Source organism: Homalodisca vitripennis, chromosome 5 (genome assembly GCF_021130785.1).
Source record: "Homalodisca vitripennis isolate AUS2020 chromosome 5, UT_GWSS_2.1, whole genome shotgun sequence".
NCBI classification, from domain to species: Eukaryota; Metazoa; Arthropoda; class Insecta; order Hemiptera; family Cicadellidae; genus Homalodisca; species Homalodisca vitripennis.
In genome coordinates, this window is record NC_060211.1 from 94967653 (window position 1) to 95521774 (window position 554122).

At 35.3% G+C, this 554122-nt stretch overlaps 3 protein-coding genes, 1 long non-coding RNA gene and 4 other non-coding genes across 14 annotated transcripts; 4 read left to right on the plus strand and 4 right to left on the minus strand.

The window, feature by feature from the left end:
* The first annotated feature begins 211 nt into the window (after positions 1-211).
* On the plus strand, positions 212-21118 carry LOC124362543 (syntaxin-12). Its single transcript, XM_046817146.1, has 6 exons — positions 212-428; positions 8117-8357; positions 14427-14592; positions 16818-17082; positions 17911-17993; positions 20160-21118. Exons 2-6 carry the CDS (start codon positions 8128-8130, stop codon positions 20250-20252), a joined length of 837 nt encoding a protein of 278 aa, XP_046673102.1. The 5' UTR covers positions 212-428; positions 8117-8127; the 3' UTR covers positions 20253-21118.
* A 10399-nt stretch (positions 21119-31517) lies between these two features.
* Positions 31518-45257, minus strand: LOC124362544 (glyceraldehyde-3-phosphate dehydrogenase 1). Of its 2 annotated transcripts, none has more exons than XM_046817147.1 (6): positions 45099-45257; positions 39176-39262; positions 38937-39060; positions 37424-37539; positions 36733-37148; positions 31518-32005 (listed from the first exon to the last, which is right to left on the minus strand). In XM_046817147.1, the coding sequence occupies exons 2-6, from the start codon at positions 39251-39253 to the stop codon at positions 31741-31743; spliced, it is 999 nt and encodes a 332-aa protein (XP_046673103.1). In that variant the 5' UTR covers positions 39254-39262; positions 45099-45257; the 3' UTR covers positions 31518-31740. The 2 variants fall into 2 exon arrangements, with proteins under 2 accessions (XP_046673103.1, XP_046673104.1); XM_046817148.1 differs by lacking the exon at positions 45099-45257 and adding an exon at positions 44745-44875.
* Positions 45258-73979: 28722 nt separating this feature from the next.
* Positions 73980-455526, minus strand: LOC124362545 (cGMP-dependent protein kinase, isozyme 2 forms cD5/T2). Of its 6 annotated transcripts, none has more exons than XM_046817151.1 (16): positions 455116-455526; positions 406876-407188; positions 176285-176451; positions 92306-92419; positions 91011-91116; positions 89960-90023; positions 88801-88878; positions 87733-87827; positions 85804-85950; positions 83792-83939; positions 83497-83660; positions 82169-82346; positions 81407-81536; positions 80189-80315; positions 76870-76932; positions 73980-76177 (listed from the first exon to the last, which is right to left on the minus strand). In XM_046817151.1, the coding sequence occupies exons 1-16, from the start codon at positions 455231-455233 to the stop codon at positions 76012-76014; spliced, it is 2178 nt and encodes a 725-aa protein (XP_046673107.1). In that variant the 5' UTR covers positions 455234-455526; the 3' UTR covers positions 73980-76011. The 6 variants fall into 6 exon arrangements, with proteins under 6 accessions (XP_046673107.1, XP_046673110.1, XP_046673108.1 ...); XM_046817154.1 differs by lacking the exon at positions 455116-455526 and adding an exon at positions 425000-425188; XM_046817152.1 differs by lacking the exon at positions 455116-455526 and adding an exon at positions 421461-421629.
* Positions 165768-167537, plus strand: LOC124362546. The gene is made up of 2 exons (XR_006922475.1): positions 165768-165881; positions 167490-167537. It is a non-coding gene; the product is annotated as an uncharacterized LOC124362546 (long non-coding RNA).
* Trnay-gua lies at positions 344631-344720 on the plus strand. The gene is given in 2 exon segments: positions 344631-344667; positions 344685-344720. It is a non-coding gene; the product is annotated as a tRNA-Tyr (tRNA).
* Positions 455527-483192: 27666 nt separating the features above from the next.
* Positions 483193-483264, minus strand: Trnac-gca. The gene has a single exon. It is a non-coding gene; the product is annotated as a tRNA-Cys (tRNA).
* A 29383-nt stretch (positions 483265-512647) lies between these two features.
* On the minus strand, positions 512648-512720 carry Trnav-aac. Its single transcript has one exon. It is a non-coding gene; the product is annotated as a tRNA-Val (tRNA).
* A 6398-nt stretch (positions 512721-519118) lies between these two features.
* On the plus strand, positions 519119-519191 carry Trnaa-agc. Its single transcript has one exon. It is a non-coding gene; the product is annotated as a tRNA-Ala (tRNA).
* Positions 519192-554122: the final 34931 nt, after the last annotated feature.

Here is a 554122-nt window from a genome sequence, read left to right on the forward strand (position 1 = left end):
TAGCTTATTTTGAAGTGTAGAAAAATATTTTAAAGAAAAATCTTGATTTCCCACAAATTTTACTAAGTGGACAAAGACGTTTTTGGAATTTGACGACTCAGTTAATCTATTACTTTCCTGATTCACTGTCGCTGTATGATAAACCACATGAGTAGTTGACGAGAAAGAAACCACATGACGACAAAAAAAAGGGATGACCATTCCCCATCTGACCAATTTAATTATCACAATTTTTAGACGATGCAGTTAGATACATGAAATAGAGCTGTCAGTGGTGAGACTGTTAACACGTTTTCTAAGTTAAAATTAAAACAAAATAAAGTAAGCCAGAAATCTTGTAAACAAATCACAAAACCTTGGTTGTTATTAAAAGAAAGAAAAAAGTTATTGAGTATACAACCCTGAAATATTGAAAGAATTGTTTTAAGGTTAGTAGCCTATTCTACCCCACAGTTAATTACATAATATCTATGCCAAGCTTTACCTAACCTGTCAATTTTACTTTAATTTTAATGTATGTTTAAATGTTTCTTTTCAAGTTACACTAATATTTTAACAGAAAAATTGCTATGTGGCATCTTCTTGTGACCTTGAGTAAAATTTATAGGCATAGGCTATGATAAAACTCTGATTTAGAACCAATTAAGATAATAGTTGCAGATTGGCAAGTGTTCCATGATTTTTGTTAGACATTGGATTTGATAGTGCAAAACACCTTTTTGAATGAATACCCAATTTTTTATTTTGTCCCCTTAAACATTTGAGATTTATATCGTAAGATAAAGTTTGTAGGTGTAGCTTTGATTTGATTATGATTAAATAACAGTTCAACTAGACCCTGATAGACAATTTCATGCTTGAGAATATTTAATGGATAGAGTACGATAAGCAGACCTTGATTTTTATATCAAAATTGACAAACAATATTATTACTTATTAAATTATAACCATTGATATAACCAACCAATACTGATTAGGGTAAACCACCCAGCGTTTGATGGTATTAAGGAAAAAGGGACAAAAATCCATACGTAAATGTCTTTATGGTAGACACAATTAGTGCATTATGATCCTTAATTAATCTAGTTTCTATTTCAATTGGTATACAAGTTGGCTGCAGTATAATAAACGTCTACCAACATAATAGGATTGTGATTATGGAATGATTTGAATAATCTATATTTATCACCATCAGAAGGACTGAAAGCAAAATGTCAGACCAAATAAGTAATAGATATTTCAAAGAACAATATGGTCTTGTCAGTTTTCAATCTTAGAAATTAATGTATAAATATTAATATAATTTACAAATTGAAATATAATATATAATTACAACAAAACAATAACATTTACTTATGTATTTTCAAGGATAAACGTGACTCCTTTTGAAACAAAGAAGACGTTTACGTCAGTGTTCTTGCCGTCATTAGTCAATAACTAAATGCATGATTAGAATTTTTAATTTATTTCCAAACACTATTTTACTTTGAATTAGTTTTCAGCTATAATGTTGAACTGAATTGTTTTATGTTTTTAAAATCGTATTATAGTGAAATTTTACTTGTATATGTAAAATAAATGTATTTGTTTCAGATTACTTAAAATAACTAAACTTTATTTAAATGACGTTTGAGCAGCGTAGGACTTACAATTACTTTAGCCAATCTGAAATGATATTTCTGCAGGTACATTCATTAATTAAAAATCATAGTTTGTTTGATTTCAACTAAAATAGTACATGATCTTTTGTTATATTCATTTTGAATGTTCAAAAAAGTCTTCTCAAGATCGTTTTTAGATACGTGTTTGTTCTTACTTTTCTTGCACACTATTTTAATTCTAGTTTTCATCTTGTCAATGCAAACTGGACAGTTTGTATTTAAAGGAGCACCAAGGTCATTATCTTGTATCCATTTAAAACATTGACCAGTGTTTTGAAAAAGGTTTTTAGCCAATATCTGCATATTCATTGCCATTGTTCTTGTCGTCACTAGCCTTTTCCTACATAAAAAAAATAACAGTTGTTCATTACATCACTAGCAACAGCTGGTAATAAGTCACTAGTATAAATAAAGTAAGCTGGAAATGATTAATTATTATGAATATTTATAGGTCAGATGTATTCGAGAATACCGATATTTGAAATTGATAATCATAATCCGGTTGTGTTGGTAGCCGCTTATTATACTGTAGATTATAAGTTATATATTGTATGAAAAAACATATAAATTCAAAGAAAAGCACTTAACCTAGTGTTTGGTAACCAATACCCAGTGTTTTATTGCAATATTACCAGTGTTTGGTAGTCTTCAAAATCACATTATTTGTAAAGAAACTTCACTTGCTGACAACAATAAATAAGATGTTAATTATTACTTTTAAAGTTAAAATAACTATTTATATAATATTGTTTATAAGATTTATGCAGTAAGTAAAACTAACCGAAAAAATGCTATTCAACAAATAATAGGCAACTTAAATATATACAGTTTTATATGTATATTCTAAATTATTATTAGGGAAGTTTATGTCAATAGCCTGTTTTATTAATCATCACTTTCACTCAGTACTAAGGGATCAAGGTCCGAATCAATATCATTAGCACAGAAGTGACAATAAAAGACTAGTTCATCATCATCTTCCTCACTCTTTTCTATACTAAATGCATCTCTGTGTTTTTAGGGACACATCTGTAGTGGGAAGTGTTTTTACACTGATCACAATTGATCCTACGTGCTCTGATATTAAGAAGTATTTCTGCACAATACTTTCTGTTACATACTTTCATGTCCAGTCTTCATCGTCGAAAACTAAATTTTTTCTGGAAATTTTCTGTGGTTTGTCTGGTTTTTGTTCTTTTTTCTCCCCTAGCCTTCTTCCTTTCTGCTTTCTTAAATTCTTCTTGTTTCCTTCTTTCTCTTTTATTTTGATCAAACTCTATCCATTCCTTGCTTGTGACAACTGCTCGCAGCTTCTCTTGTATCCTCTTTGACACATTCTTTTTTTAGTTGGAGTTTCAGACCAAAATAGGTTTTTTCAGGTTGTAGGTGTAGATTTATGTCTGTGTGAAACACAGCACTACTAGGTCCAGGCTGCGTAAGTAGGTTGTCGAGATCAGATCCACAGTTTCAGAAGTGCATCACTGGTTGATGCTGCATTTGGAGTGGTTTTTACAGGAATGGCAATTTAACTTTCGTTAAATGTAACATCCATTACATTTTTATCACTAATGACACGGGGTTGGCATAACAAATCTTTTACCTTTTTCCATGCAACATATAAATCTTGTGAAGTTGCTCTTCCTTTCCATATTGAAGTAAAAGTGTTATATGTCGCTTTAAACTCCTTCAATATGACATGATAAATAAATTTTTTGAAAAATGCTAGACAGTCCTCGTTTTTATGTGAAGGTATATTTCTTGACAAGTTTTCTGTATTACTTGAGTCTAAAGTAAATTTTTTAATGGCAGTTTGAAATGAAGTGGCATTTAACATGTCCACTTTTGAGTAGTCAACTGCATTGGTATCAAAAGGAATCAGTCCACACCTTTTAAAACCAGTAGCTAATGTTTCTGGTTTCATTAATTTGTGTAATACTTGGATTAAGATAGGTGCAAAGGAAAATTTAGTTAAGCGCTCTGGATCTCTTGTTAAATTCCACTTGTGTACAGTTGCTGCCCATTCATTTTTCACAAGCCCAAACAGCCACATCAAGAGGTTGTATCACATGAGTACAATTGGGAAGGAGTGAAATTAGGATAATGTTATTCTCTCTACAGAAACTACTCAAGTGGTATGTTAGATGAGAAGTATGTCCACCAAACAAAAAACTGTAGGGAACTCAGACTTTTGTTCTTACAACCACTTAAAAAATATTTAAAAAATACCTCCCCGGTTACCAACCATTGTCAGACTTTGATACAGCCCAATCATCGGGCACTTTCAGTCATTCTGCATTTGGTATTCTCTCTCCAGGGAAATATTACAAGAATAGGTGCAACATTAGCACTTGCATTTACGTTACACAGAACTGTTAAGTTCTCCTTGTCACTTTCTTAGTGTGTATCTTGTTCACATTTTTTTGTCCTTTTATACCAAGTACCTTCGCGCTTTTTGGACACAAGAAAAAAGGAGTCTCGTCCATATTGAAAACCCATGCAGGGTCTGAAAGCATTTCCTCAGTTTGAGTCCTAGGAAGAGGCTGTGGTCCTATTTTCCTATCTAGTGGTGTTTTACAAGATACCTTATATGATAGAGTTCATTTTAGGATTCCAAAGCGCTTGCTGGCAGAATTGATGCTTTCACCCTTTTTAACAGCATCCAATGCAAGTAGAACGTCTTCGTGTTTGTAGGAAAATCTTGATTTCTTTTTTTTTGCGGCATCTGGGAAAAAATTAAATTTGTCCAGGTTTTTGTTATTAGAAAATATATTAATAATATTGTTAACTACAATTAATTAAAATTGTAACTTCTACATAAAATATTTACTTAAAAGCTTCACAAAATCAATTATCAAACATTAGAAATCGTGTAATCTAGTGTTTGATAGTTATAATCAAACACTGGGTTCGAACACAATTTTACAATCCAGTGATTAATTCAGTTCTCTATTTTTTCGAGGATATGGTTAGATAATTGTGTTTTACACAGAATTGAAAATAATTTAATGTACATTCTTTCTGTATATATCATATTAAATTTAATTAATTAGCAATTTTAAAAAATAAATATTTAAAATACTTACCTCTTAGCCTTCTTGTTAAGCGAAACTCTCAATGCTGACAACAACTTACTCCAACAATTTTCACCAAAACTGCTTCCCTCCAAATACAGAATTAATCAGCTGGATAGGTTAAAAAAGAATTGGACTTTTGTTTAAACCTCAAACAAATGATTAAATAACATATGAGCAGACAAAATATCTTTGGGCTATCAAACATTGGGTGATTTACCCCAATTAGTTTGAAAAATAATTAATTGATATCAACTGTAAACACGATTGATAAGAAATATATTTTAATTTTTTATAATGACAGTAAACTTTAAAAAATTAATGAAATTACTTTTAAACAAGTAAAATAAAACAATTAGTTCTTCAACTTTCCTGTTTTCATCAATATTTCGGATTAAACTACTGAACTATAAAAGACCCAAATGTCAAACTCAATCTTTTTATAGTTATTTATAATTATGGTACATTACAGCAATAATTTAATGGCTTGAATTATAAAATATCTATGTGTATTTATTAAATCCACTAACAAACTAAGCAGTGTAAAACGCATACTTATTCTTACTTTATGTAAGGATAAATGTGTCTGATAGCTTGTGACACGAATAATACAAGTTCATCATCATTGTATTAGCAGCCATTACTCAAATACTACACAAATATGATTTTTTTCTTTGTTTGAATTAGTTTTACAGTATTGTTGTTTAATATTACATGATTAAAAAGATCTAGCAATCATCAATTGTAAATAAATATAATTATAATGTTTTTTTATTTAATAGTTTACGTATTAATAATTTGGTTCACTGATTTCTATGATAATTTGGTTCACAGATTTAATTGTCGTGGTGACTGCTTATTATTGCAGCTGAGAAATGTACATAGAAAAACACTTAGTGTAACAAAAATTTTAAAAAACTGTAAACTCCATTGAGTGATAAACTCCATTGAAACACAAGTCTCCACAACAATGGCTGATACTGCTATTAGAAAGCAACGACCCCTCTGGGAATATTTTCTGAAATAATGTTCAACAACCAATATTCCAAACTTTTCCAATACCTCAGAAAATCAACAGCTGAGGAATAATAAATGTTATCAACTCTCTTCCTCTATATTTTCTTTAGGAGTGGATGACATTTCATCAAGGTTGTTAAAGGCCTGCAAGCAAGAATTGGTTTATCCTATAATAAACTTATAGTTACACTGTATCCTTACAAAGCAACAAATTTCCCAATAAGCTAAACCTCTTTAAAATTATTCCTGTTTTTAAGCATGGTGATCAAACTCCAGCAACTAACTATTGGCAAATCTCTCTAATTTCAATTTTTTCCCCAAAATATTGGAAGAAATTGTGCTTTCTCATCTTGACTTTCTGAAATTATAATAATCTTCTAACTGGCTAACAGTATGGATTCTCTAAGAACAAATCAACATCGACTGCTATGGCTAACTTCATTGAATACATAATTGACAAATTAGAAGGAAATATCCAGTCATATATTATAATAAACATGGCTTTGCAGTGTTGCCAGTATAAAAACCTGGTAGTTAATGAGCTAATACCCATAAAATCGTAATGGGCAGTAAACAGGAACATACAGCTCACTTACCTAGCCTTGGGGTGACAAAACAAGAGGTAAAATACTTGGGTGTGATAATAGTTTAGTTAATAGCTTGAAACTGCAAATTGACAATCTATGTAGAAAACTGATTACTGGGGTCTAAATTATAACAAGACTAAGAAAAATAAGTGACACAGTCACTGCTAAAACAGCATTCTATGTGCTGGTTGAATCTTATCTCTGATGTGGTCTCTTAGTGTGGAGAAAAATCTTCAACAGGCAACTTGTATCACATTTGAGTGATCCAGAAGGGGGCAGTTAAAACACTTGCTGGCATGCAACTGAGAGAGACCTGTCACTCATCCTTTATCAACTTATCAGAACTAACGGTTGTAGCTCTGTATATTCTGGAGGCGGTAACATTTGTCCATGAAAGTGGACTATCCAGAGGTTCCGGCATTAATCGCTACAACACTCGAGATGCAGGAAACATCTTCAACTTCCTGTGCACAGACGCTCTGTTTGAGGAGAAACGTCATGTATGGGAATAAAGCTGTGAAAAACCACTTACCAGAAGACTTACCGAAATGTAAAGCAAAAAGTTTCAAAAATGAAAGAAGTGACTGCTACAAAATCTCTTGTACACTATTAAAGAGTACTTTGGAAGAGATTTTGTGTGATAAGATGAAAAATTAAGACTAGTATAAACTTTATACCCACCAAATTCAAATGTTTTTAATTATCTTTAACCGTATTTAGGCTACAGAGCGTGCCAAAACATTGCAAAATAGACCTGTTGAATTAAATATTACATTATTCTTACTACTGAAGTATTCTTTCAGAGATGTATGGTAGAGCAACGTTTTACTTGGAATTCCACATTTGAAAAATTGGAATCTTTATGGATACCAAAAAGCCTATAATCCTAATTTTTAAATAGCTGATAAAAATTTGAATGGTATATAACTTTAAAATATTCTTGTTATTTAAAATTGTTGTTTGTCACTAACTTTTTATGAATAAGTTAGTAGTCTAAAACCGATAATTGTTTCTTAATTCACAAAATAAAACATTTTCCATCCAATAAGCTTTGTATCAAAATGAATTAACATATTTTGTTATCTCAAAATATAAAAACGACAGTTTTGTCTCACAAACAGTCCCAATAAAAGCTTGATATAGAAAGGTACTTTGTACCCCTCTCAGATTATCAACACTCTGGACATATTAACTTTAATCTTCAAATATTAGTTGACTACTCTAAATCAGTTTCTTGGTGTCTGCTGTGAAATATAGTATTATGTAGTACAAGATAGATTCTATGTATAAACACATGACATATATCTACTTTAGAACTTTTCTCCAAATATCTTAGTATAGATTAACCAATAATAGATCTTAAAAAATATAAATCTCATATTAAATCATTGTATTTTTCTTTGAAAAAAATTTTGTAACAAAGTAGACTGAATGTTTAAGGAAATAAAATATTTCTGTCAAAGTACAAATTTAAAATACCAATCTGTTTAGATAATACGACAAATTTCATAGTAACAGTAAAAATAACAGCTTATGCTAAAAGTATCTGCAAAATATTTAAGAAATGTGAAAGTAACAAGTAAATAGCAAACGATACAGAGTAATAACGAATACTATCAAAGGCACAACAAGATTTTTCTAGAGTTTGATTTAAATCACATACACACATATATATTTATATAAAATTGTATAATCATATATAAAGTTAATTGTAAACTATATATGATTGCCAACCATAGGAAAATTTCAATAAAATGTAACACTGTTGTCTTGTTGGTAGATCCGTGAAGAATGAACAATCCACGTCTGGTGGGGGGCCCCACCCAGCGCTCGTATGGGGCGACGAGTGACAGCACAGTTCCCAGTGTGGGGTTCAGCAGTTCATCGCACCCCGAATTGTACGCCCTGGGAGAGAACATTACCACTAACATATACACCATCAACTCCAGTTTGAAACAGCTGGATGAGACTCTCAAGGCACTCGGAACTAAAAGAGACAACCAAGGTCTGAGAGATAAAGTGTAGGTATTTTGGTAAAAAAACTTAAAAACTCTGTAACATATTGGGTTTTGAAGATATACAATGATAGCAATAGAGATAACTTTACGTAACTAACTCGTAAAATATTTACAATATGTTGTAATCAATTATTTTTATTGAACATATTTATGTACCAGTGTAAATGCTGGGTGTTACCAGATCATAGACAAGGAAAACTAACTTGAATGTACTGCAGCAATTATTAGGATGTTCATCCATATAACTTTGCAGAAATATTTGTTATATGAGTTTGAAAATTCCTAAAATATTTACCATTTGCTATTTAACATTCAGTATTGATAATATTTATAATAATAAGTATAAAGTTAATTCAAGAATTATAATACATTTGTCTGCTACTATGGCTGACTTTGCTTCTATGTAATAGTAAAATTCACAAGGTAATATTTAGATTTAGTAATGAAAGTGTAGCACAGTAGCTGATTTCCACTATAATTTTAGTTTAATCAGGTAGAATAATTTTTGGCCTTGACATAATTATTCCAAGAAATCCAATAAAAATGTCCAATTTTACTACCTCCTCTGATAAAGAAAAACTTGTGGTAATGTAAGTAATTCAATACAAAAAATATGAAACTGTACATTAGACATACAAACAAGTTTTTGAAATCTATTAAAAACTTAAAAACAGACATTTAAAATTTTGTGTTTTACAAGGAATTTAAACCAAAAAGCAAAACGTATTACTACCAATTCTGTTAGTTAAATATCCAAGTATAATAAATAATCAAAGAAAAATGTACATAATTAATAATGGTTATGGACCATACTGGATACTAATAGATCATACTGAATACAAAAGGTAAATATATTTGGACATGAAAATGTAGTGCCTATTTCCTCAAATTATTCTTATTAGGATTAGAATAGTGTAATAAGTAATAAAAATTCCCTAACAATTTAAAATGCAAACATTAAAAATTCGTGATCATTGAACACAAAATGTTTTAAAGTTAAAAACAACGTGGGTTCAAGTTGGGTATCAAATTAAAGCCCATAAAACCCTCTTTAAAATGAGCCATCTCTCAGATAAGTAATAGAACTACTGTATAGTTATATCAGATTTTAGATTTAATCACACGTTAAAAAACATTGTGTTTTGAGATATTATAACATCTGTAACTAAAAACCTAGGAAGGATAGAGTTTTTTTACATTGTATTTTAGTTCAGAATCTCAGAGAGTATAAATAAACAAAGTTTCAGTCAAATTGAAAACTATTTTTTGCTGGTAGATTTAATATGGAATAACCCAAATATTAAAACATTCAAAATCTAGAAATTGTTTTAAAGTCTCAATTTTTGGGAATCTTCCCAGGTCAAAGAAATATTCCTGGCAATATTCCCATTTTATAAGTTCCCTCCCACTGGGAGTATTCCCGGCCAACATCACTAGATATACACGAGAAACATCCTGGAAAAAATTTAAAACATTGACATAAATAGACACTGCATTGCATTGAAGTGAAGCATCACTCATAACTGTTAAAATGACTGGTGGTAAGCTATTGCATATTCTAGGGCTTACAGATAATCAGTTTAGCATCTTTAAATGAGGACTTGCATCATTAGATGACATATTTACTGAGCTAGCTACCAACATGAAAAGATCCAATTATCATGATGTGTGATATTAACATTGACTTTCTAAAAAAACTACAAAGAAAAAAACTTGCTAGAAGAAACACTCTCCATGGATAACATGCACAGACCACAAATACCACCAAGAGTAATACCAAATTCTATGTCTTCTATTGGTTGCGTGTGTTCAAATATCTCCCCTACACACACAGATGTAAAAGTGCTACATAAACGGACTACAGTGCACAACTGATCATCATTAACTTAACTACAGCCAATTATAGCAATTACACAACACGCCAGAAATTTTAATCAGGAAACATATTGCACTTGATCAATATTAGCTGAGAAATCCTGGCAGGAGTTGTACAATACATTTGAAGTAGATGAAGCCTACAAAGTTTTCAGTGGGACTATCAAACTGGAATTACATTTGGCATGTCCTAAATCCAAAGTAAAGGCAGAAAAAATAAAAGTAGAAACTTGTTATATGATGATGACACTTTAAATTTAAAACAAAGTTTTCTAGTAGCACAAAGTCTCTTCTTAACAAGTGGAAGAGATGATCATAAAATTGAAGCCACTACACAAAAGAAAGCCTATGACCTCAAGCTTAAAGACTTAAGACGACGAAGAACTGCAAATCATATTCATAATGCAAGATGAAAACAAAAGCTGTATGGCAAGTCATCAATGAAGAGCTAAAAACCAGTGACAGAACACAAAGTGCTCTCCAACTTAATGTAAATGGAAACATTATTAAAGATCCAGAAGCAATAGCAAACCAGTTTAATACCTTTTTTGTGAATATGTCGAAAGACACACTAGACTAATATGGCCACCAAAACAGGAAAACTGGTAGTAAGCACACAAACAACAGCTTACAAATAGAAAATTATATTCAACTCTAACCAACTAGTTACAAGGAGGTAATAGAAATAATCAAAACCATTAAAAACAAATTATCGACTGGAGTCGATGAAATACCATCTTTTGTGCTTAAACACTGCGAAGAAGAGCTTGCAAAGCCTTTAGTATGTCTCATAAATAAATCATTGCTTCATAGAAAATTTCAAAATTACTGTAAAAATAATGACCTAATAGTAAATGAGAGTAAATCAAAACAAATTATATGGGGTAAGAATAATATCACCTATGCTCCCTACCTGAACTTACATCAGTAAAAGAAGCTAATTATCTGGGTATAACCATAGACAAACACTATCTTGGACCTCTTGTATTGATAGCATCTGCAAAAAACTGAGTACTGTAATCTATGTAATAGAAGAATTATGAAATTAACAGATAGTGTTGAAATTGGCAAAACAGTATACTTAGCTCTGTTTGAATCCAACATCCGGCTCTATGGAGAAATGATGTAGGTAATCTGAACAAAAGCATACTTCTTAAAAACAAGCATTGAGAGCAATTGCAGGTCTTGACCCAGAGAAAATTTCCGTACAGTATTCAAAAACATGAAGATATCGACAGTAGTCTCACTATATGTCAGATAAGTGATTCTTCATACACAAGAGAAGTAACTGAAAAGGAACTGCAATCTCCACAACAACAATGTACAGCATGGAGCTGACTATCCACTTCCACATCATCATTCAGCACTCTATGAAACAAAGCCGACTTACATGGGGATGAAACTTTTCAACCTACTTCCAAAGAATCCAGGACTCCACTGAAAACCCACCTCTAACTGACTACTTTATCACCCCTTTTACATGATGACAGAGGCTTTTCGCTGGAGGGAGGGTGAATTTTTATGGACTTAATAAACACTGAATCAAGACAAATTTTGATGCTATATTGATTGCATTGTTAGAGTAATTTTGATGTAACCTGATTGACACTAACTCTTTTAATTTAAAAAAATAATTGATCTTTAATTGACTGTGGAACGAATTTAAAACGGAAAACGTTACAGTTTATGGCATAATATTTATTTTATTGTCACTTAGGACAAGAAGCTGAAAAACCTCTCATTGTAGTTAGTCCTAAAAGGACCTTTGTGCTTGCTTTCATAGTGACAGGATATTCAGGATTGGTATGGATGGGGACAGGAAAACATTTAATTACAAACCAACAAAATATTAATTAATAAATATTAACCAACTGTTCAATTAATAGTAAAACAGTCTCCTAAATTTCAAAAGATGCCACAATGTGATCACTTGAAGCGAAAAATAAAAAAAGCGTGACATAATGTCTTTGAAAAACTGAGAGTAGCATATATTCCCTCAAACTTTATTATTTCATCAAGTTAATCAATGCAAAATTATCTTCTCAAAATTTAAAAAGTGCCAATAAATCATTGTGTAGTGGAACAGATGTTAAATTTGGAAATTGGGTTACCTTAAGGGTAGAGTATAGCACAAGTTAAAAGTTTGATTTTTTTCTACTTAGCTAAACATAATTATGTAATAAATAACCCAAAACTGTTACTAAAAAAACTAAAATTGTGCAAAATTTCAAAATACCTCAACGTGAATCCCACAGGTTTTGGATGAAAAACTTTGAAATCAGATTCAAATTCGTTTGCCTGTTCACCTTTGGACTGGACAACAGGTATTTTTCATCGACATTGTGAACAACAATTGGAATTTGTTAACACCTCCACTGTGACACTGGTCATGTACCAACTTTAGGACAGCCGGAGTAGTAGTAAGGTGCGTCGATCACAGTGAATGTGTTTAACTATGATACATATATATACATTGTTAACACCTTCACTGTGACACTGGTCGTGTACCGACTTTAGGACAGCCGGAGTAGTAGTAAGGTGCGTCAATCACAGTCACTGTGTTTAACTATGATACATATACAGGGTGACAATTAAGTCTGGAACCTCTTTTTTAATTTTTGAACCACAATAGAAAGAAATACCAAAGTTCACACGTGCTTACTGGTGATAGTAACGCACACATCTGCCCAATTACCGACCGGATAATCCCTTTGGGGGACGGTCCACAAGGAGTCAGACCACAGGTACTTAAAAATTGGTGTTTACTTGTAATACTTAATAATTTACATTGTTCAATTGTTTTAAAATTCAAATAGCTATAACTACTGAATGAATCCACCTTTTGAAGTCCGGTTTGCGGCATTGTACTCTGCTAAGTAAGGCCTTTAATTTGATACCAAACTTGACCTATGCTGCTATTTAAGAATTTTGTCTGACTCCTTGTGGACTGTCCCCCAAAGGGATTATCCGGTCAGTAATTGGGCAGATGTGTGCGTTACTATCACCAGTAAGCACGTGTGAACTTTGGTATTTCTTTCTATTGTGGTTCAAAAATTAAAAAAGAGGTTCCAAACTTAATTGTCACCCTGTATATACATTGTTAACACCTTCACTGCGACACTGGTCGTGTACCGACTTTAGGACAGCCGGAGTAGTAGTAAGGTGCGTCAATCACAGTCACTGTGTTTAACTATGATACATATATATATACATTGTTAACACCTTCACTGCGACACTGGTCGTGTACCAACTTTAGGACAGCCGGAGTAGTACGAGTAGTAAGGTGCGTCAATCACAGTGAATGTGTTTAACTATATACATTGTTAACACCTTCACTGCGACACTGGTCGTGTACCGACTTTATGACAGCCGGAGTAGTAGTAAGGTGCGTTAATCACAGTCACTGTGTTTAACTATGATACATATATACAGTATACATTGTTAACACCTTCACTGTGACACTGGTCATGTACCGACTTTAGGACAGCCAGGATAGTAATAAGTAGTATCCACAACAGTCAATATGTTAAGGATGCTTTCAGGAAAGAAAGCACCAAATACTAAGGTGAAATCCCAATGATAATTGATACATTCAAAATACTGTACATTAATTTTTATTGTAAGCAGCATTAATAATAGCCCAGAGAATATAATTTATCATGCTTCTTATTTTGAGAAGATAAATTTTGAGTAGGACCGATAATCACATACTTGTCTCTAGCTAAATAGATTTGTCTTATTGAACTGTTCCAGTTATGCTAGGACCAGTAACTTTTGCTAGGAATGGTGAACAGTTAGTTGGCCACTAATTATATGTTTCAATACTGCTGAAGTCTGCTGTACATTTTTGCCACGCAATGGATATCTTCTCTTAAAGTACACTTCCTTACAATAATGTTAAACTATAAAATGTGTCAAATATTAAACTTTTTAGTAAGTTTTTTCTTGCAGTAATGTTTAATTTTAACCCGATATTTGTATTAAAAGGATTGAGGTGCAGTTGGTGTAAGGGATTAATGGCTCGTACTTTTATGAATGTCTCATGTTTGTGAGATTTTTGTTGGGTTCAGAACCTGAACTTAAATGTATTCATTTTTCAGTATGTGTGCTTGCACTTAAGTGCAATTAAATCATTCTGACAATTTAGATCAATTTAGATTGTTACAAGGTAAGATTATGTGAGAAATGGATTTTCAGCCATGTGACTCAGTTGAGTACAAACCAAATCATATCTCAGACTACTCAAGAGCTTCACCGACTGACAGCTCTAATACGAGGGAAGGATAAGCAGTTCAAGCTGCAAGTGGAAGCTCTCCGAGACAGGTTCAAGGAGGCAGTCAACTCTTACAGCTCAAAACAAAAAGTATGTAGTAAAAATTAACCTTAGTATATGATGTTTCAAATATATGTCAGTATTTTAAATTGCTAGAATTGTTATTCTATTTAACTTACAATTATAAATTATGCAGCAAGTGTTACGTCAAGCAATTAAAACTTTTTGCTTTTCCTACAATCGTTCAATGTGAGAATCATTTATCCAACATCCAGTCATTATTTGAGTTCTTCCCATACTTGGTTAGTGTTTCCCTCCCCCCCCCTCTTGTTGGTAGGAGAAAAATCCTACTAAAAACACCTGCAACCCGTGCTGCTAAGTAGTGTCAGATTCTTACTGACTACTCTACCCAGACTGGGACCGCTTGACGCATTACTTCATCCTTGTGGTTAAAGTCTGCAAGCTACTTGACTACACCACCAAGCTCTTCTTTAATCTTAGCTTAGAGAATATCTGTCACCATCTTCTTAAGCATCTGCCAGTTGGCTGGGCTCCAGCATTTTCCTCACTATATTTTCTGGAATAAGGTTTCCCAAAACTTGAGTACAGGGTCTCCACATCCAATCCCACGCTTTGCATACCAACACTGTATGTTCTGGTGTGTCCACCACTCTGCAATGCCTGCAGTTTTCACTTTCCCCCCTCCACCTCCGGTACAGGTACTTGTTGAAACTACACGATCTGAACAGGAAATGGACAAAAACTGGTTTCCTTCACCCACCCTACTAGGTCCGGAATGAATACTCTGGTCCATGCTCCAGTACTCCTGCCACCGCTCTAGGAGTAGTTGCTGGGCCTGTAACCGTTCCATTCCTTCATTCCTTTCTGCTATTTTTTGAGCTGACAAGTCTATTGGAGGGATTCCTGCTATGATAAAAGCTGGGGCTGAATAAACTATACGCACTGCAGACTTGAATTGTCATCCGCTGATGCCTGTTCAGCTTCATCCTTGCCTTCCTCGTATCAAAAGCTCTTATCCAGATAGGAACAGCATATAGGGCGATTGAGTCCAGGGCAGTTGCTAGCAGCCTCCTCTTGCTAGGCCTGGGACCATGTGTGTTTGCCATTAGCCTACCAAGTGATCCAGCCACCCTGGTGCATTTCATTGAGGTTTCATCTACATGGACCTGGAACTTCCTTCAGTGATCTAACCAAACTACCAGGTATTTTGCCTTTTGACAGGTATTAATTTCTGTCCCTCTAACATTAAACTTAATTTCTGTAAGAGATCTCTACCCTGCCATCAGAATAGCTTCTGTCTTTACCGTAGCAATTTTAAGTTTATGAGTAGTAAGCCAGGCATATACAAGTCCAGTTGAATAATTGGCTTTCCTCCTCAAGGCCTGCTCATTTGCAGCTGTGACAAAATCGCACATAGCCTACCAGACAACTTCCTGCAGGAAGCAGCAAGTGATTCTAATATGATCCTCCAGGAGCCACTGTTGAAAGTGTTTCGAATGTCTAGTGTCATTATTACCGGATTTCACCACGGTCTCCCACTGGCAGCATAGTCTACCAACCTCATCACTTCTTTTACGGTCTTTTGAGCTTGTTCACGGTGAAGGCCAGGATTTCTGCTGTTGCAGCTATTTCATTGTAGCCCACAGCAGGTTACTTTGGAAACTAAGTGTCCCCTACTCGCTTCAACAACTAATCTGGTAGGATAGGAAGGCTTCACCCAAGTTTCTTTGTTACAATTTAGTACGCATAGCCCCATGGGTTCCCATCCACTTCATCACACACCTCCTTCCACATATCCTGCATTGATCTCGAGATTTGTCCACTATTTCCTAGGTCACCAGTAAGCTGTTTTTCTTTTGGTATTAAGCTTTTTAGCTTGCAGGCTTGATTTGCATACCCCAACTATAGCCTCAGTCAGATTCTCTGGAGTGTGAATACTGCTTCCAAGTGTTTGATTCACTGTTAGTCCAGTATAGACATTGAGTTTCTTCTTAAAAAGTAGGAATGTTGCCTCTGTTTAGACTCTCGGCTATCTTAACTTAGCCTGTTAATGTGTACAAGTAGTACATTTCATAACCAAGAATCTGCATTTGGGAAATTAGTAAGAAAATGAATATATTTCCCTCCTCCCAACAATTTTTACTACCTATATTAATTTAAGTTATATAGTTAGTTTCCATCATGCAACATTAAAATTAGTAGAAGTAAAAGCAGTCTAAACTATGAGGATTTGTTCAGCACAGAATTTCACAAATTTAAGTGGCCCAGCTCATATAGCATTGTGTGTCTTGTAGCAAGTAGCAGACAAGATGAAGTTCTGCCTGTTACCAGCGGAGGTGGCCAGTCAAGAAGACGAGGCTCAAGATTCACAGCCTCAGTCGGAGGAACAGCTTCGACAATTGCATCAGCAGCGACTCATGCAGCAAGACCTGGAATTCATCCATGGGCTGCAGATAGAACGGCTGCAACGTGTCAAACAGATAGAGGAGGACGTATTGGATGTCAATGAGGTGATGAGAGAGCTGGCTGCCATGGTGGTGGAACAGGAGCAGTCAGTCAGTAAGTGGACTCTAGTTGCCACCACTCGGCGATCTATATTCAATTATTTTTTATAGTGGATATGAATGGTGTCATAATATTAAAATGTAAATTAATTAGGTAAAACATTACATGATCATGGCAATATATTAACGTATTATGTTTTTAAGAAACCTAAAAACTATACAATAGGTCTCGGACTCACCTAAAAACAGTCTATGTGTGTGAATCAACACTTACTTAGAAAAATTTTAAAAATTAATTAAGTAATTTTTAAACATAAGAATTCATAGAAGGAATACAATGGTAAATATATTAAATGATCTTTAAGTTTTAGTTTAAATATGTTATAGTTTACTATTTACTTTAAATAATTTGGTAATAAGTTATAAAATGGTGCTCCCTTATATTTTGGGTTTTTTTAGGTGAATTGCAAATTAAATTGAGTTCCAGTAATTTTTATTTCTTGTGTTATTTATTCAATAATATGGTTCGCTTGGATTTTTACAGATAGTATAGTTTCATAAAAATATATCCACTATTTACTGACATGTTTCTTAATTCTGGAAATATATTTTTCGCAGAATCATTCCAGTTTATTTGAGAAGCACGCATATTGCTTTTAGTGAATAATCATTGTAGAGGTAGATTTTTTACTGACGTTGATTTGCATACAGAAATATTGAAAATAATATGTGAATGAATGTATGAGAAATTGTAGGCTATTGCTATTATATCAAGAGAAGTTTTTGCAACCTTGTTTTAAATGGAAATTTGTGTTTTGAAAGGACATTTTTTAGTGGTTGCTGAACACTGAAGTTGATTCTAAGATCAGCATACTGTTTTCAGATCTTATTGAAGATTCAGTGGAGAACACTTATCAAAGAGTTGAAGGAGGAAGAGAAAGTCTTGAAAAAGCTGCTGCTTATCAGGTACATCGTCATTTTATTTGTCAAAATGCACTGGTCACTTGTAAGTTCATACTTAACCTTAAATTAACAGCACATGATCAAGCTACAAAGCTGCTACCAAAGGATTTTTAAATGACCTTTGAACCATCTCATAATAGTGCATTATTGTACCAAGTAAACACATTACTTGGCACAATAGGTATTAGGATTGTAATTGTAGCTACACAGTTTGTAAAGGTTTTTGTTTCCAGCATTAACCATAGGTGACCAATGTCAAATTCATTAATATTTTCATTAATATTAAGTATTTAAACAAAAAAACAATTGACTGAACCGACACTTCACTACAAAACTTAAGTTGATTTTGGTCAATCACTGTACTTTTGTCGATAACTAAATTTACTCAGTATAACACAGCCCACACCCGTGTAGGACATCATCCCATGCGGTAAATAATAGCATGTACTGTAAGTTGTAGGATGACAGCGCACTGCTGCTTCTTGCCACATCCCACCCAGGACCTGTTCACTGTGGTGTGGGCAGGGCTATCATATTATTGTTAAGAGTTGTGATTTTACTTGGTTACTGGTGATGTTAATTCTGAATATAAACCAGTCACACACCACACCTGTAGCTGTGATGTTGCTTGTTATACATGTTTCTATTTTTTTTTTTTTTTTTTTTATTACTTATTTAATAAAAAATATATTATAATATGTAAATTGATTTTCTTTGTATTTTTACATTAACCCAAAAACATATACTACATAATATAAGATGTATATATTATACATTCTCTTCTAAGGAATATATTTGGTATATTAAACCAAATAAGCTGGAGTGCCATTGGGTTTTTATATTCTCAATGTTTCCTAAAAATTTAAGTAATACAAAATATTGAGACCAAAAGTGAAATCTTGTTATAATTTCTTAATAACAGGGTTATTCAGAAGATTACTTTCCATTCTGTAGCTGCTAGGGGCGGTACTATCACGACCATTTTTATGTCAGAGTGTTTCTGCGTTCAGTGGCTATACAGCTAGAGAGAGGTTACTGTCGCTCCTTGTTGTTTTACGCAGAGGTGGTATGCAATTGAAAATCCTGCAAGTTGTGAAGTACGGTTGGTAATAAAGTTTTTGTTGGCTAAGCATAATGAACCAATTGAGATTTATCACCAACTCCGTGAAGTTTATGGGAACGATGTAATTACTTAATGTGGAGTGCGTCAGTAGTGCTTTAGGTTTAAAAATGGCCAAACTAATGTGCATGATGTAGAAGGAAGTGAATGCCCAAGCATTGTAACCTATGGAATTAAGTCGAGAAGATTAAAAAAGACTGCCAATTCACAATAACAGAAGTCTCACCTAGTTATCTCAAATTTCAAGGAGTTTGTTACAAGAAATTGTTACGCAGAAGTTAGGCTACCGTAACTTTTGTGCAATATGGGTGGGTACAAATATGCCAGACCACGCACAGCAAAACACACTCGAGAATGCTTTTAGGTGGGAAGTGTTTCCACATCCGCCTTACAGTCCAGACCTTGCACTCAGCGACTACCACCTGTTTCCAGCAAATGAAGACCTGGCTTTATGGAATAAATCTAAATTTGAAAAAATAATGTAAGTCTAATTCAAATTAGAAAAAATTTACTGTGTTTCAAACAAGATGAATTGCTATTATATGATTTTTTTTATTATTGAGGGTCTCCCAAATCCCTTTCCCTCATGGCCTATGTGTCACTGTGTTGGAAAATTGATTTTTAATATAATTTTTTTGTAAATACACCAATGATTTAAGTCTGTTAGAAATACATCAATAAAAACTGTAACTTCTTGGAATTGTAGCTATCATGGAAGTTGTCAACAATTACATACTTCATTGATAGAATGTGTCACTTGCATGTGATTTTGGTTTAATGTAATTGTTTTTATTTATTTAGGAAAATGGCACTTTCCTTAAAAGTAGACTAAATTAAATAATAGTAATAATTATTTTATTTCATTCTTTCTTTTTATTTTCTTTTATTCTTGGTCTAGTTGACACTAGGTGTTCTTCACAGCCGTACTGAGATTCTAGCACTATAAGGGTTAACATAACGTTAAACATTGGTACAGAATCAAAAGTCATTGGGTAAGGACTAGTTGTTAAAGCCCTTTAGTTGTAATCCTTCTTTTTGTTATGTTTCAGAACAAGAGAAGAAGGAGGACTCTGTTCTTATTCATATTTGCTGGAGGGATTTTTCTGGTGTTTGCTGTTTTAATTTATTTTACATGGCGGTAACTAGGTATTTTACGACTGTGATCAATTTTAATATGCATACTCTGCACTTGTGTGGGCTAATGTATACATTAGACAATAGTCCCACACAGGCCTCTGTTTGGCTGTCCTACAACTAAGTATCTATAAACATTCTTATTATACTATTTTTGTTTTTATTCTATAAGATTCATGTTATGTATATATATAAGATCATGGATTCTATCAAGATTTTATTTCAATAAAGACTGCATGTCATAAAATGTTGAAACCATCACTTATTTGGAAAAATAACCTCGCTAAAGCATATTTTGATAAATACTTTTTTTAATTATATATATATATATATATGCATAAATCCATGCTTTACTAGGATTCTTTTTTACAAAACGTCCCAAAACAGTAGAAAATGAAAACAAAAATGCATATTCCTAATATTTTTAATAACTTTTATAAACTATTTTATTAATACAACTATGGGAATTGAAACACAGTTAAATCTATGGATTGTATTATTGTATTTAATCTTTACAAGTCTGTTGCCAGTATGGTTATTATTGATATTTACAGTAGTTAATGATGTCTGGATACCTCTTGTTTGATATGGTGTTTTAATGAGGAAAGGGAATTCCAGATTAAAAAGTAAGGATCCACTATGTCTAATCTCTCTTTTCCAAAGTTTATCTTTCTATTTAAACCTACAAATATAATATTTGTGCCATGTGATAAATTAAGTTTAATTTCTTGCTGTACCATCCTGTATTATATGTTTTATATAAATAACTTGTATTGTATACTAGGAGTTGTACTATAAAGGAGTTGTTGTGTTTTAATGTGTCAGTTTTTATTTTTACACTTATGTATTAATAAATTCCATTATTAATCTTATATTTATACTATTTTCTTAATAAACCTAAACTCCCTTCGTTCCAAGACTAGAAACTCTCCTACCAATATATTATTTAGCTTTTAATTTTATAAAGAGACAAACTAACTGAAGGGTGAGGGGAGGAATGCCTGTCGAGTACAGAGGGAGGCTGAAGGGCATCCTTCCAGAATAATTTTCAAATTCATTGCAGAACGAAAGTCTGAAAAATATAAAAAATTCTCTAAAAACCAATCTGTGGAAAATATTTAATTTACAGATTTTACAAAAAATATTGTACTAACATAAGTACAATCATAATTTCATTTTTTTATAATTATTGGGGCAGTTTGTAAACCCCATAAATTGTATTAGCATTCACGACGATGTGTACCCCATTAGGTGCATGCATTATTTCACAACTGCCGTCGTGTACCTAATCGGGTACACACCAGGCTTTTGTAAAATGGGTCGAGCGCCTGAAGGGATACACGTTGCTATTCATTTCATTATTGCATTTTTACTGTTTGCCTATCTTGGTGGTTTGTTAAATTTGATCCCGTGCTTAAATAAATATCTCAGACTATCATGTACCTTGTCGGGCGCACAATTGTTTAATGTTCAATGTAAATTAATTTTTTTAGGTACTCCTTGGGGTGCACGGAGAAAAATTGAAAAAAACATAATGAAATAATTGCTTTTGTACAAAATGCAAAGCCTACATAACTTTTTAAACGTTTTACGTAAAAATCCAATTACAGATTTTTTGCCATTATTATTAAAAAATTCAAGGCAAATAAAAAAGTCCGGAAAAATGCTTGTGTTGTGAACGTATTAATGAAATAATCAAACAAACATAGTATACAGCAAAACCTTGCTAAAGTTACAAAAACACCGAAAAATAATATTATCTGCTTTATTGTTTATAGTATAAAGACAGTTTTTAGTTTTCAAGTTTAATCAAAAGTACTATAGATTTCAGTAATTTTTGATAATTAAAGTACACTCTATTTATATATATATATATATATATATATATACAGGGTGTTTGAAAAGTATGGGTACGGCTTAATATTTAAAAAACCATAGGAGATAACATCTATAAACTTTGCACAGTGTCATATGGCTATGTAACACTATTTTTTCCTTGCTATTACGCATGACATGAACCATGGGGGGACGGCCCACAGAGGAAAACACGGAAATCTTAAATTGAAGCATGGGTCGAGTGATACCTCATTTGAAAGAGCTCACTTAGTAAAGTTGAATGCCGCAAACCGCATCTCAAAAGGTTTATCCAATCAGAAATGGCGGGTTGTTTTAGGTACACATTGTGAAGTACATTATGCGCTGCCATTTCTGACTGGATCGTCGTATTCTGATGCGGTTGGCGGCGTTTCACTCTACTAACCAATGTGTTTTCACTGACTTTTTTTAAATTAGCAAATTATGTCATAAATTTATAACACAATAAATAAAACACAATAAAAAGATGTTTTTTAGTTTTATTATTGTGTTATAAATTTATGACATAATTTGCTAATTAAACAAAGTCAGTGAAACACATTAGTTAGTAGATGAAACGCCGCCAACCGCATCAGAATACGACGATCCAGTCAGAAATGGCAGCGCATAATGTACTTCACAATGTGTACCTAAAACAACCCGCCATTTCTGATTGGATAAACCTTTTGAGATGCGGTTTGCGGCATTCAACTTTACTAAGTGAGCTCTTTCAAATGAGGTATCACTCGACCCATGCTTCAATTTAAGATTTCCGTGTTTTCCTCTGTGGGCAAGTCCCCCATGGTTGGCATGTCATGGTAATAGCAAGGAAAAATAGTTTATTAGCCATATGACACTGTGCAAAGTTTATAGATGTTATCTGCCTATGGTTTTTTACAATATTAATGTACCCATACTTTTCAAACACCCTGTATATATAAAACAGGGTGTCCTGTAACTCTCTGTATAAGATTGCTCTCTGCACATTGTTGCTCAGATCAAGACAGACACATTTCAGCCTACAAACATGGGTCTCGAAAGTTGGATCAAATGTTTATGGTTACAAGGCAATTTCACATTTGATTGACAGCTGATTATCATATGACTTAATTTTAATAAAGAAAAAGAGCAACATTTTCCTAAATCAACAGATCTTAAGATAATTGATTTAACATCTAATATTTTACTCAACACTCTCCTTAGTAGGCCTCAAACATGTATTTAAATTCTATTGCTTCATAAAACATAAAAAGAAAAAATTGGCATATTTTAGTAGGACCTGCTGTTTATTCATTTTTGTATTGTTGGTTATTCACTGAGAACCTCCGTGTGGGCCTTGTCTTGACAAGATAAAACTATTCTAGATCAGATATTTATTATTTGTTTTAAATACATTTTGTATCATGAGATTTGTGATAAAATACACTAAATATATTATTCTTGTAATTCTTTAGAAAAAAATGCTGGTATTAAAGAGATAATATAATATTTTTTGTAGTAATTGATCTTGTTACCCTAAACATTTGACCCAAGTTTGTTAGGATTTAATTTATAAGTTTTTAAGGTATTAATTTTGTATAAAACACATACAGATAGACAGACGGGAAAATAAACACCATATAGTAAAATGTGTTTGTCCAGAGAGAGTTACGGAACACTCTGTTTGTATATATTACAGTATGTTCCAAAAATGCTGTCACAAACTTCTTAACCTGATAATACTCATTATTCCAACAAACATGGCCTATAAATATAGGTAGAGAAATGTATTGTTTAGTCACTAGCCACTATTTTGTATTTTTTATAAACAATTATCTCTAAAGCTACAGATGCCAAATTTGGCACATAGGCTGGAATACATAAGAGGTAAATTAAAAAATATAACTTTATTATTTGATTTAATATAAATAAAAGGGCACCTAATGAAAATTTTTAAAGTCATAAAAAAACCAGTAAAGTTATAAAAAAATCTACAAGATAGCAACTATTTTGAAATTTTTATAACAATTCCAAAAGTACTTTTTTTCAACAAAATCCGTTAACATATAAATGAGATAAATCACTTTAGAAGTATGCTTGTATGAGCCGGTAGAAACAAACATTTGATCAGTTAAAAGGCGTCAGCATTTTTGTATCAGTTATAAAAAAATTACAAGATAACAACTATATTTTGCATTCTTTGTTTGAAGTTTATTTTTGATGATGGAAGGATTGTGAAGGAAACAGGATTTTTCAGGACATTTGCCATTGTTCAGTGAAACAAAATATCAGTAATACTACGTTTCGAGATCTGCAACCTGATCTCTTCTTCAGGTAAATAACTAACCTAATACATAATTACAAACTAGGTTACAATAAACAAATCATACCAAAGCGTTGTGGCACGCCTAAGTCAGGAATCACAACCTACAATTATTATACTTGTTTCATATTTTTTTATTTTTTATATAATTAGTTTTATATAATTATTTTGCAGTTTTTATAATTGTTTCAATGGAATCTCAACCGCAACGTAATCCGTCAACGTATAAGCGAGTACAACCACTTTAAAGGTACACTTGCACAAGCAGGAAGGAACAAACATATCACAGTTAAAGAGGCATTAGCTGTTTCTTGTTCCCTGCTTGTGCAAGGATGATTTATCTCTTGAAATGTATAAAGTAAAATACAATAATTCAATTTAATATTATTTGTTGAATCTATATCACAGTACAGATCTCTTGAAAATAATAGGTCTGTTATAGCATACACTTTTACCATGAATTATGAATACCAATAAGTTAATTGATTACATGTGCATAATCACAGTTAAGAATAGTTATTACATCCACTAAAACAAGTGATGATTTCAACAATTGAATGGACTAATCAAATACAATAATGAAGCATATTTAAATGCAGTATGAAGCATTTTCATTGTTCACATCGTTTGTAAAGCATAAAACTTTTGTTAGAAAGGCTACACAATGTTGCTGCCTGCGCAATCTCAACAAATTATTCAGACCCGTTCCACTTGGTTTTCTTGAGGATTTATTTTATTATGTTGAGAAAACCTTTTGTGAAACCAATAATAAAATTGATGTCTTTGTTGGCCTACATAAGGTGTATTGTAATGAGAAACTTTTGTGCTTTTCATTGACTTAATAACTTTTTATGACAAATTTACTTTACCTCATTAATTTTAAAAATGTTATTCATTGATGTAAATTTTTTCGACTGATTATAATGTAATGCAATGTTTAGTCACAAATGTTAGAACATAATTATTTATATGACATGTAAAATAAGTTTTTAAAGAAACATAAGTGGGTTTTAGGTATATAGGTTCAAGTCTCCAAAACTTTTGTTTTCTCAAGCTCCTTAAGAATTTAGGATACTATTTTAATGTTTTTTGTTGATTTCAGACATTTATTTAACATGCAATCTGTGTTCCATTGTTATTTAAAAATTATGTATCAATAAAGTTTATGCAAGATTTATATTTATCAGTTAATTTTGTGGGCTCAGTATCTTTTATGTACATAAAACTTACACAAGCCCTTACCAAGGATCTAGTAACAGGTAGTTACCAATTTAACTAATTTTATGATGCCAAATCTCATAAAAACTGTTATTGAACTGCTCACTGTTTGTACAATACACCTTCTGTTATTGAAGGTCTTGTTTTTATGGTACCAAAGAAATGCTATTTTTAATAAACCAATCATATCATTTGTATAGATTAAACATCCTATCCCAACTTAAAACTACAACTCCCACACTCCTCCAATGTTCTTTGAAGTTAACTGGTCACAAATCCCTAAAAATTGTACATTTGTTAAAATTTCATCTATTTTCAAAGACATTCCACACCAATTAGCTTTCCAGGTAGAACTGAAAAATTCATCATTCAAACCAGTATGATACATAGACCAGGTGCTATTTATAATTGGGTGTCTGCTATTTCATGGCAGTTGCCCTTAATTAATTTGTAATATGGTTAATCCAGTTTGAGCATAAATTTTGGTCCAATGAACTGTGGTTGATCATGTTTCTGTTTAGTAATTAGACATGGGATCTTTGTGTATTTAACCCTCTCCGTACTAACATCCGCTTAAGCGGACATTGAGAAATAGTAACGTCCTGATATCCGGACGCGCAATGTAACGTCCACTCACCCAGACATTACATTTATTTATTATTATATTTATTTAATTGTTATTTCTGCAAACCAGAATGTTTGCATTATATCTCAAATTGTTCACCAATAAACGTACGTAGTGATAAGCCTATGGAAAGAATGGACTTTATTCTATCAGTGATTGAACATTTATTTCAGGAGTGGCTAACAGTAAGAACTGAACAAAATTCCCTAAATGTGACTGGTAGGGCTGCAGCGACACCTACAACAGTGGGAGGCAGAGATACCAGAAGGAATACTTACCCTTCCAGGTAATTTATGATTTAGCTTCAAATCTACAAGCTACCAGAAAAATGACCTTCTATGGTCATAATCTGTATAGCACAATCAACAAGGATTTCTGATATAAAAGATATTATGCAAAGTCCTCACCATCGCAAACATTGTTTCTATTACATTGGGACCAAAATACAATTGCTCCAACAGAGATTTTAATGTCAGGAACAAAATTCCAGGAGTTTAATGATATCTCATAATATATAACAGGCAAGCATTTCCAATGTCAGTGACAATAATTAACTACAGAAATTCTTAGAAGTACTATACAGCTCCAGCAGAAGTATGATTTGGTTAACGGATTTTGTCTAAAAATGCTGATTTGATTATTCATCAGTGGTTTAAGGAGACTGGAACGTTAATGTTGATGGCCATGATTACGTTTAAGTTAGTTAAATAATTATAATACAGATGGCAATATCATTTAATAAACTACAATACTGAATCAAGTAGATAAACTAATTAAATATTCTGCAAACTAACCCTCAAGTTTTTGTATTTTTTTTTTCTGAAACATACTTTTGAAGTGAGTTTTTTTTCTGAAGGGTGAACTGACGAATTTATCCTATTATTCACAATAAAATTGTCTGTGATAAAAGAAAGTATAACATTTTTACTTTGTTTTTTGTTTACCGTTAGTTTCTTGTGAGGAACAAAACTTTATTTTCTTGCTTTATTTTCTCAATTAGAGAACAAAATTTGATTTTAATTGGTTTAAAATAGGGACAAAAAACAAAATTACACAACACAATCACCTGTCTGACAACACAGTTGGAGTGACATGATGTGACAGCTGTTAGGCAATGTGAAAAAAATGTAGATGACATATTACATAACCGAATAAAATATTTGTAGAAAGATCATATGAAATAATAAGTAAAGAATTACGATTTTACAATGTATCATGACTCATAATTTTATAGCAAAAGGCGGGCTGCAGAGAGTCTGATAGTCTTGTTTGGAGAGACTACCACATACTACGTATAGCCCACATTATCATCTTGGACAATGTACTTCACAGCATATAGATAGTCCACTTATACTAAAAGGGTTAATATGATACAAATGTAGTAAGAGGTAAACCGTAGTACTATAGGTAAACCGCTTCCAAAAAAACCTTGGTTGATTTGAGTTCACGCAGGGTGGGGTAAATACCCCTCCTAGTATCCCCACCACTGCTCGGCGCTCACTCTATTTGATCAGCTGACTAATCCAGCACAGTCGGTATCATTCACTGCTGCGACCCGTTCAGTTGAACCGGTCAGTACAGAGTTACTAAACCTTCCCGCTAGAGCGTGTTTTACCGGTCATCGTGTTCAACAAAATAAACAACAAAAACGGGAATGACCAAGTGAATGAAAGATCCGCTTGCAAAAAAGTGTTCGAATAGAGGAAGAAACAACATATCTTACAGTGAATGGATAGATATATAACAGTAAATGTATTGTATTCACAAACAGTACGTATTCAGGAATCTAGAAAATGTAAATTATATTATATACAAACTGATTAAAAAATAATTAATTGTATGTTACTATATACATTACTACATATTTTAAATGTTAATCCGCGAGAAACTCGCGCTACATGAAGTTACGCAAGAACTCGCATTGTTAGATCGAATCTAACATCCTCCAACCAACTAAGAACGGCTTTTTTTTCATGGTCTTCATTCATTGCAATAATTTGTAAAAGAGCAATCTACAAATATATAACTCAAAAGCAAACTGAAAAACAAGAAAAATCTTTAAACTGGCAGTTACACGATCGCTTGCGCCGATAGATCACTCCTAACACTGGGCTGACGGTGATCACTCGCGCTGTTAGGTTGAAACTAATAACCCACGAGGAGCGTCCGCCCCCCCAGCATGACACCCCACCCCAGCGACTTCTACTGTCTAAACATGATGCAATACGCAGCATACATACCCTATAGAAGCATAAATTAAGGGTTCAGTGTTGTAAGATAACAAATAAAACAAATGTTATATAACACAAAAAATATGTTAAGATTCAATCTAATAGCGCAAGTACTCCCGGGTTAATACTTATGAACAATGGACTTGTTGATTCATATACCTTTGATTTATCATAAGGTTATTTCACTACAAATGTTTTAGTAAATTACTAAACATCAAACAGACACATTGCTCGTTTGAAAATAATTTATTTTTTATAAATAACAACACATTTTATACACTTAACCGATTAAGTTCCCACCACTTTTCATAATACCCAGGCTGACTATAAGTTTTAACGATTCATTAAAATAATATTACGCACACTACTACACAGGAAAGCCTCCTCTCAGATCGACCCTGCACATCGCACCTATATCGACCATGTGTTACCACATGATAACCTTTTAAATGCTAATTGGCAATCAATTTTTAAACAGCACTAATGTTTTTTGCACTACAACTTCAGAACATTATAAAAATTTCAATAGCCAGTCGAATAAATTGCTAGGTCAAAAAAGCTAAAACCATATTAATGGATTACTTCAGATTTAGTCCAAGCTTTTTTTTTTAAAGGAGAAGCCGATCCCCTTTTAAGCCTTACTCTGCCCGTCCTCATGGGCCACTGGCCTGTGCTAGGATCTTATCAAGGTTGTTGGTACTGATAAAAAGTGCAACGGTCACAGACAGGATTCGAACCCGCGCTATCTCTTACTCAGACTCAATGTCCAACGTCTTAGACCGCTCGGCTATCGGCACTCCCAAGAAGCTATAAGAAAAAGAGATAAATTAAGTAAATTGGTGAAAAAGCAACCATTTAATGTGGAGCTTAAAACACCGCTATGTAAATTACAGGAACATTTTAAGCGGAAATTTAAAGCAACTAAAAAAAATATTATTTTTTTTATAAATTCGAACGAACTAATGGGGATTTTAAAATGTTTTAGGGGGGTTGTAAATAAATTGAGATTTAGTGAGGTTAACAAGTTTCTTTCCAGCTAAATACATATTTGCCAAATACGAAATTATTCAATGACAAAATTAAGCTTGAAGTAGCCGACAAATTCAATGAAATTCTTTACTAATGTGGGTCAGAAACTTGGCAAACTTTTAATGGCTCAAAATATAACAATGTTTTTTGAAGACCAATCTTATAGGCTTAATTCGACCTTCAAACTCACGCACTGTTACAAAAGATTATACGTTACGTAATCAGTTTGAGAGAGGAAAATTCCGCTCCTGGACACGATTCAATACCTGCAAGTATATTTTACAAAATTCACATGATAATGTAAATGTGTCAAAACACGTTCATTTTTTGAAAAATAAAATCCCAAGTACATTTTTGTCTTCATTACAATTACGAGAAGTACTCACAGATAAGGAAATTAAAGTGACCTATTTTGCATTTCGTTCAATCCCAACTTTGATTTAGTATTATAGCCTATCGTGCTGCTTTCAAAAACTACTCTTGCGCCATTAATTATTGAAACAGAAAACAATACTAAAAATAATGTTCTTTAAGAGTACAACATATTCTTCAGAATTAATTTTCTTCGAGGCAAAACTAATGACTATAAGACATTTGTTTATCAACACAATTCTAATTTACTAATACATTAATTTTCATACTCTTTTAGCGTTGACACTTATACTCATAACACACGATACTCGCAACAAGTCAGCATTACTATTACAGTTTCTATATTTAAAAAAAAAACATCCAAACGTAACAAATTTGTATTATATTTCTCATGTTTTTTACCGTAACGTGTGTTTGGGTTACAACTTCGCTTATTTGTTTCAATTGCCTAATCTTTACTGGTTTAAAACGCATGAAGGATTGGTTACTATCGTTAGATGGCGAAGAAGTATATAGACTTGTTGTCCCTTGTTATCGCTGAACTTCTAACCCTTCCTCACTATTTATTGTTATTCGGTTGGTTCCTTTCACTATAATTACCATAACTAATACTTCATACGACAGTGCAGCAAACTAGATTTATACTCGGTTACGTATCATTATCAATGTGACTCATCAATTGCCTGCGTGGTCACTGTTGTCATTGCCACCCAGCCGGATTGAAAATAAATGCTATAACCATTTAATAATCTCAAAAATTACAAAACTACTATTTTTTTTACTTATATCCCATTATAATTTGTCCCATTATTAGTTAAACCTTCTTTTTTTCAAATTTTAATTGAATTAAATAGAATTACTACAAGATTTATATAATAAGAAATAATTAAATACGTATAAGTACCGTATTGTTACACTCTGACACAAGGTTTCAGACATTGTATGTATGTGCATACGTTTGTTGCAATACGTGTATATGTATATGTGTTTTATTGTAGTATTTTGTGAAAATAAACTATTTTCATTTCATTTTCATATACCTGATTTGAAAAAAGTATCAAATTTATTCAGTTGCCAGACAAAATTGAACAACACTTTCAAAGTGAAACGGGTCTTTTGAAACACTCTGATCCGGATCAGTTGTTCACTTAACTGACCCGTTCGAATTGAATGACACATTTCTAATGGCCACTGCCACTGCACAGCTAACCTCTAAACAAAATGCAAGCTTCCTGCATACATCTATGACTACATTAATCTGTTCAATTAATATTTTACGCTTAGACTTCGACACTTGTTATATGCCTACACAAAAAAAAATATAGTTATAGAACAGGTAAAGTAGCTGCAGTTTATATAAAACTGTTAGAGCGAGATAGATTCACACAGCTGACAAACAGATACAAGAAGGTGCTGGTCCCACTCCCCACCCCAACTCCCCACCGGAGGGGGCCCCTCCTGTGCGGTACTCCTCAGAAATTTGCTTCTGCGCAGGTTTCCTTTAATAGCGGTTGACCTATAGTGTCCTCCATTACTTCCAAGCCTGACATTTCACCCATTGTCATAGAACAATTTTTCTTTATTCTAATATTTTGTAGATTATTTTTCCATTGGGAATAAACACCAAGGAATAAAAAAATACTTCACAACAACTCACTTTTATTACTCATTCTAGAAAATTAACACAAATTATATATCAACAAAAATATTAACATACGTTTTTTAGAGTGATGAACACTGAAATAAAAAAAGACATACAATGAGAGCTTAATAGGGGCATTCTCCTAGGTCTAATACAAAAATGATAATTAGGTTGACCTAGATTCTGTGTGGCATTGGAACATCGAGCATGTTATTGTCTTTATTTAGTCCTTGGTCTGCATGTATTTGATGAGGTCAATGACTCTGCTGGAATACCCAAACTCGTTGTCGTACCAGGAGATGAGTTTGACAAATTTGCCGTTCAAAGGAATGCCCGCCTTTGCGTCAAAAATGGAGGAATGGTTGTCACCGATGAAGTCAGAAGACACAACATCATCTTCAGTGTATCCCAGAATACCCTTAAGAGGACCTTCAGATGCTGCCTTTACCTTGGCCTTGATGTCATCATAGGTGGCATCTTTGCCCAATCTGTAAGAGAAAAAAGAGCATTGTTATGGTGAACTCATTGTAAATATACTCTATTTTTGTCCAATCTATTTTTCAGATCACAGAATTCACTTCACACGCAAAGAGTCTTGATTCACAAAACCGAAACCAAATAGAATTTTAAATCACATATTTTTATGGGTAGTACAAAATAATAGTTACGGGTAGGGATGTGTAGCAAGCAGTTTTGTTGTTCTGGATTTAAGCATTTTCTCCAAGTGTGTATTTGATTGTGGCACTATAACTTTAGTTTTATGAAAAAATGCAACAACAAGTATATTTCGGTTAATTTTTTTACAGAATTCAATAGAACCTTAATTTTTCATTTCTCTTTAGAGTGAAAATGAGTGAAAGTGAGGAAATGAAACTTGAATAACTAACTTGAGGAAATGCTGATGGCCAGATATCTGAGGCTCCATTTTTAACATGAGGTTGAAGTTTCTATTTGCATTATAAATAGGATTCTTCTCAAATCTATACATGTTTCAGTATACAATCTTAGATTTTTGTAAACATTTTCTCATAAGAAATTGAATACAAATAATTATAAACCATTAGTACAAGTTATTTATTTAGTTAATTATAAAGCGATCGTATTATCAGATTTTGAACGATTAATTTTTTTTTAACTCATTAACACAGAGACACAAAATCTAAGTTTCTATAGTGAAACATGTATGGATTTGAGACGAATTCTTATTCACAAAACAGTTTTAAAATTTAGTCTCGTGTTAAAAAGCGGAGGCTCAGATGCGTAGCTAACAGCTAACTAGTGTGCCCTCTTAAGTTGCACAATGAACATATTTCATTCAAAAATCTGGTTAAATCAATACATATTTGGTTGTTTGGAATGAAAATTTGATTCTTTATGTAGAATGGTTTTGTTTTATAATTTGATTGTTTTTACCTACACATCTAAATTACAGCACAAATTGAGATGACTACAGTAACATTTATACTAGTTCAGAGACGGCAGACAAGTATTAAATAGTAGTAAAAACGATATCATCCATAAGTTCAATAACGAGACACCCATAAATAGCACAGGTTGTGTTGTCAAAGGTTACCATTCAAGTTATCTATAAATACAGTTAAGACAAAATATGATGTAAGGGTAATTGCAATCAGTCAAAACACCAGTGGGTCCTTGAGTTCTTTAACAAATATTACGTACACACAACATTACATCACACATTATTAATTAATGAAAAAGTGGTGAGATTATGACAGTTTAAAGTGCTGCACTCAAACCTCTATCACTGATTAGGTAAGAGGCTATCATGAGACGATTATAGTTTCCAATAACACCACTCACTATCAAGTTAATCTGACCTTCAAAGGTTCAAGGAATATACTGTAACCTACTACATAACCTTTGCTTCTCCGAGATTTATAAAATGTTTACATATCAAAGCTTAAAAATTGAATTTTTAAATAAATTCTAACTCAAATTTACATATTTTTCATAAGCACCAACAAAACACTCTTGTTTGAGCCGAAGCTAGAAATTTAAAGTCTAAGCCTCGTTAACTATAAAAATTGTTTAATATACCTGCACTATGATTTTCGTTATTTAACCATTTATACATCATCAAATTGTTGTTAATGTACAAAATTTCCAGTTAATGTAAATAGTAAAATGGATCTTAACCTTTTTACTAACAATGTTTTGCCAACTCCCTACATCCAAAATGAATTTATATGGTCAATTTTTAAAATGAATTGTAGTTAACCCTTTGAGTGCCACGCGAAGTGGTGGAGGTCATGCAGCCAGAGCCAATCATTTGTGACAGGCCATTCCCCTCAGTGCCAAGCACTATTTTTATGTTACTGCAGTATTTTACTAAAAAATTAACACCTTCCTCAAAAGATTAACATAATGGGACACTTTTTACTTTATTATTTAGGGCAAGATACAGGCTATAAATTGGTATATATATATATTTTGATCATAAATTAAATATTATTTATATATGTGTAAACAAAAATACAAAAACAAAAAAAACACATTTTTTTGTTTAAGATACAAAAAGTATTTATTTATTTTTGTTTTATGAGTTTTATGTGCCAATTTTATGTTCCCCATGTTAGTTGGAATACATGTACCAAGTTTCATAAAAAATACATTTATATATAACTGAGTTTTGAATTTTTTTTATGTATTGCTGCAAAATGCTGAAAACTGACCCAACATGCACGCTTACTCTTGTTCATGTAAAATATATTTTACTAGTTTTAAGAAATTAAATCAAAGTAGATTATACAACTGTTATTTATTTATTATGAACAGACTTAAATTAATTACTTTGGGCTTATTTCCTTAGGCCTATTATACTAAATCCTTCAGATGAAATAACTGAATGAGTGTTTTTATCATAAGAATGAATTAATGTATTTTCGCGGTCAGGTTCCGTTATATGCCCCCAACGCTTAAACTTTTTTTCAACGAACTTAGAACGTTCTAAAACGATGTAGATGAGTTACAGAACTAACATTCCATCAATCAACAAGCATTTCCAGGTATTGCAATCGGTATTTTAGTCGCTGTTATCTTATCTTTCTCGAGAATCCCGATTACGGCAGGCCGCGCGGCATCACATGTCATGATTATTTAAGTTTAGGTTAATTTAGTTAAATTAGCGTTGGGGACATAATGTTAGTTCTATTACTCAACTACATCGTGTTATAACGTTCTAAGATCATTGAAAAAAGTTTAAGCGTTGGGGTCATATAACGGAATCTGACCTATTTTCGCTTAAGGGCGATCTGTTCCTTTTACTCATTTCGGCAAACTATACCTTATTCAATAATGAAATTGAACTGAAGTAATAAAAGTAGGAAACTTTTAAAACATTAACCAAAATGTTAACACAGCCACACTAGACATCTAGCAAAAACAACTGAACGTAAACAAAACGACAGCAGCGTGACAACAGGCGGTTCGCGCCACAGGCTTCTAGATATCAGCTACATAAAAATATTGTATACTATATATACAAATTATCACTACGTGAATTATGTCGTACATTTCTTGGGCTTTAATTTGATACGTCAATATTTAGCAACAGGATGACCAATATTGGAAAGGCCGATCTAGTCAGCCCTTGGCAATTTTCGTCAATACCATTGGAATCAGCCCTTGGCACTATGCGGAAACGTTGCTAGGCCGATTAAATCGGCCCTTGGCACTCAGATGGAGGTTTTGTTTTCCTTACGACAGACCCGACCGACCCGACCGCACTAATTTTAAAAACAATGGCGTTATCGAAACTGTGATACTAGTGCTGCATTTCAGCTTTCCAACGTGCATTTGGACGTGTTGTAGTGATAGGATAGTTATTTTTTTTACTTTTTCATTGGAATAATTATTTTTTACTTTTTCACTAGTTAAGACTTGAATTTGAAATATTGTACATCACAGAAAGTTTAATTTTCACCTAAACAAATTTTAATTTACTGTATGTACATATGAAACTAGAAAAATTAAAATATCCAGTGTTTAGTTTTACAGTTTCAAACAGAAACTTTTTGTATCATAAATTTACAAATTTTCACAGTCAAGTTCCATCACAGTATTAAAAGTTTTCATAATTACATAGTGCTTTCAAATACCAAACTGTGACATCAGTATTGTATTTGCTATAAATAACTTAACATCCTTCATATCACAATTCCATATCTGGCGACTACAACAATATCTGAAAATCCCACTCACACATTATATAAGATATGGCAAGTTTAATATACATACATGGATGAAATAAATAAATAACATCTGCCTATTTTATAAAATTAGAGGTTACTGATATTTACCAATTAACAATTTAAATAAACGTTTATTAAAAATTATATTTTAAGCCATTTTTATTTCATGCTAGACGTTTCCCGCGGCTTCGCATGCTTTTCGTAAGCTTTGCCCGTGTATGTGCACTTCTGATTGAAGTGAATTATATTTCCAACGCCGATGTAGAGTTTGCCTTGTTGCCACGATCAAGATAATCTGTGTGTACACAGACACACAAGCCATACACGTACTTTATTAAAAAAGTCACTCAAGATTTAAGTACAACCAGAAATTTATCATAAAGATAAATAAATATACATCATAACTTAGCACCTTCAAAAAGTGTTTAACTACTTAATATAAGTAACTGTCTCGTAATTGCAGTTTATAGTGTGCAGGGGCTTTGAAAACATTTATCTTTTGCCTGATGGCAAGTTACAATAATGGACATAGGATATAAACCTTCTCTGAGGAAAAATACATAAACATACAAATTTTCATACTTATCGGTCAAATAGTTTACGATTCTATAAAGTACATACAAACATTTATTTATATTTATACATTTTTTTCATCGAATGAGGAAGTGCCCACCGCTGTGACAGACTATTTTGCAGGTTTAGACAAAGCCTACTATACCGATGGGTTAAAAAATTTGTACTATGTAATAGTAAATATTTATTTATCAATTTCTTTAAATTTTTTGTTCAAATGACTTTGATAACGTATGTTTTAACGTTAAGATGTATAAACAGCAAACTTTAATCACTAATAATCTGTCACCTTTAACTCAAGAGTTAGTTAGTTGCATACAAAATATCTGTTATGACACCATCACGTGTGTATTGCACTATAAAATGGTTGTAGGTTTTTATGAAAGTCATAAACATAATTACATTCAATCCAAGTCAAAATTACAACATACCTGACAGTCAGATCAACAACTGAGACATTGGGGACTGGGACTCGGAAAGCCATTCCTGTAAGCTTGCCGTTCAGAGCTGGGATGACCTTGCCTACGGCCTTGGCGGCTCCTGTGGCAGCGGGGATGATGTTCTGCTGGGCACCACGACCGTCACGCCACAGCTTGCCAGATGGACCGTCAACAGTCTTCTGGGTGGCAGTGGTGGCGTGGACAGTGGTCATCAGACCCTCAACGATCTCAAAATTGTCATGAATGACCTTGGCGAGTGGAGCCAGGCAATTGGTGGTACAGGATGCGTTGGAGACAACCTTGTAAGATGGGTCATACGCGTCCAAATTTACACCAACTACAAACATTGGGGCATCGGCACTGGGGGCAGAGATAATCACCTTCTTCGCACCTCCATCCAAATGAGCCTGAGTAACAATTACACATTTTTCAGCAAATTAAAAAATAAGCATAATTGTTTGATTAAAATTTGTTGAATGATCAAACTTCTTTACATTTTATACAACAGCAAATAAATAATATCCTTCCTGTTGAATATGAACTGGGATTACTAATAGGTTTATTAGCTTAATTTAATTCTTTTATTAATTTAAACTTTGAATTTAAGTTATATTTTTTAACAAAATTTTAGTTCTTGATTTCATACAAATGGTTTATTTTTAAATATTTCTTTTAAACATACCGAAGCCTTGTCAATGGTTGTGAAAACACCAGTGGACTCTACGACATACTCAGCTCCAGCCTTTCCCCAAGGAATGGCTTTGGGGTCCCTCTCGGAGAAGACAGCAATTTTGTTTCCTACAAATTAACGGAGTATTTAATTACTTGCTTACTGTAAGAAAATCTATAATATACCAAAATTAAATACAAAGAAATTGATATTGTTTTTGTTTTATATTAGCTTAGAAGTTAAAAAAGCTCTCGTGATATATGAGAAAAATTTATATAGGAGAAAACGATTGCATAAAAGTAACTTAATGAAAATACATCTCTATAGAGTTTGCAACTGGATACCAAATGGTACATTGACTCACTTAACCTCAATGTAATAGTGTCAATCAGAGCCCTTCTATTATAACCACTGTCGTCCCAACCCAACCACTGCTGTCCCAACCCAACCACAGCTCATTCATCGAGTGGTATACAAATTAACATCCAAACAAGAGGCCAAGGTTAATGTGGAAAACTATATTTAAAACTATTAAGAAAGGGAATATACAAGTGACATATGATGTACTTTCACATAAAAGAACTATCTATATTATTTTTAAGACTTCAAAAACAAGATTTTCTTATCAAACCAGCTTATTATATTAGACCTGCAAGGTTAAATCCTTATTATAGGTGAATGATTGGACAAAATTGGAAGAGTGGAAAGTTTTTCAATATGGTAAAGAAGATTGTGTGGAGTTGGAACATTGGGAAAGAATCAAAAGTATTGATGTATAAATCTTATTTCCAACCAATTTTATTATATGGAGCAGAGACGTGGACGTGGACTAAAAATGATTTAAGCAGATTGCAAGCTGCAGAAATGAGATTTTTAAGAGGGATAGAGAAGACTACAAGAAGAGATAGAATAAGGAACGAAATAACTAGAGAAAGATTGAAGGTAGTTTCACTGCAAGAGACAATGGAAGGAAGAAGAATACAGTGGATGGGGCATGTGAAGAGGATGGGAGATAATAGAATGCCTAGAATAGCACTGAAGAAGGAGGAAGGAGGAAGAAGACCAAGAGGAAGACCGAGAGGAAGATGGGAGGACCAAGTGTGGAAAGACATAGAGAGAAGGGGACTACAGAGAATACAGGTGGATGAAGAGGAGACCTGGAACGATAGACTAAAGTGGAGGAGGCTGTGTACGACGACCCGTGAGAACGGAAACGTCTGACGACGATGATGATGATGATGATTGGACAAAAAAAGTGCAATTTAAATTATTTTACAGCACAACAAAATATGTTTTAACCTATTTTTCAATAAATAACACTTGGTAAACACTAGCTCATAGTTTATAAATTGACTTTTTTCAATATGTTTTAAAAAATAACACTTGCATTACGTATAACATTATTTTTTTTATTGGTGTTGTAAATTAAATGATTTAACACTCAACACATGATTTCTTTTTATAAAGTCTGATATTAAGTGAGAAATAAGAATATTTTTCAGAGGCAAATATATCACTCACTTACCATTGACAACAAGGTGATCTCCTTCAGCCTTGACTTCTCCCTTGAATCGACCGTGGGTGGAATCATACTTGAACATGTACACCATGTAATCCAATCCAATGAAAGGGTCATTGATAGCAACCACCTGTTCACAAAATACAAATGAGACATATTCTTTGTATCAATGGTGTTCATGTTCTTATTGACAGTGAAACTGAATCATTTTTATACAATATGAAGTAAATAAAAACAAAACTCACTTGGCCACCCCGTTCCAGGGAAGCTCTCAGCACCAGACGACCGATGCGGCCAAAACCATTGATACCAATCTTGGACATTGTTAAGTTCTGAAAATAATGAAAACTGTGTGAAACTCATTTCTAAATAATAGGTTAAGAAATTACTTTTTTATAATGATTTAGACATTATATTATTCAGAGAATGATATTCAAGGTTTGAGTATCGTTGAGTGTACAGAGCAGCAGCTGTGTAGTTCTGTAAACATTCACCTTACACCGTCAACAACGAAATAGGTAATTCCTCATTGGTGAATGGCGTATTTGACAGAGAACAATACATGACTTCACAGACAAGGCACAACTGACTAACTAAAAGAAATAAAATCTGACATGAATTTGTACAAAAAAAGTTCAATAGTTGTGTAAGATAAGCTTGTCCATACTGGTAGAAAAGTAACTGAACATACAAACTAGTGTTTAGATTTGTTAAAAACCGGTTAAAACATAACTGGTATTTAAATGTGATAGGAATTTGCATTTGTAGTACACAGTACCTGTCACTATACAGAAAGTGTTTAAAAAACAAGTGGTAGACACCAAGGTAAAGGTAGAACACAATGATAAACTTAATGCAAAATAAAACATTGTGAAAATTAGTATATTGGGCACTATTTCTCCATCATCCAAGATAAAGCCAAACATTAAATACAAAAATTTTAATTCTTCAAGAGAGCTCTTGATAATTGTAATGAAAAGTCATCCTTACTAATTGAATTTTTTAGGTTTACAAGTTTGCAATGCCCCATATTCGAATTATTTTTAAACATCAGAAATGAGCTAAAAAGTGACAATTGTTAACATATTTTTACACAAGAGAAGTCAGTACGACTGCATCATAATAACCGATCAGATATTGTCAGTTAGTGCCTGTTAAAACCAATCAGCTGATATTAAGTTAGTTAGTGAACTAAGAATAAACTGCCTGATCAATACATGTGTTTTAGTAATCAGCTGTTTTAAACTAAACACACATACTCACATTAACATTGGAACTTTAATTAATTTGACAAACGTCAGAACAAAAATATATTTATCTTGGTGATTGAGGCCTATTGTGCATTCTCAGAGTATCCCACAGATATTTGAAAACATCCAAATGATATCTGATATTCTCAAATGGCGTGTTTAGTATAATTATTTTTAGATAAGCCCAACTAGTTTTACTAAGACTAAACCTTTCTAAAAATTAAAAATCTAGCACAACATTTTTCAAAAATTGTGTATAATTGAATAGGCATCTTACTGTAACTTGTAATATAAGTAATTGAAACTGTTTGTAAAAGTGTTGTACATTTAACTTAAAGACAAGTTGATTATGATGCATAACCTATACATTGCTTAGTGTGCATTCACATTCCATAGTGGAAAAGTGAAGTTTAAATTTCATTTTGTTTATAAAGAAGACAACCTTAACAGTTGGTAAAAAATACAATTCAAAGCGCAAAAAGTGATCAAAATCTCTTCAAAGCATAAAATTTGTTATATTAAATACACAATAACAAATAGGAAGCTAAATTTAGTAACATACAATGTGTTACCACCAACAAGAAAAACATTGGCAAGCAGGACTGAAGAGGTGAGAAGACAAGTTCAAGGTTATACCACTTTACACCTTTCTGGCACATTACCAAAATAACTAAACTAAGTAATTAGTGTAAGTTTATAAATACCTCATTGGGTTATTCATTCTATCTCTTCTTAATATAGCTTTGACTTTAATACGTTTAGAGGCTAGTATATTAACTGTTCACGAAAATACATAACATCAAATTAATTTATTATATGTATTGCAGTGAAAACAAAGACAATTTGACAATGACCACAATGTTTCTGTGTTATTAAGGGTAATATAAAAGTGTTTAAAAACCCTACATGATATGATCTATAGTTTTTTGTCTACATGTTTTTTTACAAAAAAAGTACCGCTTGAGAACAACTTACAGTAGGCTATGGTTATTAAACTTAATCATCATTATTTTATATAACTCTATTAATTTTGTTAATAATAATTCATATTAATTAATTAATATGAAATTATTTTATAACCGCTGAAAATTATTTAATAATTACAAAATAGTTTGAATTAGCAGTTTTGAACAACAATAAAAACTAATGCTTCTTTTTATGAAATAATTAAGTTCATCAAAATTTTTTATAAAAACTAGACAGAATACAACCGTTATGGAATCTCTAAAAAAATGGGCTAAATTTATGTACTCTACAAATTACAAGGTTTAAATACTCTGTGGAGTCATTGAATGAAGAAATGCTTGTATAAATTATAATTAGGCTTCTTTTTAAAAATACTGGGTTTGGATAAGAGGTACACAAAAATGTTCCAATAAATTTCTTTTATCCATTAAGTTAAAATTGCTAAATCTATAGCGGAGTCTCTCACAATAGTTAATGCAACAACAGTCTATATGCATGTTAACATTTTTTTAATTAACTTGAGGGTTTAAATTTGGTGTGGAACCTTGACTTTCTCTATATTGAAATCGAAGATGAAATTAATTGGTCTATTGGGAGGGATATAAAAGTAACAATCTATGAAATTCCAACTCCGTTGAAAAGTATTTCATGTATTGTTTTTGAGTTCGCAACAATTGAGTCCCAGAAGACAATATAATAAAATTGAATAAGAATAGAGAAATCAATAACTCATATTAACTTAATCACAGCAAACTTTTACATTAGTTATTTATATAGAAAATATACTCTTACCCCATGTTTGATGTCTAAAACAAGTTCTAATGTTCATAATTACTTTTTTTATGTTTAGCACTTGCTAAAATGTGTAACAAATATTAAAATTTACATACTGTATGTAAAAGGTGTTATAAATTATATTTCTCTGAACTGGAGACTAACTACATAACATAAACTACATTTCATAAACTACATAACATCAAGCTCTAAAAACTACTTTTTCAAAACATGTATCTAAAAGTAAAAGTTTTGCTACATATACATAATCTAAACATGTTATAGAAATGTAACCTTCACCGAATTGATAAAAAAGCTAAATTTTAGACAATTTCAATGTAAACACACAAATATATAAAGTGTTATAAGATGTTTTTTTACATTTTTAAGAAGAAACTCAAATTGCCATTTTTTCACCTATTTATATACAATTACTGGGTAAACATAATAATGAGAATATATTCTTCGTGATGCGTTCATTGTACAATAAAAGGTAAAAGTCATTTTTGTCAAACACAGTAAAACAAAAGTATGTTTTACAACACATGGATCCAACTTTGAACATTTATCAATACATAACTTTGAACATTTATCAATAAGACATAACTTTGAACATATATCAATACTATTTCAGTAAAACCTTAAACAATACATAATAACAATAAGTAATTAAGACAAAACTTAACTGATTTCTTTACAAACTAAAATGATTTGACAGCTCACATAATGCAGACAAAATAACTGCTGAAAAACAATGAAGACCGGTAATCAATTTAAACTAAAAAATACAGTCAAATACACTAAACATAAATTAGAACTCACGGGATTTCATTAAAATAATGTCATCGGTAATAAAAATTGTATATGCGTTTGAACTGGTGAATACAGATCGGTCATAAAGTGTTCAATTGCTGTTTATAACTTACAGGATCGTTCAGAAATTGCCAATCGATGCACCAAGGGCTAAATTAAACATAACAATTTCTTTAGCATTACCCTCTGCATCTTCAGGGCAACATCAAAGGTGCCTCAGCCCACACTCATGGCTGGAGGCATTAGGTCAGATGACTGAGAAACTAGAAATAAGTACTTCATCTTGTTCAAAAAATGATTCAAAGATTCTTTTTCTTTGTTTGCAAGCAAATAATAGAATTGAAGAATTCAACTGAAAACCTTGGTTAACCCTTTGAGTGCCGCAGCGTCTACATAGTAGATGTTGTTAAATGTGCATAAATTGCCGGCATCTACCCAGTAGACGATTTGTATTTAATTAATATCACATATAATTCATTTTTGTTTTGACAAATAACTTATTTCACGGCAATCTACAAGTTTCGAACAATCGATTGTGATTGATTTTTATTGTTCACCGCCCCCCTTGTAGTTATTTGCCAACAGAAAAAAAACAGATGACGCAATAGTTGGTCAGCTGCTACTTGTTGCCATTTACACAGTTTTCGTTTGTTGTGTGTTTACATTGGGCTAGTTTCGTGTGTTTATGCTGAAAACTGTTGTTATTACTATTCTGCAATTGTGTTCAGTAAAACTTACAATGCATTTATAAACTTCTTTTTTCGTGTTTAGTGACGTATATTTTATTGTTGGATTGGTGATGAAGTAAAACGCAAGTTCCAATCAAACTATTGATTTTAGGTGAAGTAAAGTTATATTGTAGGCCTGTGTATATTTTTATATAATGAGTATTTTACAGTCGTCTTACTTCGTTGAGTGAAATAGGATAGTTATAATATTGTTTCTAACTTTTGACAAACTTGAACAAAAATTGCTTTTTGTTGTATTTTGTATATATTGCAGTATCTGGTTAAATATTACTGTAACACACCATATTATGCATGATTTTTGTTCAGTTTTTCATGCTCTTTCATATGGTATAGCTAAAAAAATTTTAAAAAATATTGTATAAATAAATTTTAGTTCAAACTTGAAATTTATTTTTTTTTCATTTTTTAGTTTTTTGTTATAACCTATATTCTTTTTGTGTAAATAAAAATAAAATTATAATATTATATGGAAAAAATACCTTGTTTTATAACACACAAACTAAAAAAAATTATTCAAATCGGTTGAATAGTTTTTTCCACACACGCTTGCAAAACAGAAGGAAATGCTCCGGCAATTTATGCGTATGACTTGGGAAAATATGCCGTGGCACTAAGAGGGTTAAATACTAATTACAATGTTCAACCATATTTGGGCCTATAAGAACATGGTTGATTATAGAAATAAATGTTAATATTTTGCAATAAAATCCCATATAAACCTAAAGCACTTATAACACACTATAATAAATCGAACCATAAACTTGGCAAGATCTTAAACAAGAGTAAACTTATTGTGAATAGTGCATATTGCAACTTGTATTATCAAAACAATATAAGAATATTCTTTCTGATTTGTAAATACGGGAAAATTTAACATATTATTTACACAAGCATGTAGTACTGTATTAATGAAAGAATCATAAAATGTAATTAAAACGAATTTGAAGTCTAGAACAAAGTTTCACCTGTCAAGGGCATTCAAGGTCAAAGATTTAATTCAATGCAATCTTGTGTATTAGGTTATTGGGCCAATAGACAATTTTTCACTACATTTCACAAATTATTGAAAAGTAACTAAAGAGTTAAATTATCTTTTAGAGTCAAATAAGAGACAATATTCAAAGATTTCATATTAGACTTGGTTCTCATCAAGGTTATGATACTGATGCTTGCCGGTTGGCGTCTCCATTCTAGTGCATCCTAGAGACTGTAATTCCCTACTAATAATCAAATTTTAGCAAAGAAACTATTAGGGTACTTACAGCAAATCAAAGTCTTGTGTTATCGTCAATATAACCCGCAAGATCAAAAGTTATCTTGGTAGCTTATCTCAGAATGTATGCTTCAAGTATAACTATAAAACAAAATGTACGAGATATACTAAAAGTTGGCTCGTTTAGAAATAAATTATTTAATTCACTATTTATACAGAAATGGAAACGTTATCATTTATATGTCTACAAAGAAATGAAACTGTATGATGAAATATAACCCATTGTTGCAAACAACCAGATGATTTTAAAATATATTATATTTGAAATGTTATCCTAAACAGTAAATGAGTATGTGCTTACTCCCATAAATTAATATTTGTTTAAACTTTGATTAATTTTTACCTTGTAATGAGACTAACTTGACACCGCAACACCACTGACAAATTCAAGGGCACGAAGAGGAAAGTTCTCTCTAAAGCAGAGTATAAATGGAGCTGTGGTCACGTGATTCTCCCCACTACCGGTAGTGGGGCAGCCATTGCCATATCGACTATGGGCGCGTCAATTCTAGAGAGAGATTGTTCGCTGCTTAACCTAATAAAATTATTTATATATTAATTCATCTATTTATACATATTACAATTAAAATTTTCTAAAGTGCTTATTACTTGCAATTTAGTAATGAAAATTTACATAATCATATGAGTAAAGTATAAAATAAGAAAATATATGGTAATTTAGTATTTAGCAAAAGAGGAAGCAAAATGGTTTTAAGCCGGAGATTTGAGTGAATGTTGTATAACTAGTATAAAAATGTTATTATTATACTATGTACACAACATTTTTAATCAGTGTTCTCTCAGAGTAACCATTATAGAATTAATTAGAAACCCTAGTTGAATATTTATTTGTTTTGATTGTTATTGCTGTGACTGTATACTGCATTCAAATATTTATAAACAATGTTTTATAAATAAATAAATAAACTTACTAGTGTTTATAACGTTTAATACCCTGTGATTGGGATACGTTAATTACTATCAGAGTAGTAAATGGTCTTTTCATTTCAGGCTACTCTAAGACGAAATTGTGAAAACAATTGTGCGTGACGTACATACATACTAAAAGGGTGATATGAACCTGGATTTCGACGTTTTAAATATCACCGGCACGTCTTACAGGCTCATGTTGAAATATTAATATTTAGATATTCCGGTCTCTTAATTTGTTGTATCAATTATTTATTTTATTTATTTATTTTCAATTTTACATGACAGCTACAGGACATGATTTAGCACAAACAAAGTACAAAACCTTCAATTATTCCCAAAACAGCCATCCTAACTAAAATTAATGTACTCTTAATATAAACTTTACATAACAAACTAAACTAAACTGCTGGCAGTTACACAAATTAATATTTAAATTTCTTTACACAACATAAATAAATGAACTCTATAGAATTTAAATAAAAATAACAACTTGCATCATTATACACATACACTTCTACAATGAACAATAAATTAAATCAAAATAAAAGGTTGCTGCATATCTTTAAAATATTTATGTCATCTTCACAAACCTGCCATTATCAAAAACAAAGATTAGAGAAAAAGGCCCCGTATGTTACTATTTTGGATTATTTATACAGTTAAATGCATAGCTAGTTAATAACCACATTGACAATACACACACGTCTATTCACAAACACAATTTATATTATAAATGCAAAGAATGTTGAAAAATTTTGAATACATTACAATTATAAACATTTCTTAGATTCTAGAGATAACATAATGAATAGAGCTGCGAGAAAATCAAAGTCAGTGGTTTTTATTTAAAATATACACACACAAAAGTATAAAAACAAGGTAATGAACAGTTGTAGTGAACCACTTCAAATATAAAAATTTTAAATTATCGAAGAAAAAACATATTGTAAAGTGAAAATAATTACAATGACAATATTAATGTTGATTGTAGGTGGAGTTGGAAGTAGTACCAACATCTCCACAACAATACTGATACGGAGCAGATACTAACGAACCCTCAGCGTGCTCATGGCGATGCTACCAGTTTCAGCTTCAATAACATTGCTACTATACCTGCGGTACTTAAGCTTTCTAAACTGCAACAAAGCAATGTAGGCTATATATAAAATCAAAGAATACTTCTCTAGATCGCTCGTATGTGATATTGCTGAGGCATATCAGATCATATTTAATGACTGTTGCTATGAATAAAAGTATAAAAAACTTATTTTAAATAGAGGTTAATTTACGAATACACATTACTGTAAACAAAAAACAAATAAGAGAAACATTTATTACTCATGTTATGCTTATTTGCACAACATAGAGCGGTTACAATACGCATGCTGAAGCCCTGTCCCAGGCATGGGCACTATACTCACGAATTTGTGAAAACAATTTTTTACGTGACGTACATACATAGGAACTAAAAGGGCAAATATGAACCTAGATTTCGATGTTTCCATAACATTGGCACATCTTACAGGCTCATGTTGAAATATTATTAATGCTAATAATATTATTAATAATATTACGTGCTTTTGCACGTAAGCGAAATACACAGTTCTTCTACGACTCACGGTCTGCACCTGACTGAGCTGCGAAAAAGCCCAACAATGTTTCCTTAAAGCTTGTTTAGTACCGTACATTGAACGTGTAGAATCCGTCTTTGTTACTATAGCACTAAGCAAGTGCCTAGAGCATCACATTTTAAAGGCTGGTCACTTTAAGAGAGAAATTAAAATTAATATTTTAAGTTTGGCATAAATTTCTCGTTATAAGGACTATCGCCTTTTTATTTATCTTATGTAGAATAAAATAAATGTGTTGTAAGTTTGAAACGGGCAGCACTTTGAATTGGAAATTACAACCGCTTTCGAATAGTTAAAAAGCATGTAATCCCTGAGTCAAGAGATCCCAGCGACAATGAGCACTAAAGCATTTCTATGCATTCATAAAGCATAATATGTAGTATAATCGTGAATGCCAATTCGCGTTCTGAAAGCAGACGCCACTCCTTTCACGCTCAAATTGAGCTCACCAGGCCGGCGCGTGCCGGCGGCTCAGCGCCTCGGTCAGATGAGTCAGCACAGACTGCAGTGCAGTTCCTACTCTATAGAGTGTAGAATGATGCAAGGAGACGTCAGGTGTTTCCATACCTGAAATTCACGTAGGAACGTTGTTGCTCTTTTAAAATCATTATAAGCCTATGCAAGTATTATGCAGATTGAATGGTTATTTTAGAGAAGATTGGCAATGTAGCAAATTCGAATTGGCAGGGTATTGGAAACCATGCCAGAAAACGCAAGATGTTTATTGATGAAAATAAAAAAAATCACCAAATTGGACACAACGTGAATCGTGTTTTCTGGACCCACGTATTGAGAATAATAATTGACTGATGCCCTATAGCAGTCAAAACCCTTCAAAACGAGCAACATCATATAAATAGTTTTTTGAGAGGTTTGGTTTTAATTTTGGTTCTGATGATGAACACATCAGCAATTGTTTGTCTATCACAGTGTTTAAGTGGAATTTACTGAGCAAATTTTTAAAGTTACTTTTCCAAAAAGTTGTGTATATAATTAAAGTTCTTTCAGAAAAACACGTCACCTCCTGATTATTTTGAGCCAGTTATATATGCATTAGACATTGAAGGAAAGAACAAAATGAAAAGATATGAATAGATAATATTCATCTCCTCTACAGAATTAGAGAAAAACTTAAGTAGCGTTGTTCCGAATGTGGATGTAATGTTATGTATAATTCTGAGTACCCATATATATTCTAATTTTATCTGGAGAAGCAGCCACACAGAACGTCGCCGTCCACAGAAATTCATAAAATCTATACCCTCTTTAAGCATCCCACATTTCAAAAAATATTGTCAGCAGTAAATTTTTGAATTTTGATGAGCCATTTTTGGATAATTTATCAAACATATTATCCGGCTATTAGAAACTTTTCTGGCGAATTTTCAACAGCATTGAAATACAGCAAACATTGTTTGCCAAACTGTGTGCGAGAAGAGACTCTGAATGCTCTTACAATAATGGGCATCGAATCTGAAAAACTGAAAAGATGAATTTTGTAGACTTTTATAAATTTCCATATAGCAAAACAATTCAGATAGATCATCACTGTATGAAAGTTAAGTATTTGTAAATGACTACGAATAAAATTATTTGCATTATGATATCGAAGCATTTTGTTTAGCTGTGTTTATATTAATATATACATTGTAAAATATTACAATTGTAAACTTGTGTTATTAAGGATCAATATAGCTTGGACACAAAAATATTAAAAATAACAGCAGTTTATAGAAAATATATTTTACCCAAGGTTATAATAGGTCCAATATAATGTTTAAAATCTGTTCTCTGTCAATTGGATTCGAAATATCGCACTTCGCATCCTCTGTTAATATTTTAGTGGAGTAGTATTATTAAATAGCATTTATGAACAAGACTGGAGTTGGACTGCAGTTTACAGCGAGCAGCTCTGACCCAGATGAAGGCCAGAGAAAAGCCGGTGGTCTCATCGCCCAACAACAGCAGATTGCAGGAGATCGGATGGATGGGGTTAAGTAACCAATTGACTGTTATAAGATCTAAAAATTATAATTATTCTTTAAAGTACCCACATATATCCTAATTTTAGCTGGAGAAGCAGCCTCACAGAACGTCGGCGTCCACAGAAACTCATGAAGTCTATACCACATATATATATATTTATATAGTACTAGCTGTTACCTGCGGCTTCGCACGCAATCTTTAGAACTGAAGTCCTTATATTACTCAGTAAAAGCAATTATGATGTAATATGATGGGAGTCCTATAAAAATGTTTAAACGTAAGTACATGTAAATGTTTATACATCAGGTAGATATTATCTAAGTTCATGGTAAATAGTATCAGAGTTTAACTTAATTATTATATCATGTTTGGCACGTGTAGGAGCATTTCTGGTTCAAATTAATTATAGTCTATACATAACGTTACAGCTGAATCTGCCTTGTCATCCCGATCAAGAAAACACAAATCTCGGATCACACAGGTCTCGGAAACTTAGCGTCTTTACCTTAGTCTTCGGTCAAAAAGCGTATATTTCCAGTCTTTGTCATATATTTCAAGTCTAAAATATTTCCAGTACCATAATAGAGTCTGCCTTGTTGTTCTGACGAAGAAGAAATGTATATACTTACGTAGGACCGAGATGCCTACTTCGGTTAAAAAGTGCCTACATAAGACCGTTTAAATTCACTTACCTACTATATTACAGTTTAGCTTGCCATATTGCCTCTATTAAAATACTCTATACGTTCCATTATCCAGTTCACGGAAATCTATTTTGGTCAAAATCGTGTTGCCTTAGTTGAGTTTGCCTTGTCCTTATGAAGAAAATACACACATAAGTAGGACTGAATAGCCTATTACGACCTAGGGGGGAGTTCTAAGCTACTTCATACTAGTATGTATGAAGTAGCTTTTTTTAGTATGTACTTTCAGTATAAGAGGAAAATCCTTATTAACGTTATGCAACATTTCAAAATAATCGTTATTAAAGTTTTGCTATACAATTGTTTTTTGTACTGTAGCCAGGAAAAGAATGAATCGTTGAGGCATGTTTAGTAGTATTTATTTCTCTGTTTTTCCATAAGCTATTGTTAAAATGTAATATCATAATGTCAAGGAAGCCCACCAGTTTTAAAGTAACTTATGTGAAAACATCCACAAACTTTGTTCATTAAGGTTAGTTTTACAACAGTATTCAATGCATTAGATGATTTTAATTCGTCACTGGCGCAATCAGGAGTAAAATTTATATATTAATGTTTTATTTACTATCTGCATTACACTACCGATCAAGCCACTGTTTACTTATCATTGATAAAATTTAATTGTATCAGATGTTTCAGAAAGTTTTTCGAACTATAGCTGTCAACAGCTGTTAAGTGCTAGTTTAGTTCAAATTATGAAAACGTAAAAACTACAATTTTTTCTGAATTCAAAAATATTCCAGGTAACTGTTCTTAACTTTTTCTTCATAAAAACCTTCCGCGGATTTCAATGGACATTTTACAAAAAGAATTACCGAATTGGTCCAGCCGTTATCAAGATTAGCACTTACCAACACATTTTCGCCATTCCTTTTTATTTATGAGTTTTATATATATATATATATATATATATATATATATATATATATATATATGTATGTATGTATGTATATATTATCCGTAGTAACTTTTCGAATTTCGATGACCCATTATTGGATAATTTAATCAAACATATTATCGGAGGCCACTCTGTCTCTATCTACAAACTTGTTATTATGTGATATAAGTAGGTTTATATTAGACCTATATCAGTTAATACCAATACCTTTAACCATTTTTTTATTAGTACCAAAGTTAAAGTGGTACTTTGGGATTATACCCGACCACACCAGTATGAAGAACACAAAAATAGAAATTTATAGAAACAAACATGATAGAACGAAAAAAAAAACAACTCTTCAATTACAAAATTACAAACTTACAAGCATTTCCAGGTATTTGTGATCGGTATTGTTGTCGCTGTTATCTTATCTTTCTCGAGAATCCTGATTACGGCAGGCCGCGCGGCATCACGTGATTTGCACGGTACATAATTACCTTTCCATTACAATTCAATTTATATTTCTGATTATTAGCCCCTCTAGAATTTGATATTTTACTGATAGGTACTATCTCGAGGGATGTTTTTCTTTCGTCGACATCAGCGCGGGCTTCGGCAGCTGATGGCCGGAGGCACTCGCATTTTTTTGGGTGGCGGAATGTGATCAAGAATAAAAACAAGTTTTGAGTGTTTTTTAAATAAAGAGTTTAGTTTGGTAATGTTTGTTTTGTTGAATTTTTGTGTTTGGAGAAATGTAGAGGTAAAACACGGAAGTACAACAAAGCGATGCACCAGCTGAACGGGGCGGCGAGACTCTGCAATCACGTTAATCTACTAGACGCTCGACTTTGACCTCTGTCTGAGGATGGGGAGGGGTTTGCGATAAGACAATTCCTGTTTTATATTGACGACGAAATATTGTTCTACGCTAATCTAGTAATCAGTAGAAACGAAATGTGAAATAACGATTCATGTCTGGGTTGGTCGGTATAATCCCAAAGTACCGTTAAAGTTAATTATTTACGAGCGTTCATGTGATATGAACTTTAATTTGGATACTATCTCAAAGGATTTTTTTCCCAGAAATTGCCGGGTGGCAGCGTTCAGCGTGATATGATCGGAAAAGTTGGACGATCTGGAGGACGAGAACTGAGGTCGGGAAAGTACCGTTCGGAAATGCCCCTGACCAGTGGCGTCGCACTTTTTTTTTTGGCGAAAAAAAAGAAAAGCATCCTCGAGATAGAACCTAATTCAAGCTCAGATCAAGCAAACGCGTTAAATTTCAACTTTAACTTTTTTTCTATTTATAATGCATAAGTACGTAATTTACCTAGTTGTGTAGTATAATAACAAATTTAGTACATAGGGACAGAAAAAGCCTATTTTTGGAGTTTTGATGAGCAATGTTTAGATTATTTTATATTGTGAAACCAAGTATTCATTTGGCCTATTTAACAGGGCAGTAACACGACAAGGCCAATCAAATACCTATCCTTCACCTAGCATATATCCAATTTGTGAAAATATGCTGCTACTCGACTTCCAGACTGAAGATTGGTAAGAATGAAGACTTAAATGTGTTTACAACAGTGCTCTCGTTCTTATTAGTGTTTATCTGGATTACTTACCCTTTTCTCTGCTTGCATGGAGTTATTCCCCATAAGTTTTACTCCCACACCCACAGTTATAAATATTGGCTATTATTCTCTCCTTAAATAGACTTATAAATTATCAATTAAATAACATAATCATTTATTAACTTCTCATCAGTACTTTTGTTTACTGTCGTCTGCCAATCGTAAATAATAACACAAATGTTTCTTTGTATTTATGTAGTGAATACTGATTTACTTTTTCTACTGCCTTCTAGATTATCCTCGTCTCTGCTGAATTTTGTGCTAGAGTAAATGTCTCTGCGTCTTCGAGTTTCAAGATCGTCCCAAATTGCAGCATTATTGTTGAATAAACGGGTACATTGAGTAGTTCAAGGTTGGACACATAGCGCTGCTTCTTCACATAGCGCCGACAATTCAATAACATACATGCATCATATTTTTCAAATTAAATATTCTGAAGATTCATTATTATGAATAAAACAACTTGTCCCATTTGCCTAATTAAGCTTCCGGACTCTCCGATGACAGATGTGAGAAGCTATGTGCGTGCGGATATCAAAATCTGAGTATTCTAAGAACGCAACTGATAACAAGGCAAAATTGTTTACAACCACTCTGACTGTACCCCAAATGAAAAAGATCCCTATACAGACTGTATAAATTAATGTAGTTGTCCTTATTTTTAATGTGTTGTTCATTAGCGATAAACAATAAATTAATTTCTGTTAACAGCGGAATTATAGAAGTTGAGAAAAACATTGATCTGCATGCTTACTGAATTTTGCGTTCCTGAGCTGATCTCTGTGAAAATTTTTAAAGTAACGGTCCTTACAAGATCAACAAACTTTATTTAACTATTACATTGGGGATTTTAATTGTTGTTATTGTATGGTCTTCAATATACCAAAAGATAAAGTAAGCACGGAGCTGCAAGGTTTTTAATTTGAAAATTGTCGGTATTGTACGAAAGCTTGCTAAATGCTCATACAACATACTGTTTGAAATCTTATCTTGTGCTCTTTTCAATAAAAAAATTGACACTCGCAAATTTAAGTAAAAAAGTGCCATAGTAAATAATGAATAACCTCAAAAATTTCAAAAATTCCTGGGCTATTTCGACAAGACTTAAGACATTTTCTTAAATTATGTATTAAATTGGTTCAGCATTCAAAGCCCATCGAAATTATGTGCCACGTGATACCTATCTTGCCATTTGAAATGTTCTAGTCTCTAACTTGTGACCTTCATTTTCGGACACACTTCTGTATTTAAAATCCAACAAAAAAATTGCGACGTTCGCCATATGAGATTTTGGATGGGGAAAAACGGGTGTTTTTAAAACGTGGGTCTATTGATTTTTACACCACCCGGACGGGAAAAAGACAATCGGACAAATCAGAAATAACAAATTTCAGTTGTGTTGAAGGTAAGTCTGGAATTTTTAGTTATAAATGCGTTTATCATCGTTCTATCAATGACAGGCTGATTTTGCAGTGCCCACTGTTAAAGCTTGCATGGGGGCTTATATATTCTGTCAGTAATTCGGAAGTGTTTCCTGAACAAATGTGAAGAATACAATTTGTCAAGGATGACACGTGAATTAACTAATAAGAATAATTAACACAATTAGTTTCAAAGTACATTAGTATAGTATGTAGTTTTTTAGTGGAGTACTCGTATTTATTCTTGTAATACAGTTAATATAAGTTTTAACTTAACTTATAAGTTTAATACGTTTATAATTAAAATAATAAAAAAGAAACGTGATTTTATGCAAATTATTTACAGTTAATCAATGTTAAATCTGGTACTTTGGCCTAGATTTACATTGACCCAATTCATAGATAGTAAATAAATATTTACTTAGTTTTAATAAATAGTACTCACATAATGAATTTTTTTTTTCTGTCTCGCTCATGTTTTCAAATTCTGGGGTCCAAAAACATATTTACAAATATCAAAAGTTTTGTCTTATAAGACAGTTTTTGATTCAACTAGTGATATCAAATATTTCAGTGTCAATCCCTTCCATAACGAAATAAGCGCACTGACACACAAACAGGAAATACACCGCCAAAACGCAAAGTCAAATTGAATGCACACTTTTGCAAAGTACAGCTCCCCGGATGAAAATCGTAGCTAGTGTGGGAAATGTGCAATTTGGTCACGTAGGCCAACTGAACCGGGAGGTACAACACGGCTACCGTGAGGCTCCAGTAATACTGGACGGCTGCAACACGGCTGCAAATCTTGCCGGGTTGTAAACCGTACAATGGGAAAGGTCTACAAATTGTGCCCGTGTTCAGTGAAACAGTACAATGTGACAGCTCTCTTAGACTTCAACAGTGTTAACTAAAAAAATCATTCCCCCGGCTGTTTTTTTCGGGACGAGCAGGAGCAGAACCATGTGATCATTGCAATCGCTATATGTTAAAGTTCAACCAAATCCAAATTATAGCTGTCTTAATAATAATAATAATAATATTTTCACACATTAGTTGCTGTTTATGGACTTCCCAGAATGTATTTTAAAACGTGAATCGTAGGGATAGAGGTCTGTTGCACGCGCGCTGGACTGGGCCACAAAGGAGGCTTCAGACGGTTTGGTTTTTGGATGACTGCTGTTGTTTTTGTCGTTCGAAGAGAAAGAGCACTTTCATAGTGTCAGAAGATAGTTTTATAATACTTTAATAAGAAAGATCAAATAGATTCTACTAATAATTCCTGGTATTTGAAGTTATTTTTGACGATGGAAGGATTGTGAAGGAAAAATCTTGTTTCCTTCAAATAATTGGCAGTTATTAGTTATAATAACTACTGAGTGGTTAGAAGATGATCACATCATGTTCGGTTCATTGACCAAAGACTTGTCTAATGTGATTATATAAAACGAATGAGATGAAAAAAGTGCGTTTTATTAAAATAACTCAACATAACAGATATAATACACGGAAACGTGTTCCGCGGAAAGAACCTGTGACAAATTTATTCTACAGCTTGCAATGGGCAGGACACTAGGCTGACACGTATTCTCTTAATCAATTTAAACATACAGTAATTTAAAAAGAACTGTTCTTCTACAGTAAAACATAACACAATCAGTTAACGCGTTATTCATCAAAAACAATAATTTCCTGAATTTTTAAAAAGATTAGTGATTGCTTTACACCTTCGAAAAATAATAATATTAATAAGTATTTTGCTATTTAAATATATTATTTGTACTAAAAGTACACAACACCAAAATTTAAACTGATCCCTGAGCACCACTTGTCTAAGGCTTATACGTTTTATAGTTGCCTACAATTAATTATTTTATTTCCTGTACAATATGTTGTAAATACTCCATTGAGTGTTATTGGAGAAATTGTAAAAATATTGAGAAAACTATTTTTTGTTTGATATTTTGACCTCTTCTAATAGCTTCCCATTTCAACACCCCCTCACCCCCCAAAGTAGCGTGACTGACGACTGATTTCCTTAGGGGGTAATTCGTGATTTCGATTTAACGAAAATTTACTATTTTGTGCTTTAATACAAGGCAAATTGGCTCTCAGCCCTGGTTATAAAGATGTTTGCCACAACCTGTCAAGATGCTATCCATCATCTTCAATTTCTTCGGATATTTCTTGTTCAAAATACTAAAATCGTGGGTTAGCTTTTATAGCAAGTTTGTGTTAATGTAAGTTCAACAAATATGATGCATTTAATATATAAAATAAACGTTATCCAAATTTTATTTCCAGAGAGTTTGATAGTACAAGTGACCCCGGTTAGAGGTTGGGTAAGAATAAGAGTGAATTATAGATTTCTTGTTCGAAAACTGAAGACATAAACAGAATAATTAATTTAAGTTAGAGCGTCATAAAAAGCCAAATGTAATTATGCTTTATGCCTCGATAAACTTGTATATACAGGATGTTTACGAATTCTCTAGTTATCTTTCAGGAACTTGTTCTTTGCGACAAGGCAAACAAAAGTGTAGTATTTACATTGGTCTGATATCTTAGTTTGCCGTCTTTCAGTCTTTCATTATTGTACTAGTATTAATCAAATTATACTAATGTTGGGTTGATTAACATAAGTGAGTGTGAAAAGTAATAACTACTTTAGAAACGACATTTTGTTTTTTTTGACGTGACAACGTCTTAAATTAGGTTGCGGCTCGGAGTCACTCATGAAAAAAGTGTAACGCCCGGTAACGTTTACGGATGCCCGTCCAGTGGGTCCGCCGCACGGGATCCGCACGGGATAAAGCACAACAACTGTGGGTCCGCCGCACGGGATAAAGCAGATAACTATGTTTATTCGTGAAAATGTGGAGTGCTTAGATTCGTCGTTTACCAACAACTACAACAATAAAGGTAAATAATTGTACACTGATATTTCATTATCGTAAAACTATGATTGATTGATTAATTGTTAGATTGACACACCAAAAGTTGAGAAACTGAGTTTATAGGTTATGTCATACTATTGACAAATGTTGATAGTGTTAAGTAAATTATTAGTTTAAATCACTCTGGCAATCAATCGTAATTCAGTCGATTGAGAAGAAACAGCGCGTATTGCTAGTCAAACATTTAAAATAACAAATTACAAACCTCTAACCTGTCATAACAGTGCGGATTTAACTCCAAACAAAACGAACTAAACCGACCAATTCACCACGCGCGGAGTTAGATGTTTAACTGTGTTATCAGCAAGAATTTCAAATTCCAATTTTTAGTAAATGTTTTATTCAACTTTACCATTTACAATAACAAATTGTTTAATTAATTTCAAATTATGTACAATGTTTTAGTAAACAAAATATATTTCTATAGTTAAAATTTGTGCAATTCTTATTTTCATTCAGATTCCTTGTTCCTATTGTGCAATTTAATAATATTCATATCAATAAATATTCTACCGAGAAAAAGACGTCACGTAAAATCTTCGCCCGTAAAAACCGACTTTACAGGCAACCATAATCAAATTTTTTTTTTTATCCTGAATTTACAACAAAAGTGACGTAGCTTTACAATTTATTCCATAAATACACGGTTTGGTCTCGGTATGATGGGAAAATTGGTATAATTATGATGGGAAACGGATCAGGTATCAGAAAAATGATTTAGTAACAAGAATCTAAACTTCGTATAAATTATGTGCGTAAAAAACAAATTAATAGCGAGTTTAAAATATAGTTCCAACATAAAAATTCATTATTTTTGCACTACGCGAAATTATTTATATTGTAATTATTCAAAATAAATTTGGGTTAATTTAAATTATGTTCCTATTTTGAGTGTAAATCCTGCTCGTGTTTACTACAAGCAGGGGGAGTTTTTATTAATGTTCAAAGGTTTGTATTTTAAAATATATTAGTATCGATACGTGGTCTAAGGAGCGTTAATAATAAATAATAATAACTTCTCGCTCAGTGCTGGATCATAAACCATAAATTATTTACCGGCCCGGTCGGAAAATTCGTATTTGTTCTCGTCTATTGTAACTATAGAAACTGACCATCGCGATCGGTGCACTTTGCATCAGTTACGTCAGCCATAAACATACTCTAATTATAATTCTAATCATCGGCGCAAATTGTATACACCTCCAGGTTTTTATAGATGTGGATAAGCCATAACATCAAAGTTCCTGTTAAGCATTTTGATCACTTAAACACAAGGATCCTTTTGGTAAATATTTGAAGGCGAATTCATTCGTCATAAAGTTTGAATATCGATACAATGCAGCAGAGTACGCCGTGCCGGCCCCACCTAGTGGTGGGGATAGTGTATTCGCTGCCGTACCGAATTGCCGCGTAAGAAGACTTCTAACAGGTGGTATCTAACAGTGATAGTATACATACTCACCTAGACGTGTCTGTAACCGCTACATTGTTTATTATTATCGTCGCCCTTCTCTGTGCCGGTTTCCTTCCTTGTCCTATTTGATAAGATCCTCGCAAAGACCAGTAGCCTATGACCAATTCGATATGAGAGGGATTTGAGAAAAGTTTAGTTAGCTGACGGACGCGCATAGTTTTTAATAGTTTATAGTTTACTGGTTAAGCGTTAGCGAAGCCTATCACTCGTGGGGCTGAAAATTTTCATTTCTGTCCTTATGTCTGCATGATATCTAGAAAACGAACCTATTGATTTGAAATTATGCATGAACCTTTATTTCTGTATGAGAATATAGGCCTAAGCATTAGCGAATATGTTTACATTCAGTCTTAAGCCGCGTTTACACTGGAAACAAAACATGTTTATAAACAGTGTTTCGGAACAATGTTCCTCAAATCGAAGAATAACTACTTGGAAGAATGTTTATAAACAATGTTTCGGAACAGAAATTCGGTGTCTCTCCACATGTTTCTTGTTTCCCGTAGAAAGCGGTAAGATCAAAGGGTGTTTATAAACATTGTGGAATGTTTCGGAAACACAAGATGTTTAGATAGGAACATTGTTGAGAAACATAAATCATCAGGTCTACCAATAATTTTTTATGCGTTCTGTTGGTAGAACAAGTTGTCAGTATGTTTTGTGTCGATGGAATGAAAACAATGGTTTCATACAAAGTCAAGAATTCCAAAAATGTGTTGCTTCTATCGACTTGTCATGAAAAGCCATCAATTGATAAGGACTCAAAAAAACCTCTAATCATTGAGACATACAACGCAACCAAAGGTGCAGTTTATACTTTGGATCAAATGTGCCATCAAATGACGTGCAGCAGAAAGACAAGGCGGTGGCCATCATGTGTATTTTTTGGCATGATACATATCATGCTAGTAAATTCCTATGTTATTTACACTAGTAACATGGTGAAAATGGGCCCGAAACCGCTTTCAAGGAGAAACTTTGCAATGCAAATCCAATATGACCTCATCACACCATGGCTTCAGCACCGTATGAACTACCCAAACTTGCCAAGAAAACTCCGCCAATCAATTGCTGAAATAATTAAGGCACCTCTTCAAACAAACAAAGTTAATGTCCCTCAACACCCCCGTCGAACAATTTGTGGAATATATCCATCGGCAAAACGGAGGATGACGTTAATCTTTTCCTGCCGATGTGCCAAGCCAATCTGTGCCGAGCATCGCGGAAGATGCTGTGTCCATTGTATAGATGAGATTTAACCATAGACTTAGTTTTAAAAAGGTTTACTAAGCTGTATTATAAGTGTTTATACGCAATTAAATGGCGTTTTTGTAAAATAAAATGTATTTGTACATTTTTTGAATCCTGTCGTAATTTTTACGATTCCTTAGCTTTAACGTAACTTTTGGAACACGTTAGCTCTCTAGAGCTAAGGTCTTTGAATAGGTCACTTCCACTATAAACACCTCGTGACACAAGTGAAGGCCTTACCCAGAACCTCCTGGGTTCTCTGTCACATAACAAAACACAGGTAGCGGCAGCTAGAAGAAGAACATCCTCCTCGTCAGACGAAATCTTCAAGAGTGGCTGTCCTAAAATGTTTAGGAACATTGTGTGCAAAATATTTCATGATAGTAGCAAAATATAAACAAAGTTTATAAACAAAGTTTATAAACAATGTTTATAAACATGTTTTGTTTCCAGTGTAAACGCGGCTTTATGGTAACTATGATGGTATCAAGAAAATTGCAGAATGAATAAATTTGTAAACAATCACAGTGTACTCGTAAAGGATTTAATATGTAACATATAAACACAAGTAGCATAATTTACTAATTTAACAAACCCATTATCATTTTATGACAACTTGGTATGTAGATTTGTATTGTTTAAACACTGATATAAAATGCAATTTAATAAACTTATAAGAAATTTTGCATGATACGTCATTTCTACATAGGCAAGAATGAGTTCTATGATGCTGCTTGTCGAATCATGGAATTTGGCTGAGCGTCGTTGAAGCCTATCTATCACTCAGTAGGCTGTCACCAATCATCTTTTGTTTGTCGGGGGATGTAAAAAGGTCTTTGCCATATAATTGTATGCAGTATCTGTCACCAATGAAGTGAACGTTAGACTTGAAATTTAGAATTGAACCTCAACGAAGCTTGATACGCGTGTATTGTACTCCTACCTTGTATTCAATACGAGAGCCTGAAATGAAAGCCAGTCGCAATTTTGGTCAGCTGTAAAAAATCTTAACCATAAACACTGAAATAATTTGGTTAATGTACCTTAAGGTCCCTTGCACATTACACGATTCTTCCCGTACGGGAAAAAACTGTACGGTTCTATTTGTTGATTTTCACACTGCACGGTTCCGCCCATGCGGGAAAAATACGTATTTAATCTAGTACTTATATTTACATGATACCTATTTATATTTAGAAATAAATATTTACTCTGTTCAATAAATAGGAGGCTAATTACCAAATGAATTTTTTCTGTCTCGCTCATGTTTTCAAATTCTGGGTTAAGTGCTAAACATACACACATGCTTTTCTGCTGCATTTCTGCCTTTATAAATATCTAAAGTTTTGTCCCATGCGACAGCTTTTGATTCAACTAGTAATATCAAAATTTAAGCATTAATTCCTTGACTTTTAAATAAGCCACTGGAACACACAAACTGAAATTACTACCAAAACGCAAACTAAAATGAAACGGAATGCTCAGTGCAAGGTACAGCACCCGGACAACTACAATCGCCCAATGTGAAAGCGTGCATTTGCTCACGTGGGCCACTGAGCCGGGAAGAAGACAAGGGTACAGTGAGGCTCCAGTGGCACTGGACAGCTGTAACACGGGTACAGACCTTGCCCGTGTTATAACCGTACAATATGAAAGGTCTCCTGCACTTCAACAGTCCACTAAGAAAAATTGCCCTTACGGACAGAATCGTGTAATGTGCAATGGGCCTAAATCTGTCAACTTTCGATTCAATATTACATCATAAGTATACTTACAGTAAGAAAACAACAAATTTTAGAATTCCTCCACACTGGCCTAAAATAGTTCTTGTGTGTACTGGATTTGTTAGAGCTATTATAATGATATATAACAAAATTTAGGCATTTCCTTGGAAGTTATAAAAAAGGTTTCACCTCCGATTGCAGGGCTCCAAAACACTGCTCTATCGTCCAATTGTTCTGAAATTAATCAAAAGATTGGAATATCTACCAATGGCCATCGATTATCTCAAGAGTGTTTATTACCATTTTTATTTGAAACGTTTGTGCCTATGACGTCACTGTTATTGAATATGAAGTAGAGTACAAAGCCGCGTGTAACTTCTTGTTCTTTTTTGTTTTTTTATTTTACAATGCGTATTTGGTAATTTGGTATTATCCGAAAGACCACTATTTTTGGAAGAGACTTTCTTACTGGGGATCTAAAAGAACTATGTCATTAGAAAGAACAGACTTTATTTGACTTACTGCGACAAATTCATGCCAATAATACGATCGATTCTTGTCTCGTCCTCCCATCAGGAAGTGATATCGGCGAGGGGGCCACTCTATCCATATCTGCTATTTATCATTACATGACATAAGTAGATTATCATAAACACGTTTCTAGTGTTACCTAATTTAAAGAAAACGTTTACGAGCGCTTACATGATCTGAGCTTGAATTTGGGTACTATCTCGAGGAATTTTTTTTATTTTTTGGCCTTAAGTACGCTATAGCGCTTATGGCGCCAGGTTTAGGGAAACGGCACTTTTCTGATCTCACGTCAGATCACGTCCCAGATCGTCCAACCTTTCCGACGCCAGACCACGGTTGTCAGAGCTAATTAATTTTTAATTTTTAGAGGAGGCCGAGATAGGAAGGTATCGGAAGATTTACACATATCAAACGATAGTAATTGTTTCAGATAATCTTTAGCTTGGTACATTTTAAATCCAACAACTAGACAAGTGCACTAATAGCAGTTAAATCAGCATCAGCCAAACATATGAAAACCGTCTGAGAATGGCGAATTTCAGTCTCTTCATGTTTATTTATTTATTTACATACGGTATACACCATTTTACATTGATATAGGTATCATGAAAATACAAGAGGCTTGATAAAAACAACTTACATAAATAGTTTATATGCATACATGCTAAAGCAAACAAAAGCAAAAACAAGCAAAACAAGTGCCAAATAACATCAACATCGTAAATAAAAAGAAAAATTACAACAGCAATATAGTTTGTAAGCAAGTGCAACATGCAGGTGGATCCGTAAAAAAATTTAATTAAAGTAGCGTATAAATTATAGAGTTACTTACTATACCACTAAGAAATACATATACATATGAGCAAAATTGTATATGTTATTAGCAGCAGGTGTTATAGCTATTATTTAGGTGTGTCAATAACAAAATCTCATTAAAAATGTATCATTTGATATTTTCCTTTCCATTCCCTCTCAATTTCAACCCCAAAGAAAATACTGCTGCTGAAGATCGATGTTTATTTTAGAGAAATTTTTTTTCAATTCCATGAAAAACTAGTTTCTGGGCTCCTAGACTATTTAGTAAGACTATTTAGTAAATCTATTTTATACCGTTGGTAGATGTTATATTTATTATTGAAAGGGCAACGTCAGACAGTAGGTGCATATAATTATTTTAAAAACATAAAAAATACAACACATTTACAAATTAGTAGGCTTGCTTCTAAGACAAATTTCCGAATTAATAGTAATTTTATTTCTTTTTACTGGTGTATTATTTTAACTGAGCGTCAGTAACTAAATTTGTTACTATCGCACAACTAATCTACTGTGTCTAAGCATCTTTATCTTGTTGAATTGCGTTATTTCAATTACTAGATAAGAAATCATGAATCATTTTGCTTAGCTTAGCTAACATTAGTTGATATGTGGATCCACAATGTTTTCAAGGTACTTTTAATGTTCCACACGATGCATAACAGCAGGCGTTGCCGCCCACAGGTCTTGTTACAACAAGACAACTCCGACAGTGTTGCGCAAGGCGTACAAGCCTCGTCCACACTTGCAGACTGTGTATGCAGACAGCTTTCTTACTGACTCGGCAGACACGACTCTTACTGGAAACAATATTGCAGTGTAATTATTGTAGGATATTCAACTAGTGTTTATTACACCCGCGTAACAATAACTGAAATGAACTTGTATTGTTTCCATATCATAAATTACATACAAAATTGATTGAAAAATATTTTTAACACACAATGGTCATTTACAATACCAAACGAAAAGAATTTGGAACCAATGAACCAAGCTTAATGTGAATACCTATTCACCATTCAACAGCTATTCTCACTTCATAACTGCAAAGTTATTGGAGGTAATTTTTTTTAACCTCACTTCCGTTGTAAAGTGTTATAAAACAATCTTCAGTAACATTGAGAGGGCTCTGTTTAGCAATGGAGATAAGTTCAAACAATATCAGTTCTTCCAGGTAACAGCTGTTATAATCCTCATTTGTCGGTCCCATCGGGTGCACTAGCAGGCTCTGTAGAAAGTACAAATAGTAGTTATGCTGGGAAAGGTTGATTTGGGTGCCAAGAAGAGTCCAGACGTTGCACTACGTGAAAGATGAAATGGAGCTAAACTCAACATTCATAAACAATGTATGGAATGTTACTGTTATTTTTAACGAGTATTGTATAATATCCAACTCGTCTTACACTGGATAAACTATGGTAAAGAAAAACTCAAAAATATTGTTAATATTTTAGAAAATATTTACAGCTGGAATTAGTACATTAGTTCAAAAGCACAGTCCAGCGAACTTTCATCTAGCATAGTTCTTGTCGACTGCTTTAAAGGGAGACTTTGGTGTCAAATTCTGACCATATTATGTTTTGGGGCATTATGTAAGATAGATGAGTACTTACCTAATCGCTGAGATCTAAAATGGCATTAAAGTATATATACTGTCTATAAATGTAAACAAAATTAAAAGTAAAACAGTGTTTACAGGAATAGTTGATTGCATGTCACAATTTTAGAGACCAAGATAGGATTTTGTTGCTACTTTAAAGACCAGTGGCCGGAGGGATTTTTGAAATAAGAATAGGCCTATATTTATCCCAGGGGCCCTAAGAATGTCCATGTCAAATTTCAGAACAATCAGTTGAATAGTTTATACATGAAAGCAAAAGCACTTTTGGATTTATAATATTATTTGGATTAGGATTTGTAGATACAGTTTTGAGTAATTATAACAAAAATAAAACACAGTTATACAGTTGCATCAGTTCAAATATCAAGTTAATAAGTTATCAAGTAAATTTTTAAAACACACAATAATTCAAATAACGTTTAATAAGTAATGAAAATTACTTCATGATGGTCATTACTGCTCATATTTATAAATTTAATTATGGACGATTTACAATTTTTGTTAGACTGAGCTTTTTTGTCCTTATTGAGCTTTTTGTCCTCTAAGTCACAGCAAAATTATAAAAAGATGCATGCTACATGTACATGTACTTTATTATAAGTGGTCTAATATTCAAGCTTTAAGTTCAACCAGAAGTTTATTTTAAAGACAAATATACATCATAACTTAGCCCCTTCAAATGTGTTTGGCTATTTAATATACGTAACTGTCTTGTAATTGTAGTTTATAATGTGCAGGCATTTGGAAAACTTTTATCTTTTATCCTATAAATTTAATTTGTACATAACTGCTTAAATTTTTTAAATGTAAACCATTCTTAATCCACCTGAAGACACACACAAAGAATTTCATTAAAATTGGTCCAGCCGTTTGGGAGGACTTCAGATATTCACACAAGAAAATTTGTATATATAGATTGAAAAAAAAAACGCCGCTAAAGCACAGGAAGTCAAAAGACAAATCTGAAACTCAAAATTTACTGTAAATTAACAAACGATCCCTTTCAATTGGCTAACTAATTCAATAATTTTTTCTTGAGAGTGGCTGTACCAAGCTCATCTTTCAGAAATGACAACTACACCCAAAAAGGACTACTGAGATCAGTCTCTTCCATGGTTCTGTCTCCTGTAGGGGGAGTGGAGGTGACAGTCGTCTTGAGGGACCTCAAGCCGAAGAAGTCCAGCGACATCAACGGAATGTCAGTGTGGCTAATCAAGCGCTGCTTCAAGCACATCTAATGCCACTTACTAAATTGATAAATCTTCCTTCGCCCAAGGTGTTTTCCCTTCAGCTTTGAAGACGAGAGGTTCATATCTTCAAAAACGATGATCCATGCATTGCAAGTAATTATCATCCTGTTTCCATTCTTCGGGTTATAAGCAAAATTTTCGAAAAGGTTTTCATTAGAAGCCTTGAAAGTTTTCTTGAATGGTTAACCCTAAACAGTTCAGATTTCAGGAAAAAGAAATCGACTACGGTATTGATGCTGTCAAAAAAACTCATTTATTGTGTTGTTGATGGTTTGGAGAGGTGAGAACAAGTGAGCAGCATATTTATCGACCTTTCAAAGGCTTTTGACTGTGTGCATCATGCGATACTGTTGCATCAGTTATGGACATGTGGTGTCCAAGGTCAGCCGCATAAATGCATTTCGTCATACCTCAGTGGCAGAGAGCAGTGTGTGCAAATTGCAAACACCCTTTCAGGCAAAGTAAAAATGCACTATAGTGTCCCCCAGGGTACAAATATGTGACCCATAATTTTTCTCATTTACGTCAGCAGATAGATTTCATCAATTCAAAATGGAGAGGTGATTCAGTGGACTCTCTGCATTAGATAAAAACGAAATAATAAATGTTATTTACTATGAACAATATTTCGTTTCTTACTTAAACACTTAGGGTGTTATCCCAACTGATTTAAAGATTAGCAGAGGTATCTTAATTCTAAAAAATTAACATTGATAGATTGACACCAATTTCTAATACTTAATTTTTTAATATTTGAGAAAATAGTACACTTCTGCATAACGTAAAATCTATTGTGCATTACTTCACTACAGTACATTACTTATGATCTTTACTATACTGTACTACTTTCTTGAAACCAATTAAAGTATATATGTTCATCGCAATCTAGGTTCTATCATAGTCTCTCAATTTCCGCCGTTTATTTGTTCAAAAAGCAGTCACTTCGGTCGAGTCAAATGAGCTCAATTTTTACACTCTTTCTTATTTAATTAGGGCTTTTGACAAAGATAAAGAGATTCTTTGTTTGAAGGTTATTTTTGACGATGGAAGGATTGTGAAGGAAACAGGATTTTTCCGGACATTTGCCATCGTTAAGTGAAACAAGAAAACAGTAACACTACGTTTCGAGATCTGCAATCTGATCTCTTCTTCAGGTAAAGAACTAACCTAATACATAATTACAAACTAGGTTAAAATAAACAAATCTTACTAAAGCGTTGTGGCACGCCTAAGTCAGGAATCACAACCTACATGTTGTATGTCAACTTCACTAACACTAAAGACATGCACTTAATACAAAACTATACAAAACACTAATCATAAAAACTAAACTACGGAATACAGGTCACAATACGTCTTCACTCGTCTACTAACCATCTACGACTGACCAGAGGGACTAGCCAATGGTACTCGTGACGGCTGGCTAAAACAAGATGGCGGAAATACAAGGGAAGGGGAACAGGAATGGGCCCTTTCGTTATTATTGGTTCATGCGAGATGAACTTCTTAAAACCATATTGTGACTCCGCAGTGGTTTATTACAAATATCCGATCCGTTTGATACTTTTGGTTTTCTCTTTAGTTCATTTTTTAGAATTGGCAACCAAAGCGGCCTAATCTCGACTGATGGTTGACTGATTGGTTGGTCTGCTAATTTAATGTATGTTGCCTCAATTAATTTCCTTTTGAAGAAATGTGGTTCCCGATGTATTATGTGGGCTTCATCCCAATTCATATGATGGTCTTCGGACCAACAATGGTGTGCAATTTTTGACTTTTCTGTGAAACCCTTTCTCGTGTTTTCTTTGTGTTCTTTTTATCCTTATGTTTAGTGGTCTTTTTGTCTCGCCTATGTATTCCCTATTGCAGCTACATTTTATACTGTAAACACAGTTTTTGGAATCCTGTGTGCCATTTTTTGGTTTTGTTTTTACGAGACTTTTGTCTAAGAGTGTTGTGTGTTTTAAACGCGGTTCTAATGTTGTACTTTCTACCTACTCTTCTAATTTTCTCCGATAATCCCGGCACATAAGGGATTGACATAAACGCAAATTTATCACAATTCTGTTTTTCTGACTACTAAAATGTAGCTGCAATAGGGAATACATAGGCGAGACAAAAAAGACCACTAAACATAAGGATAAAAGAACACAAAGAAAACACGAGAAAGGGTTTCACAGAAAAGTCAAAAATTGCACACCATTGTTGGTCCGAAGACCATCATATGAATTGGGATGAAGCCCACATAATACATCGGGAACCACATTTCTTCAAAAGGAAATTAATTGAGGCAACATACATTAAATTAGCAGACCAACCAATCAGTCAACCATCAGTCGAGATTAGGCCGCTTTGGTTGCCAATTCTAAAAAATGAACTAAAGAGAAAACCAAAAGTATCAAACGGATCGGATATTTGTAATAAACCACTGCGGAGTCACAATATGGTTTTAAGAAGTTCATCTCGCATGAACCAATAATAACGAAAGGGCCCATTCCTGTTCCCCTTCCCTTGTATTTCCGCCATCTTGTTTTAGCCAGCCGTCACGAGTACCATTGGCTAGTCCCTCTGGTCAGTCGTAGATGGTTAGTAGACGAGTGAAGACGTATTGTGACCTGTATTCCGTAGTTTAGTTTTTATGATTAGTGTTTTGTATAGTTTTGTATTAAGTGCATGTCTTTAGTGTTAGTGAAGTTGACATACAACATGTAGGTTGTGATTCCTGACTTAGGCGTGCCACAACGCTTTAGTAAGATTTGTTTATTTTAAACTAGTTTGTAATTATGTATTAGGTTAGTTCTTTACCTGAAGAAGAGATCAGATTGCAGATCTCGAAACGTAGTGTTACTGTTTTCTTGTTTCACTTAACGATGGCAAATGTCCGGAAAAATCCTGTTTCCTTCATAAAGAGATTCTCAGGATGGCTTAAGGTGGAGTATTATACTGCATAGTTTTCTGGAGATTCTGTTTTCTTCAGTATTTTAATAGAATTTTTGTTCCGCATGGACTTTATGGTCGTCTAGGGTCTTGGACCACAAGAGAATTTCAGAGAATATTTTCCGAATAGTTCATAAATTATATCACATACTTTTTAAGACAGACGAAAATATGCATACCTTATATATACGAGAGTCCAGTTCAACATATAAGTAAGTTAATTTTGAACACCGGACGGTTCGCTGTGGCGTGATATTATTGTTCTGCTACCAAGCAAATCAATCCGCAATGTGTTTAGTATTTATTCAAGTTTTTCCATAATGTTCATGTAGAAATCCAAGATTGTATCTTATGTGACATGAAACTGCCCAATGTTGTTGTGTCATAATAACGAAGTTCAAGTCCAGGTGTGTGGATTATTTTAAACAGCCAAAAGTTTGATGTGCTTAGGATGAGTGAAGGTAAAAATTCATCGCCCAATGTTGGTTTAAGACTTTGAAGACTGGGTCAAGAAGTTATTGTGTGCAACAACTATAACTTTAATTTCAAGTACTGTTTGTCAAAACTGAATAGTATAAATAATGCACTTAGCATGAATTGATCTGAGAAAAACATAATTTGAGTGTGTCTAATGTATTATTATAATATTGTGATCAGAATTACATTTTCCACACACACAATACTATTGTAATTTTAAGGCAAATTATTGTTATATAAAAACACTTTAATTAAATGAAAAAAATCAGAAATAAATTTGTAGTATGACAAATAATATATAAATTATTTTCTTCTACCTTACTAGTAAGAGTACAAGAGTACAACATTTATAATAATGGGTTGAAAAATAAAATAATAGGTGACAAGTTTGTAATCAACAAAAATCTATGCATTTGTAAATGCACACTACATATTACTTCATGTGCTTGAAAAGTTTATAAACAAATTTGTTGTGATGTGATTATCACTGTTTCCCTGTGCTCATAATAGTCTAAGAGCTAGTGGTCGGCTACCTGTATGTATTTGATGAGACCTGGGTTTTTGTACAGTGAGGCCCCTATACCCACTGTACATGAGATGGGGAGCCACTAAGCTCCAGGTTTTTGAAAGTAATTGACGAGATCTGCCATTGATATATCTTATTTATTAGGGTCTTAAAACCTTATATTGATCATGGCAGATGTCTATATAGCGGACATACTTTAGTAGAAAAGAAATCTTAGCTACTATCCGGTCAGATGTATGCATAGAATGCTTAAAGCTATCTTCCTTTTTTCCCCTATAGATTACTATTATACTCATTATAGCCTATAATATTGTCTTTTATTGTTACTAGCATTCGAATAATTCAGGTTTTATTACCTGAGAGGGCCAAATTGTATCCCCACCCTAACGGATGTTTTCAGTATATTTCCGAACCTTCATACAGTTGGTTTGCATGCTCGATTGTCGCAGTTGTATAAAAAAAGTTACCTAGTTTTTCGTAAATATATTGAAAACAAAATAATACGCAGTGTTGCTTTATTTTGTTTTGTTGATTTCGTTATTATTTATTTAATATATCTGTGAGAATGTCGAGTGGAAAAACCAGAACAGAAGTGTGTTTTTTTGTGACTCAGTAAAAACTGACAAATTATTGCTGTTTTCAGAAGATACTATATCAAAATGTAAAAGGATTTTGAGGTTAAGAAAATTCCACAAATTAAAATATAAAGACATTATTTTACCGGACGAAATTTATGATTCAGCATATCATAGTAGTTGTTATAAGACATTTACAGCATTAAAAAGGCAGTATTTGACGACAGATGTTGAAAAAAAAAACGTTCTATCACAGTCCAAAAAGTCTTTGTCTGCAATTGAACAGCCATCTACATCAGCTGTTAGTTCAATAATTGAGGATACACGTGTACATGATTCCCTTGAAAACAATGCAAACATTCTTGAGACAAAAGAAACAGAAAAATAAATCGACGTAGAAGCTGAACCTTCGTTGGAGGAGGGGTCATCTTCAGATTCATCGAATGTTCAATTTTCTAATACTGTAGCTTCCGATACTGTAACTTCGATACTGTAGCTTCTGCAAACTCAAATTTGTGTTTTTTTTTGTAACAAAAAAATAAACAATTTCTATATAAATTGACCCATTACGGTCTTCAGAGAAGGATCAATTTAAAAAAAGGTATCCTATTAAACTTTAAGCCAAATACTACAATTTTACCAAGAAACTTTAACCAAAAAATGAAAGTGTTCTCTCATCTAAAGTATATTACCATGAAATTTGTCGGCAAAATTTTAGGAATCAAAAAAGATCACTTGTAAAATGTCCTGTCCGTACTGCATGGCACATCTGCCGAGAAGTACATGAAACTGTTTATAAAGAAATATGTCATTTAGTTGAAGAAAATGTGACAAAATCGAGGACGTTGTCATTTTTTGAGTTATTTTCAGAAAGAGTATCTTGAAAATATTTAAAGAATGAAGTGAAAGCTCAGACGCAGTATCAATATTTAACGCATCTTATTTGGAAGAAAAACTTCGCAAGAAATTTGGCGATAAAATTCAAATTTTGACATCCAACAAAACAAAAGTTGTTGCCCCAATGGGTACTTCAAACAATCGATGATTTATTATTTGCGCACTTGAAAGACCAAGATATTTTACGAGAAGCTGCTGCCATTTTACGAGAGGAAATTATGGGCATAAAAAAATTACCCAATAATTTAACCAGTCAACGCTTTATAGGTGAGTGTTCAACACCACCTATGATTTCCGGATATTTTTCAACAATTCTTGGATGTTCAAGACGTAGCCTAACCGGCGGGAATTGCGACAGGTTTCAACGTCACGTACAGTCCCTGTCACAGGATGTTATATATATATGACTCACAATGGTAACATGAAGACCTCTAAACACATTTGCTTAGGCATGGCGTTTAAAAAGTCTTACAAGCAGTCGTAAGATTATCGATATAATAAATCGTTACGGACATTGTATAAGTTACACCGCTGTCGAGGTGTTAGAAACAGAGGCAACATTTTCAACAGTTTCACGTACTGAAATATGTCTGATGGTAATTAATAAAGAAGAAAATCTTGTGGCAGGTATGGCATTCGACAATTATGACCGATTTGTTGATACCAAGACTGGGAAAGACACTCTTCATGATACTGTTGGAATAATGTAACAAAATATTAACCCCAAAGACGACAATGTAGAAGAGGAAGAAGAAGAGGAAAACGAAAGATAATGAAGGATGTAAACGTGCCAGGCCTAGACAACGACCTTTTGAGGACAATCGATTTCGAGTTACCACAGTGCGCCTAAAAAACTCCAAAAAATAAGAAACATTCAAACTGAAAGCGAAAAGAAGAGGTTCATATAATCGTGCATAAGAGTCTTTACGATCGAATTGACAGAATTTTGATGTTAAGTCATGCTTTGGGATTGTTTAAATACCCGTATGTGGACTGGTTTTAACAGAAACATACTGATTGATAATACTCCACAACAAATGATTACATATTTAACCACCGATTAATCACTCACCAACAAGCAATGCAGTAGTTTTGGCAACTATGTAGCCAATGCATGGCAGCCTTGCTAAATCAAGAGTACATGCAAGTGACTTACGATTTAGCTATTACAAAAAATTATGAAAAACGAGGTAACTTTTTCTTTTTTTATACAACTGCAACAATCGAGCATGCAGCCAACTGTATGAAGGTTCGGAAATATACTGAAAAACATTCGTTAGGGTGGGGATACAATTTGGCCCTCTCAGGTATAAAAACCTGAATTATTCGAATGCTAATAACATACGAGACAATGCTATAGGCTATAATGAGTACAATAGTAATCCATTGGGGACAAAAAGGAAGATAGCTTTAAGCGGTCTATGCATACATCTGATCGGATAGTAGGTAAGATTTTATTTTGTACTAAAGTATGTCCGCTATATAGACGTCTGCCCTATGATCAATATAAGGTTTTTAAGATCCTAATAATAAGATATATCAATGGCAGTTCTCGTCAATTAACTTTCAAAATTTTATTTTTTTGAGCACTTTCAAAATCGTCTGCCGCAATGAAATCCGCGCGATAATGGTCTGCCACTGTTATTTTCCAATAATAAATAGTAATATATTTTCAAATTACAAAACGGCAGACGTCATCAAATACTTTTGAAATTGGCCAAAAATTGATACCTGTCTTACCTGAGCGCCCGCCAAGTCGGCCACCTGGAGCTTAGTAGCTCCCCATCTCATGTACAGTGGGTATAGGGGCCTCACTGTACAAAAACCCAGGTCTCATCAAATACATACAGGTAGCCGACCACTAGCTCTTAGACTATAACAACAAACACAGCACCACACAACAACAATACAGCTGCCTGAGATGTTTGAGCATCCAACAGATGAACCAACCTATTGTTGTTTTAGTAAGAAGAACAATATAGAATAGTAGGTTGTTTTTCAAAAAAAAATTTCAATTTAATACTCCATGAAAAGTATTGCAAAATGCAATATTTATGTTTTAAACCAAAGAAAATTAAAAAATTCTAATTAAATTCAAAATATAATTTTATTCAGCATGTACATTCTTGTGACCAACTGTGTTAACAACTTCACTTCAGATGTCAGACAGCCTGAGATAATAATGTTCAGATAAGGCTACAATAATATATTAATTACATCAGGAATATCAACAACTGTCTAGAACATGGCCCATATTTATCATAAATTTTACTTTGATGTTTTAAGAAGTGACCCTCACTCCAAGTGTGAAAGATTCAAATTGCAAACATCACTCAGAATTTCAGGATTCGCATTTAACACTTACAACAATGCTAATGTCTGATCAGGTGAGAGTCTGGACTGCTCTTACTTCATACTAGTACTGAACGTAACCCTTAAAATATTTAAAAGAAAGCAGTTGTCTCATCAACTCATTTGCAGTATTTTTAATATACCTACAAACATTATGAACATGTAAATATTTGTCCATGTTGTATTTTGTATCAGTAAAAATTTTATATTCTTTAATATTTTAAGTTATGTCTGTATGTAAACCAATATTTTATATTTATCTATCAAAAATCTATTTGCATTTTTGGTCAATTTGCTACTTTTTTGTATCTGTTAGTATAACAAGTACTTCTTTTATATTTTTATATGTTGTTTCATATTTTCTTATTAGATAAACAATTATGCATTTTTAGCTATTTCAGTTTTCCATAAAAAATGTTAAGTTACTTTATGACTAGAAAACTCAAATATTTATGGTTTTGCACTAAAATTGCCCGGCAACTACTAGTTTTTGCAAGATGAAACTTTTGGTAAGATTGCTAATATATTTTCCTGTACAGTAATAAAGTTCTTCATATTTTGGAATAAAAGTTTTGTTAAAAGTTGTAGGATAGCAACTATATAATAACTAAATGAGAAGGGAATAAAATTACAACACAACAGAATGTATATTGTATCTTGTATTGTCATCACTTGTGTAAAAATCAGCATTTTCATAACAGCACAGCTTCATCATTTCATAACAATCATAGTAAAAATTTGTTAGTCAAATTTAACAATCAACATTAAAATAAGAAATTCATTTAATTTGTATATATGCAATTTACACTAACTACATATAAACCTATAACATTTTTAACATTCAATATATAATTTATTACTAACAAAAGACTTCATAAATCTAGGGCACTTATAGTATATTGAAGGAGGAAGTATCAACTGGCAAGAAACAGCCATCCTAATTAAACAGGTCAGTAATAAAAAAACTTACACTTTATACAAATGTACAAATCACATTTTACGTTAGTTTTCAAAAGAACAAAATATTAATATGCTAGGACTGTGAACACTAATCGTAATCCGAACAATATAAGATTAGCTGTCGGAAGTGTTCTAATCTCCACACAACCGATAAACACAGACAAAATGAAAGACTTAACAAAACATTTTAGCCAGTTACTTAACTTCCATTCCCGACTTTGTTTTCATAGGCATACATCTAGTCTCGATTGGACGTAAAAACACATAATTGAAATATTGATTGATGATTTCCACTCACATGTCTACGGTTTATTCCAACAATTATGTTAAAATATACATATAAATTAATGATTATTCCTTATACCATAGAACTACTGATTACTGATAAAAATGCTGGAATTCAAATTAATCGTACAGACTAACCCACTAAATCAAATGGTGGTTATTTATTTTCTGTAAAAAGTTTTAATTTAAACACCAAACAGTTTACTTTTACCAAATACAATATTGGATTGCTTATAAAGAAAACATGCATGAAAAATATTTAGTTCATCAGAAAACTGCACATAAGCCATTTAAAAAAATGATAATAACACAAATAATTAAACAGTGCTTTGATAACCATTCTTAAAACTATTATTGTCATGCAGGTGTAACAATTTTTCCTTAAGAGCATAAAGGGAGCAATATTTATGAGGAAAAAAAAACTGCTACATAAGTAACAAATGTTAGTTTTGTTGGTCAATGACCACTCTTATCAGAACAAAACCAGTTCTAGAATAATATCTGTTGCATTATCTGCTAAAGAGATATTTTACAATATAATTTACTGTTTTGGCACAACCTGTCTTGTAGAGCAATAAAAGTATGAAACTAGGCAAACGTATTGCATGGATTTTGATTACAAGAAAGATTTACATTATTTACACATTAGTTTATCTTTAACTAAAAATGGCACAATAGGTTTATTACATTGTATAGTTTAATTCTGATACAGTAAAAGTTAGAACAAATAGAATGATTATACACATCAACCAATTTAGAGTTAACAATTAATTATTCAAAACAATGGAGGCACGTGAGGCAGTGACTTGACCATATTGTACTTTTTAAGAAGAAATAGGTTTGCATGGATTAAAAGTTGTGAAATGCAAAAAATTTGACTTGAAATGAGTTTAAAAAAATTTGTTAGCAACAGCAACTGAGTTCAGGTTGTTGAAAAATATATAAGGCACATTAGTCATGAAGTTTGAGTCGTCTCCCTTATCCACAAAATATATCCACTATGTTACTTCTCTTGCATTGAGGTTTTTTATATTAGGTATGGCAGTTTTTGACAATGTTGAAGTCTGCAAACAACAAACAGTCTACACCTTGTGTCCGAATATTTTGCACAGATAACAATCACATTCTCCGGTTAACGGAGGACCAACAATGTAAAGGTTATGTACATTGATATAAACCTAACGAAAATATAACGGATGGGATATCATAATACATCGAGCATCCATTTTGATTGGTAAATTTTATCCTGATAATTTGTTTAGAAAAATTAAACATATTACCTCTTTATCCCCGAAATTCTCAGCCTATTCTGCTTTATCAGCATGGACAAATATAAATTTACAGAGTCCAGCAGAACGAGAATCTGCTATTTTTATCTCATCCGTTACATGGAATCAAAACCCACAGAAGTGGCTGGAGAGCAAGGTCTGACTAGAAGTCTGCGTCCCAGCCGCTGACATCGTCCGGAGGCGGGCCGTCCGCGTCTGGTGGGTATTCATCAAAGTTTCCTGTATCCGTTACATTACGTACTTTGGGAAGGATGGGAGGAATAAGTGTGCGGTTGCGTAATCCTTCCCAGTTGAAACCGTCAAACCACCTGAAAAAATATAAATATTTTAGTTGAATTTAATATTATTTGAAGAAAAGTAAAAAATAAACTGCACCAAATGACTTGTTGACTAGGTTCAGGTTGTTGTTGTTAACAAGGCATCATTGGCAATCAAAGCCTTGGGCAAATTGTCAGGTGACCTGGTCAAACCAAACATCTCAGGCATCCTTCTGTCTTGACACCAAAATTAGATTGTGATGGAAACCTCATGGCAAAATCATCATTTTAAATTGTTAACCTATAGTAGAATATAAAAGTTATAAAAGTGGTGATGACTCGTTTAGTTGTTGGTGACTTGATTTAAGTTTTGCTTTTATCAATAACAAACAAAATCATTCGTATGGTGGTGTTGTGAAGTTTCTATGTAACAATTAATGAATTGGTCTGTTCATTTGTGCACCAACCATTTTGTCTGCAACAAAGTGAAGCAGGAGAAAGAAGTGACTAAACAATAAAATGATTTCATCTGATGATTGAAGTGTATAGAAAAACAACTAATGATGAAACAACCTCTCCGTATGAATAAGTTTAGTATCTAAACAGTTTTTAAGTTCTCTCAATAATTAAACAAACATTTTAGTATCACAAGCTGTCCCATTTATGACCGAATTCTTGAAGTAATAATTGAACAGATATTTTCAAAATACTTGTAGAAAACGTAAATTAGTTGAAATACTTACTTATGTTTCTGGATTTCACTGATGCCTCCTTTCTGGTATCCCAATCTTTCAGCAGGGTTGTCTCTGTAAAACACAACAGAATACATAAGAACACAAGTTTTACTGTTGTACATACAAATTCAGACTAATCTGAAAACAAATAAGTAATGAATTTGACTTAATCGACCACCCCGTGGAAGAAATAACTTGGTATGGATATTTTAGACAAACATACGAGTATTTTTTATAGTTTTAGTTACCTCCTACTTCCCCAAAATTGAGGGTAGAGGATGAAACAGTTTTAAATGGGATGACACACTATGTGACACCTTTAAGGCCTTGATGGGACAAAACCTATGATAACTAGAAAACCAACTTCTGAGTAACTTTCCAACATGGATTCTGGTTCAAAGGTTCTGGGTTCTGGTTCTGGTTGTGTTTTGGTTATAACATCAGTTAAACACAATGTTGGATTAGTCAACTTATGGACCTCTAATTTTTATTATAATAAACAGTGGTGAATTTGTATGTTGATTTTAATGTTTATTTTATTAATACCTTTAAAAGAGGTGTCACTTATTAGGATTACAGTTAACAAATCAATTACCTCAAAACTTCAAATTTTTAGAAGATCTAAAAATCTTTTAACAGTAACCGTATACTGTGTTACCTCATTTTTTAAAGCCTTAATAAAAACAGATTAATGGTGAAATTTAGACACCACTAAGTTCACTCCATTAAATGTCCAATTAAAATTAAAGTTATAGCCTTATAATAATGAATTTTCATAAATCAGTCTAAAATTGATTTTGTCTCATCAACATCATTAATTTGAGGTACTAATCAATGGGATATGTCCCGTAAGTTATGAGTTGTCTCTCAGCTTAGATATTGTGTCCAAAACCGTTTTGGAATAACATCAGGTGATGTTATTTCCCCGAAGTAGATTTAAGTTGATTTAACGCTTTTAACCCCGGCCATTAAATCAAGTGATGTGCCAGAAATACCAAGCCATTTTCAGACAAAATGTAAGGGTTTTGTAAAAAATTAATAACTCAGTTATTTTTTAAGATATTTAGGTCATTCTTTTTTTGTTTTACTTCTTTATACATTTAACTTACAGAAATATACAAATAAAATTATTATTTTGAAAGTATTTTTTTTACATACATATACATATATAAAAAATAAATAAAAATCAAAAAATTTCAAGTTTGATCATGGAAACCATATAGATAAAAAATATTTGACACAAAAATACCCATTTACTTTATGATATATTTAATCCTTAATAAAAGGAAACAAAAATTATAGGCCTACCTTATTTACAAGTGGAGTAACATCAATTTTTATAAAGCCGTGTAAATTTTTCTTTTTGCCATTTCTGGGCAAGGCAATGTAACAAGACCTTTGAAATTCACAGTACTTAAAATAAACATAAAACCAAAGTTATTTCTGACAAAATAACTAAAACTGTTCATAATCTAAATTTTAAAAAAGTTTTAAAACAATATTTACATCACTACAAAATGTTTTAGCACTTGTGGTCACCAAAACAATTGGGGTGAATTCCTTTCTGGCAACTAGGTTACTAATTAGTGTATTTTCACTTACGGGAGACTTTGAACGATGTCTTTTACTCATTTTGAAATCAAACAAATAATAAACTAAACTTTAACTACTTTACACTGCTTTAACCTAAAACTGTGAAGAAAACGGAATATTCACAACCACGTGATATACAGCTGTCTGCAACAAGCGTGAGCAGTCAGTCGAGACGAACTGCAATTGCTCAGTCACAGACTGACAAAATACGAAGTCAAACCATTAAAAACTAATATATTTCGATGCAAAATATCTTTGTGCACAAGTCTGTGAAATTTCAAAGCATTTAGTGAAATAGGTGGCCAGTAAAGTAATAAAAAGTGCACGTCCGCACTATACGGACGTCGGGAGTTGACGCCATTTTTACAACGTCCGTATAGTACGGACGTCGGGGTTAAAAGGGTTAAGTAGATTTAGCTTAGATATTGTGTCCAAAACAAACGTTTTGGAATAACATCAGGTGATGTTATTTCCCCGAAGTAGATTTAAAAATTCTAGAAACATTTACTAGTTAATAGGGAAGGAAGGGAGAGTAGGATTTCCCAAACACCTATTATAAGTCAGAGTTTCAAGTTAAGTTTGCTGGGCTTTTTATACATACACATAAAAAATATCTGGCAGGAAAAAGTTAATATCCTAAATAGATTCATGAATTAATACAGTGTTTCAGTCCCAAGCAATATGATATCTTAAATAAAACTTCTTAAAATATAATACTTAAAAATTCCCCAAAACAAGGATTAAAACTAGATTCTCCTGACAGTAGAATAAAATTTATACAAATCACAATCTTTTAATCGTATGGGAGAAGAGGGACGCATATTGTAAGTCTGAACCATTAGTACTTGTTGACGACTTATGTCCCCTAGTTTGCTGAACCATCATTGGCCATTTCTGTTCTCTGTTTCTGTTCTCTGTGTCAGTTCAAAGATTTATGATCAAGTCAGGTTCCTCAGCAGCACATGTGCCATTCTTAATAACTATTTTTTCCATTCAACTTCTCAGGTCATTATTGTGGCTCAATGTATTGTGCAATTATAAAATTCAAATTTACCCAGGTGTGACTGAAAAGTGCTAAAATCTCTCAATCAAATCAGGAACTAAACTAATAATTTTTTATTAGTAGCACATACCAAAGCAAAAATTGAATTGTTTGAAGTTGTTTAATCCGAGTGTCAATGCCATTGTAACTATTGTAGTGTATCCTATTCATTTATTGAAATACTAGTGCATTTTATTGAGCCAAATATCAAAATATCAAAATGATTTTATATTCTGTTGATATTATACACCTACTCAAGAATAATTGTATTTTTACAATGTAAACAAAAATTATTTAAATTAGGTAAAACCATAGCTTAAATTAAATACTACTGTTTGTTTACTAGAAAATAATAAATACAAAAAATTGTTAAGCTTAACGCTATTAAACGTTGTAAGTGTTAGTGAACTTAATTTAAATCCCATTAATTTAAGAACCTAAAGCTCAAATATGAATCGAAGTGACATACACAGTTATGCAAATATCGAGTGGAGACTCTAAACCCTATTAGCCACTTCACATGGCTAGGAAAGCTGAAAGGACTGCCGAGATTTCATTTGAGTTGAGCGAGAGTTCAGTAAGGGCCGCACTTAGTGGCCTTACGAGTGCAAAGTGTTAAAACATTTCACTTAATAAATATGTTATTGATATTTGTAATGGAACTAAATTCAAGTTGAGAGTGACAAAACTAACCTGCACAGCTTCTTTATGAGTACAGTAGCATTCCGTGTGATGTTGCGAGGGAATTCTATAGCATCAATACCCTTCAGAATGATGTTGTAGGTTTTCATTGGGTCTGCCCCTGTGAACGGAGGTGTTCCTGAAAAATAAAAGTTGATTTTTAATCCATCCTAAACATTTAGAAGTAAGATATTTTGGTCATTCCTAGCTCTATGGAGATGACCACGGATGATGTTTTCAAGAATTTTTCTCTATATACCAGATTAAAAATATGACTGAAGGTATTTTTCAGCCACTATCAAATTTTAGATACTTTAATTTTAGCAATGAAAAATTATTCACACCAATGTCATTAGAATATTATAATTATGTTGAACGATTACATTTTTAACACAGTAAGTACCGATGTGGTGTCGTGTCACCTCAGATAGTAATGGGGTAGGTCAAAAACCTTCCTTGATTAAAGCAATTTTTGTTAGTATTGTTTATAATCCACCATGCAGATTTTCAATCTTCAGGTAAATATGATTAGAAAGGGGTTTCTTTCTTTTTATAAAAGAGTATTGAATACTTTTTACTGTTATTTTATTCACAGAAACAAAAAGATGTAGGGACTTAGAAACGTTTATTTATTTTTATACATAGCTGTCTGGATTATTTAAGTACTCGTCATATGTTTACTACTAAATTTTTAATTCCTTCTTCAATTAAATTTGCCACCTGTCCTGACATCCAAGAGTATATGGCTGCTCTTACTCCTTCATCATCACTGGATGTGCTTCCTGGCAAGATGATGCATCAAATGACAAAATAGGTTTGTCATTTTTGTTTGGGGCAAGGTCAGAGTTATATAGTGGATGATCCAAAACTTCCGATCCGAAAGTGTCAATCGAATTTTATAAATATGTAAAATCCAGATCAGAACACCAATGTGAGGTCTTATCGGTATCGTGGAGGAGCAAAATTTCCTTTGTCGTCTTGCTGCGTTTTTTTTTTTTTGTGTCATTTGGCAGAATGCGAAAAGATTGCACAGCAGACTTCTGTATTGAATGTTGTTCATCGATGAATTCTATACGTCAAACACAAAAAAAGTATTTCTAAAAAACTATTACAATGATCTTTAGCTGCTTAGATATAAAAAAGCTTTAAAAAATGCTCCTTGTATTTAATAAAGTAACAACAAAAGCAATAAGTGTTAAAATATCTGCCAGTCAAGATGGTATAACTAACCTGTCAACAACTCGTACATGAGAACACCCAGGGACCAGTAGTCAGCACTGATATCGTGACCACGGTTCAGTATAACCTCAGGTGCGACGTACTCAGGGGTGCCACAGAATGTCCACGTCTTGCGGCCGTGCTGAGAACACACATAACATTGATCATATATATCATGTTTATTATTAAGTCTCATTATTTTTAAATCCAGTATGTAAATTCTAAGATTATTATAAACTTTCCAGAATATGGCATGTTTTGAATTCATTTACAAAGTTGTATTTAGTCAGTCCATACTTAAATAAACACTTTCTAATTTGCAGCAAAATTAAAAAAGTATAAAGCAAAAGTAGTTTTAAAATATTTGTATATGTGAGTATTATTAATTAATAATAATACAAAAATTATGTTAGTTCAACAAATTTAATTATTTATTGTTCTGCTTAGAATGTTTGCAATTGATATTGAAAATTACATTTTTATGTGGTATTGTTTATTTTTAAATGCAAACAACGGAATTTTTGCTGAGTAGCAATGATTAATACCAACTAAAATACAACAGAAAACATATTCTGAAAGACGAGAAAAACAAATTAATTACATATTTTGTTTTCCACTGGCTCATTAAACATATCAATAAAATTAAAGCTTAACTTCTATGTTATTCTCATTGTAAAAATTACTATAAACAATACAGAATTGATTATGAAGAATTGACATACTTCCAAAATATTAACTTGAGCAACATTAAGATACTAAATGGTAATAAAGTACCTGTAACTTCTTAGCGAATCCAAAGTCCACCAATTTGACATAGCCGTTAACATCCAGCAGTAGGTTCTCAGGTTTGAGGTCTCGATAGATAATATTCCGAGAATGCAGGTAGTCAAATGCCTCAACAACACAGGCTGTATAGAACCTTGTGGTGCTGTCATCAAAGTGGCCTTTGTCCCTGAAAACATCAATCATCGTCTTTATCTATTGTACAAGCAAGGATGTGCATACTTTAGAGTAATGACGAAATCTGCGACATTTACCGGCACAACTGATGAATGAGCAGTAATAGCTATACACTTAGGGTGAACATTTAGCTTGAAGAAATAAATCAAAGATAATTACAATGTATGTATAAATAAGTAAATAAAGGAAAAGTTTTACAATGATCGAATTAGAACCTCAAAGCATATAAAATCAATCATCAAAACCAGCAAAAGAGAAGTATTGAAGTTTATAATCTTTTTAGGCTAGAATTTTACATATCAGTGTCCGACTGCTTTAATATACATATCTCTCACAATTCTCAGATTTAGTATATTAACAGTATTGCAATCAAATCCAATAATAGTGCTAGGAGTATGCTCATTCTATCAGTAAAAGACTTTGCAAACTCAAGCAATCTGCACCTAGTGAAATCTATAAATTATTTCCAATTTTGCATGTGTAGGAGCACTTTTGTTTAGAATTATTTATACATCGTGTGCCATAGTTTAGTTTAAGCCTTGATGTCCCATTCATGAAAAACATACACATAGATAGTCTGAGAAACCTACTTAGCATGTACGTGTACTTCCAACTAGTAATCTACTTGCAGTCTAAGGCGTGGAGTGAAAAATCCCTACATCAAGATGTGCCTTTCTCAAGATAATGTGCGGACATGCGCACATACATCCAAACACACAGTTGAGAACCTTCCGAACCGGCCTAATTTACTACAATATGAACTTTGAAAAGTACTGGAGTAATGAATTAAACTTTAATGTGCTTGTAAAATATTTAATTTCATCAGTATGACATAATCTCTTACTAACAACTTCAAAAACCAACCATCTGACCTACTGCTATCTTTATTTTTTCACAATTTTTCAAGAGTATATGCAGTCACTAATGACTTTAATCAGTAATTCAAAATGCTAATATTTATGAACTTTTTGTAAGTTTTAGGAATTCACGTTTTATTTTAGCTGAGACTTAATATGTCAATTGTCAAACAATCTTGATTGTCATCAACAAATTCGATGCCATCAACAATATTATCTACAATACTGTCATGAGAAAATATTACTAAACCACAAATATTTTGAAGGTAGAGTGTATTTTCTCACCTAAGGATAGTCCAGAGTTCTCCTCCCAAGCAGGATTCCATGAGCATATACAGGTACTTGCGATCCTTGAATGTCTTGAACAGTTTAACAATGAAGTCAGAATCTGCCTCTCCCATGATCTCTTTCTCTGACATGATGTGTTGCTGTTGCCTCGTCTCCACAATCTGTCCACCAAAAGCGTTACTTTCAGGATACACACTAGTACTATCAATATAACACCAATACCACAGAATTTGCTTAATAAATTTACTAAATAATGTACATAATTGCAGTAGTAATTAAAATCCACACTGACCTGGCTCTTCTTCATTTGTTTCAAGGCGAATGATCTAGATGGGTCCATTGCAATCTGTACTAATTCGACCCGACCAAAGCCCCCAACACCCAGGGTAGCCAATACTCGCAGGTCTGACAATCTGACGTCCTTAAACTCCTCATTGATCCTGAGAGCATTAAACATTGAAAATTACAAACAGTTAATTAATAATAACATAGAATAATCGTGGGACGGGTATTTATTAATAATGTTTAAATATTTGAATATTACACAATATTATTGTATCAATCATGTGAACTACGAATTTATCAACTAACAAACACTAAATATGGTATTTTACAACTTACTCACTTGTATTTGTATGTTTTCAAAAAACATTAATTTGCAACACACATTTTTGCCATCTGAAAGATTTATGTAAAACTGTTACATTTTGCTAAATATTCCTCAAATATATGGTATGGTAACACTTAAAATATATATATTTTTAAGCAGTATTTTTAACGAGCAGTCCAAACTTTATTTTAGTTTTATAAAAATTCACAGTTTTGCTTGGGCTAAGGTGTCATAAGACATAGGTTGTGTAAATTCCAAGATGGAGGCTATAGGATGGAATAGGTTTTGGATTCAAAAACAATTTCATCCAACTTTCTCTGCAGCTTGAATAATCGTAAAAAAGGTGTACTTAAAATCACTCAAGAATATTGGAATATCTTATTCCATTTTATAAAAATGTATGTCTAAATGACATGTACCGATTACTGGAAGAATTTTATAATTCTTGTATCTAAATGTTTATACTAAGACAGTCACAACTTTACCTATTAAAGAATTTAATAAGTTGACTTTCCACTAATAAGCATGAACCAATTATACGGCATAAAAGAATCTGTGATCACAACATGAGCAAAACAAAGTTTTACTTACGGCGGCAGTGCAGAGTCCTACTTGACATATGTGGCATGGCAACAAAATACATAAACTTAATGTGTGCTGTAAAACATGCACAGTGTTCTTCCCTACATGAATGTGATAAATTATGAAAAATATATTAAAAAATAAAATAACTTTTTTATAAAACATGTAAAGTTATGAATTATAAATTTTCACTGACACATTTTAATGCAAAATGATTAAACAACATAATTATACATAATTTTATTTGATAATTAAAATATATATATATTTCTCATAAAATATCTATTGAGAATTTTCCTGCACAAATCCTTCATTAAATATACCTTTTATTATTTTTGAAGTCTATTATAACATTACTGAAAATAATCAATAATAATAAACCTTGGTTTTAACCCTTCAAAGTGCTTTCACGTGACAGTCTCAGCCAGCAAACTTGTTGCGGTGCAGTGATTTCATGTAATCACCATGTTTTTGTAGACAGTATTCCTGTATAATCTCGCAATGTAAGTCGGAACTATTTCAAGCAGATACTATCTCACTAGGTAAAAGACGAATTATTATATATTTCTTTAATTACTATAATGTTTGTTTATTCCGCTGGTTATTTGAACCAGCTGAACAGATGACTTAAATCAGCTGACCATTTATATACTGTAGAACGTAACATTTTCTTTTGTTTAGAATGGTTTTAATTTACATTGCTTTATTATACAGTGTTTTGGTTCATTCAGATTATAGTAAAAGCCTAAATATTAGTTTACTATACGATAAGGAATACGAGTGTTGTAGTTAGGTATCTTGGCGTAGTTTATTATGAAAATTTTGTTACTATTTTATATAATGTGAACAGTTATAAAACTACACAGGTACGGTAACGGTCAGTCATTTAAGAATTGTTCCTATTGCTTAGGTAGTTATTGATAGCTGACTAACAATGTCAGTAACAATACACTGACTAAATTCCCACAGCAGGCAGTAGGCAGGCTTGTGATTGTCCCCACGTTGAAAGGCTAAAGACTCAACTTAAATGCTATAGTTGAAATTAAATAGTGCCAAGCTTGTAGAGTGAACTATGTATTCATCTTACAGAGTACTATAACTTGAAAACTCACTTTTTCCTCTCTACAAGCTCATCCTTGTATCTGGTGCGGATCTCGTCCAGGCTGGAGATGAGTTGGTTGAACGTCTCCCTGTCAATGACCAAACATGTCACACCCTCCGGGTCGTCTGCGACGATGTTTGCCGTTCGAAGATCGTCCCTACACAAAATTATGTTTACGTATTACAACAGTTGAAAATGTAATTTACTTGACATTTGGCTTTGAATGAAATAATCTCAACTAGTTTCTTATATTTTTTAAGTGATTTCCCATTTTTCTTATATCTCAAATATTTTTAAAAAGGGGAGAAACAATAATTCCCAAGAGTTGGCAAGAATGTGAGGAGTTCATCTTTTCAACTCACTGTTTAAAACCTACTCATTAAAAAGATACTTGCAAAACCTATTTAATTTTACAGTTCCTTTCTTGGTGCATGGTACAGAAGAGAAAAATAATTAGATTTGTGTGAATGAGCTCACACTTTTAACAGTGAAATTGATAACTTTTTAGTGGAATGCTGTATAATGCTTGATACCTTGGATCTGCACTTAATTATGACACAAATTCTTCTGATCTTTAATAAAATATTATAAGATACAATCAGTTGCTTGGTTTTGCCAGTTTTCACAAGTATTTACAATGGACTGGAGTTAATGTACATCCTTATTAAATACAACCTTTGTATTCAGTCTATATTAGGTAATCCAAACAAAGGAAGTACATAAAATAATGACAACCTTAATAATCAGACACTATGATTAATAAAACACTATGATTTGATTAATAAAGCTCGTTATTGTCACACATCAATAGAAATTGTACAGGGGATGAACTTATCATAAATAGTACATTTACTATTGTGTTGGGTTTCTGTAAACTGTAATAGTATGAACTAAATTCCAAATACATATCACTGTGGTTATGAACATTCATTCAATATCAACAATGGTAAAGCTACAGTGAAACTGAAGAATTGCATCTCAATGCTGAGTTGATTTTCAAATCATCTGTAGTTGTGATTAGTTCCTTAACAATAATGGGAGTGGTTTTGTAATCCTCCAGAAAACTGATTTGGTACACGTTGATTTCTGAAGTCTGTTTCTTCAGAAGTGGCTAGGGTTCATGGAAGTTTGATTAAAATAAAGTTATACAATAAACGGTTAAAATTGTTATCGAATGTTTAGAAAAATACCAAAGTAAAATTATTCTTTGAATGGTACATGAATTGAAGTTTTTATTTTTTTCTATCTAATTATATTTATTGTAAATCAGTTGCATCTATATGCAGATGTCAGCTACTCTGAAGTAAAGAAACAGACGATTTCAACAACATATTTACTATGTGCGTTTTTGTATAAATATATCCTCTACAAAAATACATGTTCGTTTATATACATTTAGGTTTATATCTCAACATTTTTTTATAATAGATAAGGGTGATTTGAAATTTTCAGAAATTTTATATATACAATACATAATTGTATTAATTAATTCATATATAAACCTATTTTATAAAGTAAGAGGCAAGCCTATATACAAAAATCCCATTTAATAACCAATGAAATAAAAGATATACAATATGAATTGTCTTTCTTAAAATATAGCCATTTTTGGTATTCTTTACTTGCTTTTTGTGTTATCGGATTATCTTCAAAGAGTAGTTACTTTACAGACAGTACTAATTATTTGTCTACTGAATTTTTCTGTTATCACAGGATAATCAAACCAAGCAGCAACTAATGTGGCTGTTATTTAAATGGGTACTCCCCCCCTCCCACCCCATGAGAGATTCTATCACACCCAACCATTAGTGGTTAGGGGCATTGAGATGTTAGTCTACTGTGTAAAAACTCCTTTGAGATGAGCCTGTTCTTGTATTGGGAGCATTAATTAACTTTTATTAATCTATATTGAGCATACGTAAATAGCACATTAACTTACCCTTGTAACGCCTTCTCTCCAAAGAAATCTCCTTTCCTTAGTTGCCTTATAAATTTTTCTTCTTCCGTGTTTGGTTGTTTGATTGTTACTTTTACCTAAAACAATAGCACAACATAAAACAATGATAAAGTGTAAAAAAGATGCAACATATATGTATGATGTAAAAAATTATTTCTAAAGATTTAAAGAGAAAAACTGTAAATGTCTTTTTAATCTATACAAAAGTCATATTTTTTATATGTGTTCTTCTCATTAGGTTATTATTTATTTTTATCTTTTACAAATTTAATTATTCTTTTATTTTCTCCTTGCCAGTATTGGTATTCATAGTAACAATGTAAAAGTGTTCGGCAACGCTCAGCCAAATCCAATGGAATGGACATGTGCCATCATTGAACTCGATGTTTCTTATATAGAAATGAAGCTCCACAGAAAATTCCAATGTTGTGTTTGTTTATTCTCAAGATATCATATGGACAGACAGATGTGACATTTTTCCAGCTCCTTGAGTGAAAGGCTTTGCTAACGCTCAGTCAATAAATACATAGACAGCACTGCACAAGGGCGGTTCCAATACTGTTTCTTACGGGGCCCAAATCTTGATTTTTAGTTTACCATTATCCATATCCATACTGTAACAGAAGATTTTGCATTTTGATACAAGAAAAATAAAATAAAAAAATTTACTCATTCTCAAAGGTTAGTGCATTAAGTTTATTTTTTGGTAACAATACGAAATTGATTGAGTATTTTTTTATAAAAGTCTTTTTTTCAAAATCTCAGAGGGGGCCAGGCCTCTCCCTAGATCCGCCACTGCTACAAACCACGTGTTGGGTCAGTGCCGATAGATCCATTCTCCATTTAAAAGTCTGATAAATGTACCACTAGTGTGTCAAATAGACAATGTAGTTTACTTGGTTAAATTTACAATATGGGCATTGTTCGAAATAAAAATTAATGACATTTCATTTAGTCAATGAAAATACATTTTTCCAAAACTGAAACATTATGGATCGTTAAGAGTAAGCATTTGAATTAGCAAAGTAATTAATTGACAAAGGATCTTACTTTTCCTTTGCTAATAATGAAGAATGTGTCTCCTCTTGCTCCTTGTCTGATGATGTAGTCTCCTTCATTATAAAATGTCTGTAACACAACATACAATTATTAAAATTGTATTATTTCAACAAATTAAAAGGCAAAAATTATTTACATATTCTAAAAAAGTACATAACTGATCCATGGTGACATGATTATCTTAATAGAACACATTTTGTACGTGCACTGCTATTCAATACAAATTAACAACTTCACTTTGACTCTATATCGATTGATCTTTAATTGTTTTGAACATCCAGAAACAATACGATGCTGCTGTAAACTTGTTTGTCTTCGCTACATGCTTAGCTCAAATACTTCATAGTGGTAGTACATGATTAGCTCATATACTTCATAGTGGTAGTAGTCTACATGATTAGCTCATATATTTCATAGTGGTAGTAGTCTACATGATTAGCTCATAGTGAAACCGTTCCCAACAAGCATTCAGTGAACAGTTTGGAAACTATTTGTAAACGGTTCAGTTCCCATCGAGAACTGTTCATGAATGGCCCAGTTCCCGTGAGATATGCAGATTTACACATGATGAATGGCACTATGTTTAGTAAATACCTGTGCTACTCAAAAACCGATTGATGTGATGCGTTGCTATTGCTTCTCACGCATATATTCAAGAGCAAACATACATATTTGTTTATATCAGGTTGATTTACTTTTTCTGTTTTTCAAACTATGATTTATTTTGCTGAGTTTATTCAGATTGGACACTCTTACTTTTTAGGATCTTCCTCTTTCCATTAAAGTATGTAACTAAAAATTAGATCAAAGTAGCTCAACACAAAAATACTATTATAAATTATAAAATTATTACAATATTGCATGAGTAGATTTTGTTTTAGAATGTTCAATATTCCCAATTTACAAAATTAACTATTATAACAAATTGAACTTTTTGTTCAACAAGAAGGCAGAGGTTTTCAGTGAATTCTACTTAACCATGTCATTTAACTGAACAAATGCAAGTTAAATTTTACTATATCTTTATGTATATCTAAATTTTTGTTATAAACATTGCATACAATTTATATTTGTAAACATAGATTTAATCCTTGTAGCTAAAAGTTAAAAAAATATTAACTATTTGTAGAAAGTAACCTGCTGACATTACCTCTTCCAGAACATCCGAGATCTTGATCAGCGTTTCCTCAGGCAAGTTTTTGAAGATTGGAACACTGAAAAAATTAAGATTACTTTGTTAGGAAAATGCATGCAATTGTATAGTATAAATATTACTATGCCTCTACTCTTTTACATCTTATTACAAACTAAGGCAATGTGAAAAGTGTTCATTGTGGTACTGTATGCTAAGAAAAGAACACAATTCTGATGTAATCTCTAAACAGTGAATGTGACAGAAGCCAAGCCTTGACCTCTTCACCAGGGTAAACCATTCCAGAGTACATTGTATTGTTGTATAAAGTGAGCCTAAATCACAAGTGAAAAGATTATTTTTAAACCTGTTAGATTTACCATTAATAGTAAGGGTTTTCAGCATGCAACAGCTCTATCTAAAAATAATTGCTCTCCAAAACTTATTGTACTAGTGAAAAGGTTCATTTAATAGAAAGTGTTACTCCGTTTTTAAATGAAATCACTAAAAGCTCATGACTTGTGTCTGACAAACGATATTTCTTAGTTTATAAATAATAACAATGTAACACAAGCTGAGTAACATTTTTAAAACAATGTAGAATGGTATACTAGTAAACTTATTAAACCTAATAAACTGAATAACACAAAACCATGAGAGTTGTTTAAAGATTAGTTATAAGTTTATATTTGTTTATCTTTGACCTACTTATATATGCTCCGTTAAATAGTTTAGTATGTATATAAAATCATCTTAAATGGCTCAAATCTAGTACTCTTCCAACTATTTTAAACATAATAAAAAACTTAAATAGGTTTTACTGACAATGTTTATACATACAATTAATTTGTACTAAACTGAAAATTAACGTTTTTCCCAAAATATTTTGTTATTAGAATAAATTTAGTTTATGCTCTAACATACATGCCCTATTGGTCATTCATTGGTGATGGTTTAGAGGGTACTTTTAAATCATTGTTCACCAGACATATATTACAAATAAATTTCTAGTTTTAGCTATATATTATGTCCTAATATATTTGGTTTCTTGAATACTGTAAAATCCTACCTCTTGAGGAAGTCTGTGTACTCAGCCTGCCGGATCAAGCCAGTCCTCATCATGATAGTCTGGAAACATTGTCGCTCTATCGCCCATAGCTTGCAGTCCGATGCAGCTGAAACATCAATTCAACTCTTTCATCTCACTCGCATAGTTTATTGTTACGTTGAAAGTTATGTGTAGACAGGTGCAACTCAAATTTGATTTTTAATGCTTAATATTATTTAGTGTAACACTGTGAGTGTTCAATATTGTTCATATCTTCACAATAATTGAGGTTTTATAGTAATAAGGGACTTGAGAACTGAGAGATAAAAATATTTTAGAGGCTCACTGGTTTTTAATATCCATATATATATATGGATTTTCTAAGTTCATCCTCCTCCCTTCACAAACCACGTTTTTCGTTTTTATACAGAACACAATCCTATTGCTAACCAATATATAATTACAGTCCTGCTATAAGTTTATTTGGTTAATTATAATTATAGTTATTTAATATATTATGCATTCATATTAATAAATAAATAAACTGATTTCATAAATAAACTTTGCAGAAACCACTTCCAAAAAATCAATGTGACAATATGAAAAACTCTTGAATTGTTTCTTGACACAGGGAAAAAAGTGGAAAAGTTGGTATCAAGATGAAATAGTTGTAATGAAATAGTCTGAGTAAATGTTTACTTTAGTCACAACAAAACATCTGTTGTTTTTTTTTTTCTACAGGAAAATATTAAAAAATATAGGAATAATGGCAGTCCAAATAGGAGAGAATGACTCATTAAATATGTATATTACAATTGTTGAAATATTAAACGTTTGATTATGTTTGGCCATGTAAGATAAAAGTAATACCATGTTCCATAGGTTGCAACATACCCGCACAGAGTTATTTATATTTTTATCAACAAAGAACAAAAAATCATATGGTGCATTTAAAACAATTCAGATTAAATCTACAGGCGTTAGGAATCAGGTAACATATCAAAACTCCACAGGGTCTAATCAGCCCTCTACACAGGAGAACAGTATGTATTTAGATTTAAAAATCAAACTGTAACTTGCATTGGATTCGTTCTCTTTCAGTCTGAGAACAATAGTTAAATATAATTCATGAAATAAGTCATTATTTTTAAGTAATTATTTGTTTAACTATAAGAGTAAGAATTTGATGTCAGTCTTTATTAGGATATGTGAAAATGAGAGGTCGTTTTATTCTATGTTAAAAATAGAAATTGTATGTTTTGGAAAATAATTTTCTTTCTAAGTCAAATAATGAAGCTAAGAGATTTAGAACTTACCTTTGATAGTAGCAGTCCGCTTGCAGTTGTATAGGATGGCCAACTCCCCAAACACTTTTCCTGGTGCGAGGGTGCTGAGATATTTCGACTCCCTGGATACTTCGACTCTGCCCTCTGTAGACATAACAACAACGGAGTTAGAGAAAGATAGTTAACCTGGCACCTAAAAGCATGCACATTTCTAGATCACTTTTGATGATATCTGAGATTGCACTCATTATCTCTTGCATCAGTTGACCACTTCCTCTCTGGACTAACGGAAGTAGTGTCTGTGGTTATTCATTCACTCCTTATTTGGACAAATATCTTGGTCAGCTATTAGAATGAAATAAATAATACACTGAGCTTCAGTAAATGACTATATCAAATAGCTCTATAATATGAAGAGTCCAAAGTCCAACAAAGTCGACATTAAATACAGATTTGTTATCTCAATTTTATGTTGTACCGACACAACATTAGATTAAATTACAAAATGGTTTCTTTGATAATAATTCATTCTGCCTTCTGATTATTTTATATATTTTTAAACGGTTAGATTTATTCTATTCATTAGGCATATTAAATTTTACATTGTAAAAATATTTTTTACTCAGATTAAAAAATATTTTTGTAACGTGATTAAAACATACTTTAATGAACATTTTTCAATAGTTTGATGAATGAAAAATGTTTTTATATACTCATGAATTTGACTAATAATATTAATGGTAATACTATAGCCCTTAATTGTAGTAAAAAACAATACATATTTGTGTAGTTCAACACATACATTAATATATTAAATTTATTGTAGTATTTCATTATAACATGTAAAAGATTAGATAATTAACATTGAGTATGTTCAGTCTCTTAATTTTTTTTTCGAAATAAACAGCTATTATTTAAGTATCTTACGCATGGCCTTTAGCCTGTTTAGCTAATAAAAATTACCTTGGAGACAAAAATTATTATTTGATACTTTCAATCTTTTCGCTACCTTCCCATTATGGTCACTACAGAAATTAGAGCGGACGACGATACATTTCTTTCTGGTGGGAATTGTGCAATTATTTACACGTGAAATTTATTGTTTGTATAAAGTATAAACTAGCTCTCGTGTACTACATTGTAGTGGGGTACCCCCGTGGCCGTGTACAGTTTTGTCCCGATATGAAAGGCGTAGGTTGATGTAATGTCCGCCACCTTGCAGGCTGGGAAAGAACGTCTGCAAGTACGCTTATCTTACATAATGGAGCATACGAATCAGCTAAATTTAAAGTATACCATTAAGTCAGAGATGTGCTAAAACAAATCCAAGAATATTCTTAAAATATTAGCAGAAGAATGCCGCGATAAGCTCCTAATAATATTACAAAATTCAATAGTTTCGTTACGCAATACACATATTGATTCATGCACATACACATACAAACAGATTTAAACATCCATTAATCAGCTATTGATGGCTGAAGATATTTCAACTGATGATATGACAGGCTTTGATGTTCGCTGGGAGGTCATCCATTGCGTAACACTTTCCATTACTATAATGTTTATATTGAACTACAAACCTCATTCAATATACAGCAACGTATTATAAGACGAACTTGTGAATGAAGGACCGTATGATGAGGAATCAACGAGCTGTAACATTTTTACAAGTTTCCATGATAAGACTGTTCCTTTTATGGTTCATTTAACATCAATTATTAGCGACAAATACAGAAATGTTACAGCAATATCGAGTCAGATTTACAGATAATTTTTAAGGTGTAATGTCCAAGCTTAGATTTGAAATCGATATGTTAAACTTTCATAGATCACTAAGGACGTGAGTGACACGTTATACATAATATATACGAGCACTGAAGTGTCATCTAAAAATAATTAACCCTTATAGAATTTCAACCCATCCTTCGACCTTAGCATTTCCTTTTCCGAACCAATCGGCCTCAATGATCTATGCAGCAAAGATATCAAACCGATTTAAACCTTAAATTTATACAATCCCGTATCAATAAGAATATATACACGAAAAATGCTACTTAAAGATCCATGTCATATAAATGTCTTAATATTTCAATCTAATTATTGTAATATACGTGCCCAATGAAACGGTAAAATACAAACGTTGTTCCATTGGCTTCTGTTGTTACCCAGCGATCAGTGTAATTAGTGATCATTGTACAATGCCATTGTTGTTTGTGACTTGTTACACATAACAGTGAGTTGTCAATGCGTTCATTATTTTACAATTGACCGTAAAAATTTACGCTCAAGTGGATAGGGAGCTAAACTTTACAGTGAATCAGGTTTATTTGTTGGCGAATCTTCTGCTGAATTATATATATGACGACGGTACTGACAATCCTTCCAAATATAAAAGAGTTTTTAAAAGAAGGTAACACACCCAAGACAGGATTAATAATCCCAGGTTATAATTCCTTTGGCAGTGACGAATCCAGCCCAGTTACGAGGTTTAAGGATTTATCTAGAAGCCAAAAACAGTTTTCATCATCGTCGTTGCTATGGTGGAACTAATTTGAAAAAAAAAGTTTTTTGGTTCACAATAAGGTTGTAAATGAAATAAAATGGTTTCTCACAGTACACATTTTAGGCATTGTTAAAATCAATACAAAGAATTTTAGTCCTCAAAGGAAAATTTATTAACCATTGTGTGAGTAAACAATAATGACCCTTCCGAGAAAGAACACAGAAGCGAAGTTTCCAGTGTCAAGATATATAGGCCTACACACACAGTACTGTTCATCCTGACACACTACGGAGAGTCCTGTTGTGGCCGTGTCGGTGCACGCCGCGCTGGTGGCGACACAAAAACGAAAGGATTTCATGCTCGAGACCCGGCAGGGTAGCCGCGTGCAAAACACGACTTGGACCAAAATGGGCGATTCGTGCCGGGACCGCGCGACGTAGCTAATGGTGAAGGCCAGTCAGGACATGTCAGACTGCTAGCTGTATGTAGGAGGAGTAGGTGTAGGTCAGACCGACAAGGAAGTGCTGCGGACGGTGCAGCCAGAACTGCGCGTGCGTCGGTGGCACCGTGTTCGCGTGCTTCCACTGACCTTCAACTATCACCCACTCTCATCAACACCTCATTGAACATCACGATATCACGGGGGGGGGGGGGATAGCCATGTACGTATAGAATACCTAACGGCATGATTCATTTTCTAACGATTAAATTATACACAGCCTATTCCATTTGATCAATTTTAAGATTCATCAAGCTGTCATAAAGCCCAAGATGACATAAAAAGGAAATGAGGCAATTATTGTTAGTTTAGCCTACTATGAATGAGCTACTAGTTATGTCTTTCGGAAATGTAGGCGCGGATAATAATGTGAATCCTTCTCCATTTCTAAATTTAAAACCCAGTAAGAGATATTCAGCAACGACCCAGAATTAGTAGACCCTGAATTACGCTAAAGCAGTTATCTTCATGCAAATATTGAGTTTAACCTTTCGCTTAGTGCAGCGCCTGGAATCTGACACTGGTTTACCTTAATATTAGACAGCAGTCGAAAAAGCAGGAACGACCCAATAAATTGGTACGGAAGATCGAGTTATGGAAGATAGAGATATAAATTTTGGATGAAGTTTAGAGTCAGAATGGCATCTCCGCAGCTGCAACATTCAACAGCAAAGTAAGAACAATTCTAGTGCAGCGAATGATAAAACTTTAAAAACGAGTTCTCCTTCCGGATGCAGTCACCATTTATTGATTTAGTTCAGATTATCTTCTCTCAGTTTTCTAGTAAATTGCTCATCCAATTCCAGTACTCTCATTACTCACCAGAGTGCTGGGAAGTAAACCCATTTGCATACGCACCCAGTTCTACCACATAACCGGGAATCTAAACAGGGCTCAGCAACTACTATAGAATCAAGCAGATGTGGTAACGTCTAAACTACCTCTACGCAAATCTCCATAACAGTAGAGGAGATTCTAGTGATTCGAGATGGTAATTGTAGCCATAACTATTACCGACATAAGCGCCGTTTATCTGCTGGCTGTTAGTGCAAGTGTTGTGTTTTAGTGTTGTTGCGCAGCCGTAATAAATCACCAAACAGCAATTACTGTACCAGCTATTACTGTTTCCTGCATCTGAGGATTGTTACGAGGCAACGATACAAAATAGACCCTGCCGGATCGTATACGACATGATTTATATGACACAAATGTGAGAAATATTACGTTTTCTTATGGTTCTCATAATGGTCAATTTGGAGGTATTGGCCTAATAACAACCTGTTTCAGTTTATCGTAGTATTCTTATCATGCATTCATAGAGTTAAAAAAAAAATATTTTCTACTTTGATGGTGAATATATAGTATATGAACAAAACATTACATTTAATCCAGATTGTAAATTAGACACCCAGTAGTAGCAAATTCACAGGGAGGTTTCGAAAAAAAATTGATAAGACATAAATGACCTTAGAATTGAGTGTTGACGATAGAGAGTTGGTTAGCTGTTATGTCCAGCTAAGATTTATTTTCACATACGAAAGAGAATTGTGGTGCGGTACTGCCCCGTGTCCCTGTGTTGACGACAGAGAGTTGGTTAGCTGTTATGTCCAGCTAAGATTTATTTTCACATACGAAAGAGAATTGTGGTGCGGTACTGCCCCGTGTCCCTGTGTTGACGACAGAGAGTTGGTTAGCTGTTATGTCCAGCTAAGATTTATTTTCACATACGAAAGAGAATTGTGGTGCGGTACTGCCCCGTGTCCCTGTGTTGACGACAGAGAGGTGGTTAGCTGTTATGTCCAGCGAAGATTTATTTTCACATATGAAAGAGAATTGTGGTGCGGTACTGCCCCGTGTCCCTGTGTTGACGATAGAGAGTTGGTTAGCTGTTATTTCCAGCGAAGATTTATTTTCACATATGAAAGAGAATTGTGGTGCGGTACTGCGCCGTGTCCCTGTGTTGACGATAGAGAGTTGGTTAGCTGTTATGTCCAGCGAAGATTTATTTTCACATATGAAAGTGAATTGTGGTGCGGTACTGCCCCGTGTCCCTGTGTTGACGATAGAGAGTTGGTTAGCTGTTATGTCCAGCGAAGATTTATTTTCACATATGAAAGTGAATTGTGGTGCGGTACTGCCCCGTGTCCCTGTGTTGACGATAGAGAGTTGGTTAGCTGTTATGTCCAGCGAAGATTTATTTTCACATATGAAAGATAATTGTGGTGCGGTACTGCCCCGTGTCCCTGTGTTGACGACAGAGAGGTGGTTAGTGGTTCCACCTGGCGGCGGTTCTGACTGACCACTCGCACACGCCAAGGCCATTCGACCGGAAACAAGTGAAAGGCTGACCTCCACTTCGTAAAACCTCCTTCTGTATATTTCATCACAGCTTCGACAACTTACCCCCGTGCGGACAGACTTTTTCAAACGAACCGATAAATTGTATCATACCTTAAAATCTACAACTGTCTGATCAATGCACAGTTCCAGATAATAATTGTAGTGAATTAGTCCTTATGCATGTTGCGGACGGTCAAATATGAGTGAAGTAGTATGACGAGGACTTACCTATAACAGCATAATACCATAACATTTACATTAAAATTTATTTCTTACAATTTTGGCTAGTGTTATTTGTCAACAGCGCGACTTGAAACTAAATGTATATAAATATTGATAATCAGGTTTTAAATAAACTGAAAACGCAAATTCAAAACATTTTGTCCGGGATTTTTACAAATTAGCCTACACAAACACGAAGTGTTAAAATCATTTAGGCTGCTTGACACTACCTATGAATATGAAAATAGGACAAACAAAAGCAAACTTATCAAAGCGCCTATCCAAAGGTCTTATCCATCAAAATACCTATAAAATCACAGTAATATTTAAAATTCTTGTCCGTAATATTTAAAAAATAGTGATCCGTTTGTACTTAGGAACAATTTAAAGCTAACCAAAAATATAACTAAAATATATAAGCTATACCAATAACGTTAAGTTAGCTAAGGAAATGAATGTAACGAAGCTACATCGTTTGTACTTTGACAAGGATAAGCTTTGAGTTCCATCTCTCTAGATTAAACTAGAAAAAGAAACTCCAAGGCAATCTTTCTGGTGTACTCTGATTAACATTTTTAAATACGAATGTAAAGATATACGGAATCTTTACTTGTAAATATTATAAATACTGAATGTATGCATGTATATAATATAAATACTTCAGTGAAGCTAATGTGAATACGACACATAACAGAAAATAATAAAGCGAATCTGCCGAGTTCGCAACGACGGGGATATCAATGGCCTGAGTGCAAAGTGCAAGTCTGTGTACACGACAATACACATTGTGGGGAACCACGCAATGCTGGCTGCGGTCGACCGGTCCCCTCCCGCCGCTGAAGGCTCGACCCACAGTCTACATCGAACTTCACTTGGCGGGGATATCTATGGCCTGAGTGCAAAGTGCAAGTCTGTGTACACGACAATACACAATGTGGGGAACCACACAATGCTGGCTGCGGTCGACCGGTCTCCTCCCGCCGCTGAAGGCTCGACCCACAGTCTACACCGAACTTCACTTAGCACTCCACTCCAATTACACCTTACTCGACATCCCATTTGACGGTTACTTGTGTCGTAACTTATACTACTTCAATAGACTAAGAACACTGTAAAGAACTAAAGGAAATTTAAAACTCCTTTATTGTACCATTGTTAAAACGGCAAGCCGAAATTAAAAACAGAGTTTTAGGCTGATAAAACTGGACGAAATAGATTGTCTTACAGCATAAGCTACCAAATAAGTTTGTTCAGATGAATTCACTTATCGGTTTACTAGAACTAGACGCTAAAATCACGATGTCACGATACCAAAATTTAACAACAAATAGGACTTAACAGTTGGAGCGAATTACGGTTACTTTCGAGGATCATGATCCAAAATTTGATCTTAAGATAAAATGAGAACATGCGATCCTACCCGAGTCTTAGTTTTACAAGGTGTCTTTACTATCGCGCATTAGTATATTGTATAGCGATACTAAATCTTATCTGAATGAAACTAAATTCAGATAATGCAACGTATTTAAACACGAACGTTTGTGGCTAGTAGTATTTCTTATTTTTAAAGAGGTATTCTTTTCTGAAATACTAAGATGTAATAAAACATGTATTACCTGAGAATAAATAACAATTAAAAAGTTTATTTATGTGTACATTAAGTACAGCGACGACATTAAGGCCAGATGCCGTTCTTGCATTTAGCCTCAATAACAACACCCAATTAAGTACAAGCGGTTTTGTTAAGAAACGTAGGTCTGAATGCCTGATTTAAAATCAATTAAGTTACACGAAAAAGATTGAGTACAATTAAGATGCTATTTCGCAAAGAAACAGTTATATGACAAAAACACATTTATTGAGCCATTCGGTCTGTCAAATGTCTACGCCAACGGTCATCCGGTGTAAGAAGAGTCTGAAATAGAATTTTCGGCACATGATACGGGATTATCTTTTGAATTTGTAACCGAATTTCTCCAATACACAGAATGAAATCCCACATATAGTATAACCAAAGCTTATATATATATATATATATATATATATATATATATATATATATATATGTGCGTGCGTGCGTGTGTGTGTGTGTGTGTGTGTGTGTGTGTGTGTGTGTGTGTGTGTGTGTGTGTGTGTGTGTGTGTGTGTGTGTGTGTGTGTGTGTGTGTGTATATGTATAGTCGAAATATACACATATTAGTAATACAAGTGTAAGCAAGAACAAACCACTAACAGACTTTTTAACTAATTTTTGATGCCCAAACTTAAGACACAAATATTTGTTGCAATCGAGTTTAGATTTGGTGAATATTTGTTATGTTAAATTTATAGTTCTCTAAGATATCTTTCCTGAATTCAGAAAAGTCTGTTTTGATCGGTCCACGTGAAATTATAGACATTCAAAGTAGGAAATTTAGGTAAATTTGTATTCAGCCCTGAATAAATACGGCAGAAGACAGAAATGCAAAACTTTTACCAAATAATATTTGTTGTTAAAAATAATACAAGATAGTTACACATGTGATTAAAATATTTTTTCCGAAAATAAATAAATATTTTGTAAATAAAAGACATTGTACCACCTTGAACTTATTATTTACGTTGAAATGTGTCCATAACAAGGAAATGTTGTATTTTTATTAACCACAAACAAGTGACGTAGGGTTTATAAATATTCATGAGCTGTTAGCGAACTGTCACTAATTATCAAGGGTGACACATGGCTCGATAATCATCCCGATTAGTTCACAATTAAACGCCGCTAACCCGCCGCTTGTTTTGTGTTACCGTGTTCACACGCCCTCGCTAAAACTGACGGAAAACGTCATCCTTTCGTGCCATCACCTATAGACCAGTTCACGGAAACGTTGACTGTCAAACTGCTGAAGCTACTACAGTAAGTAGTACCGTAACTTCATTGTTACAAAAACCACGAGAGGGCCTTACTAAAATCATGTCGTCTGTCCTCCTATCCATCTGTGCGATAACCCTTGGTGAAAAGGTTCTAGAGATATGAAACTTGGTGTGTAGGTCTATCCTGGTCAAGGAAGAACTGTTTTGATTGTGGATTAAAAGGTAAATTGGTCGTCCCTTCTTCTGAATGTCTGTCCGATAAGTCTTGATGGAAAGGTTCCAGAGATTTGAAACTTGGTGTATAGGTTTCTCCCGTTCGAAGGAGAACTAGATTTATTTTGGGTCAAAAAGTATAATAGTAGTCTCTTCGTCTGCCCATATGTCCGATTACTTTTGGTAGAGAGGTCCTAAAGATTTGAAACTTGTTGTATAGGTGTCTTTGGTCAAGAAAGAATTGTATTGATTTTGGGATCAAAATGTAAAACGGCCTTTCGCCTTTCAGTGCGATAATTCTTTCGATACGTTCTGCCCATTTTTTTGATACTTTGTTGTATTAGTCTATCGTTAATTATTCTGCTTCTTCTTGACTTTTGGTGCTGAACGAGTGAACGACTTTTGGTGCTGAGCGAGTGAACGACTTTTGGTGCTGACGGAGTGAACTAAGAAAGCAGAGTGACGGATGAGCAGTAGAGGAATCTAGAGGCTTTCTCCTGCATACTATTAAAAGTGTGATAGAACACCAATCTGGGTAAACCGTAACATACGGTGTGGATAAGTAAGTTAATTGGTTGGTAAGTGAGAGGTATTGGCTTTCACGCTAAACACTTGTTGTACTTGTAAATATAAATACCCAAATCCTCTTTGTATATTTCAAGTCTGAATACACTAACATTTAATTTACTATAAACCACAAAAGAAATTTCGATCATTGTTCTATATTCTATTTGGCCAACTTGTTGATATTTCACATGCCGTTACCCAATAATGTAAACAATGTTTCCGTTCCGATCGTGATAGAGAATTGTTAATCATTGTTAAAATCCCTCTGAGTTGACCTCTAAACTCACATTTCATGCATTCAACAACGGTGAAAACGTGTAGAATGATATCTAATCTGCACAGATTTCTCAATAACGTCACGTATATGTTGATATTTCATAGAATCAGAATTATGGGAGTGATTCAGTGTTATGGTAAAATATTTGTTGAATGACGAAACATGCAAAAAAGCAAAACGTTAATTTTAAAATATATATTGAAGTGCGTGGTTTTCCGTCTTTTAGAAAGACACTTTTCATGGAGAGTCCAATAATTTATCGTTTACTACAATAAAACTACAAGTAATATAACAATAACATTTTTCTCTCCATTATGTCTATTATTTCAGTTTTACTTAAATTTGAATAATAATTTACGTCAACAAATCTACACGAAATCACAATCACACCAAATTTGATGTTGATATATATATATATATAACAACAGGGCTCAAAACATGGCAATTAAATCATTCCGTGTACAACGTCTTGATATATTGAAAATGGTCATGGCTATTGAACCATCCTGTATAAAACTTCTTGATATATTGAGAATGGTCATGGCTATTGAACCATCCTGTACACAACGTCGTGATATATTGGGAATGGCCTTGGCTATTGAACCATCCTGCGTACAACGGCTGATATATTGGTTATGACCATTGATAGCTACTGAACCACCATGTGTAGGCTTTATATGTAAGCTAAAGTTCAGTTTAAGTGTTAGAGCGGTGGAACTAAATCTCCCGTCGGTGTTGTGGGTACTGGAACCCGTTGAACTGTGGACACAGTTAGTTATGACCAGGAAGCCATCTGGCGTTTTTACTCCTGGGAGATGAGTATCGGGCGGATGTTTGCGGCCATCTGATAGCCGTGGTTCCCACGTCCCGGACCCGCACCTACACCACCTGTAGTACACCTTATACCTGTTCACTGGTCGCCAGTCGCTAAGATCAGAGCACGAAGTTCAACCGTTACAATACCAAAGTCCCGGACCCGCTCCTACACCACCTGTAGTATACCTTATACCTGCTCACTGGTCGCCAGTCGCTAAGATCAGAACACGAAGTTCAACCGTTATAATACCAACGTCCCGGACCCGCACCTACACCACCTGTAGTACATCTTATACCTGTTCACTGGTCGCCAGTCGCTGAGATCAGAGCACGAAGTTCAACCGTTGCTAGTGAACATGTCGTGATCCTGAAGTGAACATTTGCAGTTATCCTGAGAGTATTTTAATAAATTGGGTTCTTTTATTAATAACTTTATTCAAACAAACATAGAGCGTTACAAAACATTTTCCTTGCATTTAAACTAACAATGAAAAGTGGTCCTTTTTTTATTACGCAGCACTGAACTAAAATCCCCAATTTAAGCCTTCTAACATTGAAATTTTACTACACATTTAAGGCTAAATGATTCAGTCTGTAAAGTAAAAAAAAAAACAAAAAAACTCTAGAACTAAATACAACAGAGTTAAAAAAAGTGTAAACTTTAGAGAATTTATATGAGATAATATTTCTGAAATAGAGTTATTTCTACTCTCTGTTCAGACTCTATACTCAAATAAAACCTGAAATGTACCTGAAAACGCAAATAAAACATACAAACAGAATATTTTTAGATCCGTGAAAGTTTGAACTATTCGCATACACACTGATAGCATTTTTAGGTGTCTTTCAACGAAATGAAATATAAAAATATAAAAAGTGTTAAAATATAAAAATTATTGGAGAATCGTTTGTTTTCTTTTAGAAAATAACAGAAATGAAATACTTTTCGAAATTATAAAATTTGCACATTCAATCTAATAGTAACATTTATTTCTTACGTACTCTTGAGAAGTTTTTAAACTCAGACCATAATCTGAAATCGACTAAAATAATTTAAAAATGAGTATTTAGAGATTATATATCAAAAATCCTTTATTAATAAGTTGAAATTAATCCCAATTCAAAGCTTTACAAACAAACAAAACATTCCCCAGTTTAAATGTGATTGGATAACTAAGTGGACAATTTTACTGCTTTTCTATAGTAAAGTTAAGGATATATTTACGGATCCTTCTATAAATAAACATAAAAGTATTGTGTATTGTACTATTAGCGAGCAAGTTAGCAAAATGACTAAATATATCACAGCTGTAAAGAACATGGTAATGAGACAAAGGGCGCGTCTAAAGTCATATCTCGAGGCCTGTGGTTACAATAGTGTGTGGTGCTTATGTGTCTAGGACCCACGAACACATACCTTTGAAGGTACTGCTGTTGTCAGCACAGAAGAAGTTAACCGGGCAGAAGCAGAAGTGGAACTTCATCGCAGAAGACGATGCCCGGCGTGGCGCGGAGGCGCTGGCCGGCAAGCGCCGCCAGGCACGGCACAGCACACAAGTGAAGAGGCGCTAATCACTGGTACATGGACAGTGGACACGGTGCTACTGCTGTCTCTGAGGTCACTGACTACATTAGCGCTAGTACATCTTTCGCGCGCACTGACCATCGCGTCGTCCTCGCCGCGAGGCCCCCTTGGTTAGATACCACAGGACACTACGACCATTCATAATTACCACCATTCATTCTTTTTGTGCACTGGACACAATGAGAATGCTGTGCTATACTGATTTTGGATGTCTTTCTTAGTACGCAAGTAGGAGAAACATCCCATTTATCACAGCTAGACAGTTATTCTGCGGTAGACGCTTTAGTGGGTCGTGATCACACAACGTTACGACTGGTCAAGATCATTCAGTTTAGGAGCAGCAATGAAGTTAATCGCATATATTACTGCTAGACAGTTACTATATTGTAATTTAATCTCAAATTGTTGCAACTCGATTATATTATGTTATGTTATTGTAATGTATTGGATGTTTTACTTTTAGTGTATGCATTCAGCCGAAATCGTTATCATATTTCGAATAGGAGGATATCTACTTATTGTTTCAGGGTTAATTGAGGATAGCCTCAAGGTTCAATTTTTATACAAGATAACAATTTTTATACAAGATAACTCAGTAAGGAACAGCAGTAAAGTTGTTAACAACATTTATTACATTTAGACAGTTGCTGTACAGTAGTTTAAACACAACTTGTTTATTCCAAATTTAACGATTTCTCAAGCCTCACTTCGTTCAAAATGTATTTTCAGTGTAATGGAATATTTTTAATTCAGTGAATCATTCAGCGAAAAGCATCGTCCCATTTCCAAATACCAGGTTATTGACTTATCGTTTCAGTTACATTTGAGAATAGCCTCAAGATTCAATTTGGGAACCAATGATTTTCTTGCCTCTTATTACCACCAGGAATTACGTAAAAATTGTCTTGAAATAACTGAAATTTATAAATGATTGAATCCAATTATTTCCACACATTCGTAAATGAATTGGTGGTCAGTTATAATATTTTTATAGTTACACAGCTCATCAGTAGATCTCACAAAAACACAAACAGGAAGGTGTTATTGACGGAAGATATTTACAAACATCTCTGGAAGACATCATATGTAAACAAGGCGAAGACAAGTGATGTTCTGTGAAGCAGCCGCCGCGGCCGTGCACTCCTCGAATAAATAAACAAAACCTTGTTGTTTACATGGTTATGTCACCGGTTTTGGAGCTCTCACTATTTACGGACGTTAATAAATGTGAACAGGCTTCACTCTACTACATTCAGAAGATCAGCTGCGGTCATGTCTTCTCTCCGTACAAATAAACATAACTTAGCGTTTTACATGGCTGCGTTACCATGGATGGCAGATCCTTGAGGCGATACTGCACAATAACTCAAATTTGCTTCGGTGCAGGACAAGGACATTCACAAATATGAGACTAGGAGCAGGAACAGCTACAGAGTTTAGCAACACAGACCTGCAGTTTCTAAAGCTCTAGTGTCACAGGTTGGCGTTAAGTTCACCAATGGGCTTCTTGAAGGCATAACGCAAATAGACAACCTTAGTAAGTTTTAAAGAATTAAAGCATTTATTGATGTAAAACGGGTTTTATTCGGTGGGAGAGTAAATAGAAAGTTGATGGGGTGGCTAATTGGCTGTTATAAAATATAAGTCTAATGACAAACGAGTGATGAAGCAATGTATTTGTGAAATACTGTGAATGTGACAGACAAGTAATTGCATACAAATGGCGCTTGCTATACACTGTAAACCTGTGTTAACAACGATAAAGATATAAATAAAAAAACTTGTTCTACACATGGTTGTCACCATATATGGCAATAAAATGTGAGCAAGCTTAACACTATTACGTTCTGAACACTATAAGCGCAATAAAAAATGTAGCTGAGAGTCAATTAACGCTTGAAAGGAATACCAATAGAACATATCAGAATGATCCAGATCAGACGCTTGATCCGTAGAGAGAACATCACATCATACTGTTATAAATGCCGACGAATCGCTAACTGATCTTGTCTGGTATATTGTAACAAATTCATAGAAATGGACATTCTACGAACAGAGACCCATTCTATCTGTGTGGGGGGGGGCAGGGGAGCTGCTACATATGCAGCAACTGAAACAGATGTCTGGCAACATGCCAACAGCTTTGTATCCGAACTGCAAGAGCCCCAGAATTATTCTAGGCAGGATCGCAGGTTAAAGACTTTTACAGTACCAACTTTATTAATATTTAACGTAATGTCATGAATTATTACTCCCTTTGATATCCTAGGTCATTAAGTACAGTTATAAACATCAATGAGTAACACTACGTTCGTATTAATATTTATTACGCTATTAATGATATATTATCACACGAAATCCAGTTGAAAACCGTAATTTCAAATGCTCACTGTAATTTTATATTGATGAGCACTCTCATAACTAGTAGAAAGAACGTTTTAGTTCTTAATTTAGGTAATGAAAAATATTAGTATAAAATGCAAACTCTTGTATTGTTTTATTGTTGTCTCAAGCCTTATGTGTGACATTTTCAACATTATACAGATTTATTTCAAACTGATGTACTTCGGGAAAAAACGATCGAAGCCACTTACAAAATTGTATTGACCTCCCCAGGAATTGAACCCGTGACCTCTCGTTTAGAGTCTCAGCCTTACCCCTACGATACGGCGAAGGTCATGGGTAAGGATAATTAAGAACTGGCTCAAGATCTATAGTTTTTTATCATTTTTAAATTAATAGTTAAATAGTTAAATTAAATAACACTTATGACTACTTTTTGTGAACACAAGTGAAACAAACTCTTTTGTTTAGATGGTTAAATTTAACGTATTATTTTTTTATTTATACAGGCAAAGTTAAGGACACATGGCTCTTTCCTTCACTTAACCTGCGAAATGTTACAACGGTAGTGTTGTAAGAGAAATGTTCATATAGTAATCTCATTGGTAGCGGAGAATCATGATAAATTAAAAGTTCTATATTTTTATATAGAAACAGAAGTATTGCATACTTTCAACCAATCATTGTCTGGGAGACAATATAAGTTGATTTGCTGGTAGGCTACTGGTGAGGAGGGTTTCACATCCCTTTCTTGGCAGGTTATCTCAAATATTCTATTATGCAGCCTCTGCACTTTCTCCAATTTATAGAACACTGCATAAGAGCTTGTGAAAGAACAGGAAACGTGGTATAAAATCGTACTATCACCTTACTACTATAGGATATTTAGCCTTAGTTCAATACCGACTTGTAATACGTAGAGTGAGTTCTTAGCATTTTTTGTAATACGTAGAGTGAGTTCTTAGCATTTTTTGTTATACGTAGAGTGAGTTCTTAGCATTTTTTGACTAGTGTTTACCGTCATCACATATTTTCAGGAAGTACTGGTGGGACCACAAATGATGACTGATGAATCACTTAACTCTGAGCCACGACCGGATTCTGCTATCAACCCACCGCATCAAGCCTACAACACCAGACAGCCACTTCTCGGATTTACGACCAAGCGACAGAAGAGTACAGAAGTTCCACTTAACTAATCATCCGCTTAGTTAGCCCGCTTGCCGCATGGCAACGCCACCGCCGCCGTTATTTGCTCCTCGCTCCTCACTTCACACTACACTAGTCACTTATTCTGTTAACTCGAACCAATCGGTCTGTATCAGACATGTGCCTTTTCAGATTATCGAGTCAGAATTTCCAGTACTTATATTTCTTTTTAATAATCTCTTCGAAAACATTGAGTAAACAAGTATTTCGAGAGCTACTGCATTCATGAAACATGAACGATACATGATTAGTTTGCACAGTTGTAAAGAAAACATCATGTTGCATACATAGTTTAGGAGCCGAAGCCAATTTAGATTGTCTAACAACACAAATATCTAGAGTTTCGTGAAATTGATAAAGATAATTTCCTGAGAAGAAATCAAACCGTTTAAAATACCAAACTATAATGTTTTCCCAAATTATATTTTTCATAAGGTTATTAATCTCACTGATCTATACTGAATTTCAGCCGATGTGTAAATCCTTTAAGAAATAAATGTATGTCACATCAAAACTTGCTGTATAAACGTTGCATAATACAAACTGTAGAAGCATTTTTGTTATAAATAGTTTGAATACTACAAAACACTTTTAAATTTTATTTCATGACGCTAAAGGGCTGAAATATATTCTCCGCTTTTTGAAATTTTAGACTACTTCATTCAACGTTAAATACATAAAGCGATACACAAAACTGTGTAAAAACTGTTTTAAAACACTGACGGTTTATGAACCACGCTTCAGTTTCACCTCGTTTTGCCACAACTCCATACGTAAAAGGCGTGAAATTAATGATCATAAATGTTTTATATTTTAGTTGCAGTTGCATGGAGGATTTTACGTTATGTTTACTCTCGCTAATGCTTGCTCTTCTCCAGATGTAAAAAATCCAAATTAATGGTGCAACAAAAACGAGAAAGCGTAAAAATTATGGACGTAGAGCGGAGTGCGGGCGTTGTTATTAAATCAGACACAGCCAATTGAAAGAGTGAGTGAAAGTGGACAGAGACAATATTGTCTTGTGTAACTGAGGGGATTCTCATAATCCATGGACCACCGCACAAGCTGCTGCTGCAGGTTCATTGTGCAAGCCGGCCTCAATTAGAGCTCAGACCACAAAGAAACTGCTTCGTCTGCCTGTTATCTAGGGAAATGGCAAGGTTAGAGAGCTTACGGGTGGTTCTTGTATGGGATACAGTAGAGATATGAGTGAAATACGGCTCGCGGTGGTTCGATTAAGACACACAAGTTAAGAGATGAACGGATTAAGATTCGTGGAGGATCGATTGTGACAAAGTTAAGAGATGAACGGATTAAGGTTTGTGGAGGCTCGGTTGTGACAAAGTTAAGAGATGAACGGATTAAGGTTTGTGGAGGCTCGATTGTGACAAAGTTAAGAGATGAACGGATTAAGGTTCGTGGAGGCTCGATTGTGACAAAGTTAAGAGATGAACAGATTAAGGTTCGTGGAGGCTCGATTGTGACACACAAAGTTAATAGATTAACTGATTGCGTCTCGTGGTGGTTTAAGTAAGACGCACAAAGTTAAGAGATGAACGGATTAAGGTTCGTGGAGGCTCGATTGTGACAGACTAATTAAGAGATGGATCATTTATACACTATATATATATATTATAGTGTGTGTGTGTATATATATATATATCAGACGAATGAATCGGAAATGATTCATTGGATTCCAAAAATATCATTTTCTTTGATACTTTTCATGTTAAACTCAATATTTTTGTTGTGTTATTTTTAGAAACATTTTTTAGAGGAAGGCTCAATAAGTGTCACATTTTCAGAGTCTTTGTAAAATTTCGAGATATTATTAAAATATGTATATTCAAAACTATAAGACCTACACTAAACTGTTAACACTATACTGCAGGAAGCATATTTAACTTTCACAAGAAAACGACTTTTCCCTCGAGTACGTAGTGTTTACGCAACAGCGCAAAATATCAGGAAACTACCACAATTTCGTTCTATTATAACTGAGCAACGCGCAATCACCTACGAACGTCAAAAATTTTAATTATTCAATTTTGATTAAAAGTAAAAAAGTGCGTTTTTAGAATTGGAAACTACCTGATATTTTATAGAATGTTGAACATCATTCGAGAGTTTGAATATACTAAGTGCAGTATAGTGTCGATATGCTTTAGTTAAATCGATTGTTATTAGCTATATATTGTTTTCCCAAGAAGAAAAATTATCTGTGAAAATAAGAAATTTTCTTCCAATTCTTCATATAGTCATAACACTGCATGAAACACAAAAATTAATTAGAGGTTGTAATACTATAACAGTTCATTAGAGAGGTTGTTAACTACACTTTTAGGAGGAATTTTAATAAATATGCCCATAAAAACAGTCTTATTCATAGAATTTCAAAATATTTACAAATATCTTTGCTAATCACTCCCGAATCGAAAACAAACTATATACCATTTTAAAATAGCTTTTCTGACATTAATGCCTCCTTAAAATAAATCGATATTCATCCATACTCTTGTTGACAATCACTTATTACATTAAATTTGGAATAATTTATACGGACTCATGAATATTAACTTGAACAGTAAATGGAATTAGATTAGATGCCAGTTACTATAGGCAACTAGAAAGTGTTAACGAAAATCTAATTAAAACAATGTGTATTTTAAAGAGAGACCGATTCTCATTTCAGCCTTATTCTGCCTGTCCGCATAGGCCACTAACCCGTGCAACGATCTTATAAGACAAAATAAGGAGGAGAATTGATACACTTCAAGGTCAATGGTACTGATAATACGTGCAACGATCATATACAGGACTTGAACCTGCGCCACCTCTAACTCAGTTCCTAAGTTCAACACCCTACACCGCTCAGTCACCGGCTCTGCCTAGTGTTTAGTAGTACTTGTTTTAAATGTGTCGGTTATGAGTCAGTCCGCCCCTCCAACTACGTCTATTCATGAATACAACACTAGAAGTACGTAGCGGTACCAGGCATACACGCCCTGTTTGTTCCAGTTGTCCCCCGGTGGGCGTGAGATGGTGAGGGGGAGGGGGGGGCACAATGCCTTGACCTCTGACACCCACTCTGCAAGTTAATGAGCCATACATCAAACAGCTCCGTTGTGGCCAACCTTAATGTTATATTAATGGGCGGCGACTGTCTGTATATCCAGGGCCGCCACAGAAAAACAACGATCCCTCAAATTAAAAAATAAACCGAACATCTATACCACCATCATCGAAATAACTGTCAATGTTAACTTGAATATCAAACCAATTGCTGTTTTCATACGAGATTATCACTAGTTGTATCTCGTTTAATTGCTGAGATCTCGGTCCAAACTGAGTAGAGAAGTTACCTTGTACTCCCATATAACCTATTTGGTTATTAGTTAAAAAACCTGGACACTCTTAAGCTCTCAAGTTTTACTTGCAATGTGAACCACATAGGTATTAGTCTAAATGCCATTTACTGACTATCTCGCTATGCTAATGTTAGTCTTTTGTCTTATACTTGTTGAGACGACTCGAGAGTTACACTCAATATCCTCGTTCTCTGAAATCAACGTTGGTATTTTGTGATCCAAGTCTTCAGATTATTGCTTCCAAATGTTTCTATCAAAGCAATACAATAATCTATGGGGCGTAATAGGCTGAGCACTTAAAGAGCGAAAGCTCAACTAATTTAACTCTCTTTGATGCTACATACCACTGGCTGCACGCGCTGTGAGTCCAATAATTGATAGCCGCCCTCATGGTCATCGTCCATTGACCCTGTCTATCCATCCAGTGACCTATTGTTGATCGAGAGAGCATGCCACGCATTCTACAAGAGCGCGCTCATCGCCACACATGATGTATACATGTACTATACACGGAGACGGCGTGTAGAGAGTTGCAAACCAACTTTCTACGTGTTCTATATTCGATACTACAGCACATTCACCTTTGAGTGTAGAACTGTAATTTCAAAAAACCATCCTTAGTGATAGAGAAGTTAAATGTTTCTGGATATATTTAAAGAGTGATCAAAAAGCGAGAATCACGTTTTACTTTTCACATGACAACTGATGTTAGAATAGAAAGTGTAGGTGTTGAATAGAAACCAAAGGTTTACGGTCAACCACGTAGTACTTTAAGTGGTTATTACTTTCGAGATGAGAAGAAATAAAAATTTACGCACTTATAAAGAGACTTTCACCCATGCACAGGCACACAAAAAACGTGTTCCAATCTTACTCTCTACTGCAATATATGAGTCACAAACACAACCTTTAGAGGTCACAATACTCAGTGGTCACAGTTGTCGTCAGTGTACGAGCGGTATACAAAACGCGTTCCATTCTTACTCTCTACTGCAACATACGTATGAGTCTCAACAGTCTGAGAGGTCACAATACTCGATAGTTGTCGTCAGTGTAAGAGCCGTATAGAAAACGCGTTCCATTCTTACCCTCTAGTCCAACATATAAGTCACAACAGCCTGAGAGGTCACAATACTCGGTGGTTGTCGACAGTGTAAGAGCGGTATGTAAAACGCGTTCCATTCTTACTCTCTACTGCAACATACGTATGAGTCACAACAGCCCGAGAGATCGCAATACTCGATGGTTGTTGTCAATGTAAGAGCCGTATATAAAACGCGTTCTATTCTTACTCTCTAATCCCGCGAGATGCTGAGCTTGCCTACTTCATGCTGTTTCTGCTGCTTCACACTCTACTATCTGCAAGTCACGTGACCTGTCGACCTCCCGCTCGTGCCAATTACTCGCTCTGCGCACGCGCTGTCTGCGCTGTTTATCTGCAACTGCGCGCACCGACCACTACGAACTTAGAGATGTAGGCTACAACAATTGTGATAGCTAATATCATATAAATTGAGAGTACATGTGCACACCTCGTCCGTACTACTCCATAACATTGTTCGCAATGAAGCTACAACTGTGAACTCTTTATTTGACTGATTAAAAAAAAAATTAAATAAAGTTAGCGTTACAATTCTTTCAAAATGAACGATAACGTTTTAAGGTTAGGTTATGTTATCTAATATATTTTGTGATGACAAACCTGCTTAAAAAAGTTGCTTCTTTATTTTAGAATACGTTTTTTTAATACTTTTGAACCCAAACATACATTTACAATTTTTTAGTTGAACTGAACTTGGCCACATTAATAAATGGAATGCGAGCTTACAAAATATTGGCGAGAAATAAAACCTCTTTAATCCTTGCAGAGATACGACTAGGTACGATTTCTCTGTGGGTGTATTTTGTACCTTGTATATTGAGCTAGAGAATACAGGTTACAACTTGATATTTGACTAAAACTTTCAAAGTAAGTGAGTTAAAATATGGGGTTTGTACAAAAATATTGGATTAAGAAGTTCCTAAAGAGTGCAACGATACCACAATTATTCTAATTCTTACCATTGTAGCCTATCAATCAAAGTAACACTAAAAATAAATAACAAGAGAACAACTTTTACGGTGAAATATACAAACTTAATTTGAAACAGAGATTGCTTTGCTTTTGAGAACAGAATAGTACGAATGAACTGAGACCTAAATTATACAAGATCGTATACAAATTAACGAATGGACTCAACATCCAGTAATGCTTGAGATTGAGTACAATATAGCTGAATCACTCTGCTTTTTTAGATTAGATACTTTTTGTTGGAATACAGCCAACGGAAATTACGAACCTAGGATGATGTAAGGAAACTTGTTACGACTGTAGACCAATCTTTTTTCAAGTGTTGCCTATGATTGCTGACTAGCAGAAACCACATGTTAACAGATACAATACTGAATAATCTCTGTTAGAGAGGGAGAATAGGTTTAAAAACAAGGAATATATAAGAGAATGGAAACATCGGTGATGATTGATGTCCTTCACAGATAAGGAACACAACCTGGTCACGAATCACCGATGACTTGTCACGTCACGGTCATCCTGTCGTAAAAACAAATACCAGGTGTTCTCCCCATTACATCTGCTAGGGACCGGGAATTCCAGGAATTAATAGAGGGACTCATCATTTTGTCAACACGGGTTTTCCATCCAACAATTCTGTTTTTAGAAGATTTGGTACCGATGCTGTGAACGAATTGATGGATACCGAGTACTGTACTAGAAGTAAAAAACTAGAACAAGAAAAATTGACAAACCGAAACACGATAACTCTGAATAATATGATTTGATCCTCACATTTGATGAACGAATAAGAAAATTCGTAACAAAAGTATTATTGAAAACATGTATATTTGAAACATTAACTACGTGGCTCATCAGGGAAGTAATGATACATTGATGAACATTAGACTACGGAAGATAATGCTTCTGGAATAATTACAACTGAAAAAAATTAAATATCTACCAAAATGGTGTTAGTATCCAATATGGCTACTCTACAAACTGTTTCTGTAGAAATGTATTCACGTAAATGAGTTCACAACATTTCGTAACTCTCTCAGACATTCGTGATCAGACGCTCTGGAGTTTCGACCTCTTCGCACCAAAGACACAGCCGCAGCACGCACTGATTGCCAGAGGCGTTAGTCTCAGTCTATTCGGAAACTAGACATAATTTCTAACCTTGTTCAAACCATCAAGACATAACTTCATATTTCAGATGTTAAACTAGCAAAGAAAAAGTTTTTCTTTTGGGGGAAGATAACGAAATATGATATATTACACAAATTTACGATAATTATAATGACAGTTTTATCTGTCAAGTGAATCGCCTCCCTAGTGAAATATTTTTTTTCAACGCCATTGCTCCTAGCGCAATTCTGAAGTTATAGCAGTTAATTTGTGCAGAAACATGGTGTACAAAAATTATTTTCTTTCTTCAGCTAACACCTCTACGTGTGGCTTATTTTCTACAGACAGTTTGATGACTGAATTAAGATTTAGGCGTTTAGAACTGAGATAGCTAAGAGTTGTATACAATATTATATGTTACAGTAAACGTGTCTTTGACGGCAAATTTAAAACCTTCAGTAGACTGCTTGATCAAATTATGTTTAAACAAAAATTATGCCTACTATCTTGAAATTTAGAAACGTACTTTATTACCTTATACTACTTTTTTAAGATATAATGCAATATTTTGTTAAAATGACTCACGGTTGTAATAATGAAGCAATTATTTAGTCATATTCATAAGCATTGATAGATTATTGCCCCACTTAGTAATTTTTGCATTTTAAAGATAAATAAAAATTTGTAGCACAGCCTTCAACTTATGTGAATGTAATCAATTTATGAATATTTAATAAAAATAATTTTTACACTTTTTATTGCTCAAAGTAGTATTCTACAATTATTATTATCAATCCCATATACTCATAACACTTCCAAGATAAAAGACTTGCAGTATAAAGGTTATTTAACGTAATTAATGTGATTTTCTGTAGTCATCTCTACAAAAAAATCCGAGAGCAAAAGCTCGATGTCCTTAGCACATTCTGGAGCGGGAGGGGAAGGGTAGAGGGAGAGGTCCTCGCCGACAATAGATGCATGACGCCCACTAGTACTCCCATATCCACCTGTTATGGTGGTACTCATATTATTTTATTTTATGATCGACTGTATGTGCTAAGAAGCAGACCGTAAATCTATCTACTGTAATGGTGTTAATACCCATACAATAAACAATAAAAGGGTACTTTCAGTTCCAGACAATCGCAACAAGAGAGAGTTGAATAAAGGACAGTTTATAGGCGAAGAGCACGGAAAGGTTTAAATGTCACTGGTAGTAATTCTCCAGGAAGCGTTCAACCCGGCGAGGATGGGAGGAGAGCTGACTGTAAATCAAGTGATTGGCATTCAGCATTGTACTCACGCCATCGCTCAGGGATCGGCTTGGTGCAGCTAGGATTGGCATGGAAGTTACATGCACATATACTAGAGCGGTTGTGACTGTGATAAACAACCACCTGTTTACTGTGGGCCTTATTAGAGCACGGATAGACTACACGGTGGCAATACACATTACCTAACAAAACGTAATACGGGCTTTCCACATGTTGGCAAATGGAAAAAGGTCACGTCTCTACAGAGTATGTCAGGCAGCACACAGATATACTGGCCGATTTTTTGGAAAATGGCCCAACTTCATATCTCTACAGTCATGTCTTGTTACGCTGCGGAATAGATACTGGTTCTTTACATGTTGGCGCATGATGGAACGTCAGGTCTCCGCACGTCATGTCTTGTTACGCTGCGGAATGGATACTGGTTCTCCACATGTTGGCGCATGATGGAACGTCAGGTCTCTGCACGTCATGTCTTGTTACGCTGCGGAATAGATACTGGTTCTTTACATGTTGGCGCATGATGGAACGTCAGGTCTCCGCACGTCATGTCTTGTTACGCTGCGGAATGGATACTGGTTCTCCACATGTTGGCGCATGATGGAACGTCAGGTCTCCGCACGTCATGTCTTGTTACGCTGCGGAATGGATACTGGTTCTCCACATGTTGGCGCGTGGTGGAACGTCAGGTCTCTGCAAGTCATGTCTTGTTACTCTGCGGAATGGATACTGGTTCTCCACATGTTGGCGCGTGGTGGAACGTCAGGTCTCTGCACGTCATGTCTTGTTACGCTTCGACGGCGAAATGACATACATCTGCACGTCATGTCATATCATGCTGAGGATGGATACTGGCTGTTCAAATGTTGGCGTATGGTGAAACGTCAGGTCTCTCTGCGCATCATGTCTTATCACGCATCAGAATGGATACCGACTGGTTGGCCACATGTTGGTGCATGGCGGAAAATATGGTCTTTGGACGTCATATCATGTTGTGTAGCGGAAAGGATTACTCGCTGTTCATATATGCGAATCTGCTGGCCTACTTTCAACCCGTGACCATAATATAAATAATAATTTTGTTATCTATAAGATCTTGGCTCAGCACCTTCGGGAACGTAATCAAGTTGCATACTCTTGGTTGCTTAGACGATGGGTGTGCTGAGAATGTGACAACTCTTAGTGTTAACTTGTCGGAAATACAATCAAAATGCGCCAGCTTCATGTCAAGTCTCTATGCGTCACTACCGTACCTGGCAGTGCTACCAATTTGCCCTTGCTAAAGTTTTAGCAGAGGCAGGAGTACCAATGGCTTTCGAGACTACGTAACAAGAGCGTCAGCCTGTGACAGGAGAGAAACCGCGGGTGTACCGTGTGGGTCGGCCTCTATCCAGGGCGATCTGTTGTCGTTTGCTTGTCGTGGGTGTTGTTTTGAGGGGCCTCCTCCGAGATAAAAGCTTTAAAGTTACTCAATGCTTTGAGGTTGAAAGCTAAAGGGTGTATACTTACTTGTCATTATTTCGCTGACGATCTTCTTTTTTTCCTGAGACGGTCTGGAATCTGTATTGAGCTGAAGAGGCGGGATCAAAGTTCTAAGATCTAAAAGTTCCTTACTCGTGATAGCAGAGAACAGACTTTTTGTTTTTTTTACAAAACGAAGACTCAGATTTCCTTTATAGCCTTATTCTGCTCGTTCTCATAGATTACTGGCCTGTGCAAAGATCTGATCAAACAGAATAAGAAGAAATTCGGTGCAGTATAAGGTCGACAAAAGTGATTCGGTTAAAAGCAGTGTTTAAAACCGTGCTATTTCTAGCTTAAATTTTTAAGTCAGAAGTATAAACCATGCGGCCAGCGGCCAGCGGCTATCTTGCTTTTTTAATTCTATAGTATATCCTCGAGAAGTACTTAACAGAGGAACCTGTTGGTACTAACGGAGATTCAAGGTAATTTCAATCTCTCCAGATAAGATAATACGACATCCAGGACGGGCTTATCACAAAATCGAGTTCTTGGTGAGTACATATCTCGACTGCTGGGGGAAAGACGATTATGGTTCTCTAACAAAGTTTAGTATATAGAATAAACGAATATTTCAGTTGCAGTATTGGCAGTACGTCTTGGATTCACTGTGTTGGAAAATGAATGACGATGGGTCTTTCTGATTATGGATACTTGCATCGAATCTGCCAATCTGTTGTTCTTCTATTTATGTCCTCTTTCCTGTCAACTCCATCTGAGATGCTGACTATGTAGTATATAAATTGTAGTACAGCAGAAGGGTTCCAGGCACTGAATATAAACGATAGCCCACAGTCACGCGTACCGGCTCCGATATCAAAGACCAGACCCTTTAATGTCACGGTTATTGGCAACCGGTTACTTCCGTGCCATCGACTCCACCATAGATCACGTCAATTATCCGGCCCGTTCCTGTTATTTGAGAACGTCCGCCGCTAGCAGCTAATCGCTAGGACTTCTAGCGCATCGTTACAACTTCCCTCAGTGCAAGTCTGTCGAGTTGACCTTGGACATACGTCACGACCACAAAACACAGTCCTCGGTTACTGGGATTTACGTTCGGGCGACGAAACCACATTAATTTACTATAGAGTGGCGCTATCCGAATCTCTAGTGCCCTCCAGCACGTAGTTCTATCACCCAGAAATTAATGTACAGGAAGTTTCGGAACGTAACGGGATTAAAATCGGGTTACGCCTGTAGGCAAATTGAAAGATTATTTCAAGGTAAGTAACAGATATTTATAAAATATAGAAAGTTTCCCTTAAACCTTTCTGAGATTTTTCCTAATAATGAAAATAGTTGTATAATACATACGCATTTATTCAATATATGTATATCGTAGATTCGGAATGAATGAGTTCATTCAAATAATTGCACTTAAAATTTTAAAGGACATTTACTACCATAACTTCTCAGGTTAACCCCATAACCCTCCCTACATGCATACCGAGAACAGCAGTTTGATATTACATTTAACTTTATAAGGACTGCACATTTTACTAAAAATACTCACAATAGAGGCATTATCGTTTAGTTCTTCTACCTATTTTCTGTTGTCCCATTAACACACCACCATATGTTCTGCCAGTTTGACTAGAGACAATATTAACACCACCGTGAGTCATGGTGCTATAAAGGGATATAAACAGATAACACATTCAAGATTAGCTCAAGGGTATTTTGTACGGCATGTCTTATCTTCGGTGTTAACGTAGAGCAATATTTTTTTAGATATGGGAGTCTGAAAATAGAACAACGGTTGTATTACTGCATTTTATCTACCGTTTATTCACTCTAAACAAATTCGGGGATGTCTTTTGTTTTATTGCTTATGCTTAGCTATTTCTAGGAAAGTAAAAGGTTTTAAATGATTCATAATTTATAATAATTGTGATAAGTAACAGGTATTTGTAGTGTTATCAGAAACCATAAATGGGTTTTCTAAGGTGTCGAGTTAAACTTTAGAAGTCTGAAGTGAACGCCAATCAGGTGCTTTATAGCGACAATCGCCCTCAAAGCAATCACAAAACATAATGGTAACATCAAAAGTAAAATGAAACGGAAATGCTTTGGTGATATAAATATATCACAAATGGTGATTGATATGATTTGGAGTTTGGTTGAGTAATAGATTAATATTTTATACTGTCTGCCCGTCTATGCTTATCGCTTTCTTGATTTCAATGGGTTCAATGTAATAGAGACATCAGACTTGGTACATAGGTTCTTCGAGGTCCTAGGAAGAACTCTATTAATTTAATAGTCAAAAGGTAAAATGGTAGTCAGTCCGTTTGTGTAATAACTATTTTTACGTTCTGTACGGGGGTCGTTTTTAATTGGTGGCAATTGGTTTAAAAAATGAAACTTTGAAGGAATATATATATTCAAGTAACGAATCACTCACTACACCAAGTGTGTATTTCGTAAGGAAAAATGTTTCAGGATAAAGGTTCAGTTTATTAAAACTAGATCGTGAACTGATGGTTTACTTACTATGTACTGTAGTAACAAGTAATTGCTGTACGAGTCATTGAGTAACTGTTTTGATGCCGATTGAGTTTTCTATTCCCGGAAGTTAAAATTCCATGTATTCTCTACATGAAAAGAATAAATATTGTTTCATATTACAATATAAACAATGTGTATTATATAAGTACACGTGTCATAATGACGGATATGCGGAAACTTTTAAAACTCATACATTATATCCTCAAGGTTACGTCCATTAGCAATGAAGATACCTATATTTTGCTCTTTTTGAAGTTCATTATAGATGATAGTTAACTTAAAAAATACAACTAGAATTTTAAAGACCAGGTTTTACCAACGTTACGTATGAAAATACCGTATGATAATTACAGCTTCATAACATTCCAACTATGGAATATAGTTGCCATTACTATTATAATAATTATTTCCTCTATCTCGGCCTGGTAGTATTACGTAAATGTACGTGTATTATAACAAGTATCATGGACGTCTGCAAAGTTGGAGCACTGAATAATATTACTTAAGGTTGCGTAATTTATAAAGGAACATTTAAAAAATCCCCCAACAGTCTGTATTAACAGTCAATTTCAAGTAGTGTAAAATTAGCTATTAAAACAATATTTATAACAGATTAATTATTTTCTTTATTGCGATCATACATTGGTAAATTTGCGTATTTCCAACGCATGGAGCTGAAAAAAGATTTAGTAATTAGAATTAGAATTGAATAAGGCGCACGCAGATATGAATAAGACGAGTTTACTCAAGAGCACTGTAGATCTTGGTTGTCGTAACTACTCATGGGATTCTACCCATTTCAGGCTTTCATAATAGTAGTACTTCTAGGACTGTGTGGAATTCTGAACGAGACAAACATCTACAAGCCATTAAACGCGTCTTAATATTACATGATCTTTAAATTGACTCCATGATTTTAAGTTGTGTTTTTAAATACTAAAAGAATATTTTAATCACATTATTTGAAAAGTTATATAATGAGAACAGATTTAACCATCCGACCACCAAAAACCTACAGCCGGCTCTGGTGTTAGACCTATTTGTGGTGTTTTCATTACATTTTGTTGCAATATTAAGCACTAGTCTCGTTAATATATTGGTTGACAAACCTTTGCTTTTGGAGCACATAAAATCCAAACAAAATGCTCCATGAAAACTAATTTCCCCATACATAAAGCACTATACACCGACTCATCAGCGCTCAAAACAACCAGAAAACGTGTTTATGAATTTCTGTTGAGTGGACTTCCTCGCCTAAACAAACATAGCAAGTTATTGCAGAAATGCCTATTATCCTTTCAAAACTTCCATCGCCATTAACAAACTTTAGACAGACAAACAATCTTGAATTTATACGATAGGAGGAATTAGTAACATAAGCACAACTACTGTTGTCTCATATCTCGCGTTAGCTGCAGAATTGATGGTTATTTAATTAATAGTATCAGAATAGCCACGAAGCACTTAAATAGCTCCAGCTGGATATTGCGATATTTCAACGTTTATTGTCAGATGAGTCAATAAAGTAAAACGATTTCCTCATGAAATAAGTAATGTGTAAAACCAAGTAAGTACAGAAGATAGTGACGAAATGTTCTAGGTAGTGTCCCTTCAGCTATAACCTCGGCTTTACGAGGCCAACACCGTGAGAAATTCATCATGTACAGATCATAAACTACAACGATTTACGTAACTTTCACAACTTCTGTCCTACTTAATCCTCTGTAACAACGACGGATTTGAACTAATCACCTATATAGAGTTTACATCAGAAACCAACAGGTTATTGCTGAATTCGTGTTATAAAAGCTCACTCTGAGAATGAACAGACCTCAGCTTATCGGATACTTACTAATAGTTCTAATTGTATTCAAGGTATCCCACAGAATCAAACAGAATATTCACGAGATAGCTACTGCGAACTGTGAGGTTTTCACCGTGGAATATTTACTGGCCTATATTACTAAGAAATCTATTTTTGGATTTTATTTTATCACCACATCAACCTCTATGACCAACTCAGTTATATGGGAGAAAACGTGTCGCCCACACAGAGAGTTGCTCCGTCAGCCGGCAGCTGCGGTCCAGGGCCCATGTCGAGTCAGCTGTTATGAGGGAAGTTCAACAGGGTGAACAGCTGTGCCTCAATCACCCGTGGACTGCAGCTGCCGCTCATGTATCAGATGACCTCTAGGAGTAGAGGTGAAGCTGAGACTAGCACTCACACTTCGGTATGTCTCAGGCCTGATCCTCCCCCCCCCCGCATCCTTCAGGACTGTCAGAACCTTCGGGCCGAGGCTCTGAAAAAACCGTAACATTCGAATATTATGTCCACGCGCACAACAATGTGGAATACGCTTTCTGTTATATCTACTATCGACTAAGTGGATGAAGCGCCCCGTACTTAATATGTTTCAAGTTATTTTGACCGAGATTTAGAAAATTTGACTTATCTGTCTGAGCGTCAACCAGACTGTTGAGGGGAGCAATAAAATTTAATTCCGATAGCCTGGAATGAATTTATAATAATAATTAATAGATACGATGTGTTACTTTATTATACCCAGAGCTTGGATGAAGTCACTGATCATGGTAGATTGCTTCTGTTCGTGCAATATCGCGTTTATATTCTAAACTACAAACCCTGTATGACCCTTGAATGACATTTGGTTTTAATTTGAAATCTTTACTTATGTTTGACAGTTCTTAATCTTCTTTCAGTTAATTTATAATCCGTTACGTATATCAACTGATATTCACAGCTAAATATATCGCTGTCCATTTCATTATACAGCCTCTTAGATTTTTACCTAAAACCGTGGTTTTTATTTTAAACTTTCGAAAGTGAAAGAGCCACGTTTATGATCCTGAGTTTTCAGATCTCATACGGTGAGAATGGATTTACTAACAACCACAGAAACGGATATAATACTCAACTTTTTATTGGAAGATGGGCATAAGCCTAGGAAATTTTCTAAGAATGTTGACTCGTATAAATAAAATTGATTGATACAAATATGTATTGCAATGTAAAATATGTGAAGCTCAAACATATTATTAAATTTTCTAAGAATGTTGACTCGTATAAATAAAATTGATTGATACAAATATGTATTGCAATGTAAAATATGTGAAGCTCAAACATATTATTAAATTTTCTAAGAATGTTGACTCGTATAAAATAAAATTGATTGATACAAATATGTATTGCAATGTAAAATATGTGAAGCTCAAACATATTATTAAATTTTCTAAGAATGTTGACTCGTATAAATAAAATTGATTGATACAAATATGTATTGCAATGTAAAATATGTGAAGCTCAAACATATTATTAAATTTTCTAAGAATGTTGACTCGTATAAATAAAATTGATTGATACAAATATGTATTGCAATGTAAAATATGTGAAGCTCAAACATATTATTAAATTTTCTAAGAATGTTGACTCGTATAAATAAAATTGATTGATACAAATATGTATTGCAATGTAAAATATGTGAAGCTCAAACATATTATTAAATTTTCTCGACAACAAAGAAAAGTGAAATTCCAGAACCAATGGGGATACATCTTCCAAAGCCCTCAAATTGAAAATAGTAAAATAAAATTTAATTTGAAAAAAATATTAATATCTAGCTATCCAAATCATACAGGGCGACACTATACAAATAAAATAAAAATTAAGCTTTAACAAAGGAAAAGAAATTTGCAGAGCAAGTTATGTACTCCAAATTTAAAACATTGTTTTTACTCGTGAACTTTTGTTTTGAAGTCTTAAAGATACTGTATAATCTTAAACGCCTGTTTGGTAAATACAAATCTTAACATAAAACCATTCTAGTGCGTTATCAATCAATTCTCTTCCGACCACAAACAATGTGGACACGAAACAACAAAGCAATAATAGTCTGTATACTCGCCTAAACTCACGAACTCAAAACACGGCCCTAGCGAAACCCGTGTACCGGCGCTTGGTTTTCGGCTTGTAGAGGACTCGGAATGCGGGGAAAAAAACCGCTGGCCTACTCGCTAATTGGGTATTAAACTGGCAATTTGGGCAACATTTGGGCGCTGATGTACAACTTTACTGCAACCGTCAACTAGCTGTAGTATGGGCGAGAGAGCCGTTTCACCAGAAGAACTAAAGGTGTATTCGTAAGAGCAAGATCAAAAATAATTTTATTAAAATATCCGTTTACTTATACTTGAGTATTTACTAATGAAACACGCGCTATAAATGTAGAAAGGATTGATTTAAAAATCAACCGTATAAGTTTATAAAGATTCTAATTCAAAACTATTTGAAATAGTTTCCTCTTTTAAGTGAAACGTGAAAAATAAAAAGCAATTTGTTAATAAACGAAGATATGCTACTTTGCTGGTACATTAAGGTGACCATTACTGTAAATACAAAACTGTTGTCAAGAGGAGTGTTCATAAAACAGTATTCTAAAACATACAGTAGTTAGATTTTTGTTTAAATCCATTCCTATTAATTGTCAGGAAGAGTTTCAATAGGTTTATATTATTGAACTAACCTTAAACTAGTAAAATGATTGAACTACCTTTTACTCACTAAATCTGACAAACAAAGCAGGTAATGTGTAATGTAATGTTTATATGTGTGGGTCAGTGGAGTAGGCTATGAGATGTACGAGTATCTCACCTACGAATGAGAACTCTACAATCTCATAATCAGGGTTTGGACTGTTCGAAAACTGTCAAGAAATACTAAAGCCTAGATTACGAAATTAGCGTACCGAATAAAAGTAAATATTTTATAGGATATACATAGGATCTGAGGGAAGCTAGAAAGGCGATTCTTGAACAGATATAGAAAGTTGGAGTATTGTACTCGAATGGTGTACATATAATTCTAAATTGTAGAGGAGATTTCAAACAATAAAGAACATACAACATTAGAAAATGAAACTTTAGAAGAGTATTTTCCAGGATATAAGGAGAATACTGATTACTCTGGGTATCCTGAGTATAGTTTAGGTAATTTGAGGATCACGTGGAATGTTTGTAAGATGTGTACCTTAAAAAATAGTTAACGCCACAACTCTAGACCTAAGTTGATCCACAAATTACTCAGTTAAAGTAATATTCAACACACATCAAAACCTACCTGTGGCAACAAAAGAACATTCGACTGGAGTACGCGCGTCCTGCTGAATTGCATAGTAATAAACAACAACAGTAATAACAGAGCAGACAATCGTCGCTTTGTAATTGACAGTTCTCTTGTACAATTGTTCTATGACTAGCAACACAGGTTATTACCCGTAATAATCCAGGCATTCTCCCTTTGCTATAAAAATCTAAGTTTAACAAAAATATAATTTTATTTTAAATTCAACTATTATACCTTTTAAGAAAAATCGTTGCATTCCTTCACGATTTCGGATGATTAGGCAACTTTGAATTTCAAAACACATTTGCTTTCTAGGAATAATCGTTTTCTTTTGTGCACAATTGTCAATTGATCGTTTCCTTCGAAATCGTTTCTCCACGAGTGGTCAAAACAGAACAAGTTACGAAACGTGGAAAGCCGCAGAGTTGAGTCACACCGACAGATGGAACGGCTGTCCAGTCCGTTGTTCCCTGTGTTGTGTGACCAAACAGCAACAGCTGGGGCTACACTCTACACGCCCTGTTGCTCAATATGCCATGTACCGTACCGCGGGGCGGGCACGATGCTGTGACAATGCTCTCAGACTACGACCATTCATCGACAAAGCTCCCCTCCGTTCCCACCCCAGCGTTCTCAGCTCAGCCCCCATCATCCGCCGACGCTGTGCAATATCACGTTGCATATCCCGACCGGAAAGGAAATGTAATAAATCTTACACCAATGTCGACTCTGCTGATTAAAAAACTAAAAGCGGACCCACTTTCATCGTCGGCCGCGATATTTTTAGCCAGTGTTATAACGGTTACGTGCGGCTTTCTCCGCCCCCAAGGCCGCCTGGTACCTCGCCACAGCACTCATAATAATTACACGGTTTATGAACTCAGTTTATAGTGGCCGTATATCTCTAGTGACGCGGGCCGACCCATCCTGCAGCACTCCTGCGCGCACGGTCGCTTGCTGCAATGATCGTTATGCATGCCGTCCAGTTGGTTTATGGTATAACATGTTTTTAATACAAGTCTTATATCGGTAAGGTATGAAAAGTTGACTTCAGACGCCTTGCAATTACTATAGCAGATTCAGGTCATAGTAGGTCATAGTAACAAATGTAAGACTTTCCGATTTGTTTGATTTAGGAGGTAAAATCTTGACTACAGTTAAGACAACGGAATAATCAATGAACTGTTCTGCAATATTCAAACATTACCTGAAGAGTAACCGAAGAATACTGACTGTTGCAACACAGGCACAGTCAGAGTACGGCAGGTTCCATTAACTACCGGTGACCGGCGGATATTTGCATAATTTAGCATTTACTCTTCTGGCAGTCTGGGCTACGGAATGAGCGCAATCTCACGGTGAACGGAGCGCGGCCGTAGGACAAAGAAGTGCGTGTTTACTCAATATCTGCACCAACAGATGATGATTATAAATCATTGTTCTTTATTGTGCTATCCTGGGTGCGATTTACGCGTCACTAGAATATTGTGCCCTGCATGTAAAAATATATATACATAATATCCTCATGTATCAAATCAAGCAATCGAAGTGAAGAGGGCTTACTTTACAAATTACGAGTATAATCGGATATCATTTCATCTTTCCCCCGCAGGATTATTTGGTATTCAAGATACTACCCGGCATTAACACAAGTGAGGTGCAAAACGTTGCAATCATCTCTCGAAATGACCGGGAGAGGATCGGAGCCACCGCTCAACATGGCGAACACGCGTCGTGACGTCACGCAACCGCTTGTAGCCACATTTTCGGCGCTTCAGGTGAATAGGTGGAGAAAATTATGGCAAGTTGTCCTCCAAATTAAATCTTTTTGTCAGGATTATGCTTGTTCTTACAGGTCCACGAAGCGTCAAGGGTGAGGATCGTCAGAGTAAAGTTGATGTTTACAGTTTACACTCAGCGTGCAAACGGCAAGATGTGATGTAGGACGCTAATAGTCCAGAAGCTTAGATACAATTTGCATTGTAAAATCACAAAAGCTAGTTTTTAACAGCAAAAGAGAAATCCTCCTAAGAAAGAAATCGATCGTCAGATGTGGAAGCGAAATGAAAGGATACCAAACGGATTTAAAAATATTAAATTATAACGTTTATATCATATCATGTGTTTCATATTTTATATTTTCATATCTTAGCTTTATACACGTAACCCAATAACGAGAGACGCAAATAAATGTTATATCAGCAACACCTAATAATAAATAGACTGTAAAACTGATGACTTTCGATTTCATTATCTAGTCGTCTGACAGTAACTATCATCTGCCTCTGACAGTGGTGTTAAGAGTATTAAGCTAGTAAAAATTATCGGAGGAAAAAATTATCGTTGTTTAATATTTTTAACCGTTTTGGTATCATCTTACTTAGACCTCCGTTAAAACGAGCATGGTTGACAATGAGTTTGTTTCGTACGAACAATAAATTCCTCAATCGATTTCGACAAAAAAACCAGATTGTGTACTAATAAAGTGAAAGTTTGCTATTGGCTCCTGGACAAACCTCAGGAGCCAATATTCCTCATAAACCCCAAATCATATTCCTTTCCGATGTAAAATAAACACGTAGGTAAACACGTCGATTTGAAACTACTGACACTATACAATTTCCTTCCGAAAGAATGTTTTGGAGCAGCAAAAATCATTTTGTGGCATTGCAGCAATAAATAAAAAAAATGAGTTCAAAGGAAACTGTATGTGGACCGATGCAGGAAATGGGACAGACCGAAACTAGCGACGAGAAGAACGAAGGAGCGGAGAATAGAGAGAGCGACCGGGCTAGAACGACAACGTGGATAGAATCTGGGACACAGTGACACTGTCGTTCTGTTGTGTGGAGTCTCGGAGACTGGGGAGTAACAATCACAATACGACGTGTGAATCATATTTGTCACAGTACAGTACAATGTTTTGAATTAATTTGCGTATGTTTACTTACTTTACACCTTTAGTCACTGAATTCAGAATCATACCTGCAACAAAAGGACACAGTTACAAATTATGTTTTAGAATAAGCATTGTTTACATTATTATGGAGTGATTTCAATGAACGTAGTACAATATAATTGTAATCTAACAATTTCCAAAAACACTGTTAGAGACTAAGGCAAACTTAAATGAAAGCGAATACGAATAAAGCTTAAGTGTGCGAGCCATGTAAAGGATTTGCCTTTTCATTAGTTGCGACCGAGTGTTTTCACTTCCTCCGCTTAGTTGCTAATGTCATCCGATCAGAGGTCCAATAATTTAAGTAGAATTACAATTTTGATAGTTTTTCTTTTGGCTTCTATCATGTTTAGTGTATTGGTATGCAGTTTCAAATAAAAGGTATGTTTTAAGTCAACCAAAGACAAAGGGCTACTTTGTTTCAAAGTATTCATGGTATCGAAGCTGATAGTATGGACACTCATGAAGATTCCAGCAGACCTTAGCCTCTATCCCCAAACAAAAACACCTATACTCAAACTATCCTCACCTACAAACACTTTAACCTGAAACCATCCCCATATACAAACACCTACACACGCAAAAAAACAAAAAAACAGGAGAGTTGTAAGGGAGTTTCAATGTGGTATAAATATAATGTGTATAACTCAGAACTTTTCACAAGACTGCCAGAGATTAAGGAAGGATATATTTTTTTTAATTTATTAATTTTCCCCGCACGCACTCTTGTGGTGTATGTGGACAGTAAATTATCCTGTCTTATTATTGAATAAAGATTTTGTGACTTGTGACACGCAAACCATCCTCACCAAGAAACGACATATCCTCAAAGCATCATAACACACAAATCTTTAACCTCACAACATCTTTGCCCACAAACACCCTAGCCTGAAGCCATCCTCACCCAACAGTCTAGCCTCAATTCTATCTCCAACCACGTGGACTAGCGGACTCAGCACCACGTCAACCACGTGGACTAGAAGACTCATGACCATGCCAACCAATTCCAACTAGTAGAGTAAACTACTGGAACATCACAGACCCGCAATTACGCCGAAAGTGTACACTGTATCACGGCAATGTAATGAAGAGAAAGTTGATGATGACAGAGGAGCATGTAATATCTGCGGCCACTACCGTAACATTATCGCGTGTGTCCGTTATATTACACCCGTATAACCGCTCCGTACGGTAACTGTACTGTATACATTTGTGGAATTTCCGTGTAAAATTTATACTGAAACAGTTATCATTGATGTGAATAACTTTAATTTATGCATTTATAAAGAAGAGTGCAAGAAAATATCAAACAAATCTTTTGGTGCAGAAATTAAAACCTAAAGCGTGTTCTGTACGAATGTCAATACGGTAGATTATTTTGAAAAGAAAAAATCGTAGTCATTTCCAATTCGACCATGTTACATTTTTTACAAAAGCAACTACTATGTTTACAGAACAAGCAATAAATCAACTATACAGTAAATCAATGTTATTATTTATATTAACTAATAGTTGATGCATTAAATACATTTAATTAATTTCGTTGATATTAAAATTAACAAAAACGAAGCCCATCGTAAACGTTTTACGATCTGTTCTTGTTCCTCACGTTTTATGTTGCCGACATTGTTGTTTAATGAGGACCTAATTTAATAAACCAGTTTACTGGTCACTCGAAAAGCACATAATTCGTGGTCGAAACGACCATAAAGCGCGCGCCCCGTGTGTTCGCGTGCAGTCCGGGTGGCTTTCTACAGAAACTCGGTGGAGCGGGCGGTCAGCGCTACCTCGGTCCGAGCGAGGGTGAAAGTATCTGGAGATGTGAACAGGACCCACCACCACATTAACTATACATTTATAGATGGACGAGAGTGCAACTCCAGTGGTACTTGGCACACGTCACAGTTTCACTACCTCGGCCGCTGGTCTACATCGGTGAGGCGGGACTCTGCTTTCTAGTCCTTGTAGGGCGAATTGCTCCGCTACACCACGAAAGTGAACGCGTCCGTGATGCGTTTCCCATCCGCATGTTTACAATTAGAGAATCCGCATTTCTGTTGTCGGCAAGCGGGAGAAACGCAATCCTAACTGACGGGTTCGACCATTGGGACCGCACTTTCCTTTCACATTTTCACTTAATCTCACCCGATATGAAATGTAAAATTCTGAGTCTATCACTGAAGTATAGAAAGTATAGTTGTTAACCTCCCCTCCTTAATCTGCAGGAGGTACAAAAGCTTGGATGTTTTCCCCCAAAGAGATGCTTGCCCTTAAATACTACTGGTCTCTAAAGCATCAAAAGTAAACTGTAAAGAAACAAAAGAAATTCCTTTCCGTTACACAAAACGACAAAATTCCTCACAAGAACATCAGACGACTATTTTGAATACAAAGAAAACAACAATATTTAAAACTACGCAGCATACGGAAACGATAACAATGCATGCGGTAAATTACGATGAACGTTACGTAAGTCATTAGCACGAGATAATACCCGTAAATTACTGGTGTAACCAAGTAAAATATCAGTAACAATGATAAAACCTGAACCATTACGCGGCCACTAGATGCGGCCAAAGGTCGGTTCTATCTTTTCGTGACGTAAACACGGATTCCGTTTGGTCACTGATAACTAGAACAGTATAGACAGTAGAAACATACTACAACAATGCGAAGCAATCAGAAAGTGAAGCGATCCAACAAAGAGGACAACTCAGAACATGTTAGCTTAGAAAACAAACAGCTCATCTGTGTCCAGATACGAATATTTACAATTACGCGTTTCGTTCTGAGGAATCTCCGACTAAGTACAACCCAGATACAACCGTATAACCTAGGAGCCGAGAGCTAATATGCATTGTTCTCGTTTAAGCACACAGCCTAGTTTTCTTGAAATCGATAGAGAAATGGCTTTCTTATGAGAACTTTCGTTAAATTTGAACAATCAATCATCAGCTGCGCTAGTTTTGGAGGAGGTCGAAATGGGTGTGTATCAAAAAGTTAAAAATATTAAATGATAACGTTTCCCAGATCATATTTGTCTTACCTTGACACACATGAAACCAACCGTGAGACATTCTTTTTAATATGTAGTAATCTGACGATGATAACACTACAACTTATATGTCAGTATGTTTTAGATGTATCAAGCTAGAAAAATACCATTTGAAAAACATTATCGTTTACAATTTTTAACCCTTCCATACCCCCTCATTTCGACGTCCACCAAGTTAACTGACGATAGTTTCCTTTCTTGGAAAAAGATTCCTCTCTATTTCAAGAAAATCCAGGATGTGTGGTCATACAGGTCAAATCGGCTTTCGGGCGCTAGACTATCAGTGCTGCAATAAATACAACAAAACAATTCAAGGAAGGAAACAATAATAAATTGATGAATTTAAAACATTATTACAGTTTCGGAAAACTTAATTCTTCGTCAAACAGCGGAGAAGAAAGACAAAGTGAACTAGTTTCCAAGAAGAGCAGTGAAGTGAGCCGGTCAGTATCGCAGTGGGCTAATTGAGTACGGGCTCCGTATCTTACAACGTTTTAAATTGTCCGCATCGCAAAGCACAGCGAAACCCAACAATTAGCGTAACCCTTCATCCAACAAACCCGTGTAGAAAGTACCGATGAGAGTGACACACTTGTCAAGTGACCGGTGAGTGAGTGAGAGGGAGGGTGAGAGGCGTGTCACCTGTTATTGGCGGTCCTGGTATCATACTATGGGTTCCATTTTGCTGCAAATTGTCCCCGCTTTCACTGGCGGAGATACTGGCTACTTACCGCGGTATTTTGATTCATAAACGCCCATTCCCATCGAAAATGTCTCTGTTTGACACCAACACGTTCAATATGTTTAATATTGTCAGGAAAAGTACACAATACATTCTACCTCTCAAAATAATATTGTTATTAACTTTCTTATTATATTCCTAGACATGGAGCACGGCCATCTAGGCACGGAACCAGACATACAAGAATTGATTTATACAGGAAGCAGTGCCTAGTAAAACGTTTTTAAATCAATTATTTAAAAATTTGTATATTAAGACAACGGATTGGGAAATGTGGCACAGAAACATACTAAAGGAATGGCACAGTAATTTCGAATTCGAAAATACATACACTAGAACTATAAAAATTTTAACTATAATAACCACAAGTTACAAAGAGACAGGTTAAAATTAACAACAAAGAGGTTAATATTATTTACTACCCATTTTTTCTGAATATTGTTGGAGCTTTGAATGTAATGAAATGAAAATACATTAATATTACGAAGAAGACATGCTTTAAAGAAACCAAAAATCAAAATCAGACAAAACAGAATGTTATAATTCGAACACAGTTTACATAAATAAATAAATAAATATATATATATATATATATCTATATTTCTGATCTTCATTATATATTGAAATAAACAGAAAAAAATCGTTTCCAAATGTCCTCATTACAATCTATATAATAAAGTAAGTTTTTAAGGGAGAGGAGGTTTTGGATTCATACAAGTACTTAGGACAAAATATGTCTGGAACGAGAAATGTGATGATTAGTTTGCGTAAAGCAATTTCTTTTTTAAGGTAATTCTATAAAAGATCCTTAACACTAAACTAAACTGAAAAAGTCGGTTTTAAAAGAACTATGACCAATAAATTAAACTCCCCCCCCCCCCTCAATAAATACAATCTACATAAACTACTTAAATCTCACTATTTAATTGCAGTGTTTTTGAACCAAAATAATTTGTTTATAATATTATTTATGTTCTCTGACTGTAAATGTAAATTTTTGTAAAAACAATAACAATTCAACATACTATACGAAAATGTAAACAAATCATATGATTGTTCATGCTAGCATGAAATAAATAAAAAAATACTACTAAACAAATGGACACACCGTTCCATCCGTGATATAATTGTCGTTGATTCGCTACAGATGGGAAATTGTTTAAACTCATATTTCCGAATACAAATGAAATGTAGTGCACAAGTTCGGGTGAGGAAGGAGGGCGAGATGGCGACCGCGGCGTTCATAAAGATGTCATCTCGACAGCGCAGCGCAGCTCTCGCCCGGCCCATGTATCTTACAGCAGACAGCCAGCGCATCTCTGCACGATCTTCGCCCTCGTTTATTCTTATACAGGGCCAATTAACAGAGCCGGATATATTGCAGCTGGAAACGGCGGTATGTCTATCAACAGCTATTTTTACCGATCTGCTCACACAAAAACAATACACTCCTCAGCTCGTAGTATGCATCTGTTCCGACAACAATAATTAATTAATTACATTGAGTAGATCGATGTAAACAGTTTCTAATCATTCTTAACCTTTAAACCGGCGTCTTTTGTGGCAGTACAAAACCATAATTACATTACTGTATCACTTTTCACTAATTAATTCTAAAGAATAGTCTGATGTACTCGTATATATGTCGTAAATATACATCAGTGGAGTTAAAATATTCAAACGCTGACCAAATACATTGCAAGTGTAAATTGCAAAATTATAAAATACAAATACAACAATCAGCAGCAAACACTAATATCAGTCAAAACAAAAACACCAAAAAATCTACTATTTTCACAAATTACAAAAGGGCTCATTCAAAAAGGGTTCTCTCTCTACCTTTTTCTTCGGAAATCGAATTGCAATCTGAATATTCTGTAATAGAACAATTACAGTGTGAATACAAGGAAGTAGCCATTATGTGTTAATGATATAGCAGCAGATACAAATACACTCAGGTGATTACACTCTCAACAATTGCGCTTACATTAAAACAATACAAAGCCGCCTAATTCGTTCTACTCTACTCGTTAAACTCTACATTTGAACTATTTAAAAAAAAAACGAGTGACCAAAGGACATAAAAATACCCACTTAGTACGGGTGTAAAGGTGAAAGTAAAGGTAAATTATGTCGTGTTTTACTAGGCAATATTAGGGCTAATGAGTCCTCTCTAATAATTATTAACCTGGGAACCAAGGGTTAAAGGTCACCGATGGCCTGTTGCTGGGTAGGCGAACTGCTTACCCATCCTCGGCGTTGCTTGACTCATATCTTGAAATGGTCGCCACACACTCAAGACTATGCGATTGGTATGCGGTTTGACTACGTAGTCAGTAGTCCAGTCAATGTTACATAAAACAGTTATTTATAAAGCTATTAGTGTTTAGCAAAGAGTCTCTACGCGCAACTCTCTTGGTACACCTAACAAAACCTATCTTTACAGATCAAGTTTGCAAGATTACCAGTCTACATTTTTCTGAATATATACTGTAGCCTACAAATGATATACTATACATGTTACAAATATAACTTTATGTTAATTATTTTGTTAAATTTACACGATTTTTTTACACGATACAAATTCTAAAATTCAAGTTTATTTTTTAAGTGGTTGGCACTATAAAAATTTTTAATTTTGCACAATTAAAAAAAATACTAAACAAGGGTTGCATTATTTTCATAAATAAATTACAATATAGGTCTATTACATGGTGATGTGGCGGAATCACCATAACTGCTTATTACACAAGCTCATGTCACGTCCAGCTGAGATCTCGTAACTGCATTCTTATCTGACAACAATGGACAGTTCGTGTGGCATCATTACACAATTCGTGCGACATGTCTGCACGCGTCGCCGTCGGGGTCTCACATCACATCGTCGTGTCCAGACGTGAACACAGTTTACCTGTAGATTCCATATATTCCCTCATAACCTCTACCAGCCAACAAAAAATAACAATTGCACGCCAATCCTTGTAAATCTATTTAAATTACATGTATTCATTTTATAAATACATAATAAGAACACCTATTAGGTCTTTTAGGCTTTAATAAAACTAAAAGGGTTTCTTAGCCCTAACTTTCGTCTTCCGCTCCAGAGATACTCACTCAGCAGTGCTATCCCAAGAAACACACAATCTTGGGACGATTTCTTCTGTAATAAAAACCCTTTTTGAAATTTGGATCCCAGTCTATTTATAATAAACAATTCCCTAATCAATTGTTTGGGACTGCTTCAATGTTTTGAGTACTTAACAAGTGGAATGCAATTAAATTGAAGGAAGATTATGTTTTAATAAGTGAACATGGTATTTCAACTTTAATAAGATTTACTAACAAAAACTTAATGGAAAACCTGTGAATGACGTAGTCACTGAATCAACGTCCCATACCACAAAACCAAAACAGGTTTAACAGATTATATTGCTGTTACTGTTTTATTGTAATTTATATTATTGTTTATAGATTATAATTCTATTATCTCTATTATTTACGATATGTATCCTTGAATATGTTAGTACATATAACATTATCTAATGATAAAATATAAAAACCAGATACGGTATTTAGATCTTTTTTGTTATGATTGATTGCATCCAATGCACACCTGCCGAAATGTTTCAAGGCTGAATCGTAAAAAACCCGGGATTTTAAAAGTAAAGATACAAGCATATTAGAATAAAGGCAGAGCCGCAATATCAAACCGAATCAAACGTCAAATGACCTTGAAAAACGTAAGTAAAAATAAACATTTTGGTGATATTTTACCGTTATGGGGTTTGGTTGAAACTCTAACGAGAGCAGAGATCGACCGAGCACGAGCAATAATGTTAACTAACAAATTCAAATTCAAAATTCAAATTCAAAAAGAAATTTATTTCACTTTTTTTACATAATACATACAAATAACAGTAAAGTACTAATACTAAAAGAAAATTAAGCACAGCATAATTATTCTAAACAATTAAGTACAATATCCTAAAAAAAAAACTAAAATAATTAATAATAAAATAACATAATTTTGTAGTGAAATAAATTAGGTATATCCCAAAGGCAAGGCCCGTGTGGGATATCCATCACTTGAAAAAACACTTAAAAACAACACAGAAGACAACAGCTGCATTTGTGGCTGACTAAAAAAAATCAAAATACATCTTTTTTACGTAAAAAAATTTAAAGGACATTTAAAATAAACATTTATTATTTCTGCCTTAGACATTTTGCTATTATTCATAACAAGTAAAATAAAACAATTAAATATATCTAAACTTTTATTATAATGAGCTATACTTAGAATTGGATCAAATAAACAAAACTTAATTGATAAATGAGTTAACTGATAATATATATATTAATGCAATCTAGTAGGAAACTAATTTTAGATAGACCTATATATAAATCATTTATCCCCTTTGTGAAAGAAAAAAGAACAAACTATTCAATAACGCTAAATAAATTTTCACAATCAGGAAACGTGAACAATGGTTTTTTTAGGCCAACTAAAAATTGTGAACTAGTTTCTTTTTCTGAATTTTTGAACGAAATTAAATTAAATAAGCGTGGTGCATTAAATGTATAAAACTTTTTTATAAAGAGTTAAGTTAGGCTTCGGAACTTCCACTAGTAGATTTCTTAATTGGTATCTGATATTTTCTCCAAATAAATTTGATGTACTTCTGATGTAAAATAGTTTTAAAACTTTAAAAAATATATAGAATTTCTAATGGGAAGAATTTTGAAATTAATAAAAAGTGGCCATGAATGTTTCCGTTCTATGAGCATTGGATATGATGCGGATGAAGGTTTTTCTGGAGTACAATGATAGGATATAAAGTAGTAACATTATGTATCTCTCCCCAACATGCCAAGCCATAGCTCAGTCTGGAACCTACTAAAGCGTGATATACTTTCACTAAAAACTTTTTGTAGGGCATATACTTCTTAGTAAATAAAATATTCTTACACTCTTTAACATTTCTGTTTTCAACTTTCCTACGTGGCTTTTCCAAGATAAGTTAGAATCAATAACCATGCCTAAATACTTAATTTTTTTTAACCTTACTAATTTTTAAACAATGGCAGTTGTTGGCATTTATGCAATAGATATTAATGATAAACCATTTCATCTTCAAAACTCTGAGTCCCTCTTAAACTAAAAATCATGTACTTTCTTTTTTCACTCATTACCATAAAATTTTTGTTTGAACCAATAATTTAGTAGTCTTAGATCAGCACTCATCTTTTCGTAAACTGTGTTTATGTCCTCATCTATATAAGTAAGGGCCGTTATCGTCAGCAAATGCAGTAATTTTCCCATTGAGATAAACCCTCCACATAAATCATTGACGTAAACCAAAAACAAGATTGGGCCTAAAACAGAACCTTGTGGAACTCCATACTTTATCTGTCCAACATCACTTAGATTAGTTTCCAATCTTTACGAACTGTCCTCTATCAGTTAAATAACTTTTAAACCACTCATGGGGTAGCCCTCGAACTCCTGCCATCCATAACTTTTTCAACAACACTTCATGATCAACTGTATCGAAAGCTTTGGTTATATCAATATAAAGAGCTGCACATTTCTTACCTTTGTTCAAACCACTATATATATCTTCTAAAAAAGTAATCAATGCATCTTCCGTACTTAATGCCTCTCTAAACCCAAACTGATTTTTACTTAAGTATTCATATTTTTTTCAAAAAGTTCATTAGCCTTTTCTTTATTATTTTCTCAAGCAGTTTTCGAAAACACAGACAACAATGAGAATCGGCCTGTAGCAAGTGGTTTGCTTTCTACTACCATTTTTTGAATAGAGTACAATTGTAGCCAACTTTAAGCAAGCCGGGAATTCTCCTTCTTCCATGCTTTTATTAAAAAGATATGAAAGAACTGGCACAATAGTTTAGAAATTCGTTTTAAAAGATAGCCATTTATATTGTCCTGCCCAGGTGCTTTATTATTGCTTAAACTACTTAGTACTTGTTGAACTTCTTTTTCACATGTAGGTAACATGAACATAGAACTTTGTGCATATTTCCGAGGGAAATATACATCAAAATTACCTTCAACATCAACATTAACAATCGAGCTTCTTAATATCGTTGGGACATTCAAAAAGAATTTATTAAACTCATTAACTATTTGCAACTTATCAGTTAACACTTTAGCATCTGTTTCAATTTCAAAAATTTCTTTTCTTACCGGTCCTCTCCCCAATCAAATCAATTTACAACTTTCCACTGTTCCCTAGAGCTCCCAGAACAGTCCTCAAAAGTTTCAGGTAATATTCCTCTTTGCACATTTTTAAATTTGTTTTTAGTTTATTTCTGAACGATTTGTAATACTTTTTTAACTTATCGTCGTGTGGTCTAGCTATTATAAGTTTTTATATAGTTTTTATGCTTCCTCTGAACACCTTTAAACAATCTGTCAGTCATCCAAACGGAATTTTTTACATTTTTTCGAACAATGAGTGTTAGGATAATGTTGTTTACAGTTGTCAATCGAAGCCTGCAACATATTAATAAATACACTAAAAGCATTCGAAACAGATTGCTCTTCGAAGACTAGATTCCAATTCACTAATCCTAGCTCATTTTTCTAAACTATTATAATTCAGTTTAAAGTAACTATCATTCCTGATTTGTCTCATATTTGCTGATTCATCACAAAATATTGACAAAATAATCATTGAATGGTCTGAGATTCCCAAATGCTGCACTTCGGATTTATACTGTATTTTTAGTTTTTTCTTAACTTTAAATCTGATAAAACAATGATCTATACAAGTTTGAGTTAAGTCTACTATTCTAGTCGGTTCGAATACTAAACAATCTAAACCTAATCAGAATCAAATCTAATCAAATCTAAACAATACAAAACAGTAAATGTTAGCTGAGTGAAACTATGTACCTGAGTGAGGAATCTACTCTAACCTAAATTGTACTAAGTGAAAGTATATTTAAAACTTTATGATTGACTGTTGTCATGGATTAGTAGCTAGTTAGTAAAGGTTTTTGGCTAGTTTAAACATCAATATGAAATGGAAATCCTACTCGACCTCCAACTGCCGGTATTACTTTCCGTTTTACACTTTAGGTTTCTTCATCCGTCTCAAAGACGATGGGTGGTTTATTTGAAGCCTTTACTAGCAACTAACAGTCAGGGTCGGGACAAGAGAGAAGTCTTTGTTTGCCCGACACAAGGCTTGTTTACCTCCAATCTACGGTATAAACAGCTCCGACTCTGGCACGCGTGTCCTCAGCTGCTTATCTCGCAGGGTCGCTCACGAGGTTCCTCTCCTCTCCTGCGTGACTCTCGGCTCTGTCCACTACGTGACGTCATCAATATTTACAAACCCTGATACCCGAGCGTTGCAGATTTTACAAGATCCCAGGTTCAAATCTCTGTTCATGCAAAGCACTTTTACATACTAGCACATTCAGCTTTACTGTTCCAGCCCAATGCTTCAGATCAACCAGGTTACAATACTGCGCGTTATGTAATGATAAAACCGTCGTTAATAAGTCTAGTTATACTCTAGTTATAACTTATACATGATGTTATTTTTATTATGTTTATTCTATGATGATTATTTCTTATTCTTTGTCCACATTTCAAACTTGTTCGGTATTGTAAAAATTTAGAAGTTAATTGTACAGATTGTATTGTAATATTGTACATATATTTGGGAAATAAATCAATTCATTCATTCAAATCAATTCATTCATTCATTCATTCTTGACAAGAATAGTCAGAGCAGAAGACTTGTTTGGAGAAGCAATGTAAAATAATTTGTTAAGAAGAGTATCATACTAAACTCAGAAAATATACTTTCGAAATATGGTTGAAGAATTCAAGAGCCACGCACACTTCCTGTTACAAAGACCGTGCGGAAGCTCACAAGAAAACAAGGAAGAGAATTTATAATTCCAAGGCGGGTCTAAATTGATGGTGAATGCGGGGAGTAAATTACTGCATTCAAATATAATAATTAACACACTCATACTCAATTAACATCAACATTATGGCACTAGGATTGGTGGGCTCAATCAAAGTAGATAGTGGCAGACAATAGAAAATTACATCCAGACGGCTCCAGTTTTAGGCGATTTATAGCGGTAAAACCTTGGCCTTCAGAGGGTTTCACTCTCTAGCAACGAGCCGCCAAGGTGCTGGTGGGGGGGGGGGGTCCTGAAGGCCACAGACCGAACCGGACTGAGCCAGGAGGCCATATAGGCTGACCTTCATGTGTCGATAATCCGGCCTAGAGGCGTGCCTGGCAACTTAAGGCAGAATCGTGCTTTTGGAGTACTCACAGACAAGAAATGTAGGCGATAGGACTCCGTCAGTAGTAGGCGGAATTCTTCCTATTTAATGTAGGCGGCCTTGATCTTCCGCTGTCCCGCCGATCTGCTCTCACTGATCTGCCGAAGCCGTACGACCGAGGGTGTGACCGACCCCTTGTGGGCGTCCAGACCCGGTCCAGAGCGGCGGCTTTCACATGGGATAGGTCAGCGCAAGCCTTGCTCTTACACAATCCCCTTTCACTTCATCACCGACCGAGTTGACGATGGCATCATATCGCCAATTTCCTGCAGATTGAAGTCTCCTTCCTGATCCTGGGTCTGAAAAGTCTAAGGAAATTTTATGGTCTAAAAGAAGCTGACTTATGAACAAAACAGTCGTCAACAAAACTCATGACCAGTATACGAGACTGAAGTATGTGCATCTATTTGGAAGTTGGACTGTTGAAGTGTGGCTCGCTTGTGTAAGAGTCAGTCTCTGTTACACGATAGTGGTGTGGAGATCGGTGTCAAATGTTAAATAACTGGTATAAATAACTGTCTGGAACTGTCTTAAGTTACATTGGCACAGTTTCGCTCTCATGGGGATCTATCTTTCTGTCGTTGGCATTGGTACTGCTGATAGTGGAGGTCGCGATAATCTCAGACATGTCACTATGATGCCCGCAATATCTGTACTGTTGCCTCCTACACCATGACTATCACTGGTTATCACCTAAACTAGATCACTGTTTCAGTTATTAACCTTGTGTTATTTCTGTTTATCTACCAACTTGTAATAGATTTTGATTAGATTAAACATTATTAATTTCAGTTATCAGTTTCCACAACCAAAAGATCGTCATTAAAGGTATGGTATAAACAAGTCAGCATATTTTTATGATGCTTTGTTGTATCTATAGTTTTTGTAGTTACATCAATTCATCGTTTAATCTATGCAATTTAATTATTGTAGACTGGGTAGGCCACGCATTCCATACTATTTTGCCGAGATGTGGTTAAGAACACTGATCGTAAATTATTTGTCTTGCATCATAAGCCAATCCAAACAGTTTATAAACTATCGAAAAACTAAAAACATCCGTAGAAAATCCATCATCAGAACAGGTGTAAACGCCGATTGTTTGATTGGGTGCGAGACTTCAGTGTATTTGCATAAGTGGGATACAAGCTTCATTAGTTTTCCATTACAGCATATAATGGTTAATTAATAAGTCATATTTGATTGTTAACAAAAACTGTCTGATGTTGATAGTTTCTATTCGTTTGATTTCAAATTTATTCTTAACTAAGACATTGCTTTACGTAAATAACTAAGTTTTGAACATTATGTTGTTATTCTTTTTAAACCCTTTATTTCTCAAAGGTTCTCGACGATTCGCTTAACCATGTTTTGTCTTTCCTTCACTTAGTTAAAGCTATTAGTTGAGAAAGTAAAAATTTCTTTAATTTTTATAAAAATAACACAATTTAAAGTGTAAACTCTTTAACAAAGAGTTTACGAATTTGTCAAGGTGTTTAAGTAGTCGTAAGAAAACAAAAGTATTAAGTAGTAAAGAGGTAATATCCAAAGTCTTTTAAATGGATATTCTTACCTCAATGATTTAAATCACTTCAATTCATTGACATTCTAACATTCAATAAAGAATGACTTATTATCAGCCGGTGCCTATAAAACATACAATAAAAAATAAATCAGAACGTGTTTTGCCTTAAGGCACTGTTTTTCTTTCGACTTCCGGGGTCCACCCTGGGTCATTTACGTTTCTAATGAAAGAGTTTCATACGACAACACATGATGTGACAGTAGGTACTGTATTCCTCGAGTATATTTGTTATAGGAATCGTTGTCCAAGTAAGAGTATCTAATTTCGTTCCGGTTGACCCCCAAGAATTTCCAACCAATTGAGGGAAACTGGGACTTCTCCCACTGCATATCAACGAAGAGAAGTTTGGTTAATTCAGTTAAAGTGGTTGATGATACCGTTCATGGTGCCGTTGCGGACGGAGGCGCACGAATATTAGCATATTACACACGAAGGAATTTAGGGACGTCAGTAAAGCTAAAACTTTTACTCTGATCAAGAGAAAGATTAATTTCCATAAAAATGTGTTTATAATATCGTAAGAGTACAAAATTTGTATGTACAAATCTAGAACTGGATGCATTATCCAACCAGTAACAATAATACATAATCTTAAATAATAAGGGTATAAGAAGGTTATTTTCAACTTTTCAATAGGTTATAAATTACCGTATACAACTCTAAACGGGCCGAGCTAAACTGTAATGATTGTGCTTTGCCTAACATTTACGGCTTTCGAAAACGACTGAACTTATAAAAATAAGGTCATCAGGTCTCTTAATCTCTATATGTACTCTTGTACTGTAAACTGTAATTACCAAGAAGAGGAATACGAAAGTGGCAGAAGAAACAGCTGAGTCAAATCCCGTGCAAGACGACGCCGAGAGAGTTGAGATTCAGGATACGTCAGTCATCGTGTTAAAATGGGAGAAGGAGGGAACACCGTGACACAACCGTGGGGAGGCGAGTGGCAACGTTCACACCACCGATCGAGTCTTGCCTCAAGCGACGCCGAGAGAGTTGAGACTCAGGATACGTCAGTCATCGTGTTAATATGGGAGAAGGAGGGAACACCGTGACACAACCGTGGGGAGGCGAGTGGCAACGTTCACACCACCGATCGAGTCTTGCCTCAAGCGACGCCGAGAGAGTTGAGACTCAGGATACGTCAGTCATCGTGTTAATATGGGAGAAGGAGGGAACACCGTGACACAACCGTGGGGAGGCGAGTGGCAACGTTCACACCACCGATCGAGTCTTGCCTCAAGCGACGCCGAGAGAGTTGAGACTCAGGATACGTCAGTCATCGTGTTAATATGGGAGAAGGAGGGAACACCGTGACACAACCGTGGGGAGGCGAGTGGCAACGTTCACACCACCGATCGAGTCTTGCCTCAAGCGACGCCGAGAGAGTTGAGACTCAGGATACGTCAGTCATCGTGTTAATATGGGAGAAGGAGGGAACACCGTGACACAACTGTGGGGAGGCGAGTGGCAACGTTCACACCACCGATCGAGTCTTGCCTCAAGCGACGCCAGTTGAGACTCAGGATACGTCAGTCATCGTGATATAAGAGAGAGAGAACGTGACGGTGACCGGACACACACCGTGCGTGGGGAGGCGAGTGGCAACGTGTACCACACGAGCACCGACTCTCGAGCCTCAAGCGACGCCGAGAGAGTTGAGACTCAGGATACGTCAGTCATCGTGTTAATATGGGAGAAGGAGGGAACGCCGTGACACTGAACCGTGAGGAGGCGAGTGGCACCGTTCACACAGCTTCTCTGGTCTCAAGGCCTCCTGAACTTCTCAACTGGCAGTCATTCCAATACCGAGTCCTGGACGTGGGAATTCTGTAAATGTTATTGGTATACGGATCACGCGTATCATCTCGAACAATGCACCGTGGGCGACATCTTTCACAGAATCCCCGATAACTTTAGAGAAAACAATATAACAAACACAAACTTACGAAGAATGGTGTGGAATCAAGTGCACGTTTCCAAGAAAGCATTATGAGAAGATTCTGGAAAAGGTGAGCTAGAAATATTAACATACTATAATTCACTGGAAATTCCGTTTTATGAACGCTTCTTACGTTGGTGTATCATACTCGAGAAGTTAACTAAACTAACTCTGCGTTGTCTGATAAATTTCTGAAAACCATCCATCTAATTAAAATCTTAATACAAGATAACGTCACTATGAAAAACTCGAGTTTTTAATTATCTCGTTGTTTATATTATATGTTTATGTTATATAATGTCGGACACCCAAACAACTAACGATCCACCTAAAATATACAGTATTTATTTCATAATCCGATGGAAATGACTGATAAGATCACTATTCTTGGAACAATCCTGTCTCATAACCTGACGCAACCAAGGTTGAGTCGTAGCCTGTTCGTTACATCGCGTCGCGAGGCCAGCAGTAGAAAGGCGTTTCTATCTGTACAGTATGATCGCTGTAAACAGGATATTATAGAGCACGACTGACAAGACAGTCGAGTCGGGCGAGCAAAGGTTGTCTTGCGCGAAATGCCAAGGTGAGTCGGGGAAAGGCACATTCAGTCGCTGGCTGTTGCTGTCGCGCACTGCGCCGTTATGTAAAGTTACCCGGCACTATTGAAACGCGGTGGTAACTGTGAGTGAAACTTTCGACCATTCAACAGCTCACCACGAACTCATTTAGGGGCAAAACCGTGCAATTTACCGGCGAGTTGAAGATGAAGAAGTAAACTGAGTGCTTAACAGCATTTCTTGCAGAAAACTCATCGCTATCCAGAAAACCATTCAGCAGTCCTAATGTAACCAGAAAAGTGGTAAACACAAGGTAGATATTGTGCCTCCCCCCCCCCCCCAAACATTTAACTCATATTTGAGAAGAAAACGCTTTGAACACATTCGCGCACTGTCTCTTGAAACTCTGTCACATTTATTCTATTAATTTTATACTCACTATGGAAGGCATCAATTTCAATCCTTTAAAGCCAAGAGAATTCTTTTAAAGCGGTTTTAAAGAGTTTAAAAATCAACGATTATACAACGAGGATTCTTTTATGTCAGCAGCTTGAAAAAAATAACGATGTAGTGGTGTAACGATCAAAATAGCAACAATTACGGTTCCTGAAAGTCCGTCCAGACACAAAGTAATCACTACAAAATAGCGATTCACAATGCAGCCACGAGTGCGTGTGAACGTACCTCGGCCTGATAGTTGTGTGTCGGGGATAATTTACAGAGGCGGACCGGGCTGGGCATCACATCAGTGGAGATGAGAGAGAAAGAGAGAGAGAGAATGAGTGATCTGCTCCAATCCGCCTCTCCAAGGACCTCAATCAACTCCTTTCCTCCTCAACTGGTGCACACAGGTTCAGTATGAAGCACACAGCACTCGTGATTACATCGCTCCCACGCCACACAACCTTCACTACTTTTAAACCATAAACCAAATAAATGTTATGGATCTTTCTTGTGTAATGACCAAAATGTCGTTTTCCGCCGCTCGGGATATTTGAATTGTTGATTAATGTAATCTGGCCAAGTGAATGACAATTGAGTGACAGCCAGTTAGATAACTAATCGTTAAAAATAATAAACCCAACCACTGCAGCTTTGAGTGCTTATCTCCACATCTTATCATTTGCTGATTTATACTAAGAAATTCAAACAATCGACAATTGATGGATTATTACAATCTTATGCTTGTTATGTCAACTAAAGGGTATAAAATGGGCTTTCAATTTATTTTTTTAGATTCTGTTTGGTAAACCAACTCAGAAAACTTATTGAAAAAATCAAGAGACCGTGGCTTCTATTAATATATTATGTAAGAAAAACAAATAATTTTCCTTCGTCCTGCCTCTTTTGTGAGAACATTTTATTGCCGATAGAATAACATAATGCTAAGGGGAAACTGCAACTTTTACTCCATTTTAAAAGTGAGAAATGAAGTAGATTTTGTTTTGTTTTAAATTATTTGAGCAGCAAACATTACTATTCAATCTTCTGGCACTACCATATCTCAGAAACTGATATCCTTGTTTAATGGATTAAATCGGTTCCAAAGTCTCCTACGAATGATCTACAAGCGGACAATTTATGAGCAAAATTCACAGAGGAAATGTTTTTTTTTTCATAGTGTAGCATCTTATACGAATAAAGGGGTTTACTCTGCAACTCAGCCAATGTTCGGTTTTCCAGTGAAAATCCCGTAAATGGCACATGTACCACTGCTACGACAACAGCAGCATGCATATTACATTCGGCTAGCCGGCATGTGGGCGACGTAATCACCAGTCGTAATGACCATTCACCACAGTGAGTGGGTAGTCACTCATCACTCACCACACACAGCCGCGGAGGTGATCACTGGTCGGCAGCGAGGCGAAAGCTCGGGGCGTTTCGGCAGGACTCGGAGAAAGTGTTTCTGTGTGCCAGGCCAAGAAGCGCGGGAAAGTGGGCTAGAAAGTGAGTTGCTCTCAGACGAACATCGAGGATCAGCATAGTACCGCAGTGCACGGTATTCTGGCACTCCCCGTGGATAAATCTGACTGAACCTCATGAGTTTGAGATCAGCACAGTTTCCGCAGTGCACGGTATTTTGACACTCCCCGCAGATAAATCTGACTGAACCTCAAGAGCTTGAGATCAGCACAGTTTCCACAGTGCACGGTATTCTGGCACTCCCCGCGGATAAATCTGACTGAACCTCAAGAGCGTGAGATCAGCACAGTGTCCGCAGTGCACAGTATTCTGGCACTCCCCGCGGATAAATCTGACTGAACCTCAAGAGCGTGAGATCAGCACAGTGTCCGCAGTGCACGGTATTCTGGCACTCCTCGCGGATAAATCTGACTGAACTCCAAGAGCGCGATATCAGCATAGTTCAAATCAAATTTATTTATGAACTTGCAAACATACATAGTACACCTTACGTACAGAAAATGGGCCACAGAAGCTTGTACATCGTGACAAGTCTATTTCGTCTCGATGTGGACAGCGGTGTTATAAAATTACCATATTAACCACAATGAACAATTTTGTAAAATTACCGTACCTCAAAACAAAAATATAAATAAACAAATATAATTTGTTGGCCGCAGACCTCATACATTATTCCATAATACTTTGTAATCTGGAGTAAAATTACACATGTTCTAACCTACATTGCCGAAGGTGAGCTTCTGGTTGCGACAGTTTGCGGTTTCTCATTGAACGATCTACAGTCGTACTCCAAATCTTTCAGCAAATAGCCAGTATATAGTGCGTGTATTAGCACCGTCTTTATTATAATTTTTGTTTACTATGTTTATTGATTTCACCTATTTAAACTTCTAAAGTATTAAACGTTCTCATCAGAAACATAATGTATGCAAAATAAATGCCACTTAAATAAATAAAGGTTATATTGTTGTAATTTATATCTTCTACAGGTCTTTAATCCTATAATAAGGCCCATACCATTACATTTTTAACTTAAATTAACAATTTAGCATGTAAACAAAAAAATTAATGAATGAAAAAAACACAGAGATACCGTATCCAAATTATAGATTCTTACTCTAAAATTAAACACTGTCAGAAAGTGTGATCTCGCGTATCAGAGTCGATTGCGCCATCACAACCAGCCTATTAGTTAGTCCAGTGCGTCTGTGGACTACGGGAGGTCTCTGATTTGCTGACGGTTCTCTCTTTAATGAGGCGCCCGGAGTTCACGTTTCCCATTTACCCCGCGGTAGCTCTACCATTCATTATGTTGCCAGATCCGGATCGAGATTACAGGGATAACTTAGTATAACGAAATTGATCGTACAGCCCAACTCAAACTGAGCAAAACGTAATAAATAAATTTTTGTTACTTTTTAACAAAAATAACAAGAATCTTACTAAGGCTGAGTACCGGAAGCAAACTTAAATTATGACAATTAGCGTTTTGTTCGGCCACAGGGACTAATTTGGACAACAACCAAAGAAACTTAAAAGAATGATTTGTTTCAACTAAGCTCTATCTAAATCGGTTACATTAAAAATTACAAAGCAAGAGAAACTTTCACATCCGGCCAACTACAGAACGTTATTCAATGCAACGGCACAACCGATAACCAGCAGCGACACCAATTGCAATAGTGTACCTGTTGGATAACCGCGCCTGCGCATTGTAGGGGCACCTCACTGCGCATGCGCATTGCATGAGCGTAGTTGCACGACATAGCGCATATCATAAATGGGACGTGCGATCAATTAATTAGGCGGTCCGCGCCGCGCCGTGCGGGTGAAAGTGGAGGCCATGATGAAACAGTCAGCTGTTGCCGACATATTGTTGCGCTATCGGGTGATCCGATCGGTTGATAAACAGCAGCGACCGCTCCAGCTCCAGCTCTAGCTGGAAATGTCTCGCCGATAGCGCCCCGCTTCGTCGCGGTCTCGCCTTCTCTTCCGGCATTGGGCAAGGCCACAACTGCGCATTGTTGGCAGTGGCTAAGACATCGCTGGCACTGATTGTGTGAGGAGGCAATTATAAAACTAATTTCCGGCACCTCCCTTCTATGCAGATATTTTAAAATCATTTCCTTGTATTGTTTTAAGTTTTTTTTAAATTGTTGAACGGTTTTGTTCAGAAATAAGAAATACCAAAACGTTGAAACATTATATTAAGATAATTGACCTTTACCTTGATTTTATCTTTAAAATATAATTTAAAAAGAAAGGTAGGTGCAACCACTGATGTATATTATAACGCAAAGCTATAAACACAACCGCATTTAAAAATAATAAAAAAATAAAATATTTTACCTACAACGCTATACCAAAATACTAATTACTATTTTTAGTGCCAAGTCCGTGGTAAATAGGAAATTAATAATAATAATAAATATTTTATTCCATAAGACATTTTTACAAGAAATGTGTCAAAATCGTCGAATTTAGGAAGATAAAAGTTTTCATACACTACCACAAAAGTCCTTTTCATACATAAATTGTTTACCGTCACACTCTCTCACTCTGACACTCAATTGACTGCGTTAGTTGTTGTGGATTGTAACTCAAAGTATCGAATGACCCGACAAAACGTAACGAAAGAGGCGCAGAGACGGGAAGAAAACCGGACGGACTGCCCTTTCCTTTTACCCTAAATCTAACAGAGCTCTCCCATGACTCAATAGGATCCCATGCACCAAATTTAAAGCTGTAGGACGAAGGAAGTAATAATGACTAGAAAAAAACAAATGTAAAATTATCTATAATCGTTCAACTTTTAACATAAAATCGTAAACATAACAAAGCATTCAACGTCAAGAAAGCCGTATGAGTATAAACTTAGCTGAGAGGCAGTAAAATATTGCAACCGCCTGCGAGATAGAAACAGCACCATTAAACATGGTCTGGCGAGTAAATCTGTCTTGACATGCTTCCAAGAACTCAAATGAATTTGCTTGCATTTGTCAGATCTGAAACGACGACCGTGAAGTGTTGTTGATAATAATCTGCAGACTGGAGCAGAAGGACAAGGAGCAGAATAGACAAACAGCGGAATAGAGGCTTTTAAGAGATCAGCTAATGGCGAGTTCACTCACGTGGTCCGCAACAGAGAACTTAGTCTATTACAATAATGTAATCGTCACACAGCAAACCGTGTAAGCCAGAAGCTTAGATAACGTCGTCACATCCGCATGTCACCCGTGTTATCACAACTTCTTCCGTTGAGATGATTTGATACCGCCAAGAGTTGCTTGCGTTAACAGAACTGTATATTTATCATATTACGTAGAGAGCATAGTCATACTCTTTATTAAAAGTCTGCTTACAAATTTACACTGTGAAAAGATCTATGTGTCTCAAAGTTCCTCAACCTTGAAACTGCCAAAGTGATTTTTAACTTATATAATGGATGGACAATTCGTTTATAAATATAATACCTCCGAATTCAAAAATAAAATTACATCAACGAGATAATTCAAGCAGTACACCTTTTTTTAGAATAATTGAATATACAGGGTATAAATAATACTGTAAAGCCTTTAAAACTTAAATGTACCCTAAATGTGTCGAGAAATCAGTGTTTGCAAGGCCTGCCAAGGAAATCGAACATTTACAGAGAGATCTCCTTTTTCAGTATTCAGGACCTAGCGGCTAGGCGCGGTGCAATGCGGTAAGGCTCGACGTGTCGGCAGAATTGATAAATCGGCCGATACTTGGCGAAGTGGCTTCCAGACCCACGTGGAAGGTCAGTCACTGGGCGAATTTGAATAAATGAAATATGGATGCCGAGGGCATTGGGCTCTAGGCACTACTACAGAAAAGATGACTGACATCAATAATGTAGGGGACACTTGGAGACCGTTGGCCCAGCAGACTGATCGATGACTCCGCGGCTCGTGATGCCAAGGTCATTGGGCTCTGGGCACTACTACAGAAATGATGACTGACATCAATAATGTAGGGGACACTCGGAGACCGTTGGCCCAGCAGACTGATCGATGACCCCGCGGCTCGCGATGCCAAGGTCATTGGGCTCTGGGCACTACTACAGAAATGATGACTGACATCAATAATGTAGGGGACACTCGGAGACCGTTGGCCCAGCAGACTGACCGATGACTCCGCGGCTCGCGATTTGAGCTCAGTGACTATTCGGCAAATTCATTGTACTTACAAAGCTGTCATCTGCTGCTCCTACCATTTTTAAATTTCAGCAGACAACGTGCTCAAGGTTATGTGCCAATATATTCGTCTAAAATTATTTCACTTCCATATGTAATAATTCAATCTTAAAACACACCCATAAAAAGAACCAAACGCTTTTCCAGAATTCCCTTGAAGGAATTTTACCTACTCTAATATTATTAGCTTGAAAGCTTTTTGTATATTTTTCCAAAAGCTAAACAAAACGATAATATGCATTTATAATTGGTTCAAGTCTTTAATTTAATACCTATCCAGATTAGAAATAAGAAATGTGTCTCATACTAACACCAAAGGCGGAATTGTGGGACAGACATAAGGCGACAGCTAGGCGATAAAATCTTGGCTAACAGAACGGACACGGTGAGTACTAGAATGTTTAATTTGCTATATGAGATGTGTAAAAAATACGTTGTAAAACGTGTTTATAATCAATTTTGTAATGAAGTATTTATTTAAAACGCGTTTCTATAAAATAACAAGGGAAGAGTATGCCACACAACGTGGGGTATAAAACGCTTCTCCGAGGTTGCAATCAGTACATTACGTTTATAGCATAGGCCACATTAGATATATATCTGCCTTGATATAGCTCGTTTCATTCTCCAGATGTCCTGGGGGATAGACAGACAATCGTACAAGAAAGGGATCTTTACCATCCCCTGGCAGACAAAAAAGTGTGTTTATTTATTGATTTGACATTGAGTTCAGCAAGTTCAATATGGTTAAATTCTTTAAACTTTTTCATTATAGCCTTTTTATATTAACATTGCTATGACAAGTCTTCTTTTTCTGGAATGTAGTTTTTTTTAAATAACTGAATTCTTTGATCAATAGTTATTAGTTTTGGTACGGTAACTAAAATACGCCTGTATCACTTATCCAAGGCAATAAAACGCGTCTTTTTAACGATTTCCCCCCTATATAAAGTTCCGCAATTCGCCCAAAATATATCCAAAAACTACTCCTAAACTTTGAAAAATTATTCTCTGGCTCCTGTTGTACAGTACACTACTAATACAGTCAGACGGCGAAAGTTGTTTACCATTCAAAAAAATAATAACGGTTAGGATGTGAGCAACTAATAAACAAGTCCAAAGCGCAGGATATTCCACTGGCTTTAATAAATTCTAATCCTTCCAAATTGCCCTCGTGGATGCGACTAGAAACTATTATCTAGTCATTAGTGAATGCCACCCATTTAATAACAACTAAAGCGGGATTTCTATTAATCTCAGCTGTCTATAAGAGATAGGCTAATAGGTTTTTTAAATTGAAGGAGACATCAAGAAACTATATTATTTAACGTTTACCACGAGAACGGAATAAAAATATAATTTTGGCGTAAATTTCACTGTGATATAAATTCTATACGCCTTTTCAATCGACCCAAAGATTTTATCTATCGATAATACCGATTTGTTGCTAATGGATTTCGAACTTACACAGTCCTTTCATATTTAAGGATGGAGGATGGAGATTTAGTAATCACAAAACTAAATATTTGACTTGTAATACCAGCTCTAGTGTGCCAATCGCTTGCTATTAAATAGTAACATTTAAATCGTTTAGTTTTCGCTAACATCAATCATGTTTCGATTTCTCAACCTTTATCCCATATTTAAAAAAATCCACAATTGTTTGCTTGGCTATGAACATTTTTTCGAGTACATAAAGGCTTTAGTGATAACAATATTATAATTATTGCAGTTGTAAAACAAATATACGACTAGGAATCAGGGAGATTTACCAGAATACAGAAAAGATATTCTCAACACTAAATAAACAAATCGATATCCACAAATTTATAAACTGAAAGTTATATCAAATTAATTAACTTCTTGCCCTGACACCCTGTCTTTAGTTTTTGGAGCACGCAACATATACTGAATTTTTAACACGATTCTCCTGGTTCATAATAATAACATTTCCCAACATAAAATACCTATACTATCAATTCGCAAGAACTTACAATCATTTAATGCATATACATACATTACACAAGAACAATATTACCCACATAAAAGAGACTGGCATTATCATGGTACAAATACAGTATACAAGCATACGACTAAAATTGAGACATCGTGTACGAGAGGATAGCCTACGCTTAAAATAGATTGCAAATGAGACACTCGTTGGTACTGTGAATCAAGGCGAGTGACGATGTATTGTACACAATGATATTAGCATAGCATCAACATAACAGTGACATGACACATGTTAGTGTTACTTGTTTATGACATGAGTCATCGTATACATGTGTATACACTTAAAATATATAGCATTTGAGATACTGGTTGGTACTGTCAAACTAGGAGAGTGACGATGTAGTACACAATTATATTATCATAGCGTCAACATAACAGTGACATGACACATGTTAGTGTTACTTGTTTATGACATGAGTCATCGTATACATGTGTATACACTTAAAATATATAGCATTTGAGATACTGGTTGGTACTGTCAAACTAGGAGAGTGACGATGTAGTACACAATTATATTATCATAGCGTCAACATAACAGTGACATGACACATGTTAGTGTTACTTGTTTATGACATGAGTCATCGTATACATGTGTATACACTTAAAATATATAGCATTTGAGATATTGGTTGGTACTGTCAGTCTAGGGGAGTGACGATGTAGTGTACATAATGACACTAGCATAGCGTCAACATAACAGTGAAAGAAGACATGTCAATGTTACTTGTAGATGGCCTGAATCATCGTATACGAGTGTATACACATTCAAAATAACACTGGTCTGTACTGTCAGTCTAGGAGAGTGACGATGTATTGTACACAATGATATTAGCATAGCATCAACATAACAGTGACATGACACATGTTAGTGTTACTTGTTTATGACATGAGTCATCGTATACATGTGTATACACTTAAAATATATAGCATTTGAGATACTGGTTGGTACTGTCAAACTAGGAGAGTGACGATGTATTGTACACAATGATATTAGCATAGCATCAACATAACAGTGACATGACACATGTTAGTGTTACTTGTTTATGACATGAGTCATCGTATACATGTGTATACACTTAAAATATATAGCATTTGAGATACTGGTTGGTACTGTCAAACTAGGAGAGTGACGATGTATTGTACACAATGATATTATCATAGCGTCAACATAACAGTGAAAGAAGACATGTCAATGTTACTTGTAGATGGCCTGAATCATCGTATATGAGTGTATACACATTCAAAATAACACTGGTCTGTACTGTCAGTCTAGGAGAGTGACGATGTTGTGTACATAATGACATTAGCATAGCGTCAACATAACAGTGACAGGAGACAAGTTAATGTTGCTTGTAGATGGGCTGAATCATCTATTCTAGCATGGTAGGTGACTGTAGTGTTATAGATACTCCAGAAATTATCATAGTTTGTAGATCGTAACCATATTGTATGTGCTGTATCAATAATTATTGCTGATTAAGCCGATATTTTATAGCCATTTCAATTTATTTTTGATGTAAATTACACTATAAAAGTCATGCTTATGCAAAGAAAAGAACTGAAAATTCTAAGTTGTAACTTTGAATCAAACAGACATCATTACAAAAATTAATTACGTCATAAATGTGTATTAGTTTGGCTCGTCGAAAGCCATAGCGTACTATATTACAACGTATTAAGCTTAATGTACAATATTGTACTCTATGACCCAACCCATTCCTTGTCGGAAATGTAATCACCATGCCAGTGCTTTGACACATCGATCTAATAATCTAATTACCAACTTATACTCAACTAACATTAATATTTTATGTTTAGTCTTTCACGTGCAGATGTACGCTATATGATTATTGAGTTAAGAAAATCAACTATTAAACTATTTCACACAGGTAGTTTTTATTTTCAGAACCTAAACTGTAAAATGTGCTTTCTGTCACTGGTTACGAAGTGCACGTGTAAGTAAGTAGTAATTTTATAATGAAGTGGTAAGTATGGCGCATACTGTAATCTTGTGTTGATCTCAACACAGCATACAAGTTGAGGCCACTGTTCAATATCACTAAATGCCAAATATTGTTTAAGATTTCTGGTGTATCATTTAGTTATAGGTAATCGTTAAATACATCTTTTAGTGGGAAAAAAATCGATTGTAAATTAAAATAACAACATTTTGAGAACAAAATTAGAATTCAAATTGAACTATGCTTACATTAATGTGTAAGCAGATCAAAACAATATACATGTTTTTACCGTTAAATGCACAAAATACAATAACAGGAGGGGCTTAATAGAATAAATATTTTCATTATAATACTAAAATTTAGCATCCCTACAAATGTGAGGTTTTGTAAAAGATGTGAATGGCTAAGTATACCACCGCTTTACATATGCCCCTCTCAGTTAAATTTGAATATTATAGTCGGAATCGTTATACTTCGCTTCAAGGACTTTCAAAATTAGCTCGTAAGAGTTAAGAGACCACAAAAAACCCACTTAAGTGTTATAATCGTTCATCTGACTATTCATGGCAATCTTCAAAATGCAGATTGCGTTGAAAAATCAAACCAGGAACAAAAGTAATATGGGGCTACTTAATCCACCTATTTCTAAATGACTTGTGTTAGTATAGGCTTTATTACGGAAGGGGAACCAAAAAAATATTAAAACTGTCTAAAGCCGTGCACATAACGAGTGAAAATTGTCACTACGCCGTAAAAACAACTACGGTATACAAAGAACGCTACAAGCCGTTGGATACCGCCCGCTCAAAACATGTTTTTCTCTGGAATTGCCCTTGTTTACAGTTTCATTTCCCTTAATTACCCTTATCAGTGGAACGTCCTGGTGGCGTATATTAACGAACATGTTGACGTCCTGCAGATGAAATAATGTTATAAAGGTGAATGTAATTAGTTCATGGCTTCGGTCCTATTCACAACCGGTCACAAGGCGGCGTGGTTGCGTAATATCGCCAAATGAAAGGGTTCGTTGCGACACCGATCCTTTTAAACTGCCTGTACTTTATCAAAGGCAAGGACAATAGCTGCAGCGAACTTTTCTGCTTTGTCCGGATATTGATTTTGTCAAACATAATAGTTGTGCGTCGAACGTGTGATTGGTTCTTTTACGTACTCACACTGCAAAATATTCACACGTTCCATTATGGGTGATCGATGTGTAAAAATTAAATGTGTGCACAAGGTTTGAATAAGTTTAGCCGTGCACACGTTACGATATTTTATCTCAATCCTTCCTTTCGATATCATGTACCTAGTTCCAATTGATTTGGAGGAGCTGCTGATATGGCTTGTACTATATTTGTTTGCCAATGTCAGTTAACAGGAAAATACAATAACCGAGAAATGAGTGTTGTAGGTCTTAGCTTATTAAACAAAGCAGGTGAGTCCCTTAAACGATTTGTGTAATCAGATAAATTACTTGAGGATGAATGTTTTCAGGTTAGGTTTGAGCAGCTATCTTTCTACACGTCCCCAACCTGTTGACAATTTTCATCAATCGGCCATTGTAATGCAATTGTTTGTGCCAATTTTCTCGTCCACACATTACGATAATTGATTCAAACAATTTGGTTAGTGCACATGAGTTTGTACCAATAAAATATCGGGTAAACTAGCCTGCTCTGTGAATAATTGGGGATCTCATAATATCGGTTTTACTAACAAAATTGAGCGTAACGAATTACCATAGACCGTAATGGTAATCCAGCAGTAAAAAGAACAATGACGACTATTTCAAAACAAGAGGCGGGCAGGTTTGTGGTTGTGACCGAAGCGGAATACTGTTCCACTACATTACACATATTCTACGGTTGCAGACGCAGAACACTGCTCTGGAACTGTTCTACCTGTGCAATAGCTATGTCGACAGACAGACAGTTATGTTTATGGACGAATAAACCTGAGGATCGGACAACGGGACGCGGCACGCCCACAGCAGCCACGCTAGAACCCCCACTTTCACTTTTAGAAGTCATAACTCCGACAAGCGTTGTCCAATATTTGAAATGGCCTTCTCAATTTACTCTTCTCCCAGTTGTATTTCTTTTCAACAAACCGACACCACTGCATGGCAGTCAATACTAAACGGTTTTTTACAAATAGTAAACGCATTACTGATTATGCCATGCTTACTGGTCTACAATTAATCAATATTGCTGTGGTTTATGGTTATAGTATAAATAATCTTCTCTAACTTGCAGTTATTCAGACTTACAACTGTACTTGAATGGCTTAATGGGTGCAACATACGATTTATTTCATTACTGTTTTTTCTTCAGCTATGTTAACGGAACGCTATATAACGCTCAATGACGTACTACAAACTACATACCTGGACATGATGTGTGATGTTTCTTGTCGGACACTCCTGCCCCGCTGAGCACGGTCTCTGCATCACTCCCTCGCCTAGACGAGTGCAACATATTCCCCGTCCTCCGCTTCCTGATACCGTACGTGTGAACTGGAACTATCAATTTCGGCCTGGGTATGATGAACTCCGATTCTTGAGATTCAACCGGATTCAGAGAATCCGGTTCTATCACACTTTCGTCCGGCGAAGTCCTTCTCGGGTACATCCGAATGTCCATATCGTCTAAGGAACCACTGTGGTAATCACTGAACTTAGCCAACGGTACCGGACTCGTCTTTGTGCCATCGAAACTTTCCGAATCCAGAGAGGAAGTCCTTTCCTTAGGCCCTATTCGGAAACTTTCCCTTAATAGATCACTACTGTTTGATTTATGTCTATCACTACTGCTCGTCGAGGAGAACTCGTCATTTTGGGATTTGTGTGAACCTTTTCCCTTCTTTGAAACATTACCGTTGTAGAGAGCATCATCGTCGTCTTCTTCGACTTGCCAAGAGTCGATATCTTCGTAAGGATGGTTATTGATTACTTGAGCTTTCCGCCTTTGTTTCTCTTGTTGTAATTCTCTTCTTTTCCTTGCGGCCCAAGACGAAACGATTTCATCTTCCCTGGGTTGCACCCTGACAGACCGGAGTGCAGGAGGAATGGGTTGTAATTCAAGAGTCTCTTTAGGTTTAGGAAGTTCATCAAATTCCGAGGCGAATTCAGTATAATCATAACTGGTGTTGGAAACAGGAATACCATCATCCAAAAATGAATCCATCCTTTTCGGAATAACTGTCGGAGGCTCATTTCTGAATTTCACCGATGCATTTCCAGGCCTTATTTTAGGAGGTGGAGGTGTTATCACATCGTTTGGGTTGCGTTGATGAAGAGGTTTAGTTCGTCCACTTTCCGTTCTAGGTAAAGGTTTTGGGGGCTGAACTGTGCCACTGCGGAGCTCCTGACCGTTCTCCTGCCTCGGCGGTGTCCTCGGGTGGCTGCTCCCAGAATGTGAAACTTCAGCTCTAACAGATTCCTGTTCGTCATGGTGTCTACTTCTGTCACCGTCTTTGTTGCTAGCCGTCGTCTGTTTCGCTTGACTGGACGATTCACTCTTATCTTTAGCACCTCCATTAACCAGAGCACCGGTTTCTTGTTTTGCAACGGCTTCGGTTTGTTTGAACACTAAATGACTAAGGTTTTCCGGTACACTTCCTACATCTTTGGGTGTGATAATCTGGTAACGTTGCTCCAATTCGCTGTACGGCGTGTTAGAGCTGGGTTTCACATCGACACCGGTCCTCCTCAGCTCGAACCCGTTCAATGGTAACTTTAACTTGTGGGAATGGTTATTAAATTGTCTTTCTAACGAAGAGTGGGCAGAACTGTTCGCCGAACCCTGTTGCTTTTTTGGAGTAACTTCGTTAACGTTTTTCATGTGTTCGTTTTCGTCAGGACTCCAATTGTCATGATTCACTCTACCAGTCAATCCCGGCAGCTTAACTCCTATTCGTGAAATATCCTTCACGGTCTGAGCCGCCTTCTTCTCTCTGTCCTGCAGGGCCCACTTCTGCGTCACCTCCTGCCAGTTGGCTTCGTACTGGAACTCCATGGCGGCGGGACCGATGGCTGTGGCTCTCCCTGGATAACGCACCTTCATTCTTAGATCACTTTCAAGAACGTGTCACTAGTCATTTTTAAGCAAACGTCACGATTCGAATACCAAAACAAGCATTTCGTCTACCAAGTACATATGACTGCTTATATCACACAATATATTTCACTGATTCCTAAAAACGATTAATGATGATCAACTCATACTTAATTGGAAACCCAATTAAAGTTATAAAAGCAGTTGGCTGACGTTTATGCGATACTTAGAGGGCGCTCATAGTTTAATGCACATTACGTACCTTAAAGTTTCAATGCTACTAAAATAATATCACAAGACCATGCACCAATAAAACCCAAGCATATATAACATCACAGTTCACCAAAGTTCATCACAATAAATTCACTTTTTCAGCTAAACGCTGTGATCGTTGTACGGATTCATATATTTACTTGAAACGTACAAAGGTATGAAAGAATACTCGTTGAAGAAAGAACACGTGAGCACGATAAACAAAGAGCTGCACACCACGACCGCTCGTCACACGACTGTCCGACCTCACTCACGGCTGGCTAGCCACTGCAGCAGGCGCTCATTGTTGCCGCAGCAGCTGCGCCTGGAGGGGAAACACACTAGTGGGGAGGGGAGGGGAGGGAATCCATTGTTGAAACAATCGGACATTCCGTCACACTCAATTACAGCGGCTCTATATGTTTTTTACGATTTAATATCCACCCTGAAGGCCAATCAATTATGACGGATAAAAATAACAACGGCTCCTTTCCTTTTTCTTTCCCGCGCACCTTCGTGTTCATTAATTAACATATTACCTGCACTGTCCGTATATGACACGTGATTTCTTATGCACTAGAACACGTATCATTTGTATTAACTCTTTCTTTATGCTTCGCACTATAGCAATTACAATCATTTTAATTTACATATAGTAAAATATACTATTGTTATTTTGCAAAGACGGTAAAATCAACAATAATACTGTGCCACGCGCTATAATTATACAACCCAATGATAATTTTAATTTAGCATTTAAAGCAAGTTTTTGTAAATATAATTTACAATGTTTTTAGAAATACTTTCACATTACAATTCAGAAATGTTTTACATACAAATTAATTAACTCCTATTCGTGAAATATCCTTCACGGTCTGAGCCGCCTTCCTCTCTCTGTCCTGCAGGGCCCACTTCTGCGTCACCTCCTGCCTGTATACGTCGTACTGTATTTAATGAATCCGAATTAAATACAGTAGAATAAACTTTGTACATGATGTTTGTTAATGTTCATGTGTAAAGAATAAAATATTAAGCCTGAAGACGTTAAATGTTTAGAAGACAGGTTCAATTCACATGCATACAGCAAACTCAAAACGATAGCTTATGAACTCTTAACCACATCATTTTACTGTATCAAGCAATTCAGTACAGTTCAACTAATTTGCAAATTAATTTTTCTGTTTTTATCTCTTAACTGTTGAAATAAAAATCATGACATTATTTATTATTAAATTATAGTATAAAAATAGAAATATTGTTTCTTATTTTGTGGCAAGTATTGTGCGTTTATGAGAATTACAGTACTGTTTTCAATTTATTTATCATACTTTAATATAACAGTACACTGAATTTAAGCAAAGGAACATTTTTTTATATCTAATTCTGTATTTAATCACACTAATTTTGTCATTTACGTGTAGCATACTATAGCCTATTACGTAACCTGTGAAGCAAACAAAAGTTTAAAGGTATTTCCAATAACACATTAATATTCTTATTACAGTAGCTTAATTTAAAACGGTATTTCAATCTTCTAAACTTTCTAATAATGTTTTTCTGTAAACGATAGTCTAAAAACAATTTTGTACATAACTTAGAATCTTTGGTTGTACAAAACGTTAAATATATTTTCCAAAATATCTTTAAGAATAAACGAAAACGCTCAGAGGCGCCAAAGATTAATGTTAATGATAACATGCCTAATACGTTATAAATTAGCCTGTACATTGTCCAGTGGTCAATCTGTTATGGTAGAATTATATTGATGGCATCCAGTAACACAACAACGTACGACCAATGTAATTTAGGTTGTGAATATTATTCGGGTTGATTTAAAATAACTAACTGGCCACATTGTCCAATTAAATACTTACTTCTCAGAAACAGTAACTCCAGAGAATGGAAGTTTCCATTAGGTTAAAAACACGTTCTGTATACAGTTATGACCAGAAGCATATACGGTTTTACCGTTGCACAAAGATTTCCAAAAATACATTATGACGAGCATTGGGTTAGCCACTATTTATTTTTAGTTGGGTAATAAAGATAAAAGTCTTACAGTTTACATGATTTAGTATAAAGCTATATATTGTACTCACTGTTTTAGAAAGTTAAGCAGTTACCACAAACGTCACACGGTTAAACCCACAATAAATAAGGCGCGTTACGTCACGTATGACGCCATATTGTGTTAATAACTGGTTACGGTTGAACAATAGATGGTGGAAATTTTTGTGTTCTGTGGAAACATAACACCTATTGCTCAAAATCTATGTACTAATAATTGCAGTTTTAAATTAAACACGGACAAAATTTACACGGTAGTGTCCTTATTATTTATATTTATTTACAAAAAAAAAAATGCTTTGCTGTGAAATCCTTCGTACTGGCGGCCACCATTAGCTCTAGGTTGGCTATTTTTATTCACGTTAGGGTAAAACATGTGTTGCTATACTATGTCATGTTGATGGAGACAGCTCTTTGGTGGATAACGGCTTTGTAAAGAACCTACAACATGGTCGATAATTATTTATATAGGCTATTTATTCCACCTTTTTGGTAACGAAAATTTTGAACTGTCAGCTCGTTTGTATATTTTTGAATATGCAAAATATTTCCAATAACGTTAGCAACGCCATTATGGACCACAGACAATGCCAATTGAAAGTTTTTTTCAATCTACCCTTATCATCATATTAAATCATATGCCGTTTATAAGACAACTGAAATTGCAGTACTATGTAAAAAACCAGAAGAAGATAAACGAAGATGTTTATATAATTGTTTACTTATTTTTTCCAATGAGTCTATGACAATGATCTAGCAATATGTTCAGAAATATTGAATTTGCAGTTTGAGAAATACTTTGTTAAAGGATTGTACACGTTTTCTATAATTAGGAACGAAAACCTTGAAAGGATGTTCCATAAAGACGTTGGAATATTGTTGACACCTCTCACAAACACTAAGTTACGCCTCTCGTCTGACCGTGACGTGTAACCTTCCTGGTAACCTTTACTATATAATTGAGACCAGATCATGCCCACTCAGTACACGCCCTGTGTGACCTGGCAGCGGCGTCGTTGCACTCGTCAGGAAAGACAGAACTCGTCCTTCTCCACATCCAGTCTGTTGGCTTAAGAATTCTCCGGAATTTCAATCATAAACACTTCCCTTTTCACTCTATCAGGACAAACAACACGCAAGTAATACACGTGTTGAATCTTTATATATTTTTAAAACCTTATGAACTATTATAACTCATTGAAAGATACATAGATTACTTGTATGCAATATAATATAGGTAAATTCCTAATCAGATACTGAACATTAAAAGATTATTCATCGTTAAAAGCATTATTGACGTGTTGAATCTTTATATATTTTTAAAAACCTTCTAAACTATTATAACTCATTGAAAGATACATAGATTACTTGTATGCAATATAATATAGGTCAATTCCTAATCAGATACTGAACATTAAAAGATTATTCATCGTTGAAAGCATTATTGTTTAGTTTTATTCCTTAATTTCAAAAAGTGTTTTGTTGGAAAAGCATGGCCCATGCCAAGATAAAGAAAAGGTGCTTAATGTTTTGAAAAGTTTCTTCAAACACGTTCCTTTTCCTCGATATAAAATTGCCCAGACGTATACCTAAATACTTAAAACTACCTTTTTTGTTTAATATTGGTCAGTAAATGAGTAATATTGTCATTGCATGACAGTATTGTCGATTGCATGTCATTGCGGACTGTGATATTTAAGCTGAAAAAATCACAATTGGCCAAACTAATCAAATTGGTTTTGAAAGTATCCAACATCATTATAATCCTATCGCACCTGTGTCGTTAACGTATTAGGTCATTGTTTTTTTCTATATACAGAAACGCAATGTCGTTTGCGAACGCTAGTACTTTTCCTTGAAAACGAATTATTTAGTGCACATTTTAGAAAAATTATAAACGTATTAGCAGACAAAATTGACCTCTGATAATTTTCAGCCTTGACATCAAGAGGTGCATTGAATGTCTGTAGTTTCATCTTACATTGTATACGATCTGAGAAAAAACACCTTGAAACCAGCATAAAGTATGTTCTCTTATTCCAAGTGATTCTAATTTTGATAACAGAATGCAATGGTAATCTAAATCAAAAGCCCTTTTAAAATATACAAACAATCCGGATGTTTTTTGTTTATTACTCACGCTGAAGATTGTAAATAAGAAAATAAAACCTATTAGAGCACTTTAGGTAGGCTTTCCTTCTGTAAAACCAAATTGTTTTCTCTGTAGAAACCCCACTTCTTTAAGATAGTTTAATAATTTAGTTATCACGTAGGTACTTCTTATATATAGTTGAGTATATTCAATAATTATATATATTTTAAATAAGTATGTAAAGTTTTGCAGATAATCCAGTCAAACTTTATGCCTGTATAGCTATACAGGCATCTAGAATATTATAATAGCCTACAGAACCCATGTAAGCAAAGCAAAGCCATATTCTTAATAAAGATTTTAGCAGACATCCTTTCCAAAATACGTTGGTGATGAGGCACAGTGTTGTACACATCTCTACGCCTTAACTCTCTGAAGTAAACAACATTCCAAAGTATAATACTTAAGAACTACACAGTAAAATGGCTAACAATAGCTGGCTCGCAACACTTGTGTGTGTACGGCCGACCTAGCCTCACAGAGGCAGTCTACTGCAGTTCTGGCACTAGCCGCAGCCACATCTAGGACAAGGTCTGGTACTGACCATGCGCAACTCACTCCGCGGACTTTCTCAACTCATTTTCTTCACTAAGCCATCTTCAACTTACTCACGGTGGATATAAATCTTGGAACTGTAATTTCCCACCAGATCATTAGTATTACTTTGACAGTCCTACCTTTTATATTTCATGTTGAATTTTCACTTTTAATTGTTAGTTTGGATTTGTAAGACTGATAACGAAACTGAATTTATAAAATACCGAAAGCTGTCATTCAATTTAAAACAAACCATGCAATGAATTCTAAACAGAGATGCAACTTTGATTAACGAGATTGTGGATTCTCTTGATCAATCAATAAGCCTGCTAGGTTGATGGGAATGAAAATGAAAGAATGAAAAATTAGAGATTATACTATGAAGAACCACATGATATTATGTTGTGATTGATTAACATAGTCGTTTAACATTGATTAATCGAGCACTATTGGAACAGTGCAACCGTTGATACTTTGGTTATGCAACCGTTAATCGTGCGGTCGAGGATGTCAGGCTTTGAGATCCTCTTCATATTCTTTTGTTTTTTTAGGTACTGAATCAATCCTTTAGCGATGTCCTTGGGTGTATGACTAGGAATGTAGAATCTGGTAGAACGAAGAAAGTTTGTAGGTCCACTCATAAATTGAGTATTTGGGTTTCTGAACATTCTTTGATTGGTACACAATTTTTATGAATTAAATCCCGGTTGCCAAAATGAGTTCCTTTAGTTAAATCAACTCCTTATCGCAAACACAAGCCTGCCGCTGTTGGACCGCAGTGGACGTGTACTGTAACACGACCTACCAGAATGAGGACTGCCGTATTCTCGTCTCACACCTTCAAGTCTCCACTCCGGTTTCTCTGTATGCAAACGTATGTTGTGTTGCAATCTCTCCCTCAAGGCCATCAACTCCCTCGCCCCTTCCACACTCCGCCACGGTCCGGGAGGTATAAGAAGCAAACGCCTATCCAGCTCAAAGAGCACTTTATTCTCACGGGTATATATAATATATTGACCACGTTAGCAATTCAAACGGTTCTCCTCCGCCGGACTCGTTATCTTATATTTTATTCCGTAACCGTGCAGCTGACCGCTGGCAAAGTGACGCGGAACAAGATTAATACAAGAAAAGATTACGGCCTTTAATTGGGTTGCGGTTAGCGAAACGAACCGCTAATGACATCGGTGCGGCGGCAGCTGGCCGGTGTAGCAGTGGAAAGTACACATTAAGCGGCAGAAAATGTCCATAATTAAGGAGAGGAGGTTGCGCAAAGAGGGAGGAAAGCGCGACGGAGGATATCCTCGTAGTTGTATACAGAAGGCGAGGCGGTAACACAGTTCGGCTGTCCGCAACACTCGTGCAGCAGTTGTGCAACAGTCTGGTGCATTCGTCACGGCATGGCTCACCGGCTGGGGGGGGGGGAGGAACACTTCTGTAGCACTAGAATACAAATTTACTACATTTGTTTATTAAAAGATTCATTCAAATGAACAAGTAGACGTTGTTTCACTAGTAAAAGGTACAATAAGGCTCCAAGATCTTTGTACTGCTTGAAGAGAAAAAATACATTAAACATATTTTATTTTTTATTCTCGCCTTACTCTCAAGTCTGTTGTTAGAGCAATGATCTAGGAACCAAAGGTCAATTTGCATTGTATAAGCACACAAACTTGGTTTTTTCTCAGCTGTAGATACAACCATTATCCATAGTACCTTTGGTACAGGTCAAATTGGGAAGAGGATTTCAAAAGAATAAAATTTTGAAAACACATAAATACTTTATCACATATTTTTCATAGCGTTATACACTTAAATCCGACTATCAGACAAATAAGTAAATAATAATTATATGACCGTCAGGCAACTAGACGAAGAGCCTAAAAGTCGCTACTGTATGTACGATTGTTAGATGACGTTGATTCAACACTTCTTTACGTGACTCCACAATGGGTTTTAAGTTTGTAACGCTAATTAAATATAAATTATTTCATATTTAACTCTTTTTTCTAGATTTTATTTTCTTTCTTAGGGTGAATGTATATATCCATTATAAGAAACACAAAGTTTTATGTTTATACCATTAAAGTAGTTTCTAAGGCCCCCCATCCACTTACAGTTCGAACTGCAGTTCTTGACTGCAGTCAGAACTGTGAACGGTGGACTGTGGACTGTTGAAAAATGTTCACGTCAGTACGGACTGCAGTCGCGGGACCGCAGTCCGTTCGGTGGCGTGGTTGTCGTGGTCAGTCTTTCCGGTGTTTTGCCGTAGGTGTGTACTTTGTAGTTATTATTCGTTATATTATTTATTATATTTTTAGTTATATTATTCGTTTTGTGGCTGTAGGAAAAGTGCATTCTAAGTTTCTTATCGTATGTGAAGTTAAAGTGCAATGTCTACGTTTGAAGATTTGGCAGCATACGCTGTAATAGCGGTAGCTATTAAAAAAAACGCAAGAAACGAAGGCATCAAATGTGGAAAAAAAGAATGGCTTCAGAGGAAGAGATTTAACCACGTTCACCTTCTTAGGGAGCTTGAAGCATATCCTAGAGACTGGAAAAACTACTTAAGAATGGACGAGAAAACGTACTTTGATTTATTACGTATAGTAATTACATTGATTACCAAACAAGATACAAAAATGAGGGAAGCCATTACACCACATGAAAAACTGACTGCGACATTGCGGTATCTAAGCACTGGGCAGAACAATGGAAGATTTAAAGTTTTCAACGAGAATTTCCCCCCAAACATTAGGAAGAATAATTCCAGAGACCTGCTCAGCTATTGTCAAGGCCTTGAATGACTATTGCAAGGTTAGTAGCCTAATGTGTGTGTTCAAGTAGTTTTGAAAAATCCAAAATATGAAACCAGATAAAAGTTAGAAAAAGAAATAAAGTAGGTCTTTGTTGTTTTCGAATGCCAACATACTGTTAAGAAATTACAATATTTTTAATCTGCTTATGGATTTGTTAAGGTACATAGCCTACACATTGTATTATGTCACTACTTTTTGCTAATTTTAAATTACAACTCCAGTATCTCTAACGATTACGAGTTCATTTCTGTGTGCACACAACATTTAACCATTTTTATAAAGTAGTAAAAGGTAATGAAACTCATACAAAATTATTGTAAACATTATATTATCCATACTTGTATTTGTTTGCGTTGTACAAACAACACATTTACTTTTTATAACTAAGGAAGAAAGAAAAAGTAAAAAATCAATTTAATTAATGTAAGTATAAAGATAAAAAGTAATACGTACCTATGGTGTATGTTTAAACCAAAATGAGTAAAGTAATAATTATAAAAAACTATGGACACTGTCAAACATAACATTGCAATCTAGTATTACAAACACATGGCAGCTCACAACAGTACCGCATATGAATAAAGATTAAAGTGTAATTTTAATTGAGTGCAAAATATTTTCACCACAAACAAAAAAAAAAAATAATAAATGTAATTTGTTCAACATATAACTCTCAATGTACTCAACTACTGGAGTAGGCCTACTAAAAAACCGCACAGCTTGGGTTGTGAAAAGTTTACAGGTTTAAGCCTACTTGTTAATAATAGAACACTTAATTTAGATTTGTATAGTTGACACTGAAGCCAGACATTGCTGTATCATCATACATTGGTTCATAGGTTGATCTACCTCCTGAACTTGGGGTAACACTAGCTGCCGATGGTGTTGTGGAACTTGAGTAAAGAATACCTGGGTTAACTGTAGCAAATCGTGTTAGTCCACCTAGTTCTGCTTCAAACAGGGCATCATTAATGATTTTCTGCGCATAAATCCTTTGCTCATTGTTCAGCAATCTCAGCTTTTGAGCAACGTTCTTCCCAAAGTGCGTCGTAGTGATCTTCTTCTTTTGTTGTTGCAGTCGTTGTCCAATATTAACCAAGACTTGATCACACGGGGACAATTTTTTTTGCCGTTTTTTAAAAGAATCTTTAGGTTCAGGTGTTGCAGAGGTAATATTGGAAGCGGTTCGAGCAACTTGAGGAGGATTCTGTAGAGATTGGGGGCGCTGGTACATTTTCCTCAGCATCTAATGGTTCTTTTTGTGAATCGTCCAGCATCTCCTGTAAAAAAAAAAATGTTTGAAAAAAATGTCAAAATCCGTGACTTTTCGCGGATTTCCTTTATTTCCGTGCCCGGTAGACACACCCTGTCATTACTTAATAATGAACCACAATATCAATAATGATTCAGTTATCACCACAGTACATTCTTAACTACTTATTTATTACTTTCTCAAAATATTATATTGAAAAAATTACAGAGGGGGTGGCGAACGGAAAACGAGGGGTGATACGGTTCTCGATGGGTTTGATTTCATTAAAAATTTGTTCCGTACAAAAACGCTGGTCTGAAATATGACAGCTGACAGTTTATGAATTGTTTTCAGGTACCGAATACAGCCGAGGAGTGGAAACAAATTGCACAGGAGTACGGGAAAAATGGAAATTTCCCCAACTGCCTAGGCAGCATGGATGGAAAGCATATAGCCATAACACCACCACCTGGAAGTGGTTCTTACTTCTATAACTATAAGGGTTTCCATAGTCAGGTACTTTTCTGCATTGCTAGTGCAAACTATGAAATAATTTATTTTCATTTTGGTGTTAATGGCCGGGTATCTGATGGAGGAGTTCTGAAAGAGACAGACTTCAACAAGAAACTAACAGATAAAAGCCTCAATTTACCTGAAGAGGGCATTGTAGACGGCGAAGCTCTTCCATACGTATTCATTGCAGATGACGCCTTCCCCCTAACTGAGGTCATAATGAAACCCTTTTCCTATAGGGTTGCAAACAAAACCTAGAAAGGTATATAACTACCGACTCTCAAGAGCACGCCGAATGGTCGAAAGTGTTTTTGGGATTCTCGCTGAGAGATTTCAGGTTCTACAAAAACCAATCACCTTCATTGACTTGAAGAAAGTGAATAGTGTTGTTGTTGCGTGCTGCTACCTGCACAACTATTTGCGTAGGACAATCCCTCAAAGGTACTCACCTAAAGACTGGTTGGATTTAGATGGACGACGAAGTTGGTGTGTCTAAGCCTGGACCAAGAACCAGCGATCACATGGCATTACAAGTAAGACAACCGATCGCCCAATGGCTAGTGCAAAAGAAGTAAGAAATAAATTTGTTCATTATTTTAGCAACAAAGGAAAAGTGGAAAATGGCAAGACAGATACATCTCTTAGTTTATAATGATTATTTGAAAACAAAATACCTCGATGACAAAACTGTAAGTTAGTTGTAGCATTGTGAATACATTATTTAACCGCCAAAAACTAGTAATTTAATTCTCTTACCTCGTCTTCACTGACTCTTCCTTCTCTCCTAAGTTGGAAGTCCCTCCTAGACATTCTTCCTGGTCAATAAGAAACAAAAGTTCTCTGTAGTACCACAGCTTTGGTACATATATATCGTCTGTTCCACTGCCAGAACGTTGAGAGGCTGTTACCTTTCTTTGTTCCTTACGAAATGCAACTTCTGATATTGTTTATCTTCTTCAACACATCGCTTTTTGTTGCAGTACTGTCAAACCCTTTCACTACTAATAGTAAACTACGGTGGGCTGCTTCCTTCTTTTCCCTATTGTGATAGTCTTTTGACTTAACCTTCCATACACATTCATGTTTCCTAAACTCCTCTATAAACTGTAAAAGATTATCCTTCGACCAAACTGGCCATGATTGCCGCGTCACAAACAAAACAATGCGCAACCACCAAAACGCTCACCACTCAATGACGCATGAGGCCGACACGGAGCAGCTGAGCTAGCGCATGCGCATATCTCGCAGCTTGGACTGTCGACTGTGGCCTGTCACGGGAGCCTCCACTAACTAGCAGTTCCGCCTGCAGTCCGATCGTTGAACTGTCGCACCGTGCGACAGTTGACAGTCCAACGATTCGCCTGCCGGATTCCCCATCCACTTACAGTTCTAAACTGCAGTCCGGACTGTCTCAGTCCAGGACTGCAGTTAGAACTGTAAGTGGATGGGGGGCCTTAGGCTTGTGGCGTGTGACAGCCGCTATAATCGGGAACGATCAGTGTGAGAGGTACGAGGTCGACCTTTGACCCGAGGATCAAGACTGGTTGCTTTCAGTCAATTTGTCAGTGAATCGGAGAAATCAGTTTCACTTCTAATATTCAAAACCTCCCATCGTCATAAAACTAAAAATTTTTAAAATTCCACGAGATATAAAATATTTTAAAATAAGAAAAAACATTTCTGAAATATGTAGTAAAAATGTATCAATATAATATTATGTTGAAAATAAAACTTCGATCCATAATATTATGGTATATGTATTGTTTATTAATGTTTAGTAGATGACAATAAATTTAGTAGATTTAAAAACAAATCGAGGAAGAAAAGATCTTTTATACAAAAAAAACAAAACAAAAAGGACTCGCGAGGTTATATTCTTATTATTATATATATATTATTATAATTCGAGATCGATTTCATATTTTTCATGTTATTGCCTGTTTTATGTAAGTATAATTATTTATATCTAAACAAAAACGTTATATGCGTGAAAACTTTGAACAAAGTGACAAACTGTATTATCCTTTATGTGCCTGGAGATACCATTTTAAGAACTGTAATTAAAACAATGGGTGATTTAAAATACTTGACACTGTAGCTTTGTAAATAGAACGCTGTAAAAATAAAACTATATATTTTCTACTAAAACTATACTTAAATAATTATTTTGGTTTCAAGACTGTATCTTCAATTAAATACAATGCTCTTTAAAAATACTTAATTAAAAAAAACAAATACTCAGTTACTACTTTCTTTTCTCAACACTTATTGAGTCCATAATTTATTGCTTGAGAATGCTTAGGATTGTAGAAGACCTTACTAAAATTAAAATCATAATAATTGTGTATTGATTAGTATAATAATTGTACTAAAAGTTGTATAATAATTTTTATTATTCAGTATAATTAACGAAGCAATATTCAAATATGTCAAAACCCGAATAGACTGGTGGCGGCCGTATTGATTTTAATTCCATATAAACATAAAAAAACTGTTACGTGTGTATTTTTAAACATATAACTGTGAGGTCGGTTTCGTTTTAAACAAAGTAGCCTAATATTAATGTTATATAACTGTTATTGTACACCCAAACAACTGTTAGTTTTGATATTGTTATTGGCTAATTAGGAAAGATCTGAATTTTTTCATAAGTATAAACAAATATAAATTTCACAAAAAAACTTTTGTTTCGATGCGAATTTATCATAAATGTAAATTGTTAAAAAACTTCATAAATTTACGATGAAAAACAAGGACGTAAAAGTATTTGAGGTTTAAATTTGTTATATGGAACACAACATGGTCGTTTCACTGCAGCAGGCTCATGTATTTTAGATAGTACAAACAGAATACTACATTGTAGATAACGCCTGCAAACGTGAAATGCAAGATACACACGCGAACAGAGAAATATGCGGTATCGTGTAATTCAAGGCGCTACACATTTTACTTTCTCAACTTTTGTGTGAAAAAGGTTCCACATTTGTATTGCCATTTGGTTTCCTATACTAAACTAAGTTGTTTAATGCATCATTTAAAATCATATAAAAATATACGAAATACATGCAAAATATTTTACATCTCATGTTATTAACAAAAAACTGTAGATAGTTTAAAATATTCAAAATAAACACGTATCCGTCGATGGAAACAAAAATTAAGTGGAACGAGTATATAAAGCATACATATAATTGAACCGTATAAGTGGAAAGCGAAACCAATTCACTAAAAAACTATGAATAATAAAAATATTAACATGTTTTGCTAAGTATAATAAATTATAATTGTTATTCGTAGGGGGTTTCCCTCTCGAACAAAGAGCTAAATCACATGAAGTAATGCAACAGTTTAAATTTTACCACGAAAACTTGTGAAAACAAATGAAAACGTGAAAACTTGTGTAAAACTGGCGAACATAATTAGTTGGAATTGATTTTAATCCTTTGAGAAAATATTATATATATATATATATATATATATATATATATATATATATATATAAAATAACCACGAATGCAATAAAATAACCCATGCTTTACACTTGCAGTCCGCCACTTGAAAACAAAAATCAATTGTAAAATCGGGACTAACGAGATTAGGTCCAGAGCATAGAGAAACGTGACGGAATATGTACGAGTATACACATAATAAGAACATTGAATCCTTAAACATACGGTTTATTTCTTCAGAGATGGAACACTGCCTAAAATGCTTTAAGTAACCACCACCATATTCTAACAATGCCTGCTGTCTAAAATTTAAAAACATTTTTTTAAACCAGGCTATTGTTATGTGGATATGGTTCTAATGTCTAGGAAACGGATGTTACCAGTCTAATATTTGTCAGTGGCTACAAAAAATATGCAAGCATTAAAGCATACTAAGAAGTCTTAATAAACTGTCCTAAAAATAAAAGTACATTAAATCTTAATAATTACAAATACAAATGTAACGCGATCTTGGTGGGTATCTAATGGTTTAGTGGATAAACAAATATTGCAAACCGTGGATGTATGTTATCAAACTATTTAAACGCGTATATTGTGAAATTTGTGGTTTTCATTGTCCTATTGTGCATTACAGTGAACAAAGAACATAGACGTTTCAACAATTACAGTTTGGTGCTACTATCTAGCAGTCAGCTGGAGAACCACGCCACACCACTACAGGATATCAGATGCCTGCTGCGATCTGGTAGCAAAGCAATGAACTACTTGTTCTAAGGCTACACGTAGAATTGAATGAAAATAAAATTGATTAGTGTGATAAGAAGCATTAATTTTTAAAATTCAATATTTATCAATATAATTAAAATAATTATATGTGGTTATGTATAATATAAAACGTATTATGATGTCTAAAATACTATAACAATCCATTTATTATAATTTCTAACTGCCTGCTGTTTATTTTTCACAGAATTAAAAACTGCCCAAATGATTTCTGTTGCCCTATTAAAACGTTGTTTTCATGAGAAAAACTTTTTTCTTTTCCTTACATGCTTGAATAGTACAATGTGATATATACAAAATACGTAGTACAGTTTGTTTGTTTAATTGTGTATCTAAAATGCCTAATCCAGCCAAAGATAAAACGTTTAGTTTGTATCAATGTCATTATGCAGTTGTAAATAAGTAATTCATTGTTTCACATTAAATGTTGAATCATTGCAGTATAATTAACTTTTAGTATTTACCATCGAGTCAATTAGGCCTACTACTGTTTACCATGGCGTATGAAACAGAGCGCTTATGAAGTGATGTCTGAAAGTTGTTTATAATAGAAAAAAGATAATTCAAGTAGCTGGGTATAAAGCTACTATAGTTTTCGATCTCTAATGAGCACATCAACGGCCAATAATGAAACATTTCTTTAATAAACACCAGTCTTTAATTTTTTAGTCTTTAGTTCTTGTTACAATTTTAGGGACAACTGATTTTTATAAAACTGATAATATAAATCCATAAAACAGATTTTATGTACTCGCTAGAGTAATCATTTTTTAAGCCGTAAAGATCATACAAACAATTTTTAATTGGATTACAATAAACCATTCTCTGCATATAATTTATAATATAAAAAAACTTTTGTTAAGATTATATAATTAAATATATGTTAGAATAATGATGAAAATCACATTTTCATTCTAATAAATATATATATATATATATATATATATATATATATATATATATATATATATATATATATGCTAATGAAGCTATGAGACATACGTTTGGATTGCAGAGACGTACACAATTATGAGCAAAATACCTGATACCAACATTTGAAAACCTATGAACATAATTACTTTGAATTCTTTTTAATCCTTTGAGAAAACATAAAAATATGATATAACCCTAGATATATTTTAAAGTGCATCTTCACACTTGCAGTCCGCCGTTTGAAAACAAAAATAATTAAACTCTTTATTGGTTTTAAGGTCAAAATTAAAAGTTAAATAAAAAAACTAATATTTTTATATTGGTATTTTATATAAAAATATACCAATCATGATGCCAGCGAGAAGCTCCCAAATAAATAAATTTGTAAATTGAGTTCAATCACATGACGTTTTATCATGTGACATTAGTAACCATAGTAACACGTGTGGTTAAAGTTACTTTGTTGGATTGGTTGGTAAGATTGTAGTTACATATCGTCGGGTCCTTCAATACCTTGTTGTATCGGTTTATCATCCATTTAATAATATCAAACATTACATTTTTACTAAAACAATTAATCCTTGGCTTTCTTAAATAGATAACTTTATTTGTTCAATAGAGGTTCAGCCATGGACGTATCCAGCGAGGGTCAGGGAGAGCAGTAACTCCCACCCCTAATAGCAAAAGGAATAATGAAATAATTATAAATTGATAGAAAACAAATTTATTGCGTTGGTAACAACAGAAAATTAATTGCACACCTCAATGTGTTGGTAGTACTATAATAATAATAATATGCAAAATAGTATAGTATATCATATAGTATTAGTATAGTTATAATAATAGTTATTGTAGTTAAAATTTCATTCAGTTATGGGTTGAGCTTTGATTTGTCTTGACGTTTACTTTATTGCAAATTCCAAGTCAATAATGACAGTATTCAAAACGTAAAAGGGCTGCTTGACATTTTACGGAAACTGTAAAGTGAACTGGCCATGACTGGTCCTAATGTATACACGTATGTGCTGGAGTAGCTTCAAAGGTGATACTGCTACAGTACACTATATACAAAAACTGGATAAAATACTCCGGCCGGTACAAAACATTATACAACAGACCAAGTGCTTGAAATATTACTTAGGATTTGCATAACAACAAGCCATCGTCTAGAACAAAACCCACATGAATTTATTTTAAACGGGTATATCCAGGGTAGTTGACAATCACTTTCCGCGCACAAACACGTCTCCAAGAGAAATAGCCCGAAATTATTTACATTTATTTATAGCTGACTCAAAGATGAGTGGCCGACCGACAAATATTTACTTTGGGCTGTACCGGCACTTGTAGCTGGCGGCACTGTAAATAACCGGCATAAATCACAGCCAGGTGCATACACCACCGAGGCCGCGAGCCCGACTTCAAAGGCGCATTGAGCGTGGTCGGGCGCGCCTATTTATATATACCCAATACTCGGTGCCAATTTTCGTAACATGTCTTTTTATCACTTTAAGAAAATAATGTTTTAATATTTTATGGGTAAAATACATTACGGATACAAGAAACCATCTTCACTTGTTTTCATTGATAAGAAGTGCCATCGGTTTTCGGTTGAATAATTGTGTTAAATACATTTTGGTTACAACCATAAGATACCATTTCTGACGACAGGAAAAATAAAATATTTTGGTTATTCCATGAGGAGCAGAAAGAAACTGTAGCAGAATTATGAAACATTTTTTAAACTCAAAGAAAAGCGGTTAAAGATATTGCACCTTTTTATAGTATGTCCTTACTTCATGATTGGAGGAAGCAAAATGTTGGAATGTTCTTATTTATAGCAAAATTTCCTTAAGAAAAAAATATTACAAAACATGTAATTTTCTGAAATTATATTATTTAATTTAAAAATAAAAATCTTCTTGAATTAATAATGAATAATATAAGAGTACCCTGTTACCCCTTGAAGCAAACCTACGACCATACCTGTACAACTATCACCTTTTCAATTTCAGCCGTTTTTATTTGGGCCTGAATACAGTTTTTTTATTTTCCATTTTAAATGCCTGTAATTCCTCGTGAAATGACTAAAATACATTTTTTTCTTGGCTTTTCTGTGTTCAAGAAGGTTACGAGGACTAAGAATTTCAAATTAAAATTTATATCAGTATTTTTTCCAACTGAAATGTACTGCACCTCTTTACATGGTGCTGTACTCAATTCGATTAAAAGTGATGGCTGCCTTGAAAACAATTGTAATGTATTACCTCACACCGCGTTAGCTCCTTTCACCTTATTTCAAATATTGTATTGTTCGATAAACCAAAGCCACATGCATTGGAACATTTTCTATAATGGCAATTGGGCTACACGCGTGTATTATACTCCATATTGCGGCGGTATGCCACTGTTTATTTCTGTATAATTCGTGAAAACATGATCCTATAAAGACTGATGATGCCATACGAACCGTGTGTCTTTATGGCAGAACCGTATTTCATGAGCCACTGTCTCCACTCTCGGCACTAAACCTACCAAAGCAATGACAATAAAACTCCAGCGCAATCTCTTGGAACTACCTTTGAAAGTGTATCACTTAAAAGCACTCCAGATATGCATCAACCTGTTTATCGCACTTTTATGTAAAAGGCTAGTATTTACTTAGTGTCGTAAACCAGTCCAGATAAGCGTAGCTTTTATTAACACGACCCGTCTTATCGCAGCTGGACCTCGCCATAAATTGACTTGTCATGGCCGAAAATCCCAATCTTGTCCTTTTATGGGGGAAACAAAAGAGGGAGAGTTGCCGCACCGGTCGACTGGACAAAATATCGGCCGAGCAGATTTAATTGACTCTGGTCCAGGCGGTGACCACGATACTGACTTCTTGTCTAACGACCTTGTACCTACCTTTGCTGGGTTGATTGTAAAATTAATGACGTAATAATGTCATCTATATTTTCAAAAACTAATTTCAAAAGATAAAAGGATTTCGAAAATGTATTTTCCTAAATTAAATTGCTATGTTAGAAAAATAGATCAATACGTTTCAAATTTAACTCCACCCTCTTTCTCAAGTGTAAGAAACTCTTAGGTCTGCCCTTTACACTTCCCCTGACCAAATATACCCTTCTTGTTCTCTCTGTTTCAGATGATGCGCCTCGATACCACAGGAAGTGCTGATATTGATTGACCTTCCCTGGTACGTGTGACATGTATTTTTCAGTGACATTGTTTGGGTTAATTCTCACCAATCTGGACTTTAGTTAAGTTTTTGTGTATGTTTAACTTTTAAGTTTTAAGGATTTATTACACATAAAACAGATTAAGATGCCAAATACCGGAAATCCTAGGATCCTTCCAAATCATCTTAAAAGAACCCTTTTTTCAATAAATAAAACATCCTTGGACATTTCAAAATCAACAACACCCACAAGACAAAGTACAGGTCCACTTATATTCTAAACGTACCTTCCATGACGTAGACGATGCTGCCGACATCACCTTCCTTGATGATGAGGCTGCCGGCAGCGTACTCCACAGGATACATGCAATCCACGATCTCGCGGATCTGCGTCATCTCGAGGTTCTTCATGAAGTCGTTGTCCAAGATGGCCGCCTTGATAAGCTCTCTCGACCTGCAGACAAAACAACACTTAATCTTCATTCTGGTACAGAGCCAAAAAACATTTACTCCGCCAGAAACATGCAAAATCGTTGTCCAAGATCACCACCTAGATAAGCTCCCTAGATTTGCAGATAGAAGAAACACTATGGTATGGCCCAAAAACATTTACTCCACGAGGGATACATGCAATCTACAATCTTACGGATCTGCGCCATCTCGAGGTTCCTCATGAAATTGACCAGTATGACCATATTGATACCCTGCAGGGATCATATCTGGCTGGTTTATACCTTCCAGTTGAATCTACCACTGGACACAGTAAAAACCGATGTGTCATTTAAATCTGGACAACCTTATGGATGTCCATGAGCGGCACATCGCTAACCGCAAATGTCGAGATTATGGGGTTCAAGGGCAATTCAATATGTCTAACCTACTATGGGAGATGACTGTTGGAGTTGGTGGGGTTTCTTCCCTAACCTCAGAGGTTCTTGCTAGCCTCCACAAGAGTGTGCCACCCCTTGCCTACTATAACTGGAGAGGCTGGTTCAGAGCTAGCCTCCCTTCTTCCGGGGGGACATGACTTTGGGATTGGTGCCCCAATTCTTCCACATGGATCTCGATATGAGGCGGCCTCTTCCACCTAACCTTACCCATCCTGAATATCCAGGATGCAGCGCTAGGTTCTTATGGACTAAGTGCAATTTATAAGCTTCTTGTCCTAAGAGAAAAAAATACCACCTTGATAAGATGTTGCGACCTGCACAAAAAACAACACTTAATCTTCTTACTGGTTTTAGCTCTGAAACATTTGAGATAAGTAGAGTGGAGTTGTGTGCAAGACTTCTTCATCCGTTGTCTAGGATGCTTTATTAATAGTAAAATTAACTGCAGCAGTTATACCCATTTAAATGTATTCAGGTAGGCTGCATTTAAAAATTTTATATTTTAACTTACGAAACTCTGTTCTATACTATACATTACTGTAATATCGGACGAGATGTGGTGAGATCCGGTGGCTTATTTCGGTTAGCTATGAGAGTCAACGCTAGAGCTGCACTACGTAACTTTAATTGCTACCATCAAATATTTACTAACTGAGCTACTTGAGCCTCTCAATCCACAGATGGTAGTCAGAGCTCTTACTATTTTCCGTGCCTCAATTTATAGCATTTGATGAGTTGTCTCTTGTGTAACTAATACAATCAAAGATTATGGTCAAGGGAAGATGAATAATCAATGGATAAAATGTGTAAAAATTCACCTTTGCAATTATTTGTTAGTAAAGCTGCCTTGTAAACCTTTAACGGACTATATACAATACCTTATTACAATACAATTTTTTTCATTAGTCAGAACGAGAATTTTATTTTTTATCATTATTTTTTACAGAAGCTTTGAATAATCATTATGTTTAAGTTTTTATTTTGTAAGAAGGAGACATATTGTATTAAAATTACATATTAAGATTATTCAATTAATGTATAACGTGGTAAGTAATGTACACAATTCCAAGAAACATAGTGTTGGCAATGAAATTTTGTGGTTAAAACTACATTTTTAGTAGTAATAAATAACACATTTCAACAACCATTTCAGAGGTGCCGTTATGTGTCATGACGTCCACCTCCGTGTAGCGGTGCCTCAATTATAAACTTTGATTTCTAAAGATGATAATAACTCTGATAATATATAGTATACTACAACACAAGGAGATGAATTAGACGTCATCAAATTTCGAACAATACGAGTAAAATATTAAATAATAGGGAGCTATGATACAAAAGTCAAATTCCAGTGTATCGAACGAATGATTGGATTTTGTTTTGCCACGCCAAGTTGACTTTTCTAACACTTGATGTAAATTGTCAAATTCATACGTACATTTCAATACATTGGGGAATAAGTTTATAATTTCTGTCAGAACCAAACTTTAGTTTTCCTACATTTCGTAGCTCGTTACATGAAATTCAAGACCTCAGTCAATTACATACAACAATCCAGTTAACCACAAAATTAAACTCGATACATGACAAAAATTCAGAGAGAAATGAACTAATTGGAGAGTGAGAGTTCTGTTCTCAGTGAAGTCCGTAGACAGCTTGAGAGGATCGCCCAGTCCACGGCTGACAAGCTGACAGACAGGCTGACTGGAGGCGCGCTCTGGCCGCCCACTGCGTAATTAGCAAGGCTTGATAAATACAGACAATTAATAGAGTGGAGGTAATGATTGGCAAGTACAGGGTCAGGCCTCAGGTGCCGTCTTGTAGGCCGATGTTGGCCTGTCTACCTACAACCAACACCTGACTGGAGGTGTGGGATCTAGTGACATTTGTGTCTCTCTCTGTTTTACTTCAGAACTAGCCTGCCCTTCAGAGTCACTGAAGTTCACTTTAAAAGGGTTTCGTTAAATGTACACGTTTAATTAGCGGTAGTTCACAAAATGTGCATTTAGTATATAGTTCATAATGTTGCTAGGGCAATAAAATGCCCAGATATTATATTATGAATCAGGACAAATAAATAGCCAGGTTAGTTGCCTAATGTCCATATACCTGGATATTTTGGGTTTTAAATAAAAATTCCATCCTGGACTAAGTTTAACTTTGGCAAATGCATGGCAATTATTTTTTTATAGTTTTAATAACACTGGAATGTGATTAAAATTAACATAAATTAGTATTTCGACTTAGCACTTACGTTAACCATTGGAACGCTATAAACGTGCTACCTGGAATATACAGATCCTCTTGTCACCCTATAATATTTATTTAGCTCTTAAGAGTATTAAGATTGGAAACATAAGTTTTAAAAACCGTTTTAGAGGTGAACAATGCATTTTAATTACTTAGAGGAAGATTAAAAACTTTCTCCCACTCAAAAAATCCATAACCCATATTCGAATTATTATTATTATAAGGCTTATTCCTGTTATAAAGTTAATAAGCATCCTTTCCTCACAAATCACTCGAGGGCTAGTTTGAGAAAGAAACCATTAAATAGCATGTAAAAATTAATAAAGACAACAGCGTTGCAAAAAGTTATAAAAACGTACTCAACCCTAAACTTTACTTTTTATTAATTTTAGGGGTAAGTATTGTTGCTAATTTCAATGTAAGGCAAAATAAAATAATGTGTTCCAACCACTGTTCGCACTTCACTACAGCAAAACGTATTGTATAATGCTAAAAAACTAAATTACCCTTATGTTGGGAAATTAAATTACCATTGGAAAATGCTCAATTTATATTTACTTTCCCACTGTGTATTTATCCAATCCACATAAATAATTGTACCCACTGAAAATTGCAATAGATTAAACAATTAAAAATTTCCAAACATTAAACAACCGACACGACATTCATCTTTCCATAGCTTAACTCATATAGAATTATTTAATCGTGTGTTTAAAATGCAAGCCTAATTAATATTGTATACTTTAAACATTTAATTGCATATTTTGTTGCCAGTTGGTAGCGCTCACAGCTGACTGACCACTTGTATGCCACTCTGCTGTATACAGATTTAATTCATATAACATAATAGTTTCCACACTAGGAACAAAAGTGGGTCGTTCTCTGTGCGCAATCATGTTTTACAAGCGATTTGAGGTCGGAAATGCGACTAAGCGCACTTTTGCTCTGTATGGTGAGGGATATTTTCATCATAGAAAAAGACAATTTTCAAGTTTACTTCTTGAAACAGCTGTTATTTATTTGTATTGAAACAATGACACAGTTTTATGTCAAACACTGAAAACTTTGAGATTCCTATTTGTTATAAGGCAACGAAAACATCACCACGCACAAACATAACTATCAAAAACAACCATTATTTGTGCAGCATGATAAAAACATTGTTTGGTGCTTTAGATACGTGTATATAACTTGTATTGTGCACATGTTATAAGTTTAAGATTTTTATTTGCCTCAAGTAATACATGCAACACAAAAACTTTTCAAAATTAGCTTTTTTCTGTTCATTATTAAATGATATAATTTGGATAATGATAAGAGACTTTAGAATGATTTTGTATATTCTACAGCGCATGCATATGTACAACTTATATATTATATAGCACGTATTAATTATTTTTCGAATATATCTGCGAATATGAAATTATGCTACGTGAACCCAAAATGGCAGGGCTGCTGTAATCAGCCGGAAAACGAAGTTAGCCACAAGATAGGGTCAATTTTAATAAAAATGTCAAACTATACAGAACTGCCCATTAGGGCCCAACAACTTTCTACCTGCCGTATTAAATTATGGACGCTTTCCAACTTCAAAACAATATTCCCAGCTCTCCTGCGTTATCTGCAGGCGCGACTAACGCGACAAAATGTGGATTGACACGCGTTCGTTCTGGCTTACGATTACGCCAAATGTTCGAACATACAGCCTCGCAATATTTCTGTTCTCGTAACTTACCGAAATTCCATTACAGCTGGTGAATGTTATGAGGACTATGCAAAAGTAGGGATACAAATTGAACGTACTTGACATTTTCTAGCTGTTATGACCTATTTGATCCATTTGTGTGTGTAAGTGAAATTTGTTTTTTTTTTTTTTAAATAAAAGTACAGAAGTGTACCCTATTGACTTGCATCTTCCAAATCTTTTTTTAGATTTTACAGCTGTTCAAAAATTAGCATGGGAGAACTTCATAAAATTTAAAAATATATCATACTAATGAAATAAATATGTATCTTACTTTTGAATTTGCGTTTAGCTGTATTCGTATAGGTGTATGTGTATTTTAAGAGTTACAATTAACTATACTAAATTATAATAATATTTTAGTAGATTTTCCAATTGGTTTGGTAAATTAACGCGTGCATTACTGCTGTTTTGTAAATTATCTTATAATATATTTTATAAGCCTATTTTATAAGGCTGACTTTTGTTTGATTTTGATTTCTATCTTATTCTATTTACAGAAACGGATAAAAGTTCGTGGTTAAACCGTGTTAATTAAAAATATAAATAAATAACCCAGCTGAAAACCTAACAAACCATTGTACTACTTCTCTTTGCTACTAATGTATAGAATTGATCCATGTTGTAAAGAGCCAAATATATTTATATTTTTAGTCGTAACGTATCTTATATATTTAGAAAGTCTAGTATGAAATTTACGATAGTAATTGTGTTAACACTGCCAGTAACGCATAAATCATCCCTGCTCTAAAATATGGGATGAAATATGTTGACAAGATAAACAAATAAATTACACAATCTGTTTGTTTAAAATATCACATCTAGAAACTACTAGTAGTACTATGATAAACTACATTAAAAATAAATAAAAAAAATATATTTTTCTGACTTTGAATAATGTTTTAAGCTAGCTTAATCTCTAATCCCTTGTTAACGGTTTTATTTAGCTATAATTGGGGTTGAAAGCAGCACGGTGAAATTAACAATGCTTCTAAGTATAAAACAATAATTTAAATGTCATATTATGAATAGTCTTTACACACGTAGTGGGATAACAAATTTAAAATATGTGTAAAATAAATTTCAGAATGATGACCTAATGGTTCAAGTTTAGACTCAATATTTACCCGGGCAGAAGGTCTAATTAGAATTGTATAATAGGATTTATAATGATAAAAAATAGACTATTCCCTATCACACCGGAATAGGGTTAACCTAACATGTTCAGCTTGTACCGATGACGATAACAAACTAACACTAACGAGCCCTGCCAATTAGCCCATGTAAGTGTGTACCTGTACCATACCTGCGTTGGCACTGGCTATGGCCTCTCTCTCTCTTTCTGTCTCTCACTCTCTGTCCTAGAGCCAACTTTGTAAACCTTGATGTTTTGTCCATAATTCCTACCAAATTCCTATCGATCTTACTGTTTAAACGAGTAATATCGTTTTTGGAATATTTAATTTTCTGAATTCAATACCCTACTAGACTATTAAGACTTTTGCTGTACTTCAATTTCCCGTCCGCACAACCCACAGCATAATATCTGTTTTGCAAACAAATACTAGAATTGAATACAGAGGTATTGCGATAAATGTCTCCTCTCTCATTCCTCCGCACCCTTTCTTATATAAAGATTTCATTACCAGCGGTCTTTATCGTATCATCCATCTATTTGTTTTATTATAAGACATATTCCAACCTACAATATTCCAAAAATATTCCTACCACCCCAATGAAATTTTATATACCAGTTAAAGAGAGTTGATTTTTGTGGCGTTTAAATTTTGTATATTAAATTGTGATCTCCAAATTTAAAGTTAATAAAACAACATTCTTCCATGTTTTTTATGAGAATTTTTATAAACAAATATACTCAAACTTAAGCTACAGTCTAAATGCATATTTCTTCCTCACTTTTGAATGAGTGTTTGCCTCTTACATGTTGGTGATGCTTTTATCTTTCAAAAGCGGCTCATGGGAATTAAATCAGGTATTACAACACCTTCACCTCACCATTGCTACAGCCCCCCATCAATATGGAAATTACTGCATATAGCCACTACATCTTAAATGCTCCATAAAGTCGACTTTGACGTATTCATGGCTACAGAGCCAGCCCCGGCCATAAAATAAGACATAAAAATATAATAAATCCAGTACAGTATAGACAGGCCTGATTGAACATAGGCTATATCTCCCGTAGCACGTAGAAGCAAGTCTTATTACATATGCACATATGAGACTACTTGCAAAAGACTACTTTTTTTTGTTTACTTGCAAAAGTAAAACTAGCCAGTAACTCGAGAAAAGGACATCGTGATTTTTAACAGACTATCTAGAAGATTAATAGAAAATTAATAGAAGTAGTAATCTTTATTATAATTAATAGTATGAATTACATTTATCTATTTATAATGTATGTTTTACGTACTTTAATTTTTCTTGTATTGTACTGTTCCACAGACCATAAAACATCAACAGCGATTAGTTTGTAATGTACGCCTATTAAGACATTGTTTAGTTTTTCTACTTATCAACCTTTGATTCCCGTTACATCGTGTATGGTAAATTTCTTGTCGTATTCATTATATTTTTATGTAATGTAGGTTTTAATTTTAGTAGGTTTTTTTCTAGTATTTCAATTTAGTGTAATAGTTTAAGATTTATAAACATTTACTTACTCGTCAGAAAATTACAGCGTATCGTGATGCATGTAAATAACAATAACGTGCCTTCCTTATTTGCAATGTGCTCAAACTAGATTGGCAATAAGAAAAGTCTGTTTTACAAGTAAGTGAATGTCACCACACCAAGTGTGATAGTTCTTCAATGTACTGACAGAGTAGACGACATGGAAGTTCTCTTGGCCACTTAGGATGTGAGGTCGAGGAACCTCTCATTTCACTTACGAACCTTTGCTTTTGCTTCCGGTATGGCAGGATATTCAGGACGGGTCAGGTTTGGAGTAGGGATGCAATGAGGAGGGATGGCGCCGGAGACTATTTCAGTCTTGTCATATGGGAAGAAGAGGGAAGCACTGATCCAGACCCTTCCAGTCAAAGCGAGTAGAGGACAATATACTCTAATGTCATCCACATAACAAACCATTCTCCGCAGTAAACTGACGTATCGATCAATCCTTTACCCCTGATATCTCGACATATGCGATTAGTGCCGCTCCTGGACATCCACAGAGTTGCTCAGATTTAAATAACACATACATTTTTTGCCGTAACAGTGTAGGTTTAACTGGAAATGTAAGCTGCCAGAAGTGAACTCTCCTGTGTGGGACATGGACTGTTACATCAAAGCACACTGAGCCATCTCTGCATCTCAATCGTCCCTAAGACTAAATGATGGATGGTTCCTAAGCCTTAAATGTATAAAGGATACAAGTGAAAGCGAAAAACCAACAGCCAGTATATCACTCACTGCCGCCAGACAGTAACTTTATCTTGGCCAGTGCGTCAAAATACTTCAGCTGACGGAGGTCTAGACCGACCGTGAGCTGTAATATACCATCAAATATAACATCAAAGTGACACTTACTGGCTACCCATTAGTCAGAGCCGACACTACGAACAGAATTAGTTCACTTTCATAGTTGACATAAAAATACATGGTTTTATTGGTGAGAGAAAGCGAAGAGGTAATAACAACTGAAAATATCTTCTTGGCACCTCCTCTGAATCGAGATTTCCGAGCAAACCCCCGCTCTGACTCATACGCCTCACAGTATTTGTTAGAAGCAGAAAGATTCTGAATATGATACGAAATCATGAGCCCACCATAAATCGAATATTTAAAAAATATGGAAAATTGTGTGTGGTATTGAATTCTTGCAGTTCTGCGTTATTGACAAAATACGAAAAAATATGTTTCGAACCCCTGGCTATGGAGATGATTACAATTGGGAGATTTATAAAAGTCAACAAACAAAACGGCACATACATAGTGGCAGCACTACGAAACCGCTATGATTATTCCCATTAGTAAGGGACAAATATAAGGGAGGCTAATAAAAAATATCCGATGTACTCGTATATGGTTATTTGGATATATAATTTATCATATAATTCCTAACGTTAATACACAATCGCCCTTGAAGAGGTTTACACAGCAAAAGGACCCATCCGAATAGGGATACGAGATGAAATCCTTTAAATTATAGCATTTTCTGTTTGAAAAATCAAATCAGGTGAATTGATAATCCTTAGGCGACTTCCATACCTTCAGGTACTAATACTAAGCGAACTTGACCTTTCCTCCTTGAAGTTGTTCTCTACCTACTCTCATATCCTGATGAGCTCATGCTAAAGTACCGCTTACTCCAGGATACACTGGACAAAGAATGCACAATAATGTATTCTTAGATATAACAGTACTGCGTGCGTCTATCACCTTCTATTACGTAATCTCGCTATTTCCGTACGGTGACAAATCCAGGGTTTTACTGTCGCGTCGGTCCAACAGATTGAGGGGCCATTCGTGTGGCAAACAGTTTATAAAAGTGGGCAGTCGACTATAAAACAACGATAACATAAGCGACCGGGGGCGGCACGGCCAACAGCGTGTAATTGGGGCCGTAACCAAGCGTATTTATAGGGGTCCTATAGGAGTCTGGAGTGTCGCCAGTGCGGGACCCCAGCTCCGTGTTCCCGAGGGACGCGTGTCCATCCGTGGCACCGGGAAAATAAAATCTCGCGCAGTATTTATCTCCTTTAAGCTGCAAAACGATCAATTTATTTTTAACGCTGTTCGTTAGTTTGCCGGTTTTATCTGTTTGTTGAAACTGGAGTCACGTTCAACTAGATAGGACACGAATAACAATGTCGTGTCTTTGTAGGAGAACGAAAACCTGTCTCCATAGGTCCTATTTTAGTTCTCTCCTAACATTTATTTAGTTTCATTCAAAAATAACTCCTTGAAATTTTCACTTCAGCAAGTTTTCGTGTGTTTTTAAATATCTCGTGTTCATACCCATACGTATGTTGGAAAATCTCATTCAGATTCTTACAGGATTTAAGTCATTATTTATTAACAACTATTCAAAGAAAATAACAATCATTATTTTAATAGATAATATTGCCAAATATAATTAAGAATAAATACACATTTTATCACTGAACTTTGAATTAGGATTTATCTTCTGTGCACCAAAATACTAGATTCCCTGTAGATATTTCTGTAAGGTAATAATGATATGAAAGCAATACTAAAATACAGACCAATATGCTCAAGTGTCAGAATAAAACTAATTTTGTACACTTTTGTGTTTGATAATACTGGCGGCTTTTTCAACAATAAATTCTATATTTTATAAATTTCAAGTCAGAATTTTGAAAATTATAGTACAAGCCATGTTTGTAACTAAAAAAAACAGCTCGTAGATATTTAAAGCATAATAATATACAGTTAATAGTTCTACGTTGTATGAGCAATGCATTATTACGGGCCCAACAGCGCCTTTCTTAACATGATTTCGTCGTCTGTCCAATATGTACGTCCAACCGACGTCTTGAAAGAAAAGTCATAAAAACTAACAAGAAACTTGTTACATAGGTACATCTTGGTTCAAGGAAAAACTCTATTGATTCGAAGGTAAAAATGTAAAAAAATAATGGCAAAAATAAAATACCTATAAGTTAACTGACCCATATAATTTTAATTTTCATTAAGCTTCATTTGTACACAGAAACACTGGATTCAACGATAGTATATGTCATGGGATTTGGCTGAGAATAATAATGCCAATGAGAAAGTCGTGGAATAAACAAACTTTCTTATTATGTAACACATAACAAGTTATTATGTGACAGAGTAACACATGTAATTAGTTACTTTATAGGATTTATTGGTAAGATCTTCATTACTTTCAATTGGCCCTACAATAGTCGTTGTACCAGTTTATTTAAGTTATCAGATGGTGTTTCATAAAATAATCTATGCTTTAGATTGGTTTAATGTTGTTTTATGATTCTAACACCAAATATTAATTACTCTTGAATTATTTCTTTGAACGTTGTTTCCACTGAGAAGAGAAATGACAATACTGACACTGTAACCCCTACAAAACGGGGTGTGTTTTATATTTTATTATTCAACGAACAAAAATTGACCGAGACCGAATCAAGCGAAACTGGTTATTGGTTTGATGCGAATTTTCGAAACGATGAATATTTATCCTCGAGATCGAGTTGTATACCTCGGCATACGAGTCGGAAATGAGGTTGATTATAAGGTTGTGCTACTTGGCCGGAAATTTTGGCGTTTAGATTCGCCAAAACGGTGGAAACCCTGTAATTTGAATGGGCACACGGGAGAAAACATCACGCAACAATAGTTACAGGAACACGCGACCTACAGTCAAGACTGAACACCTCGCACGGTCTAATCTCGAATATGATGAACCTGAAGTTGGCAGCAACACGAGCACTACTGGGATTATACTTCATACGCAAAGGAAATTTTCTTGACCAAAATTCAAGAACTTAAAAAGGAATTATGGGACATTAGAAACTGTAAAAGAATAATAACAAGTCGATTTGAAAATTTCTTACTTAGAGCCAACTTGCATTGTACAAGCACCTAACCAGGTTTTTCTTAAGATTCATATACAAATCTCTCCTATGAAAGAAATCGACTGTCACCCGCACTTTTTTGTCGCAATGTGAGAGTATAGCTAGAGTAAAAATATGACATGATATCTCACATCGTATTTTTCTTACCTTGAACATAAAACCAAGAGTCAGACACATTATATACAAATGTTAAACCAGCGTTATTTAACCGTATACAGATCATTCAAGAGGAGAATTCCAATCTCTTTTTTACCAATTATTTGACGATAGTATAAATATTATTTATATGTCAAACAGTCGTTTGAAGTGTTTCCAGCAACAAAAAATATAGTTAGGGAGAAAATTTCGTTTCATATAATCAAACCTTTCTTATTTATTTTTCATAGTTTAACACAATTAAAACCAACTGTCAGACGTTTGTTGACAACTTTCAGTATCTCTATCTAGTTGTCGGATGGTGAAATAACTATCATTTACGTACCGTATCTAACTGTCGGTTGATTTTAAGAGTATCAAGTTAAGAAATATAAACTATACAAGATTTGACTTTGATGTTAGTATTTTGGACAGTAAAAATGGCACGGCCTCTAACACATTTTTGTGAATGTCGTAAAGGGCCCAGTTATTGCTATCACAGGTATGCTAGAGTATTCACCCTGTATATAAGACAATACTAAACAATATAACGTACAATATATTGAAATAAATTGAATTGCATTTATTCAAGAAATTATACATTTCTGAGGCCCCGCTAAGTACAATACTTGTCAGCGGGAACCTACGGGAACTACCTGTATATTTTACTACAGTTAAGATACATAATTACATTCAATTATCTTTCAGGTCCTTAACGTAGTATTTTTAATTTAAATGTGGTGAAAATTGGTATATAATATACGTACAACAATGAAATTATTAATTTGGAGTGATTAAAAAATATTGTCTGATTATTACTATAAGTTAATACAATACATCATTTCCATAACACTATTAAATATTTAGAACATTCTGCTGATTAAGTTTTTAGATAACCTGAAAAGTTGAAGAAAAGTAAATAAATTGGGTCAATAGGTCAATGGTATTGACCGTGGCAAATAGTCAAAAGCCTTCTATATATCATCGCAGAGAACCCGTTTTGTCATTACCTCTAGTAGGCAAATTTGTTATGTTAAAAATCACAGTTGTCGTATATGATGTGAATACTTTGACGATCAAACGTTACGGTATGATATATTATACTGTTACCTTTATATGTATTATATTTGTTAACTTCAAAAGAATTTATGCGGTTGCTACCTCTGATAGAAGAACGTGTTAAATAACAAATTACCAATATACGAAATAAAAACCAGGGATTTGTATTGCAAATCCAACTAATGATCTCCATATTTGGATGCAACATATTAATTAGTTTAGAAACGAAGATATTTTGGATCCTGTATTTTTTTTCTCTTTTTCATCATAAACACCAAGCAACACGGAATTATCAAGGGTATAGTAATACCACCCAGTAATGTTAACAGCAGTAAACATGCACTGTACAAAAGTAAACTACCCCCGATCTCATTTACGGGTTCACAAAAGTGGAAGTTTCGAAAAGAAACTCAGTTTAACATGTAATAAGCATCAGATATATTGCACGTGTTCTCCCGGGTATTAGGCACTCCTATCGGCTCGTATTAGCAATGCTAAGCGTTATCACATTGAGAGACTTGCAATTTTGACCGCACCTCGGTTGTCAGCTCAGCGATCATTAACACGTATCTGACCCACTATCGACTGGGTGCAGGGTACAACGTCATAGGCGATCATGACAGAACTGGAACATCCACAATAAACCGATACAACGGGGCATGGAGTCATCCAGTGGAACGTAACAACAGTTCCAGTTAATAATCGAGCAAAGGAACATCATCACATAATTATGTAATTATGTCACGTTACAAAATATAGTTTGATTGTACTAAGTTTACAAATTTGTTTACTCTGCAAATTTCTGGTTGCCATCAAGGTTTATTGATTTCAAAATCAATAGAGTTTTTTCTTGGACCAACCTTTGATGATTTATCGCACGGTAAACGAACAGACAGACAGGCAGGCGCACGAAAGCACTGAGCTAGGCGCAGTGTGACGAATCCATCAGTGAGTGAGTCTCTCTGTCATAATATTTCCGTCGCTCTGTTAACGACCACGGCACGCAACACAGAACACAAGTGTAACTGACATAATTGCGGCACAGTCACACGCGCTATTCCGGGGCCCTGTATCACCACTTCCTGCACAACATCTGGCCTCGGCCTGTCCTTACAGTGTGCTCACAGAGTAGGCCGGCATGTTTGTAGGGTTGTGTCTCTATATAGGGATATGGTGGTGCTGAAATCCACCTGGCTGTACATGTAGTTCAGGTATGTGGATATGTAATACGGATTGACTGAAGGTATATCCGGTTAATACTCGTAGGTCTTAACAAATATCACTTCATCAGGAGAAATAACATGATAAAATATATTTTTAAAGCTGAATATTTTGAAATACTAACTAACCTCGAAAAGTTTCGACACTCTAAAGATTATCTTCCTTGGCATTGTTCACATTGTACATTACTCATTTGGCGCCAAGTTATCGCACACATCCCTTCAGACTTCTACAATCAGATACGTTGACTAATATCCAAACCTAGAAATAATTTAAAAAAAAAACTAAATAAAAAAAAAATTAACCAAGAAACTAGAAGTTGCATATAGGCACAGAGAAGACCTTCTACGGACGGAACTAGCCACGGTTAACTGTGAGCGATCATATCGGAACCGAATAACGACGATTGCACACATTGAGTGCCTTTAAAATACCTCAAACCGATGGCAGGAATCATCGATTCATACTGATTGTACATTTTTTCAAATATTTCCATGGCATATGAAGATTTTTAATAAACGAGAATTAATTTACTAAAATGATCATTTTGTTCGTAGTTGCTTTCGTTGTGATCATTTTCTCGAGCTCTGCTTGATCTGAGATATTCATGGTTCCGTCTTCCAACGGATAGATAGACTCCAAGTGCTGGAGCTGATTACTGGTGCAGCATCTGACGCAAGTTCTTGAAGGGATTCTGTCAATATGTGACTGAAAGGTCCTAGAGAGTTGACACGTGATACATAGGTTCTTCTTGGCCTAAGGGAGAACTCGATTGATTTAGGGATCAGAAGGTAAAAGAGCAGTATATCTCTCTGTGTCCATATATGCGATAATTCTATGGACCTAGAGAGTTGAAACGTGGTAAAAACTTTTCTCTTAGTCCAAGGAAGACCTCTTTTGATTTTGGTGTTGTCAAGGGCAGTCTGTCTATTTGTCTGTGTGTGCAATATCTCTTGGTAGTAAGATGTTATATTATATACATTACGAGATGCTCATGGAGAATTAAAACTTGGTACTTAGGTTCCTCTTGATCCAATGAAGAACTCTACTGATTCAGGGGCAGTCCGTCCATATGCGTATTAGCTTATAATCTGTGATGTCCTTTGATACCCCGTTGTATCGGTTTATACTTGCAAGTTGAGACGTTCAGTAGACTAGCTTGCACGCAGAACCAATTATTCCAGTATCCAGAACGCCGCGCCGCCGCCTGTCGTTGCCGCGACAGGTTGTACCTCCCGCCCTCTGTGTAAATCACGCTTATCGTGTTCCCGGCTTTCTCCTAATTTAGCCGTATTTGGCGCGCGGTCACCACTGTACCAGTTGATAAATCAGACAGACAATAGCGACCCTCCCTCGCCTCTGGATTCCGCCCGACTTCGCCACACCGTGTTTTCGCCGCCTCTTTGTTTCGAGCCTAACGCCCTTTTTGTATATTATAAACATATAATTAATATAATAGTCACAAAAAGTTATTTTACATAACTAAAAAATGTGGTCAAATCTTGGAAACATGGTATTCCTTTGTTATTATAAAACAACAGATATTAGTTAACATAATATCCTCATTTAGGCAATTCTGTTCTATATTAGTTACCATAATATCCTCATTTAGGCAATTCTGTTCTATATTAGTTACCATAATATCCTCATTTAGGCAATTCTGTTCTATATTCTTACCATACCATCTGGACTGTAGTTTACTAAAATACAGAAACTTGCCGAGAACTGATAACATTTACGTGAAGTGACAGTGCATAATTTGTTTATTTGTAGATATCATAGTCACAGTTGTGGTAGGAATTACTGTTTTATTTCCAATTAGGACAAGATGCTGAGGAAACCTCTCATTACGATGCACTTGCTTCCAGAGTGATGATCAAGATGGTCAAGATTAGAGTTGCCCTATCGAGCACTTTTATCTCTTTCATGCTGCCTTGTAAGGAGGAGATCTCTTCCAGGATTAGTTTCTGGTTTCAGGCTCTTTCAGTTTAAACGGATAGAAGCCTCTATTTAGGCTGCTAACAATCTTTAACGCAAATGGAGCTTCATCCACTTCACAGCGATCCTCCACAGTAAACCTGACCTAGAGTCACTCTTGGCTTGGTAGTGCTCAACAATCATCCTCTGCAGTAAGCCAACCTCACCTAGAATAAATCACTCTTGGCTTGGTAGAGCTCAACAATAATCCTCCGGAGCAAACCTGCTAGCATCACTCTCAGCTTGGTAGTGTTCAACAATCATCCTCTGCAGTAAGTCAACCTCACCTAGAATCAATCACTCTTGGCTTGGTAGAGCTCAACAATAATCCTCCGGAGTAAACCTGCTAGCATCCACTCTCAGCTTGGTAGTGTTCAACAATCATCCTCTGCAGTAAGTCAACCTCACCTAGAATCAATCACTCTTGGCTTGGTAGAGCTCAACAATAATCCTCCGGAGTAAACCTGCTAGCATCACTCTCAGCTTGATAGTGTTCAACTATCATCCTCTGCAGTAAGTCAACCTCACCTAGAATCAATCACTCTTGGCTTGGTAGAGCTCAATAATAATCCTCCGGAGTAAACCTGCTAACATCACTCTCAGCTTGGTAGTGTTCAACAATCATCCTCTGCAGTAAACCTGACCTAGACTGACTCTTGGCTTGGTAGTGCTGAAATTACCCTCCGCACCTAGCAAACCTGACCTAGAATTACTTTTGGCTTGGTAGTGCTCAACACTCAATAATAACATTAACAATAGAAAACAATAAACATAAAATTACTCTTAAAATGAGAATATAAAAAAACTAGGATTTCGCTGTATGAATCCCAGAACGGCGAAGTTAGATACTACCCTTTCCTTAAGTTTTGTCCAGTTCGACAGTTAATTGTAAATACCGAGTTGTCATATGCTACAGTATAGCCGTGTGCAGAGTATGATCCGTTATGTGTAATGGTGAGGTCCCGTCAAGTCATGGAATCCATTTTCTCCATCCTAGTACTTCGCCCTTAGCGCTTCGGAAACATTTGAATGAAATCGGGCTTTAACTTTGGGAACAAGCCATATAATAACTAGCAAAGCTCCCAGAGTGCCGTTGTTATTTGTCTTCACCCTGGAGATCTGCGTTTTTGGTTTCAGAAGTATTTTTATCAATCCTGGTTTAACACAATATCAATATAAAAAATATAGGTTCATCAGCTTATCACTTCCATATGGCGAGTTTCACCTTATTTCACCATATTTCATTTGAAATCCATCCTTGATATTGAGGTCAACATATAAACTGACTACGGCGAGTTTCATAAGATCGTTTCAAAGCCATAAGAAATATAATGATCAATTGTTATATGACAATTGCTGATAATGAGTTTGATCGTGACTCTGTACCCTCTGACTGGGTTAGAAAAAGTCAGACTACAAAGAGAAGTCTGCTAAATTTAGTGATATCAGACGATGTCTTTGTAGTATTTAGAGGCCTTAAAAGATTTTATGCATGTCGTGCTCATAGGTAAAAATGTGTCTTAACGGCGGAAAAGAGGAAAATATGTTTTACACCATGATGAGGATGGAGGTACGAGCCGGAATACAGCTCGGGAGTGTCTACATTGTGATGTCTGCCGCGGCAATTTGAGCCCTACTCTATTCTCATTACACAGTATATGCAAAGTATCGTCTCTGATGATAACAGCGCGATCAGCATCTACTGTATCCGGCAAATGTTGTACAAGCCGGAATCTCCAATCATACGAGATAAACATTGAGCACTGAATCGCTCGCGATCTCACAATTTTTAAAGCACCAATAAAGTTGTATTTGCCCATAACTCCACCGTAGAAAAGCCCGCATGTTTAAGCATATTACTCCATTCATTCCGGTTTATAAAAAAAAAACGCCTTTTTGATTTTTATGTTGTTTGGATCTTATTATCTTAAATAACCGCAATACAACTTTATTTCTCATGATGTCCTCAAAAAATAAAACTTTAAGTAGACAATTTCGTTACCACTTTTCAGCCTTATTAAACATATAAAACTCCTATTAGTCTCTTTTAGCAAATTCTATTTAATGTAAAACAGATATAAGTGACATTTTCTACAGAAAGCAGTTTTAAAAAGTGGAAAGCCAAAACTATAACAGAAAAATTTACAAGATTTCCAATCACCACACAGCCAGTTTTCAAAGCTAACCTTTGTTTTACACTATTAGCCAAAAAAACAACGCGATGTTTTTGCGAACTTTAGATTCACGGTGTACGATGACTGGCCTTTTGGTAGGAGAAAAAAATAAAGCAATCATTATACTCCTTACATTACATTGTCACTGATACCAAATTTTTCAGGTGTTAAAATGAACGATAATATTGAACCTCTTATAAACACAACTCATCGAAAGGAACATTGCAGAATGATTAAAAGGACGGTACGTTAGTCACCTATGAACACACTATTTAATGTGTATGAGCCGCTTATAACATGTTGTGCAAGACAAATGATGTCTTAATAGCAACAGCCTAGAAGTCACCAAATTCCCAGCTTCAAGTATTACAAACAAAGAATCAGGAAAGAAGTGTGATCCTATGGTGAGAGCTATCACAAGTATCTTACTTGCATTATATTCCTTGTACTCAATAGGAAGGATGAAAGGATTAAAGCTATTTGTCAAAGTTATGTGAAATACATTTTTGTACCTGAAGAAGAGAATAGATACCAGTTTTCGAAACGTTCCAATACATAACGATGGGTAATGTCCATAATCATATTATCCTTTATAATAGGATTACATTAGGTGTTTGCACCTTCATACATAATGGCAAATATTGTCTACTACTCGTAACTACATAAATATCACTGTGAGAGTTGAGTTGTGATAATTACGTTTTTTCTGACTTCCTACAACAATAGGCAATCTCGATGTAGGACGGGCGCACGTGGGGCCGCAATTAACGCGATTGTCGGAGTAACATAATAGCATCGCTGTGCTGAGTGAGGTCGGAGAGTCGGACACTCCCCGATCTATCTGTCCGAGTTCACAGTTCATCGCGAATGCCCGGCCCAGGACCGGCCGGTTGCCCGGGTCGTCTGGCGGGAGGCGGCGGACCGTGGCGTGCGACGCGACCGGCCGTAAGATCGGAGGCACCTCGGATGGCCGAATAATTAAATCGATTTCACCGAAGCCGAGGTGTACGCCGAACCGGCCGGGAGTTCTCGATACTGCAGTCGCCGCCCGAGCGAGGTCCCGAGGTGGGCGACGGCAACTCGTCACCTCGTAGTTCATTACAAAAATACTCTTCTTGGACACCTCAATGCATCATGTACCACCACTACTACTTTATTTCGTACAGTCAAAAGGTGTTTGTACCCTGAATATTCTGGTACAGTATAAAACTCTTGTCACTTCTCTTCTTATATTCCGTGATTGTCAATAAATATTCATGTTCTTAAATATAATTTGTACCTTTTAAAGAATCAGATTTGAAATGGCCATCTGACATATCATAACACAAAATGTTACTGTTACAGCATTTTATTAACTGAGACGGTTTCGTACATTTCTTGAAACCACCACTTGTAAATAATTCACTAATTCTAAACAAATCTCGTTCCTTTTCTAAAAAAATTTGAAATTTTGGAAGTCGCTGTCTTGAATCTTTTATAAATATTCAACAGTATAAACATCATTTTTGTGTTAAATCTCTCAAGATTTAGGAAATATTTCCGATTTTAAACTACAATACGTCATAGACAAGATAAACATTTTGAACAGATGCCGGAGCCCGCTTTCTTCACATCTCTGATCAAATCAAGGTACGTTAGTAGATCCAGCACATTTTAGGTCAAGAAATACGGGACTTGTTCACAAGTGCTAGTTACATCGCTCAGCAAATGTATAGATTAAGAAAGGAATTTCAACATAATGTAGCGAACTAAAAGAGACATATTTTACTCTTACTTAGGTTGAATATACCAATAAATTAAACAGGTAAAATATCACAATTTATTCCAAAAATAATAGTACAGGACCCAAGAGCCAAATTTGCACCTCACAAGCACAAAGTTTGGTTGCAATAAAGTCTATAAAGCAATTATTCCTAAGAGTGAAACTGATTTTCAGCCACACTGGTATTGTAAGTCGAAATGGAGAATATCGGAAAGTTAAACATGAAACTATAATGTTATTCACAGATTATATTTTCTTAGCTTGGTTTAACTACAGACATACATAATACTTATATCACCGTCATAGCTTTCGATTACTTAACATTTACTTACACGTCTGACGGATGCGTTAACTATATGAAGCTAATTTATGATCTGAGATAAAATTACCACTTCATTTTTCTACAACCCTTTTGGTATCGTCTCATTTCGATCCCCACCAAAATTAGTGCGGGTGGCGGTCCATTTCTTACGGAAAATCTTTCTTAGATTTCAAGAAAACCAGATTGTTTGTTTTTGTCTTTTCGGGTGGACTACAAGGGATTCAAAACTCTGAATAAAATTAAGTTTGCAAATACAGTTTCCATATCAATTACATAAAGAATTTGATATAATATATATGTGGCATCTAATATCCTGACTATGTCAAATGGTCTTTAAGCTACATAAAGACAACGTTCTACCCACTGTATGTAAAGATCAACTTGGTTAAAACAGTTATTATTTAAACATAAAATCAAAATAGTTAGAAATATAAATAGATTTAGAAATAAAATGTTTTTCAAAGAAGACGACATTCGTCGTCGTACAAACTAGGCTGGTGAAAGAATGATTTCTTTGCTCATGTCAGCACCAAATCATTTATCTCCCACTGTATTGTATGATTAAAGAGGACAGTTCTGTGAATTTTAGTATAGTTTTGGGCGCTTGTGTGACTCAACACTGTGCCAGTTCCTCTTTATAAGCCAAACTGGCAGTAGTTTCTATACAAATATAAAGTAGTTTCTATGCTGCCTATACTTACTCCAATGTAATGTAGGCCACGCCATTACTTCCATACGGATTACCGTGATTATTGATAACTTTTAAAATTTTACGCATCATCCAACCTTCTAGAAGACAAAACTAAACCTCTCGGAGATGTCGAAAATTCTGGAACCTTTTGGCAACATGAGTTTCAAAGTCCAGAACAGTTCATGATGATGTGACTAACTCGCCACAAGAACCTTCACTTCCAGTTACACGCTGGCTACACCCGAGTATAAGGAGCCACTGTCTGTGCCCACTCGCCTCACTTCTAGCCAACGCACTGGGCGGGTCGCTCTCAACATTTCGCTACACTAACAATACAATAGGTGGATTGTTATACACGAAACCGTTCTCTCATACACTCAGTGTTATATACACCTTAACTTGGAATTCTGCAGATTCATATTTCCATTGCAATTTGGGAAGTCATTCAGCTCCTGTAAACGAAAAAATAAATAACTAATCAAAGTTCAAATTTACAATAGTACCGCCTTGGTTACGAACGAGTATGTACAAATTGTAAATTTCCGCAGTATAAAAGACGAATTTCTTTTGACCCATCTCGATCTAATCTGACTTCAAAATAGTTTCACATAGGAAAATACACTAAATCCAGTTGCTTGAGTTCGTGCTCAAGTCATCCTTTTTATTTGTCTCTGAGGTACCGAATTACTTTTAAAAATCTCGTAATATATATCCTCCCACGAAAAATATTCTAAACGAAATATTGGGTTGACCTAATAGTCCAGAAGCTAGAAGCTAAGACCGACAGACTGATTATATGTCAGAATGTGGTGACTTTAAATCTCTTTATAGAGTAGACTGTCTGTATACGGTTAGTTGACACTGTTTTAAAATATTTATGTGTCTGGCAGATCCTTTAAGCCTGTCAAACAAGAGAAAGTACGGTTTAAAAAGGTATAACGTTTCATAATTTTAACACTTCGACACCCTCCAAATTAGACCAACAAAACTAGTGTGACCATCGAATCCTTTCTTATGAGAAATTTATCTAATGGTTTCAAATTCTCTATTGTAGTGTCCAAGGGATTTGTAGGTGCTACGCTCACATTTCATCAATAGCTGTATTGATTATTTGGTCACAGAGTAGCTTAGCTAAACTGATAAAGTGTCGTCAGACATTCTCTTATCCGATCGGTATCCGATTTAGTATAACATTGTTAATGATGATGTAAGTGGAATGTACACTTGTGGTCGCGTCCCAATTGTCGGTAGGATATGACGTAACCGATTGTAGTCAACATTGACAGCTAATTTGAGCTATTGTGGATAACATGGTCAATGATGATGAAAGTGGAATGTGCACTTGTGGTCGCGTGCCAATTGTCGGTAGGATATGACGTAACCGATTGTAGTCAACATTGACAGCTAACTTGAGCTATTGTGGATAACATGGGTCAATGATGATGAAAGTGGAATGTGCACTTGTGGTCGCGTGCCAATTGTCGGTAGGATATGACGTAACCGATTGTAGTCAACATTGGTAGCTAACTTGAGCTATTGTGGATAACATGGTCAATGATGATGAAAGTGGAATGTGCACTTGTGGTCGCGTGCCAATTGTCGGTAGGATATGACGTAACCGATTATAGTCAACATTGGCAGCTAACTTGAGCTATTGTGGATAACATGGTCAATGATGATGAAAGTGGAATGTGCACTTGTGGTCGCGTGCCAATTGTCGGTAGGATGTGATGTAAGCGATTATAGTCAACATTGGCAGTAAACTTGAGCTATTGTGGATAACATGGTCAATGATGATGAAAGTGGAATGTGCACTTGTGGTCGCGTGCCAATTGTCGGTAGGATATGACGTAACCGATTATAGGCAACATTGGCAGCTAATTTGAGCTATTGTAGATAACATGGTCAATGATGATGAAAGTGGAATGCACACTTGTGGTCGCGTGCCAATTGTCGGTAGAATATGACGCAACCGATTGTAGTCAACATTGGCAGCTAACTTGAGCTATTGTGGATAACATGGTCAATGATGATGAAAGTGGAATGTACACTTGTGGTCGCGTGCCAATTGTCGGTAGGATATGACGTAACCGATTATAGTCAACATTGGTAGCTAACTTGAGCTATTGTGGATAACATGGTCAATGATGATGAAAGTGGAATGTGCACTTGTGGTCGCGTGCCAATTTTCGGTAGGATATGACATAACCGATTATAGTCAACATTGGCAGCTAACTTGAGCTATTGTGGACAACATGGTCAATGATGATGAAAGTGGAATGTGCACTTGTGGTCGCGTGCCAATTGTCGGTAGGATGTGATGTAAGCGATTATAGTCAACATTGGCAGTAAACTTGAGCTATTGTGGATAACATGGTCAATGATGATGAAAGTGGAATGTGCACTTGTGGTCGCGTGCCAATTGTCGGTAGGATTTGACGTCACCGATTGTAGTCAATATAAGCAGGTAACCTGAGCGATTGTAGATAACATGGTCAGTGATGATAAATGTGGAATGTGCTTGAGGTCATGTGCTGAAGGTCGAAAAAGGTGATGTGGACGATTGCACATGTGATTGACAGTTAAAGTGAGCGAATCACGTGCGAATCTCTGCCATTATAATTCTATTACGATCCCAAAATACATATTAAGAAGGCAAGCATAAGTAGTTTTCATACAGTTTAAAAATCAATAATTGTTTAGGCTCGTTGCGTATGAATAAACTGGAAGTAAAACCAACTACAGGACACAGTGAAAAACAGTTAATAAATTAATTAATATCCCATATTCATCTATTTTTACTATATCCTAAGCCATCGATTAATTGTATTTTTTGAACACTCGATTACAATCGACTAAGTACCAAATACCAAAACAAGATAATAAATAACGTAACAAACTACGAGTATAAGAAAATTAGCCAGGAAGCTCGGTTTTAATTTCTATAAGGACGTTTTGAGCACATGTAAGGAGATAGTTCAGGATAGTAAGGAGTGTACGAGAGTAAGGTCAGGAATAGTGATGTAGCACAGAGGCGCCCGCCGTCTGGCAAACGTTATGTTATCATCTATTCTGGCTTAAAGTTACAATAACCAGGCGTACTTGACCTCCGACTCTATTTTAAATCTCTTGCAGAACGTGGAAGATCGATCTATCTCTAGTCTACCGAAAACAATGTTAAAATAAAGTTTTGTCACATAACAAATATGTACCAAAACATTGGAACAACATTATACAACATATTTCCAAATTATATTTAGAAAAAATAAGTTTCGATAGTTTTAAATCTTCATTACACTATTAATTTTGGAACAAATTATTTCTTCACTTGAATAATACATGTACATGCGGAAAATGAGGAAGAAAGAAGAGCCCAATTAAACGACAGTTAAATTTTTTCACAGATTGGTGTAAACTAGTAAATAGAATTCGATGTTTTTCAATTTTGTTACCTCTAAAAACATGTTAACCAACTCGGAAAATAAACATTTATTATTATTGTGTCGATGTCCAGTTGTTTCATTTAGCTATAAACCCATACTTTGACGTGCCAAAGATTGTATCCAGAGTCAAACCAGAAGGAAAAACTAAAAAAAGTGTTACACGTCATCAATATAAGCCCACATCAGTGTGAAAGCTAACACAAATGTCAAGTATGTCCGCCGCCTGCACATAGCATGACCACAGACATACCCGTGTACACCCTGAATTATTGCATAGGAGTATCACAAATAGTGTTAATGTCACAAACTTCCATCGTGGACTTCACACAGTTCGTGTCACTGCCTCAGAAAACGTTTTACTTTATTTTATACATTTAACAACTGGATTGAAATTGATTACAAAAAATGTGAAATGAAAAACCTAATTAATTTTTATTAGTAATAAGTCAAGTGCACTGGAGTCTCGGGTTAGATGTGTTGAGGCCCTGCATAAGGATACATCCTTAGTTAACATCCTTCTCACAGGGCATAAACGTGGGACTGCAAAAATACAATAACTATTTTGTGAAATTTTGAACAACAGTGAGAGTAGGAGATAATACTGTTTTAGGATGTACGTCACTACCTACCCGCCTGCACTTATTAACAGTATCCTGAGTAACCGGGAATCGGGAGATCGCGTATATACCACTACTTATTGTCTTCGCTGATTTATCACCCTGGACATAAAGGGGTACAATATCCCGTACATAACAAATTATAGTATGTAATAGAGACGGTAAAACAATCTTAATGAATAGTTCCTGCATTATTTTATACGTGGCTGAAATAATCTACTATTTCACCGGTAATGCCGAGAACATGTTGAAAATAATATATTTAATACAAAAAATGTAGCTATAGTGGGAAGGGTTGAATTTAATTATATATATTATTATTGAATGTTGAGTCAGCTCCAGTTCACCTCCCTCTTAGTGCAGCGGCTAAAATCTGACGCTGTCACATACTTGAATCCTGGAATGCCGTTTACCTTAGGAAGGTGAATTGGAGATAAACTCAACATTCACATTTAATCAACCCTTCTTGCCATATTCACGTTATAATATGTGCAGAGAACTCGGTTGCTCCACCGAGCTTCGTTACAAATCGTGTCTAAAGCATCGTAGGTAGAGAGTAATTATATTGACTCTATTCAATTTAGTACAATTTATTATACATTATGAAAAGGTTTATATTTTCACTGAGCGTAGCTTCTCCTTGGATGAGTGACCGATGAACGATGCGATCGTGTCCTTGCAAGCAGCCCGCCTGCCCAGCCATTAGTGTTTGTTCAGAAGACACCTTTAACCAGGTTGTATTAAAGAGGGCTTCTTCGCTTGGTAAAATAAGATATCTTTTTTCAGTTATGGTACTCACTAGCGAGCAACCTCCTATGTTATGGTATAAACTTTTTACGCGTCTGTGCTGATTGGCGTGCTATCCATGTCATTTCTGGATTAGAACCAAATGTTAACAGAGCTTTAATTAAGATACAAAATTGAGCGTTTAATTGACAAAGGACCGGCGCCCTAGGCAAAGCAAGTCTGTACGTTTACAAATCAGGACAGTATCCGTGTATAAAAGCAATAATAATTGGCATTGTTGGCAGGCCTGTCAGGGCAAAATGAATCAGTTAGTTCCAATTAAACGCGTGACAGGTGACAGGGAGTAATTAGGACCCGGACAGTTGACAGGCCTGACACCACCCACGTCACCGACTGCCCCACAGCTGGTGACGTCACAGAGACGGAGAGCGGACTGCTTACCATGTGGCCGGGATTACTTGACAATTGATCACTATTAATACACGGGAGGTACGAACGAACCAATCAAAATCAAATGTCATCAATTTCTGCCTAAGACCAAGGGAATTTGCAAGGCAACCTGCTGTATTTGTGGACGATGTCCTTTTAGACGAAACTGGATCCACGAAATTCCTGGGGATGTACATTGATCAAGGTCTGAGTTGGGACGACCACGTTAACAATATATGTGCTAGAATTAATTCTGGCATATTTGCCTTGCGAAGCCTAGCTAAATACTGTTCCCCTGAAGTCTTAATGACGGCATATTTCGGTCTCATATATCCGCACTTTGCGTATGGCTTGAGACTGTGGGGGGGGGGAGGGCTGTGACAAACACAAGATGGAACGCGTTTTCAGGCTTCAAAAAAAGGCAATTAGAATTACTGCAAAGTTGAATTACAGAGAGTCGTGTAGGGACTCTTTTAGGGAGCTAAGTTTTGCTGACATTGCCCTGTCTCTATATGTTTCATGTGATCCTGTACTGTCAATCGAAGTGCACTTTAGTCCGGGGCAGGGACTTTCATCAGTATGAAACTACAGCCAGGGACAAATTTAGAGTCCATAGTCATAGACTGGCGGTATCTCAGCATTTACCGCATCAGGTTGGCGTCGGCTTAATCAACAAGCTCCCTGAAAGTGTAAAACATGCAACTAATCAAATCCAATTCAAAACTCGTCTCAAATGCCTGTTGGTGTCAAAAGCATTTTATTCGCTAGAGGAGTTTATGATGAGTCGCTGGGATATCTAAAAATATCTTAAATTACCAAAATTTAAAATCTGGATCCAGAGATAGTGTGAATTAGTGTGAATGAGTGAAATGTAAGTCTGACTGTGTGTGAGTGTGTAGAGTATTTGATGTTTGAATATATGACGACTGCTATACAATGTTATATATTGTCTAAAAGCAATAAAGAAATGATTTGATTTGATTTGGTACTTCTTTACCTACACCACAATTATTAATTTTGTACGGATATACAAGTCCACGGATTTAGTCAACGATTCGTATTTGTATACAAGTACCATGTTAGTATTTGAAATATTTTAATCAGTTTTACAACAAGACGATCTGTTCTTTTCGTTACGTATACTACTGCACCAAGCCATCAGGAGTATAAGAGATTATTCAATAATTAATGTTTTGGCTAGCCCATAATTTAAAACTTAATACAGCAAATGCTACAATAGAAACAGAGCGACTTATCGTAGTTAATATAAAGGCGGATCTAAGACTTTCGCATTCTCACGTCTCAACGTGACAAAATAAACAATAGACAGGGTGAACTAAACATATGTTTACGTGATGTGTTTATGCTAGCCGTAGCAACAGAAAAGTGTCAATTAATAATACTAATGAAACAAACATAAAATATTGTTTATATGATTATTGTTTCCCCATTATTATTGTTTCATTAAAGAGAACAGTGTAAAGCAGGAAGATGGGAGATATTATGTTAAAGGACCTAACCAGGAAGTGTAAAGAATTAACGGAGGTTGCCTTTACCTCCGTAAACTGACCCGGTCAACATGGTACAGAGAAATCAAATATGTCTAGTAGGGTAGATAGGATTTCAAACAAATAATTGAGAATTTGCCTTATCAGTTAGACAATACTATCAGATCAATACATATGTGGTTCGAGATCTACATTAAACTAAAAGTTCATCATTCCCCTGGTCACTGGAACATCAATTAAAGATCCTTCTAAGGATCGGTCAACTTTAGATAGTAATACGTTCAAACAAGTAATCTTACCCGTTCTATGCATCATTGATCTCATCTCCACTCACAACTTGACGTCCTAGTATTAAGAGATGACTGAAAATGATGCTAATTGAATATTTGTAATGCTAGCTAGAAATTCTGGCACCTAGAAATATTTTGCAACGGTTGTTCCCCTTCTATGTAGAATAATTCGCTGGCACGTTCATTACGCCGGTGAATTATATTACACAAGCACACGGCACATGCAACGAAGGGCGGCACTATATTAAACCTCCGCTTATGACCTTGACACAGATAAATCACGACACGGGCGTTTACAATCGCTGGTAAACTACAAGCTGCTGTTTGAAGGGTCTTGTACGTATCGTATATCATATGAACATAGCCGCCAGTCGACACTGCGTGCGGCCACTGTGTCGAGCTTTGAATACTCACTTGACCGTACTTGTAATATAGAGTCATACTACCAACGTACCATTATGTGCTGAGATGTTTCTTTGAATGAGCAACGAGGTTAGGATTATTATAACATAGTCTCTTTTTGGATTTTTGGAGATTCTTTGTTTGAATATAAACTCAAAACGCCATATACCATTCATGTACTATATATTCGTATTTTGTAATACATTACAGACCACAATTCACTCAAGAATTACGTGACTACCTTGTAATATTTCATAGCTGTGGTCCCACCTTCGGATTTTTTGTCATATTTTTAAAAGTTAGTTTGAAACCAGATAAAATACCTGTTTACGTCTTTACAAAAAGTTATGTACCTTTACAAAACATTAACTTAATTTTTTATCAACAATTGTACATAAATACAAGCAGGAAACTAAATTCAATCATCAATCAACCAAAATAAATTGAAAGCTCATATCATACACCTTTTGGTGTGCAATGCATTTTACTCCGTTTATATATTCATGATGAGCCACATGAACATTTTAAAGCGCTGGATTTGAAATCGGTACGACTGAGTTTGAACGCATGTGTATCTGTAAGTAAGAATGTGAGTGAATGTGTCACTCGATAAGGGTAATACAATGTAATACAAACCAATTAAATTAAGAGTTTTTGTCCATTGCGATACAATTTATATTGTGAATATAATGCAAGAAAGTATTATTATTATTATTATTATTACATCACTTCCAACCAAAGTTACTGAATACGACGTTTAAAAAACCACTGTAGGGAGTGCCGATGGCCGAGCGGTCTAAGACGTCGGACTTTGAGTCTGAGTTAGAGATAGCGCAGGTTCGAATCCTGTATGTGACCCTTGCACTTTTTATCAGTACCATTGACCTTGTACTGTATCGACTCTCCCCCTTATTCTGTTTGATAAGATCCTCGCACAGGCCAGTGGCCCATGAGGACGGGCAGAATAAGGCTTAAAAGGGGATCGGTTTCTCCTTAAAAAAAAAAAAAAAAAAAATTAACAGCAGTGATATGTACACGTTTTTGGAGCAGCTTATTTTAACACCAAAGTTGTTGACTCGTACAACTCGTAACAAGCTGTTTCACAATTCGCAATCGCGAGGTATTGTCAATTTTAGAAAAAGAGACCAGGTCAGTCCGGAAGATTTATCGCAGCCAACAGTGGCGATGGCCGGTAATTTGTAAACCGGCTGTCCGCGGCGGGGGGCGATATTCCGGTCCCCATCCTACTGTTTATTACAACCGTATGCCGGGAATCACGTGTATGTGATGACAAATCGTCTCTGATTGGAAACATGCCCACTGATCCGGAATTATTGTCAAAACAGACCGTAAACACGTGTGGTGGAACATCGCATTTATCAATGAAAAACGCTGTGTCAATGTCAATGAGGAGAACCCCGTGAAAGCAATGATCTCTCCTATTTTGTACATATTTATAGAAGAAATATTTACAAACTCATTAAAAAGAATTATAAATTATAATGGAAACTATTATTAAGAGTAAAAGTTTGTATGGCACACAACATTTTAATTATTTATGCGATGAGTGGAATTTTCTTATCCACTCATTTAATTCAGGGTCGATATTCACTATGTTCAACAACGATGTAGTGGTTTTCGTACTAGAGTTTGGTACCAAATTTCAACCCTATAGGTTAATTCGTTTGACAGAAATATTACGACGTAATTTTCTATTAGTAAAGTGGGTGTTATGTAATGAAATTCAAAATTCTATATAATTTTGTAAATCTTGCGTTGAGTTCTGATTTAGAAATATTTAGTTCTTCACATTAAATTTAATTAAAAATCTTCGTCATTATAAGTGTGTTGGTTAGAAAGTTTAATCGATAGGCCTGTCCAGAGTTTTGAATTTTAAACAGCTTCTGGTGAAATGGTATACGTTCTGAACAAGTCATGATGGCAAACTGGTAAACGAAACAAATGCGTTATCTTGCACTTGTGAATAGATCCTGAATGTCTCCCGTGTGCTCTTTATTTCACTAAGGGGGCCTGCAGCAAGAGCTTGACTATAGAAACACTTAACATTGGTTGTCAACAGTTCGCAGCTTTATATTGGTAGTCTGTAAAGGAGACGACGATTTCAGGCCAAGAAGTGAATCAACATTTAAATGGATTCCTTTCTTAATTTTCACACCACTATAAGTTCTGTGTAGGTTCTAACTTTTAAGGACTTTAATATTTTAAGAGTAAAGTCAATTTGGTTGATAGTAGAATGTGTAAAATTTAATACGTTCAAGTTCAATATAACCTTCTGAAATAAAACTTTGTGTCCTTGTGATAAACTAAAATTAATAAAAATGGTACACTGATATTCTAAAATTTAGAATACGTTTCAACATTTTATTAAGTCAGGAAAACAACCGTAGAAATTATCACACACTTTCATTTGGTGTATTACAAATGTAATATAATCATTTTTATTGTCTCGAGACAATGGAAAAATACGATCAAGAAATGTAAAAAAAATTATGGTTGCCTGTAAAGTCGGTTTTACGGGCGAAGATTTTACGTGACAACGTCTTTTTCTCGGTAGAATATTTATTGATATGAATATTATTAAATTGCACAATAGGAACAAGGAATTGAATGAAAATAAGAATTGCACAAATTTTAACTATAGAAATATATTTTGTTTACTAAAACATTGTACATAATTTGAAATTAATTAAAATTTGTTATTGTAAATGGTAAAGTTGAATAAAACATTTACTAAAATTGGAATTTGAAATTCTTGCTAAACACAGTTAAATTCTAACTCCGCGCGTGGTGATTGGTCGGTTTAGTTCGTTTGTTTGGTCGCACTGTTATGACAGGTTAGAGGTTATGATTTGTTATTTTAAATGTTTGACTAGCAATACGCGCTGTTTCTTCTCAATCGACTGAATTACGATTGATTGCAGAGTGATTTAAACTAATAATTTACTTAACACTATCAACATTTGTCAATAGTATGACATAACCTATAAACTCAGTTTCTCAACTTTTGTGTCAATCTAACAATTAATCAATCAATCATAGTTTACGATAATGAAATATCAGTGTACAATTATTTACCTTTATTGTTGTAGTTGTTGTAAATGACGAATCTAAGCACTCCGCATTTTCACGAATAAACATAGTTATCTGCTTTATCCCGTGCGGCGGACCCACAGTTATCTGCTTTATCCCGTGCGGATCCCGTGCGGCGGACCCACTGGACGGGCATCGTAACGTTACCGGGCGTTACACTTTTTCATGAGTGACTCCGAGCCGCAACCTAATTTAAGACGTTGTCACGTCAAAAGTACGGGTTTCAAAAGTATTTATCAGAATAGCTCCCATTCTGTACAACCAAAATAGTATTATAACTCGAGTATTTCACAAGATATATCAAGATTGACACTTTTCATTGAATTGATAAGAAATGGCGAGCAACGTTTATTCCTACTCATTTTTCGTTAACGTTTCAGTTTTCAAGGTGGTAGCCGTTTAAAGCTATACGACTAACAATTAAACCATTATAAGTGAATATGTTTTCAAACAAAATTTCGGATTAATTATTACTAAACCAAGTTCAGTTTTTTACAGAGAAATTTAAATGGTTGCAGTTTTTGCCTAGTAAGATTTCAAGATTTCGTAGGCTTTCTATATTTTTGAAAGTATTACGATTGCATTAACTTGCCAACGTTGAGGGTTATTGTGCCATCAGTGATGTGCGAATCAAACATCAAAACTAATAATGCATCTTGATGAGTTTGACATTTCGAGATGACAGCCTCATATGAAATCTAAATTTCTTCCGAAAGCCAGAATGGATATTTAAATTTGATAAATGTCAGATCTGTAGGCAACAGTACACACAATGGAAAGTTTAAATGGAGACATCAAGGAACAAGCTTCGTGCAAGACTAAAACTGTGAATCAGCGCGAGATCTGCCGAGACGACGCATAAAATACCCACAACACAGCATAAACAGCGGCACCCACCGGTACAAAGCGGCCGTGCAAGCATCGGCGGCCGTTTGAATGAAATATAATGATTGGCCTTCGAGTGAGTCTATCAATGCGAAATTGATTCAGTCGAAAGAACCGGTTCCGTCATGGAGTCGGTCTCTGCTCTGCTGACTTGTTGTAAGCCGCGGTGTCCGAGTACGGTACAATCAATTAAACCCGGAGAGAGCCGCAGAAGCCACTTCGAACCAGACGCGGCCAAATTTGATTCCATCAAATCGAGAACAACCGGTTTGAAAACAATGCCTGAAGCGAATCTACCGGCTGCATCGCCGCCGCACCTTCCTAGGTAGCCGGCATCCGCTGCACCTTCCATCATTTGGGCAATCCCGGCCCTCGCAGCGTATAGCTGAACCCCACCTTCAGAGAGTCAGGGATTTGGGAGATACAATGCTGATTATAACAAATCTAGCATGTAATGCATCAACCTAGCAATTTATATGATTTTTAAGTTTGGGTGGACACATAAAAGGGTGGAAGAATTTTAATACATTAAGTTTGGCACAAAGACAAACATGTAAGCATGTAAGAAATTATTTTCAATCTAGTCAGTTCAACCATACTATGGCGAATGATGTTCACATTAAACCTAGGTTTCTTATTTCTCTGGCTGCCAGAATAAATACTAAGAATGGTCTCCTTATCCGTGAATAAGAATCAACCTATACATAATCATTCGATCTTGATACAATAGAAAATACATTAAAACACGTTTTAAGAGCCGGCTTTACTGAAGACCATCTTAATTCTAGCCGCATAAGTACATGCTAAACCTTTTACGAGTTTAATTCTTGTCATAGAAATTTATAAGATATTTAAAAACATAATTAAAACGCATCCAAAATCTGTTTTACGTTTTTATATATAAATATAAAAATTTTACTGTACTTTGATTTTCTTATGCTCAAAAAGTATACAATTTACAAAATGAACGAGAAAGCGTTAAGTTATGTATATAATTATATCTAATATATGTTGTTCTTATGGGGAAACACTGAAGGTCGTTTCACTACAGTTGGCTCTTAGTGATGCAAAATAAAGTGCTTTACGTTTTTTCAAGTTTTGTGACGATTGATTAAAAAGGAAGAAAGTACATTTTCAAGCAGTAAATGTTAAAACTTGATTGATCCAATTTCAGGAATACTTGTCCACCAGTTGACCAGCCAGCTGTACATAATTGGTTCATGTCGCGCCGAAGACGCCATCTGGTGCAGAGAACTCTTAGATGACATGCAATCCTTTCTCAGTAATGAACTGCAGTTGGAACTATTGCGCAGACACCTTGGCTGGAGTAGACAGATTGCCTCTGGAATCGCTCACTGGATTGAGTGCACTTTGCCAGGAGTTTGGCAAACGATAATGAGTCATTATTGAAGTAGAGGCTACCAGAAAGTTCAATGAAAATCGTCTTAACCTTTTCTATTTCTTTCGTCAGTTTGAAAGAGTTGAGATGGGAGTATGGTGATGTTACATTCTATAGATGATAATGATTTTTTGTCCGAAATATTGTACTTCGGCTGGTGGAAAAAGAACAGTGTACCGCGAAGAAAGGGAATGGTTATTAATACAGAGCATACTACATCCCACTGCAAACGATTTTGCATATATTTTAAATAATAATATTTAGATTATGCTTTCGAATTGGGAATATTTCTCAGAACGTGATTTCAAAAAGGCACTACTTCGGTAAAGTGCCACATTTTTGGAGTGACAAAAAATGTACATACAAATGTAATACAAATGAACAACGAAAAGTGACACTACATGCTCGTGGATTTGTAATATCTGCATATAATACTACACTGTCCACGATATACTCACATTGACAGTCAACCGTAGAACGTGGTCGGTGTGCAAGAGTGCACAAAGAGCAGCTGCGTGAATATATCACGCAAGTGCCTTGCATGCAATATCATTAGTCAAATGGGAGTGTGAGCAGGCGTCATTTATATCCGAGCGCTATGAACGTCTGATGAATGGACTGGAACCAGTAATGAAGAAGGGGACGAAAGAAAACGAATTATTAATAGTTGCTGAGTCAGCATGCATTCATTACTTAGTTGGTTTGTAGAAAAATTATAACAGATGTAAACCAATATTAGCTCGTCGATGGATAAAAGATTTATAACGAAAATAATACATATACGAGATATATATTTTCTCCAGGTATTAAATGACAACGAACACGTAAATATCAGTGACTTAAGAGATAAAGACAGGTGGGACGAAATTAACAAGACGGTACCAAGCAATGAAGCTGCATTAAACAAATGTTGAATAGTCTTCTAACAAAATAAAATATTTAGTTTAAACTTTGTTGTGTAAATAGTTTAAAATTGATAAGAGGGCACACTGGTAACCCTTAAGATTGTTACGTGTTCGCGATTAACGTTCACAGTTCAGCAAATATTATCACATTTAAAAAGTTGGCAGCCATAAATTTCAACTCTAGATTTAAAAATTACGTAAAATATACATGAATGTACAAAATTATAAAAAAATTTGTGTTTTCCTATATGTAATATTCATTATAAATTATATTCATTTCCAAACCTCAATGAAAAGAGAAGTAACCTAGATATAAAAGCATATCTTAATGGTCGTCGATCTACAAAACTATCTTTGGAGTACTTATTTAAACTATATTCTACAGTTCTTTATTGCTGATCAGAGCTTTTCCGCATTTTACTTAAATGTCATGTTTATAAAGACCATAATTAGTTTTAAACATATATCAGCAAATAGAGGTAACTTTTACAAGGATCTCTTAATGGCAATCGATCTACAAACTAATCTTTGTAACATCTATTTCTACTATATTGTAGGTATTTATTCCTAATTTCTTAAATTTAACTTTTCCTGCATTTTACCTAAATGTAATATTCATGTTGATCACATGTATATCTAAACACATACAGGTCGAGGTACCTTGTACAAAGTTATCGTGATGGCCATCGATATACTAAATAGTTACTATGATATTTATTTACACTATATTCTATACTACTTTGTTCCTGCGGTAATATTTGTTTTAACACTATTACACAACTGTGTTCAGTGATATTTATGTTTACAGAATGAATTGAATTGAATTTCAAATCTGAACAATAGGCGTTACAGCAACCAACTAGAGATAAGTAATCTGTTATTTAAACGTCTTAGTGTTTAACTGTTAACATTGTCTTCACTATTACCAGCAATATCTCACGTGTCGTCTGCAACACGATTGTGTCGCATTTACTATTCATGTTTACAGTTTAATGTTCTACTAGTGTACTTCATGTATGTGTTCTCCTCTTGTAATGGCGATAGCCGACATTACTACGTTAAACTCGACACTGGTATACATCGTATTGTTCACACTGTCTTGTTAGTAAGTTTGTTTTGGCAGTCAAGAGATGTCGGGCAGTTTTGTTCTATCCGTGTAGGTTATAGAGATAGGCTCGTTCACGTGTCGTCTGCAACACGATTGTGTCACATTTACTATTCATGTTTACAGTTTAATGCTCTACTAGTGTACTTCATGTATGTGTTCTCCTCTTGTAATGGCGATAGCCGACATTACTACGTTAAACTCGACACTAATCGTATTGTTCACACTGTCTTGTTAGTAAGTTTGTTTTGGCAGTCAAGAGATGTCGGGCAGTTTTGTTCTATCCGTGTAGGTTATAGAGATAGGCTCGTTCACGTGTCGTCTGCAACACGATTGTGTCGCATTTACTATTCATGTTTACAGTTTAATGCTCTACTAGTGTACTTCATGTATGTGTTCTCCTCTTGTAATGGCGATAGCCGACATTACTACGTGAACTACACTGGTATTGTTCACACTGTCTTGTTAGTAAGTTTGTTTTGGCAGTCAAGAGATGTCGGGCAGTTTTGTTCTATCCGTGTAGGTTATAGAGATAGGCTCGTTCACGTGTCGTCTGCAACACGATTGTGTCACATTTACTATTCATGTTTACAGTTTAATGTTCTACTAGTGTACTTCATGTATGTGTTCTCCTCTTGTAATGGCGATAGCCGACACTGGTATACATCGTATTGTTCACACTGTCTTGTTAGTAAGTTTGTTTTGGCAGTCAAGAGATGTCGGGCAGTTTTGTTCTATCCGTGTAGGTTATAGAGATAGGCTCGTTACGAAGGGTTGAGAGGTGAAGCAGTTGACGCTCAGAGCTTAAGGACGGGTTTGAGATCTGGAATGTTCATAAATACTGATAATTTCGCTCTGTGCTATTACTCTCCTGTTTCTTATAAAGGCCTTCAAAGAAACCTACACTCACAGGAAAAATGCCTTCATACTTGAATCAGTATTGCGTTATAGCATAGACAAAAACGTCTGTAATAGTTTACTATCTCTCACCTTTAAAGTGAATGATTAAAGAAAAAATTTAGGCTAAATCAGGAATCGTGGTAATAACTCAGCCAACACAGTTTACGCTTTAATCCGAACCCTTTTTTAATTTTGTTTAATATTTTATTGGTTGCTCAGAAAAATATTTTACTTTTTTGTCTTTTTTCGTTTAGTTAAAATATTAAACATTTATATACACTTACTACAAAAATTACGTTTTGAGACGTTTTCCTTATTTTTACCTCCAAAAATAAGGAGGCAAAATGTTTTAATTTTACTATAGTATTATTGTCTGTATTAAATCACACGTAAACCTCGAAAAATTCCTGAAGTAGCCCATGCCAATAGTATGATCTTACCGGTCAGGATTTTGATACCAACAAAGTAATTAATTGCACGATTTTCAAGAATTGGAGGTACCGAGCAGGGATGTAATATGGTATTGTGAAAAAAGTATCCTTCTTAATAAATGTTTTGTTATAATTTTACTAAATGTAGAATTGATTAGCTTTATGTTTACTATTTATAATTATCTTTAGAGGGGGCGCCAATTCTACACTTTCCCAGGGCGCCACGCGCCATAAAGACCGCCCTGGAGCTATTTGCAACTTTACTGTCCCGAAGGATAACACTGTACTAGGGCATGTCATTATTTAAATCAATTTGATCCCACAATCAATAACGTTATTCCTTAGACCAAGAGGCACTTTTTATGTACGAAGTTACAACAGACATTTCTATCAAGAGTAATCGTACAGGCGAGCGGACAAACAGACAACGACAAGGACTTCATGACGGAACCGTCTGGCTCTTCACAGTGTACAATGTTTTCTGAAAATGTAGTACGCGTCGATTATGATGATATAGTCTACTGATACAATACTGCTACAATGATTCACTGTAGTAGATTAGCAATTACAGTTATGATAACGGTTTTGACAGTATTGGTGATGACGGCCGTGATATCATCACTACTAAGAGTGGGAACAGGCAAGAAACAAAAGTGAAATCTGCGAAGGCAATGTTATGGGGGCCGTTACACTGAAAACAATACAAATTCGCATCAATCCAGGCGAGCTCCGGTGAGGCGTGCGGGTGTGGGCGGGACCGTTCCCCGGCTTGCGGTCTCGCAATATTCCCGCCAACACAGACAATTTTCGCGGAGCCCATTTCGTCACACGTTAATCGCCGGATTATCGAGTGGGCCAAACTTACGCCTCGCTGGCCTCCCTGCTCGGTAACTCCCTACATTCTCGCAAATCTCGTAATTAAATACTTGGTATCGAAATCCTGACCGGTAAGATCACACTATTGATATGTACTATTTCAGGAATTTGGCGAGGTTTATGTGTGATGTATACAGGCAATAATACAGGTCACATTGCCGTTGTGTCCATTACAGAAACAACACAGTTAGATCATTATAAGCAGGCAGTAGTGAAACATCCTTGAGTTTTACTTCATAAGGACAACATCAAAATTCATAGATTTTGCCTCCTTATTTTTAGAAGCAGGATAAAATAATTAAAACGCCTCCAAACGCAGTTTTTTCATTGTGTATATAATGTTTTCATACTCTAATTAAAAGATGAAAGACAAAAAAGTATGATATTTTTTTAGCAGCCAATAAAAATATCACACAAACTTAAAGAAGGGTTCAGATACACATTATTTCAATCTTTAAAATAGTCCGATATATATTAGGTTTGAACCACTAAAAACTAAGTTGAAATAATGTTTAAATTTAACATCATTATTATAAGGCTAAAATCAAGATGACCGCCAGTACAGTCTGTTGCTGAAGTGGATATAATAGTTTAAAAAGAACCAAGAACAAAAATTAAACCGATTTTCAAGTCTGAAAGATAAAAAATACGCCTGAACAATATTCCAATGTTCTTCGCCATCATTATCCGCGTCTTCGACAAAGCTTCAAGCGAGGTCAGCTGTGCTCGAGAGCAAGTGTCAGACTCATACCAGACATACTGTCAGTACATGTCACTCCTGACATCCAGCACACTGACAACCCATTTATACCGGAGGATTATGCGAATTCCGGTCTCCGTTATAAACAGTACTTTAATGGACTGTGGGAGTTGATAGCCGACTTTTACACTAAACAACTGGTTTTTCGCGTGGTTTCCGAAACTTCCCTTTTAACTTGTCAGTCTCCTGTCGACCTGTGTGAGTATTAACAGACAAGCACATTACAAGCCAACACACAGGGTCGAGATCATTGCACCGCACTGCGGCGTCAACGTTGCTATCATTGCCCTGTTGCGGATAAACATTAAGATATTTTTCCAATTTTATATTTAATGTCAGCAAATTTTCAAAAAGAAGTAAATGATCAAGTAAAAATGCTAGGTAGAATAGTATAACTTTGTGGATGGAAGCATTCCAAGCGTCTTGCTAGTCTCAGTACTCAGGAGCACTGTCTACTTCACGGAGTACTATCTTCAATCTCAGTACTATCTTCAGGATTACTATCTTCAATCACGTTCAGATAGCAATTGTGTTTCCAAAGAAATCCGTGTTTTCACCTTAATAAAGTAATAGTTATGCGGATAATGTATTCCCTACATACTTTCTTCTGAGAAACGTGTATAAGAGTGGCCACGAGAAAGACACTGATGAAAAACTAAGAATATTCTAAAATATATAACATGTTTTTACCTTTAATTTGCTTAAAGCTCTGATTCCTCCTCCGGATGAACTTTGACTTTTATTATATTGGAAAATTCTTATCTTTAATCAATAGAAAATAAGAATATTCTTAAAAACGGGTTAGTAATAAACATTTCTTTTTTTTATTTCCATCAACGAATGTCTGTGATATCATTAAGGTCAGCAATCAGTTATAGGGTTGGTACTTTCTTTCCGTAACAACCATTCCTCTTCGAATAACTTCCCTGAAGACAGAAAAATTGAGAAATGAATGAGATATGTCGTAATTATTTCCAAGAAAAAATTGTTAAAGATCACAATGCCTTTTTTTTGCGATATTTTACTCAAAGCGACTCGTTTAGTAAACTTTCGTAAAGGAAAATTACATTTAAGTTAAATATTATTTAAAGAAAATAATCTTTCTATAAAAAACATATCATTCTCTTCAGTCTGTTCTCATATTCATACTGTAAAAATGTAATAACTTTCTGATTCTGTGGCACAAGACACTCGGTGTCTTGTGCCACACAAGATACCACACCCCAAAATACCATTTTAAATGGTTACAATTCCTCATAGAAGCACCGGCAGTTGTTTCTATTTCTCTGTGTACTTAATATTAAAGTGCGATAAAAATAAATAAAACCACGTACCGATTACACTATCTTAATGTACTAACATTTCTTAATATTTAGTTTAAAATAGAAGGTGTTTATTGAGCCTCTTCGATTTGTACTTCTATGCCTGGTACATTAATCGTTCCATAAAAACTAAATTAAATGTTAAAGGCAATTTCTCTATGGTATAAATCTCAAATTATACTACAGTTTTGCAATTTACTGGATCAACAAATACACTGCCTCACTAATATATCGGTAAGGAAAGTACAATCGGTGCTTATTGTGTTTAACTTTGAAACATATCTAAGAAAAGCTATTGACTGTTAAAACTTTGCTTTCCTATTTAATAAAAACGCATCTTTCAAACGAGGTCAGAACAAGTTCCAATTTTCCGCTATCTACTAGAGCAATCAGGGGGAGTGTTAGATGTTATAAATTGAGGCCTTCGCTGATTAACTGCAACATAAATCCATAACGTAAGCCAAAGCCTGAAAGTAGCGTAAACCAGTTCTATTTCTACTCAATATTTTAAAACTGGTTCACTCTACGCGTAATTGGACGATTCTGTAATCCTCCGCTGAAAGTGTTATTTAGATTCTTATAGAAAATGTATATGTTATACTTAGACTCAATTTCATGCATGCTAACGTAATTGTAAAAATTTATTATTTATAATTGCTTAAACAAATAAACCAAATGTACTATTTTAAGGAATTGAGATGCGTACAATATATCACTCCTAAGGTGATGCGATAGGATTTTTAGAATCTCAAGACACATATCGTTAAGGCACCTTTCTTGATTACAGAAAAAAACAGAGAAAGATTTTGTGACCACTCCAAGAGGATTGACTGACATTTAAAAGATGTCAGATTGTGGAATTTCACAACGGAACTTAAAAACAAACTGTTGAAGACAAGTAGAGTATGATTGTTACATTATGTATTTTAATTGTTTGTTAATGGAATAACATGTTATTATAAAGAAAATATTACTAATAAAATTACTTTTTAAATTAACTATAACTTACACTTTCAAAATGTAACAAAATACCGTTTCCTTATTTTGGCCCTTTTCCGTCTGTCTCATTTCAAAGTGGACCAAATTATTGTTTAATATACCCACAATTAAAATTCAAACAAATTTAAAAATTTATATATATATATATATATATATATATATATATATTATATATGGGTCCCTTTTTAACACACAGGCCTTACTCTAGGCCTTCACAATAGCTTCAAATGTTAATCTACACACCGATAGTTATCGATGAAAATACAATTAATTCAAATGTGTAAATCAAGTAAATAATTCCTCGTGGAATGATAATAACAATTTAAAAATGTTTCTGCCTTGAAGATAGATATTTTAAAACTCTGTGACAAACAAACATTGTATCAATTTAATACGATTCAAGTTCCTATTATAAATTTTGCCACTAGTAGAATACGTAATCAGCTTTACTAATGTAAGCAAACTGTTCGAACAAACTTGTGTATTTTACCTTTAGCATCATACCTGTTTGCATGGAAGGGATAATGTTGTAATTGCCCACAAAACGTAACAAGCTTAATAACTGTCATAAAAGTCCGGTGTTTTCGATTAAGTAAGTGGGACGGAAAACTTCTGGAGGTAGCTAAACACTGGCCTGCTTTGTACTGTAGATGAGTGTACCCACACACAAAGTGAGGTGAAATGTAGGTCACCACCTGGCGCGGCTTCCTGTAATCAGCGAATTATAGCACACTGGGCTGGGCGCTTACGAACTACTTACTGCGCAGATCTGTCCGTTAAACTGTAAACTTTAATGACAGGCAATAAACATGAAAAGATTCTTTGTTTATGTTGAGGCATTTTTATTCATTGTAGAATATCTGGCTCTTACATAAACGTAAAATCCAGGACAAAGGTTTAAAAAGGATAAAAAGGGCAAGTACCGGATTCTCTTGCAATGCAAGTATTCCATCGCCGTTTTTAGAACATCTGAAGAACTGACAGGGATTGCTGCCTCGTCTTCTAGTTCTATTTTACCTAACCTGACATAACGTACCTTAGAATTTTCTCAACGCAGGAAGCTTTTATTTTGTAAGTGACACGAGATGAAAGTAAACGCAGAAGGATAAAAACGGCTGAGCCATTCTTCTCCAAAAAGAACATTCTCCATGAATTTCAAGGTCGATTCTTGTATAACAACTTGTACCAAGACAATAACAATAAATGAATATTCTAATAAACTGTGAAGAAATAGAATAAGGTAAGGGTGTTTTAAGTCTGTGTAAAACTACTAGGAAGCATATTCTAGTGTTCAATATAAGACTTTCTAATTATTCTTTAGAGAGCCATAGGGTCCAAAAAGATTAGACTGCAAAAATTGAATATTAAAATACACAACAGTATTTTTATGACCTTATTTAAAAAATACTTTTGGCTCTAAAACCATCTTGAAAATGGAATTACAGGTTTTGCACTTAACATACCCCTGAGATATTTCACATAGCTTTTGGAACATTTTATGTACCTATATAGAAAACAATTCTGACTTTAACTTTTTGAATGTTTTTCTGGTTTTTATTGGCACGAAATAAAGTAAGGTTGAATATGACCAAATGCCAATTTTTATTAATTATGTAATAATTACAATTCAATCCATGAAATCTGTTTAATATTCCGTGGGAAGTGACTGAGCTGATTATAAGGTTTCCCGGAGTCCTCGAGCATCCTCAACTGTGGGAACCCATGGATGGAGACGTGGGCTGCATACCTGCGCCCAGGATATCATCCACGTAAGGCCGCAGGAGGGCAAGGATGCAGTAGAGGACACGATCACGCATGCACCGTGCATGCTTCACTGTGGCGCATGCATTACAACCGATTATGACTCCATTACATGCCTCGGAAATATCAATGAGCCGTTGATAGCAGGCTACAAATACAAATTATGCAGACTTTCTATATCTTATTATAGAATAGGCCACACTCATGAATGGACGGCTGCCATGAATTAACAACCATAGTGAAACACAAGGTTTTGTTTTCAGTTAACCCTGAACTAGGTTTACTCGCCAATTCTGATATACTTACACAAGGTGACATGACAGACATAGTCAGACTGAGGATCATCTGCTCACAACGACTTACCTGCAACACGAGAATCAAGATTAGCCACTCACAGTTTATCGTGGAACACGCGGTGTTTGTTTACCTTAGTGTTGGATATTGCGCTGCCATGACGCAGATTACACCGTGCACGCCAAGGCAGCAGTGTCGTGTTTCATAATCTCACCGACTTGACCACTCTGAGCTTACAGGCCAGGAGGCGAGACTCGTCACCTGTAGTCGACTCACAGCAGAGGTCCCGGGGTCAATGAGTGTTGATGACACACATAAATTGTGTAAGGGTTTTTATAGGCCTGAACCTGGCTCGGTAAGGCAGGATAGGATTACACACACTATCAAAACATTGCAAAATACCGAATCAACAAAACACAAACACTTTTAATATCCCAAGAAGCTTTTCTAAAGATATCGGAATAATGAATAAGTAATAATAATAAAGGAACAGATTTCGCCCACTTCTCATATTTCGCGTAAGAATGTGTAGATGTATAATACCAATGACTGTATTTCCACCATAGCCTATAGCATTCTACACGTTTTAATAGAAGTGCTTGATCTCGAGGATACAGTTACAATCAAAGGTCAAACTGTTGCACAATTACTTGACATGGTAGAAATTTGCGTCAGAGACAGAGAATTTTGAGTGGGATGCACAAAGTACTAAAACAAATCAAGAAAATCACTTTTTAGAAAGTCCACAAATTGCTTCTTGTAGTACGAAGAAAAAAACACCACCGTCAGTTCCAGTACCTTGGTAATTATTTTTATTATATAATTATCATTATTTTGGTAATTTGAGAAAATCACTTAAATGTTACGGTTCAGATAATTCTTTAGGGTCTGTAACGTGTTTATTTGACATGGACCCACAAAGTGACAGAGGGCAATGACCTGAGAGCTGCGTGACTATGTGAAGTATCAGTATGGGCGGTTATCGACGCCAAAGACAAATCCAACAGTAGCCACTTCTTGTGTTACACTCCCACGGCCGGTGTTACAGCGCTCTAGTTACCGACGCTCAGACACGCGAGCAAACGTGGACCAGGACTAAGATTGAATCTGCTGGTCATCCAGCAAAGGAAACGGCTTCTGCAGAATCGGCATTCAGGGCATTTATACAAAATAATGTCTACTTACCATATCAGTCACATTTCCGATACTTATACTGCAGTGCAGTACTGTTGAATGTATTTATAGCATTGTGACTAATGTACGTAAAACACAGAGAAGTGGTGTAGACACCAATTAAACTATCGTATCCTCAGTTCAGATGGTTTTAATAAAAAATATAAGAATAATAAACCCAAACAACGGAGTATCAAAGGAACCAACACTTAACCTTGATTAAGAAATGTCTAAACTTGTAGTGATACATAACACCGATACTTACTAGAACTATGTAGGAGCAGGACAATTACTACATACTCTCCGTACCTACTATACATAGCTGAGCTCTGTTTTTTACTCAGTTTGAGCATAACTGGCACAGCCTCAACAGACGTTTCACTTAGAAACCCCGGTGAGGACTATCTTCATTACGGTCCAATATACGGTGTTGTCTTCTAAAGACTAGGCATGTACAGCAAAACTGAAGACTTCGTTTAGTTATCTAGTTCTGTACAATTTTAATGCACTGGAATTTACTACGTAAGAATTACCAATTTACCACAGAACCCATGTAGGTTGAATTAAGGGCGTGATAATTAGTCCGGCGGGTTTTCCAATTGGTTAAACTGTGACACAGGATGAGATTTTATGTTAATGAAGATGCCAAGTTTTACTTATTGTTAGCAAAAGTGACTACCTGAGTGTTATTGACATTTAATTAACCGTTGAATGATTTGTTCGCCAGGAGTAATTATAATGTTAACATAATCATTCAAGTAAATTATAAAATACTATTTCGGCACGAGTTGCGAAATAAACAAGGATCAAGGCTGTCAATGTTTCTAAAGCACAGTATTAACATCTGAGTGGTAAGTTTTGATAGAATGATCTTACAGCCTTGAACTAAGTATATAGGTTCCTCTTGGTCTTAAGAGTTGAATATTTGTACATAGGTTTGTCTTGGTCCAAGGAAGAACTATATTGCTTTGGGATCGAACTGTTACAGGGCAGTACATTCGTCTATCTGGACGTCTGTGTGATAACTCTTGATAGGAATGTACTAGAGACTGGAAATTTGGGACATTGATTCTTCTTGGCGATTTTGGGGTTAAAATATTACAGGAAATTCCTTCTCTAATTTCTAGGAACGGAACACGGATGTAACGGCTGGGGATGTTGACTCATGAGAGCGGTACAATCCAACTATCAAAGGAAGGAATTAGGGATCGTCAGAAACCCTGAGAAGAAACGCATTCCAGTCAAACATAACGCGGATAGGTAGGAACATCTAAATGCCAGTCACGTAACCGTCTCCTTAGTGAAGCAAACGCTTTAAGTGATTTTGAAATTTATTTCCCAGTTGTGCCCATGAAATAAATATTTTGGATGCTACGAATAAAATCCAAAACCATTTTAAATTTGTATCTTTATCCAAATAAACGCTTAAAGAAGCTTGAACTATATTGTTTTTTAAAGAAATATAGAATAAGGTAGTATTACTTCACTAAGAAATAAAAAATAAATTTTAGAATGTATAGACCTACCTGTTCATTCTAATGGCAGAGTTGACTGACTATCCAAACTCTAGATGTTTTAATTAAAACCAGAACCAAACCTAGTCAATATTGTTCTAATTGGAGGATTCACACTGACTAACCAATTTGAATTCATCACAGACCACTTAAACTGTGGATATTTTAAATAAAATCACAGCTAACTATGGCGAATTATTTAAGCCAACCAGATGATTCACTGACTATTCAAACTCCAGACGCTTTAATTAAAGCCATAATAACATTTGTTATGAGCTGCCTTCTTCAACTGACTGTGGCGTATATTCCCAGCCAATCAGATTTCCTAACTATTAAATATCCAAATGCTTGAAATAAAATTAAATTCTCAGACTATTACAATTATGTCAGCTGACTGTGGCGAAGATTTCCAGCCAATAAGATTATTCCCCTATAACTCAATCTCCAAAAGCTCTAAATAAAACCACAATATTTGTTCAGGGTTGAAGTCCGCTAACTGTGACAAGTCTCACCGGCCAACAAGATGATTTACTGACTATTCAATCTCTAGATTATTTATTTATATTTACTATTATATTTATAACATCACTATCTCATCTGGTCAGAGCTGCAGCCAGATGAATGATGAATCTCACCGGCCAACCAAATCGAGAATTTGGAAAAAAGAAAACATAAGAGACATTACGAAAGACACAGTATTTTAGAAACAAATATTTTCTGAAAGGGCTTGGTAAAGAGACTAAAAGTATTTTATTATCATGTGTCATTCTCTATTCGGAATTTCTCAACTTGAATAATTCCTAAATATTCTCAGTGGAAATAATTACAGACACATTTATGTCTTTTACAGTACTAATGAAACACCCTCTCCCAATGGTTCAAGTCTCGAAATGACGTACTGACTTAAACAAACTCCAGATGCTTTAATTAAAACCGCAGTCACAGCTGGCCACAGTCACAGTCAACTGAGTGTGGCAATTCTCACCGGCTGATCAGACGGTCCATTCCTCTCCGGCAGATAAAAACATCCTCACAGCTCGACTGATCAGATCTCCTAATTATTGTAATTTAACTCTTGGTCATAATTCGATTGTTGTCTATCGTGATTGGGGTGAATTGATACTAATTATTGGTCTGTCTGTAAAAAGCCTCTCTACTGAATAATTAATCAGAGCTATGAACTAAGATGAATTGTGGTTTACAAAGCTACTTACGATCTAGAAGTTTATATACAATTAAATGCGTTGGATGGAAATTCCACCTCCACTTACTCTTCATCTCTTCCCATAGCTATTACAATTAAACGACATAACAATAATGTATGTTATAAGTTCGACGGTATCTTAGTTATAACTGTCATTAAATAACAACACAATGTCAATGTTATTCAAGGAGTCCAGCTGTGTTACTTTGAGTCTTTTAAAGCTCATATAAACTTGAATACCTAGTATTTTTTCACTTAGGACAAGAAACTCTGATTACGTTTAAACCTATAAGGTCTTCTGCACAGTACCCGGCGTGAATTTTAGTATTTCAGATTTTGAAACATTTCCAGTTAGTTTAGTGTATGAATTCAATTTGAAGTTTTCAAATTATTCTATTTATATTTAAAAAAAATTAAACTACACAACATTATCACTACTTAAATAAATGAAATCAACATCATATCCCAATATAATTTTAAATGGCAATTTAATTTACTTGTTGGCTGAAAATAAACTTCTACTATGGTTGTACTAAGTATAGATCTAGATACGGGTCTGGAAGTTCCATTACAGTATAATGGAGATCTGTAGAAAAATACAAAATGTCTCTATGCTACAAGGCACTAGATCAATGCTCCCAGTAGATGCGTGGCTAACAAAAATCAATAAATAATGATACATAAAAACATGAACAATAACAAATAAATACAATATATTGCAAATACTCGTACAATCGTGACACGAAAAACTTAATTAATATTGTAATATAGTTTAATTTCTATTATTAGGTTAGAAAAGTGATGATTACTAAAGCATTTCACGGGGGAAGCTTGAAAAATTTATTTTGTTTTGCTCTAAATGTAGGCAAGTAAAACGAGAGGAAACCACAGTGAGCTTACAATTGGAACATGCGCGAAAACGTAGAGATAGAACATTCCAATGATTTTATCAAACAATCGTACAGAAAACCTTGAGTCGGGCGGTCATGCGAGTGTTTCCTTGAATCTCAAATCGTTGCGGTCATCTTCACTTCCTGGCCTTGGCTTATTTCTGGACTTCCCTCGTATATCATTTCTTGAGGCAAGGAAAGAAGAAGAACACTGTTACAGGATAGATAAGAGCTATATTGATCCATCATATTTTTATGAACAATCCGAGCCATTTATCACAACAATCAGTAATTCAGGCATTTGAACACAATTATTTCATGAATTCATTCTATTACATTGTCCTCTAAGATTTATTCAAAATATTATGAAGATCTGATTTCCTTTACATTATAAACATTATATTTTGCACAAATCCTATAAAAATGACGTAGTGTAAAAATGTATTATTTGCCGCACACCACTTATAACATTTGTCAGGAAAGAAAAGTCTCGACACGCTGGAACAGTAACGATTCCTTTGTTGTGAACCACACTTAGGTAATGACGGCCGTAATTATATGTTTTACCGCACGCGCGGTTGGCAGCAATATACGTGCACAGTTCCCGCAGTTCATAGGCCATACCACACAACGCAGCCGTATTAACTAAAGCTACAAAAATACGTGACCGTAGGCGAGCGGCTGCCTGATAGAAACACTGTAATAGTGAACAAATGAAAGTTCAAATTGGGGATGGAATTATGAATGAAGCCTGGAAGTTACTAAAGAGTTTATAGACTTCACGCATCTGTTGCTGATTGGAAAAATCCTCACTCATCACGTCCACAAAGAACCTTCAAGCGGAGAAAAAAAAACCCCAGCAACCACATTGGCGCTGGCTAATTTATTTAAGGAAGAGGTTCTAATGCATTTGGCTGAATTTACAACGAAACATTCCTTGACAAATTAAATTCCAATGGCATCTGAGGCGTGAAGTTTTTATGGATTAGTTCATTTCCTACAAAAATAATCCAGGTCCAAACTTCGAATAAAATTGTCAAAACCTACTGCTCCTCAGTCCATTTCTTTTCTCGATATATGTCAACTACATCGTATCTTCACCATTTCACGGAAAGCTTGTGCAGAACGCAGATGACACGAGTCTCTCAGAAGCTACAGAGCTACAGCAATTTGTCGATCTTAACAATAATTGTGTACAAAAATTAACCTTAATTTTCAAATAAAATATGAACCGTTTACTGTAAAATTAAGGGTGGTCCTAGGTTTAGGTCCAGGGAGTCTACTCTTCAAAGTTCCTCGGAAGTTCCTTCGAGTTGATCGAAGGTTGATATGAAATAAACACATTGACCGTATTTGTGCCAATTATACTCAGGAATTTACATCCGGAGGTCTTAAAAATATTGTCCGAGTCAGGTTACAGTCACATTACGGCGTATTGTTAATTTATTCCAATCTTTCGTATGGGATCGTACTGTGGAGAGCCTATGCAAACAACCATTGTATGAGAGTTAACTCCAAAAACCGGAAATTTCAATTCCAAAGAATCGCGCTAGACAGTTTTCAAAAATTGGCAACCATTAACTTTGCCATGTCTTTACATCTAAGAAACAAACCTTATTTTATTTTTCCAAATGTGCCTTACCTAGATGATAAGACATATTATGAATATGAGACAAAAGGCACAGATGACTACCGGAGGGGCATGCACAGAACGGTGGTTTATGAACGTTTGAATCCACAAGCATGATGCCAATGTTACAGTGTTTCTAGCATTTGACGGGGAGATCACGCAATGAGAAAACCCAGCACTGAAAAGGGGTTGTAATTTGGGGGAGGGGAGGTGAAAAGAGCATTAATGTTTGTTGTGTGTTGTACGTTTCAACGTGGTCTTCGTGTGGTAAGGGTGTAAAATTGTATTTAATAAATCTTTTTATATGCAATGTATATTGTAGATAACACATGACTGAACTGATCTGAAATATGTGACACGTTATAGTGTATGTGCAGTTGGATGTCCCCGCTGTCCACACTGAACAGCGCAACCTGCCAGGGTAATAAGACAAGTTTTGCTGCATTTGCAGTTGGAAGTACTGCAAATGCGCAGTACCCGCTGTCCATACCATACAGCGCAACCTGCCAGATATATATGACATATTTACCTCTACGCGCGGTTGCTATTAAGTGCGCAGTCCCCGCTGTCCATACCACACAGCGCAGCCAGAGCTCGAGCTCCTACAACTACAGAAAGTACGTAACCGTGGGCGCGCAGTCTGCCAGATACTATCTATCTCCTGATTTATTGCTCCTACATTATTAATACGTTCTCTATCGGCGCTAACACTGACCTGTTCAGTTCACAAAGTACATAGATCTGCCGCAGCAGCGCCACATGTAATTACCAGCGAGTGCTCTCACCGGGCTACGACCCGACCTCTTCACTCTGACTAGAGGTAACTCTTAGTCTCTCGCAGATTTGATTTCTCTTTCTAACAATGCTAAAGAGAACAATTTAACAGTGGCTAAGAAATTAGAATATTTTGATACAAGAAGAAATCTGTCATACTTTTAAAATTTGTTATAAACCACGATTTTAAATTACTCCGTCAACTGATGAAGACATGGCAAAATCAACTACATCTCACTGCTCCAAGACCCATCCATAATTAATTAACTCAAATGAAAAAATCACCTTTATCTCACAATATCTATCCGAAAACTTCAAAGTCAACCAGATAAAAACTTCCGTACCTTTATCCAGCAGGATTAGCGGAGGATTTTCTAATCATAACATCACTTAAATAAACAAATAAGTTAATAAAGTTGTCCTCATCTAGCCACGATCAACCCGTCGTTCTGTGAACTTCAGTTACACAGGATAAACTTACCTTTTCCGTGTGATGGATAGTGGTCTTGAGTACCCAAATACAAATTAAAGATAACAATGGGCATAGCTAGGAAGTTGATATTGTTGTGTTGATAACATGTCCTATCAAGTAGTCTATTTACAGCTTTGTAATTCGGGACACTTCTTAAAGGATAAAACTGAGACAATACAAGTTAATTACTAATATTTATTGGGGGTTGAAAGTTTTCACCAAAGAAAGGGATAAAAGACGGATTTCCGAGCTTGAGTTTTTTATTGTTACGGCTTCATGATCAAATATACAAATAACATAAAAAATAATAAACCTTATTTCATAAACAAACAATGTGTTTATGTAATAGACAAATATTTAATAAATAAATGTCTGAATAGTATGTAGTTTGAGCTAACTTTGGTCACAGTAATATTTTATGTACCGATGGTGCATAAAACTTTTCGTTACGAAAATGGTAACTTTTTCAAGTGCGATTGTTAGCATATGATTATAATCATTTTATTTGTACATGAGTGCCTCACAAAGTAATGTAATAGTCATTAATCATCAATGACTGATTCTATTGTGTCATAAACAAACGGTCCATATTAAACTTAAACTTCTTATGATCTAGATGAATTTTGCTATGATCGTGAAATGGTTAAGTAAAACTACCCATCTTCGGCAATTCCTGATTTCTGATCTGTGAACTTCACAAATTTTTCCAATAGTACGATGAAACTTCTATCTCCATTCGTCTTAGAGGTCACTTCTAGATCCTCATGTGCCTTATTGAACTTATAATAGCCAAAATGAGACGATTTAATGATGGGAAATAACCGAAAGAGAAATGTCGGAAATTCTCACTAAAAAAAAAACAATCCAATGTTAAACCTTTTTTAAAACCTTAAATTCGTCAAGGAGGCTTTTATTTTAAGCAAGCTTCATAACCGATTAAACTCTCATTGCGGAATATAAGGCCTGCATAAGCGAAACTTAACCTAATTTCTATAATTCCCTCCGAGGAAGATTGATATGTGCTTATAAAACAGGTGTTTAGAACCGGCACGATGATGCAGTTACCATACATGGACATAGGCCAGTTATACACTCATTTAATGTGCAGAACGTTGACATATTAATCTAGTCAGGCAAGGAGCCCCCCGCTATCATGATAACATTAGAGTGCACACTGTATGGCTAATAAATAGTGACCGCGCCTCCAGATATAATCTTTCTAATTCATGTGCAATTTCATTTCACCGCAACGCAACGCCGCGCAGTGCGGCTTGTGTGAAATCAGTGATCAGCAGGTACTTAGCTTCATTGTTAATTTCAGTTACTGATTAATTACACTTTAAATTGCATTTAAATTATTTCTAAACTATAATCATTAATTAAGAACGAGACTCGTAGTAGTAAGCCCAAGAGGAACAAGCGGCTTTTCAACGAATAGTGGATTTTCACAACTAGACACAGGTCTGTACAGTATTATAGCCAATAATTTAACAACGGTTCTAGGAAATGAGGTCACGGCTGGGAATGTACAAGGATAGTCGCACAGGTGGTTATTGCAATGACTCAGAGGCAAGATATAGGCTTTTAGCGATGAGTGAGTTCATCAACAGGCTGAGAATAGAGAGGACTTGCTTTTAGGTTATACCGTGAACACATTCTGAGGAAGAAGGGTCATTACATAAATTTAGATGTTGAAGAGTCTCTAATATGGACGTCATCGGTCATCCTTACTTGTCCGGAAAGACGTTCTTAAGTGGTGATCATCAGACAACCCAACACCTTAGTTTAGAGGCCCACCATTATTGCCGCAATAAATCACCCAATAGGAAATCTACGTGCTCAAACATGGACGTTATTAAACTTCATTTAGATCAAACCAATTAAATTTGTGGCCTACAGTTCTCTAATATCCTTGGGCTCAAAAGAGACAGGGCCGTAGGAAGATTTTACTATAAGTAGGACAGTTCAGCCATAAGTGCTCCGCTGATTCTTCTGCTCCCCCACATGTTCTGCACTCACCTGTCTGGTATACACCTGTCCTCATTAGATGTTTCCGAACAGGATCATGTTCTATTACCATTCCTTTTTCTTCGAACTAGGAATCTAGTCCATCCTTTATCATATGGAGAGATGCAAATTTTTTATTCATGAGTCCTGAGACCTTTCTCTATCTCACGGCTCTGATCCTCATTTACCAAGGATTTAATGTAGCTGAAGATTACTGCATAGTCTGCATAGTGGTCACACAGAAAGACTTTCTGATTATATCTTGGTCAGGTTGATCAGCCTGTAACTCCCTTTTCATGACAATTTGGTTATAGAAAGTATTTGATGAATACCTGAAGCCAATGGTATTGCTATTACCATATGATTAACTAGCGGAGTAATACTGAGGTTTATGAACCTTTTCTTCTTTTTTACTTTTAAATTCAGTGGGTCAGAACTCAACAGTCAGAGAGTAGACGTAAGTAAGATGGTTAGGTGAGATTGATGTATTGTAGGCGGTTAATGAGACAACTAGAGAAATATTCATCAAGAAGATTCATAAGCTCCAATCCGACACTGCGGGAGAGAAGAATTCGATGGAACAATATGATAAGTATACATGAATCGTAGTCCAAAAAACACGGAAAGTAAATTAGAGAATCCATAATAACAGAAATATGATCTGGCAAATACTAGAAGGATAGTAAGAAACGCTTTATCGTTATGCCGACAACAGGAATAGTAGAGACATTTTTCCACGAGGAAATGTAAGAATTTAAAGAAGTACTTAGGGCCATTTTGATATCAGGTCCAAGGAAAAAGAACTGAATATAAGGATATAATGTTTGCATTAAATGTATGTGAATAATTGCGGAAGGGAATGATATACACTTAACATATACAAAATGCAATTTCCCTAAGGAATAAATCATTAAAGACAAGTCATTATTCATACACGTATTGTAAAAATACACATCCTTATCTTTAGCAGTTTGCCTTTGGTTACGACATTGTCCAAATTTCCTGCCTTAAATGCCTATAATTCATCATGGAAAGATAACATTCCGTTTTCATTCTTCCTGTTTTCGAAGAAGTTTAACTTAAAGGGCTCTGACTAACATACTGATTAAAAATATCTAACAAACAACCGTCACAACTTAGTGTCGGGGAACTGTTGGCTTTTAAAGGGAGTTTCGCGGTTAAAATGGAATATTTTATAAACACATTTATAATCCAAGGTCCAGGATGGCCGACAGTCAGAGTTTCCAAGTTTTAACCACCAATAGTTCAGAAGGGGATTTTACGGATGGAAAGGTAAAAAACAAGGTAAAACAAACTACATTTGTTGCTGATGGTTGCGTTTAATTATGATTATATTGCTTGTCTCTTAGAGAGCTTCTGAGAGATAAGGCCAATCTATCTATAGGCCTAAAATATTATTTAAATACACTTGAAGAAGCTTTACACTACCTGGAGTATATTACTTGCGTATGTAGTTATATAGGTATACTTTTCATGGTAGCTCTTACTGAAAATTAATTTTCTAGAAATTTGTAATTGAAAATATTATTTTTTCAAAATGCAGTATCTCCTATTATAGAACAAGTAATTACGAGTATATTTCATAATCCTACTATAGTAGTTTTATTTATAATTACAACTAAATTGATGTTAATTCTATACTAGACATTAATTCATGATGGGCCAAGTTGAGAGTACGACAGCCTCTTGTCGCATAAAGATGGATAGCGAACACTCTCATTCATATCACTTTGGAAGAAGTTCCAGTGTTTTAAGTCCCAACTAGTAGACGATAGTACACCCACTTGGTTAGGTTAGCAATAGCCTTTAACACTTAGGGCGCCCCACAAATTCCAAGAGTCATCGCCCGCAGTAGATTAAACTTATTGATCTACCCTTGCACCTCAGTATCTCGACTTTTGCTGTTCGTGATGTGCCGCTCCTGGAAATCCATAGAGTTATCTAGATTTAAGTGACATGTCGGTTTTTGCTGAACCCAGTTTTTACTGGAAGGTAATAAACCAATCCGAAGATAACCCATCCCTCCTTAAACTCGGTACACCTTTTCGTCCCAATATGGCGGCTTTTCAAATTGGTAACAAATTCACAATTGTGGGTTATTTATAGACCCATACAAAGTGAAAATGTTATTTTGGAATGCATATGCAGGAATAAGATGTTTTACTAAAGGTTTTGTTATAAACAATATTTTTGTATCTTACACACGTTTCAAGTACGTACATTTAAGTACAATTTACGTACATGTAACTTTCACGAGGAATAACCTATTAATATTTTAGTTGTAGTAATTTCAAAAAATCTAAACCTACTCGGTTGTTTATAAAGCCGTATTTTTTAATAATACATGTTTAAAAACTATGTTAAAAACAAGAAGTTTAAAATTGTACGTAGGTAGTTCTAATATGGAAAAAGTAAAGATAGCAGCCAGTAATATACAACAGTTAAGCTATCAAAAGGCTTTCCGTATCTAAAGTTTATGGCATCAGTATTTAAGCTTGTCTATAATCACAGCAGTGTATTGTGTAACAACACAATTGACTGTATTTAGATTCCTTTATAGAATATAACATACGTTTAATAAAAAAAATTACAATTGGTAAATTTTAAATTCTTCCTGCACGTTTTTAAAGCTTTGAGAGCCTCAACAAGCCTTGCTTCACTTTACTTGTACCTTTTGTAATCCAATTATAACCGATTAGTCACCGGGTTTCGCCACGAGTAAGGCCGTGTCTCAGTCCCAGCAGTCTACAGAGAATAGCGCCTCCTTTCTCCCCTGGACAGCTCGACAACAAACGAGGCAGTAGAGAGGACGCTACCACATTACTCCATTAATTAGCATGACAAACGCTAATTACCATAATGTGGACACAGGCAGCGTGGACAATCGGCTGTGGGCTAACAAGGGACCTCGGCCATAAATACACCCGACTCAGCTCGGCGTGACGGGCCCGGCCTGCGGCCACTGATCTGGCTAATAACTTGCTGATTATCCTTACCTGCTCCTCAGCTCGTCATTATTTTCGTTTTAAAGTAGTTGTTTTATTTGGGTTGGTTATTTTACTGCGACCACCTTGTAGCTTGAAGGGAGGAGCAAGGCACACCGCAGCAGAGCCTACAAGGTAAGTAAGACAGCGTTTGAAACTTAGCGACACCAACAGAAAGATTTAATAAATTTAAAAGTCTGTGAAAACGAAAATCAAATTTGATAGACTCTGTGGATGCGATGGAACGAAATTCCTAATTACAGTTTTGTAATAAAGTCTAAAAGATCATACTCTCTATTCACTGTGTTCACTACTTATGCACTGCAGTCAAGCCCGTATTTAGTAATTGTGCAACCCCCTCCCCCCCGTGCAATCAGTCGTTCACCGCCACCACTGTTTATACCCACCCCCTCTCTTCACGCACCAGCCAGTCCTGCACAGTAACATATACATAAATTTACACCTCACATATAAGCTTGCTATGATGTAACATACATTTAATGTATTTTTCCTTCGTGGTTTTCTATCAATCATAATGACATTTCTTCAATAATCCACTGTCAGTTCTGAAGCTTGCATAATCAAACATGGAAACGAAGATCAGGATGTTTTAAATAACGCATGTTTATTTCCATAACATTATAGACAAAAATAACAATACCTGTAATAATAGTGAAAGGAAATCGTTGGGTTTAAAACACATCTTTCAATTTTAACATTAACTTCAGCTTACTTATGTAGTAATTTTCTTCTAGCTTGGCAATGGACAAAATTGTCAATTACTTCATCAAAACTTGACTGTATTTTACGTCTGATTCAATGCAAATCACTGCCGCACATACAATTGATGTTATAGAAAAACAATTAGTGTTTAAACCTGCCATTGTAGCTCCAAAGTCCTCATTATAAATGATGAAATATTTTTTTACCGTTATTAGCCTACGATTTCTTGCCATTGTACGACGCGAGTGGGCCACGCTCGAGAGTGCAACACCCTCCTCGGCGGTTATACGTTCAATAAAACCGTCCTTGAAATTACAGTTTCGAGTGGTGGGTTACACAATAACACAACCAAGAAAATAACTTTAGGAGCTCCATATCGAGGTTAAGGGTAAATTTTTATAACCGTCCAGTCAAGACCTAAAGTTAAGATGGTTATTTGAAAACAACTTTTATTCAAAAATTCTACAATTATATACTAAAGAGTTATTACACCTGTAACTATCTTTTATAAATAATTGGTTTTATTGGGTCACAAGTTTCAAAATTAGCGTCGACAACCGATATATTTTTCGTTGTTATTAAAATAAAAAGTAAAAGTTTTGTAAATTATTTACTTTATATGTCGAAACGCAAAAATAAACAAGATATTTTAAATGTAACTCCCGCTGTTGTAGCTCTATTACTACTTAGATCGTGGTTATCTTCAAACTCGGTTGCGTATACTTTTGTTCCGACAGTAGAGCGGTAGTCGCCGCGGCGTATTCCCTGTAGATATTACACTATAGGGAAATTTGTTAATATTTAATTATGAATATGATAAATTAAATTTTAAATTTTGTGCTCTCCCACAAATCTTGCCGACCTGTGTGTGATTAATAAATAGCACATGCCTAAATACGGTCTTAACTGTAGTGTGTCAAAGAGAAGTGTGCATATATCCTGCTACAATGCGTCTGTACTGTAATGATTATACGTATACTGCTCCTATCTTTGGTACTGGTTATTCTGAATAATTTTTTGAAGTTCAACTTTTGATTTGAGCGCATTTATCAAGTAATTATTTATTAGCTTGTTAATTTACGTGCAAGTTTAACCTTACAAGTTAGTTTCTCTATTCCTGAAGAAGACGACAGGCACAAGTTCTCCAAACGTAGTATTTCAGTTTTTTTAACACATCGTGATCGCAAACATCCGAAATGTTCAAGATTAAACTATTGAAAAATTGTAATCTGTTTAAAAATCATGCTAGATTTTCGGGTCAGAATCATTGTCACGACACGTCTACACAAATAAGATAAACTAAACAACCTAGATATGTAGAACAATGCGGGTCATTGTGTTGAAAAGTTAACACTCCCGCTTACAGTTACGAGATTACACTGGTGTTGGGACTTTGTTCGTTCTTGGTTCGTACTGACAAATTAGTGCAGATCCTTAAAAATAGGTATACACCTAAAAATAGACATTCTCAAGTAAACATGACAAAAACCAATAACTTGTAAAAAACTAAACGCTATGTGGTAGGTTATTAAAATAAAATTTAAAAAATAATCAACTTTTAAACCTAAATTTATTAACAAATACATTATATCTTGGCAATAACTACATCCCAAATAAGACCTTTTCCTACCAATAACTATAGTTGTTTGTTACATGTCGATATTTTGAACCCCGCTCTACTAAAAAAATTATAGTCCATAAAATACCAGTATATCTTATTTATAACATTCCCGTATCTACAGCACTTTTGCAGAAACAATTCTCATGTCACTAACAAATTTTCCTCTCACAAATTCCACACTCATTATACAATAGTTCAATGTTACCGAACCCGTGGAAACAAGCTCCGTACTCCAAAACAGTCTTTGCAAGATTTTCAATGGACTTTTATTTTAAAATAAGTCAATACGCCCTTGCGTACCTACAAATGGCTGGACTCCTAGTACGTTCGGTCACCACACTGCTTTGAAACTCAAATCTGCCAAGAATGCCTGAAGTTCATAGTTGTTATCTTACAAACGCTTACCTGGAACGGTATTTATTAAGAACTAACGTATGGAACAACGCCAGGAGATCCCAAGACGTGACGTAATACAGCAAGGAGAATTTGTCGAGGCGCGGCTCTATTATTATTTTAATTAAGATAACATTAATGCTAACGACTACTAAGATATGCTCCATTGTCTAAGAATATTGACCTATTGTATCCTTGTTTAATCCGTCCCGCAGACGTTCTAAAATTCAACCAAATCCTTCACTCTTAAACTGTTATCCATTACTAAACCATTAGTGTAGATATTTCAGTTTCTTAACATGTTAAACTTGCATAAAAAATATTGAATTCGAAAATGTCACTGAAAACAAGAATACAAGATCATCACCGTAGTATAAAACTGTCAGAACACAATATCAACTATACACAACCATTCGTTCTTTCATCTTCTACTGTCCCTGACATGTAGTCCACGAATTACTATATTATGAAACTCTCCAGATAATTTCTTAAGTCAAAATGTACAATAAAATCTTACAATATAGTATAGTCCTATCTTACTTGGTTTTCCGGCTGAATGTCTCTCCTAGAAAAATCCATACCTTTTTTTCAAACCGAACAATTTGGCAAGAACATTTTTCTAGATATAACTTATGTTACGAATAGACCTACACTCCAAAATATTTACTAAATTCAAAAGGGGAGCAGTTTGATAATTATGACAAACTTCATAAAAACCTATGTCATATAAAAATTGTTCATGATGTATTAAAACTAGCTCATAAAAAGACGTAACTATCAGTATCTTATTTTTTTATTGGATGGTAATGAGCGAATTTATTTGTATTGCTTTATTTCAACAAGTGTTAATACAATATACACATTATTTAAATACTAAGTGTTACTTAAGTAATTTATCATCTTAGCATAACAAATTAGTTAGTCCTCTAATAAGTTTTATTTTTGACGGATTAAGTTTATATCTTGGTCTTACATCAGGCTGCTTGGAGAAATCATGAAAAACAAACAATTTTGTAAATGCAGAAAGTATTTTTATCAGTAAATTACGTCTTACTAAAACGCATTTCACATTGCAACACTGCAACTTAAACCGGTTTAGAGCTATGAATTGTTCGAGGAAAAAGACGCAGACACGTAGACGGAAAACCAAGCTAGACAGGATCATCCATGTTTCGCTTGTACACTCGTATTGTAACAAATACAAATCATCAGTGAATTTTTGATCGAATCATTTATGAGCATCCTGAATATCATTACTAAGACGATAATACTTTTCTAAGCCGCAAAAGGTAAATTCACAATTGACTAACAAGCAATATGTTAATAATACATTTCTGATTCTGTTGCTGGTCAGACAGTCAGTCCATCGGCCAGCATCTCGCGGTGAGGCGGGCCTAGCATTGCCACACCCTCGCGCTCTCTGCATGCGGAGATAACATCTTCAATTATACCTGATAGGATTGCGCCAGCGATATAGATCGGTTCGATCAGGTATCGGCTAATCGATTGCACAAGCTGTGCAATAAATCTATAACAATTCGATCAAGAACGATAACTCTAGTTGGTATGTATTTTCTTTCAAAGATGATGTTCCGTACCCATACATCAAACATATCCCTATTATTAGCTATACAAGTTTCCTACTACTTGTTTTAATTAATGTACTTTATCTCGCTGAGGAAACTGTGACTCAAGCCGTTGAAAAACATTTGTAACTGACCTTTACCTCTTATTATTGACTCACACTACGGTGTGGGTCAATAATAAGAGAGGTCACGGGATCTATTCCTGGAGAGGTTAATACATATTTGCTAGTGGGTTTTTACAGTTTAACCGCAAAAACGTTTATTGTGCTCGGTTTAAATAATGCTAATGGTCCAGACAGAACCTCCTTAACTCTGCTTGGAAGTATATAGCGAGTGCGTCATGCTACTGAGAATATACAATCAGGTTGGTATATCTAAATGGATGCGTGCTATATAAAGGGTTAAAAACACCTTTTTAAAATTTCAACTATCTTTATACTATATACTTTTTAGTAGGTTAAGATAAACATATATCAGTGATAAGCCTCTGAAGTCCACATTTAGATCCAGATATAGGAAAATAAAAATAATATCGGAAACATCAATGAAGAGATTGAATAAGAAATTGTCATGGGGGTTGGCCTAAACCCTTTCCAACCTAGCTAGTAAGTCCTTTAAAACAGTCGTAAACCCAAGAAAGAGAAGAGAATTATGTACAAGAAGTTGCAAAAATTACACTTTGCATCATGCTAATTCTCCAAGGATAAATTTCTTTGCAAGGAATGTGTAAAGCGTTCACTTGGTAATCTAGGCCGAATATCTGCCAGATTCGCGAGCCGGCATGCGCAGTAGATGCTGCGCGAACGCCAATCACCTCGATACTGACCGGTTGTCGGGAAGGACATCTTGATTGACCGAAACCGTTACATTTCTAGAGTCAGCGAAATGTGGAGTGACAAGAAAATTAGTACCCGAGTTCTTGAGCAGAGGTGATTAACAGACGACCCCCAGTCCAGCGGGCCGTGGACACCAATTAGCGCACTGATGGCGAGATGAAAGGCGAGATTGTGTAATCCGCTGACAGCTGGGCGGAATTCGTTTTTTGCCAATGATAAAGTAGCCTCGCGAGTTTATTTAAATGTGCAAAACATATTTAAATTCGAGAATAATCCGCACGGCGATTTTGCAATACACGGTTCTTCTAAACGAACACTTTATTAGAATTCAAACAAATTGCATGGATTTTTCTCTAATGGGAATTCTGGCAAGACGACACATAAGTGTCATTGACCTCCTGGCAGTAGCGTAGCCAGAAATTTCGTTCGGGGGGGGGTCCGAAACCGGGGGATCCGGGGGACGTTTTGTGTGTTATTTGCCTATGAATTCACTGGTAAAAAGTAAATACCAAAAATATGGAGCTTTAGTAACTACGCCTTATAGAAAGTGGAAAGAAGAAATAGGCAAATTAAACTCTCACAGCAACTCTAGTACCACAAATTTTCTTGTATAGCTACAGAAACTTTACGAAGTTCAATTCTGGCCAAGTAGAAGGCACCAAAGTGATGTTGGATTCACTGGATAAGAAATAAAAAGATCAAAACAGAGCTTCACTCAAGCGTATAATTGACTCAACTATATTCTGTGGAGAAAATGAAATACTCCTTCGGGGACATTGGGCCACTGGTGACGGCCGAAAACCCTTTAGAAAAGAAGGGCGATTTTCGAGCGTTGCTCGGGTACAGATCAAACTAACGGTCGGAAAATGCACCGGAAAAACTCTACTGATTAGAAGTTCGGCCACTTTGGATTTCACTGATTGGGGTATTTATGAATGAGTTATAATGACGATGTTTTGTATCATTACACTGTAGACGAGTATATAATTATCGGAAAAATCACTTTCGGTCGGAAATAAAATACACCTGAAGAACTTCAACTACTTCGGACTTCGGTTGTTGAGGTAAACGTGGTATTCTTTTATTGAGTTAGGACGACGATTTTTTGTTATCATTAAACTGTACTCGACAACCTATATAATTATCGAGAAAAAAATCACTTCCGGTCGGTAAATACCAAAGAAAAGCTCTCTACTGATTCGTTTTGACGATTTAGGATTTCACTGGTTGAGTGGTTGAGGTAAAAGTAGTACTTATAATTATGTTAGGACATTGAATTTAGAGATTAATTCAACGCCGACTAATAAATATATAATTATTGAAAAAAAAAACAAAAATAATCACTTCCGATCGGAAAATGAAATAATACCTCAGTCAGTGAAATCCAAAGTAGTCGGAACTTCTTATCAGTAGAGTTTTTCCGGTGTATTATCTGACAGAAAGCGTTTTTTTCAATTTTTATTTGATAATTATATAGATATTAGTCGGCGTTCAATTGATACCTAAAATCAATGTTCTAACATAATTCTAAGTACCACTTTTATCTCAACGACTCAACCAGTGAAACCCAAAATCGTCAAAATCTGAATCAGTAGAGCTTTTCCTCGGTATATTCCGACCGGAGGTAATAATAATACTTTTTATTGTGTCAACAATAATAAAAATTGCATACAATCGTCAAATTAAATTATTTAGAAATATGTATATCTATTTTAAATTGCCCCCATTCATACCCGTTCATACACAGTCCACACTCATTCCTAAGACTGATACATACTTACAGCCATACGTTTTAAAATCTTCTAAATTTTACCACCAGAAATAGAGGATGATCGAATTACTTTAAATTTCATCCCAGCGGCTCATCTTAAAATCTTCCACTGAATAAAACACCCTCGACACCAAAAAGTGTCTCAATCGAGCTTTAAATTTTGTTGGTTCATTCAAATTTTTGATTTCATCAGGGAGCTTGTTGATCAGCTTAACACCAACCTCGGATGCAAACGTTTAAATGCGGCTGTTCTGTGCGGATGTAACCGAAGGTTGTCCCTGCCTCTTGTCCCGTATTGATATACGTCCCTGCCCCGGACGAACTCGCACTTAAATCGGCAGAACAGGGCGACATCGAGGATGTAGAGACAGGGCAAAGTTAGCAATCCAAGCTCCCTAAAGGCATCTCTGCATGAATTTCGGGATTTCAATTTTGAAATGATGCGGACAGCTTTCTTTTGACTTCTAAATACTCCCTCAAATTTGTATTTAGAACAGCTGCCCCATAGCCTCAACTCGTACATTAGATGGGGGTGTACAGGGCCGAAGTAGGCCATTTTTAGTACATCCCGGGAGCAAAATTTTGAAAGGTTCCGTAGAGCATAAATGCCTGAAGAAACCGTTGAGCAGGTACTTTCAATGTGATTGTCTCAAGTCAGACTTCGATTAAGGTACATTCCGAGGAACTTGGTGGAATCAGTTTCCTCTATGAGGACATCGTCCGCCATCACAGCAGCGCGATCCTCAATCTCTCTTTGCCGCAAACAGAAATTTAGTGCATTTGATTTGGAGTTGTTGGTCCTCAGATTTAATTTAGAAAAAAATTGAACACATGAATTCAGTTCTAAAAAGGAAATGATTTCTAATTCATGTTTTGTTGGAGCTTTAATGCAGAGCGTTGTATCGTCAACATACTGGACCATTTTCCCTCTCAGGAGCGATGAGTTCCGCCTGCTGATGTACACAAGGAACAAGACTGGTCCAAGTATAGATCCCTGTGGGACTCCATAGGGAGAAAGTCGCTAATTTAAAAGGATTTAATTGTTTTTTTTTTCTCGATAATTATATATGTATTAGTCGGCGTTGAATTCATACCTAAAATCACCGTCCTAACATAATCCTAAGTACCACTTTTACCTCAACCACTCAACCAATGAAATCCAAAATCGGCAAAACTTGAATCTGTAGAGAGCTTTTCTTCGGTATTTACCGACCGGAAGTGATTTTTTTTCTCGATAATTATATAGGTATGGTGTACAGTTTAATGATAACAAAAATCGTCGCCTAACTCAATCGAAAACCCCACGTTTACCTCAATCATTGAAGTCCAAAGTAGTTGAAGTTCTAATCAGTAGAGTTTTTCAAGTGTATTTTCCGACCGAAAGTGATTTTTTCGATAATTATATACACGTTTACAGTTTAATGACACCTAAAATCAACATCTTAACTTAATTCTATGTAGTCACTTTACGTCCCCACAACGAATTTGAACGAAGTGGTCGCTAATTTAAACTGTTCGCCGTGTTACGGTTCAGGTTACTTTGCGACGTCACGTGACCGCGCCCTATAGAAATACTGTGATTACACTACACTATCCGAAAGACCGAGCCCAAAAGTATGGTTTGATACTTTATGATTTAAACGAATGGACAATTATATTTTTAACAACGGTCACTTTGTGAGGTGTTTCGGTGAAATCGCTTTTTATATCGTCTACCCTGATAGTTGCAGTCGTGCTGGGTTCTATTCCAGGGTTGTGATATCGACTTATAGCTATTTCTATCTTACCCGCGCCCTCACCGTACGCTGGTAAAGATCGATATGATACACAAGGTTAAACGTGAGTGAACAGAAAATCTCAGACTCGTTCAGAGCGAATTCAGTTATTCGCACTCTTCAATAGAACGATATCATCACAGTTTTCTGTTCTATGTTTCGCGATTTTACGTGGATAAATGTTGATTAGAGCTGTCAATGCCCCGTTCTAGAATGCGACGTTTAGAAATAAATCCTATTGTAACGACGACTATTTGACAATTATTTGTGCGTGAGAAAAACAGATTTTTAATATCGGTGGTCCGCGAGATCTTTATTCCACAGCCGTTGGCTCAAACCGGTCTCAGTATCGTCTGCTCGTTTCTTCTTCCTTCAGTGTGTTGTTGTGCTGTGTTAAGCTGAGGTTATGTTTTGACTTTATAGTATCAAAATAAAATATTAAATATATTAAACCAACAGATTCCTTCTCTATACTAACAAGACTAACGTTAACGTATAAGTTTATAAGTTAAGCTGGAAGCAAAATGTCTAAGGGAAGTCTTGTGTTATATCTCTCTCCTGTGAAGCAGCTAAATCCCTTCAAGCAAATATATTTAGGTTATTTAATACAAGTATCCTTGTTCAGCAATAATACAGGTATTTCGTGTGTACTATTTTCCTCTTTAAGCCCTTAGTATCAAATATGCTAATATTAACAAGCATTAAAAGTTTGTTATAGCCTACAACCTAACATTCACTTTGAAACATACTCTTCGAAGTAGGAAGTAAAGCTTATGCGATTTACAGGGCACCAAACAAATATTATTTAGAAACCGGGCTGAGAATTCAGAGGTTTATTAAGCCAATGAATAATATATCTGTAAACAAGGCTGTTACCTAGATAGCCTAAATTAAGTTCCCAGCCTATCCTGGCGTTGATCAATAACTTTGAGCTTAGGCTATTAGGCCTACACGACTTAAAGTAAGCAAAATATATTATCACGAGCTATAGAAAGGTTTATATATGCTATATCTAGTAGATTGACCAAGTACATACACCTAACTTATCCTACGCACCGAATTATCAATTTTAGGAATAGGATAACAAGCCTACGCGGCTTATAGGATGCAAAATACACGTTTGCAAACTAGGACAGGTAGTGAAAGGTAATAGAACCTATATTTGATAGATACACTACTGTCACCAAACGAGATAACCTATAAGCTGCTGTTAACCTATCCTACGCACCGAATTATTAATTTTAGGAATAGGATAACAAGCCTACGCGGCTTATAGGATGCAAAATACACGTTTGCAAACTAGGACAGGTAGCGAAAGGTAATAGAACCTATATTTGATAGATACACTACTGTCACCAAACGGGATAACCTATAAGCTGCTGTTAACCTATCCTACGCACCGAATTACTAATTTTAGGAATAGGATAACAAGCCTACGCGGCTTATAGGATGCAAAATACACGTTTGCAAACTAGGACAGGTAGTGAAAGGTAATAGAACCTATATTTGATAGATACACTACTGTCACCAAACGGGATAACCTATAAGCTGCTGTTAACCTATCCTACGCACCGAATTATTAATTTTAGGAATAGGATAACAAGCCTACGCGGCTTATAGGATGCAAAATACACGTTTGCAAACTAGGACAGGTAGTGAAAGGTAATAGAACCTATATTTGATAGATACACTACTGTCACCAAACGGGATAACCTATAAGCTGCTGTTAACCTATCCTACGCACCGAATTATTAATTTTAGGAATAGGATAACAAGCCTACGCGGCTTATAGGATGCAAAATACACGTTTGCAAACTAGGACAGGTAGTGAAAGGTAATAGAACCTATATTTAATAGATACTCTACTGTCACTAGACGAGATAGCCTATAAGCTGGTCTTAACCTATCCTACGCACCGAATTATCAATTTTAGGAATAGGATCACAAACCTACGCGGCTTATAGGATGCAAAATACGCGTTTGCAAACTAGGATAGGTAGTGAAGGGTAGTGTAACCTATAATGAATAGATACGCTACTGGCGCTAACCGCAATAACCTATAAGCTGCTGTTAACCTATCCTACGCACCGAATTATTAATTTTAGGAATAGGATAACAAGCCTACGCGGCTTATAGGATGCAAAATACACGTTTGCAAACTAGGACAGGTAGTAAAAGGTAATAGAACCTATATTTGATAGATACACTACTGTCACCAAACGAGATAACCTATAAGCTGCTGTTAACCTATCCTACGCACCGAATTATTAATTTTAGGAATAGGATAACAAGCCTACGCGGCTTATAGGATGCAAAATACACGTTTGCAAACTAGGACAGGTAGTGAAAGGTAATAGAACCTATATTTGATAGATACTCTACTGTCACTAAACGAGATAACCTATAAGCTGGTCTAAACCTATCCTACGCGCCGAATTATCAATTTTAGGAATAGGATTACAAACCTGCGCGGCTTATAGGATGCAAAATACCCGTTTGCAAACTAGGATAGGTAGTGAAAGGTAATGGAATCTATAATTAATAGATACACTACTGTCACTAAACGAAATAACCTATACTACGCACCGAATTATTAATTTTTCAAAGATTCCGTAGAATTCAAGGTTAACGAATCAGCACTAGTTTTTATATTCAACATTCAATATTCGTACTGTTTTTAAATTCCCTTAATGATTACAATTCGGGGTGACTCACCAAAAGACGATATATGCCGACTGCGTATTCTCTCGTACAGGACTCTCGTATTCCTCGACTCGACTTCAGACTTCATAAACCGACGTCCGCAAGCGAAAACTCTTCTCCTCGAATTGGCTTCACTCCACGACGTTAGCAAGCAAAACTCTCTGTCCCTTGTCGGATCGGCTGTATAAGTAGGCCGCCAGCCGGTCATGCGCAGAGACGCGTTTTCGTCAGTCGTCGCCAGACGCTGCAGCGGTCACATCGGAGCTCCGGCTAACTGCACTGCCCCGAGTAGAGAGGTTCCCTAACCTCAAATCGACTCCTTCTAATGGAATGACGACGACGACTATCGACGAAAAAAAAATAAATCGACACACCTACTTGTCAAAATAAACGTTTTCTCATTTAAGAAAAAAAAAAACGGGGTATAAAATTGAACCCTTACACCCCCCACTTACTTCGTGGAGAAAATAAAAACTAAAAAAAAAGACTCTGAAGTCGGATTAACAAATCAAAATAAACTTACTTTTCACAAAACTTCAACATAAAAGAAATAAGGTAAACTAAAAGTGTACACTTCGTCCTCGAATTAATAAATTCCCCTACGCCCCGTAGGAGAAAACAAAATAAAAATTCTTCTTAAACTGCCCTCTCTTTCCATTATTTTTTCTTTGGGAAGACTGGAAGGCCCAATTTCCGGACATTTATCCTCTTCCAGTCGTTCGTCCCCGGTATCTGGACCTTCATGGTACGGCGTTTGCCACGGGTCCTCTTTGGTTTGGTGCCGTGAGGACGCTCTGGAGGGTCGCCCATCCTTTCCTGCGTTGCCGTCTCCTCTGGCTGGGATTTCACCGACGGGGCTACTCGAAGGAATTCCTCTTCCTCGGGGTCCGGGATCACTTCAATCGAGCTGCCCATGCTCCACCCGGGCGACAAAGAGAGGACGTCACCCTCGTCCATAGGTGACAGTCTGGCCAGCTCTAGTAGTGTGGGTTTGGGAGACATACACTTGTCAACCTCCATGTGTCCCGAGGACGTTCCCGCGGCACCTTCCGGTGGGTTTATTGCGTCCACCTCCTCCTGCAGGACACCGATCTCTTCTGCTGTTTCGTCCTCGGCCGGAAGTATAAGTGACCACTTCGTTGGGTCAGTTAGCTGGTCTAACTCTTTGGCCAGATCTTCGAAGGACCAGTCCGGTTCCTCCCCCGGAAACAATTCCGGCTGGCTGCTCTTGTTCTCGGTCACCGAATCCTCCCGTAGTTCTTTCGCCATCTGCCGCCTGAACTCTCGGCCATCTACTCGCAATTCCTTAGCCTCCCGTCCCCCGCAGATGGCTCCGGCGATAGCGCAGAGGAAAACCCCGCAGTCCACAAGGTTGTCCTGTGAAGGACAACTCCGCTCACCGTAGAGGCACCAACTCCGGGCCTCGGTCTTGGCCCTCATCTCCTCCTTCTTCAGGTATTCGCGCAGAAGATCCATCGCCGGCTTGTGGTTTCTTCCTTTTAGGGAGTCGTATGCGCTGATGGTTTCCTTCCGTGGCTCTACTACGAGAAGCCACCAGTGGCCGACGTCCGCCAACTCCTCATGTACGGGGACGAGGATTTTCTGGTCCTGGTCGCGATGGTGACCCCGCGCTCGCTCGTGGCCGGATCTCTTCAGCACCGTGAAGAAGTAGGAGTCCAGTGCGAGGACATTTGGCAGGTTATGATCCATAGCATTCCGTCTCTCCAGAAGCCGCAGATACGCCGATATTACCTCGCCGTTTAGCAGCTGTCCAGGAAAGAGCCGCTCTGAATCGCATGGCAGCAAACGGACCTGTTTCCTTACGACTCGTGCCATCTTCCTTATCTGTCAAACTGTGGAACAAAAACCCAGACACACAAGCCAAGCTCTAGACTACCGTGCAAAGCCACAAGGTAACCACTCAAGCACACCAAAAACTACAAATGCAAATAGCAGGGGATAGTGCAGTTAGCGTGCAACCTGCAACCCAAAGCAAGAGTTCAACACATGCAGGAATCACAAAACTAAACTAGACATCCTTATCTATAACGTGCGAAGTTACAGCCTACTACTTACCCAGTAGGAGCTGCAATATCCGGCTTATTCAGCCAGATAGACGTGTTCCCTTAGTGGACATACTTTTTTAAGTCTTTGACGTGAGCTCGTAGCACATTCTTTTTTCGACCACAGAGGCTATAGATGTTTGATCCGAACCTTTCTACAATTTTATAAGGCCCGTCGTATTTTGCCGCTAGCTTCGAGGCGAAAGAGTCAATCGCCGACGAGAGATGGTGTTGTTTCAGCCACACCAACTCCCCAACCCGGAAATTTTCCTCTCTCCGCCTTAGGTTGTAATATTTTGCTTGAGATCGACTCGCTCTTTCTAAATTCGAATGGCATTGCTTGTACAGTTTCGCGAAAGCTTCTAATCTTTTCCGGTTCGTATCTGTCACATGAGACTCGGAGTCATTTTGCCCATTCTGTACCTTTAGGGGGCCATGGATTGCATTCGGTAACCGCAATTCCCGTCCAAAATTTAATAAAGCTGGAGTAAATCCCGTAGAATCATGTACGGCGGTGTTCATGGCGTACCTGAATTCGTTCAAGTGTATGTCCCAAAGCCGTTGATCTTCTTTGACGTACTGTGCGATCATCGTCTTTAGGACTCGATTCGCCCGCTCCACCGGATTCTCTTGAGGCGTGTAGGGTGCTGTCAGTTGATGTTCGATTCCCCAACTCTCCAGTAAATTACGCCATAGCTTGGCCGTAAACTGCGATCCATTATCAGTGATGGTGACCTCTGGTGCGCCGTATCGAAAAAACACCAAATTTTGAAATGCGTTCACCACATTCGTCGCGGTCACTGATTTTAACGAACACAGTTCTACCCATTTCGTGAAGATATCCTGTACGACTAGCATAAACCTCGCACCTCTTCGTGAACGTGGCAAGGGTCCTATTATATCGCCTGTGACCTTATACCATGGACCAGTTGGTCTCCGAAAGTACATCTTTCCTGCTGGTTTCCGTTGTTCAACCTTGTGCGCCTGACAAGACTGACATCTTCTAACATAATTCTTCACATCCGTGAGCAATCCCGGCCAATAATACCTCTCTTGGACTCGCTTTGCCGTTTTTCTTATTCCGAGATGGCCGGCCGTTTCGCGATCGTGATTTTCATTCAACACAGCTTCTCGCTTGTCTTTTGGCACACACAGTTTCCAATTTAGAGAGTCGTCGAACCTATTCGCCCTTCCTCGGGGCTTATACTTCATAAGGTTTCCTCCGGCAATCCTTAGATTTCGGCACGTGTCGGGCTTGGAGGTAACTCTAGCGAACATCTTGTGGTACCAATCTCGCTTTAAGTCCGATTCCTTTTCCAAAACTTCTGCGCTAGAGCATAACTGAGCGCTGTTTGCACCTTCTACGGGGTAGCGAGACAGAGCATCTGCCACTCTGTTTAGTGTACCCTTCCGGTAATGAATCTCAAAATCGTTCTGCTGAAGTTCTAGCACCCACCGAGCTAGTCGTCCCGTCGGCTGCTGAATATTCATCAGCCATTTGAGAGCCTGATGATCGGTAACGGCGATAAATTTGTACCCCTCCAGATATGGCCTAAATTTCTTTACCGCCCATACTAACGCCAAACATTCCTTTTCGGTAACGGTGAACTTTTTCTCACCGTCGGTCAACAATCGGCTAGCAAATGCTATAACGCGTTCTCTCTTATCGATTTTCTGAGTCAATGCTGCACCCAGTCCATCATTCGAAGCATCTACTTCTAGCCAAAACGTTTGTTGAAAATCGGGACACGCTAGTATCGGTGTATCGGAAAGCTTATCTTTAAGCTCGAGAAACGCACTCTGTTGTTCGTCCGTCCAATCCCACTTTTCACTTTTCTTTAAAAGTTTGGTTAGAGGTCTAGTTGATTTGGCGAAATTCTCCACAAATCTTCTATACCAAGAAGCGAGTCCTAGGAAGCTTCTCAAAGAGCGAACTGAAGTAGGAGTGGGGAACTCTCGGATGGCTCGTACCTTTTCTGGGTCTGTACGAATTCCGTCTTTATTTACAACGTGGCCTAAATATTTTAATTCTCGTTTGCAGAATTGACATTTCTCTGCATTTGGTTTCAGCCCAGCGCCTCGTAACCTATTGAAGACATCCTTGAGGAGCGTTAAGTGTTCTTCAAACGTCTTACTGACAATAATTAGGTCATCTAAATAAGCAAATGCTTTTGGCTCTAGCTCGGGACCTATAATTTGGTCTAGTAATCGTTGGAACGTTGCTCCAGCAGAATGCAATCCAAACGGCATTACCCGAAAATGGTACAGGCCCTTGCCAGGTACGGTGAAAGCAGTGAGAGGTTTGCTTTCTTGCGAAAGGGGTACCTGCCAATATCCTTGTTTCAAATCAATGGTAGAGATGAAGGAGGCTTCTCTCAATTTCTCCAAAATCGAATTTATTTGGGGCAACGGGTACGCGTCTTTCTCGCTGACGCCATTTAATTTTCTAAAATCTATGCAGAAACGATATTTCCCACTGGGTTTCTTCACGAGCACTATCGGAGAACTCCACGGGCTCGACGATGGTTCTATAACTCCATCTTGTAACATCTTATCAACTTCCTCGTTAATGATCTGTTGCATCGCCGGATTTCTAGGATAGTATCGTTGTTTTATCGGTTCGTTCTTGCTGAGTTTGATTCGATGCTCCACCAAAGTTGTTTTTTCCCGAGCAGGACTCGAATTTAGGAAGCTCTTCCTGTAAAAATTCGTTCAATATGTGTCTCTCTTCGTCATCTAGTGAACTAACCTCCTCTGGTACTCTGTCGCTATTCATACAGCTGACGTCGGTCACACGACTGTCATATAGATCTCCGCCGCAGTTAACTGATACCAAATTTAATGGTCGGATCAGGTCCATGCCCAGGATGATCGGGGCAGTCAGCGACGGCAAATACGCAGTTGCTACGTCCAGCTCGTGATCGGTGATTCTGCATTTAAAGCGATATATGCTCGAGACGGACACTTGAGTATTGTCGGCTAGTGAGATTTTGAATTGTTTCCTCGCAGGTAGAACGCCTACTTTCCCCAGGAAATCGGCTACCTCTTCATTAATGAGTGACGCCACTGCACCGGTATCAATCAACGCTTTGAAGTTTCTTCCGTAAATCTCCACGTTCGTGTACGGTCTTGGGTCATCAATATCGATTCGATTGTTCATGCCACAAAAATTTTTAATTTTGTCGAGCCATTCATTCCATTCTTTTGGGGTAGTCAGTTTTGACTTCGGTTTGGACTCCGGTGACCCCCAACTCCCGAAGTCCTCGCTTCGTTTCCCGATTGCCTACAATCACATGATGTCGTTTTAACACCTGGCTTCTTACAGTTGAAACATTTCAAATTCCTTGGTTTTCTACAATTTCTATAGAGATGGCCTGGTATTTCGCAGTTCCAACATACTATCCCTCGTATACTATTAGGCTTTGACGGGTTATTTTGGTCGCCACAAGTTTGCATGTGTGTAGTGGCTCTCTGATCGGTGGACGGTTCATTGAAAGATACTTTCCGGTGCCCACTGTCGGATGGCCTGGTTTGCGCAGTTTCAAGTTTATCCTGAGTTTCCGTTCTGGGATGTGCAGTCCTAGACACGGCATATGCTTGAAAACTTTCTTTCAGTTGCTGAGATCTACCTTTGTTTTGAAATGCTGTTTCCGGAACTAGCGCTTGAGCAGGACTCGGTGGAGGGCGATAATTAAGCTTTTCTCGTAGACAAGTTTCATACTCATCAGCAACCTTCATTAGTCCGGCTAAGTTCACGAAATCTCTCCTTCGAACATACATTTTATACGTCGGGTGCGTATTATTGTAGATTCTCTCTAACTTCTCAGTCTCCGAAAATCCTCCTCTTCTTCTGATGAGAGTAGACAGAGCAACAACGATTATTTCTGTACCACAAAAGTGCACTCTCTTTTAGCAGTTCAGGTAGAGCTTTTAGCATTCGATCTTGTTGGACTTCATAGGCATCCATCAATTCGTGTAGTCGTTCTAAGAACGATATGGCGTCAGTATCTCTCCTGCCATCAAAACGAAGATTCCATTTGCGCACCATATTGCACAATGTAGCGGTGTCTGAAATGCTGTGTGGGTTACTCTCGAAACCAGACGCCATGTTTCCTGACCGCGTATTAGTGAACTCGAAATACCGTCGTGGTAGCGAGTTTGATGGATGTACGTTCCGGGATGCCATCAATTCATACTCTGAATTCTGGCCCAACTCTCTCGGGGTTGTTTGTTCGAAAGTAGCTGCTCTAGTCGCTACGAGTTGGGACTGTGGTCGTACAGCTCCTGACATGATTCGCTTAACTTCTTCAAACGTAGCGGTAGGCGGGAGACCAAGCATCTCTCTAATAACATCCATCTCTGTTCCTGTCTTCGATTGCACATTTTCGTTATTTGGGAGAGTTTCGCCGCTCGTTGCTCGGCTCACACTTCCATATTCCGTAGGAGCAAATCCGAGGGAAGGGCTCTTCGCAATCCCACCTCGTGCTAATCGCACTAATTCTGCTCGCAACTGTTGGCTATTTCCGTCATTCGGTACTCCATATTTATTAAGTTCAGCTTGTAGCTGCGGTTTGGTGAGCTTATAAACCCAGCTAACCCTTGCATCCAAGTCGGTTGATATATTGCCGTCATCGGCGCTTGGAGTTACCAAAGTCTGAGGATTTATCGGATGTCCTGTTTGAACGGTCTTTGGTATTACTCCAGTAGAAGTAGACGTCGTAGGCGGAGGCTTCGTTGTTTTTGAATCTGTTTTCTTTGTATCGCTTGTAGTACCGCTTTCTCCTCCATTAATATACATCCAAAATACGTTCCATCCAAGAAGGTTTAGAATGGTTCTCAGAAACCTTAAAATGTATAGATCCATTTTCAATAGTTATTCGCAGTAAGTTTGTGTATTTTAAGTTGTCTCTGTCGTATCACTTAGTGTTTTGTCTTTCGATTTCTATTCTTTTCAGTCCAATTGTTCGGGCGCCATTTTATGTGAGGTGTTTCGGTGAAATCGCTTTTTATATCGTCTACCCTGATAGTTGCAGTCGTGCTGGGTTCTATTCCAGGGTTGTGATATCGACTTATAGCTATTTCTATCTTACCCGCGCCCTCACCGTACGCTGGTAAAGATCGATATGATACACAAGGTTAAACGTGAGTGAACAGAAAATCTCAGACTCGTTCAGAGCGAATTCAGTTATTCGCACTCTTCAATAGAACGATATCATCACAGTTTTCTGTTCTATGTTTCGCGATTTTACGTGGATAAATGTTGATTAGAGCTGTCAATAATATATTAAACCAACAGATTCCTTCTCTATACTAACAAGACTAACGTTAACGTATAAGTTTATAAGTTAAGCTGGAAGCAAAATGTCTAAGGGAAGTCTTGTGTTATATCTCTCTCCTGTGAAGCAGCTAAATCCCTTCAAGCAAATATATTTAGGTTATTTAATACAAGTATCCTTGTTCAGCAATAATACAGGTATTTCGTGTGTACTATTTTCCTCTTTAAGCCCTTAGTATCAAATATGCTAATATTAACAAGCATTAAAAGTTTGTTATAGCCTACAACCTAACATTCACTTTGAAACATACTCTTCGAAGTAGGAAGTAAAGCTTATGCGATTTACAGGGCACCAAACAAATATTATTTAGAAACCGGGCTGAGAATTCAGAGGTTTATTAAGCCAATGAATAATATATCTGTAAACAAGGCTGTTACCTAGATAGCCTAAATTAAGTTCCCAGCCTATCCTGGCGTTGATCAATAACTTTGAGCTTAGGCTATTAGGCCTACACGACTTAAAGTAAGCAAAATATATTATCACGAGCTATAGAAAGGTTTATATATGCTATATCTAGTAGATTGACCAAGTACATACACCTAACTTATCCTACGCACCGAATTATCAATTTTAGGAATAGGATAACAAGCCTACGCGGCTTATAGGATGCAAAATACACGTTTGCAAACTAGGACAGGTAGTGAAAGGTAATAGAACCTATATTTGATAGATACACTACTGTCACCAAACGAGATAACCTATAAGCTGCTGTTAACCTATCCTACGCACCGAATTATTAATTTTAGGAATAGGATAACAAGCCTACGCGGCTTATAGGATGCAAAATACACGTTTGCAAACTAGGACAGGTAGCGAAAGGTAATAGAACCTATATGTGATAGATACACTACTGTCACCAAACGGGATAACCTATAAGCTGCTGTTAACCTATCCTACGCACCGAATTATTAATTTTAGGAATAGGATAACAAGCCTACGCGGCTTACAGGATGCAAAATACACGTTTGCAAACTAGGACAGGTGGTGAAAGGTAATAGAACCTATATTTGATAGATACACTACTGTCACCGAACGGGATAACCTATAAGCTGCTGTTAACCTATCTTACGCACCGTATTATTAATTTTAGGAATAGGATAACAAGCCTACGCGGCTTACAGGATGCAGAATACACGTTTGCAAACTAGGACAGGTGGTGAAAGGTAATAGAACCTATATTTGATAGATACACTACTGTCACCAAACGGGATAACCTATAAGCTGCTGTTAACCTATCCTACGCACCGAATTACTAATTTTAGGAATAGGATAACAAGCCTACGCGGCTTATAGGATGCAAAATACACGTTTGCAAACTAGGACAGGTAGTGAAAGGTAATAGAACCTATATTTGATAGATACACTACTGTCACCAAACGGGATAACCTATAAGCTGCTGTTAACCTATCCTACGCACCGAATTACTAATTTTAGGAATAGGATAACAAGCCTACGCGGCTTATAGGATGCAAAATACACGTTTGCAAACTAGGACAGGTAGTGAAAGGTAATAGAACCTATATTTGATAGATACACTACTGTCACCAAACGGGATAACCTATAAGCTGCTGTTAACCTATCCTACGCACCGAATTATTAATTTTAGGAATAGGATAACAAGCCTACGCGGCTTATAGGATGCAAAATACACGTTTGCAAACTAGGACAGGTAGTGAAAGGTAATAGAACCTATATTTGATAGATACACTACTGTCACCAAACGGGATAACCTATAAGCTGCTGTTAACCTATCCTACGCACCGAATTATTAATTTTAAGAGATAGCCTATAAGCTGGTCTTAACCTATCCTACGCACCGAATTATCAATTTTAGGAATAGGATCACAAACCTACGCGGCTTATAGGATGCAAAATACGCGTTTGCAAACTAGGATAGGTAGTGAAGGGTAGTGTAACCTATAATGAATAGATACGCTACTGGCGCTAACCGCAATAACCTATAAGCTGCTGTTAACCTATCCTACGCACCGAATTATTAATTTTAGGAATAGGATAACAAGCCTACGCGGCTTATAGGATGCAAAATACACGTTTGCAAACTAGGACAGGTAGTAAAAGGTAATAGAACCTATATTTGATAGATACACTACTGTCACCAAACGAGATAACCTATAAGCTGCTGTTAACCTATCCTACGCACCGAATTATTAATTTTAGGAATAGGATAACAAGCCTACGCGGCTTATAGGATGCAAAATACACGTTTGCAAACTAGGACAGGTAGTGAAAGGTAATAGAACCTATATTTGATAGATACTCTACTGTCACTAAACGAGATAACCTATAAGCTGGTCTAAACCTATCCTACGCGCCGAATTATCAATTTTAGGAATAGGATTACAAACCTGCGCGGCTTATAGGATGCAAAATACCCGTTTGCAAACTAGGATAGGTAGTGAAAGGTAATGGAATCTATAATTAATAGATACACTACTGTCACTAAACGAAATAACCTATACTACGCACCGAATTATTAATTTTTCAAAGATTCCGTAGAATTCAAGGTTAACGAATCAGCACTAGTTTTTATATTCAACATTCAATATTCGTACTGTTTTTAAATTCCCTTAATGATTACAATTCGGGGTGACTCACCAAAAGACGATATATGCCGACTGCGTATTCTCTCGTACAGGACTCTCGTATTCCTCGACTCGACTTCAGACTTCATAAACCGACGTCCGCAAGCGAAAACTCTTCTCCTCGAATTGGCTTCACTCCACGACGTTAGCAAGCAAAACTCTCTGTCCCTTGTCGGATCGGCTGTATAAGTAGGACGCCAGCCGGTCATGCGCAGAGACGCGTTTTCGTCAGTCGTCGCCAGACGCTGCAGCGGTCACATCGGAGCTCCGGCTAACTGCACTGCCCCGAGTAGAGAGGTTCCCTAACCTCAAATCGACTCCTTCTAATGGAATGACGACGACGACTATCGACGAAAAAAAATAAATCGACACACCTACTTGTCAAAATAAACGTTTTCTCATTTAAGAAAAAAAAAACGGGGTATAAAATTGAACCCTTACAACTTCAATCAGTGAAATCAATCAATTTAATGTTTGTAGACAAGAGTAATGATAACTGTCCTTTTGTCTCCTGCTCCATGCTTTATTTTTTAATATGTCTTAAAATTTCGGGGGGGTCCAGACCCCCTGGACCCCCCCCTTCGCTACGCCACTGCCTCCTGGGTTAAGGTTCTTTGATGCTGTGCCCTGTTATACACCTTTCTACTCCCTACTTTATTACTGTTTAAATGTACTACATTGGTATTATGATTAATGAGAATATCACCCAATATACTTTATGAGATTTGTAATAACATCAATATAACGTTGACTTAAAAAAGACGCTCTTAATTCAGCTGCATTCCACAATTATGCTAATCTAAAAGTATTGTTGATATAGTTAAAATTAAAAGGTAAAAGATTTACCTTTTAGTATTGCAATTTTAATTTGCCATAATTATTTTAAATACCTGTATTTTACAAACAAGTGGCAAATCTGAGCCCCTCTTTCTCAAGTCTCAAGCTACAAATAATGACAAATTACTCCGGTTTAATAATTAGTCGACAGACAAATTTGGCACGATTTAGACAACAACTGTCAATATTGGGTTGATAACTGCTAGGACTGTAGACAGCGTGAGATGCCTAGGGGCCATCATGCGACATGTACACGCAAAAAGTTGGCCTTGTGACGTCATATCTACACGCAGGCACAGTAGGAACGTCTTGTTACACATTTGCTAGAACCCTAACCACTGACAAGAATGCTAGGAATTCTTTTCATTTGAACCCTATTACTGGTTTATAGAGGATTCTTTGAATTTTGCTCTAATTGTTGGCAATTAAATAAGTAATAAAGGTAACTACAGTTAGAAATAAGATGACTTTGGATGTATCTTATCAAGTGCCACGATACACGCGCGTTCTTGTACTATTGAAATAGCATAAACAAACAATAAAATTTAATGAGTTTGAATGCTCAATACCATTCTATATTTCTTACCATTTTATTATATAAAATTTTTTTATAATAATGCAGTTAATCTGATAATACTATATCTACTGTTTACTTAAATGTTTAAATTACAGGAATGTCGAGATTTTTATTCATTATTTTGGCTTAGTAAATGTTGGGCAACAGTTACGATACGCTTATAAAACACTGTAAATTTTACATTATTTTGCAGCAAATTTTAGTTCAAGGTACGATATTTCAAGTATGTTCAACAATGGCTTTAGAACACACTGTGTTACTTGTGAGAGACTAGTGTAGTCATATGGATACAGTTAAGCTTACAGTATTCACGCCCACTATGGTATTGTCAATTTGGATTATTGAATATTAATGCTGGTTTTTACATTTAAATCTGGGATATTAACAATTATGTGTATCAACTGTTTAACCCTTAGCAACATAGTGAAGTAATATCGATACAGTAGTGCTTAAATAATTTACGCCCTCTGTGGTACGGTCAACCTGGATTATGCAACCTAAATGCTGGTTTTCACCTTTAAATCTTGGATATTAAGATTTATTACCAGCTAGTATATCAATCGTTTACTCCTTAAAGCATAGTGCAGTAATATGGATACAGTAGTGCATACAGTTTTTACATAGAGTTTAAATCTCACTTTAAAATTTGGGTTTATTAAGGTAAAACACTACTATAATAAAATAAAAAATTGAACATGGAAGTGCTGCGGTTTTCACACTTGATACGTCATTAATAATTAATGAATTTCGATGGTGAATCTCCTACTGAAAATGACACCACTTACAAAATAGTTTTCCAAAAACGTAATATAATGCGGTTGAAACTACACCATAGCACTATAGTTTATCGCGTAAAAGGACACAAGGGTATAAACGTGACACCGAGATAAAGTACCCTGATGGGGAAACAATTAGCATTCTGGTACCAAACTACAGACGATGGTAATCCAAGTCAGTATTTTCTCGTGACTGAGAAGGTTTCTAGTCTCAACTGCAATTTGCTGGTCAGTATTTATTCTGCGGAGACGATACTGAGGGCAGTGATGGTCCATTTGTAGGCAACATGAGAGAAGCCGCTGTTGGGGCTAACGAGCTCGACTCCACGACCGCCGATCGGCTACACTCTGCTGTATAAATATTTCAGAGTGCGATAGCACTCTACAGTACGGACTTGAGCAGTGTTGTGTACGTCTCTCTATCATGGAATATCGCTTCAGATCATAGATAAAAAAAGGTAGAAGTACGCCACACTACACGTTATAGTACACTTCGCTGAGGTTGCATGCATAATTTCAAATCTATAGCTCATTTAATGTTCTGCAGATAGATAGACAAAAAGACAATCATAAAAAAAAGAATTTGACACAAAAATTACCCACCATAGAACTCATTCTTGTACGAATTAAGTTTCATGCAAAATTCAGAGTCTACATATGGAATTTTTTTCGACATATCTTGTCACACGATACATTGAAATATTTATTTATTAAATTTATTATTTATCTATAAATCATATTGTTTATTTATTATATAAATAATGTTGATTCATAATATCGGTGTTAAATAATAAAAGTCTACTAACCAAATCACTATAAAATGATGTTGTATGTCTTCGTGATAGTTAAGCTACAAGTATCAGTATGTAACGTATTTGAATTTCTTATGAGTGTATTGAGTTTCTTTACAAATTTATTTATTCCTTTATTTTTTCGTTGCCGTCATGGTTACCTATAAGACAATAATGTAAAAATATTTGCTAAAGCTTAGTCAAATCCGATGGTGTGATATGCGCCATCATCGAACTCAGTATTCATCATATAGAAATAAAGCTTCATTTACAATTTCAAGTCGATAGTTCATTTCGTTTTCGAAATATCGTGCGGACAGACAGACAGAAATGAAATTTAGCCAGCCCTACAAGTAGTAGGCTTCGCTAAAGCTCAGCCAATAAAACATCGGATTGTTGTGTAAACTTTAGCATGAATGACAATTTCCTACTGTACAATGTTTGTGCTGGAAAATAAGTCTGCGGTTATTAGAAGTTAGTCCTCTATATCATGTTTTTGGGCCAAAATGCATCCAGTTTCGATCAGAGCGACTAAACACATCGATTATAAACTATTGCACAACACACTCGATGTGGGATTCGCCGTTTATAGGTGCAATTGTGTTATAAAGCCCTTATCGCTCTTTTATAGCACTTAGGAAGGAAATACCTCCCTAATGGTTCAGGTAACAAGGCTAAAGTAGTAGTCTTAAGATATAAATATATCCATATGGTGATAGCCTTTAAAGAATTGATCTAAATTGTAAAAAGTACGGGGTTCCAGTAAGGAACTGCCTAGTATTCTTTGTTCAAAGTTTTAAACGATAGTAGGATTTCGGACATTTGCTATCATTTTATGTTACTATAATGATAACATTACGTTTCAAAGATTAAAACCTACCTTTTCCTCATGTGTAAAAATGATCCCTAATACATAAAAAACCTAACAGCTAAAAAGTGCTGCAATAGACTGCTACTCAAAAAGTTTATTTTCAATTGTTTTAGGGATTTTGGTTCTTGAAGAAGAAGATAGATTTCAAACTTCAAAATGTAGTGTTATTACTCGTGGAGTGATACCAAATACTACGCTAGTGACGTGTAGCTTACTATTAAGTGTTTGTGTCCAAGTGGGGATGGGCTGACGAAGGGAGCGAGATCTCGAAAAGTTGGCACTATACTGTTTAGGATACAATAACAACTTTACGCACAATGCTGTGGGAGTCCAGTACTTTATGTGAAGATGAAACCGGTTCAAAAGGAAAGGTTTTACCAGACTGAGAATTTCACACCTGGTGACCAGAAAACTATCGGGTCCGCGATGACGTTTGCAACATTTACATAGTATTTGTTTTAATAATCACGTAATTTATCAATTTAACGTTCATTACGTTGTCCCCATCGAATGTGATGTAATAGAATGGTTAAAGCCATAAAATCGAATGAAAACTTAATGAATAATATCGAATGTATCTTATGTTCGGTTCAAAGTTGTATAGATATACAAGTTTCGTAGAATTTTAACCAAGCACATACCGTTACGAATTTTTCACGCTTTAAAAAAGTTATGCAGGAATCGATATTAAATTTTTTTCAGAATTAGCAAAATTAATATTTATTAAACTGTAGTGACTAAGATCCAACTAGCATGAAAAGTGTTAAACCTTAAAAACCTTTTAGCTCTTATTTTCGGGCGTAGAATTGCGGAATATGTCTCACTTAGAACATATAATTAATTCGCATCCAAAGACTATTGCCGTTTTTTGGAGAGTAAACATTTTTTTAAATATTTAAATGATAAAGTAAACAACATTTATAAAAAATCTAAATGAGCCGTACCGGTAAGAAAAGCAAAGATAATACTAAGGATTGGAATGCGTTTCATCTCCCGTATAAAGGTTTGAGGTTCAGGCTAACGTCTTATGAAACCAAGAGTATTAAATACAATTGTTATTTATTCATCGTGTGTAAATTGAATTAGTTCGTAGTTCGTTGACAAACACATGCATATTTCGTGGTATGTTTTTATAGTTCTATCAACTGCCCGTACCATTATAAGATAGAAAGTCTACCAGTAGACTACGCTACGTGGGGGTGGGTGGGGCACAACGCCCGCTAGATTGGATATTGGCTACCTGACTACACGAGCACGTTAATGGTCTATAAATTGGCCAACGGTAATTTACAAATTATAAGTTACACCCACCTGATGTATAATCTTGTTTACATTTCGGGTGGAGCGGCTTGCATCATCAGACTGCTTAGTTAAATAATCATTCACTACAGCTTGTGGACTTAACTTTTTTACCGGTTTCTTGGAATATATTTCTTTATTTTACTTTAATGATGCATTTATTTAAACAGTCGTTGTTTATTGTCGAATAATAACTAGATTAAAAAACGTGATAAAAATTAATAATTTTCTGTCCATGATAAATCTGTTCTCATGTACGGTACTTCACGTACCGTAATTACTAACATGTTGTAATGTTATTATACATTATGATTAATAGCGTTCCCAGTTTGCTAAAAAAAGTATTTCAGTGCCTTTAGTTTTTTAGTTACAAGAGAAAAGTTCAAGTGAAAGAACGTTTACAAGTAATTAAGGGCAAGAACTTCTAGTTAGGAGCCGAGAACCAATTTGTATTGTACAAGTACAACCCAGTGTTTTCTTGAAATTAGTAGAGAACATTGCATTACAAAGGAAATCAATTGCAGCAGCGCTAGTTTTGGTGGCGGTCAAAAAAGAATATCAAACGGGTTAATACATTTTTTCGAATCACATCTTTCTTAGCTTGAAACATTTAAAACCAACGTTAACACGGATAAATATATGTTCTATCACTGTAATCTAACCATACACAGATCCTTAAAGTAGAAACTTTTGGTCTCTTTGTATAGTTGCCTAACAGCGAGATAATTATTATTTATGTGTCTGACGGCTGACAAATGTATATCACTGTAATCAAACCATACACAGATCCTTAAAGTAGCAACTTTTGGTCTCTTTGTATAGTTGCCTAACAGCGATATAATTATTATTTATGTGTCTGACGGCTGACAAATGTATATCACTGTAATCTAACCATACACAGATCCTTAAAGTAGCAACTTTTGGTCTCTTTGTATAGTTGCCTAACAGCGATATAATTATTATTTATGTGTCTGACGGCTGATTTGTAAATGTATATAGGTTGAAAAATTCACCTTTAAATATATTTAACCCTCTTGATACACCTCAATTTGAACTCCACCAAAACTAGCATAGCTGACGATATCGGAAACATTCCTCAGTCGATTGTAAGAATAACCAGGTTAGTTGCTTATACAATGCGAATTGACTCTCGACACCGTGTGAAGCATTCCTCAGTCGATTGTAAGAATAACCAGGTTAGTTGTTTATACAATGCGAATTGACTCTCGACACCGTGTGAAGCATTCCTCAGTCGATTGTAAGAATAACCAGGTTAGTTGCTTATACAATGCGAATTGACTCTCGACACCGTGTGAAGCATTCCTCAGTCGATTGTAAGAATAACCAGGTTAGTTGCTTATACAATGCGAATTGACTCTCGACACCGTGTGAAGCATTCCTCAGTCGATTGTAAGAATAACCAGGTTAGTTGTTTATACAATGCGAATTGACTCTCGACACCGTGTGAAACATTTCTCAGTCGATTGTAAGAATAACCAGGTTAGTTGCTTATACAATGCGAATTGACTCTCGACACCGTGTGAAGCATTCCTCAGTCGATTGTAAGAATAACCAGGTTAGTTGTTTATACAATGCGAATTGACTCTCGACACCGTGTGAAGCATTTCTCAGTCGATTGTAAGAATAACCAGGTTAGTTGCTTATACAATGCGAATTGACTCTCGACACCGTGTGAAGCATTCCTCAGTCGATTGTAAGAATAACCAGGTTAGTTGTTTATACAATGCGAATTGACTCTCGACACCGTGTGAAGCATTCCTCAGTCGATTGTAAGAATAACCAGGTTAGTTGCTTATACAATGCGAATTGACTCTCGACACCGTGTGAAGCATTCCTCAGTCGATTGTAAGAATAACCAGGTTAGTTGCTTATACAATGCGAATTGACTCTCGACACCGTGTGAAGCATTCCTCAGTCGATTGTAAGAATAACCAGGTTAGGTGCTTATACAATATCAATTTCTCGACACCGTGTGAAGCATTTTTAGCACCTTCCCCGGCGATAAATACACGAGTCAACTCTTTTACGAGCGTAAATGTTATTCGTTCTATTAACCCAACTGCTGTGATAACATCACATGTAGAACAATTTGTATGTCATTTGTAAGAACAATTGGGAATTAATTACTCCTTTCAAATATAAAAGACATAACAATTATTTAAAATAACAATGTTATAAAGTTGAATTTGTATTTAATATGACTAAGTGAATAAGATAAAAATGGTTGATAAGTAAATTTGTACATTCTACAATAATAGATTTGGCTGGATTATATAAACATGATACCAGCACATGGAATACAAAATTCATTGAAATATTGATATAGAGACAAAATATCACTTGTATATATATGTAAAGAAAAGTACGTGTTACATGATGTTAAGAATTTCAACAAACAAAACATTAAAAGTGTGTCCCTTATATTTATGCTTGCACTTATATATTGACTACTAATTAAGGTTCGATTTATTCAGGACATTTTATTTGTGAATTTTAACTTTTAGTCCTTGAAAACGTGAATTTTAGTTAATTTTCAAGAAGCCTAATAAAACAGAGAGAGTGATGATATGTTTAATACACAGTATGGATTTAAATGACAAATACTCCTAAAGATTGTCGTCATTTAATCAAAATCCTTATCCCACCAAGTTCTCTTTTCAGAAGTAAAACTTGACTTTGCTTCCTTGTATGCAAAATCTTATCAGGCTCCCGTAAGTCTGATAAAATAGAAAGCACACATATAACACGGTCTAATTATTATGTTCTGTATGAATGAACGGATTTATGCTTACACGATAAAACACGCATAAACCATGAAGTAGTTTCAGAACTATTGTAGTTTAACTACTCTTGAGCCAACATGATTGATATTAAATTTGCTATAATGTGTTGTGTGACACGACTTGACTACATTACAACCTGGCTATTTACTAGAAATAATACAATTGTGACTTGTGACAGGCTGGACTAAAACTATACGTTATACTTGCCGAAAGCGCTTTTCAATACGAAGAGCGGTGACGTCAACGCCAGAGGTCACAAGTCAAGTTCCGGCCTTGCACAATTGGTGCAGCAGAACTGGGCTTGCCAGCTGTACTGCTAGTCTGCTGGCTTGTTTACCAACATCAATGGGGCCAATAGAAGACTTGTGGCTTCTCTCCTCGCCGGCCTTATCTACACAAGGTGGTCTTTATAACGCGTTATCTCGACCATAAGCGACATTTATCAGCCGACCTCGTTGTTACACAACGCAAAAGTATTTTGCGCTCGACCTCGTAGAAAATAAACAAAATTGGTTGAAAACCCTCTGGTAACTGCACCTAAAATGTTGGAAAATGATGCTATACGGTGACCAAACAGATGTTTAGACAGTGTTCACTTACCCGGTCTTGCCTTACAAGGGGGTCTTGTGTTTATGCAAAGAAGTGTTAATTCAAGATATTTGCATCCAGTTATAGTCTTGTGTTCTGAGCAGGAATAAGCAGATGTTAAGTAGGCTTTACATTTGGCTAACGATATTTGACAGGTGGGCCAAGCTGGGCAGCGAGCGAGGGTCATGTCTCCACAAACCTAATAACATTCTCCTGTGAGGAGCTGCCATCATCTACTTTGTACACTCTTCTAGCTTCGTGTGTTGAACCACGTCTTGTTAACACAAAGAGAGATTACACCTTACAGAACAAGATGAATTGAAGAAGAATATAAGCAATTTGGGATGATTAATGAAGAAGGCGGAGAAATGAATTGCACTTCATGATTAAAAAGGGCGGAGCCCTCAGCCTCAAGACGTTCGTGAGCTTGATCTATAGAGAGGTTCAGGCATGATTCATGCTTCTTTTTGGGATGTTTTAAACTCCCCTTCATGAACAAAGCCAAACGCAGGGTTTATACACTTTTGCTATAATACTGTTTTGTATGCAAAAGAACTTTAACTAATGTGTTTATAACTCATTTTCGGTAATATATTTCTAGAAATTCATAAGCCCAATAACAATGAATAACGCACTTGGAAACGTAACTAATGAAATGTAAACTATAGCAAAGATTATCTATCTCACAGAATTGCGTGTACATATTACTGATTTAAACGGGGACAAACCATTAAGCACAAACGATTAATCAGTACTTGAAGTTCGATTTTAGACCAACAACTCTACCGATATAGTGATTTAAAAACATCCATCTCAAAATAATATTCAAATAACTAAAGCTTTTTTTGGCTTTCGAATTTTGCTGCCGCCAAACTGATATACTACTTGTGGCGGATGTAATATTTATAAAATCTACGTCGAAATGTACTGTCTTACCGTAAACCAACTCTTTCTTTTCCACAAGTTGATTGTACCTGATGTCAGAGAACGTCTACAGGATAATGAAAAAACAATCGGATACAGTAACTCCAATAATTTTTTATACGAATAAAACTGGTTTATTCTTGTTTGTAAATAGTTTAAAAATTATTTTGAATTGCGCATTAAAATATATTTAAAGCATAATAGCTTAGACGCTGAATAGGAATTTACATCAGTACATTGTGACTCGTCTAATATTGGTTAATTAGGGATAACTGAATCGATCCCATCACATCAGGAGTTCTCGTCCAGTTGTTACGGTTTGATGGAAATCACCACTCGTATATTTGATTTAATTTGATTTTCTTACACTTGAATGCATCCACTTTACCATTCACACAACTTTCAGATGTTTGCCAATTTTTTCCCACCTTTAGTTTCGGTGTCAAACTCCTCATTGACCAGTATCCAAGCCGTATGCTAACAATCTCGTTTATATTATAAAATGCTTGTGATTCTGATAATAATTTTAGAGTCTTAATGTATTTGCGCCTTGCGACATATTTAATCCAGTTTGCCAACTTGTTGGTAATACAGACAGCTGCCTATGAGGGCAAGCGTTCATGAAACCATCGTTCGATGTATGTATGTTCGGTAGTTTGCCTGCCTCTGGTCTCATATGAGTGTAAGACTCGGTAACCTGTTGGTAATATGGACAACTGCCTGACGAATGAATCTCTTGTATATGCAATTTTAAATCATCCGGCTATTTTCTGTCACAACATAGCAGTAGATGGGGGTGTATCTGTCTATACAACGCCAACAACAGAACTTTAATAGGGCAGTATTTGGCTAAGGACGTCAAGACATAAATGCCTGAGGATAATTTCATTCGAGCATGATTAATATGGTCATTCCATGTCAACCTTCAATCAAGGATTTTTAACATGTAGATTTCTTCCAGTATGGAGTCTGTCATAAAGACAGCAGGACCACACTTTATGTCAAAGCTAGGTAAAGGTCAAACGTTTCGTTTTCAAAAATACAATAAGTGTGGGAAATAATAGTAATAAACCAGGTATAAATTTAATTACCAATCACTTTCTAACATTTACATTAGAAAGAATTCGCACAAAATATATTCTAGTGGGGGAGGTATTTGGAATTTATCACCACCCAATTAGAGACCACCCGTTAAAGCCGGGTCTGCAGGTACACAATGCTTATCCGCAAATGTAGATTTCCACCTGCAATGACCCGCTGAATGTGAACGCTCGCTCAGAAGCGCACGTGTTTCCTATCAACTTTCCGTAAATAGACCTCGGCAACTACATAAGGATTTGTGGATCATCGACAGCATACTGCAGTATTACGTATTCAATTCCCATATTTGAACGCTACAAAGCGCCTTGTGGAAAACATATCCGGAATCCACCTCTCAAAATACGCATGGCGTAGATTACTGTTTGACTTCAAATACGCATGGCGTAGATTACTGTTTGACTTCAAATACGCATAGCGTATATTACTGTTTGACTCCAATTAACAAGATTAGACAATGAACGATACTCACTTGGCAGTCTTGGGGATCTTGTTGATCTTGAGGTCACCGATGATGGGCTCGGCTGAGATAGCCTGCCGCTTGGTCCGCAGTCTCTGAGCCGGATCCCAGCCTTCCTCGGACTCCGTGTTGTCCCCGTGCAGTCCCAGGTGGCTCACCATGTGCTGGGTGATGGGTCTCACCACCTGACGGAACTTGTCGATTTCGTTCCTCAGATGGCGGATCAACGCGTCCCGCTCGTCCTAGTTCCTTCTCCAGGTACGATATGACGTCGTTTCGCCGCGTGATGTCCGCCTCCCTCTCCGCTAGACGGCGCTCCAACTCTTTCGTTCCGCTCATTGTTACTGATCAATCACAGTCAGTGTTGTACAGGGTGCTATCAACTGCCCACCTCAAGCACTGCCATAGTTATCACACAGTTCACAGACTAAATTTGTTTCTCCAGTTCTGACTCCCTTTCACAGTCTAAACGATTTTAAACTCCCTGTAAGATTAACATAATGGAGTTGTTACAATAACATTTGCCTGGGTCACTGTCGTTAACAGAGCAAAAGTATTACTACAGTTAAATATTTTTATACGATGTTTGAATTTCCCAAAAATTAGATCCTCATTTTATGAGACACCATGGATAGCAAGGGCTTTAGTCATATGCCAACCGGTAATCGTTTAAGGCTACTAGCCTTGCAGAAGTGGGCTATCCGCTCACAAGCCATACAAGGCGCGTGATGTCAACAACAATGAAGTAAAGAGCTTATGGGGGCTTTAAAACAGGAATATTAAGCGGATGCGTCATTAGCATGTTGTACAGGACGCTGTGGTACCAGCACCTGTCTGGCGGCTAGTAGCCCAGCGTGCGGCTAGCTGTAGCAAGTAGCCCAACACGCAGCTGTTCTTGTCATCTACTGTGGCGATAAACTTGATAGTGCACTGACCGGAGCCTATTTATTAAATATTTTTACGAGCGTACGTAGTCGTAATAAGTAATAGACACTTGTTTAAGATATGATCTAAAATAAGTTAGATTATATCCAATTAATGGCAGCAATTCGATTTGGGAGTAAATAGTTGTTTTTTAAGTAAACTTAAAACCGGCTCTAAACAACAAAGGAAGATTTGAACTTGAGTAAAATAACTTTATTTACATATAGTCAGTAAATATATACGAATCCACTGATTCTCTAAACATAGTTTTTTTCCTCGGAACATCTTTCCGAATCCAAAATCAATGTTGAGCGAGGGCAGTTTCCTTATAAAGATAAGCGTAAGGAGGTTAGTGTGATAAATGCAAACTAGAGTCGCCAACGAGAGTAATAAAAATATAGTATAACTACCGACATTCTTAAACCTCAAAGCAAAGGATGGTTGACGTGTACTTTATTTTTGTTCAAACACGAGTCTCATGTTTTACAATGAAAACTCGTTAGCTATATACTTTCCATAATGAAGAATCCACTCCTGCACTCCTGCTCCTCCATGGGCCGTCAATAAATATGCAATTAGGTCCGACCCGACCACGGACTCAGCAGTCGCTCTCTTCGGACCGCGGAGCAGCGCTTGGATTCTAAAGGCGACCGTTAATTAAAATGGAAAACAGGTTAGGCCAAGGACCTCAGACCGCGCGGATTCTATCCAGTACTAATTACAAACCCTATTCAGAATCAATTTATCCGAACCGCGACAGACACAGTCTATTAGCGTTGGGAGTGTTTATTTAGTATCGGGTGTACCTGTGGGCGCACAATTTGCATGGTTTATGCCTGTATAAATATGGACACAACTACGTGCGCCTTCTATAAACATCACGAACACTACTTCTACACCGGGTAATTACAGAATTGATTGAAATACTTACTTTCTGATTGGATTAGCATTTATGTCCTTTTTCCGACTCCACCTGATTCCATGTGGTCAGATAAAGCCGTATTTTCAGAATGAATTACCAATTAACTGCAAGTAAGGATTCAATTTTAAAGTGTACAATTAACATAATTGTAGTCCATAATTTATTAGTAAGAGCAAGGAAATGCGATGAACTCCTCCTGCCCAGTAAAGAACCAGTGGCCGAGTGAGATGATGGTACGCTATATTTTGGACCGTGAGATGAAAATTGTCGTACGGAAAAAATTGGATAATTCCGTTTTCACCTGGAAAGCACTACTTTGGTGGTTTCATGAACGCCCACCAAGGAAAACTTTAGTTCCACTTTTTCCACATGTTGCTCTACAGCACTTGATGGCAAACATGCATTGACCACTCAGGTCAGTTTATGATCGTCAACCACAGAATTCCACAGGTCCACTTCTCTACATACAACCTTATAATACCTGATGGCAACATGTGCACTTCACCACAGGTGGGTTAATGATCGCCCACCTCAGAATTCACAGCCCCACTGCTCTACATACAGCCTTACAATACCTGATGGCAACATGTGCACTTCACCACAGGTGGGTTAATGATCGCCCACTACAGAATTCATAGCCCCACTGCTCTATATACAGCCTTACAATACCTGATGGCAACATGTGCACTTCACCACAGGTGGGTTAATGATACCACCACAGAATTCATAGCCCCACTGCTCTATATACAGTCTTACAATACCTGATGGCAACATGTGCACTTCACCACAGGTGGGTTAATGATCGCCCACCTCAGAATTCACAGCCCCACTGCTCTACATACAGCCTTACAATACCTGATGGCAACATGTGCACTTCACCACTCAGGTGGGTTAATGATCGCCCACCACAGAGTGCCAACTGGAGGAGAAAGTTTTCATTGTTTGTCGATGGCCCTCGCAGTCGGCGTGACGGCACCCACAGTATGTCAGAACATTAACATTATCGCACCTGTCATGTTTACCAATATGTCATATCATGTCATTATTTATATTTAATTTGAAGGAAAGAGTTATGATATTGCTCTCGAGTGAAAATACCTGATGGCAATAATATAATCCGACAAAATTGGTACATTTCTCAATTGTGTTTGCATCCTTACTAATCTGTTCTATCACTAAACAAATACATTCCTTTCGCTTGATTTCCAACGTTTAGTTCCACTTATTCAAATACATTCTTGTTAGAGCGATGGTTCAAAAGTATTAATAGTTCCATAGTTGCCACATGTAGTGAAACATCGAAGCAACTTGGTAGTAATTTGGTTTTTTCTCCTAACACAATGATAACGGTTATTTAACATGAGAGAAAACATTTTGCTCATGTTTTAGTACGCATGTAACCCTCTGACGGAAATTTATTACTGAAAAGCCATAATATAGTGAAATCAAAGATTAGCATCATAAATATAATAAACAACTCGTAGACACTCGTAGAAGAGTGTCAGCACCACTCCCGATAATTCTATTCAAATTGTAAAGATACAGCCGTTGGCCAATCATGCAAAGTAGAGTATTTTGTGGGTCGCAATAATTTAGGAAACGAAATATAGGACAACTACAACCTCGATCGTTTGGTGCTACAAACAAATACTGAAATAACTGTATAAACATCAGCTTTCTATTTCATTGCTTTACACAAATCTGTTCAAACTCAACAATTCTCCACATTGACACTGGAAATACGCCACTACCGTTTCGTTTCTCTGACAAAAATGTCAAATGTATGGTTAAATTCGTATTTTTTTAAATAAAAAGATACGTATAATTGTCTATGGAATGGATTTAGTTTCATGCTCTTGCAGATAAACTTTCTAGTCAGATTTGTGTTCTTAACCAATTACTCAATATTAAAATTTGAGCTTTTTATTAAACTGTATCTTTACCTTCTCGAGAAGTACATTGATTGTATAATCAATAATAGAAGTCTAAGAAGAATTATCGTACCTTAGGTGTTATACTGTAAAGAAACTTGGAATCGTTAAACAGAAAAGTCCATATAAGGCCATAACTGAAAAGCCACTCGAGCACTTTCAACAATTATAAAGATAACAGTTAGCCTTTCTAAACCGACAGAGGACGTGTAGTTGTTTTACATGTGTATAAGCGTAAATTAGGCAAATAAAGGGCAATATGTGATGCGGGCAGTGTCTCGTTATGACAGGCTGAATTATAATGCTCACAAGGAAAGGCGGTGTCCCAGGTACAATTACCGACCAGTTATTATAGCGACACGATGCTAACTACCCGCAGCCATACAGGGATAACTAGATGCTAGTTGCAGTTAGCTACATGTTGTTAGTTACTGCGGCCCACCTGGACCAATATCAATCACTATGATGACTGCAATCCGTACCAGCAAGCAAACTGAAATTAAATGGATGCTAACTACCCGCAGTGATACTAGGACAAATAGATGAACGCTACAGTTAGCTACGTGTCGTTAGTTACCACGGCACATCTGGATCAATATTACATGAATTGCAACTATCCGCAGTGATACTAGGACAAATAGATGAACTTTACAGTTAGCTACGTGTCGTTAGTTACCACGGCACCACTGCACATCTGGATCAATGTTACATGGATTGTAACTACCCGCAGTGATGCTAGGACAAATAGACGAACTTTACAGTTAGCTATGTGTCGTTAGTTACCACGGCACATCTGGACCTACGTCACTATGATGACTAATATCCACATACCTAATCCAACCAAATGATATGGATGCTAACTAATCGAAGCCATGAAAGAATAACTAGAAGCTAGCTGTAGTTAACTGCAGTTTAAGTGTTGATCTTTAGAGCGGTCCATCTGAACTAATGTCACTATGATGACGTTTCTTCAAACCACCACACAAACTGACATTACAAGGATGATAACTACTCGCAGCATAACCAGATGTTAACTGCAGGTAGCTCAGTGTCGTTAGTTAATGCGGCACATCTAGACTAATGTCATTATGATGCCTCTTCTCCACACCGCCAAGAAAGATGAATTATATAGACTGGTAATCACAACAAGCTGCAAGATGAAGAGCGGAAAAACACGGCTAAGAAAAGTAAACGGTAGACAACATGATTGACGTAATATTCCTTTAGTAGAAATATAATTATTTACTAATGTAAGGGGAATTAATCCGTTTATTCCTCAAAACTACATATGGTAAAAAAAAGTATTACGCTTTGGAAGTCAGGTGGGAAAGTGTTTAACTCCTGATACTTTAGGGAGTTAAAATTTACAAACAAATTTGATAATAGTCTTCATAACCTAAACTTCAAAATTACTCGTAGAGTTTACAACTTCTAAACACGCTTACAGGTGTATGTGGTAATTCCGATAATATAAAGAATGTTATGGTTTCTAAGTGTATGTAATATTTCCGATTATATACAGAATGTTAGTATCTGGCTGCCAAAATAAACAAGCCTAATTATGAACGATTCTTCTACAACAAATATATACATATAAATATATATATATATATATATATATATGTATATATATATATATATGTATATATATATATATATATATATATATATATATATATATATATATATATATACAAGGTGTTTGAAAAGTCTGGGTACGGCTTAATATTTTACAAACCATAGCAGATAACATCTATAAACTTTGCACAGTGTCATATGGCTATGTAAACTATTTTTCCTTGCTATTACCATGACTTGCCAACCATGGGGGGACGGCCCACAGAGAAAAACATAAAATCTTAAATGAAAGCATGGGTCGAGTGATACCTCATTTGAAAGAGCTCACTTAGTAGAGTTGAATTCCGCAAACCGCATCTCAAAAGGTTTATCCAATCAGAAATGGCTGGTTGTTTAGGTACACATTGTGAAGTACATTATGCGCTGCCATTTCTGACTGGATCATCGTATTCTGGTGCGGTAGGCGGCGTTTCACTCTACTAACCGATGTGTTTTCACTGACTTTTTGTAATTAGTAAATTATGTCACATATAACACAATAAATAAAACTAAAAAAACATAGGTATTTATTGTGTTTTATGCTTTCATTTAAGATTTCCATGTTTTCCTCTGTGGGCCGTCCCCCCATGGTTGGCATGTCATGGTAATAGCAAGGAAAAATAGTTTACATAGCCATATGAGACTGTGCAAAGTTTATAGATGTTATCTGCTATGGTTCGTAAAATATTAAGCCGTACCCAGACTTTTCTAAATGTATGCAATATTTCCGATTATATAAAAGATATTACCATCTGGCTGCCAACATAAACAATAATAATGACGAACGATTCTTGCTGTAAAATCAACTAGACGCATCATGTCACGTGTATTTTAATCACTCTACTGCATTTCTGAAAAGGTTTAAATTAATAAATCCATTAATACGAAGCTAATTTTACAGTTCTAGTTATATATTAAAAAATGTCAATTAAATGTGGTCTTATTAAAAGTTAGTAACGAACAAATCATAAAATAAGTTTCAATTTAGATATGGTATCACTATACTGTTTGGGAATGTATTTATTTTAATTTTGCATACATACATTTCTAGCCTGAATAAAACAGTGATATATCTATATATAACCACATTCGATTTATACTATGCGCACAGTGAAGCCGAAATCAAATTTATTTATACGCAGGCTATTTATACGTCTGTGTAAAATGATTGAAGGCAGAGACTGGGAGCCCATCTATCAGGATTGACAGATATTTATAGCCAAGGTCAGTCATGACTTCATGCGATAAGTACTTTTACACGGCGACTTAGACCCACCTGGCGCTCCTGTTACGTTTGGGCCAATAAAAAAAAAATAGCTTTTTTATAAATCGTTGCTTTCTTAAAGCTTTAAATCAATGAATCATTTTGTCATTTGTTAAATAACCCCAAGTACGTATTATTTACCCAATTTTTATTTAGCCAATGCATTATACAAAAAATTTCAAAAGCTTTATCACTGTGTAATGGAATAAATATGTTGATACAATTGCTTTTGGTCACATGTTTACAAACAATTTCCTTTAGCACATTAACTTGAGACAAATCATTAAAACGTGTTATAGAACATCCGTTTGTTTGTGTAATTAAGTAATTTTTTTTTTTATTTAATATTTAAATATTGGCCATAATGTATAGCACAAATCTCGTTATCAATGCAGAAGTCGAACAGAAAAACTTCGTTTTAGCCGTGCAATCTGTTCACAGACGCACAAAATTGTGCCAATGTGTCTTTCTTTCCTATGAATTTATGAATCCTCTTAATTCGGTAGTTAATTGTTTGAAAATCAAGTTCTTTAATTATATCATATGCCAGTTGATAAACATGACGGTCACTATGTATTTAAAAGGGTATGGTTATCAAACTCACTCATACAGTTAAGAAATGTCTATTATTATTACTCTATAGCAGATAATTGCTGAACAAACAGTTGTTTTGGTGGACCGTTCGAACCTTAAACATCTTACAATCATTCGTAAAAATCATGTAATATAAAAAATTCATATTTATCATGATTTTAAACTCTGTAAAAACATACAATACAGCCACCCTCACACCACGGCTTCTTATCATACGTAATAACTTATTGACTTTTATATTTATGTGATATTTTAAGACCTGTTAGTGATAAACTAATGAACATGTTATTTTGAACATATGCATCACCACAGTTTCTCTATTTCAACACAGAATAATATTAGCTGGACAAACAGGTGTAAACAGTAAACACGTAGTAACGGTACCAGAGGTGGGAACAGTCGCGCACACGCACGCACACACACAGTCACAGTCACAACACAGTAACAGTAACAGTACAAACAGCTGACTGACGACTGATGTGAACAGCAGCACGGACCGCGGGACACTGAGCTGCCGACACGCGCTCTCTGTATGTATACCGCACCGGCCGGCTTCAGGCTCTCAGGGAAAGGCTCCAATTTTAGACCAATTTTCGACAAACCCTTACCGTTCTCTGAAGAATTCGATTCGGTTGGGCAGTATAACTAAGGCAATATAAGTTGAAGAAAATGGTCTTACTAATTTTAAGGAACTCTTATTACTATTTAAAGCACTACACAATTATTGACAACAAAGCAAAGCACAGGCTGGAGTCAAATTTCTCAATCGGCTCCCTGAGGGTTTTCTACAGTCGGATAATTTAAATAAGTTTAAAGCTTTTCTGAAGCGCCTACTGGTGTCGAATGCGTTTTATTCTGTCGAAGAGTTCATGGCTGGCTGCTGGGAGAATTAGAATCAAAATTTACATAAAAATTAATTAGTTAGAGCCCCAAGTCTCATGTTGAATAAAAGTTGGCGTGAATGGACAAGAGATGTATGTTTGAATGAGTATTGTAAGTACGAATGTATATATTAGGGATTTTAACTAATAACTTAAACCTGACTTTTGCAATGCAATGTCTTATTGACAAAATGCAATAACAGAATTATTATTATTATTGACAAAAGATAAACTACACCTAAGCGTCTAAAAAAGGTAAAGTAAAGGTAAAGTTAGGGCTAAAAAGCCCTCGTATAACACTTAACCTGGGGACCAACGGCTTAAAGGTGACTTTTGAACCACTACCACCACCAATGGCCGGGCAGGCGGGCTGCTTGCAAGGACAGTATCGCTCAGCGGTCACCCATCTAAGCATCAGCCACGCTCGACGTTGCTTGATCCGGTTATCTTGCGATAAGCGTTGTCTAAAATGTATCGTTGAAAAAGGTGAATTTCTGTCCCGGAGCCTTCAGATCTAATCATTATTCATACTCTCAAAATAGAGTATTCATATATCTATCACGTTTTGATGTTCATAATTGTGCAGGTTAAAATTAATGTAAATCTTAGCGAAGTTCTTAATCTACAACAATTTGCATTAAGATTTATAACATAATAGTTGTTTGCTTTACCCTATGCTGGGATTTCCAAAATTGAGGGGACGCCAGACCAAGTGTTTTATAACTGATTTCGCGGGATTGTTATACAAAATATAATATCTATAGCTTACTTAGTTCTTGAAATACCCTACGACAGAGAAGAAATATTTCAACTCCATGAGCACTCTCACGTCGATGGTGTGTGGTGAAAAAAGCGCATTGCGGATAAAGAGCGAAATTAACCCTTTTGGAAAAAATGAATCCAGCCCCTATGTTCTTAGGAATAAAGAATGTTATGCATACAGAGCGCATATGATCTGAGCTTGAATTTGGGTACTATCTCGAAGAATGGTTTTGCGGAAACCTGGTGGTGGCCAGGGCATTTCCAATCGGTACTTTCCCCCCTTTCTTAAACGTGATCTGACGTCAGAAAAGTTGGACCTGGGACGGGACATGATTCTGAGGTCGGGATCCTACTCTCTATTACATTGGCCTTGGACTGTCAAATTAGCCTTGCACTAACTTCACATTGGTCATTGTGCGCTTTTTTCGCATAATCAAATCGACGACGCTCGGCCCAGTTTCATAAAAGCGACATGCACCATCATAGAACGCCATGTTGGCTATATACAATTGAAGTATAATACAACATTTCAAGTCAGTAAAACATTTCAACTCAATTCGTTCCCGAGATATCCTGCAGACTTTAAGCTCCATTGACTTTCAGACAAATCTCATGGAGGGACATGCACCAATATACATCTCTAATTTAGCTAAGTAGAAAGAAAGTATCATGCGATATTTCGAATCCATAATACGATTTGTTTTTGAGATATCTTCCTGAGTGATAAGCTTCGATAACACTCAGCCAAATAATATACACGGATATAAAATATCATTTAACTCGATATTGTGTTTGTAGTCATGAAGGTACACACAAAATTTCAAGACTACAGCAGAAATCAATTCTTGATATATCCTGCAGAAGAAGAAATTTACTAGCCCCTGCCGTGATAGGTTTCGCTAACTCCTAGCAAAAAAATATTTTAAAGAACTTTATTTGTATCACTATTCTATGTTAAACTCAGCTGAAGGGAGTTGAACAGCTGTTAGTATACAGCAGCTGATTGTAGCGTGTAGTTAAGTAGAACCCGATTGTTAGAACCTAACAACCTGAGACTATTATATGGATATAACACAACAGTCGTAGATAAAGTTAGTAATTATATTAGATTTGAAATGTGAAGGGAAGCACAGCTGACCTTGGCACTGCGAACAGGTGTTGACTGTGTGGTTGCTGCACCTTGGTTAGGTCACCACTGTGGTAGCTCTTGCAAGCTTCTCCTGCTTTTGTGTAGGTGGTGTGATTTTGGAATTGTATCTAATGTGTATTGGAATGTTTCATGACTATACACAGGTTGTTTTCAACAGGCGTCATTTTGTTACTTTTTAGGCAAATCCCATAATTATTTTTGAGGTGTTTTCTTATTTGCCATATCCTATAATCCTATGTTCGAGAGATGATTTAAAAAAATACAAAATGGCGGTTTGTGGCTAAACTACACATTCCCCGACCTATGTTTCCTGGATATTTTTTGCCTGGAATCATCCGTACTATCAGGCACTGTATAATATAATCTATAAATATGTTATAATTTGTACTTTTGTACTTGCTATATATTACCTGAGCTCAGAATTGTGATAAACATTAGCCGCCACTGATATTGAGCGGCTTCATGAGCTAGCACATATGTCCTTAGTTAGCAATCATTTTGTCAAAGTAATAGTCTAAAATTATTATAAACGGAGATTATTTATTATGGTAATTCATTTGTATGATTATTTATAATGTAAAACCAAAGCAAGTTCAAAATATTTCCTTTAAATGTTTGTTTGAGCCCTGTAATAGTAATTTGACATATGCCAACCACAAAACCCTTTTTAAGAGCAACTAATAAGCCCAATCCATACCATCAACGTGGTATATTGTGGGTTGTATTAAACATCATAGTAGATTAGTTTGAGTTATTGGTTCTCCTACCTAGGAATGCTGCTAAGAATATAATACTCCTAACTTTTGTTACAAAGCAACCCTTAACTTTTCTTACAAAGCATTCCTTAACTTTTGTTACACAGCAATCCTAAACTTTTGTTATAAAACATTCCTTAACTTTTGTTACAAAGCATTCCGTAACTTTTGTTACAAAGCATTCCGTAACTTTTGTTACAAAGCATTCCTTAACTGTTGACTTAAAAACTTAATTACTTGGCCATGACACGTTTTTTATTGTCTCGTGGCCAATAATAACTACGCGTAGTGATGATGAAAATCTCTCGTGAGCGATATCACTGTGGTAGGGATGGAGGGGGGAGAGTTACAGAAGGGGACGCAGTGTAACAGAAGTCACCGGATAATGAATGGACGATAATGGAGAGTCGACACGCGCGGCGACACGGCGCTGTCCGCATACAACAAGCGGACAGTCATCTGATAGCAGACAAGAATCTATCAGCAAGATCAGCTCGGTGCTGTCGTGACGTGAGGTGAATGAGTGAGTTGCTGAGGCTGCAGATCGAGTGGAAGGTGCATGGGATAGACTCAGCCTACTGGTTACTAATTTACTGTAACATATACAGCGTGAAGAAGTGGAGAGATTACTAGTATTGAAGTTTCCCAGTTCACATCACGTCGAAATATTGTTCACATAATTGAATTTTTGAATTATTTCAAGCATTTATTATGTCAGCAATGATTCACCACTGTGAGAACTAAGAACTTAAATTTTAAACATGAAGCCCACCACGTCTGCTTAAGAATTGAGCAGTAGAAGGTAGTTGTAAAATAGAACTGTTAAGTTAAATTAGGGTCAGTGAAAGTGACATATGTGATACAGAACACAAGTAGTACAATTAGACACGGAAATGTATGATTACAAAACATCATAACTAAGTTATATAAGAGTTATTCTAGGATTTCAATTATTTTATTCAAATCACCCTGAAGGATAGTGTGCATAGTAAACAACGAAGTGCGATGTCGTGAAGTTGGCAGTATTGAAGTTGGTAAAAGACTTAAGTAGATTAGATGGTTTTTGTCTGTTGATACTGATTTAGCTTCTAGTAAGCGAGAGAGAAAGAGGACGGATTTGGAGACAGGAAGCAGTTGCAGAGGAAGCTATAAAGCAAGAAACAACCCAGCGATCCGTAATGCGCGTTGCAGTGAGGGATACACGTCTTGCTTGATTCCTCCCTTTCCGTTATATGAAGGGTCTTAGAAGGAGATCGATCGATATGATGAGAGATAAACTAAGAACATACGAAGAGAGGTAGACTTTACTTACTGACGTTAACTCGAGGCTACTAAGAAAACCTTTTAAGTCAAAAATGACGGAGGGATCTTCGAGAGAAATTGAAAAACAGGGCTTGATGTGAAAAACAGCTAATCGTATACGACAGTAGACGGCAACATAAGTGACGCTCAAACGTAGGTGTCTTGCCCTCAGATCAACACATGCCACTCAACATAAGTGACGCTCAAACGTAGGTGTCTTGCCCTCAGATCAACACATGCCACTCAACATAAGTGACGCTCAAACGTAGGTGTCTTGCCCTCAGATCAACACATGCCACTCAACATAAGTGACGCTCAAACGTAGGTGTCTTGCCCTCAGATCAACACATGCCACTCAACATAAGTGACGCTCAAACGTAGGTGTCTTGCCCTCAGCTCAACACATGCCACTACCAGTAAGTGGTTATTACAACGAATAAATTAAAACAGGTCCTAACGGTCCTGAATCTTAGTTCTGACCGACCTCAAACGACAACATAAATCAATCAAGGCTGAACCTCCAGAGATATCTAGAGATGACCTCAGCAGTCATTACGTCACGATCGATCTGCCAGTGACGGCTGATCCGTGATTGATTGATCAACAAGCCATAATTGGCAGCGGTATTAATAGATTTACAGTGTTGTTAGTCGCGCCACGTCGAAATGCGGTCCTGTAGTTTGTCATCGTGAGCTGTTCTCTGCAGACTACAGAGTCATCCAATATTACCGAGTATGAAAAGAATAAATAGTCCAGAATTATTTGTTTAATACTTTATCCTATCCTAACAGAAGGTTTATAAAATAGCTGGTTTATTTTTAGAAATGGCCATGTTATAAAAAAGAGAACAAAGAATAAAAATGTTTTGATAAAGTCGAGCTTAACACTATATGATAGTAAAACAGATTTACAAAAAGGTATGACGCATTTTACGTTATCTGACCATTCCATTATTACGTGATGGGATAACTCTTGGCAATATTTGAGTATAAAATCATTGTCAGCATGTTTTATGAATACCAGCTCTCATTATTTAGATCCGAACAGTTAGGTATGAAGATTCAATTATCAATTGAATAAAGATGTTGGTACCTTCAATTAGTTTAAAACAATAATACTTTTGGGTTAGAAATACACGGATCATATTATGAACACGATATTTTAAGTGACAACTGAATAACTCATATACGCTGAATAATCTATGGATATGATATTAATTCAAAATGGAGTTAATGAACTTTTGGGGATACAGAAAATTTTAAGTCTCAGATCAAAAATTCGTGGCGGCATTATTGAAGGTTACGCTCAGAAAACAGTGGTTTTTAGTGCTAACTCTTTTTAAAAATCAGTCCCGGACATCGGATATCAAACAGATATCGGGAATTCAACTTCAAAGAGCCGTTCGAAGTTTCTGGGCACACATTTGTTCCAGAAGTCAAGAGACGAATTGATGAGTATGTAAACTTCAAAGGTTGAGTACTGCCAGAGACCAGGAGTTCCATGAGTTGGATTTTCCCAGGTCCAATATTTCCTATGGATCAGGAAGGAGCTGTCAGTAACGGGGAGCTGCAAGAGCTGCTGCCGGAAGATCTCGCAGACTTACTCCTGAGCCAGGAATTACCACCATCAGAGCAAATCTTAGTTCTGATGCACCAAACACGCGTATGGCCTCTACCAGAGGTCCACAGACACAGAAAACCAATTTCACTAACGTAGAATTTTACTAATTACATTTAACATACACGTACAAACTTGTATCTTCAATATTAATAATCGATGTTGGCGATTTGGAAAATTTCTCATCTCCAATTATGTATCTAATGCGATAGCCCCAAAAATACAAGATTGTTAACTGAGGAACCATAGGAAAAAAATCCAAAGCTCCGAGCATCCGTGAGATCAGCTGCGGTCATCCGGAGAAATTCTCTCTGCACTTTATCATTCTAGCTGTCCACATCTGGCATTTCGTGGTTTAGAAAAAGAGCATAATTCACTTTCACTCTACCACCGAATATCTTCACTCGCTACGAGATCAGCGATTTCTTTAAGAGCCATTGCATTTATTTTTTTCTGAGAAACATTCCTTTAATTTAATATTTCTAGCGTTTTGTTGATTTCCCTAATCGTACAACACACCTTGTACATTTTTATGGTTTATTACTTATGTTTCAAAACGTTGCCATATCAAAATACGAGTGCGCATTTATTATTTTTACGTAATAATAATACTGGCTAATAGAATGTGAAATTACATTTATATTACATTTTCCTCGAGTTATCTCAGCGAAATTTAAATTTTTTATAATTACTTTCAAACGATATATCTATAATATGGTAAAGTAAGTTTAGTGAACCAGGAAGGACTTGAGAAGCGGGTAGGGTGTAGGCCTACCCTATTGATGATTACCACTCGGTGCAGTACACGATCACAGAGCCCGAGTAATGCCCTTATAACGAACGTGCCGAACAGAGAAGATTTATCGTATTGTATAGCTAAAATAAAACTAAAATATTATACAGTAGTGATGATTTTAGTTTGTGTCGTACACGGCGAGTCTAGGTACACTTAATTCAACGAATACGGAAGGTGACAGATTCAGTTTCAGGTCCCTTATTGGGCTTCTGAAGGCGCTGCCGAGTCCACTGCGTATTCTCAGGTATTGCATGACAGTCGATTGTTAACAATACTAAGAAATCCAACTATAGTACAACAAAACAAACAAATCCTTCACTAACAACACAGGTGTTGCAATGTGATACGGTTTTCTTAGTCATCAGATTGTTGTTGGTCAACGGATAATTAATAAGGACTATTAAAATAATGTTTCATATCACCATGTTGACATATAGGTACATAATTAATTGTAAATATAGCCGTTATAAAACAAAGTGTAACAACATTTACAACACGATACAGTATTGTTAAGTTTTTAACGGAAACAGCATCTTGTATACTTACTAAACAGCACTTTCAGTAATGTTGCAGTACCTAGAACAAAAATAATGTATTATTATTACGTGTTTAATGAAAACAGTAGACACTGCACTAACATAAACATATTATTCTAAAACGTGGAACTACAAAATACAACAACCTTCACAAAAACCAGAGTTGATGGGACTATATGGTATTATATTGATTGGAGCAAGGGGAAAGTGAAAATACGGAGACATCGCGAGAAGAATTGCGAATTTTTAACGAGCAGAAAACTCTGCCAGATGATTACGCAAACTTCGTACTTTGAAGATATACTTAGATACTAGTTCTAATATTACTCTACTTATATAAAAAGCTTGATGATTATGCAAGGCAATAAATGTGGAAATGCGACCGTTTCTTCTAACTATTAAACATATTTTACGTAATCAATCATTGATTTTCAAGTTGGCAATCACCATGAATTACAGAATGAATGTATCAATCAAGTTCATCTATCAAGTTTTCTTTTATAACCTTAATATACATAGAATTAAAACACTAATTAAATAAACTTTTTACAATTGTAACAAAAAATTGCAATAAATATTTAAAGTTTATCATAGATTTGGATAATTAAAGCCTCTAAAAAAAGATAAAAAGAGACTGTAATATCGAAGCAAATTTTAGTCGTGAATTCACCAAAAAACGTTTTAAAAGTAAGTGGTCGTGAGAGAAAATATTTTGATGATCCTTTGGTAGAATATATTTAAAAAATATACATTCCCTTGACATGCATTCTATTTACGTATATCCTGAACCAATAATTGCAAGAATGGACAGTCCTATATAAAATTCTTGCGATATACATATTCCAGTTCCTCATCTTGTACAACGAAAATAAAATAAATGTGGAAAGGGCTTTGCAGAATTACTGAATACGACGTTACAGAGACATCATCGATGTTCCGACTAGGGATCATTGGTTAATGAACACTATTTTATCGAAACATCATTGATGTTCTGATTAGCGATTATTAATTAATGAACACGATGTTAATTAGACATCATCTATGCTCCGACTAGGGATCATTAGTTAATGAACACTATTTGTATCGATACATAATTGATGCTCTAAATTGCAACGTAGGTTAATGAACACGATTCCATCGAGACCTCGTCGATAATCCGACTATGGATCATAGGTTAATGAACACAATGTTATCGAGAAATCATCGTTGCTCATACTAGTGATCATTAATAAGTGAACGTATGGTATCAAGACACCATCGATGCTCCTACTGGTGATCATTAATTAGTGATCATATGATCATTACTGAGGATTGATGATTAATGGAAATGATATCGTCCTGAGGTCGATGATCGTCGATCATCATTGATTTAACGGAAGTTGGCCACACAATATATTTCTCACTTTATAACAAAATTGAATAAATATGCTTATCTTAAAAACCGTTCGTAATATCGCATGATTGAGTTAAATGCCTGCATTTCCAAATTAAAGTACACAAATAAGCTCGTTAATCAGCGTTTAGAGTGGTTACTTTCATTCTTGGTTCCACGATAACCCATGGATTACTATGTAGAGCACGAGCTACTGTTCCTAGTATGTATAATTAATTATTCACCATTCAATGTGAAATACAAGACTCGTTGCTCAAGTGTACCCACGCAACGTAAGATACCAGTCGACTTGTGAACACGACTTGTACGGTGCGGGTGTCTATGATAAGATTTAATTGCTACCAGATATGGAAAGACACAACACTCCAGTCGCCCACCCAAGGATACATTCCAAACCCATCTAATGTATTTTTTACTGTGTCTTTTAGATATGTAGCCCACCTATTTAGCAACCAGGTCGGGCGAATCATACTTATTTTAAAAATTAAAACACGAATCACCTAAACCTAGTAAACAATTATTTACGGACTATGAATGAAATTAAACATAAGTAATAATGCATGAAAGAAAAGTGTATTTATATTTGAGCGTGATATCACACTTCCTGAAGTCAAGAGTTACGTTCGGTAATAGCATGTAAAACGTAGGAGGAAATCAACGTTGTGGGGTAATTGACCAAGTACATTAAGGTGATGCAATAGATTTTTTGTTGAGAACATCTTTTTTTAGTTTCTAGCCATTCAGGATAACCTTGAATGCATAAACAGCAGACAAAACAGCACACAATCACTCCACGAGAAACTACAAGTATTTAAAGTAAAAATACTCCGGCAATTTTATAATCATGCCGAAATAAAAAGGTATGAAAATACAATTTTAAAATGTGTACAGTATGTACACGAGTTATATCATCTGGGAGTGAAATCTTTTCACAATTTTCTATTTCATAATTTAATTTTTAATTCGACATATGCATAACTTAATAAATTACTCTTTTTAATAACTTCTTAGTTTATAAATAAAATATATGTCATTCCTTCTAGCCTTCATTCATAAAAAGGTGATTTCCTTTCTTCTAGAGTTTTTTCAATTTTTGCTTGATTAAAAGACTCCCAAATTGTGCTTTACATTCCTATCATTTCTTGTGGAACAATAACAATTTTTCTATCTTTACTGTCTTAAAAATTGTCATCTTAAAAGGTTGTGACTAAGTTTTCTTTAAAGATTAATACAAAATATTTCAACCGAAAACCTATATCACCCCTTAAATAATACCTATCGATTTAAATCGTTAACAAGCTATTATTTAAGCGTAGGCCATTTTACGTAAAATGTTAATATTTTGTTTTAGTTTTCTTTACGTGTTCATATTATACTGTGTGTAAGACGAAACACTATCTTACCAACCATTCTTGTACGATATACGCTTCGTGCACAACGTGAACTAGTAACAAACGGTGCCCACATTCCCACACGGATTAGTCGGTTAAACATGCATTAGATATCATAGGAGTTATATTGGGTACATTGCAGTGAAGTGACCCTTTTTTCAAATTGATTTGTTGTGAAAAATAGTAAGGTATTTCGTAGTAAAAATCTAGTTTTATTGTTTTAAATCAATTTTATACAAGATTTATACATTGTATAATTTTTTTTACAATGGTTTCACAGAATAGAGGTCCCAGAATACACAAAATCATTGGATATAATCCTGCAGTAAAGACATATATTCGAATAGCTCAGTCAGGTTCATTAATGTGTCACTGCGTACTTTATACCACTATTGTTACGGTGGGAAACTAAGTAAAGGCTAAAATGTGCAGATTACCGGCACTGGGAGCGGCAGATAAGCTGAGGCAAGTTTATGACCAGAACAACCTAGATGGAATGTCACCGTAGATCTAACAGAACAAAGCGCGCAACAGTCTAATCTCGCTGATTAGCGGAGAAACCCGTGCTGAATGATATCAGGACGATATATGACTCCGTGTTGGCAGACTTGTCGTGATAAATACAGTAGTGTACACTGTTGGGGTGAGATGTATTAGCGACTGGCTTGCAGTGCAACAGCGACTAATGGAGTCATGTAGGCTGTGTGCACTACTGTTAAGTTGGTCTCGTTTGTGATGGCACCAATCCTCACAACAGACCTTTCTAATATTTTCTTATAATTTATCTTTAATCTCTATTCTGCTAATCCTTCACACGAAGACCCTTCGAAGGACCTTACCTAAGAGATATTTTTATAAAAGCGACTTTGTTCATCACGAGATTTGTGTTGGAGACGTGTTACAGGATCTTGTACAGAAGATCGTTTGTAAAGAAAACATCCTATACATTTGGATATTATTACGCTCAAGCGATCAAGCTTGTTTTCCTTGTGAAATTACAGGAAATTAAGTGAAGAGCTTGATGATTTACAGTAGATGGCTACCCAGTATAAATAAAGGTTAGAGAAAGGTCAGATGGTTTCTCACACAATTCTTGGTTTAAATTTTGAAACTAGCTCTTTTTGGAGTCTAAGAAACTCTCAGACATGGTTTAGCATAGTTAGCCCAGTCTCAATATTTCCCATTCCAAATGTGAGTAAATCATACCAAAGTAGACCAATTAAAACGAATATACGGAAAAATAACCAGAAGGTAACATAAATATGGCCAGTGTCAATATCGTAATTCCATGTCCAACAACGATTTAGCCTATTTATATTACAAAGACCTTTTGTTAAATCTGAATTCTCGTAGAGGACATCACTTACCATCATCGGAATTGTATGACTAAACTGTTTGTTTTATAGAGTTAATCTCTGAAAAATGTCACACAAGAGCATTGAAATTTTGAAATCCTCATTTGAGGAAGATTTAATGTCGACAGTAGTGTAATATCTCGAGTTATACCTATAGTTGAACGTATAAAAGCCTCTTATTCGTATATAGGAAAGAGAAAAACAAAACTGGCCCAAGAGCCGAACCCTGCGGGACTCCCTTAATTCATTTTAAACACATGCAATGTTGCGTTGCACTGTAACAAATTTATATATGATTCTTATCAATCCTTCCATTCGTTTACTAATGACAAGCTTCACCGCAACAGTAAATCATAATCAATAGGGCGATAAACCACGCTGTGTAACTGATTCTATCCGCACTCCTTGTACAGAGTATGTGAGGGTAGCGCATTACAATACAGACAATACATAATAGATCCAGGTCACTCCCACACCCTTGCCATTATAATAACCGCAGTGAGAGAGCGAGCTGAGCCCCGGGCCAGGACAGTGCAGGTGACTGCTCAGACGTGACTCTTGTAGGCAGTAATGTGTCAGTTACACTAGAGAACATAGCTGGAGGATCCAGTTGCTGGGGTGTGGATAGTCCGTGACTGGTTATTTTATGTTCTTGTGGTTTTATGGATGTATCATTTTCATAGCAATAACGTTGCGAGTACTTGACATTAAGGTTTAGCAGCAACGAAAAGGAAAGTGAACACAGGATACATTATGCGCTACTCAGGAAACAGGGAACGAATGGGGAAGTCATTACGGATTTAAATGTTACATAACAATCCGTTCTCTTGCGGTCCACACAGTAACCAATTTAGTCAACCACTTCAAAAAATCATACTTACGTTTAAAATATGAAACCAAGAATAGGTTTAAAAAATGCAATGTAAAGTCTCTAAAAATTCTTTGAATGGATCTTCGGAAATGTATATTTGTAAGTTGACGGGAAAATATGAACAAGAATAAACACATACAAACCTATAATATATATATATGTATATATATATATATATATATATATATATATATATAATTACTTTTTATAATTAATTATGTTTACTTAAAAATTTAGAGGTACGGATGGAATCTCTTTAAACACTAGAAATTTAGCTGCAAACTAGGAATGAAATTAACTTTACTTAAAAATTTAGAGGTACGGGTGGAATCTCTTTAAACACTAGAAATTTAGCTGCAAACTAGGAATGAAATTAACATCTTTAAATTAATTCTTCTGAGAGATGTTGCACCTTTCAAGAACAACTTTGTTTACACACATTCTAGTAATGAACAGCATTTTAAGAAGCACTGCGAGCCGAGGTCATAGCTACGCTGTAAATATGGCACTGGGAGTGCCGATGGCCGGGAGGTCTAAGATGTCGGACTTTGGATCTGGGCTAGAAGAGGTAGTGCAGGTTCAACTCCTGTCTGTGACTGTAACACTTTTTTCACTAACATCGACCTTGTACTGAATCGACACTCCCCCTTAAGCTGTTTGATAAGATCCTCGCACAGGCCAGTGGTCCATGAGGTCGGACAAAATTATAGCTTAATAGAAAAACGGGTTAACTTAAAAAAAAGAAAATATATATATATATATATATCAAACTACATATACAGGGGTGCAGGGGTGTTTCCGACAATTACAAGATTTTTCAGCACCCCGTATGTACATGTGTTTTTCTATTATTTAATTTTGCCTTGCTACAACTTTTACTATAAACGTTCACATTTTTGAGAGAACAACATCGAAGTGACCTGCATAACATGCCATTATTAGCTAGAGTCTGTGCGCGGCGCGGTGCGGTGCCCGGCTCTATAGTATTGATAAACGCTGATAACGTATCTGATCTGGCACTATCTGAGGTCTGACAGCGCTGTCCGCGTGTTTATAGTTGACGGCAGTGCGCTTGTCAGATCATATCGCCCATAGAGCCGGCTTTAGCACAGTACACTGGAGACACTGACAACTTGTGTACGGCCGCTGCGCCGCGCAGTACGTCCGTTTACCTTATTAACATTCTCGATGGTTTGCTGGTTTGCGATCAAATTGATTTGCTATAAGCGGAGATTGGTTTCCCATGTCCTGTTCAACTAACACCTTATTACTGTCAATAAACCCTCTTTATGCCTACTAATTTAATTTCTAATAAGACATTGGATTCAAACGTAGAATTCCAGTGGACAATAACTATGTAATTTTATAATTTTTATATTAGTTCGCCGCTAATTAATATACGAGGTGTGATCAAAAAGTTCCAGGGACTTTTTATATACTATGGGAATGCAATGTCTCGTAGCGATGCGGTGGGCACCATTGTATTCCCTGACTCAACAGTAACACAGCTGTGTTGGCAGATCAATCATAACATCACTGAAAGTAACATTAGCACAGTTTGTTTGAGATTAGTTTTATAGAGTTTGGCTATTTTTTTTGTTTAATGAAAATGAATGTGAAAGAAGAGCAACGTGTTTGTGTGAAGTTTTGTGTGTAAGTGAACAAAACATTTTCTGAAACCTTTTTGATGTTACAAGAGACTTTTGGTGAAGAACGTCTAAGCCGATCATGCTGCCATCAGTGGTTCAAGAGGTTTAAAGATGGCCGAACATCCACAGACGACGATGCTCGTTCTGGACGCCTTTCAACGTCAATCAATGATGACAATGTTGCTAAAGTGAAGGCTCTCGTACGATCAGACCGTCGACTAACAATCCGTGAAATGGCAGAAGAGTGTAACATTTCATTTGGGTCATGTCAGGAAATTTTAACTGAAAAACTTCAAATGCGTCGTGTTGCGGCAAAGTTGTGCCAAAACTGTTGACAGAAAACCAAAAACAACACCGAATTCATGTTTCTGAGGAACTTCTTCAAAAGGCAAATGACGACGAAAGCTTCTTGGATCATGTCATTACGGGAGACGAGACATGGGTTTTTGGTTATGATGTGGAAACAAAAGCCCAATCATCACAATGGACATCAAAAGGCTCTCCAAGACCCAAGAAAGCACGTCAAGTCAAATCAAATGTGAAGGTCATGCTTACGGTTTTCTTTGACTGTAAGGTGTCGTCTACTATGAATTCCTTCCACAAGGTCAAACAATTAATCGTTTTGTTTATCTTGAAACCCTCAGAAAATTGCGTTATGCTGTGAGAAGAAAGAGACCTGAGCTGTGGCAAAGTGGTGATTGGGTCCTTCACCATGACAATGCTCCTGTTCACTCTGCATTAGTTATCCGTGACTTTTGTGTAAAAACGCAATGACTGTCATTCCTCAGCCCCCCTACTCACCTGACCTGGCTCCAGCAGACTTTTTTCTCTTCCCGAAGCTCAAGAGACCCCTGAAAGGACGAAGATTTCAAACAGTTGACGAAATTACAGAAAAAACTACGAAGCTGCTAAACACCTTTACAAAAGAAGAGTTTCTGGGGCCTTTGATCAGTGGAAACACCGATGGGAAAAGTGTGTAGCTTCCCAAGGGGAGTACTTTGAAGGAGACAAATTCAAATAACCTGTATGTTGTATGAATAAATGTATACAAATTCAGTCCTGGAACTTTTCGATCACACCTCGTATTATCTCGGGTAGGCCTCGACAGAACATCAGTCAGTGAAATAATATTGTCTGTTGTCTATTGTATTGCATAGTGGAAGTGAAAGTTACCCATACAAACTTAATATTTTTCATCACGTGTACTAACAGAAAAACAGTTTAAAATTATTCAAATATTGGAAAGTTAAGCAATTACGAATCAAGTTCAAACAACGATAACTTCAGTGTTTCTGCCATAACAAACGATTGAAGTACACCTTTAATGTTGAATCCAAGTTTAAGTTTATAACGATGGCTAATCCAAAAATATGCAATATTACACCAGACTACACGTTACGGAAGGTGGCGTTCCTTATTTAAAACTATGTAATGAGTACCAAAAAACAGCACTACTTATAAACCTTAATGAACAGGAGAAGTAACTAGCTAGAATATTACTTTACAAACAAAGAAACACAAGACATTTGAAAATTTTCTTAATTTCAACAATGAAACCAAAATGCAAAAGAACATATTTTAAATGGATTTTGTCTGTAGGTATTTAATCAGACGTTCAATCAAGACGAGATTAATATCCTACCATCCTAACCAGTGAAAGCATAGAAAAACAATAATATATGATGATGATGATAACATATAACAGAAAAATCAGCCGCCGAAATATAAAATAAGAATTAAAGTAATGGATTTTTTAGTATTAACATCAACTAACTGACAGCGACCACACGTGAAAGGTATAGTATTTTAAATTGCTAACACATTTTGATAATGGCATGTTACATGACGTCGTGTGTGTTTGGTTTCACCTACATCAGTCTGATACTTTGAATAACGATCTCGAACTCTTTCATTATCTTACAGATTACCAAGATTTGACCATGCCATAAGCAAGGAAAAAGTAAGAAAAAAACATTCCAATAGTACGAGACATATTACAAGCCATTGAAGCGTCGCTTAATCAACTTAGGTCTGAATATATCGTTCAAGCTTCGTATGAGTATATAATATTATTTTCTTGTCATAATACTAGCATTAAAAGTTTTATTTACTACATCTCCTTACATTACTAATAAGCCATGCTTGCAATGACATGTCCTGTACTATAATAATAAGAAAATTAAGTACGTATTTTCCCAATTTTTTCTACAGGATGAACACCGAACCTCCTTTCGTACTTGATGGTATCCCATACGCCCAGTAAGTACCCCCCTGACAAATTTTTGGTGCATCAATTTATATAATATATCCACTTCCCCATTATTGCATTTTGCACTGGACCTTTACATGGGGTTCTATAATGTTTGAGATATTTTGCAGGAATGAATCACTTAGTACAATCAATAACTCAAATAACTAAGATGGCTTTACTATATCGTGCTCATGAGTAAGAAGATCCGTAATATAACACAGAACAGAGGTGCCGTAGATTATCCGAAGCGCTAACAGGTCACTGGCAGTTCGCATGATCTGCTCACTATTAACATAATATATTCTATCGGGAATAGCATTCACACTGCATAACACAACACCTGTTTACAAGCCGTGTGCCGGCGTGACTAATAAAACATCTCCGATCTTACAGAGCCGTAAATATCCTTATGTAAACTCTGAGCATTACCAGCTAATAAGATTTTGGCTTTTATTCAGCGCCCGTTCCAACAGATTTCGCGAAAAGTAATCACAAAGTTACCGCTAGGTTCAATTCCATTAACCTCTGAATTGCCACCTTATTTGAACGTCGTCGCTACGTACTATGATTCCATTTGCAATAATTCTAAGTTACACCTCTGAATGTTGCGTACAACTAACGAACGTTTGTAATTAAAAACAATTATTACAAATATCATTTGTAAGCAAACCGTTCACCCCAAGCAATAAGGTGGACTTCATCCTTAGTACTTGTGAATATTTTCAGAGTTTCGGATTAAAACCGCGTTGAAAAATTGCTTAATAAAAATTACCAATTAAAATTGTTCGACCAGAATTAATAGGATCGTAATGAAGAGGAGGGTGTTTATGGCAATTAGCTAAAGCTTAATTAGCAATACATTAGCGATAAATATGTTCAATAAAACAAAGGTTATCCAAGAATAATAAAAGGAATTAATCGTAAGAATTAATTTTAAAAGGATATCAATACAGATGATACCTTCTTCCCATAATGACAAATCTCCTCCAACTTACACCTAAAGCCTCCTCCTCCTTTTTTTTCCTGTGGAAATCTAATGGGCTTGGCAATTTGTAGTCCAAATGTGTTCACTTAAGATAGCTCTACACGGCGAGGCCGTAACATTTCAAAGTTCGAATTGTGTTGGGAAATATCGATGATAATAGAGCCCTGAAAATAAAAAAGTAAAATGTATTAAGAAATTAGGCGGCTAATCTAATCTCAAGGATAGTGGGCCTGACCGATTTAACTTAGTCGGTGAGGATACAGCGTAGGTGTGAGCAATAAGCAGAGTATCGATGGAAACTGGTTTACATCCACACTTCCCGTCTCGCGCTTGCTCCTGAACCTTACCGTGTCTGCCAGGTATTGGGTGACGGTCAGGTGTAAATATAGCACACATTGACATTCACGTATCAGCGTCACATATAGAACAGAATCTAATGTCGAGGATAGTACGCACTGTGGTTTAACTTGGTCGGCGAGGATACAGCGTAGGTGTGAGCAATAAGCAGAGTATCGATGGAAACTGGTTCACATTCACACTTCCCGTCTCGCGCTTGCTCCTGAACCTTACCGTGTCTGCCAGGTATTGGGTGACGGTCAGGTCTAAATATAGCACACATTGACATTCACTTATCAGCGTCACATATAGAACAGAATCTAATGTCGAGGATAGTACGCCCTGTGGTTTAACTTGGTCGGCGAGGATACAGCGTAGGTGTGAGCAATAAGCAGAGTATCGATGGAAACTGGTTCACATTCACACTTCCCGTCTCGCGCTTGCTGCTGAACCTTACCGTGTCTGCCAGGTATTGGGTGACGGTCAGGTGTAAATATAGCTCACATTGACATTCACGTATCAGCGTCACATATAGAACAGAATCTAATGTCGACGATAGTACGCCCTGTGGTTTAACTTGGTCGACGAGGATACAGCGTAGGTGTGAGCAATAAGCAGAGTATCGATGGAAACTGGTTCACATCCACACTTCCCGTATCGAGCTTGCTCCTGAACCTTACCGTGTCTGCCAGGTATTGGGTGACGGTCAGGTCTAAATATAGCACACATTGACATTCACTTATCAGCGTCACATATAGAACAGAATCTAATGTCGAGGATAGTACGCCCTGTGGTTTAACTTGGTCGGCGAGGATACAGCGTAGGTGTGAGCAATAAGCAGAGTATCGATGGAAACTGGTTCACATTCACACTTCCCGTCTCGCGCTTGCTCCTGAACCTTACCGTGTCTGCCAGGTATTGGGTGACGGTCAGGTGTAAATATAGCTCACATTGACATTCACGTATCAGCGTCACATATAGAACAGAATCTAATGTCGACGATAGTACGCCCTGTGGTTTAACTTGGTCGACGAGGATACAGCGTAGGTGTGAGCAATAAGCAGAGTATCGATGGAAACTGGTTCACATCCACACTTCCCGTATCGAGCTTGCTCCTGAACCTTACCGTGTCTGCCAGGTATTGGGTGACGGTCAGGTCTAAATATAGCACACATTGACATTCACTTATCAGCGTCACATATAGAACAGAATCTAATGTCGAGGATAGTACGCCCTGTGGTTTAACTTGGTCGGCGAGGATACAGCGTAGGTGTGAGCAATAAGCAGAGTATCGATGGAAACTGGTTCACATTCACACTTCCCGTCTCGCGCTTGCTCCTGAACCTTACCGTGTCTGCCAGGTATTGGGTGACAGTCAGGTCTAAATATAGCACACATTGACATTCACTTATCAGCGTCACATATAGAACAGAATCTAATGTCGAGGATAGTACGCCCTGTGGTTTAACTTGGTCGGCGAGGATACAGCGTAGATGTGAGCAATAAGCAGAGTATCGATGGAAACTGGTTCACATCCACACTTCCCGTATCGAGCTTGCTCCTGAACCTTACCGTGTCTCCCAGGTATTGGGTAACGGTCAGGTGTAAATATAGCTCACATTGACATTCACGTATCAGCGTCTCATATAGAACAGAATCTAATGTGGAGGATAGTGGGCGCTGATTGCTTTAGCTTGGTCGGGGATGATACAGCGTAGGTGTGCGCAATAAGCAGAGTATCGATGGAAACTGGTTCACTCTTGATGGTTCTAATGGGTCAGATATAGAACATAATTTACTTCTGATACAATGTCCCAACGCCTTTTAGTATCTTGGATTAGGTTAAATATACCGATATTCCATTAAGGAAAACCTTTACATAATATCTATAGATATTAATAAGAAACCTGTATCTAAATTGGAACATAATCAAACCTAGTTTTCGGCACACATCTCTATTTTACCACCATAGAAGTATTTTAATCCAAGTATCTTGGGGTAACATGTACCAACATTCTAAGTTGGGAGAATATGTCACAGACACGTGTAATAAAGGGTTTAAAACTCCTGGTCCCCTTTTTAGAGTTTTTAAGAATTCAAACCTTCGTGCCTTGAAGACATTTTATTTTTGTCTGGTCAGGTCTCACTCAAGAGTATTGTTGTGTGGTAGGGTTCCTTCATCAGCAGTACCTAAGAGATGCTATCGATGGAGTCCAGAGAAGGTTTCTGAGACTCGTCGGGATGCGCCTTGGATTTAGGTATCTGGATGCACCACTACATGAGATACCTTCACTACTAAACCTTCCATCAATTGAATCATCACCCATGATATTCTGTTCTTACACCAACTTTTAACGGATACCTTGATTGCCTTACTCTTTTGGATAAAATGTGTTTTGAGGTCCTTGGCCCGATACTGCCCTAGTCAGGTACTGATTACGGAATATTATGGGCTAATTCAGCCCCACCTTTCCTATGGGATGGTGTTGTGGGGAGCCTGTGAAAGCAATCATTTCCTGAGGGTGTTCAAATTACAAAGAACAAAAACGAATCGTACTATCGCAAAGTTGAATTTCTGAGAGTTTCGTGCAGGACAGCATTCAAAAATTTGCAACTGTTGACTTTCCCCAGTCCTTACATTTTGGAAACAACTTTATTCTGTATGTCTAAATATGCCCTAACCGGGAGACGTGACATACACGATTATGAGACTCGAGACAGAGATAACTACCGTACTGGAAGACAGAACGGTGGGTTAAGAGCACTATGAGTAAGCATGTATTCATTTTATCAACAGATTTCACAATGTTATCGGTATTATGTAAAGCTATTATTTGTGATACATTATTAGTGTGAGCTGATTAAATTAAAAATAACTTCTTAAATGTTACTTTGCGAGTCATAATTTTGGTGTTTTAAACCAGTTATGAGACGTAAATGTTTAAAGATTTATAGAATTTATAGACCAATAAATTTACTCGTTCCAGAACGGGTACATTACCTTGACACCTTCTCTCAGTAAAATAGAGATATTCCTCAAAAGTGCGACGTTGATTCACTATACGACACTACAGGCTACACATGGCTATCATTGGACTATCAAACAGCGTTTTCAAATAAATTCTTATAAATTCAAGGGATTTAAGTATGGGAACCACTTTTCTTCACTACATGATACCTATACAATTTATAAATTAAAGAACTGATACTTTAATCATTAAACACTTGTTTCGACACACCAAAAATACATTCCCAATTTTGTAAATTTATGACACTGCTAAATTACCAGATAATTGCCCAAATTTCTACAAGTAAGGGACATAGTAATTTTGTAAAATTCCATACTAATAATCCTAATTCTTGAAACGTAGCACAGGCTATGTTACTACTTAAACCCCTTCTTACTAATTACAATAGGATGAGAAAATAACAAAATATCACCATTTTGTTTTTCAATTTTTAGGTTTTAGGTTATTCAACTATTGGTAGAGTTTTTAGTGATTTTGTATAGAAGTATTATCACATTTTTTATATAGCAACACTAGAAGGAATAATTAGATTTTAATTAATTTAAAACAGCAATGAAATGGATAGAAAGAAAATTGCACTGGTGTACATTACCATTATCACTGATCTATGTCAGGCCATGGCGAGACCAGCTAGCGACAAGCGGCATGGCATGGTTGGTGATGGTTGATCCGATATTTTTCCCTGCAAGGAAACTCGCCTTACAGAAAGATAAAGAAGTTTACTGCCCACACTATAAAACTAAGTGGACGAGTTAGCACGTCACATATTTGGCAGGGAAAGTTGCTTACGGCCGCCAAGATAACAAGCTGTATCGGAGGTGCTAAGAGCGGCCTGCAACGGGCACTCAGCCAATGGCTTCATTGAGGATTATTATTAATGCGTTAACAGTTTTTCTTATGATACAAACATTCATTCAGCCAACTAAACTGCTTCGATCTGGTTTAACAGCTAATTAAGTATGGGCAAGTAATTAAGTTACCTAATGCTATTTCCCAGCATTTAGTAATGTATTGTAAATGTTGTATGAGCTACTGAACATTAATAAAGCCAATTAGATACTGATACAAAACTCAAAACCATGCTGACAATTTCAAAATATATTATAAACAAATTAAAACTGGAGTAATAGACCTAAGTAAGGACTAATTAAGACTTAAGTAGACCTAAATACGACCTAAGTTGACCTAAGTAAGACCTAAATAGACCTAAGAAAGACCTAAGTACGGCCCAAGAACCTAAGTAAAAGATCCACTTTTAATTAATTCACTTTCATTATTTAAATATTCACAATATGTCAAACAAAATGGACGACAACGGAACACGGGATAAACTCCACTTTAAAAACCCCTACACGTTTGTCAAGAATTTTTGAAACCGCTTCCACGCAAACACCACAGTTAAAATGTAGTAACGCCAAATTAGTTAACACTCGTGTCAATGTCACTCATACAACTAAAGCCGCAAAATAAAGAAGCTAGTTCGACCTTACTTCACAAAAGATAACGTTCGAGACTCTGACGGTTGGTCATCATAGAAATCGTTAAGACCATGGTGACTTAAATTGATTTCATTCAACTCCCAAAGACAATGAGCCTTGGCCTTTGATGTTTATAGAACGAAACTTAGCTGGGTCAACCGACTCAATCGATTTTTATTGCAGAGACATAATTTACATGTACAGAAACAGTTAAGTTCAGAGGTTAAATTTGGTACATTCTCACCACATCAGGATCACATTCAAATATACATCGCTGAAGTCAATCTTCTGATTGAGCGATTTCCCAGTCACATGCCAAAAAGACTTGGTAACAGTATAAAATGTTTGTGGCGCTAAAATGAGTTTTGAGTACCTGGGGTGTTAAGGCATTCTCTTTCCAATTGGGCAGCTTGTTGATAAATTGAAAACCTGCATGTGAGGGCAGATATTCGTGAACTACCCTTCTGTGTATATTAGTTCGGTAGTTTCCCCTGCATCTGGTCTCATATGAATGAACGTCTTGGCCAGTTGTCATGGCACATTTAGGCATTAAGAACAGAGTTATTTCGAAAATGTAGAGACTTGGCAGAGTCAACAGCTGCAACTTTTTGAAGGTTTCTCTACAAGACTCTCTTAAATTCAAACGAGCGATTATTCGTATCGCTCGCTTTTGCAATTTGAACACTTTCATCAAATGGTTGTTTGCACACGCACCCCCACAATACCACTCCCTAGGTAAGGTGGGGGTCGAGTCGGAATCATGTGACTTTTTTCGCCTTAGGCATCCCTATGTATTTCTATGCAGCTCTTCTGTTATTTATTAATTCGATTCGAGCATATTTCCGTCACCTCATCGATATACTCGTTTTTCAAGAGAATTAATTACACACCCTTGGCTGATGAGACAGAGCGACCAGGAGAAAACGTGTTGCATTCATTCTTCCTAGCACCCTCCATCAAAAGACTTACAAAATCTGTTAGACAAAAGAAACCTGTGTGTCAACCAGACTAGCTTGTAATGCCAGCAACAAAGGATTGGTAGCAGAACGAAGTTTTTGTGTATATCACTCTTTCCTCTGATGATTTTGGTATTAATTTCTTATTCCAAAGTAGCAAGTAGGCTCAGACGGGACAGCAATTACTCTTGCACATTTCCCCACAAACGTATATTATTTATTTGTTAACTTCTCTATATAACTTTACAGTTCCAGCGTTTTTATCAGAGAGACAGTCAGTAGAACAGCAGTAACCTTGAGATTGGACGGTACTTCCAGTTCCGCACTAATTCCTTCTGTACAGCAACAAACAGTAAGACGAGGGCTGGGCGAGCCACAGCTGCAGCCTACACAATACCAAGTCTGCTCGGCTTTACTACCATTGCACAAACAGACGGCAGTCTGGCCAGGTTACCTACTGCCAAGGGCTACACCTAGGTTCGGGTTCGGTCCACTCAACGTCGACGTCTGCTGACAAATGGTCCGGGTCCGACCCTGACCACAACACGGGTTAGCACTCCACTGGGGGCGTGACCGCGACCTCTTCGTACGTAATCGATACGGAGATAAAGAACCAATACTTATATGGATCACAAGTTATAACGGTAGGGGAAATTATTTAAATCCCAAAATTGTTGTCTATAATTTTAAGAATACGTTTGGGAGTGTATTAAGACCTCAAAAATTAGTAACAGTTCAAAAATTAGACTTGTTGCTCTATTATACAATCAAATGTTGTAAAGTATTTCTAAACTGAAACTAAGATTTAAAATTTTTACAATATAATTAATATTTGCATCATATTTACCACCAATACATCCTTACTTGTCATTAATTTTTAGAAAACAGGCTTTTAAACAACCACTATCAATCTGCTCCTGTCATTAACAGGGTATGATGTTACAACCTTGTTGACACCAAAAAGTGTTTTCGTCTCTTGGGTAATACTGAAATGACCGTGACCGACTCCGTAATACTACAAAGAGCATGATGATACTGTACTTCTGAGATCAGCTCGCACAAAAGGAGTTCAAAAGTCGGAGATAATTACCATCACTGTCCAGATGAGAATGCCCCAGTTGAGAGTTCAAATTTACGAGTCTAGTCCAGCGAAACGAGAAGTACTGACTTAATTTCCAAAACTTTCTGACTTCTAAAATGCTTAGAATTGGGATCAGAGTGCCCCATGAGATTAAGTAGGAAATCGCAAACGTTCAGAATTGGGATCAGAGTGCCTCATGAGATTAAGTAGGAAATCGCAAACGTTCAGAATTGGGATCAGAGTGCACCATGAGATTAAGTAGGAAATCGCAAACGTTCAGAATTGGGATCAGAGTGCCTCATGAGATTAAGTAGGAAATCGCAAACGTTCAGAATTGGGATCAGAGTGCCTCATGAAATTAAGAAGGAGATCGCAAACATTTAGAATTGGTTCAGCGTCATAGCAAAAAGCTATGTAAATATATGTGATCTGTCACAATCATGCTCATCCATGCTTCACTTATAGATTCATTTAAAGAATTTAATTATTTAGTCGACCAAATATAGAAAGGGCGTACTTCAAACTAATAAATATTCATGAGAGCCAAAGTAATAAAGTAGGCTAAAAACATCTCGGGCATCCTTATTTAGTGGGTAGCTTAAAATTGTCCGAACGGGACCAAATAGTCAGTCTGTTTTGGTAAGAAATAATTGAACACCCAAAGATTCATAACGGCAGACGTAACGAGCCAAGAATCTGCTGACTGATCCAAAGTGGGTACCAGTAGATATCACAAAAGTGTGCTCGCTGAAGTTACAACTTGTGTGTGATACATATTTGTATATTCACAGCCTCCATGCTACTAAAACTAGGTCATCAGCGATAACACAACCGAGCATACGATTCGAATTTTATATATATATAACTGTACCGTTATACGGAATCATAGTCGTGATCAAGTTGTTCCCTGTAGTTGATGAAAGCATTCACTCAATCTCCCGCCAGCGCGCCCGCCTGATCAGACAGCTTTCCCCACAAACACCACTTAATACTGTAACACGCATGATAATAACTCGGCACTATCTAGACCCGTGTACTGAGTGGGGTCGTGCTGTACTAGTATCGTATAGTACAGTTTGTAACACGGACAAATCGGCTTGTCCTGTACGAGTAGATCGTCAAGACCGATTCTAGCCATCGTATTAATTTCAAGATAAGATATTGCAGTGGCAAGATCTAGTATTACATTGGCTCCAGGCTCTGTATTATTACGTCGGCAGTGTGTTATTACACAACACTATCGCAGACCACTATGTCCCACTGCATTTTATTTATTTCCATACAAACGATAAAGTTGTGCAATCGACTTTGGGTTTGGACAATATTTTTTATATCAAATACTCTTTAAAGACAACTTCCCCGAGTACAAAACAGTAGAAATCATCAGTCTATGTAAAATTATTGGGAGTTAAAATAGAACATTCTGGCCATTTTGTAATCAAGGCCAAATAACAACGGCACAGTACGTACATGAGTAATGGCTTGATAGAATGACGTGTTTTCATGGATTATTGTATTAATTTCTCTATGGGAAACATTAACAAAATTTAAATTATGTTTTGTTAAAAAATATAATTTCATTAAATAATAAAGTAATAAAACTAAATGAAACACTGTATAGCTATTACTCAGGCTATTGCTATTACAATGTAAAAGTTTCACTTTTTTATCTTTATCGCCCCTTAATTTGACTGTAATTTAACTTAAGAGTGAAACAAACATTTTCAACACTTAAAATTAAGTGCACTACCTTAAAAATACTTTGACAAAGAAAACTTACCTAGAAGACATTTTATTAGAAGCTTGCAAAGGCCACATTAATTTTACTATTGAGAGTGTTATTAGTTTAAAAAGGTTTTTGAAGTTTGACATTGCTCTTAAAGGGGAAACCCCAAGGCCGTTGTTTCACTACTGCCGGATCTTGAATATAGTATACGACTATCTTATAGTCAAACTTGATGACGAGGTATATCACCTGGCATGTCTGAGGATGGACGGGAGACTGCCCATGGAGCCCGTGAAGGCACATGTGCCTGACTACTGGCGGCCTGGTCACAACACTACTCACATGGTACCGCGAACTTTATTTGTCGAGCAAACACACTACAGTTATATAAAGATAGTGAATACCACAACCATCGGTTGCTGTCCGTGATATTCACCTTCTGTGGCGAGGTCACTCCAGTAACAAAGAAACACTTGTACAATTGCACTTTTACATTTCCTCTCTAAGTATTCACGTTACACAAGTTTGTCGGATTTAGCAATAGCATTTTACTGAAAAGTATGAAATATGTACTACAACGTTATGTAATTAATCGCTCGTAAATGTTAATATTTTCCAAACAAATTAAACTTTAAAATACAATACAGATTTTAAATTTATTAATATTGTTCCACACAAAAAGTAATAACTGTTCACCAAAGTTTTTACTAAATTACATATTTACTATAGTCAAGTTTTATCCGAAATGTGATAGTTTGGTAATGATACTTTGCAAGAGATTTGGAACGCACGAAAACGCTTCTGTTAAAAATTCTTTACATAATCATATTAACTGTCTTAAAAACTATAAATTCCACAATTTAATCTAAGTAAATGTTTTATATAAAATGTAGTTCTGTTTTAAATGCACAACACCGAACTTATCGGCTGATTCCGTTCTCAATGTCAAATTGTATCCCTGCATGTTTTTTTTATATTATCTTCCACATAATCTAGCATCATACTGCCCTAAATACCTTAAACCTCAAAGAGTTAATATGGCTCTGCCTCCCATTGCCCTCAATATACCCTATTCTCTAACCTAGCTACATATTGTCTTCAATACTCCCTATTTTCATACTGTCGTCAATAAAACCTAACCATATTACATCTTTATGTACCTAGGGTACGCCATATAATCACAATATACGCTATCTTCGAATATTGCCCGAAATACACCCTAGTCTTCCAAACTGTACCCTCATATTATCCTTAAAATCCGACATTTAAGTGGGTACCAGCGTTGCATTACCACGCCATAGGGACCAATCAAGTTTGGCGAGTTGCTGGTTTTAATTTACAGGTTTTCAATTTCTCGGTTCTCCCTGTATTTCTCGTACACACATTATATTGAGAAAATTACATGGTTCTTATCACATTGCGGGCGTAACTTGTTAGTGATCCGCAGCCCTGGCTCTTGCAACACTAAAAGTTGCTACAGCCCTGAATGTACACGATGGCGGCAGGCAGTCTGTGAACGAGGTGGTCACGACACAATTGCGTAATGGTAGCAGTTCTGACCACATGACCACAGCTCACCACTCGTCCTCTCACTCGTCCTGGCTCTTACTTGTTAGTGATTCCGTAGTCCTGGCTCTTATAACACCCAAGTTGCTACAGCCCTGAATGTACACGATGGCGGCAGGCAGTCTGTGAACGAGGTGGTCACGACACAATTGCGTAATGGTAGCAGTTCTGACCACATGACCACAGCTCACCACTCGTCCTCTCACTCGTCCTGGCTCTTACTTGTTAGCGATTCCGTAGTCCTGGCTCTTGCAACACTAAAAGTTGCTACAGCAATGAATGCACACGATGGCGGCAGGCAGTCTGTGAACGAGGTGGTCACGGCACAATTGCGTAATGGTTGCAGTTCTGACCACATGACCACAGCTCACCACTCGTCCTCTCACTCGTCCTGGCTCTTACTTGTTAGCGATTCCGTAGTCCTGGCTCTTATAACACCCAAGGCTACTACGGCTCTGAATGCACACAATGGCGGCAGGCAGTCTGTGAACAAGGTGGTCACGACACAATTGCGTAATGGTTGCAGTTCTGACCACATGACCACAGCTCACCACTCGTCCTCTCACTCTTCCTGGCTCTCACTTGTTAGTGACTCCGTAGTCCTGGCTCATGCAACACCCAAGTTGCTACAGCAATGAATGTACACGATAGCGGCAGGCAGTCTGTGAACGAGGTGGTCACGACACAATTGCGTAATGGTAGCAGTTCTGACCACATGACCACAGCTCACCACTCGTCCTCTCACTCTTCCTGGCTCTCACTTGTTAGTGACTCCGTAGTCCTGGCTCATGCAACACTAAAATTTGCTACAGCAATGAATGCACACGATGGCGGCAGGCAGTCTGTGAACGAGGTGGTCACGACACAATTGCGTAATGGTTGCAGTTCTGACCACATGACCACAGCTCACCACTCGTCCTCTCACTCTTCCTGGCTCTCACTTGTTAGTGACTCCGTAGTCCTGGCTCTTATAACACCCAAAGCTACTACGGCTCTGAATGCACACAATGGCGGCAGGCAGTCTGTGAACGAGGTGGTCACGGCACAATTGCGTAATGGTTGCAGTTCTGACCACATGACCACAGCTCACCACTCGTCCTCTCACTCTTCCTGGCTCTCACTTGTTAGTGACTCCGTAGTCCTGGCTCTTATAACACCCAAGGCTACTACGGCTCTGAATGCACACAATGGCGACAGGCAGTCTGTGAACAAGGTGGTCACGGCACAATTGCGTAATGGTTGCAGTTCTGACCACATGACCACAGCTCACCACTCGTCCTCTCACTCTTCCTGGCTCTCACTTGTTAGTGACTCCGTAGTCCTGGCTCTTATAACACCCAAGGCTACTACGGCTCTGAATGCACACAATGGCGGCAGGCAGTCTGTGAACGAGGTGGTCACGGCACAATTGCGTAATGGTTGCAGTTCTGACCACATGACCACAGCTCACCACTCGTCCTCTCACTCTTCCTGGCTCTCACTTGTTAGTGACTCCGTAGTCCTGGCTCATGCAACACTAAAAGTTGCTACAGCAATGAATGCACACGATGGCGGCAGGCAGTCTGTGAACGAGGTGGTCACGGCACAATTGCGTAATGGTTGCAGTTCTGACCACATGACCTCAGCTCACCACTCGTCCTCATTCTCTTCCTGGCTCTCACTTGTTAACAAACCTGTCCTCATTTGTTAATCAATGTGTTATTTTATTACACACATAATAAAAAAATAAAGACAATTGCGCTGATAATAGCAGTACTCATATATTATGCAAACTAAGAGAAGTCATTCCCCTACATTCTTCTTTTTCATGAATGCAATTTAATCCGTACTGACTTTTAACACATATCAATACATGACAGATAAAAAGTATCAAAAGTATCACCGTGGAGAAAACATGTTATATAGTGTAGAGGCCCTCTAGAATGGATTGCGCTTCACAGACGAGAGGGTTTGTCGCAATAACCCAGATTGCGCTAGTATCGGCGAGTGATGCTTCTCGATGTTGGCAGAGTCTTAGTCCACTAGAGCAGCATGCACCGAAACAGACCTGTGACGATTAAAGCAGTGTTGCCATATTGCTTCTGACCACTACCTTTTTCTTATGTTCTGGATGAGTAATTTTGTATACACGCTGCTCTAGTTTGATTTTTGTCCAGCCGAATACCAGTTCTTGTCTTATATAAACAAATCATACCATGCAGGATATGATAGATGCAATGCAAGAGATTGCTCATTCCAGAATTAGTACATTCTCTACTAAACTCACAAGGCAATTTTTGTAACAGCGGATAACATTGCAGACTTAAAAAACGCAGCACTGTATCTTTTACTCTAAAGAAAAAGTGAACCATTTAGTAAATGCCATCCAAATTCCATTTTTACATTTAAATTAATACGGTGATTTAGTGAGCAGTTTAAATTCATGCCCGAGGTATGGATGATTTACTTGTAGAGTACAAGATTACCTCTGACGCGTGAATCCTGAAACGCGAAAGTGCTGGGAATTACTGGCACTTTTAACACGGCAAATAATATCTGCATTGAAATTATTAAACTTGTACGCTTTTGTTCTTTAGATACGGTTGAAGCAGTCACATATTTTCTTCTGAAAATAGTAAAGGCTTTAAAATAAGAAGTAAAGTAAAGATGAATTATTTTACCAGGCAAAGTTAGGGCTAAGAAGCTCTCTGTAGCACTTGACCTGAGGACCAACGGCTTTACCACCACCAATACCGGGTAGGCGGGCTGCTTGCAAAGACAGGACCGCTCAGCGGTAATAATAATAATAAATTCTTTATTGCATTTGTTACAATTTTACAATAATTGTGTTGCAAGCGTCATATTCTTCCTAGCCATTCATACACATTGAAGCTCACTCAAACATACATACATCTCTCAACAATCATGCAAACAATCACACTCTCAACACCAGAATATGGGGTAGGGGGGTTACTAATTGTCCCAGCGGTATTGAAAAAACTCCTCAATCGTGTAAAAGGCACTAGACACCAAAAGATGCTTTAAACGAGTCTTGAAAATATTCAGGTTTTGGTTTTTGATGCATTCAGGAAGGCAATTGATTACTTTGACACCAACTTGAGATGGCAGCCGTTCAAAGGCTGTACTTCTGTGTGGTTGAATTCTATAGTTGTCCCTACCTCTAGTATCATATGAGTGAACATCCCTGCCTTGAGTCAAAGTGCACCTTGACCTGCAGTACAGAGCGACCTCCAAGATATAGAGGGAGGGTAAAGTCAATAATCTAAGCTCCCTAAATGCTTCTCTACACGACTCTCTTGTTTTCAATTTCAAGATGGTTCTGACAGCTCTTTTCTGAAGTCTATTTAAGTATTAGGGTATTAGGTCTAAATACCCTTTCCAGCTTGTATTTAGAGCAGCTACCCCAAGGTCTGATTCCGTACTCCAAGTGAGTATGGACCAAGCCAAAATAGGCTGTTCTTAAGAGTTCAAGGGAGCAGATTGTGCTCAGCGGTCACCCATCCAAGTAGCAGCCACGCTCGGCGTTGCTTGATTTGATTATCTGCCAATGACCGTTGTACCCACTACACTGTGCCATTGGTTTCGATAAATCCTAAATACAATATTAGTACTACTAGAGAGGAGTGAAAATACCATTCACGAAATGCCACAACTCCAATAACGCAGCGTTGCGTCCTTAGAGCGAGCCGCACAATGTAAATCGGGCGTGAGATTTACCGCCATGGCGCGCCACGCCGCACAGCTGACTGTGAGATTTGCCGACGCCGAGCTGCGCCGCTCTCCCATTAGTCACTTTAATGAAGCCCCGTCAATTTATGATCGCTTACAAATTTATCGCATGTACCTGCAAGACCGGAAATGTAAATTTAGCAATTACTGGACTCGTTCCCTTGATGGGACTACGGCCACCTGTCATTACTACGGCGATTAGCCTCCTTCTCTGGGGCAACTCTGTTTTTACGTCAAAAGTTGTTTGGTGGTTCGCGCACCTATGTGAGTAGCCGCCGCCTTGCTAGGTTAATTAACTACACTAGCGATCAGAAAAAATAAACTTTATTCAATGACATGTATTTAGGTTGGGCCTAAAAGCTCAGGGAAAAGTCTATATGGTATGTGGAGATAAGAAATTACAACACCTACTTAGTTTGGAATAAAATTGCTCTTTTTTAACAATTACTAATGAGTTAACTGCACTAGCTATCAGAAACAGAATATTATATTAATTGATAAGTACTTACGCTAGAACTAAAAGCTAAGACAGACTACACATGGTATGTGCGGATTATGAAACACAACAATACAAATCACTTCACACAAGGAATCTGAAAAAATTTTATTAATTAATATTTTCGACTAAAATATTAAGACAAAAGATATCACAAATGACAATACTAATATAATGTTTAGAAAAATTATATTTGTTTGGTAATTATTTCCAAGTTCGGCTCATTACACGTTCAATACGTTTCCAACAACTAGCATTGGTTTCAAGTTCTGTAATGGTTAACAATATGATACTGACACACGGGCAAAGATACATACACGGAGATAGAAAATACAATCAAAAGGAAATATTACTCATAAAAACATATTTTAGATTTTAAACTTCTGGAAGACTTTAATAGGAGGTGAAAATGAACTAAATACTTTAACGGCTACAAAGTGATCGGGGTAAAATAGGATTTCTTAGCGTAATAATAATAAATACAGCAGTACAAAACGCAAATAATTATGCAAAGTATTTACAGGACAAAAATATACATAGAATTATACCTGATTTGAACTGGATTCTGTATTTAATTTTATACATATTTTAAGTTATCGATATGTATGAGACTCAAGAAGGTCCAACAGGGTTTTATGTTTCAACTGTTAAAGTTAAGATTAAGATAGTAAAATTAAACACTGCTCGTTATACACCTAAATGTACATTTCAATTATGATTATGATCGGAAAGTGTTATTGGGTATTACTGTATCTATAATAACAATCTTTACTGCGTCTACAATTACAATATTGCATGCATGTGTCAGGTATGGTCATACGATACAGGGTGATTCCAATACAAGTCCGCCTTTTTTCAGTTAATAGAGGATGTGAATAGAAACATTTTTTCTCCAATACGCATAGGGTCGCAAATGTTTCATTCCCGAGAAAATTGAGAAATTGTGAAACGCCCCCTTGTAGGCAACACGTACTTTTCCCTTTGAGATTCGGCCAGAAAAACGCAAAGATGCTGAAAACAAATGTTTTCCTTCTTAATAATAAATAAATGAACCACTTCATGGAAACAAGAATGTAAAAAAAATATTACTAATCAACAAAAGTGGGTGAAAACCCCCGAATCTTTCAAAACGTAAAATAGTCGATGTTACGAAGAGCTCAGCTTTGCATCGACATAAACGAGAGAAATTTTGTCATTTGACGTAATAATAATGTTTTTCCTGTAAATTTATTGTCATGGTCATTCACAGTATTCATTCTTTTCCATCGTTAATTTCTAGAATGTTGCATCGCAGGCACACTTTCGCCATGCACTCCTTGTACGGAAATTGCAGTGTTGAAAATAAGTATTTTTCATTCTGTTATGTGATTTTAATTCGAACAGTACCTAAATACTTCAATAAATTGTAACGCTACCGCAATATTAAAGAGGTTTCCTCAATTTAAATTTATCTCATTGTATCTAGCTTAAAATGTAAGGTAATAATGTTAAAACTACTCGTACTGCATTTCAATAGCTAGACAATATACAGAAGAAAACTTTGTCACAACAAATGCATTTAAGTATAAATCTGTCATACGCGAATAGAAACTATTTTAATTGTGGTGCTCATGTCAGAACATGTATCACGTGTACGTTATCACTGTTTACCCGAATCACGTTATTTCCATTGGTTATCAGATAATGGCTATATAGTTTCTTGGTACCCCTACCATTTTATCATTTTTAAGCATAATTACCCCTGGTAAAACCTATTGAATCTACTGTGAACACTCAAAGCTAATAGTTTAATTAGATTTTGATTATTCAGCGTACGAATAAAACTAAATGATAAATCACGTGTTAGACGATGTATCCTACGTAGCAATTGTGCCAAGTCATAGTTTTCATCAAAGTACAGTGTTTAGATAGGAGTTTTACATAGATCACGCCAAACCTTTCAAACAGCAACAATTTTAAATTAAAGATAGAAAAAAAAACAAAATTAAAATTGCAATATTATCCCATTAGAGAATTGTAATGTAAACCCTGCAACGTCATCTACATGTTCTTTCATAAAATGCACTATTAAAAACAATGATAATTCAGTTTTAGTTAATATTTAAATTTATAATTCTAGCAACACTTTGGTAAATGCCTTGGTACCACTTCTTTTTGACCATAATGGATACTGCTTTTTAAAGATAAAATACAGGATATAACATTTTTAGTCGCTTACCATGTCTAAATGTGAAATTCATTATTATTTCCGGATTTCATTCTTAATGCAAATTTCATTACGAGGGAACCTCCTCCATTTTGATAAAAGTAGGAACATCATAAGGTATTTTAAAACAAACCTTTTTTTAACGAATGAATATAACCGAAAGTTTGTTGCTTCATCAACTTAATGTAACATCTAGTCTAGTATAAAGAATGAAACAATCACTCAATATTTAACAAGATGAAATTATGTGAATGGACAACATTGGAATTTTGTAAACGACTTTTGAAGTGTTAAAGGTTACTTTTAGAACATTTGGAATCACCCTATCGTTTTCCACTCAATGGGAGAAACTTTATTTTTAGTATATAAATTATTTAAAATTGAATATCTTATCTGAGCAGATACGGTAACTCTAAGTGTTATCATACAAATTCTTTAGCGGAACTATAAATAACAAGTCCGTATGTAACATTAAGGCATCGGAAAATACTGGCCAAACCTAAGTAACAAATATATGTTTTCGAAATAAATATCAAAAAAATAAGTTACAAAGTTCCACCAGTAAATTAAAAAATTAAAGGGCAATGCCATCTCAATAACTGGAAATATTCTAAAAAATAGTAATCATTTAATAATAAATATAGACTCAACTACTGTCATACATATATTTTATAAGCTGTAATATGTCTTCCTAATCAATTAACCCGCAACAGCTTGGTGTAGACATATGGTCACAGTATATGTACAGTATTCACACAGACTGTGATCAGATCTGACACTGGTTAAAAATTGTACTAATAAAATTGATAGTAAATAAATAAACGCCAGTGGTGTATACGTAAAATACAAGATTTTCATTATTGATATTGATGCGCTATCTAGTAGCGGCCGCTGGAACCACTAGCTCTCTTTCCTTAGTTCCACCTATCGCTACCAGAGTGCAGAGCATGACAGTAGCGGTCAACCTCGTGGCGATATTGCCCAACCGATGTTGTTTACCATGTTCGTGTTTGATTGCATGTTTCTTGTGGAAACATGTAAATCGTAATACGTGGTCAATTCTTCATGTATTGCTCTGCTAAATGGGTTGCTTTAAAATTATTACTCCTTTTTTAGTTCACTTCTTTTTTATGTTTTAAAATTACGAAAAGTAACAGACGGAACTATGGAAAATCGTTAGTCATTCTAGGTCTTACATATATGATTATGGTTAACTCTAGCAAAACAATAATTAATACCAAAAAGACTGAAATAGTTGTATTAATATTTTAATTATTAAAACAATTAACTAATAATTTACTGATTCTAGTGAATGGTGTAGTTACAACTCTTCTATTGGTTAATTCGGTATGCATAAACTTAAAATTAAACAAAATAGAGTTTTAAAAATATTTTCCAAGCATTTTCAAGATCATGTTATGTTATCGAGTACTTAAATTTTATTTCACTATCACAAATTAAACTCGTGATATTACGAAGTAAAATTTTATTCAAGATGTATGAATTTGACATATTGAGATTTTACAAAAATAGTGTCACAAAATACCAAATACTTTCTAACTTAGAGTTATTTATACACCTAATAATAGTACCGGTTCCTATATATAAATGCTTAAAAGATTGGTCAAGCATGTCTGGAAAAGGATATTATTGGTCTGAGTTGCATTTATATGCAACTCAGATCAAGGATTTTACGGAAATTTTCCAGTTTTATATTTTTCCACAATGTTCTAGCACAAAATATTGGTGTTGTTATCCCTGCGCTTAAATTTCTCTCACACTACACGATTGCGACATATCGGTAATAGAAAAAGAGACACTCATTTAAATCAGCGGACCATGAAACCAAAATGAGGATCCGACTTCTCCTATTGCATCTTGTTTTTAGAGCTACACTTGGCAAAGGCGTCGACGTTTCAAACGCTTTAGAGGATAAAATACTCACATATTTAATGTCAAAGTGGTAATATACTATATATGTACTAAATCAAAAAGGCAAAGACATAAAACAATAAGGCGTTTATCAGAATGAACCGGATTGCGTATGGGATGTCTTCAAATGATTTTACACTTTTTACTGTCCTACAGACTAGGGAAACCAGTACAAATATCTGTGTTATTACATGAATCTTATGTAATCCTTCAGAATAGCTGTCGTTTAATTACGGTATTTAATTCTTTATCAGTTTTGTAAATTGTGCAAGCTTATACAGTACATTTTAATTAGTTTTATTGAGTTGAAAATATAATTCGGTGTGACCTACATTAAGCCCGGAGTAGGTTATTAGTTATTTGTTTTATGTGTTACTTGCCTATAATTAGCTCTTATATCTGTATTACAAATATGGCAGGTATTTTTAAACGTTAACCCATTAAACGGGAAAAATGGATAAAACTTTTGTTCATTCCATAGGGAATATTGAGGAGAAGACTTGGACAATGTTTATTTATATTATGTAAGATATATAAATTATTACCGGTACTTGGGGGAATGACGTTTAGTGGATAATTTATTACTTATTTCCTTAAAGATATTTTATGGCGTTTTACAAGACGTCCACAACGGGGTAAAGTCTCTATTTCGGCCCTGTTCTGTATTTATTTTAATTCTTGACATCTCCAGTGATTCCTTCAGGGTTCAATATTTGTGGTGTCAAGTGCATATGAATACATCCCTGCACGCGATATGATTCTGAAAGTTACGTTATCGCCATTGAGGAAAATGTCCTCCTCTCCCAACCTATCCATTCTCACTTCACTACATCATTCACACATGTTCTAGGAATGCGACCATAGAGGATATTATGCACACTTAACTGGACAGCTCATTATAAAATGTTCTAGCTAATCTACACATCTTACATAATAATCGGTTGTAAGCTTCTGAGAACTTAGCGTGGAAAAAACCTGAATTGTGTATTGTGTACATTTAAATGCTAAGCAGTTTTCCAGCATTTCCCGTAGTATCTCGTTGTGCACAAACTCTCAATGTTCAATAATAAAATGCGTTATATTTCATCCTCTGTAAGTTACATGTTGTAGCGTAAAATTTACTTGGTTTTTAGTACTTATTTATAGTTTTAGGTTTTTTTCCGATACGTACCTTATTGTCTATAGAGCTGGCTATGCGGTTTTATGTGCTTATCTTACTCAAATAAGGAACCGATTCCAGGGATTGCTACAGCATTCATGAAAAGTATCAACGATATTAGGTATTTTATTTTTATTCTTAAAATATACTCTTATGTGTCTTATCAGAAAAAAACTTATTTGATTACAGACACGAGAAATGTTTCATCACTTGGGCATTAAAAACTAAATAAATAATTGTGATAATTATCTAGTGAAGGATTTTAACATATTGGCGCACCGTCAGAGGATTACAAAGAATGTCATGTGAGATAACTTGCACAGCAGGTTTTTGTAGTCAGCAATTAATGAATTACAGATTAAAGGTATTGTGTAAGCTTAGTAGTAATTCATAGGTAGGTAGGTTTCAATAGTAATACTCGTAGTACAACTGTATTCATTAAAACAAGTAAAACTCGACCTGAAATGTGAGCGCGCCTCGCTTGTAAAATATTATTTTTACTAATACAAAAATTCCAAAGGAGGCCCACTTCTGATTGGATTATACCTGCAAGTATAACCTATACTGGATACAGCAAAAACCGATGTGTTATTCACTGTACACCTGGGCAACCCGGTAGGATGTTCAGGAGCGGCACAGCACTAACCGCAAATGTCGTGATATATTGAGGTAAAAATGACTTGCCGATGGGTCTAGTTTACTGCGAAGGTTGACTGTTGGAGAGGGCGGGGTTCCTTAATGTTAAAGGGTTTTGAAAACCTAAACATGAAGGAGTACTTTACCCTACACGCTTTGATTGGAAGAGGCTGGGACAGACACTTTTCTTATCACAAGGTGCCAACAATGTATTATACAACAATCAAGTACAAATACTAACCAGAGTGGTTTCCAATCACACACTCCATCTCGGTTTTACATGGGTTTTATTTATGACTCGTATTCTGTTCACAGATGAGTACGAGATATCACTGGCAGTGCGAGGACAGAGAGTCAAGTAATGCCTTCACACTTGTACCTGGCACAGCTCCAGTTGCTGATATGTGATAATAGCTAGCGTACCCATCACTCACTACACACGCCTTTTGCCAGTCACAAAAATCAGGTATCAAAAAGAATTTCAGAAGATGAAGCGTGAAGTAACAGCTTTAATACAGGATGGAGTCACATTTGTCCTAGATTGAAGGATATTGTCGAAAACTGTTCACAATCAGCTCCATCCCTTCCACCTTTTTGGAGGAGTACGTTCCTCATATTGGAGCCCAGCCCATTAAAGAGGACCAACTTCTCCAGCCATTAGGGTGGGTTCATGTTGTAGGCTCTTCTTCAGTGTTGGCCTAAGCGTTGTCGGGTTAGTCTCAATTCTTTCGCTCCACTGAACACAGTGCCGTACTCGGCTGGGGAGCATAGGTAAATGTGATGTTAGTAACGAACATCTTCTTTCACTTGCTCCGTAATCCATTCCATCTTGGGAGATGCCTGACACGTTTGTTGGTTTTCAGAACAACCAAAGTAGTTTTGGAGATTTTGGCAAACTTTCTTCAATTATTTTCACTTCGTTAATTGACATAGCTGACTAGCCAGATTTGTTCTCATAGTGGAATGTTTAATATGTTAGCCAGTGTGTGAACTGTTATACAATGCAGAAATTTACTTCAAACGTAGTATGTTTACGTATGGGTGAACGGATGAGTAAGGGGTAATGATCAGTATAAAACCTATTTCATGGAAAGTATTTTTCCCGACAATTATGTTAAGTTCTCATCTGCATTGTCGAACAAAAACTGCATAAAAGCTTCTTTGTCAACGAGTTGGATTACTTATGTACGGAGAATAGGGGAAGTTCCAAAACGCATAGCCTCTTTGTTCGTACATTTGAATTTGAATTGAGGGAAGCAAAGATTTGGGCTTAATTGCAACCATGTTTGCATGAGCAATTCCTACGCACTTCTTTGCACCTTTAAAAAATTCATCTGATTGGGTATATTTAGAAGTGTCAAATGTTTGGGAAAAATATCAAATTTCTTGCAGGATAATATCTGCTGTAGCTTTGAGAACTCTTAGTCGTTCTTCAGCAGGCTCGCTATGTCGTTCTTATTATCACTTTTCGTAAAAGAATGTTTTGTACAATGACTGTGAACATCAAGATAGGGCTGTGATACGGACCAACCTGCGCAAAAATTATTTTTTCTCTATACCGCTTTTTTGGTGAGCTTGAATACTTCCCACTAATGGTTTTTTATCACCTGTAAATTTCTCTACAATCAAGCCTCTTATGTAAAATTGGTTTACCTGTCTTGTTTTCTGCAAGATATCTGATATATACGCTCATTGTCTTCGCGGGAATTACATCCTGCAACTGGTAGATCACGACAAGGAGAGGACTATCAGGTAGCACCATTTGAGGTACTTACCCTCCAGCAACAACAAGTTCAGCTATACATGAAAGACGCTAAAGAATCTGTTGCCTCTATTCACCTGCTTGTCTAGCTTTATCTACAATCGATCCTCTCACATCCTGTGCTTCCACTTAATGCGCTTTTCTTGTCTACGACGACTGACTTTCATATTCCGTTACTAGCTGGACTACGATATACCACTGACTGGGTTAGGACAAAGAGTCGAGTAATACCTTCACACTTATACCTGGCACAGCTCCAGTTACTGATATGTGATAGTAGCTGGAGTATTCATAGCTCACTATACATCCCTAGCTTCACACTGCTTTCATCTTCCGTTACTAGCTGGACTACGAGATACCATTGGCAGTGCGAGGACAGAGAGTCAAGTAATGCCTTCACACTTGTACCTGGCACAGCTACAGTTGCTGATATGTGATAGTAGCTGGAGTATTCATCGCTCACCACAGATTTCTTACTTCTCACGGCCTTCATTCTCCGTTACTAGCTGAAATACTAGTAGAATTTATATCAGACTGTTGACCAAATCATCAATACCTTTTAGGATATAGTGTTACTGGCTTTGCTTTGCCCGTATGTCTGTTATTTTGTGCAGTAACAATTATATGCGCTTGTTACAGGAAAGCGGTATTTATCATTATGGACAAAGGAGCATGGGCAATCTACACCATAAGCGTTCTTGATTAATACAACGTACTTTATTACCCTAATAATTTCTTTCCAAGTTGTTCCAAATTTTTATAAATACAACAGGAAGCTCATGATTAAGCTTACCTGTTTTAGAAACTAATTTCTATCAGCCGAGCAAATGAAAGACCCGTGGTCTTCACGGTATCCTGAGGACCACTCAACCTCCACGAGCACGTGACGTCATGCTCGCGCTCGAGTGAGAATCACGCACAGCCTCGTGACGTCAGTAGAATCAGAATAGCGCAGGACTGATGCCTGAGAGCTGAGCTTGTGAAGGATCTGTAGTCATGCTCGCGCTCGAGTGAGAATCACACACAGCCTCGTGACGTCAGTAGAATCAGAATAGCGCAGGACTGATGCCTGAGAGCTGAGCTTGTGAAGGATCTGTAGTCATGCTCGCGCTCGAGTGAGAATCACGCACAGCCTCGTGACGTCAGTAGAATCAGAATAGCGCAGGACTGATGCCTGAGAGCTGAGCTTGTGAAGGATCTGTAGTCATGCTCGCGCTCGAGTGAGAATCACACACAGCCTCGTGACGTCAGTAGAATCAGAATAGCGCAGGACTGATGCCTGAGAGCTGAGCTTGTGAAGGATCTGTAGTCATGCTCGCTCTCAAGTGAGAATCACACACAGCCTCGTGACGTCAGTAGTATCAGAGTAGCGCAAGACTGATGGTTCAGCTAAAGAGCCGAGCTTATCGAGAACCTGTTTGTGGTCATGCCTGAGCACCAATGAGAATCACACACAGTCTCGTGACGTCACTACAATCAAAGTAGCTCAGGACTGGTGCCTAAGAACTGAGCTTCTGTAGAACCTGTCATCATGCCCGAGCTCCAGTGAGTACCAGCCACAGCCTCTTGATGTTAGTACAATCAGAGTAGCGACAGGACCGATGCCTGACAGCCGAAGTTGTGAAGGACCTGTGGTCGTCTTGATAAACTTCACGAGCACGTGACGTCATGACCGAGCTCCAGTGAGAACCACGCACAGCCTCGTGACGTCAGTACAATCAGAGTAGCGACAGGACTGATAGGATGGGAGATCTCACAGTCCAGGGTCAAGGTTCAAGCGAGAGTGGGCTCGCTGAATTAATGGATACCGAGAATAGCTTAACTGGCCACATATTGTCGACATTGTCTCGCTTTAATAAATAGATGGCCCACTAGTCAAATGATGAAGAAACTTGCACATTACTCTTCATAGTGTTTTATCTTCATGTAAATAGTTACTCCAATTGAAATGTCAATAAAAATGCATGAAAACTAAGAGAAGCAAGTGGACAACTAATGACTACGACTCAACGAAGTAATTAAAACTTAATGTTTAATAGAATTTACTTTTTATTTCAAAGTGTTTTGGTTTGAAATATTATTATTAATAGTAATTTTGAATATTAAAAACCGTAAGTCGTACAGAATACAAATATAAGAAGTGATTTGGTTACGACTTGAAAGTGCTTAGTCTGATCTTGAATTGTTAACGAAGGAGAATTCTAACTTTTAGCATCAAGCAGGAGTGATAAACAGAGAAATTGTTCAACTATGTAAAATTGTATCATTAGGAATAAACTAAACCTCACACCTACTCTTCTATCTACTTATCCTGATTATACAACGCAACTCTATGTTACATAAAATATTGCTTTTATTCCACATAAAAGGGGAAAATGTTACTCGAACTCCATAACAATATTTAAGAATTTAACACTTAAAAATCTTTTATATGATAATTTAAAATTTGCAGTACTACTTACTTAGAGCTTTTCCAAAGTTACGACTCGTTTGCTCCAGATGACCTATACATGGCGGAATTATACCAGTACCTTCAAGATAACGAAGGATTATAAGATTTATCCTTAATAGAATATTTGTCTCCAATTACTAAATTCACCTCTTAAAGCCAACCTCGTCAAAAAATTTTCCAACGCCTTCATAATCTCTGCTTAATTATGTAACTATGTTTATCAGTTATTTTTACATTAAACTTATTTTTGTGGTTAAGATACTTAATAATACCAATCTGCTATATCGATTTCATTAAACAATGTTTTTAAATACGCTCTAAGAGTTTTCAGTTATAACATAAACATTGAGAATAACTGATTTCATACAGTCGATATACATAATCTTTCGATGTGATACAAGCTTATACTTAGACTGGCTCTTGTGGTCATTGCGTTGCTTAAGGTGGACTCAAAGAGGTAGTCATTTATTCTCCACTTCGTGGGATATTCCAAAATAGGAAATTTTAAATATAGTAAAGGTTTTTCTTGTATTACATGATTGCACTAATCTGAAGCCTACGTTCCTACACCAACAGCATTTCTTGTTGGATACTTTTCGGTTATACAGATAAATAGGAGTTGTACCTTTATACAATCATTGTATGTTAAAAGCAGGGTCAATTATAAGTGTTTTAAGGATATACTATTGTTTATATAAGTTGTTTTTGATAAGATAGCAGTTCTGAATTACATTCAATTGATGAAAAAATTATTCTTAATTTCTATTTTATCACTTTGTCCCAATTATTTAGGCAGGCGGCCTCTAATTTTAAGGGGTCGCAAGCTAAGCCTCACGACAAGCCTCGGTTTTTACATTAGTCTACTCACTAAGAGCATTTGCGAAACTACTTAATATTTTGATAACACCAGAAGGGGACGGCTTAGTGGGCCGGTTAGGCCGTGATATACTCAGTCATAAACCAGTTGTAATGCGGCAGGGATTAGCGTCCTGGCCCGTCAGCTGGTGGTCCAGTACACCGGTAGCTCTGCGGCACGGCGCGGCACGGCTCGGCTAACTCTTACCTCATTGATTACTCGAGTTAAATCAGCATTAACCTTTCAGTCGGTCGCTTTATGCGACAATTATCAGTGTGTTGTCGCGAGCGTGCAGAGCACGGCTACTAATCTCGCTGATTTACCCCACTCGGCTAGCACCTCGCCGCCCGCCCCCGCACTCTCCCTATACATAGATCCTAGGCGCACCGCAACACAACCTTAGCTGGGATAAATAATTACAATACAAAATGGGAAATTGCAATAGTCAAGGCAATACGGCTGGGTGTATTTCACTGCAGTTGACTTAAATGGAATGTAAATTGATTCATGCGGTCAGATCAAGGGGAGTGAGTGCAACTCGTTATTACTTCTAGGATATTTTAACTTAATTATAAATAACTTATACTATAAATATAGTAAAAGAACAAAATCATAAGGCTCCTATTGAAGTATCAAGTCTTTAACAAATATTATAATATACTCGTGTACAAAGTCAACAGATCAATGTTTCTACTTATTCCGCACTAAATCGCTGATACTTAATTCCAAGGAGACCTGACACAAAATTTTAGTATCAAAACATAAGCAAATGCGTTTTTTCAATAATATTCTAATAATTGTATGTAATACAATTTAATTATAATGTTATAAAAAGAGTATGACGTCGGTATTGACAGCATTGATTACTTTATTTGACGTTTATTGTTAAGCTGGGTAACTATGGAATGAAAAAATTGAATTTATTGTAGTATCAGTACTTTTTGGGAGAAAATTACTACATAACTTTTACTTATAACAAGAATATCACACATCTGATCATTGGCTGGAGTTGTAGAAATGAATCAAATGCATGCACTTACCGACGAAGTTGTAACAGTTTAATTATTCCAATTGTGGTTTTACAGACAACTTATGGAATGTTCTGAATCTCCACATACTATGCGAAAATATATATTTCGATATATAAATTGAAAATCGTATCCAGAATGCAGCTACGCAGCTTCACAATCAGTTCCACAATCAACAAAAGCCTGTTTGTTACTGTACAATGGTATTTGTGATCATTGAAGGCCACTCCTACACAGAAGTAAGTCGCGCCATGCCGCCAGAACGACACTGATGGTCTATTGTAGGTTTGCATATCTCAGAGTGGACTACCACAAGTAGCCGATCTGAGACCAGTGTTGTGCCCGCTCGACCGTGACGCCTCCAACCGGGCGACTAGTGAACTATTGCCTACGACTCCAGGAGAGATGCATGTTCTTACTGCTGGCACAAGTCTAGTACTCGTAGTTAGGCCTTGTCACAGTAATCCTACAGAAACACACGAGCGAAGGCGGGCGACACTACTCGCAATCAATTAGTAATGAAGATTTACTGCAGTTGCGGAGTGATACACAAGACCGTCGACTGAGTACATTTCGTCTTATCTACATTCAATGTACCTTTATAACCCGCATCCCTTTACTTTTTAAACATTTAAATGGAAACTAAATGGATTTAATTAAAATGGATTTCATTACCATTTTTACAGTTTACACTCAACAAATATTATTTTCCTATGGATATAATATAAAGTAGACCTCATTTTTAGATTATTTTTATATGCAATGCTAAAGCGAATATTTCTTTGTCACTATGCGTGTAAAGGACTGTCACGCTCGTTAAATTCTCTCAAAACTTACCATTTAGAAGATGTTACGAGTTGCCACTACTTGTAACTGTATTATCTAACAGGTAAAGTGTATATAATGGTATTACTAGCAGTTGGGTTTTAAGTAAAGTTTCTTAAGAAAGTAACAGATATAAAAATTATTTTTTCTTAAATTAGTCGAATTCTTAGTGCTGAACACTAGAGCATGCTTATCGTACTTTGAATAATCTGAATTATTATCAAACATATTATACAGCTTGAAAGTAAACAATATACTCTGCGGAATTTTACTTGGTTTAGCTGAAATGCTAAACATACTAAATTAATGATGAGATATGCATTTATATTCAAAATAAAGATAAAACTAATAGTTCACATAATTGAATTACATTATTAGTTTGTATATTATCACGATTAACCTCGAAAGGATAATTATAATCCTAAATAAGCTAAAAAGTAAAAAAATCAAATAAAAATCACTGTTCACAAATTTTCAGTGTTTAAAGAAATATTTTCTAAAATATTTTTTAAGACTACTGAATTTTCAGAATGCCTTGCTATTGTGTTAAATCGATTTTGTTAACTTCTTAATCTTTTGAAAATAGAAGTCTCTTTGGTAAGATAATATATTGATAACAATGCACACTATTAATATGTTTGGTGACATATCATTCTAAGTAGTAGGATGTTGTTGGTTCCAAATTATCTCTCTGTGTATTAGTGATATAAAGTATATCTCTGAGTAATGGTAACATGGTTAGTGATATATATCTCTAAGTAGTTGTGATGTTAGGTATAATATAGTGATAAGTCATAGTAAGTACTAGTGTTGTGGCTAGTGATATAACTCACTGAGTACAAGTACTCGTTAGTGATATAAAGTATCATTGACAAGTACAAAAATTGGACATAATCATAGCGTTCTTATTGTGTAAGCTATGATAGACAGCTATAATAGGACAAGCGTCAAACTCTACATACAATTAATTACTTTACTAATACAGGGTAGGACTACACCACGCAACGTGTAGCGCAACATGCCTCGCTGAGGTTGGGTGCAAACCTTCCAATCTACAGCACATTTCACTCTCGAGAGGTCCTGCGGACAGACAGCAAGACGGACAGTCATAAAGACATGTTTACATTCCCACTACCTTCCAATCTACAGCACATTTCACTCTCGAGAGGTCCTGCGGACAGACAGCAAGACGGACAGTCATAAAGACATGTTTACATTCCCACTACCTTCCAATCTACAGCACATTTCACTCTCGAGAGGTCCCGCGGACAGACAGCAAGACGGACAGTCATAAAGACATGTTTACATTCCCACTACCTTCCAATCTACAGCACATTTCACTCTCGAGAGGTCCTGCGGACAGACAGCAAGACGGACAGTCATAAAGACATGTTTACATTCCCACTACCTTCCAATCTACAGCACATTTCACTCTCGAGAGGTCCTGCGGACAGACAGCAAGACGGACAGTCATAAAGACATGTTTACATTCCCACTACCTTCCAATCTACAGCACATTTCACTCTCGAGAGGTCCTGCGGACAGACAGCAAGACGGACAGTCATAAAGACATGTTTACATTCCCACTACCTTCCAATCTACAGCACATTTCACTCTCGAGAGGTCCTGCGGACAGACAGCAAGACGGACAGTCATAAAGACATGTTTACATTCCCACTACCTTCCAATCTACAGCACATTTCACTCTCGAGAGGTCCTGCGGACAGACAGCAAGACGGACAGTCATAAAGACATGTTTACATTCCCACTACCTTCCAATCTACAGCACATTTCACTCTCGAGAGGTCCTGCGGACAGACAGCAAGACGGACAGTCATAAAGACATGTTTACATTCCCACTACCTTCCAATCTACAGCACATTTCACTCTCGAGAGGTCCCGCGGACAGACAGCAAGACGGACAGTCATAAAGACATGTTTACATTCCCACTACCTTCCAATCTACAGCACATTTCACTCTCGAGAGGTCCCGCGGACAGACAGCAAGACGGACAGTCATAAAGACATGTTTACATTCCCACTACCTTCCAATCTACAGCACATTTCACTCTCGAGAGGTCCTGCGGACAGACAGCAAGACGGGCAGTCATAAAGACATGTTTACATTCCCACTGGCAGGTAAAGAGAAACTGTGTCAGTCTACTGAGTCATACGTAGCCTTCAATGACGCTCAGTCAAACTCCATGGTTGGACATGCACAATCATAGAACTCATACTGCGCTCTGTAGAAATGAAGTTTCACGCAAAATTTAACATATGACATCTTTATCGAGTTATCTTGCCACATTATGCATTCTCAAAATTGGGTTTCATAACAATGTTCAAATTATAAAAGTTCTGGTGAGCTAGCAAAATTACGAGTTGTCGTAATGTGCGAGAAGTTATTGCCGCCATTTAAAAATATGTTTAAGACCTTTCTCTTTATAGATTTTTTATTTCACTGTTATCAGCAGTTATTAATATGTGCATATCATAAGATACTCACAAATATTCATATTTGTTAAAATTGATATCTTACATAATATAAAAGAATGTAATATTAAAAAGAAAGAAGAGCTGGCAACCATTTTAAAACGTTAATGTCGATTTAAATATTTATGAAAACTAACATAACAAAAAACCATTTCAAAGGTATTTTTCTGTTTGAAAGAAGACTGTTATGTAAAGTTAATTCCACATTAAAAGTGACAATGAAGTCTTTAGTCACTTTTACTAGACTGTAAAAAAAACAATGCAATAACAATTTGTGTAGTTCGGGTTATTTTATGAAAGTCTAATTGCTAATGTAAATTTTTTGTAAATGGCCGGTAGTTAAAAAAGATAAATTCTTCCAAAATTCCACCTGAATCAGACTACTAACATGTTTTATCCGAAAGAGTTGCTCAATCCGGGAAATACCAACAGGAAACATGAGCTTAAAATTTCATTAATTCGTCTATTCATTGAACCAGTAATTACCGAGATCATTTGCACCTGTAATGAAGGAGAGGGCCGGCCAACTTCCCATTACGTAGATAATTGTGCGTCCACACAATAGAGCGCGCGACACTATCTCTACCACGGAAACTGTTGGGACCATAGGTGAATAGAACGTTAATTTCTGCCCGTCCTATAGTTCCCATGGAATTCATAGGTCAGAAAACGCGTGCTTGTTAAGTCTGTATTATTGCACTGTGCATTAGTTATGTTATATTATTTCTATTGCAACTGAATTATTTGAATTTTGTTAATGGTGCGAATCATTGAAATAAATAAAGCTAGATTGCCGTTAAGTTGATTATCCACCTGAAGAGAGATCACGAAAAGCAGTTACCAGTATCTTTTATGGCAAATGAACTATGAATGAAATGGCAATGTAGGAAAAAATCTTTTATATCCACAATTATTCCATCAGAATTCATTCGTAGTGCATTGTATATACACAATAATATCACTCACCGATAAGCTCTAGGTATTCTCCACAATCAGTTACCTGAAAAATAAAAATAAAAATTAATTCAATATATGCCAGACATTTATCTAAATACATTTTTAGAAATCCTTGATTTAAAATTATGTTTAGTGGTTTTATTGATTATAAAACTAAAAAAATACTACTTTACTGAATATATAATATGACATATATAACCATATCTTTCGTAATGTTCTCTTGATGTGACATTTGTACACATTAACTCACAGTCTTCAACTTAGGGACATGCATGAAAGTTCACTTTTAACTGTTCATATTGCTTCACTACAAAGTCGGTCACTACCAAGCCCATCGCTCCCGCCATCCCTCGCTTTCTCGCCGAGCCTCGCAAAACACTGAAATGTACATCGCTGCAAGCGAGGAGTAAAAGTGGGTGATTATATAACAGGTTAGATGATTTGGACAACAGGTGTGGTTACACAAGATGGGTGAAGGTTGAGGGGGGGGGAGTAACAGCGTGAATTGGAAACGGTACAGCCCGCAGGCAACGGCCTATCGCAATGTGACATGACCAGCCGCGGCCTATGGCCAAACAGTGTGTTGAGAAACCATTGTAATTGTATTTATTGTCTTCACTGTGTTTATCCACCTCTTTCATCTAACAATTTCAATATAAAATAAGAGTTGATTACATTAGTAGTTGTGTTATACCTTCATTACACAATTACACAATTTTTTAATATCTGTGACTTTACAACGTAGTAATTATATGGTAAAAAATAAATGAAATTATAATAATGGTATTTTAAAACTGTCTCTATTCTTACTTATTTTAAAATCAAATTAATACCGTTTCATCGACTACTGGGGTGACAATTATTTAGGGTGAATAATAATTGTCCTTTATTAAAATAGGATTAAAAGACTGTATTTACACCAAGAACTCACCTCAAAAGTGTTCAGTGCCCGTAGATTTTAGTATCACAGAGCTAATTAATTCTTAAATTTTCGATTATCTATTATTACTAACAAACGGTATATCATTTTTTATTAAATTTAATATAAATTTTTATGGAAAATCTATATCTTATTATGAATTATGGCGAGACTGTGTTCTGACTCACGGTCATAAAAATGCACAAAATCTTCTGGAACTGGAACATATTGTGTCTTCAATATAGACCCTAGAAAATATATAGACAAGGCAAAAACACGTTACGTTGCAGTTAGTCCACCTTGGTTAACAATTAATTATAAAAGAATTAAATAGAAAACATAAACTAGTTGTAAAAGATAAATAAAAATTAGCGCCAAATCGATTTGATGCCCACTATAACTTTGAGATGAACGCAAATGTAAGTCTGAAAACGTCTGCCCTCCCTGTATTCTAACAATCGCCATCCAGTTATTTTTTTCCGATAACGTGCCTCCAAACAACGGAATATTGAGATATTGATGTCCCTCATCTTCTCTAATGTTGCCCACACGTGTTGTGCAGTGCACCGATGCTGTACAGTTAGGTTTAACTTTTATTTTGCCACCCGTAAACTTTGGAGCGAGATAAATGTTTCACTTGCGGTCTTCCAAAGTCAGTCACTGTATTAAGACCTAATATGATTAGACAAACTTCCTCCACCAGTCTCACTTTACAGGTATTGAATTACTGGTTGCCTTTACTGTCATATATCATCAAGTCAATGTCCAAAGTTGGTATTAATAAAACAAATACGAAGATTGAAGGTTCTTAAAAGCCCATTGGAGGACAGAAGCTAGTGAGATTTGTTCATCGTTCGTAGCAAAATGTTCTGGTTATTTTCTTTCTGATTTTTTTTCAAGACCTAATTTACTGTCTCCTTCAATACAAAGTGTTCTAATTGTATATTTATCGCATGTATTGTTTCTGGGTCGTGTGCAGATAAATAAAATTCATGTTACAGCTCATCTATCGCATATTGTACTACTTATATGTTGTTTGTACTTTCTGTACAAAAAATATAAAGGGTAGTGCGAAGGAAAGTATCACCAGAGAGGGGAACAAAATCTGTACAAAATATCCCGCATACCATAGTTCATATGATAGTTCTACCAAATGTTTTGGTTTTGCCTTGGAAGATAATTTTTTTATGTAATGGTCATGCCTTCTCTTTATTTTCGATCTTCATTGTTTTCATTATGGCACTGATTATAAAAACTAATTATAATCAACACATTAACCATTATTAATTCTTACATTAGTATATTATCTGCTTTCAACACTTCTAATACATTCTTTCAGTTTTAGAATGTAAGAGTGATTCCCCTATTAAACCTCATATTAAAAGAAATTTAAATTATTTAATTCTGCGTTTTATGCATAATTACTTACAAAAACAGATTAACCTAGGCCATCAAAACTTTAAGCCTTAACACCACATTAAATCCCCCTGAAAAATACCTATATATTAGAAAAATTGCAAAAGTAACTATTTTTGTTTTTATCAACGTAGTATTAATTTTATTTTTACAAGTTGATATCAGTAATTTTGAGCTTAAAAGTACGTATAAACAGTGCGCAGTGCAATTATGTCAACGGCTACTGTTTCTACCTAAACACCACAACATTAGTCATTAGTTGGGCATACAGGAGGAGTACACAGGTCTTTAGTTTAAACATAAATAAGATTCACCTGTTTTTGTAGTAACATTGCTATCATTATGATTTTCGATATTTCAACACTTTTTGCAACATCAGCAATATGTTTAAACAAATTACTCAATATTACAAATGTAACACTACTGATGATATACTAAATTTTAAATCATTTGTTATAAAACTATCAACACAGATAGCACATACAGTTATAATAAACAAATAATAAAATAGAAATATAAAGGCACTTCATACCAGTATACATTACAAGATTGGTAACAATGCATAGTTTTGAAAGGAAAAGTAATAATTTGTCTAGATATAACAAATTGTTCATGAAATTCAATCATTGGAATCTGGCGTTTCCATGAAACTACGTCGGAGACCTCCAACCGGCATTCCGTGGATCCATTTAGATAAGCGCTATCAGAGAGGAGTCAGCTGGAGATAAGCGTTATTCAGTCTCGAATAACACAGTTAAAAATAGAACGGACTAATAGCGTTATCACTTATCACTGGAGAAAACCAGTCAACATCAAGTTCAAGCTCATGCCTATGTAATGAGTGTATCTTGAGTCAACCACTGTAAAGGGTATAACAGTGATTGACTGTGAATATGACTCACTTATCACTGAAGAAAACCATAAAACACTAAGTTCAAACACACGCCTATTTAATATATCTTGGGCCACTCACGTATATGGTTAGAGTATAATAGTGATTGAGGTAGTAGTCTGGTCGATATGTAGGTTCGATGACCTTATCCTGGGGGTTTGTATTGAACTGTCCAGTCTAAAGCTATCTTAACGAGCTGTGTTTAAAATCTATTAAATGGAATCACAAAGTGGTTCCGATATCAGCAGTTGATATTTCCAAACGTGTTATTAAAGACAATTGTGGCCGGCCCAGGCGTGGCGCCAGCGCCACTGCGGCAGATTGAAGTGCCTGGCCCTGTGTTTAGACAGCAGAGCAGGCATGCTAATAGCCCCTAACTGGGAGATTCTCTTTGTTTATGACCTGTTAGAAATTCATGCTTCTCAGATTCAGTGGTGTAACGAGGACTTAATTTGGGGGGGGGGAGTTCTATCCTCCTTATCCTCCCTTAGTTTCGCCACTGCGACAGATGAAAGTGTTTTAAAGGACAGCAGAACAGGCATGCTAATAGCCCCTAACTGGGAGATTCTCCTGGTTTATGACCTGTTAGAAATTCATGCTTCTCAGATTCAGTGGTGTAACGAGGACTTAATTTGGGGGGGGGGAGTTCTATCCTCCTTATCCTCCCTTAGTTTCGCCACTGCGACAGATGAATGTGCTTTAAAGGACAGCAGGACAGGCATGCTAATAGCCCTTGAATGGGAGATTCTCTTGGTTTATGACCTGTTCTTGTTTGTGTCTTGGTTCTTCTTGCTTCTCAGATACGGTGGTGTAACGAGTGCTTGATTCTGGGGGGTGGGTTCTATCCTCCTTATCCTCCCTAAGACTTTTTTGCTCTTTTACGCCACTGGCCACATTAATTGGGACCCACAGGCTAACTTCAGGATATATCTCATTATCTGTAAAATGTTATTACGTAAATATCATATTCTATATTACTTTCTTATAGATCGCTAAGCGTATGGGTTGCGTCTTAGTTTTGGGTCTAATATTTACTTCATTATCATGTGCTTTTGTGTCAGGTATTAACTAGTTATGTTACTTAAAGCCTCGAAAACAATTTTCAATTTTAACCGTTTTAAACATTTTAGACAGGTAAATACAATTCAAGGTATATTTGTAATTACATACATCTAAACGTTACTTATTTGTATATTTAAACATCTTTGCGTTATTAAACTATTAAAAAGCAAAAAGAATGGCTAAACGATTATTGTAAAATGTTTTTATAACAAACCAAATGGACCAATTGTACGTTTTATAGGTTTCCCTAAATCAAAATTATATAACAGATGTTAAACTTTGTTTTGTTACGATTTAAGTATACTATATTTACAGCATAAAATTATTTATCACGATCAGTACTCTTATTGTGTACAAAATCTTGTAACTCCTTAATTCAGGGGTTTTTTTTTTTGTATTCAGAGAAGTTATCTTAAAGGGCTATGAATTTAACTTAAAAATATTCCAACCCAAAAATCGATTGCATTACCACACGTACAATTTTATTATTAGAAACGTTCGAATTCCATTGGATTTTGACCTTTGACTTAAGAGTGACATTGTGTGATGAATAGGAGTAGAGACAGGCACAAAAATATAAATAAAAAAACGGTATATATAAAGAGTAGCTAGTGCAAAAATAAAATGTACCTAGCACATCTTATTCGATGGTACCTCTTCCAAAACTTCAAGTCATTAACTAACCAATTCCTAAACATGTACAGTTTACTGATATTTAAAAAAGTGATAAAACTGTTAGGCAAATATTCCAACTCAAGTAAAAATACCACACATTTAAAAATGAACCGGATGTAGATTTAGCTTCCACGACCTAAAAACAATTGTGATAACCATAAATAAAGTTACGGTTTAAAGAGTTTATAATATATGTTAGCACTCTCATGCATTCTTGTTCAAGACCCTATAGAAATGTGATGTTTGATGTGTAATAGGTACTATCTCGAGGGATATTTCCGCCTCTCACTAATCACTATGGCCTACACCACGCGTAGTGACGGCCGGAGGCATTTTAGCGTCAGCCTGTTCGGAATCTACATACTTTCGTATCTTAGATATAATTCCGTCAGCTAATTCTAGTACTTACATTTTGTGTAGGGAGGTCATGTATGTCATGCATAAGTGATGAGACACTTTACAATTATATTCTGTTATGAAAGGCGGATTTAACAGGAATTATGGTTAGATGATTTAATATTTTAGCTCTTGTGCATTCTAGGCAAGCTCTCCAGAAAGTAGATCTGTTATGTAATAGGCTATATATCTAGAGGGATGCTTTGTATTCGTCGATATGGCTGGATTTGGTATCAGGCCATTCGGAAACATGAAATACTAAAAACAAAACGTTCTCAACAATCATAAAGAACGGTTACCTTCGTTTGTATTACTATGCCAATAGTTAGAGTATCTTGGAAAAAATTAATTTTGCGAGTAGCTAACGTAAATACTATACTTATTAATACTAATTGTGTTCAAAAAAGACTGTTCATGGTTTGTACTTCTATTTCAGTTAACTACCGAAGAGAAATTAATAAACAAAATCACATCTTTCACACTAAAATACTATTCCGAATTTAAACCACCACACCATTAGGCACATCTAAACATTTATCGTCTAGAAATTTTACTTAGTACAGTATAGAAACAATTTTGTGAGCAGTTACGTTACAAAAGTAGAATTCGCGTTCATAAATTATTTGCCTTATAAAAAGCAATAATTTTTCTTTAATGAAATGGAATTTCTGGCGAGCTTGAGTCCCGCAGCAATTATAATTACTGCGGCGCTGCGGCGGCAATGAACCGGTCGTGCGGGCAGACAGGCGCGGTGCGCGGCGCTTCGAGCGACTCATAAGTAGCCCGCGAACACAGACATATGTTATTTAATTAGAGTGATAGATCGGTCAGGCAGCGGGTGTCTCTAGATACAGCTACCGTGCCGGGGACTAACGCCCTTGGGCTGACGGATTTACGATGTACAGAGTGCTCGCCAATCAGCTCCAAAATTTGTAGTTTCTCTCCGTGAATGTAGGCCTAGGTCAGTCGTATCTCAAAGTGACGATCTCCGGAACGAACATGCTTGTAATATGGACTATAGTAATGGATTTAACCTAATTGCAAACAGGTTTCTTACAGCCGTTCTTAGAAACAAAACTGAATTTTATTGTTGAATTTAAAGGTGTTTTTCTTTAATTCTGGACTTATCACTAATTGAAAAGGTTACATTCTTATAGTGGAGAAGAAAATAGAAACTCTTATATCGCCCAAAAATAAAAAACCAAGTTTTTAACTTTGGCTAAAACATTTAATTTGGCTGCTTTTAGCTCACATAATGAGCAATGTATAAAAACGCTGCTTTATATCTTTAAATTGTAAAAATTAATTATGCTCAAAATTCACTCCAAACTCCTGCCGTGGACTTCCAGACTGTGTTAGAGAGAGCTTCTTAACTTCACCTCTAAAATAAGATCTTTAATCATATTTAGTGATTAGTGTCTGAAGAAGATAGCCTTCCTATCGAAAGCCTCACAAATAAAAAGTTATAAGTATGGGTTTGAGTGTTAACTTAATTGCAAACAAGTTTCATACAGCCGTTCTTAGAAACGAAACTTTATTTTAATATTGAATTGAAGGGTTTTTCTTCTTTAATTCTGGACTTATCACTAATTGAAAAAGTTACATTCCTCATAGTAGAGAAGAAAATAGAAACTCTTTTATCACCCAAAAATATCAAACCACATTTTTAATTTATGTTAAAACATTTAATTTGGATACTTCTAGCTCACATAATGAGCAATGTAAAAAACGCTGCTTTATATCTTTTAAATAGTAAAAATCAATTATGCTCAAAATTCACACCAAACTCCCGGCGTGTACTCCCAGACTGTGTTAGAAAGGGCTTCTTAACCCTAACTTCACCTCTACAATATGATCTTTACACATCTTTTGTGATGTGTCTCACGAAGATAGCCTTGCTATCGAAAGGTCTCACAAATAAAAAGTTATAAGTATGGGTTTTTGTGTTTTCAATGTAGTGATTGAACCAAGATCTTTATCTTTTTTAACCAAAATGATTCCATAAACCAAAACGTTATAATGAATTTCTGAAATCATCAGAAGGATTTGTATCGCTTGCGGCTTAAGTGCATGGCGGTAGGCCGCCTCATAGAAGAAGAAGAACGTCTAAAATGCGAGAAGAGAAATTAATAACCAAAATCACATATTTCACAATAAAATCCTATTCCAAATTTCAACCACGCCCATTAAACACACAATTCTGTCGAAAGTCTCATCGGCCTTGTCAGTAGCTAATTCTGTGGAAGCGACTGATAAATGCAGTTGTATCTCCATATAAATGGGGATTGAATGGTGTTGCTGTGATTGTGCATTGTATGTAGATGAGAATGGATAGCCGAGCTTTGTGGCTAGAATTGCTGGCTACCGAAAGGACAGTCTCTACTGGAGGTTTTCGAGCCTGTTTCCGTAAGAAAACTTTCTCTCCTTTTAGAATATTGTTGTAAACTTAGAGAAGTTTCGATTAGATTTTAAAAAGCTTCAATATGTTAGTAAGATTTTTTTTAATTTTGAACATTTGACATACATGAAATTTGAAAGACATAACTGATTCAACCCTAATCGTTTTTAAAACGTATGTTCAATAAGGCCAAGAAGAATAACTTCCTTCACAAGCTGGTGTCAGATTAATTAATAATCTCCTTGACAGCATCAAAAATGTCAATAACCCAACCCTGTTTAAAGCTCGATTAAAGGACCTTTTAAGTGTCTGAAGTGTTTTACTCTGTAGATGGGTTCATGTTACGCCGCTGGGACCACTAATTTACGTAACTAAGTACCGATACTGAAGCCATACATGAATGAGAGAGAATATAATTTAATTTGTATGTATGCGTGCAATGAATGAATCTTAGAATAGTAAACTGCAAGCTTTTTAGCTTTATTTACTAACATTTGCAAATGCAGTGTAAAATTGTTTGAGAACAATAAAAATATTATTGATTGATTGAAGATGAGGAAAACTTTATTGGCCTTAATCCTAAAAGGACCTTAACACTTTATCCAGAGTGAAAGTATATTCAGGATGGGATAACATTGAAAGTAGGGACCGCCTCCGTCAAGACCTCTTGAGGAAGGTTTAAAGACCACTAAGAAAACGTAATACTGTTTGAAGACAATACTAAGTTGCAGCGTGCATCAAGATAAATTAATCTCTTTAATTCCATAAGTTTAGGTTATAAGACAAATTATTAATTAAGAAACTACAGGTTAAAAGATGAGATTTTACTGAACAAAGTAACTCGACTTCCATATTTAAATAACATTGTATGTGGCTACAAGAACAACAAATATATCGCTTAGAAGAAAAACATAATAAATGGAATTTCCCAAGCACTTCTTGAGATGGAGTGGAAAGAGGATTTGGGAGAGAAAGGGTATCTATCACATTACGAGTTTTGTCTGCGTAAATCAACACCGCCGGTAGATTCATGGAGAACATTAACTTGTTTGTGCTTTAGCACCGACCTGAGTAATGGGTCCAATTAAGCGGAAACCCCCGATCCATGTACTGTAGTGGACTTAATGGCTGTAGAGGAAACGTACGCTTAGTTCGACATTTGCCGTAAATTTGGCACCTACATGATTCTTGTACTGGATTGGTTTCATTGGCAAAATATTCATGGAAAGTATTGGGAATGAGATCACAGATGAACTCCAACAGCCACAGCAACCGTCACATTTTGCTCACACATCCACTGGCACGGATGATACCATTCTGCCATATTATGTTTTTCTCCAAAATTGATGTGGGTTCTTTGAAGAAACTAACTTATTCCGTTAATATATTACGAGATTCCGTACCAAATTATCGTACAGTAAGCGTAAATGGACGACCCAACCTCAATGTATGGTTATCTTTTTTATGATATTTTGCGGTATATAAATCTCATCTCTCTCAAGACTTATAATGTAAATTTCATTGAAAGGCAAATCTAAGATAAGATTTAATGAATTCAAAGTGTCATTTATAAACCAAAATATTTTTTGGAAAGCAACCAAGGTTGAAAGAAATGTAACAAACATATGTATGATATAGAACTGCTTGGTGTTACCAAAGTGTGCCTGAAGATGAGGATCAGAGTTTATGTAACCAACCACGGACAGTCAAAAGAAAGCCTAGTTGTTCCTTACCGAATAGCCAAACCTATCTAGCCTCCGAGAAACTGGAATATCCGAGTTGTAACAAACCAACCAAATATTCTTGGAGACTACTCAACGTACATAAATCACTCGCATCTCCACTTATAGGCTATAATTACTATATAATTGCTAGGTTAGACTTGATCTATTTGCTTGGCTAAATTTAATGTATTTATTGTAAGGTTTTCTGACTAGAGCAAGTGAGGTGGGTTGACTCAATATCGCCACCTCACCCACACACACACACACACACAGGTGTAATAGCTTCATCAGTTCCCACCTATCATAACTCGCTCACTCATTCAACGTTTCGCCATTTAGTCTAATCACACGTTTAAGGACGTGTCCACACACCTGAACTGCCCACTCGACACGACATTGACACGGTCCCTGCCTAACTAATAGGCTCAAGCTTAATCAAAAATATCTGATGTATTGCTCGTAAAATGTTACTATTGAAAACGACCGTGTGTACTAAATCGGCTGCTTAAATATGTGTTTTCTACAAGCAGGTATTTTGATTACGAGATCTAAGATAAACGTCTCACGACTTACCTGGAATTGAAATTAAAGGATTTATCTCATGACCATTACTGACTGAAGGAGGAAGAGTATGTGCACTCTCAGGGTTTGATACTCAAGTCCAAGCACATTGGCTTCAAGAGACTTCTTGAAGGTCATCATTGACTTTCGAGTATGTTTTAGTGGAACGGTATCTTGTGAATTTCTTCAAATAAACATGACAGACATAATGGAATTTGAGAACATCTAACCAATGACCAATTGTGAGATGCATTTTGTGACGGAAGCAAGAAGCTCCCGAATCTTACGCAGTTTGACAGCACTGAGTGTGAGATCAGTGAGTTCTCCCAATAATCATGATCGATCACGGCGATCCTGCAGAACATTCATAGCTTTGTCCACGAAAGTGTTCACGATTACATCTCTTCAGGAGACCACGAGCTTCTGGACGTGCTGGAAGGCGGGAATGAATTGTCTGCCTATAGGCATAATGGGTTCTCGGAGAATGGGTATGTTGGAATTTCACCATCAATGTAATGATGGAAAATGCCTTTTGTGGCGAATTCAAAGTTCTGGTGGAGGAAGACGGAAAAACAGATTCAGGCTAAGTGTGGTACAGAGACAGTATTTACAAATAGCATTGTTGAGTTCATTAGCCAGTCTTAAACAACAACACGTATCGAGAGAGTGGTCATTTGCGGTTGGCAAAATTGTTATCTCTGGTATTTAATCACATAAATCAAAATTGACACTTTTCTTAAAATGGTCAGGCAATTTAAAACATCTTATTCATATCTATTTTTCGATAGCTTCTAAGGTATCAAGACGGTTGCCGTTTAAAATTACAGAAGTTTACAACTGAACCGTTATAATGGAATATGGATAAGTTGTAATTGTAAGTAAATTAAGTCTACGGTTTTTTTTACGAAAAAATTCATATGCTTATACAAAATTTTAGTCTTGTGAGGTTTCAAGATTATGAGTTTCTAAATGTTCGAAGGTATTACGATTTATAAACATGCCACCATTGGGTTGTGCGAATCAAACATCTAAACTAATAATGTATCTCTAGTTTGACATTTAGCGATGACGGCCACATTTTAAATCTACCTTTATTGTGACTGAGCCGGAGGAAATAATTAAATATTATATACTAAAGAATTGTCAGAGAGTTTATAAAAGGCTGAGTCAAATATTATACATGGATTTGTAAGATTGGGGTTCAACTAGGTACTACACTATGCCACGTGCTCTCCCACTTCCTATTACTACTGACTGTGCTGCCGTGGCGAGGTCGCCGTCATCCACAATCAGGCTTGGGCAGGTCTACGTGATGTGAGACCCAAGGTCACAAAGCTACGCGAGCTATTTATACATTCATTCTGTTTACCAGTATAACAATAGCCTGTCAAATGCCTACACAACTACTATACTGCGCCACGTGCTCTCCCGCTTCCTACTACTACTGGCTGTGCTGCCATGGCGAGGTCGCCGTCATCCACAATCAGGCTTGGGCAGGTCTACGTGATGTGAGACCCAAGGTCACAAAGCTACGCGAGCTATTTATACATTCATTCTGTTTACCAGTATAACAATAGCCTGTCAAATGCCTACACAACTACTATACTGCGCCACGTGCTCTCCCGCTTCCTACTACTACTGGCTGTGCTGCCATGGCGAGGTCGCCGTCATCCACAATCAGGCTTGGGCAGGTCTACGTGATGTGAGACCCAAGGTCACAAAACCTACGCGAGCTATTTATACATTCATTCTGTTTACCAGTCTAACAATAGGCTGTCAAATGCCTACACAACTACTATACTGCGCCACGTGCTCTCCCGCTTCCTACTACTACTGGCTGTGCTGCCGTGGCGAGGTCGCCGTCATCCACAATCAGGCTTGGGCAGGTCTACGTGATGTGAGACCCAAGGTCACAAACCTACTCGAGCTATTTATACATTCATTCTGTTTACCAGTCTAACAATAGGCTGTCAAATGCCTACACAACAACTAGCTTATCCCACCTGTAATAATCACCTAGGATCATTTTCATGGAATATTCCTTTCATTCGTAAAGTTGTTATACAAACGTTCCTGTCTCCATAAACATATACTTTCGTAACATTTAGCTACGTTTAGAAGACGCCGTGATTTTACCCATCGCCTGCAGACAATTTCGATGAGAAAATCATCTTTAAGAAGACTGGCTGGTCTATATTTTTATAACCTGAAAATTCCGATAAATAATCATAAAATTACCCTACTGGCGATTGTAATATACAGATTTCTATGTAATCTACCTAAAACAATTTAAATAGGACTGTAAAGGTTGTGAATTAAAAAATTAACTACGTCTGTTCACAATACCTACACGATAAGTTTAGCAATGCACGATACGTTTAGCAAATATTGAATGCATTTCATAACACTTTTTACATTTTCTCTAAGTCTGTTAATAACGAAGTTGTAAATTCTTACGAACGTTTGAACTGCCGCCGTATTAGAAGAAAATGGCAAACCAAGCTGGCCAATGAGCCAAGATCTTGTAATAATTATTTACAAAATCAATTTTTGTACAAAGTTTAAACCTTTTTAGGCTCTTAGTGGTTCAGTTACCGTTTGCACAAGCGCGTTATATCACACTCACATACTTAGAGGTGGGCGTAGTGTTGGTTTCTGGCTTTGAAAATCATGTTCGGTGTTCAAGTTCTATTCTCAGATACTCATAGTCATAGGGCAACTGTAATACAGCGATTTTGCATACCAAATAAAAACCATTGCATCAGCTTGCCTCACGGTACTTTTGACGTAACACGATAAAACGTAAAGGAAACACTAGGCAAGTCCATATACACCTCTTGTAGAGGGTGTGGTATAATGACGGTGTTATACGTGTAAAATACCTCCCGTAGGAACGCATAATGTCAATGGAGGCCTGGCCTGTGCTTATAACCACACAGTGGAACTATAGCTCCAGGTTACGTAGGCCTACTCGCAGTTACAGGGATAATGCAAGCGTACGACACGCAGAACGGAACACGGAAGGAGAAACAACAGTGTGTTGTTAAAACTACTGCTGCAATTATTAAACCCCTTATTAGAAGTCCGTACGCCCTTTTCATATTATCCAACTTTAGTATACATATTAAATTCATTAGTGTCCTAAAACCGTATAATTTTCGTTATCTTCTATTTTAAATTTCTTATTTAACACGAACAAAAAATGTTTTACCTTATCGCTTAAGTGATTATCGATGTAATAATCATTATGCTCTATATTAGTTTTAGTTTTGTACATGACCAGTACGATGTTTTACCTTATCTCTTAAGTGGTTATCTATATAAACGCAGCAGAAAATTTCGTACAGTCTGTTCATAGTGTATAAAATAGGCTATTTGAACTTTTATATTAGTGTTGTTAAAAGCCTTTTGGGATTACATAGTTAAAATATTAATGAGGCATTCATTCAATAAAACATCAGGAAGTATCTTATATTAAATATCCTAAGCTAACCTAACCTCAATTTAGCGTTGCACGTTATACAAGTGCTATTCACCAGAGATTTATTAGCGTGGATAAAGATCGTTCTGCCTTTATATAGGCATGAACAGTTTACGCGGTCCTACATCTGAAGGAGGATACTTCAAACACTCTACAATGTAGTCGCCACTCATACATAATTTAGATTATTTTAATGTAGAAAGGAGTTACTTGTATTTTTGCTATTGTGTCAAGTAAAAGAGAAGGTTTGATGTAGTGCCCGTGGGTACCAGTATGGATAACCAATTAAAGGTGGCCAGGCCAGGTGAACCTTGCCCGAGGGATCGGGGTCAGTTGCTAGCACCGCTGTCGGTGAGCCAGGCGAGGCTAGGGGCAGCCCGGGGCGCCGCTCCGCTGCTGCATGGTTGAGAAATGGCAACCGCTCACTTCTTCTCTGACAATGGCTGTAACTAAGTGTCTGCGCTAGAGTCATTCTAACTGTACCTCTTGAGGTTTCACTAAAACTGGCTGTAACTAAGACAAGAGTGTATGAGAGTCTGCGCTAGAGTAGTTCTAATTTTACCTCTGGAGGTTTCACTAAAACTCGCTGTAACTAAGACAAGAGTGTATGAGAGTCTGCGCTAGAGTAGTTCTAACTTTACCTCTTGAGGTTTCACTAAAACTCGCTGTAACTAAGACAAGAGTGTATGAGAGTCTGCGCTAGAGTAGTTCTAACTTTACCTCTGGAGGTTTCACTAAAACTCGCTGTAACTAAGACAAGAGTGTATGAGAGTCTGCGCTAGAGTAGTTCTAACTTTACCTCTGGAGGTTTCACTAAAACTCGCTGTAAACTAAGACAAGAGTGCATGAGAGTCTGCGCTGGAGTAGTTCTAACTTTACCTCTGGAGGTTTCACTAAAACTCGCTGCAACTAAGACAAGAGTGTATGAGAGTCTGCGCTAGAGTAGTTCTAACTTTACCTCTTGAGGTTTCACTAAAACTCGCTGTAACTAAACCTATATCAAGAGTTATCACACAGACGGACAAGCAACAGACAGACACAGGGACTGCCCTTGGACCTTTTGACCCATGTAATTTATAGCGTTCATCCTTGCCCAAGAAAACCCCATGTACAAAGTTTCAAGCCTTCGGAACTGTTATATCAAGAGTTATCGTACATATGGACAAGTCGACAGTCAGACGGGCGACACAGGGCGAGTAATGTCCTTTTATAAAAAGGAAGTTGCCAGGTTAATTCTGTGACCTGTATGAGAAGGTTGGTATTATGAAGATTGTTTTATCGTTTACACTGTCAATAAAATTCTATAGGTAGGACGTTAACGATTTCAGACAACGATAGTGATCGTATATCCTGTTTGACACATACAGCCTGCCATTATGTCGACGCTACCAGCAATTTTTCCTGCAGTATTTTAGTCTAAACGGTAACCGCTGCCTTATTGCCCCTGTCGAAATAAAACTCAAATATTGTTTGCCGCAGTGAGGCGGCAGCTCTGGGCCGCATAATTCAACAAGTGGAACGCGGCCTTGCATTGTTTACCCGCTGATTTGCTACCGATTTGATCTGGCCTATATAATTACGGCCTATCGTAAACCCGCTAGATTTACAAGTCACTGGACGGCAGTGATTTATCAGCTAATGGGGACCAGTTCACGCCACACAGATCCCACAATGGCGTCGGCATTCAGCACACGCCCATTTACGATCATCAGGATCTCACCTCATTTGCGACCATCAGGATCCCACCTCATTTACGATATTTAGGATCTCACATTATTTACTATTATCAGGATCTCACCTCATTTACGATATTTAGGAACCCACATTATTTACGATCATCAGGATTTAGCCTCATTTACAATCATCAGGATATCTCCTCATTTACGATATTTAGGATCTCACATTATATACTATTATCAGGATCTCACCTCATTTGCAATATTCAGGATCTCACATAATTTCCAAAAATGCAGACACGCCATTGAAGTTTAATTTGCAATTTAATATAATTGCTTATGACGAAAACTTTATGATAAATAAAGACATTAAAATCAAAGTTATACTTATTCACATTACTTTTTATGTGTACATACAATTAGACTATTACTAATCATGATCTAAAATAGCTTAACTTTTCCAATAACACAATTAACCTGTCTGTAAAAAGTTCACCTAAACCGTAGCCAAGTTATGAGGCTGCGGCTCTAACCTAAAGGTCGTGGGTCGATTGCCGGGGAGTTGCTTTGACTGCCCCTTCAACTATTGTCATAGGTGTAAAAAACGTAATGAATCCAAGAATAGAGTTTCAAAAATACTACAGTAATACAGTACAATAGCACCTGTTTATGAGAAAAAGTATCCAAAATGAATATACGAATAAACTAGTTATTTTATAACTTCAGCTATTTTCTCCCCTTTGCCAACTAATAAAGTAAGAGAGGAAAATTAATTTGCTTTAGATTTTGAACGAAGTCGACAGAGGCATTTATCTTAAGAAGGAAATAGATTATCCGTCGAAATAGGACATATCAAAAGGGTTAAAAATGCAAAATGATAAGTAATAACTATTTAGCTTTACACATTTATAAGGAACCGTAAAAATCGACACAATAGTTGCACTAAAGTCAGTCGACGTCTGAAAGATGCAGGTTACGGCTAAACACTCGCTGGCAGTAATTTAACTTCCAACCTGCACCAAACCTAGCACATCTAGCAGCAATAGTTTCTCTCTAAATACGCACATGTGTTTATACAAGCTTGCCAACACGGATTCAGCAAGGGCACTAACAATCTTCCTCGGCGATGGTAGTGGTTACCCACCTGCTTCATTAGATAGCGAATTACATGATTTGGTGATCAACACGTTTTTATAAATATCACTTCAGAGTTCATTTCTACTGATATCAACAAACATTAGTACAGTAATTTGATCATTATTTAATATCATTTTTATTGAAAAAGCATTAATTGGTAATTTAAAATGCCGTTTTCAAGTTCAAATGCTACGACATTTCGGATGTTTAAAATACCAACAAGAAGAAAGATCAGCCATGGCAAAACATGCACTTCAAACTGAACACTCTTTTTCAAACGCAAAATTATTTAAAGAAGTATAAAATAAAAAATTCCTTAATGCATATGAAACGATTTTTATAAAGAAGAACCAAAATAATCTAGTAAACAACGAACCTGGGCCTTTTCAAAATTCATCGTTACTTTATTTGATCTAACTAAATATCAACTTTATTTTTATATATACATATAACATACTGTCCTGTCATAGAATATTTTCTCTTTGTATTTTTAATGACATATGTTTTTATTTAGTACTAAATTGTTTATGTTATTATTACTTTTATTCAGTTATGTGGGTCCGAAGATGTTCTCATTGAGTACGAAAGGCCTCACAAAAATAAAAACTTATATTATTGGAGAGTTTGTTTAAATTAATATATAATTTCCAATAAGAAAAGAGCTTCAAGAATGATTTTCATATTGTTTTCTAGTAGCAACCTATCCATGTATCTGTCAGTTTAGAGAAACATAAAAAAACTTTGGTTTGTCCCCCCGTTAAATGTTTATAAATAACTTTAGGGATTTATATGTTTTTAACGTACTTACCATAAATGCCAAACTATTATTCTTGTTTAATCTCTCTGTTGATATTTTAACAACCCGAAAATTTCCAAAGGCATTTATTATATAGTTAATGTAGTTACTGCCATCCACGTTCTTAGTGTCCCTAAGATAAACAAATAAGCGACGTTTCCTCCATGGTTTAGTCTAATTCAAAAATAATAAATTGCATTCAAAGGGTTTTAAAAGAAAGATGAAAACTACTGTTACTATACAACTATCTAATAGTTAATAAAATTATGTTTAAGCAAGGAAATAACTCCGATAAATCTCCTGTCAAAACGTTACTGTTTCTTATTTGATAAAATTCAAATAATAAACTAAATTACAGGTATATTTTAATTAAGTTGCTCCTTCAAAATCATTGCTGGTACCTTCTGTAGTAATAAATATATAATATACTAGCAGTTGCCCGTGGCTTCGCACACAATTTCCTGTTGAAAAACAGTACACTATATTCACGTATTCTTTTTCTTTCACATTCTAAACATTCCTGAAATAATTGATAGTCATTCTTTCGTGAGCCTCTTGGGCGTATTATGAAGGAAGTATTATATTTCCTGCCTCTATCTTTCATGGTTTTTGCTAGGTGTTGATAAGTAATTCAGTACAATAATTTATATTGATGAATCTCGATAAACTAATTAGGTTATAATGAATCAAATTCGGTATGTTAAAATTAATTTTCTATCTAAGATACTTCGAGTATTATTGTGGAGTTCGATCAAGAAAATGTATGAACGAAAACCAATTGAGATCATAAAGCGTCTTCTTTTGGCTCTTTTCATTTACCTTCGATATAATCAAATTCGATTACCTTATGTGCAAACATTCACGGCTTAGTACAATGAGGTAGTTTTTATAACAGCGTTTATTAGTATTTTCATTGCATTAGATAGATTATTGATCGTTGGTGCAATCTAAATTTAAAATTAGGCAATAACTTCTATGCAATCTGCATTACACTACTGATCAAGGACTTTACAATAATAATTTTGTAAATTTTAAATATAATGAACAAAATGTTTCTGCCTCTTTGATGGACTTCAGCTGAAAGTATTAACATCTGTTAAGTATCAGTTCACTTTGTATTACGTGTTGTAGCGCAGTCTGCCGGATCGAAGTTAAAACATTTCAAAATCAACAACAATTTATAAATAAAATATTAATTAAATAAACAATAAAAATTGGACAGAATTGTAAATCTAAACCATTCTCGAATCCCCTGCAACACACAAAAAAATTTCATAAAAATCGGTCCAGTCGTTTAGGAGGAGTTCAGTTACACACACATGAACACAAGAAATATATATATATATATATATATATATATATATATATATATATATATATATATATATAAAGATGTGTAATATATTCAACACACTATTGCCCACATAAAAAAATAAAATCCAGAAGTCTCCTGCGATATGTTACAGTTTACAGAGTGATCCTACCGGTAGATCTAGAAACTGACATTTATAAGACCAAGGCAACATTAGCGCATTCTGGTGACTGTTCCTAGTTACTAACTTCAGTGACACGTGTTATGTCTGGATTATCTCTGCTACTGTCACAACCTTGGGTGCCAAATACTTCAAACATTAAACAGTAGTTTTAAAATTATACATACTATCCATTTAAAAAAAATATAATTATGGCATAGTCAACATAGCCGTGTTAAACAGCTCATTCATTTTTCATGACAATTGGAAACTATAAGTTTACTCATACTCCTCTTGTAAATTTACCGAAATTCAAAATTTAACGATACTAATAGTTACAGATGAATGTGCTAGATCATCTACTACTTGCATAGTGGTACACTCTTTTGCATTAAAAATGCTCAACAAAGTGTTCTCTAAGAGTATTTTTGAAACTGCCTTAGTAATTGGAAAGGGTTGGGGAGATGAAGACCACTTGAACGTAAACTTTCAACGGGTTTCATTTTTAGGGCTATTCAAATCCACCTTTTTTCTTATCACTGCTTTATTTAAGTACACAATATACTGCTTCACCTGTGCTCACTGTTATACATTTTCATTCGGAAAGCATCCTTCTGGGAAATAACTTTGACCAGCGGAGTTTTACTAACTTTGACAAAAGACGTGCTGAAATGTTGAACTCGACATCAATGCAAATGAGATTTCATGCGAAATTGACATGATTTTCAGATATACATGGTCTTTTCTAGCGTAAATTGAAACCTTTATTATATTCAAGAGGAAAATTACCTAAGTTTCTATCATTACAAGGATACAGACCGCTGTGATAAACGATCACTAAATAACCACAACGAAGAGTAAACAGAAAACAGACTTCGTGTCGGTTAGGTCACATTTGGCCTTGAAGCAACACTTATAAATTCTACAGTGATGGATGAGAAAACCAACAAGAAGGCGCGAACCTACAGACGGCGCCGCGCCGCGCCGACAGAGATGAAAACTGAAATCCGATGAATAAAATTAGCACAAATGAATTAATGAGTAATAAATAATACGCAAATATATTGAAAATACATAAAATATCATCGGGTGTTTGACCTGAAATCTGAAAATATCAGACTCCTGAGTAACACGTGTTCAACGATTGACGTGTTGAATAAAGTGTGCCAACTACGGAAATAATTTCCCTTATCATACGTCTCCATCGTAACCGCACTGACGATTTCCTGTAATTTTATATTAAACTTGCTATATGTTCAACATATTTGTATTTTTTTACATCTGCAACACATTACAATTAATTAACAAGTAGTTCAGTTGAGGGTGTAGTTTTATAAAAAAGTGATTCGTTTTACTTTCTTCTTTGATGTTATTTATGAAGCATTAAATACAAGTTTTTAGTTCTTTTTTCTCGAAAAATCCGAAAACCGATTATACTGGTAACTATCTTTATTTTAGCCCTATAAGAACAATTTTGAACTCCAGAAGATTGTTACGCCTATCTCGTCATAGAATTACGAGAGATGTCTTAAATGTTGCCAACATGCATCGAAACACTTTTTAGGTTTTTCTGTATTTGTTCTCAAACGTTTTTGTACTTATTTAAAACAGTGCCCTTTATAAGAAATACTAAAAAGGCGTTTAGACGCGTATCAATGATATCTTCAAAATTATGCATTTCACTTATATTTTAGACAAAAAAAGGGTATTTTAAAGTTTAATATTGTTCTTGTAGGGTAAAAGTCAAGGTCACATAAATTATAGTTCATAAGTGAAAGTGTTTGTTTGCTTTGGTTGAAAATTTATTACGACCGGATCGTTACGCCTATCTCGTCATAGAATTACGAGAGATGTCTTAAATGTTGCCAACATGCATCGAAACACTTTTTAGGTTTTTCTGTATTTGTTCTCAAACGTTTTTGTACTTATTTAAAACAGTGCCCTTTATAAGATATACTAAAAAGGCGTTTAGACGCGTATCAATGATATCTTCAAAATTATGCATTTCACTTATATTTTAGACAAAAAAAGGGTATTTTAAAGTTTAATATTGTTCTTGTAGGGTAAAAGTCAAGGTCACATAAATTATAGTTCATAAGTGAAAGTGTTTGTTTGCTTTGGTTGAAAATTTATTACGACCGGATCGTAATTTTGAGACAATTGTGTACAACAATGTGCTGTGTATCATATATCTTGAGACAGAGCCGGGTCAAGGTCACTTGGCTGCCAGCACGCCACCGACCCCTCATCACGTGACCTCTCACTGCGTCATCACTTGTGTCAACCTTCTGTAGGCTTACCTACAGTTGTATTATTTTATACAATCGCAACAAACTAATAACAAACAACTGTCGAACATAATATTGTATACAGGGAACTAACTTCTAAGTGAACGGCTGAACTGAAGTTGAATTACACAAAAGATTTATTAAAACACGTTTCTGGACTCGTTATAGCTGTAATTCTTGGATTTGTTTTTACCATCAGAACTAGATTTTGAACACAATCTAAAACGATTTATCTAAATTCAATCATATCTAATATAATATCTACGAGAAATATTTAATCATATTGGGCGTCATAAGATCATATGCATAAATATATATTTGTTTGACTTTGTAGAGGTTTCATGTTAAATGAATAATTACTTATTTAATTCACAATATTTTTCATTTTAATCTATGGATAAAAATGTCACATACTAAAATTACATATGATTGTACGCAGTTTTGTTCCAAATCTATTTATTCCGAAATATTCTCGTTGGTTACATGGTTACCCATTAGACGCGAATCCCATTGAGTTACATACACCATTATCAAATTCCGTGGTGCTCATATATAAATGGAGCTTCATGCAAAATTTCAAGTCTGTAGATCAGTTCCTTTTCGATATCGTGCGAATAGACAGACAAACACAGAAATATTTTTTCAGTCTCTCTCGAGTGGTCAAACGTTATGTGGTTATATCGTAGCCTATGTTTCAAATAACGTAATATTAACTCACAAACATTTACAACAAATAAATAAAAATAAGTAAAATATCATAATAAATATTTTGTAATCATTAAACCGTAACAGAATTAAAATTTATCACTTGCTGTTGAATTCTTAGATGGTACTTAGACTGCCAACGTAACAAGTTCATAATTATCTCCTGTGACCTCATATTTAATTTTCAAAAATTGTATATACTTGGACACAGATCGGGCCGCATTCATAACCATATGTCCATATTCGGTGTACTCCTTGTCTTCTGGATTATGGCGATGAATTGTTTACCAAACCCTGATTGTTTACTAATTGTTTCGGAAAATTAAAAGTGTTTTATGGGCATCCAGACAAAGCAGTTTATGGAAGAGATTACGGAAATCTCTTTGTCATTATCAGTTGATACAAATATTAATTAAAACAAAAGTTTTGAATACATATTTTACCATTGGTTTGCAATGTTTAGTTAGTATATTAATTATGAACGTGCACGAATAATATTATATCAAAGTACTGTTTGACACCTGGAGAGACACTAGTTCAAGAAACCAATTGTTCAGTTTTTCTATAACATATTATAAACTTCTGTTATCCTACCAAGCTAAATTCCACGCACACAGAGAAAAGTATGCAGATAGAGTATCACCAATAACTCGTGGTGTCTGTGTCATGAGCGCCAATCGCCAATCAGCTGCTGTGTTGTCCGACATATGGAGATCAGCCGCGATTACTGACGGCCTAGATAACCAGACATGGGCAATACTCAGGACCCCACAGCAGACATTTTACAATATCGCGGAACAGTTCACTATACTATAAGCATATGCCGGACTTCTGTTATCCTACCAAGGTATATTCCACAAAAACAGAGACAAGGCGGTGGCTAGGGTATCATCAATAATTCGTGCTGTTTGTGTCATGAGCGCCAATCGCCAATCAGCTGCTGTGTTGTCCGACATATGGAGATCAGCCGCGATTACTGACGGCCTAGATAACCAGACATGGGCAATACTCAGGACCCCACAGGAGAGATTTTACAATATCGCGGAACAGTTCACTATACTATAAGCATATGCCGGACTTCTGTTATCCTACCAAGCTTTATTCCACAAAAACAGATACAAGGCGGGTGGATAGAGTATCACAATTAATTCGTGGTGTCTGTGTCATTAGCGCCAATCGCCAATCAGCTGCTGTGTTGTCCGACATATGGAGATCAGCCACGATTACTGACGGCCTAGATAACCAGATATGGACAATATTCTGGACCCCACAGCAGAAATTTTACAATATCGCGGAACAGTTCACTATACTACTAACATATGACGACGCGACGACATCGCATTTGTTCTAGTAATGTATAAAAGATAGTTTAAAAACGAATTTTCATATAAAAGGAAAGTCAATCCTTACTGCTTTTTAATGTACGCTAGTTAAAAACAGTGTAGCCGGTTACCCAGAGGTCTTTGGAGTCTTGGCCTTTGAGTCAAAGTTAACATAGCGCGGGTTCGAATCCCGTCTGTAATCGTTGCACTTTTTAAAGGGAATCGGGCCCTCATCGGATGTAATTTAGTGTATTACGTTAGTTTTATAACCAAAAAGACGTTATACCTTATAGATATGTATAAGTAATGAATGATGTTTCGATGTCCAGTCTTGTTATTATTTGAGTTCAATAGATAACCAACCAGTAAAAGGTATTTAATTAATAACACCGGGATCAGAGAATATGAGATATAAACATTTTTACGTGGAATCAGAACCACACGAGCATCGGTATAATTTTCTTTTAGAGTCGACTGTATTGATGAAAAATATGTACAAATACAAAAAGGTTAATAATATTTTCGGAATAACAAAAAAATGTTTTATACCCTAAAGCATTTAGAGTATATGCTGGATGCATATTGATAGTCTTTAAACGGAACATATTCCGTAATTTTACAGTAAAAATAGAGATGAGTAAGTGTTCGAGGTTTAGCATTGTCCTTACGGGTTTATACTAAGTACGCTCGCTAATGCCTATCAATGAAAACCAGCTAAATGATCTGGCGACCCCATGTACAATATACGGACTACTGACGTGTAGCTTATTGTCTAGTTAAGTTACGTTCTTTCCTGACGAGAAAAGTTGTGACAGAACTTGCGCGACTAGTACTTAACTGTCGCGTAGTGAGTACAAGGAAAGCAATTAAACGCGAGTATTATCGCTAGAGTGTACTTGCGATAACTGCTGTCGCTGGTTGTCATGGAAGTCAATGTAAACTCTACTCACAAATGACAATGTTTAGATATAGAGGTTTTACTGTCCGACACTGATATCCAGTTCTTGAGAACAGCTGTCCGAAACTGGTTGCGAAATTGGCGTGCACAGGGGACTGTTTATACTTGACGGTTTTACCATCTGAAGCTCTAGCGAAAGTTCTCGCTAACAACTGTCCGGAACTGGTTACGAAACCAGCGCTGCACAGGGGTATGTTTGCATTTGACGGTTTTGACAACCGAAGCTCTAGCAACAGTTCTCGCTAACAACTGTCCGACACTGCTCGTGAGAAAATCTGCTCCCGTTTAGACTAGCAATTCTCACCGTCGGATACAGAACTTCCCGTGTAAGCGTAAATATAGACCAAGTATAGATAACCACAGTATCACAGTATATTAAACTAGTTATTTCATGTTACTTGTCACAAAGAAACTAACTCAAATATAAATGTAACTGTTGTATTTATTATAATATTAATAAACATATACAAAGTCGAAATGGAGCGAGGAAGAACTAATTCAACAGTGTTTTTATACGCAGAATATAGCGATTTATAAAATTAAATTGAGAGGAAATAGTAACCTGTTACATTTTACAAGGTTTGCAAAACTGTATAGACTCCTGTCCAACGTGATCGTTTTTAAACGTTTAGTCATAAAACTTGGAACCACATTTAAAAAAATAGCCTACACTGTACTTACATAATATGAGTCAATAGAATTCTTTAATTGAACCCAATAGCTCATTTGCGTACTCTCGATTATTTTTTAAAACTTAACAACACACAAATTTAGATTATTTCACTATGGTTCTATCAAGATGGGAAATGGATACTGAGTAAAACAAATATTTTTACGTGATTCCAACAAACGAGAAATATAAGTTAATTGTTTTCTTAATACATGTATCTTTCACAATAATATGATAGTGAATGGTGTACTCGTTAAGTTCAATAACAATTTTACTAAAAGATATGCAACTATCGGCTGACGTGTCCCTCGATACATCAGGAACATATTCCATATATCGCCTCTGGTAGCTCAGTTGGTAGAGCGGTGGACTGTAGAGTCAAATTGTGCTGATATCCATAGGTCGCTGGTTCAAATCCGGCCCGGAGGATCTAATTATTTTTATCAGTAAGGTTTACTTCTGTAAGTTTTACAGTCCAGGAGTAAATAAATTAAGACTCGAAATGAATAATTAGGATAGTAACTATTCCGTATAGTCGACGTTTTGTCATTTTTTATTATAGAGTAGATGAATTGACAAACTATGCAATTATATAATATTATGTAAATTTAATTCTTAAAAATCTCTGTGTGTCATTTTATGACATTAATTTAAATAAATGGAATTACAGTATAGTTGTTTCTGTTTGATGAAATGTCTCCTAGAATTCAATTTTTGGCCAATTTGGTGGGATTTAACACGAAATTTTTGAATAATGTTTAGTCACCCTGACTTCGGTATTTGAAATATTAATCTAATATAAGATTTTATCAACCAGATGGGATACTCATAACTAATCGGGATGGAGTAGACCAAGTATACAATTGTATGTATACAACAGTTTATTAATTTTTAACATCTTCTTCTCAAAACAATAACTTTTTACCATAGCATTGAGGCCTGAATACTATGTCTTTAAGTAAATGTACAATTCCAGGGCCGCCAATAGACAATAGTTGTATCACCGCCAGACGCTATCGCTGATTCAACATTGACTTGCATGTCTGGCGGTTGGGCTTAAGTGCGTCTAGGTATGAACAATACGACCTGAAAAACAATCATTTAATATTTGTAACCCTATTTATACCTTCCCATTTTGACCTGCACCAAAACTTGTACTTGACAACAGATTTTTTTCTTAGGAGAAAAATTCCTCTATCGTTTTCACGAAAAACCCAGTTGTGTACTTAACAATACTAATTGGGGCTTCGACTCATGGACGATAGAGTGTTGTTCTTATTATCAAATCATATATTAAATAGAAACATAGAGATTTTTTTTAAATCATTTTGAAGGAAAGATGGCAGAAATGAAAAGAAGCAACAATTATCTAGACTGCTCCATAAATGGTGTCAATGTAAGGTTACTAATACTATATCAGTACTATAATTTTTTAGTAAAAAATATTGATTAAAATGTAATATGAAATTATTTATATTTATTTAATTATAATATGAAATGCAAATGAAGAGCATTCCAGGAAATAAAGGATATTAGTACAAATAATCCAAGGCCAGCCGATCCTGCCCGAGCTCACCCGAAGGGCATCGACCGTTCGGTTCCACTATAGAAGGGTCTCGAGAGCATCTTCCCAATCTGTGTCGTGACGTGACGTGACGTGGCGTGGCGTGACGTTGGCATTTGGCACCATCACCTAATTTAACACTAGTGTAAAGCACTCCGTCTGAATTTGGAAGGGACGTTGGCGTGTAGCCATCTTTTGGGTTCATCTTGATGAAGCAAGGTGGCGCCAGTATCATCCAATAGTTATTCTAGGAGCCCTGATACAGTTCGCTAGGTAATTTGTGTCAAGCCGGGTATCACGGTATGCCTTATTTGCGTAAAAAGTATATACTCTCTAGAATTAGATACTGCAAAAACGTTTTTGGAGGATGTAGACTAGCTACAACTACTAACCCCTTTCATTTTAGTATAATAATATCATGGTGAATGCATACTGTACTTTTTTAACACAATTTCAATTCACCAGTCTTTACTGTTATAAGTATGATGGCTGACGCCCGATCTGACATGCACATATAAAGGTAAGCTATATTTACTTACCAAACGACTATTGATTTCAAAACAAACCAGCTCACCTGAAATAATATTTTTGATTAATACAAAGTACAATAGTAAACTCAAAACAGTATAAAACCTAAACATACTCACGCTACAAACTACTTTGATACACTTAGAATGGATTAACTTTAAAGTTGTGAATAAATGTGTATTACTTATATTTGTGCAAAAATATTACCGTACATAGAAGTTGATTAATTTATAAACACTGCTGAAAGGTTTTACTTAATCACCCTGATTTACACGTGTGTAAAATTCAATTAGAAAATTACAAAAAATTGTTTAAGAGTGTATTCATCTACCTCACTTTACCCGGGAACTTACATAATAACATACAATATAAAATACACATATAAAAAACCAGTCTTTTGTACCACTGTTATGAAAAATATTTAGCAATTTTAATGAAAACTAACATTATACTTAATTTATTTATAATTAATAAAGCAAGAAAATAACATTAAATGTTCATGGAAGAATGAGAACCTTCTCCTCTCCATGACGATAGATTACTACATTCAAACACTTCCCAGATTTCCATTGGTACTTGTACGTTACGTCTTTGATGATTTCTGTCACAGATAAATAATAAGAAATAGTAATTTAAATTATGTTTTATAATTTTTTGGGAGGCAACAGTATAATTGTTTGTTCTACATACCTTTTAACCCTGTCGTGCTACTTACGATAAGGTTAGGTTCCTTATCGGATTCCTACAAATATTCCCTGTGGGACCTGTTGTAGACGTACGTACTGCTCCGAGACCAATTGTAGGCAAACGTTCTACTGATCGAGGACCATTTGGAGACGAACGTTACAAGAAAACTGTATCGTTTTCAAATTTTACATAATGGTGTTCTATCTTCAAATTATATCTTTTTGTGTCACATAATTACTTCTGAGTATATTTAAAATTCGGCGCTGCCTTCAACCTTGAATTATTCCTTACTAATCTACTGAAGTATTTCTTGGCATCCTGGAGGTGAATGGTGGAAAAGTACATCTCGGCAACATATTTATATCGTTCCTTTTTGTCACGTTTCAAACGGAATCCTGATACGAGTAGAAATATTCCCCAAAATTATATTTCCAAAATTACTGTATTTGCATATTAATATGGTATATTAATTGTAAGAAAAAGAATGTAAATATTTATTTGTGGAGTCACCTGGTGATGAAACCCTTGGTTTCAAAAGGCCTCGTCCAATAAAAAAAACTATATTGGAAAAGTATTGTTTTATTAATATTTAGTACTATTTCATAAGTGTCTGTGGTGGAAGCTATATTTATTTGAAACGCGTTACTTTCTAGACTCTCTCCGATCTCAATTCCCTAATATATATATATATATATATATATATATATATATATATATATATATATATATATATATATAACCACTTAAAAGGACATCATTAAATCGAATATTAATGTAGACTAGGAAACCCCTTATAACTCCGAGGTAAAAAATTGGGATTAAAAAAGTTAAATCTCCGCACTTAACATTGCTTCATTGCTCTAATAGTCTAATAGGAATCCCACATTGCCTTTAACTGGGACGTTACTCATACTATTGCTATGAACAAGATATGTTCCCAAGCATCTGTGATGTCAGGTGTGGGAATTGGGAAAAAAACCACATCTCGGCATTTTATTTTGCCTAGTTGTCTCATGACACGTCTCAAAGTACTCCTACTACAAGGGTCTTCTGGAACCCTGATGTAGACTAGAAAACTTCCCACAGTAATTGTGAAATAACTTAATAGCATAAACAATTCCAAACTCCGCAATCTATCTTGCCCCGTTCTTCAGGAAGGTCTTTACATATTGCCTCCAACAGGGACGTTATTCCGAGGCAAACACAAAAAGTAATGTTTCCTAGCAATTCTGAGGCAAGTCGTAGTAATTTAAAAAATACACTATTTCTCAAAATTGCTTTTCCTTGCGTATCTGTATAGTTTTATATGTTAAGGCTTCCAAAGTGATTTCCTGGTCTGATAGCTGTACAATCAATAAAAAACATGAAGTGTGACCACTATCGGTAGCCATGTTTCGTTTTAAATAAGTTTCATCCATATCGGATCAGTCATTACTGAAAAACTGTGGATATACAGGAATATTAAAACAGGTCGAATTGTATAACCTCCTCCTTTTTGAAGTCTATTAAAAAGTTTCAATTGAAAGGGAAGAAAGCAAACTTAATTCTGTAAATATCGAAGAGTTATCACGGAACACAGCAAATTACTTCTTCACCAAGCATATAAAAATCTTCATGTATGTAAATAAAACACTGATATGTGTGATTTATTATATGTTGCAATAACTATAATTAAGAGTTAAGGAAGTGATTTCATGAATATGTGCATGACAATGGCTTCGTAGTTTCGTTATCACAGTTAAAAATAGCGTTATCAGCAACATAAAGCTAAACCCCCTCCCAACCACTCCTTTCACCAACACTACACGGTTTGATCTTCCATCAAATCAGTACTGCAAATTGTTGGTTACACCTTCAGATACCTGCCTTGCTTAATGGACCAAGGTCAGGTCCTTAAATATGGTATTTAGTAACAAAAACTAAATACTATCACCATTTTGAAATATACTGAGTAAGTTAGCAACATTAGAGCGTCAAAGGAACCAACAAAAATGTAATATAGTACGGCATTTCGTTGAGTAGTTATTTGCAACCTTGTTTTTTTAAATCCCAATTTCAATAACGGTTGAAGGACCAAGGACCAATAACAGTTTCAAGTTCCTCGGACCTTTCTATCAAGAGTTACAGACGGACAAACAACTACATGAATTTAAGAAGGATTAGTTTGATCCTTAATAATTACATATTGACTACAAAATATGTGTTTTATCTGATAGACTTGCAATGAAGACATCTCTATCGTCGTTTGAAATGAATTCATCCTCAAAAAAACCAGTTTTTCCCTGTTGATTTATTTAAGGATCAGCACTCTTAGACTGGCGTTTTTATTTCCTCTAAGTTATAATTTTTTTTATGAACGAAATTCGGTCTTTTTTATCGGTTAAAGAGCTATATAGCAGATTTACACAGAGAGAGTCTAAATTCCATTATGTTTATTTTGCTTCATATAACATTCTATAGTAGCTTTCCTGAATTAATGAAAAATTTTTATTTACAATTCTTAAATTAAATTCTCACAATTAATTTATGTATTTGTAATTAAGGACATTCTTTACTCTCTGTGTTGATAAGTTACTTGGCAAGGTACGCATTCCTGGAGGGATAATAATTTGATTTTACTTGATATGTGGCATACATTAAGTGCAGTTACAAGATCTTAAAACTGTTTTGGCTAGCTTATAGCTATTCAGATTTAACAACATCCATTCTCAATCATTGTTCCTTACCAATTTTTCTAGGATGATTTGGCGTACTCGATTAATTTTTCACCTCTTCTTTACTTATTCTCTGATACCTGAACGGCCACTCTAATCGTATGTAAATAAAAGAAAAAGGGGGTTCTTTCTGATTATATCGTATAGCTATTCAGATTTAACAACATCAATTCTCAATCATTGTTCCTTAACAACTTTTCTTAGATGATTTGGCGTACTCGGTTAATCTTCCACCTCTTCTTTACTTATGCTATGATACCTGAACGGCCACTCTAACCGTATGTAAATAAAAGAAAAAGATTTTTCTTTCTGATTGTATCGTCTTCGCAAAATGTATTTTTATTGGCTTATCTATAAAAAAGCTATTAGCTAACCAATAACATTAATTTGAAATGAATACCATGAATCATTCCAATTTAATGTGTGATTTCGATTCAAAAGTGAAGTTAATTCTGATATGATATGATTATCATGTATTATCATACCCGTTAGAAAGCTATCGTGAAGATTAATAGTATCCGCCTTACTTATCATTATAGACACAAGCGAGAGAGCTGTTCTTCGAAAAAAGTGGCTATCAAAACTACTGTTAGATGTAACTCTAAACACGTAAAAACATTGGAGATGACTACTGCTTGATAAAGAACTGGGCAGCATATTTCCTGTACAGCATCACTGTTTTTATTGATAAAAATACCACTCAAACTGTTATAAACCTCCCAGCAGAAACCGTACAAGACAAGTGGGTCTATTAGAAAGCTTAATAACTAGGATGTTATAGTGGACGTTATTGCAGCGTTCATTCTAATCAAGAGTCACTGTTAGTGGATAGTGGATAAAAACCGATGGAAAAATATTATTGGCCGGGTTATTAACAAACTTGTAGCCTTAGAAATGCCTGGTAGATATTTTCAGCGCCTTAATCAAATTAAGATATCTAGGAATTTACTGACTGGGAGAACAAGGATTGTTTGTCAAAATCCAATAACAGAAGATAAACTGATAGTGAAAGTATTATTGGGCCTAATGGGGAGAGAAGAGACATTATAATGTATCAAGAGACCATTAGAAGGCAATTTGGAAACTAGACTGATGTCCATCAACTCTCATAACTTATGACAAAATCAGCCTTCGATAACTCTTGTCTTTTACCGGGAGATACGATATAACAACACACACGACAAAAAATGGAAACACTGTTGGAGAGTTTCAAATATACAAGATCAGTTGTAAACTGCATAAGGGTTAAGTTATCAGAAGACCGCAATGTAATATTTTACAGATATATTATATCAAATAAAAGTGGTAAGGCAGTGTCCTCTGAATATTAGAAAACCCTAGAATTAAAACTATGATTTTCAGTAGAAAATTTGTTTCTTTTGATTACTATATAAAATATCTGAGGCACTCAGCGAACATATAATTGCAAAAGTAACATGCAGTTAACATTTCACGGCTTCATAACACTGGACAAAGACGAAGAATGTATCATCGATTAAATAAAGAAATTGTTTTTAGCTATGAATTGATCCATCAATCAACCGGTTGATTGCTCGCCACAACAATGCGCGCTTTGTTGATTTGACGCAAATATTTTCAAGAGTGTCTGGAAGAAGTGGTACTCTAAACATAAAATTAAACAATCTTCTCCATAATCTATCACATGTGAGAGGAAACCTCATGAACGTGAGAATTAAGAGAGGTACACCATTCTGAACCACACCTTCTGTAAATGAATAATGTAAGCAAATAATCAACACTTCCAACGTTATCTTGTCAGCTCATCGTGACAAACAAATCGTTAAAAACAAAATGCAAACAGTTCAAAATTACTAGTACCCTGAGTAGACAAGCTATAGATAATTTCCAATTGACGAGTATCATTACCTGTCTAGACCCTCCAGCCATCCAATGTTTTAATCTTGGTCTTATATTAAATATAAATGGAAGGTTGCAAGACTCTTGCAGAGAATAAATTACAGTCCAACAGCCTAAGCATGTAAGATATTTACCATGATTAAAACTCTGAATTTATTAAATATTAATGTATGAAGTATAAAAACCGTACTAATGTATATTACAGAGTACAATCATTTGAATAAACTATTAAAAACAACATTTAAAATACAGTATAATTATACCGTATATCATTATGAATTAACATTTACATTTTAACTAGTAAATATTCAGGTGAGTTCAAATTTATTTTTCCACTGATGTGTAATTATAACAGGACAAATCAAATTGTGAGGTGGGAGCAATCATCGTAAAATCGATACTGTCACTGAGATAATAAACGAAAGGATCTGTGGTTTAGGTTACAAAGTTCAAGTTTAATAGCACGTTATTTATTTTCTTCTTCCTGTTTCTTCCCGAATGCTTAGGACCATTTATCGGTTTCTTGCAACCTATACTGTTCCACTTTCAGATAACATGCATGACCTACTTTTAAGAGATCACATAAATCTCTTCACCCTCAACACGAGATATAACCCGTTTTCATATCCGTCTAATCAATTACCAAGTCTTTTCCAGTTGTAACTGACCTTACCTCTCATATCTATATAGATTTACAAAACTGGTTGGGATTTTTTTTAATAGAGATACAAATTAAATATAGTTATATAGTTAGTAATAAACGCATCAGTTGAAATGTCTCGACCGATTTGGCTGTTTTTGTTTTATGTCCGTAATAACCCAAATAAGGCTCTTAAAGAAGACAAATTATAATTCACTAAAAATAATATTTACTTACATAAAATCCGAGGAAGGATTCAAGTGTCTCAATCAATAACATATTTAGTTCAAATTACTAGTAACGAAATACTAGGTAATAAGCAAATAAAGGTAAGTTTCCTTCTCCTCTTTGGTTTAGGTACATTTAATAATCCATCAAATAAAAGATCGTCGGATATAATTAAGTGGTTTTCGAAAGAGCAAACCACAGACATCCTTGAATTCCAAGATGCATTCGTTCTATAAATAGAAGTCCAAGATGACTAACACTGGATGCTTGGCGGCCTCAGACAAGAATATTAATGGCAATCGTTAAGTCAATTTTATTTACACCTAGTCAAACATCCGTACTAGTAATTTTCCACTATTTGTGTTTCGAATTTGTTTTTCACAATTTGTTTGTGATATCTGTGTTTACTAGCTGACAAGATAATGTTAGAGGTGTTAATTGTTTGCTTAGATTACTCAAATGCAGCAGTGGTGCCTTCGGAGTGGAATGCCTCAGCAAATTCTAAATTTAATTTGATACTAGACAGAACATAGTAGATTTGCGAATCGCGTGCAGATTTATCATCAAATTGTTTAGCCAACCAATTCGGCTATAATCAAGAGAATCGCGTTCAAAGAGTTATCATCAAACTGTTTCGCCAACCAAATTCGGCCTAATCAAGAGAATCGCGTTCAAAGAGTATCATCAAACCTTTTAGCCAACCGAATTCTGCTAACCAAGAGAATCGCGTTCAAAGAGTTATCATCAAACTGTTCAGCCAACCGAATTCGGCTAACTAAGATAATCGTGTTCAAAGAGTTGTTCATAAATTAGAACGTCCATCATCAATTTAAATTAGCACTTATTATCAAGCGTTAAAGTTATGACTGAGCAAATGTAGAGTAATGATCGATAGTTTTCTTTTACTCCGAGAAGAATAAAGTCATTGCTTGCCAATCTGGTTCATCCAATTTAAACAATTCGATGAAGAGAACCCACTGTACTATGCATGACGATCTGCAGTAGCGTATCCACGGGGAGGGAGGTTAGGGGTATATGAAGGCTACGAACTCCCCACGAGGTTTTTATATAGAGACTTTAAAATAAAACATCAGAATGACTAATCCACTTTATTTGTTCTTTTCATGCAAACATTGAGGACCAGCTAACTAGTACTTGAAAAATTCAGAATCAGGATCTTTTGTTGGGGCTTTTATTAATAATAACCAGCTTATTAAACACATCTCCCACTTTAAAACCCCGACTATGATGATCCGATAAACACCCATGAGACTTAACTGTGGGGTGGTAGTATAACGGGTTTCTATAGCAACTCATGGCATAACGCAAATATAGTTTTCTACATTACATAACAGTTTTTATGGTCAGTTAAATTAAAATAATCTGAATATAGTTTTTGTTAACTATTAATATGCTATTGGTATAACAGTATATAACCATCAATCCACATTTACCCACATTTTATAGATGATGGTTAAATATATTGCCAACTGAGAAATAAAAAAATCTGTATTCATTTAAAATTTTTATATGATCACTAGGTTTAATTTACGAGTAAATATGTCGTTTTAATTTTTTTTTTTTTTAAAAAATTGTGTGAGTAGATAATATAAATGTTTTAATGTACGAATTTGTCCATATTTATATCCTCATAATTACTAATATGGCTTAAAGACTCGTGTTTATCATATCTGTATCGTAAGAACAGATGCAAATAAGTCTTAGACAAAATACCTTTTTTTAGAAATTGAAAATATAAACTTTTCAATTTTCTTTTACACTAAAATTCATTAAATAAATAACTAACAAAGTTACATTAAGATTTATTTTGTACATCTGATGTCAATTACAAATATTTCATCGTTTTACCTTTAGACGTTCTTTTTGGAATATCAAATGTTAGAAAAACAAGAAGATAACTATAAATAATTAGATATTGCTTGTTTTTAACACTAGACATAAGTGGCCATTGTAAAACATATAGGTGTATGGTTATCTTATGCGAGTATATACATATTGACTCTACAACGCATTACAGATTTTCGCATACATTGGGTGTATTGGTCATAATCCTACTAGACATTGAAGCTAATCTATATATGTATTGCGAATGGATAAAGATAACACGAATTCTTTTTATTTTTATATTTTACTACTACACACAATCAGAAGTTCAACAGATATAAACTCCTACTATACCAAATACAACCTTCAAACTGCAAAAAAAAACCAACGGCTGTAAAATATACATATTATAGTGTACAATAACATATTGGTCATTACGATTTTTTGTAACGGTAATTCAGTTATTTTCAATCTTTACCATCAATATAAATAACACATTATATATGTATTTTAAAATCGCCAACATTCCGTGTACGCGACACTGTATTGCCAAACGAAAACGTATACTCCACACATATAGAACCCATCTCAAAATAATACTAATGCGTTGTATCTACTCATATAAATTCAAGGGTTACGAAAATAAAAAATAATGAAAGCTTCATATAATTTACCATTTTAGTAGACAAGAACACAAAACTAGTCTAATTAATTACAAATTTTTCCGGCACACGCACATATGCTGTATTATATAAGAATCTGCGTTACGTAAGTCTCCAGGCGCTGGAAGATTTGGCCATTTGATTTCACGGCTGTTGAAAGTGACGGCGAATACAGAACTAGTTTCGATTAGACCCGAGGCGACAGTGGAGTAATTGATAATAGGATATTGTATAACAAAACGTTTCTACTGGCACGATGTTAGAACAAATGTAACACTCACTATAAACTAGTTCAACGCAGAGCAACACAATACAAGCGGCTGTTACAAATAAGAATGAAAACCTGATGTATGTAGTCAGTAAGTATGACTCATGTATGTACTCAATTATGTTTACAGCGGCATACACGCAGTTTAATTAACAGGTGAATTCATTTACGGGAATGTTTTCAATTAAATTTAATCACTTTACTAATTAAACAATATCTTTCGCTAATGTTTTCAATTATTTTAATGGGCATATCGTACTTATACAGAAAAGTATAATTCATACACACCATAAAATATGCTCGAATGTACCATTATGTAATCTTTGTTTACATTTAGCGAAATTATTTTCGTTTTCTGCGGTAATATGGAATTCAAACGTAAAAACAATCTGTTTAAGGAAGTCTAATATAATTCAGTGTGTATAATAAATAGTACACAGACAATAAAGCTTAAATACATCCAACAAATACAAATGCAATTTACACAACAAACATAAACAATATTATTGTACGATGGCTCTTTTAAGATTTTAATATAAGGTCAAGTCTAAGGTTAAAGTTAGAGATTATTATATATTTATTTATAATTGAATGCCATAGCATAACAATCCGACACAGACATGTGTTAGAAAACTATTTATTTTTGATTAGAAGTTGTCCATGAAAAACATATATAACTCAACAAAACCATGCAATGGCAGTGTTCAGACAGATTAGTCTAAACAGATAGTGATCTAAACTATGAATGTGTGATATCACTTTTAACACATTGCGTCCTATTGCATCTATGGGTTCATCTATTATTGAGCCGCTTAACCTTTTCAGTAAACTAATCTGACTTGTTACAAACTTTCATCAATTAATATTACATTCTCATCAGTTTTTTTAGGATAGCCCCCCTCTGAATACTGGCAACGTGGGATACAAATACTCAGGTGATCTTAAGGACGAAGGAATGTTATGTTACCGAATCTTATGATGACAAGGTAAGTTAACAATTCAAACACACCTGGTATTGATTTACTCAGTGAGTGGTAAGTCACATGATCCTGTTGGAATAAGCTACAAAAAGCAGTCAATTGATGCAAAATTAAATATACATTAGCGTGCGAAAGAGACGGGTCGAAGCAGATAAGTTTGTGGTGTTCCCTATGAAGGTTTGTACTGGGAAAATTAGGAGGCAGTTTTAGAATGGCTTTCGAAAATTTGTGTAGAGGAACAATTTAGAAACAAAGACTTGCATAGGCTTTAGATATTTACATGAAGATTGTTTGCTATTTCTCGGAGGGCGATTTTGTTTAAGGAAAAGCCGATCCTTTTTTAAGCCCTATTTCGCCCGTCCTTATGGGCCATCGGCATTTGCGAGTCTCTTATCAAACAGAATAATAGGAAGAGTGGATACAGTACAAGGTACGTAATTGGTACTGATAAATAATGCTGCTGTTACAGACAGGATTTAAATCTGCGCTATCTCATATTTAAAGTCCGATGTCTTAGACCGCTCGGCCCACACAATAGTCTTTTCAATGTATCTAAAAATCGTTCTTCTTCAAATTTTCGGAAGTAATTTTAATACCGTATAACTGTAAATGCTCACAGGAAACGTTCAATACCGACACTACACAATTCGTCATTAAAATTGCGACAGATTGTAGTGTCCCTGAATGTAGTGTTCCCCTAGACGTACTGTCGCATCGCTTTGACGTCACGAGGGGGTTTGCTTATTCATCGCCATCATCACGTAATGATGAGGGGAAGTGAGGTGTGAGGTCAGTGACTTGAGGAGTGCTTAGTCCAGAGGGTGCTAAAGAAACTTCTCCTGGCCTGCATTTAAGTTACAATTCCACTCAGTTCCAACATCATGATTGACTGATATATTGACCAAAGGTTGTACAAGCTATTTTCAATTCTACTGGAGTTTGCAGCCGTAAATGATCGAGTGACGGAAGAATGATTACCCAGACACCGCGGTCCCAGCAGGTCGGTAGTTTATGACTAACAATTGCTGCAGCTGAAGGTGCGATAAGTGAATGGCTACAATTCACTCCCACAATCGATAAATAATGGCAGGAGGTCGCAATAAACCACTTGAACTGTTGTTAACATCCATGCAACATAAGCAGGTTATCGCAGTTCTGACTCTAAATAATACGTTATGTGCAAGAAGGCGTTCCAATTGACAGTAGGGGTTACAGCGATGCCCACATAAAATCAAGGGAAGGGCAGTACGATTACTTATTTGCCTCCATTAACCGCACTAACTTACCATTTAAACGGTGAATGAAAATTATATAATGAAGGACCCGAGAGGTCTAGTTGTGCGATAACTCTTTACGGTTCCTAGAGGCTTGATATTGAATAAATAAGTTGCTGTAGGTCTACGTAAGAACCTTATTGATTTTTGGGTCAAAAAATCAAGGGACAGTCCGTCCGTCTGTGTGACAACTCTATCTTTACGTTCTATGGAGTCCCTCGATATTCAGTTGTACCGTAGTAAAAGGCAACGGAAGATAATATCCTTAGTTAATTCATATAATAATTAATTTTTCTACTTGGCTGTATGTATATAAAAATAATTATGTAATTAAACTTTTTTAACTGACGACGGTATGCTGGCTGTTTGATGTCAGAGTATTAAATTTATTGTGAAAGAATAGATTCGCCTAGCATAATGAAAGAATTGGTTTCTTTCTAAAAATATTCCATTTTTTTAAAGTAAAGAATATTCAACAGTGTTGATGTCTGGGGCGCAACCCTCGGGTTTCTGAAATGTATATATTATATATATACACACACACATACATAAACACTTTGGTGACGAACAAACTCAACACTCAACATTCCTGTTCTGTTTCAAAATCGCGGCAGAAAACGTAAGATTTAATATGTCACGCCAAGATATCAATGTCAAGACATAAAGTATTTCTTTCCATGTTTACTTTCACAATCAAACATGTTCGTGTGTCAAATTATATGTTTTAAATTAATAATGTATTGTTGCATTGGTATGTTTGTAAATCATTGGTAAAACTATTTGTAGTAAGCAAAATAACACGGCTTTACGTAATTTTCTGACTCTAAATAGCTGTCTTGCGATAGACTTGTTTCCTGTTGTCCTCAAGAGGTTACATATTAATTTGGTGTCATTATAAAAGGAACATATTGTATATAGAATAGCATATTGTCTAGCTAATCATACTATTTCACTTTATTGTACGATTAATTATTTAATAATTTGGCAGAAACATTAATATCAGTGACGGGAGGAAGATCAGTATAGAATAAGCGCTGGACAATACTAACTTTCGATTAACGTCAAGGTCATGCCGAAACCAAGCAACCTTGAACGGATATGACCCCGTCGCAAAAAGCGAGAGAGTATTTGGAAGATGAGGTCATATAAGACTTTAACGTGTTAGAATTAGAGATCCTGAATTAACTCATCCTTTTCCATATTTTGTTTCTTTCTTATCTCGCCCACCTGTGTAATGTTACTCAACATTAAAAGACACTCAATGACCTGTTAATATATAAGAATTACTAATATGTAAACAGAAAACTGACTACCGGTTCGCAACATGAAGGTGATCGCCAACTACAGAATGTTTACACGCAGTGAAAGAATGGATGGCGGATAAAGCTATCGATAGCGATAGAACCACCAAGGCCAACCGCAGCCGACGTTATGATTCTAAAAATAACAACAAATGGATTTGACCTTGACAGGCAGAATACATTATTAGGGCAGCACTGCCGGCCGCAGCTCTCGTTGTGAACGAGTTTGGTCTGGATCATCGTGATTATGCTGAAATACGGCCCGTATTGCAAGTGGAACAAATCGCTCTGGACATCATCATTGCACATGCTAAATAATTATTGTGCTGTTAATTTTTCCCGAGACTTCCCTACTTTTGAGTACAGCTACAACATTTTATTAGGGCTCATTGAAAGAGGATAAGTAGTAATAATAAACAGGTAAATTATAAAATAATGCAATCAGTTCGTCTTAATTATCTTTTTCAATTCAAAAATATGTTATCGCTGCCCTTTAAGGTGCCTTTCCTTTCAGTCAGGAGCCTTTTAATCTACTTTTGCTTTAAGCCCGGAACCCTCAAAGATACCTTGGATTTAGGACATGAGCCCTTTAAGATACCTTACTTTAAGACACGAGCCCTTCAAGATACCTTTTATTTAAGGCAGGAGAGTTTTGTAGGCGTTAAAAGTACTTAAGGGTTCCTTATATAGATAGGGCCAAAATGGCTCAAGAAGAAACATAATATTTCTTACAATTTTATCACAGTTTAATAAATTTAGGACTAAACAGAATGACCGGATGAATAATGTTTTATATTTAAAAAGTAAATTTCATGACTAAAATATGATATAAAAATGTTCTTAGTATCATAAAAAGTTATTTTTAATAATATTTCATTAAACCCCTTATTAAACCATAAACCATTGAAAAACTTGTAATTTACTTTTTTTAGTGTACCTTGCTTTATTCGTCATGGAGTTATATATTTTTTTCTTTAGAGACGTCTTAACAGGAAGTGATACTGAAATATTAAAAAGATTACAAACAAAAACCTTGATTGTACCAATTTAAGTGGCATTTAAGCAGTTACGAGTAACGTCCCAGTACAACTATAAATCAATCTGCATTTTCATTTATTTATCTCTTCCTGCTAATGGAAAAACCTAACATACAGTTTTCTACGTGTCTAAACAATGTAATGTTGAATGTATTATATAGTATACAGCATGTACTAATTCAATATAATTATTTTCATGGAATTGTTTCAATAAGTCTGCCAATACTGTAGTCCGCGTGTTCAGTGGTCTCGTACCACAATCGAGTCGACCAACGTCAAACGTGACTGTACCTTGGATTGGTGACCGCTGAGAGATCATGTCCTTGCAAGAAACCAACAACCGCAACCTGTGGTGATTCCGAAGTCTCCTTTGAGCCGCAGGTCCCTATCTACTCTCAATCGACAGTTCGCAACAACACGAAAATAATTAGTTCCAATGTGACGTAAAATATTTAAAACCGTATGGAATAATTTTTATTTTATATTATTTTCTATTACTTGCGTTTCGTTTCCTATGTTCAAACAATAAATATTAGGATTTCAAACATACATTAATAATTAGTTTATATAAAGCTTACGTAATGTTGGCCTCATGATAGCAATAATGCACGATATTTTGGCACGAGTCTTGTTCGATGCCATAAACCTCAACATGGCGTGGCACGTTGTATAACGCGATAGACCTGTGTATATTGTTTTTGTACGACTGTAATATAAAAAACAATCTACATCAAATTATCAATAAAACGTTCAAGGTTTTACTGATATCATTCTTGTAGGTTACGAAGGCAATGTAACAACAGAAGAGCAACAGATGAGTGAAACGACTGCTTGTGGTTAGTGTACGTAACACTTATGTTCAGGACTACCTCTGGTTATGTAATATTCTATGAGTAAATACCTCACGCCATGTTAAAATCTTTTGTCACTCTATGTGTGAGATGTATAAAGAGCAAGCAGCAAAATATTTATTACAGATACACTGCACACTAGCATTAAACATATTGCATTGGGTTAACTATTGACAACAATAATAAAAAAGCCTATTATATTTCAACTAAATGTATGAAAACGAGGGCACATACTACTTTAAGAATAATATATTATTTATTACATATCGCTCACAGAACTAGCTATCTTCTGCTACACAATCCTCAGAACGTATACAAAGTCTATTCATTTGTCAAATCCAATCAAATAAAATCAAAATAATTTTTTCATTGCGAAGACAATATTTTACATTTGCATAGCAAACGTCAATTTATTATACTAAAAAATTTTACACATTCAAACTACATCATTCTTATTCAGACATAAAATATTATAAGCACACTTCTTTAACTTGTTTTGTAAAGAAGTACCACTCAATAAACAGGTTAAGTGCGTGTTACATTTGCGTAGTAAAGTAAATAACGTTTATAATCACTGGGAGAGATCTGTAAATAACGCGATTCAATTAACACTTTATATTTTATCAATTCCTTGTGTGTTACTAGTCGAATACAAATATTTTGGATTAATTTGAAATATTCAGCAAGGTTTATATTTTCGTCAATAGAACATGCTACAAGTGCCTTAAATGTGAAACACTTTTAAAATGTATTTGAAGGATTTTTATGATTATTAGATAATGTTATTTAATTATACTTCTTCAACTAATTATACTTCTTCAACTTGTAAAAATCTTATAAATATTTAGATTACTTCATTATCGATTCCAGTACTTTCACATAAGTAATCTACCACAATAGCTGCAAGGAATTAAAATTCTCAACCAGGATCTATGAATTATGATACAAATCTTGTCAGAACATCCTGAGCACAACTGCAGCGAGCACCCAGCACTTACAGCCCGATATCACGATTCCACGCCAAAGGTCCGCGAACACCATAGTTTGCCGGCGCTCCCGCTCACGAAGGTATGCAATAATGGGTTAACAGATGTAGTAATAGCGGAGCACTACTACCGCAGAATCGTTGCTCGTCTAGCCGACTATCGTTATTACGGGGGCACGATTATCGCGGCGCTATTGTAATACAGGGACTCGGGAAGTACCTAACTATCCTGGCTGCCATCGTGTTTCCAATGTCCGGTCACGGTCGACTGTCCTGGAGGCGATTAGAAAGATGAGATTTCTATTGTTGAGAGTAAATATAACGGATACTAATGTAGTTGTTACATTGGACAATTGTCAGGCTTTCATTCCATATTACGACACATTGCTACAAAGGTGCGCTTTTGTGAAAACGCTATTGAGTGGGTGAACTTTTATCTTGTAGAAAAAGTCAAGCAGCGAAGTGTACCCTCGTCTTGGCCCTGTTTATATCGATCGCTAGACTTCTCACTATCATCCCGTATCTGTTGAAGGCATGCAGCCTGAGAGCATAGATGTGGTGACGATAACAGTTTACTCTTACCCTACAAGGTCATGTTGGAAGGCAATTTACCTCTTCAAACTGCGACCTTGACAACATCAGTAAATGTTTTGTTGACACTTTATTGACAGACAGAAAACAATGAATCTACTTTAATCTTTTTTGATTTCCTTAAAACTTAAGCAACTACTGTCATAGAATATTTTATATTTTATGTTAAATTGGCAGTACTGCACATAGGATAGTTTGGGAGTGAGACTAGGAGGGAGTCAAATCCGTCACTGGGTAAAAGCTTTAGAGTATAGCGAGGGTCCCGGAATCGCTCTCGACAATCGCTCTCGAGTGTACGACCAGATCAAATCCTCTTGTTACCTAGCTTCCTACCATTCTCTACTTACGTCACAACAGCGTACCCTCCTGCTAGGGTCAGGTATCCAGAAAAGTTTATGTTCCAAAAGTTGCTAAGCAGAACTCATGTAAGTGACGATTTCACGTGGTTTGCTTAATTTATTACTGACTGTATCCTGTTTAGGGTTTAACCATCACCAAATCATAAATCCAGTAGATTTTTTACAATCTGAAACATTTTAACACATATCATTCCTTTCCTCAATATGCAACTTTATTTTTGCCAATAGAAACCGCCAACACGATGTTGATTATTGCGTGGTTCACAAGCCATAACCATTATGTGATAGCACGTTTCTTGTGACTGACCAAACGACTGACTATTGTCCCCGGGGGACATCTCTTCATAGATATCACCTCAGTTTTTGAATAGTGAAACGTAGTGCAGGCTGAGGAACTGCCGATGTTTCCTCTGAGCCTGTCAATACGTGCTCATTTACACGGAAGTTTTTATATGGACTTTTGACGACTAATGAAGACTTTTATAAATAAATGAGTGGTTTTTATTTTGTGTTTAGTTTATAAATGTTTATCTATTACTAAAGCTATATAAGAAATCGACTTTGAAAACTTGAAAAGCAGTACATGTACTGGATAAACCTCTATTAAATGGGTTTTAAAATCCAAGATACTTTTTGGACGCAAATTTAATACAAATACAAAAGAAATTTTGTTTTAATTTATTAAATATCTGTTACTATATATTTTTTTGAAAAACACGATGGGGGAATAGGCACAAAACTTTACCTGAGAGTAATTTAAAATCTCAATGTCCCATGTTGCCCTTGAAATGGTTAGGTACAAATGAATTCTACAGGACTTGATTCTACAGGAATCAATGCTCTTTATCTCAAAAATTTCGCTCACTTTGAACACCTTAGATTGTCAACCGCAAACTCTTTAAACCAAATCCTTTAGGATGTACCTCAGTAATACATCCAAAACCATCTGGCTATTCTCTGTCGACCTATCATAAACCGTTTCACATACGACTAGCAAATAAACTGACAGTTCTATTACAGGGCGAGGACTCGTGGCGTAGAACTATAATCAAAGATACATTTTGGACACTTACTAGATTGTTCGATGCAGTTAGAAGTTTATATGAAGATGGACGGAGGTCTGCTATATCAGTACTAGAGAAGTCCGGTGAGTTCGGGTAGGCGCAATTCGGGCTCAGAGTCCGGAATAATGGGAGGGTCAGCGTTATGAATAAATGATTAGCAATACCACCAGCCCAACAAAGTGGTTCGTGCCCACGTTAACTGTACGCACCTTAGTCATCTTGACACGGGACTTGACATAAACTACAATTTATAGACCCAATAAAGCGCCAAACAATCTACCCTAGAAATATGAATACTACAATACTATCTCTTATACTAACTTATATGTAATTCTTATCTTATACCTAAGTAAATACCCATTTAATATTGCAATCATGTTCAAGTATATATAAATATGGCAAGTAAATATTGTATGGCCTCCTGATATTTTAATGATAAACAAAAATGTTACAGCTTTTGTTCTGCGAGAATCCTCCGTACCGCTGGAGAGTCCAAGATAATGTATTCGATCAGATTGCGTTCTAAACTGTCCCTCTTATACTTTTACGATTGGGTTCATTGACCATAATTATTTAAAAATTCCAAATCATAGCTACAATATGCAAATTCACATATTAGACGAATTTAAATTGAATACATTTCTGTAATGACTTACTTCGGTGTTGAGATATTCAGCATACACTTTAAAAAATATAGAAAAAAAAAAAACTCCTTAACTGATCGGAAATGTACTTTACGATTTTCTAGAGTATGCTTGTTGATTTAAGTTGTTATTTTATGATTCACATAAAATATAATTGACGAAAATTGGTAGGTTATATATTCAGCTGTGTATAAAATTCAGAAGTTATAAGTAAATAACACTTTCGTCTAGTGATGGAGAATCCTTTGATACGGCCATGTGTCAGTTTGTAGTTTCTCTCCGCAGGGCGCTGACAGAGAGAGCCAGATGTCCACCTGTGCAGAAATAGCCGAAACGACTTCTCAGAATGAGTGCCGATTATTTTAGATACTGGCCAGTTGCTTTTGGCACTTTCGTTTTCGACTGGCACGAGCGCGGGCACTGACCATCTGAACACCCCTGCCCTCTCTCGGCCCGCGGGGCAAACGTTCAGCCCCGGTCCGGGAATATCCCGCAGATACATAATTCATCACGGATTCTGGTTCCGCTTATCTGCGAATAAATTGGCGGCGGAAGGCGATGAGGCCTCTCTGCTGTTGGGGGAGTGCCAGGGTGACCCGTCACGTGGGAGTTCGCCAGAGCTACATTTCCTCGACTTTACCTTCCCATACACCGTGCGTGCTTACAAATGCTTTGGTTTGGTAACTATTATACTTGTGTCTCCTTCACAAGAAGTGAATGTAGCTACTGCATTAAACTAAGCACATTTATTCTCAACGGGTAGTAAAATAAACACTAAATCAAATAATTAACGTATTAAAATAATTATTACAATATGACACCAAAAATGAGTAAAAAATAGTGTACAACTCGATGTTTACAAATGTAACAAATGTTTGCTTTATCACTTTATCTCTATCAATATTTATCAACATCAAACTAACCAAATTAAATGTAAAATGTGTAAATTAAAAAAAAAAACATAAATGTATATGAACGCAGAATATGCAATGCTTACTTCTTGTACGCTTAAGCAAATTAAAATATGTCTCGCGTTTATTTTTTATATTAAATACTTTGTCTACTACTACTATACTATTTTATACTTTGTCCAAAACATTTTAAATTTTACGAGACTGACAGAGCAAAATCCTCCTACTTGTAATATCTTTACCAAATTTACTGAGTTTTCCAGGTTGGAACTTACCTCGAAAACGTAACATGTGCTCTTAGTTCCATTTGAAAAAAAAAAAATAAATTTGCTTTCCTATTATTGTTAGTAATCGAGGTTCGTCTGTGATACGAATGACCTTGACCTAGGAACGCCACGAAGGCTAACTTCCAGAGGTTTGTCACTAGAGGCCCTGCCCACTTCCCAGTTACCATACAATACCCGGTCCCTGTTGCCATCTCCACACTTAGGCGCAATTAGTAACGACCGCGGCGGTCCACGACACAGCGACGCGCCTCAAGGTCACCGAGGACACCTTCGTGACACTCACCGAGACCGTGACTGGTGACCTCACCTGGCCCTAGGTCCTCTATCATCTTTCTAAGGAAGTAGTTAAGGAGATAATAAACTTCAACAGGCTCTTGGTCCTCTACAACATTTCTTATGAAGTAGTCGAGGAGGACTAAATCTCAACAGGCTCTTGGTCCTCTACAAAATTTCTTATGAAGTAGTCGAGGAGGACTATATCTCAATAGGCTTTTGGTCCTCTACAACATGTCTTATGAAGTAGTCGAGGACGACTAAATCTCAACAGGCTCTTGGTCCTCTACAACATTTCTTATGAAGTAGTCGAGGACGACTAAATCTCAACAGGCTCTTGGTCCTCTACAACATTTCTTATGAAGTAGTCGAGGAGTCGTTAAATATTTATGGAGGTGTAAATCTTAAGTAGCCCTTGGTCCTCTATCACCATTGTCACGAAGTAGTTAAACAGGTGAAATCTGAACTGTCCCTTCTTGGTTCTGTATCACCTTTCTCACGAAGTAGTAAAGAACGTGTAAACCTAAACTAATCCTTGGTTCTGTATAATCTCGTGAAATAGTTGAGGAGGTGATAACAGCTTTTGGTGATAAGAGCCGACTGTACTGGAATTGGAATTTTGCCTCGTAAAACTAATGTTTACCTTACAAATCATTACCTCGCCATTATTTAGTCGTAGGTTCTACAAGGTAGGATGTATAACAAGTTAAATAATTAAGCAGTTTAAATTGTATGACAAAAAAGCGTTCAAATGTCTAATCATCTATTCACAAATGGATTTTTTTTTAAACTAGCAATAATAAAACTGAGTTTCATATTAATTGCACCTGGAAAATGACACGTCTCTCACATTCGCAGACTAAAGTAATGGGGTGAAGGGTTGAATATAATTACGTCACATAAAACTTAATTAATGCGTGCGTGCAAGCGCGCGCTATGTGTGCGCGCGTGCTTTCATTAAAATTGTCTTTAACAAGTGATAAGTCTTTGCAAAAAAACAGGATTTCCATATTACTTATGTATTATTCATTTTGATTTTTAAAACTCAAACTTAAGAACACTAACAACATATGTTCATATTTAATTCCACCATCCTCCTCGACATATTAAATGTTAACAGCGAGGTTATATTTTGTGGTGCCGTATTTCCAGTAGAAGGAGAAAGTGAGCCGGGTCGATCCGTGTAAAAATATAATTGGTATCGCGGACAACACACGTAGAGGCTAAATATACGGTTCCACATCAACATCGCGGTAATTACCCGCGAGTTTTGTAATCTGCAAAACCGGTTCGCCATCTTATACTTACACCGCTGGCCAGGCGCCCTCTGTCTGTCTGAACCTGTGCGCATCTCAAACATTATCCGCTAAAGCTTAGTTGCTCACTATGGAAATGTTGATATTACATCGATGCTTATTTTTCTCGGCATCTCTCTATATTAAAAACTCAAAATTGACAACAAAAATTGAAACTTAGAAGAGTAAAAACGTCTGTGACCTTACAACAATAAACCGATACAAGGGAGTGTCGAAGGACACAATAGAGAGAATCTAAAGAGTTATCGGTCAGACAGACACTACAGAAAGTATTTAAAGAGTTATCGGACAGATGGGCACTACAGAAAGTATTTAAAGAGTTATCGGACAGATGGGCACATCAGAAACAATCTAAATAGTTATCAGGACTGATTGACACATCAGAAACAATCTAAATAGTTATCGGGCAGTTTGACACTACAGAAAGAATCTAAATAGTTATCGGTCATACAGACACTACTGAAAGTATTTAAAGAGTTATCGGACAGATGGGCACATCAGAAAGAATCTAAATAGTTATCAGGCTGATTGACACATCAGAAACAATCTAAATAGTTATCAGGCTGATTGACACTACAGAAAGAATATAAATAGTTATCGGTCAGACAGACACTACAGAAAGTATTTAAAGAGTTATCGGACAGATGGGCACTACAGAAAGTATTTAAAGAGTTATCGGACAGATGGGCACATCAGAAACAATCTAAATAGTTATCAGGCTGATTGACACATCAGAAACAATCTAAATAGTTATCGGGCAGTTTGACACTACAGAAAGAATCTAAATAGTTATCGGTCATACAGACACTACTGAAAGTATTTAAAGAGTTATCGGACAGATGGGCACATCAGAAACAATCTAAATAGTTATCAGGCTGATTGACACTACAGAAAGAATATAAATAGTTATCGGTCAGACAGACACTACAGAAAGTATTTAAAGAGTTATCGGACAGATGGGCACTACAGAAAGTATTTAAAGAGTTATCGGACAGATGGGCACATCAGAAACAATCTAAATAGTTATCAGGCTGATTGACACATCAGAAAGAATCTAAATAGTTATCGGGCAGATAGACATAACAGAAAGAATTTAAAGAGTTATCGGCCAGACAGACACTACAGAAAGTATTTAAAGAGTTATCGGACAGATGGACACATCAGAAAGAATCTAAATAGTTATCAGGCTGATTGACACATCAGAAACAATCTAAATAGTTATCAGGCTGATTGACACTACAGAAAGAATCTAAATAGTTATCGGTCAGACAGACACTACAGAAAGTATTTAAAGAGTTATCGGACAGATGGGCACTACAGAAAGTATTTAAAGAGTTATCGGACAGATGGGCACATCAGAAAGAATCTAAATAGTTATCAGGCTGATTGACACTACAGAAAAATCTAAATACTCGTAGTTATCGGGCTGATTGACACTACAGAAAGAATATAAATATTTATCGGACTGACGGACAGAACACTGTGCTGTGACCATTAGATCCCAAAATCAGTTCATTTGACCAAGAGGAACTGGAGGAAGGGGAAGGTTTATACAATATGAGTATTTATTTTCATCTCTAATAATCTGGATTTCTAAGATTTTGAATTACAGTTTTAATATAAATACGCAATTTTCTTGATATAAATATTTAAAAAAAATTTAGTTCCTTTATGTACTAGGCCTACTTTGACTTGGGGCAATAGCGTACAAGGCACATTTATCAAATCTGTATAAAGTGCTAATTAAACAGTACAACTGCCACACATTTACTGTACAATAATAATAATAAAAAACAATAACAAAAGCTGATTGTTAACGATCCATTTCAATTAGCACATTGTAATTAAACATAATAATATTTTCCATCTGTGAAATTTTATAAATATTACTTAATGGTACTGGTATTTTTGTAGAAACATGAGTACTGACATCACATTATCGACGAATTTTCCAGGTGTACTGCAAGTAAAAAGAGTGTAGTCTATTGAACATTGTTAAATCAAAAGGTTGGTTGATTTATAACATGGAATCGTAATAAATATAACTAGTAGCCTATTCAAAATATAGTGCGTATGGTTCTGATGATAATTTGAAGAAGTTAACAGGTTCAAAGAACTTGAATGTAGTACCGTTGTGAATAAACTATTGACGTACAATATGTGCAATACTCGTAATAAATATATGCCACTGAAATGCAGTAATGTACTAAAAGACTGGCATGTGATTAGTATTTTCTCTCACAACTGTAGATCTAAAAACGTTTAAGAACTGCAGTGTGAGTACGATCCCTTGTCAACTAATTTTTCGTCAAGTGAAACCCTTGAATCGGACAGTGGGTCCCAGGTCGGGACCATGGACCCAGTGTCTGGCCCTTAACCCCATAAGTAGGAGATAAGAAATAGCCCCGATAGTTTTACGACGTGGACCCACAGTTCGTTTACGATTAATCAATGCAAACGATTATAACAATAGATGATTCTTCAATAATTGCCTAATCAATATCTGGCAATATAGTGTTTAAAAAATAATTGATAATTCCTTTGTCTTCCCATTTTTGTGTACACAACTGTGGAAAACTACATTTTTTAAATTCAAAACAATACCAAAAATATGAAATTAGAAAACAGACAAAATTACGGAACCCATTAACTACTTCATATTAAATTACCAATAGTCGGGGAGCCTACAACCATTTTGCGCTGTATAAGCAGACAGCATGATTTTAATTTAAATCAATACAGGAATTTTTCATAATAATGACATTGATTGACAGTGACGTAATTGTTAAATTAGTGTGAAGTAACCATATATATCCTATAACCAGTTATTGTGTTCGCTAGTTTAACTGCACTTGACAGTATACTCGTATATTGAGTCACAACCCAAATTATGTATACATGCTAAGTAAAGGGGTTAACTAGTAATTGTGTTGTTAGTTTAACTCTTTAGTTGACAGTATACTCGTATAGTAAGTGAGTCACAATCCGAATGATGTATACATGCTAAGTGAAAGGGTTAACTTGTAATTGTGCTGCTAGCTTAACTCTTTACTTGAAAGTATACTCGTACAGAAAGTGAGTCACAATCCAAACTATGTATACATGCTAAGTAAACGGGTTATACTCGTACAGAAAGTGAGTCACAATCCAAACGATGTATACATGCTAAGTAAACGGCTTATACTCGTACAGAAAGTGAGTCACAATCCAAACGATGTATACATGCTAAGTAAACGGGTTATACTCGTACAGAAAGTGAGTCATAATCCAAACAATGTATACATGCTAAGTAAACGGGTTATACTCGTACAGAAAGTGAGTCATAATCCAAACGATGTATACATGCTAAGTAAACGGGTTATACTCATACAGAAAGTGAGTCACAATCCAAACGATGTATACATGCTAAGTAAACGGGTTATACTCGTACAGAAAGTGAGTCATAATCCAAACGATGTATACATGCTAAGTAAACGGGTTATACTCGTACAGAAAGTGAGTCATAATCCAAACGATGTATACATGCTAAGTAAACGGGTTATACTCGTACAGAAAGTGAGTCATAATCCAAACGATGTATACATGCTAAGTAAACGGGTTATACTCGTACAGAAAGTGAGTCATAATCCAAACGATGTATACATGCTAAAGTAAACGGGTTATACTCGTACAGAAAGTGAGTCATAATCCAAACAATGTATACATGCTAAGTAAACGGGTTATACTCGTACAGAAAGTGAGTCATAATCCAAACGATGTATATATGCTAAGTAAACGTACTCGTACAGAAAGTGAGTCATAATCCAAACAATGTATACATGCTAAGTAAACGGGTTATACTCGTACAGAAAGTGAGTCATAATCCAAACAATGTATACATGCTAAGTAAACGGGTTAACTAGTAATTGTGGTCGCTAGTTTAACTCTTTACTTGACAGTATACTCGTACAGTAAGTGAGTTACAATCCAAAAGATATATACATGCTAAGTAAAAGGATTAAATAAAAAATGTGCTGGTAATTTAAAGGAGCAACTTTATAGTCTCATTATACAGTGATATACCTATTATCTATGTGTCTGACAGTCGGATGTAAGGCTATCGAGACAAAAAAAATATAATGTAAGAAAATATCGTTTCTTTTTATAACCATTTCGACACTTCTCATTTAAATCACCATTATCGATTTACAGAAAACTTTTTTTGTATGATTTTACAAGTGATGATTTTTTAGTGCAATTTAGTTCTCGGCTCTTAAGTATAAATTTACTAGACAGTTTATGTTTGGTGCTGTAGTGATTAGCAACACTTTAAATACAATAGTCAGCTAGCCGAGAATATTCATCAAGATTCTAAAAATAGAGTTGTTGAATCAGTGGCATGACCATGATGTGCGCAGTTGTGGACCCACCAGAGTTAATTGAGTGGCATTGAACCTGTGACGTCACGACAATTGACTAGAGCCACCATCGTGGATAGGGACGTTACATACTGGCTAAACTAGTATGGATATGGCGACGGATTTACGTCACTAGATCACTGGTTGCCTGGAGTGTCCCACATTCATTTCTTCAATTGAGCTGTATCATACACGAGAGTTTAGAATAATTTATACAAATTTATTGAAGCAGTAACAAATCCAACAAAATGTTTTATAACGTTCATATTGTGTTCAATACTACAATATATTACAATATATTTGCAGCATTAGAAAGCCGAATTGCATTGTATAACACAAGACAATCTGTAATGAGATCGATAGAGGTACCTTTCTAAATTAAGGAATCGATCATCAGCAGAACAAATTTTAATGAAGGAAGAAATTTGTATGTAGTGAATTGTAAAACTTTTTTACAGATCATATGCTCTAGCTTCACTTACTTAAATGAACCGTTTTACATGTTGTAAATTATAATCATATAAACCCGTTAAGAAAGGAAATAAAAAGACTAAAAGTCAACTGTGTCGCGTTAGCTGACGCTATTACGACTATTATTATACGTAAATGACAGTTGGCTATTGCACAATCAGTTCCATACTCACGGTTTTAATTATTTCAGGGAAAGTTTACAGGAAATTTCTAAAAACCCAAGCTAAGACCAGAGGTATATTTAAAATTTGGTAACTCTGAAAAAATCTCTCCCTGTGTTTGCATAAATATAGTAAGTGTAAATGGTTTGATACATCATGACGTGTGATAAGAGTGATGTATCAATATGATTTTGTGTGTTTGAACAGTTCCATTTCCTTCCAAAGTTAGCACGTATGGCTATCGATTTCTTTCTATCTAGGGGCAATTCCTCACCTTCACATCGGAATATGGGACGTACCAATTCAAAATGCACGTGGACGGATTTGTAGTGGCGGATTTCCATCCAATTTTCCTTTAGTTGCATCATTAACGTCGATTGTGCATGCACGTCCATTATGTTCCAAGCTGAACCATTTCCCTAGACGCGCCTAACATGTCCGCGGACGTCAGGATAAATGGGCCCACTAAAATATAAGTTAAGCCTTTTTTCCAGCGACCTTGGGTGCCAATGTGAAACAGCTTTACCGGTTTCACGCTAATCTAGATTCCGAATTTCCTCTCGGACTTCTCTTTGCTTAAAGCATATTTTTCAATCTTGGCCACCCAACAACGAAGAAGGGTTGAAATCTCTATATTTTAGCTTCACAATAAAACTGTAACCGGAAGGACAGAGGCGGCTATTTCCAGTTTACGAGTTCTAAAATACCAGACCTGGAATAGAGACGGTAGGGCACACAGTGATGGAGCTTTCAGAGTGCAGCATCTCCTAACATTATCATGAGAGTCCTCGATTGGCTAATATATCACTTGTAGCGATAGCATGCTGTTTGAGTAGGTTCACACTTTGGAACAGATAATTAACCACATCTCAGCTCAAACCACATGCATATATGATTTGGGATTTCGTATATTTATTTAATTAGTAGCATATAACTATACACTCTTTTATTAAACTATTTAAATCAAGAAGATGGACCAATACAAAATGCAATATTACTTTCACAAAAATTACGTTCGAAAATTATATAGTATAATTCTAGTGATGATTTAATTTACTTTACACACTACCCCACATAGGACAAATTAATATTAAAATCACATATGTTTAACTACTATTAAAATCAAATTTAATTTTTGTATTTACTGCTGTGATGTGTCAGACGAAGATAGCTTTGCTATCGAAAGGCCTCACAAAAATAAATGTTTTTAAATATTGGTTTGTATGTTTTGAATGTAATTAAATTAATAGTAGCGAATACAAGCTCCATCTTCAACGTTTGTTAAATTGTTTTCTACTTGAACTCTTAGGTCCTTATCTAGTAAATTAACCAAAATTCAAAATTGTATTATATTACTTTTATTGGAAAATTAACAACTTATCCAAATTTGTCTGAACGTAAAAACATTTATTACATTTTTGAAAGTTTGTTATGTCAGAATGAGTATGAGTATAGGCTATATATATAAATATATATATATATATATATATATATATATATATATATATATATATATTGTTCTATCGTCGAAATTATTACACATCGATTTTACATCACTGTATTAAAATATTTTACTTTAAACTTTTTATAGATACTAAACATACAAGAAGATACAGCGAAGATTGAAACAAGTGAAACATTAATCAATAATGTCAGTGGAACCGCGCGGAAAAGATTAGAGAGAAAGATTAGGTCGTTCTAGGAATTGCTGGAAGGATGTACAGGTGTGCGCCCACGAGGTGTTCTTGGAGAATTGCATAAACTAGGAACTGACTTTATCTTCCAGTTACCACACGAGATAATACAGCAGATACTCATGGCTGGGGGCGGCATTGTGTGCAGTCAAGTGGGCAGAGAACGGACTATGAATGCTCTGCGGAAGCTGACTTCATAGCGAGATAAAGGATCGGTGAATGGTATGGATAAAAGCTCGATAATTAAATACTACAACATAGTACGTTTTTATTCGTTTTGTCCCTTTTAAAAAATTTATATCAAATTCTTCCCTCACTTATATTAACATTTGGCAATAAAAACTTTTTGCGACGAACTTTTATTCAAATGAAGATTTTAACAATTAAGGTATTGTATTTTTTCAATAATACAGATGTTTATGAGCATAAAAATTAAAATTCATAATTTTATTGGCTGGGCATTAGCAACGTTGGAAATAAAATCATTTCTGCACAATATCTAGAGAACAAACTGAACTAGACAAACTTTTGCAAGAAGCTTCATTTCTATATGAGTAATATCGAGCTTGATGATGATACATATCTCTGCATGGTATTTGGCTGCTCTTAAGCTAACATTTTTAAATTTTTATTACGGATAAGAATGATAGTAACGAGAAAATTGTAAAATAAACACATTTATAATCACCCTGAGTACAATCATATGGCATTATAATATGTGATATAGTAAAACATGTGGCTTAACTAGCCGTGACAAATCTCAAAAAAGATTTCATCTGTAGACTTTGCATGACACTCACTGCCTTTCTACACAGGAAAGAATGATACTATTCTCTGTGGTACTACGGAGCGTGCTCCATTGCTGTAATTATAGGATGAATAAGGAAAGTTCAGAACGTATTCATTGTTCCATGGACTCTGAACAGCAGCAATTAAGGTTCAATGACATGTATGAAAGGATTATTCACCACAAAACACAGGAAATATTATAAATTTATTATTTTCTTAAAAGTTATTCAGATTTTACAATGTAATTTTACATTCTGCATTGAAATTTCAGTATTTGTGACATGTGATTACCGATATAGTCCCTGGACGACATGATAACTTTTTAACGGCTCAATTAAAAAGAAATAAACTCTGCATATCAATATAAGTGAAAAACGACGTTTCAGTGACTTTTCTTTTTCCTTCTGGAATCTTCTGAAGGAGGGTATAAATGTTCATATATTAAATAAAATATAGTTTTCAATTCAACATTGTAACTATCAAGATAATAAAAAAGATGTAAAAATGAAGTTTTAACGGTCCAAGTTGCGATCGTAGAGTTATATACCAGCAAACCAAGTAGTTAGTGTAATTATAACGTGTAGTTTGTATCTTTATAAAAATTTAATTTAGTACAAATCAGGACAAAAAAAGTAGGATAAAAATGGAAATAATTTTGTGTATACGCTCATCTTATCCTTTAAAGAAATTTCATTAGGTTAATTTCTGTCACCCCCATTGAGGTATACAACAAATTCAGAAAAATACGACTTTGGAAGGAATAAACTGACTACAGAAAAGTATCCATAAACTTTCCCCTGGAAGTGTTATAGTGAACGAAGTAGTTATATAGTTATATTAAACAGCTAATTAGTGATTACTCCGAACAGCTGTACACCTTAATGGGTTGTAGCAGACTGATCGTTATTTTGTTGACTCACAGTATATATAACTACTATTGTTACCCACACGAAAATAGCACGATGACGTTGCCATATATGCAGTATTGCCACATCGCTTCTAAGCTCCAGTTGTTCCCACTATGACATGGCTATGGTCACATGCTGTTTGATTACAATATTGCCGGATATATATATATATATATATATATATATATATATATATATATATATATATTTACGCTACCAACTGATGTTTGTTTCAGTTCCAAGAGTTAATTTTCCATACACGTAAAATTGGCAACAGTGTTGAGCACGGGGTGTTTTTTGTATTGGGGGGATTTTTACGCAACAGCGCCACCACTGAACTATTTTGGTGTGGACTGCTCTAGAATTATATACCAGTAGTTAGTTAGTATGATGTACGGGTACATTGACAGCAATTTATTAAAAGATCACAAACGTGTAATCATTATTATGACATTGGCTCGGCAGACAAGGACACAAAATAGTTTAGTTTATATACATTTAATTGTTACTGAATTCAACAATTTGTCATGGAATTATTGCAGGACGAGAGCTAAATACTATGGTATACGCAATCTATATTCTCTTGTCACTTTGTAATGAAATACATAACTCATAGTTGTGTCCTTCACGTTATTGTATAACTGTTAGTGTGAAATGGTCGATAGCGACTGCCTACGATCACCCACTGTCAGGTGTATCTTTGTGTACACATTATACGCTTTTACCAATTTAGATAACACAGTTTGTTGAGCTATCGTGTCGTAAATTTCAAGAAATGTTTATTTTAGCGAGTTTCCGTCATGTGGCATCACTACTACAACTGCTTGGCATAATACAGTGCCAATTTAAAATATCACTTCTAGATTTGTCAGAACAAAGACAGATTTTACATGTGGCTGTCATCTCGAAATGTCAAACTCAAGATGCGTTATTAATTTACACACTAATGATGGGACGATGGTTTTCAATGTCTGCAAGCAATATACTAATAAAACTGTATTGTATTTAGATACACCATAATATTGTAACCTTATACGACAAAACGTCATTTATACACACACAAAATTGTTTGTAAAGAACTTATTCTGTTACAGTTAATCCGAAATTATGTTTGGAAAAGTATTCACTGTAATAATTCATTTGTATACAATTTTGTACGGCCATCACCTTAAACCTTAAGAGTTAGTAAAACTACGAATAAAAAGAAATTGGTTGAAATTCTTAACAACTGTATAAAATGTTAAAGTTTATAACTAAGTTGTTGATCTTGAGCTATTATATTGTTTAAGACTGGCTATCGAACTTGTTAAAGCTATGTATAAGTACTGTTTTATTATTAAGTGTAGTTTAAATGTCTAGAAATTTCAGCAATTATATTGTTCGCCGTTATTACCTCAACGTTAGTATACTTCTCTAAGATTTTTATGGTCGCATTTGAAAAACCTTAAATGTGGAAAAATATGAAAGAACAAACATTATTTTAAATGTCGGAGAATTTAAAACAACCTTTATGGTTCGTTCTACGTATTATGATAACTAAGATATAACCTCTCGCTTTCCAAACTTTGAATGACCACCATCTTGAAAACTTAGGAGCGCAGTAATGAAAGTTAATCATAATTACTTATTATTTTAAAGACACGTTTCAGTCTGGTTCAATATTGGGATTTAGACAAGTTAAAATTTTTACACGAATGCAAATGGTAACCATCTTGAAAAGTGTTATTGGTTAAGACTCAGTATCAATTTAATTTCAGATTAAAAAATTAATATTAAAAGTTTTCGGCATTAATCATGTTATATTGCATAAGCCCATAAATACTTATACAGATCTTCGGATTATGGTGGTTTCGAGTTATGGGAGCCATAATCGGAGAAAGTGCAAAAAATGTTACGGAAATTCCGTTATGAGGATGAGTGTAATAGGCAGATTTATATGTAATGTACCTAAAAAGGTAAGAGTTACAAATACGGTAACTGTCGAAATAGAGCACTCATTATGAAATAGACGTATGGTAGAATTACTTATTCAAATTTCAAACAGAAAGTTTAATTATTTTTAGCTCTTTGTTTAGAATTTATCATTGGCGATGAACGATTGATGAAGGTTGATCGGCATATATTAATTGTACGTATATTTTCTTCCGTCTCTCTCCTTCTCTGGTGATGCCAGCGTGGTGTTGAGTAGTGATCTTATATTGTGCAGTGATAAGGTTTGTACTTCATCTACCCTTCTGGACTCTCAGGCATATACCGAAGTCCGACTCATTAGCGAACTCAATACCTTATACATTTATACTTAGGTTTTCACACTATTAAACTTACAACGTAATTAATTTTGACGCCAGAAGGATAGTTGGAAATCCTCGAAACGTAGGTTTTATTTGTGTAACACAAACAGTGGAAAATGCCCAAAATCTCTGGCATCACTAAATTTTTAAATAGTAGTGATAAATAATTAAATAATTCTTTCGTATAATTTATATACAAATCAGAGTAAGCATTAGCGATGTAATTTAAAATAGTAAAAGTGATTTATTAAAATTGCATTATCAACCATCACACATAAATAAGCAGTGGGGCATTAATGTAATTCCAAACTACAAGCGGGTGGACCACCCATCAATCTCCAACATTTCGTAAAATGTTAACCGAAATAAAAGTGCGCGCAAAAATAAATTAAAGCCCAGCAATATTTCAGTTTCAGCAGTGTACTTTTTTAATAATAGAAGAACAATATAAAACATGAAGTGTATAACTACGAAAGTGGAGCTCCACAAAATTCAACAAGCTTGGTTGAAAGAAAGCTAACGATAAAAACGCTGGTCATGTCGCAACACAATTGAACAATGACATGGCATCACCACGAGATCACAAGCCGATTGATCAATGATGGAAGTGGCAATAACGGATTCTCAGAAACTAAAGAGAGGGTACAATGAGATGAACTTTCTAAATATATCCTCTGAGGTCAAGTCATCCGCTTATACTTGTGATATCGCAATGGCTCGTACAGTCTACGCGAGTGTCAGATCGCGTTATTTGTTCGTTATAGCAGAGTCAGTTCAACCGGTATATTTATATTGTTTTATCATTTTGATTTTGACATCCTTTTATATACATTATTAATTGAAAAGAATATATATGAAAGAAAAAGAAAACAAAAAAGACTTCTTTTATATAGTTTTATGAGTGTATTACATAACATTAAAACTGTGTGGCGTTTTATGGTTTCTATGTGTGTGGTTTTTTTTTTTTTTTTTTTTTTTTTTACTTAAAATAAAATTGTGATCGTAGCGTGGAATGTGCTGATTTCTGCTTTTTTTAATTTATTCTTGTCTTTAATTATATTTGGTTAAGTTATAAGAGTTGAAAGTAGGTAATAATTAAAAATAGGTAAAAATCATTCAGCCATATTCAGCTTCAACTAAACCTCGTAACCACAATTACTTTGGTAACATAAGGGGCGCGAAATTGTAATTATCCGAAATGAAGGCTTGTCTACACAAATGAAGCTTGTCTACACAAATGAAGCTTGTCTACAACGTAATTGAGGAACCGAGAAACCTACTTTCTTCGTTTTAACTAAAATCCCTATATTTCGACCCCAAAGAATTCGAGAAAATAATGTAAACAACTAAGATAATCCCAAAAAAGCACATTTGGTAGGGTAGAGGTCATTGTCAAAGATTTTCAAGTGTAAATGTAGATCATTGCATATTTTGTTTTAAAGGTTCACTGATCATTTTGAAAAAAAAGTATTAACTTATTTCGCTTCTATAGGCTACAGGGTGTTTCCAAATGTCTGAATTGTAAGGCTTCACGTTTGTTTTACCATATTGTTATCCTGTTACCATAGTACACCGATTGAGTACACCGATGTATTCAAATATCTTTGAATTTGAGTTTTAAAAATTTTCTACCACTTTTTATAAATTTCCCTATAAAATGAGAAGTACTATACTAAAAGTGCGAATTCCTATCAAATTCAAACGTTCATTACGATTTATCTATTAGTTAAATGTGATATATTTGTTTGATAACAACAATGCCAGCTTTGTTTTAACAACCTGTTTTTAATTCATATAAACACTTATTTGTAGATTTAGTTACTCTCTACCGGTATGGACAAGCTTATCTTCATTTAACTACTGAACCTTTCTGAACAAGTTGGGAGAGAAATGATAAGAGATGATAATCATACCTTATCAGATTTTATTTCTTTTAGTTAGTTATATACCGTACCCGTGAAGACGTGTATTGTTGTCTGTCAAATATGCCACACACCAATGAAGAAGCTTTCTCGATGATGACGGTGTAAGGTGAATGTTTACAGAACTACACAGCTGCTGCTGCTCTGTTCGCTCAACGTTTACCCGAACCGTAAACATCAATTACAAAAGGTTTTACAAAGACTTACTAGTCGTGTCCGTGAAACTGAACATGCACATTCGGATCAGAACAAAGGGGAAAGTTCACTAGGCCTGTAAGGGATGATAAGGCACCAGACATTTTAGCTGCGGTTCAGCTTAATCCACGTGACTCATCTACAACGGTGGACATGAATATTTTTTCACACGGTTTTATGGTACTTCCGGAGCAATGGAGGAGTGAACCGTCACAAGACGAGGTTGTAGACTATTGAGAACCACCACTAGATGCGAGAGGTAGACAACCAACGGTACTGGACCCGTAATATTTGTGGTGTGGTATTTTATTGGTAACCAAATTGTTGGTCAGTTGTTTTTTCGAAGCACACTTGGACGGAGATATGTACAACTCCTTATCGATCGATTACTTGCCTAATTTATTGTTTAATATTCCTGAACTAACTATCTCAGAAATATGGGCCACGCACGATGGGGCGTCAGCCTACTCAGAAGCGGTGCGGCAAACTCTTGATGAGGAGCCTAGACTACTACTTAAGGGGAAGATTAAAATACTAGGTTTATGCATTCAAGAGGACATGATGCAACAAATCAGGCTTTCTGTTCAATCAATAAACGGAGAAGAGGTCTTAGGGGATGGAGTAAACTTCAATTCCAGCGTAGAACTCTGTTTGGGAAACAACGGATTACAGTTCGAACATCTGTAAATAAAATTAGTTCAATAACATAATTGTTGTACCCTAATCGCCAGAACCTAGATAACTGTAGGAATAATTACTTACATTACAACAACGGAGAAAGTTTTAAAAAAGTTAAAAAAAAAAACAACTCACTATGAATCTACAGCAACAAATACAGGAATTCAAAACGCTGTAATGCAACAAAACACATTAAAAAAACATTTCTCAACCATCCGAGATAAAGCCAATCTTTTAATAAAAAAACTTCAGTTGTATGAGAGCTATTAATATGTATTTAGACAGTCGTATCTTGCTTGCTGCTTGATTTGTTTAGATTTTACATGTTTAAAAAACCCTAAATTTGAACTATATTTAAAAACTGAAAATGTATTGAAAAAGAGCCATCTGTAACATATTTTTAGAAATAATACATCTATGGTAGCCCTGGAATTTTATAAAACTCTTAACGAGGTTACAGTAAACAAAAGTTGTGATACCGTACAGCTATGCCATTTTGAACCGCCCTGTACACACACAAGAAGCGAAATTAATTAAAACTGTATTTCATAATGATCAGTAACTCTTAAATTTAAAAATCTTTCAAAATGACCCCTGCACCCCCCACAAGTTCCGTTTTGGAGTATTGTTTGTTAAAACAATTTTTTTTTTTTTTTTTTTTTTTTTTTTTTTTTTTTTTTTTTTTTATTCTTTGAAGTTGAAATATAGGGATTTTAGTAAAAACGAAGGTAGGTTTCCCGGTTCAGCCGCTATATATCGCGGACGGGTGGTCTGCCTCACCCTGTATAACCTCTTCTTAATTGAGTTATTTTTGTCAAAAACGCATAATGAACCAATAATAGTACGGCATGTGACGATTGACGTCAAAGACTACTATCCACCGATTGGACTATCTACCTACTAATCGCATTAAAGGAGGAAATTTTTGACGTAAAAGTTAAACGGCAACGATATTCCTTTTTTCGTTACACTCTTATCCTTTCCTTGATAAGAAAATGTCATGTAAAATCTACCCTGTCACCCGTACTGGTCGAGGATCCGATAGCCAATTAGCTTTGTATAAGCAAACAACCCGATTTTTTTAAAGTCGATCAATTGAATTCCCCTAAAAATAGAAATCTGACATCAACTACGCTAGTAGTGGTGGAGCTCGAAATGAGAGGGTATAAAAAGAGTTAAAAATACGAAATTATAATATGTAATGTGTCATGTCTTTCTTAGTATGACAAACAATCCGTCAGACACACAAACAATTGTTAACCTTTTGACAATTAACCACATTTAGATCCTTTAAGTAGCAAATTTCAGTCTCTTAACATAGTTGGCCATATAAATATAACTATTAATTATATGTCTGACGGTGTATTTTAAAAGAAATAATCAAAATACTTTAATAATTATTTAGTGCAAGGTATACACAGGTTATGATTTCTTTAAAATAAAATATAGAAAAAATTACTGTATAGTTACAACTGTGACTACTCCATGAAAGAAACATTGCATACCGATTTGTAATAATGCTTCAATTTTCTAAACGTAAATACATTATTTGATACTAAAAGCGAATACATTCTAGGTGAAACTTTTTCAGCGTAGGTTCTTCAGTTAGAGACATCGATCAAAGTTTGATTCAAGTAGGGTATAATAAGGACAATAATATTAAAATAGCACAGCTAGCTTCCCCATTTCCTATTTTATAATTTTATGTCTTTGTTACATAAAAAGGACTTAATTTCAGTTTAAACAGTTCGGACAGCTGGTGTAAACAAACAGTTTTACAAATCGAGTACTCTGACACGTATATCATTCACGTACTATCTCATTCACTTCATGCTATCTCAGTGAGAAGCAATGGTCGTGTGGTACTGGGGAGTAACGACCCGGCCAGTAGAGACGCGGAACAACCGAGCGCAGCGAGCCGAGGACCGTGACATAACGATGGCCGACGTAATCTAATAAAAGGCCGAGGAAACTGTGTGAAGGCCACGCGTCACGCCGGGATGCCGCTACGCGGTGACAATCTTCCAGCTGACATTGAAATTGGAAAATTTTATTTCTTTTTTATCATTGAATTGATTTTTTATGATCAGAGTCATCTTTATAGTAAGTGACATCAATATGACGTGAACACTTCGTTTTAACACAATTAAGTGTATAATGTCGATAAACCTTTATGGACCTAAGGTAGCAAACTTTACACAATGGTAATTTAAAACTTAATCTCAGTTTTTACGTTTTCAAAACTAATAGCATACCCTCCTTAAATATAATTGGAGTACAAATATGGAATAAAATTATTTAATGCTTTCATTCGAATTTGAAATGTATTAGCCTGAGGTTGCATAGTTGACTGCATCATTGTACCACCAGTCCTTTAATCTATAGAAGATTGAATTGTCACGCATTACTACCATATTCTGCTACAATTCACATGTTATACATGTTAGCTTATAAACATTAATTCTAAACTGAGTACATCATAAGCTACTATCTAATTAAACCCTTATTGTAGTGATCTTTTTTGTATAAAAGTAAAACCTCATTTAAAAATAATAGTTGTTATATTGTACAATATCATAACCAAATAATACGTTACCCAGTCTTAAAATCCTGATAAATCAGAACTACTACGGATTCCAAAATCAGAAGTTTAAATTTAAATAATTTTAATTCAAAACAATGACCAGTATTATTAAAATAAGTAATTCGATTAATATTGCTACACCGATAAATGTCTAAAACTGTAGAGCTACTTAAAAAAACGTATTTAGGTACTGCTTTCCTTCCATTTTAAAAAGGTTTTTATACCATAATATTGAAATTATTCAATTAGCAAGTGTCTTATTCCGTATACTTTATCTACTGATGAAGTAGACTGGACAAGTCACTTTAATGCTGAATGCACAAGCCCAGGGCCGCAAGCCTGTCACTTGCCATTATGTCACTTTCTTATGTCAATATATTAAATAGTAAGATCAATTATTCCACATCAATTATTAAAAAGGCATTGAATATAAATTTAGGCTTTACACCATCTGTACAGAGAACGTACGTCTGCACGTAGGATTTTTTATAGGAAAAGCTAGGATCAATATAATTACCAAATTTTCATATGTATGTATGTACAAATACTCATCTTTTCGTACAGTACAACAAAGTAATTCCTATCAAATCTTCTTTATATATTGATTTAACTTATTTAGTCATTTATATCATACGTGATATTAGTAGATTTAATTATGCTACCCGATGTAATCAAACAATTAAAAATTTAAATTTTTGTGATTACTGACTTGTTTTATTATTTGTGTTCATGGTAGTGCAACTGCTATGGTAGATAACTTTCTGAAGAAAAAATGTTGAAAGATATATTACTTTAAACAAACTCTCCAATAATATAAAGTTTTTTATTTTTGTGAGGCCTTTCGTACTCAATGCGTACATCTTCGGACTCACACAACTGAATAAAAGTAATTATTATTATTATTATTTTTATATTATAATTATAATATTACATTTATTCAGTTGTGTGAGTCCGAAGATGTACTCATTGAGTACGAAAGGCCTCACAAAAATAAAAAACTTTATATTATTGGAGAGTTTGTTTAAAGTAATATATCATTTCCAATAAGACAAGAGCTTCAAGAATGTATGTTGAAAGATGTTTTTAACACGAAGACATCTGTAGGAAATTTATCCAGTTTTCGTAACCAGCTCCGATTAAAAACTTCTGAAGGTATTTCATTATTGAAATATAATTTTAAAATAGGAATTTTTGATATTTTTAAAGGAAGTACATTTTATATTAAAAAGGACATTTTATTGTAGTTTTATATGCTAACTTCTCAAGGAATGGTCAAAATCATTTTGTTATTTTTATTGTTTTCAGATCAGGTATTTCACAGAGCTGCGACAGAAAAATCTCAAAGGTCGTTTAAAAATGTAAAAGAAATTATTCTAACCGAAATCTTACTGCATAACCTTAATATTTATTTATCATCAACGTCATTCGAAATGTTAAAATTAACTCTAGTATCATTACAATACCAAAACAGAATATTTCTACCTCATACTTACTATAGGTTAACCAATCAAGTGAAGGCCGCTTTTACCTGAAACAACAACCAATAATTAGCCACTTATTCAGTTCAAGGAGAAGTATTTGCAATTAGACTAAACTGTACTGTCACTATTGAAAAACAGGCTGTAACCAAAGAAAGGTTCTATTGTTAGAGTAGAATGCAATTAATCATATTTTAAAACTTTGTTGCTACGTTATATGTGTAATATGAGAGTACAGAGACATGTGTAAGCTAAACCAGTTAAACAGCATGACTAGTCACGGAGCTGTCAAATCAGACTAAAGCCGTGACAAAACAGACACCCGATCTAAGAAAGTATTAGTCACACGAGTATGTCATTACATGCACTTAGTGAAGTAACCGTTCCCGCCCAACAACGCACGTTTGGTAACTGATAAGAACAAGGTCAATGTGATAAGGAACTATTAATGTAGAGAAAAAGGTACTCCTGAATTTTTTGTATCTTGATGTGTCCTACAAATGTAGATGCATTACATATAATATCCATAGTAATGCATAACAGCAAGGCTATAATCACATATTCAATAGACATAGTACTAAGAGCAAGGTCATAATAGAAACCTGACATTTAAAGGTACTGATATGGTGTCACTGACCTTGAAAAGTGGAATACATGTGTTGATTGAATTGAATGAGATAAATGTTGTGAATTATCAAAATAACCTGGCATTAAGGATCTCTTACAGACCATGTTCCTCACCAATGTCGAACCTCTTGGACAATAATGTAACAATTGCCCTAAAGCGCAGTCCTCATGGCACATCCTTGAGTACACGAGAGTACCTCCGACGCATGACCAGCGGTACCTGGTGGGAGAGTAGTTATCCATACATGGACAAAGTGACCGTAATTTCGGCCTAAGTGCTATTGAGGCAGATTCATGAATTCTTCCCAAGTAAAACATAACCAATTCTAACGTAAAGCTTCATTGCCCACTGTTTCTAACCCAACCCCATTTTAAAATACTGTTTAACAGTGACATATAGTGTACTCCAAGCCAACAATAATCTCAACGGCTACCACAGCTGAAACTGAACATTATTAGGCTATATAAAACAACTTGTTTAATATCAATACAGACATTGTAAATTCCTATTCCCTCCCCGTACACTCTTGCAAGGAAAAAATATATAGGGATAAAATTTCTGCACCCACCTCTGAATTAACACTATCAAGCGATTTCAGCCATAACGATATTGTCTGTAACGTTACATTATTGAGCGTCTCAGCTATAACGATATTGCCTGTCACACTGAATTATTATCAAGCGGTCTCAGCCATAACGATATTGTCTGTAACGTTACATTATTGAGCGTCTCAGCTATAACGGTATTGCCTGTCACACTGAATTATCTAGCGGTCTCAGCCATAACGATATTGTCTGTAACGTCACATTATTGAGCGTCTCAGCTTCAACGGTATTTGCCTGTCACACTGAATTATCAAGCGGTCTCAGCCATAACGATATTATCTGTAACGTTACATTATCGAGCGTCACAGCTATAACGATAACCGATATTCCTGTCACACTGAATTATCTAGCGGTCTCAGCCATAACGATATTGTCTGTAACGTTACATTATTGAGCGTCTCAGCTATAACGGTATTGCCTGTCACACTGAATTATCTATCTCAGCCATAACGATATTGTCTGGTCACATTATGAGCGTCACAGCACACTGCGGTCTCAGCCAAAACGATATTGTCTGTAACGTTACATTATTGAGCATCTCAGCTATAACGGTATTGCCTGACACACTGAATTATCAAGCGGTCTCAGCCATAACGATATTGTCTCTAACGTTACATTATTGAGCATCTCAGCTATAACGGTATTGCCTGTCATACAATTATCAAGCGGTGTCAGCCATAACCTTTATTGTCTATAACGTTACATTATTAGGCGGTCGCTGCTATGACGTTATTGTTCATAACGTTACGTTATCGATCCCAAACTGTGCAATAAAGGGTGGAGAGGGGGAAACAAAAACTTAACAGGTATACAATTAATATTTCAGTTTCGTGGTATACATAAATGGTGTAGCTGGATGTTCACTAGTGTTTTTTCACAGGTAAATAAATAATCTTACATTGACCGTCGCATAATCGTGAAATACTATACGCGGCTTATTATGTAAGTACGACTTACCCGTTGTTGACCTCCCTTTGGCGTTTAGGAATGTAAATAGTATCAAAGTAGCTTGTGTATATTTAAGCTGATTAGAGCAAGGCCACGGTGATAACACGACGTCATTCAGACAGTGACAAAACCTCGTAGGAGATAGATTCTGACAACGATTCTTTTAGAATCTTGACCTACGTTTATCAGACAGATATACTGATAAAATGCCAGTAAGTTTTGCGTGTGTTACTTGTTAATGCAAAGGCATAGCTATGAAGTGACTTATTTAAGGCATGGAAACGAGGGCCAAGAAAGATTTAAGCAAGGAATCTATTGGGTTGTTAACCTACGTTTGACTCAGAGACGTAAATGACGTCACATTACTACTGACATGACATTGTGTCGAACCATCGACTTCATGGACATAGACACCTTTGTGTTCTTAACAAGAAAATAACTAAGCCGTCCATTTCATGTCAATATAATGATTAAGAATTATTTATACAAAATTGGCCTTCTGTAAAACGAGACAGCAGTACGCCACACCACATGCATAACAGGCTTTGCTGAAATTGGATGCAAAATTTGAAGTCTATAGCTCATTTCCTTCTTGATATATCCTGTGAATACTCATACAATCATACAAAAAACAAATCTTTAAATTCCTCGACAAACAAAAGAGAAATTGTGCCAAACTCCTGAAAATTGGCTTTAATTACAATCAGCCAAATCCCATGGATGGACATTTACATCATAAAATCTATAATGATGGACTATGTAGAAATGAAGTTTCATGCATAATTAAAAGTCTACAGAGGAAACCTTTCCCTAGATACTTTAAGGATGGTTACTCCACATATTGTGCTACAAAATTATACTATGTACAAAATGCATATGATGGTACTCAGTTTTTAATTTCCTCGTTGCCATTATGATTTCTCGTAAGACCAACATAAAATCATTCGCTAATGGACAGGCAGATCTCATGGAGTGCCTTGTCCATTTCTTAAAATCAGTGTTACCCATACACAAATGAAGTGTTATGCAAAATTTCAATTCTGTAGGTCAGTTCGTTCTCGAGATATCGAGCGGTAGACAAGAGAAATGGAGTTGCTTACGCTCAGCCAATCAACATAGTAGGGAGTAATCAATCATACTGTAATAACTCCTCTTAGTTTTTAATACTTGCTTACAACATTTTGCGAAAAAGAACGGGTCATACATTAAGGTCGTTATGCATTATCTTTGCTAACTCCCTTGTAATTGTTTGGGACTTTAGTTAATTGAATTTATGGAATTATGTATTACATCAATAGGCGCAAATATATATTAATACTTCTATTAATTATCTAATTTTATGTTCTGAAACATCTGAATTTCGTCAATAGCTTAATTTCCTGTGACTTTCCAAGATGAATATGTTTTCCATAATGTCCACCGACACAAGGAAATGTGGGCGAGATACAAACGATAACACATATATCGATGTAAGTGTAATTGTTTGTGATATGTGAAGCCCGTGAGGGATCCACACTGTAAACAACACGAGCCGGGTATCAATAAGGTTCAGTGTCTGAGGAGCACGGCGTGAACAAACCGGTCCCGACACAGCTTCCCACTTAGCCATTCAGTGATACACTCGACACCACGTCAGCGACGTCGGCACCGCGGCCGCGGCTCCTTGTTAACTGACATTGCAAATATTTTTACACGATTTTTGTAAGGCTCATAATCGATCAGGATTATAAACGAGATACTAGTCGCTAATAGGACAGATATGATTTGCCAGACGTGTATAAGAGGATGGATTTAGTCATGGCCCAAAAATAACCTCTTGACCTAGACGTTTTTGTCATTAATTAAGCCATAATTACCGCTGTTGTAGTAGACAAGGTAGGATCACGCAACAAAACGTTCGCGAAACGTGCTACGGTTGGGTTGCATGCGAAATTTAAAGTTTACAACTCATTTCACTCTCGCGATTTCCCCAAAACAGACAAACAATCATACAAAATATAAATTTTAACATCCTCCCGGCTTATAAAACTGGAATTGTATCATCCTACTGAATGATAGGCTTCAATAACGCTCAGCTAAATGTTTTGGTTAGATATACACCATCACAGAAGTTATTCTTGTCTATGTAAAAATGAAGCTGCATACAAAATTTAAAGTCTACATATGATATATCTTGTTACATAGTAAATTCACAATTGTGTTACTTAATTTGGGTTTTATAGCATTTCGTTTTAGAGATATTGTGCTGACAGGCAGACAGAAATGAAATGGATCCAGCTCCTCAATTGATAGGCTTCGCTTATGCTCAGCCACTTAACCGATACAAAATTGAAGAGCCCGACAGAATGTAAAGAAGGTATTTACTGAACGAATTGTAACTTTTATCTGATTTATGAAAATGATCTATAGCTTAAAATATCCCTTTTAAAGCCTACTAATCGTGAACAGTTTCATGTTGTTCCCATGATAAGAACTCAAGTTAAGAGGCTAACTGACAGTTGTTGCTGCATGTCCCGACTAACCTACCTCTGACAAATCTGACTGTAACTTTGGTGCCCTTTGACATTTTGACCCCAAAATCAATAAAGGACTTCCTTCGACCAAGTGGAATCTATGTAGCAAGATTCACGTCACTAGGACCTTACTACCAAGAGTTGTCGGATATTGGGGCGAACTGGAACAACTCAGATTTAAGAGGGATATGTCGCGTCCTGCATGATAAATTTACAGCGTGTTTTAAATCTAGTATTACGGGTAAAGTCGACATGAGAGAAATCCATTCCAATAGTGTTTTCTAGAAAAAAAAGATTATACTAGACATGAGCAAGTCTCCAATAGTTACAGGTTGTCAATCAATATACGGTCGACTACTTTTATTTATTTTAATATGACTACATAATTATAACGGACCCCACTAAAGACCTTTATTCGACGAGATATGTTATTAGATAGTTTCATAAGCGGCAGTTTGATTGTATCGATGTTATGCTATATGTCTTTACACTACTGTTATACGTATTGACGTTATAGTATATTTATTATTCATTGTGAATGTCGAGTTAAGCTCCATTTCACCCTCCACTGTGCACCGTATGAAATTTGACGCCGTCACAGACTTGACTCTTGGAATCTAGAGTTGACGTCTATATAAAGAACGTCCAATTAATTGTGCACCTAATGAGACCTAATGAGAACACCTCTTCAGCTAGTTTACACTTGATGTTATAGTCTAGGTAACTAGTATCGTAACGATGCATAGAGTTTGTTTAGAGCTTGTTCCCTTCAGTGGACTCCAGATTCCATGAGTCAAGTCTGTGGACAGTGTCTGAAATCTGACGCTTCACTAAGCGGAAGGTGAAATGGAGCTGAACCCAACATTTGCATTGAATCGAACCTTCCCAAAATAGATACGATGTTATTCGATATTGCTATAAATTCAAATTTATATACTCCATTTATCCATATATATTTATAATTAGCCATTATATACTTAATAAAAAATCCCAATAAACAAATGGTCATGGTATCCTTGATTATTACTTGAAACAAATTGACCTTACCAGAGATGGCTATTGTTATTTTGTATTTTTAATATTCCTCCTCTTTTATATTAATTTATAAAGTTGTAATGTCCTTCTTACAATAGCATATTAAACTGCGACTCATCGAAATAATTCAACCTCCTGAGAATAATGAACAAATTTATTAATATAATTTGAAAGCCCCCCAAATTTGTAAAAGTTGTTTGTTATTGGAATTTCTACTTAATTTCGTTTCATAATTTATGTTTTATGATCAAATGGTACTAAAATATAACGTACTTTATACATTAAACAATATCGATACAACAATCGAATTACCATTCTTGAAATTGGTAATCATTTCTGTGTGACATACAAGTTATTAGTGTGAAATTGATGAAAGTCAAAACTGATCTAACTAGTGGTACCAAAACTACCTACAATGCGTTGTAAAGCTAGCGTCCCTCGTGACCCAAATATTAGATAAGTGGCCTTGCCTATCGGTTAGTCACTAGCCGCAGGTCAACTGATAGTCGAAGGGCGGGTTTCGTAATCCGCCGCGCCGCCGCCGCCGCATCTGGCGAAAATACCGTACAAACAATCACGGCGGCGCGGACGTTGTTAACGCATCACTGACAATCATACTGATACGAATGTTATTCATATAATTAAATACTTTTCAATAGGAGCTTACATAGGCACATTACGCACCCTTCACTTCACTATTTTTGTTCGGTAACTCTGTATTTTATCCTTTCCTACCACCTCGCGTCTATCTTGCTATACCCTCGAATTCTTAGAGCCTTCATTTACATGCTTCAATATGGCTGAACAGTATTGTACAAATTAAATTGGGCCCTTCCACACGCTACAATATCTTAACTTAAACCTTCTCAAAAGTTCTGTGTGTGCTATTACGTGAGCGAGAATAGTTAACCGGAACATAAGAAAACCGAGAACTAGGTAGTGTATGTATTGGCTTCTGAAACGAAACAAGGTTTCCCATGTGAGGCTCTTAAATAGTATTTAAGAGCTGAATCGAATGATTCGAAAATTTACTTAAGGACGAATGAAGACTGCTATACAGAACTTTATTGCAATCAAAATAGGTCTTGACTTTTGCTATTTTCTACCAATAAGGCGAACTCCGCTACAATTCTATAAATTGATGAGACTTCGCCAAGGGTTTTACCCGGAAACTGCAGCATATACTTCAATGAGTGGGCACTGTTTTAAGTTAGAATTGAGCAACAAGAGTTAAATAGCCATCTTACACGCTCCAATCTGTTGATCATCCATGAGCATTCAATTTGATCACACGATTGACGAATATTTACATCAATCGTCAACCCCATTCCAATCCAATAGTTTCTACCAATCTTCCATCTACACGTTGCGATAGTTTGCACGATTGTGTTTGTGCAAATTAGAATGTACAAGTAAATTAGCGCGCCTGAAGTCTTGTGCTACGATACGATTTTGCAGAGTTTGCTGATTTGTGCAATACACAACCACTAAGGCTCGATGTGATTGTGCTGGCACGAATTGTTTATATTTCTTACATCTTCTCTAATGAGTTTATTGTACAAGATTTGCAACAAAACATTCTTCTATTCCTTATTAAATGTTATTCCTACCGAACATTGGTTCTCTTTAGGAAGGTACATGTTATTTACACTGGTCGGTATGTTGACAAATGTTAAAGGTTCAGAAAATGGTGAAATATTAAAATTTAAATGCCACTATCGTGTTTTTATACGACAGCAGAGCTATAAAACGATGCCTTATCGAAAGGATCTGTGACGACATTTTCTAGAAGTTCAGAAAATCTATTTAATCTTCATTTAAACCATAGATGTCATTGTATTTTAAAACTTGTTGCCATTACAACATACGTAAAGATCCAAAACCCAATTTGCGTTGTATAAATACACAATCTGGTTATTTCTTGAATTCGATATTGGAATTTCCCTTAAAAAAAGAAATAGATGGTCAGCCACAGTTTATTAGGTGGAAGTCTAGACTAAAAGGGATAAAATGGGTTAAAAAATATACAATACTTTTTATTTTAGTCAGATAATATTTTTTTAGTTTGATAATTTTAAAACCTACCTTTAGTTAACCTAAATAACAGTTATATCATTGTCAGATAACTACAAAAAGAGAATTTTGCCACTGTTAGTCCGTCTATCGTTAGCTGATGCCCATTTAACACTTATTTACGTATCTGGCCCTGTTATTTCGACCTCCAACAAAACTAGCACAATTGACGTTAATTTTCTTCTTTAGCGGAAATACGATTATCGGATTCAAGAAAGAAATCAGGTTGTGTGCTTGTAGAATGTAAATTAGCTCTCAGCTCCTTGACTATTACGCGTGTTCGTGTGGGCCTGTAAGTCAAGTTACGCCTCTATAGTCTGGTTTTAACAAAATGGCCTACTTAAATCATTGATCACACAAACTATCATACTTGAATTACGTCAGGTCGTCTGGAACATGAAAATCACTATTCAAAAATACAAGGAACGCCTCAGGCATCATATTATAAATACAAAACTGTTTGACTCGTCTTTGCTGAAAATTAGCACTTCGAAATATCATTTTTTTGAAATAAGTAGCTTTTTCTGGAGACTAATTATATAAATTAACATACATAGGCTTTAAAATTTAATGTTTAAGATACGGGCGAATTTGTAATTAAATATACAGTATAGAATAACTTTAGATTGCAATTTTATTTTTATCATTAAATTTCTAATATTTCATTTTTTGACATACAAATATCCACTGTACGTCCACTACACACTTTCATCACAAAAAGTGTTAACAATTCCAACAATTTAAAAAATCAGCTTTAAATTTTTAATTGTATTATTCTTATTAAACTATGCTTTGCCTTTAAACCACAAATAAACGTCTGAACGTTTTCAGTTTACGTCCTCGCTCACAAGCATTTTTTAATCCCTTATTTTTACACATAATTTGTAAATTGACAGTAAATCTAGGGACTCCAAAACGTCACCGACTACCTGAACAGTGATGCTGTCATAGTCAGGTGATTCACGATATGTTCTAGGCACAGGCAACGCCCGAAAAGACAACCATAATAACCCAGATCCCGGACGACCTCATAATCGGCCGAAAATATCACCACCGCGAGTGCTAAACTGTGTTCCCGGGACAAATGAGAGGTAAAAAGTCGCTAACGAGGATAATTTATGTGGTCTACTTCTTGTAGAACCTGTTTAATTTACGATGAATAAAAGGTAATTTATCGAGTTCATTCATGTCGAAATCTCGCAAGCACTGTCGGATAAGTTGAATGATTAGGATTGAAAAGATAATATACCTTTTTCATGCCAGTCATATTTTTTTAATTGCCGGTTTCATTGTTAATTACAGACATTTTTACTTTTAAATTTTAAAATATACAAGAACAATCCAGCGTACAATGTTATTAATTCCTTTATGAAAGGATGTAAAAGTCTGATTGTAATAATAAAATAAATCCACCAAAAAATTAATGTTAAACAACAAAAATATTAGTTATAATTGATAAATTAATCATTTAGTACACGCAAAAGTGATACTCCAAACAATAATACTCGGTACGTGCATTAAGTTCAGTGGATTAAATTAATATGTAACTGTAATTAGGTTGAATTGATGTTATATATCTCATAATAGTTGATCGAAATGTCGTCGTTACACGCTAAAATATAAGTCTTCAATAAACACACAAACCCCTCGATCGGATTAACCAACTAAAGTTAGATTTCCCAGTTAAAACTACGGTTTGCAGTAACCGGAAAAAGCATGTTAAGCGTGTTTCTAATTGTGCACAAGCATACAGTTGCTAGTTATGCAAAGTAATATCTCCCTCCACTGGTGGGGATCAGCTGTTAGTTCTACTTCCTTTGTTTTATAAAACACAAAAGCTTTCATCATCATAAAACATGCATTCTCATGGCAATAACTAGGCATCCTTTGGTAATGTTTTATTGTGCTTCTTAAATAAATAACGTAATATGAATAATCATAGTGCTTGTTTTATAATGTAGTATCATGAAGAAATAGTGTTAGAAACTTGTGACATGCATTTTGTGTTCGTAGTTCTGAATGAAAGAGGTGAATACAAAATTACTAAATCTGAAGACATTGTGGTGTAGTGGTAGCATGCTCGTCCGGCAAGTCAGATCCGGTGTCGGTCCCGTCAGAGCAAGTACTCTATGTTGACGTCAATGTATAGTTTAAAATTTTGTTACAAATAAATTTAATTAATATTTCAATTCTACTACATAACAGTAATGCCTTATGCCATTTATTTTTATCATGGAATAATAGAGAATAGATTAATAACCATACAAATCTCTAACAGATAAAAAAATGTAATTCTACTCCTAGACTTTTCTGTCGTACTACGCATTGCAGGCGGCAGCCACCATTTTGTTTCTATTGCAGACATCAACGTTAACACTTTAATGTGCATTTTTGAATTTCCATGCAAACATTCGCCAAAATTGGTTGGCGACTTTTACACATGTGGTAGCTGCTCAAAACTGCAATCGCTCTCGTGGGCGACTGGCGATCAAATATTAAACAAATATTAAACTACGTAAGTGTAATACACATAAAAATAAGATAAGATTTCCAAATTAAAGTTTGCGTTACAACTTATACTTTCTAAGATCATAATGGTGGCCACCCTAAGTTAATCACCCTGTAACGTACTGGTAATGTAGAATAACCAAAACTATTATTTTGATTTTGCTTCTTCATGTACAAATATCAACAACACATAATCGAAAAAACATTACACTATATTACCGTCAATTATTCAAAAAATAAAATATTAAGAACCAATACTGTCGAAAATGTTACTTACAGATATAAACAACTTACAAGAGTACGCCACACTACGTGTTTCGTAACAAGCTTTGATGAGGTTGCATGTAAAATTTTAAATTTATACGATGTTTCATTAGGCTACATGTGTTACAACATTACATGCAAAATGTCATATGCAGTTTGTTTACAAATTTATTCATTCATCATTCTTGTTACCACATGGTGACTCATAAAACCAATGTAACCAAAATGGTCGCTAAAGCTTGGACAAATGCCACGGAGTGACATGCACTATAATCGAACCCGATGTTTCTTATGTATAGAAATGAAGCTCGATGCAAGATTTCAATTTTAAAGGTCACTTCTTTTTCAGATATCTAAACAGAAAGAGAAAAATAAATATTTTCAGCTCCTCGAGCGAAAGTCTTAGCTAACGATCAGCCAACAAGCAGTTAACAGAGTAAAACGCAACCTGAACAGATGTTGGACTAATCCAAGGGGACCACGTTCGAGGAAGTTACACAACAATTTTTTGAGCTTTCTTGTTGGCTGTAGACTAGAAACTATATTACTACAGCTATTTATCTTCTGTCTGCTGGACACCCGAGCAAGTTGTAGAACTATACCTACTCCTTGCTCCGGAGATTAACATGTGAGATGTGTCAGAGTGGCAGGTGGTCCGGGCAGGCGTGACCTCCGATGTCCGAGTGTTGCACATTCGCGTCCCCGTCCCGACTCCAATTATGCTAAATAGCGATATGATGTGTGGCGCAGTTACCGTGTGTGGTCGACATGCCGAATAATCGAGTTGTTGTGTAATCGATTACAATCATTGACAGTCGATTATTTTCACACCGGTCCGTTGGGTGATCGCTGTTGACCTCCACCTTCTCCCGGGATCGCCTCGTTGTCGAAGGACGAACAACACGAGGTGAAAACCCCGATTAAATGTAACGATGGGATTAAATAAGCACGTTGAGAAGTAGGAGTTATGTACAGAATAAACGACGCACTTTCGTAAGATCGTGTTAAGGACATAACTAACAATGACGCCAAACAAATGCACCCTACTCTCAACCTTCTCCATTCAATATAAGTTATCTCTGATCAACTATTTAGTAATAAACTCCCATTATTATGTAAAATTTGTAAGTATCACGATACGGTATACATTTCTATTCTTAATTCATACGATAAACCTCAAAGTACAGCACACTTCGTCTACTCTTCGTAATCACAATAAAACAGTAACCAATGGCATACTCTAGACATGAACTATTAAACTATCTCGTCTAATATTGATGAGATCTACTAATGTTGATGAGATCTACTAATATTGATGAGATCTACTAATGTTGATGAGAACATGAATGCATTAAGAGCTGATGACTTTAACCTAAACATCTTTCTCGGTTACAAAGAAAATTGTAAGCGTAAGAGTTGTTTTATTTTAAACAAACACGGAGATCTATATGGTGTTGATTTAATTTAAAATTAAAATAAATGTATCCTAGAAAAGATTTCGAACATTTTCCATCGTTTTTGGAACTGTCGTTATTCTTTAAATTTATCGCTTGTCAATAATAATTCTTTAAGACAGAATCCCATTATAGTTTATTAGTGTTTGGATAAATAGATAATAGATCTGGTCGTAAAACAAATATTTTCATTCCACTTGAACTGTTTTGTAATCAGCACTGTAGCGGTATATATTTTTGACCCTTCGACACTTCACAAGTCCCATTTACACTGGTAACATTAAGTTTAAACAGGGGGAAATATATTTATTATATGTTGGCATGCACCATAACATATATCTCGTATGAACATTCATTGCAGAGACTTTGACATGGACTATAAACCGGTTGAAATAAAGACAATGCAAAGATGAATTATTGTTGCTACAACTTTACAAATACGAATGCAAACACCAAAAGCAATTTAAATCATTACTATGGAAATAATTATGCAAAATCTGAAATCCTCATTACCAAATAAAGAAGATTCATGCGGTGCTTGTCCACAGTAATACTACAGCATAAATACTCGTGGTAAGGCGGAGTTTCGCGTGCAAACTAGCAGACTTACACAGGAGTAAAATTAACAAAACCAGCTAAATTAAATCTGTGTTACAATTAACATGTTAAATAGCGGTTTGCAAAACTACACACCCAATATAATGACTTTAACAACCACCCATTTATAAACCGCCCTGTCAAGAATTATATTTTACATTTAATTTTCAAAGTTTTTGTTTGTTGAAAAGCGCCAAAAACCGGTAACATTTTTTTTCCGTTTTGCCGACATAAAAACTGAATGTTATTGCTATGTAGATAATTCGATTTATGTACCCAAAGGTAGACATAAACAAGCGAAACATTAAAGTCACCCCGGTTATTGTAACTCTACTAGTTAGTTTATGATTAACGTAGGATCTAAACTTTTTGATCCGAGAGTAGACGGCAACGGTAACTGTGAAAGTATACTGCGTAATAAAAGTGAATAATACGGACAGGAATTTATGGATTAAAATTATCCAAGAGATAACCATATACTGAAAATGAATTAGACATTATTTAAGGCAGCGATTGCTGCCACTCTACAAAAATACAGCATTTATAAATCGAAACAAATCTTAAAAACAAATCTTAATTTTGAAACTTATAAAATAGCGTCAAATAAAAGTAGAGCACAGTTAAATCGCGTCTAGTACTGATCCGACACAAGCTGAAGTAGCTGAAACAGATCGTTTCTCGGAATATCTAATACTGGAGTCAGACAACTGTCGATAACACAGAAAGTGGTCACCGCGTCACGCGATCGCAGCCGATGTGATCTGGTATCTGACGGCCTGTTTTACTCTTTGTTCCCTTCGTCTATATAACAACTCCAACTAGCTTTTTCTTTGTACAGACTACGTTCTGAAAGTTCCCACCGAAGCAGATGGTTCTTATAGTGGTGTATCTCATTAAGTATCTATGTGTATTATTATGGACTTAGAATTTGATGTATGTACAATAACATAAAATGTCTTCATAATCTGATCATTTTGTTTGACAATTAATGAGGTATGTTTACCTTCGTCAAATCCAAAAAGAACCGTGAGGTGTTGTCAAAAGTTACATGTTTCGGAAATCAGTCCATTATCAGGACGTAGGAAAAAAATATTATCCGCCGCAAAAAGAACGAAGCCATTCCGTTGTGAACTAATTGTTAGTTTAATCCAAAAGGGGCACTATCATTGAATTCAATTTATTTTTTGGATAGAAATTTCATTACAAAAACTGTACAAGTACCTTGCTTCATCCAGTTAACTAAGTGTTTCACTGTTTCAGCAGTATTATTAATTAATTTCATCTTGACATTTGTTGTAAAAAGAACAGATTTCAAGCCAACGAGTGAATATACAATACACGTAACTAACTACACTGACATGAACTGTTACTTGTATTATACACAAGAGAGTTCATTTGATATAATATACTGTATGCTTCTGATGAGTGATATGCATTAAAGTTTCGGGTAGTTTACTTGTATCTTTATTACAAATTTTAATAATAATAAAACATTATGAATGAATTATGGTTAGGTATATTGGTTAAAACTAGATAATACATTTATTTGGCGATTTAGTTTAATAATTTACTTTCATTTGTATTTATTCTCAGTTCTGTATAGAAAACAGTTTGTATCGCTACACAAGAAATTATAGACATATAAAGTATAAAATTTAGAAAACGTTTTTTATGGTGTCCAAATAAAAACAGCTAAAGATACAAATGTGGTTTTTAATAATGTTTACTAATTAATAAACACATTTTTAATAATGTATGGCTTGTAATCAAATAAAGTTTTAATAAATCAAATGTTTTTTTTTTTTTTTTTTTTTTTTTTTTTTTAAAGGTATTATTCCACGAAACTCTGTTCTCTCATTTTATATACGTGAAGTGCAAAACTCTTCTCATTATCTTCAACAGTTTTCCTTTCGGCTTGATAATAAAGATGTAAGGTGTATAATTATAGTCCTTTTAATAAAACAGTTAAATTAATATATATGTTTAACAATCAAGTTCATAATAAGCTACTGCGAAATAAGCTAACAGTTGTTTGATAATTACGTAATTAATACGTTTTTGATACGTTCTATCAACATGTGTTGCACAATGACCAGATAGACAACCCCGCATGAGTAAATACGCAGAGACTACTGAGATGTCATTCTCTGTTTAACTATAGCATGTCTACCGTGTTAAATGGTACTATCATATTACGATGTCCTGGATACCAGTAGTAAATGGGTTCGCTTAATGGGAGGTTTCAGTTTTCATAGGTGAGTGGAGGGAGAAAATTGATAATCACCAAAAAGTAAGTAATTATAAATAAAAATTTAAGTTATTCGCCAGACTACAGATCTACATGATTATTCCTTCTATCACTTAGGCAAACAGCAGGAGACCCACCTTACGATTTTACAACTTTTAATCCAGACTTTTATAGAAGAAACGAGTTTTAGTGATTATCCACCTCAACCATACTAACGTTTAATCATATCTAAAAGCTTACAATTTTGGATAGAGGTACTTGATAATCATCCACCTAAATCATAAATCATAATAAAAGTTTAGAATTACATCTCAAAGTATAAAATCCAGTTATTTATGCCTACACCTAGATCAGATGAAATTGGTATTCTTCCACCTCAATCAAACTAAAAGTTTATACATAAAATGCGGTGTAAAATGCGGTTTTACCCCTACATTTAAGACAAAGATATTCACTAATTATCCCTCATACCAAAAGTTTGTTAATATTTTCAAACTGTAAATTTCGGTTATTTAGAGCTGAGATGCTGTTATTATTCTTACATGTAGGCACAGGTACTTGATAATCATCCACCACAGTCATATTAAAAAGTGTAATAATTATATCTTAAAGTGTAAAATGTTTTTATTATCGTTACACTTAAAGCAGAGAGAATTGGTATGACCTGGGTTGAGCTCTGCGACAATGTCTGCACCAGCAGGCGCCTTGCTCACCGGCTTTGTCACTTTTTGCCGGCCAGGAGACGTGGCTCGCAGCATAATGCATCGGGGCATCAAGCTCGGCCATTCTCCTGATGTACCGTACCTTGCGGACTACACTAAGATATTGGCTGCTGACCTTGATTCATTCACAATGGCAGCTACTGCGGCTAGGTCTGCAGCATGGCAACGGTAGTCGACCGCTTCATCATATCTTCACCCGGCTGTATTAGCGACCGACCATCTGTATTGTAGCGCCTTAAGAACTAAGTTAAACCTCGTGCACTTTTACGACCTTAATTTTACTCATATAATTATAAAAAATGTATATAATTAAAAAAGAATCACTAATACGCATGCAAACGCTTTTCTTTTTTTTAAATATTGTTATAAGTTGTTGAAAAAGTAATCTTAAAAATGTTTTTACTTAATTATTTTAAAATTAAAAAATATAAACTTTACAAGAAAACATAAAAAGCGTGTGGTTACTTTTCAGCGTATCAAAATATTTTTCAAAATGAGACACCTCCCTTTTTGCTACATCACAAATAAAGGCTTAAGTGTGCGTGGGGGAAAACTCAGGTTAGATTCACTAAATCCCGATCTTAATCTTCTGCTGTAAAAGAGAGTCCTCTTAGGAACCAATTTAGTTTCTTATATATTCTTTTATTTCGAAATAAACTTCACTTTAGGACTCTGAGTATTCGCCAATAACAATTTACTCGCATACTGAAAGCAACTGTTTCTTCGAGAAGCTTATTGTAATTAACGGATTATTTTTCTGCAGCTTTAAACTTTTACGTCAATACAACATAACTGATAATCTCATAGATTAAATAAATATTGCCAACCGAATACAAAATAATTAAGACCAACAGAGAGATATTAAAGGTGTTGGTGAAGTATAAAAATGAAGGGGTGATGTTGTTTTGCACAACTATTAAATTCATATTTTATTAGGAGTAATAAAGTTACTACATTGGCAATTACAGTACAGCGTCCAAAAAATTCAAACTAATTGGGACTGTGAATTTCGGATTATCGAATTTTAATAGTTACATTAAAAATGGTAGGATAAATAAAAATAAACACTTTATGTATTATTTAATAAACGTTAGCGAATAATAATACGTACTACGAACCGCAACACGCAACTACGACTTCACTACTGTACAAGTGAAGGAACTGAACTGACTGGTGAGTGACACAAAAATAGGCACTCACCCACAGGTGAGAGGGGGAGTGGAGGGTTCAAAACAAACACTCCAAGGTCATTGTCCTCTCACAACACAGTGCAAAATACTGTTCAAAGCGGGGGGGGGGGAGTTCTGATTTTTGACGTTCGAATTATTAACGCTCTAGGCCTACTGTATATGGTTTATATGCATAAATACTACAAAACTGTGTATAACTTTAATCCACTAAGACAGGTTATTTTTATATTACTTATCATTTGATCTAATTTGGAAAATGTATATGATGCGATTTAACATTCCAAGGCTTTACTCTGTGACAGGTAATTTCATTTCATTGGAGTCATAGAGCATTATCAATGTAACACACTTCCCATCCACAGGCTGCGATATGGATTATATATCCAATACAATAATAGATATTTGGATTGATGAATATCCAAAGTAGTATCCCTAACTTAGTGATTTATACGACTATAATCACTGTGAAGAGGATTCACGGCTCCAGACTCGCTATAAAGATATAAACTCATGTTTGCTCGGAGTATGTTTCACAACAGCAACCGGTGTTGATTATGGAACAAGAATACTCGCAGATACTAATTGGTTATCGGGTAATCTGAAGAAGTGGACAGTCTGGACGGGTGTTGGCATTGAGCCATCGTCGACCACACGAGCCACTCACTGTTTAACGCCTAGGGTCAGGTCCGACACATTCCCCAGCGAGAGTTATTGTTTGATGACACTGAGTAAGTTTACTGCCGACCTTCTGCTATCTTTAGTTTGTTTAGACTTCCTACTCACTGTTCTCTGCTGGATTTGTGGAGTTATGGGAAGCGGTTTGTGCCAAAACTGTTCTTCATTTGTGAAATCTGTCTACTGAACGATTGTTTAGTTGGCTGAAATAACCAGGAAACTGTCCTAGCCACATAGTGGGGGAATCTCTGTACTCTCTATCCTATACTGCCAGATTTGACAGTGTGAAATATGTTATAAAAGCTGGGAATTGTTATAAACCACAAAACCTAAATTAATAATCCTAAAATGAATTTTTTTTAATATTTCCATTGGATTAAGAAGCATAAAAGTGAAGATGATACAGCGATATCTGTGAGAACTTTGGATTACAACACACGCAAAGGAATTAGGCTAAAGCAATTTCTTAAGAACCATCCCAAAATTATTTTCAAGCATTTTCTGATAGAATTAACATCTTTTTAAGCTACACGTATATCGATTTGTAACCTACCAACGCAAAACGTCCAATGAAACTACAATGCTTTGTACTGTTACCTTGAACGTTCATATAGTCATATAACCCTTTGGCGCCACGTCTGGGAGTTGTTAGGTTAACTATAACACTCAGTAATTCATGAGCAGACCGGACATAAGGGAAACATCAAGTATATAATTTAATATTACCATTGAACTTTATGTCGCTGTCTAAATTTCCATTTTGCCATATTTAACAAAGCTTAAACTACCTAAAGCCATCAGCAATCATCCAGACCGCGCAATGCAAAAGTAGCCGATTTATGAAGCATTAAAACTGACATATATCAAGTGGAGTGTTGACATGAAAGACCTAAAGTAGAGCGACGTTTCGCACTCATAATTAGCACATGTTGTGTCACGTCTGGCAGACTTTGTGATTGTGATTGAGGTAGGTCCTTTCTACAACGATTAAAAGCTCGTTTCCTCGGGTGACTGGGCGAGTTCTGGACGTGGAAAGGTTCAATACGGCGGGAGTCGAGCTGTCCGTCCGCCACAAGGGTAGCGAGGTTCATTCCAGTAATGGCGAACTTTGTAGCACATCTGTATGTAATTATGGTAATTTCTGCGGTCAGCCTCGCGGTAGGATGGATACAATCATGGCGCCTCTTCTCAGTCTGTCTACGTCTGCTTCCAGTCTATCAACGCTGGCTTCATTTCCTCTCAGTCAGAGGCACGCTGTCAGCAACTCGTCACTTGAAAACAGAACTGCAGCAAGAGAAGGTACTGGCTGGATTGTTCCAACATGATGTGATCGAAATTTATAATTATTAATCTTGTTGTTCGTATTTTCTTACAGCGACTGTGGCTGAATGTTATTTTTATTTATATTTTCAGGAGAGGCCTCGTGAACCATTGGCCATGCAAGGATCTTACCAATGAATAAAGTGGTAATCATCAGTACAGTACAAGAGGAAATATCCAAAAGAAACTATTATCCTAACTCGGATCCAAGATCCGGTGCTTTGGATCGTGCGGTCGTCAGCAACTCCCAGTTAATGGAAATGAGGGTCTCCATAGGGAGGATCTCTAATGAGGATGGAGATGAGGTTAGCAATCCACGAAGAACTAATAAAGCCGATGGCCAATAACTACCAATCACTGCCAGATCACAATGGTCCGATTGTAGAGCTTGATCATGATGAGGCTCTTAAGCGCAGTTTTTGCCGAAAAGTGCGGATTTGCATGTCTGGACGCTTATCTGAGCACATTAGCAGCACTTGTCCAGAATGCGTACCAATTAAGCTGTAAAACTAATGGTCTCGTCTCCACGTACGAGCTCATAAATATGCATGTCCGTTCATTAAGGGATGACATTAATGGTTCGTGGCTGGGCTTCAGATTTTGGCAATCACTATAAACAAGCGTAATGAGCATCGACGAGGATCATCCATTGGCGAATTTTATACGTCCCTTCCTAACAAGGACGGCGTTTGTTAAAAATAAAACTGGTTGTCGAATGTTATTTATACCAGACTGCTCAAATTCTACCTCTGGTCGTCTGGGGAAACAATATGGGGACGCTACTGTTTTTTTCTTTCATTACTCAAAAGCTCAATTCACCTTTTCCAAGCCCTGTTGTCCCAACCAACGCTTTAGCAGTTGTACCTTTAAAACAAGACGTTTAGAAGCGAGTGGTTATGTTGTAGACCGATGGCGATGATTTGTAATCTAGCTACTTCCTCATCAGATTTAAGAGATAAGTTCAGGTTAAGTGGTACAGATATTTGTCTTCTCCTGTCTTACCCACATCCATCCTAACGTCCCTGGATGGATAAAATACCCTGAGGATCATATGGCAACATAAAAGTTGAAAAGTATACCACGTATAAAAACTACATAATTTCATCCAGCAATTAACAGGCATCATAGATCATCTCGCATATTTTAACTTATGAATCTAAAAACAAAGCAAATACTTTTGATGTACGGAAAATTTGTTTCACGCTAAAAGAGTGAATCCGTCATTCTATTAGGAAAACGAGAATGATGGAAAACTAATACTTTCATGTCCGGTGCAATCGGTTCTTGGGTTGAAAAATATTTTTATGTAAAACGCACAGCCTTTTAAAATAATTTCCCTGAAGAAAGAAAATGAAGAAACATTTTCACTCCGTATGAAATTAAAGGCATTTAAAGTATGATATTTGGGCAATTTTTAAATACAACTTAAATAAAAACGGCTACTTAAAAATTTAAAATCTTCTTAAAGTGTTTCAAGAATCTTGAAAAATGTTACATGTTTTTTATTCATTTATAATTAAAGGAACTTAATGTCTTTAGTTCAATGTAATTTAAGAAAAAGAAAAGTTTTTAAGATTTGACCTAACGAAATTAAATAATTTTATAAATTAAAAACATGTTTCTCTCTGAAGCAACCACCCAGGTATTTACTGCAAAAATTTTGCGTTTTCATCTACAGCATATTTCAGCATTAGGACCTGATTGCCTAATAGGTCATGGTTCCTTCTTTAAATACATGTGAATACAATTTTGTGAAATACAAAATATATTTTTTCCACTTTAATACTTCCGTGCGATTACATGGAATATGAAAGGGACACTATATAGGAAAATTTCAACGTGATCTTTCTGATATAAAGTAAATATTATTTTCTACAAAGGTATGCGTTTTCTTCCTTTCCTTATTTTTTTAAGAAACAATTAAAATACAATCAATACCCAACAGTTCTACGCCTCCTACACATATCGATCACATATTGCACGCGATTGGTGTTGTAATTACTAATGTTTGATAGATGTAATGAAATCTAATCTGTGATTATATCTACATTATTTTATGTCTGCCTTAATTTCGAAACAACTGTAAACATGTATTAGATATCAGTAAAACTTACCGAAAATGCTGAAGGATACAAATATGAATACGCAACATATCATAGTTTCAATAACTTTTACTGTACGTGTATGGCTGAAATATCTCTTAGGTGTTAACAATAGTCCATAGCAAACTTCAAGAGTCACACTGTATAACTAATTTACTTCAAAATAGTAGAAAGTTCTTTGAATTTGGTAGTTAGCTTTTCAGTTTTTTCGATCACCTCACTAAATAATAAGAACCATTCATTGTTTGGATTTAATTTTAACTATACTAAACATTAACTAAACTAAACTAAAGTATGCATGTTTTATGTAACGTATGTTTATAAAAAACAAAGTAATAAAAACTGTATATGTTTATCCAACACTGAAAAGTCTTTAAAAATAATGTATTTAAAGTTTAGTTAGTTATTCCTCATAGTTTTAAAACCTTCTGAAAACCAAAGTTAAAACTAAAAAGCAGCCATAAATTATATTTTACAAATCAACTTAATGGTGAAACGAGCATAAACGACAACTTTCTCGTTGTAAAACTAGTATTTTATGTAAATAACATTTTATGAAAGTTTCATTTAAAACATCTATGATTACGAGATGCAGGTTATTATAAACTAATCCAGGATAATTTATTATTCCAATTAGAAATTTAGTTATTTTATTCAATTTTTATTCCTTTCTGCCCAATGATGAACCGGTTGTAGGAGTATTTAATTTCTTTCACATGTAAGTGATAGTCCTGATAAGAGATTATTAAAAATAAACTTCTAAATGTAATAAGTTGTTTGCGTAAGAACACATTAAGAGTTATCAAGATCTGATCTGTAACACGACGTCAGATCTCTGCAATGGGCTTAATCCATAGAGCGAGTGTTTATAAACAAACAGCGCCGTTAACTGTATGTTTAGAATCATCTCACTCACAGTTTAACGTTTACACAATCATTGCTGCAATAATGTGCCAATATAGTACGGCACGGCAGCACACGTGTATCCGCATTTACTGCTTCACAACAACTACAAAGGCAAACACTCTGCCTTTTCCTATGTACCCTAGAATTCTTTTAATTATGTTATGTAATCAAACCAGATAGAAATTTCATCATAAATAAATCTCAAAAGTAAGATAATTTTACAAAATTTTTATATCAATACAAAATTTGTCAAGTACGTCAAACATACAAAGATATTACAACTGCCTAAGACAAACGTTCCGTATGATAATAATCAATCTGTATTTGTAAAGATGTCTTACCTGTCATTTTTAGGGAAGGTGTTGAACTTTTGCTGGCTGAGCTCCTGTATCGACACTAGGCTCTGGGGCTCGGCCGAGATCCCTTGCGCCCTCTGTTTCTTGGGCCTTGCGATGCTGTTGTCAGTGGCAACACTTGTGAGGTGGTTGTTGTTGTGGATATGGAAAGGGAAGACACTTTGGAACTTGTCGAGGTGCGAGCGCAGGTCGCAAATCTCCTCGTCTCGCTGTCTCAGCTGCGTCTCCAGCTCCCGGATCCGGGCCTCTTTGGCGGACAGCAGCGTCTGTAGCTCCTGCACGTTCACCGTCGCCATGTCTGCAACAAAACGTCACTTGTGAGACACTCAGAACTGTCACAGATCTCCTCGTCTCATTTATTCATGAGCTCCTTATATCCTAGCTGACAGCAGTGTCTGTAGCTCCTGCACGTTCACTGTCGCCATGTCTGCAAACAAAACGTTACTTATGAGACACTCAGAACTGTCACAGGATCTCCTCGTCTCATTTATTCATGAGCTCCTTACATCCTAGCGGACAGCAGCGTCTGTAGCTCCTGCACGTTCACCTGTCGCCATGTCTGCAACAAAACGTCACTTATGAGACACTGAGAACTGTCACAGATCTCCTCGTCTCATTTATTCATGAGCTCCTTATATCCTAGCGGACAGCAGCGTCTGTAACTCCTGCACGTTCACCGTCGCCATGTCTGCAACAAAACGTCACTTATGAGACACTGAGAACTATCACAGACCTCCTCGTCTCATTTATTCATGAGCTCCTTAATCCTAGCTGACAGCAGCGTCTGTAACTCCTGCACGTTCACCGTCGCCATGTCTGCAACAAAACGTCACTTATGAGACAGTCAGAACTGTCAAAGATCTCCTCGTCTCCATGAGCTCCTTATATCTAGCTGACAGCAGCGTCTGTAACTCCTGCACGTTCACCGTCGCCATGTCTGCAACAAAACGTCACTTGTGAGACACTGAGAACTATCACAGACCTCCTCGTCTCATTTATTCATGAGCTCCTTATATCCTAGCTGACAGCAGCGTCTGTAGCTCCTGCACGTTCACCGTCGCCATGTCTGCAACAAAACGTCACTTATGAGACAGTCAGAACTGTCAAAGATCTCCTCCTCTCGTTGTTCATGAGCTGAATTTTCAGTTCTCGGATCCGGAAACCTTTAGTGGACAGTACCACCCGCTACCCCTTTTCAACTTTTACTTCCACCTATAACAAAAGCAACAAGCAACGTGCATATTTTAATACTCTATAATTTCACGTATGATGCACCTCTTAAAATTTCTATGCCGAAAATATGTTACCAATTAGAGTGTCGTTAGTTAGCAGAAAATATAATTTTTCCTCTACCGCATCTTTAGTTTCTAAATCTAAAAGGACTAAACCACTACGATCTTGATTAGGGCTTCAACATGACCTTCACAGATTTTCTAAACAGTATAGTTTGTTTGTTGAAAGTTCACTAAAAACATTGTTAGCGTCCTGCTACGATAATATAAAATATTATTAGTGTCACAAAATATCTAGATTATATTCTATAGTTTATATACCATATAATCCTAATTATTCAACTTCAATATAAAAACTTTAAGTTAGGTACGTCACAGTGTCTTTGATCCATAGCAGAATCCCCGGCCTGGTGGTGTATCTACAAACTCGTAGGTTGTAAAAGTCACAGCCATCTGTCATCCACAGTCCTTATCTGATTCCGCTGGCGATGACGACAGCCATGGTCAATAGTCTCTTTCCAGTATCATTATTTACACACACATTACTCTTACTTCACGCGTTCTTGACTAACTGTATAACGTTACGGAAAATTACTCTTTTTCTAACGACAATATAAGTGACCTTGTTTGTCAGAAAATTGACTTTACACCTCAACTGTTGAGTGGGGAGAAGGCTCTCCTTACCAACAGCTGATATCTGAACGATGGTTTTGTTACTTGATAAGTCATGTCTTCTCAAGACATGTTTACAAATAAACAAGATTTCTTTTATAGATAAAAGGTACTTTAGATTTGTTTTGTATGCATACAACTTCAACGAACTTACTAAATAATGCTCTTGTAATCAACATGATCATGTTAAAAAGATGAGTACCGTATACAAATCCCTAAATAAAACTAAATTAGTCAAAGATGACCTATCAATGCTTAAATACATGAGAATAAAATATAAATAAAGAAATGTGTTGTTCCCAAAAACGAATATTGGAAGTGAATATACAAAAGATTTACGCAATCCAGAACTATTCATTTGGTTCCAATGGGTGACTATTAACTTTTAGGAAAAACATCTGCACGTTATGAAACAAAATACTTGGGTACTTATCAAAACATACACAATCAGTCTAATACCATCACCATTAAAAACAGCAACAGTTATTTATGGCGAAGGATTATTGCTCATTAAAGAGTCCTTGAAAGCCTATTCGTCTCTGTCAGCATGATACAGTTTAGTTGATCATCAGTGATTAGCTTCATCAGCATTATTTTGAATCAATACCTACATATTTAAATATTAGTTATAGTATTATAAAGTCCAACTTTTGGCATTAGAATTTAATTTTGTGTTTACGACAATATTTTTCTAACTTTGCAGCGTAATTGATTTGATTCATTACCGGACGCAATTAAGTTCTCGTGGACAACAAGACCGAGTGGAAGTAAAATTACGATTCAATTGCATTTTGATTTATAACAACCAAAGGTGAAACTCATACTTCAAGTTGGTTTGCTAAAATAAGTTTGATTATATAAAGATACCAACTGACAAGATAAAATACAAGTGTTAATGAGTGAAAACATCGCTGGGGCGTATCAGGTGTTGATAAAGAACAAGCCTCCTTCCCTCTCGACATAGAGGTGAATGATCCATCTTCTCACACCCGACATTGCTTCAATCAAAATACAATTCGGGGCAACAGGCACGCTCTGTTATCTAATATGTTCCAGCACTGAAAGTGGCAAAACAGTTTTAACTTAGAAATATTTATCTCAAACTGTACTGTACTAAATATTTAACGTCAAAAAATATATTCCTATCATGAACAACCCTGTTTCGGTAGCCCTTGCTTCATAGCTAAAACTTTTAAACGTTTTCCAAAATATCGAAATATGAGTGGGATTTCCTGAACTAACAATGGGGTCGGCCTGCGATGACTACAAAATATTTTGTATCCAATAGTTTAAAAAATTATTAGGACAAGACTAAGACACTTCGAGAACATGTACAATCGGGGCTGCAGTCGGTTTCATAACATCAACACGTTCCCCATCAGGCACTTTTCCTGAAGAGGTCATTCCTTCCTGTTGGTTTTGGAATTATAGATTTCCCCGTAACACTGTAAAGACGTTATCAACTCTAAAAAAGGAGAATATTGTAAAGACTTTGCAACCGATTTAAAAATGTTATTACTTCTCAACTGAACTAACTACTGAGGGTCATTAACAGACTGAGGTAATGAAGTAAAGGTACACGTTATTGTAGGGCATACCTTTGCTTCTAATCTGTAAATTTCTCATAAGACTCCCCCTCCCAAATTCAATAGATGTGTTTCTATTTAGATACAACAGACACCATCATCCAGGACTCTGATTACTGGATGATGCAACGATGATTTAAAGTATGAGTCTGTAAATAGTTCATCAACTGGAGTAATTGGACAAAACGTGAAGCTTTGTCTTAAGTGATTTCGCCTTCAGTAAGAAGCAGAGTTGTAAACAAACAACAACCAGCAAGACTGAACCGTGATTTTGGACCTTGGATTAAACAAGGTCGCCGCGCCCTAGGAAAAAAGTTGTATACAAAAATATGTATGCTCAACTTTAACGGATCACGGACCGTTCATGAGCTGTTTATATTAAGTGAAAGGGATGAGTGGAACACTTATTAGGTGGTATTTATTCGAGGACATAAAGATATTTGTTATAAGAAAGTTTAATTTAAACTCTGAAGAAGTTGAAGATTTTATGTACATTTCACAACCCCATTTTAATTACAGTCTTACGCTTGTGAATAGCTGTCAAAATATTGCAATCCCTGAATATCACTCTGTTTCGTCGATGACTACGGTTGCCAAAATATGACTACAAGCACACGATATAGTGTGTAACTGTGGACAAGGATTAAACAAGGACTAGGATGGACTAGGATTAATTCCCTCTCTGACCATCTTGTATAGATTTTCACTCACAGAGGCCACAACACCTGCCGATGCAGAAAATCGAGACGAGAAATGAATGGATAGCATTCTATATCATTCGTAACTATGGATAATTACAAAAATAACACAAGAAAGCATGATAAAACATAGCGTTGCATAGTGGTATAAAGAATAATGGAGGTAACTTAATCCTAAGTCTAAGTAAACCAGTAGCAGTCTGTCAGGCTTAGGTGAAGAAAACATCTTGAAGAAGATCGCAACATTGTAACTGGTGGGGTTTAGTGAGTATTCCCTTTAGTAGGGAGTATGAGTACCATCCCACATCGGGAATACCACGTCCAGCTAAAGTAACTGGTCTTGTCTATAGAACGATGTTTATCATGCCTAAAACTTTGTGACTCGAAGGGTTTAGTGAGTATTCCTTAAGTGGAGAGTATGAGTACCATTCCACATCTGGAATACCAGCGTCCGGCTAAAGCAGCTATTCTTGTCTATAGAACGATGTTTATCATGCCTAAAACTTTGTGACTCGAAGGGTTTAGTGAGTATTCCTTAAGTGGAGATTATGAGTACCATCCCACATCGGGAATACCACCGTCCAGCTAAAGTAACTATTCTTGTCTATAGAGACGATGTTATCATGCCTAAAACTTTGCGACTCGAAGGGTTTAGTGAGTATTCCTGTGGAGAGTATGAGTACCATCCCACATCGGGAATACCACCGTCCAGCTAAAGTAACTAGTCTTGTCTATAGAACGATGTTTATCATGCCTAAAACTTTGTGACTCGAAGGGTTTAGTGAGTATTCCTGTGGAGAGTATGAGTACCATCCCACATCGGGAATACCACCGTCCAGCTAAAGTAACTGGTCTTGTCTATAGAACGATGTTTATCATGCCTAAAACTTTGTGACTCGAAGGGTTTAGTGAGTATTCCTGTGGAGAGTATGAGCACCATCCCACATCGGGAATACCACCGTCCAGCTAAAGCAGCTATTCTTGGCGATAGAGCGATGTTTATCATGCCTACAACTTTGTAACTCGAAGGGTTTAGTGAGTATTCCTGTGGAGAGTATGAGAGTATGAGCACCATCCCACATCGCGGGAATACCAGCGTCCGGCTAAAGCAGCTATTCTTGGCGATAGAGCGATATTTATCATGCCTAAAACTTTGTAACTAGAAGGGTTTAGTGAGTATTCTTTATGGTAGTATGGTAGGATTGTTTTCCATTTTAAACCTAAAATCCCAGCGCCCAGTTTGTCTTAACTGTAGAGCGGCGTTTATTATATGTTTACTACCAAAGGGTTATCGACGCAAGCCAAATATTACCCACTTATTGACTCACCGATTACAGTATCTCCAGAACAAGAATAACCAATAAGGCTAAAGTGTTCTTGTGTGTTGTTTTGAAAAACTCTCGCAATAGACGCATATACTTATCTCGACAGCTCACCATATAATATAAATACAACATACGTAATTCTATGACAAAGCTCTAAAAACTGATAAGTTGCAAGAATATTATTTTGGAAAAGTTAGCATGAAAACCATTAGACCTGCTAATTCCCTTTGTGAAACTAGGTTCACAAGTTAATATTTAAGGAAAATAAACAATATTTCATCAAATTAAATACAAAAATACAAGAATTCCTCACAGTACTCCACAGTAACAGAACAATGCCAAAAACTTCACGAAAAAAAAAGATATTTTATTAATAACATCCAACTTGACTAAAGAAACATAGCATACGAAGGTGGAATTTAAAATGTATATTCTTCCCATTCTATAAAATAATTTTAGCATTTGGGAAAATTGTTGTTCTGTTTAAACTGTGTTAATTATATTTTCCCTTAACACGATTGAATTTGTACTACGTCCGCCTCTACACAAAAGTCATTAATATATCTTACATCTATTATTTTGCACAAAAATAGTGCTAGCTCCAAAGTTGAATTTGATGATTTCTTTCTTTTGCAAAGTACTTATTTTACAAACCGTGCCATAAGAAGCTGAAATGTTCATGGCAGTTTTCTTATACTGTAGATAAGTAGCCTATCCAATGAGGCAGAGACATTTAAAAATTTCTGATTTTAAATGCTTTCAAATTAACTTTTATAAGGAATGTTTTTTTTTTAATAGCTCATATTTCATGGTCAAGTGTTAGGCTGACGGTTGGCTTAACGTGTACATACTAAGAAAAATATTTTCTGAGAAATAGCTATCGTTTCATATATTAACCCTTTTCGTAGTCTCCATTTCGACCAAAACGAGCGCGGCTCACGATCAATTTCTATCTTGGGGGAAATTTCTATAAGAATTTCAATTAAAACCAGGTTCTGTGCTTATAAAATGCAAATTGTCTCTCGATTTTGGTCTAGTATTGGTTGAATTCTGTATCGGAGTTTAATATGGTAGGCATAGACGACTTTTTAAGTTCTTTTGATGCCGGGAATTATCGGGTGGATAAGTAGATTTTCTTAAAAATCCAGGGCTTTGGTCCTTTCAATCTCTTTATGAATGATCTTCGTGATTTATGAGAACTGAATACGGTTGGAATTTGGAATATTGAATGAAGTTTGCGTATTTACTGCAAACACGTGAGCGTTTGAAAATAAATATTCGTATAACGCTTATAAGATTTAATGACCATTACCTAGGTTATGGTTATATGAGAGATATATCTCTTTCATTCTATTATTTATTATTATCTGCATCATCATTTCTTATAATAATTCTATTTTATTTTAAAAATCATGTAGAGACCCTGTTTTGCCACCGATGTACTTGTATCACTTAACACGAGATAAACCTAATTAATAACTAAATCAGTTAAACGTTTGTCCCAGTAGATGGATGACACAGTCAGTTCGCGAGCGGTTGGAATGCCTATGCAGTGTAAGCAGGTGAACATTGGTGCACTTGTGCAATGAATGTTGTCACTAGGTTCGCGGGTTATTGCGTTGATACGCGGCATTTGTCATTCATCACACGTTGAAATTGAAATTCCACGTTAGATGGAATACAATAAGTAATTTGTCGCTCAGTTTTCATGTCAAGTCTCCAACAGAAAAGAGTAAATCTTCGTCTCTTGAAAATACATACCGCTTTATAATATTAAACTGTGTATGCATAAACTTTTACTGCGAAATAAGTACTAAAAGATAAAACAGAATTGTTCTTGCATAGCATGATGCTAAATAATAATTTTTCCAACATACAAATACAGATTGTATACACAGTATCAATAGCAAACCAACTGACTACGACTACTTGGGATCTGAGTGCTGAACTTAAGATTTACAATATCCTTACTGTGTAACACATAAATCCAAGTATTTTCTGTTACCTTTTTCTACCTTGTCTCAACCAAAAACTTCTTAATTCGGACAACATTCCAACAAACATGCTGAAAAGAATGATTTTACTGGTAACTGAAAATACACTTGTAAGTCCAGGCTACGCCAGCCTATACAGATTGATGCCTATTCAATGCCAATTCATTATACGTTAAGTGTATGTAGATGAATATATTTGTGTTTAAAAATTATGACTAATACAACTTTAATGTTCGTGACTAACAAGAACCGATTAGTTAGGCCGAGTAAGGTACACGAACAATACATTACCACTTTAACTGCCTGTGTGGGTCTATTGTTTGCGCACAATGCAGCTGTTTTTCACATGGTTTATGCAGCGTCAAGTGGTTGGCGCACGGCGTATAAACAGTAGCGCTATTCTTAGCTTGCGACCTGTCCTTCCGAGTAAACACCGATTACATATAGTTGACCGTTGTCACGCCTTCTTAGTTCTATCACTAAAACCTTCCGAGTAAACACCGATTACATATAGTTGACCGTTGTCACGCCTTCTTAGTTCTATCACTAAAACCTTCCGAGTAAACACCGATTACATATAGTTGACCGTTGTCACGCCTTCTTAGTTCTATCACTAAAACCTTCCGAGTAAACACCGATTACATATAGTTGACCGTTGTCACGCCTTCTTAGTTCTATCACTAAAACCTTCCGAGTAAACACCGATTACATATAGTTGACCGTTGTCACGCCTTCTTAGTTCTATCACTAAAACCTTCCGAGTAAACACCGATTACATATAGTTGACCGTTGTCACGCCTTCTTAGTTCTATCACTAAAACCTTCCGAGTAAACACCGATTACATATAGTTGACCGTTGTCACGCCTTCTTAGTTCTATCACTAAAACCTTCCGAGAAAACACCGATTACATATAGTTAGCCGTTGTCAAGCCTTCTTAGTTCTATCACTAAAACCTTCCGAGTAAACACCGATTACATATAGTTGACCGTTGTCACGCCTTCTTAGTTCTATCACTAAAACCTTCCGAGTAAACACCGATTACATATAGTTGACCGTTGTCACGCCTTCTTAGTTCTATCACTAAAACCTTCCGAGTAAACACCGATTACATATAGTTGACTGTTGTCACGCCTTCTTAGTTCTATCACTAAAACCTTCCGAGTAAACACCGATTACATATAGTTGACCGTTGTCACGCCTTCTTAGTTCTATCACTAAAACCTTCCGAGTAAACACCGATTACATATAGTTGACCTGTTGTTCACGCCTTCTTAGTTCTATCACTAAAACCTTCCGAGTAAACACCGATTACATATAGTTGACCGTTGTCACGCCTTCTTAGTTCTATCACTAAAACCTTCCGAGTAAACACCGATTACATATAGTTGACTGTTGTCACGCCTTCTTAGTTCTATCACTAAAACCTTCCGAGTAAAACACCGATTACATATAGTTGACCTGTTGTCACGCCTTCATAGTTCTATCACTAAAACCTTCCGAGTAAACACCGATTACATATAGTTGACCGTTGTCACGCCTTCTTAGTTCTATCACTAAAACCTTCCGAGTAAACACCGATTACATATAGTTGACCGTTGTCACGCCTTCTTAGTTCTATCACTAAAACCTTCCGAGAAAACACCGATTACATATAGTTGACCGTTGTCACGCCTTCTTAGTTCTATCACTAAAACCTTCCGAGTAAACACCGATTACATATAGTTGACTGTTGTCACGCCTTCTTAGTTCTATCACTAAAACCTTCCGAGTAAACACCGATTACATATAGTTGACCGTTGTCACGCCTTCTTAGTTCTATCACTAAAACCTTCCGAGTAAACACCGATTACATATAGTTGACTGTTGTCACGCCTTCTTAGTTCTATCACTAAAACCTTCCGAGTAAACACCGATTACATATAGTTGACCGTTGTCACGCCTTCTTAGTTCTATCACTAAAACCTTCCGAGTAAACACCGATTACATATAGTTGACTGTTGTCACGCCTTCTTAGTTCTATCACTAAAACCTTCCGAGTAAACACCGATTACATATAGTTGACTGTTGTCACGCCTTCTTAGTTCTATCACTAAAACCTTCCGAGTAAACACCGATTACATATAGTTGACCGTTGTCACGCCCTTCTTAGTTCTATCACTAAAACTTCCGAGAAAAAACACCGTTTACAAATAGTACGATGTTGTTACACCTTCTCAATTCTATCACTAAACTTTCCGAGGAAACGCCGATTACAATTAATAGTAAATAAATAAATAAATTAAAATAAATAAGGGTCTTTAATTTAGCAAGCGTCCATCAGTACAAAGAAACTGTTTTTCATGAAAACTCTTGTCCAGACATACAGAAACACATGGAGAGAACAATAACGTAACCATAAAATAAACGTAAAACACTAAACTATAAAAACTAAACTACCTGATGGGATATGCATGGGTCAGGCAAACATCACCTTTACACTCCCCTTAAGAATTTTTTTTTTTTTTTTTTACAGCTATAACTTTTTAAAGTGGGTGGCAAAAGCATTGTATTTCTTTGGTCCAAAGTTAATAAAACCCTTCCGTAAGAGGTCCCCCGTTTCCAGCTTTGTCTTTGGTAGGTGCAATAGGCAGTTCTGACGGGTACTACGCACATTAATTTCTTGCCTGAATACCAGCTTATTCCTCAGGTATTCAGGTTTTCCCGTCTGAAGAATTTTGAGGACCAGATTGACCGGTTTGCATGTCGGAGACCACCTATGATAGACAACACCTTAGCATTTAATCTGTACTCGCTGATGTGGTCGAATTGTTTTTCAGATTGTAAACGAATCTCAGTGCTCTGTTCTGCAGTACGAGTAAGTATCATCAAACTTTCATGAGGCAGACAACAAGCAAAAGCTGGAAGAGCATAATGTATAGCAGGAAATATTGTTGGACCGAACAATTTTCCAGCTTGGAAGATTCTGGCAAAATTGTGCTTAATCTGTAAAGGGCCTTTAATCTCATTGTTAGTGTTTTACATATTAAGCTTTGACATGATTGGAAAAATCGAGTTGGGGGTCAATAGTAACACCAAGAATCTTTAGATTATTACTTTGCCATCAAAGGCTTACCGTCCACAAATATACACCGTTCAGCGCAGCTATTCACTGACTGACTACTCGACGATATCCGGTCCTACAAGCATCACAGTAACATTTATTAGAATTCAATAGCAAACCATGATCGTATGACCATTTTCTTTACACTCCACTAAATCAGTATTGACATGACGGACAGCCTCAGCCGTTTCTGAGGGTTTAAAAGAAATCAATAACTGTGAATCATCCGCGTAGGAATGCAAACGAACAGTGACTTAAGTGATCTTTCAAATCTGCTGTGTATATAAGAAAGAGAATCGGTCCCTAAGCAACTGCCTTGAGAACACCGACGAACCTAGGAAGTGCTGTCGATAACTTCCCCTTTACCTTTGTACGTTGCGTACGCCCCAGACAAATAAGATGAAAACCATGTAACTGAGATATCATCAAACTGTTGTAAAATCTTAGCTTTGCTAGGAACCAACGACCCCCCCCCCAACAAATCAAAACAAAATTAACCGAGTCAAAGGCTTGGGAGAAGTCAAGGGAAGTAATCATACTCTCTAGGCCCATATCTTTAGGTGAAAATAATTTTCATCAATGACATATGAGAAGTGCTGAGCAATGTGCTAAAACCCTGCCAAAAATCCTGACTGTGTTTCAGGAAGTAATCCTTCAGATTCCAAATATAAGACTAGTTGTTCTGCCACAACTTTTTTCCAGTATTTTGGAGATTGACAGGAAGGATTGAGATAGGTCGAAAGTCTGAAACTAAGGTAGGATTGAGATTCTTTGGCAGAGGAACCACCACGCCTCTGCTTCCAACTAGAAGGAAATTGCCAGTTCTTCAATGATACATTGACCAGGTGAGAAACTGCTCCAATGCAAAAGGGACTCAGGCCTCTAACCATTTTTATGGATATTCCATCCACACCAAATGCAGTACTTGTGATACTGTTCATCAACTCCTTTACCTTACTTTCGGATACAGGAGAAAAAAAATTAAAAGTGAAAGTAGAATCTATCCCCCTGCACATTTGTTACTGTTAAAGAATTTCAGTGTTTTTTCTGTGCTCATTGTCCCGTTACAACCATAGTTGAGAAGTAATGATCTTTTTATTAAAAATTAAGCTGTTGTCAGCGAAGTTAGTACTACGCTGTTGTTACACCTTCTCAACTCTATCACTAAAACCTTCGAGTAAACACCGATTACATATAAGGCTAGACTGTTGTCACGCCTTCATAGTTCTATCACTAAAACCTTCCGAGTAAACACCGATTACATATAGTTGACCGTTGTCACGCCTTCTTAGTTTTCTATCACTAAAACCTTTCCGAGTAAACACCGATTACATATAGTTGACCGTTGTCACGCCTTCTTAGTTTCTATCACTAAAACTCTTCCGAGTAAACACCGATTTTTTTTTTACATATAGTTGACCGTTTTGTCACGCGCCTTCTTAGTTCTATCACTAAAACCTTCGAGTAAACACAGATTACATATAGCTGACTGTTGGTCACGCCTTCTTTAGTTCTATCACTAAAACCTTCCGAGTAAAACACCGTGATTACATATAGTTGACTGTTGTCACGCCTTCTTAGTTTTTTTTTTTTTTTGGGGTTGGTTCTTTAAAATGTGTGTGTGTGTGTGTTTTGGTTGTGTGTGTTTATTTTTTTTTTTGTTGTTTTGTTGTTCTATCACTAAAACCTTCCGAGTAAACACCGATGTAAATATAGTTGACCGTTGTCACGAGCCTTCTTAGTTTCTATCACAAAAACCTTCCGATTAAACACCGATTACATATAGTTGGACTGTTGTCACGCCTTCTTAGTTCTATCACTAAAACCCTTCCGAGTAAACACCGATGTACATAAGTTGACCGTTGTCACGCCTTCTTAGTTCTATCACTAAAACCATTCCGAGTAAACCACCGATTACGTTATAGTTGACTGTTAGTCACGCCTTCTTAGTTTCTATCACTAAAAACCTTCCGAGTAAACACCGATTACATATAGCTGAACCGTTTGTCACGGCCTTCTTAGTTCTAATCACTAAAACCTTCCGAGTGTAAACACCGATTACATATAGTTGACTGTTTGTTCACGCCTTCTTAGTTCTATCACTAAAACCTTCCGAGTAAACACCGAATACATATAGTTTGACCGTTTTCACGCCTTCTTAGTTCTATCACTAAAACCTTCCGAGTAAACACCGATTACATTATAGTTGACCTGTTGTCACGCCTTCTTAGTTCTATCACTAAAACCTTACCGAGTAAACACCGATTACATATAGTTGACCGTTTGTCACGCCTTCTTAGTTCTATCACTAAAACCTTCCGAGAAAACACCGATTACAAACAGTACGATGTTGTTACACCTTCTCAATTCTATCACTAAAACTTTCCGAGGAAACGCCGATTACAAATAGTACTACGCTGTTGTTACACCTTGTCAACTCTATCACTAAAACCTTCCGAGAAAACACCGATTACAAATATTACGCTGTTGTTACACCTTCTCAACTCTATCACTAAAACATTCCGAGAAAACACCGATTACAAATATTACGCTGTTGTTACACCTTCTCAATTCTATCACTAAATCTTTCCGAGGAAACGCCGATTACAAATAGTACTACGCTGTTGTTACACCTTCTCAACTTTATCACAAACGCTTTCCGATAAAAAGCCGATTACAAACATAAGGCTATTGCCACAGGTTATTAATAATATCATTGAACCCTTCTGAATAAATACTAACTACATTTAGTAACATATAATAGACTTTTCTCATTCCTTCTCAACTCTATCACTAAAACCTTTCAAGAAAGCCTCGATTATATATGTAAGGATATAGTCACGCATCCTTAATTCTATCACAAAACCCTTCTGAGTAATCGCCGATTACATATAGAAGGGTGTTATCAGGTCTTCTCGATTTTATCACCAAGTAAACACTCATTATATGTAGAAGGTTTTTGTTAAAAATCCCCAATTATCATAAAACTTTATTTATTAGGGAATGCAATAAATACGGTTATGAACAAATAAGACAATTGAAATAAATAAGTGGCCACATAATAAAAGAAAAAGTGAATTATTGTACTAATTTCTGTTTATTAAAAGGAATTAAGGGTAATGTTTCTTTTACATTGCTACATACTGTGTAGACCTTACCTTATGCTCTTGAACTGTGCATGGGACACTTACAAATGAACAAACCCACCAAACCAGTGGCATGCGAGAGAGCGATTAAATCTGAGCATGAGCATGAATGACTGCCGATGATCACGAGATAGAATATGAGTAACTGTACTAACTGGGAATACTAATATATCTTAGTTGACCAACTGAATAAATCGAACAGTGATGTGTGGAAACGGAACTCTTGGTAATCAATATTCATAAGTTTCAATTATTATCAGAAGAAATTAAATAAATTTTAAAAAATTGGAAGAGAAAACAAAACCTATTGAAGCCTTTATGACTGTCCCGAACAACAATAGTTATGTATGAATGACCTAAACTCTAATTTTTAAGAGATGTGCACATTCAGATCCAAACCAAACCACGTTTGGTCAAGGACGAGAACGTAACGTATTTACTTTGTCAAGAATATGGCAGAATAATCGGTTGTAAGTGTGATAAAAAGTACATGTTTTCTCAAAACATACATTATTATAAATTTTGGAATAATATTTCTAGTATGGCGCAATAGTATTTTAGGAGGATTCGAGGCACACGGATGTTTACAAAAATGTTCTATCTTTTATCCCCATGTAATATTTTTAAAGTTCTAGCGAACCTAAAAGTATATCATTCTAAACCGTCCAATGGTGAATGGCGTTCATCGTAAAAGCGAGGAAAGGTTATATTCATACAGATGACCTATTGTTTACACTGTGAGCTATCGCGGAAACGAGTATGCAAGACCCGAGTGAAAACCACAATACAGGGATACACTTTGAATAGCAACTCACAGGCATAGCTGTTGGCCGCAATTTGACGAAAGCATTGCAGCAACTTGTGCATAATAATGCACAGAGTGTCCATGGGTCGACGCACGCACGCACTGACGAGGGCACGCACGACACTAGTCAGCTGATGTGTCCACGACACTCGCGGCGCGGTATGTACTGCCGTGTACCGTGTACTGTGTAGTGGTGGTCCCGCGCCGCCGACAGCTATTGTACACCTTCCAATTGGGCGACGACCAACACAGTTCAATGGGATCTGACACGCCGCTACGCCACAAGCGCAGTGTACGAGGCCGGGTAAACATATCCGCTGCCAATTCGACACGAGAGAAATCACATTTTGTCGTGTTTTTGCTGCGCGTCCGCGACTATAAAATGGGGGTTGTCAACAGTGAAATAGGCCGAACGACTGGCGAGGATGAAACACAATGTATAAAGGCAAAAAAAGGGCATTTCTTGCACCATCAGTGCAATCTGACAAATCCAAGAGGAGTTTCAAGTGGATAGTCTCAATAAAAATGATCTAATAACGAAATAGTCTTTTCCGCTCAGACGGGAGAATTGCCTCAGTAAGTTTTATGACAACTAATTAATGATTGATTTCTTATGGGATTTATATGTAATCGATATATCGAACAACATTCAATATACAAAAAATTGGTTATTAGAAAAGGTTTAAGGAATGTTATAAGCATTCCAAAATCAATTTATATTTTGTCTCTAGGTCCATAAATACAAAGAATTTATTCAGATTTATTGACTTCTTAATAATTCGAAATACCGCCATATTGGAACGAAATGAAACTGGCCAATGACCTTGGCCAAGATATTTACAATTTTTTTTTAACAGATTTACGAGATATTTTTGTGTCCAGTTTGAACTTGTTTCAAAATTTCTTTCACTACGACTACAGAAACATTATTTTCATGTAATTGACCTTTTGAAAACAGTTCGATACAAAATAAATAATTGTTTATTTCAAAATATTTAAGAAATGTTGTAAGCATTCCAGAACACTTATTGTTTTTTCTGTACATCTACAAATAAAGATGTGAATTTTTAAAGTTTGAATGGCTGCCATATTGAAACGAAATAGAGTGGCATGGTAGCCAACGAACCAAGCTCCGATACTTATTACATCCAACTTTGTACAAAGTTTCAATTTGTTTGGGCTTTTCTTAGGCCAGTTATCGACCCCAAAACCACGTTGTAAAACGTATACGAGATGCATATACAATTATAGGGCTGGTATTGGGCTCTGGGCAACATGTTCGGTGAAGTTACGTAGACATTTTCCATAAATGCTACCATTGCACTAGACCGATTTTGTATAGATTTCTGCTCGATAAGTAAGCATGTACAGGTAGATAAATAACACCATATCTAATGTTTCTCTATATTAGTGTTATATACTACAGTATATTAGGTAACGGTTACATTATGACAGATATTTGTCACGGTTACAGCACGGTACGAGGTTGATCTACATAACGAGCTGTAGCGATCATATAATGCAATTCTTGCTTAAGTACGGTATTTAAGATAGTTCTATATTCTAAAAATCGAATAGGAGCACATTTAAACCGTATTGATTTCTGTTACCTTTTAATAATACATATCAGTCATACAGACGTCTGACCGAACTTTAGTCAGAAGTACACCAAAATAATGTGAAAAAAATACTAAAAACTCATAACAGGTTTTTGATACTTATGCATTATACATATTCTTGTTTGTGTTTAGTTAAAAATCACAAAAACGTTACCAAACAATAACTATCCCGCACATTTTATTAGTATTTAATATGCCAGACCATATATGAACTTAACCAGAATCTCATACCTATCTAGTGGGTAGAACCCTGTGTCATGTCACCTTGAAGGAAGGGAGGCTCTCTCTGTCTCTGCTCTACCAGTCAGGGCAAACTGGGGAGAGTCCTCCCTCACGTAAAAACCTTCAACAATAAAAGGATCTCCACTTTCTCCAACTCCTTTGCAGTAAACCAGACCCATCAAACAAGTTACCCCCTTACCCCAATATCTCGACATTACAGGTAGTGTGATGTGCCTGTCCTGGTCATCCATTAGGTTGCCCAGATGTAAGTGAAAAAATCAGTTTTTACTTTACCCAGTGTAGGTTCTACTTACAGGTATAAACCAGCCAAAAGTGAATCCCCCTGGGGAATGTCATGTTAGCACAGTGTAGTTATTGTTATTATGTACGGAATATTACTTCAATTTACTAGGAATGTTACTACAAATAGTTGCGACTAAATACTTCAATTAAATGGAATCCCTGGAAAATCTTCCAACAGATTATTTTAAACTTAATGTTCTTATTTTGATAAAATACTAACGCTTATCTGCTCACCATTAGTTACATTTTCATGTATTTTCTCCACAATGCCGATTGATTACATAATCTTTTTGTTTCGCTATGTACTGATAAGTTCGCTATTTATAAACCACTTTTAACTCTCACATGATTGTGAAAGACGACGCTATCAGCGACATGAATGAATGTGAATATGTACTGTTAACATAATTTATTGGCAGCCCACGACCCATCTCTCGCCTCAACACAAACAGTTTACCATTCACTCCACATTACTGCCAATATACACACAACATTGGCCTCAGTCCGCCATTACTCATGGGTCATAAATATAGATACATTTATCATCCAGGAATATTGGACATTGCCATAAACGGTGCCGCCTCATCACAGACTCTATACTAATAGTAACATCGTCTCTTATACTTTTCATAGAATTAACTTACGTTTTCTTTCAAGACACAAGGAAAATAAAATTTACGACAAAAGAAAATTTACGATTGTACTACGACCGGACGACCTTGTGTGATAAGCACATGTAGGAGAGCATGTGTTCATTCAATAAAGTCAGAGTCCACTCTCTGACTTTTTGCTACTGAGATTACCTATGATGTCTAGACCAAGAGAAAATTGACATACTTCGGTTTCATTCATAAATACAATATATGTTTTACTACTTTTGGCATCTTTTTAGAAGCTACTGCAATTATCTTACATACATAATTTCGTTTTCATTACGATTTTTAATCGGTGTTCAAATACCTTTTATAGTGATATACTCATCATTTACAATTAATTAATGTGTATTTATTTCAACTGCAATGAAGTTTATGTGTAAATTGGTACTACTAACACGTATCAAAATATTATAATGGTGGATCACATGTTGCTTGGAAAGAAACGTAATACTATCAGTATTATTTACAACGAAATGCTACTTGAAACCGAATATTACGGTTATTTACATGTACAATTTTAATAAATGTTAAGAAAATAAAAATACTATTAACGCAACAATTGATATCTATTGCGTTTTGTGTAAAAAGGAAACATATTTCATTAGTTTATCGCCATCTGGAAGAAAAACAAATTCTCAACAAGGAAAACAGTGAGCAAGGTTTACTGTACTGTACTTGCAAAGTGTATGCAAACGTTGGTTTTGTCGAAGTGTTATAACTATGACCGAGAAACGTGCTACGTAGCTTACCGATGATGTCGTTATCCACAGTTACGCATGTCAACACACTACACAGTACACACACACTACACTCCGACACACCGAAGCCAGGCTGACTGAACCGCGGCACCGGGTACACACAGCTCACAAACTGTAAATTATTGTAATAAACACAAATATGCCGTGATAGCGAGATAAGATAAGACGGAGCGCCCCCACCCGCTCCCGCACCGCACGCCTGCTACTGCTTCTGTCTTCACACACTCACACACAGACGTGAACTTTGGAACAGCAACAACGGTTCCACCGTCGATAACTGCTGCCATCTATCGGTTTATGTGCCAACTCGTTAAAAGCTCAAGAGAAGATGACACGTCAATCGCGGCTAAAGATAGAACGTTGTAGCTATTTATGTGCGACACATCGGGCTGAATGCTAATCAACGCGTTCCTTCTACTGATATGGTATAACCGGTGATGCAGACTGAATCTAGTTTACATTTGATTGAATCTATTAGTATTACTGCTCCGACAATTTAATTTAAGAAGATGAATTTTCCAATATTATTCGATTGGTTACACCAACAAGTTTCGATTAATTTAAAATTTTTACGCGGTACATTTGGATGGTATACTATTATTTTTGCTTTCTTTAAAAGTTATTACCAAACAGTAAATGACCAAATAATTTCGCGTTCTAAAATAATGAATCAAGTAGAATAATTTATTACTCCCCTGACAATACACGAAGCGCGAAACGTTAGTTGTTACGGTAACCCACGTTGCTAAGTTTAATACCGATCAACCGCAACTGGAAACAGCTGCACATGGTCAGCAGCCTGCAGGCGGAGGTGGTAGCAACCCACCCGACCTCCGCCGTTGTCATGGCAACACCCAAACAGGTTACTCTTATATGTCATGAACCTGTAACTAAAGTCCAGGAGCCGATGCTAATTTGCATTGTATAATCACACAGCGTGCGTTTTCCTGAAATCTGTAGTGGAAGATAGGAATCGATTGTCAACAGCGCTAGTTTTGGTCAGGGACAACAGGGTTAGAAATGGCAGAGTTTAAAACACGAATGAATTGTTAATACACGATTAGTGGCTGAGCGTTAGCGAAGTTAACTGCCTATAACTGGGATGGAGAAATGTTATTTTTATCTGTCCGTACGATATATATATATATATATATATATATATATATATATATATAATTAAATATAAATTAATAAAATTAATAAATAATTTAATAATAAATAAATAAATAATTATTTAATTAATCATAAAATAATACATTTATTACTAAATTAAATACTAAAATAAATTATATATGTGTGTGTATATTTATATATATACACCCATATATACCTGTATATACATACATATCAACAACACTTGTATGAAGCTCATTGATATATAAACAACATCGCGGTCGACAGGTCGCGACTAAAGTGCAGGTCACTCTAAAGGGATTTGGCTGAGCGTTAGCGACCATTGGTCTTATAGTAACCGTGATGGCAACGTAAAAATCGCAGTATAAATAAATACATGTTGAAACAAACAGAATAATCGTAGCCTATAACATTTTAAAATGCAACTTAGTAATAAATGTGCCCTAACGAAATTAGCTATAGGTTTGACATTTTGAATGCAACCTCAGCAAAACCTGTTACGCGACATGTAATGTGGCTTACCTTATCTGATAAAACTAATGGTTTATAATTTATATTCCATTTAAAGCTCTTTATGGAATAGTCTATACTTAATATCAATAGACTACTTGACAGTTGTCTGACGGTGATATATCTATTAATTATGTGTCTAACGGTAGGTTGTAAGTGTATCAAGCTAAGAATGTATCATCTGAAAAAATAAACGTTTAATTTACCACGGATAATGTATACTTTAGCCACGTTACCAAAATAATCTAAAACAATTTATTGAAATAGTAAAATTTTATTTATAGGAAGAAATTTTAGGCGATCGCAACCATATATTTCACAAAAATTATTAAAAGTGTTATAATTTTAGGTTATATCTCATTTAGTCCCAATCTTGGGGACTGGGACAAATCGGGGTTTCTGGATGGGGGAAGATAAAAAACTAAGTAGGGCTAGATAAAACAGGAGGGGATAACTTTCAAGCGAGAATAAGTAGCATTGTAATATTATTTAAGAATTTTTCGGTACTTTTCTGTTTTTCGGTACTTTTTCTGTTTTTCGTCATTTTGGCCAAAGTTTCTACTTCCATGGAAAAGTTTATTCTTAGTTTCTACCTCACTGGTAGAAATTATCGTTTTTTCTTTGTCATTTTGCTCATGTTAGTTAGCTATTGGGCAAGTTCTTTGGGCAACTGGATGTTGCTTATCGTGATTGTTTTTTTATGCGTAGTTACTAACATAAATAGTCCTTGATTATTTTCTTTGTGGTTTGATGTTTTTCTGCATAATTAATGTAAAAGTTATTGTCGTGAGTGCACTAGTGTATTGTTTATTTTTGTGTCAGATTGGACAGAAAAGACGTTGGCCTTTTACAATAGTGACCATTGCCTTGATACGAAGAACAATGTGGTTTGCTGAGTTTATAGTAATTTTAGCTCTTATTAGTAATTAGCCTTTTGGAATCCTTTTGATCAGTACTATCTCCAGGGTTTTTCGTCGTCGCCATCAGCGCGAGGTAATATCAAAGGTACTACTCGTTCAAATATTAGTGTCTTTTAGGGGATTAAAAAAGTTTCGGCCTTTCTAAAATTTAACTATTATTTTTTGTTTCTGTTTCAAATTAATTTCTAAGTATTTTTCTTGAAATAAAAAACACATATTTTTAAGTGGCTAAAAAAAGTATTTACCCAAATTTAGTAATCGACTTCAAAACATCGGGTTGTGTGCTTGTATAATCCAAATCGGCCATTGGTTCCTATAGTAAAAACTTCACTGTATGTGACCTCCATAAAACAAAACTATTTTAACGATGCTTTTCAACTAACGTGTAATCTAAATCAGACAATGTACTCATCATAATGCATAATATTCCTACAGCATGTTACTGTTCTAAAATATGACACCATGTTGGATCCAAGGTCAACAGTAGTTTAATTGAGAGTTCAGGGACAACGAAATGCCTCGAACCCGTTATCTTATGTAGACTGTTTTCCATTGACCAGCCTGTGGAGATTATTATTATCAGCGGAGAGAAAACAAAGTTGTATAAGAACCGTGGGATAGTCACTGTGCCTGACTGACATCACATGTAAATCATGCTTGATGTTAGTTGTACTAACAGAATTAAATTAAACTTTTATTGAGTTCAGAATGTTCAGCTGAGATGTTGAAGAAATGTTAGTCGAGTAAACCTAACATGTTTAATTCAAAACCGGATACCACATTGTTTTTTAACATAAACCGATACAACTGAGTATAAAATAATCTGAAATAACGTACAGTACTATTAATAAATCCAACAAAGTTACTTCACACGATAAAACGTCATATAAATGCACTGTAAGTTTATAAATTAGTTTATTCTACGATTTTTTCGTCGCCATCAGGGCTACATAAAAGACCAAAACATGATTTTTTTAGTTTTATTTTCAATTTTAATTTTGACATATTTACACCAAAATGAGTAAAGGTCTTCCTGGAACCAAGAAGAGCCTATACACAGTTTCAAAATTCTAGGACTTTTCTATCAAGGTTTACGTAGGTACGAACGTACAGACAAACAACGACACGATTTTAAGAAGGTCCTATTGGTTCCCAATAAAGAACACTGCATACATTAGCAAACAGCAAGCGGCCTGTGACAATTCCCTGAATTGTGAGACTTGCTACGGGACGGGGCCTTTGTTGTGGGCCGGAAATAAATTGCTTGCTGAAAGGTTACAACAAACAGGACAACTGATTGGGGGACAATATATAATGCCTGGAGAGGGGAGGGTTGTAGGTGTGGACATGAATGAAATCATACAGAGATCGGCTTGATAGCCTCGATATGTCAAGGTGAGCACACGGCTTGGCGACATCCGCGCATGCGTAGCACTTGTACAAAGCTTAACTATTACGGCTGCGCCTACAGGGATAGGCGCGTCGCACATTGTTATTAATTGCTCAGCTTTACGATGAACTTTAACAAAAAACTATAAAAAACACTCAAACCCCCATTTGGAGTTTTCTGCCGATCGATGTAAATATTGGTCCCTAGTATGTTTTTATACGTAAAAACTTGACGTCCCTAGTACAAAACTCTACAGTTTCAAAACCGTATGGAATATTTTGTACCAAACAGTTATCTGAACTAGTTTCTGTCACATTAGCAAACATGCTATAGGATGTTTTAACAGACCATTGACAGGGATATATCACATTATCTGTCACGTTGTCTAACATTCTACAGGATGTTTTGACAAACAAATAGGCTACATATTGGGAATACTTTACATTACCTATCACGTTATCGAATATTCTAAAGGATGATTTAACAAATAAATGTTGGGAATAACTCACATTATAAAAAAAAGCTACAGGGTGTTTTAACAAACCTAATCTTAAGAGTTGGTTTCCAAGCCTATACATTTAAATTTAATTTCATAAAAGTGTTAAAATTTTCAAAATAAAATTAATCGAAATAAACGTTTCCGAAATTATATCAACACTTTATTTTAGATAGTGTGCCTATTCGATTTTTTTGGTCAATAAATGAGTAGTCTTAAGTTTAGATGGAAAAACTATCTTGGTGTCTTATAATTGTTTCTTATCAGATACATGTCTGCAACGAAGACCGTTTTATAATCTTTTCTTTAAAAAAGTTGTCAAAAAGGGGGCTTTAAATGTTTGAGTTTAGGGGCATCCTCATTTAGAGTGCAAATTCCCGAGAAATCTTAATATATAAACAATAGGCACTAATGATAGATCAAAGGTTTCATTATTCTACATATAACTGTACAGAATTGAGAAGGGTGAGACTTTACGATGTAATTCGAGAAGTACATCAAGTAATAAAAGTATTAAGCAGTAGAATGTTCATTATATAATAGTAAAATGAACCGTGGGTAATGTGCATGTTTAAGATAAACAAACTAGTCTAACCCTAAAGGGTTTGCCAATCGTAGGTCGGCCGCCCCGACCCCACGTCTCCCACACGGAAACAAGGGTGTGGTGCTCTAACAGTCTAATAGATAAGCTAATTACCTGCATTGCCCTGATCGTTACGTTCACCGGTGCCTACCCATCCGGTCTCGGAGCAGCGCGTGGGCTTGTTCTCCGGTGTATCCACTAACCTATAGTAATTATAAATTCCTAACTGGTGCAGTTTGGCTGGTTATTCATTTTTTACTCTGGCTAAAAGCGCAGAACCAGTCTCTTATCAGTGGTTGTCGGAAATTCCTTGAAAAGTTGGGGATTTGTATATAGAATTCTACCTGAATCGATAAACCTGTTAGAAAACATTTGTCCTTCTTAAAAAACAATCTTTAATCTCTTAATATTTAAAACAATGTTACAAAGTAAAACTAAATAAAGCATTTAGTCTTTGTCGCAGCGGCTGTGCTCTCTATGATGGGGAGTTTATACAGCTCCTCTGTGATGAGAGACGAACATTATCAATCTGTGATTGTAGCTAAAACAGATAACTGTCATTAGACCTGAAGACATCTAATCTGTTATTAGAGCAGAATAAATATACTCAATAATTAGAGTTGAATACACTTATTTTGTGACTGAAGATTACCACTGCTAAAATACGTAGTAACAAGAGTACAGTTACTCTGTGACTAAAGTTAATAATATCTTCTTTGTGACTGGAAATGACTGCTAATCTGTGATTATAGCTGTGATTACAGTTGTTGAGTGATAAGAGTTTAATATATTTACTCTGTGACTATATATGATCACTGTTAATATGTGATTTTAGCTGAATAAAGTTGCTTTTTGATACGAGTTGAACATGTTTGATATGACTGGTGATGATCACTGCTAATCTGTGATTCTAAATACAGTTGCCTTGTGATAAGAGTTGAATATATTTTGTGATAAGAGTTCAACATACTTACTCTGTAACTGGAATTGAAAACTGCTAATCTGTGATTATAGCCGAAACAGTTACTCTGTGATTAGAGGTGCATACATCTACTCTGGATATGAAAGAGGGATAAAGGGATATCGTTCAGACTGTTAATAGTAACAAGTCCGACAGTTGACGGCCAGACAACAGTAGCTGAGTTTATGCACTTAAATTTCCTCTAACATTCCGAAAAATGTATCGCTCTTTTATTCGTTCAACTGAGCCTAGGCACGTGATTCTGTCTATTACCCGGTTGGTTAAACATGGTATTTTCAGGTTATTATCAGGCTATAAGTGGCAGAGTACGACTTCAAATGTTATCTTACCTTCCCAACTGTTTAAGGAAAAGACCTTTTTTAGCTTTATTCACCCCGTCCTCATGAGCCACTGGCCTCTGTGAGGATCTTATCATTACAGGAGTCGTTACAGTACAAAGGTCGATACATAGTACTGATAAAAAGTGAGTCTATCGGCTCTCACTTTCTTTGGATGACATGGAATCCTGTAAGGATTGTTGATGAAGTCTAAATTAGAATTGGGTCTTTAGTACTACATTTTATCAAAGTATTAATACGGTCAATTCCAATATCCCCGCGGTCAGATTTTATTTATTTTCCCTAGCTTGATACACTTACAACCAAGGTAAACACATGTTGAACCAGCGCCAGCTGATTATATATAGTCTTAGGGTGATGACTTTCAGTCTCTTTATCTTCTTATCTGACAATGATGTAACTGTTTAAGTGTATAAAGGTCGGTTTTAAGTGTATCCAGCTATGAAAAATAAATCTGGGACAAAATTATCATTACAAATTTGTAATCCCTTTCGATGCCCTACCACTCACACTAGCGCGGCTATGATGAATTTAAAAAACCCAGATTCTGTAGTTATAACTGCGAATTGACTTTCAGCTCATCGACTATTTAAATCTACAGCTTAGATTGCAGTAGTTGCATTTGATCACTGGGCTTAGAATATATTCGGTCTTAGCTGGTAACCAGCTTCATTTCACCCTGATTTACAGCTAAACTCACTTAACCCTACTTTTTATTCACCATATTATTTACATATTTGGCCACATCAGCAGGCCACAGAAGTTAGTAATAAAACTGCAAAGGACATACGCTTATTCATACATAATTTACCTAAGTCCCTCCACAATCCGTGTTACGTAATGCAAAATTCAATAAAGTAATTGTGCAATGTTATAAAATGAAAGAGGCGCACAATATTAGCATCTTACTGATTCTATGATAGCTAAACAGTGGGTGATAGAGTGAGAGTGAGGAGCAGGCGCGGCTCGACAGCTGGCTGATCCTAGAGATGAGATCAATCATCGCCTCGACAACACCACTAGGCGACCACGTGACACTCGAGACAGCAACACTAGATACACCGACCTGTACTAGATACTGTGCGCCTGATCCTACAGATGAGATCAATCATCGCCTCAACAACACCACTAGGCGACCACGTGACACTCGAGACAGCAACACTAGATACACCGACATGTACTAAATACTGTGCGCCTGATCCTACAGATGAGATCAATCATCGCCTCAACAACACCACTAGGCGACCACGTGACACTCGAGACGGCGACACTAGATACATCGACCTGTACTAGATACTGTGCGCCTGATCCTAGAGATGAGATCAATCATCGCCTCAACAACACCACTAGGCGACCACGTGACACTCGAGACGGCGACACTAGATACATCGACCTGTACTAGATACTGTGCGCCTGATCCTAGAGATGAGATCAATCATCGCCTCGACAACACCACTAGGCGACCACGTGACACTCGGAGACAGCGACACTAGATACACCGACCTGTACTAGATACTGTGCGCCTGATCCTAGAGATGAGATCAATCATCGCCTCGACAACACCACTAGGCGACCACGTGACACTCGAGACAGCGACACTAGATACACCGACCTGTACTAGATACTGTGCGCCTGATCCTAGAGATGAGATCAATCATCGCCTCGACAACACCACTAGGCGACCACGTGACACTCGAGACAGCGACACTAGATACACCGACCTGTACTAGATACTGTGCGCCTGATCCTAGAGATGAGATCAATCATCGCCTCGACAACACCACTAGGCGACCACGTGACACTCGAGACAGCGACACTAGATACACCGACCTGTACTAGTTACTGTGCGCCTGATCTTAGAGATGAGATCAATCATCGCCTCGACAATACCACTAGGCGACCACGTGACACTCGAGACAGCGACACTAGATACACCGACCTGTACTAGATACTGTGCGCCTGATCCTAGAGATGAGATCAATCATCGCCTCGACAACACCACTAGGCGACCACGTGACACTCGAGACAGCGACACTAGATACACCGACCTGTACTAGATACTGTGCGCCTGATCCTAGAGATGAGATCAATCATCGCCTCGACAACACCACTAGGCGACCACGTGACACTCGGAGACAGCGACACTAGATACACCGACCTGTACTAGTTACTGTGCGCCTGATCCTAGAGATGAGATCAATCATCGCCTCGACAATACCACTAGGCGACCACGTGACACTCGAGACAGCGACACTAGATACACCGACCTGTACTAGATACTGTGCGCCTGATCCTAGAGATGAGATCAATCATCGCCTCGACAACACCACTAGGCGACCACGTGACACTCGAGACAGCGACACTAGATACACCGACCTGTACTAGATACTGTGCGCCTGATCCTAGAGATGAGATCAATCATCGCCTCGACAACACCACTAGGCGACCACGTGACACTCGAGACAGCTACACTAGATACACCGACCTGTACTAGATACTGTGCGCCTGATCCTAGAGATGAGATCAATCATCGCCTCGACAACACCACTAGGCGACCACGTGACACTCGAGACAGCGACACTAGATACACCGACCTGTACTAGAACTGTGCGCCTAGTTGGAGTTATCTTTCACGATACCAACGTACTATAGTATATACTGCGGCACCTCTCAGTATATCTCATGTTGTCACACATACTATAGGATACACGAATTTGAAAACTCCTTATATTATATCCAACGATATCGGAATTTGGTAACGCTCAAATTATGTATCACATTATCAAACATAGCAAATGGTGTTTTAAAAAATGAATTAGGGTAACACCTCAAATTATCTTACATATTATCACACATGCTATAGAATACACGAATATGAGGAACACTTTTCTTACTCTATCGAACGTACTATATGATGTTTTGTCTGACGTTTTTTGGAAAATCTCACATTATCTATCACATTATGAAATATACTAAAGGACTTTTGTAACAAATAAATTTGGGAATACCTCATATTATCAAACTAGAAAATGTTTTACTAACGAAATTGGGGGATACGTTACATTATCTCTCACAGTATGATATGACGTACTAGAGGCGGTAGCTATGACATGAAGGATTGAGTCAATATGAATGTTGGATTTATCTCCAGTTCACTCTCCTCGTAGTGCAACGTCTGGAATCTGCCGCACTCACAGACTGATCTCGAAACGATGTAAAGAGTTCATCTTGAGCTTCTTCGACCTATTTTTAGATTTTTTCGGACGGAAATGTCTCCAGATTCCAGGAGTCAAATCTGTGACAACGCTGCACTAAGAAGAACTGGAGCGAAACCTAACATTCACATATAGTAGGACATTTTACCATAAGAATTTGTTGAAAACCTCACATCATCTCTCACACCAGACGAATTTGGGAAATACGTCGGAATCCGATTACAAGAATAAGAATATCTCGAGGAGCACTCATCCAAAAAGCTTGTTTTCACAACGACTAAGTATGTTTGTAATCTTGTTACAAGATCGTATTCCTATTAGTTCGGGGGCTGAGACCAATTTAAATTGTTGGAAAAATATCATATCTTTTACTAGTATTGACAAGAATTTCCCCTGATAATAAGATGAATATCGGTGATATGAATAAAGATGATATCGAAAGGCCTAAAAAAAAAAACAAAAATGTTTTTCACATCTTGAAAACTAAACTTCAGATACGTAATAACAAATAAAATCAACTTAAGCCAAATGTATAAAAATTACATATTTGGCTTTATATGGTATATGAAGCTCAAATAACTATTATTGATGTATCTGTTGGTTGTAAGTGTGTAGCTCAAAGTTACAAATATTAACAAAATAATTTATAAGTTAGTAGTTTTAACCCATCCAATACGCTGCTATTTTCGACCTCCACAGAAACTAGCGCAGTGGCGATAAAGTTTTCTTAGGAAATCTACCTACGATTTCATGAAACACTACCTGACGAAGAAGGGTTGGGTACAAAGAAATTCCAAGTTTCAAAACTCACGTGTATCAGTAATGTTATTAACTAGAACCAGTCAACCGAATTAGTGGTGCTCTCCTCAATGGTAGTACTAGGCCAGGCCGCCGGATCGCTCTACGGAAATATTTCGGTAATACTTGTGTTTTTGTGGTCAGATGTAAAGAATGCTTCAGATGTAGATTTCTAATTTGCTAAGATATATTACTGTTTGTTAGCAATTATTGTTAATTAATAGCACAACAATTGGCTTTGGTTTGTAAAATAACTACTGTCTTAGTACAAACCCATATAAATGAGCAATGTTACGTAGTATAGTCGGTAATACCCGTACTTACGGTTGTGAGCATTTAAACAGGAGGGAAATCAGCTGTGGTTGTGATGTATATCTAGAGCAGGTGAGCGTACAGAATATATTACCGACCCTCGCATGTGGAGCAGCCACGCCGACATCAACGTGGACACGCATAGTCCTTCAACACGCAACGGAAGTTATTAACTGGCATAAAACGTTCATTTAGATCGCACTCGAACAATACTAACTTCCTGCAATTTTTTATTTGAAATGTTTATTGCACGTGTCTACTTTATAAGCTGTTGAATTCAATGTGCTAGCAAATTATAGCCTGGACACTGAAACACTTAAAATATAGCCCAATTTTAATATTTTAATTGTTCATGAAATTGTATATTCGTGTTCAGAGATGTTTTAACAAGATATCATCATTTATATTAGTGAACGCAATAAAAGCCTCATTTTCATTACCAGTTCACTTCATAATAATTATTAGTCTTTTAGATCATTCTAACACCATCATAATTTTTAGCACAAGAGGCTGTAAAAGCAATTCATTACGAACAAAATAATTGTTATTACTTAAAAATGGATTTTAACGACATTGGACTTCTTCATTAACAATTGAAATAAGGCTAGGTGAATGTAACTTTAGTTGCGAGCTCGTTATCCAATAGACTCAACGTATGTTTCACGCTAAACGTAATATATAACACGCTAGTCGTAATGTAAGTTTTATACTAGTCGCAACTGCTAAAGTACTAAGTTAATTATATAAAAGCCAGACTAACAAGTTATTTAAATTAAATTTAGTTGGAGTAAGAACGATACAGAGCATCCTTGAGAAGCCAGGCCTCTAGTAACCCGGAACTTAGAGATACCAAATCAGTAAAGCCACTTGGCCTATTACGGCAAGGACGACAACCTTTGATAACTCTAATATTCGTGCGATAGTATCACAAATCTTTCAAACTTCGTGGCTCTATTGGCTTTGAGGAGTTATTTAAAAGCATAAACAGTATGCACAAACAAAGTTCTAAACCTTCATTTCAACAAGTTTGATGACCTTTACGTCACTAGAACATTATGATGTGTGAAATACAGAAATAATAATAATTATGTTAAACTAACACATTATTGAGCAATAAAATAACAGAATTAAAAAATTAAGTAGTCATATTGCGTCAATATTAAATTTGTTCGCTAAGCTTTAAACCACATTTCATTATCTTCGTTACTATTGTTTTTAGAGTTCAACACAGCCAAGATTAATACTTTTTTTCCCCCAGGTTAAGTGTTAGAGAGGGCTTCTTAGCCCTAACTTCGCCTGGTAAAACAAGACATTCTTTACTTTTTTACTTTTTTTCCTTTCGTGTGAATTAAATGGAAAGCATTCATACAATAGGCTACATTTTAAAATTATTCCTAAATGTCCTGCTTAACTATATAAAATGCAAATTCCGAAATACGCATATTGAAATGGGAAATATACATAACCGATTTTGAGGTCGTTACAAATTTGAAACTTCTAATGAATTGTCTTTGCGTTTGTATAACATTAAATCTTCCAATAACAACTTAATGATTGCGTTTTATACTAAGTAATAAATAAGCTAAACTTGAAGGAAACACTCAGTTTCCTTCACAATCCAACCATCGTCAAAAACAAACTTTAAAAAAAGCTAAGAATTTTTGTTGTAGTGTTGACACTCATTTTGACAGCTTTATATAACACTAGCTTATTACAGTTCGTTCAGAAATCTGCAAATAACAATACTTTATCTTAGATATTAATGACGTTCCAAATATTTCTCCCGCCAGACTTTATACTGTAGAAAACAAAATGTTGGCTCGCAAACAGAAAGAGGAATCTCCTAGTTTTTTCGGCAACAATATACCCAATGTCACCCAACAAAGTGAAAATGCTTTTGACTATTTCAGTCACTCGTTTTACAACCAGCAGATTTAAAATGGTGTCAGTGGTGTTGACAACATTAGAAAACAACTGAATATAATATTTCCAAACCCGTAAGAACCTGGGTATCCACCAAAAGATAACCTTTTTCAAATATCATGCCCGACAACATTACAAGTACTAGTGCTAACAAACATATTATCAGAACAACACTTCAAGCCGCCAACAGATAAGAAACAATGCTTATTGCACAATAGATCACAGAAAGATCAATTTCTGTCACATCTTTATCTATGATGTAAACGTAGAGAAAGTGAAAGTTATGACATTAATGATTCATTCAAATTAGCGTCCAATAATCACGGTAGAGAGAAAGAAACATCGATTCGGAATATTTTGTAGCTAATTTTGCTTCTAAAATTCAAGAATAATGTATACTATACTCAATACCAGGTATTTCACAAAAACAAAAACAAAATGTTGGCTCGCAATACAGAAAGAGGAATCTCCTAGTTTTTTCGGCAAAAATATACCCAATGTCACCCAACAAAGTGAAAATGCTTTTGACTATTTCAGTCACTCGTTTTACAACCAGCAGATTTAAAATGGTGTCAGTGGTGTTGACAACATTAGAAAACAACTGAATATAATATTTCCACACCCGTAAGAACCTGGATATCCACCAAAAGATAACCTTTTTCAAATATCATGCCTGACAACATTACAAGTACTAGTGCTAACAAACATGTTATCAGAACAACACTTCAAGCCGCCAACAGATAAGAAACAATGCTTATTGCACAATAGATCACAGAAAGATCAATTTCTGTCACATCTTTATCTATGATGTAAACGTAGAGAAAGTGAAAGTTATGACATTAATGATTCATTCAAATTAGCGTCCAATAATCACTGTAGAGAAAGAAACATCGATTCGGAATATTTTGTAGCTAATTTTGCTTCTAAAGTTCAAGAATAATGTATACTATACTCAATACCAGGTATTTCACAAACGTACCTCTACAATGTAACATTAGTGTTAAAGTGGAACAGTCGTACCCACACCAAGCGATGTACTGATACCAACAGCACGGAGAACATTTTCTAACCAAGAGCCATCTTCCCATATAATAGAATGGTAGGAATCCGGTCCCTGCCTTGACAACCCATCCTGGAGCTATGTTAGTCAAACCGGTTCTAGTGTCTACTTTTGTTTTATGATTGTCATAAATCTTAAATAAGATGACCACACCAAAAATAATATTGCCAAGGTAATTTCGTAGGAAAACACAATTAATTGCCTGTTACTTTATTACGGAACCGGCATGTTCTTCATAAATCGTGTTGTTGCCTGTCTGTCTGTCTGTCTATCTGTGCGATAACTCTTGATGGAAAGGTCCTGAGACTTGAAACCAGTTACGTTCTTCTTGGTCGGTCAAAGGAAGAACTTTATTGATTAAAAGTAAAAATTAAATTTAATAATTTTTTTATCTGTCTTGTAGATAACCATGATGGCAACGAAAAAATTACAGAATAAGCAAATTTGTAAACAAAATAAAAAATCATGGCACATTTTATCATACGACGGAATAACACATGTGAAATCACTTCGTTCGATTGGTTGGTACGACTTTTCTTACGTCCTGTCGATATCGGGACCTTTAATAGTGAGTTAAATCGGTTTATTATTATTGTGGTTATCAAAAACTAAAAACTTTCCTAATAATAAAATTTCTCTTCGAGTAACACATTTTGATTGGGGTTATGATAGAAACAGCCTTCACACAACGTATGGCATCCTTTTCAAAATATTACAAAAACTGCATACAAAAGTTATCGACCAGTTGATCTACGGTGGAACGATGCTAGTACTAAGCCAGTAGGTCCACAATTTTAGTTACATATTATTTTTAATACGAAAATGATCGTAGCTAGGATCTTAAATTGTGAGATCAAACTATTTCAACTTACGTTCCATATTATTTTCATTGGAACAGCTGCTTCTAAGGTATTGTTTCGGTTATTTTCTTACCTCGGTTAGGACTATCAGTTACCTGCGGCTTCGCATGCAATTTCCTGCTGAAGAATTGGTCATACATCATAGGTAGGCATATCCTTTTTAAATGCCAGACCTCATACTGCTGATATAAGTGATGCTATTCAAACTTCCTAATACATTTCAGAATTGAACTATAATTGTATATCCCAGCTTTTTGAAACTCTGAGGCTGGAGATCGATACATATTTCATAAGTACCAATAAAAGAAATCCATTGTTTTATTTTATAAAGTTAATATTACAACAGGGCAACATAAGGAATACAATGTTATGGGAGTGAAAAGATAGTATTAGTTGTGACTACGGTAACATTGTTAATTAGGAAACTTAAGCACACTATTGAATTTTACTGATATATTAATTAATATAGTAAACATTTTAGTTAATTTACAGAAACTAATAAAAATATCTGTTTTCCAATTATTCAAGAAAATTTGTGCTGTGTGCAAAACCTAAAGTGGAACCAATTACTCTGTAATTTCATATACATACATCAGTTTCTTAATTGAGTGAATTTTCTCTCATTTAAGTAAGAACCAATAAATGCCAGCCAATCTGAAAAAGAAGTCGACGCAAACTTACCAGACGGTTATGTAGAAAGAAGATTTTACAGAGGCAAAGTTAGAATGAAGAGTCACTTCATCCTCACTAAGTTAAACCTAAACTACTTAATAACATTTCTATTATATTATTATGACTGCCACTAAATCTAATTCCTCTTCCCCAACGTCAGAAATCTGAAATTTCCCAGAATATAATTAAAGCAGTTTAAACGGGAAATAAAAATTGATTGCTCTTTTGGAGAATATAGCTAAAGATGCGGATATGACTTTTTATAGGACTGTGTGGATTATGGGCTAGAATTACATCTTTGAGGGTTAGAAAGCTTAATTTTAACATGAAATGGTTACAAAGCTACACGTTTCCTCTGGTTGAATTCAGTTAAGAAATTCAGGTAATAAAGACATCGAGCAGAGTGATGAAACTCTTTAGTTTACAGTATGAAGAGATAAGAGTACAAAATTTGTTGTTCTTAAGAAAACTGGGCAGAGAGCGACGTACTAATAGTTACTATGCTAAGTAGGCTAAAACCAGTTTTGAAGGGCTAAATCCATTTAATGGCAAACCAGACAAATTTTCGAAGCCACCTCATCCTGTACTAACTTACTTGAAAGTAAGTGTAATACTCAAAATACTAATTTTATTGTACCCTTCTTCATGTACATTTTGTAACAAAATTCAGACTGTCTTTAATGATCGAAAAAAGATCATTTTTGCTCAGAAAAGGAGATGTATCTCGTGTTTGAGTTGGCGCACAAATCAAAAAGTGGAATTTAATTTTAAATGTATGTATTATTGTGTTTGAAACGCCGAAAACCTACATTTCACCAAATTAACCAAACAACAAGACCAGATTATTTAAACAATCGTCAATAACAACTCAGAGCTTGATGTAACTGAGTTTTACTACAAAACTTTACCGTTAGCCTCTTTTCTCGTAGAAAACCAATATTTTAGAACTTTACTCCAGATCCCAACGCTCATATACTATGAAGAGAATTGCTGAGATCCTGGGAATTAGAGGTGGAATAGTAGCGTAACCGCTTCAATGTAAAATCAAAAGGATCCACTGGAGGACGTCGCACGAAAAAATAAAAGGGTCCACTGGAACTTACGCGACAACAGATTCCATGCTGGTATTGGTACTGAAATGATGAGATCTCAAACTAAACTACAACAATATTGCAATCAAAATATTTTAATTCCACGTGTTAGTAGAATTGAACCACTATTTATTTCATCATCTTTTAGTACAGTTGCAATTAAACAAATCCGATATACGCGACGCGACGAGAATTTAACGAAATGAATACGGCGTGTTTTGTTGGAACGGAACTGTTTGCCGTAACAGCTCCACTATTGCCAAGAACTCATTGCAATATCGCTATTAACTGAAACCACTTTACGACTGCCGATACCTCGTTGTAAAGAAACTGTTTACCAGAACCACCCCACGACTGTCGAGAACTCGTTGCAACGGAACTGTTAATCAAAACTGCTCTACGACTGTCGAGAACTCGTTGCAACGGAACTGTTAATCGGACTGCTCCACGGCTGTCGAGAACTCGTTGCAACGGAACTGTTAATCGAAACTGCTCCACGACTGTCGAGAACTCGTTGCAACGGAACTGTTGGCCGGAACTGCTCCACGGCTGTCGAGAACTCGTTGCAACGGAACTGTTGGCCGGAACTGCTCCACGACTGTCGAGAACTCGTTGCAACGGAACTGTTGGCCGAAACTGCTCTACGACTGTCGAGAACTCGTTGCAACGGAACTGTTAATCGAAACTGCTCTACGACTGTCGAGAACTCGTTGCAACGGAACTGTTAATCGAAACTGCTCTACGACTGTCGTGAACTCGTTGCAACGGAACTGTTGGCCGAAACTGCTCCACGGCTGTCGAGAATGCGTTGCAAAGGTTTCGCGTCTGGAACGTTTTGGCACACCTCTGCTGGGGATGAGAACAATGGATTTAAATGTGAGATATAACCTGTTTGGAGGGATACATTTTAAAGAAACCCCCACAAATTCAACCCTATAACATTTCTGTGGGTAAAACTTAATTCTAATTACGACTCCATTTGGACCATGTGAGTTGACCATTTGGAACAAAGAGGCTATTGTGAACCCATTCCAAGACTGGACAACCCGCCTTTGTGTTTGAATTAAATAAATTAACAAGGCATTAGACTAACCGATGTCGGGAGCCAGCCGGGAACGGTACTTTTTATTGGCGCAGATGTGTGGACCCCTTGTGACAGACAGGCACCATAGAAAAAGTGGCATGTAGTCTATGGTGGCAGTATAAACATGCTATTAGGGGTTTTATGATAAGTATTGATACATTTTCCTTGACTTACAGGGACTAAAGGAATTTCACTACCAAGAAGTCTGTAAAATATATAAATCCTTCATAGCTTATAAAGTATGACCAATGTGCTTGTGGGCAGAAAACGACTGCTAAAATCTGGGAATTAGAAGGAAATATCGCTACTATTGGATATATCGATAATTACTATCAAATTAACTCATACCGTCGCGAATACCCAGAGTTTGTGAAAGAAGTTATTACATTCCAAATAAGTACATGGTTTGTGTAGTGTGTTTGATAAAGCACTCTAAGATAGAAGGAAACATTTTCATTACTGCACGTTTTGTCGATATGGCAAGATAACAACGTCGAGTATTTCCCATTCAAGTGTCTGGGTAAACTACATAACAGCGTTCATTAAATCCATTTCATTCCTCTGACACAAGTTGAAATTCTTCGCCTAACCTACATTCTTAGTATCTGTCGTCTTATCCAAGAGACTAGAATGGTATAAACATTGCATATAACATTGAAGATAAAAATTGTAACTGTGTTTACATAACATCTACTGATACGTTCTATTTAGACCTAACTATGTAGATTGAACTGTACATAGCTCAAACTTAAAATTATATTAAATTTGAGATTAGAAATTATCTACCAAACGAACTTCCAGTTCAAGTGAGTATTTTAATTTATTCCAAGTGTTACCAATTTTTTGTAAAATGGTCAAAACTGGTTTTGATAGTATAATTTTTATATAAACAAGACTATCTCATATATTATTCGATGCATTTAAAAATCCAATATAACAATTTTAGTTAACGTCCACCCATTATTTTGAGGATGGAGGGGGGAAATTTTAAATCCAAGAGAAATATCCTCGGGCGAAGCTAACATCTTCAAATTATTTAAAACAAATTCTCAACTGTTGATAAATTATGGAGCGAGGTACTTTTGAGAAATCCGATGTACCAAAAACTCAATAGACCTACAGGACAGATGCCTGACGGGCTTACACTACAATAAGTAATGGATATATATTGAAAAATTTTTTAGTTTCAGTATTCAGGGTTTTGGGCTCCAGGGTCAGACCATGCGGACTTCCTTTCCATATATATATATATATCAGATGGCCAACCGATCATAGAAAATTTAATGATTCCAACTGTGTATCAACTACTATATCAAAATCATTACAAAACACAAATTCAATTTTTAATTAATTACAATTAATGTAATAAGTATGATTCAGATTTGTGTGTTACATTAGACTATGTATCCTATTTAATTAAAACTAATTCAAAACCGGCAATCTCTGTCCTTGCAGTTTTAAACTAGTGGTTTATCATACGGCCAAAAAGTATGTTATAGTACAATCTTTAAAAGTTAAATTCTGTATGCAAACTAATATGTAGATCATAACAGATCGAAGGCAATGATAGAAGCAAAAAGCAGAAGGAAAACGAGCTTCATAGTCACAGTTGGCACGCGAAGCGCGCAAAAAGGTGTTCAATATTTAACATATATGTTATAAATTTTAATGATTCAGTTAGAAAACTAAGAAAAAAATCGAAAGAACAGATCCAGTAATCAACTATTCAATGTTCGGTGCAGACAATTTGATTGTGCCATTTACTATTTATTATTCGTATAATGAGAATTTCATTCATCCATACAATATTCAGTGTCCAATGACAAACGGTCATTAGCACTTCCCAAAACCCAATCAAAACGTTGTGAAGCTCAATCATGCAGCATTTGACATAGACTTTAAAAACGAATCTTTCATACAAAACATATATCAAGAGAACTACTACACCTGTTTTCTTCCCAGATATATGCAGAACTCTACAAAGGAACATGCCTATGATAATATACGGACTGAAAGAGCAGAAAGTTTAAGCTTGTGTTTAAGCCTAATCAGCTCAGAAATATGGCAGACCATTCACGAAAGAAAATTCCTTTGCACACTCTCAATTGATATATCTATGTAACCTGTATTTTTTCAAGACAGTTGTGGCATGGCAAAGATGGATTAGTACTTCAAAACATCAGGTTAAAATATTTGTTTGAAATAAGACGAATCACAATACAACACTTAGGTTTCTCCTGAGCTTTGAGACACTTCGTTCTTGTGTAATCAGAGAAGATCAACTTGGAATGTAAAAGTATACTAAGATCGTGTAAGACATGCTTTCTCTTAATATTGCAGTACTAATGTCATAAAAAAGAACGAAAGATTCGTTTTACGAGTAGAAGTAGCATTCCCCATTTTACTGAATCGTAGAGAAATGTGGCTGATTTCACCCCACCCTACAGTAGAATCAATTGCCAACTGCTGAGCTGCAGTAAATGGTGTATGCCATTACTACGATCGGTACACAGAAGAATCATCAGCACGGATGTAGAGATCACAGTTCTATTTAAGATATATCCCACGAAATTAATACACCACATTGAGAAGAGAAAGTCTAAACTGGAAACTTGTTGTATTCCTGAATGGGCAACGAAATTAACGAATACGCACCTCGCATTCTAAATGGTCTTCCCAAAAGGTGGGAGTCTTTTTGCGAATGAGATCATGAGAAATTCAAAAGCTGAAACAGTATTTAAAAAGGCATAATGAGGGAACTTAACAAATGATTTTGGAGGTCAAGTTAGTTCGTATCGAACTTATTTCGCCGTACAACTGCAAGACCACTTAAAAATGAAGAACGTTTGTCGAACGATTTTTCATAGGGACATGTACTGATTATAGAGGTATTTCGACAAACTCTCTTACAAAGGAAAGTAATTATATACGATCTCTTTCTGGATCTTTGATAAAACTCCAACAGAAAAATTGGTATAAATTTAGGACGAATAGGTTTTGTGGAATCAAGAAGATTATATGGACTTTCCAAATGGATATAAATTGTACAATAAACAACCTCTAACTGAATACAGAACCTGAACACAGACAGAAATTAGTCGGAGAACTTACTTTTAACAATTCAAGAATGTTGTAGCATTCTTGCACTGAGTTCACCATTCCTTTAGGTCAGAATACAATGCATAAACGCCCGTAGCACCAGACAGACCGCTTAATCAGTCACTTTCGCTTAACTGAACGCTAGAAACAACTTAGTTTAATTGAAACATTTTTTGGAAATATATTCATGGAAATATTATATTCCATCCATCCCAAAGATGTACACTCATCTGATTCATTCCACTGATCACGTGAATATGATTAAAATCCATTACTGTTTGCACATGTATGGAGCATAACTCTAGGACACATTTAGAAACCTCTTGTGGACAAATTGCCGAATTATTGTCTTCTGAAAACCACATTTAACTACAGACACGTGAAAAAATTGTAGCTTCTTGTCTTTAGCTTTCAACTTGTGACATCGGATCTTTTGACAATACCTCAAACAATCTCTTTAGTAATACCAAGCTCAAGTCTAGTTATTAACATAGCCTTTGACAACGCCAACAACAACCTCTTCAGTAGTACCAAGCTTAAGCTAGTTATGAACAGAGCCTTTGACAATGCCGCTAACAGTCTTCAATAATACCAAACTCAAATCTAGTTATTTTTCCTTTTTTTTCAATGAAATTGAATTCTTATCTGTCACACGACTCACTACCATATTGCAGTCTTTTATGTTATAAATTTACTTTTGAAATTTGAATCCTAAATATTCCGACAGTCCTTCTAAACCACAGTGGGCCATGAAGAAGGTGTGTAACATGGTGTCTTATCCAAACTCTCAACCTAGATATCCACGACTACTTCGATTTTAGCAGTGCTATCGACACAGCCAACAGTTTTTGACCAACAGATCGTTTCCAGCCATGTATTTACATGGAAGCTATGACTGAATTTAACGACATCTACTGAAAGTAAGACAGACGCTCAGCTCATTAACCAACCCGTAGTTATAATCTTACCGTTATGAAGATAAACATTACCATAAAGTTTATGCAGTACACAGTCAAGTACTGGTTATTTACTTAAACCAGCCCCTAGTACCAATTAAAGATTCAAAGATACCGAGCCCATTACTTCTACAATAATTCAAGTCTTTATAGGATTTTTTTCGCGCATATGGTTACACTTGACAGGACTGTGACGAGTGTTTTGCGGTGAAGGGAAGGACGGATCGCCGGCCGTGCCGGTGGCAAGGAAATGTGGCGGTGTAGCTCCGTGGCCGCGGCCCTTGGCGTATAATTGGCCAGTCAGGAGGTCGTGCCAAATGTGACCAGAAAGATGATTCCGGTTGTCGGATCGACGTATCATCACTGTAAGTGTTATAAGCAATCTAGCGTTTTTTACTCAGTAAAAGATCAAATCTAAAGAACTCGTGCAACCTTATAAATTATGTATAAAAAACAGTGACAGTGACACAATTTATCTAATAAGCTGCTTCAGGTTTCGGTTGTTGAAAAAACGCAACAACAGTGTTTAGTTGGTATTCCTCGAGTGTAGTGTATATACATGTAGCGGGAAGCACAATGAAATAGTTTATGAATGAAAAACGGGGGAACTAGGTAAACGTGTCAAATAGTATTTTTACAAGCCGTGGATGTTTCTCTCGTTGTGAAAAGTTTAGAATCTATGAGTAAATTATACGTACTAAACGTCTACATCGTCTACATTTATAATAGTCTGGGAACTACGACCCAATTTGCATTGTGTAACGCAACCAGTTTTTATTGAAATTAAAAGAGTGATTTCTCTTAAAAAGGTTTAAATTTATCGTCATCTACGCTATTATTGGTCGATAAAATTTTTGGGAACACATCTTTCTTAGCTTTACACATTTAAATCGACCGCCAGACTCATTATAATTGTATATCACCGTCAGACAACTAGATAAAGAGCCAAATTCGCAATTTTCAGCCAAATGGCCAGTCTGTATGTGGTTAATTGACGCTGAATTTTCTATTATTTACGTGTCTGGTCGGTTTTAAGGGTATCAAAAACTAGAAAATTATAATCTGAGGGGAAAATATAGTTTTATAAATTTAACCCTTTTGATACCCTCCCATTTCGACCCCCACCAAAACAAGCGCGGCTGAGATCAATCTCTCGATGAAATTTCCACCTCTATTTCTAGAAAAACCAGATTATGTGCTTATACAATGCTAATTAGCACTCACCACATGCACTATTACTAGTACATTTAATTTGTCTCAATTGTCGATTATGTCATTATTGATGTTACGTTAAAACAACCCATTGGAAGAAAGACAGGAAACGCTGGAAAATTCTCACATTTGATGGATATGTAAACTGTTTTATCAGCCCTGCGTTGGTTACGTAACTTGAAGAAGCTCAGATAATAATTTTGTTGTTGTTGAAACTATAATGACAGTTTGATTGTTGTGGGGCTTTAAGTCGTACATAATAGGTTTATAATTCAAGGTCACTATTAATTTTGAAGTAAGACAATGTTATAATTAAAGCAATGCGAACGTTGGGTTGAACTCCATCTCCATCCAAGAGTTGAGTCAATCTGATTTCTATACTGCATTACAGTGAAGTACAGCAACGTTATGTGTAAATACAGTGAGTGATCATAAAGTATTTATTTTTTATGTCTACAATCATAAATTTTAATTTAGGTAAACACCTTTGTCAAATTATTTCTGGTAACTAACACCGTGGATGGATTTGGAATACAAGGTTTAAACATACTATAAGAATTCATTATTAGTTTGTACACTAGGCTAAAATTCAAAAAAAGTACTCACAGTTCATAATGGAGTGATTTAAAACTTCAATTCAAATTGTATATATACATTTATTTAAAGCTGCTCATAAGCTAACGGTGCATACTCCATTTTTGGTTAATATTGTTGATAGACGATACAATTATATTCATTTAATATGGGAATAGCTTTGATTTATTTGCAAATTTACTGAAATTTTACTCCTGCTGTGAATAACTCTGTTGAATTATTCTCCTTCTGCGCATTTCGGATTAAATTCCAATCGACGCATTGTAATTTACACTTCGAACTAATTAACTATTTTCTTCCGTTATTTGTACAACTTCGTAATTTCACTAAACAATTCAAGGTAAAAAGACCAATTATTTCATGTAATAACATCAACTTGTTTGCTTAAGAAAAGTTCGTATAAATTCCTTTACTAGTACACGTATTTCCTACTGAACCGATGTACAATATATGCTCTATAATAATATTTTGTTAAATTTTAGAACAATATTTAATTACGTATTTATTTCCTTTGCAATTGGTGGAAATTAAACTAAACTATGTACCTCAATTAATTAAAATAAATTCATTAGATACAATGTAGTATGTACAGTTCAAATTCATAGAATTAGCATAAGGAGTTATAATATATTTCTTTCCATTCAGCCGTTTTAGATGTTCGATTTACGTTAACGTATTAATGAATCTTAAACAATATTTTTATTTTATAGCTTAAAGTTTTTGAAAGGGATTTATGTTTACAACCTACCTTGTTTTAAATAGGCCTATACGTTTTAATGAATCTTAAATAATCTTTTCCTTTTATAATTTAAAGTTTTTGAAATGGATTTATTTTTACAACCTACCATTTAAAGTAGGCCTCTACTTAGTTTCAAGAACCAAGGGGACGCATTTAAGTTATTAAGAATGACTGAACTAAGTTACATAAAATTGAATTTTTTAACCAACACAGGGCTGTTATTAAAACAAATGACAGCAGCGTCTGTTACAACTGATCAATAATTAATTAGTGACTTTCATTAATTTATAGCGCTTTGCAACCAAGAGTGATGTGCAGCTGCATCTCAGTCGGCAGCGGAGATACATGTAGCTATCCATCACGTCAGCTGCCGCGCTGATTCTCGCGCGTAACGCAAGTCAGCTGCTTGTAGAGTACCGCCTTATAAAATGTTACATTCTATGAGAAGATATTTCATCCAATACAAAATGTTTTACCGCCTGAAAAATAAAGATGCGTCCAGTGGAAAAAAGGAACATTTGATTATAAATGCATTACACATGTTACTATTATTAAGCACACAATTTTTAACTTAATATTTCAATTCAACTCATTACAACAAGGAAAATTCAAAAGAGTTTACAACGTGGAGCAAAAGATTTAGTAAGGTAGCGCCATCTTATATAAGCATCGCCGCACAACATTTCTGCCCCATAATTCTTATTTGGTCGCGAGGCCTATTCTTTTGTAATGTTGAATGTAGCACTTAACAACATCGCTAATTTAATAACACTCATAATGTTTTTGCATTGTAATCCCTTTTATATAGCCTACTCATAAAAATTATTACTCATGGAAGTCTTAAATCTTGTATGTTTGAAATTATATAACTATAAATAATCGAGTTGGTTTGAATGTTTAGGTCGAGGTAAATAACCAAACTATACATTTACTCAAATATCATTTCAGAACAAGTTAAAATAGGAACAAAAGTTCAATATCCACAATCCCGGTACGCTACCCGCATTGGCATGTTTCAAGCCCGCCTGCTTCTGCATCGATGTGTATTCTTAAATGACTTTCATTGTATTGCTCCACAATATGTTAATTTATATTGTGTTTTGATCAATAAAAAATTACAATCACTCATAGATGTTAGTAGTTCAAGATATCGTGAAACAAGTGTGACTACGAAACATATATTAAAATAAGACTCAAACAATTTAAAAATCATAAAAGAGTCTTAAGAAATAAGCTGAAGACAAACGAAGGGACTTTGATATTAGCAAAATTAGTATGGCACTTACATTTATAGTTATATACCATACTGCATCCTTCTATGTATCGAGAGCCAAATTTGCATTCTATAAGCACACGACCTAAATTGTACGTGACATCTTAATCCCTAACCCCCATCCCCTAAAAAATAACTAAATTCCCTTAGTGTGAAAAGGATTCAAGATATAAAATGATAGATTTTAACTGGTGCTATGTTTGATTTGGAAACCTGCAAATTTCAAAAAGTTAGTCTGTACCATCCAAGTAAATAAAGACTGACTACTTAGATAAAATAGTGACTTTCGTTGGATGGTACAGATCTACCTTTTTCATATCTGCAGGTTATATTTTATATATAAGATATAAAATATAATGTTTTATATATATATATATATATATATATATATATATATGTATTATAAATCATGTGTACCTTAAAATATGAACAACGAAAACATTTACCAATTGGTATTTTTAATCCTTTTGATACCATTCCTTTTCAACCTCCACCGCTAACGATCGGTATTTTCCTTAGGGGGAATTTTTCTATTGATTCCACGAAAACTTTTTTGTGTGCGTAAACGATTAAAATGCATTGGAACTTGGTCCTGAACTATTCCGCCCTAAGGCAACCTGAGCCCGTGCGCCATTTCATCAAAAGGGTTATTGTGGGCACCTGATGAAATACGAAATAAGGAATTCCAAGTGTCAAATTATGTTAAAATGAAATAGAATTTCAGGCGAGTATTAATGTGCAACTTATATGCAAAATTGATATCGAAAGGAAGCGATAAGACTTGAGCCGCATGTCGCCAGTGGATACGTTATCAGAGAGATAAGGAGAGGATATCAGAGCGGCGGGAGAGGACTGGAGAGGCCCCACCAGCCAACAATAACGACATTTATTATTTCAATCTGTCAGTCTATCACAATAACCACTTAACCTATAAACTACGTCAGTAGCATGATTGGCCATGCGCTGGCCGCGTAGCTTCCCGCTCCCGCGCCCGCGCCCGCTTGTTACAATACATGTTTGTCAAACAAATATGTAGGCCGTCCTGGAGCCACGGCCACATTGGAGGCCTACTTCATCAGATAATGTCTTACTAGACGAGTTACAAGTAGCACTCAATTTGGTCGAATCAATCTTGAAAGGAGATCTAATAAACTATTCGGACCGGCCTATTCGGTGTGGTATCTACGTTTATATTATTATGTACCGTACATTAGAGGATTGGAATCCACATATTTTATGTTCTTTATGTATTTTAAAAAGACAGCCACGATTGCATAACGTAGCACACGGTTTATGGTTGTCATTTATCAGACTTACGGTGTCTTGGATGTGGGTATGGGCTTGACAGAGCGTGCAGCACAAACCATGGTAGGGCCTACATGGTAGATAAACCCTTTTTACATTTAACATATAATATGGTTAAGATGGTTAAGATCGGCAAAATTATAAATAGGTTGATGATAAGCATTAACAAGATAAGTACCAGTAAATGGCTGTTTAATTAAGTGGCCATATTTGCATCCGATTTAATTCATTCATTCATTAAAACAATGTATCACTGACTCCTTTATTTTAGAACAATATTTGTTTGCAGATCTCGTTTATAAAGTCTCATTATAAGTTTTGTTTATTGATATTATGGTTATGGTTATAAAATAACACGTTTCAAGATTAATCCATTAAACAATAAACATTATTTAAACAATTACAGACACAGGAAAAATAAATCAAAAATAGTTGAGTGTTCACAGATAACGAAAACATAATTGAAAGGATTACAACGATATCCGTAATAAATGGAATTCTTACGATTCAAAGTTTAATAAGGTACTACATTGCTTTTTCCGTATGATTTTTAGTAGGCTATGTGGATATTTAAAACATTTAAAATAAAAATTGTTTTTATGTGCTTAATATATGATCAAACACCTTTCCTTTTGGATGTCATGTGAAACAACACTCCATATCAATTTGGATTAACTTTAACAAATAGTTCCTATAAATTATTTGGACTTAAGATCAGTTAAGTATATTTACGTCATTTGACATTAAAAGTGGGAAATATTTTCCCTTATTGGGATGATTGAGAATTTATGCCGATATATACTCATCATTTATAATATTATCCGTTACAAAATATAACGCTCACCAAGGGGCAAATAAAGGATAACCATAAAAACAATACATTTTACCAGCGTCTTCTTATTGGAAATTCTAAATGCTTAATATATGATCACACTCCAATAAAATGAAAAAGTTTTATTTTGTGAGGCCTTTCGTGCTCAAAGAATCAAAGACCTCTACAAAATTCACCGTTACTGCCTTTAATCTAAAGAAATATAAATTTTTACATATACAGTAGACATACTTCCTGGCCTTTAAAATCTGATCTCTTTGTATTTTTCAAGACATGTGTTTTTATTTAAGTCTAAATTGTTTGTATTATTACTTTACTTTTATTTCAGTTATGTGGGTCTGACGATGTGTTCTTTGAGCACGAAAGGCCTCACAAAATAAAACTTTTTCATTTTATTGGAGTGTTTGATCATATATTAAGCATTTAGAATTTCCAATAAGAAGACGCTGGTAAAATGTATTGTTTTTATGGTTATCCTTTATTTGCCCCTTGGTGAGCGTTATATTTTGTAACGGATAATATTATAAATGATGAGTATATATCGGCATAAATTCTCAATCATCCCAATAAGGGAAAATATTTTCCACTTTTAATGTCAAATGACGTAAATATACTTAACTGATCTTAAGTCCAAATAATTTATAGGAACTATTTGTTAAAGTTAATCCAAATTGATATGGAGTGTTGTTTCACATGACATCCAAAAGGAACATTTTATTTCGTTAATTAAACCTTCATTATAAAAATTATGATTGGAATTTGTTTTAATTCAGGTATGCAATATATTATTATTATTATTATTTTGAGTTTTCTTAAACATAACCTAAAATTTAAAATAATCCAAATTAGTAAATCGGACAGTTTGTGGACAGAGTAACGTATTACCTACGTATAGTTTGAGTTTGGTAAACGTGTTTAAATTATTGTCAGTACCGTATACTTTAATAATAATGCTTTAAAAATACAGAACAAAATTATGTTATCAATATTTTTTTATGGGATAGTAAGACTTCACGTTGACTATAAAAAAGATTTAACATTCATGACGCATGATATAATACTACCAATTTGGTGTTATTTACCTTATTTGCACCATTGTTCTGAACAATAAGAAATTCTGAAGGCACTTGGTTTCTTTGCAAAAACATTATTAGTGGTCTACTTATTTATGGGTTACTACACGTTTACATATTCCTGATGAAGGTCCAGCCAGATGTCGACCGTGCCCTTTCCTTATTTGTTGAGCAATCTCCGAATTGCCTGGATATCACTAGCATTATGTTTCCAGAGCACTTGTAAACCGTTCTGAAAGGAATTAGATTGATCATCAGTTTGAAGAATTTTGCCAATTGCCTAGACTAAGATAGACTAGACTTATACAGACAGCGCCAGGTGTTAGTTGGACGTTTACAGGTGACCAAGGCCAGACGTGATCGATCATTTTCCCATTCCAAAGTGATGTCAGCCAGGACAGATTTGGCGAACTGATAACCGAGAAATGCAAAACCTGCACAACCCGGTTACTTTCTTTTATTTAAATGCTGACATTTCTTTTAAAAAACGTACAGTAAGGAAAAGTCTGATTTAATTTAAGTTACATTTTTTTAAATATAGGCTTATTTTACTTAGTGATGATTGCAAAATACATAGGTAATACAAAAATTATATTGGGCTAGTCTAAAGAAAGCTCAATTTTTCAGTTTGATATAATAAATAACAAGAAAATATCAATTGGTCGTTTTACAATATTTTAAAAAACAAACAACTGGACACATAATCGAACAAGAGGTTACACTAAACAAATGTGAAAACTTATCCTCAAAATTAGTTCCCTTCCGCTAAACATATTTTTTTTACAAATGTTCCAAATTCAAATTTTTATGCCCTACTGAAAAATCTAATAAGGAATTTTTTAAGCCAATGTTTTAGCATAAGCATAAAGTTATGTCTTATAATTACCATGAATTTTGCACAATATAAACGTTTTTCGTGATTAGAACGATGTAACGATTTACAATTAATCAATTAAAGACGGCCCCGAAGTTACAAATGATAGCTTAGTGGCCGCGCCGCGCTTGTCTTGGGATGCTCTATTTATTTGACAGTCCTCATTTGCACGTGCAAAACAGTCGTAATGACGCACTTTGTCATATATTTAGACCTACTCATATTGGGTTGCCTTACAGTCCATATATGTTAAACGAAAATTATGGGTAAATTGTACACACCTGCTGTTGTAACTCTGATTTCTTTTGGGAACACAGACCTGTGGATTTTATTAATTTTAGGAAGGGAACTTTAAATTATTTTATGGAACTAAAATTGCTGTTGTGATAGTTAATTTTCATTTTATAATATTTCGAAGAACAGAATAAAGACATTATTGAATATAAAACTACTTTAAAATACCAATAGTAAAATATTGGTCAATTACTAATTAATTAGTGTCCTATCGCCATTGATTAAAATTAGTTGGTAATTTATTTTATAGCTGTTTAAAACGGCAATATATTAACACTTTTAAATTTTTTATTTATTTTTTAATTGTATAAAATACGTACGTTCTGCCGTACTATAGTTAAAAAATATTATAAAAACACTATTTTAGAAATAAAGCAATATTGATGCTGACAAACATTGTGTACATATATTATATATTATAAATCCTTTTTATTAATTAGCTTCAAGCCGAGACATAAATTGTTAGTGAATCTGCTTCAAAATCATACCTTCTGAAGTAATCACTTTGCCATTAGACATGGTCACGATTTCGCAGTGATTCTCGTCGTCGCCGTCCTCTTGCAGACGGTCGGACGCGAAGCACAGCGAGTCGAAACACACGCGCATAGACGATCCGTTCCCCGTATCAAATAAAAATGACGGAAACACATCCAGAGAAAGAGAGGCAGAGGGGTCGAGCTGGGCCGCACTCCCGCACAAGATAACCTGTCCACCACACCACACCGCTAGCTATCCACGGACTTAACCTTCAACACTACTCACTGCCACTGCCACTCTGGCCGGTTACGCTTATACAACAACACACTTACCCGCCACCTATCTTCCGTTATCACGAGACTGATAAAGGCGATAAGTCCACCATGTTTAGTTGTGCCTGCCACTGTCAATTTTACACACAAACGACGAGCAACAGGCACTCGGCCCTCGGACAGACGGCTCGGCCGGCGAGGCGCGGACGCGTACTGCGCATGCGCGGACAACACGCTCACGCTGGCCACTGCCATCTAGCGTTCCTACACTCAACTCAGACCGAGCACTTCCGACTTCCAGTTGCGTTGCGTGGCCGCTTTGATCATTGTTGTCGCTACTGGACCCTCACAGCTGTCTTCAGATTGCAATTATTAGTTTTATAACTTATTGAAACTAGTTAATTATTTTTATCTGTTTACAAATTGCTGTGTTTACACTCATTGTATTTTAAAATATAAGTAAATGTTATAACATTGTGTTTATTACCATAATAATAACTGGTCCTACTTCGACTGTATTCTGAACTCAGATTCCATAATATTACCCAACTCACAAACCTTTTTCTCAATTAAATATATTTCTTTTCTGGATCTATTAAATCTGTTTAATTTATTATTTCAAGTATTGCAATATCGCACAAACCACAACTGAAGTAAAAACTCTAGCTTTCGATTATTACAATGTTTCATGTAATTATTTCCACTACAGGGTGATTCATGAAGTTCTCCCCCCCACTTCTACAGCACATTGTACTAGTAAAAATAATGAAAAAATGTTATATAAACACAGGTCCGAAAACGCTTCGTTAGCGAGTTACAGCTAGCGAAAGATTTCGCCTGAAATTCCTGGGTAAAGAGTAAAATAAAGCCATACTGAACTTTTGGAAAGGTTAATTAAGTAAGAAAAATATCGTAGATGTCTTATGTATTTTTACCTGATAAAGCTAATAAAATAGGTTTCAGAACTGTACCTGTAGTAGTTTTTGAGGGATTCAGGGTTAAATGCAAAAAATTGGGGCACGAAACAATGTTTTTTTTTAAGTTTGATGCACAATAACTTTGTTAAATTGGTAATAAATACATTAAAATCAACAAAACATTAATTGTAGAGAATTTAATTCTGAGAAAATTGATATAATCAAAAGTCTAAAATAAAACAGAAATACAGTACCAAAAAAATTTTATTCAGTATAATACATTACTAGTTTTAAGCAAAATTAATCAGGTTGGGCCAACCGTACGCACCTTTTTATAATAGATGTTCGAAAATGAGGCCATCATTATCAATACATTTTGCAGCACGTTTGTATATTGCTTTTGTTGCGTTTCTTAATTTTTCAGGACTTCCCTGTATCTGCACAGCCGAATCCATAATACGGGCAATTAATTCATCACGAGAATTCACTTTTGCCCTTGTATACAATGTCTTTCATCCATCCCCAGATGCAATAATCCAATGGAGATAGATCTGGTGATCTTGGTGGCCAAGGGTGAGGCCCTTCACGACCAAATCCAGTGTCCAGGAAATTGATGATTTAAGTAAGCAGAAACGGCACGTGAAAAGTGGGGAGGTGCTCCGTTCATGCTGGAAGTACAAATTTTGTCTGAGATGTAAAGGAACATTCTCTAACAGCTGCGGCAAACTCTTCTTGAAGGAAATGCAAATAGAACTCAGCATTTAGGCGTCCAGGTAATATGAAAGGTCCAATCAGCCGATTGTGCAAAAGGCCACACACCAGACATGACGCTAAATCGGTGTTGAAAGTTCTGTTCCACTACCTCATGTGGATTTTCTTCGGCCCATGAGTGTTTCATTGTGCAAGTTATTGACACCATCCCGAGTGAATTGTGCCTCATCCGTAAACAAAATACGCTTTGTAGAGTTGATTATTAATATTCAAAAAGTTGCAAAACTCCAAGCGAAGCGGACCATCCCCTAGCTGTAGATGTTGAACCTTTTGTTTATGAAAACGGATAAAATTTGTTTCGATTAAGTGACCTCCACACCGTTGACTGCGCGAAACTCCTATCCGCTAGAAATACGTCGTGTACTTACACCTGGACTGCGGATGAACGGCATTTTTAACAATATCATCATTAAGTTGGACAGCTCGTTCATAATTGGTTCTAGTACTCGGTAGTGATCCTGTTTCCCGAAGAGTACGAAAAGTTCCTGAAATTGTTTTGGTATCTGGAATCCTCCTATTAGGGTAACGTAGTTCATATTCTTCTACAGCAGCTCTAGCATTACCATTACAGTAACCCAAAATAAAAACCATATCAGCGTTTATTCCTCTGATGTAAATAAGTAAGGCATTTTTTTCGCTGAATAAAACAATCGAATTATAACTCACAGAAAAATTGCATTTAATAACACGATTCACAGAACCCGATCTCCTGCTGTAGCTTGCAAAACACCACTAATACACAGTTTCTAACGTAACAGTACAGAATACCATTGTTGATCAGCTGTTATTCATGCGTTACCAACTTAGAAATTAATAAAACAAAAAAACTGCATTTCGATGATTTAGTAAACAATAATGGGAAAATGTTTGCTTCATTTATTTTCGAACATTTGATGTAAATTTTTATTTAAAAAAAAATACAACGTAATAAAACATGATATTTTTATTTACAAACAAATTTATTTATCTGTTAATCTTGTTTTCTCAATTTATCTCATCATTAGGGAAACATTTTGTTTTTGTTTTATTTTACCTAAATACCGTACGGTATTTCTTTACAGCTAGTAATGTATTATACTGAATATAAAAATCGATTTTTTGGTACTTATTTCTGTTTTATTTTAGACTTTGATTATATCAATTTTCTCAGAATTAAATTCTCTACTATTAATGTTTGTTGATTTTATGTATTTATTACCAATTTGGACAAAAGTTATTGTACATCAAACGTTAAAAAAAACATTGTTTCGTGCTCCAATTTTTTGCATTTAACCCTGAAACCCTCAAAAAACTACTACAGGTACAGTTCTGAAACCTATTTTATTAGCTTTATCAGGTAAAAAAATACATAAGAATCCACGATATTTCTTACTTAATTAACCTTTCCAAAGTTCAGTATGGCTTTATTTTACTCTTTACCCAGGAATTCAGGCGAAATCTTTCGCTAGCTGTAACTCGCTAACGAAGCGTTTTCGGACCTATGTTTATATAAACATTTTTTCATTATTTTTACTAGTAACAATGTGCTGTAGAAGTGGGGGGGGGAGAACTTCATGAATCACCCTGTATATGTTTTATTTACGAGCTATCCTGAAAGTTTTTCTCTGTTGCGGGTTTAATAACGTATTAACACTGCAAGCAGCATGAATGGAAATTATGGATATAAAGGATGTATATTGTAAATGTAAAAACGGCGATAGTACCCTATATATATTGAATTCAACCGACTTCAACACGAAGAGAGCGGATTATCATGCAGCCCCTGTAGCTCTAATGGTTATTTTACTGAAGTTGGTGTTGCTGCCTGGAAGAACCCTTAAGCAACTAAGACTTTAGAGTAGGCTACTTTGGTATTATTCGGGGGCCATTCTGTCCTGATATGCTTCATGTCATTACGCGGTATAAGTGGGTTTAGATCAGTTATCATATCACCAGTAGTGCCTAAGTTAAAGTTAATGAGCGCTCACGTGATCTGAGGTTGAATTTGGGCACTATACAATTTTGGGTACTTGGGTACTCGAAGCATGTCTTTATTTTTTCCTTCGCTGGAAGTGCGGAATGGGGCCAAAGGCGCCACTGATGGCCAGGGGGCATTTCCGGAATGTCTGTGTGAGCTTCTGTGGTGCCAACCCGCAATTTAGGCGAAAACAGGAAAACATCCTTCGACATAATACCTAGATTAAAGCTTAGATCGTAAATGTTAATTGTAATTTTTTATATTTATAATACGTACGTATGTATTTACCTACTTGTATATAGCCTACTAATAAACAATAGTAGATAAGGACAGAATGGCTTCCGGATAGTACTAAACTACCGAAGTTGAAGGGCCAAACTTGCCATGAACTCGTTCCAGGCAATATTACTGCCTCAAACTTTAACTATCGAGACAGTCAGCCTGTGTTACTGTTATCTCTATACTCGTACAATTCGCAGCATGCAAACCAATTACCACAGGACACTCACAGGTCGTTTACACGTGTGTTGGGGTTCGTAACACCCCCGGCTACAGGTCAAAGACCTCCACAGCTGATACCTGGAGCTGGCCTTTGTCAATTATTCTCTCCTTTGTAATGGTCGCGTTGCCTCCTTCTGTGACCCTATTCACGAAGCGGGTTTAGTCTCTTTAGCCCTGTCAAGAGACTCCATCTTAATCATTGAATACATTCTGCCTTCAGTTTCTAATCGATCTATTTTCTCTGTAGAAAATTGAGTTTTTTCAAAACCTACTCGTACAATACAAAAACCCGAATCCATCACATCCAAGAGATTGATGTTATCCCAAAGAAACTGATATTCTTGATCTTTCATATTGGCGTACAATTTGACATTTCAAATCACCAGATTTTTCCTACGTATAAACCCTTCTTTGACTTACTTAACCCTTATAGTTTATTATAGCATAGCTACATTATTTATCTAAATAAGTTGACTAATCTTCTTCCATTAAACACCTTTTTAAGCCTTATTACACATTCCTCCTCTTCAACTCGTTCACCAGTGTCCTAAAAAACTCTGTAAATTGTTAGGATTTATTCTCTCACATCCTTTACACTTCACCTAATTACAGACAATATCAGACATATATTATTATAAATGTGAAATTAGTGAAGATGATGTTTGGATGTTTGATACTTTTCACACAAAACATAGTTGACGACTTTGGACAAAATCTTCCATGTACATTACTCAAATATAGGTATGAAACATATTTTTATTTCTAAATACCGCTAAAAAAGTAAAAATATTGTAAACATAAGCAACAGTTTTGAAAGCTGATAAGATAAATTCACAGACACGCAGTATTGCATTACTTAGTATGTGCATGAATAAATATCCTCAACCGTTGTGTGATGGATATAGTAGTGACAAATAGTAATATGTAACTTTTACTACAGATGGCAGCGGTGGAAAATCCAAACCGATAAGTTTATTCTGGATTTAACTTGAGAACGAAATGATTGAGGATGTATACACTTTTAAGGTAGTAAAAATTGGTTTCCTTTGACATTGTGGAACGGCATATTTGCAGTAGCTGAAGGAACAAAAACGAAAGGACCGGGAAATAACATGATCCAACGAAACTTCGTTCTGGTTAGGAAGTATTACAGGAATTTTGATTTGAAGGCGTTTTATCTTGGCTTAGCAAGAAACGGCATATCCAGTCTACACATTTTCCTGAGGTAGACAGTTAACGACTTGGTCAAATCAGTTTTCGTCTAACATTTCTAGAATCATCAGAGCAGACCCATTAGCAATAATCATTAAATCTGTCAAAAGAAGGAAAACAAACACAGATGATAATAGCTTCATTTTCTTATCATCAAATTATGCATCTTCAGTCAAGTTTCACAATCAATTTTATTGATTCGACCCACCTCCTAATCTCCACCTTAATGTTATGAGGACTTACGCGCGGCTTCCGGAGTGATAGGATATTAAGGATGGGTAAGGATGGGATGGGCAAGGATGGTGGATTGGACCCATCTTCTGCCGAGATCATGTTACAACCTGGAATCGGAAAGCCCAAGGAATGAGATGTTATACATTATTTACAAAGTTACTTATTAAAGTGTTAAAATTAATATAAAATACTTGACAATGAACCGACACTTTACCTACTTAAAGTTTGATACAAGTCAGCCAAATAGGTTAGGCCTATTAAGCAACGAGAATGAAAACGATGACCGCGTAAAGATAGATTTCTCTCGACGTAGCTATAAATGATTTTAACTCATTACCAACCAAGATACGCTATGATTATATTTTTTGGTACTACTGATCCATACAGAATATGAACACTGTCACAGAACTAGCACAAAATTTGGTCACGAAATAAATAACATAAGCCAGCTTATCTACTACGACCTAAATCTCGACATGGGCCTACTGTCATAACTCTACATTTTAAATCTTATCATCCCAAAAAAACTTATTATCTCCTAAACAAATACCACTTAAGTAGCAATTCTCATCAGTCATTGAGTACTAACATGTCGAAATTGTTTGTTGTTTTTGATCAATTGTTCCAAAAATAGGCTACTTCATAGCCATAATCGGTATAGTTTCAGCAACAAATAATATGTATATATCGTCAATTTTAATCTTAGAAGTTATTTATATGTTTGTTTACAAATAAATTGTTAAAGTTGAAATTTGTTCTCTCGTTGTGTTCATTCAATTCAAATCTTTGACAAGAAGCTGGAGAAACTTCTCACTGCACTGTATTTGAGTTTCACCTGGCGAAGACAACTTTTTGTTGTAAATTTGAGATGTCACATCTCAAAGATATGATTACAACACTTCCAATCGCATTTTAGTTCCTTATTTTAAGTATATACTTTTGAATATTTAATCAATAATGTACAAAAACATCTGAAAATTTATTTCTGAATAAGCAATGAAAATATCGAAAAACCATAAAGCGTTGGGATTAAATGTATATTTATAATGAGACATTTGCCGGTTTGATTTTTATCATGCCGATGCAACCCGCTCTTTAACAATCGCAACTTCTGGAGTGGCAAGATGTTAAGGATGGGTAAACGTGGGGATTGGGGCTTCACCTTGCCGAAGTCCAATGGACAAGCATCAGGCACCACACCACGAGGAAGAGATTGTGGGGACCATAATATGTCATGTCACCTCGGAAGAGGAGTAAGCTAGCTCTGTTTCAGCCTCCACCAGTAAAAGGGGACAGAGGAAAGTTTTCCTCAACGTCGAGGTTTGCAAATACCTTTAACTCTGGAGAGCCCCACACATCCAAACAATCACCATCTCAGTAAACTAGATAGAGTTATCTATTTACCCCATCACGACTTTTACAGTCAGTGATGTGTGCTTCTGGGCGTCCCTGGATTGCCCTGATTGACAACCGTTTTTGCTGTACCCGGTCTAGGTTCTATTGGCAGGTATAGACCAACCGGAAGTGAAGAACCCTCCTGGGAATGGAATTTCTTTACTTCTTCTTATTTTCGTACCTATGTACAAGGAAGAAATTGGTGGAAATTAATAACAAGATTCCATCTAATGAGCGAAATAGCAGAAATTGAATTTCTCATTTTAATTTAAAGTTATTAATTAACCTATACGTAATGTGTAATACAATTTTCCTATATATTAGATTATTGTATTCGTTAAAATCAATATAAATATTTAGAAACGGACAATTTAAAAGTAGCAATAATAATCCTATAGTAATAATATGGTGTGTAAAGAGAAACTAAACTGTTAAACATGCAGTACATTTTAAATAATTTTGTCTTGTTGAATATTCATGTGTAGTTTCGTTTCATTAAGTCAATTAATATATACTTCAAATCATCTTTGAACTAACATTGTTAGAAACATATGGAAATTTGATGAATTATAAGGTATGTATATAATAAGAATATTATAATACTCTTTATTATTTCCAATGACAGGAAGAAATTTTATATACCAGAAGAATGAAATAACAATAATTTAACAAACAAATTTCTTTATTAACTAACCCCACCCCTAAAAGTTTTATGTGATTCCTTTTTAGGCAGATCTGCAAGATTTTAAAAAATTTAAAAATAATTACTAAGCAGTCCAAAATTCTATGAGAACCTGGCATAATACTAAGTGCCATCAATAACGTAGGAAGATCTTACATATCTAGAGGTCTTTAAATCATTTCTTGCTTAGGATAATAATCTGTATTATTTTTCAGAATTTGCCGATACTGTTCATAAAGTTTCTTATAATATTAATAGTATTTGGGTTAATGTACGTGATTCGTATTGTAATAGTTAATACTGTTACATGTTGTGCCTAAGTTATAAATATTGGAACATGTGAGTGAAAGTAACGTATTTATGCCTCTCAACCGATGCGCAGAATGTCACCGCGCCGCTTAGTTTCCCGCATCATTGCGCAACTGCGACTGGACTAACACTGACAGTGAGCAGTGAGCAGAGACAGCTCAGCGGAGTGGTCAACTCAAGGCCAACAATTCCTATTAGCCACAAGATACGTCACTAGCTGAAACTGTCAGTGAGTAGAGAACATAGACAGTGCACACGAGTGGTCTAGTCAACTCAAAGTCAATAATTCTTGCCAGCCACAAGATACGTCTCTTGCTGACACTGACAGTGAGCAGTGAGCATAGACAGTGAAATGGAGTGGTCAACTCAACTCAAAGCTAACAATTCCTGCCCGCCACAAGATACTTCTGTTGCTGACACTGACAGTGAGCAGTGAGTAGAGACAGTGAAATGGAGTGGTCAAGTCAACTCAAAGCTAACAATTCCTGCCAGCCACAAGATACGTGACTAGCTGAATCTGACAGTGAGCAGTGAGCAGAGACAGCGCAGCGGAGTGGTCAACTCAAGGCCAACAATACCTGCCAGCCACAAGATACGTGACTAACTGAATCTGACAGTGAGCAGTGAGCAGAGTCATCGCAGCGGAGTGGTCAAGTCAACTCAAAGCTAACAATACCTGCCAGCCACAAGATACGTCACTTCCTGACACTGACAGTGAGCAGTGAGCAGAGACAGCGCAGCGGAGTGGTCAACTCAAGGCCAACAATACCTGCCAGCCACAAGATACGTCACTAGCCGAATCTGACAGTGAGCAGAGACAGCGCAGCGAAGTGGTCAAGCCAACTCAAGGCCAACAATTCCTGCCAGCCACAAGATACGTCACTAGCATAATCAACTCGCTTACCTCTTGTTTTGATTAACTATCATATCCCCCTGCCCTGCCACTATTATTAGGCCTCCTCTGGAAGGTTGTTGTGGACGGAAATGGTTGTGTTATCTATTCATTTGATCTGACTTTGAAATAGATTTTATTACACTTGTTTGGATTTATAACCTACATTCCCCGTTTATGTGTCTAATTTAAAGTTCTATTACACAATTTTATCACTTATATTCGTCAACCAGTCCTTTACAAGTGGGTTGGTTATCTTATCAGACGATAACTATAATCGTGTGAAAACAAATGGAATTGTTTTCTTGCCAGCGCGTAGCTAGCGATACGCATACACTTCCCAAGATTAAACTGATTATATTATCAGATTTTTATAGAAATTAATTACTGACTATGGAATTCCATACACGTGGTTCACCATGTTGTATTTATCCTGTAATTGTAAGTCTTTCAGGATGATAATATCATGTTATGTATATACGATAACGAATTAAATAAATACTCATTCTAACCACAATATTCTAGTCAACTAAGATACAACCATTACAGGACGTATAGAAGGTAATAGGCAGATCTTGCCCTGTAGTTCATGAGAAAGCTCTGAATCCGTAGACCTAATTAGAATTAATAAGAATTTAAACTGTATATTTTTAAGGAATAATTAGTTAACAAATTTACCATCTTGATGAAGATTGTATCAGGAATTAACCTATGCCAAATATTTTTGGAATTCAATAAAAAATGTCGAGAATGTGAAGAAATTCACATACAGCGATTAAAATAGAACTTTATCATAACTTTGTTCTTTATGAGCCAATATTTTTATTTTATTTTGTGCCAACATTTGTATATGAAATTGTTAAAATATTAAAAAGACAAAACAAAAACTTTTAATTTTTTTTTAGGTTTTCAGAGTGAAAATACTCCATAAAAGCATGTAATACTAAAGATCACTTTATAAAATTACTACTTTGCCAATTTTTTTCAGGTTATCTGCAAAAATTAAATAATAGAGATAATAATTTTTACATTGACATCCAGCCGGCCATATTAATTGTTGACTATTGTCACTGCTAGTGGTTCCTCACCTGTGATTGTGCAGTATACAAAACGTTTAACAGAAAAAAACATTTATTTTTAGTTAGTTATTATTTCTTTCAACGTCCGGTCACCTAGACATTGGCAAAGAAAGGGTTGAAATAGGCTGAAATAAAGTATATCTTGTTTAAACGAACAAACACAACTGAAAGATCCCACAACTGTAGGTACCAATTAATTTCTGATGTAAGAGATGTCTCCATTGAATATTTCGATAGCATTAAATAATAGTATACTAGGAATTATTATTCGTCTACATTTTTTCTCAATGTTGTTCGCTGGCTAAATACAAAATAAAGGGGAGTGAGATAATGCGACATTTGTGTAGAACGATTTAATTTTTAGATTCCCCATTAGATTCCCCCCCCCCATTATTCGTTTTCCTATTTTAAAGGGTTTCAAAAAAAGAAAACAGTTTTGGAGACAAGGAATTAATAGTATTATATTTTTAAAACTTAATCTATTACACAATCCAATAGAACTTGGAAGCCAATGAGACTTATTGGGATATATATTCAGGAATTCGTCTCATTCATCATTTCTGGTCTGAATGTTTTGAATTAACATAATTTTGGACTCATTTAACAAATTAGTGACGAGAATATTATTAAAAAGCAATAATTACACATACTATTACAACCACTGACGTAACCAGGGGACGTTGGGGAACTAAACTAAAATCTCTCCGACAAGAATAAGATTGTTTATAAAGGATATGGTACAAAATCTCCCAACTAGTGGAGTATTTACTTCGTAAAACATTTCTCATAATATGTTTTATTACACTTCTTGAAAAATTTTACATGAGTGCATGGGCTAAAGGCGTAAATAATATTACAAATGTATGATATTCAAGTAAAACTAAAGTGAACAGTATTAAATTAATATTCTGACTTTTTACTACTGGTTCGTAACACATAGCCTTCATTGAAATATTACAAACAAATTATAACTATTAGGTGTTATCAAAAATGTATTTCTCTTAGTTTGTTAATTTATATCTAATTTAACCTCATGTCTTGGGTTTTTGAAACCTGAAGAAGAGGACAGAGATCAGTTCTCGAAACGTAGTTATTGAAAGTTCCATATAACAACGCAAGTGTCTTAATTCGACCATTCTCTCAAACCACTCCTTGTCAATAACGATCTATAACATATTATGTGTCAAAATCTTGGACAGTTTGATACTAATCAGGTGTGTTTCACACTATGTGAGAAATTCTTGCACTATGAGGGTTAAACATTAACGACTGTTGTAATGTAGAATTATGAGCATTGCCTAACTCAACTTTTAAGGATGCCAAGTCAGACACTAATACTACGTAGTTGACACAGAAAATATTGAATACAGAAGTCTCATGTTCATATCAAAGCGCCACCCTAGGGTTAGATTTAGGACTACTCGTACCATTGATCAGGCAGCGCATCACTAGCGAATTCTGTAGGCTGCTCCTAGTTACTAACCTAGGTGAGAAGTTTGAATAATTGTGTATGTCATTTAGCCTGTAACAAGACCTAAATCCTAACATTCTTACGTAAAAAAATACAAAAATAAATGTATGATAATTGGTTTATTGTAACAAATATAGTTAATAACAGTTCTTATATTAAAAACTCTGAAGGGGCGGAGTCCTCACGTTTCTTTAAAATCAGGATCCCGATAAGGTTTCTAGTTATGTTATCTCCTCTTCGTGACAAAAATAATATTATGCTTTTCTGACTTTTATTTTTATCATTTGCGTTTGCCCCTTTACATTACTTAAGGGACAATATATAACTAGACAGGATACTTGTGATATATTGAGTAGTGTGGTGCCGGTGAAGGGAGGAGACGACTAGCAGCATGTGAGGTAAGAAGGCACTTGATGAAAGCATTACTGATTACCCGATATAACGTCGTATAGAAGGACACTACAGAACGTAAGAATTATTGTACAGATGGACAGATAGAAGAACGGACTTAAGTTTGACCCTTTGACCCCAAAATCTGTACAGTTCTTCCTTGCATAAGGAGGAACCTATCTAGTAAGTTTCAAATTACTATTACTTTTCTATCATGAGTAATGATTAATGTAAGGACTGACAAACAGACGGACTGCCCCTAATATCAAGAGGGTTCTTTCTTAGATCAAGAGAAACCTACATAACAAGTTAAAAGTCGTTTGGACTTTGGTATTAAGTTATTGCAAAGATGGACAGGCAGAAGGACGGGTCTCAATTTTTACCCTTTGACCCAAAACTCAATAAAGTTCTTCCTTGAATATAGAGGAACCTATGTACTAAGTTTCAAGTCACTGTTACTTTTCTATGAAGAGTAATGCACAGAAGGACAGAAAAACGACGGACTGCCCCCAAAATCGAGAGGGTTAGATCAAGAGGAACTTATATACCTAGTTACAAGTCTCCAGGACTTAGACGTCAAAAGTATTGCACGGATGGACATACGGACGGACAACATCACGGTTTTAAGAAATCCGTGTCGGGTACTCAATAATGGAGCTCGGCTATTACTGTACTGTATTATCAATGTATAGGCTAATTGAAAATTTTTCATTCAGTATTAAATGTCCTAGTATTGTTTTATGATCGTTACGAACACCAAACCTTTGTCAGCTGTTTATATACTACTATATATGCGAGTGTTTATGAGCATGATATGACCCGGCTGCTCGTAAACTCGTCCCAGTAAGTGCTACATGTACTCACTGTCAAGGCCGGGTGGCTACGCCCTCGTGGCTCGTCCAGTTCCCAGACACATCACTGACTGAGAGCTGGATGTCTCACACCGGAAGAGCCGGCAGACCAATGGTCTCACTATTAACGTCCCAAATATAGCACAACTGATTCATAGCTGCATCAGCCCACGCTTCGCTCATAATTTATCGAACTGAATTAGGTGGGATGAAAATAGCCTCTCGCAGGGTGCTAATCAGGGCTGTCACTTGTCACCTCTCAGCTGTTGTGTGCGAGGCTGCCGTGTTGTTGGAGCCAAACTCATAAAGTAATACATATTCAGCTAGTTTAGAATACTTGTGTTAACACCTAGCGTTCAACGTGCTGTGGGAAAAACAAAGCGAAGGAGGGTTATGTACAGTATGACTTTGAACCATTCATTATTGCGTGGGTGGTACCAAACTAGATTTTTATCTTTTGTCAAAATCACTTTAATTTCTGACTTTTACTTATTACAAATTTTGATTGTAGAAATATATTATCTTTAATATCGCAAAAACTTCTTCCTTTGCAACAACTGCTCCAATTTGTTATATTTCAACGTGGTGAATCAAACGTTGCTAAAAGATATTGAAATTAACTTAACTTACTTACAGGACTTAACTCCTGCACTAATTATTTCCAACATATATTAAGGCTTCAAATGCCACTCCGATTGAGAACGAAGACCCTTTTTAAGCATTTTTAACGTGTCCAATTTCAATTCCACCGAAGTTCAGGATATTTCTTTTAGGCTTTCCAAACTCGTATTTGAAATATTGTGAGAGTTTTGATTTGTTCTCCCCCGAACAATTTGGATTCAGAAAAATGTGTGAACTACGAGGGTCATTCAATAATTAAAGAGAACGTCGTGAAAGAGAAGGTGAGCACTTCATAAACAAAATTTTAACATATGATGAAAGTTGGGTTTACTATTATGAGCCAGAAACAAAAAGGCAAAGCACGGAGTGGAAGCACATCAGCTCACCTGTCAGGAAATTTTCAAAACCCAAGCATCAGCAGGAAAAGTCGTGTTGACGGTGTTTTAGGATGCTGAAGGTCCAATATTTGTGATTATTTTTAAATTATCGTACAATTAACAGCCAATACTACTCGGATATGCTTTTGAACAAAGTGAAGCTAGTCATGAGAGAGAAACATCGTGGATCTTAGAGGAGAGGTGTGATTCTCTAACAAGACAATGCCATGTACTCGTACTACTCAACTAACCCGAGGAACCATTAAAAAAATTAGCTATAAAGTACTGCCTCATCCCCCTTACAGTCCCGATTTAGTACAAAATTATTTCTTCCACTCGTTTAGTCCGCTGAAAGAGATATTGCGTGGGAAAAGGTTCCAGGATAACGAGGACGTCAAGAAGTTTGCGTGAAATTAGCTCTAACATTAAGATAAAGAGTTCTTTGCAGCATAAATGTTCAAGCGGATTATTTTTTAAATTATTAAAAGTATTGTTTTTTAAAAATAAATTGTTTTCCCTTTAGACCTGTTTGTATCTGTAATTATTGAATGACCCTTGTATATTGATGTAATTGACTAGATTGGGGACATAAAGGTTAAATGTTGTAGACGAAAACACGCATAAAACGTTTTAGTCCACTTTCTCACATAATAAACTACTCGTACGTCCTTCATGCAACGTTATTTATTATAAATCATCGAGAAGTAAGACGTGAGTGGACTAAGTCGTGGCGGATTAGCCACGTTCCATGTTTTATTGGAAGAGGTTATCAAAATACTGTATTCCTCGGTAAGTAAAATAAAAATTATGATGCTTTATCCTGCCCTCGTCGCCACTAAAAAATTAAAATACAAAAGAAAAAAAATAGCGAATCTAAAATATTAAAAATATCTACACTGAAAACGTAATAAACAATAATACAATATCAAATAAAATGCAAAAGTAAATCAGCTGATCCTTTGTTCATAGCTGAATTTGTGTAATACAGTTTTACATTGTTGTTATGGGTAACCATAATGCCAACGAGGAAATATTTCATTGATATTTTTGCTTTCAAACATGAAGATAGCTATTTACAAGTATTCTATATATGTATAGAAACTACGCAAGAACTCAGTGTTCACGTGTTCACTTTATCATCTTATGTAAAAAAAATTGTCACCAGTTGCATAGCATTGACCCAGTTGTGGCGAATAAACGGATATAGAATTCTTTGGTTTGAATCGACCCAATTCTTCCAACGAGAACAACGGCGGCGCGGCGTGGAGCTGTGGTCTGCTTGCGGTCACATCCTTGAGTGGACGGACTATTTCCTAGAAGTTATCTCTGCGGCTCGCCTTTGCTCGTCCTGAAATGTCCAGGAATACTGAGAATACAGAAAACAGGTCACGTTGGGCCAAATTATTGCTAAGTACAATGGTTGTTGGTAATACTACGAGGGGATGAGGAAAATTTGAGGGGTAAACCACATTTCGCAATCTCGTTTGTACATTTTACACGTAAAAAATAGCGGAATCTCCGTGTGGAGAGAGAAAATCGACACATCTGTCTTACTCGTGAAATAAATCCAAGTAAGCGATTGATACCAAAAGCTGAGTCAGAGGTTAAGTGGTGATTACAGCCAAACATTTGATTGGTCCACAGAAGTCACTACGTAATGATGTTACTCACAGTTATTATTGACTGGTAACAAGCTTATTCTTATCTATTAGTCCTTATCGTTCTCTGGACTGTCAGCGGAAACATAATTCTGATTATTTTATAACAAATTAAGGAATCATCTTGTCAAATCAGCGTATTGAAACTAATCAAACAATTTTCTAACGTCATTAGAATAGTTTTTATCTTCTAACATTGTTTGTTAAGCGTTTTTGAGGGAGATAATTTTAAAGGTGTGATTAATATGTACCCGAAAGCTTTTGCGGGTTTGTTACAAATCTTATACTAGATACTAATTTGAGATATTATTTCTAAATAATCAATAACAATATTGAAAAACTAAAATGTGAAGATTAGACCGTGAAAGTATTTATCATTATTCTTATAAGAATAAAATTAATTATGAAGGCCGCAAATATAGGGAGTTTTTTATCATTAAATATATCGGAGGCTCACTAAAATATGGAGCTAAAGTTTAAATCTGTTAAAAACCACGTTTCAAAATGCAATAAGAAACTCTATATAAATTATAAAGGTTAGTATAAATACATAATCGTATATTTAAACGTTCTCTATAATGTAAGATCTTTAAATGTAACATTTTTTAATGTGAAACTAATTGAAATTTATAAGACAGTTTTAAACTTTAGCACCATGGTATCAAAGGAACCTGGGATAGACGGTCGCCAGCTAGCTAGTGAGGAGGTGTAATAAAATTTCAGATATTATAATTTGTCTTTTAATTTTCAAACAACTTTGGCCACATCCCTCTTTTCTAAAAAAGGAAAAATATGAAAAAATTGCTTGAACATTATGAGAAATTTTTACCGCAATCAATTTAGTATTACTAGTAGCATATACCAAATATCTGTAAGTATATTATTATTGAATTGCTCTTGTCTCATTCATACCAGCAACTGGGAACCCTCATGGAATACAGAATAATAATTAAGTAATTATTTTTCTGTTTAGTGTTTGATTGTAAAATATAAAATAATGCTGAATTTGATTTACGATTTGGCTATTTTGAAAGTTGACATCAATACGTAATTGTCCAAGTCCCTCTGGCATACGAGTTAGACTAAGGCTCTAGAGTTACATTGGAACGGCTGAGATAATAAGGCTCCATATTATCCAACATTTTGTGTCGTTCTTCCAAAACCACGCCGTGCTGATTATCAGTTTTGCTGAACAGCATTTATCTTCTAACTCGACTCTTCCACCGACATATGTTAAGCTGGGAATGCTGAATGACACAAACCGGTCAGCAAATGGTTTCAGCCGCCCTTGGAACAGGTTTGACGGTCTGTGGTCGGAATCTGGCCTAACCTTTGGGCCAGTGAACCAATCAAGGACCGAACTTTAGCCGGACCGGCCACGAGAGATGGCGACCATAATAACTGGTGATAGCGTACGCCATTAATACATGATCAATCACGTCGCCTTGACCGCGATCTAGCGCTACGGTTCTCCAGATCCTAGGATAATCCCCGGCGAGGTCGCGGCTGCGCGGGGTTCCCAAATATCATGTTCTTCAAGCCCAGCAACACTTATGGAGCATTCCTAATTGCATCGATGACGACTTCTATGTATTATTCAGTGGTGTAACTATAGGGAAATGAGCGGGGGCAACCCCCCCCCCAACCCTACAGCCCTAAAAATATGCATATAAAGGAAATAAAATTGTTCAACTACAGCAGTTAAATGTTTTACTGTGAATTAAGTCTATCTTGTTTATTCTAATTCATATATATCCATATATATATATATATATATATATATATATATATATATATATATATATATATATATATATATATATTCAGATTTATTCCATTCCAGTCGGTATCAAATGCGTCTCCCCCAAAGCACCCTAGTTATGTCGTTCATGTAGCTGTGGTAACCAGCTGTCATAGTGCAGCTAACTTCGAGCTCCTATTTTACTATCTATATACATAAAACAATGTCGGGTTAATTACACTATTTATAACTCAAGACTGGCTGTACCGATTACAGTCTCATGGAAAAATAAGGTAAATAGAAAAAGAAAAAGGTTTTGTATATATCAGTGTAGAATGAAAGAGTCTGTTGAATGTAATCAACGTTGCTGTGTAAACATTTTTCTATGACAGGATAACAATATGTTTTATTAAGTAAACCACTAGTTTAATTTTGTTAACATTTATAGTCTTGAAAGCATAGAGTAGCTTGGATAGTCACACTACTTCTTATGTTCCACCCTTTTCTGCAACCACTGTTAAGGACAGATTAAAAAATATCCACATAAGAAAATGTAAAGTTTCAGTAAAAGTATACTTTTAACTGCATATTTTAGTAAATATTAAGTATACGGTGCTTGTTCAGTACTGTAATGAAGATATCAAAGACAAAGTTATTAACATTTATTATGAATTTGTTATAAAACCCATCTTAGTTGCGCATACACGTGCAAAGCATAAGAAATTGAGTACTAAACCACGGGTAAATACAAGTTACTCATAAACAATCTCACACTACTAGCAGACTACGGTTATATAGTAATCTGTGTATTCACTGAGATCACAATGTGCCTGGTTATAGAATTACATCAATTTCCTATTTTATTAAAACCTTCAAACTCCAAGTATGGTTATAAAACATTGCTTTAGGGTTTTTCCTGTTTTTAAGAAAGTTCTCACGAAGGGTTGATACTTTGAAATATAAAAGCGTTAACATTACCAAATTTCTATTGCACCTCCTTCGTTATTGCAACTGTATTTTTTGGCGGTAAGCAAGGGTTAATTTTTGCCCCAATGTAAATCAGTACCTAAATTAAATAACTATTAGTCCTCATACAACAATAGCGTGGTATTAGACACTAGTTCACGGCTCTAGAAAAAAGTATAAATCCAAAATTATGATTCTAAAACAAACTAAATTGTAGTAAACCGTTCTGATTAGAACGTATGATAAGTATTGATTAACCGAGGAATCCGTAGCCGATCAATTTACAAGATGTGCCTCTATAGAATTTATGCTGTTATATTTTGAAGACACAGTAGAGGATTCGATCGCTCTGAGAAGACGTAATTACAGTGAGTCACGCGATGTTACTGAGTGGTAGGAGAATATTTGGGGCAGCGTTTATTCTGGTAGGTAGAGAATTGATAAAGTTGAGCTCTCAGTCTGCTGCGTACAAGAACATGAAAACTTTGCATGACCCAGCAAACTGGGTTAATGGTCCGTCAGCACGCTTATGGGAAAATCTGGCATGAGAGGTAGTCAGTTTAATCGTTAAATGTGTTAGTCCCACAACTGCCCACAAGGTGAAATGTACATAGAGAAATCGTTATAACGATTTTAAACAGTGTTCATTCTATGCACTCGTTTGCTCGTTGCTTTATTTGAACTATTGCTCATTTGAACATCCAAATTACTCGAATGTATAGAGGTTTACTGATATTTTTTCATATTTCACAACATTTAAATACCTGTATATATTTAACAAATTTTTAATTAAGTATAATTGTTATAATTTTTATAAACAGCGCTTTATAAAGGATCGATTGCGAGAGAACAGTTCTCTTCAACTAGATCCATCACCTCCCCCTCCCTCCCTCCACCACCCCCCAACAAAACTAAGTCCTAGTTACGCCACTGTAAGAAGAACTAAACAGATTTCCCACAAACTCAACCCTTGAGAACAGTGTTAAATATTTTAATGAATTTTTAACTCCGGATTGTGTCAACATTTGTAGGTCTGGTGTTCGATGCTCAAATTCTTAAAATTTTAACATACGTAATATTATAACTTTACGGGACTTAACATTTTTTATTTTAAATGTATGACTGAAAAACTATGAAATGTTATGTATCATACCCCATCATCATTATCATTGACAAAATAATTTGGAAGTTTTGGGTTGGACTGGAAAAAATGTATTTGGTAAAACAATTGTGTTGCATAGCATCATAATACTGAGTTTACTATAAAAATAATGAAGACACATTTTATCCCCACACTTGCGGACAGCATTGTATAATGCATAAAATACTGCAGTTAACAGTTTCGGGCGTCATTTTTACAATAAAAAATATATTTAGATTTGGTTTTTACTAAAGTGTCTGTCATCTTTATAATCATGAATAATATTACACAAGTTTGCATTAAAGAAACTTGAAAATTAAATCTTTGAAATGACGACTTTAGACCATGCTTAAATATTCATAATTACTTTTAAATGTTAGTAATAAATTGCTGATTATGTGGGGGAAATATTTATATCACTATTTGTAGAACAATATGTTTTCTTACAATCGATTTGAAATATGTTATATGAAACACAAACGTAAACCAAACTCTTAATGTGCTGTAAGGAAAATGGGAATTTATAGATAGTTTGTTTACTTATCTCTATATGGTAAGTATTTTGGTAAAACTACTTTTTAGTGGTTTTAGGCCTCGCTTTAGTTTATATAACCTTAAATGTCTCAGAGTTCATTAGAAATATTACCACTGCCCTTATGACGTAACTATTGTGAAGTTGGATTTATATGATTAATTGGGGGGAAATTTCCAGTTATTTGACAATTAATAGATGGAGGAAAGATAATTTTTAATTTAATTTTATTTTCCAATTTTCAAATATAAGATATTTGGCCTTTTAAGAGAATGTTAGTGTTTTAAAATATCCAATAATAAAATACATGCACTTTACAATTGGAAGACATTTATATGTGGACAAAAATCTGTAGAATAAAATGTTAGAGTACCTGGTTGTAATATTACTGTTATGGTAACATCCCAGAAACTGTATGCGGTGGTTATTGTGGAAGAGTACCTGGTTGTAATATTACTGTTATGGTAACATCCCAGAAACTGTATGCGGTGGTTATTGTGGAAGAGTACCTGGTTGTAATATTACTGTTATGGTAACATCCCAGAAACTGTATGCGGTGGTTATTGTGGAAGAGTACCTGGTTGTAATATTACTGTTATGGTAACATCCCAGAAACTGTATGCGGTGGTTATTGTGGAAGAGTACCTGGTTGTAATATTACTGTTATGGTAACATCCCAGAAACTGTATGCGGTGGTTATTGTGGAAGAGTACCTGGTTGTAATATTACTGTTATGGTAACATCCCAGAAACTGTATGCGGTGGTTATTGTGGAAGAGTACCTGGTTGTAATATTACTGTTATGGTAACATCCCAGAAACTGTATGCGGTGGTTATTGTGGAAGAGTACCTGGTTGTAATATTACTGTTATGGTAACATCCCAGAAACTGTATGCGGTGGTTATTGTGGAAGAGTACCTGGTTGTAATATTACTGTTATGGTAACATCCCAGAAACTGTATGCGGTGGTTATTGTGGAAGAGTACCTGGTTGTAATATTACTGTTATGGTAACATCCCAGAAACTGTATGCGGTGGTTATTGTGGAAGAGTACCTGGTTGTAATATTACTGTTATGGTAACATCCCAGAAACTGTATGCGGTGGTTATTGTGGAAGAGTACCTGATTGTAATATTACTGTTATGGTAACATCCCAGAAACTGTATGCGGTGGTTATTGTGGAAGAGTACCTGGTTGTAATATTACTGTTATGGTAACATCCCAGAAACTGTATGCGGTGGTTATTGTGGAAGAGTACCTGATTGTAATATTACTGTTATGGTAACATCCCAGAAACTGTATGCGGTGGTTATTGTGGAAGAGTACCTGGTTGTAATATTACTGTTATGGTAACACCCCAGAAACTGTATGCGGTGGTTATTGTGGAAGAGTACCTGGTTGTAATATTACTGTTATGGTAACATCCCAGAAACTGTATGCGGTGGTTATTGTGGAAGAGTACCTGGTTGTAATATTACTGTTTATGGTAACATCCCAGAAACTGTATGCGGTGGTTATTGTGGAAGAGTACCTGGTTGTAATATTACTGTTATGGTAACATCCCAGAAACTGTATGCGGTGGTTATTGTGGAAGAGTACCTGGTTGTAATATTACTGTTATGGTAACACCCCAGAAACTGTATGCGGTGGTTATTGTGGAAGAGTACCTGGTTGTAATATTACTGTTATGGTAACATCCCAGAAACTGTATGCGGTGGTTATTGTGGAAGATGTCGCACAGGAAAATTATAGCAGATATTTCCCCCTCGTAACATCTGTTTGGCATAGTCTGAATAATATAATTTACGCATAAACAGGGACCGCCTCACGGATATATACATGAATATGTGAGATGTTAAGCATTAGGAAGTCTAGACTCCTGTGTAGGTAGGACCTTCGATTGTATAGATATAACTTCCTTTGCTCAGGTTTGAGGCAGGCAAAAAGTAAGCGCTTGGACTGCCATCTGTGGAGTGAGAGGCCCAGGTTGCAAATATTTGAACGTAGTTACGTGGCGCAGCGCAGTGTCGTATCTCAAAACTCACTGAAATGATTCTCCGGACCTCAGCTCATCGTCCGTATGGTACAATTACCCACCTAAAACCCTAATCTTCGAATTCCCCCAAGCTACATAAAACCCATTATACTAATTCTTCTTAGTTTTTCTTACCCAAATACACATAATAATATATAGCCTAGTTTTATTTTTAATTTAATTTTTTGTTTGAATAAGTACTATCAAAAATTCGGTTTTTTCAAAAATAAACGAAATATACTTATGTCAAAATAGATAATTTATCAATTACACAAATCTTTACCAATATTTATAGTAATGACTCAGAATTCATTTTTATCTGTTGCTGTGTTAGGACTTCAATAAATATGTTTATTAAAATCGTAAGATAAGTATAAAACTTAATTGTTGTAATTATTTTCAACAATATTTAGTTTTAAGTATAGGTTTTCCCTCTATACCTATTGATGAACATATTTACTCACCACTATTAATGGAAGGAAAGCATTTGTTTCTTAAATTTTATAATGTCCGACGTTTTGGGAAGAAATGTCGAAATTTTTAACCTTAAGGGTTGGTTCAACGTACTTCAGGCGATTTCTCTTGACAGTTTTTATGTTACAAAGTGTAGAAAGTTTTTGTTCATACAAATAAGTAGTAAAAAAGGTACAAGATGTTTGAGGGATCTGTTTGCTGAAATATGTGAATCCCGACCAGGCAAGAAACCAAAAATGCATCAAATCATTCACTTCTTTGAAGATTATTTCCCAATTCCTACTGCAATACAAATCTACCAGTTGATTTTGTTCAGTTTCAGAGAGGTCAAGTAAGGCTGGCAATATCTTGTTGTCTGGAAGCGTGTCTTATCCAGTCAATGTTTGCATCTGGTACAGGACAACCCTTCCTCAATGTACTTGCTAAGTCAGTCATATGATCAACAATCCTCTATTGAATCACAACACGTAGACTTTCCTCAAACTTTGTTAGAAACTGTTATAACACAGGCAATGATGTGCATGAATTTCTTTCAACTCGATTTGCCCACAGCTTCAGTTTTCAATAATTACTTCGATTTTGTCTTCTATTACTAGTATGTCATGTAGGCCATTGGAGCTTCACGTTTACAACATTCAAATGTGTAACTTAAAAAACTGCCAAGTACGCTATTTATTTGGCAGAGCCACGAAAAGTCATGAACTCTTAAATTGACTTTCCGTGTTTTCGATTAAAAATAAATATTCTTACTTCATCTCTTAGTTTGACAAAAAACGCGTGAGAACGTTTCCTCGAGAAAGCCAGCGAACGCTGTGTGTAAAAACAGGTATACGGTCTCACTTTTCATTTTCTGACATAGCTGGAAAAAATGCTAGAGTTTAAATGTCGCGAATTAATATAGGTAGGTGAAAATTTTGACGAGATCGTCAAGTACAGTTTTAAGGTCACTTCACATTTTCTTCACTTCTATATGTATTGAACAGTGTGTTCACTTGACGTTTGGCGTTACATCCATCAGAAGGGCCATTAATCCAGTTTTAACGATTAACAGCATATATTTTTCTACGTTTAATAGGCTAGCTCCGCGGACCCCGCTGGTATGTCCTTGCGGATCTCTGGGGGTCCTCGGACCACACGTTTAGAGACTCTAACCTAGACAATAATATTAAGCAAATAGAGTATGCCATACCTGTAATATTTCTTATATTAAAACTCTATATATCTATCGGACTATATATATCTCAATTTGAGTAATCGTAAACACAGACTTGTCAATGTTAACCTCGGGTAGAAGTTATTATACAATATAACCGTACCAGTGCGGCGGACAAAACCTGGCCTACCTTTAAAATTATAATATCCTTTGTTTAAAGTTATATTTATGAAGGGTAATAACATTTCGGAATTTCGCCATCGTTGTTTTGTTACAAAAACTGAAAGACTGTGTTTCGATAACTGCTGTCTGTTCTCTTACTCACGTGTCACAGTCTCAAGACATGACGTTAAGTATGCACAATGACAAAAAAAAATTACGCTAAAATCGTACTTGACGGTAGAAAAGTTGTACATTTAGGCCTACATGTTGATAGTCACAGTGATGTGGCAGCTCTCTTGTTGTTGACAAATCAATAGCTGCTTATTTGAGTATTAAAAACAAACAACAGGAAAACTTATACTTTAAAACAGATTAACAGAAGAACGAATTTAAAATAGGCTAATATTATTAAATTACAATTTAAGTATATCTCATCAATACCAAGTATTTACTATTTTAGTCCCTATTGTCGCGTTCAAATCAATTTGGTTTTGTATCCTATATCTTTAACGTGATACGCACGAGTACTTACTAACAGTTCTAGCCCATTTTCATCTATTAGTTTACAAAAAGATAAAAACTGACTTATTAATTATATAGATTTAATACTCTGAATGTGAATTAGGAGATACGAGTATGGCCATAACGAGATCATAAGGGTAACAAATAATGCAAAAGCGTCATTATTATTGTTTTTAAATTAATTGACTTGTATTTAAGGACTAATAGTTACTTTCGTGGGACGAAACACATTTAATTCTACTCTATCAGACTTTGTAATAAATAGTAATAAAAACATTTTAAGTACGTGCTAATTTTAAGTAACTAAAGTAGCAATTCAAACATTGAAATAATCATTACCTTACCTTCTAAGATGAGTTGAATTGAGCAAAGCCTTTTATTGAGAACAAATGTAATGCAATTAATTATATCTATTATTTCAAAAGCGAAATCGATTAAGAATACTACTGTTGAAAATCGTAGATACGAATCTGCAATACACATAACAAGAAATTACTTGAGACAAGGTTAGAAGGAGTCTGACAAGTGGTGCGCTCTGGTAGCGAAATGACTAACCAAAGAGATACAATAAGCTAATCACAGTACATTGTTATCTCACACTACTTGACAGACATGTTGAGGAGTAGTGTATTACTCTGATTTCTGTATTACTCTGTATTACTCGTATATAGGAGTATTGCATAAAGTTAATTATTAAATATTAATAGGTGTAAGTAATCTATATTTAAAAAAACTAGGTATCAATATATTTTCCGATAATTAAAAAAAGCTAGTGTGAATTCGTTAAGAGTAGATGAGTTAATAGAAATGCATATGTATATTAATGCATATTAATTTATTACGTATATTAACGTAAATGAATATTTTCCCAGAGATCTGGCAATGTTTTGCAAAAAATACAGATTCTAAACGAGGAATAGCAGGAATGGGAATTGGATATTTAACTATAAAGTAAAAAGCCTCTAACGAAGTATAATAAGTATTACTTTATTCTATGTAATACGCATGTCAGATCACGGAGCTTTGAAAAATACAGATTAATTGCAGTGTAATGGTAATAAAACAAGATAGCCTAAAAATTTAACCAAAAAGAAATATTTAATCCTTTCCACAATTTTTTGATACACGAGTAGGCCTACAACTACATTCCAATAGCAACATGCATTTTTACTAAAACATATATAGAACCTCAAAAACACAATATATATATATATATAATGACTTCCTAAAACATGTTGACTATATTTCTAATATCCCCACTCCCCTTCAATATTGTCATGAGTGGTTCACTTATAACTTAAAATTGCACTTAAAAGAGACTCAGCTTTGGTAGGAAATAAACTTTCCTTAAAAAAAAGTAGTGGTTATGTTCGTCACGGTTTTGTTTGATGGCACACAAGTTTAATCAGACCTTTTGCTACGTTGTCGTTGATGTTAATCTCCGATTACGGAACGTCTACAATCGTCTTCACTACAAAGCTGAAAATGGTTAGGGAGTGCTTCCTACCCGATTGGATAACCGTTGCCTGACGTAGCACATCTGTGTTACAAAGTATGATGTTGCGTGACGGAACCATAACTCAAAGCACAATATTCACAATAACACTGAACCAGTTCCAGACAATCACAGAGAAGCAACAGAGAGAAAGCGGAATTAAAGCTCGTGTTTGGCATAAAACTCCATTTCGACACGGGCATAATCGAGTTCGGTGTTGGTGCACGTCACTTCAGACGATATCTCATTCATTCCTTAGCGATACCTGTTCAACAAGCTTAACAACACTTGGTCTTCACTTGTGTGTATAACTTACAGATATAAATATAAAAATTAGCATTTCAGTAGACTGTACAGAGAACAAAACAAACAATGCATTGTTCGTATGCCTATTCAATGTAATAATCTTGCTAATGTAGCCTACCACGAATTCTTCAATCTAGACAAATTACTAGACTCACCGTGGTTGTTTGTTTACGTAACAATATACATATAGCCTACGTACTGTTTGTCACGGTCTATGTAGTTTGATGAGAGCATTTCCGGAATGATATCACAGTCAAGGTCAGCGTCGTGGAAACATAATTCTACAGGACATATTGAGGTTTATTTTAGGCCATCATTACTATAATATATATATGTCCATTGATTTATTAACAACTTCCATGTTTCTAGTCAAGCCTCATTAAAGTTACAACTAAAACATGTGTGCATTCCTAGGTTTAGAAATGGCCTTCAACAAACCCATTTCACAGGCTTGATATTTTCACGGAAATCAGGAAAATATGTTTCTACTGCATTGAATCTCTGTAACTTTCTGTCACCGAGTCTTGTAAAATGAATTAATTTAAAAGTTAATAACCTTGCGTTAGTTGCTCATAGTACTTGGTTTCGTGCGCTGGGTAATGATGGTAATGCTATTACACAAATGTCAATCTGAACTATTATATTGTCTAATTGACCTTTAGAATACCCTCCTCCATTATAGTGGGGGAATAGTGTTGTAATGATCGTCAGGCCATTGATGGGTTTTATTTGCGTTCTGTAATATTTTAAAATTTTATTGTTCTTGATTATTACAGAAATAAATAGACGAAGCTTACTTTAATCATTGAACTGAAATTAATGTTCTATTTTGCCACTAATGTTTAACAATTATGTTTGGAATTTTAATACGTCACAAATTTAAAAAGTATATACAGTATTTTGATATTTACAAAAACGTTTTGACTAGTTTCACATTGAAAATATAATATATTTAGTTCGATATATTTAAGTTTGTTTTGTTTTATCTACATATATTTTTTTTCTATTCGTGTCACAGCATAATAAAGCAGTAAAAATAAATTTACCAATAATTGAGGACGCCGTGGAAGCCACACAAGTTTCTCCTTAGTTTTACTTACAGACGGGTCGCGATCCTGGCAGAAGACGCACCACACTACGGGGCAACTGTAAGTGTAAACTAACCGACCTGTTGGTGACAACAAGGTGGTAAACAGTGAAGATAGTCACGTGATATGTGACTGCTACAACTTTCAGCGCTTCTTGTGTGTGCCCTGTGTGGGTGTGTGGGTGGGTGGCACCTAATCTGTACTTATGTTTCAACACAACTTTTGAAATCACAATGTAATTGGATGAAATGTAAGGTGACCCAAACCATAAATGAATATACTCATTAATTACTGATACTGCAGTCTCACTTAATTGCACACATAAAGTTAGTTTCCAAATTGTATATAGTAAAATATTGACCAAATACACTTTTTTCATAAACCATTATGCGCGAAAATTAATGAAACGTAAATTATAGTATTGTCCAATAGAAAACTATTTTCCATTGTAAAATAATAATTAAATAATTTGAAGAGCATATTCTGATAATTAGTTAGAACTTGTGGAATTTTCCAGTGTTAATAAATGCTTCTAAACAAGGATTCTATTTATAGTCTAGAAGCATAGAACCAATTTGCACTGTATAAACACTCAACATGGGTTTTCTTGAAATGTATAAATGAATTTTCGTAAAGAAGAAATCGATTGGTAGCAACGCTGGTTTTATGGGGATTACAATAGGAAGGTACAATAGGGTTACAAAATAATATGAAATTATAACATTTTCTCAGAATAATATAATCTTCTTTATATATTTAATGATTATTTAAAATCCGTAAGAATGAAGTTTAGTAATGAAAAATAAATTAGTGTTGAAATATAATAATTAAAAAAAATTAATAAAGATTCTTTTGAAATATAAGTATTACGGAAGCAAAAAGTTAAGGGGGCACCCGGGTTTGAACCGGGGACCTCTCGATCTGCAGTCGAATGCTCTACCACTGAGCTATACCCCCGATGGAAGAAGACGCTAAGAAAGCATATCCTAACTGTAATTCCAAACGTTTATGTTAATAAATAATTATTGAATGTCTTTTGTAATTATTGTACAATAATTAGAGCAAGACTATACAATTCGAAAAACCTCGACCGAAAGTCGGCGACAGAAAAGCTTGGGTATCGAGACCTAGGAATATGGTGCATAATATACGATCAGAAATTTCTGCTTTTACATACGCGTTTACAAGTGGAAAGCGATATTTTATTTACGCTAGGCTACTCGTAAATGTGGCGATCTGAAATTCTGCATATCCGACTGACTATACTAGCCTAATCATAGCATTGTGGAAGTGAGGCAATGTCCTGCTCAGTACGAGCCATTGTGGGAAATATAGAAATAAAAATATGTTCGGGAGAGTTATGCAAATCAAAATTTCGCCACTTCATGCAGACAACGCATAAAATGCAATGCATAAATGATGTTTTCCCCGTCCATTTAGATCCTGCATTAAAAACATAATGGACGACACCCCAGTCAAAAATCAAAACCAACAAAAGTTTAATCTCCCTTTTTATTTTGTTTACTAAATTCAAATTCAATTGTCAAATTCAAACTTAACATTTCTGAGCAACCCATTCTTTCTTCTCAGATTTCCCAGTCATTAGGTATTTAAAAAATATGTTTCCAAGAGATCTAGGAATCTATTTTTTGGCCATTTTCACTAATCTCAACCAAAATGAGGTAAATTAAGATTTTATCCAGTGAACTTCTTTTCTAGCATTGAATAGTTACTTGCGATACACTCGCTTTCCAATGAAATCACTGTATTACCAAGCTACATGGTAAAACGAGTTCTATGACAATACAAGTACTGGGGCGTTGACACGGTAGCTTTTACATGAAAATGGATACCTTTCCTGGTAATCCTGCCTCGACAGTCACAGGGAGCAGCCACTGGTTTCGCCGATTATAGGCCTGCAATGAATAAATATACCTGTTAGCTGAAATTGCTTAAATTTTCATCTAATTTGCTGTCCACGTTGAACCTGCAGTAGTTTGGAAAGTATTTTAAAATCTGGTTAGTAAACAATAAACAATTATAAGAGTTCAAATATTAATATATTTTTATCAAGTAAAACCCATATTTTGGAAATTGTATGAAAACAAAATATTTATGTACTTGTTATTGGGTAGGTTTTACTTTCTTCGATTCAATGTTTTGGTTATTCCACGGTTATTTCCTACGGATTAGTGCTAATTTCCTGGCAACGTGACTTTGCTTTTGAATGAGAACTCAAATTTAAAGGTATCCAACAAATTACTTAATGGTTATACAAGGTTTAACAAAACTTCTTACACAAACTTTAGGATATTGTTCCTTGGGTGAAATCTTTTATTATACTAGTCACTAGTATAATAAAAGGGGAAATGGAGCAAACAATTAAACGGAGCCAAAGGGCCATTTCTTGTCTGTCTTTCCTTGGTTTTTTTATATAAACAAGTATATTTTAAAAAGAATCAACCAACTCCAAACTTTAGTAAACTTGTTGTGTTGAATAAGCCGTACTATACATAATGTACACACAAATCAAATATCTTTAGACATTGCTAATTGGAATTTTCTTGATATAATAATATGGTATCTTTAGAGAATATTCTATCAGTTTACACATATTTGTCATATTAATCGTTAATATGACTACGCGATATTTAAATATAAAAAGTCACATAGGGTTGTGCAGTGAAGTACATTAAACTACAAAATACGCAATATTTTCAAATAAAAATATTAGCAAGACCTTCAGACAGATTCTTTTAGGGTATTAATATAATTATGTAATAATAAGTTTTAAAATTTTAAATACTTCGCTAACTCCTTAACGTCTTCGGTATACAGTGATGTACTGAGTCATGCAACTTTTAATTATTCCCCTCACAAACATGAGGGATCTCTAAAATTTAGAGTTATTTAATAACCGTAGTTCAAGTGTAGTGTGTGCACGGTATCTTGTTAACTCCTCGTCTAAAAAAACTCTTCACTGAGTCAGTAGGTTCACCGGGTTGACGGTGGATTCAGCGTCCGCCTTTGATTGAGTAGAGTAGGTAATAAATGGCCATAACAGGTTTATGGCGTGGACTCAATTTCGTTACCGGTTACCTGTAGTCTTCGCCAGGGTATAAAATCCGGCTTCATCGGCAACCTAATGTCCGAAACATGGAAGGAGGAATGAAAACTGTAAACCATGATATTGGTTCAAATTTTCTTCTTTGCCTTTTAATTTTAATACACAATTATTCACTGCAAGGAAAATGTTCTGTAGGATTTACAAATTACAATATTTTGCTCTGGAAACAGGGAATTGACTCGAGTTATTATAGTTTCCAAATTTGTATGTGGAGAAAGCGAGTGTGATTCGTATATAACCTCAAGGAGGCTTAAGGACTTCAATCAATATGATCAATAGCTTTCTTTCTTGAATCAAGGAAAACCTAGACAGACAGACATTATGATTTTAAGAAGGATATGTCGGATTTTTTATAACTGTTAAGGTTTTGACATATTTTTTATGTATTAAACGCGTTACAATTTTTAAAACATTTTTTGAAAAACCCAAGGTGTGTGGCAAAAGACATTAGTTGGATAAAGACAACGTATTTGCACCTGTGGTTTCGACCTATCATTATTACGTATGATTTGGCGTGAGGTAGCCTTGACCTTTAAGGAACACCTCTCTGTCATGTTTGACAGATTGTCATCTGGTGTACAGGTATAACAGATCCACTGTCTGGAAGGTAATTCACTTTCCACTCCAGGAACTGTTGGAATGCCGCTGACCGCCCAGTACGGAGGTGTAGAGTGAGTGGCCTACTCCCGACCTGACGTGTTATGAGGTACAACATCGGCCTTCAGCTGTTGTTAACACTGAGGCGTTAACACATACTTGAGTGGCGCTTAGCTTGTGCGGCAGAGCCTAGGTCTGTCTGTCCGTCTGTCGCAACGGGGATATAAGAAACCATTCGCTACAATAAATTTGTGTAGTAAAGAATTTTTGTATCAATACTGGACCGCAAATTGTTCGGAATTCTAAGACCAATAACACAGTCAGAGAATTTTCCTAAATATTAATCATTTAGTAAGATAGTATAGTTAACGTCCAAAAGTGCATTTATTAGCATAATCCAGACAATTCTCCCATTTTGAAGATCATATTTTGGCATATAAGATTAGCTAAATCGATCCAGTTAGTCTGAAACACTGTAAACATTCCATACGTTTGAAAAATAAACGGTACAAATTAAATGGAAGGTCTGAAATCTGACGCTGTTACACACTTGACTCCTGAAATCTGGAGTCCATGTCCATCTGAAGAGATTAAAAAGAGTCGCTCAAACTCGTTCAAGAAGCTTAAAATTATCTCTTTGCACCAATTCGAAATCAGAGACCTAGACAACAAAGCCTGTGCAATTGAGATGAAGAGGTGTTCACATTGTCTCATCAAGAGCACAATCTCTAAGAGGAGGGTGTGTGTCGTGTGTGTGTGTGTGTGTGTGTGTGTGTGTGTGTGTGTAAAAAATACAGTACCTTTTGTTATTTATATGTTGTGAAATGCTATTGTACTAACTTCAACTCATTTCAGCTGGTTGATAACCTTTTGCTGACTGCTGTATACAATACAGTATTTACAGCTAAGTGAACTCGTGTACCCATTTCTATAAAAAAATCTGTCACTGATTATAATTTTTTACACAACATAGTTTTAGAATAGATGAGTCCGACACATAATATAAACATATGTATGACGACATTATAGCCTATGGATAGTCTGTAATGAAACACATTTAGTGACATACGACTATTTTCCTCGACTAGTTCAGAGTATTACTTAATTCATTGTGATAGAATACTTTAAAGAAAGAAAGATTTATCCTTACATATTATAAAACTTTGCTCGGGATCCAAAACTACCATAGACTACTAGATTTAACCAAGTTATCTAAGTAATGATGATATTTTTGTTATCTTTATGAAATGTTAAGGTTTTTTTCTATAGATGCCAGGAACTCTGTAGAAGTTATAGTCAGGCTAGAGTGGCAATCTAACGCTTTAACTTGTTACACACTCTTTGTGTGATTAACAACTCATTTTATCACACTTTGTTTCTAACGCTTCATCGTTTTACACAACTGATTGACCATCGATTATATTAATTATCTATTCATCAACATCGTGTTAGTTACTAGAACTTCTATAAGCCATCCTAAAATGTTAGAGAACTTATTTAATACAGTAATATACTTTATAGGTTATCATTAACACTTTATCGTCTTAGAAACTTGATTTTCAAAATTGTACAGTACGGTATCTGTAAATTAAGAATATGCGAGTATATTTTCTTAAGTTCGACTAAATAAAGCAAATATTTTAAGATAAATAATTAGAACTTGAGTCCTCAACTTTTTAATAACAGCATTTATTCAATATTCATGTCTAGTGTAAATACACTGTTGCAAGTTGGCTACTTAATGATCGATTTACTCGTACATTAAATTTTACAATAAAATATAGTACAATATAACATAAAATAAGAATAAATGAAATATATTATGAATGATTAAATAAAGATATACAATGTATTTTTATAAAAACATTAATTATAATAAGAAAATTATGAATAATATACAATATTCAACAAGACAACCATTTTAGTGTATGTGATTCTCCCATAGGTAGCGCGCACAGTTCCACCAGCAGTGTAGTACAGAAATCCGCTCACAGATGGTGCGCTGTACTGAGTAGTGTGCTTGTTCGCCCATAGAAAGCGGGCAGCAATTTTTTCATATTATTCATAGTTGAAAGATGTGTGACTGATATAATTAAATGTGTGCATAATAGGCCTATTCACATTACAAGAACTGAAATATACAAACTTTGCAATATCTTATTAAAAACATATTTTTGATTAAAACGAGAACTAGTGGAGGGATAAGTTGTTTGATCAAAACTGTAATTTCGCTTCAAATAATTCGCTAAGAATACAGTAGTAATAAACTGTAAATGTTAATTGCTTAATAATATTTTTTGAAGAAAGCAATTTTTAAATTAGTAATTTACTAAAAATAAATTAAACATAAAATTGAAAAATTTCAAAAATTAGAAATGTTAGGTTGATTTTATTATGCCATTTAAAGCATTTGCTCATCTATGAGATTATTGATTTATGGAAACAAGATCACATTACAAAGTTGAGTAAGACTATATGTGATACTTAGCAAATAACATTGACATATTTATATCGCAAAACAACACGAAACTACAACACAAATGATCAATGTCCAGTAAAACAATTTTAATTATATAAATCTGTTTATTGGGAAATAAATACTTTTTTGTGTATAAAAGAGAGACTAAATATCATAATATATATCATATTAGCTTCAACACGTTTATTGCACTGCTATGTGTTGTGAGGAAATAAAAGAAATTGTTATACAAATTAAGTTACATAATTGGATTTATCTTTTCTTTCTTGTGATATAATATCCTACGAAATCGTTATTCTGTGAAAATATTATGGTATAAATATTAAAATAAATAGTATTAAGGAAAGGCGAAGACGTAAAAATGCCTCGGTATGCTATTGTTTAGTCTTATAATTTTATTACTCTTTAGTTTACTTCTAACATTGTTAATACATATGTTTGTTATTGTAGTATTAATCACATCAGTATTATTAATAGAAGTATGCACATTCTTTCCGTACATGACTTTACGTACACACTTTTACTGAGTGGTCTGTATAGTAAGATGATTCTACAAGCCACCCGAAGTCTGTTATGGTATGGAGGGAACACTCATCTGTATCAATCATGCCATCTCGAGGAAAACTACATACACGAGTGTCATTTGGGCCCTTAAATTGTATGCAGTTCAATTTATTGGTTTCTTTTTAAGAATATTTGGCCAAACCGACTAATACAAAATTGCTGATGGGATTCACACATGTAAAACAAATATGAATAATTAAAGTATTTTTGTTATTATAACATTTTAGCACTAATTCTTAAATTTACAAGTACATAATTAGTTAAAATTATTATAGGTGCTGGTGTCTACTGTATGTTGATGTATAAATATATTTAAACTAATTTAACATTCTACTTATGCTATTTGCTCTCTTTTAGTCTTAAAAGAATATTAATAATAATAAATAATTAATATTAGCTATTTGTGTTAAGGAAAGATTGAGCAACCAATTTACTTTGCAGTTACAGTTGTCAAGTAGCCTATTGACGATTTGGCTGTATGGTTCAAATCAGATGATATTCTCCTCGCAATAATTCAATTAACCTGAACTGGCATTATTCAATAAAACACATACACTTTAATACTTTAATTAGCCTCCATGTTTGTTAGAGGTATCTGCATTTTAATTTTATTTCGCCAAAGTTTTTTCCACATCGAGTTTTCAAAAGTATGTGCTTAATTTTTTACGTATACCTTGCTCATAGTTCATCATCCAAAGGTATAAGAATGATGCGATTCAATGAGAGTCTCACTACAGTAAAGGCATAAAATAATGGTTACTAAATTTTAATACGCTATTCCAAACCGATTATGAGACATCGGATATCTTGGGTCACATAACTTCATTTAATTTCAGAGCCACGCCAACCAAAAACATGCTAAGTACTCAGAACATCTTGAAACCTGTTCAGGGAATCTGTTGGTAGTATTGATCTAGATAATGACGAACTATTGTCCTTTCATGACAAATTAGTTTTACAAAAACAGGGTAAATTAAATTCTTCGATATTTTTTTCAGTTAGCTTTTTGATATTTTATGTAAAGTTTTATGCTGACATATTATCGAAATGGAAATAATTATTTTCTCAACTCCATAATATTAAACCAAGAACAATATATTTTGCCATCTGTAAGTGGGATAAGTAGCCATGCAGAATTTTAGAAGTGCCTTTAAACATGTTTTTGAGTTATGAATGTTTAAGGAAAATATTCAAACAGACAGATACGCGGAAACGTAACGGTAATGTTTCAATGCGTTTTGTCTAAACTCAGTACAATGTCATGTGGAATTCTTGTTCTTTCTTATGAAGCAGCTTCAAAGTGGCAAACGATTCGCACAACTAATTACAGCTAATACTCAAGACTCCTTACACTTTTCAATGAAGACTTTCCCCAGCGTCTACTAGTGGACGGTCGCTGAGAGAGTCGCAAAATCTGATCGTCTAGTAAACCGGATTGCCGGGGAAAGTGAGTACGGAGTGATAGACTCACCGAACAGCGGGGTCTCTGATTATGGCGACAATGTGATTGTGTGGAGAAGAGGACAGGCTTGTTAGCGACAGAGAGTACAATCACACGGCCGATTGCATTAGGCTCGAGCGACTCGCAGCTGTCACGCGTGAGGGTGAAATCTCTCATCAGCTGTTCGAGTGTGAACAAGGGTTAGGGTATCGCAGCACGACTCGACGCAAGATTAGCCCCCAAATTGCCGGAATGAACAGTCTCGACCGTCACAACAGTGGTCTTTTGTTGACTCAATTGTGATCGCCTAATGAGGTGGTGTCCGTGGTTGTACTTTCATTGGACCCTTTAAAAAGTGCTAGCACTCCCCATCTGGAGAATAACATTTGTAGATCGTTGGCGATAAGTGGTCGGGTGATACACAAACGAATAGCGCTGCAATGTTTGATTTATTGTTTGTAGGCTATGTTGCAGTATCCTTCTAATACACCGAACTCGAAATTACACATCCGTAGCAGTCATGAATGGTTTGTGAATGCAGAAGAGTTGTTTCTAAAACAGTAGAGTTGTGGATCCTATCTGAAATATGAAGTACAGTTTTGGTATCAAAGTAATAATTGATAATTATAAGCCAATAACTAAGTTTCCTTCGAAATATAATTTTTAAAAGAATAACCTTGCTAAATACATACCGTAAGAGTTGTCTTATAGAATAATCAGACTACTACAGTAAAATCACTAGTAGGATAGTACTTACCTTAGAAGCCGAGTCGTCTTTTTTAATCCAAACATTGATCGCAGGATTGGATGATACATTCATATCATTAGTAGGTTAAAATCTATGTGTGATTTAGGCAAAACAATATATAACATATTTAACATTTAGAAAATATAATGTACGATAAAATGTAAAAGTATTTGAGTAAATAAAATTATGTAATTGTTGATCTATTAATGTTAAAAAAGGACGCTGTTACAAAATAATTAAATAAGGATTCAAATATTTTGGATAGTAAAACCAAAATTATTTGGTTCCAAAATAAATGTAGAAATTTATTAAAGATCCAAAAATTCCTGTAAGTCATATTTTATTATTTGGTTTTAAATTCTGGTGTTATCAGATTGCTTGATGCATTGTATAAGCCGAACGAAAGGGTGTGAAAAATATAACTATCCTCTAAATCCAGTTATTATATAGAAGAAAATGTCGTATGGAATGCGAGTAATAATACATATTATTTTGATATGCACCCTGTATTTGTATATCTCACTATATATTGTTAGATTATATTGCTATAATTAACCTTTAAAATGCATAAAGGGATCTACTGGAGCCCAATACAAATAAAGTAGTTTATTACTCAGCTGAAAGCTGGCAACTAAGGCGACCAGTGGTGAGTCTTGAATCGTTGTGGTGCCAAATATATAATTACATAAATATAGCACAATTTTCAGCGACATACCTAAACTGAGATATTTGAAAAAGAAACTTTTGTGGAGCCCTGTGGACCCCAGTGTGCTCTTTGAAGGTTAAATAACTATAAACTTATAAATAAAAAATACATTTATTTGTACTATTTTAAACTTGTTTTATTTAACTTTTTCATGGAAATTCGTAGGAGCCCTGATTAACACATAGGTTTATTTCTATTTAAAAAATCCCTCCGGGATACGCCAGCCAGTCTTGAAAACTCCCTTTTTGGCTTAATTAGCAGATAGTAAATGTTTGTAAATATTGAGAATAAATGTTATGGTATCGAAAGCATGGAATAATCTTAAAAGTAACACCGGTTCTTATTTTAATCTACTCTGTAGTCACTGATAATGTGATAATAAAATGTGATGTTTTATACCACAAATATACTTGTAATTTTAAATTTGAGCAAATATTAGGCCTAAGTATGCAGTGCTTCATTATTAATGTAGTACAGATGTAAAAGACAAAGTTACTATCCAACTTTAGCTACAAATTTAAAGATTATTATAAGGCAAATCTTATTTTTGACTGAAATAGGCCTTTTAGACAAACTCAGCTATGGCATCAGAAATATCTTAGACCGGAATAAACTACAACAGCCATAGGTATTTACTTTTTGTGTGAACGAAATAGGCTTCTCCGACTTGCATACGTGTATATATTCTTGATCGAGCGTCAACACAAAATCAACTTCCGTTTCAAAATAACATAGAGCCTTATTAAACATTACGTCGTGAGTGTGTTAACAGAAAAGTTAATAACTTCGAAATTAGAGTTCCTGCATGCTTGCTTCAACTGTTAATTAAATCGTTTATCACGGTTATTTCAGGTTATTTTACCGAGTTATTTCACGGAATACAGTAAGTCCACAAAGTCGGGTCACGCTCTCAAATAACTTTATTTACAAAAGTATATACAGTACAAGAATGAGATTAATAAAGGATTAAAGAGTTTAACGTCAGACTATCTGAGCCCTGAATCGCCCTGTAGATGTCCAAGCGAATATTGACTCTCATATTTTGATCAGGACTTCGTTACTGATTCAATCGCAGCTCTTAATTCGTGGCTTTAAGTGTACAATATACGAACATTATGATGTAGCATATTTCAAGACAAATGAAACGTAACTTAAACACTATAAACAAATCACTTCATTCAATGTTGATCCAGTCAATCTTCATAAAGAATAACAGCAGCAAAATCATTAATTTATCATCTGGCATTTATCATCATAGCAAGCAATAGTTGAGGTTTTAAACCATCAATATTAAGCCTTTTCCTCAAAACTTTGGTAATTGTATACTTAGGGTAACTTTTTAAAAAACGGGTTTAAACGTATCAATTAATGTAATTACTATTGTTTTATATTATTTGAAAAATATCCTTTTCATGACAGGGCTTCCTTTTTCGTGTATGCGAAAATAGTGGAAAACTGGCGAAAAATTTTCCTTGGATACAGCAAATTGGCATCAGTCCTATGTTTTTAACGTTCCTTCTTTTCCCTAGTCAGTAAAAAAATCTAAAGACAAAAAACTGCAATAAAATGCTTCAGAATCTTTAGTGGTTACTTTTTATGAGCTTGACTTTAATTTTCCTACTAAAGTTGGGATGCTTGATAGTTCTGTATCTTATGTTTTACTATTCCCTTAAGGAAAGAAAAAATATTCAGCTCCGAAAGAATGGATTACCTCTTTCTGAAGGATTTATACCATATATGGGCAGGTCTACTTTACCAAAATTATGTAACGAATTAAAGAATGACAGCGTTAGGTTTATCCAATCCGATAAAATTTTGAAAATGTTATTTGACTATGGATCATGATGCGTAGTAGCAAAGCCTCTATTAATTGTCATGATCCTGTTAGCCACTACAAGATGACTGGTGGGGGGGGGAGACAGTGGCACACCGCAGAGAGCTAATCTGGCGGCCAACTAACAGCTAACACGATCGACAAGGCTAACACGTCATTAGCAAGACAAACAAGTGGCCGCGTGCCACTCGCGCTACTGTTGCCAGATGGTGGCGGGCGAGGGTGGGTATAACCCCGGGCACACCGGCCGTATGGCACTGGCCTCTCACCGCACTACCCCACTACAGTACATTGATCCTTTAATCACTCCTTCCAGTATTATGAGCGGGAATTAAAAACAAACAGCTATTGTGAGCCGGAATGGAGTCCACTCGACCTGTACACCGTGCTAAGAATGGATGATCTCATTCATGTTAATATCCAGTTACCGCATTCTCCCAGTGTGCCGGTTACTCCTGCTACCTGGCGGACAAGTTGGGCAACTCAACGTCACCTGCTCTAATGATAGTATGACATTGGTGAGTTATCGGTTTCAATTACAAACAAAGACATCTAAAAATGTGGCCGAAGTATTTATTGCTTTACCCATGCCTTCGCGAGCAGTTTTTAAAACCGAGGGTAGTAGCCTTCATAGTGAAGGTATTTATGATGTAATATGATGTAGCTCTATGATATTTTACAGAGGTAGGCATACATAAATAATACTTATTATTTCAGACAGTGTCCATAGTTAAGAGATCTAAAAGGTAAAAAAAAATCTTTACAGGTTCTTATTTCGGGTTTTACGCTTGTGGGAGCATCCGTTTCTGGTTCGAATCTATTTCATTTCTGTACACCACAATTGAGTTTGCCTGTCCTGACCACTAAAATATATAAATTAAAAGGTCTCGAAAACTTACTACGGTTAATTAAATTTCCAAACATTTAAATTCTCTTCGAGTCAAAGGCATTTCCAGTGGCATACATGATGGGTTGCCTCAACCAAGTTATATGTGCCAACAAAAACCATCATAGGACAAAAAGCTTCTACTTTTGGCTCTTTAAAATTACATGCAGCCTAAGATATTTCTAGTTTCAATAGTGGAGTTTACCTCGCTAGGTGGAGAAAATACATGTACATACGAAAGGTCTAAGAAGCCTTACGCCTAAGGAATTTTCATCAACGATCTGTCTACGAGTATATATTCCGGCCGGTTAGATTCACTTCCAGTCTAATGAATTTATGGTGCATCAGTTATATTTGCCTTGTCGTCCCGATAAAATTTATACATATGTTCATTACATAATATACTACGTTCAAAAAGCGTAAACTACCGACCCTTGTAATCTGCTCCCAGTTTAAGCTATGTACAGTACTGTAAGTTGAGTTTGCCGTATTGTTTCGATAGAAAATAGAAAAAAGAAAATATAGATACATACGTAGGACTGAGAAGCTGCTACGCTTAGACTCTCTTACCACAACCGTGTAAGTTAACTTCCTGTTGTTTTTAAAGTTCAACTCGGTCACAGTGCGTCTATTACCGACCCCAGTAATCTATTTTTGATATAAGATACTCTTTTCAAGTGCATTAGTTGACTTTGCCTTTTTATAATGATGAATACTATACGAATATAGGACCCGAAAACCAACTTAGATTAACAAGCATCTATTACGATCTACGACATTTCTGGTGATATAATTAATTTTAACTTGTTACCCCGATCAAGAAAGTATATACATACATAAACTTAACGAGATTACTTCGCTCAAAAAACATGTAGTAGCCTACTACCGTCACTTGTGTTCAGCTACCGGTATAAGGGAAGAGTGTAAAGGCCTTGAACCTAAGTCCATTCAACATTTCAAAATAATCATTTATAATAAATTTTACGTTATAGGAGTCTTATTGTTTTTCGGGCTGTAATCTAGGAAAGTATAGCTAATTGAGGCATGTCTGTATCAATCCCCATGCTTTCCTTAAACTCCAGAAAAAATGTTGTACACAATGTGAAGGGTGCCTACCAGTATCGAGTACGTTGTGTACAAACATAAACCGTCTTGTTTATTAAGGTGAGTTTTATAACATCGTTTAAATTATTATTTCCAATGCGTTATATGTTTAAAACTAGTCACTGATGCAAATTTTAGAACAAACAAGATGTAATTTCATCGTTGTAATTCGCATTACACTACTGATCAAGGACTGTAAGAGTATGAATTTTGTTTCGTACATTTGATAGTTTCTAAAACTTAAATGTAAACCATTGGTTCTGTCTCTTTGGCTATCTCCAGCTGATAGTACTGCAGTACGAACAGTCAACAGCTGTTTATGGTCAGTTAAATTTGGATTATTTTCGTAAATATTGTTATTATCTTTTCAAATTGTAAAACATTCCTGCAAACGTTTCAAATTTTTAGCTTCATGACAACCTTATGTACACACTCTAACGAATATTAAGAAAAGGAGTTAGCCGATTTAGTTCTGCCATCCCGAGTTTAGCAGTTAGCAACACATTTAGCGATTCATTTTTATTTATAAGATGACGGAATACTAATCAACTAGTTAAAAAGTAGAGCCTATAAAAATGTTCCTGAACCTGTTTACAGTGCACCACTCTGGAGCATAAATAAAGCCTGTTCTTGTTAAGAATAGAGGAAAGTCCCTGAGAGGTTTCCTTTCATGACTGTTGTCTTTTTCATAAGCGAGGCAAAACGGAGTAAAAATAAAATAAAAGTTTCGATATCCGAGGACATTTATATATTTAAACTCGATTCTTGTAAGAAAATATGTGATAGGCACTCATCCTGGGGTGATTTTGTAGGCTGCATTAGTTTATGACAAGAGAAACTTATTCCTCGCCTACATACAAATCCCAAAATTTTCAGTATTTTTATTAGAATAGGCTGTGTATAATTCTAAAATACGTATATAGTTTTAAATTGTTATACCTAACTAAAATGTTAATAAGAAGTAATATTTAATATGTTAAAAAGTTATGTATAAAAATGACATATTAACACTAAAACATGTACTCGGCTTCTAAATCCAGCTTGCCATCGATCATCACTTAAATAAGAAACACAAAAATAAGCAATATATGTTAGAAGTTAAATTATGTTGATGAAATTTATATTTAAGTTAGGCAACTTTAATTGCCTTTCATATAGTGTGCTCGATATCGGTTCCTAACGAATTAACTGAAAATGTTTCTAATACGTTTACTTTCAATATTCGTAAGGGGATAATACTTTATCAATAACAAACAATATAAAACACAACTGCTATAAACGCCATTACAGTAGTATGGCTAGGATTTTTTGATCTGAGTTATGTCAAGTATAAATAAGACGGTTAGCAACTGTTTGGCAACTATAGTAAGTTAGTCATTTTTTTCTAATATTTTTAAGCTGTCGTATAAAGGTGAGTTGAAGGCCCAATAAACGGTATTTAAGATTTTAACCTACATTTCCTATAGATATTAAAATAGCATATAAATGGTTATAAGTCAGTGATAAATTTATGTCTGGTCAAAAACGATAACATTTCGGAGGTTAATGAAGCACGAAAAGTTCCGCCGGCTCAAAGTGAAAACGGTTCAGTTACACAGTTGTCCGTATGAAAGTCAATGTGCGTCCGCTCAAGTCGTGATAAAATGTGCCACATTGAAGCTGTCCTTATTGCGTTTATAAATATTAATATATAAGGACGACGGGCGACGGCGGAAACGGCGATCGCTGCTCACTTGCAGCTTCCGTATCCGCCAGAAGTGTGGCGCGGTGGCAATAATGATATTTTTATAGAGTGGGTGGGTGGGGGTGGTGTCAAGTTTCGGCAGCGTTAGACCGCCCGAGCGAGCGGGTGAAGTGGCCGTGAATAGAAGATAGATTATAGAGGGAGAAACCCGACACCGAGATGATGATGCAGAATCTAATGGAGCTGGCATTTTCTACTTTATGGTCAAAACAGAAAAATGGATGCTCAAATTCGGTTAGCTACACAAAAAAACTTTCCAATACAAATACATTTATGTAAATGAGTATAATATTGGCATTGTTTCTCTCATGCATTTGGGTTCAGACCATCTAGACTCGAATTTTATCCTGTTACACGATCATTCAATAATTAAAGAGACAAATTGGTCAGGAGAAGAAACTATTTAAATTTAGAAAACAATGATTTTCCTACTTTTTAACATAATCTCCTTCAACATATATGTAATTGTTCCAACAAGCTACAAGCGTTTTTATTCCGGCTCCAAAAAAGTCTTTATCTTGATGTCGGAACCGATTCCCACAAACTTTGAACGTCCTCGTTGTCCTGGAAGCTCTTCCCACATAATGCCTCCTTCAGTGTAGTCTTGTAGCGGAAGTGCTTACTTTCTCTTGCATAACGTTCCTTTACCCCCATGTACACTCTCAACCTTGTTCCCTTGTGTACCGCGTCAACTCCTTTAGGACCCATCTTGCACATGTTTTGCGGTACTTCAGCTTTATTACAGATAATGTTATAAACTGTAACAGTACTAACTTGAAACGTATCTATCAACTACCATTTCACAGTCACAAGACGGTCGGTACGAATAATGTCATCAATTAGACTTTCAAGTGAGGTTGTTGAAATTGCAAAACAGTGTTCGTCAGTCACAGTTGAGATCATTTTTTAACTGCTCTAACCACTTGTAAACATTTTAACGATTCATACAACCTTCACCATAAACTTTAGAAATTCGACACGACAAATTCACTGGTTTCTCGCCTTCAGAAAGTAAACAGTGAATAACAGAACATTGTTCAACTAATGTCGAATCGTCAAGCGGACTCGCCATCTTGAAATAACTTTTTGAGGTTATAAACAAAACAATGTTGATAGATCATCTGGTCAGCTGATAAGGGCTTATCCAAATGATGCTAACTTAAAGATATTAAAGTGCCAAACTTTTCCTATTAAAAGTTTTTTCCCATACCACTTTGTCTCAATAATTATTGAATGACCATCGTAGTATCTGGAGGGACGGTTTCCTTTCATATCCGTCCCTGATGGCTGAAGATTGAATCGCATCACAGACTACTCAGAAACTGGAAGTACTTTTAATCTTGTTCATACACTTATAAATATTGTTTCTCTTAGTTCGTATTATTATTTCAGTAGTTAAACAAGCATTGAAAAAAGTTATGAAGGTTGCTGACGGAATTTGACTCAAGATTACACAATAATGACCGAAAATACACAAGGTTCAAGTAAGCGGTAGGCTAACATTTGCAAGTACCTTTATGTCTAAAGAAGCTTAAGGTGATAGCTACTTAAAACACTGTATTTCTTGCGATAGTATTATTATGCATGAGGAAATCCTAAAGTTAAAAAGGCAATCTTCAGCAACATAGCCTAACGTGAAATTATCACGTCGATGGTTTTAGAGTTCGTCCGGTCCGGTACGTAACGTACGGGGTTGAAGCGAGTGGATTGTTGGAAATATGTTTCACACAACCACTGAAAATAAATTAAAACGGATTAAATTTAAAAGCGTATATATGATTTCAGGAGTATACACGAATATTAATAATTTTTTAAAGCCTTGAATTTACAATAGGTTAGTTTGCTCATTACCACCTCATTAGGCAAAATCCAACGTGAAATTCCAGTTGTTGGACTGGGTGCAACCCATGAAAACTGTTGGAAAGCAATGAGGCAGATGAGGACGTAGAGGTGATAATTTCTCTCAGTAAGGGTGGATAAAATCAGGTACAACAGCAGACATTTCATACAGCAATATTTGTAATACTCGTATATACGTTTCAATAATCGAGGGATTTGTCAAATTAAAATAGTTTTCCTATATGTATGTGATCGTATCTTTTTCTGGAAGTTAAAATACGAGTACACACACACACACACACACACACACACACACACACACACACACACACACACACACACACACACACACACACACACACACACACACACACACACACACACACACACACACACACACACACACACACACACACACACACACACACACACACACGCACACACACACACATATATATATATATATAATATATATATATATATTGTATGTATATATTCCTCAGCAAGAAATAGGGAAGTACATTTTCGAGAACGAAAGTCAAGAAGCGGGACCGAAGGCAGGCTGTTGGTGTTACGAAATATTCGGGCCCACCATTTACTATGAAAATTATAAGTTTAAATCATTGGTTCAATGAGTTGTCGTTGACTGACAAAATGCATGTAGTTATTTAATTATTACACTGAAATGATTATAATAAAAATATGCAGATCAAATCGTTAATGTTTGTGAAATAATAAAATATCTATGTTACTTCACTTAGCAGCAACCTTGTAGCATTTGTTTCAATGATTAGTATACGTGCAACGAGATAGTTGCAAAAAACTGCTAGTTGCGATAAAACGACACACAATTAAGAGGTTTCCCCCTACTAAGTGATTTTGAGCGAAGTGATTAATGTCTACATAAAAATCTCAAAACATTCTTTTAAAGGCGGGATTCACAAACATCTTTATCTTCTTACACCGAAATGAGTTTACGGGGAGCGTAACTTTTATAGAGTAAACGAAAAGAGAGTGACCTAATGCGGACAAAATAGATTATTTAAAGGCTTTTTATCGCGCCAGTCACGCTTTCTTGGGCAGCAACGAAGTGAGGCGCAGTCTAAGTGGCTTGAGCGTCCTCGCTAAAACCGTCAATAATGTATGCCACATCAAAGAATATGACACATTGTTCGCCGGCTCGGAACCCAACCGAGTCTGGCCGCCATTTTGTAGCGCGTTTGAAGTTGGCGCCAAATTATGGATCCTCCCACCCAGCCCTCCACTACCTTTTCAGCGTAATAGTGTTAAATTCTGGCGGAGAGCGAATCTCGTTGTCGCCATCCTCATCGTCATCGGCATCGTATCAGGCGGATTGTCACACTTCGACTCCCTCTAATGGTCTAAGTGCTCAGCAAACTCATTGACTGTGGATACTCTGAGCCAATCCGATACGGAACAATAGAATCGCTTCAAAACATTCATATAAATCGCCTATAAAATTGTCCTTAAGGTGAACCACCTCTTAAACTTTAGTGGCCAAATGCTTAGATAAGTGCTTTGAAGACTAAGAGATTATTTTCTTAATTTAATATAAAGTACCAGAATAGTTCGAGGTGATTGAAGATTTTAAAGACTACAAATGACATCTTATTACTAAACTTACAAGAAGATTCGTCGGTTATAGAATTTCAAAATATACTTGATCAATAAAATTTATGACTTTAAAGCTGTGCGACCGCGAAGTCACATAATCGTGAATTCCATTGGGACTCGAGAGCAGTAGACCTAATATTTTGAAATAGGACAATCGATGTCAAATGGCCTTGAGATCTACATATTGGATGTCGGATAGTAGCTAGTTGACACCGACACAAGCAGCTACAAATTTATAGTGATAATGACCTGAGCACACATGCTCTGAAATTTTGAATAGGCTTAAAACGGCAAACCTGATAAATTATAGAATTTTAAATAATTCCGAGATCTAAAAATAAAAATTAAATTCTTGACGAAGTTTTCCGTAGATTCTGGAGTTACAATGTAACACAGCCATGCTATAACGAGTTATCATCTGCACCGCCATATACATTATTTCGTTCAAACTTTGGACAAATGTTAGTTCGTCCTTCATTCACAATACTATAGGTACTCGTACCCGATTTCTAGACTACCACGCAACAACTAAAAATCATAAAACACCTTTCACTATATATATGTATATATATATGTGTACATTAAAAGTTTCAAACTTTTATAAATATAAACCTTTAACACTAAATTGAGTTTTTTGTGTTAATCAGATAAGAAATAACTCTTATAACGATCTTCATTTACCTAATTCATCAGTGAACCATCCATGCATTTTTCTTAAACTTTTAAATGATTGTAATGGACAAATTTTGGGGTTATAACTATTGAACAATGGTTCGCCATTTTATTACGACATTGTAATGCACGCTTTACACACTTACAGTTGTGCTAACGCTTAGAAGTGTCATTTGCCATCGTGATGTTTGAGAGAACAATAACAATGATCGACACACACAGCCCAAACCTACGCACCCTTCCCCAGCGAGGACGTGTACATCGGTACCAGGAAACTGCCTCACGAGAACTGCGCAGACGTCACCTTTGTGGCGGATCATGTCTTGATAAATCTAATATACTCCGGTGCCGAGTTTGAATAATGAATGCGGTTATAGTTTGGGCCGCACTGCCATCACACACAGATGAGAAAATCAAATTTGCATCCGTAAGTAACCACTACCCACCGTGAAAATATCGATCTTCTCCTTCCTCGACTTTTGTCTTCAATCTGACCCCATCCTCAACATCCTATCTGATATGTTTTATTCTAATTCTTTTTTATTTTTTTCTTAATTTTAATCAATTTCTTCTATTATAAATCCCATTTATTCGACTAATTTAACTTTCAATAACATTGTTCTAAAAAGATAATAACCATAACAACTGAAGCATTCCTCTTTTTTATTGATATTGTTCTTTTAAGACTATAAATTTGTGTTAACTAATAATTGTTTCTGTAACGGTCTGCAGCTTTGCTTCCTAATAAATTGCGAAATTCATAGATTTAAGTTTTCGATGTGCAATATTGTGAGGATTTTCTGGATAAACTATTTTAATCAAAATACATACGAAAGTTGTTGACAAACTAATTTTTTTCTGAAATTGGTAAACAAAGTTTCACTAAACAAAACATACAACTTAGTTTTCTTTCCTTTTAAGCCCTATTCTGTCCCTCCTTCACGGGCCACTGCCCGGATAAAAAGGATAAAGAGTGCTTCGGTCACAGAAAAGGGTTGAAGCTACGCTATCTGTAATACAGAATACAAGAGTTTTGAGAAGTAAACAGGTAAATTTTACAACACTGACGATTACACCATAACAAATGTTATATTAAAATTAATGTTAATTTCTTTGAATCTAATTTAGAATCCCGGATCAACGCAGTGCACAAACTGGAAACTGGCAAAGTATAATACTGTGAAAATTATACTTTAGGCAAGTTCCCAGGTAATAGAAAAACAGTTGTTTTTTAATATTAGCATGTAGGCCTTTTTTAAAGTTTACCAGATACAGAGGGATATACTACCAAACCTGAAGGAACATGAGGTGTGACTGGATCCGCTTATGACTGAATCAGGTGACGTTGAGAGTGATACGTGCTTTGAAGGGTTGAGCCATGGTCCAAAGGACTTCAAGATTGTAAGCCATCAGACGACGAGGAAGATGAATATCTCCATCAGATTCCAGCTCAGTCAGTTAGTTATTCCTGACTTAGAAACCGAACAACTTCTTGTGTCATCCCTTGCCGTCAAACGCGATATCCTGAGCTCATACTGGTATAGGCTCTTATTGGGTATGAAATGTGTTCTTAGACAGTACTCATCTAAGATGGTCACATTCGTAACAGTTCCTAATCAGTACACTTAAAATTGTCCTGAACAGCGGGAACTTCAACGATAAGGAGTAAATTTAGGAGGTAAACGGTTAATAGAGTATCCAAATCTCATGTGGAGTCATCTTTGAATTATACTAATTGACATGGTGTTTGTACTGCGTTCATACAATATGTTCTATAAGTAATTATTTTAAATCCTGTTCAAAAACTGACTCAGAACAAGCGTTATGGCATATCGGGAGTCTTCAATCATGATATTTTTGGAATAGAAACATGAAATTAGTGGTAATTTCTTAGATTAAAAGTTCGCTGTGTTACATTTTACGAGGATTTTTTCCCAATCCCCCAACCTCCTTATTTAGCTTTATAAAACCTATAAAATCGGCAAGTGCTACTGGTTAATAGAATAAAACTATAAAGTTTATCTTCTCCTTCATCAAGCAAGTAAAACATATGTAGCAAGTGGAACAGTTCAGAATATGATATAGGTTAGTGCTTGCCTTTTACGGGAAGTAAGTTTGTACAAACTCTCAAATCTAAAGGCAAGAAAGACAACCCCTCGGATCGATGAGTGATCGTCAGCGCCACCGGTATCAGCAGATGAAGAGTGTAGTTAGTAACCAATTTGTCGCGGAGCAGAGCTGTGACAATGTTTGGGGCTCAGTAAGGAGCTGACGACCCAATCAGACTCGCTGATCCAATTTGGGGTACGGCTTGTGATTGCTGACTGCTGGTACCCCCCCTCCCCTCTCCTTATCCCCTCCCCGATAACGAGGTTACTGGTCGTAACCTCCTTGTGAGTGTTAGTGATCCGAAGTCTTCATTCCTTCAGTACAAGGTTTTTACTTTACCGTTTTAACGAATGAGACAAAGCTGTCATATTTTTATGTATTAACTTGGAAGGACATACGGACATGTCGCAAGTGCACGTATATCACACACACACACACACACACACACACACACACACACGCACGCACCAAAGAGCAATAAATTCCGAAATCACTTTATGAAACTTTGAAATATTCTTGCTCAACACCATAATGTGTTTTAAGTTTTCTTTAGAGAAAATTACGTCTGCTTGTTTATTAAATTTGTAGTTAGAAACTAAGAACTCGAATCCTATCCTTAATATATGTCCTTAACGATGATAAAAGTACCACATACACGCCAGATTTCTACTGGGATTCTTCGCCTCGCTGAAACAAAATGTAAAGACATGATTAATAATCCTCTAGTATAGCACTAACTCTAGTATTAATGGTACGGTGCAGTTGGGCTTCGGTTGGGCAAGTTCACAGGCGTAACCTAACCGTCTTAGAGTCTGCTGACTTTGTATATTGGTATGGATTCGAGCTTTTACATCATATAGTCTACTAGTTTGCTTTTACGTTTAGTGATATGAATAGAATTAGAATATGATTACTTTCACAAGATCACATGAAACAATTTCAAATCCCATGTATGTGTTTAGCCTTAACTGGACAAGATTCCATTTATGTGGACAACATTCACATTGAATCAACCCTTTCCACCATAGCTACGTCATGTGTAGATTCCATTTATATTTATATTTACCATATTTTACTGTTTTAGGGTTTATTCAGAACGTTAAAAGCAATAATACCATTTAAAACTTAAACTATCCTTCACTGTGTTATAATAGTAAATATATAGAAATAAAATTTATGTAAAAACCCATGTAAGGTTATCAATTATTCTACGGTTTATACATCTTTGCAGATTTCAGTTAATTTCTTGCGACATTCCGTTGTGATATTTTTCGTTTTATTGTTTTTTAAAACATCAGGGGGTTGTTTTTATTTGCAGTAAAATAGGGCCACAATCTCATATTTATTTTAAGAGTAAAAATACATTTTTTGTAAAGCGTAAAGCTTTATATTTTGATACACGCTGTGCACAGCAATAATAAACTGTGAATAATATGAAAATAAGTAGTATTTCTGTTTTAGATAATGTAAATGCAAACGAGTGTTTTTGTCCAATTCACGTTTTAAGCGTTCCCACTCACTTTGCATGAGACACGTTTTCATTGCTTTCCTCTTCGTATTTGAGTCACCAAAGGACAGTAAAGTGTACATTGGTTTTGAAAACGAAATTCACAAGATTATGTTCAAGATTATAGTTGGATTGGATAGCCCGTTTCGTTTCAAAACACGTATGAAAAAACCAAGATGTCATTCACAGGGTGGCAAAGCGTAAGCGAGGATTAAAGCAAAACATTGCTTTATTTCTCTTAAAGAAGGAAATTTTTCACGTAAGAGATTTCCTGCAATGAGATTTTCTATGTAATAATGTATACATTTGTATCCTGTAAGAATAGTTTATCCTCACTTAACAAATATTGTCACGGTATGTTTGTTTTTATCTACACACCCTGACATAACTCAAACACATTACAGTACATAAGTTACATCCTATCCTCTTTGGTGCGAGAAGAGAAATAAAAATAAACCCTCTTTACATATACTCTCGTAAACTGTAAAGAGCTGGCGGAAACAGTGTTTTGTTTTTATAGGCTTTATCACGACATAAACCCGTCCTTCAATTGGCAACATTAACAAGCAACTGTTCACGGGTGAAACTGGCTCAGAGAAGATTCGTGTGCATAGATTGTCTTTCACGTGTTTACAATCATTAGTTGCAGCCCTTTGATGTCTCCGCCCTGAGATCGTAACCCTTTGGAAGACGATGCCATCCGACCTTTTCGTCCCTGAATGATTAGGGTTTTTACGGAGGACTCAAGGTGGTTATAAATAGAGCCGTAAAGTGACATCGTAAACGTGTTTATATGCAAACAAATGTGATTTCAGTGCGCCTGGCTATGTGTAGCGATGACTGCTCGTATGAAAGGCTGTACATTGTACTGGTTCCTGCAGTGTACATGGTTGTATAGATCACTTTCGAGATTACATATTACCTGGGGTGTGATTTTATGACACATTTAGAATCCATTTGTTTTTCTCAGTAAATCTGTATTTTACAAACACATTTTCATTGAAAAGAATGACTGTACGTAGGCAATTTGGTTTTATGTACATTTAAAATACGTAATATCCTTATAAATAAGCTTCGTAATTTTATAAATTTACTAATTTAAACCGAAATATTGTTAATTTGATTGTAAATTAATTCATTTTCCTTTGAACGCTAAATCTTTTTAAAATTTGTGAATTTTTCAAGCTTCATATAGAGCTGTTGTGTTTTAGAAGAAATTGTTACTTTAAAACATTTAAAGACAAGTATTATTTTCATATTTTTTGCATCGAAATAAAACATATTTCTATAATTAATGTGTTTAATTGAATTCAACAATAGTTTTTTTCCAAAATATTTACATACTTGCAGTATTTAAAATAAGATAGAACTTTTCGAGAAAAAATTGAATAAAATGTAGGGACAAATCCACAATAAGTAGTTATAAATTTAGTTACTATTTGATAGGATTTTTATGTAACTAATTGGACATTAATTTACTATCGAATTTTCATTATCTTATTACTATACTAGTTAAATGTTCACATAAAAATATTATAGACATAAATTTAAAGTAGCCTAGGAAATGAGCCTACATGACCAGAAAAGTCTGTGCGTACGCCCGAGTTGCTTCCCTGGAAATTTTGGACGGATTGAATGTGTTTTTATAATTATCACTCGTGTGATTTTTAGTGTTAGTTGCCTGTAAAATTCTTTCGAATTAATTTGTTTGTTTATTAAAAAAACATTATTTTAAATTATATGTATTGGTTCAAGCAATGTATAACACACTGCTCAATTGTCATAACGTCGCCTCATAAAATGAACTAACTCATTCATCTCACGTTTAGCCCAGTTCCTGGCCGGTATTTCATAGACGGCTCTCGAAACAAGGTCCATGTCAATCGGCCAATCGGCGGCGGACGGCTGAAGTGATACAGGACATCAGCAGCCGTTATCTGATTGAACATCGCGCATTGCGTCAACGGTAGAGAGAGGCTGCAGAATTGGATTTTGGGGGAGGGGGTCGCAAACATCGGACCCTGCATACCAACCAGGTGACATCGGCACTCAGGCTGCTCTTTTGGGCTAATTGCGCCACCGCCGTGCTACTGCGGTTGTGTCCCCCCTCCCCACCCACCACAATATACCGTCACCGATCTCCCCCAGATTGTTCTTCAGGATAACGTGATCGGAGCTGACAGTACAATCAACGTACATGGTCTTTTTAATTGTCATTTTTACAGAATGTTTCAGTACCATAATTTTAATTCTCTAAAACTAGGATATACACCATGTCTGTCAAAAGTATAAGGATACCAGCAGAATACTAATACATAGCTTAATACTCTAGTGCTTAAACATTTGCTAAATCTAGCTTTGATATGCTATTGTCATATAAGTAACGTAAATATTTATTGATGCAAATCAAACCTCTATCTCTTTATTACAGTGAATTCCGCAGATTTTTAAAGTCTTTTTAGTAAAAACCGCATTAAAAACAAAATAATTAGTGTAAACTATGTACAACTCTAGAACGGATACAACTATACAAATGGTTTACGTATTTTCGATCTATATTAAAGATAAATGGATATAATTTGTGCCAAAAATGCAGTTCTTCATAGGCTATTTGATAACAGCATAACATAATAAAATTTAGCAACTGATTAAGTATTAGAGTATACGTATTAGTATTTTGCTAGTGTTATTATCCTTTTAATGTACAATCGACGTACATGGTCATTTTTAACTGTCATTTTTCATATTGACATATTACTTGAAGCTAGTATAATGAACCGAACGTTCTGTACCATAATTTTAATTATCTAAAACTAGGATATAGGCTATACCATGTCTGTCAAAAGTATAAGGTTACTGTTATTAAGATCAATATAATAATAAACACTTAATTTTTCTTATATTGCTTGTAATTTTTTTTACAATTTTATTAACATTAGCTAAGATTTACCTGTATGATGACATTCAAACAAAAACATCGATTATTCATTTCTCACTTAATCAGCTGGAACACAGTCTACTTTAATACAAGTGTAGAAGCTTCTCAATCAATATTTTTCTAATTTACAATAATTTACTCATAGTAACTCGCTTCCTCGGGCAAAATCTCGTCGACATGCTATTTTTCTTTTTGTATTCCAAATTGAGTTTTGAATTTTATAACCATCGAGATCTCCTCTAAAGTTATTTTGGACTCGATTAAAAAAATACGCCGTTATATGTCACTTAGAAGTAATATATCATCACGTAATGACCTGTACACCAATGAATAATGATAATTCCTCACTCATAAACATAAAACTTAACATATTTACAGGTTTTCACATTATTGGACAAGCAATAAGAAAAACATTATTATGTCTAAAAAAAGTTCTATTTGTACAGTAAAAGACTCACTTAGAATATAAAAAGCCTTCTCAGCCAACTAGCCCTTCACACTTTTATTTATACATAACTTGATTTTTATATGGTTTTTATGTTTTGTGGGGGAGAATTAAATAGTTTTGGGCCATTATAGAGTATTGCATTTTTGAAATAGGTAGACATGCCTATATATATTCTTAAGCCATCTACGTTACGTGAACTATAAGAGTGACACAAGGTTGGAAACAGATTAGTATTTTTGAGAACAAGTACTAAGCTATGATACATTAAAACCTAAATGCTACTCTAAAATACTCTATGAAATCACTATTTCTCAGTTACATTGTTATTGTAAATTGATTGTCACAGAGATGAACAGTTGTTGCTACGAATTATAACGAAGTTATTGACACATAGTTATGAGGATCTGACTTTTCGACATGTTTAACTACAATGTTTCACGAATACTATTGCAGTATTTGAAGGTTTTTAGCACAAGAAAACTATAATGGTGTAACAAAACGCTTCAAACCAGATTTTTTAAAGATTTTTTGAAAACAATTTCCGACCTCTTGAAGACAACTCTCGTATAAACTGGAAACTGAGCCGCAATCTAGTGAGTGTGACAGCGACAGGCGAGACACAATTTGCGGAACAGCAGCGGTTCCTGGCGGGGATTGTAAGCGACAACCACTGGAGATGTTCACCCTGTTAACCCCGTCCAGGCCGGCTGCAACCTGATGCTGATGCGCGGGGTTGTGCTGAGTGCAATACACTGTGCTGAGGTGTCAGGCTGACTGCTGATTCCGACGTCTTCACTGCACAAGTCTCGCACGACAGAGAACCTTTCTGTCAGTGAGAGATACATTTCCTGTTTATTAATTAAGTACACAAGTACCTCAACTCATGTTATGTAGTGAACTAAATCTGTTTAACTAAATTGTTTTTACACACTCGAGACTTGCTATTCTCGAATATTAATGTTAAAAGTATGTTAGTTCAAGTTGTATTGTAAAAATATAAAATAAAAGTATATTAATTTAAAACTTATTGAAATTTTTCAGAGTATAGTTTACACCTTCACAATATTATACTACACAATGATTATTATTACTTTTTCTTATCAACTAACAAGAATATTTAACAAGAGGTATTTCTTGTTATTACAAGAACGCGTTTTTTTGATAGCATTATTTACGTTATGAAATTGTTGTTATATAACACTATTGATTTGGAATATAAACAAGTTTTCCTTCTTTTACACATTGTAGAAGTTACTTTAAAGATGTTATAGTTATTTACAGAAAAAGTACTAAATTAAGGGACTTATATTTGAAAACATGGATATGGGAATAAACCACGTTTGTATGAGTCACATATGTTAAAAAGAAAAAAGTTATATTAAAAATTTCCCCAACCATTACAAAAAAGCAAACATTTTTTTCCTCATTCGATTGGGTTCTATGTCAGTGTATAAATGATAAACTCTACACACCAAACACACCACTGTTGAATTTGTTTACAAGTTTATATATTATGCTATTTTCTCACCAACATGGTTACCCATAGGACCAATGTAAAAGTATTCGCTCAACTTAATCACATGGACTAACGTGAGCCATCATTGTACTCAATCTTCCTCAAGCTCATAGAAATAAAGCTTTATCCACAATTTCAAGGCTATAGGTCAGTTCGGTCCCGGGACAACGTGTGTGCATGCAGACATATAGACTGACAGACAAATTACATTTTCCAGCCTCTCGAACTTTTAACCTATTCATTATATTGGGATAACACCAGGGACAATATGACATGTTCTATACCAAAGACACAGCTATGTCTTTGAAATTAATATTATGACTAACAGGAAGAACTAGTAGCTAAAAAAATCACTTTATGCCAGTAGTAAAACTTTAGTAAATTACGCAAGAGCAAAAAGATTACGTTTTGGTATGTAACTTGAAAACGCCACGAAATGCTTTGAGTAAACTCTAATGATAACTAGTACACAATACAGAACGCTGTATAAACTATAAAATATTGATCCAGTGATATGTTTCTTAGAAGTTATCAATAGATCCTCGTAACTCTTTAGATCATTATTCTTCGTCGGTTATATAATAGTTGAGTTTAGAAGGATGGTAATCCAGATTCTGATCTTATTGATAAGCTTTCAATAATTTCGTTTTTGGAGGAGGCCTTAATCCTTTCCATTAGAACCAATTTTGTTCCAGGCGGCGTGTTAGCTCATTTTTAGAGATTAACTTTACCTAATTCTGCAACCTCTGGTTGGAAACGTATTAAATAACGTGCTTTTTTCAGTATGAAAAATTATTCCTTCCTTTTGTAGGCTGCAAAGAAGTTTTATAAATCTAGTAATCGGTTAATACACTTTTGCTGTAAACTTTTCTCCTTTAATTTAAATTACTGAATTTGCTTATTTTATAATTATCGTTTCTCAATAATTATACATTTTACCAAACAATTTTTCTTTATTTTATGTTTACTTTTGTGCAAAAAATTTTAGGAATAATGTAGTAACGTGTAACAAAAATTAAAAAAAATTATGTTTTGTTTTGTGTTGTTAAATATGGCCCTACGGGTTTTTAACTTTATACTAAACTGTTATCAAAGTCGAACTTCAATGCCTTAGCCACTCTTGTTGAGTGCCTGTATCCTATAAATTGTGTGGTCCTATATGACGCTATATGAAGTTATTCTTTCAAGACTTAAACGTAGGTCCCTTTAGTAAGTTCTGGATTATAAGACAAACATTTGTGTATTGTAAGACATCACATTTCTTCATACAACTTGGAAAATTAGAGATGTACTATTGAACAACACAGGACTCAGGCACGTTCCTTGAAGAACTCCATAATGTTTTACGGTGTGTCTAAAGTCTCATTTAAATCTGTGCCAATCATACCTTTACCTAAATACACTCTGGCTCACTCAATTTAAGCTTTGCAAACTTAACAAAAATGAATCTTAGCCATCAGGAATATTCACAATCAAATAGAGCTGCAAGGCTGCAAGTAGTTCAGCAACAACGAATTAGATATGTTTACTACCTGTGAACGAATTAAATCACTAATACATTCATAAGTATAGTGTATTGGCAGTGGTTGTTGTCTGAATCTAGATTGACTGATTTCTATAAATATTCTATATTTTCATAAAAGTTACAATTTGTTGAATGTAAATATCTTAAAAAAATGTTAAACATGTTGTGTAGAGTCCCTACATCTAGTTGCCGGATTATAAGCTAATGTTTAAATTTATTTGGATTTGTGTATAAATGCTTAACTGTTTTTTTGTGTGAAAAATAAACAAAATCAGTAACTAAAAAGTGTATAGTTTCAAGTTTTATATATATATATATATATATATATATATATATATATATACATACAATTTCATGATGATCACCTGTCACGCGAAAAATTCAACTAGAACCGTTTTGCAAAAGATAAGGACCTAGAAGTTGAATTATTCATATTAGTAACTATCAATGTACTCTCCAAAAGTGTTTGATAATATTAATAAGAATAATAATAATAAATAATAATTTAAATATTATTTTAAAACTTAATTAATCATCTCAGATACACTGCTATGTGTGATGATGGTGGTCTTACTGAGACCGAAGGAACATAGTGCTGATTAAAATCAATATCAAAAGCGTTAATGCTATGTAATTCATACGAATTATTCAGTCCAAAGGCCTATATACATATTGTTTAATTCATAAGAAGAGCCAATTTACTGAATGCTATAATATATTAAGAAAGTCGTCCACTTCTAATTAACCTTTAAAATAATGAAAAGTGACTAATTACTTAATAGTAATTAAGTTAACTACAATGAACTCGGTATTCTGAATTAAAAAGAAGTAATAATATACTTAGTTTTTAATTTATAATACATGGTAAAAAGACCTATTTACTTTTTAAACGTGTGCCTGGTGAGAGGTGCAAAAATTAACTGTTTCCGCCCAGGATCGAACTGGGGACCTTCTGCGTGTTAGGCAGACGTGATAACCGCTACACCACGGAAACTTGAAGCTGATTTCGGTACTAATCAATATTGACTATGTGAACCGAATCAGTTGGTCACTTGCATTTATAACAAAAAGTTTTCTTAAGTAACAGCTGTTACAGAATAGTTTAAAACAAACCCATAAGCTGAATACATCTATTAATAGTCTTCTATATTACAGAAGTACGAGTATTTATGTTTTTCTAGAAATGTGACCGGCTGACCATTGTTTTTTATTTGCATCATAAGACCGAAAAGTAACTTTTATAAATGCTGTGCATGCTATTCTCAGACATAAACATGTACAAACCATACCTCTTCCGGATCGAATATTGTAGACTAATCGATTATACTGCAACAATAAACTCTATGGCCTCATACAGAACCTCAGCATAAGGCCAATAACGATAGAGGAATACAATACGTTTTGTTTTCCAACCTTTAAAACCAAAGAATAACAAATTAGCCGAGGACTTATACTGTAAATCGTAATGTGAGATTGACAGAACACTACTTCTAACACGGACATCGATCAATTTATCCTCTGGCGTAGCCGAACTAAGCTTAGCGTAACGTAAATAGGTGGCGTAACAAGCGGGAGGGCAAAGCACCGCACAGTGGCAGTTTCAAACCGTTAGTGCACTTTCGTTGGAGCCTATTTTTTAAATTCCTTCTGCTTCAAATCAAATCATACAATATGTATTGTATAGAAAAATAAAAAATATATTCATGGTTTCTATGAAAATAGAAGTTTAACACCTAATTATTGGACATCTAATAGAAATATAAAATAAATATATTCATATATATTAATTATACTCTCATAGGAAATCAAAAGGTTTATTTCTATAGTGGCTGTCATCTCGAGTTATTAAACGAGGCATGTGTTATTAGTTAGTTGGTTCGGTTATAACTTTTAAATACTTTACACAAATTAAAAACCCCATTATTTTGAAATGTCATAAGATATAAATAGTTAGAAACATATAGAAACGATTCTAAAAACAGTGGACTTGGTCTGGTTGCAATTAGAATGTATTCACTTGTAATCAATCGATGTTATCTCATCTCATAACTACGTAGAAACTGTAATTATTCTATTTTACTGCAGCCAATACTTCTCGAAATGTCCATGGCCGTTCTTTTGAAAATGGCTGAGACTGGCTAGCAGCAAGTTTATTCAAGGCCATCGATGTATAATAGAACCTATGTATATATATATATGAAAGTGTTTGCAAATTTCTCTTTTCATTCTATAATTCCTATTTTAACTATATCTAATCATAGTCAAAATCAGATCGTTTATTGCTAAAACAAGTTGAGATAGCGAACGTATACGGAAAAATAAAATCAGTTTACCTCAATACTCATTCAGACATACAGTTTTTACATTAATTCAGTCTCATTCATACCCATTTCTACCCACTCCAACGTCGGGGTCAATCTTGTAAATGGTCGGTCTCCTAGTTGTGTGCCGTAAATTCGGCGACATTAAACAAAATGCCTTTTACGCTAAAAAGAGTTTGAGGCGGTTTTTGATGCCTTCTGCGTTGGGGCATTTTTTATTGAATCTGGTAATCTATTGATTAAATGAACACCAGCCTGTGAGGGCAAGTGCTCTGTATCTTTCAGTTCGGTAGCTGTCTCTGCCTCTTGTCTCATACTCATGTATGTTTCGGCTCCTTATCAGGGCACATCTCGACTTACGGAACAGAATTGTTTGAAAAATGTAGAGACTCGGTAGAGCCGACAGTTGCAATTGATTGAAAAGTTGTTGACAGTAGGTATTCTCTGAAATTCGTTTTTGCGATTTTTCAAATCGCTTTCTTTTGCAATTTGAACGTTGTAAACGTTTTGTGCACGTACCTCACAAAGTCAACCCTCGATTTAATTGTATTCCAAGGAACTTCGAGGCATAAACTTCTTCTAGCATGGATTTGCTAGCATGATTTCCGGGCCGTTCTCCGATTTTACACAGCGCAAGGAAAAATTCAAAAAGTTTGATTTTGACGAATTTGTCAAAGATTAAGTCTTTGAAAGTACTGGATACAGTTCAACAAAATCCTGTTCTTCAACAACTGTTTTTTACTTTATCCACGAATTTTCCATGCAAAAGTGATGGTCCCATGTTATTTATATAGACTAAGAAAAGGATTAGACTGAGGATGGAGCCTTGAGAGACCCCATAGCTCATTTTGATTAGGCTTGAAACTTGATTTGTAATTTGAACAACTTGTGATCGATGGTTTAGAAATAAACTAAGCCACGATAGAGGCATGACTAATGCCATGGGGTTCCAATTTGTCAAGCAGTTTGGTGTGGTCTACGCAATCGAACGCTTTTGTTTTATCGAGAAACACACCACTTGTGGAATTTCGACCTTCTATCCCCTCCACAATTATGTTGACCAGACTCACGACTGCTTCTAACATCGACTTACCCTTTCTAAAACTAAGTTGGTCCTTTGAAAGGTGGTTGTGTTTATTTACAAACTGCAGTATTCTTATATCTAACAGTTATTCAAAATATTTTGCTCAAAAAAGGCAAAATTGAGACAGGCCAATAGTTGCTAATTGACGTTGAATCGTCTTTTTTTAAATTCGGATTGAATTTTGATTTTCAGGACGGAGGGGAAAACCCCTGTTTTAAGGGATACATTTACTACTTACGTTGAAGGGCTCTTAATATGCCTGGAGCATTTCTTTATATCATTTGATGTAGATTTGATTTAGAAAATTTGACTGCGGCGATTTTAGCTGCGCTGTCCTGGACATAGGCGTGGAGGAGGAGCGCTCACAAGCAGAGGCAACCGGAGCAGTCTGGTGCAGAAGCGGGGGCCGTACAGCAGTCGACCGAGCGCAGCGAGTGAGACCTTCCAAGATCGGCCAGCAGCTTCTTGCCGGGCGTACTGTGGTTGGTAAACCAACGTCTTCAAATCGAATACAATTCTAGTAGTTCAACTCCCTCATATCGAACGCAAAGCTCTTCTATGAAGTTGACGAGCACAATTTTCTGGTTCAAAGCATGGTTCCATGGAAGATCGTGGCGACGTGGCAGGGTCGACACGATGACGGCCGAAGAACTGAGGCGAGCAATTATCTGTCGCCGGCGGCAACATCATTTGTACTGGCGAACACAGCGACTCCCGTGGTGGTCTGCCCGCAGTGACAGCTAGTAGTTGGCCCCCGGCCTGCATGTGCCACTCACTCTGGTCGACAGGTCCACGCGCTGTTGGACGAGGCGGGTGACGGGTACACCCTATATACATACATAGGTACACATTTTGTCAAAGAGTATGGCGGTTTTAGGTTCTAGAGGTCATGATTGACGAAACTACAAAGTCTCACGGAAATTTTATCATGAGGGTGATTTAAAATTTTAAAATTACTATGAACTTTACTTAAACTTTCACACAGGTGTTAGAAAAGTACATGTACGACTATGTGAAGTTACGATAATAGACCAGTATTTTTGCATTCACGAAGAATTACACATCCATTACTGTAGGATGTCGGCTTCTTCTCGTTCTTCCTCCAAAACGTTACGATGATCCCCTTAAGGGTATATTACAGTGTCATAAACGTAAACCTTGTAATATAGTGCTCCTTCAGGCCCCGTGCGGCAAATTGTATTACTCGGTCTGCACATTATGTACTCCCTCCCCTCACCCCTTCAAACACACCTGCCATTACACAACACCATTGGTAGCTCTAATCCGAACAGATAAGGAACCCAAATTACTTCCTCATATCTACCCCAAGCAAACATAGAATATTTATTTAGTTTCTGTAATAACCTGTGAACGCCAGGGCTTATAGTATTTGTAACATGTTCTAAAACTATAATGCCCAAAATCATAAACAGCAGGCTATATACAGGTTTATATATGTATATTAAAAGTAGGTACGTTATAAAATGATGAACAAGATACTAATTACAAAACATTTAATTATTTTACTACAACACGTAATATTTAATCTTTTAGAGGAGTCATTCGTATATCGCATATTATAACCCTCATATCATATAAAATTACATTTCAAATTTTCAACCCTACTGAATATTTCATATATTTTCCCACAGTTTAGTGGTGGAGGGATGGTCCCTAAATGAGTTGGGATATAACGCCTAATACATTTTCATATATTAAAGGAATGCCTATTTTTATTACAGACAAAGAGTATGCATCTGCTGTGCGTCAGTTAAACTACGTCCATAACGTTTACTCCTTACAAATAAAATGTTAACGCGATTTATGCTTTCGTATAAAAATTAGGGAACTGTAATATGATTCCTGTTTGGGAAGCATACCGTACTACATTTTAATGTGTTCTGTTGTTTAACTTGAAAGTCATGCGAGATCATTTTAACAGAAACATTAATTAATATCTATCATAAATACATACGGTCTATACGTAGAATGACATAACCTATACAGTGTTTTATTTGAAAAACTTCATTTGTAGCTGAAATTTAACATTGAAACATAATACTTTAACTTTAAATGATTCAACAATTTAAATAATTCTATCAACTTATAATTGGAAACCATTTTTATTTTAAAATTGCGTAAAAACTATGACAGAGATAGTAAGAACACTTCCGTATAGATAGTAATAAAATAATGATAGTTAATTCGTAAGTATTAAGTAAAGGTTTAAGATGTTATACTTAAACATCACATTAAGCTACATAGTTTTAAGCATTTTTATACTGCACAGCGCAATTTTAATTCAAATAAAACAAATAGACTGGCACAACTGAGTATGGAATAACGTAAGGAAAGACTCACCAACAAACCCAACAAAAGATTACGTATTCATTACATGTGTTAATTCCTCACGATGAAATGTCATATGATTGTACTCAGTTTGTTTACTCATTTCTGTATTCTGTGATTTTCTTGTTGTCATCATGGTTAACCAAAAGATTACGTATTCATTACATGTGTTAATTCCTCACGATGAAATGTCATATGATTGTACTCAGTTTGTTTACTCATTTCTGTATTCTGTGATTTTCTTGTTGTCATCATGGTTAACCAAAAGATTACGTATTCATTACATGTGTTAATTCCTCACGATGAAATGTCATATGATTGTACTCAGTTTGTTTACTCATTTCTGTATTCTGTGATTTTCTTGTTGTCATCATGGTTAACCAAAAGATTACGTATTCATTACATGTGTTAATTCCTCACGATGAAATGTCATATGATTGTACTCAGTTTGTTTATTTATTTCTGTATTCTGTGATTTTCTTGTTGTCATCATGGTTAACCAAAAGATTACGTATTCATTACATGTGTTAATTCCTCACGATGAAATGTCATATGATTGTACTCAGTTTGTTTACTCATTTCTGTATTCTGTGATTTTCTTGTTGTCATCATGGTTAACCAAAAGATTACGTATTCATTACATGTGTTTAATTCCTCACGATGAAATGTCATATGATTTTACTCAGTTTGTTTATTTATTTCTGTATTCTGTGATTTTCTTGTTGTCATCATGGTTAACCAAAAGATACGTATTCATTACATGTGTTAATTCCTCACGATGAAATGTCATATGATTTTACTCAGTTTGTTTACTCATTTCTGTATTCTGTGATTTTCTTGTTGTCATCATGGTTAACCAAAAGATCAATGTATAAATGTTTTATACCTTTTATTTTATTGTTTTGACAACAAACCCAACAAAAGATTACGTATTCATTACATGTGTTAATTCCTCACGATGAAATGTCATATGATTGTACTCAGTTTGTTTACTCATTTCTGTATTCTGTGATTTTCTTGTTGTCATCATGGTTAACCAAAAGATTACGTATTCATTACATGTGTTAATTCCTCACGATGAAATGTCATATGATTTTACTCAGTTTGTTTACTCATTTCTGTATTCTGTGATTTTCTTGTTGTCATCATGGTTAACCAAAAGATACGTATTCATTACATGTGTTAATTCCTCACGATGAAATGTCATATGATTGTACTCAGTTTGTTTACTCATTTCTGTATTCTGTGATTTTCTTGTTGTCATCATGGTTAACCAAAAGATCAATGTATAAATGTTTTTATACCTTTTATTTTATTGTTTTGACAACAAACCCCTAATAAGTCTGCAGAACCAACAACTGTAAAGATTTCAAGAACGATTCCCCTTCATAATAACATAAATACCTATAACAGCCTACATCAAATAATGATATTATTGATTGATTTCTTTATTGAATTATATTTCGAAAGTGCGTACGTACAAGCTTCAAATTAAACTATTTAATATGATCTTAAAGAATATAGTACTATATTTTACAAGAAGAGTTTAGTTTACGAAACTATTACATTATAGTACTCAAGTAGATTTCACGTCAGTGTGCGGGTTATATTGCAACTGTAAAGTGAATTCACTCAACTGGGGGCGTAGCTCAGATGGTAGAGCGCTCGCTTAGCATGTGAGAGGTACCGGGATCGATACCCGGCGCCTCCAGGTACTTTTTGTTGAAGAATGTAGGAATATTTTTTCTCTATTTTTATGGCTATGAACTTCATTTCGATTATTATTTCTTTTTGATGGCTTTTAATTTGAAATGTAAGGAGTCTAGTCTAATTACTTGTAAAAGAATTTCGATGTTCGTTATTTACAAAATAATTTAATAAAATATATAAAAAACATGTGTTTATTGAGACAGGTTATTCATAAATTGAAACACTGATCTAATTTATGGCCAAATTATATCCACTGAAATCATTGAAAACATTCATTTGATTGTAATTAAAAGGTTTTCTTTTTAACAAATATCGAGGAAAATACTATGCTCAAACCTGTGAAAGATTATTCCTTGGCCGGATAATAGAATTTCAGACATTGGCCATGGTTCTTAAAAATCCATATGTTTCCACAATCTCCTCCAGATGTTTGTCCTTATGCGAATATGTCATATGGATTTATGTACTATACATACTTAGCATTTTTTGTACGTGAAACTTTCTGTTGTTAGTTAAGCATTGGTGAGTTCATGGCTATATTTGAACCAGTTTTTAATTTTTATGTCCTGTCTTAGCATCATGCCTTTTTTATGCGGTTTTTTATTAATACCTGAAGAAGAAGAGGTTCGGTCCTCGAAATGTAGTGTTTTTAATAAACCAAGTAGTAAATCAAAACTGGTAATTTCTTAATTTCTTGTGTTATATCTTAAACGGAACGTTTAAGAAAAACAATGAATTAATTGAATAATTTATATTTATGATAGATATAATGTAGGCTAATATTTGTAATTTATTAATAGTAATAAATAGTTGAGTTTATCGAGTGGCTTATTCTTAGCTTGATAATTAAACTGATGCTAATCAATATGGCCATTATATATTGTTTGAATTTATATTCTACAAATACCTATATTTATATTACCAAAGTCTTCCGCCAGTTAAATTTTACAGCGCTAACTTTTACAGTTTAACTTGAGTTGCAGGTGATAGACGATGCAGACTGTGAGAACTGTTATTTTGGAAATGTATTATCCTAATCAGCCTAATTCCATCCTAAAATTAAAAAAGACATTACACGATAACAATTGTGAAAAAAGGGGGAATGTGTAAGGAAGCTAACAAGTAATGAATACAAGTGTTAGGATTGCAGTTTTATATCATTTATGACTATTATGAATACATTGGTTCCCCTTAAAGTTGGAATTGGATCTACACTATGGTGGGTAAAACGTGGTAATATTGTTTTAATTTAAGATACTAACGATAACAATTATTGTGAAAAAAGGGGGAATGTGTAAGGAAGCTACCAAGTAATGAATAAAAATGTTAGGATCGCAGTTTTATGTCATTTATGAATACATTGGTTCCCGTAAAGTTGGAATTGGATCTACACTATGGTGGGTAAAACATGGTAATATTGTTTTCATTTAAGATACTAACGATAACAATTATTGTGAAAAAAGGGGGAATGTGTAAGGAAGCTACCAAGTAATGAATACAGGTGTTAGGATCGCAGTTTTATATCATTTATGACTATTATGAATACATTGGTTCCCCTTAAAGTTGGAATTGGATCTACACTATGGTGGGTAAAACATGGTAATATTGTTTTCATTTAAGATACTAACGATAACAATTATTGTGAAAAAAGGGAGAATGTGTAAGGAAGCTACCAAGTAATGAATAAAAATGTTAGGTCGCAGTTTTATGTCATTTATGAATACATTGGTTCCCGTAAAGTTGGAATTGGATCTACACTATGGTGGGTAACAACATGGTAATATTGTTTTCATTAAGATACTAACGATAATTAAGTGAAAAAAGGGGGAATGTGTAAGGAAGCTACCAAGTAATGAATACAGGTGTTAGGATCGCAGTTTTATATCATTTTTGACTATTATGAATACATTGGTTCCCCTTAAAGTTGGAATTGGATCTACACTATGGTGGGTACAACATGGTAATATTGTTTTCATTTAAGATACTAACGATAACAATTATTGTGAAAAAAAGGGGGAATGTGTAAGGAAGCTACCAAGTAATGAATACAGGTGTTAGGATCGCAGTTTTATGTCATTTATGAATACATTGGTTCCCGTAAAGTTGGAATTGGATCTACACTATGGTGGGTACAACATGGTAATATTGTTTTCATTTAAGATACTAATCGTTCTTCACTTAAGCAACAAGAGATCGGCTTCAGGAATGCTGACGTTACACCATGCAGCATTCTAACGAGGGCAGCAGGCTAAATCTGCACGGCCAGCACACCTCAGTATCGCCTGATAGAGTCGGCGTTTCTTAGAAGAATGCAAGCTCATTGAGAACGTCACAATAGCTGACGTTTTGTACACGTTAACCATCAACACTGGTCACACATAACGCAGATCTACAGCTGTTCATATTGTTCCTGTAGCTGTGTCAGAACACGATCCGAGAGTTACTCATGCTGTGTCTAAACTAGACACAAGTAGTCGAAACTAAAATACTGTAATGAAATAAACGGCAATTGCTTGGTGATTCTGGTATTTAAGGTAATGAAATCGGTATTTGATTGGAATCTTTTCAAGTTTTGGTAAGTAATTTAAGATACCAATTTTGAAGACAAGAAAATTTGAAGTGTTTTTCTTATCCCATGAAGAGGGTTAGAAATTTGAAGTCAAATGTTGGTATATCATAACGGTTGGAGATAAGGATATGAACATTTTACAGTATGTAGCCTACATGAAAAACGGCTGAAATGAATGTCACGTTTTATAAAAAAAAATATACAATTTTCTTATGACAAATTTATTAATAACACGTAATTTTATACAATTTTCTTAAAGTATTAAAAATTTTAAAATATTCAATTCCTGGAGCCATAATCAACAAAAATATGTCACTCTGATGCCTTAACTTTATGTATCTACAGTATGCATCAATTTCACATTTTAATCTTTCACAAAATTGCCTACATTCAATTTTCCTACTTTTTCTGCGTTCAGGAAGTCTATCTAAAATGGATATCATTTAAAGGTAAAACATATACTCCAAGCCAAAAAATGGAATAAACCACCTTAAATGGAAAGGTTCTCCAGTAGTAAATCTAGAAGTAGATACTGGATGGTCTATTTTAAGCTATAAAAATTTCTTTCCTGTTTTACGTAACATTGCTATAATTTACATCACACTTATAATGTAAACTAGGGAATTGCATGAACCTGTTAATTTTGTTGCGGTAACAATGTAATTCATTAATTTTTAAATACTTTTCTATCTATATGAAATGCTGTCTAACACCACTATGGAACAAAGTTAATCATCGACATATATTTAGTTTTTATGCCATGCCGTAATTTCATATCAAAGTAGCCTAGAAAAATATACATACAAGTTTAACTTAAACTCCACATTGCAAGTAAAACCTCCTAATACAACCTAATACAAATGCATGATAGTTACTGAATAATATTTTAACATTCTCGCTGGCCTGTACATTGGTGGGAAATAGAGGTCTGAATTTCAAAGAATTAATTACTGAAACAGAAAAATTTAGTAATGGGGCCTTTGCTTAATATTTCAATTCATTACCGTAAACTATAAGAACCATTTTCTTAAGAAAGAATGCTTATGAGACTTCTAAGACTATGTCTATTGTAAATTAGCCACCATAAATTGAATCAAGTATAAATTCTGTTTTTAATGAATTATGTGAAACTATGTACTATTCACTATTACTGATTTTTAAAGAAGAAAGCTATCATTATATTATTGTTAGAATTTGAATAGAACAAGTAAATATTTAGAGGGAAGTAAATAAAGTAAAAAAGTAAAGTAAAAACGTTTAAGATATTAAATATTGTTTTAATAATTCAACGATTGCTTCATAATTCGTCGTAATATTCATTTAAAGTTCCACACATGCCAATCGGACATATTTGCTAAAGGTTTATGAGAAAGATATGATTTTTCCTTTAATTAGTACGTCAAAATCTGGATTCATGTTCGGAACACTTCTTTTTCAAATTTATATTTGGTCTAAATTTTGATTTGATAACTGCCACACTCAACTGAGAAGCCCACCTCAAAAAGGTAGGAAGTAGCAAAGGTTATAAACACAAGCAATGCTTTCCTGGCGATTTGCGGGTTCACCTTTTTCGGCGTTACACCAAAACTCTAGCAAATACTTCGTTTTTAATCCAGTCTTCAACGGAATATCTGTTTGGAATTCAACCAGTTATCTATTTTCTTCAAAGAGTTTATATGCATTTCTTTGTTAAATAGATTTGATATTCACATTATGGAGTTCACATCGTTTATAGGTAGATATTCATCAAAATACACCCAGTGAATTTTTCTTCAATAAACTGTTTCAAGGCGGAAAATTTCGTGTATTTACCTTTAGCCAAGACAACTTTTATGATAGCTTTCGACAAATTGAGTTCCTTTTTAAAACCTTCCACTTTGTCTGACAGCTTAAAAAAGAATGTGTGTTCTTTTCTTGCATTTACTTACTTAGTATGTTCAAACTTTCAAATAATTAAGTAAGAAAAGCTATCTTCGGCAGAAAGTTTCGTATCAATAAATTTACCGGCAATGACATGGTTGGCAATAATAAGGATAAATCCTTATGGTAAGCATATACTTCGTGTCTCAACTCAAACACCCTAGAGAGGGTTACCACGAGACAACGAACAAGAACTTCCGTAGAATAAAACATGAGCTGTCAGATCAATGTCATTGTACATTCGTTTAAAACAATCTTTAAAATCTTATTAGTATTTTAGTAGTGTTTTAAATGTACTTAATTGCACCAACAAAATGTTAAGTATATCGTGCAGTTCCTTAATGAGATGTTAAGTGGCTAATGTTTCTTATGGATCATGCAATGGTTCCAAATGTCAATACTCGCTTTCACACGAACAGAGCTTGAGCCACTTTTTTCGACCCGCCATTGAACTAGCTGCCACTATCAGTAGACTACATACTTCAACACATCTTTGCCAGTCAATGTCATGCTTATTGGCTTGTCTGGGTGGAGTGATGTGTACCTTCAAGGCAACACGTTCCAAGAATAATTAGTGGTCGAGTGCGCTTGCGAGTCTGAACAGAACGCTATTCTTGCGATGACGTGGCCATGTACTGTACTCATGTCAGTTTATGCTGAATTGTTTTAATATAAAAGTAATTTTAAGTCATTTATGGCGCTGTACGTATATTATTAATGACAATTAATAATTCGATTCAATATTATAAATGTAGTCTAGAGTTAAGTCAATAGTCATTATATATTTTTAATTTTTCACAAGATATGTTATTATCTTTTTCCTATCGCTTAACCGCCGCGCCCCTGGCAGGAATTCGAGGCGCCCCAGGACGCCTCGGCGCACAATTTGGGAAGCACTGAAGTAAGGAGTATAAGTCATTTCTCAGTATGAACACCATACATCAAAGAGTTTGAGTAAGTCCTTTGCCACATAGAGCCTACACAACACTTCATAATAATATACAAGTAATTTACTAATAATGTAATCTCAGGAAATTACCATAGCTACGTTATGTGTAGAAAACTCGGTTGCTCCACCGTACTTGAAGATCGTGTCTATCAAATCATAGTGCACACAATTGTGTACCTGCTGAGACAATGAGACTACCACTTTACCTATTTATAGGCGTCTCTGATGACGAAACGATGTAAATGTTTCGTTTTGAGCTTCTTCGTCGTCGACTTTCTTTGGATCTCTCCAGACGAACATGACTCCAGACTCCAGATTCCAGCAGCCACGTCTGAGACTGTGTCAGATACTAGACGCTGCAATAAAAGGAAAGTGAACTGGAGCTAAACTCAAAATTTTATTGAATCTGTCCTTCCTACTATAGATAGCTACGTTATGTGTATAATACTTTATTACCACATGTACCTTTTACCACATGAACTAGTTTGCTTTGTTTAGCGTCTTTTATTTGTGTTTTAATTAAAAATCCGTAAATATTAACAATTTTATGTTATAGTATAAAAATATCCTTGCAGTAGTTTACTTATATACTGCTAAACAATGTTTTCATTGATTTCAAAGCAGATAGAACTTAAAACACTTTTGATTCCACCCGTTCTGATCTTTTTAAATATCCAACACCATTTTGCTCGTTTTACAAAACTTTGCAACTTAGTTAACAAATAATTTTGTTACTTTTTCAACCAATTTCCGAGATTTATATTTTAAGTTGCAGAATATTAAAATATGTGAAAGATGTGAAAAGTGAAGAATGAAGAATCTTGGAGCATTGAAAAGAAGTTTGATGTGAAAAAATCAAATGTTCAAATGAAGTGCCTGATGATGGAATCATTGATTCCGAAGGCCTTGCACAATAAAAAAGTAATATTGGAAAATGTTGTATTCATTTACTAGTGATAATAAATCGATGTGAAAAATGTTTATTTTTGCAATAAATTGAACATGATAAATAACAATAAGAATAATACAAAATTAATCAAATAAAATAGATAAAGTGAAAGAACAGAATAAAAATTTCATCAGCGAGAACAAAACAGAAAGAGGGGGCTTCTTGCATCAACCTAGACTCACGGGCAGAGAATGGTGGGCAGGACGCGAAGTCTGTCGCTCAAAACTGTGGAATATTTAACGTGCGTTTCAATTATACTGTGATTAGTCACACTGATAAGTCGTATCTATGATTGCCAAAATTTGTACAGAGAACTCGGTTTAGTACTCTATACTGACGGTAGTGTTAAGTATTTAAATATTTTAAATTAGACTTTATAATGGTTAATGATAATTAAATAAATAACTTAAATCATTGGTTGTGACAAAATTAAAATAGTTGTGATAAATATGTGATAGAATTTTATATTTTTCTATGAGAAAGTTTCGTCTGCAGCAAAGTGTTTTGGTACATGTAAAAACAAGGTATTTTTGTGTACGTTGGCAAAAAGGAATTCACCCCAATTGTTTCGGTGACCACATGTGCTAAAACATTTTGTAGTGGTGTAAATATGGTTTTAAACTTTTTTTTAAATTTAGACTATGAATGTTTTAATTATTTTGTTAGAAATAACTTTGGTTCTATGTTTATTTTAAGTACTGTTAATTTCAAAGCTCGTATTACATTGATTTGTGGCCAAATGGCAAAAAGGAAAAATGACACGTCTTTACAAAAATGGATGTTATTCCACTAAATAAGGTAGGCCAAATTTTTGTTTCCTTAGAGTAAGGATTAAATTTAATATAAAATAAATGTGTATTTTTGTGTCAAATTTTTTGCTACATGGTTTCCATTCTCAAACTTTTTTTACAAAACTTACATTTTGTCTAAAAATGGCTTGGGATTTCTGGCACATGACTTGATATAGTTGCCGGGGTTAAAATGGTAAAAAATAAGAATTGATATAACAAATAAAATTGTGTTTAAGATGAGGAGAGTTGTGTCTCCTTGGATTTAGCCGTAAACCTAATGATGATGTAGCCTAATTTATTTTCTTATTTAATTATGTTACAAATTTATATCTGGCGTATGTTATGTATTCATTTTTAACGGTTTCATCTTTATATATTTTATTTGTTGTTATCCAGTTATATAATTTACTATCTATTTATACTCTGGATAATGTATACATATTATCCCCATAATGTTATATAAAATGCTCAATGTTTCAAAATCTGGAGTTATAGAAGCACCACAGCCACACAAAGAGCAACATAACATTTTTTGTAAAAACATAAACTAAACTGAGCAAAACAAACAATTGATAAAACTGTAATGGAATTTTTTATCTTGCTTGTTTTAAGTTTTATTATGGACCTCACCGATAAGTCATGTGGACTTTGTGGGGCCATGATTCTGTAAAATCATGTGTTAAAAATAAATAAACTGTAATATTTACATTATTTCTTGTCTTCATGAAATCATATCTTCATAAAATGTTTCGATCTCCTTGAGCCAAAATGCTGTTCTTGTACTTTCTGAATGTTTATGGCAGCGGGCAGCGGTGGCTGACTTGCAGTCAACAACAATCTTCACGTTTTATGAACAATACGGTTTTGTACTCGGCTATCACAGCATGACACGTCATAACAAAATATGCTGGGTAGTTTTCTGTATTACACCAGAACAACATATATAGTTATCGTTATATAGTTTAAGGGGTTGAGGTAATGGCTGCTAGCTGACCTGCTATTGTGAAATACACTCCAGGAGTAATTAAGTTTTAAGTGTTTTCACAATTAATTATAAAAAAGATGTATCTTCCCATTCATTTTCAGCCTAGTTGAAACATGTTTTATATAAGATAAAATATATATTTTATCCATAAAATAAGTTATGTGGTTTAAACTAATTCAATCATATCGTTAAATAACATTTATGTAAAGTACTGGCTACGTAATTATATAGGTATTCCAATCACATTTTACTAAAACTAGTTACAACATAAACTAATGTTAAAAGAAAAAATTAAAAAAGGTTAGTGATTTTATAAAATCATAGAAGAGATTACAGATTAAAGAAAAATCCATTATATTTTTATCCATTTAAAGAATGGCGTAAAAGATATTTGAAAAGAATTAAAAAATGTAAATAATTGTATACACTATAATATTTAATTAGAAACGTTATTGTATATCATTGTATTACATTCTTCATACATATTACATACTACATTACATATTACATAATTTACATTAATTATCAATCGAATCAGTACTACAAGCGTGTGTTACGAATTAAAAAAAAACTATTTACTATTTTTAAATACCCTAGTCGAAGTAAAATGCAATATTATCTTTCTACTTTAAAACTACAATAAAATATTCACAATATAGTTATTCAAATACAAATTTGTTGCCTTGTTTCCCGATCAAGAAAATATGTATCACAGATACATGCTTTAAATTTATAGCAAAAGTTAGATAGTAACTATGAGTGTTATATCTAAACTTAACATATGCTAAAAACGTAGAGTTAAAATTATATTGACAGTGACACTATTTACGTGTTTGTTTCTTTATAAGCCGAAAAATACTTTTAACGTTTTAGAACACTTAGAGCTGGAATTGTTATGTTTGTTCATAAGCACAGTCCAGCGAACTTTCATCTAACATAGTTCTTGCCGACTGCTTCAAAGTGAAATTCTGACCATCTTGTGTTTTAGGACGTTTTATAAAGTATACTCGTATAAATACTTACCTCATCGGCGTGAAAACTAATGGTTACTCCTTTACACACTATAAATGTAAGAAGTTGAAAATAGTGGTTTAATTAATTAAACACATGGTTGTGCTGTCATAAAACAATGTTTAAACAAAATGGTTGATTACATTTGAAGGCTTTTTAAACTAATATTACACAACTTTAGAGACCAATATGGGATTTTCACTACTTTAAAGACCAGTAGGCCGTAGCCCGAAGGGACTTTCGGAATAAGAATAGGTCTTTATTCATACCAGGGACGGTAAGAATGTCCTAAATGGATTTTCAATCGGTTGAATAGTTTACACGTGAAAGCAAAACAAACAAACAAAAGCACTTTCGCATTTATACTACTATTAGGATGGTTTTTGTATTACTTATTCTATGTTTATTAAATATATTTAACCTAACCCTAAAATAGTGTACTTTATTTTAATTATTATCTTTGTAATGAGTAAAAATAAATTTATTTATAACAAAATAAAGGTTAATTAAAAATTTAAAAAAGCAGCTTTGTTTAATTATGAATTATTATAAATAAGTATAAGTCTTTATAATAAACGAATTGCTTGTCTGAATTTTATCAAATAAGATGCAACTATCGTGACAAATGTTACGTCACAAGTTCCATCACATTTCTATTGAATGATATTACGCGGAATGCGCGGACAAAATCGCATTATCTGTTACATCGTGAGACCGGTGTATGGGGACGAAAGTTAGTGAAGGTCTCTTCTCTCAGCAAGAGAACAAATGCAAAGAGACAGAGGAAAAACTAATTTGGAGAGCTGTGGAGAGCACAGAGAGAGTGTAATTATTGCACGGAGAAATGTGATTTAAACAGCTGGTTATTCCGCTCCCTGTCGCCGGCCAACTTTACCCGCTTTGTTTGTAGACCCTTCTCTCATTTCGGTTTCTAATTATCAGTTTCTTAACCTTTTCTTCAAGTTTTGCACTCCCAGTTCCAATTAAGCTGAGACAGAAACCGTGTTTTTAGATGGCGAGAAGACAGAGGGGAAGGGAGTTCCGTCTGAGTGGGGTTTCCACTAACTTTCCAACGATCCTAATGTGATTCCGAAATCAGTGAGAGGTAGTTTACATAGATGTAAGAAGCGGTTTTAGCGTACAATATCACAAATTTGTTTATTCCACCATGTTGTAGTCGCTATATGTCGGAATGTGCTCCAAGAGATGAACCTGAAGCCTCAATGCAACATTTTATGTTTTCTTGAATCATATAAAGTTCATAAACAGTTTGTTTCAGCGGTCTTATGAATTAATTTTCAATAATATATGAATAGGGTGTCCCAGAATTCTCTATCAAACTTTTCAGATAACTGTCCCTGGCCACAACAAACGAAAATATCGTATTCAAACTTTTAAACAATAAATAATTACCCAAACAACCACCAATGTTTTTCACTTAACAATTTGTAATTTGAAAATGGCTTGTAATGATAAGTTGAAATTTTGTAGTGTCTGTATATAATAGCTTTTTTTTATACAAAGACACAGTTAAAAAAGACACTTATTTTTAGTTAAGTTTTATATTGAAAATGGCACCTTGCTCCAATAACAACGTACATTTCTTATAAACTTATGTAAAAAAGTTACAGTTATTATGTTTTATTTTAACAATTTAATTACAAATTCAATAAAACCAAATTTCAAAAAAATCTAATCATAAATTATTAACAAAATTAATTTTTTTTTACTGAGTACTAAACAATATCAACCGTCAATAAGTGACAGAACTGCTAGCAAAACACAACAAACTGCTGTTAAAATGTTAGCTTTATATAAAGAAAACCTAAATCTATGATTGCTAAGGATTTTATGTCCAGAGTTGAACAATGTAATGATTTAATTACCTGATTAGAATAATACTTGAAAAGGTTTGTAAAGAGTTCCGGGATCCCCTGAAGGCAAATAAATATACGAGTGTGTGTGTATATATATATATATATATATATATATATAATTTCAATAAACATTGAATCGCAAAAAGTACTTGCTCCGCCGGGAGTCGAACCCGGATCTCTCACTTGCCGGGTGAATGTGCTACCATTACACCACAGAGCGCTTACTTTTTCCGATTCAATTATTTTGTATTTGGCCGTATCTGTCACATATGGGTTTAAATAAGCAAACTAACATATGATCGGAAGACCAAATACCTGTCAAACGACTTTTATTTACATTAAATTGTATAATGGCAATAGCCTTATATTAATATATTAATATAATATATTAAAGTAATACATATATATATATATATATATATATATATATATATACGTACAATAAAAATTTTATGATTCAAAATTTTATAAAACCAACAAAGTGTAATTATAATAAATAAAGAGAATTACGGAAATATAATAGAGAGCAAATAGAGATTAATTTTCAATGCTGTAGTAAAAGTATGAAAACTAGTGAACATTTCAATAATGACAACTGTATGAATGAATGAATTATTTGGTTTAAATTTAAGTTGTCCTTTATTGAAACGCTTATTTAATGCGTGCACACGTCCACGTGTCAGACAGACGGCGGTGAACAATCAGGGCGAGATAGGATGCCATCACATTAAGGGAGGGATCACCCCAACCCTTCAGTTAGACCGGTGAAAGACACATACATGGCCGGACATGCATGTAGGTAAGCCACAAGATCTGGCTGCACTGGGGACCCTACCTCGGCCTAGCTACAATTGCCGATGTATAGCTAGCGTATTGAATACAGCCATATTGATATTGCTTTCTGATTGATGGGGTGGGATCTAAACCAATATCTTCCTCCCCAATCTGCCTCCCCCTCCCCCCGCCCCGCCACACAGTCGCTGTGTCTTCCGACCATATATTAAAGTTGAACTGGTGGCCCGGACGACGTTTGGCGCCTAACTTACATTGACATCTGATCCGCTGTATTGGATGTCTGTCTCCAGTGTTTCCGCCTCCGGACGGTTTTGTTTTATGACTTTTCTCCAGCGAGCAAAGTTTCGTACGTCGTTTACTTGATAGAATGCTTTATGTGTTTTTCTCGCGGAAATAGGAAAGATGCGGGAAATCGTTCTGGTGAAGGGAATGGAGTTGAGGACAACCGTGGAGAAAATCGACCTAAAATTGTTTCTCGAACGATTGGTAGCGATGGGAGTTGAGATAAATTGTTCCAACATAATCATACACCAAAACACCAACGTACGCAATTAGGGTAGTCCATACAAAATATGAATTTAAATCTCATTAGTTGTGTTATGCAGCACTTTATCTATATTGTGTATTTAACATCCTTGGCAGTCTTTCCCCCAGGCAAGGTCAGACCGTTTTCGCAATCCAGAGGTTATTACGAGCCTTATTATATTGATATGGGTAACAATTCTAAGGCGTCGAGCACCCCCAAAAAGTAATTAACTCTTTGTAGATGCACAATCTGATGTTACAGCCCGGAACTGTTAGGTAATGTTTAGCTTGTGAAAATTATATGCCCGAACCCAGATCCCAAGTTAAATAAGCTGAGATGCTATCCACTTTCGTACCAGGGTGGCAATAATTATCATGTTGGAACTGATAGAGCGAGGTTTGCCTGTTCCAGAAACAGACGGGTCAGCTACGACCGAGTCTTTTAATCAGCTGTGTAATTGTCAGCTGTGCCAACATTGTAGCTCAAAACAAATCAGCACAAACAGTTGATCCCACAGATTTGTTTGTCCACGGCAATCTGGCGTACATTACCGCCGCGCTACAAAACAACGACAACTCGAATCAAACGTTGTGCTGGCCTACAATTAAAGTCGTCTATTATTCGTAAGGCCGGCTGTTAATGCGCCAATTACAGGGGGCGCGTAATTATTTGGAGAATAATCAAGTGGTCTTATGACACCGCCGCGCCGCGCGCCCGCGCTCTGTGCTGATATTTCCGATATCCACATCGAGTTAAGCGCTCGCCCTCTGATTGTTATAAATACGCTCTAACTGATGGCGTAATCCGGCCCTGATTGGTTCCCAGATTGTTTTCTGCCATTTGAAACTGAATTGTCCTCACGGTAGTGATTGCAGGATTACGCGATCGTTTGTTCTTCACGCAGTAATTCCGTAGCGACTGCAGAGCGCATTTCCGAAAAGACTATTTAGCTCTCTGAGTGCATTTAGCTATTGATGTATTTTATGTAATTACCACTGGTATATACATGATCCATCTTTGTCTTTCATATAGGGAAAAGTATCTGAAAATTTGGTTACTTCTGTAACGCACCTCAATGCCACGTTCTCCAATATTCAAAAATCAATTATTAAAATTTGTCCAATAAAAGTCCGCTTAATTTGTAATAATAATATGAAAAACAGAAACATCTATTTTGATTTTGGACCGAAATTACAGTTAAGATACTAGATGTTATTTAAGTACATTTTAGCGATCCCCGCCAAACTTAATAACGTAATAGATATTTTTATTTAACGGGAACAACACGGATGAATGTAAGATTGTGTGTGATAAAAGTTAGGATTCATTAGCAATAAATACTTTAATTTATTTGTATGTTAATAGTATAATTTTATTTTATATGTTTTAAGAACAGAAGTAGTTCATTTATTAATTTGAAAGGTTTTAATTTTAACATGTTAAAATATCATATTAATTTCACCACATTGTTAAATGTAATTATTTATTTTTATTCTTAAGGTAATATTTATTTAACGTTTTAAATTTTACGTTGTCGTAGGTTAAGTTTAAGAAAGGGCCATGCGGCCCTAACTTTGCCTGTATAAATAAAGAATTTTTTCATTTCATTTCATTTGAGGAATTCCTCAGCTCCAAGGGTTTCATTAAATTTGTCCTAGAATGTCCAATTGAGTGTTTGACAGTTGAAAGTAACAATTGTATTTTACTCTCTTAATTTATGAAGTTAATAGTTGAAATACTGCAAAATTCTGTATGGTGTAATTGTAATTACACTATAAAAATGTAATTGTTATTACAAAATTACTGTTGGTTACAGCACTGGGAACACAGAAACCACAGGTTTAGAATGTGGTGCACTTTTGACAATTCATCACGGAACCCGGTGCAATTGCGTTTAGCGGAAAATCTGCAAGGTTTTATCAGGAGAGGCTCATTTCCCGGTAATTCAGAAGGTTTAGCCGCGGTCGCCGTGTGATGTAGTATTGTAGTTTCGTGGTCACTCACTACACGTACGCTCATTGTGAGGCAAATCTACTGGATTCCGGTAACGTATTGGACGACCTCATTCATTCACACGGTAGAGCCTATATACTGCATTCCCCCCATGCAGGTGGATGTCAGTGGACTGCGGGTGTGTTCCGAAGAGTTTATAGACTTTTTGTTTTAAAACATTTATGAAAATAAATGAATGTGTGACTATGAGTGAAAGTAATGCAACGAGTGAGTGAAAACCAAAGCAAACAGCTAAAATAAATTTAGCACATTATTTGGCGTATAAAATTTTAGTTAAAATTAATTGTTTTAATTTTAAATTCATAATCACATAATATAACTTCTCTGGAGACAGTAAAGGTAGAAGAAAATCATTTAATTACACTCCATAAAGAATTATATGGAAATAAAATGAAGAATTTTTAGTAATTTTAAAATCAGATCCAAAAACTAAAACAAGTGAAGGTAAAATTTGAAACTTTTACAACATGTATCTATGTGATTTAACTACAGATTCAGGGAATGATATATATTTGTTTTATAAAATATAATTTTTTTAATTACAAGTTATTTAATAAAAATAAACTTTTCTTGGATTGCCACTTTAGGGAGTGGAATTTTTTATCGATTTATATATACTTAAGGAAATTGTATTTTCCTAATCAAACAAGACTTAAGAAATGTTTTTTTTTCTTTAGGAAATTACTTTTTTAAATAAAAACATATTATTTTCATCAGTTATCCTTCATATACATAAAAGTGTATATCCTTCACACACACACACACACACACACACACACACACACACACACACACACACACACACACACACACACACACACACACACACACACACACACACACACACACACACACACACACACACACACACACACACACACACACACACACACACACACACACACACACACACACACACACACACACACACACACACACACACACACACACACACACACACACACACACACACACACACACACACACACACACACACACACACACACACACAATGGTGATTCTAGAAATACTGGGGTGTAGTAAAAAATCTTAAACAAAAAAAGAAAATCACTAGCAACCATAAAGATAGGTGATCGTTTGCTTGTGGTGACGGGAAATGAAACCATTGTAGCCAATGCCTTTAATAATTATTTTACAAAGGTAGTGCCATCCCTTAAGGAGGAGGCATTCGGATTTGATATGTTTCCTCAGAATCATGTTGAGGCTGATGTCTTATTAGACTCATTTAGGATTAATGTTATTGATATTTACAGAGTAATAAGTAAAATGAAAAATAAAAACAGCACTGGCATAGATGGCATAAGCATTGTACTAGTTAAGAATAACATAGATCTTTTTGTACCGTTATTTTATAATATTTATAGTAAGTCTCTAGAGCAAGGTATATTTCCTGACAAGTTTAAAGTAGCTATGGTGGTACCTATATTTAAGGCAGGGGACACCACAGAAATGTCTTCATACCGCCCGATCTCTCTTATAAATACTATAGCTAAGATTTTTGAAACATTAATTAAAGAAAAGTTACTGGACCACTTTCAGCAGTATAATTTTTTTTTCTAGTAATCAATATGGATTTTTACCTAATAAGGGAACAGATTTAGCCTTAGAGAAACATGTAACTTGTATTACAGATGCAGTTGACTCTCCCAAATTTACTCTGGCTATTTATTTAGACTTAAAAAAGGCTTTTGATGTTTTGGATATAGATATCTTAGTACATAAGTTCAGAAGGTATGGGATTGGAGGCTCTGCATTGGCTTGGTTAACATATTTTTCAAAATCCCGTCAGCAGGTAGTTAGAATAAATAACATCAAGAGTGACGCCTTAAACCTATGTTATGGAACTGCTCAGGGGGGAGTACTTGGTCCACTCATGTTTCTTATCTATATTAACGACTTACTGGATATCGACCTCAACTCTTCCATATTTGCATATGCTGATGACACAGCATTAGTTTGTTCAGCTAGCAGCAGAAATAAACTTAAATTGAAAATTGATAAAGACTTAGTGAAAGTATCTGAATGGTTAATTACTAATAAATTATTGATAAATGCTTCTAAAACCAAATGTGTACTATTTTTTGATAACGATAAGCCTAAATGCGAGTTAGAAGATATGTTTAAAATGTTTTGCCATAGTCATCAGTGTCTGTATGTGTGTAAATGTCCAAGTGTGGAAATAGTTGGTCCAATTAAATACTTAGGGTTGTACATAGATAGCCATCTCAAATGGGGTGACCATATACAGTTCTTGGGGAAAAGGTTAAGACGGATTAATCATTCTTTATACCACATGAGAGGATTTTTGCATAGCCAATTTTTTAAAGTATTTGTATGTCTCCTGGTTTGAAAGCATGATAAGATATGGTGTCATACATTATGGTGGCACGTATAATACCATACCGAATCCTATAATTATGTGTCAAAGAAATGCATTGAGAACAGTTTTTGGCATTGGGCGTATGGGTAGAATAAGCAGTTTTTTAACGATAATAATATTCTTAATTTTTTCAGTTGTATAAATTATGTGTATTGATGTATATTTACAAGTATTTAGATGAGTATCCAAAAAGACAGACATCTCGATTAACGAGAACTGCTCAATATGATCTCCTATATGTGCCAAATTATGCAAAAGAAAAATGTAGACACCAGTTTTGTTATGCAGGGTTAACTTTATTTAACAGGTTTATTAGAGTATATGGTAATAGTGTATTTCTTGACTCTAAACCCAAATTTAAAATGAAAGCTGTGCAGTTTGTATTAAACCTTGATCCTTGATAATTTATTTCTATTTGTTATATTTATTAAAATAGTTTATTTATTTCTTGCATGCTTATCACACCTTATGTTATATTATGCCTGTTCATGATTTCTATTTTGTATGTATTTATTGTTGTAGTTATTGTTATTTATTTATTATTGTTATTTATTTATTTATTAGTTGTTGCTGTTTTAATTTACACTCATGTACAAAAATGTATTCAATATTGTTGTTTACTTTTGTCAGTCATATTTATTGTTATATTTGTTAATATCTAATCTATCTGTGACTTATAAGTAGCATCTATTTATTAAAAATTAGTTCGCATTGTTATTGGTTTGCCAACATAAAGACTAAATATTTTTGACTTGTAAACTGCATTCCCGCACGCGCCTTGCAAGGTGCCTTGGGGTAGGTAGTACATTAAATGTAACATGTCTTTTCTGAATAAATGAGTTTGAACTTGAACTTGAACTTGAACTTGAACACACACACACACACACACACAACACACACACACACACACACACACACACACACACACACACACACACACAACACACACACACACACATATATTATACATTATAGAATAGAATATGATTTATTTTTGAAAATATTACAATAACACATTATATACATTATATCATGTATTATGTTGCAAATTCTGCTTCAAATTCCTCATGAAGTGATAAAGACGTTCTAAATGGTATCATAAACTTTTAAGGTTTATTATGAGACCAAAATCTTCTTTAAAATTAAAACAAATGTAACGAAAAACTAGGAAGAAATTAAAATTTTAAAAAATTGGCGCTTCATAAACACTTCAGTCGAATAAAAAGTGTTCTGCTAAGAAGATTTAGAACATCCACTAAAAGATAAATGGTTTAAAGAAAAAGTGTATAAAACTGAATCGTTTTATTTCTTCAATAATTGGCAGATCCATATATTGATAAAAAATCGTCAGCCTTTTACGAAGCTTTTACTATTGTTTTCTATTTATTTCATCGTTTACAAAAATAAATAGGAATTAAATAATTATGGATAAAGAAAAGAAACTCTTGTGTCATAGTTTGTCTCAAACTGATTTTCTTTTTAAGCTTATAGGGTGGATAAATGCGCGTTAATAAGAAACTAAATTTGGTCAAACTTCTCTCAAATTTATTTTTTTATTGAAATCTGTTCTCGGTTTATTTTGCCGAAATATATATTTTCGATTTGTAAAAGGAATATGAGAATTTAGATTTCTTAATAAATTGTACAGCATGACGGAATAGAAAAGTAGGCTTCTTTATCCAATGACCTTCACCGATGGTTGCTCTTTATTTCTTACATGTGTTTTGTAATACAAAACAGAAAAACACCATTAATCTCTTGTGTACTCTGTTCGTTTTTAAAATTTATAAATTATAGTTTCTTGTAATGAGTGATAGGCGAATCTGTCAAAAGTACTAAATTCGAATTTCAAATGTTCAATACCTAAATCTCTTTGTAATAGACGTATGGTCATTATACAATTTTTAAATTCGGATTGTTTGTTATATAATTTAATTTACACCAGAATTTTTAAAGGTTCATTTCAAGAAGAGACTTTTTTAAATTTCTTTGCTGAAGTTTGTTTTATTTATCTTAGAAAAAAGTTCTAATTTTGAATATGGCCGTCTACACTTTCAAGCTCAGACATATAAAAATAACTGTTTAAAGAGAAATTCCACAATCGGCAATTATTCAACTGTTTTTAATCTTTAGTAATAGTGGTAAATTCTACAAATTGTATGTACATTTTAAAATGATTTTAAAGGTAGTTATTAAATTTTGAGAATTTTTGTACCAATTGGTAACTGGCTATCTCAACCTTAAGTACAAGTTAAAGTTCGAAATATTGGTCGAAGAATTGATAACTTACAACTATATAGTAATTAATTAGTATTAATATCAATAATAATAATAATAAATAATAGTATTAGCTAAAGTTTAATTAAGTTTAATACGATTTCATTTTATATTACTTAATGCCATCCAATTTTTGTCCCGAAAACTTTTATTGTATTTACCAAACTCAAGTAGTGACTTATAGGCCGGCTGTAGTTAAACGATTTTAAGTTAGGCTACATCCTATGACAGCAAACAAAAACATTTACGTCTTCATTTTTTTTTGTCATAACATTAATTATGGTTGGTATAATTTTAAAGTTCCGATTAGTACGCATTCAATCTCTCTTTAATTTTTTTAGTAAATAGTACAATTTTTCATAATTTTAAAGGATGTTTAAACAACGTTTTCGTATGAGTTAATATTTTTAAAAGGGGCATCTTCAGTGCTATGACTAAAAGGTTGTAAAAGTTTCAAAAATTTAACAAAATTAAGCTGGCTCTTAAATATTCGTATTAGATTTTTTTTTAATTTCTAAAACAATCCGGTGAAAACTATTAATCCCTACACGCTTATATTTAGAAATGTAGTCACATAGAAAGTTATCGATACGTTGTAAGGAGTTAGGGAGAATAAATAATAGAATTGTTGAACCCTGATTATCGGAAAGTTTGGAACGAATTACGCGCGTCCATTACTCAGTCCGGCTAACAGCATTGCACGGGCCGAATGTACACGGTGGAGGTGGCGCGGCGCAGCGACAGGACGAGAAAGTTTAAATAGCTTTAGAGCTGTGAGTTTGCCTAATCGAGTTGTTGGGGGGGGGGGGGGGGGGTAGCACTGGCAACATTGAGCAAGGTGAGTCAATAGAAATCAAGCTGATGGAATTAGAGCGGCCGTCCGTCCAACGTAACGGAGTTAGCTAGCAGACATCTTGAATACAGTGTCTAATGCTATTTGCTGGGGATAATCGAATATACCTTCATGTGTGTGGTTGTTAATTGTGTTACCGAAGGGAAACTTTGTAACACGAAACCTTGCCAATTGCTTCCAGACTTGCGCTTCCTCCCCCGGGGCGAGGGGGGAGGGGAGGGATAAAAAACACCGCTACGTCTGTGTTAATCCCAGGCCAATGTTGAAGTCTAGCTGATCTTGCTCTCGAGGAAAACTATTGCAAAAGTGAATGTCAACCGTGAAGGGGTTTTAAATGTAATTGGCGTACATTATGTATGAAAATTAAAGGTTTTTTTTTTTAATTAGAGATTACAAAGTACCTAAATTGAGAATAATTCATAAAATAATAATTTTTCAATAACTTATTCGATACTGGAAATATTGTATTAATTTTACGACTTAAGACAGACACTCTCCTAGTTTTACATTTACGTTACATTGGAGAACATTATAGTGCAACTTCTCCTACAGTAAGACCAGTCAATGCTACGTTTGTTTAGCTAAACATATCTGCAGGGTATCTTAAGACGAATACTTAGTAAGTATGATAAATATAAATTATCATTACGAAATAAAGTAATATTAATTAGTTGAGTATGAGTACTATATTAATCAATCAGCTGAAAATTAAGCCTTTTAGTGGTTTATGAATAACTCCCTAAGTAATGTTTATAGGCGAAATATACTCTCATAAGATTAACATTGGAACTTTGGAAACCCGTGGGACAGAATCCTAGTCATATTTAATTCAAATCCACAAATGACACATATAGAGTGTAAGAATTCAATTGGTACCAAATGCGTATGAAAAGTGTCTAAATTCACTGTAGAGAGACGTTATTTTAATATAGATTCTTTAATGTAGAGATAAGAGATTGCGATATTATGTGTAGTTCACTCAAAGCAAACCAGCAAACAGAACTACAGTGTAAGGCGAATTTTTAGGTTTTCAGATTTAACGCCAGTTGCTGCAGTAGATGGAAAATGTATTGTAGAAAATTTCCATCAAAGCCTCTTGGGAAATGAGCGGCGCAAAAAAGGATTCACGAATACGGTAGCGGCGTCTAATCAATACGGATAACCGATGATTTAAGAGAAATCAATGTCTGCGCACCGCGCCGGGTACTTGGTGGCCGTAGTCAAAGCCGTAATGAGGTTACCGGACTTCCCTATCTCGATCGGACTTTTATCGGAACAGTCGATGTAAATTACGCCGGCACTTTTGAGCCCTTCCCTCCCGAGGCCCCGGGCTACACCGCCACCTCATCCTGCGCTTATCAAGCAAATTATTCAAGTTTACATATTTTTCCATCTCTTTAGCGATGATACACAGAGGGTTTTGACGAAGTTAGAGGCGGGAGGGTAAGGTAATGAACTTAATGAAGTACGGCACGATATTGCGATTATTTGCAAGTCTGCCAATCCCGATGGAAGACTCTAATTGAGTTTGGCGCGGATAAAGAAGGCTCATAATGAGACTCGGAAAACTCATTAACTCAACGTACTTTTTGCAAAGTACATCATACAAACCCCGTCGTCCTAATCAAGTCTCGTACTTAGTTCGGTTCATTTGTCCAATTACGTCCTACGTTTCGTTCTTTGATCCGCGCTCTTCCCCACGCGCACGGATGCGATACATTTTGTGGACGTTTGAAGTGTTGTTGTTTCAAAATAATGCTTTAATTATTACAGCTTTAAAAGATACGTTGAGGCGGAAAATATCAAAATGGAAATAAGTGTTCATGGAGATTCAGGATGAATCTATAAAACACCCTTCCATGCGCATAATATTCCATCTGTTCGACTATGTATGTCTTCACTTCAGAAATGAATCAATTTTGTTTTGTTCTTGAATATCGTATATTTAATTTCGATAACGTATTTTTACATCAGTCTTGACATTTTTAAATACTTCAACTAATTTTAATCCTTGACCTAGCAAATGAAATATTTATACCGGCAAGTTTTCCAAACTGTTTAAATATCTCTTAGAAACACTATAGTATTTGAGATTTATTACTTAAGAGGCACCCTGGCTTGTTAGATGCCGACAGCGTATCTAAGATTCCAGTAATAACATTGTGCTACAGTTGGAAACATTTTAATTATGAACTAATCGTAAACCCAAAAATGTTTCACTTTACAAACTTAAAGTTTTATGTCTCAATGCTAATGCATGATTAAATATACAATTATTTGCCCGTATTAACTATACTGTTAGCTACCACATTACTTAATAATTATAGGCTTCATATAACTACTGTGGAAAATTACATTGCCGGAGTTAAGTACGATGTTATCATCGGCTCCTCCACGCGTATCGTATACCGTCACTTAACCAACTGTGTACAGAAATAGGTGCATTGCTTAAGTTATGTATCTATAAGTTATAACATATCAAACTTATATGTACTACAAAACTTAAAATAGATATAAATTTAAGTGTATTAAAATCTTTTCATGTTACAAGAGTGAATGACTTTTCAGTAACATACTTAACAATTAAATTAGTACGTTAAATTCGTTTAAAGTGTCGGACTTATAGCTGGAAAAAACACAATAATTGTTGCGAATTGCCATTTACTGCAAAAATCGTGGCGTTCCGAGAATAGAAAGGTCTATTCTTCAGGTATTTAATTAACACACAAGAACACAAACTAGGTTGAGTAAATTACACTAAAGTCCTAAGACACACCAGCGTCAGACCATTATCAGGTCTACAAAAAAACCTGGAAAGCAAGCATTCTCTAAATAAAATAGCAGCTACTTGTCTCAAAATAAACAATCCACGGCATAAGTTAAATTAAATGTATAAAATACATTGAGAATAACTGCTAGTGAACCAACATGGGGTCTTTATTTCTTGTATTTTTGGACCTTAACAGTATGAGCCCTTAGCTTACCAATTCAAGTCTTCCCTCGTTAAAAATTACATTTGACGATAAATTATATAAACGGGTTATAAGTTAATGGCTTAATTTCTCTGATTGGAACTTAGTAATAGTACGATGCCAACCAAATTCTTTCTCTGAAGAACTGACTGGAAATCGCCAACTATGAAGTATATACGAAAGGTTTTCAGTAGCAGAGATCAGCAAACACTGGGTCGTGACTAAAAACGGCACACATAATTAACGTTTCAATTTTTATTTTAAGATTTTAAACTATGGGGCACGCCAGATATTAATTAAATCCGGTAAGATATATGGCGTCACAGGATTGTCATTTGCGGGCACAATATATTTCCAGGATAACAAGAATGTATTAACATTCTACAAAATATCATATTCTCCGTATGGCCTAGTGTCAGCCGTGTGGAATAATGATAAACTTACGGTTATCGTTATCTATGTCATTGTTATGTTGAGGTAAGAAGTGTTGAGCTTGTTATTACAGTTGAGTTTATTGCATGTTTGTATTAGTGTAGGGTAGTCTGTACAACATAATCACTAAGCAGCTAAGAGATAAGCCACAAAATACCGGCCAACGATAATAATATTTAGGAGCCATCGTTGAAATCCATGTCAGAGCTGGGCCTGCCACTTACGTACGACACTTCATAAGCTGCGCCAATAAATCGTATTTCATTGTTCTGCAATATAAACTCCTAATAAATATTCTATTTGATACTTTAATAACATTCAAGTTAATTTACCCTTCAGACATGGTCATCCTAAAGTCAGAGGCCACCCCTGCATTTATATACATTTTGACCAATTAAAATAAAAACTTTGGGTTCTTTGGGATTTAACGGCCATGATATTGAAACGGTGAGAGGTAGCTACTTCCAATTTGGTAAAATGTTTCTTTTTTATTCCAATTCCAACATGTGTGGGGTTACCATTTTAAAATTTTGAGTAGGAGAACGCCTCCCTTAGGAGGCACCCCCTATAATGTTTTGATACTCCAAAAAATTGATATTATTAACCTACAAATCTCCAAATTTTTATTTCAATTTGTTAAACTTTAAAAATGACAAGGGTGGCCACTGACTTTTGGATGACGCTGTGTCGTGAAATCCTCGCGACAATTATACTGAACAAGGATGTTTTACACATGTCGTAACGCCTTGTACTATATATCTATACACTCAGAGAGAAATCCTAGTTATTTAGATACAGCATACTTTGCAAAGTAAAACTAAAATCTTGAATACTAAACATTTCTAACAAATCACGACCATTCGCCGCGCGATTATGAATTGTTAAGTATAAAATATTTTCAAGATTACAATTCTATAATAATATAAATTTTGTTTGTGGTTCTTGATACTTTCTATATTGCCTAACCCTTTAATGTACAGAATGGGATAAAACAAATATGTAATTCTACTCTCCTTGTACCTTAATTTATATTGACATAAATACCAAATTCTAAAGAAAGGAAAACTCAATGAAGAAAACTTTATTTCTTTCTGAGACCGAATAACGTTCGATATTTAAAATAAATGAACAATTACGTAAGTTTTTTTAAATACCAAGCAAAAGGGAATATTTAGAGAAGTAACATTTTTTACTCATTTTAAAGTGTTACCCTTTTACTATACTCACATGAATAAAGTTAAACTAAATGGCATTTGCATATATTTATTTTTGATTAATTGAACCACATTATCTGAACGAATTTGTACTACATACAAATTAGGTCATTATTATGAGAGAAATTGGCTGAGCGTTATCAAGCCTATCACTAAAGAGGCTGGAAAAATGTTTATCTCTCTGTCTATGCGCACTATATCTCGAAAACGAACTGACCTATAGCCTTGAAAGTTTGCATGAATCTTTATTTTTACATAGGCAACACTGAGTTCAATGATGGGAAATGTTACTTTACGGGATTTGTGAATATTGTTACATTGGTATTGTGGGTAACTATAATGCCAATGAGAAAATAGCTTAACAAATAAATTTGTAAAGAACCTGAGTACAATCATATGAGATTTTAACATGTGAAGGAAAAAGAATTCATAGAGGAATTCATTCATGAAGGAAAAAGAAAAAAATAGATGAAAAGCCAATGTTAAAAGTCAGTGACAAGATCTGATTTCAGCGCACTCTTGCGTTGCAGTATTTTCCATAGCTCACCGAAACGTTTATTATTTGCCCTCTGATATGAAACCAAACTTAATTAACAAAAATATAAATGTAGAGTATCTTGTGGCAAAATATCACGAGAAATATTTTAGCTTTTAAGTTTGGTATGAAACAATTTCTATATAATAGGCAAGAATGAGTTCTATAATGATGTACCTGTATGTCCAAACATGGAATTTGAAGAATCTTTGAAGCTTATCACTCGGCAAAGAGTTTCTTTTTTTTTGTCTGCCAGGGGTGTAACAATTTCTTTTCTGCACGACTGCCTGTTTATATGTCCCAAGAAATTAAAAAATGAAAAGAACTATAGATTTGCAATTTTTAAAAGAACAGCAAAACCTGTCACACGAGTGTTCTAACCTTCCTCTGTTCATGAAATATATAATAATCAGTTAGATAGCCTACATCTATAATAAAAAAAGTAAATACATATTGTACATTAATTTTTGATCATTCACGTCTAAACTGTGATCAGATAGACAACGTTTGTGATAGAGTTATTTCAGGCATTTATGCCTTACGCAACCTAGCATAGTTCTGTCTTCCGAGGTTTTAAAAATAGCCTATTATGGCTTAAATATTTCAAATTGCCGTAGTCTGGGGCGGATGTGTTAAATTTAATATAGATTGGAAAGTGTATTGGAGGACTCCAAAAGAAGACAGTCTTAATTATGTTAAAATTTAAAATTTTGAGAGAGATGTATTTAGAAGGCTTGGGTTTTTCGCTTTACCCTGTCTCTATGTACTGGAAGTGGACACGTTATATGCTTTGGTCCCAAGGTTAAGGTGTCCACTACTATCTGAGAATAGGTTGATGAGGGTCCACCTTTTGACCCGAAAATAGAGGGTCTAATTTTCGAATCTGACAACAAAGAACGACATTTGTGAATCTACCTTCTTAATCATGCTCAATTAAAGCGTCTTCTTGTAGCCAACTGATGATGGAAAGAATTGGTGAGGGGGGGGGGGGGGGGGGTAATCTAATCGGTTTGTTGCTAAAACAGCCCAATTCTGGATCTGATGAGTGGTTGTAAGTTTGTGTAAGTGCGACTTTAAACTGTCAGTTGGAGTGAGAATAATTGGTTGGAAAGTATAAATGAAAGAAATATAATTCTAATGCACCGTACAAATTTTATATTGCAATAAATAATCATGATCATTATTATTTAGACTTAAAATTATGGTTCTAAGACGACAATTTATCAACTTTATATAGTGCAATAACATTTCAAATGTTTCCAAAGTAGTTGAGATGTTCATTTTATTTACGTTTTCGACTGAAATCACATTTCCAAGCATTAGAGTTTCAGCCACAAGAATTTTGGTCAAGCATTATATACTCTATCAATGAAGTAAGATACATTTATTTACGTCAAATATTACGCGCCCTATGGAAACCAATGCTTATATTAACGTATTCATCGAATGTTGAATTTTAATTGACTGTATTTCAATATTGTTGCAATAATGTTTAATTACAGCAACGCCTTCAGTTACTGGTTGGCAATAAAACGCAAAACAGCTACGAAGTTGCAGTCAGTGTCAAGGCGCGGCGCAGCGATTGATTATTGCCAGTACTGTAGGTTACATCATTGGTAATATTATAAACTTTTTGCTTAACACTGAGTGTTAACCTCTACTGAATATGGGATCAAAAGGTAAAATAGCAATATTTTTAAGTATTTTGGAATACATTGGCAAAGAAATTAACTTTTGTTTTCTTAACTGTGAATACATCCTTTTGTAACCATGTACAAGACATTGAAACCTCTGTGCATTCAAACTTAATTCAATAATTAGTATTTTAGTTACACTACTGATTGTATGTAATTACCACAAACGAGATAATTTGACTATATTTCTGTACAAATGAATTCACACTACGAAAAATCTAAGATTTGTTTAAGGCAAGAATATGATTTAAAATAGCATTTAATTGAGTATAAAATGAATTTGAAAAATCTAAATATATATTTCAGTGGCTCTGGTTTTTACACAATGTATAAAGAATTTACAATGACTTAAGAGTGAAATTATTCGCACTAATAATAATAATATAATAACTGCTCTATTACGATATATTTCAAAATTACCTCTTCAGCGGTCTATATGCATATAATATTATAAAAAAACTTGTTAGCAAAAAAGTTTATGATTATTTAAGTAATAAATAAGAAGAAATTGCTGTATAATCACGTCAGATACCATTAGATACAATTCCAAAGACATGATTTTTTTACATTTTTCGTCATCACTTTCATAGTAGCCTATGTTGATTGGAAATTTATATTCTGGAAATATAATTAAATACATCCGACAGATAGAAACGGATTTTTAAATATATCTTAGCCTTCTTGTGTTAACTCCTGGAATAGTGAAACTAAAATAAAATCCTTTAATCCAATTTTCCTAGCAGACCAATTTTCCAAAGTTAATTTTTGGAATATAATTATTCTCCTTTTTTAACTTGGCAGCCAACGTAATACATTAAACTTGTAAATATATGAAATAAAGCACACACAAACGAAACACTACAGTGAAATGTCAAATATCTTCTTGAATTGTTTTTTGTATTCATCATTATTGGCTGAGCGTTAGCGAAGCCTATCACTGCAGGAAGTAGTAAATATTCATTTCTGTCTGTCTGTCCGCACGTTATTTCGAAAACCAACTGACCTGTATATTTTAAATTACGCATGGAGTAAATTTTTTATATAGGCAACATTGAGTTCGACGATAGTGCATGTCACTCCATGGGATTTGGCTGAGCGTTAATGAATATTTTTACATTGCTCTTATGGGTAACCATGACGGCAACGAGAAAACGGTAGAATAAATAAATTTGGAAAATACACTGAGTAAAATCATATAAGACTTAAACATGTTATAATATGTTTTATACAGCATAGTAAGTAAAAATAATAAAGTAGAACGTCAATGTTAAAAGTAGGCGGCAAGATCTTTTATTACCTAACCTAGCTCACGGAAACTTTTGTTATTTAATAATGGCTATGAAACCTTGAAAAAATGTGGATACATCATGTGGAAAGATATCTCGAGAAAGATTCCATCTGAAGAATTAAAATTTTGCATGGCAATTCATTCCTACAAAGACAATAGTGTGTTCTAGAGTGATGTGTGTTCAACCATGAACATTTGTATACTTGGATGATGTAAACATTTATTTTCTTTGCGATTGCCTGTCTGTCTATCGGCACGCAGGACATTTCGGAAATGAAATGAATTATATATTTGAGATTTTACTGTTACGCAACTCGTTGTGTGGTGCACTCCTACCTTGTATTTTAAACCGTACAAGAGGTACGTTCTGAGTAAAACGATGACTGAACGCATAGTAGTGATTCTTGTAGTTTTAAGCTTACGTTGAACTTGGAGCTTGTTCTTGTGTTCTTGGAAATCTACATAGTACCACTTTTAAGGATCTTTCAATTAAAAAATTCGTACATCAAGATCTTTGATCCATACATTATACTATATTTTAATTTGACATCAATCAATCAAAATGCCTTTATTTACAAGCGTTTCTCAGTACATACACTGTTTTGCAGAACAACTCAAGTCATTTAATGGCCTTAAATACTAAATAACAAAAACTTGTGATTAAAACTAAAAGGAACAACATTGGATTATACTAAATACTAAAACTTATACACTAACAACTTAAATACGTTATTTACAACACATATGTAGTCCTTAAGCTTTAATTTAAAAGAATTACAACTGTATTGCTTAAGGCTAAGGGGGAGGTCATTGTACAATTTAGGGCCGAAATACGAAAAACTTTTCCTCCCGACTTCATGCCTGACTTTTCGAAAGTCAAGAAGGTAGCCATGGCGGATACTGCGCTGCGAGACCCCCTCCCGGAACAACAACCGCTCGCTAAGGTACTGCGGTTACTGGTGTGATAGGACCTTGTGGACCAATGAGCAAGTCAACATCCTGCAGACGGACTCCACTGGTAGCAGGCTGGCAGCATCTCGAAAGGGGGACACGTGATCAAAACGTTTCAAGTTGAAAATGAAACGCACCGCAGAGTTTTGAAGTCTCTGAATACGTTCTACGTCCCCCCGCGAGATGCTGTTACCATAGGCTGGATAGCAGTAATAAATGACGGAAAAAACCATCGACTGCATAAGCTGAAGCTTCGCAAATTCCGGCAGTAGAGATCTGAATCTGTATAGACCTCTTAATCTGCCAAGTGCACGTTGTATGACATAAGTGACGTGTTCAGAGAATGTTAGATCGCTATCAAGCATGATGCCGAGCGTTTTCACCCTGTCACACAAGGTCAAAAACTCCCCATCAAGAGCAATCCACACACCACTGTCTGTCAAGGCCTGTATTGTGTTGTGTGGTATAGTATGAAGGACAGTGCACTTGCCTACATTGAGCTTTAACCCATTGTCTATAGACCATTTACTGATGTTTTCAAGATCAGAGTTTATATGGGCAAAAGCCACCTGAACTGAGCTAGGGTCATAGGACAAATGCAACTGGCAGTCATCAGCATACATATGAGCCGTACAGTGTTTAATACACTTTGGGAAGTCAGAGGTGTACAGGTTAAACAGTACAGGACCAAGACAACTTCCCTGAGGCACACCTCGCTCCCTACTTAGAGAGGCAGATGTCTCGCCCTCAACCCTAAACATAATGTACATAAATGAACTAACGCATACATTTACCCTTGAACGCCTTAAAACTTCAATTTAACTAATTTTACTGGATAAAAAACTGAATAATTACATTCCATACAATTGTTATCTATCGATTGATATACTACAATAATGATAGCGCAGTATCATATTAGCCGATTATCCTAAGAGTATGATAAGTCATCTCAGAATATATATTGTGTTAATAAATTGCCATATTAAATATGCTACAATACTGCCACTTCAACCCATATAAGCTTATAAGAGCAGTATTGACTCACTACTTGTAAACCAGTAAGCAGGCCCGACACCAAAGCACACTTCTGCGTATATTAAGATATTGTAACTAAATCAGTAATAACATTAAAACATACATTAAAGTGGTCATGGGTTCTTGTGTATATAACCTATATACTGTATGTCTACTTACCTTTGGGGTATGTTAATTCAAAAAGTACAAAAAGAACCTGACGGACCCATAGACTTGCAATTGTGCATGAAGCTATTTGTGTATGAGGAACACTAAGTTCGATGCTGGAAAATATCACTCCATAGATTTGGCTGGAGGTTAGTGAATAATTTTACGTTCGTGTTATTGGTAATCATGATGGCAACAAGAAAATATCAGAGTAAATAAATTTAGAAACAATCTCAATACACCACAATATGTTCAAACGTGTGATATAGATACACATGTGGCCTACCTTTCCCAACACATAAATCATTTTATAGTGATTCGGTGTGTAGACTAGACTTTTATTATTTAAATACTTATGTAAACCCAATGTAAAAAAGTCTGAATGTATCATGTGGTAACATATGTCGAAAGAGATAACATATGAAAATGTGTTGACTTTAAATTTTGGATGACACATAATTTCTAAAAGAATGAGTTCTATGATGCGTTACGTTTGCGTCAACTTCTTTTTTGTATGGTGCATGTCTGCGTACCTGTCCGCAGGGCATCTCGAGAATAAAATGACTAATGGAGCTATAGATGTTAAATTTTGCACGCAATCTCAGTGAAGCCTGTTAAATAAGACACGTGGTGTGGCGTACTTCTACCTTTTTGGCTGAGCGTTAGCGAAGCCTATCACTCGCGGAACATGAAAAATTTTCATTCCTACCTTTCTGTCTGTCTGTCTATCTGTCTGTATGTACGCACGATAAGTCGAAACCGAACAGATCTATAGACTTGCAAGTTTGCATCAGGCTTCATTACAATATAGGCAACACAGAGTTCAATGATGGTGCATGTTTCTTCACTTGATTTGGCTGAGCGTTAGCGAATATTTTTACATTGGTCTTATGGGTAACCATGATGGAAACGGGAAAATAGCAGAATAATTCAGAATTAATTTAGAATTTGTAAAAATTTTGAATGAGTACAATCATATGAGATTTTAACATAAGACATTTTTATTCATAGAGTAAAATGAAAAAAATAGACACTCTGTTATGAAACCTATTTTAATGAAAGAGACTCTGAATTAATCATGTGGCAAGATATTTTAAGAACTATTTTATCTGTAGACTTTATTTTTCAACTTCTACATGAACAAGAATGAGTTCTATGGTGGTGTATGTTTAACAATAGAATACGACAGTGTCAGTAGGCTAACACAATTTCTCTTTGTCTACCGAGGTGTTAAAAGTGTCTTCTTTGCATGATTGTATGGCTGTCTATCCGCAGGACAACTCGAGAGTTAAATAAACTAAAGACTTGAAATTTCGCAAGCACCCTTCACGAAGCCTGTTACACGACACGAGGTGTGGTTATAATCAACGAATTTCGTTGGTTATAATAGATATAATAGGTAAGGTAATAATATTTAACCTTGTTTGGATATTATTATTTTTAAATTTACTATTTATAACCATAGAAATGTACTTCAGTACATTAAAAAATGAATACTGACCTTGTAACGATTCCTCTGCTTAATACACACAAATCCTACACAGAAAAACATTTAAAACTAAAACCGTTCAATATTTCAAACAGTCCTAGAGAAAAGTAATCTAGAAAGAAAAAAAGACTTCTCAATTATAGGAAATTCTACAGTTTAATTAAATAATATGGGGGTAGAGTTTTATTTAAATAATTGTAGTACCAGTGTAGAAACACTCCATAAAGCAGATTGTTTATTTTTTAAATATTTTGTTAATGTTTGGTTGCCTTTGATTTTCCTGTTATTGCTATTATATGACAATTTTGTCATTAAGAAGAGAAATAGCCTTTGATTAGATTTAAACTTAAATTTAAAAAAGTTTTGCTGCAAATACATAATTCAATTGCAAGAATAACATGGACGGATAAAAATATAATCCTTAAGTGCATTGTTTTAAAATGACTATTTAAATCCACTTTTTTATATGGAGATTCAAAATTTATTCTTTTTTTATCAGGGAGTTTGTATAATAAACTCACCCTATCCTTGGATTACGTATAATCTGATAGTTCTTTAGTTGCAAGAACACTACAGATTAAATTGTGTTTTATCATACTACTTTACCACATATGGTAGGTTACACAAGTTGCCGTTCGGACAGACTTGGTAACAAACTGGAAGAAGCAGACAGACGCTCTTGAGTTACTTGCTTTGCTAACGCTCAGGTATGTAATACATAATAATTTGCAATAATTATGATGTATGTTTCGCCTTGCCAATCATGGAGCTGACACTTGCAGTTCATAATGACTCTCATTATACCCAACTGATATATACAATATAAGTTAAATAAAGATAACGCTCTGTACCTGTACTGATATTACATACTGTTATATGGAAGCTTCAAAACAACTATTGAATATGTCCTTCTAGACTGAGGTAATCCGTTAAGTTTGGATGGCTTGTTTAGTTTGTAAATCCTAAAACAAGTGTAAAATCAAATTGAGTTAAACAATTTTTGTTTATGCCACGGCCATATCCATTATTCAATCTTATATTTCCATAACCCATATATAAATTATAAATGAGCATAAATACGGAAAGACAAAGTAAAATAAACTTGTTAGTAAAAAGTTAATAAATATAAAAAACAGTGGAAAAGCAGTGAAATTAAATATTTTGACTACATAATCCACTATGATAACCTCATACACACTTGCACGTTTTAGAGGAAACATCGACAAACCAATCCAGGATTACTGACGTAAGTACTGACAATTTTGTGTGTGTGTGTGTGTGTGTGTGTGTGTGTGTGTGTGTGTGTGTGTGTGTGTGTGTGTGTGTGTGTGTGTGTGTGTGTGTGTGTGTGTGTGTAAGCTCGGAATAATTATTATATACATTATCAATTTGTATGGAATATTTTTGCAAAACGCAAGAAGTAATCAATAATCTTATTTCAATGAGGGATTTTTATATTATGCGGCCTGATACCATATATGTTATTTCACTTTAGTTACTGTAAATAAAACCTATACTCACATACTCTTTACACATAATTCATTTCGTACAAAGATTTTCGACCTTTTACTTTAAGTACTACACTTAAGAAATTCTACACTTACATAAATATCTAATGGTCCGAACTATTATTGAACCAAAACCTTGAGGAAGCGGAAGGGTTCGAAGGAAGAATATAAACAGTTTTTCTGTCCCAAATAATGCTGTCACAAACAGACTGAATGTTTTTACTCCAACGTCGTGCCACCGTAAAGTTGAAAAAGATCACGGAGTAGAATAAGAATTAACGGTTTAATTTAAGAGGTAATTTCAATTTACAACATGACAATAATCTAAAGGCTCTCAGAATTACCATGGGTGATTGTAATAAGCCAATATTGTCTAGATTCGCTGTAACTTAACTTTGCTTTGCGCCAATATAAATCTTGGAATTTTTAATGGCTAACGAACTCTAAAATTTTAATGGTCCTGTTATGACTGGAGAAAATTTAAATAATTTTCAGAAAATCCCAGAAAATAATCATAAATGATTTTAGTATACAGATTTCTACGAATCTAACAATCGGTTTCATTAGTCAAGTGAAGATATATATGTAAATACATGAATTTGTGATTAAACCGTTTTAAACTCTTAAAGTGAATGCTTTAGTGTTTCTTTATTGAAAACTAACAAGTTTGACATAATTTTGATAGGGGATTCAAGAGTTTATTTTTCCATCTATGTTTATAAAGTTTTCAGATAGCAATCTACTAAACATAAACGGTTATGGTTAAAGCAATATAATTTTGTTGTCTTGTTAATAAGTAACTAGGTGCTAAGAATATATTCTATAAATTCCAAAATGGAATACAACTAAAACTTGTTATCTTGAATTCGATAACAAGTTTCTAATAAGCTCTTAGATATCAATGGATGTAATTTAATACAATAAAAACTCAATTATCTGTACTTTATTTATTGAATGGGATCTTAAATCAATTAAGGTCGTGTTCCAATACTTCTGAACTGTTTCGCATAAATATAAATTTATAACCAATGTAGACTAGCACAATAGCGTAATTCCTTAAATTGTAAAAATGAATTTCTCTAGTGATTTTTTTATCTGACTCTAACACAATATCTTTCAACAATACCCAAAATATCCTGCCTATTATGTGTTATATGTACTACTTTTTATTTCTATAACTTATGTGAAATTTAACATTAGTATAAAGTATCTTATATGTACATTACTTTGTTGTCGAATTATTATAGTTTTACGCTACCATCTACATTCTTGTGTTGAAGAAAATATTACTCTGAGAAATGATTTAGTTCATTTGTTTGTTTTTTTTATTGAGCAATGTTATTTTTATAACTGCTTAGGTTTCTTTGATGAATAAATCAAAGATTATTTATGATTTAATGATCAATGATTTATTTTCTCAATATTTAAATTTAATCTAACGAATGTTACGTGGTTGGTCGCATTCTTCAATTTTAACACATTTAAAGTTTAAAATGCCTATGTTTAAACTGTGTGTTGGGAAAAGTTAGTAAGAGGAACACATTTTACTTGTAAATGCCCAAGAAAGTTGTAACAGGAGGTAACCATTCAAAAAAGTGCATTTTATAAGCTCGAGTAACTAAATCTGAGATATAGATCTCACACAAAGGTGTTGTAGAGTTATTAAAGAGTAGACATAGTTGTCGCCTAATATTATGATTTTACTTGCTTAGGGATTAGTTTGAGAACGTTGTATACTGTGGGATGAAACA

What these genes read in the sequence shown, in the direction of transcription:
- LOC124362543 (XM_046817146.1), top strand. Translation starts at nt 8,128, where the DNA reads ATGAACAATCCACGTCTGGTGGGGGGCCCCACCCAGCGCTCGTATGGG. An exon ending in CTTACAGCTCAAAACAAAAA is followed by an intron (nt 14,593 to 16,817) that starts GTATGTAGTAAA and finishes TGTGTCTTGTAG; the next exon opens with CAAGTAGCAGACAAGATGAA. An exon ending in AAAAAGCTGCTGCTTATCAG is followed by an intron (nt 17,994 to 20,159) that starts GTACATCGTCAT and finishes GTTATGTTTCAG; the next exon opens with AACAAGAGAAGAAGGAGGAC.
- LOC124362544 (XM_046817147.1), bottom strand. Translation starts at nt 39,253, where the DNA reads ATGTCCAAGATTGGTATCAATGGTTTTGGCCGCATCGGTCGTCTGGTG. An exon ending in AGATCACCTTGTTGTCAATG is followed by an intron (nt 37,540 to 38,936) that starts GTAAGTGAGTGA and finishes GTTAATTTGTAG; the next exon opens with GAAACAAAATTGCTGTCTTC. An exon ending in GTTGTTGATCTGACTGTCAG is followed by an intron (nt 32,006 to 36,732) that starts GTATGTTGTAAT and finishes TTTCTCTTACAG; the next exon opens with ATTGGGCAAAGATGCCACCT.
- LOC124362545 (XM_046817150.1), bottom strand. Translation starts at nt 158,065, where the DNA reads ATGAAGGTGCGTTATCCAGGGAGAGCCACAGCCATCGGTCCCGCCGCC. An exon ending in TCATTATTAGCAAAGGAAAA is followed by an intron (nt 87,828 to 88,800) that starts GTAAGATCCTTT and finishes CTATTGTTTTAG; the next exon opens with GTAAAAGTAACAATCAAACA. An exon ending in GGAGAGAAGGCGTTACAAGG is followed by an intron (nt 85,951 to 87,732) that starts GTAAGTTAATGT and finishes AATTTTGTGTAG; the next exon opens with GGACGATCTTCGAACGGCAA.